Consider the following 576716-nt stretch of genomic DNA (forward strand, 5'->3'; position numbering starts at 1 on the left):
GGAATATTGCTATATGGGCATAAGCATTCTGAAGATCTAGAGAGCAGAGCCAATCTCCTTGCTGCAGAAGTGGAAGCATGGTCCCCAAGGAAACCATCCTGAACCACTCCTTGCGAAGGTATTTGTTTAGGGCGTGGAGATCCAAGATAGGATGTATGTTGCCGATTTTTTTCGGGATTAGAAAGTAGCAAGAGGATAGAACCCCCTTCCTCGCTGCGTTCGGGGAACCGGTTCGACGGCTCTGGACTGCAGTAGGAGAGAGAGTTTTGCCTTGAGGAGCACTGTGTGATCATTTAGGCTGTGCTCATGGACTGGTGGAGAGTCTAGGGGTACAGCAAGGAAATTTTAGATGGTAGCCGTGGGTTACTATAGACAGTGCCCATCGGTCAGTGGTGACTGAATGCCATTTGGTTGCAAAGTGGCATATGCGGCCTCCCACCGGTAAAGCGGCTGGGGGGTGCAATGGAGGTTGACTGCTGCTCTCTAGAAAGGAGTCAAAACCCCGCTGCAGGACCAGTCTGGGGGGCTAGCTGTGCTCTAGGGGTTTTGTGCTGACAAAGTTGGCCTCTGTGAGAGGGTCTGGCTGCCCTAGCATGGGGTAGAGGAGGGTAGTACCTGCGTGGCCTGTAGGTTAGTTTCCTGGTATCCCATCTCATGGCTCTTTGAGCTATAGCCGAGCTATCTGAAGTAACAGTGGACATTTGGTGCAGGGTGGCACAGGGTTTCATGGTGATCTTGTCACCAAATAAATTGTCCCCTGTGCAGGGAAGGTCAGCTAATTTGAGGCTTTAAGCCAAGCCCAGCACCTGGCACTAATGCCGGTTGCTGAGACTCTGGATGCAGTTTCGAAAACATCATCGGCTGCCCTTACCTCCATGCTTACCAGCCTCCAATCCTTTTTGTAGGATGGAGGACAGGCCATCTTTAAACTGTTCAGATAAGGTCTCCGAGAAATCCTGGCCTTGCTTCCAGAGATTTCTAGTATACTGGGCTATGTAAAGCTGGTAGGCTGCTATACGAGCTATTAGCATTGACATAAGAACATAAGAAATTGCCATGCTAGGTCAGACCAAGGGTCCATCAAGCCCAGCATCCTGTTTCCAACAGAGGCCAAACCAGGCCACAAGAACCTGGGAAGTACCCAAAAACTAAGTCTATTCCATGTTACCGTTGCTAGTAATAGCAGTGGCTATTTTCTAAATCAACTTGATTAATTCTTCAATAACGGAACTCCTTCTCATATCCACGGAGAACGGCAACATTACCACAAATCCTTCAGCAACCATACAAATAGCTCAAGTGAGAGACCTAGGAGCGATCATTGATAATCGGCTAAACCTAAAAGCTTTTATAAACCAAACCACCAAGGACTGCTTTCATAAACTGTATGTCCTAAAAAGAATAAAACCACTGTTCCACAATCATGACTACAAAACAATCTTACAAGCAATAATCTTCTCTAAGTTAGACTATTGCAACTCTTTATTAGCATCCACAAATTGCAGTACCTCCAGCATTTTGTGTCTGGCGTTGTCCTCCGTTTCTAATTTAAACAGAATAGTCTCAGACATCTCCTTGGCAAAGGAGAGGTCCTCCTGAGGGGAGCGGCACCTTTCTTCAGGGGGTGAAGGCTCTGAAGGAAGCTCCTCAGAAGCTTGTGAGGAGTGTTCAGAGGAAGCATCATCCCATGGATTATATGGGGATGCTCCTTCACCCACCGGGCCTTCAGATGGAGAAAGGAATCTAAGTCCAGATGGGTGGGCGGGTGGCACCAGTAGACGGGGAGGAGGCACAGAGCTAGGCAGCACTGGTAGCAAAGATGGTGGTGCCGGCACCGAGGGCAACGATGGGCTTCGAGGCACCGATAGTCCTGACTGTCCTGGAACTGGCACCGGCATCTGTGGTTCCCAGACAGGGGGCTGAGCCATGGGCTGCATCCTCTTCGTCCGAACACACCGGAATCGGAAACGAGACTGGGGGAGGGATCAATGGTTGGCTGGGTGCCGAAGGAATGGACACTGACAAGGGTGTCCAAGCCGCGGACCTAACATTGAGGGTGCTAGTTCCGGCGGCAGCATGGAAGACCCGAAGGGCAGTCAGCACTGCCTCTTGGACCATACGGTCCAGTTCCTCCCAAAAGGCTGGCGTGGCGTGACAGGTTAGGGGTTGCTGGAGCCTCCACAGGAGTCCCTGGAGTCTTGGTACCCGGCATCGATGTCGGTGGGGAATGCCTCGGGGTCCCGGGTCCAGAGGAGAATGGGGACTCCTTGCCCTGGGCCCCTTTTTGAAGGCGGCTCGGCCGAGGCCGCTGCCGTGTCAGTGCCGGCACTGGACAGGGATTTACATCTGTGCCGGTGGCTATGCTTTTCGTGGTGCTCGGCCCGGTCCTTCTCCGGCGCCGCGGACAACGAGGCAGAAGTCCTGGAATGGGATGATGTCAGTGACGGCCGGTCACCCGCTCCTTGATCCTTCTGAGATGTCTATGGAGAGGGGTCCGAGGAAGATGGAATCTTTCGACTCGGCGCGTCCCTTACCTGGAGTCGATGGAGATGAGCGCTTGGAGGCAAACAAATGCTCCATCTTCTCTAGTCGGGTGCAGCGGCCTTTGGGGGTCATTTGTGCACAATTTGGGCATCGACGGACGTCGTGGGAAAGCCTAAGGCACAATGCACAGACATCATGCGGGTCCGTGATGGACATAGTCCTTGGACACTTGAGGCACTTTTGAAAACCGGTCGCCATATTGGAAAGAAGGGCCTGCAATCAGTGGCCATCGGGCACCGAGAAGTACACCGCCAGGAACGCGATACTGACTTACTGAAGCGTCGGAAGTCGATGCACGAGGGGGGACGAAAAAGATCAAAGAAAACTTCGAGATTCCGTGAGGAAAGTATCAGAGAATTCTCTGAACTGCTAAAAACCACAAGGCAACCGCTGCGTGGGAAAAAGAGAGACTGAAGGGGGACCTCTGGTGGCAGCAGGTTTAGTGCCATGCTGGGCATGCTCAGTGTGCCAGTCAGAGTTCTAGAAACTTTGACAAAAGTGTTCCGTGACAGGGCTCCATCTGATGATGTCACCCATAGCCGAGGACTAACATCCTGCTTGTCCTGGGAGAAGCAAGGGCTGTGCGCCAGCAAAGGAAAAACGCTCAGGGGCGTACCCTACGTCAACTGGCAGCACGCTAACACTGCAACCCGCTAAGGGCCAGTGAGCTGCTCGGGGTTGTGAGTGCCGTGCTCTGTGCAAAAACGTTACACCAAAAGGTACCTCGGCTTACCCTGTTTCTTCATTTACACAAAACGTTGCTGCCTTCATGGGCAGCATTTTTCTTCTCGTCCACTTAAGGCGCCCTGCCCTGCAGGAAGTGAGCCTCACGTCTAAAGGCCTCCTCCTTTCCAGTTACTTGGAAAACGCAATGAGCCTGGTTTGTTCTGTTCACTTGTGTGTTTTTTTTTTCTTTTTCCTAGTGAAGTACACGGCCCTGAACCAACAGTCAGCAGAGCCACCCCCCTCCAGTGAAAATGCAAAGGTCTGAAGCTGGGCTCCACGATCAATGGGCGAGCGTGGAACACACCTGTACCCCCACAACTGCTTTAATTCACTCTTATTACATTCTGCTCTAAAAAGCCTTTGGATAGGGTGAGACTGTGACTAGCCCCTCTTTGTGTTAGAGAGTAGAAGTGTGCATGAAGTGTCTAGTTTTAAAGAGTTGTATGTTTACATTTGTCCAGAAGGCCCTAAAGTTATTAACCCCGTTTACATTTTAGGATTTTCATTTCAGACACATGAAGATGGAGCAGGCCGATAGAAACGGTCCATTTTCTCTCGTTAATGTTTTAAGAGAACTGTGCTTTGGGACTATCAGTTCTAATCCTCCTTTAAACCTTGGTTTGCTGTCCAAGGGTTCGGTTTCACACGTGTCCCAGTGCTGTGGAGGCTCTTTTGAAATGGTTTTACCTTCAGGGCCCCCCCCTGTCCTGCGCCCTCACAGCCTTCTCTCATGGAGAAGGGGGGCTATTGTGCATAGCTTTTCCCAGACTTTCCCCACCTAGCGACGGAAATAATTGTTTGTGACAGAGAATATGACCTGCTTGCTTGCTAGTTCATGTTATTTGGCTGATTTTACGTGTTCTTCCAAGAACAATGCTTTTGGGTTAGTCCTGTATCCACAGCACTTGTACGTGCCTGCAGTAGCAGCATGCTAACCACTCGCACAGCACTGGTATCCCACTCCACGGGGGCTGCTTTAGCAAATACTTCAAAGCACCAGCTGAATTTTCCAAAGTTACATGCATAAATGTGAGATACTAGCGTAGTCATTTTCAAAGCCTACTTACAGGCTTAAGAGCCTGATTGTCAAAAGCATTTAAATCCTTAAAACTGGCTTTTACACATATAAATGAACTTTACTCATGGAAGTGGGCTTTCGAAAATTGCTACACTATTTGCCATTAAAGTGTGCCTAGGATTTTTTTTTTAAATATGTTATTAGGATTTCATCAATTGTTTTACATCGATAAAATAAGTGTCCATAGGATTTACCCACATAAGTGCATTTTGTGAGTAAATAGTTTTTGAAAATTACTGTAATTGTTGTTACATTTACACAAGTAAATTCTGTTAAATTACCCCCGTTAAGTGCACTTAATCATCTAAAATCTATTCAGTGGCTTATAGTGTAGCAATTTTCAAAAGCCCACTTACACGTATAAAGTGCATTTATACATGTAAATGCGGCCCTGAGGGTTTGCTGGATTTTTGTGTACAAATCCATGTACCTAGTTCATTAAGCAGTACAAGGGCACGCTGCAGCTAGGTGCAGTAAAACTGTCCCTTTAGCAAGGTACATTTGCAACCACAAATCCTTCACACCATTCATAAGATGTCTGAACAAACCGATTGCTGTTCAGCTCCAACCTTGCCTCCCAACCAACCCTCGCACAAGCGAAGCAGACCAGAGCTAATGTAGCAAGGCCTCTCAGTTTTTAATGGCAGACCCATCTTTGGCACCCCTACCCACCACTTATGAACTAAAGGGAATATATTCAGGAGCTCATTAGCATATTTAGTCTGTTTCAGGTTGAGAGTAGCAGGGGCTTACTGTTGTGTTGATAAAGTTGCTTCCTGTACGTTTGATAATGTAAATTCAATAAAGTTTCCGCCCCCTGAATGCAAGTGCTACGCTGGCTTGTAAAAGCACTCATCTCCTTTAGTACAACTGTAATATAATTAATTTGGAAAGGGGCTGGTAAATTGTATGCAGTCTTCTGCATGTGATGGCATAAGGCACATCTGCCTGGACTCTCTCGCATTCAGGGGTGAATGAGGTATACTGCTAAAGCCAACAAGGTACGCCATTTTTGGTTAGCTGGCCCTTAGCTGTAAAAGCTTTTTTTTTTTTTTTAATTTAAGCTTATACAGTCAAACCAATTATTCCTGTGGCTTGTGCCATGCCTGGTGCAAAACCTAGCTGTTGGGAGAATGTCTATAAAAGTATCTTGCAATTTGAATTTGCATCTTCTAGGCCCAAACGAGGCCTGTGCCAGGTGCCCCAGGAGAACCCAGCTCTAGCATAGTTGCCCACTTCCCTCTTACTTATTACCTCAGCACAGTTACTTTGCATATTAGTCCTTGCAAATGATAAGGGCAGAAGCTTAAGTCCATTGAGCTAATAAACCGAATAATCCCCAATGCCATCGTAAGAAAAGGCATGCCTGTGTCTGGCAGCATCAGGTATTCTAATGCTGTTTTGAATAAAAATTGACCTACGCATTAAATGCCAGCATTGATTCAGATAAGGTTGGGTTACACCTCACTCTACATGCATAGGGGGAGTGTCGTCAAAAGACCAATGCCATGGTTAAGCAAGAGCTTTCTCCCAGAGGAGCCTGTCTGAAAGGCCCTTGCCCAACAGAGCTCGGCGATTACTCTCCCGCTGATCTGTGGCACCACAAAACCGGTGTTTCTTTAACAAATTTAAACCTGTAAGAGCAGGAGAAATACAATGGTATAGCTACATCATTTGTTATAGGGAATGTTATCCAGCATGTCTGTAGGATCTAATTCAGTAAAAAGCTTTTTTCCTATTTTGGGTCACGGAGAAAGATGGTGATGAATCAGGCTCCTGGTTGCTAATCTACATGAACTGTACTTTATTAGACTAATGACAGGAATTAATGATCCCAAATGAAATAGTGGGGAGTGTCCTGAGGAGAACACTAGAAGTGTGTTGTACATAGACAAGTGAAAATAGAGTGAAGTGCCTGTAAGGTACTAGTGAAAGCCAACAACCAATGACATCTAAACACAACTGCTAACCTAGAGCCAACATTTGCATGCTCGGGCTGGGAAGTCGGCTTTTGTATCAGTCTCACTGTGAGTTTTTTTCACAGGTCTTGCAGTAGATAATTATTTCTCTTCCACTGCTGTTAAAGCAGCTTTCAAGCACATTGCTTTGTAAAAATATTTGGAAGGCTCTCACATAAGTAACCTTTTTGGTTATCCTTCCCCCTTAAATAAACATTGGCTAGAAGCAACAGACCAACAGCAGTCTGCATTAGAAATGTTTTCACCCTAAAAAAAAGGGTCTGATTTGAAGCAGTGAAAAAAAACGAGAGAGATTGTTGCCATTCAATGGACAATTTTAAACATTTTTGTAAAATTACTTTAGCACATACCCTATTTTTATTTTCCATTAGGAAGTCAACGTGGTCTGTATTTTCAAATGCTAGAGTTGTGTAAATAGCCGAACAGGTGGCGATGGTCAGCGTGTGGTGGTACAGCTCATTCCAGCTTAGCTCACCAGCCGTTTGGCGCTGCCCTGCAGCAATGGCCTCGCAGGCATGCTTTTCTGGGCACATCACACGTTTCTGATGTGTTAAAAATTACCAGCTAATTTTAATAGCTATATTTAGCTTGAGCTTATCAAAGGGCTTTCTACATCTGATGCTGTTACTAAAGAGGATTCAAGGACTGGAAAAATAGTGATTGTATGGTTAGTGTTGGGGAGTGCAAAGAATAAAAATAAACTGATTAAAGCTGTTGCCTTTTTTTTTTTTTGTTTCCTTAGCAGCACTGACTATGTATTTGAAAAGGTGGTTATTTGTATTTAATGCTAGTGGCTTCTTTTTGCAAAGATCACAAGGAAAGCAGTGCTGCTTACCTGTAACAGGTGTTCTCCACGTACAGCAGGATGTCCACGTTGGATGGAGTGCAGCATGGAAAACCTATGTCAAAGTTTCGAGAATTTGATTAAGCCTCATTGGAATATGCTCCCACATGCAATATACAACATGTCCATGCAGGGTACCCACACTCTCATATCAAAGAGTTCAAAAGACTAAAATAATAAAGGACAAACCCCAAGCAGAGAAAACCCAACTCCACAGGGTGGTAGGTGAGGTTCGAGAGGCCTGGCATCCAGCTGTCCTTACACATGGGTGAATCCCAACAGAAAAGGGGACTAACAAAACAAGTGCCCATGGACACAACCCTAACTAGTGCAGAGGGCAACCTTAAAAACAACCCTAGGCAGGAACAGTGGGGGCATCCTGCTGTTGTATCAGTCATCCCTATCCAAACGATGTGAATGTGTAGAGAGAAGTCCCCCATGGGAACTGCTCGCAAGAGGACCACAGCTGTTGCCATGGTTCGAACAGAGTGAGCCTTGTCATGACCCCCAAAATGTAGTCACACCTGGGCAGAACAGGAGGAGATACAATCTGCTAGCCAATTAGAAAGCATCTGCTTGGCAATGGTGACACCCACCTTCTTCCTATCAAAAGAAACAAAACTTGGGTGGACCACCTACCGCCTTGTATCCATTCCAGATAGAAAGTGAAGGCTCTCTTGCAGTCCAAACTGCAGGGCTGGTTTGCCTTGGTGTGAATGGGGCCTGGGAAAGAATGGTGGCAGGACAACGGGCTGGTTAAGATGGAAGTCAGACACCACCTTAGGCAGGAACTTAGGATGCGCATGCAAGATCACCCTGACATGCAAAATCTTAGGGTAAGGTGGTGAGTCACTAAGGCCTGGAGCTTGCTGACCCTGCCTGTTGAAGGGATCGCCACCACAAATATGACCGTTTAGGTACTTCAGATCTCAGGAGCACAACAGTTCAAAGGGAGCTTGCACCGGCTGAACTAATACCACAAAGTCCCAAGACACAGCAGGAGGCCTTAGGGGAAGTTTCAACTGAAGTAGGCTCTGCATGAAACATACAACTATAGGCTGCGTAGAGATGGGCGTACCATCTACAAAACAGTGGTATGCACCAGGTACACTTAGATCTACCTTCTACAGCTATTGGAAGCAGTTTTTGTGTGGAGCAGGAGAATGGATCTAGGGCCTTTTGCTCATACCACACTGTAAACCGCCTCCACTTTAGTCCATAGGACTTTCTAGTGGAAGGCCTTCTGGAAGCCACTAGGACCCAAGACACATCTTCAAGCAGTAGAGTGGCTGCAATATCAACCTCTCAGCTTCCAGGTTGTGAGCAACAGGGCCTGAAGGTTGGTATAGCACAACCTGCCTTAATCCTGGGTGATGAGATCTGAGGAAGTCCCCAGCTTGATCGGTTTCCATATGGACATCTCCCTGAGGAGTGGAAACCAAACCTATCTCAGCCAGTGAGGGGCTATGAGGATCATAGTCCCTCTGTCCTCTCAAAGCTTCAACAGAGTTTTTCCTAGCAGTGTAGCTAGAGGATATGCATACAGGAGACCCTTACCCCAGTGGCAGGCAAAAGCATCTGAGGCTGGTTTGCTGCATGTCCTCTCCAGGGAGCAGAACTGAGGAACCTTCCTGTTCCAAGGCACTGTGAAGAGATCCATATCTGGGCTTCCCCAGAGGTAGAAGATCCAATTCATAAGCTCTTGGATCCAGAGACCAGTCATGGGATCTGAAGGTACGACAGTCTGTTCGCTATTACATTCTCCGTTCCGGCCAGGTACATGGCCCTGAGCACCATCCCATGGAAAAGGGCCTACACAACCAGATCTGGACTGCTTCTTGACACAGGAGGTACGAATCCATACCTCCCTGCTTGTTGATATACCACATTGTCACTTGGTTGTCAGTCTGTACCAGAACAATTTTGTTGTCAGCCAATCTCTGAAAGCTCATAGCACATACCTGATTGCCCAGAGCTCCAGGAAATTGATTTGACCAAATGCCCTGGCTGCTGAGTACAGCTATATGAGCTCCCCAGCGCAGAGTGGAAGTATCCTTTGTTAGGATAATGTGGGTGGGAGGACTTTGGAAGAACACTCCCCTTTCCAGATTTGAAGTTTCCTGCCACCAGGACAGAGTGTCCCAGAGCAATGGAGCGACTCACATGTGATTCTGGAGGTCTTGTGTGGCTTCTCGCCACTGCGACCTCAAGGTCCATTGGACCTTACACATATGTAAACATGCTAAGGGAGTGACAGACTGCTATATGGCTTAACAGTTTCAACATGTACCAAGCTGACACCTGCTAGCGCTGTTGAATTCCCACTGTGATAGTCATCAGGTTGATGGTGCATTGCCCTTAGCCTGAGCCTTATCTAGCAGGGCTCCAATGAAGTCCAATTGTGGTGACAGGCTGAGATGGGACTTGGGGTAGTTGACATTGAACTCTAGCCTCTCCAGCAGCCGCATGGTCAAGTGCATGGCTCCTACCTGCAAGGTGCTCTTGACCAGCCAATTGTTCAGATACAGGAAAAAGTGAACTTCCAGTCTGAGAAGGTGTGCCACCACTATTGGCTAGGCCTTTTGTAAAGCTAATTGGGGCTGACGTGAGCCCAAATGGCAGAACACAATATTGCAAGTGCTGCTTTCCCACCAAACCTCCGAGATATTTCCGGTGACCTGCAAATATCTCGATGTGAGAGTAAGCATGTTTCAGATTCAGGGTCTGTAACCAGTCCCCTTACTGCAAGAAGGGGGATCAGGGTGCCCAGGGAAACCATCTTGAACTTTTCTCTTTTGATTAATTTATTCAAGGCCCTTAGGAGTGCCCCTGTTTTCTTTGGTATCAGGAAGTAGTGAGAGTAAAATCCTCACCCACTTTGTCCTGGTGGAATGGGTTCAACTGCTCTGGCGGTTAAGGAGGGAGAAAGGCTTTGCTACTAGTACTTCCTGATGCGCTTCCAGGCTCCAGAATGGGCTTGGGGGGCAATTTGGTGGGGTACCCACTAGATTCAAGTTGTACCCCTCACAAACAATGGAGAGAACCCACTGATCTGAGGTTACACTGGGCCACCAGTTTGCAAGAAACGAAACCTTCCTCTGACCAGCAGATCTATTATCTGGAGTATGGGCAACATGGCTATGACCCTTGCGATCCAGTCAAAACCCCATCCCTGGCGTTAACTGAGGCGCCAGCTGGATCTTCAGGGCTCTTTGTAGCCTTGGATGGCCACAAGAGGCCCCGTGTTGCCATTGGGAATGAGGAGATGGAAGGTAGTACCTCTTCGGGCAGAAGGACTTCCTAGGCTGAGAAGGGGGCTCCTGAGTGCCAATGGAAAACTGCTATAGGGACACTATCTGCTCCCGGATTTGGGCCACCACGTCCTTTACTCTAGCTCTGAAGAGATTCTCTCCTATACATGGCACATCAGCGAATCGCTCCTGCATTTCCAGTCTGAGATTTGAGGCTCGCCGTTATGTAAGCCTGCAGGTGCAGATTCCCACGATAGAGAACCTCTATATTGTTTCAAAAACATCATAGGTTGAAAGAACCCCATGTTTCCCTCCCTCCAGGCCCTTATACACCAGTGACTGGGGGGTATCTTGCTGCTGCTGAGGTAGCTGCTTGGTAAATTCCTGCACTTGTTTCAGGAGGTCCTGCATATATGGGCTCAAGTAGGCCACTTGTCAAATCAAAGAACCTTTTGGACAAGATAAATTGTGTCCACCTTCCTATTCATGGGAGGCACAGTGAGGGGGTGTTCCCACATCCTCATCAGCATATCCACCAGAATCTCGTGCACTGAAATTGCCATGATATCCTTGGGAGGCTCCATGGACTACTGGAAGATATCTAGTATTTTGTGCCTGTATCCTCTTCAGTCATCACCCAAACAAAGCCTGCAAAAGAGAGGTCCTCTGGCAGGGACTTCCTTTTATCATCTGGAGGAAATGGTTCTGAAGGGAGACCATTTGAAGTGTCATTGGAAGCCATGGAGGAGTCATTCCCCCAGGGGTCATAGGTGCCCTAGTCTCCGCTTGGCCAGCACTGCAGGCACAAGAACTGGTCATTTTAAGCCAGCCCCGCTATTATCTCCAGTATCGGGGGGGGGGCTTCCGCCTCCAAGGAATACAACTAGATCAGCTGGTGGCAATGGCGGTGTCCCGCCGGGCATCAATGCCACCCCAGGAATTGACACCTGCAGGGTTGCCAGCAGCAGTTCGAGGAGCAACAGTGCTGGTATTGATGGTATCGGTGCTCTGATGCCAAGGCTGCAAATCACTTTCTCCATGGCCAGCTGCAGACGCCTCTCAATTCCTCCTTGAACATCGCTGATGCCAGTACAGGCTGGGATGCAGGAGGTGTAACCAGATCCTCTTAGGAACTGAGAGAAGAATGGGTGTCTGGCATCGGGACTGAAGAAGATCATGACATGCCCCGGGCAACGTCCTTGCCACGGGGTCCATTTGGGGGCATCACAGCAGAAGCTAGGTCATCTCTATGTGTGGCACTGTGCAACAATGGGGACCGATGCTGATGCTAGTCTTCCCTCAATGCTCGGATTGGTCCTTCACAGTGCCGAGGATAACAAACCCAACATCCTCGACCTGGAGGTGCCAGCTGATTACCTCAACGGAACTGGCAGCCCTGCCGCTGGCTCGGTGTTCATTAATGTGGCTCAGAGGTTCTTTGATGCAAATGCCTTAGATGCTCTGTCTTGTTGAGCTGGATCTTATGTTCTGTTTGTGTTATCCTGGCACACTTGTTGCAACCCCGCACATCGTGCGATGTCCCAAGGCAGAGGAGACATCTATCATTGGGCAGTGATAGACATAGTCCTCGTACACCTGGGGCACATCTTGTGAAACAAATTAGGATGTGAGATCAAAATTGATAACAGTGGCCATTGACGGCCGGCAGGCATCAAGTGCACTACCGCCCTGGGACTATCAACAAAAAGAAACAACCAAAAACATATCTAGAACATTAACGGGACAACCAGGGGCATTCTATGTTGACTGCTGAAGGAACCACGGAAAAGAGAATGAAGAGACCCCATGTAGACGTGTGGTATATTGCATGCAAGAACATGCTGAATGATGTTCAGTCAAAGTTCTAGAAACTTTGGCATAAGTTTTCTATGCCAGGCTCCATCCAATGATGTCACCCATGTGTGAGGACTGCCATCGTAGTTGTCCTTGGAGAATTTATTTATGGTTGTAATAGAGCTGCTATTTATCATTTATTTCAGTAGATTTTGGGGCAGATGTTTTAATGTATCCACTAGAAAAAACAAAATGTAGGCTGGCCCACTGCTATGCAGAAAGTCCCGAGTTTGGTACCTAGGTGGATCCCTGATGCTGCAGAGGGGACAGGAGCTGTGATCATTGATTAAGAGTGACATGTAAAGACTGGATTCCTGACCTATGCTTGCAGAGTTCCAGGAGTCCTGGAGCATGGCCCTTGGACCAGAACTGTCACTGCAGTGACCAGACTAGATACATTGGAGGGAAAGGAGGATGTAGAATAGGGAGAGAGAAAAAAATCTCTGCGTAGTTACAAATGCCAGTTCATGGCACCAGCTCCTATCTCTAGTTCTGATTGAGGTGAATGTACAAAGAAGCAGGAGGAAATGACTGATGGGAAAAACCGGGGGTGGGATATACTAGCCTGCAATGAGCAGTAACATTAATAATCCTGTCTTTATATAAAGGGGTTTGAATTCCAATTAGCAGGGCCAGATTTGTTTTGGCACCTAGAGGCAGGATTGCGCAAAGTTTCCCCCTTGGGGCTCCAAGAACAGGGCGTTTGGAAAGCGGAGGAGGGATTGTTGGGCCAGAGTGCCATGGTGGTGCCTTTTGGAAGGGGCAACAGGGCCCAGCCCTAAAGCAAGAGAAAGTAGGCAACTCTTCAGCTCAGGTATTTGGTGCCTTCAAAACCTGTCTGTTGCCTAAGCCTAAATCTGGGCCTGCCAATTAGTGTGTGCTGCTGCAAGATGCCTGATCAGTGTAGTAAATTGATGAATATTCCCTGCAATCACCAGCCAAAAGAATGTAGTAAGATGCATCGTCCCCAATAGGGCTGATTCAATTAGTCTCATAACTCATTTTCAACCAGTTATTTTCCATTACATTTCTAGTTGGATAATGGGTTTCCTATAAATCAGATTTCTAAGGTTGCTGTTTTACAAGGCTTTGTAGGAGGATGAAGACTTAATCACTTCCAAGGATGTGTTCAAAAAGAAACAAGATGTCGTCTTTGGCAGTAGCTGTTACATAAACCCAGTCGCTCAGTGCTAGGGCCATGCGAGAGGACCTGGGCTGGAGATGCTGCAGAAACAGCAGGCACAGCTCCAGTGGGAAGGGGGAAAAGGTGGGGGGTGTTTCAGCCATTGCTCAATAGTGACATCTACTGGCTGAACTCAGGGTGCATAGATCCCGAGTTCCAGAAGCAGCAGCAATCTGTGGTGCCCCACCCATGGGACTGGGCTAGATTTTAAAATAGGGGAGCCACTCCCTCCCTCCCACAGACACGCACACGTAAGTGAAGGCTCATGGCAGCAGAGCCCAGTAGAAGCTGGTTCCAATTCAGCTGGAAGCCCAAAAAAAAAAAGAACAAAAGGAAACTGCCAGGTCAACCAGCATCTCCCCTCACCCTACCCCCCCCCCCAAAAAAAACCAAACAAATTAAACTAAAAAGCTGCAGGAAGAAAATTAGACATTTTTGTTTCATATGTATAGAAAAGGACATTTGAGGATTTCATTAATGTTTGCACTGAAATTACTGTATTGCCTTTCGCTTAAATTATTTTGTCTTATTTAAACAGCTTTAAGGATGAGAGAATATAGGATGCTTGCACAGCAATAGAATAAATTGTGAATAAAGTTGACAAACGAGTGAGAATGATCATTAAAAAAAACAAAACCAGCCTTGTGCAGAGGTTATGAAAACCAAAAGTCGAGTTTATAACTAAGTACATCTTACAAACCTCTTTTGTATATTTGTAGACTTTCACATTCGATGTTTGCTGTTGCACTGACTCACTTAAAAGTACTGAAAACTGTATGAATAAGGAACCTTACACTTTGGGCTTAACTGCGATTTTGGCTGCTAAATGTGGTTTGTTTGTTTTTTTAAATCCTCATTCAGATTAAATGAGGATGAAGAGCTGAATACTTTAGACACTAGATTTTTAGGAGTTAACTTTAACAAAAAAAAAAAAAAAAAGTTACACACAGTAGAGATAGTAATATCGAGCCTTCAGTATGTAACAAAAAATGCTTCCTGCAGCCTGATCTGTTACAAAACAAGCATGCATTGTACTTTTTTTTAAAATTTAGATTATTTACTCATGAGAGCAAAAAAACCCAGTATAAGAACTACAGAACTTGAGCATCATGACTGGTTTAGTTATGAAACTGTATAGCAGTTTAAGGATACAGATTTCCTGCATAGGGTTGTAGTAACATTTCATTGATAGATTACATTGTCTCCTACAGAATAACTTGGTAATACGTGTGTGGATTATATTGTGTCATCTAATGTCAAACATTTCATCCAAGGATGCAGGGAAACATTCAGAACAGTGTGTGACTAGTGATGGAATGCAATGAGTAATAATAATAAAAAAAAAAGTAACTTTATCAAATTGTTACCCTTGACCTTTATTTCAATGCTCCCAGAAAACAGCTTCATACAAAACGTTTTACTGAATGAAAGGAAGGCTGGCACAGAACAGTCAGAGCAATAATGATAATCTGAAGACTTAAGTGCCTGCCATAGAATATCTCACTGAGTGTCCTAATCCTTACAGAGCTTTTCTCCAGATCCTCCCTCATCCTGGAAGAGAGCAGATGCGGTCCCACGACGCAAAAAGGGAGAAGAAGGACAAAGCAGACAACCAAACACCCATTAGTTCAACTGCAGTAGTGGGCAAAACTATAGCAACTATACCAACGTGTGCAAGACCTGAAACATGTAGACTACAGGACACCTGATACCATGGCTTCAGAAAGAAGATCCAATCGTGATAAAAGTAGCGGATCAGGGAGGGCGATACAGTAGATGCTGCTAATCTAGACCTCAATGAGGCTTCTGGCATTGTTCCAGACGCGAGGCTGGTAAACAAGCAGGATGGTAGGACATATGCAGCACTGCACAGATACACAGCCATTCTCTACTCCAGTGGTTCTCAACCTTTTTTTGGCCGGGACATACCTGACATGTGTGACACACTGAACACATGATAGTCACGGGGCTAAATGTAAACATGCACTCTGCATCCACAGGAATCCCCTCAACCCTTAGCAATGAGCGCAGAGCAGATCTAGGGCATTACCCATACAACTCACCATACAAAAAAGATATTCTGGTTCTGATGACAAACTCCCTTTACTACTAATGCATATCCTATTGAGAAAACACAACAAATAAGATTGATACAAATGCCTACATGCTAGTAAAATACCTCACCTCGGTCACACACCCAGAACTGACCTTCACCAAGTACAGAAAAACCACAAATTATAAATATGGAGACAGAAACTGGAATGGAAAACCAAAAAAAGCCACTCTGCATGCAGTGCGAACCTGGAGAAATGGAAAGAGAAATATAGCACCTAACATAATCCCAGGATCTGCAATAATGCACACAAACTAACCCGCACAAAGTTACACCTGCATTATGGAACACACTCAAACAGTAACAACCCTATCTAAGAAACACAACTATTAAACCAAGCCCTAAACACTAATACATTTCCTTTTGGGAAAACAGAATAAGCCAAGCTGCTACAGAGCCCCACACAGAAATAATTGTAAAGTTATACCAAAAATGTTACAAAACAGCTGATGAACAGAATAATATTCAATTAAACACTCATAAAAATTATTAAAACATGTCCAAATATCAATACAATATTTCAAAACAGCAGACATCGCATAATACCCAATAATTAAAATGGCAGTCAATCAAGAAAAATAAATTTAAAAAGCCACCTTTACTTACCCTCTCCAGCAACTCTCCTACTCCTTTCCCTTCCAGGTCAATAGCACTCGCCAGAAGCAGCAAGGGCTGCTGAAGCTCTGTCCTCAATCTTCTTCCTTAGCGCCTACAACCAGTCACTCACAACCCCCCCCCCCCCAATTAGACCCCCATGACCAGTCTCAGTCTCTTTCACACCAGTTATCTTCCTGACCAGTCTCTCTCACACAGAAACACATCACCTTCCTGACCAGTCTTGCTCTCTCAATCACACACAAAAGCTTTCACACCCCCACACACAAGCTCTCACCCAAGCACCCATTCACACCCCCACACACAAGCTTCCATTCACACCTACAGACACAAGCTCTCACCCAAGCAGCTATTCACATCAGCTCTCATCCAGGCTTCCATTCACACCCACACACACACTAGCTCTCACCCAGGCACCCATTCACACCCACAAGCTCTCACCCAGGCTTCCATTCACACCCACAAGCTCTCACCCAGGCACCCATTCACCCCAGCTCTCATCCAGGCTTCCATTCACACCCACACACACACAAGCTCTCACCCATTCACACCCATAGGCAAGCTCTCACCCATGCATCCATTCACACCCACAGACTAAAGCTCTCACCCAGGCACCCATTCACACCCTCAGACACAAGCTCTCACCCATGCATCCATTCACACACAGACACACCAGCTCTCACCAAAAACAACTTCTTCCTTCACTGCAGGGATGGGCTCCAGTTCCGCCGCGGCTTTAATCCAGCGGGCCTTCTTTTTTCGGCGCCACGGGAATGGGCGCCTCAGTTGGGGGTCAGGTTTTCCTCTTCACCGCTACGGGGATGGGCTCCCGTAGCGGCCTTGCACGTCGGGGTCGGGTTTTCTCCTTCACTGCTACGGGGTTGGGCTCCCGTAGCGGCCTTGCTTCGTCGGGGTTCTACATTGCCATTCCACCCACCCCACTCCCGGGCTATGCCATGCCTGCCTCACCGGCCAATCAAAGGCTTCCTCCCTTCTTCCTACTCCCACTGGCAGGTAGAAGGGAGGAGGCTTCCGATTGGCCTGCGCGGGGGAAGGCAGAATGAAGGAGGCTTCCCATTGGGCAGTGGGGGTTGGAAGAAAGGAGGCTTTCAATTGGCCCGCGGGGGCTGGGAAAAGGGAGAAGGAAAGTACAACGGGGCAGTGGGACACCTGGAGACGCGACACACCTGCCGGTGTTTGGCGACACACTGGTGTGTCGCGACACAATGGTTGAGAAGCGCTGCTCTACTCCATGGAGATTATAACCTAATCGAGACATACATACAGAACAAATAAGAGGTTTTTGGAAATGTGTTACAGAAAAATTATTGCAATCAACAGGGCTATAATCCCGGACAACCAGGGTTTAAAATTTAACACAGCAAACAGGAAGTCTATTCCCAGAATACATCATAGCTGGGTGGATACATGGCAGTGGGAGTTGGCAATGTAAGAAAGCTCCTGGGAACATGATCCCAGCACTAGTTCCACCTGAGCTGGATGGACATCCATCCTCCCCACCTAAAAAAAAACAAAACAGCATTCTCTGGGATCACGTTCAGTCATGATTGGTTAGAAAGAACCCTGCTTTGTAATAAAAACTATTTTATATCTGTCCTTTAATTTAAAAAATGACAAATCACAATGATTTTCTCTAAGCTTCATATACACACAAACTTGTTACTTGAAAATGGAAACCAAAAAAGCCCTCCATTAACTCCGATTCCAAAATGCCAACCAAACCAATACAGCAAAATAGAAATAAATAATTTTAATGTGCACATTTTTTAAACTGGGTAAGCACCAACTAAGCCTCTTCAAACTACAAAGGAAAGTACAGTATACATACAACCTAATAAAAATATATTCTGTTACAGTAGGACATTAAATATTGAACTCGAGTGACTGATTGTGTAAAACTATACATGTTTTGATATGGTCATTTGAAATAGCTATAGAAGCATTTTTAATTACTTAAATGTCCTCTATATACAGATATTAATTTAATTAGAAAATCCAGAATATTTTTTGATGAGTTTGTCGTTTGTTTTTTGTTTTTACTATTATTTTGATTAATTTTATAGACAGAATTTTTTGGCAGATACGACCCAACCAGTCTGCCCATCCTCATCCCCTGCTCAGCTTTACAGCCTTTTCCTCTGTGCTTGACCCATGCCCTCGTGTCACCACCTACGCAGGGAGGCTGGTCCATGCCTCCATCACCCTTTCTGTAATGAACTATTTCCTTAGATTATTCCTTTCACCCTCTTACCACAGGCCCCCCCTTTCTATTGAAAGAGGACTGCCTTCTGTACATTTCTTTCTTGGAATATTTAAATGTCTCTGTTGTCTCCTTTCCTGTATGGTTTACAGGTTTAGATCTAAGTCTGCCCCCGTATGCTTTATTATGATCGCCGCTGACTGAGTACTTTGTTTATATCCCTTTGAAGGTGTGGTCTTCCAGAGGCAATATCACTTCCTTTTTCCTGTTGGCTGTACCTTTCCCTGTGCTCTCAAGCATCCTTCTGGCTTTTGCCATTCCCTTATCTACCCTTTTGGCAACCTTAAGATCATCCAATATGATCAGGTTTTTTTTGTCTCTTGATGTTATGTATGTGCTTTTATTAATTTTGTTATTTGTAATTTAAGTTTATCTGTTTTAATATATACTTTGCCTTGAGCTATTGCTGACAAAAGGAAATAGAAAAGTAATCAAATAATGTTTGTAACGTGTCCTTGTAACTAGCACCCAATCTTATCTCTAAAATTAAATAGGGGGCACGCATGGGCGAGCAGGTCATGACTTGCGTGCGCGAGGAGGGGGGGTGAGTTTCTAAAAAAGACGCACGGCGACGCGATCAGGCCATTCCCAGTTCCCTAACTACCCTTCTTCAGTTTTTCCCCTCTCCATCCTGACCCCTAATCCCCACCTAACTATGCTCATTTTTTTTGTTTTTAAACTTACTTCACTTCCGAAGAGGAAGTAAATTCCGCGTGGCGGCTGGCTGCCGGCGCGCGCTTCCGCAGGACAGGCCCTATTGGCCGCTGTCCCAGCCATCCCCTTTTACAGACCCCCCGGCACTTCTACGCGTACCGGGAGATATGTACGTGATATGTTTTGAAAATGCGCTTGGACATGCACACGGCCCAGCCACTCGCGTGCACCGGGCTTTAAAAATTTACTTGTTAATGAGCAAGCTTGGTCTTTTGGAGCTTCTCCATGTCTCTTTTTAGATGAGGCAGCATTACAAAATAAATACACACAAAACTCTATTTCATGCTTCAGCTTCCTGGAATACGATCCTCAACATTGGTTTTCTGAACTTCTAAGGCAACACTTTCATATATGCTCCCAAAGACTAGCTATGATGAAATCTTGTCTGATGGGGCCTTACCATATACTACAAGCCCTTTAAAAAAAAAAAACTTTTGCAAAAATAATCCCAGCATGTTCCCCTCCAACTGGTGGTCCAAGTAACAGGCCCCAACACTGCTATGGAAGGGATACAAACTTGGCAGAGACACATCAGTTCCTGACAGAAAATGATCTGCCTGTCTGAAAAAGAGAATTTTATTTGAAACACACGCACATGCTATACAGTCACCGGGAGGGAGGCATTTCAGAATTTAAGGCAGTGTGTGTCATCAGAAGCTTGTGCACTTTTTCTGCCGCAGCCTATACAACTGCAGAGGACGTTATTCAGTCACCAAGGTTATGAATAAAGCTTCTTTGCATTTACAATCCGTGTTTCAGTCCTGTATGAAATCTAGAAAAGTGGGCGGCTTAGCACAACAATGCAATACACGTGTCAAGAACATCAACAGAAGCGTAAAGCGACCGTCAGTTTCAAAAGTCAATTCATTTGAAGCATCCCAGAGTCGGTTATGAAATACAAAATTAAAAAGTGGGTATTAAATAATCTTCATGCTCCCTGGATGGGAGGAAAGATGTACTTACAACAGATGTGCTGAATTTTTTTCCTGCAAGAAAGAGATTTTTACAGTCTACGGCAATGATTCTGTAATAAACCTCAACAGGAAAATCCACCAAGAGGAATTGTGAATGACACTGCACCTCAAACTTGGAAAGGGACACGTGGATATGCAGACTTTATATAAACAGGGCAATTATCTAAAAACATGGCTAAAACTGGGATGCACGCTGGCTTACTTGAGAAGAGAATGGAAGATACAAGTACAAGCAGTGTTAAAATTTCAAATACAGGTTTCAGTTATTCAAAGAAACTAAACAAGACTACATTTAAATACTGTCTTGTAATGTGATTAGAACCTTTTATTTTCCATAAGACATCAGAGTAGCAGCGTCAAGGCTCGAAACCCACAGCTCAAAAAATAACACCATATATATTAAGATGCAAGCATATACATATATACAAAGCACACCGAAATCAATATTGTAGGTGTGTGTGGTCACAAGATAGATGATAAAACATTTTGTATTAAGTTATAGGCCCATTTAATAATGGCTCTCCTATGTCACTTCTCCAGCAAAAATCTGCCCACTTCTTAAGCAGCCAGAAAATCTCTAGTCATGCAATGTGCAAATACAGCCACTTTAAATTCAAGTGAGCCAGACAGACCAACTAATCCCAGCTTCACATGCAGGTCAATATCATCTGCATGGGCTGAGAACTCCGTCAACTGACCTATGCAATTATTCAGCTACAGTATCACAGACATGGATCTTACACCAAACTATCTACCACCATCTATAAAATACTCATGACAATTAAAAAAAAAAATAAAAAATCAGGTGCCTGGAATTTAACTGCTAAGGCAGAATTGTTAGGCCAATTTCTCAATAATGCATAAGACTAGGAAACAGCTGAAGTAAACAGTTGTTAAACCCTGTATATGAAGAGTACATACCAAATATTGAAAAGTATCTTTCGCCCAGTGCAGACTGATGAGCAAATCTTACAGCCCTTACTATAGCTTATCCCAACCAAAGAAAGGGTTTTCCTAAAGAAAAATCCTATTTCATTTAAAATCCATCACAATTATCTAAAAGTTGCCCTCAATATGCATATAGCTTTCCCTAAATACAAAACAATTGACCAAGAAACAAATCCCAGCTAGGAAACAAATCTCCCAACCTCCTTTCTAAATGTAAGCTGCTTCTTGGGTTCTTCGTGGGGAAGGCGGGATATTATTTACTGCCTACATTAAATCAAGAGGTCCCTTTAAAAGGTCTGTATCACAGGTTTGATTTCTTCAAGGTACCGATTAATTGTGCAATACTGGCTCAAGACAATACATCCAGATGGAGGAAGACATTTTGATCAGTCACTGTTCAAGAAACAAAATAAGGCATGTTAGTTACGGGAACGATCATCGTCACTGTAAAATCTTTATGCCTGGGAGAAGAAGCTAGCCAGGAATGGAGGGAGGACGCGGGCTAGCATCCATCAAACAGCTGTGTGCACGGGGGTGGCTGAGTGAGAAGGAGAGGACCCACGCTCTGAAGAAGAAGAAATGGATCTTGTAACAGCTTCCCGCTGCAGGTCCTCCACCTTCTTTTGAAGCTCATTTCTAATAGCAAGAAGGTCTTTTAGATTCTGATGGATTGGCATCTAGAAAGGTAAAAAACAAATGGAAAATGGGGCTTTTCTATCTGGATTGTTTTACAGAGTAACTAAAGCATTTGAAAAATCTTTTCCATTTTTAAGAGCTAAAGTATTATTGTGATCAACTAAAGAAAAGCAAACTAGCTTTGGGGGAATGATTTGCCAAATGCACTATGGACAACATACTTCAAAACTCATATCATGGGCAGAGAAGATATTGATTCAGTAAATTAACTGTACAAAACATTACAAGATATGTCACATAACATCCAGAGCGCACATGTATACACGGCTTTCCACCAAAAGCCTTAATATATTATGGGGGCAACTTTAAAGTTGTGGAGAAAATGATATATTGGTAAAACAATTTTTTTTTTTAATTTATAATTTTTATTGCTGTAAAAGACAAACAAGAACATGCGCTATACATGATAAGCAAACGTCGAACAATAGCAGAACCAGAAAGTATGCAATACAGCAAAATTTAGTTTACAGCAGTAGTCCCGCCCCCCTCCCCCCTCATGCTAAACAAGCTGTCTGGTTCATGTCAGTGATCAGTCACTCCATCCAGTACCAACATAGAGGCAGGAATCAATACGATGTAGAAAAAGAGAATGTTCCATTAACTGGGCATAAAAGTTAACGATCTCCAGGCAATATAAGGCTCCCAGACTAGAAGGAATTTAGAAAGGTGATGATATTTCAGGGCTGTCAGTCGGTATAGAGTACAAGTCCCATCCAAACGTTTTAGAAGTTCTTCCGGAGTAGGTGGTTGGGGTCGCTTCCAGTGGTACGCTATCTCCATCTTCGCAGCTGTACATACTTGTTGTACTAAAGTTTGCACGGATACTGATAGGGAATCATTGGTGATAAATAAAAGCGCCTGTTCTTTAGAGAGAGTGCAGGATGTCTGAAGTAGTCGTGATAGTAGCGTTGAGACATAGGACCATAGAGGCTGGATAAAGACACAGTCCCACCACATATGTATAAATGTACCAGGCTGATGACAATTCCGTCAGCAGGAAGGATTCACTCTAGGGTAGCAATGGTGTAGTCGAACTGGCGTCAAATGCCATCTATAAAGAATCTTATAGTTAGCTTCAATAATCCGGGTGAAGAGTTCCCACGTGAGATTTTGGAAAATATGGTAGTCCATTCCTCTTCCGATATCGACCTCTGGAGGTCAAGTTCCCAGGCAGTCATGAGCGTAAGTAGTGAACGGGCGAGATACCAGAATCTGGTACAATTTGGAAATAATACCTCCGATAACTTTAGTAGATACACAATAGCCTTTGAACAGTGAGCGGGAAGCAGACAGGAGGCCCTTGGATTGAATATGAAGTATGAAATGGCGAAGCTGCATGTAGGAGAGAAATTTCATTACAGGTAGCTGGTATGCCTCTTGTAGCACCGAAAAAGAGAGAGCCCTGCTGCATGGTTAAACAATTTTTGCTGACGACAAGCCACATTTCCCTGATAAAGAAATGATGGTTGTATCTGGAAGAAGGCATCCCAATAACTAAATTGTCCAGTTCTGGAACCAGAATAGGCACAGTTTATTCCAAATCCACTTCTACTAAACCAACACTTTTGTCTGATCAGCACTGATATTTATGTGTTGGAGCCGAGAAGTTGATGATGTCCATAAAGATATGGCACCTTTGTTTGTTTGGTGGTGTCGGTGAGTGATGGCACTGAAGTTTTGTCGGCACATCCAGGGCCTGTTTTGGCTCCTGTAAGCTTCAGCACCAAGAAGTGCATTTTCTCCCCCTTTTTTAGAACAGAGGGAATGATGCCTGCACCAAGACATGAGGAGACACTTATTTATTTTTAAGCGATGGAGGCTTGAGGAAAAGTTTAAAATTCTTTTGGCGTGCAGCTTCTGGATTTTCGGGCTGGGGTGATATTTGGGCATACACAGCACAGTCAGGCACATCCTGAAAACAGAGTGGTCACATTAGCTCGATAAAGACATCTTGCAGGAACAGTGGGGGTACCTTTTGAAGCCTGGTTTGTTGGCCGCATCACAAAGTGTGCCGAATCCAAGTCAAACTCAATTTTGGAAATGTTAACCTTTTTTTTTTTGTATTATTAGGAGACTCGTGACAAGAAATAAGGATACTTTAAGAAAGGAAAGAAAGGGGGGCAAGATGGCGGCAGAGACGCAGTCACAACACTCCGCACTCTAACTCCACTTATCTTTACTTTCTCCTTTCCTCTGCAAAATGCCTCCTAAACGGAAAGGAAAATTGAGGGTCTACCCTCCAGACCCTGCTTTCTCTTCAGGGCAGCAAGTTATCACCGCGATTGCAGCTTCGCAAGGACCTGTGGAACCTGGTGTAATCTGCGGTGCAGGAGAGTCACATGGTCCTGTAGATGAGGTGTCCTTGAGCCTGGATCTACGAACTCCTCTGACACAGAGGGCTCTTGCAGCAAGTGCCTACCGATGATGTGTCAGCGCTGTCTGCGGTGGACAAGTTGCTTGCTAGCCTTGAACCGCTACTCTAGGAGACATCTTTCCAGCTGGAGACTTTCCAGTGGTCTAGGAGACCCCTTCCCTTTCAGCAGTGGGGTTGCCGGTTTTGGAGTCGGTGGTGAGACTGCCTTTGATGGGGTTACCCCAGGAATATCAAGCTACCGCGAGTAGTGATTTTTTCGCTATTCCCTCATGCCTGGAGGTGGTGACAAGGGAAATCATCTGGAGCTTGATTGCCGGTCTAGGGAAGTCCTTTAAGATGCTAAATACTAAAATTGACCTTGTTTCAAATTGCTACCAATAGCAGAAACTTTTGAGTTAGTTGAGGTCAATTGGTCTTGTAATTTAGATGATTTTTGAACACACTATTAAATCTCTTCAGGATTTTAACGTTTCCACTAACAAACATCTCAACACTCTTTCTAGAAGGATTATTTGGAAAATAATGTGACAATTAAATTTATGATTTCTGAACTCTCCAAGAGTTCTAGGAGAAATACCATTAGTAACCTTTTAAGAGATTTTTTCAAGATATCTTAGGCTACTCAGAGTCAATGCCATCTGTTAACAATTATTTTCTTCCTAATGTTATCTGCTTTTTCTCAAAATCCTGAAGTCCAGTTTCCTAATTTGTCAAATTTTCTAGAGAATTCTACATTGGAGGTGTTCGATCACTGTATCTTATTGGTTTCTTTCATTTCTTCTGCTGATTTGAGTAATGTAATGCAAAAATATTTCAGAATTCTTTCCTCTCGGTTTCATGGTCAACCTGTTAGGACTTTTCCAGACTTTGTACAGGTTACTCAATTTAGAAGGAAAGGCTTCCTAACTTTAAGGCAGGAAACTATATCTCTAGCTTTTTCTTTTACCTTACGATATCCTTGTAAGTGCGTAGTTAAGTGCAGAAATGAATGTTTCATCTTTTTCCTGCCTGAACTGAAAGCTTTTTTGGAAGCTAGACCTGTAACCTCTTCCCCAGTGTCTAGTAACTAAATGGACAATTGTATCATTGCTGAAAGGTATAACTATGTGATAGAATCAATAATAACAAGAAATGGCTATCTCCCTTAAATTTTATTTGCCCCTCCTTTATTTTGCTCTGCTAGGTTTTCTTGGGATTTTTTTTTTTTCATCTAATGGAAAATGTTACATCTTATTGCTAATCCATATGTTTCTGTAGCAAAGGATATTCTTTGTTTTTGTAAAATTTGAGAAAGTTATAAATAAAAAAAGGAAAGGACAATGAAAGGGAAAGAACACAAAAAGTATTTTGCGTGAGTGGAAGAAGAAAAACAAAAGGACTGAGGAGATTTGCTCGGTGACATACTTTCTAGGTTTTTTTTTTAAGCTTAGAGAGCTTTTCTGCCCCAGCAGTCAAAAAGATGATTTGGTCATTTTACCTACATAATCCTCGATTTTACCTGTAGAGTTCCCTAACTAAGCTTTTGAAAATTGACACCAATCTTACTACTATAGCTCAAGGGCAGCTTTTACCTGGAGAGCTGGTGAATCTGTTGGTAGTAAAAAGGTAAGAAATCTATAGAGGAACACTGAATATTTTATCATTGTGGAATTTCATCTTTTCATTCTATTCAGGCATTCTCGTTTATGCACAAAATCACTTTTCCCTTCAAGGCTGAAACCAGAAATCCTTTTTTCACCTGATTTGTCTTTACTCCTTTTAAAAGGAAACAGGAATTCTAACAAAGCCTACTGACATGCCAGCTAATGGCATATTCACATTGTAAACCCTCCTCTGGTTACTGGAACTGCCATTGTTTGAACATTTATTAGTACTGTTAAAATACTTTGCCCTCAAAAAGGGTTTAATACTGGGGCAAAACCAAAGCAGCAGAAAAGAATTGCACTGCAGGCCATTATGAAAAACAAGAACTGTCCTTACTTAAAATAAAGAGTCAAGATTCACAACATCGGGGTCAGCATGGTGGCCCGGTGGCAAATGCTGCTCACTGCCATGCAGAGAGGTTTTTTGTTGTTTTTTTTTTAACCCAGCCAGGCTTTTGCTGACAGGCTACCTGGAATTGGGGATGCTGCGCTGGCAGCATTCACAGCCTTTGTGGAAAAGGAGTCTGCACCGTGCACACCAGTGATAGATCCTGGCGTACCTAAGGCCCACAACTGCAGACTTCTGGAGGAATCCCTGGCACATGGCCCTTACACCTCAGGAGTGTTGCTGGAACAGGACAGGGATATAAGAGAAGAGGGAAATCCCCGAGCAGTTGTGAATGCAGGCTTATGGTGCCTTAGTCCAATAGATGCCAGTTCCAATTTGATTTGATTTATAAACTGCCGTTTCAGAGAAACAGTGCCCAAGGCAGCAACGAGAATTATAAAATAAACAAAGCACGTAAAAAAAATTCTCCTAAACAATACAATTAGCAAACCTAACAGCCAGTAGTCTAAAAATTAATTCCAAGGCATGCTAGCTAAAACAAATTAATCATAAACAAACATGATATAAATAGGTAAGTAAAATCAGATCTAAAAAAAGTAACTCAATGATTAGTGTTTATATGTTGTTTGCAGCTTGGTTAACAGATCCAGAATAAAAGCAATAAAATAGAAGTGAGAAGCAAGACTTTTGGTACCTAAAAAAAATTGGAAACTAATGGATAAATCTGAAAATGAATTCCAAAGTTTGATGCCCAAACCACTCTCTCTGTTTTCCTACTTGTGCAGTGTCTCAAAATATTTCACATTTTTAACAAGCATCTGGGCAGCTATAATGCATTCAAACCTAGGGAAGCAGAAGTCTTCTGAAGTCTGATCCACACAAGGTGAAGAATCACATTCTGGTATTGCAACAGCAAACATTGGGGAAATGAATTAAAACATTACCGAGTAGTGGGGATTTTATATTTTTCTTGACTAATTTCATCTGATTTTAGATTATGGCGAGAGTAATTTCAAATTCTGATCTTTCTACCCATCTCTGGCAGATGATATCCTACATTTAGCACTAGCAGAGGCCTGGGAGTGCTGGCTGATCGTTTCAGGCAGCGCCCAGAAGGTTAGTCCTCGATGGGGCTCAGCAGGAGGTAAAGGCCAGGCACCCGTACAGGCAGGAACTTTACTTTCTACATTTCTCCTGGGAATTTCACCGTTTATTATGACAAGAACAAAATTAGGAGAAAATCTGTGGGGGAAAAAAATGATCCAATATTTTTCCAGGAATTTGTTTTGGTGAATAAAAGCTAGGATAGTGAAACAATATTAAACAGATTCTTCCACCCACTAAATCAGCCTGTCTCTCTGCCCCCATCAAGAAGCTCTACAGCACTGCACTTTTGCCTTTGTATGGGGCCAGGGAGCTTGCAGGGAAGTGATTTCAATGGTTGCCACATCGGTGGCACCAGACAGCAAGCATTTTGGCTGGTGGGGAAGGGATACATGGGCTGGGTGGCACTGGAGAGAAAAAGACTTGCAACATAGCACATACGTTAGCCCATAGTGGCTTCCAGCAGTGACAGGCCACCTTGAAACCTGGCAGCTGCAGCTCTGGAGCTGCTCTTTAATCAGCCTAAAATTAGGGCGAAAAATCATTTTAAAACGATTTTCACTTTTACAAAATCTGGGAATTTATAGGTTGAAAAGTCATGCTCAGTGGGGAGTCCCAAGCTGAGGGTTGCCGCCACGTGAAAATGATTTCATTTCCTTTTTTTTTTTTTGGCAACTTGGACTCCTTTGTGGACAGCTTTCTATCACGATTACATTTGATGGAGCACTGCTTGTCCTACTGAGCCACCTGAATTCGCTTGTTAATCCACGCAGTAGTACAACACAAAGGTGTGTACAGATGACCGAGTCACTGCTCTGCAGATTCTTCCATAGGCACGTTACGTAAGTGCGCTATGGAAGCTGCTGTCGCTCGCATCTGATGTGCCTTTACTATGGATCCATAAAGTCTAGAGGATGTGAATGAAGAGAAGAGGCATGGGGGATGGCTTGCGGGAATGACGGCTACTTCCTAGTGATTAATATCCTTATTCAATAAACATACACACGGTTAATGCGACTCCAACATTGCTCTATGCTTCAACGGCAAGAGGATCTGGCAGTATTCCAGAGGTTCTACCTGGAGACCCGGGGGTGAACTTTCAGGGATGACCTACCTAGGTGACGGGTCCCTACAATGTTCACTGGATAGTGAAAAAATTGTAAACTCCTCTCTGGTATCCTTGGAGGAGGTGGAGGGAGGTAACGGTGGTACCCCTGGCATGACAGACTCCGTTGTCGGCAGTATAGGATATACTGGAGGAAACGCCGATTGCTCTGCGGAAGTAGCAATACAAAGTTGTTTGTAACAACTTCAGTAATTTGTTCTACCGCTTGCTGGGATCTACTCCCTGGACATTGCGCTGGAACATTTTCTTTGGGCAGTGAGATTTTTTTGTTCTGCTAATGGTATTAGCTCAGCAGTGACAGTGAACATATAGGGTCCAGCACCTGCAGGTAAAGGCTGTGCTGCCATAAACTGAAAGCCAATAGGGATCTTGGGGGCCCCTGCAGGAATCTGGATGGCTGTTTCATAGGAGGAAGAGACTCCCCGAGGAGTCTATTCCTAGGTGGTGGTAATGCTGCACATATTATGTCATAGGCAGATGTAGGATCTTGCAGCAAATAGGTTGGTAGTGGTTCTCTGTGTGAAGAGAAGCACTCGTTGGCTGGATTCCTAGTGAAGGCTGTGCAGGAGTGTGTGCCGACAGAAGTTGCCTTCCACTGATCCTGGATCTTGATTGCTCAATAGTGTGGTGGGCCGGTGCAGCCTATTTTGGTGCTGACCTGGCTGTGAGTTGAGGCAAGGATGTTTTCCCCAATGACTGTGGTGTCACCTTAACGGTGTCCTGGTGTTTTTGTTTTCTGACAGGAGGCCCCGTAGGCGTTATCAAATGTTTTATCGGTGGTGCCTTTTTATAATCTTTGGAGCTGCAGTGCTTCTTAGCTGGGTGCGTTGCTCCTTTTGCGGTCTGCACATCACCTCATGCGTTGACCTGGTTGAGACATGTGCCATCTTGTGTTGCATCATGTGTCGATGCAGCTTATGTGCCGCATGAGCCTCTGCGTTATGCACTGTATGCGCAGTTTGTTTCCACCAGTTGCTTCTTTTTCGGTGGTACAGTATCAAGCTTCGATAACCGGCTAGAGGAAGATTTTGAAGATGTTTTTGGCGCATGAGCCAAGCCAGAAGAGACCGGCCGGCACTCCTGTTCCTGGGAAACTGTCCTCTATGAAAGTATATTGATCTCCTACCTTCTCATTTTTGCTCTGTAGACAAACTGCCTGATGCCAAGGAAGAGAAGGCTGTTGTGGGTGACAGGTCCTCACCCTCTATCTAGAGGTGGGCTATTTTCTCCACCCATTGCCTCTTGGTCCTTAGTGACATTCGGCCATTATCCCTGCAGTTGGCCTGGTAATGTGGTAGGGACCCAGGCACAGATAACAATAGTTATGTCCATAGGTGAGGGATATTGTGTACCTGCAAGAGCAATATTTAGAACCAGGTATCTTGCAGGCAGCCATTGTAGCAGTGAAAAGTGCTGTTTGGGGTTCGTAGTCACGAAGAAGTGGAGAGATGGTTCCTGTGAGAGACAGGGTTCCTACCATCTTTGCGAAGCACAGCCAAAATGAGACTGAGGAAAGTTCTGTAACAGTCAATTGAGCAGGAACCACCCATGCATGCCCAGTAGAGCTAAAGCCTGATGACATCACCCACTGAGCATGGCTAATTCAGCCTCCTTATTGACAGAAAATGAGAGAGAGCAAAGAAAGGGACATCTTCATGTCAATACACACCACACATCAGCCTACACAAATAGTAAACAGCTGCAAAAACAACTGGAAGATAAAGGCAGAAATCACATCAAATTACATTGTTGGTAAGCTGGAAGACTTTAAATCATCATGGATTCCATGACAAAAAACCTTAACATGTCTCCTCTATCTTTATTCAAAATATTTTAATCTCAGACATGATGTCATATAAAGAGTGCAAATTTACACTTCTCCAAATTTTGTTTGTAGTGCAGGTTTTCTACATATTCTTCAATGGAAAGTGACAACTGTGCAGATTAAAAACAGACAAAAGTAATTACCTGAGGTCTCATTCTTGGATTCCACCTTACATAATAGTTCACCCAAAGTTCCAGATGGCTCAGACTAGCAATGGGATACAGCACGTGGTTTTCATAATTTACGTAGAAAGGATTACTAAATTCTTCAACTTGGCTGTTAATATAGGACCACAACGATATAGTCTTGGTATGTATCTCCTGAATAAGAGAAGACGAAAAAGCAGCTTAGTACCAGATCTCATCCAACTTGGGCTCTCATTTCAACTCTCAAAGAGAATTTTACAACAGATTATTAAATCAGCGGGCAGATATATTAAGGGTTTCTCTAATCTTGTCTGCGGGAACATAATCAGTACCTCTAGCCTAACAGCATGCCATTGAATTTAGTGATAGACTTCTGGCCTAAATGCTTTGAGGTCAATATTCAAAATGGCAAGTTTCCAAAGACTGAGCTACTTCTTCAGCTAGATTTTAGCTGGCTAATTCATTTAAAAAAAAAAAAAAAGTGTTCTGGGGTGGGGAATGTTAAGATTTCCTGGTAATTTAGCTGATTTTTAAACTATAACTGGCTGAGTTATCAGAGCAGGTCTAAAGTTATCCAAGCATCTCTGTTTAGACAAGTAAAAAAAATAAAAAATGCAAATGGGCTTAAGGCCCGAAATTCACCCTCCCACTCAAACTTTCATACAAGGCCCTGTTGGACCCTGCACGCCACCCCTCAAACCTCTCCAAAATGTGTCACTCGTGTCCTGAATCCACAGGTTAGGATTCCCCTGCCCCTTTCCCAGTTCTATAAATATATTTACAATCATCCTGCCTCTTCCCTATGGAGCCCCCCCCCAGTGCTAGTCCTGGGCTGCCCCCTGATAACTAAACCCTGCTGGGAGGGAGGAACACACTTAGCAACTCCTGGCGCTCCAGTGCTGCTTTTGCTAGAATGGCACTGGCGTGCCAGGATGGCTGCCAGCAGGGGTTATTAGGTATCAGGGCACAGGGGTGGCCTGGAACTAGAACGGTGGGTGGACAGAATGATTTTACATATAATTACAGAACCGCGTAGGGGAACCAAACTTGCAGACCCAAGATGTGATTGACACATTTTGAAGGGCCTTAGATGAAGTTTTGAGTAGGAGGAAAATGACCGGGCCGCAGGCCTGATTACATTTTTTTTTTTTTTTAACTTGTCTGATCAGAGCTACTTAACTGGATGGCTTTTAAAGATATTCCAGTTAAGTAGCAAGTTATCTGGCCACATAAGTCCAGATAACTAAAAAACCTAATTGCTTATCCAGCTCCATGTCACCGGATAAGTAAGTGAATATATTCAATGGGACATTTATCCCCCTGAATATTTGGGACAGATAACGTGTCCACTCCCAGACTTACTGAATATGGACCTCATTATCTCTTTCTGCGCATGGAGAACTGCCGCCTGGTACCTCTACAATCAGGACAAAAAATAAAAAAAGGCAGTGGTCATCTAATTTACAACAAATTGAAATCTTTCTGAATGGAGGTCCAGAACAAATTGCTCGTTTCCCCAGAGTGTTATACATTTTAAATTCTGATATTAAAGCAGGAGGTGCCTGCACCTGAGAAATGTTACATGGAGGGCCCCTTAATTTTCCCCAATTCCGGCTGTAACAGCCATGGCAGAATCTGTCCCTTGCCACTGATTTGTGAGAAGCAGCCCCCACCTACTGAATGCTTCTGCCCTTTTGAGGCTATTCGTGCCCCTCTTTCACGGCTGCTGCCTGGTCCCCGCTGCCCTAACACTACTGCCCTGCTCTTACAGTGAACTGTGACCAGAGGAAAAAGTTGCCAATGGGAAACGGGCAGAGAACGTTACCTTTCTTACCTATAAGAAGGGTTCTTCCGGCAGGATAAATAAGCCACACAAGTGGGCGATGCCCTGACAGCTTGGAAAAACTCAGATCATCTTTCCAAGCATTTGGGGACCTTCTTGCACAGCCACCTACTGGGAGAGTCTTCTTAGTTTTATAAGCAAGCGAAGCTTCAGTTCTAAAGGGGAGGTGGCAGGGACTGTGACTGATTTATCCCGCTGTCTAAGGAGAGCTCCTGTTACAGGTAAGCAACTTATTATCCTGCTTGCCCACAGAGAAAACTATCAGCTACACAAGTGGGAATTTCCAAGCCGAGGGTTGCATTTGATGAATCAGGTATTTTGCATGCAACCATTCTGTATTGCCTGGGGATAGAGCATAAGAGTTGAAGGAATTAATTCCATAACCTTTCAAGAATGGCCTGTTTAAAACTGCTATTTTGACACAAAGCAGTCTCTAGGCAGCAATGAGCAGTGAGGGCATGAAGAGAAGAGATCTTCTATGAAAGCAGGGCCAGAAGTGCTAAAGAATTTGCTGTAGTCCTAACCTGACGGGCCAGTACTTTGCTTTGAATATGCGGCCCTGCTTGATTGCAGTAGTGACTGATGCAGGCATCCAAGTAGAAAGAGTTCTCTTTGTAACCGAAAACTTGTACTAAACCCCCCCCACCCCTCGCACACGGGGGTAGCTGATTTTATAACATGGACGCCCGTGCGAGAGTCTAAAAATTCACCTTTTATTCTTTGAGCAGAAGTAAATTCCATCAAAATACAACTTTCCAAGAAAGGCATTTTAGTTCTGCTGTTGCCCAAGGTTCAAGATACGTGAAACTTTTCATAAATCTGACAACTGTAGGCTGGGAGGAACTAGAACACCTTCTGAATCCGCTTGGTACACAGCTATTGTACTGAGCTGAACTCTGAGTTAATTTTCAAATTGAAGTTGGAAAGGCATAGCAGATATTCAAGTAAGAGGAAGGGTATAGGAATTCTGTCTGAATTTTGAGCACCAGGCAATAAATATTTTCCATTTAAAGTTGCAGGATATTCTGATAGCAAACTTCCTTGAAGCAATGAGAATTTCCTTTACTCTGGAAGGCGACTGCATGGATAAAATTAGTTGACTTTAGATATCTAAGACATCAGAGCTAAAGACTGAAGGTTGGGATGTAGTAGATGCCCACTGAAGTACCATAAGAAGGGACAGGAATAGCTGAAATCGTATTGGTAACTGAAATAGCGAGGTGTTAGAGTCAGCAAGAAGGTCATAAAGAGACTATCAAAATCATGTGTCCTTCCCTCAGTTTTTGAACAGTCTTTGAAATGAGCAGATTTGGGGGGACCTGCATATAAAAAGGCCTAGATTCCACCAAACTGAGAAAGCATCTAATGCCAATCTGCTCTTTGCTGTCTCCTGGAGCATTGCAAAGATCCATTTGTCGAGTACCTCAAAGTTGAAAAACTTCCTCTACTAAATGGTTGTGTAGGGACCATTCATGTGGTTGTAATTGATAACTTAAGCTGTTTCCTAAAAGATAACTAGCAGAAAACGTCCTTGGGAAATTGCCCATTTCCAAATTCTGGAGGCTTCCAAGCAAAGGTTCTAAGAACCTGTTCCATTTTATTTGCTGATTTAAAAGACTGCCACCTGGTTGTCTGTCTGGATAAATACCATCTCGTTCCTCAACCACTTTCAGAGCATTGAAGAGTGCTTTCAATTCTAGATGGATGATATAAAGGAACCTCTTTTACACATTCCTTGAGGGGGTACATTTTTCATATAAGCTCACCAAACCTTGATTGAAAGGTAAAAGAACTGACCTTTTACAAGATTTGCATGATCTATCTACCATATCAGAGATTTTATGAGAGCACTGGATAGTCTCACTTTGATCAGCAACAGTTGAAGATATTGGCTCCACTGAAGAGTTCGCTCCTATTGAGCCTCTCTCAAATGAACATAACGTGCAAAAGGGATAACATGAACTGTTGCTGCCATGTAATCTAACATCTTCATGAAAAGGAGGGCACAGATATGTCCCTTAGTTCCTGATCCATATGATTAATTTTGATAATTTGTCTGCTCTCGAGACCAAAATTATTTTTCCCTGGGCTCTGTCCAGATGGACCTCTATGAAGTCATTACATGAGATAGCTTTATGTCGTATTTTTGAAGACTGATTAGAACTCCTAAGGAGTGAAGTGTGCTCATTATAAGAAAAAAAGATAAGTGAGCTTCCTGAAAAGATTGGTTCATATCCGGTCAAACATCCAGGTAAGAAAAACAAAAACACTGCTGTTCACTGAAGAAAAACCAATAACTGCAAAGTATTTTGTGAAAACTCTGAGTGCTGCACAGAGGTTAAATGAGAACAAGGTACTGCTAGCATTGCTTTGCTATAGTGAAATGTAGAAATATCCTGTGAACCTTTTTGGGAACCAGATAAGAGGGACTTCTGGAGGCCTCTTATCTTTGGGAAGAGAAAGAAAACTTTGCAATACTGAATGAGTTTCATCTCTGCATTAATATGGTGGCATAATGGACTAGGTATCCAATGTCATAGACAAGGTGTCCACAATAGGCGTCACTTCCTCTAAATGGAGGAGGTGGTGGCAGAAACACGGACATATCAGTTAAACAATTTTTTACAAAGTCTTCCCACACCTTTATCAGAAAAGAATGTTGATGCATTGGAGCAGGAAGAATTGCTGGATAGAACGTAAGAACATGCCATACTGGGTCAGACCAAGGGTCCATCAAGCCCAGCATCCTGTTTCCAGGAGTGGCTAATCCAGGGCATAAGAACCTGGCAAGTATCCAAAAACTATGGCTATTCCATGCTACTGTTGCTAGTAATAGCAGTGGCTATTCTCTAAGTCAACTTAATTAATAGCAGGTAATGGACTTCTCCTCCAAAAACTTATCCAATCCTTTTTTAAACCCAGCTACACTAACTGCACTAAGCACATCCTCTGGCAACAAATTCCAGAGTTTAATTGTGCATTGAGTGAAAAAGAACTATTCTCCGATTAGTTTTAAATGTGCTACTTGCTAACTTCATGGAGTGCCTCCTGGTCTTTCTGTTATCCAAAAAAGTAAATAACCGATTCACATCTACCCGTTCTAGACCTCTCATGATTTTAAACACCTCTATCATATCCCTCCTCAGCCATCTCTTCTCCAAGCTGAAAAGTCCTAACTTCTTTAGTCTTTCCTCATAGGGGAGCTGTTCTATTCCCTTTATCATTTATCATTCTGGGACTAGAATTGGTATTTTCAGTAGCAAAATCTCTTCTCCTTTCAGCAGCAGTTTTGCTAGAGTATTTTTAATCTTTTCAGACTGCTCTGAACCAAAGAAAAGGCATAGACACTGCACCGATGCTAGATGATGTGCCAGCTGTCTGCATAGACTCAGTGGACGGCATCAACTTCTATGCCTAGCTCCTTTCCATTCCATGCCCTTCAGAAGACTTCCAACTTTCACTGAACCAGTAATCTTCAGAACCAGCATATGAAAGTTACCTCTTTTTCTGTGCTGGTAACCCTTTGGTACTGAAGAGCACAAATTATCACCCTTTATACTTGAGGGGGAATGGCACACGTGTGCCAAGACTTCGCCAGATGATTCCAAACATGAGAGAACTCTGCCCCTTTTAGTTTGGGTGAAGGTTCTTCTGCAGATGTAAACTCTCCTTTTTCCAGACGAGGAGTAAGGCAAGAATACAGTAAGCAAACTTGCTTTTGTGTTTCATTTTTTCTCTTCTATCTTTTGATAAATGTCACAGGTAAATCTTTTCTAGTTGGTTCCATTATTGTGACTCTAAAGCACTAGTTCTCAACAGGTGTTGAGTAAAACCCCGGAAGGTGTGTCGCAGAGCCATCAGAAGACTGATCTTTCCTCATCAGTCTGGGCAGGGGTTGGCTGACTTCTCTTTTATTGGGTATGACAGGAAGCTGCTCTTGCTTCCTTCTCCTCTTCCTGGCCAGTGCGAGGTTGTTCCCTCCTCCTTCATCCAGATCAGAGTGCAATAAATCACCAATATCTATTCATATGGGCCCAGCAGGACACCAACTTTATCTTTCTCTGGCTGGCCTGGCAGTGAGGCTGCTGATGCTCTATTAACCCCATGGGGCCTGGATGTAAAAGCAGGAGCAAAAGGGAGAAAGGTGCATGCTCTGCAGATCCACTGCTGCTGCCTCATCTTCCTGTCCTCAATGCTTCTTGCCCTCATCTGTTGCTGATAAAGAGAGAGGGAGACTCTGGATTGGACAAGTCTTTTCTGTTGGCTGGGAGCCAGGAAGAAGAGAAATGTACTGAGCAGGAAGGCATGGGGAGATAGGGAGTCAGGAGTCTGCTGGATATGAAGGGGTGGGGGAAAGGAGGTTGGGTTGCTAGGTAGGGAGAGACGGTGAAGGGAGGGGTTGGGGCTGCTGGGCAGGGGATGACAGATGGACGTGGAGAGATGGAGGTGTGGGGCGGCTGGATTGGGGAGAGGGGAGTCTGAGCAGGAAGGGGTAGGAAAGCGGTGGTCAGAGGCATTCTGGGTAGGGGAGAGAGAAGGGCAGAAAAGGAGCACAGGGAAGAGGATGTGGGGTGGAGGGTGTTAGGAATGTTAAGACAGGGATATGAGCATGAGAAGGGATGATTGAGTAGTTGGGAGAAGTGAGGGGTGATGGGAGCATGGAGGGGAGTGGCTGGGTACAAGAGTCATACTATGTCAGTTTTGAGAATATGCGTTTCTTCCTCTTTGAACTTTGCTTAGTGTAGGGGGAAGTATATTTTTGTTTCTGGTCTCCAGTTTTGCACTGCATGCAGAAGGTGGTCTTGGGGTTTCCATTCCAGGTTTGTTTTACACATTTGTAATTTGTGGCTTTTTATTCTATATTTAGCGATGGCAGGCCTGTCTGTGTTCTGTGTGTGTGTGACTGAGATGAGGTACTTGACTAGAGGTTTGTATCAGCCTTATTTGCTGTATTTTCTCAATCTTATATTGCACTGGTGGTGAACTGCTGCCTTTTCATGGGTAGGGCTATTGCTCTTTTATTTCTTGGAGTTAGTGCTGCTGAGGTATGGCAGGTTTGATAGACAGGCACAGAATGGTGTTTGTTTGTATTACTTTACAATGCACCTGGTAGTAGAGGGAGGAGTTAGTGATGCTGTTATTAAGATGACACCAGAATCAGAATATCTTTTCTTTAAGGTGAGTTGTACAGGGAAGTGTCTTAGTTCTGCTCTGCACCCATTTTTAGGAAGCAGGGGTCTCCTGTGGATGCAGAGCATATGCTTATATTTAGTTCCATGATGGTCATGTGTTCAGTGTGTAACGCATGTGAGCATCTCTTAGGTGTGTCCTGACAGGAAAAAGGTTGAGAACCACTGCTCTAAAGTATTGCATTTAATGAAAGAAAGGTGCAAAAGAATTCAGAGTTGCAAATGATCTCTTATTGCTGCCATAAGAATATGGGCTAGGCACTGTCTAAGGGATATCAACGTTTGACACATCTTTATGCCGATCTGTAAATTTACAGCAACTGGAATACCTGCATGTAATCTGCTAAAGGGCCTGAAAAGTGTAAAGAGTCTAAAAATCCAGAGAGTATGTGGCTCCTGGATCTTCTAGCCCTGGGGAACATGCACATGCAATCTGGCATGTTGGGAGAAGGGCCCAGACATCTGACACAATTATCAAGGAAGTCAGACATTTTCTTAGGATATCTTTTGAAGCTTGGTTTCAATTCAGACATCTTGAACATCCTTGAGGCAATGTTGAACTCAGTTTTGGAGGAAAAAAAAAAAGCTAGTTTGCTTATTGTAAACAGTGTTTTCGTAGATAGCAGGTTGAATTAGCCATGACTGTGGGTGACATCTGGCAGCACTGAATAGAACTGTCTCTCTCCAAGCAGGTATAACTTTGAGCTCTACTGAGCATGTGCAGGAGTTCTTGTGCAGGCATTGCTTCAAGGTCTCCTCAGTCTGTTTCAAAGCTGATGGAGAAGGATAGTCTGTTGTCCAGGGAGGAGAGTAGGCTTCATGGCTACTTCATCCTGCTCTCTAAGGAAAACACTGTTTATGATAAGCAAACTTGCTTTTTTACCCATCGATAAGCAGGGCTGAATTAGCCATGACCTATGAGGAGTCCCAAGCTGAGGATTGCAGCAGAGCAATTGTTTCAAGCAACCCACACTTCATCGTGGATAACAGACTATTTGTAAATGAGATGGTGCAATACTGCTTTTCCCACTGCACTGTCTGTGAGAGCCAGAGAATCCAGACAGTGATGTGAGTAAAGGTGTGCACTGATGACCAGGTAGCTGCTGACCTCAATTGGAACTTCTCTGAAGTGTGCAATGGAGGAAGCAGTTTCTCGTACCTGGTGAGATCAAGGCCAGCCGCAGAACAGCAATGCTGTATGCATTTTGTAATCCAGTTGTAAAGAATCCTTTTTGTTACACTTACTCCAAGCTTTTTGGGATCATATGACATGAAGAACTGGGATTCTTTTCTGTGGGGATGCGTACAGTGCTTGTAATATGCCAGAGCTCTTTTACAGTCTGTGTGAAGTGTTTTTTCGCCCTCATGTGTGAGGCTTTGGAAAAAATGTAGAAAGCGCAATTGAGTGGTTTAAATGAAACACAAACTACTATTGGTAGGAATTTCAGATGCATTCTAAGCAGTACCTTATGAAAAAATTGCAGATGTGTGTGTGTGTATGTTAGGGGGGGGTAGTTAACTAGTGCTTGCAGCTCCCTTACCCATCAAGGGGACGTAATTGCTACTAAAAAGAGAACCTTCCATGTGAAATATTTTAGAGGAATTTGCATAAGGTTAGTTAGGACTGCATTAATCTCCCAAGACAGCAGTGGTTTTTCAAATGGGAGGATGTAAATGCAGTAAACCTTTCATAAATATGGATATGAGAGGGTGCATAGAAATAGAGTTTCTGTTGCCCATTGCATGGTAAGCTGCAATAACTACAGTACCTGAATGCAATCCATTTTGAAGTGCTGAAAAGTGGAATATAAAATAATTAAATAAATAGCATTAAGATGCACTCGTATTGAAGTCACTGTGAGCCTAGATTGCGCCAGGAAGTGAAGATAACATAACAAAAACCTTGGTCCACAATTAAAGGGATCAAAAGTTGAAAATGTTATTTTTAAAAATGGATTAAAAAAATTAAAATTGGTTTTATGCATATCAAGCAATATAAAGCAGTATGCTAATTTATGCAAATATACCATAAAATCTCAAAAACTGTACTACAGAATTTAATCTTTGTCACAGAATCTAACCATGAACTGGCACAGAAAACCAGAGGCCTCAGTCATAATATAAATAAGAAAATAAATGTGACATGAAGAATTCAACTCAGCTACAGTGACTGCCTGAATAGCTTCTGGTTTCATAAAACTCACTGATGAAGTATTCTTATCTAATTATTAACTCAAAATCTATTGACTTGTGTGGTATCCAGGTTTGCAGCAGCTGATTAAAATCACAACCACTGCAAATGTAACTCTGCCTGTGTCTCTAGGGCCTGGGAAAGGGCTATTAGATAATTTAAAACTATCTTTGGCTTCATTAAATAGTGTACAATGCAGGGAATCTCAGCCACTAGAAAGCAGATTTGATAACGTTTAGCTGAAAGTGCAGTAATACTGTAAGAATGAGTTTGTGCTTAATGGTAGAGAATGCATCTATTTCCAATTTTTTAAATATTTTAAAGTTAACAGCTACAAAGTATACTACATGCTAAAATACCACCAAAATAGTAAAACATCAAATTAATGAATAGAGATGTGAATTGGGTGCCCAATCGTTCCCGCTTTCGGGTTCGTCTGGCCGTGGGAAAATCTCGTTTTCCTGCGGAACGATGGGGTTTTTTTTCGTGAAAAATCGGTTTTCGGCTTATTGCGTGCTAATGGGAGTTAGCGCGCACTAACAAACAAACAGCAAAAAGTAACAAAAAAATAACAAAAATAAACGTTTTTTTGTTAGTGCGCACGAAAATTAGGGGGAAAAGTGTTTGTTTCTAGTTTTTAACCGATATATAACGAATTTGTTATAAAAACGATTCACATCCTTATTAATGAACAGTACGATTTTAAGAAGAACATATACAAGAAAAGTTTTGAATTTGATTTTGAGACACAAAATCAGTTTTTGGGGAGACTGATATAACTTATTTTCCATTTAAAAATACAAAGATTTGGTGGCCTGGTTGTACACATCTCTCACATCCCAAAAAACGGATGCTTGCAGTTGACAGGGCTGCTTTAATGTAGCACTGTGGCGCAGAAGTGCTTTAGCAATGCCTTTAGCTAGTTGAAACCAAAAAAAAAAGCTGCTGCCTAAATGGAATATTTCTTAAAAAAATTAAAATGAAGGTAATGTGATTTGCCATGTTGGTCCACTTGGATAAACCAAGTGTGGAAAATCACAAACTACTGTTTAAACAAATTTCTGGAGGAGCTGTAATACATTTGGAGCCAGGTGAAGTTGAAAAGGCAATCAGTAAAGACTTCTTTGAACTCTTTTGCTAGTGTATTCTTAGCACTTTCTTTAAATAGTTTATGAGTTCCCATTCTTGGCTTATTGCTATTATTACCCGCGGGACTCCACGGCACTTTATTATTTTGATACAGTCCTCATACATAAAGGTGAACTAGTAGAAACTTTGTAGCCAGAGAGCCACAAGTTTCCCCTCTCTTCTGTGGGTTCTAGTGCTCCAGTTGCAAAAATACGAAACCTTGGGTGTTATTTCTACGGTTTCCCATCTCACTGTGCTTTGGTGTGCATAAGAGATACTTCAACGAAAGACATCACTCTCAGAAATGAGGTTCGAATGCCTCTTATTGTAAATCACTGCCAATTACAGCAAATTGTTGTTAAACCATGATTAAATCCTTTTGAACCAATTCCATACAAAGTCTGTACAGCCATGCTTCCTGTTCATTAGCATTTATCCTGCCTGTGCAATTACTCTGAGCACGCTCTCATATATTATGCTCATAGCCAAGTCCAAAGTACTTAACTCAGTCAATTTTGCTGATCTTCCAATTAGAGCAGGAAATCCATTGGTTTTAACATATGGTCTTCCTTAGGAGCTAGCAAGGCTTGATAAAGAGCTGCTACAGAGCACCCGCTCTCCTGTGTTCTCCTGTGCGCGCGATACAGTAAATTAATTTATTAAAATTAGGGCTGGTGGTAAAAAGAGGCGCTAGGGACACTAGCGCGTCCCTAGCGCCTCTTTTCGGACAGGAGCAGTGGCTGTCAGCGAGTTTGACAGCCGATGCTCAATTTTGCCGGCGTCCGTTCTCGAGCCTGCTGACAGCCACGGGTTCGGAAACCAGATGCCGGCAAAATTGAGCGTCCGGTTTTCAACCCGTGAGCCATGGGCCTATTTAAAAATTTTTTTTTTTTTTAAACTTTCGGGACCTCTGACTTAATATCGCCATGATATTAAGTCGGAGGGTGCACAGAAAAGCAGTTTTTACTGCTTTTCTGTGCATTCCCCCGGCGCCGGCAGAAATTAACGCCTACCTTTGGGTTGGCTGCACATTTTACTTACTGAATTGCGCGGGAATACCTAATAGGGCCATCAACAAGCATTTGCATGTTGCGGGCGCTATTAGGTTCGGGGGGTTGGATGCCCGTTTTCGATGCGCTATTATCCCTTACTGAATAAGGGGTAAAGCTAGCGCGTCGAAAACGCGCATCCAATCGCGGGTTAACAGTTCACTCCGCCGGAGCGCACTGTACTGTATCGGCCTGTTATTCAGCATTTGGTTGAATCCACTCAGTGAGAAAAACTACCTCGCAGACCTCTACTTTCATTTCTTCCTGCTCATACGCTCTCCCTTATAGCTCAACAAAGCATCTTCCGATCACTTAGGCTCTTCCAAATAAAAACAGAGAGCAAGGTGATTAGAAAATGCCAATTTGGTAACCATGAGTTACATACAGATGACACTTTATTGGTCTAACGTAATATACTTGTGACCAGCTTTCGAGGGCTGCGTACAAGCATATTGCAGGTTGCATATCTATTATTATTTAGACAGAGTCAAGATAGCCTTGCTGAGAAAGGTTTATTGATCATAGAAGGATCTGAACCCTGGTGACAGAGGATGAGGTGAGAACCCTGTCCCAGGGATTTTAGATTTTGTTGATGCCATTAACACAGTGTGTCTCACCGCACTGTACAGATGGATGGATATGTTGGATACTGTAGGCCTGGTTATGCTGCATTGGGCTAGTTGTTAGGAATTGGGAATATAGTTGGATGAGAAAGGATTATGGGAGAGTTGTACTTCATTTTAAATCTCAAGGAGTTGAAGTAATAAACTTTTAGTAAAAAGTATGCACTACATTTTAGTGCATTTGTTTTTATTCACTGCTAAAAATTTTGTTAAATCCCAATGCATTAAGCTATTAGCATGCAAATGCATTGGGAGTTAAAAAAAAATGCATGCCAAAAAATGTACACACATGTGAGTAAACCTTTGCATGCAGTTTTATTACATTGGCCCAAATATGAGTAGTATGCATAAAAATGATTTGTGCACATAAAACTGAGATGCATTAGACAGGAGTATAGTGACCTCAGCTGGGAGGGGGAGAATAGTAGGTTATGGTGGGTATCACTGGGTAGGGTCCTGAAGCAGATTTCCTCTGGCTTGGAAGTCTTGGATTTTAGGCTTAGACTCCTGGGTCAGGAGAAGCAAGTTTGCTTACCATATTTTTCCTAGATAGCGGGATTAATTAGCCATGAGATGCGGGTGGCACCCTCTCCAAGTTAGAGCTTTTAACTCTACTGGGCATGTGTGGGAATTCCTGCGTGGGTGTCATCACAACTCAGTCCGTTCCAAAGCTTTAGGATGAAGTGAGAGTCTGCTATCCAGGGAGGATGGCGGGCATTTCATGGCTAATTCATCCTATCTATGTAAACACCATTTATGGTAAGCAAACTTGCTCTTTTCTGTTGATAAACAGGGCTGAATTAGCCATGATCTGTGGGAAGTCCCATTGCTAAGGGTTACAGCGCTTTTTCTGTTATTTTGTTTTGCAAACCGGACTCCACTGGGGAGAGCAGACTACCCAGATTCTGTATGCCATAACACAGTATGTCTCACCGCACTGTCTATAGAAGCTAGGGTGTCCAGAAGTAGTGGGAAGTGAAAGTATGTACAGAGCACCAGGTGGCAGTTTCCAGATGTCCTTGATGGGAATGTCTTTCAGGTGTGCGATAGATGCAGCAGTCACTTGCACCTGGTGAGCTTTGATTGGATCCGTGAGGTCAAGGCCAGCTGCTATACAACAGTGCTGAATGCAGTTAGTTTTCCAGTTAGAGAATGTATGTTCCAGTATATCAGAATCATAGGAGACTGATGCCTCTAAATCAGAATCCGCCCTAAAAGGAACGATGTGCATGCTCCTGTCGATGGTGCTCAGGTGGACTCTGACTGAGGAAGCTGCCAGATCTGGATTGCAACAAGTGATGCAAATAATCCAGGAGATGCTGAGGGCTGCAAGTAAAGGGGGATCCAAGGAATGTATGGCGCACCACTGTGAATAACTAGTCCAATTGAAGGAGTAATTGCATCGGGTTAATTGCTTTTGAACCAAGAGAAGCACTTCTTGGACTTATGGCTTGGTCCCGGATGACCTTCTAGATAGTACAAGTGATGAGCAGTATTGGTGGAAAAAAGTGTACATTAAGTCCTCTCCCCAGTGTAGGAGGAACGCGTCCGGGGCTTCTCACCATTGGCTGAAGCATATGGGAGCAGAAGCGATCGAGATTTTTTGTCTCCATTGCAAATACGTCTATTCATGGTCTTCCCCAATGTCAATAAAGACTATTGTAGCCTGATCTATTGACCATTTGTGAGGGTGGAATACCCTGCTGAGTCTGCCACTGTGTGGTCCATCCTGGAAGGTCCGTTGCTACTGCCCACTGCCAGATGCAGTGTCTCTTGACAAAGACAAAATTCCATTCCCCCCTGCTTGTTCACATAAAACATTGCCACTTGTCTGTTTGAATCATGATGCTTCTGTGGAGGGTGTGGTGAACAGCCTGGAGTTTCAGCAGACTGATCTGTAGCCGACACTCTGGGGCCGACCAGAGTTGTTGTGTTTTGTAAGGCCCCGTGCGAGATCCCCAACCCGCAGTGGAGGTATCTGTACTCAAGAGCGTCTGATGAGGGGTTGGGTGCAGTGGGGCACAGGTTGCATATTGTTGTTGGGTGAGCCACTAATATATTTCTTGCGCCATCCCAGCTGTTACTGTTATCTTGGTATTGAGGGACTGGAGTCACTGGTTCCACTGCATTAGCGGGCCCCACTGGAAGAATGCGCATATGTAAGCACGTTAAAAGCACTACATGGATAGTAACTGCAAGGTGTTACAGCAACTTTAGCAAGTGGCGGGCAATAGTGTGTGGTGCGGCCTTAGTATTAAGATGACTACCTTACGAAGGATTGCTACTCTGTCCAGGGGTAGGAAGGCTTTCCCTTAAGTAGTGTCTATGAGCACTCCAATGAACTTCAGTTGCTGTTAAAGGACCAGGTCAGATTTCTCAAAGTTGATGAGGAAACCCAGAGACTGAAGGAGGCCAATGGTGGACCATGTATGACTGAGAAGGATATCCTGAGACTAAGCCACTATCAACCAATCATCCAGGTATGGGAATGCCTGAATCCCCGGACATCTGAGGTGCGCAATGACCACTGCCAGGCACTTCATAAAGACTCGTGGAGAAGAGGAAAGGCTAAACGGCAGTAATTTGTAATGGCAGTGGAGGTCAGCTACTTTGAAGCAGGGGAAGCACCAGTGAGATGGATGGCTATGGATATGAGCATAAGCATCCTTCAGGTCCAGCGAGCACATCCAGTTATTTATTTATTTATTTATTATTTATTTTATTATTTTCTATACCGGCTTTCACGACCAGAGGTTGCATCAAGTCGGTTTACATTTAACAAGTTGTGCATTGAACATAGAACTAGAGGTATTGAACTGGTGCGGAAAATAATAGTTACAATGAACGGGGAAGTTCACAACTGGGATAGGAGGAAAAAGAGAGAGGGACAGGAATATTTACATAGTAAAAACGCATTTACAGTTAATATTTACATAGTATGCTATAATGGATCTGTGTTATTGGGCTGGATGAATGGTTCCTAGGAAGAGCATCCAGAATGTCTCCTGGTGAACATGCTGATTGAGGTTATGCAGATCTAATATGGATCGAAGACGGCCATGCTCCACTATGCTCAGCACCCACTGATTGCTCATTATCAGTTTCCAGGCGGAAAGAAAGAAGCAAATCCTCCTCCCTACTCAAGAAGTCTGTTCTGGGCAAGGGCAAATCAAAAACTGGGCGCTGCTTTCGCAGGTTGTTGCTATTGTGGTTGTTTTTGCTAACAGTGGTCTCTCGGCAAGCTCGTGCAGCTGGCACTTGTGATTGCTGTCTGGCCAGAGACAAAGGAGGCAACTGATAGTTGATATTACCTATATGGCTTCCTAGGGTAGTAAGGCCTCTTGAAGGCAAAATATGGACAACTGGTGTTAGGTTGCATGTCCAAGGACAAGGATTGCACCATCACATTCTGCTTTTTAATCTGGGACACTGTTTCTCTGAGCTTTTCTCTAGACAGGTTGTCCCCCAAGGCAGGGAAGATCGGCCAGCTTCTCATGTACATCCTCACGAAGGGTGCTGGTCTACTGCCAGGCCATGTGACAAGCACCTATGGAGGCTGCTGATGTGTTTGCCATAGTGTTGAAAACTTTGTAAACTGATCACAGCAAGTGGTGTACAGCTTCTTCCCAGTCATATAAGAGCGTGGGCGAGATTGGCTCCCTTGTCTCCCCTCTGATGAACAGTTTTAGGTTTTGAACGCACTCATCTATATACTGAACCACATAAAATTGGTGCTAGGTTATCCAAGCCATGAGAATGGACCCTTGTAAAAACCTTCTTACTGATTTTGTCCAGTAGATTGTCCTTCCCTGGAGGTGTATTGAGTGGAGATGGGCTTTCTTCGTTCTCTTCATCGCTGATTCCACCACCACTGAGTTGTGTGGTAGCTGGACTACCCCATACCCGGGGCCTCTCTCATGAAAAACTTCAAATACAGTTTGCGGGCCACCATGGGTCCCAAGAAGGGAATCACCCACATCTTCATCAGTACTGTATCCAACACTTTGTACATATGGCATGTTCTTAGGTAACGCAGTAGGGTCTGATGGAATGTCTAAGATCTTTAGGATACCCATGACCTCCAGATCTAGTACCTGGATACTTCTGAACCTCCACTTTCAACACTATATCCATCTTTTCCACAAAACAGGAGTATGTGAGGTCCTCTGGTAGAGAAATATGGTCAGGCAACTCCGGGACTAGGGCAGAAGGGATGCCTGTCGAGCTGCTTGGGAACTCCTCAGGAGAAAGGGGTGTTGACTGTGTAGACGTAGGTGATCTGGGTGGGCTTCGCGGAGATTGAGGCTAGATGGAGTAGGTTGCCATCCCCCAGATGCCGACGTGTGATGACCAGATGAGGGGGAGGGTGGCAAGGGCGGTGTGCCAGGCACGATCCATTCAGGAGAAGTGGGAACTATAGGGTAGGCAGGAGAGAAAAAAAAAGAACAGAGGCTCCTGTAGTGGAAACAACAACAAGAAAAAGAAGGTGTGGAAACAGTCTGTAATCTGTTCCATTACCTGTTGAGCATGTTGCCTTGAAGTTAAGGGAGGGGCATCCTCTTCCAAGACGAGAATGGGTTCTCCTTCCAGCAGTTGGTATGCTGGCAATGGGAGGACAGAACAGAGGTTCTGGAGTCTGAAGGTAGAGGACTTGTGACAATAGCTGTGGCACCATGTAGGCTCTAGTTAAAGGGGTTAGCAGATGGGGTTTTGGGTCTCCCCATGAAATTGATGGTGCTGTGTACCTCTGAGAGGGTAGAGCTGCACAAAGGATCTCCCTTGCAGTTCCTTCTCACAGGTGCCCCAGTAATAGTAATCCTTCCTTCATGAACTTTTGAATATCATTGAGCGGAGTGAGAGGGGGAAAAGATCCGGTTCATTATCTGAGCTGGTGTATATAATTAGCTGTGGCTTGAAGGGTACAGGAGAAAGTCAAAGAGCCAGCCCATTGTCAGTGGCTGGAAAGTGGGACACCGCCTTTGGCATGGGTTGCTCCGAAAGTTTGCAAGCTGCTGTTGAATGTGCTCTGTGTGCCAAGTGTTTTTCCAGTGGATGCTTCATATGGCTTTTCTTATGCATTGATGCGAGTCAAAATTTGCTTCAAGTGTATTTGTAGTTATTAAAATTTATTAATCGCTTAACACAAAATAGGTCTAAGCGATTTACAGTAAAACATACATAAGATTAATTAACAACATTACATACATACATTAAAAAAAAGTGTGTTGATTTTGAAGATGTGCATGGTCCAGTTTTGGAGAGCATCAGCTCCTATCGACTACAGTGCATTGTGTCTTGGTCACTTCGACTGAGTGTTGATGGTTCGACCCAGGATTCTTCAGATGCTCAGATTCAGGTAGAGGAAGATTTTTTTGGTTGATGCTGCATCAATGTTTTAGTTTGAGACCACTGTTTGCATTGAGTGCACTGAGGGCTCCCTGTGTTGTGGCTTGGGGGTGGGGGGGGGAAGGTTGATCGGCTACATACATCAAAGCATACCAAGGCAGCATCAAAGTAAATTGGCTCGGTAGCTCTTGATCCAGCCTTCCAGCGGCACTAGCCTCTGATGACTTGCTCTTACCACTCCCAGATGAAGAAGAGTGGTGATGTTGCTGGAGCCAAAGCAATCCAATTTTCACCACCTTCACTCATTGAGCTCGGGGGGGGACATACATCCACAGGAGGGACAGTTGGCTTGGTAGGTTGATCGGCTACATACATCAAAGCATACCAAGGCAGCATCAAAGTAAATTGGCTCGGTAGCTCTTGATCCAGCCTTCCAGCGGCACTAGCCTCTGATGACTTGCTCTTACCACTCCCAGATGAAGAAGAGTGGTGATGTTGCTGGAGCCAAAGTAATCCAATTTTCACAACCTTCACTCTGAGCTCAGGGGGACATACATCCACAGGAGGGACAGTTGGCTTGGTCATGTTCGGGGCTCAGGCAAAGATAGTACCTGTCATGGCTGTCAGTCAGCGACATGATCTGGCCTCAAGAACAGGCCATGAAGCTGCTAGTGGATATTTTTGCCATACCTAGGACCTATTCACTTTTTTTTTTGGTTGTTGTTTTTGAGAAATCCCATACTGGGAGAGTAGCACTGAGAAGTGCTGTTGGGCTTGCTGAAGCATGGAAAATACCACCAAGAAAACGCATAGACAAAACCACCGTCCATGTGAAATACGGACAAAATTAGACTGAGGAGTTACGCTGACTATTCCCGCGAATGCCCAATTCTGTCCAGTGCCACCAGAGGGCACCACCCACATCTCATGGCTAATTCAGCCCTGCTTATCGACGGAAAATAAAAATAACTCGCACTGGCTAGTGTTAATCTATAGTGTTGTGCCAGCATAGTCCTGGACCTGGGATTTTCTAGTGCAATGGTCAATCCCGGACCCGGGAGACCCGTCCAGGACCCCTGAGCCCAGGAATTCCAGGACTGGGAGCACACTGGCACAGAACCATACATTACACGTGAGAAAGTTACCTTTACTCCACATCTGAACAAAGAGTTAAGTTTGCAGTTTTGGTTTTTTTTTTAATACTGGAATTAAGCCTTCAGGGCTTTAATACACCTCCAAGGCACTGGGGAATAATAGCTACTGCCTTCATTAACATGGAATTTACATGGAGGTGTGCTAATTTGCACACACATTTGAGTAAAAATGTGTGCTCAGCCCAGTGCATCTTATTACTATGTCCCCAGGGATATCTGTTGGATAATAGGAAGGAAGGAGCTATTCCTGGTAGTTATTAGAATTATTACACATTTTTATATTAGATATTTTAAGTAACTATTATTTTGTCCTTAATACTTTGGTATCCAATGTTTTTATATTTACTATAAATATAATGTCTCTTTGGTTTTCTTTGTTTTATCCAATATTGCTATGTTTAGTTTATTATATTGTAGCTTGCGCACAATGCTATCAGCCAGATTTTAATTCACGTGCGCGCGTAAATCCCGGGCCTTACGCGCGTCGGGCCTACTTTCAAATGGGCCCGGCCACGCGCGTAAACCCCAGTACGTGAATAAGTGCCGGGCCCAGGGAAAGGGGCGAGGCTGGAGGTGCCCGGTACAGCGGTCATTTGCTGCTGTGCTGGGGAAGCGCGCGCCAGCACACACAAATTTGCTACTGCTCCTGTTGAGGAGCAAAAGGTAAAAAAAAAAAAAAATTCAGGAGGGAACTGGAGAAGGCCGGGATGCATCGCCACGCAAAATTTGCAGAATTGTACCCCCCTTGTGCACGGGGATTACAAATCCAGCCCGCATGTGCGCGTGGCCTAATGATTTTATAACGTGTGCGCTGGCGCACGCATTTTTCAAAATCTACCTGTATGGGTATAAGGCGAGAAACAAATATGAATAAATAAATGTCTGCAAATTGCAGTTTTGAAAACCACCACCATCATTCATACTCTACTGAAATGCAGCCTATAATCTGCTTTATATTTAGGAAACTTTATGCTTACTTAGCACATTGTGTGGCAACCAGAAGAATAGGGCATAGTTCTTGAAAGCTAGTCACATGGATATTGTTAGAACAATAAGAAGGTAGAACATATAACCTATTTATAAGCCTTTAATTCTATGTTAAAATGCATGAAGTATTTCGATTTTTCAATCGCTCTGTCTACATTTATTTTATTTATTTAGATTTATTTCCGCTTTTCACACTTTTTTTCAGTGCTTCAAATTGGATTACATTCAGGTACTGTAGGTATTTCCCTGTCCCCAGAGGGCTTACAATCTAAGTTTGTACCCGAGGCAATGGAGGGTGAAGTAACTTGCTCAAGGTCACAAGGAGCGACAGCAGGACTCGAACCCTGGTCTCCTGGTTCATAGCCCACTGCTCTAACCACTAGGCTACTCCTTCAACTCAAGGCAATTTACAAACAATACAGCAAAACAAAATACCGAAGATACATATGAAAATACTATTTATCCAGAAAATTGCCAAATAAGATTCCTAATTATAAAAATACAACTCTTTAAAATATAAGATAGATCACATGATAAAAAGACTACAACTGGCATCCTCAATCTCTTAACCGTTGTTCTGTATCATTCAATATCCCTTTCAATAGTAAAACATTTTCTTGCAACCCTAACAGTGATTGACAACTTGTCTCCTTGTCCGGATCTACTACCCTTCTTCAATGCTCCCTGCAAGGGGTGACCTCTGTGCGCACATTTTTTTAAACCAATATTTTCTCAGTGCCAGTATTCGTGCTGCATTTCTGTATGAAGTACAAAAGCATTTATGTGAGCAACCATGTGAAACCTGTGAGCGATGCTCTGAAATGTATGAGCAATCTCTCCCGTGCTCAGCTTGGAGTGAGCTACGTCCCTCTTAACCCTAGGAGCAATTGCTGAGGGGCTCTCCAACCTCGCATCCCATGTGCCCAGGAAAGGGGTATTCTATGGAGAACCCAATTTCCAGGGATGATCTTTATGTTGCTTTACTGTGTCCTGTTCCCAGTAAGTCCCCATTCTCACCAGAACTCCCTTGCACACAGGCTCCTGGGTCAGTCTACCACCCACTGCAAGGGCCAAGGCAGTCCTCTCCCCACAACGCCACCCAACCCAGATGCAGTCGCCTCTCTCCTTTTTCTCCTTCCTCTCCCCGCCCAGGTGCAGGCTTCTCTCCTCTTCCCCCACTCGCTGTTGCTAAGAAAATTACACCTATTACAATACTGCACATGTAGAGCTGAATCATCACAGAACATATGGGTAGGCACATAACACATTCCTACAGCACTTTATTTTAAAGCATGCCTAAAACTGAATAACCTGTTAAGTATAAAATTAATGCAAGACATTAGCTGAGGCTAACCTTTTTATACGAATTCTGCACACACAAGGTAAAAGCACACAGAATTGCTGACCATGTACTGTTCAACTCCATCCCGTGGTAAACACAAAGAATTGTCCTTTTTTTTTAATCGGGTTTTTTTTTCATATTTTATATATCATCAGTTCATACAAGGATATGGAAATCCCCCCCAATGCTCTTCATTAGTACTGATTTAAAGCTAATTATGTCATAGACTTATTAAATGATTTTAGACAATGGCAAACTAATGTATTCAAAGAGCAGCAAATACTTATTTTCCATGTGGAAAACAAGATCAATAATTCAAAGTGCAGCAATCAGACTTTTTATTTGAAAGCAACTAAGGAGCTTGAAAATAACAGGGGTGAAGACCGCTAAAACCAGCAGGTGCCATCTGCACCAAAAGTTAGGATGTTGAAATAAGGCATGGCATGCCAGCAACCATCCCTTCAAGAAAGTAAAAACTAAGCAGTCAATATTCAGGCAGTTTATCTGGCTAAATTCAGGACTTGTGTGGTCAAACCACACATTTTAAAAATCCTGCCTCCGAGTGCCTCTCACCTGCCCAGCTGGATAAGTTGGAAGCGCAGCAGGGCTAACTTCTCCAGCCAAGTCTGGTCCTGCTGGGACCAGACTGACATGGGATCTGAACCCCTTTTACCTTTAAAAAAATGAAAACCGATAAACTCTGACCCATTCAGAATTATTTTAAATCATTTTTGATCTAAAAATGAGCACTGCACAAGTTGTCTCTAAATGTGAAGCAGGCTCTAGTTTAAAAGACAACATTTTTTTTTTTCTTCAGTTGTCAGGTCTGGGAAGCCAGCCAGCACTTTAGGAGTGATTTATGTTCCAGGCACGGCAGAGTTTCCAGACATTGCTTTACAATTAACACCGGACCTAGATAAATAAATAATTCCTTATAGCCTTTTGCACCTAAGAAGAAAGATGCTGTATTGCATTTATTACAAATTAGAGAAGTGAAATCAAGTGTTTCTTTTGTCAATTAGATGGAATTATTACAAAGCATACAGGTGGCTTGACGTAGTGTATTTGATGTATTTTATAAGCAATATTTTCTTGTACATTTAGTAGTTATTTAGTAACTTATGAGGTTAAAGGATTGTTATGTTAGCCAATTACATGCTAATTTTAAACTGTTAAAAGTACACAGCAAAGGTGGTGTATATATATATACACCGTACGTTCCAGATATGCAGGGCTGCTGCTGTCTTATTCTGATCATGGCACACCCAAGGTTTTGGCAAAGAATGTTAACTCTTGGTAAGCAATCACTTTTAATGTCATCCTTTTGTATCAAATGACTTGATCTGAATTAATTTGACTTAGATTTAGTCTGAATTTATCTGACTTAATCAATTAAATGTATCAATTGAATTTAATTGTATACTTTTCTCATGTAAAATAAAAATATATTCTTCTTTTGAGAATCTCTCTCTGACTGAGTTAAGTGAGTGGTTCTGATTTCATAATAATTAACTGAGCTCAATAAATGCATTAACTCTTAGGAGCTCTAATGTGTTAACTTATGTTACATGATTTTTCGAATGCCAGGAGAGTAACATTTAATGGGCAATCCATTAATGACGTCTCTCCCCTTACAAATACCTATCACAACAAGGACTGAGACACTAACGTTAGCTGGACAAGTTTATCCAGCAAACTAGGACTTATCCGTTTATATTCAGAGCACCTAATCAGCAGTACTCCACTGAATATTGATGACAATCTACCTGACTCATTTCAGACAGATAAATTGTTCACCACACTTCTGAATCTTGACCGCTAAAAACATTTTCAAAGAGCAAAAATTGCCAATGCTCAAAAGAATCCAGTGTCAAATGGTTAAATCTTGAAAACACAACAGCTCACCGCAGGTATGTCAGACAAGAAAATGTTTCCAGTATGTCCATCGAGTATAGTACTTTGCTGTTCTAGCTCTTAGGTACTGGAGTAATTGTGTGACCATTTAGGTCAAGCTACTCATGGCACAACTACAAAATTCATGACCTCATGATGTCAAGAGATTTCAGAAAGAATAAATAAAAAAATAAAAATACCTAAAGGAAAAATAAAAAAGGGATGCTTAATATAGTTTCTTGCCAGTCTGAAAACTCCCTTCACACTCTTTTTAATGCCTTTTGCAATGTTCCTGTCACTTCTTGTGCAGCCAAATACTTTGTCACAGGCACGAGAATGAAACAAATATTTGCAACTGATGTCACATAATTAATGTAATTGCTAAACGGAGGCAATTGCCAATGGTGTTACCTCTTTCATTCTCTGCTGCTCAGAATTGTACAAAAAGGTTCCAAAAAGACAGCTATAAAGATGATCCAAAATGGTGATGAGGAACAGCTCATTAAACTCGAAGGCTGCAGGAAACTAAAAAAAAAAAAAAAATAAAAATGAAATACACTTGTTTTAATAAATCCACATTTGCTGTGTAATCCCAAATGCACCACAATAAGGATCATTTTGACAAAAACCAATGCACGAAATAGGAAGGGCTCCCAAAAGTCCAGTGCAAGTAACCACTTTGTTTACATAAAGAGAAAAATAATCATAGCATGGTCATCCAGGCACGTATTAACATACTATAAGCCATACCAGCTATGCAATGGAAGCATTAACAACATTAGCTAACACAGAACCGGCTGAATGACCAGCCCCAGTGGCAGTGGGCAGTGCTCTGTCCTATCATATGGGAGACCCAGCATTCCCTGCCATAACCCCTACTGATCGACTCAAAAGGGCACTTGCCACGGGCTCCACAAAGAATCTTGGCTACTGCAAAGGCTGGACTACACAGGGTTGGAGGGGCAGGGCAGACGTTATAAACACACAAATAATGTAATTCATATTCAGACTGATTGTTTTAGACAATCCTATGAACAAAGGCCTGATTATCCACATTTCACTCCTTTTTTGCAAGAGGCTGCCCCAGGGAAAGAGGGTAAGTATGAGAGAGCTTGGAACGAGATACGAGCTGATGAACTGAATCTTAATGAAGGAAGACTGGTTTTGTGCAGAATGTACAAAAGGTAAATTCTGTTACAGCCCGATCCAGTAAAGTCCGTGGGAGAGCGGACTAACGCCCGCTCTCCCGGCGCGCGCACCGGCCCCTCGCCGGTGCGCGCGATCCAGTATTTAAATTAGGCGACGCGGTGCAAACGAGGAAAAGGAGGCGCTAGGGACACTAGCGCGTCCCTAGCGCCTCCTTTTGGCCTGGAGCGGCGGCTGTCAGCGGGTTTGACAGCAGACGCTCAATTTTGCCGGCGTTGGTTCTCGAGCCCGCTGACAGCCACGGGCTCGGAAACCGGACGCCGGCAAAATTGAGCGTCCGGTTTTCGGCCCGACAGCCGCGGGCCGAATTCAAAATTTTTTTTTTTTTTTACTTTTTTATACTTTTGGGGACCTCCGACTTAATATCGCTATGATATTAAGTCGGAGGGTGCACAGAAAAGCAGTTTTTACTGCTTTTCTGTGCACTTCCCTGGCGCCGGAAGAAATTAGCGCCGACCTTTGGGCGGCGCTAATTTCTTAGAGTAAAATGTGCGGCTTGGCTGCACATTTTACTTACTGGATCGCTCGGGAATACCTAATAGGGCCATCAACATGCATTTGCATGTTGAGGGCGCTATTAGGTGCCGCGGGTGGGCCGCGTGTTTTCCTCCCCTTACTGAATAAGGGGTAAAGGAAAACACGCGTCCAGAGCAGGGTGACAGTGCGCTCCGACGGAGCACACTTTACTGGATCGACCTGCTAGTGAGCTAACGCAGAAAAATGGATATAAAATCCAGTACTGGTGGTGTTATACTCCTCTTATGTAAAATGTGTGTTAAAGCAGGATTTGGTGTGAGAAGTAACGGCAGTGGGACCACTTGGCAACAATGATCATAATGTAATCAAAGTTTTAGTTAATGACTGGAGGAAGAATATTAAATAAATCTACTGCTCTAACATGTAACTTTCAAAAAGAAGACTTTGAAAAAATTAGGAAAATATCTAGGAAAAATAAATTTAAAAAGGTACAGCTACAAAGGTGAAGAATTTACATCAAGCATGGACATTGTTTAAAAATACCATCTTGGAAGCCCAGACCAGATGTATTCCATTCATTAGAAAAGGGGGAAAGAAGGCCGAGTGACTACTAGCACGGTTAAAAGGCGAGCTAAAAGGGGCAATTTTAGCCAAAATAACTTTTTAAAAACTGGAAAAAAGGATCAAACTGAAGGAAATAGGAAAAAGCATAAGCATTGGCAAATTAATGTAAAACATTGATAAGGCAGGCAAAAAAGAGAACTGGAAAAGAAGCTGACCATAGAGGCAAACATTTATACCACCACCTTTTTGAAATATATCTGCGGCAGGAAACCTGTGGGGGAAGACAGCTGGATCGATAGATGATTGAGGAGTTAAAGGTACACAGACAGTAACTTTTAAATGGTTGCACATGTACGCGCGTATGCCAGCTCGTGCCAAAGGATGCATGGATGGTATAAAATTGGCTGTACGTGTGTACATGTGCTCACAATTTTATATGGACTCGTGCATGTGGGCGCAAATGGGAGGATTTTAGTAGACATGTGCGCTGATGCAATTACCAGTTTCTCCAGCTCGTTCCTAATTAGCCTCCCTTTTACCCTGTGGCCTCTACCCTTAAAACCCCGCTGACTAGCCTAGATGTTTTGTTTTAGGACTTGCACACAATCCATAGCTGAAGTAAAGTTACGCAGTAGGGCACCCCGGTGTGCACTTGTGCACATAAGCATTTATGTGCTGGTTTAATTCAGAAATCCCTGCCCCTTTTTCAGGAAAAGAAAATGTGTTCACATACTGGGAGATAAGTGCCTACACGGGTGCCTTTTAAGATCCGCATGGCAGGAGCCGGCCTGACTTCTGCACCTATTTCCTAGCTTTGTGTCTTGCCCACATACAGTAGCTTACAGGGGCAAATGATGACATATACAACCCCCATAGAGTCACAGTCAGAGGTACCACATAGTATGTATGTGTGCTTAGTATTGGGATGTGTGAATTGTGTGATGGTGGAAGTGTGGACGCAAACTGAGCAATGACCACAGGGTCTATGACAGCCCTTGTGTGCTGCTTTGCTAGGAATCCCTGCTGAATGAACTAATATGTCCCAAAGATTTCTACCCCTTCGGTGAGTGAACCTAAGATCCGAATTGAAAAATTTGTCTAAGGCTAACACCGTCCAATGTTTACGTATGAGTTCGGACATCAATTTACTCTGTGTAGAAAAAGGTAAAATACAATTCACTGTTGGATCATGATTTTGAGATTGTGGAAGAAACAAGAGGTCTCTATTAGCATATAGGGCGCGTTTGAATGCCCTCTTCAAAACCTTGTAGGGGTATTCTCTTTCCTGAAAGCGGAACATCATCTGCTGAGCTTGTGTAATATATTCTGATGTGGAGGAACACAATCGCCGGAGTCTAAGAAACTGACCAATGGGTATGTTATTTTTCAAGTGATGGGGATGGAAACTATCAAATGCCAAAAGGGTATTTCTATCGGTGGACTTTCGGAACAGTAAAGTAACAAATCTTGCATCCTGATAAGTGAGAGTAACGTCCAAAAAAGCTACCTGCCTATGCTGTATGCAAAAATTGAATTGCAAATTAGGGTTGCAGTGGTTTAGCCAATCAATGAACCGAAAAAAATTGTATATCTGTTCCCAACCAAATAAGCAGCACATCATCAATGTATCGCAACCATTTAAAGATTAAAGGCCACCATTCAGATCCATAAATATATTGTTCCTCAAAGGCTGCAACGTAAAGGCAGGCTAGGCTCGGGGCCATTGTGGCCCCCATAGCCGTACCCTTAATTTGTTGGAAAAACTGAGACTGGAACTGAAAATAGTTGCGTGTGAGTGCCAACCTTGCCAACTGGACCAAAAAGGATGTAGGTACTCTTATCGGAGTTGTACGGGTATCCAGAATGTGTTCAATAACTGATAATGCCTCCTCTTGTGGTATATTGGTATACAGTGATATTATGTCAAGTGTTACCAAGTAACAAGGGCCATTCGGAGGGTCACAATTATCCAAAAGGGTGATTAAGTGGGATGAATCTCTTACGTATGATTTACTTAATGTGACGAAAGGTTTGAGAAACACATCCACGAATTTTGATAAAGGTTCTAAAATAGAACCTATACCAGAGACTATAGGGCACCCTGGTGGCTTTACCAATGATTTATGAATTTTAGGTACAATATAAAAAATTGGAATCACTGGATATGTAGTAACCAGAAACTGCGACTCGCGTGGGGTTATATATCGGGCATCAGTTGCCGCCTGTACAGCTGTTTTAATCAAATCTTTCAATTCCTCTGTCGGGTCTTGTGCCAGGGGTCTATAAAACTGTTGGTCATTGAGCTGTCGCCAGCATTCAGTGATATAGTCTCTCTCTCTCTCTATATATATATATCTCTTAGTGATTTTGTCTCTAGAACCTCAGTATATAAAAAAAAGTTAAATAAATAAATAAATAAATAAATAAATAAATAAATAAATATAGTCTCCACTGCTCATCAGGACAATACCCCCTCCCTTATCTGTCGGCTTGATTACAATACTAGTATCTTGTGACAAAGCTGGTTCCTGGTAGTTATTTACTTCTGTGTATTTTCAGATCGTTGTTAAAACTAATCCCCCCCGAAGCAGCCGGGTGGCGAAACACGGGACCGTGTTGGGGGACCTTCAGTAAGAGACTGTATTTAAACTAAGGAGTTGCCGTAATAACACATTATATGTGACAGTTCAAACGCTTCACCAGGAACTTACTTTATTCTTGCACTTTTTTTGTGTATGCTGATAAATTTTGAGTGCAAGCGGTGCTCCGGTGTGTTGTTGTAAATATACACACACACACATATACACACTAAACAGAATTTGTTTATAAGAAATAAAGATGATGTATTTTCATAGATACATTTAGTAAATCTTAGAATAAATTAAACAAAAAATTTCATCACTACCAACTGGATCCAAGAAAAACATGACCAGCGATAGAGGCAGTTCCTGCAGCCGTGTTTTTTTTGTCCTTTTAACTCCCTCAAATGATTTGCTGAATGTTCTGGCACTTTTATTTAGAATGACCATCAGCATATTATTGTTACTTTTGAATGAACATGTCTGAATTTCTGAAATAGTTTGAGTTGAACCTATTACATGGCAGTAGCACTGAATGCCACTGGAAAGAAAACCAAAGTGTAGGTCTCTGTCTTGCTACAAGAGCTAGGGTTATCCATGGTACTATTCTATGGCCTATGGGGTATTGGGAGTGGGATGTTTTTGTTTTAAGGGTGCAGAGAAAGGGCCTGCACAGTACAGATTCAGTTTTTAAGTAGGTTTCTCTTCCAGCTCTCTGGCATGGGATTCCACTCAGTACAATGGTCAGGAAAGGTGAACACAGAAAAATAAAATTCAACCAATTCAAAAATTCCAAACAAATTTTAAAAACTAACTGAAAATCTCTCAATAGTTCACTTTCTTGTACGGATAAAAGTGTTGTAGAAATTTTTTTTTAACAAGTTTTTTTTTTTAATAGTTATAAAACTGTTTAAGATAATCTACACAGCACATCATGGCTATGCATGCTTCACTCTCTACTGTAAAAGCAAAAAAATGTTGGTTTTCTATATGGACTGAACCAGAATTAACTGTATTCTCTACTGAACGTACTTATTTTCATCAGCTTACTCGGTAAAGATTTTTTTTTTTTTACCAAACTGGTATATGTTTTTTTAAATTGGGGCTTTGCCAGAAGACCTCAAATGCCTAAGTGCCCTGAAAGGTACTTTTTCCCCCCCTTGTCAGGAAGAACCCAAGGAAGCATGGTGCATTAGCTTGTCCCACCTATCCTGAATCAACCCCTAAGTCCCACCAGCCGGTGGGATACGGGCTACATTCATATAAAATTCTAGATAATAACAAGGTGAACTGAAGCTGAAATATCAGTACAAGCAATATTAAGCAGCTTACCTGTTTTGTCATTTGCCAAACACAATCAATAAATTGAAGGAAAATGGGTGATCTGTCTGCATCAGCGTGATTGTCATCTCCATGGCCAACTCTCTGTAAAACAATATGAATGACATATCTATGATAGAACTTTGCAATGAACTTTGCATGAAACCCACCCGCCACCCAACGGAGTTGGGTGGCGGGTGGGTTTCATGAGGACTACATCCTGCTGTCCTGGGAGAACACCTATTACAGGTAAGCAACTCTGCTTTTTCACAGGACAAGCAGGATGGTAGTCCTCACATGTGGGTGATTAGCAAGCTACAGGCTGACTCACATTTAATTGGACCAATGGCATACAATTTGTGCAACAGGCACAACAAGATTCTTATATTATTAACGGTTATTCATTTAACATACATAATGCTTTCAATAGCTTAATCAGGTTTAGCCAAACCATGTGAAAACAGTGGTTATTGTTTTTCCTCTACTTTCAGACTTTTCTTGTTTTTTTTTTATAAAATTAGTATAATTATGTTAAAGAATTAGGGATTATAAACATACATTGTATTTTGTTTCTATTACTTTACTTTTTCTATTTGTATTTTATTTTATTCATTTGTTTTTATATATTTGTTTTTTGTTTAATTATCACTTTATTTTATTTTATTCTTTTTATCGGAAGTTGTAAACCGTCTTGGTCAGACTTGTCTGGGAAAGTCGGTATAGAAATGCCATTAAATAAAATAAATAAATAAACAACTGGTGTACTGTTGGGAAAAATGAGGCAGCCTGAAAATCACAGCAGATGGATGTGGAAGGAGTTGGGATTATACTGGAAATAAGTTCTTCAAGACGGATTGGCCAAAGGAAGAGTCCTGTCGTCCTTCCTTGTCCAGGCAGTAATGAGCTGCAAATGTGTGAAGAGAGCTCCATGTTGCAGCTTTACAAATCTCAGCAGTCGGTACTAAACGATAGTGTGCTACCGAGGTTGCCATGGCTCTTACCGAGTGCGCCTTCACTCATCCCTGGAAGGGACGGCCTGCTTTTTCATAGCAGAATTTGATAAAGTCTGCTAGCCAGTTGGAGAGAGTTTGCTTGCCCACTGCAACTCCTGGTTTGTTTTTAATCAAAAGAAATGAAGAGTTGGGTGGATTTCCTATGGACTGCCATGCAGTCTAGGTAAATTGCAAGTGCACGTTTACAGTCCAAGATGTGTAAAACCCTCTCACCTTAGTGAGTGAGGCCTTGGGAAAAATGTGGGCAAGACTATAGACTGAATCAAGTGAAAGTCAGTTACCACCTTGGGAAGGAATTTAAGGTGAGTACGCAGGACTACTCGGTCATGTAGGAACCTGGTATAGGGTGAGTATGTGACAAGTGCTTGTAATTCACTAACCCTTCGAGCGGATGTAATGGCTACTAGGAAGAGAACTTTCCATGTAAGAAATTTAACATCGCAGGAGTGCAAAGGCTCAAACGGGGAGCGCATGAGCCTTGTAAGTACTACATTTAGGTCCCATTCAGTGACTGGTGGCAATAAAGGGGGCTTAAGTTGTAGTAAACCCCTCATAAACTGACTCACAAGGGGTTGCGTTGTTACTGGGGCATCCCCTACGCCCTTGTGGTACGCTGAGATGGCACTCAGGGGAACCCTCACCAAGGAAGTCTGGAGACCAGAGTCTGAAAGGTGCCAGAGATAGTCTAAAAGAGATGGAGTGGGGCATGAGAAAGGGTAGATACCATTTTGTGTGCACCATATGGTAAATCTATTCCACTTAGAACAATAGGATTTCATGTGGAAGGCTTTCATGAAGCTAAAAGCACTTGAGAGATATCAGTTGAAAGGTTGAGCATTTGCAGGATCAAGCTTTCAACATCCAGGCTGTGAGGGATAGAGTTTGAAGGTTCAGGAGGCATAACATTTCTTGGTTCTGAGTTATGAGAGTGGGCGCTGTGCCCAGGCAATTGTGTTCTCTGATCGAGAGGTCGAGAAGCATGGGAAAACATACTTGTCGAGGCCAATACGGGGCTATGAGTATCATTGACCCTTTGTCCTGTTGTAGTTTCACGAGAGTTTTGGCTATTAGCGGTATCAGGGGATACGTGTATAGCAGGCCTGTGTTACAGGGGCAAGCAAAGGTGTCCATGGCTAACTTGTGTTGTTGCCTGTGCAGGGAGCAGAATTTGTCCACTTTGTGATTCAGTTCAGATGCAAAGAGGTCAAATGTTGGTTGACCCCAATGCTGGAAGATTTTCTTCATTACCACAGGATCCAGAGACCATTCGTGAGGATGGAACTGTCGACTGAGGCGATCTGCTAGTACGTTCTGTATGCCTGCTAGATAAGTGGCCCATAAATGCATGGAGTGTGCAAGGGCCCAGGCCCAGATCTGCGCAGTTTCTTGGCAGAGGAGATAAGAGCCTGTGCCTCCCTGCTTGTTCAAGTACTACATTGCAACTGTGTTGTCTGTTTGTATGAGAACAGTCTTGTGTGAAAGGCAGTTCTTGAACGCATATAGAGCATAACGTATAGCCCGAAGCTCTAGGAAATTGATCTGAAATGTTTCTTTGAGCTGTGTCCAAGTACCTTGAGTTTGAAGATTGTTCACATGAGCTCCCCAACCCAAGTTGGATGCGTCTGTGGTTAAGGTCACTTGTGGAATTGGTTGCTGGAAGGGTAGATCTGTCAGCAAGTTGGCTCTCTTTGTCTATCAGAGAAGCGATAGACATAGCTGGTGGGTTAATTAATCTGGGATGAAAGAGGTTGAGTGGCTTGGAGCCATTGAGATTTCAAAGTCCATTGAGTTATTCTCATGGCCAGTCTGGCCACAGGAGTGACGTGGACCGTGGAAGCCATGTGGCCCAGCAACATTAGGAATTGATGGGCTGCGGCTGTTTCTTTTGTGCACAGAGACGAAGCTAGCTTGGAAAGTGTGTCTGCGCGGTCGTTGGGCAGGAAGGCCTTTGCGACTGTGGTGTCCAAATCTGCTCCGATGAAAGTAAGGAGGTGAGATGGAGTCAGGTGGGATTTTTGGTTGATGAGAAATCCCGAGTGTAGTAGATTGATAGTGATCTTGAGAGTGTTGAGAGCTCCTTGCCTGGTTTGGCTCTTGATAAGCCAGTCGTCTAGGTAAGGAAACACGTGTATGCTGCTCTTGCATAGATGAGCCACGACCATTGCTAGGCACTTTGTAAATACACGGGGTGCCGAGGCAAGTCCGAAAGGCAGAACCCGGTACTGAAAATGTTGATGTCCCACTATAAAGCGCAGGTACTTGCGGTGCTGTGGGGATATTGTAATGTGAGCATAAGTGTCTTGAAGATCCAGAGAACAGAGCCAATCTTCCTTTTGCAGAAGGGGAAGCATGGTGCCCAGGGACACCATTCTGAATTTTTCTTTCTGCAGAAATTTGTTGAAATTGCAGAGGCCTAGGATGGGGCGGAGGCTACCTGATTTCTTTGGAATAAGAAAATAGTGGGAGTAGAACCCTCTGCCCTGCTGTGCCAGGGGAACGGCTTCCACAGCCCTGGCGCTCAGAAGGGTGGACAGTTCTGACTCTAGAAGGGTTGTGAGATCTTTTTGCATCCACAGTGGATTGGGTGATGAATCTGGGGGTACCATGAGGAAGTTTAGATGGTATCCTCTGTGGTAATGCTGAGCCAGTTGGTTATGAAGTGGTGAATCCAACCTCCTACTGGCAAGTCTGGTTTTGGATTTGTGGAGTGGCTGCTGTTCTCTGGATAGATTTCATAATCCAGAGGCTTGGCTGAGGCCTGGATGGCTTGGGCTGTCGTGGATGTCCTCTCTGAGGTGGTTTGGTTTATCTCACGCAAGATGTAGGTGGGTAGTACCTGAGTGAGCGATAAAACGGTCTTTTGGGGTCCCTTCTCATGGTCCTCCTTGCAAACTGTCCGTAGTAACTGTGGACAGTTGACGCAGGGTCCCGTGATGGTCTTTCAGTTGAGCCACTGCATCCTGTATTTTGTCGCCGAATAGATTTTCTCTGGTACACAGCAGATCAGCAAGCTTGTCTTGGACTTCATTTCGCAAGTATGATGCCTTAAAGCCTGGCCCACCTTCTGGCGCTGATTCCTGTCGCTGATAAGCGAGAAGCAGTCTCGAAGGAATCGTAAGCAGCCCTTACTTCATGCTTTCCAGCCTTTGTGTAGTATGGCGTTGAGGTTATCTTGTTGTTGCTGGGGAAGAGAGTCAAGTATTCCCTGAACTTGCTTCCAGAGATTCCCCTGATATTGCATGTAAAATTGATATGCAGCAATGTGTGACATTAGCATAGAACCCTGAAAGATTTTTCGACCCAAAATATCCAGGAATTTTTGGTCTTTTCCAGGGGGAGATGAAGAGTGAGGGCGCAGTCTCCTGGCCTTTTTCTGTGAGGATTCAACTACCACTGATTGGTGGGGTAGTTGTGGCTTTTGGAATCCTGGATTATGCTGGACTAGATACGTTGCATCTATCTTCCTATTTACTGGTGAGACAGTGCAAGTGTGCTCCCATAGACGATGTTGGAGATCCAAGAGAACCTCGTGGACAGGAATAGCCATAATTTCTTTGGGAGCATCAACAAATTGGAGGACTTCCAATGTTTTATGATGTGTGTCTTCCTCTATGACCAGGTCAAAAGGGATTGTCTCTGACATTTCCTTTATAAAATTAGCAAAGGAGAAGTCTTCTGGGGGAGACGTCTCCTTTCCTCCGGAGGAGATGGTTCTGATAGTATGTCCTCCACAGAAGTGTCGGTGTCAACATCCTCCCATGGGTCATATGGGGTCTCTGGCTGAGATCCCGAGGGAGGAAAAGAGCTGGTACTGCAGGACGTGTTGTCATTGATGGATCCCTCGATGGAAAATGCGGTGGCACCAATGATGGTTTTGGCGGCATCGATGGCATCAAGGGCGTCTCAGTCCTGAGAGCCCCGACAGACCAGGAACTGGTTGCGGCATCAGTGGAAGAGGTGCTGGAAAAGGACTGGAGTCCGTACCTTTGTCTTCCGAGGACCCCGGAATGGGTATCGGGGGTTTCGGTGACTCAATAGGTTGTTTTGGCATCGACACCCAGGCTGGGTCAGAAGGGCACCATCAGTGTGTCCAGGCAGTCGCGTAGTGGTGTAAATATCGATGGCTCCAGTGTCTGTGCTGGTATGGGGGCCAGCATCGATGGCGGCTGTAGGTTCTGGAGGGCATCAAGGATCACCTGTCAGACAAGCATGTCCAACTCCTCCCTGGAGGCTGGTATGGGTAACACAGCTGCAAGGGGAGGCAGGCTAGGCGCTACTGGCACCTCCACAGGCATTTGTGGGGGCTCAGTACCCGGCACCGATATCGATGGGGATCGCCTCGGTATCTTGGGTGGAGAGGAGGTTGGAGGCTCCTCTACCCGTGTCCTCTTCGCAGTCGGCTCGATAGCCATTGATGCCGAAGCTGTGTTGGTGCCAGCACTGCGAGTGGAATCGCATCGGTGCCAGTGATTCCCTTGATGCTTGGTCCGGTCTTTCTCCAGCACAGAGAAAGACTATGCCGATGCCTTAGATGTTGTGTGTGACGGATGGTCACTGCTGCCTTGGTGCTCCCAGCGAGGTTTGTCGATGGATTTTTTTGATGTTCCTGCCGGTGATGACTGGGTGGACATCGATGGAGTTATCTTGATTTTGAAAAGAGACTCCATCTTGTCCTGGTGAGCCTGCCCGCCTTTCAGTGTCATTTGAGCACAGCTTGGGCATCGACGAATGTCATGTGATGAGCCAAGGCACAGCACACAGACATCATGCGGGCCGGTAATTGACATGGTACGCGGACACTCTAGACATTTTCGAAAACCCATCGCCATGATGGAAAAAAAGGGGCCACAAAAGTGGGTCGATGATCTGCGAACACCAAGGAAGGGGGAGCAGGAACCGACTGAAGACTGTGGAATTTACTCACCGAGCGATGAAAAAATGATGACGTGATGGGAGACCCCTATGAAGGAACCTTTTTGTAAAGTAAACTTCAGGTTTTTCCGTGAGGAAAAATAGAGAGAGAATTCTCACAGAGCTCCTAACCACGAGGCATACTGCAGCGCGGAAAAAAAAAAAAAAAAAAGACTGAAGGGAGACCCCTGTGGCTACAGGGATTATGGCATGCTGGGCATGCTCGGCGTGCCAGTCAAAAATTCTAGAAACTTTGACAGAAAGGTTTTCTGTGACAGGGCTCCGTCCAGTGACGTCACCCACATGAGAGGACTACCATCCTGCTTATCTGGGAAAATTAAAGAAACATATGTAGCCTTTTACAGTACCGAGAAAAGGTTTGTGAACCTCTTAGGATGGTCTATAATTTAGCACAATTTATACTCCAACATGATTAGATCATAATAAGAGAGAAAGATAATCCCATTAAATAAATAACTTGGGGGATACTTGCGGGGAATGCTGCCATTTGGGCTGTGATAGAGGAGAGGAGTCCATTACCACCTGAGATCACCGCAATTGAAGCCCTACCCTCACTGTGCCACTGATGTCATCAAGCGGCGCCTGAACTGTTGGCTATATTAGAGCTGCCCCTTGATGTACAGCTGTCGGCATGCAGCCAAAGCCATGCACCAAAGGGGCGTGCCCCTTCTGACAGGTTTTGTAAATCATTTTGTGTTGGATGGGGAAGAAAAGAAAGGGCAAGCTTTGGTCTTCATCTCCTGTGAATATCCCGGTTCTAGGCTCTATGGATCTTCATGAAGAGTGATTAATATCAAGTTTTGTGGAGTCTACAAATCGGGGAGCTTCTGATACTTCTGGAGCCTCTCTAAGCCCTGGTATAGCGCAACCTCCATCCCAGCCATCAAGTCTGTGTAATATAGCGGCATGCAATACCTCCCTAAGAGGCCGATACAGTACAGTGTGCTCTGACGGAGCGCACTCTTAACCTGCCCTTGGACGCGAGTTTTCCCTTACCCCTTATTCAGTAAGGGGCGGAAAACGCACGTCCAACCACGGCACCTAATAGCACCCACAACATGCAAATGCATGTTGATGGCCCTATTAGTTATGCCCGCGCGATACAGAAAGTAAAATGTGCAGCCAAGCCGCAAATTTTACTTTAAGAAATTAGCGCCTACCCAAAGGTAGGCACTAGTTTCTGCCGGCACTGGGAAAGTTTCGAAGAAAAGCAGTAAAAACTGCTTTTCTGTGCACCCTCCGACTTAATATCATGGCAATATTAAGTCGGAGGTCCAGAAGGGTAGAAAAGTAAAAAAAAAAAAAAAAAAAAAAAAATTTAAATGGGCCTGCGGCTGTTGGGCCGAAAACCAGATGCTCAATTTTGACGGTGTCCGGTTTCCGAGCCCGTGGCTGTCGCAGGCTCGAGAACAGACGCCAGCAAAATTGAGCATCAGCTGTCAAATCCGCTGACAGCCGCCGCTCCGGGCTAAAAGGAGGCGCTAGGGACGTGCTTCCATTCTCCTGGGTCTAGACTTTCTCTGCTGAGGTAACCCGCCGTGATGTTGTCTTTCCCGGCGATGAGGACGGCCGAGATCTGAATATTCACTTCCGCCCACGACATTAGGGGGTCTATTTCCAGAGACACCTGTTGGCTTCTGGTTCCTCCCTGACGGTTGATGTAGGCCACTGTTGTGGCGTTGTCCGACTACTCTGACCGCTTTGCCTCGGAGTCTGTGACCAAACCGTAGGCAGGCTAGTCTGACTGCCCGAGCTTCTAAATGATTGATGTTCCATCCCGACTCTTCTGCTGGGTCCAAGCTAGGAGGAGCGGTATCCCTGGGGGGCCCCGTTTGAGGGGGGGTCCCGCTGGAATTTGCTAGGTCCGGGGTACTTATTGAGGAGCTAGCACTCAGTCCCGGATGGGGCTGGCACCCCCAGGGCCTCCTCACACTGGATACACAGGGCGTTGGCCTCTTCGTGTTGTGTGACTGATGTGGCATGCTGGGCAGAGGCCCTGAGCTCCTTTTCCGGTGGTGCCATGGATGTAGGCGGGTAAAATCTGTTATGCGCTCCGGTGCGTCGACTATGCTCGCGTGGATGGGTGTGCGCTTAGGATGTGCACACTGGTGTGCGCACAAGTCGTAGATATGCGTCTGGCACAGTAGGCACGTGTTATGCACGTAACTTGTGCGCACAGTACTTGAGCGTGCGATGTTGTGCGCACAAGTAATTAGTGCGCCCGGCTCGCCCTTTGTGCGCACGGATAGAGACCGCGGACAGGGCGGCGAACAGGGCCAAAAGGCGACGGCGACCATGTGGACAAGATGGCGACCACCTCGGAGGGTCTCCATGTGGGAGGACCCTTGGATCTAACCGGGGCCTAGCCTTGCTAGGGCGGATCAACCCGGTGGCACTTGTCCCGGCCGGCGACTTGTGCGACTCCTCGAGCTTCGGAGACCGGAGTCTTTAAAAGAAGATTTCTACCTTACCTTGTCTCGGCGCTTCCCGGTTTCGTTCCGGGCAGTCTCCGGCTGCGGAAGGAGAGGGGAAATACCTTCACTGCCGCACTCGAGGTTGCACCCGCTGCCTCTCAGCCGCGCCCTAAATTGGGGGCTAGGACCCTGCCAAGGGTTGGCTGCCGGACCAAGGCTCACCTCCGAGGGATCACAGAAATCATCTCGGGAATTCTCAACTGGGGGAGGGACCCGAGGGTGTCACCGCAGGAGAGCGGGGCTCGTCTGTAGAGGTAAGATTTCTTCTTGTTTCGGGTTTTCTCCGTTAAATTTACTCTAACGCTGTGAGAGCGTGCCGGTAGTCCCTAACTGCTATGGAGATGGAAAATACTGAAGAGCTGCACTTCCTGCAGGGGTATATGTACTAGGGCTGACGTCAGATTGAAATCTGATCAGTCTCCAACTGCTATCAGGAGTACACTATATCCATTGGTCCTGAGTCCATCTGCTACACGCTAGGAAAAAGAAGTTGGAGGCAGAGTAGATGGGTACGGAGAGCAAATCCCATCCGCAGGAATTCCCTTGCTAACTAAAGGCTAGCAATAAACAGCCTTAAATATCCTGGCAGCGTGACGTCACAGGTGGATGCCCCTGAGGTTCGCGCCATAGAGGAAATAAGAATGAGGGCCGCACGGCGCGCCCTAAGGTACCTGAGGAGCATGGCGGGAGGCAGCGCCCAAGCCGGTCTGGGGACACCGGAGAGGACGGCGGACAGACGCCGCGGCAGCCAGACGTCCACAGGGAGCAGGAATCGCTGCAGAAAAAGAAATGTAGGCGGGGTGAAACCGTCGGGCAGCAACGGTTGCAACAAGTCCAGACAGTGATTCTGTACTCCAGAGAGTTACAGACTGCTTGTGCTCTGTGACAGTGACTGAAAAGTTTAAGTTTTGACTTATCTGTCCAGAGAACATTATTCCAGAAGTTTTGAAGGTCCTCCAGATGCTCTTTGGCAAACCTGAGGCCAGCAGCAAAGTTATTTTTAGAAAGCAGTTGTTTCTTCCCAACTATCCTCCCATAAACACCATTCTCATTCAGTTTTTTCCTGATTAAAGCATGAACCCCCATATCAACTGCGGAGAGAGACCTCTACATATATTTAGATGGTAGTCTGGGGTTCTTCGTGGCCTCATGGATAATTTTCCAGATTGTTCTGGAGATGATCACTCCTAGGTGGTATCACTGTAGTTTTCCACTTTTTCCTTTGTGGACCATCTGTGTGACAGTGGTTGGATGGAGCCCCAAATGTTTAGAAATGGTCTTGTAACCCTATCCATATCGATGAGCATTATTGTAAGACCTCTGAAATTTCTTTGGATTGTGGCATAAATTCCAACTAATGTTTATGGTGAAGACCAAACAAAATCTTTTTGACAACTCAGTCATTCAGATTTACTCTGCAGGGTGGTTTACCTGTTGCCCATTACTTAAGCACCCAATTCTAATTAACCAATTAATTGTGCTAAGGAATTAGAGGTTCACTTACTATTTCACACAGATTGATTTTGAATTAGTCTGAATTGTTCCTTTGTTTCTAGAGAATTATTTGCTTCTTTTTAATCGCATAAGGAAAGACAAGTTTATTTAAACAGGGTATCATGGTAAGAACTTGTAATTCTCACTACATTTTGGGTTCCAATCTTTTTCTCAGCACTGTATGTAGTTAGTCCAACTATAAATTCTGGTGAGTGTCTCCACTGGCAAAAGGGAAAAAGGAATAATGTAAATTATTATTAGCGAGTTAGGAGTGAGTTATCGGAGGTTAGGAGAAAAACAATTGCTCAAGGCTTAAGTGTCAATGAGATGACAATTTCAACTCGTGTCTCAGAACTGGCTGCTCACACCTATATGAATCAGTCACATTGGCTTTAAAACCACATCGTAATCATTTCTATGATACAGGCAAACATGAGTTTTCTGTTATTACCTTTAAAAGAAACAATGAAAAAGGTGATAGTATAAACAAGAAGTTCCACACAGAACTAAATTCTCATGGGGTACAAATATCCTCTTCATGTAAGCTACTCTAACAAAATAGTAATCAGAACAACAAATTAATTCCCCCATGCTTACCAAAGCAAACCGGTGTCCAAAACTTATCCATTCCTTCTCTATAAGATTGCCAAAACCATTGATAGTTCGATAGTAACTATCTAGCATAAGCATGGCCAGAGATGTGAGCTGTGCTGTACGATCCCAGCCGTCGCTGCAGTGGACTACTACAGATGTTTTGCTGGACTCAATTTTATCTGCAATTCTCACTGCTCCAGCAAGAAGCATCTACAACAAAAGAAAATTTTGCAGTAATTCAAAGTGCCTATTGTAATTTTTTTTTTTATATTAGTGGAATTTTGACACAGAGCATTTTGTATAAACCTGTTGAAAAAAATGAGGTAAGAGTGCAGATACTGTACTTTCTCTGATCATTTCAATAATTAATAATGCACAACTCAGGACTGTACACTAGAATGTGTTCTCCGTACTTTCCATGTTGAAACAATGTCTAAGTAAAAAAGGATGTGACTTCTTGGTAATCTGCTATAAAATTCTGGATTTTAAAGTTATCATCATCCTTGCCAGCAAGCAGAGAAAGAAAACATCTGAATAGTGGCTCATGTCACATGACCTTCATTTCTGCATCAATGATGATTTTTCCAAAGCTAAAAAATACTAAAACATCTTGTACTAATGCTACTGTAGAATTACATGTACACAAAGTAAAGCAGAGTTGTTTACCAGTAACAGGTGTTCTCCAAGGATGGCAGGATGTTAGTCCTCACACATGGGTGACATCATCAGATAGAGCCTGGAAAACTTCTGTCAAAGTTTCCAGAACTTTGACTTGGCATACTGAGCATGCCCAGCATGCCCTATACTACGCATCCAATCGGGGTCCTTCTTCAGTCTCGTAACATAGAATTACGATTAAAAATAAAAAGTAGGAGAAACCCAACTCAGCGGGGTGATGGGCAAGTTTCGGAAGGACTAACATCCTGCTGTTTTTGGAGAACACCTGTTACAGGTAAGCAACTCTCCTTTCTCCAAGAACAAACAGGATGGTAGTCCTCACACATAGGTGAATTTCTAGCTACAGGCTGCTCCCCAAAACAAAAGGAGACCAACATACACCAACTAGGTGCCAATGGGCACAACAACAGTGCTGTTGTAAGAGAGGGGGAGATAGCCTGAACCCAAATGGGCCTTAGGTGGGAGAGTTGAGTTCTACACCTCAAACAGATTCCAAAGGACAGACTGGCCAAACCTACTGTCACGTCAATAGTGAGATGTGAAGATGTGGAGAGAACGCCAAGTCGCAGCCTTGCAGATCTCCTCCATGGGAACTGCTCGCAAGTGGGCCATTAACGTTGCCATGGCTCTCACAGAATGAGCCTTGACATGACCCTCAAGATGCAGTCCCGCCTGGGACTAACAGAAGATGTAATCTGCTAGCCAATTGGCAAATGTCTGGCAACGCAACTCCCAACTTATTGCTATCAAAAGAAATAAAAGTTGGGTGCACTGTCTATGAGCTTCTGTCCGCTCCAGATAGAAGGCTAATGCTCATTTGCTGTCCAAACTGTGCAGTGCTTGTTCTCCTTGCTGCAAATGGGGCCTGGGAAAAAGCCGGCAGGACGATAGACTGGTTAACATGGAAGTCTGTCACCACCTTAGGCAGGAAGTTAGGATGTGTGCGCAAGACCAGCCTGTCATGATAAATTTTAGTATAAGGTGGATAAGTCACTAAGGCTTGGAGCTTGCTGACCCTGCGCGCTGAAGTGACTGCCATCAAAAACGACCTTCCACCAGGTCAGGTACTTCAGGTCACAGATGCGCAGCAGCTCAAAAGGAGCATTCAACAGCTGAGCTAACACCATGTTGAGGTCCCAAGACACAGCGGGAGGCCTTAGGGGAGGCTTCAACTGAAGCAGGCCCTGCATAAAACGTACAACTATAGGCTGTACAGAGATGGGCGTATCATCTACACCATGGTGATATGTGCCAATTGTACTCAGATGGACCCTAATAGAGTTGTTTTTTAAGCTAGCTTCTGATAGGTATAGGAGGTAATCAAGCAGTTTTTGTGTGGGGCAGGAAAATGGATCAAGGGCCTTCTGCTCACATTACACGGAAAACCTCCTCCACTTCAGTCCGTAGGACTTTATAGTGGAAGGTTTCCTAGAAGCCAGTAGGACCCAAGACACATCCTCTGAAAGACTGAGTGGTTGCAGAATTAACCTCTCAATATCCAAGCTGTGAGCAACAGGGCCAGAAGGATGGGATGCCACAACCTCCCTCGATTCTGCGTGATGAGATCTGGGAAAGTCCCCAGACTAATCGATTTCCGGATGGATAACTCCCATAGGAGCGGAAACAAGACCTGTCTCGGCCAATGAGGGGCTATGAGGATCATAATTCCTCTGTCCTCGCAAAGCTTCAAGAGATTCTTCGCAGGCAAAGGAATTGAAGGATACGCGTTTGCTGGTTTGCCATCTGTCCCCTACAGGGAGCAGAACCGAGTTACCTTCCTGTTCCAGGGGGATGTGAACAGATCTATGTCTGGGCTCCCCAGAGGCGGAAAATCCAATTCGCCACATCCTGGTTCAGGGACCATTCATGGGGTCTGAAGGTACGACTCAGTCTGTCGCCATCACGTTCTCCATACCTGCCAGATATGTTGCTCTGAGCACCATCCCATGGGACAGGGCCCTGACAAATCTGAACCGCTTCTTGACACAGGAGGTACGATCTCGTACCTTCCTGCTTGCTGACATACCATATTGTTTCCTGGTTGTCTGTTTGGATCAGGACAACTTTGTAGGATAGCCAGTCTCTGAAAGGCCATAGCATATATCTGATTGCCCGGAGCACCAAGAAGTTGATGTGGCAACAGCTTTCCTGAGCGGACCAGAGGCCCTGGTTGCGGAGTCCCTCTACATGAGTTCCCCAGCCCAGGGTGGATGCATCCGTAGTTAGGACAATTTGTGTAGAACTATGGAAAGAGATCCCCTGTTCCAGATTAGAGAGTACGCGCCACCAGGATAGAGTGAGTCCTGGAGAGACAGGGTGACTCAGATGCCATACCGACCTCAGGGTCCACTGAGCTCTGCGCATGTGTAAACATGCCAAGGAAGTGTCATGGATGGTTGCGGCCATGTGGCTCAACAACCGCAACGTGTACTGCACCAACACCTGCTGACTCCCCTGGATCTCTGCCACAATGGCCGCCAGGCTGGCAGCCTGTGAATGAGGTAGGAAGGCTTTTGCCTGAGCCGTGTCTAGCAGGGCTTTTATAAAATCTAATTGAGGCGGACTGAAATGGGACTTTGGATAGTTTATGACGAACCCTAGTAACTCCAACACCCGGATGGCCAAGCTCATGGACCAAATGGCCTCTGCCTGAAATGTGCTCTTGACCAGCCAATCATCCAGATATGGGAAGACATGCACTCCCAAGCCTGCAGAGGTGCACCACCACCTCAGCCAGGCATCTGGTGAAGATACGTAGGTCTGACACTAGCCCAAAACGGCAATACTCTGTTCTGGAATTGCTGTTTCCTCACCACGAATTGGAGATACACCCATGTCGAGATCTTCCCAGGTCACAGGAAGTATGTATCCTGGAGAGCGAGAGAGCATAACCAGTCCCCGCTTTGCAGAAGGAGGATCAAGGTGCCTTCTTTCCATCTTTCTTAATGTGTGGAATACATCTAGACTGTGCTTCTAGAATGGTATTTTTTAACAATGACCACGCCTCTTGCACACTTTTCATCTTTGTAGCTGCTCCTTTCAGTTTTTTTCTATTTCTCTCATTTTATCAAAGTTTCCCTTTTGAAAGTTTAGCACGAGAGCCGTGGATTTGCTTACTGTCCCCCTTCCAGTCATTAATTCAAATTAGATCATATTATGATCTCTATTGCCAAGCGGCCCCACCACCGTTACCTCTCTCACCAAATCCTGTGCTCCACTGAGAATTAGATCTAAAATTGCTTCCCTCTCTCGTCGGTTCCTGAACCAATTGCTACATAAAACTGTCATTTATTCCTTCCAGGAACTTTATCTCTCTAGCATGTCCCAATGATACACTTACCCAGTCAATATTGGGGTAATTGAAGTCTCCCATTATTACCGCACTACCAATTTGGTTAGCTTCCTTAATTTCTCTTAGCATTTCACTGTCCGTCTCACCATCTTGACCAAGTGGACAGTAATATACTATTCACTATAGTCTTCCCTGACACACAAGGGATTTCTACCCATAAAGATTCGATTGTGCATTTAGTCTCATGCAAGATGTTTATCCTGTTGGACTCTATGCCACCCGGACATAAAGCGCCACATCGCCTTCCAGGTGCTTCTCTCTGTCATTGCAATATAATTTGTACCCTGGTATAGCACTGTCCCATTGGTTGTCCTCCTTCCACCATGTCTCTGAGATGCCAATTAAGTGTATGTCATCATTCACTGCTATACATTCTAATTCTCCCATCTTACTTCTTAGACTTCTGGCATTAGCATACAAATATTTCAAAGTAAGATTTTTTGTTTGTATTTTCATTCTGCCCTTTTTTTTTTTTTTTTTTTTTTTAGCTCAGGTGAGTTTTTAGTTACAGGCACTTGGACTACTTTTCCTATTATTGGAATCTCATTCTCGGGATGCCCTAATTCTAATGTATCATTAGTATCCTTTGATGATACCTCTCTCCAAACCATGCACTGCTGAGCAACTGTTGAGATCTCAGGAAATCACTGGGGGGCGAGTAGGAGACCAGCTGTAATAAGCCCTGTATGAATTGACCCATGAGCGGATGGGAAGAAATTGCAGTTCCATCCGCACCCCGATGGTATGCCCCAATGGCACTGAGGTAAACTCTCACTGAAGTGGCCTGCAAACCAGACTCAGAGAGGGACAACAGGTGGTCCGAGTGAGGGCAGGGAGCACGAAGGGGGATCCAGACTATGTCCCTCACACCAAGCTGAAAACCTTTTCTACTTTAAGTTGTAAGATCTTCTAGTGCAGCGCTTCTCAACCGGTGTGTCGCGACACTAGTGTGTCGCCAAACACCGCCAGGTGTGTCGCGTCTCCCGGTGTCCCACTACCCCGTTCTACTTTCCTTTTGCCTTTTTCCAGCACACGCGGGCCAATTGGAAGCCTTCGTTCTTCCTACCCCCATTACACAATGGGAAGCCTCCTTCATTCTGCCTGCCCCCGCACAGGCCAATCGGAAGCCTCCTCCCTACCAGTGGGAGTAGGAAGAAGGGAGGAAGCCTTTGATTGGCCGGTGAGGCAGGCAGGGAGGAATTTTGAACTCTGACGAAGCAAGATCGCGCAATGAAGAGGAAACCCAACCCCCGACGAAGCAAAGCCGCCATGGGAGCCCATTCCCATGGCGGCGAAGAGGAGACCTGACCCCGACAAAGCAAGGCCGCCACAGCCTGTGGCGGCGAAGAGGAAACCCGACCGAGGCCACCACGGGAGCCCATTCCCGCGGTGGCGAAAAAAGAAGGCCCGCCGGAGTAAAGCCGCGGCGGAACTGGAGCCCATCCCTGCAGCGAAGGAAGAAGAAGTTTTTGGTGAGAGCGGGTGCGTCTGTGCGTGGATGAGTGCCTGGGTGAGAGCGGGTGCGTCTGTGTGTGTGGATGAGTGCCTGGGTGAGAGCGGGTGCGTCTCTGTGTGTGAATGAGTGCCTGGGTGAGAGCGGGTGCGTCTGTGTGTGTGAATGAGTGCCTGGGTGAGAGCGGGTGCGTCTGTGTGTGTGAATGAGTGCCTGGGTGAGAGCGGGTGCGTCTGTGTGTGTGAATGAGTGCCTGGGTGAGAGCGGGTGCGTCTGTGTGTGTGAATGAGTGCCTGGGTGAGAGCGGGTGCGACTGTGTGCGTGAATGGGTGCCTGGGTGAGAGCCGGTGCGTCTGTGTGTGAATGGGTGCCTGGCTGAAAGCTGGTGTGAGTGGGTGTGAATGGGTGCCTGGGTGAGAGGTGGTGTGTGTGGGTGTGAATGGGTGCCTGGGTGAGAGCTGGTGTGTCTGTGTGTGAATGGGTGCCTGGTTGAGAACTGATGTGTCTGTGTGTGAATGGGTGCCTGGTTGAGAACTGATGTGTCTGTGTGTGAATGGGTGCCTGGGTGAGAGCTGGTGTGTCTGTGTATGAATGAGTGCCTGGTTGAGAACTGGTGTGAATGGGAGCCTGGGTGAGAACTGGTGTGAATGGGAGCCTGGGTGAGAACTGGTGTGTCTGTGTGTGAATGGGTGCCTGGGTGAGAGCTGGTGTCTCTGTGTGTGAATGGGTGCCTGAGTGAGAGCTGGTGTGTCTGTGTGTGAATGGGTGCCTGGTTAAGAGCTGGTGTGAATGGAAGCCTGGGTGAGAACTGGTGTGAATGGGTGCCTGGGTGAGAGCTGGTGTGTCTGTGTGTGAATGAGTGCCTGGGTGAGAGCTGGTGTGTCTGTGTGTGAATGGGTGCCTGGGTGAGAGCTGGTGTCTCTGTGTGTGAATGGGTGCCTGAGTGAGAGCTGGTGTGTCTGTGTGTGAATGGGTGCCTGAGTGAGAGCTGGTGTGTCTGTGTGTGAATGGGTGCCTGAGTGAGAGCTGGTGTGTCTGTGTGTGAATGGGTGCCTGGGTGAGAGCTGGTGTGAATGGAAGCCTGGGTGAGAACTGGTGTGAATGGGTGCCTGGGTGAGAGCTGGTGTGTCTGTGTGTGAATGAGTGCCTGGGTGAGAGCTGGTGTGTCTGTGTGTGAATGGGTGCCTGGTTGAGAGCTGGTGTGAATGGAAGCCTGGGTGAGAACTGGTGTGAATGGGTGCCTGGGTGAGAGCTGGTGTGTCTGTGTGTGAATGAGAGCCTGGGTGAGAGCTGGTGTGTGTGGGTGTGAATGGGTGCTTGGGTGAGAGGTGGTGTGTGTGGGTGTGAATGGGTGCTTGGGTGAGAGCTGGTGTGTGTGGGTGTGAATGGAAGCCTGGGTGAGAGCTGGTGTGGGTGTGAGAGCATTTGTGTGTGATTGAGAGCTTGTATATAAGAGACCATGAGTGTGATTGAGAGAGAGACTGGTCAGGGAGGTGAGAGAGACCGAGACTGTTCGTGGGGTCTAATTGGAGTTATGTGTGTGAGTGACTGGTTGTGGGCTCTAAGGAAGAGGACTGTGAGGACAGAGCTTCAGCAGCCCTTGCTGCTTCCTGTGAGTGCTATTGGCCTGGAAGGGAAAGGAGTAGGAGAGTTGCTGGAGAGGGTAAGAAAAGGTGGCTTTTTAAATTTATTTTTCTTGATTGCCATTTTAATTATTGGGTATTATGCGATGTCTGCTGTTTTGAAATATTTTATTGATATTTGGACATGTTTTAATAATTTTTATGAGTTTTTAATTGTTGGATATTCTGTTCAGCAGCTGTTTTGTAACATTTTTAGTAAAGCTTTACAATTATTTCTGTGTGGGGCGCTATAGCAGCTTGGCTTATTCTGTTTTCCCAATAGGAAATGTATTAGTGTTTAGGGCCTGGTTTAATAGTTGTATTCCTTAGATAGGGTTGTTACTGGTTGAGTGTGTTCCATAATACAGGTGTATCTTTGTGCGGGTTAGTTTGTGTGCATTATTGCAGATCCTGGGACTATGTTAGGTGCTATATTTCTCTTTCCATTTCTCTAGGTTTGCACTGCATGCAGAGTGGCTTTTTTGGTTTTCCATTCCAGTTTCTGTCTCCATATTTATAATGTGTGGTCTTTCTGTACTTGGTGAAGGTCAGTTCTGGGTGTGTGACAGAGGTGAGATATTTTACTAGCATGTAGGCTTTTGTATCAATCTTATTTGTTGTGTTTTCTCAATAGGATATGCATTAGTGGTAAATTACTGTCTTTTCATAAGAAGGGCTATTGTGCCTGGTAGTAAAGGGAGTTTGTTTTGCTTTTACTGAGATGTCATCAGAACCAGAATATCTTTTTTTGTATGGCGAGTTGTACAGGGTAATGCCCTAGATCTGCTCTGCACTCATTGCGGGGGGTTGAGGGGATTCCTGTGGATGCAGAGTGCATGTTTACATTTAGCCCCGTGACGGTCACATGCTCAGTGTGTCACGCATGTGAGAACCATCTGTCAGGTGTGTCCCGGCCAAAAAAAAGGTTGAGAACCACTGTTCTAGTGGATGGTTTTCTGGGCTCCAGGATAACTTGGGATACCCCCTCCAAAAGGCCGAGGGCCTGCACAGTCACCCGGTCAACATCCAAGCTATGAGAGCCAGGGCTTGTATGTTGGGCTGGCGGAGCCTGCCTTGGTCCTGGGTGATTATATCTGGACCTGTTCCCTATTGGATCGGAGGGCGCAAGGCCAGGTCCCGAATAGCTGGAAACCAGACCTGACGGGGCCAGTAGGGGGCGATATGAGAGGAAGGGGAGGGTAAGCATTCAGCAGCCTGTTGCCCTAGTGAATCGAAAAGGCATCCGCCATCGAACCGCTGCTCCTCCGACCTAGGAAGCAGAAGCGTTGTACTTTTCTGTTTTCCAGGGAGGCGAAGGGGTCTATGACCAGGGTCCCCCCGAAGCAAAAAAATCTGGTTCGCTATCTCTTTATTGAGGGACCATTCGGAAGGCCAGAATACTCGGCTCAAGGCATCTGTTAGGGCCTTGCCACCCCTGGGAGGTACACTAACCTGAGATTGATGCCATTGTTGATGGCCCATGACCAAATGTGGACCGCCTCGTGACAGAGGGTGAAGGACCCCGTTCCTCCCTGTTTGTCAGATACCACATGGCTACCTGACTGTCGATTTGCACAAGTACCACTTTGTTCAGGAGCTGCTCGCGGCACACCTGTAGGGCATACCGAATTGCTCACAGCTCCAAAAGGATGATTTGGAATTGCGATTCCTGTGCAGACCAAAGCCCCTAGGGTGTGGAGGGCCTGCAATATGTGCCCCCCACCCCATCTGGGATTCGTTGATGGTGAGGGTTACAAAAAGGGCATCCCAGCTCCAGATTTGAGATTGCTGCAACAGTTTCGTGATCAGAACATGAGCACGCATGGGTACTGGCCAGGTTCCTATGGCCCGGATTGGCCACTGTTGGAAACAGGATGCTGGGCTTGATGGACCCTTGGTCTGACCCAGTATGGCATGTTCTTAAGTTCTTACGAAGGTCCTGAGTAGCTTTGACACCACTGGGAATGCAACATCCACTGTTCTCTGCGCATTTGCAGCTGAGCCCGGGTGGGGGGGGGGCATGCACTTTCGCTGTCATGTGGCCCAACAAGCGAAGGAATTGGTGAGCCGAGACATGTGAGTGGTCTGAGATCTGTACAGCAAGAGCCGTGAGGGTCTCCGCCCTGCCTCAAGGCAGAAAAGCTAAAAACTAAGCAGGCAACACAGAATTTCAGTGAGAACAATTTTTTTTTATATATATATATATATATATATATATATATATATATATATATATATATATATATATATATATATATATATCCCATGAAGCCCTTACCCTTATGTATTCCAACCAATGTGTTCCATCCACATTGGACAGCCACCGGGCCTCATCAAGCGTTGGATACACTATTTCTTTAAGTTTGCGCAAGGACTCTCTCATCACATGGATGTTATGTATTTCCAGAAAGATCAGCTCAGCATTTGGGTACGCACTTTCACTTTCATAGCCTCCACCTTTTGCCTGCCATTAAAAAGCACAGTTATCTAATTAGAGAACTAATCTTTTCAACACACCTGAAACATGGCAGTAAACTGTAACAGTCTAAATACTGAAAAAAAACAAACCCCCCTTAAACCTGTAGCATTTGTGTGATTTATATTCCACCTTTCAGGAACTTCAACGTGAACCCACGTTCAGGGTTGTTCTCGTTTCCATTCCAGTCAAACTCAAAAAAACAGTCAGCACTGCAGGTACGTGACAGGAGACAAGAGTTGCCCGTGTGATTGTTTTTAAAAGAAATGCACCATTTTATTTCAACAGGGAAAAATGTTCTCTGACGATCTCTATATTCAAAGAAGAGTCTACTTGCTTTTGACATTTATATTAAATGTATCATTTACATTATGCTGAAATTCAAATTACTCAAACATATATGGATATATAATCCATAAAGTAACGAGCACACGATTAATGTTCCATAACAGACAACTCATTAAACTGATCACCTTGTTAGTGTCAGCAACACTGTTTTGTCTGGCATCAAAGATGATGAGTTTGTGGGACTGTGCGTTGGCATCCATTATTGTTTGCAAATACTTTTCATCCTCTTTGCAGCGTTTGTCATTCGGGCCCACTAAGGGCTGACTGCAGCGGGTGATGGTCGCCTGACTTTCTGGGTGGATCCAAGACAGAACCTGAAGAAAAGCACAAATTAAACTACTTTATAAATGTTAAATTTAAAAACGTTTTGAACCTCATGCTTACAAGTGTGTTTACAATCTCTTACACGCCTGAAGTGCTGTCCAGTCTTTCCTTCTAGCCCTTCAGCAAGATAAGTGTTATAGAGTTTTCACAAATATTTACTTAATAAAAGTTAAGACATGATAAAATGAATCTTTTAGGAGCCTGCCTTGAAAGGGAACAAACGTGTGTCACCAGGTCCTTCCTGCTCGGTTCATGCTATCAATAAAACACACACAGGGAAAGATCCAAAAGTAATCGTGCAATTGGGTTGACTAATTAGTGCATCCATTCTTCTTCTATGGAGGTAGTAAACATAACAAAAAGATGCTCTGTACTGGTTTACTATAGAAAGGATGGATGACAGGGAGGGCAATGAAAAAATTGGTTATTACCTGCTCATTTTCTTTCCAAAAGTCCTAGACCAGTCCAGATGCATGGATTTTTCTCCCCTACCAGCAAATAGGAAACGGAAAACAAAAGCTTCACTGTGCTCTTGGTACTTAAGCTACTGTACCACCTGTAGTCTCACAATAACTGTATAACAAGCGAAAATAATGACCCTCCTCCCTTCCTCTGAGCAGAGGATTCAGTGAAAAGAAGGAATAAATATCAGAAGCAAAAATCTATTAAATGTATTCTGTCAAAATAACGTACACTAGAAAGAGCAGTCTTTGGAAACCAAACATGGGATTCTGAACCGGTCTGATTGACTCAAGAAAAGAACATTAGCAAGTAAGATCCAATTTTGCCTTCATTATCATCCTCCAGACCAGGTCAGACGATTGGGATACACTCAAACCTTTCTAAACTGGGTGGGAACCTGAGAGACCTACTTGCAACATACTCACACCAATTATCTCCATGACTGGTGTGCAAACATCTAACTGGCAGTGCTTGGCAAAATGGTCACACGGCCACCCTACAGATCTCCTAAAGAGATCATCTGACTCTTGGTGTAAGACACCACTTGAGCCCTAGTGGAAAGGGCTTGAAGACCAATGGCACCTCTAGGCTCTGCCAAATGTAAACTGATGCGATCACCTCTTTAATCCATCTCACAATAGAAACCTTTGATGCTTCCTGCCCTTTATTAGGACCATTGATAATCTATCTCCAAAAGCTATTCATAACCTTTAAACATCAAGCATATGAATGTAATCCGCTTTGATGTACATTTTGAAGTGTCGAAAAGTGGAATATAAAAATCTAAATAAATAAATGAAGATCCCAATTCTATTCTGCCAAATGGCTTTGTGATCTCTTAAATGCCAGCAACTTGATTGGCTAAGATGAAATGTTGAAACCACCTTAGGCAAGAAGGCAAGCTCCATATAAATAGACAACCTATCCTCTGAAAACTAAGAACATAAGAACCTGTCATACTGGTCAGACCAAGGGTCCATCAAGCCCAGCATCCTGTTTCCAACAGTGGCCAATCCAGGCCGTAAGAACCTGGCAAGTACCCAAACACTAAGTCTATTCCATGTAACCATTGCTAATGGCAGTGGCTATTCTCTAAGTGAACTTAATTAATAGCAGGTAATGGACTTCTCCTCCAAGAACTTATCCAATCCTTTTTTAAACACAGCTATACTAACTGCACTAACCACATCCTCTGGCAACAAATTCCAGAGTTTAATTGTGCATTGAATGAAGAAAATGTTTCTCCGATTAGTTTTAAATGAGCCACATGCGAACTTCATGGAGTGCCCCCCAGTCCATTATCTGAAAGAGTAAATAACAGATTCACATCTACCCGTTCTAGACCTCTCATGATTTTAAACACCTCTATCATATCCCCCCTGAACCGTCTCTTCTCCAAGCTGAAAAGTCCTAACCTCTTTAGTCTTTCCTCATAGGGGAGCTGTTCCATTCCCCTTATCATTTTGGTCGCCCTTCTCTGTACCTTCTCCATCACAATTATATCTTTTTTGAGATGCGGTGACCAGAATTGTACACAGTATTCAAGGTGCGGTCTCACCATGGAGCGATACAGAGGCATTATGACATTTTCCCTTTTATTCACCATTCCCTTTCTAATAATTCCTAACATTCTGTTTGCTTTTTTGACTGCCGCAGCACACTGAGCCGATGATTTCAATGTGTTATCCACTATGATGTCTAGATCTCTTTCTTGGGTGGTAGCACCTAATATGGAACCTAACATTGTGTAACTATGGCATGGGTTATTTTTCCCTATATGCATCACCTTGCACTTATCCACATTAAATTTCATCTGCCATTTGGATGCCCAATTTTCCAGTCTCACAAGGTCTTCCTGCAATTTATCACAATCTGCTAGTGATTTAACTACTGTGAACAATTTTGTATCATCTGCAAATTTGATTACCTCATTCGTCGTATTTCTTTCCAGATCATTTATAAATATATTGAAAAGTAAGGGTCCCAGTACAGATCCCTGAGGCACTCCACTGCCCCTTCCACTGAGAAAATTGTCCATTTAATCCTACTCTTTGTTTCCTGTCTTTTAGCCAGTTTGTAATCCACGAAAGGACATCGCCACCTATCCCATGACTTTTTACTTTTATTTATTTATTTAGAAACTTTTATATACCGGCATTAGTGGGTACATCATACCGGTTCACATAATAACTGAAAGTTTGGAAAATACATTTCAACAGGGAGACAGTAACTGGGCAGGGGATAAAATAAATAGGCAGTAGGAAAGATAGTTAAAAAACAAGAAAGTCATAACCAGAGAATACAGTTTATAATTTACAATGATAGTCTCCTTAATATAAGGAGAGGGCAGACCCCTGAAGGGGGAACTGTGAGGGGAGATGGAGAAGGGTTATTCTGGGTAGGCATGGTTGAACAGGAGTGTTTTTAATTTCTTTTTGAATTTGATTGCACAGGGTTCAATGCGCATGTAGTCAGGTAGGGAGTTCCAAAGAGCTGGACCGGCAATAGAGATAGCACGGTCGCGGGTAGTGGAGAGATGAGCCATTTTCAGGGATTGGACATGTAGGGTGCCTTTGTTGGTAGATCTGGTGGCTCGGGTGGACAGGGGGGCAGTGAAAGGTAGGTCGAGCCAGTTGGAGTTGTGGGTGTGGATGGACTTGTGTATTATGGTCAACGTTTTGTAATGTATACGGGACAGGATGGGGAGCCAATGTAAGTCCTTAAGGATGGGGGTAATATGGTCGTGTTTGCGTGCGTTAGTAATGAGTCTTGCAGTAGCATTTTGCAGTAGTTGAAGGGGTTTTATTGAGGACAATGGGAGCCCTAATAGGAGCGCATTACAGTAATCTAGTTTGGAGGTGAGAGTGGCTTGAATCACTGTACGGAGGTCATGGGTGTAGAGCAGGGGTCTGAGTTTCTTTAGTACATTGAGCTTGAAGAAGCCCGCTTTAAGGATGGAATTGATGTGAGGTTTCATGCTAAGATTAGGATCAAGAAGGACTCCGAGGTCCCTAATGGACGGTTGGGCTGTGAGGAGGTTAAGTTTAGGGTCGTTAGGTGGGAGGTCGGGGGGATGTGAGGAGATGTAGAGGAGTTCCGTTTTGTTCGTGTTGAGTGCAAGCTGAAGGTTGGAGAGGAGTGCGTTGATGGCTGCAAGGCACTTTTCCCAGTGCTCCAGGGCGTCAGATATAGAGTTGTGAATGGGAATGATGATCTGTACATCATCAGCATAGAGATAGAATTTGAGTTTAAGGTCGGAGAGGAGGTGGCAGAGAGGGATGAGGTAGATATTGAAGAGGGTAGATGAAAGTGATGAACCTTGCGGGACTCCTTGTTGTAGGGGGTATGCGGCAGATAGGTTGTTTCTGATTTTAACAGAGAACTTTCTGTTAGAGAGATAGGATTTGAACCAGGCTAGAGCTATTCCTGAGATGCCGATGCTTTCTAGCCGTGTCAGGAGGTGGTGGTGGCTGATGGTGTCAAAGGCCGCTGAGATATCGAGAAGGGCGAGGAGGTAACTGTGACCTTGTCCCAGTCCTCTGAGAAGATAGTCAGAGAGGGAGAGCAGTAAGGATTCGGTATTAAAATGTTTTCCTAGAAGGATTCGGTATTAAAATGTTTTCCTAGAAGCCTCTCATGAGGAACTTTGTCAAACGCCTTCTGAAAATCCAAGTACACTACATCTACCGGTTCACCTTTATCCACGTTTATTAACCCTTTCAAAAAAGTGAAGCAGATTTGTGAGGCAAGACTTGCCTTGGGTAAAGCCATGCTGACTTTGTTCCATTAAGCCATGTCTTTCTATATGTTCGGTGATTTTGATGCTTAGAACACTTTCCACTATTTTTCCTGGCACTGAAGTCAGGCTAACCGGTCTGTAGTTTCCTGGATCGCCCCTGGAGCCCTTTTTAAATATTGGGGTTACATTAGCTATCCTCCAGTCTTCAGGTACAATGGATGATTTTAATGATAGGTTACAAATTTTTACTAATAGGTCTGAAATTTCATTTTTGAGTTCCTTCAGAACCCTGGGGTGTATATCATCCGGCCCAGTTGATTTACTACTCTTCAGTTTGTCAATGAGGCCTACCACATCTTCTAGGTTCACCGTTATTTGGTTCAGTCCTTCTGAATCATTACCCATGAAAACCTTCTCCATTACAGGTACCTCCCCAACATCCTCTTCAGTAAACACCGAAGCAAAGAAATCATTTCATCTTTCCGCGATGGCCTTATCTTCTCTAAGTGCCCCTTTAACCCCTCGATCATCTAACGGTCCAACTGATTCCCTCACAGGCTTTCTGCTTCAGATATATTTTAAAAAGTTTTTACTGTGAGTTTTTGCCTCTACGGCCAACTGAAGGAAAGAGTCCCTTCACAATGAGGCTTGCAGCTTAGAAATATGTACCACTGAACTTAGAGTAAGATCCTTCACAGAGGAGAGCCAATCAGGAGACTTACATAGAGCCTTCAAGACAAGATTGAGATTCCAAGGTGTTACCACTGGCCTAACAGGACGTAAATACTTTACATCCCTCAAAAAACAGGCCACATCTGGATTTGAAGCAACAAACCATGAACCTTACCCCTGTATCAGAATAATGCCACTACCTACACCTTCAGAGAGTTCAAGGATAAACCTTGCTGCAGTTCCTTCTGCAAGAAAAAAAAAAAAAAAAAAAGGAGTGTATCTGGAATGGAAGCCTGAAAAGGGTAAAGATCAGACTCCTGACACCAAGACTCAAACACCATCCATATGTGCAAATACACTACAGATATAAACTCTTTCTGGCTTGCAACAAGGTGGTAATGACCACTTCCGAATAATCTTTAACTCAACCTTCTCCTCTCACAAGCCAGGCCAAGAGGCAAAAGTGATCTGCTAACCAATGAACTGCTACATTCCATCTATCTCCCAATGATATCTTCCACGCCACCCAACGCATGTCCTGTGCACAACAGACAATGACTGTTAGCACTCCAGGGCTCTGAGTAAACTGAGCCACTGGCAGAGGCCATAGAGGTGAACATGGCAATGTGAGAGTAAGGAATGGAGGAAGAAAGGAAGAATAAGAATGGGGAAGAGAAGAGGGGTGAAAGACTGGAAGAGTAAAGGCAATTGAGAAAGAATGAAAAACTACAGTGAGAAGAGGAAAGGGAGTGAGATAAAAAGTGACAACTGAAAAAAAAAAAAATCAAAGTGAAAAAGCTGAACTGGAAAAAGAAAGCAGAGTTGCTTACTTGTAACAGGTGTTCTCTGAGGACCACAGGATGTTAGTCCTCCCATATAGGCGACATCATCCCAGATACAGAAACCTTGTGTCAAGGTTTCTAGAACTTTGACTTGGCACACTAAGCATACCCAGCATGCCCTATACCAGTCATAACATAGAATTATAGCTATATAAATGAAATTTAGAAGAAACCCATCACTACGGGTTGCGGGCGAGTTTCGTGAGGACTAACATCCTGCTGTCCTCTGAGAACAACTGTTACAGGTAAGCAACTCTGCCTTCTCTAAGGACAAACAGGATGGTAGTCTTCACACATTGGTGAATCCCTAGCTACAGGCTGCTCCCAAACACAAAAGGGGACCAACAGACACCCAACCCGGAACAGCCACAACAGTGCTGTTGATAAGAGAGGGGGAAGACAGCCTGAACAAAAACAACAGACCCTAGACAGGGAGAGCTGGGTTCTACACCTCAAACAGATTCCAAAGGACAGGCTGACCAAACAGACTGTCGCTTCGGCCATCCCTATTCGGACACGTTACAGACTTGCAGATCTCCCCCATTGGAACTGCTTGCAAGTGGGCCACCAACACTGCCTTAGCTCTGACAGAACGAGCCTTGACATGACCCCAAGATGCAGTCTCACCTGGGCATAACAGAAGGAGATGTAATCTTCTGGCCAACTGGATAGTGTGTTTGGCAATGGTCCAACCTATTTCTATCAAAATAAATACAATTTTGCATGGACTGTCTATGGGATTCTGTCCCCTTCAGATCGAAGGATAAAACTCACTTACAGTCGAAACTGTACAATGCTTGCTCACCTTGGTGCGAATGGAGCCTGGGAAAAAATGTTGGCAGGATGAAGGGCTGGTTAAGATGGAAGTCCGACATAACCTAAGGCAGGAACTTTGGATGTGTAAGCAAGACCACCCTGTCATGATAAAACTTAGTGGAAGTTGGATAAATCACTAAGGCCTGGAGCTCGCTGACACTGCGCACTGAGGTGACCACTTCCAAAAATATGACCTTCTGGGGTAGATACTTCAGGTCACAGGTACGCAGCAGTTCAAAAGGAGCTTTCATCAGCTGAGCTAATACCACGTGTTGAGGTCCCAAGACATAGCTGGAGGCTTTAGGAGTGGCTTCAATTGAAGCAGGCCCTGCATGAAACACACAACTATAGGTTGTACAGAGATGGGCATACCATCTAAACCATGGTGGTATGGGCCAATCGCACTGAGATGTACTCTAACAGATTTGGTTTTTTAAGCCAGCTTTCAATAGGTGTAGAAGATAAGCAAGCAGTTTTTGTGTGGGGCAGGAGAATGGATCTAGGTTCTTCTGCTCACATTACACAGAAAATCTCCTTCACTTCAGTCCATAGGACATTCTAGTGGAAGGCTTTCTAGAAGCCACCAGGACCCAAGACACATCCTCAGAGATCGCATGGTGGCAGAATTAACCTCTCAAATTCCAGGCTGAGAGTGACAGGGCCTGGAGACTGGTATAGCGCAACCTGCCTCGATCTTGCGTGATGAGATCTAGGGAAGTCCCCAGACTGATTGGTCTCCGGATGGACAAATCCCACAGGAGTGGGGCTATAAGGATCATAATCCCCTTGTCCTCATGAAGCTAAGAGAGTCTTTGTCACTAAGGAAATCGGAGGAAACGTGTATAGAAGACCCTTGCCCCAATGAAGGGCAAGGGCGTCCGAGGCTGGTTTGCCGTCTGACCTATACAGAGAGCAGAACAGAGGCATCTTTCTGTTACAAGGGTATGCGAATAGATCTACGTCCGGGCTACCCCAGAGGTGGAAAATCCAATTTGCTACCCCCTGGTCCAGGGACCGTTCATGGGCTCTAAAGCCACGACTCAGTCTGTCCACTACCACCTTCTCTGTCCAGGCCAGGTACATGGCCCTGAGCACAATCCCACAGGACAAGACCTATGAGCAGATCTGGACCGCTTCCTGACACAGGAGGTACGATCCCATATCTCCCTGCTTGTTGACATATGCTACCTGGTTGTCGGTTTGGATCAGGACAACTTTCTGGGTAGCTGATCTCTGAAAGCCAATAGCATGTACCTGATTGCTGAAGTTCCAGGAAGTTGATTTGACAACAGCGTTCCTGAGCAGACCAGAGACCCTGGATGCTGAGCCCATTAACATGAGCTCAAAAGCCCAGGATGGATGCTTCTGTGGTTAGGACAATTTGGATAGGAGGACTTTGAAAAGAGAACCCTCTTTCCAGATTTGAAAGTACTTGCCACTAGAACTATGAGTCCTGGGGAGATGGGGTGACTAGATGCAATCCTGAAGATTCTGCATGGCCTGGCACCACTGCGACCACAGGTTCCATTGGGCTACACACGTGTAATTTTGCCAAAGGAGTGACATGGACGGTTGCGGCCAAATGGCTCAACAGCTTCAACATGGGCCAGGATGATACCTGTTGGCTTTGCTGAATCTCTACCCCGATGGCCTATTGACGAGGCAGGAAGGCCTTGGCCTGAGTCGTGTCTAACAGGGCTCCTATGAAGTCCAATTGAGGTGTCAGGCCAAGATGGGACTTTGGGTAATTGATGACAAACCATAGTAACTCCAACACCTGGATGGTCAAGTGCATGGACCTGTCGGCCCCTACCTGAGATGTGTTCTTGACTAACCAATCATCCAGATAGGGGAAACATGTACCCCCCAGCCTGCAGAGGTGTGCCGCCACCAGAATCAGGCATTTTGATGCTAGCCCAAACCACAACACCCGGTACTGGAGGTACTGTTTCCCCACCACAAATCAGAGATACTTCCTGTGACTGGGGAAGATCTTGATGTGAATGTATGCGTCCTTTAGACTGAGGGAGCACAGTCAGTACCCTTTTTGAAAAAAGGGGAATAAAGTTGCCCAGGGAAACTTTTTTTTTAGAAATTTGTTCAAGGCCCTTAGGTCTAGGATGGGACAGAGTCCCCTGACTCTGGAATACAAACCTTTTCCATTGGAAAGAAATCAGAAGAACTAGGGGTCACGATTTGAAACTTCAGGGAGGAAGAACCAATGTCAGGAAATATTTCTTCACAGAGAGGGTGGTGGATGCCTAGAATGCCCTTCTGGAGGAAGTGGTGAAATCTAAAACTGTGAAGGAATTTAAAGGGGCATGGGATAAACACTGTGGATCCCTAAAGGCTAGAGGATGGGAATGAATGAAAAGAGGCATGGGGGTAGCTTGCTGGAATGATGGTTATCAGATAAGCCTTCATATGGTTAATGCAACTCCAACGGAAAGGGGAAATGTGGAAGAGAGGATTTACATTCAGACGACAACCAACAAGGACATTGAACTGTACAGTCTGGGAAAACAAGCATAGGGGTAACTTGCTTGATGCAGCAGTTACTACCCTAAATGTGGAAAAAAGAGGAATTAGATTCAGACAACATTCAACATGGCATTGAACTGTACAGTCTGGATAAACAAGCATAGGGGTAAACTTGCTTGATGCGGCGGTTACTACCTTTAAGCAATAAGCCTGATACTTCACTTTTAATGCAACTCTAATATTACTCTCTGCTTCAACGGCAGGGGGGTGGCGGGAAATTGGACTTAAACAGTAACCAAAAAGAGCCCTGACCTTGGTGGTCTATGAAACTGGTAATTATGAGAGCTTGCTGGGCAGACTGGATGGGCCGTTTGGTCTTTTTCTGCTGTCATTTCTATGTTTCTATGACTCCATCCCATCCTACCTGGAGTAGAATCCCCATCCTCTTTGCCCTGGTGAGACAGGCTCGACTACTCTGATCATTAAAAGGGAAGAAAGCTCCGCTAGCAGTACCTCCTGATGTCCTACTGGCCCCCAAAACGGGCATGAAGGGCAATTTGGTGGGAAACCCAATAGATTAAATTGGTACCCTTGATGGACAATGTAAAGAGCCCACTGGTCAGAGGTTACACAGGTCCACCTGTTTGCGAAGAACCGCAACTTGCCCCGGACTGGATGGTCCAATGTCCCCGGGTATGGGCGACTGGCCTACGCTCCCTATGACTCAGTCAAAAAGCTTTCCCTGGGGCCTAGGGACTCTCTGCTGCCTGGGTCGGCCACGGGATCCCTGATGCTATTGAAGGGAGCGAAGGCACGGAAGATAGTACTTCATCTGGGTAAAGAAAAAGACTTCCTCTGTCCAGTTCTCGCTGACCTCCTAGAAGAGGAGGATGGGTCCGGAGTGCTGGGGGAGAGTTGTTGGAGTCATTCATGTACCTCTGGTCAGATATCAAAGGCCTGCAGCCATGCAATTCTGAGGTTGCTGATTCCCACTGCAGAGACCTTTGATGCCATCTCAAAAACATTGTAGGTCGCTCAGACCTTATGTTTCCCGCACTCCAAGGACTTATGCACTAGCGACATGAGGATGTCCTGCTACTGTTGAGGTAACTGCTACTAGATGTCCCGTGAGCACTGGCTCACATAGAGCTGATTGGAAGCAATGTGGGCAATGAGCAAGGCCCCCTGAAAGACTTTCTTTCCAAGAGCATCCATCGTTCTGTGGTCCTTCCCTGGGGACGCAGACAATGAGTCAGAGAATGCTCGACTTTCTTGAGAGTGGATTTGACCACCACAGACTGGTGAGGTAGCTGATGCTAGTCAAATCTGGCAGCCTTCTGCACGAAGTAGACCCCGTCAGCCTTCTTGTTAACAGGAGGCACTGTAAGCAGATTATCACATTCTCAGCAGCCGCTCCTTAAGGATATAGGGGAATGGGACCTCCATGATCTTCTTAGGAGGCTCCACAAACTGGAGGATCTCAAGCATTTTGTGTCTGGCATCCTTCTCAGTCAGTAACTGAAATAAGATGGCTTCTGCCATCACCCTCACAAACCTGCGAAGGTTAAGTCCTCAGGTAGAGACCTCCTTCACTCTTCTGGAGAAGGGATGGGAGACCCTCAGATGCCTCGGAGGGCTCTGAGATATCATCCCCCTAGGAGTTAAATAGACCCTCATCCTCACTGTAAGCCACATGGGATGGGGCCCTAGGTGCTTGGCCTTTGTCCAGAGGTGCAGGCACTGGCAAAGCTGGGCAGGAGGCTACAGGCCTTGGCGTCTCTGCTGGACTGGGTAGAGCTTCGTCCTCGGAAGAACCAGCAATGTTGGGCACCGATGCTGTCCAGGTAACCAACACTATCTGGGTCGGTAATGCACTGATGAGCGCATTGAGCTTCTCTACCAGCGCTTCCAGGATGGATGATACTGGCTCCGGTGCGTCGGGGCCACAGGACCGATGCTCTGCAGCACCCATTCCACCACCAGCTGGACTTGCCACTCTAGCTCTTCCTCGAATGTTGCCGATGCCAACACAGATTGGGAGGAAGGAAGGGTGGCCAGATCCTCTTCGGACCCGCAAGGTGAATTGGTGACTGGCATCAGGGCTGGAGGAGACCTTTGCGGACCCCCGGCACTGATTGTGGACTGGCACTCCTCGCTGCGGGGTCGCTTCAGGGGCATCGCGGCATAAGCTGGTGCATTCCCATGCCTGGCACCGTACATCAACGGGAACCGGTTCCACTTCTTCGGCTTTTCTCAATGCTTGGCTTGGTCCTTCCCCAGTGCTGAGGTCAACAATAAGGAACCTGATGTCGTCGGCCTGGAGAAGATCTACGGTGGTCGGTCTCCAGTACCCCCATCCGCCGACAGCACCAATGGAACCGGTCTCGCCAATGTCGATGGCAAGGTGTCCATCGATGCTGATGGCTCGGTCTTCTTCGACCCAAAGAGCTGTTTCAACTTGTCGATCTGAAGACTATATCCCTTCAAGTCATCTGTGCGCATAAGCGGCAACCCCAGAAGTCATGCAATGCCCCCAGGCAGAGGACACATATCTCATAGAGGTCTGTAATGGAGATAATCCTCAGGCACAGAGGGCAATGCCGGAAAACTGGACTTTGCCATGACGGAACAAAATAAAAAGGTATGTAAAATCAAAAATTGATGCCATCAAGGCATTGCCGCCACAGGGGAATCGACCATGAAAGGAAACTTACCAGAAGCATTGAAAACCCTGACTAGGAACAGTACAGGGAAGCACAGAGAGGGAACCCTGGGTCAAAAACAATGACGAAAAAACCCATGGAAAGTGAGAAAAAAAAGAACATTTCCAAAAAAGGCCAGAAAACCAAACAGGCCGATCCAATAAATCTGCTCAGAAAACAGGCACTCAGTATTGCCACAATATTAAGTTAGAGGAAGTAAAGAAAAACAGCATTTTCTGCTTTTCTTTACACTTTTTGGGCTGCTCTGAGCAGGCGTTAATTTTTGAGGGTGAACATTTTTTTTTGCATCGGGGGAGAACAGCTAATAGCCTAATCAATATGAATTTGCATGTGATGAGCACTATTAGCTTTGCAGGAGGTTGGACGCACGGTTTGGATGCACTAATCCCCTTAATAGCATGCGTTCAAGACCAGTGTCCAACTATGGGTTAAACGGTGTGCTCGACTGAACGCAGTGTTTGCAGCGGCCTGCTAATGATATCACTCGCACCGTGATGCTTACAGCTCCGTGGGAAAAAAAGACTGGAGGGAGACCCCACGTGGATGCACGGTATAGGGCATGTTCAATGTTTTCTGTGTCGGGACGCCATCTGATGATGTCACCCATGTGTGAGAACTACCATTCTGCTTGTCCTCGGAGAAAACATTCAGATTACAGGTTAAAGAAATATTGCTTTAAACAGCATTTACAAAATAAGATTTTCTATAAAAGTTTGTTGGAGAATCACAACAGAATTTTGAAGTTTTAGCTACAGAATTTTGACCCTTGCTGCAGGAATTTGGGTGCCTTGCCTATAGCCCTCTAACCCCTTCTGCTGTGAACAGCAGGATCACAGCACAGAGGAGATTAGATTTACTTGGAAAACTTTCAGCAGAATTCTAAACCACAAACAATATTCTATCCAAAGGATCCTAATAAAAAGCAAATCTGAATGTCCCGTGTTGGAAGTAAGGTCATTACTTACTGGAACTCTGCCTTTTGCTCTAAAAGCAGCCACCTTTGAAAGGTCGTCATCTTTTACGCTAGTTGGTATAACAAAGACAGCAGGATACGTATCACAAAGCTCATAGTTGCTATTGATTTTAGTTATTTTCCAGCTCTCATTGGGCAAACCCTAAACAAACAGTAAAAAAAAAAAAGAAAAAAAGGGTTAGGTTAAGCCATCACAACCATTGGAAAATCTATGCTGAGGTACTGACAAGAGATGACGCACTGTGGTTTTGATGCAACAAAAAGCTGTTACCCTACAGACTAAAATTAAGAGGGGGAATTTTCAACAGTGTGTGCAAGTCAACATATACATGTACAAGTTTGGCATAAAAGTTATTCCTGTATTTTATACACTGTGTGGTGGCATCTCTGCCTGGAAAGGATTCGCATGGGTTTCAGTACGCCCGCATTTTTTAATGCAGGGAGCCGCCTACTTTATAATATTCCATGCATACATTTTACATGCAAACTAATTGTTAACGTGCATGTATTCCCGCAGTTTATGCATGGAGACATATTTTAGAAACTAGTCACATAGGCTGCTTATGAAAATACCTGTGGACATATTTTTAATCAGGGTGTTGACACCAGTTCAGAGACAACCCCCAGCCACTTAACCCAGACCTCCCATCCAAACACTATAGCCAAAAGAGAAGTGGGATTTAATGCCCACGATCGCACATAAATTTGGTAATGTATGCATGTCTATTACTTACAAAATACTAACTTATGGCAAACTACTTAACTTTGATCAAGAACACCCCAAACCCAAGCACCCCTTTTTTTTTTCATTTACATGCTCACCACTTGTATGTGCATATTTCAGGCTTTTATAAAATACTACGTGCATGCTAGTTTTACAGGAGCAATTTCCAATGTTACGCACTGAAACCTTTTGAAAGTTACCTGGGCAATTTTCAAAAAAGAGCATCCACAGTAAGTGTCCTACCCCACAGCAATTGGCTTTTTAAGAACCGCCTACCCGATATGCAGGTAAACTTGTGTGGTTACTAACTGGCTGCACACATGTTCACCCAGACTGAACCAAAGGCATTCCTGGGGACAGAGCTGGGAGTCAAAATGTATGCACGGAAATTATCAAAAACTTTCTGCGACCTAAACAGCAGCTGTCAATGTGTGCAACTAGATTTGGGGGGAGAATTTTCCAAGGGGACTTGTGTCGTCAAGTCTGCTTTAGGTGTACCTTATTCAACCATTTGCTGGCTAATTTATGCACAAGGTTACAAAATTCTCCCTTCAAAGTAAATCTGACACCATATACAAATGCAAGGTCAATTTTCAAAGTGCCCACTTTGCTGCAGTCTTTGCCCCCATATTCAACAGAAAAATACATGCGTATTTTCGCTTTGAAAATTGCCTATGGACAAAGTACCAGCAGAGATTTGCACCTCCTCCTTTTTGTGGATACTTTCTTCCAGCCAAAACTATGTGCAGAGTTTGGAAAATCCAAAACTACGAGGACAGATTTCTCTCTCAACTTAACCCCATCCTGGGAACATCTCCACTAGAGTGAAGGTAAAACTACACTCTAGTGCTTTATAGGGAGATGCATCAAGCCACGGTAGGGCTATAATGCACGTTAAACACTGTATATCATTCGATATAGCCCCATCGAGGCAATATTGCACGATATCCGTGATATTTTGAATAACCTGGTCCACATTCCCGCCCTTTTACAATGAGCTGCTTTGAATGGGATTTGCATGCATGAATTTTGCAAATCCATGCAAAGCAACTAATGAGGCTCCCGCATTAGATTTAGATTAAAAGGGCCAACACAACAAAAAATTTTTTTTTAAGTAAGCATAAGTAAAAAATGGGCAGGGTTCAAACCACATCCCCTCCTCAACCTGGGGGCCTCCACTCGAGGTGGCCCCAACACCCAAACCATTAACTACCTGTACACGATGACAGAGCTGCCCTCCCGCATCCCAATCAAAAGGTAAAAAAAACTGATGCCATAATGCACTCCCCACCCTCCTTTTTCCATCAAAACCAAGTCTCACATGTCCCCCCCTACAACCCCCTCCCCGATCTGAAAACCCAACTCTGTCTCGTGTGCCACCCCTCCTTCCCCCCCAGACCATCCAAGTAAGAAAAATCGTTGGGTTCAAATGCGACCCTCCCCCCCAAAATAAAACTCCCCTTCTACCCCCCATTACCTCAAATTGAAGAAAAAATGCATAAGGAAGGACCCAGGGTGCCCCTGGCCTGGGGCAAGGTTCAGGCACCAGACCTCAGCCACGTGGCTCTGACTGGTGGCCCTGGGCTGAGGAGGGGGGGGGGGGGGGTCTGGTTTGACTTTTTGTACTTTTACCCTACCTAGTTTGTTGTGTTGAGTCGGTCCTTTGACGCGAGGACAGCCCTGTGCTTTGGGAGCCGCCATCGCACAAAGAAAGGCCAAGGCCGTGGGTGTTTTGTCACGAGACAAAAATGCAGCAATACAGCCTCAATGGGGTTTTTGTTTTTTTACGAGATGCCCACTAATCACAGCTTAATCCACCTCCCTGCGATACTGGGGCCCCTCCCGTGGAGGAGAAAAAAAAAAAAAAAAAAATCACAGCTTAGTGCATCCAGGCCGTAAGCAGGTAAAACGCTTTTTACCTGCGGAAATCCCTTTGAAAATTGCCCTCTTTAATAGTAGTTTTGTGGGTCCAGAATAAATTGATATAAAACCAAAACTTGAAAACCTTGAATACTATATGATAGTGCATGTGTGGAAAATGTGACCAAGTTTCAGAATATTTTTAAGAGTATAATATAAGCTTCTTGCATAAACTTATTTAAATAAGAAATCTAGAAAGACAGAAGTTTACCATTCACAATTGTGAGGCCATAGGCCAGCCCTATTACTATTTTGTTTCTCCCCTACAATCTCTGCTGCTTCCACTCCACAGGCAGCATTGCCTGGATGGCACCGGTACGCTTTGCTGGGTTCCCTCCTTCGTGGGTCTGAGCGTCCTCCCCTCCCATCATGGACAGGTCATCTGAATTCGTATTTCTCCTGTGGGCAGCTTGGGGCCCATTTTTTGGTCACTGTAATAGCTCATCATGCCATTGTTTGAGCCTCAGGAAATCTGATATTTTTCTCTAGGAGCTGGAGATTTGTCATTTTGAAAACAGTGGAATGTAAGTCGATTTGGTTGGCTCCTGGGTTTTACATCTTTCAGGCGTATGAGGCACTGGTTCCAAAGAAAGTTCAGACAATGTATCAGGATAAACCTCCTTCCCTTTGCTTAACCAAGAGCTAAGAGAAATGAAAAGAGAATAGAAAATTGGAGAAGACTTGGAGTGAATCTGAACTAGATGTGGATAAAATGGCTTTCCTAGCTTAAACTACAAGGAAGCCATTATGGCCTCTAAATGAATAGAATAATTCGCAGCAAAGGATTGGTTTCTCCTCCATCACAACTGTTATCTGCTTCATATTGTTCTATTGTAATAACTTTCCCATCATTTTTGTTGATAAAGTTAAAATAAAATCCATAAATTTACTAATGAATCTTATCCGTTAAGTACTGTCTGTAATACTAATGGAGTTTCTTCCTTAATTTTATGGGAAGAGTTTACTCCATTGCCCTCAGTAGACTTTGATCTTTTCTTCTTAGTGCAGCTAGGGCTACTACTAGTGTTTTAGATCCATGTTCATCTTTACTGGTTAAGAAGGCTGGAGAAGTGCTTGAAAAGTATAGCTTTTGTTTTTAATTTGATTATTGATTTCATTGATTTACTTTTGGGTACTCTTTCTGAAGATGTTTTGTTTTTTTTTATCTTTAAGTAAGAACTGATTAGGCATCTCTTGAAGAAGTCTTCTTTGGCTCCCTCTAAGGTAGATGATTATTAGCCAGTTGCTAACCTTTCATTTTTGTCCAATATGGTGGAATGAGTAGTCTTGGGAAAGATGAAGGATTTTTTTTGACCAGTCATTGCTTAGATCTTTGTCGGTCCTCTTTTCGCTGGTTCGTAGTACAGAAACTACTCTGATTGCCTTAATGGATGATGTTTGGCTGACACCTGATAGAGGAAAGCCCTCCCTGCTAGTTCTGTTGGACCGGACAGCAGCTTCCAACATTGTTGACCAAGAGGGCTTATTGTTTAGGCTCATGGACATCAGTGTCAGAGCAAGGGTTCTGGCTTGGTTTAGGTCATTCTTAAGAGGTAGAACTCAGTCAATAGTCTGCCAGGAGAGTCCCAGCCTTTAGAATATAGGGAGTCCCACAAAGAGCTATTTTGTCTCCTACTCTTTTTAATCTATAATCGTCTGGTCTTTGAGATCATTAGGGATTTTGGCTTTAAGACTTGGCATTATGCTGATGATTTACAAATATATTGTTCTGTGGAGAGTTCTCCAGCTGAATTGGTTATGACCATGACTGAGTTCTTGTCACAAATCTCAGCTTGATATAGTTCTTATTTGATTTTTAATTGTATATTTGTTGCACGCTGCTTAGAGCTTTAGATGGGCGATATACAAACCTAAATTTGTAGCATACAGTGTGCAGCACAGTGGACCTAATTTGGATTATACTGGATTAGTGCAATATGAACTCTAGTGTACCAGAGACCCAAGGTGCATTTATTTCTTAGATCTAGTTTAAAGCAGCAGTCCAATAACGTTTCTAACAAAATTGTTCCCCTTGAAGCATATCTTGCTATAGGATAGTTTTACATCTATCCAGTTGTCAGAAAGGTAAAAGCTGAATAATCTTTGTCTAAAATGGACTGCTGAAAATCCAGAACAGATTGTTCTGGTTCATTACCAACATCATCATATCAATCCGATATAGGATACTTAACATGTAGCATCCGCCCAGGGCATAACTATCAAATCCTTTTTCCAATGCCCAGGGTCTCAAAACTACCTAAAAGTTTTCTTTGAATATTTAATACATTCTTAAGTGATGGAATGATATTTTTAAACTATCAAAGCTGCTGGTACAACAATAGTCATTAAGGATTTATACATTTCCATTTCTATTTGAGCAAAGGCACAAAACTAAGCATTTGAAACAATGAAAAGAATACAGAACAATAATTTTGTTTTTGCCAAATGGAATCAAAGAGATCTATATTTTAAGAAAGACAGAGGAAACAGCATCCAAAAGAGAGGGTATGGCTGGCCAAGATTATATTCTGCCCACTATCAAAAGACAAAGACATGGGGATAGCATAAGAGATAATGGTAAAATGAACATTTGCTTTACTGTTCTGAAAGATCATTGACTTAAGAGTTTTTTCTTTCTTTTTTTGCAGGAGGTTTAATCCTTTTGCTTTGACAATGGTTTTATCATCATCACATCCCCAATGGGTTGGGTAGCAGGGCATTAACCCACGATATTGTACAGGTTGTCAATCTCACAAAAAAAGAAAACAAGAACGAACCATCTTCAGCTAACAGGTCAAACTCCGTGCTTGTATTTTAGCCAAAAAGAAGCCAAGAAGATTGTGAGACTGAATTGTTTAAAAGAAATCAAAATTAGAAGGATGGAGGGTTTTCAGTTCTTTGCAGGAAAAGCCACACACACACACACGTACTTACAGTTTGTAAGAATATCATTCAATTGCCACTTAAGAAAGATTGTTCGATAATGAGCTACAAAATAATGGACCGTATGTCCAATTTAAGATGCCTTTTTTTAAAAGAAATCTGGTTACACTTTTGAAGGATTAGGTTACAGGCTGTACTACCATTTACTACAATGTCAAATGTAGACCGTAACAGAGAAAGCTAATCTAAATATCTAATTTCTGAAAGCAAAATTGTATCTAGATAGTTCAGTAGCTGTTCTATTCCTCACTTTCCCCAGATCTTATAGAAGCTTCTTGTATGAGCGAGATTAAAGCAGATGTACCCTGCATCATTTTTCAGTCCCAAAGTACATTATGCAGAGCAACTCTCGCTAACATTTGTCACAAGCAAATGACAGTAATGGATTTTCCCAGCTGCATTGTTAAACAAGATTATATTGAATGTTCTTCAGCCTTTTGTCTCCTCACTGCTTCCACGGTTGCTCTACGCCCAAGCACTGCCCTGCCCTATTACAATGGCAACAGATGAGCCTTGTGTGCTCACCTGAATGAAGTGAACAGACTGCATGCTCTCAGTGCCATAAGGAATTCCTCAACATGGCAAACCAGGTCTGATCAATTCAATATATGATCACTAAACCTCTCTGGAATCGAGTCTGAAGGTGGAGATCCTCTTGTGAAGCACTGTGCATTTACAATAGGGCTGCATATATCTGGGGAACCTAAACAGGACTAAAATCACTGGCAAACAGGATAAAATTCAAGACATCATGAACTTACGACAAACTTGATCAAATTTGCAAGCTCATTTCTGAACTGGCTTGCACAAGCAAACTGAAACAAACATTTTTTTTTTGTTTTCAGAATGAGTTCAATTAAGCTTAAGTTAATTTATGTACAAATACATAAATCTTTCACACATGCTATTCCGAGAGAAAAGTGCAGCACAGTATGAGCTTGAACTGTGCTCCCTAACATTTCTATATTCCTATGAAAAATGGATACTAAACTGCCAGTAAATATGATAAAATTAATCAGCACTGGATCAATACAGTAATTTCTATATTACCAATTGTTTTTGGACCAGGCAACTTACTCCCACTCTTTGGGCTAACATGCGCCATTAGCCACTTCTTGACATTTATGACAGATTGGCCCATCTAAGGAACCTTGGCCATCATCTGTATTACCCGAGGTTTTCTTCTCCTAGTTTTAATCTCACTCCCCCCCTCCCTCTTCCTGCAACAATATCCTGGCTGGAAGGTATGGGTTGTGATTTCTTCTCGAACAAGTGTGCTCTTGATACAGCCGGTAACGCTGATTCATAAAGCCATATATGGCAATAATAATGAATGGCTGAATGCAGCCTTGCATATCCATACTCCTTCTCGTAATCTACGGTCTTTAGGCAAGGCTTTGCTTTTTGTTCCTTCAGTAAAATCAGCTCACCTCAATGCAGTAAGGGAAAGGGCTCTTTCGATAGCTGGCCCTAAATTGTGGAATTCCCTCCCGCTTGAGCTACGATTAGAGGAAAATATTCAGTTTTTCAAGAAGCACCTAAAAACATGGCTGTACACGCAAGCATTTACTATAACAGATTGATTCCAACAGATTTTCTGGGAACTAAAATACTAAAATACAACTGCTAGATTTTATTTTATTTTATTTTTAACCCTATTACTAGTTTGAAGATTGAATGAATGTATGTATTTTATTATTTTTTTAATCGATTATAGTATAATTTAATGTTATTATTTATAGGGTTTTATTTTAATTTCTAATTTAGTTTTATCATTTATAATATTTTATTTGTTTTAAGACTTGTCGTTAAAGACAGTCAGTTGTTTGATTGTAAACCGACTTGAAGTGTATACAATATGTTCGGTATATAAAAATGTTTAAATAAATAAATAAATAAATAAATAAATAAAGCAATGGTGGAGACTCCCTTTCAGGGGTTCGGCAACGCCATTCCCACCAGACCAAAAAGTAGCAGCCCGGAGTGAACACGGACCTCCCAGAAACAGGGCCAGCTACTAAATGCAAACTTTTAATCTGACCACAAATGACATCCAAGAAATTCTAAAATAGCATAAGCATTATTGCAAAAACTAGAGCTAGTAAGTAACACGGTAAATGATGGTGGAAGACGTAGTCATTAGAAAGAGTGGGGCGGGGGGGGGGGGGGGGGAGGAAGCCACAGGAACCATGGACCCTCCAAAATTCGGCCCGCCACCTGCAATGATTGCTCCCTCTTCCCCTGCTCCTAAATTTCCATTGGCTTCCCTATAAGCTGAAAAGTACAAGAGAGTAAAACCTCCTCTGGCTAGAGAGCTGCAGGAGCAGGCAAGAGAGTGAGACCTCTGGCTAGAGTGTGTCGCGATTAGTCAAGCTTTGCTTTGACTTGCTTGATTCATTGTTAGGTATCCAAAGCAGGCAATGTAGAGATTAGTATTTAATAGTATATATTTAGCATGTCTGAAATGTATCACCGCTGTGCAAGAGGATGTTAAATGTCAGAAGTCTGGGGATAGGATGAAAGAGGACGTAGGGTTAAAAGTTACAGTGGAAAGATGTTCTGACAAGCTTAGCAAGGCAAATATAAAAATATGCCAAAAAGTAATTATGTATGCTTGTTTAAAATAAGAAGGAAGAAATAGAAAAATACAGGTCAAGATGACCTAGGAATGGTGAGATGTGTGATTCATGCCGATTTTTAAGAGTATAAGAGAAAACAATGCGGAGGTCAATTTTAGAATTCTCCGATGAGACGTGTCAAGTCAGAGAGAGTATCTTGGTATGTGCATATAAAAAAAAAATTGATAATTGGAAAAGGTAGGGGGGGATCTAACACTTGGCAAAACGCAATTTGAGTCTTGGTGTGATCAAGCGGACACATTGAGAAAAGCTATTTCGCAGGTTTATAATTACCTTAATAAGGACCCCAAGGTTAAACCAGCCTATCAGCAGGCTTGGGAGAAAGACTTGCAAAAACCCCTATCGAAAGAAACCTGGGATCAGATATTCTCTTGCACGAAGACAGGTCTCCCTTATTCACAGTTGCTCGAGAACCGGTATAAAGTATTATTACGCTGGTATTACACACCATCTAGATTACATAGGTTCAAGTCAACTTATGATAACAGATGTTGGAAGGGATGTGGGGAAGAGGGTACATTCTATCACATGTGGTGGACCTGTCCCTATTTGGTAAACGTCTGGGATGATGTGGCTATCCTTCTCAGAGCAGTTCTGGGGATCGAGTTAGTCCTCAAGCCAGAGCAAGTGTGATTGAATCTTCCGTTTGATCTGTCTAAGATACAGGACAAACTGGTTCATTATATCTTGTCGGCTGCGAAATGCCAGATTGCCCTGGAATGGAGAATGCCTGGGCCTATAGCTTTTGGGAAAATTCACAACAGGCTGCAGACCCTCAGTTTATTGCATGACAGTGTTAGTAATTTTCGAGCATGTGAAGTAGCCTCAGCTCGGAAGGTGTGGCAACCATATAGAGATTGGCAAGCCCGACAGCGACCATCGGAATCCACGCTCCCATAATATTCTTACCGCAGTTTTCAGACTTTTAGTATTTCAGGCTTCCCACCTACATAGCCTATACCTCATCTTTACACGCATATGGGGGGATGGGAGGGAGGGGGGGGAGGGGTACTTAAAGACAAGTGTGTTGGTGGACAAAGGACCACTGGATGGGCGATAGCTTGTTTTGATGACATACCTATGTTGTATCTTGTTTGCTTGTATTTGACAAAGTTGTATTTTCAATGCACACTTCTAATAAAAATTTTCAATTATAAAAAAAAAAAAAAAAAAAAAATTGATAATACTTATTTCAGCCAACTTGGTAAGATCATTCTTTCATCTAGGTTAGGAAAAGGCCCAGGGATCTAATAATTTTATTTTAGTATCAACAAGTGCTCTGCTTGCTGGTCCATCCCTCTCCCTCCTCAGAACAGGCTCTGCTGATTCAGTTTCTCCCCTCTCCAACCCCCACCCTGGATAATCTGATGACATCAGATGAGCTCTCTCTGCTGGAAGAAAAGCAAACCCCAGTCAGCAGAAAAAAAAAAAAAGCAGGAGCTGCAACTTTATCATCTCCTTATGACAGGCTGACAGCAGCAGAAAACCAGAAGACAAGGTGAGGGCTAAGTATCTTTTGTTTCTTTTACTGCCGAGCTGCTGGGAGTCAGGGGAAGTTCTCGGCCCTGCTAGACAGGCCTCCGTGTGAGCTGGCTGGGCTGATCTCAGAGAAGAACAGTGTAGTGGGCCATGGAGAGAGTAAATGCAGTCAGTGAGTGCCTCCTGAGGAGGGAGGAGGAAGAGTAAAAATGGATACTGCAGACTGGGTAAGGGCTGGCAACAAGGTCAGGAACTTTACATAATGATGCTGTAGTGACCTTCGTAGCCAGTCCAGAGGGGATATTTCGCAAAGGGGGTTCTTTTCAAAAGGATTTAAGTTTCAGTCTATTGCGTTTTCATTTTAATCACATTAACAACATAGCGAACCCTGGTGTACACTTCCCAGAGTCCGCCATAAGAACTAGTACAATATAAAACACGATATCAGAGCCAAATAACCCCCCCGACCCGGCGCGCATCAGAGAACATTTAGTGTATGAGCGTCACCCGCTTGGAAACACTATAGTCATTTAGAATTTGGCTTCTCGTCCTCGGCGGGAGGGACTGCAGGTAGGTATCCCAGGTCAGCAGAAACATTTGTCTTTTTTCCATCAAGTCCAAAGTTTCCATATATTTTTCACTGATGCACACAGCATGTATCTGATTCCTCAGATGTGTCATACTAGGAGGGTCCCTCCCCAAGCCAGCTTTGCAGGATTGTTCGCTTAGCTAACACGAGCACTTTACGGATCCAAAGTCACACGTATGGACGTCTAGGCGCTACCCTACTTAGTTGGCCAAAAAGAAGCACCTCTGCCGTCAGAGGGAGGGAAAAGCCGTTAGCTTGTGAACATAAGCGACCAGTGCCCGCCAGTAGCCTTGAATGTTAGGGCACTGCCAAAATTGGTGCCCCAAAGTTCCAGCTGCTTCCTTACATTTCACACAATGATTGGATTGGACCTTGCCCTTTGAATACACTTGCTTTTGCGGGCAGTGGTAGCGTATCAGGAATTTGTAGTGGATTTCCACGAAGAGCAATATTGGTAGTGGTAGTGTCTCAGCGGCAAATCCATAGCTAGTTCTGCAAACTATTTACTCAGTATTTTAGCATCGTCCAGATTTGTATGGAGCTTAGAGAGAGCAGCATAATAATACGAGGGGGAATGCCGCGAGGGGTCCGCAACAAAAACCTCAGTAAGCGTTCCTCTCTGTGCCGATCCCCAATCCCTCACAGGTAGAGACTGAATGTAATGGCGGGTCTGCAAATAAGTAAGAGTCTCTGCTGCTCACTCCATAGGCCTCCTGCAATGCGGCAAAGGATCGAATAATACCATCTTCATCTAGAAATTGGGCTATCCATCGTATTCCTCTCTGGGACCACTGACTAAACACCCTTTGGGTAGAGCCCGGTGTCAACGCCTGGTTGCCTAGCAAGGGGAGAAACTGAGAAATACGCAAATCTAATCCCAACAGTCGACAAAACTGATGCCAAGCGTGGCGTATGGGGATTAAGAGGGGGCTATGTCAAGCTGGGTGGGGACAAATGTAAGTGGAGAATGCAATAAAGAACCCAATTCATTAGTGGCAAAAAGCAGGCACTCCGTAAACATAGGAGTGTAGTATTGCGTCCCCAACAACCAGTCAGCCACATGCCGCAAGTTTCAAGCAAGACTAGCATTTCAAGTCCGCCAATTCCAACCTGCTCTTTTCCCATTTACGCATGAGCCTCACGAGTGCTATCCGTGGTTTGCCCCCTTTCCAAAAGTATTTGCGTACCAGTGTTTCTAGGGGGCACACGTCTTTGCGCTTGAAATGACAGGGGATGATTTGAAATATGTACACCCATTCGGGCAGGATCATCATCTGAAATAAATTCACCTTCCCAGCAAGGGACAATGGGAAATCTCGCCAGCTACACAGTAACTTATCAGTTTGGGCCATAAGTCTTTGTATATTTACTGGGCTCAGCTGATGTAAGTCTCTGTGAAGGACAATCCCCAAATAGACAAAGGAGTCCCATCACATTGGAAACTCCCCCTCCCAGGTTTCTTTTACTATGTCATCCGTGGGCAATGCTTCACACTTATTCAAATTTAACTAAAAACCTGCGAGTGCCCCATATCGCACAAACTCCCCTAAGGGCTGCTGGAAGCGAGGAGGCAGGACGGATAATGTGTAGCAAAATGTCGTCTGCAAACACTGCTAGTTTAAAGTTGTGGGATGGATGAGCGTGAAACGGCACACCCGCTATTTGTGAGTTGTGTCTAATGTGCTGCAAAAGGGGCTCCAGAGCCAAAATATATAGTAGGGGAGAGAGGGGGCATCCCTGTCGTGTACCCCGACCTAAGACAATATCCACGGACTGAAAGCCATTTACCTTTATGAATGCCTGCGGGTCAGCGTAAAGCACACGGCGGATTTGGATGAAAAATCCCTCAATCCCAAAGGCCTGGAGAGTTTGGAACATAAAACCCCAATCTAAGCAGTCAAACGCCTTTTCAGCGTCTAGGCTTACCAGAAGGGAAGACTCTTGTAGCCACTGGGTCCACTCAATAGAAGCCAATATTAAACGAATATTCTTGATCGCATATCTACCGCTCAAAGCAGCCCACTTGGTCCTCCCCCAATAGAGCAGGGACTAGTCTAGACAACCTCTTTGCCATAATCCTTGCCAGCAATTTGATGTCAAAATCTATTAATGAGATGGGTCGTTAAGAGGCTAGATCCTGTGGGTCCTTGCCTGGTTTGGGTATCACAATGATAGCTGCTCTATTCGGCGTGAGTGGAAATTGGCCCAACTCACTTAGCTTAGTGTACAAGTTTGTTAGAGGGGTCCCCACCTTTGCACTTAATTTGTAAAATTCAGATGGCAAGCCATCCGGCCCTGGAGACTTCATCACGGAAGCCTCCTTTATCCCAACCAAAATCTCATTCATCAGTATGGGCTGGTTTAGCAGAGCAAGCTGTGCCTCAGACACTCTGGGGAGGCCTATCTCCCTGAGATACGCTTGAGCTGCCTCTGGGCTCCCCCCTTCCACTGTGTAAAGATAATACCTATGGTGCAGTTCCGTAATCTCGGGTCCAGGAGTACGCACGGTCATGACATATTTCGCGCCCGCCCACTGCTTAGTTAACATAGCTAGCGACCTGCCCGCTTTATTCCCGTGTTGGTAGAACCTACATTTATAATACATAAGGGATTTCTTAGCCCGCTGATGTAAAAGTTCATCGAGGGACACTTGTGTTGCCCAATATTGTGCCTTAGTGGCTGGATCAGGGAGCTTCTCAAATTGTTATCTATCCTTAATCAATTGCTTCTCTAGATTTAGAATGGCGGCCGTAGTCACTTTCCATTTGGTTATTACATATGCAATTATATCCCCCCTTAGGACCGTTTTGGCAGTTTCCCAATAGAGCACCGGGGTGTCTCTATGCTCCTGGTTAGCAGCCGCAAACTTCATCCCACTTTTGCCCAATGTAGTCCCTAAATGCCCTTTCCGTGTAAAGATATCTGGGGAATTGCCACATGTTACGCATACCCGGGGGGTGGTAGCCTTCCAGGTCCACCCATATGGGAGCATGATCCAATATCACTTGTTGTCCAATAGCTGCTGCGGATGTTTTAGGAACGGTGACCTGGTCCACTAAGATATAATCCAATCGTGAGTGAGTGTCGTGGGCCCTCGAGGAGTGGGTTCAAGGCCTGCCATGCGTCTATTACATTAAGAGTATCGTATAAGTAGCCCATGCCCTTCCTGCCGCCGTGTGACGTAGACTCTCGACCGTGGGAGTGATCTAGTGTGGAATCTAGAACACAATTAAAGTCTCCCCCCACAATTAGTTCCGCGGAGCTGTAGGGCAATAGCATCTGCATTAATGCTTTAAAAAACTGTGGGCTATACACATTAGGGGCATAGACAGTACATAAAGTGAGTTGTCTCCCATACAGTCTACCCTCAACTAACAAGTATCTTCCCTCCAGGTCCACAATTACCTTGGATTCCTGAAAGGGGACTGCCTTACCGACTAATATCGCCACTCCCGCCTTACGCATGCCCGATGGGGCAGCAAACTCCTTCTTTACCCATTGGCGACACAGCTTCTGGTGCTCATATGCATCTAAATGCGTTTCCTGTAACATAACTATGTGCGCTTTCCAATGCTGTAGCGCTTGGAGGATTTGACATTCATGGAGCCAGCGGACCTCAGCCTGGGCCGCTGTTCCCTAGGTATAGTGGGCCGCTCCTTATAGCAAGCCTCAAGTATCAACACATACTTTCCCCTGTGCGCGCAGTCACCCCCTCCACTCCCTATCCCCAACCTCGTGCCCTCTCCCTTCCCCCGTCCCCCCTTCCCCCAAACCATTCTGAACTGGCCCGCAATCGGGCAGGAAGTCAACATGATCCACATGGCAGGGTCCTACTCCTCATTAGTGTAACTAAGTTCGCCTCCCTGTTTGTCCTCAGATCAACATGTCTCAATTCTGCGCTCACTTGGTGCATCAGTACCATCAGCCCAATGGCCGTCGCAAAGTCAACAAAGAACTAAGTTAAACTCAAGGTACCGGCCAGATCAGGCCGGTAGTAAACAGAACCAGTCTCCTTATGGTGCCATTAGCTTCCACTTATTTATATCCATAGCCTCGTGTCCAGTAGTTGGCTATCCCCAAGGCCTTCAGCGGGCATCTACCGGTGATGTGGTACCAGCTTCTGTTTCCTTCAGCTTGGGGTGAAGGAAAGCTTCTGCCTCCTCTGCCGTGGCGAAGAAATGCACTGTGTTATTATAGAACAACTTCAAACGCGCAGGGAATTGCAGGGTGAATTTTAGTTGGTGGCAAACTAAAAGGGAGCAAACACCAGCAAAGGCCCTATGCTTCACTGCCACCACAGCAGAGTAGTCCGCAAAAAGCAAAATCTTTTGCCTTTCGTATTTGAGGTTACGTTGCTGTCGGAACTGTGAGAGCAGTAGTTCCTTGTGCCGAAAATTGAGAACCTTGGCTATCACAGGTCTAGCTGGATTGTGCCCGGTCATTTTTAAACCCAAGCGGTGAGCTCTTTCTATTTGCACCATTGTTACAGCACAGCGCGGAGGTCTCTGTCCGAAATAGTTTCTGGGAGGCCGATCAATCTTATGTTGTTGCGCCATGAGCGATTCTCCAGATCTTCGAACTTGGCATCCGTTTTCCCAAGCGAAGCTTTGAGCGTCTCCAATTCAGTCGCCATTTCTTGAAGGTGATCCTCTGTCGTACTAATCCGTGTTTCCGTCTGTTAGGCGTCCAAAAGGATTTAATGCATAAAACTGGGTTTTACATGTGTAAATGCACTTTACCCATGTAAGTAGGCTTTTGAAAATTGCTACATTATATGCCATTGAACTGTCCATAGGTTATACACACGAAAGTGCACTTTACGCATGTAAATGGCTTTTGAAAATTGCTGAAATGGTATGTTACATTTAGACATGAAAGTCCTTTGAAAATTACCTTTATTTAAAATATTTATATCCCATGCCCGCCACATGAACAGCAGTGTGTCACAGCATCTGAGAACATGTGTGTGTCTGTGTCAGAGTGTGTAAGAGTGGGTATCAGTATCAGAGTGTCTCAGAAAGTGTGTGTGAGAGAATGCGAGCTGTCAGTTTCTGAGCAGCAACCGAGTGTGAGTGTGAGTTACCACTCTTTTCCTGCCAATCTTAGGCTCACCAGCTATGTTGACATCACTATGCAACATGGTTTTCGCTACTTTTTTCCCAATCCGGAGACCTTTCACAGAGGATCTAGTGACTTTCTTCAAGTAGGAGTTGGCAACAATTCATAGGCATTGGACAGGATAAGCCACCCAGACCCTAGCTTGTCCAACTTTATCTCAAGGCAGGCCATCCCTGCTTGCAGACAGAAAGATGTCCCTAGTGGCTTTCCAGCATCAAGTATTTTATTGGTAGGTCTGGGAATAAATAATTCTAATCTATGTTATGCAAATAATGTACATAAGAATAGACAGAGCTTGATTACCTCCCCCCCAAACCAAAAAAGCATTCCACTGCCCCTGGTGGAAAAGGAATAATTGGATGACCCAATCTGCCCAGTTTTATTCTTCTTTGGTTCTCTACCATTTTGGACATATGAATTCCCAAATGAAAACCAACACCAGCTACCACCCTCCACCCAGATCTTTTAACTGACAAACCTGTTTCTACCACTGCCCTCTAAATCTGTCCCAAGCATATCCAAATTCTGTTATAGTCCTAGCCTCCATCAACTCTTTGATGCTTAAAAGTCTCACACTTACTCCAATGCCCAGAGCCTCTCGCATGCCTTACCACCAGGCTTTGTAACAATCCAAACAGCTTCCAAAACTAGCAAAGCTGTTGTCTGAATATTCAGCCACCCCCGTTCTTGTCTAAATTAGGGTTGTAAGCATGGCCACTTTGTGCGAGTTACCTCCACCTTCTTGGATGCCACGGTCAGGGGGTATTTAGTGCCCACAAAATTACTAGGATCAAAAGATGGCGCTCTCAGCAGTAGCCATACTATTGTTGTTAGGACTGTAACCAAGGTTGCTCCACGAAGGTTCCACGTATTCTCCCCTCTTTGACACTCTAAAACATCACACGATTATACAAAAAACGCTCAAGTCCTCTCTGTCATTTCTTCTCCCAAGCATGCTTCACATTCTGTCAAGATTGTAGGTGCTACTAGTAATCTAAATCCGGAAGTTCATTTTTCAATAAAATCTGGAATGCACATTGTAACTTACCTGCCTTTTATATTCTGCTATTGGATCATATACTTTCCATCCATTGACAGGAAATTTTTCTTTATAACTGAATGCAAACAGTGGCTTTAAAAAAAAAATACATATTACAAAAAAAAGATATTAGCTTTCATTTTCTGCTACTGTACTGTTCTTCCACAACATTAACATAAAAAAGTTAAAAAGTACAAAATAATACTTATGTACTAAGCGCTTTACATGTACAAGGAGACTAGTATGGAACAGCTCTGAAGAAAAACCAGACAAGCAAAAATATAACACACACAAATGAACAGCGACAGCTGGGTGCCTAGTTTTTAAATAAGAAACATGTCTCTGTCCCCCAATAAACTCCAGATGGTGAGATCTTAAGAAGCAGCCACCTTCCACATGAAGCCTCATCAGAACATTTCTGGTAGCTTTTGGTTCCTTAGTGCTTGGCTGGCCTGGGCAGCCCAGTGGGCTTCAGCAAGCCTCTCCTGTCAAGCAGACTTAACAGGACCCAGGAAGAGTTATAGATCTGCTGGGAAGAAGAGGCATTCCTTACATTCTATCTTTCATTATTTTCAATGTTAAAAGATGTGTTTTACATTTAAAAGATAAGACTAGAACTGTGTAAGTCTTTACATAAGGATACTAAACTATACACCTGCAATGGATCAATTAATCAGATCTGACTTTCACGGCAGCTACTATGAACAAAGAATGGTATTGTTGTGTTAATTCTACATAGCTAAGTGAACTAAGGATCATCAAACAAGTTGGTTTAATTTATCTGTGATAAGCTTTTGAGAGAGATTTCTTAGTTACAATGTATCAATGTGGTAAAACAGAGGTGGGGCAGGGCATGGAAATGACTTTAAGATGTTAGTAATAGAAAGAAGTGCAAAATAGTCCAATAAAGCAGAGTTGCTTACCTGTAACAGGTGTTCTCAGAGGACAGCAGGATGTTAATCTTCATACATGGGTGACATCATTGGAGTCCAGCATGGAACTTTGATCTCAAAAAATCTAGAACTTTCAATATTCCCTACTGAGCATGTGCAGCTATAGTCATCCCCCTGCCCCCTAGACAGAGTCCCAATACATGGAGCAACCAACTCCCTGGGGAAGCGGGTGGGTTTTGTGAGGACTAACATCCTGCTGTCCTCAGAGAACACCTGTTACAGGTAAGCAACTCTGCTTTCTCCAAGGACAAGCAGGATGGTAGTCCTCACACGTGGGTGAATCCCAAACTACACCGTGCTGAAAGCACCATTTCTCTCCCTTTTTCCTGTGAGGCAGCTGACCCACAAAGGGATCTAGGCGGGAAGAGTTGGGTTCTACAAAGAGAAAACCATAGAAAAGACTAAGACACAAAATCCCAATGCGTAACAGAGGCACCTAAGGCAGGGGAGGGATGCGAGCACCAGCAAGAAACAAACTCTGCATAACGGAAAATATTACAAGCAAGGTTTCAGATCAGTAAACCCTGACAGTAGGTCTAGAACTTCCTGGATACAGGAAAAACGTAACAAGAGAAGGACTCTTGGATGAAAACCGCACAGTTTCCTTAAGTTTCAAGACAACTGAAAAACCAACTGGGCCCAAGAACTCCCCAGAAAGAACTGTGGTCCACTGACATCCGAAAGACAGAATGTCTCTGCAGAAATGTGCCCATGTTTGGCTAATAGGCATAAGGGGCAGAAAACCCAAGCAACGTCTGGAAGAAATCAGCAACAATGGCAGGGTCTGTGACAGACTCTATGGGCCAAAGCACCAGACATAGCTGATCCTGCAGGACAGCATCAAGAGTTTCAGGGGATGCAAAACCCCCAAGCAGGGAGATATGTTAGGCCTGAAGCTCACCCACATTGAACCCTGCCAGGGGCAGGGCTATCCATCCTATCTACAGGATAGTTCAGGTGAGCAGGAAGACCCTTTGGGCAACCTAGTGAAGTGAGAAAAGCTAAAGGCAGTATTGGCCAGAGCTTGGCGAAAATATAGGGGAAAAAAAGTGATGTATCTTTCCCTGCAGATATACACTACGATATACCACAAATGCCTTAGCTTTTCTTCTCCTCCCCGTGACATTCCAACTGGAAGCTGGAAGAAGCGAAGTACACGAGGAGGCAGACTGCTGGACTGGCGGGGTAAGCACAAGTCGCTAGGCTGTAAAACTCAACCCTATGCGACTAATTCACTGCCCATTGCAGTAGGGAGTTACCTGAGATAGTGTCCTCAGTCTGCTTGGAACAGCTGAAGCTGAGAGCAAATTCCACAGGGAAGAAATCCAGAAACACTCCACTAAGAGACAGGAAGCCAGGGTGCCACAAGTGCAAGCCACTATCGAACAGGATTTCTTCACTGGCCTGGAAGCCCTAAGGGTACCAGAACAGGGCAAGGGTGATCTCAGAACAGACTGCCCCAAACCTGGCTTAGGTATTAATACCTCAGTCTTGGTATCATATACCTCCCCCAAGGAAGCACTCAGTCCAGTAAATGGAACAATCGTGACATGAACCAGGACTCCCCTGTCCGCAGACAGAGTTAGCCCTAAAATGGGGAAGTACAGTTTGCAAGCGATTGCAACCAAAGAGCAGCACCTTTGTTGCAGGGTCCCTTGACCCCCAACTGCCTCAGCCATGGATATGGCAATAGGTTGAATGGCATGCTCACCAATTAGATGGATTAGATCCCGGCAGGTGAGAATGACTGGCAATAATGGTCCTTATTTAAAAAAAAAAAAAAAACCCAAAGAAAACACCCACTGAGCTCAGCAGGTATCAAAGGAGAATCCTGGACGAAAGAAACCCCTAATCTTCACGGGGAGCTATTCTGGAAGGGCTCTCATGCGAAATAGACCTACTGTGCCTTAGGTTGATCTAAGGAGAGCGCTACAACTCAAATGGCTCTCGAATCCCACAAGGAACCGAGAGTGACCATCAGTCAGAAGCAGTGACATGCCTTCGCTGGGAAACTGAGAACGAGGGACACTCCTTGCAGAGTTGGACAACCAGGCATCCAGAGGGGAACCCATAAGAGTTGCCCTGGAACCCAGTCGAATTCCCCCTTCCTGAAGGGACAGGAAAGTAACTGTAATCAAGGCCTCCCAATCCCAAAAAACTGTTCAACTCTCCACTTGAGAGTTGAGACACAACATTGATCACTGAGGTTCAGAAGTGACCAATCTGTCACTGGCAGCCACACTCAGATGGGGGAAGGCCATTATAGTAAATCAATGAAGGTGCCCCAGCAAAAATGGTCAGATGACTGCCGCTGCCGTCCCCCAGCCTACAAGGACATGCACAGATTAAAAAAAAAAATCGAAGCTCCGGTTCAGTGATAAACCTGCCAGGAACAGGGCCACTGGAGAATACAATCCTCTGCTGTAAAAGCATGCTGACTAGTTTTCATACACGATATCCCATCCCATGGATATCCCACTCACCGTGCTTGTGGGTAGAATCCCATGGCACAGCAAGGGATTCTACCCTAGAGTTGGTGGCTATGTGCTGCCAAAAGGCAAATCACAGAGTGTGTGATGACGCCATCCTCGCCAGTATTCCCCAGCACTTTGTGGTGCAGAATTGACGCGACAATGGCAGAACCCTGGCATGGCTGAGAACTGCACAGACAGGGAGAATGACGCCTGCCATCATCAAAGGCGCTTGGAATAGATGCTTTGCCATACCCAACCGTGCATACTGCGCTCCACTGTCACAGAAACTCCCAGTGGAGTGTATAGGAACAGTGTGTCGACGGCTTTCCCAGTATCACTGGGGCACTGGGTGGCATTCTATGGCATTGCCCCCTCCAGTACCTGATAATGCACCAAGAGGCTGGACAAAGCCCTTGAACTGCATCAGGAATGGATCACCGCCGCTTTTCTCATGGAACATCAGCAGCAAAGTCCATGGCAATCGATAGTGTCCATGGTGCTCTGTGGTTATGTCCTGCGGCATCCGACCATAACCACTGGTGCCCAGAGTGGTGGCTGTGCCCGCAAAGCCATAGTGCTTTCGCGCTCACTAACGATGGATCACATCAAGAGCACTAAACAATGCTGCACCCAGGGTTTTGACAGTGCTTGACCGAATCTTGATCAGTTTGATGGTATACAGCGCCATCCCAGGCACCACAGGTGCCCACCAATAGAGACCCCAGTGCCTGAAGGCATCGATGGACCAGCAGTACCAAGGATGCCAGGGGCCCCTGTAGGCATAGGCTCTGTAGCCCCGACACGCCCCATCAGTGCCCAGAGGAACCAATAGCTGCCAGAGCCATCGACTGCTCCCCTTGGCTCACCTATCCGTCCAAGGACGTTGATGCTGAGAGTTCAATGGCGTCCCTGGTCATCGGCTATAGCTGATGATAGCCTCACTAGCGCTCATTAACATCAATGGTGCACAAATCCAGGCGGGGCCTCCAATGCCCCTGATCCCAGCAGCTCAGGGCCCTTGAGATCATTATCCATGGTGCCCCATAGCTGTAGGCTAGTGATGGGACAGCACAATGCCCCTCAGTGCTCCATCGGGACACAGGACAACTGCCCCTGGGTGCCTCAGCATACCAGGATGCCTTGAGTAAATAACGACCTCAGCACTCGATCTGTTCAAAGCCAAAATCCCTGTTGCTTGATGAGAACTCTCAAGAGCCCCAGCAGACGGCTTCAGGGTCGACCAGGGCACTCAATGGCAATCCTAGTGCCTTGTTGGTGGTGCTTAACATTGTCGACTCCCGATGGTTTCCAAGGTGGCATCGAGGGAGTCAATGGTATCGGGGAAGCTCCACACCACGATGGCATGGAGGCTGTCGCGGTGCATGACCTCGGGGATGGCCACTCATGCATCTCGACGGGATCGAGGGCATGGATGGAAGCAAGGCATCGACGCACTAGAGATCAGTGTCACTAGTCCGCCACCTCGAGGTCCACAGATGCCTATGGCACAGAACCCTTTATGGCATCGAGAGCGGTCATGTACCCTGATAGCATCAAGGGCACTCTGGCACCTCGACAACGTCAAGGGTGACCATGACGCACAATGGCATTTCTGATCCCAGACATCGATGCATCAGATCAATAGTGTGCTGGTCACGATGGGCACGACAACAGTTACTGGACATGGCACCAAAGGTGCAGCAGCAAGCTGCTTGCCCAGGCTCCTGCTCACCCTCTCACAAGAAGATTGAACTGCCATCACCGGCAAGCAAGAGGGGAGGCTACATCATCCAAGGCTGCTGCCCATGGAGACTAGTTCCTTTGAATGTGGGGAGGATGAGATCTTCACCCCACGGGACCATGTGGTCCTTCATCTCTGCACTGTATGAACCTCCATAGATACCGATCAATGAAACGACATGGAACTCCTGTCCAGATAGAACTCAGATGAGTCCCCAGGTTCAGCGGCCTAAAGGATCACCCACGGACTGCATTCTGTCAGTCCTGCCAGTACCAGACAAAAGGTACAAAACAAGACAGAGAAAGGAGAAGACACAATTCAAATAGGTAGAGACAGCGTAGCAATAATACAGTGCACTGCAAAAATTTTAAAAAATTACATGATCATATACCAATATCTGAATTTCTACTTACCAGACTGTGAGAAAGGGGAAATGCATATTTGGTGAGATTTTCAAATATCTCCAGCTTGCTCTGCTCTTCCTGTCTGTAGGCCAGCCGCAAATTTCTCATATCCTGTCATACAATCAGCCACATTCATTTTCCAGCAGTGGTTATACAATTACCAGATCAATGCTTTCTAGGTTCTGTTAGTAACATCCTAAGACTGTGTTTTTCCATAGCGTATCTACATACCATTTTCATGAATAAAATTAATCCTCACTATGGGCCCGATACAGTAAAACAAACCTCGTCTTAGCTCAAATTTTCTCACTCCGTTGACAAGCAGGGTTGAATTAGCCCTTAGGGATGGATATTTGTTAGGCCATTCCTTTCATGAGTACACACGTACCTCACGGATGTATGGCACGTGCTAAAAGCAGGCGTCACTTTGTGCGTGCCGGCCGGCAGCCCCGCTCCGTGTTCCGGTCCTGGGGGCTGGTCCGGAGGCCGCAGCCACGCCCCCGGAACACCCCCGGCCCGAAACCACGCCCGCGTCACTGCCCCCGAAACGCCGCGTCACTCCGGCCACGCCCCCGACACACCCCTTTTCGAAAGCCCCAGGACTTACGCGCGCCGGCGGCCTATGCAAAATAGGTGCGCCAGCGCGCGAGTGCCCTGCACACGTAAATCCAGAAGGATTTACGCGCGCAGGGCTTTCAAAATCCACCCCACAGTGAATTTCTAGGGAAATTCTGCTCAAAATTTAAAATTCTGCAACTTTAAGTAATAACTTTTTTCTGTATTAATTTAAAATGTAATTACTTAAAGACTGTCATGTAAATTGTGTTATTTTGACCAATATAAAGTTTGCAGAATTTTCAGTTTTTATGCGCAGAATTCCCCCAGGAGTAATGTGTGTGTGTGAAGGTGCACATATACCAGGAATGGCCAACTCCGGTCTTCAGGATATCCATAGTGAATATGCAGGAGATAGATCTGCATACAATGGAGGCCCAGCTTTCCTTTTGCTGCAGGAAGCTGCAAGCTGCACAGTGGTTTCCACAGATTTTGGAGTCACTCAAAACACTGCAGCACGCACCATGCTGCCACAGCAGAAGAAAGTCTGTGCTGCAGGCAGCTCAAAGACCCCACTGGGCTCCGCACTTAACATAAGACTTCCTGAAACTCCTACGCCCTTGTTATAAAACTTTTGAAACAGCAGAACTACCCGCTCACAACAATATGAAAATTTGCAGGATATAAAAGGCCCATAATTTCTACAGCAAGCCCACATTAAAAGAAAACATAACCCCTACATTAAAAAGAGCAAAAAAGGATAGCTGCGTCCTCTTTCTTGCTTTTGCCCTACCAATGGGTACTTTTAAAGCGGTATTCAATCATGAGCCCTGACCAAGAAAACAAATAAAACTGTTTTCTAATGTATATGCCACTTTGACAATTCTCTGATTCATTTAGGCTTACCCTGTTTTAATTCTGTTTGACACAATTTTAATTCTGTGGCCAGTAAGTATAAGGCACTGCTGTATTAACCCTAAAATAAATTAGCTGCAATTTAGGATTGATCCACGGCAAGTTTTATAGGCATCCATTCTGGGGGACAGAAGTATAGAATGTAAATTCAGTACTCTAGGCTTTTTATTAAAAATGTATTTTCTAAATCAGCCAGTTTCTGCATATATTTAACTTTTTTTTAAAAAAAAAAAGGTTTGTATTCCACATCGTCCATCACTTAGTTCAGCATGGATCATAAAATACAAACATACATTTCTAAATAAGTGCAAAAGCAGAAAAAAAGTCAAGCTCTTTACCTTGCAAACTATTTCAATGCCGGAGGAATTGTCACCATGACTCTGCACGCCAATCTTTTCAACTCTGCTGATCACAGCAAGAGGAACATCAAGGATAAAATGCGGATCCTGCAGTTTAGAAATTAGAGCATTATTGCACATATTTTCTCCTACAATTCAACTTGCATGAGCTAGAATTTATACTTTTAGCTGAATTTCTAGAATTGTTTTCCTGAGCATTTATTTATTTAAAAAAGATTTTTTTTTTATCTGCCTTTCCAACGTTCAGGGCAGCGTACAATAAAACATCCATAACAGAGCAGACAAAACATAAAAGCAATGAGTACAAGTAATCAAATGAAAGAAAACAAAAAACAAACTGCTGAATGCAGAACATTCATTAAATGAAATGGCTTGCTGTAAAAAAAAAAAACCAAAAACAAACAAAACCGTGATGATTGATGCTCACCCTTTCCACATTCTTGAAGTACATTTTGAAGTCTGTCACTGTCAGTGTTCCACTGACTGCTCCCATAAACGGACAGATATACATCACATCTTTCACTGTACCAAAAAAAAAAAAAAAACACAACCCAAAATGAAGCCTCAAGCAATGCTATCAGTGCTTCTCTAAAATTGTTCTACAGACATCCATCTTCCATATCACCGCCATCATGTTGTTCAGCAGCAAAACCACTGCCCCTGCTGTCCTAGGCATAGTACTGTAGCTTTGGGGCCTGCCTATGACCACAGGTTCTCTGGCTGAACACCAGTACAAAGTACCACGGGCTACAATGCCGAGAGTGCCCCCTCGCAGCCACCATCACAGCACTGACCCGGACAGGTGCCAGCATCCTCAAGCAGATTACAGAAAGAGATATACACACACACATACACACTATGTCACAGGTACTCAAAGTATCACTTAGTGGAGTTATGTATGGCTCCCACCAATCTGCAGTTCATAAAAATAATCCTCAAACTAGGAAGAAATATGTATTATAAGGAAGCACTTCATTCCAGAAAGGGAGGCGGAGGCATAGAGGGGAAAAAAACTGCATGAGACAACTATTATGAATTTCTTGGCTTCTTTTGAGTTAAAATCAAACACCAAGTCTTGAGCTGCAGACAGTCTCTTCTTGGAGGAGGCTGAGAATGTGTAATATGGGAAGTTTAACGCCCGGACACCTAACCCTGCTGGAAGACAGCGTCGTCTGAATCCGGACCAAACCAGAAGGATTAAAATTCCCATTAAAAAATGTAAATCTGAAGAGAGAAAGTCAGGCACAGAGAATCCTAAGCTGTAAGGATGTGCAAATAAAGCTGGAAGATGAAATAATCTGTACTATATAACAGGAAAGGAAAAAAGGATAAGATAGACTGGCCTTGTGGCTTTAATCTGTGGTCATAATCTGTTTCTGTGTTGCATTTACACAAGCATTCTCTTATTGTGATGCAAGCTAAGTAATCACCCTTTTCTCAAAAATATACATAACCTTTTTTGCGTTAACCAACTCCAATCACAGTAAACTGGGATTTTTACAAACTTTTTCATATAAATTAACAGAAAATTCCGTGCCTATTTAGAAACGGAAGTAATTATTTTAGCCACATTAAGAGCTCCCCACTTACCAATAGCTTTGATGGCTTCGCCAGGAAAGAGTGGTGCCTCTTCCATCTGTGCTAGTTTGTTGCCATCCCTCAGTGCCTGGCAATAACCAAAAGTCAGAAGTAAATCTTCGGCTGTCTGTACAAAGGTTGGCACATCTGCATTCTGCAACACCACAACTTCCGACTCTCCAAGCGTTAAACAGTAAAGCATAAAGGGCGAATGCTGTACATTTTCTGAAGGGCTGGCTCTGCTCTGTGGTACATTGAAACAGCCTATCTGAAATGGCCAAGAGGGACGTGGCATGCTTAACCCTAGGGAGGAGGGACGGCAACTGAGCCCTTCTGCCACAGGGGTGGCCCTGAGGAGACCTTCCCTTCTAGCCCTCAGCTGACTGAGGGATTTGGGCAGAGTTTAGAAAAAGGATGGAAGAGACAGTAGGGAAGGGCCATTATAATGAATGCTGTGATTTGGGATATGGCATCCATTTCAAAAATGCAGTTGGTTTGTACTTTTGGAACATGGTCTTTGCAATGGATTCCAACAGTACTGTGATAATTTGAATTTGGCTGTTGTGAGAGAGAGTGTGTGTGAGAGTGTGAGTGTGAGAGAGAGTGTGAGAGAGATTGAGATTGCAAGAGGTTTAATCCTCCCTGCTTTGGTAATTGTCTTTACATCATCATGCTGTCGGGGGGGGGGGGGGGGGGGGGGGGTCAGATGGCAAGACATTAAGCCTCCATGTTGTACAGGTTCTCAATGTCACCCGAAAGGACAAGAAAGGACCCTGAGAGAGAAATCTCAGTTTATTCAATCAATAAAGAAAAATGTTTTCAAAATCACAGCAAGTGTTTACAGTAACCATTTTGAAAAATGTGCAGCAGTCCTTTAAAACAAGAGAGAGCTAATCATCTGGACTTAACAAGGAGCTCCAGCCTACCACAAATAAGGTGGCTGCAGGCTGGAGGCAGGTTAGTATCTACCAAATTAGCAAAAAAACAAAACACACTGGGGGCATCAGAACTAGAGTGAGGTCAAAGTCCAGCAGTAAGTACTATTGATTTCAAGTGATTCGCTGGCATTTCCGATTACTGCCCAGATGGGCTTGCTAAGCAACAAGCCCTGCTGGTGATTAACTAGGGCATTCAGCAATCTGACTAGAAATTAAATTAAAGAATGAAGGAATGCAGCACTTCACTAAATATGCACGTTTTCAGTTCTGCCAGGTTTTTGTTTGTTTTTTTACTGTAAAATACTTAAGGTTGTATGAAATTCATAAGAGTTTGAAATGGGCCTCACTATTTATAACTTTAAATGTGATGTGACAAGAGGTCTAAAATGTTGCAAGATAATACTTTTTTGGTTATTTATATTGAGTTTAATATGGACTTTGTTTTTAAGGAGTCACAACTTTCTATTTTGCCCCCATGATTCTAAGCTAGATGTACTACAAACATTACACTGACTAGCAGTCCCCTCCAGAGCTAGATTCAAAAGCCAGACGCTGATTTTCAGGTCTCTAAGAGGAAACAGACCAGGTTATCTAAGAGAAAGGCTGATTTTCACAAGCCTAAGAGACCTCCAGAACAACCCCGTCAGCAGACACCCCATAAACTTTTTCAGGAGCAACACCTGCCCTACATAACTCCCTCCTAGAAAAGCTCCAAACACGGGACTACTCTCCCTTCAGAACACAAGTAAATGCGTGACTCTTCCACATATGACAGCAGATAAAGACCCAAATGCTCCTTCAGTTTGCCCGCCGGGTCAGCTGCTGCTTCATGCAGTTCACCCCCATGCAAAAATGGTTACCCAGTTTCTTCACTTCCATCCTTTAGCCACTAGGGTCCTCTTAATTTGCCCCACGCCCTTTTAAATGCCATCACCATTCTCGTCTTTGCCACCTCTTCTGGGAGAAGTATTTCCTAATATCGTTCCCGAGTCTAACCTCTCGGAGTTTCTTATCAAGACCCCCAGTTCTACAGTCTCCTTTCATCAGAAAGTGTTTGGATCTTGTGCATCATTTATACCTTTAAGGTAATTTCAAAGTCTGTATCATATCACCCCGGCTCCCCAATCTTCTAAGGCTTTCGGTGCACCCCTCACCATTTCCTCTGCACTGTTTCCATCCTGAGATACAGCACTGAACACAGTGCTCCAGGTGAGGCTCCAAAAGCTTGCACAGGAAGCATTATCACTTCTTTTCTCCTGCTGGTTATGCCTTGCTAACCTCTCATGGTCAGACACTATCATCCGGAGATCTTCCTCCTGGTCTGTGCATAGCAGTTTCTGTACTTTTTGGAATCGAAACCTAGCTGCCAAAAGCTTCAATCATTTCACATTTTTTCTAAATCACTTTCCATTCTCTCTACAGGGGCATCTACTCTGTTGCAAACGGTAGTTTCATCCGCCAAAAGACGGACTTTACCTTCTAACCCCTGCACAATATCACTCAAAGATACTGAGCACATCATCAAGTCCCAGAATGGACTTGTCACCATTACACACCGACATCTGCCAGTTAACCAGTTTGTGATCCATGCCATCACCCTGGGACCCCTCCAGGATTCTCATTTTATTCATGAGCCTCCTACGCAGGACCACATCAAAAGCTTGGCTGAAATCCAAGTAAACTGCACAGATTGCTCTTCCTTGATCTAATTCTGTAGGCACCCAATCAAAAAAAAAATCAAAAAAAATCAAAACCACCCATTCAGATTTAACACAACCTTCCTCAGATCCTGCAACTCACTGGATTGTAAAACTCCACCCTGACGGCAGCTGAAACCTATACACCAGAAAAGAGATGGCACACTCTGGCCTTCAGGAGCCTCATATACAAGCTTAGTTTTCAGGAAATCTGCAATGAATATGCATGAAACAGATTTGCATGCTACGGAGGCAGTACATGCAAATCTCTCTCATATGCATATTCATTAGAGTTCCTGAAAACCAGGCCTGTATGTGGCCCCTTGAGGACCAAAGTTTACCCAGCCTACATTAGGACTAAACTGACACCTTACTCAAGTGCACGAATGTGCTACTAAAACCCATTTTACGGAGATGTTTTGTATTCTAGTCCTATTTAAGTTTAGCCCGGTTATGCTTTTCACCTAGCTCAGTCCTGATGCTGATTTTAGACTAGCACTATTAAGCTGCTACACCCTCAGGTATTGTTACCTTTCTAATATGCTGTACCTGCCTTGGGTGAATTTATTATTCAAAAAAAGGCAGATAAGAAATCCAAATTTAAATCAGAACAGATTCTTAAGGAATAGGACTGCAAGATTTTCTGAGCATTTTTTTTTTCAGTTTTTCCCTTCATTATTTATAAACTCCCCAACCCAGATGGCAATGCCCGGACAACCATCAGATTCACTGGCCTAAAAGCTGAAAGGAAGAGCCCTCAGACTATCCTTCAATGCCGTAGTGGCAGCAGTTCTCTTCCCTTCCCTCCCTCCCTGTGAATGGCACTTCATCACTCTCCAGAGACCACGCCAGTGGGCAGCAGATTCAAAACCAGAGGGTGCTGCACGGTGGCATGCAAAGGCGGCCACAGCCTGAGCCATAGGCTCTCCTGGCCTCTTTCTGAGGCAGGGAGGTAAATGTTCCTAGCTTCTTGACTTCAGATCAAGCGGACCACTTCCTCTGCCCATCTCCAAACGCTGATATTGAGGAAGCGATTAACAATCAGGAACGGGATGAGTGTCATACATTAATTAGCCGATTCGTTTCAGCATGTGTCAAGCAACGCACAGTGGGGCTGGTCTAAAAACCCACGAGAAGGGATTCATTCACCCCCTTCCAACACTATTTTTATTTATTTTATTTTTTTTTTAACATTAATAAAGATATTTGGATCCTAACTTGGCAAACTGTTCTCCTGAAAATATTTCTAATCATAACTGCTGTGGGAGCTTACAAAAAAACACTAGATTGTTCTAGATATCATCTATTATAATTGTTAAGACTAGGGAGTGACAATGAATCGGAAAAGTTGGATTTACAAAGTGATTCGACATGTCTGAAAGATCTGGTGGATTTCTGAGCTATATTGTTTAGGATTGTAGTTCGCTCCTATTTCCCTGTTTTATTTCTTGCTTATTCTTTAATTTGCTGAGTAATTTTTTTTTTATATGTTTCTAATTTTAATGGTATATGCTCCTCTTGTGTTAAGGAAACTGTGAGCTTTTTGTCGTTCTACCTCGCCTGGAATACATTTTTAATAAGGTGAGTAATTAATGTCCAAATAAAGAACTACAAGGTGACTAACAGCACAACAGAAAATCTCACTACATATTTAATAAATGGGAGTAAAAAAAAGCAAACTTGCCACCTGATCAGTTCCCGTTTCAGAAAGATAGCCATTGTGTCCGTCCTGAAGCTCCTGCTTAGCATGAGGCAGCATTGGGCAAAAAACAGAGGCAACAGGGAGAAAACATGCAAACAGGTCAAAGGGCAGAATGTGGGTCTTCCTTTAAAAGAGACAGCAAATACTTTACAGTGACCTTTTCCATCAACACTGGACCTCTGATAGTCCAAAAATTAACCTTTTTTTTTTTTTTTTTTTTTTAAACAAACAGAAGGAAACTTGGACATGGCCAAGGAAGATGCCTTAGTCATCCTGAAAGTTTGCATCTTTAAACATTCTTTAGCCTTATGAACGGTATATATTTTGCTTTTCGACAACTACTATGCCGGTTCTTTCAAGCAATTTTAAATCGTCAAAACAAAATGATATTCATTCGCATTCCTTAAAAACAGGGACACTAATGCAGGCACCAAAATGCAAGGTATGTACTGTCTTTTTAAAACAAGCAATATTATAGCAAGGAAAATGCAACAGAATAAAAAACGGTATGCAGCATGCTTCAGAAAACAAAAATCAAATAACCATGCAGGGGGAGGGCAAATCCCCTCCATCCACCAGGTCTGGTTGGGCCCAGGCACATCAAGGAGGTGATGCACTCAAGGAAAGACCACGGCTGCTGTGAAAACCTCTGCTGGCCAAGCGAGGATGCACCTTGGAGGATAAACTCCTCCGGCTGCCTGGACACACCGTGTGGGGAAGCAGAGCAGCAGAGAGCATTGAGGGGAGAAAATGGGGTAAAGAGAAAAACAAAACAAACCAAACACACATAACACAAAATCAACCATGCAGTATAAAAAGCATTTCATGCACTGTCAAAGCCATTAGAACTAACATTCTCATAAAGTAAAAATATTCTAACTGAACGTAAAGACAAGTCGATTATTTCACATTTCTCCCTGTCCATGTTAGCAAGGATTATTTCCATTTGTAAATGTAACAATACCAAAATTATCTTTTTAAAAAGTTCTGTTTTCCATTTTAGATTACAATGTATACATTTGTTAAATTAATAAAAAAAAGAGATGTTATAGTCCTGAGGGATGAATTCACTGAGGTGTTAAAAGGCCCAATACAAAACTGTAACAATAGTCACAAAATGTTTTCCTCAATAACCACAAAGTGATGGTTAATTACATTTAAGCAATATTAGTTCTGATGGAAATTTTCCCACCAGATTTCCTTTTTGAAGTTGTTGCTGGTCTTGTGAGGGTCGGGGCATTGCCGCTCTAACGGGAGAGGATCCGGACAGGGATAACACAGGACCCTTGTCTCCTTCCCTCCCCCTGTACTTCCCATGAATTCAAAGAGCTGGGATGGGAGTTGACCCCTCCATCTCTTACCCTCCAGTTAAATCTTATCTGCGTAGATTGATTTATGCAACTAAAACCGTAAACTGGTCATCCCAACTGGTCGGCTGAAGGTTTTCAAACACAACAGTTAACAGTAATATTTCAGCTGCATCAGAACTTCCCTAAATATCTCAGTATGCCTTGATAAAAAGGATGATGCCTAGAAGGGGGGCAAGTGAATAAGAGCTCCCGATGCCAGCTCTGCTTCCAACTGAGCTGAAAGCCCAAAGGAACAGAAGGAAGCTGCAAGGTCCAAAAAGTCAAACTGCCGTACTGTGCAGCAGAACGCCACTGAGGAAGTCTCGGGCAGCTAAGTTATAAAATTCATATTCTACAGTGTCTTGCACCAAATAGACTATCAAGCAAGAGATGGACTAGGCCGGAGGTGCACAACCCTGGTTCCTTGAGGCCTACAAAAAGGCCTGATATTCACCAGGCCTGTCTGCATGCATTTGGTCCGATTTACCTGGAGAGCTAGATCTGTTTCTGGTACCTCTGGTCTAGTGTTTTCCATTTCTCTTGCTTTTCTGACAACAAGGTGTTTTTAGACTAACAAAATCAGTCCAGCGCACCAGTTTTAACGTAGCTAATTTGGAGGACTTCAAGGATCTAATAATTTCAGCTCTCAATAAGATTTATTGTCACAAAGAATATGGAGAAATGCCTGTGAAAAGTGGCCCATTGTGCTTCCCTTCCTGTCATGCACTCCAATTAATCCATTCTCATCCCATTACCTGCTGTGATTAATCTTATTGTTGCCTTTGAAGCTTTTAAAGTTGAGACTGTCTGCAGCCGACATCAATCTACTCAACACAAATTATATCAGTACAAGTGTATTCCACACTTGTCACCTTACAGACGGTAGTTACATGACTGCACTGCTAAACAGCAGTGGCACGATCACATTGGGCCTCTAAGAAAGTATTGAGTGGCGGTTATAACCCTAAGAAGGCAGAGGTCACCTGTATGAAACAACCATGGTGTAGAGAGGCCAGGTAGAAGACATAGGGGACAGGGGAAGTTGGTGTCGAGTTGCATATGGGAATTTATATGAACATCTATTCAAAGTGGATTCATCTCAACAGGGCAGGCTGGCGAGGCCATTGTGGTCTTCGCCTGCAGTCATTTACTGTGTTACTATTATACTTTTTACTTGTAGTTTTCTTAATCCGGTGAAGACAAAATATTTATAGAAAAGAGTAAAAATCACACATTTTTAGCTTTCTTAAAATGCTTAACAAAAGTTATGCTTCTAATCTTTAAAAGAAAAACCAAACTATATTACTGCTTATGTCAATTCTAACTTACAGTGATGCTTTAAAGTTTCATCAGTCAAAGCAACAGGACAAGCACATGAATTAGAGCCATACTAAGGAGCCTACTTACGAAAGCATGTTAAAAACGTGCGTAGGTACTGGCCATTTAACGTGACATTCATTGAAGTGCATAAAGCATTACAGCGATTTTTACTAAAGTGGGGAATGCACACACATTACCAGCAGGGCTAACACAGCTGTGTTGCTTGCATGGTAATGCTAGCCTGCTTCCTCCTAGGACTTAGGGGCCTGTCTACAAATCAATGCCACCCCTTCCCACCCCACAGACCAAATAAAAGGGCTCAGCATCACTCCCAATACCTGCCGGATCCCACAAAGAAAATTCCCCACATGAGCAAGGCAAAAAAAAAAAAAAAAAAAGCATCGGGTCAGCTAGCACCATTTTTCTACTTGAAGCCAGCGGAGCAGGGACAAGTTGGGATTGCTCCTGCCTCAAAGACCCTTATGTGCTGAGTGGCATAGGAGTTGGTGGTTTATTATGCCCAAATGATTTTATGAATGTAAACTGCTGATGACTAAGGATCAAGCAGGTATAAATTTTAAATAAAGAAAATCCCAATTCTCCCACAGACACTCCTTGTGGCCTTGGGCAAGCCATTTTCTCTCCCAGAGTTTCAGATAGCCACCTAGATTGTTCTCTCTTTGGGGAAGGGACTCGGCACACCCAAATATGTATCACCAATGTACAGGGCTGCATCCATCCAGTAGTACTACAGAATAAGTATCATTATAGCATGGGATAAGCATGCAGCTCCTTCCCAGATATTAGGGACTGTCTCCGACACTGAACATCTGAGCCCTTTACATGAGCTAGTAGCAGGGCATCAGGCTATATGCACAGCTCTTTTCTCCTCAACTGGTTAGTGCAGGGAACAGGGATCAGAGCAAGGACATCAGTAGGCATACTGATGCCATGGACAAAGATTATTGACCCCTTTTGAGATGTAGTTCGCTTTTTTCATTACCGGGAGGGAGAGTTATAATCATATCATAATATGAATTTTTGGTAGCTTAAATACTAATGAGTTGTTTTGCATTGAACTTGCATGCAACACATCGCATTGATGTTTTTTTTTATACATTGTGATTTTTTTTTTTTTTAAATGGTAACACCAACCCATGTGTTACCATTATTGTGTACCACTGAATGCACATTAACACACTTTAATAAATAGGCCCCTTAAACAGAATGGAGATATTTATAGAAAACAAGATTAATCCCTTACATTTTTACACCTACTCGTGAATTTCAAACAGTGCATTAAACCTAATAGCAAAGTATTTTAGTTTGATGCCTAATCATACATATGCGCAGACTTCACAGAACTTCACATTACACGAGTGCAAGATGATTATTCAGCACTGCTGGTTTGTTACTGCACACAGAAATCTTGTTTTTTTAAAAAGCATAACATACAAATAAAAGACTGCTGCATAGCTATGTAAACGATTTGATTGGATCTTCAACAAGTAAGCAAAAACACTAGCCACCACATTGAGATTTCAACACAGCACAAAAGACAAACAGCTAGGAGGCCAAATTTGCTGCTAGCCATATGTATTCTTACCCTTATATCAGGCCTCCTGTAAACCTGTTAGTTAAAATACAAAATGTTATAATAAGGCAGGGGGGAAAAAAAAACCCAACAAACTTTATATGGCAGATTCCATTATAATCACATGCCCTGAAATCAAATTACCCATACTAGAGATATCTTGTGGCTCTCTCACTACCTGCAGCTATTTCAAATGTCTAATTTCTGACCACGTTACAATGCAAGGTCAGAAAAAGCAAACATCACTTTCCTGTAACAGGTATTCTCTGAGGAGAGCAGGGTATCAGGCCTCAAGGAGAGGGGGGTGATACAGGGGCTGGTCGATGTCATCTGATAGAGCCCAGGTTGGTGTGATGATGACTGCACAGCATCCAAAGATTTCAAATGCTCTACTGAACAAATGCGGGCTGTCCTAAGTCATGGCTGTTTCATTGCACACAGTCAGTATTCAGCTCCATAATTAGAAGCCAACTCTTAAGGTAGGCGGGTGGGCTCTGTGAGGATTGATATCCTATTGTTCTGGGAGAACCGGTGACAGGTAAGCAACGCTTGCTTTCTCAGAGGACAAGCAGGATATTCTGTCCTCACAAGTGGGGAATCCCTCGCTACAGGTTTCTCTCAACACTATGAGCCCATGTGTACCCTTCTACATTCAAAACTGCCTGGGCATAACAGAAAGAGATGCAGGCTATCCAATGTGTGTTTAGCAACGGCATTGGCAGGTCTAGTTGGGTCTGCTCCAGACAGAAAGCCGGGGCTCTTTGACAATCCAAACTATGCAAGGTTTGTTCACCTTTGTGGACATGTGGTCTGGGGGAAGAATGCTGTCAAGCCGACTGACGAGATACATAGCCAGAACCACCCTATTGTGGAAAAGCTCTGTATAGCGTGGATAGATCTGGGACCTGGGACTCAACGACTTTACAGATTGAAGTGACCACCAACAGGCCAGGTGCTTCAGCTCACAGGACTGAGGTCCCCCAAGACACAGCAAGAGGCTTGCTTCTGTCGAAGTTTCCCATGAGCCTGATCATAAATGGTTTATATAGAGATGGATTTACCTTCTGCATGTTTCAGTTAGACTGAAACTGGACTCAGAGATATGTGAAAAGGTGTTCTATTTGTGTGTGGAACAGGAAAAAGGATCTATGGCCTTTCCCTAGAAGGCAAACTTTCTTTATTTAAGACCATAAAGTGTACTAGAAGATTCTTTCCTAGAAGCTGGAAGGACAAGTCACAACCTCAGGCAGATTCAGGGAATCAAATAGAAGATTGTTCTATACTCCCATGAACACCAGGGCTTGATGGGACTATTGCTGCAGCCTGCAGCCTTCAGTTTTGATTTCCTACAGTCTGCTTTGACAGGGCCTCCAAAACGGCTTGCCTGATCAGCAACATGCATGGTTGATTGGCCAGGAAGCTCCCTGTTCAGGAGAAGCTATTTCTGACTCCAAACTGAGCAGCAAGCTCCCAGACTAGGTTTCTGGTAAAATCCAAGCCCAAGCGTTCTTCTCAGAGTGCTCCTGAGAGCACGTCTACATTCAACCACCCAAAATCTTTAACTCACTGCTTTTCTTAGGCACTTCCAAGCTACTGGAAGAAGATACTACAAGCTGACCCTATGTCTCATAGATGTTCTTACACAATTAAAAATAAGTTTTACTGCAGTTTTGATCTCGTGTCTACGTCTATTACATTTTGACTGTTTTTATATTTACTGTAACTTGCCCTGAACAATCTTGAAAGATGGAATAAAAATTGAAATAAAGAGACAGCATATGAAACATACAGATGCATGGAAATGTTCGAGTACACAAGTTTCCTTAAAGAGAACAAAAAGAATCTACTGTACCATAAGAGAACATAAAAAGTTGCCATATTGGATCAGACAGAGGGTCCAACAGTGGCCAATCCAAGTCCCTGGCAAGTGCCCAAACATTAAATAGATCCCATGCTACTAATGCCAATCCAAGTCCCTGGCAAGTGCCCAAACATTAAATAGATCCCATGCTACTAATGCCAATCCAAGTCCCTGGCAAGTGCCCAAACATTAAATAGATCCCATGCTACTAATGCCAATCCAAGTCCCTGGCAAGTGCCCAAACATTAAATAGATCCCATGCTACTAATGCCAATCCAAGTCCCTGGCAAGTGCCCAAACATTAAATAGATCCCATGCTACTAATGCCAGCAACTAGCAGTGGCTATTCCCTACTGATTAATAGCAGCTGAACAGCCTTTCTCCAGTGCAACTATATTTTTTTTTGAGATGCGGTGACCAGAATTGCACACAATATTCATGGTGTAGTCTCACCACGGAGCGATACAGAGACACATTATGACATGCTCTGTTTTATTTGGGAGTTAATTGCTTGCACTCCAATGAATGTTGCAAGCATAGGAATGAGACAGAAAAAAAGGTCAGTCTACCTGGCTTTTGTAAACATGATGGACAGCAGAGACACAAAAGACCAGTTTTATGAGAAAGAAAATTGGTAGGATTCTCGGAAATCACGCAGACAAAACAAAGTGTGGCCGAAATCCCACTTAGAAATAGTTTTCTTCAGTAGTTATTGTCTGCTGATCCTGAAAGGCACCTCTTGGGATAAATGGGTTAGCAAATGGACAGGGCACACAAGGATGGCCAGATTTACTCAACAAAATACTTGAATATGTTTTCAACAGCATTATCCAAAAGATCGATACTGAGTTTTATACAGACTAGAAAACAAATCTACATATTTATAGTAGTCTCAGATGTATAAGTTTCATGACATTCATAATTTCAGATGTTATTTAATAAGAAGAAACAAGTCAAACAAGTTGCATTTAGTCCAATAAGAAGGTATCAGCTGGCTAATTCCAGTCCTAAAGAGCCAATAAGAGGCCTGGTTTTCAGGATGTCCACAATGAATATGCATGAGATAGATTTGCAAACAATGGAGGCAGTGCATGCACATCTCTCTCATGCATACAGTGCATGCAGATCTCTCTCATGCATATTCATTGTGGATATCCTGAAAACCTGGCCTGTTTGTGGCTGCAGAGGACCGAGTTGACAAACCCTGACCTACAACTTGTTATTTCTGCGAATTCAAGAGGACAAATATGGAAACTCCATTAGTTTTAACAGGAAATGTAGAGGTGGAATGACAGAAAAATCTTCTCTCTCTTTGAAACCCTCTACTCTACATGACCCCCCAGGTCCTGCCTCAGGAACCAATTCTTCATTAGCCCCTCCCACATTCACCCTCAGATGTGCCCCATCTTCCCTTTAATTTGCCATTCTAAGCTGCTCTGCCGCTTCCCAGCAGCCGCTGGAAGTTCCCTCTGCCCTCTGGGGCCATTCACCTCTAACCTGGGTACCCTCTCCTCGGGGGCCCTTCTCTCTTTCAGGTGCCTAACTGGGAAACCGGGTACTCGCTCCTCGAGGGCCGGCATTACCTAACCTAGTGCCTGTATCTGCCTGCCAGGATCTTCATCAATACAGCCAACTGCTCAGTGAGTACCACCATTCTCAGTCTGTCTCATCTTCAGCGCTCGGAGTCTACATCCGGGTTCTGCCTCTACTACCCTGTGCTGCCTTTCAGCTACCTAAGTGTGGGACTGGTCTCCTCTGCCGAGGACCCCTGGACTGCTTCTACTGAGTTACCTTCACTACTGTCCAACCCGGGCAGTGCCATCAAGCTGTATAATAAATACAAATTATCTGTGTCTGCGTGTACAGAGTGTAGCCTACATACTGCGGTTCCTCACGGGGCTCCTCCCTGTGGGAGTGGCCATCATCGCAGTGCCCAAGAATCCACTTCAACACCTCAAAACCATAACAGTTCCCGAGGACAGTAATCAAGAAAACAAATCCACCAACATCTGGAAGTCAGGACTGGGAGCAGATCAGTTTTAGACTAGCCATCTATGTAATATCCACTGCCATATTTATTTATTTTTTATTTATTTAAAATCTTTTCTATACAGTTGTTAAGCTAGCTGCCGTCACAACGTTTCACAATAAGGCACATAATTTCATATTTCTTAAAAGTGTTAAATTATATTAACTAAACAGGTGCCATCAAATACTATAACAGTTTCATATTAAATATTACTTAGTGGTTGTGATAAGTTATGTCTACTTCTATCTATATCAGCTATATATGAATTAAGCACTTGTGAGAAAAGAACACATTTCTCTTTTCTGAGCTCTGAAAGGAATTTTGGTTCTAGTGCTTATGGGTGTATAACACACACACACCCTAGTCCTTTTTTTTTTTCCTGGGAGAACTCTGCTGGGATTGGGATAAAATACCAAGGAGCAAAATCCCTAAACTGCACTGGTAAATGATCAGTACCGGTGACACAGGGAGGGAAATAATGTTTAGACCCATATGTACATCTCTACAATTTACTGTGGGGGGGGGTTTTGCCTATACTTATGTACATTTACCACAGGGCTATAACAAATATCTATTTTTGGTACTGGTTAAAACAGTGAATAATGGTTAAGATGAAACAGAAAAAAAAAGGGACTGTAACAAAATACAGTTAAATGCAGATAACTAAAAATCACAACATTCACTTGTATGTTGAGTGTTGGTTCGTTGCTAAATGTCACTTACCCGGTAATCTCTGGATAGATTCTCTGTTGGCACAGGTCCTGAAATCTGACTGGAAATTGTAGCGGCTATCAGCTGTTTGCACCATTCAACATGTGATCCTGTAGGGCTGTAAGAACTGAATAAATATCTCAGATTGTTCAACAAGAATTCATGCAAACAATACAATTCGAAAGCAACGCAAATGATTACTTTTAAGAAATATAAAAGTATAATGTATAATATAAGACAAACCTTATTGATATTTTATTCATGTTATGTGAATCTGCTTTTGTGTTTGAAGAAGAAACTATATTTATGCTTTGAGAAAAAGGAGAATACTCAGGTAAACTTTTTTACAATTAAGAAAAGTGTAATGAAACATGACTGCAAGTAGACTAATGTGAACTGAAAATCAATTAAATCACTAATTTAACCCTAGACCATCACCTGACTATCAACTACTACAGGAGTGGCCAACTCTGGTTCTCAAGAGCCATAAACAGGTCTGGTTTTCAGAATACCCACAATGAATGTGCATATGAGAAATTTGCATGGATTGCCTCCATTATATGCAAATCTCTCTCATGCATATTAATTATGGATATCCTAAACACCAAACCCGTTTGTGGCTCTTGAGGACTGGAGTTGGCCACCCCTGCACTATTAAATGCATTTTAGAGATTATCACAGTACAAATCTCAAGAGTGGCACACAGGTAATTTTAAACAATGACTCACGATTTTTCCCCTTATTAACATTTAGCTAAAAACCATAATTCCATCTTAAAAAGGGAAATCATTATATTTATCTGATTATTTTCAGCTTTTATGTTTTGGTTTAATTTTATTGATGTTTTACTTCTTTTAGTATTTGTTGTACACTGCTCTGTATTTATTTATTTATTCAACTTTATATACCGGCTTTTTTGTAGCATTTGAAGGAGAGGTGGTTAGAAAATGGAAAATAAAAACTAATATAGACAATAGAGATGCCAATGCAGTAACTGAAACACAGATGACAGGATTATGAACAAAGAATCAATCAACAAAAAAATTAAAAGCTCAATGCATATACACAAACTATAAATCCATTTTCAGAGCTATCAGACTTGTTGGCAGCTATTCTCTTTATCTCCATTTGTATGTTGGGAATACAAGCCCTCTCCGGCCATATTCAAATCCTGAGGCTTCTTTTAAATCAAACCCTGGCTCTCCCCGATCAAAACTGAGTTTAACCATGTTTTCTATAACAAATAAGTTTCCTGTCTTGTCTGTTCATTAGACTGGTACAGTGCTATACAAAAATTAACAATGAAGTGTTCATTGTAAATAACACTACCTACAAAAATGGAGAAATTACTTACCTGATAATTCTGTTTTCCTTAGTGTAGACAGATGGATTCAGGACCAATGGGTCATGTGCTCCCCCTGCTAGCAGATGGAGAATGAGTCAGGTTTCAAAGCTGACGTCACCCTAGATACACCCCTGCAAATGACCTCAGCCATTCAGTAAGCTCTTCAAAAAGCCACCATGGACATATTATTGAAGAGCTTGATTAGAATTTGAATACAACTTGATTAAAAACTGGAGACTGCAACTGTACTCAACACAACATAAGCGCTGAATCCCAGCAATTCTATAGATGCCCTGGACTAGGGCTAGGATAACGGCTTACCTGTAACCACATGGAATTGAGATTCACCTCATGGGCGATTCCTTGGTACCTCTCCTGGGCAGCCATGGGCGGGATGCTGAGTCCATCTATACACTAAGGAAAACAAAATTATCAGGGAATTAATTTCTCCATTTCCTAGCATGTAGCCAGATGGACTCAGCACCAATGGGATGTACAAAAGCTACTCTTGAACGGGATGGAAGGCTGCCCGCAGTCCAGTTAGCGTCACCCTCGCAAAGGCTGCGTCCTCTCGGGCCTGGGCATCCAGGCGATAGAACCTGGAGGTGTGCAAGGAAGACCACATCGCTGCTCGACAGATGTCAATGGGAGACAGTAGCTTAGCTCCCACCCAGGATATGGCCTGGGCCCTAGTGTAATGAGCTTTGACCTGAAGGAGTAAAGGCTTCCCTGTCTCCACATAAGCTCCCATGATCACTTCCTTGATTCAGCGAGCTATGGTAACTCGTGAAGCCACTTCGCCTTGTTTTCTTCGACCGTGAAGGACAAACAAATGGTCTTATCTTGCGCGCCGGTTCTGACCATTCCAGGTACCGTACTAGAAGCCTACTGATGTTTAAGTGGCGTAGTAGGCGGTAGTCTTCTGTGTCCTTGCATCCATCTGGGGATGGTAAGGAGATGGTCTGGTTCAGGCGAAACTCCGAGACTACCTTTGCGAAGCTGCAATGTTCCTGGAGTAAACCGGAGGAACGGTTCCCGACATGACAGCGCCTGTAGTTCGGAGATGTGACGAGCTAAGCATATTGCCACCAAGAATATAGTATTCAGTGTTAATAGGCATAGAGAAACTGCGCAGTGGCCTAAAGGAAGGCCCTGCTAAAAAGTCCAATACTAGATTGAGGTTCCATAGGGGGACCAGCCACTTTAAGGGTGGTCGGAGGCTTTTAACCCCTTTTAGGAAATGGGCCCAGACCGGATGTGTCGACAGGCAGGTTCCGTTCACCTCTCCTCCCCTGAAACAGGAGAGAGCCGCCACCTGGATCTTCAAGGAGTTGAGGGGCACTCCTTTATTCAGGCCAGCCTGTAAAAATTCCAGAATCATGGGGGATCTTGGTTGTTTGCAGGGGCAACTTGCGGTCGATGCACCAGGCCTCAAATATTCTCCAGATCAGTACGTACGCCAGAGATGTGGAGAACCTTCCACGTGCGGAGCAAGGTGGCGATTACGGCCGCTGAATATCCCTACTTTGTCAGGCAAGTCCTTTCAAGGATCAGACCATAAGACAGAATAGAGTTGGGTCCTCGTGAAGGAGTGGACCTTGTTGGAGAAGGTCCCTGTGCACGGGGAGGTGAAGGGGACTCTCCCTGAGAAGCCTCCGCCATGTCTCCGTACCATGGGCGTCTGGGCCAATCCGAGGCCACCAGAAGGACCAATCCTTTGTAGTGTTTGATCTTGCGGATGATTTTGTCCAGCAGAGCCATGGGGGGAGGGGGGGGGGGAGAGAAGGCTTATAGGCTTATAGCAAGTCCTCCTCTGGCCAGGTCTGGACAAGGGCATCAATCCCTTGGGAGCGCTGATCTCACCTGCAACTGAAGAATCGGGGGACCTTTGCATTGTGAGATGTGGCCAGTAGGTTGATGGATGGGAGGCCCCAGCGAGCTACTAGGAGTTGGAAGGCTCTGGTCGATAACTCCCATTCCCCTGGATCCAGACTCTCCCTGCTGAGAAAATCTGCTCTGACGTTGTCTTTTCCCGCGATGTGGGTGGCAGAGATCTTTTGTAGATTTAACTCCGCCCATTCCATAAGGGGATCTATTTCCAGAGACACTTGGTGGCTTTTGGTGCCTCCCTGGCGGTTGATGTAGGCTACCTTTGTTACGTTGTCAGACATCAGGTAGACTGCCTGTCCCTGGAGCATTGTGGCTGAACTGCAGGCATGCTAATCTGACTGCCCGTGCTTCCAAGCGATTTATGTTCCAGTGTGCCTCTTCCTCGGTCCATTGCCCCTGGGTTGACAGTTTCTGACAGTGAACTCCCCACCCTCGGAAGCTTGCATCCGTCGTAAGGGTGATCCAATTCTGTGGGGATAGGCTTACACCCTTGCTTAGGTGAGCTTTCTGTAACCACCACCGGAGCAGAGAACATACTTCCATCAGTAGATGGAGGCGGACAGAGTAGTCTTGAGACAGTGGGTTCCAACGTGACAGCAGGGAGTGCTGGAGAAGCCGCACGTGTGCCCTCGCCCATGATACGACTTCCAGTGTTGACGCCATGAGGCCGAGGACCTGGAGATAGCTCCACACCCTGGGGCACATCGTGTTTGTCAACCGATGCACTCGGCAATCAGCTTCCTTATCCTTGAGGAAAGGAGGAAGACCTTGTCCTCCTTGGTGTTGAACCGGACTCCCAGGTACTCCAAGGACTGGGAGGGGTTGAGGCTGCTCTTGTCCATGTTCACGACCCAACTGAGTTCTTGTAGGAGAGACCTGACCCTGCTGGTCATCTGGAGGCTCTCTTCCAACGACTTCATCTGGATTAGCCAATCATCTTAAGGGTGCATCAGGATCCCTTCTTTCTTCAGTGCCACCGCCACGATCACCATAATTTTGGAGAATGATCTGGGGACAGTTGCCAGGCTGAAGAGAAGCGCAGTACCGCAAAACATAGGAAACGCTGATGATCTTGATGGATTGGGATATGAAGATAGGCCTCAGAGAGGTCCAGGGAGGATAAGAACTCTCCCGGTTGTATGGCCATTATGACGGAGCAAAGAGTTTCCATGTGAAAGTGAATTATCCGCAGATGACTATTGACGCTCTTGAGTTCCAAGATGGGTCGGAATGATCCCTCCTTCTTGGGTACGATGAAATAGCAAGAGGCTTTCTGTAGAGACAACAGGATGGGATTCTTCCTTGGTTTCGTCATAGGGTCTGTGCCAGGAACTCCCAGGGTCTGGGAGACCAGGGCCAGTGTTTCATCTCTGTGGAAAAAAAAAATCGAAGCATGGTCCGGTATGGTTCCAAACCTGGAGGGATTTCTCCATCCTCCAATGAATCCGCAGACCCTTCATCGTCCATGGTGTCCAGGTCCCTTTCAGGGATACTCTTAGCGAGGCATGTCCAGAGACATTCTGAAAGGGCTGGGAGTGCAAGGCCTTCCCAGCTGGGGCTCTGGCCAAGCAGGGGCAACAGCCGACTGCACCTGAACAAAGGTTCGTAGGCCCTGAAAGAATTCCAACCAAGCAAAGGCCACCGGGTCCATATTTAGCCCAGGAGGAACTGGGGTAGGTGCCACTGAACTTCCCTCTCCGAGGGGGGGGGGGAGCGCCCTGGAATTGCTCAGGTCCGGGGTGCTGCCAGATTTGGTCATGGCTGACCCATCCTCTGACGGGGGGGGGGGGGGGGGGGGGGGGGGGGGGGGGGGGGGGGGGGGCTGGACTTCTGAGAGTCCAGCCTTCCCTGAGCTTCCTCACAATGCTGACACAGGAAGGATTCCAGGTCAGGCTGCACAGCCCTAATATGGCAGGCAGCACAAAGGGAGTATCGTTTGAGCTTCTTTGCTGCCGGGGCCTTAATACTCTGTAGCTTGTACGTTCAGCCAGATAGTGCCTCTCAAGCGCACACAGGCCCATCTCGGTGTGCGGAAATCTGAGCAGCCGGTCATGCACGCAGTTATGTGTGGTTATGCGCACAGGAGTGCGTGTGTTAGGTGCACAAGGGCTGGCCCGCACTGCACGTACTGATAGACAATGGGGGGAAAAGGTGCTGCAACAAAACCGCTGGCAAGGCCGCTGACTTTTGCCTGCCGGAGCAGGCTGCCACCGCTCCGTTGAAAATTTGTTTCCTGTTCACCTGTTGGCCCCTGACGTCGGAGGGAGGAGCCTTCTCAGATGCCCATATCATCGGCATTTGTACGGCGTGTTTCGCTGTCGGCTCGTCATACCAAGAGGAAAGCAAAAACAAGAGAGATTTCCAGTAGTGAGTGATAACCAAGCTCGTATTCAGGATCTTTTTGCGAGAACTATATTGTTGACACCAAGAAGTGAAGTCGCTGGAGATTCTGGCCAGGAGCAGGGTCAAAGTCCCTTGACTTATGAAACATCGTTGAGCCCTGGTGCCCCAATAACACCTGAGCCGCCAACAGGAAAAAGAGGGGGAGAAATTATTTTTGAGGATCCCAAATTAAACTTGGCTTTTTCACCATCTTGTGATCAGAGTGGGGTAGGAAGTATTAACCCCCCTCTGTTGAATCCTGGAATTCAAGTTCCAGGAGACCAAGTGGGAAAAACTAGTTTTCAACACCTACAACCTGTGACAGCTCCTAAGGAGAAGGGGATGGAAGGAAGTCAGGGGGGAGCGATGATTGACATACCTGTAATAACACCTACTAAGTTTACTTTGGAAGAAATAGAAGTATGATATTTTCTATGCAGAAATCAATTAATGATATGGCTAAGATGGTTCATGATGCTTTGAGTAGTAATAAGATATTGCAGACAAAAGTTGAAAAGATAGATGGTTCAGTCAACACCTTGTCAGTTAGAACTGATGAGATTGAGAAAGTCCAAGTAAATTTAATTAAATCAGAAAAATTTCAAACTGACAAATTAGAGCAACTGGAAAATTAAATCAGGAAAGCCAATCTTAGAGGGTTAAATTTTCCAAAGACCCATTTAATATCACCTAAGGAACTATTTAAAAGTTATCTGATGAGGGGGAGTTTCCAAGATGGCGATGTAGATGGTTGTGCTGTTGTCGCAGCTCCCATCTTGCTATTATTCTTTTATTTCATATCTAGACCACATTTTGGTCTTTGGAATCAATTATGCCGCATAAACGCAAGGGCAAGATCAGGGTTTTCCTGGCGGACTCTGGTCAAGCGGTGGAGCAGCGTTTAATCACCCAGTACACAGCCGTCCCACAGATACAACCGGCGATGAGCCCCATTGGCGGACTGCGGGGAGAGACCACGATATCGCCTGGGGAAATCACCTTAAGCCCGCCGGATTCTAAGCAACCTCTAATTGCTTCCTCACCGAACCCTGCCGCTTCTGTACCGACACCGACAGATGGTGAGAATCCTATCGGAATGACTGTGCCCGCGGGAAGAACCGGCGGAGTTTCGGAAGAACTCCCTACCTCCTCTCTGCTGAGAGCGCTGGATCCCCTAGAAGGAGGAGCAGCTGGAGGTGTGACTTCTATGGTTGGAGAGGAACATGGCCCAGCAGGAGAATTTGGATTGAACGAACTGGAGGCAGAGGATTTGATTAAACCTGAGGTTGTTTCCATTGATTCCCTTTGGGGAATGATGGCAGGTATGTCTAAACTAATAAAGGAACAAACTTCTCAAATAGTGAATCTGGGGACAACTTTCGTGCACAACAAGAACAGGCACAAGCGACTGAGGCACTAAAGCAGGAAGTGAAAAAATTACAGGACACATCTACAAACCTAGTGCGAGACTTCCTGGTTTCCTCAAGGCGTTTAGAAGCTGTGGAAAATTTCCATAGACATTTAAACATCAGACTCTTAAATTTCCCAAAGATTTTGGGTAAAATACCTATTGTGACTTTTAAAAAATATCTCCAAGAGGCCTTAAAGATTCCACCTGAGCAAATACCTCCAGTAAAGAAAATCAGTTTCTTAACTCAAAGAACTGGTAATGTTTCTTTAAGAGAAGAGAATAGGCCTGATCTCTCCAATCTTACCCAGTATTTAGAAAATTCAGAAGTAGAAGTAATAGAAAGAGCTGTTTTGTTCATATCATTATACTCGGAACAGGACTTTAGTCTTATAATGAGAGCTTATTTTAAGAATATGAAAGAATTGTATTTAGGTCAACTGATCCGTTTATTCCCTGATTTATCTCGGCCGACTCAGTTGCGGAGAAACGTTTCTTAACTAGGAGAGCGGAAGTGTTGGCACTAGGAGCGAGTTTCCATCTTCGCTATCCATGTAGATGCATGGTTAAAATGTCTAATAATGTATATGTTTCAACAAAATCCTCGCATCATAAACGTGCCATATCTACAGCAGGCCCCATTCAATGGAATGCGCTCCCACCAGACATTCGGCTTGAGTTCTGCCACTCTTCATTCAAAAAAAAACTTAAAACCTGGCTCTTTAGCCAAGCTTTTCCAGGACCATGATCATCATTTTTTCCCCTCCAACCAGCAAGAACATATCTTCTTCACAAACCCCCATTTTCCATACCACTACCTACTTCGGTATCTAATCTCTTGCTGCAGGACACTTGAGACTTTCTCACTTATACGTTATAATTTTTATGCTCAATAAGACCTGTCAACTTAATTGTTTAAGTCTTTTTTTTTTTTTTTCTCCTTTATCTTTTGGTCATCAATGTTACAACGTTATTGTTAAATTTTGAACTTATGTACACTGTTCCAAGTTTCATAACCTTGTTCTATGTAATGCCTTTTGGCAATTTTCATGTTCTGTTTCAATGTAAACCGATGTGATCTTTATTTCATATAGGAACACCGGTATATAAAAATCTAAAAATAAATAAATAAAATATGTTTTCTTTAACCCAGATCACTTGAGAGAATTCCTGGTTAGTAAAAGCCAACCTCCTCCCACTGTAGAAAAAAAGAAAGTTAATTTGTGTAGGAACTACGTCAAATGTTTCCTTGAGTGTTGACTTAGAAATCTTAATTATAGTAAATACGCCCCCTCCAAAGTTGCCTATATAGATTTGAGATATAAAAATATGAGGAGTGTGTCTAGAGTCATATATTATATGCTTATATGATTTTTCCTGTTATTTTTTTAACCTGTATCTCATGAAAGTGTTTCAAACAAAGGGCCTCATTTACCAATATCGCATTGGTAACGCATTAAGGGGCGTTTCCCATGCAAATGAGGCTTTTTCGTGCAGTGTGGAAACATCGCATGACGCGATGTTTTCGCGAATACATTTTCCGCAAATCGCGAAAACATCGCAGCACACGAAGCGTCCCCACTGCGCGATAAAACACCCAAAGCATCATCGCAGTGCACGAAAGTGTCCAGACAGCCTATTTCAGGAGGGAGGGAGAGAGAGAGAGAGAGAGAGAGGGAGAGAGAGAGAGAGAGGGGGAGAGAGAGAGAGAGAGGGGGAGAGAGAGAGGGGGAGAGAGAGAGAGAGAGAGGGGGAGAGAGGGGGAGAGAGGGGGACTTGCTATTATGTCTACTCCCTAGACAGCTATTTGTATCCCTATGAGAGGCTCACCTAGTAACTCGAGGTGGGGATTAGGTATGAGTGTAGGGGGTTGGGGGCCACTTTCACATTCAACATGAGACGTACGAACAGAACAGTGGTCTCTTGTGAAGATTTGATGGCCTTCGGAGTGAGGAAACTCACTCCAAGATGAGATTTGGGCAATGTTCTCTCAAACTAGCTTGAATCTTCACAAGAGACCACTGTTCTGTTCGTACGTCTCATGTTGAATGTGAAAGTGGCCCCCAACCCCCTACACTCATACCTAATCCCCACCTCGAGTTACTAGGTGAGCCTCTCATAGGGATACAAATAGCTGTCTAGGGAGTAGACATAATAGCAAGTGTCTCTCTCTCTCGAACACCGAAACAGGCTGTCCGGAAATGTCGTGAACTGTGATAAACCTTTACCGGCCTCTAGCGCACAACGTATCACGAATGAAAGGGTTGTAGCTATTGGCCGCGTTAGGAGCCGCGCTAACACTGCGGCTGTTTCGCCGCACACGATAACTTTACATATGCTCCGCCCCCTGAATACAAAATAAAAAATTTGCATTCGCAAATCGTGTTAACGGCTGTTAGCGCGATTTGCGAACTTATCTCCTGCGGTAACTCCTTGGAAAATGACCCCCAAAGTTATTCTTTGTGAATTTTGTTTAAAAATTGATTAAAAAAAAAAGTTATCTGGTAAATGTGCTGAAATACAGATACAACTTTACCTGCAATATCCAGAATTTATTATATCTCCCAACCTTTTAGCTTGGGAGGTATACAAGATCAAGAACAGGGAGATCAAAAAGAAGACTTAAATTTGTCAGAACTTTTAGAAAAGTCGTCTGATATGGAAATAAAGACACGAGCTACATTAATTGTGCAATTTGCATTTATATCCGAGAGAGATTCTGCTCTTAGACTATTTCAAATATCAAAACTCCAGATTTCATGGTCAGTTAATCAGGATTTTTCCTGATATTTCCTGTAATACACACAGTTAAGAAGAAAGGCGTTTTTATCTATGAGAGACAAGGTTACTCAACGGGGGGCTAAATTTCTTTTACGATTCCCATGCCGTTGTATAATTTTATATCAAAATACGAGGTATATGTTTAATCAACCTGATCAACTTCGTTCATTCCCTGAATCCTAATCCTAGATACTCCTTAGTAATTAATTTGGGGAAAATAGTTTAAAATATGGTTTTGACACAAATGCTGGTGTTGTATTTCTTTGTATATCTGCTCTTTTCTTTTATCCTCCAGACTTTATAATTGAATTTCCAAGGTTTTCACAGACTGTATGTGTAAAAGTATTAGATATTGCTTGTTTCTTGTTAACAATATGCTGGATACAAGCTGTGTATTATCTTTCTGAAACTGAAAAGTTTATAAAAATAAAATTAAAAAAAAAAAACAAACCCACTGGCAAGATGGCGCCGCCTTGGTCTGCCACATGGATTGCGCACCAAGCCTGAAGCAGGGCCTAGCCCATCAGGGGGCCGCTCAATCAACTTGTAAACCCCCTTCCTTCGCCCTATTGGGGGTCGGGAACAACGTCGGTACGGTGTGCCGAGCAAGGAGATCGGAGGAAAGACTTACCGAGCCCTTCCACGTCTCTGGATAAGAGGAGTTTTTTTCTACTTACGTGGGCACAGCACTTACCGGCTTTACAGAGACGGTTTCAAGTTATGGGGGGGAGAGAGCTTAGGCTGTCACCACCGTGCTCTGCTTCCTGCACCCGCTGCTTTTCAGCTGCTTCAGCAGCAAAGTCCACGCCGGGAACTGGCTATGGGACCAAGGCAAACCTCTGAGGGAACTCGGAAATCGCCTCAGGAATTCTCAACTGGGGGAGGGACCCTTAGTTACCAACTGCAGGAGAGCGGGGCTCGATCTTCTCCAATTTAAAAGTAGAAATTTGAAGGTAAATTTTCCTCATCTAAAGAGTACTGCGATCCCGATAGGAGATACAATCTACATGTGCTAGGAGACGGAGAGATACTGAATGGCTGAGGTCACTGCAGGGGGGTATCTAGCTTTGAAACCTGACTCTGTCTCCATCTGCTAGCAGTGGAGCACATAACCCATTGGTCCCGAGTCCATCTGGCTACACACTAGGAAAGCTATTTATAAACTGGAAAACACTATTTAATTGGCACCGTGTTCTTGTAACGATAGTGCCCAAAAGTGGAATATAAAAATTAGATAAATAAATAAAATAATGATCTGGCCAAAGGAAATTAAAATGGGCTATTTAAGATGAGTTATTAGCTACAGACCGTAATATGGGTCAGATGTATAAAGCACTTCTCCAATAGACACCAAACAGGAAAACCTCTTTAGTTCAGCCAGCCCCAAAGTAGCAATATTAAAAGAACTGGTTGATTTTCTAACTTACAAGCAATGCCCCTCATAGGGGTTACAAAATGTCAGACAACTGCTACTGTTCGAGAGGATCAACCTCTTGTTCACCCAGCCTTGAATATAAAACACTTGCCCCAAATACCTCTCAAGTTGTCACTCATTTGGAGAACACTCAACATTCTACATTTACAAACTGCTTCCCCCCTCTCTCCCCCCCCCCCCCCCCAAAAAAAATAAAATTTATAGCAGAATATCCCCACTAGCAAACTATCAGTCCGGCTCCCATTCCCTGATAAATCATTGGACAGAGCAGTAAACTTCAATAGCAGAGGCGGTTAGCCATGTCACCACCCCTGTCCCATCCAACACTCCAACCATCACCCCCCCCTCCAATGCATGCAGACACCCACAAGCCTGAGCTCCAAATGAGGGAGGTGCGCACTACCTGTCCAGGGTCTCCACACTAGGCTGATGTGAGCTCACAGACGCCGCTGCCAGCACGCCCGGCGGTGCCGCAGGTCTGGGGGGTTTTCTGGCTCCGCTGATTGGCGCACCAAGATCTAAGGCCGGTATTTTGTCCATGGTTTCTGCCAGGAGGCTTTTCACCACTCTTCGCTGGTTCTTTCGCTGAAAGGGGGAAGGGGGATGGAAGTGAAGTCCACAAGAAAGGCAAGATTTGAGGGAAGCACCGTCACCTTCCTGCCAGGACCATCCAGGTTCAAGACAAGTCTTACTAGGTGTCAGCTAAACTTATAGTCCAAAGCCACTTCAAAATTAGATCATTTTTTAAACAATCACATTTTTATAAATAAGCTGCTTCACGCTGGCACTGAATGCTATGGGCTATAACAAAGAAACAATAGCAGCTTAATAAAAACTGCTCTGCGTACAAACCAGTAAAATTATTTGAAAAAAAAAAGTCAGGAAGCTGCCCGTGTGGAATGCCTTAAAGTCCACCTTTGTTTCAAACTAAGAACTACTGGTGGCTATGTGAGGACTTCAAATGGTCTGGCATTCAGTTAGAGCAGACGGATGGATGTGACATCAATGGCAGCGATAAGGCACAGTTTGTATCTTTACTCCTTGATACAAATGGGCTACTTGAGGAGCGAAGATGCCTCAGAAACAAAGATCAGGGGCTCTGCCAGCTGTAGAGTTGCAGGGATTGTTTTTCAGTGCTTTTATTCCAGATGGACCAGCCGAAGCACAGACACAATGGAGCCCAGTGGTGGTTTGAGGAGGACTGTTTTAAGATGTAACAAAACCAGCATTTAAGGAGGTAAAAGGGTGTTTGAGAAGATTACTGAATTCTGATAAATGCAGAGACAATGGTTATTTTTCTGTCTCTATCTGACTGAGCAGTTTAGCACTGTTGTTACTTTCTGTGTCTTACATGCTTCTTTACTCAGATTAAGTGCGGGTTTGCTTCTCTGACTTCTACTTGAAGAGCTGTCAAGTGGCCAGGAGAGCAAACTCAAGTCACGCTACATGCAGGAGACTCAGACTGCACACACACACAAATGTGAAATGTTTAACTGTACACTCTATAGCTCAAATGCACGTGTGGCAGCCTGTTCATCAGCTCTTTTTGGTAAATTAACAGATTCAGTGTAGAGGAGATTGAATCCTATTTGGAGGCTCCACTCTTCTGAAAGCTGTCAAGCACTTGCTCTTTTCATGCTTGCTTGCTGATTCCATTGTAAGTTCCAGGTATGTACACACTTTGGTTCCACAAAGCACTTCAGGATATAGACCTAAAAATAAAACAGGGCAAGGTTGGAATACTCTAGTAATAAAAAAAAAAATAGATAGATAGAACAATATCTAATGCTTTGAACTGTGAATCTGAAACTTAAATTAGATTACTGGATTAAAGTCATAGGGTGCAAAGGAAAGCCAGCTATCATTATAATGATGCTTTTTGGTCATACAAAGAATTAATCAACATACTGTAACTCAATGGGGAGCAACAGTTTGCTCTTTAAGCTAAAGGGAGTTGTAATATTATTCAGCCTGCATATGAAAGTTGAGTACTGGAGAAACTAGAAAAATTGTTAGAGGCCATGATGCTCCCCAAAGATCTGACCTGCTTTTCAACTGAATCAGTTATCGGTGCAAGGAATCCACTATCCCACACAAACAGAAAACGGAGGGCAATTTGCAAAGCTTTTCCTGCAGGTAAACAGCTATTTACCTGCAAGAAAAGCCCTACTGAGAGTTACCCTTCTCCTCACTGCAGGTAAAATTATCAATGCTGTTCACGGTATGGGTACTTTAACCCAAGCTGAAAAAGAGGAGAGGTTAGGTCATATGAGGGAAAGTCTGCATGGAATTTCTACGGATACATCGGCACCTGCTTCAAGGCATGTACAAATACACATGCTCAGAGTGAAGCCCTGTTCCCTGAATTTTCAAAGGGAAACCACCCCTGAGTAAGGATGCCCTTGAAAATGTGTTTGCAAGCTTTTGGGGCCTGCAAGCACTGTGAGCTGTTTAAGACTTGCCCCATCCATCTATTTCATTCCAAATGAAAATTAATTGCCATTTTTTGAAAATTCAAGGGCAAGTGCCTCTCCAATGCTTGTGCTTAAAATGTACAAGAAATGGAAGGGGACAATTTAGAGATTGGGGAAAATCATCAAAAACTCCAATATTTACAGTTTGGGATGGATCTGGTCCACTGCTGCGCCACCGATTCAGTACAGGTTTCATGCTGCCCCACCCCCCACCTAACAAACTTTCAAGCTCTGCTTTGCACAACCCCCAACCCCATCCAGTTCCAGTGGTAATCCTTACAGCACAGACCACACTGCCTGCACAGAAGCCTAAAGTGTAAGCTTAGACCTCGTGCTCATTGCGCTGTGAGGATTACTGCTGGAGCAATAGCAGCAGCTTCACCAACCTGCCTCAAAGATGTAACATAATGTAGAGGAGATATTTCTGCCTAAACTGCACATTAAGGGCCAAATAAACTGTAGGTGATACCTTTTTATTGGACTAACTCAAAGTTAGTCACAGATGCATTAAAAGTTAATCCAATAAAAGGGTGTCATCTACAACTTAACAACCTTTCGGGCCGATACAGTAAGGTGCGGTAGAAAGAGGTGTGTTAGTGCCCGGCGCACCCGCATTTGCCGCACTCACAGTTCGGATCACCTACCGCTTGATACTGTATTTAAATGGCATGCAAATGCAAGCCGCATCCAACGCACGTCCATGAAGCGCAATCCATTTTACTGTATAGGCGCTATACAGCGCCTATACAGTATCCTGGGTGCGCTGGTACCTGTCATTTCAAATGTCAGGTACCAGGAAGTGGATGGTTCTCCTACAGACCCCGCTGCCTTGAGCGCCTGGCGCCAGCAAGCCCCAGCAGCAGCCGGCGATCAGAGGCAGGGAGCGCAACAAAGCACCCTCCTTCGGACGGGCAAGAGAGACGAAATTTCACAGTCCCAAACTTTCCCCCAGCCCCCGCTCACCTGCCCTGGCCGCGGCCAGGCAAGCCCCCAGCAGCAGCAGTAGAAGTGCGTCAAGAGAGAGCGGCTTCAGCAGCCCCACCGGCGAAGGATGAATACGTGCATGCCTGTAGGTCCAATATGGGCGCTCAAGGCAGCGAAGGCGCATGCGCACACGCCGTGACCTCCAACGTCCAGCCAGTCACGGCATGTGCGCATGCGCCTTCGCTGCCTTGAGCGCCCATATTGGACCTACAGGTGTGCACGTATTCACCTTCGCCGGCGGGGCTGCTGAAGCCGCTCTCTCCTGACGCCCTTCTACTTCTACTGCGGGCTTGCGTGGCCGCGGCCAGGGCAGGTGAGCGGGGGCTGAGGGAAAGTTTGGGACTGTGAAATTTCGTCTCTCTCTGCTGGGGCTTGGATTGGGTTGGTTTGCTTTGGGACTGGGCGGCTAAGTGCGAGAAGCATTTTTTTTCTGTGGATTGGGTTGGTTTGGGACTGGGCGACAGTGCGAGAAGCATTTTTTTCTGTGGATTGGGTTGGTTTGGGACTGGGCGGCTAAGTTCACCACATAACGCCAGTGTCAGGGTAGGCGGTAAATTAGTAGGTTAAAGACGCGGCAAGATAGCAGGTTAAAAAGGCGATAGTCGGGGCACACTTTACTGTATGGGAGGGAATAGCTAATCGGATCGTTTACATACATATACATGCTGCGGGCGGAAAGGGAAACGCGTCGAGTTAAAGAAGTGGTAAGGATCGGTAAAAACAGATAGTGAATCGCAGGTTAGACTTACGCGGCCAAATTGTGAGTACACAGCGGGTTAGAAACGGGGTAACTGCGACCGCGCTTTACTGTATCGTCCTGTTTATTTCTACAGATTTAAGTGGTCTTGAATCTGTAGAAATTAGGGGTAGCACACAGTTTAGGTGAAACCATGTATTAAAAATTCAGGAAACCATGAGCTGAACATGACTAATAAGTCTGATTTAAATTCCCATATTGTCCTGACCTCCAGATGGGCAGGAGGTGAGAGAATCACCTGGACTAGAGAGCCTTCTATCACAAAATATCTTATAGGACAAAACACTTTTTAACAGCCATCAACTTATGCACAAAGCAATGCTTCCATACTGCGAATAATCAAGTTAGAACAGCCCTTCAAAAAAACTTTTCTTCTTTCAAAGCTTCAGTACCATTATTCTACCTTCCAATAAAAGCCTATCGATCTTTTTAATTTAAAAAAAAACAAACCCTAAAATATGATTTCCAGCATGCACATTCTTATTTTAAGGAGGGTTCAGCAAATAAAGAACTAGATTTATTTTGCTATAAATTTTGCTGGAATAGCACCTGCGATTAAAAAAAAAAGGGGGGGGGGTCCATAGTTAGGATAATTTGAGAGAGAGAAAGAGACACTCTTTATAAGGCTCTCACATAAGTAAACTATTTATACCACTCTAAGAGGGAGTGGCCTAGGTTTTGGAGGGCAATTTTAGATGCCTGGTCAGAGCTACAAGCAGCACAGTAGACATCAGTGAATATTTGATGTGATTTGGAGTTATGACAGGTACCACCAAGATTTGTACAATGTACTCTTGACCTAGTTTGAGGCACTCTACACCTAGCTGCTTTCAAGCTAGGTCGAGAATATATTGTACAAATCTTGGTGGTACCTGTCATACCTCCAAATCACATCAAATCTTCACTGATGTCTACTGTGCTGTTCCTACCTCTGCCTGTGCCCCTCTAACAATGGTATAAAAAGTGGACGAATATGTTTGCCTTGCCAGAGGCTGCCTCTCTCCGAAACGGATTTGCGATTTTTATCGCAAAGCCTGTTTCCCACTGGGAAACAGGCTTTGCCTAACGCCAGGTAAAAAGGTGTAGTTATTTCCAGCGTTAAATCATGTGTTGCCCATCGCATGCAATGTTAAACACCCCTCATTTTCATGAACTCTGCCCAAACTGGTCCCTTTTGACTAGATTTTTTGTTTGCATATACATCTCACAATGCGCTGCTTATCGCATGCGTTACGGCGGGGCGTTAGGGCCCTAACGCGATTTGATGAATGACCCTGAAAAACCGATTTCACAAGACCGTGCACCCTCCCCTTGTCAAGCAAGCTTCAAAGCCGCGGGGCTCTCAGGGGCTCAATGTCCATGGTCCGGGCTTCACGTTCCCATGGCAACCACCGGCCACCACCCCAACTGGTGACAGAAATCTGCTCATCCCGTCATCTCCAGCACCGGGAGCCGCTCGGAGCCAGGCTTCAGAACCGCTTCCGAACCTGCTGTGTTCTGCTACCTCCCCCCCCCCCCCCAATCTCTCGCCAGAATATGGGGCCTTTTATCTCCGACAGGACCCAGCCCCTCCCCCCCAACAGCGTTCCGGCGGGGCTCACATCAGGACACGATGTGACCGTGAAATTACAAAAAAAAAAGAAAAATGCTATCTGCAGTTAAGATGGTTCAGTACTTCTTACCTTCCCCTCAAGTCATTTTATGTGAACCCAACGTCGTTCGGAAACCAAACCCTGCGCTCGCTCTCCCTCCACAGGCAGGAAAGGCTTCCGTCACCGCGAGACCGGAAGCAGCCCGCGGTGTCGCCGCCTTCCGGGCTGGTGCGCGCGCATGCACGGACGTCGTCTGCGGCTGCGGCTGCTGCCGCCGCCGCCTCCTGTGGAAATAGGGAGCTGGGGCTTGTCGTCGGAGATAGCGCGTTGTCGGGGGGGGGGAATAAAACACCACGCATACAATTTAAAAGCGCCCCGAGTTGGCGGGGAAAAGCCGCCTACTCGGCAACACCCGGTGCCGACTCTCGCTACCCAGAATGCAGCGCGGCGCAGGGGAGGGGGCGGGGCCGGAGTTGCCTGTGCGCGACCTGGACCAGGCCGGGTCGCTGGTGAGGCCATCTTAGCCCGAGAGCCGGCCGGGAGAGTTAAAGGGCACGCGAGGGGGCCTCACTGTGCTTGAGGGACGCCGCAAACAAAGCGTGACCCTTCTGAACAAGCGAGCGAGCGAGCCTCCTAGCTTGTGAGCACAGCCTGCTGCTTTTTCTTTTTTCCCCCTTCTTGGACGGGGCTTAGATAAGTTTCTCGTTTTGCAAATAGGAATGAAAGTCAGACAAGTTGGTAAGTACTCTGATATATATATACATATCTCAAATAGAGTTTTCCTTGCCATTATTAACGCGATGCCTCTCACCCCCAACCCGAGTCAGTGCTTCTGGGAGCTTAGCAGCAGCAGCCGAAATGGTAATGAGTGAGTGCACGTGCTGGGGGTGGGGGCAAGGCCGGCGTCACGCCCCCTTCCCGGCGTCACTTTCCCCCATCGATGACTACTTGCAGCTGTTTGTCCGCCCTTCCCCTGCAGGAGGGGAGCGAAGCGATGTGACGTGTAACCCCGGGGGTCAAGGGATGAAGCTCCCCTCCAGGAGAGGGCCTGATCCTTGCACTCCTGCTGCCCAAGCCCTGTGTTTTTGTTAAAAAGCGTGGCGACACTGCCCTCCAAGTTTGGGAAAGCCATGTCTCGCCTTTTTTTTTTTTTTTTTAACAGAAATACAGATAAGTAATGCCCCATCCCCTGATTATGATACAGTTCTTTGCCTAATAAGTGCCTGTTGCAGTAGCAGTCTTCCCTGCTTGGAGCTGAATAGAAAGCACATCGACTTGGCAGTACACTTGGATTTCATCAACTTCCATGGACAAGGGATATGACCTCTGATCTCCCACATCATTGCGTTTGAGGCTATTACCAGCTAATTCCATTTTTTCAAGATAGGCTAATCTAGTCTAGGTTTTATCCCATGGTCTGCTTAAACTTGTAGGCCTGTTTTTTGTTTTGTTTTTTAATTTAACCTTTTATTAGCAATTAAATCTAATTACAAAAGATTAACAACCATGACAATTATTATGAATTATAAATCAAGACTCTCTCAGGTATATCATCCTTGATAGAAAAAGGGGGATGTTCCTTAAGGAATTAAGTAAAGGCAAAAAAGAAAAATTAAAAACCCCAGAATAAAGAGAGAGGGAGATATAATTAACATGCTTTAAACATATGTATATATATTATAATCAACCTGCCTTTTTATCACTCAGGAACCTAACTAGCAGGCCGAGACAGTACAGTGCACTCCGACGGAGCACACTGTTTACCTGCCATTGGACACACGTTTTCCCTTACCCCTTATTCAGTAAGGGGCGGAAAACGCGCTTCCAACCCGCCGAACCGAATAGCGCCCTCAACATGCAAACGCATGTTGATGGCCCTATTAGGTATTCGCGCGCGATTCAGAAAGTAAAATGTCGAGCCAAGCCGCACATTTTACTTTCAGAAATTAGCGCCTACCCAAAGGTAGGCGCTAATTTCTTCCGGCACTGGGAAAGTGCACAGAAAAGCAGTAAAAACTGCTTTTCTGTGCACCCTCCGACTTAATATTATGGCGATATTAAGTCTGAGGTCCCGAAGAGTAAAACAATATGAAGTCAGCCAGCCGCTGTCGGGTCGAAAACCAGACGCTCAATTTTCCGGCGTCCGGTTTCCGAGCCCGTGCCTGTCAGCGGGCTCGAGAACCGATGCCGGCAAAATTGAGCATCGGCTGTCAAACCCGCTGACAGCCGCCGCTCCTTTTGCCCGTTTCTACCGCCGGGCCTCATTTAAATACTGTATCGCGCACACAGGCGAGTGGCCTGTGCGCGCGCAGGGAGAGCAGGGGTTTGCCCGCTCTCCCGCGGACTTTACTGAATCAGCCTGTAGGTGATCTAGGTCATAGAAACCAAAATTATTATATTGATATGAAACAACATTTGCACGGATATTTAAGAAAGAAGGTAGCACCCATTGTAAGAACTTTTTTTCTTTTTCTTTTTAATAGCAAAAATTGTCTCCTTGTAGCTTGGGTTGCTGCCAGTAGAACAGGAAAAATAGAAATCTTTTGCCCACAAAACTGAAAATTTTTACTTACAAAAGAAAATACTTGTCTTTTTTTGGACAAAAAGAAACTAGCAGGGTAGCCCTAACTGTAATATCAACTGGGGATTCTAAGAATGTAGATATACTTGACAAACTAGTAGTTGACTGATCATAAGCACCCTCATCCTTAAGAACATAAGAAATTGCCATACTGGGTCAGACCAAGGGTCCATCAAGCCCAGCATCCTGTTTCCAACAGTGGCCAATCCAAGCCATAAGAACCTGGCAAGTACCCAAAAACTAAGTCTATTCCATGCTACTGTTACTAGTAATAGCAGTGGCTATTTTCTAAGTCAACAATAGCAGGTATTGGACTTCTCCTCCAAGAACTTATCCAATCCTTTTTTAATCACAGCTACACTAACTGTACTAACCCCATCCTCTGGCAACAAATTCCAGTTAATTGTGTGTTGAGTGAAAAAGAACTTTCTCAGATTAGTCTTAAATGTGCTACTTGCTAACTTCATGGGGTGCCCCCTAGTCCTTCTATTATCCGAAAGTGTAAATAACAGATTCACATCTACTTGTTAAAGACCTCTCATGATCTTAAAGACCTCTATCATATCCCCCCTCAGCCGTCTCTTCTCCAAGCTGAACAGCACTAACCTCTTCAGCCTTTCCTCATGGGGGAGCTGTTCCATCCCCTTTATCATTTTGGTCGCCCTTCTCTGTACCTTCTCTATCGCAACTATATCTTTTTCGAGATGCGGCGACCAGAATTGTACACAGTATTCAAGATGCGGTCTCACCATGGAGCGATACAGAGGCATTATGACATTTTCCATTTTATTAACCATTCCCTTCCTAATAATTCCTAACATTCTGTTTGCTTTTTTGACTGCTGCAGCACACTGAGCTGACGATTTTAAAGTATTATCCACTATAACACCTAGATCTTTTTCCTGAGTTGTAGCGCCTAATATGTAACCTAACATCGTGTAACTACAGCAAGGGTTATTTTTCCCTATATGCAACACTTGCACTTGTCCACATTAAATTTCATCTGCCATTTGGATGCCCAATCTTCCACTCTTGCAAGGTCCTCCTGTAATGTTTCACAATCTGCTTGTGATTTAACTACTCTGAATAATTTTGTATCGTCCGCAAGTTGGATAACCTCACTTGTCGTATTCCTTTCCAGATCATTTATTCATATATATATATATATATAAAAGCACTGGTCCAAGTACAGATTCCTGAAGCACTCCACTCTACTCTTTTCCACTGAGAAAATTGACTATTTAATCCTATTCTCTGTTTCCTGTCCTTTAACCAGTTTGTAATCCACGAAAGGACATTGCCACCTATCCCATGACTTTTTTTAGTTTTCGTAGAAGCCTCTCATGAGGGACTTTGTCACTCGCCTTCTGAAAATCCAAATACACTACATCTACCGGTTCACCTTTATCCACATGTTTATTAACCCCTTCAAAAGAATTAAGCAGATTTGTTAGGTAAGACTTCCCTTGGGTAAATCCATGTTGACTGTGTTCCATTAAACCACCTCTTTCTATATGCTCTAAGATTTTGATCTTGAGAATAGTTTCCACTATTTTTCCCGGCACTGAAGTCAGGTTCACGTCTATAGTTACCCGGATTGCCCCTGGAGCCCTTTTTAAATATTGGGGTTACATTGGCCACCCTCCACCTAAAATCTTGCACATATATACTTTAACAGTTCAATTGGTGATAACAACCGAGTCACTGGGAAGTTCAGAAACCTGAGGTTTCTCCCATAATGTATATTCTCCAACTTTTCCAAAGAATTCAAAATTGCCAGATTATCTTTAACAATATTAGGCCTCATCTCTTGATCAGCAGCAATAGGTAACTTCAGATAGTTCTTTTTCTGCTACTCCCGAGCCTCATATCATATTCTTGATATTTCAAATGAAAAGTCCTTGGACAACCTTTGCGAGTGCTCATTTAACTAGAAAGGAGATCTCTGCGACCTGGATACTACCTTCCAAATGTCTGGCAAAGAAATATTTTCAGAAACCAAATTGTCAGAGGATATTGCCTCCCCAGTAGCCTTGCCCCTTCTCACCTCATTATTCAGAACCAAGCTCACCATAGCATTTGTGAGAGATTTGGGAGTAGATTTCATAGGGGTTGAAGAGCCAGCCGGACTGGATGGATTCAGCATAGCTTGAGAAGGAGACAGTTGTAAAGGGGGCGGGGGGTTAAAGCCAGAGCTAAGGGAGGGACCCTGATGATAACGAGCCCTCCCCTCCATTGCCCATAGATATTGGGAGGCTTGTATAGGTCACATGAAAATCCATAGAACCTAAAATAAGCGTTGGTGCTGGCGTCTTCCCCATGAAAGATGGCAAATAAGGGGAAACAGATGAAAACACAAAAAGTTCTTTCAGGGGTGCTCCGGCAGCAGTGCGCTGCAAACACACCTCTTTTGAGTGCTCGCAGTCCCCCTGTGATGAGGTCTCTGACCGGAGTAGGGGGGGGGGGTGTGGGAGGGAGGATCTCTCTCACAGGCATCACTCTCCCGATGGACTTCCACTTCTCCTTGCAGGTGCACCACCTTTGAGCGCTCGCAGTCACCCTGTGAGGACATCTCCGGAAGGGGCTGATCTCTCTCACCAGTACCACTTGGACTTCCTCTCTTTCGGTGATGTCCCCAGGCCTGTGTTTCCTTTTTTTTTTGTCCCCAAAGCAAAAATCAGATCTACAAGTCCATGTATGCAGTACAGTAAAACTAGGACTGGGTTAACCTGTTCAGGGAAAATGGAGCCACTTGGTAACCCTAGGCCTCATCTACAGCCATTGCTGCTAATGCCTCTGACAAGAGTTTAAAATTAATAGGTCAGGGCAGAGTGTGGGGTAAAAACATTAGAACAGACCTTGACAAATGTTCTCTGTATCTGGGAGCCATCATATTTACTTATCTGATTTATATTCTGCTTTTCTGGCATTTCAAAGAAGTTTACATTCAGGTACTGTGGGTATTTTCCCTGTCCCCATAAGATTCACACTCTCCGTTTGTACCTGAGGCAACAGCGGGTAAAGTGACTTGCCCAAGGTCACGAGGAGCAGCAGTGGGGTTCGTAGCTCGCTGCTCCTCCACGCCACGCATAAAATTAAAAGCCACCGCCTGGGGGTGAATGGGGGGGCTCCTCTGATAAGGTCTCTTACTGCTCTTTGGGGAAGGCCACTGCTTGGCTCTGGGCATTATAGCAGCATGCAGTCTCTCTGCTATTTGGGAGCCTGTCAGCTGTTTGAGATGTGGATTGGCCACTGGTGTAAAGGTAATACTGGACTCAATGGCCTCCTGATCTGACCCAGCATGGCAGTGTCTGTGTTCCTTTAGGGCCAGATTTACTAAGGCTTTTTTTTTCTCCATTCTCTGTGTGTATGGGGGGGAGGGGAGGCTTAGTAAATCATGTCCCCCACCTCTAAGTCTCTCTCTCTCATCCCTACCAGTCTCTCTCTCTCCCTCCCCAGGCCTCTTGACCCAGCCAATCAGTTGTCTAGCCAGCCATTGAGTCACTCCCTACTCTCCTTCCCCCCCCCCCCACCCTACCCTCAGTCACTCAGCATCCTCAGAGCCACCCTCGCCTTCTGGCTGCTCTTGCCTTGGGAACAGCACAACTCTGAGCTCACCAAGAGCAATGAGGCCCCAGACTGGAGAGCAGCACAAGGGTGATTTGGGTGTTCCTGAATCAGAACAAGGACATTTTTAGATAGGAGGGTGCCCTGGATTTCTCAAGCCCTATACTGAAGGTTTCCAAAGCTTGCAACTTTAAACATTTATTAGGTTGCTCCACCATGTTGTTGCCGTAAATAAGAGTTACTTTTTCGAGGCTAATACAGTACTCCTTTCTACTTCATGAGGAAAAGACTGCCTCCTCTCTCTTTCTCTATCCTGTCTAAAAGGTGTGCACAATTTGTATTCTTTGGATCAACTCAGGTTTCTGGTATCTATCCCTGACGTCTTATGGATCTGTGGCTGGAAAAAAAAAAAAATCCCGCTCAGTGGCCAACTATGCAAGGAACTGCGATTTGAAGATTTTCCTTTTAGCTGATGCATCCTAAGTCAAAAATATGGAACAAAATGTAGGACAATATTGTCAAGCAGCCCCTTTACTTAAATGAAAAAAAAAAAAAAGGAACTAGTCCATACAGAAATTTTTATGATTATAAGTAGTTATAATAATAATAATGTTAACAAAAATGCCAGAATAAAGTAGAAGGGGCTAATTGATCTGTTGGTCTAGCAGTATGGGATTTCAGAAAACTGACAGCAGTCAGTGTGTGTATATCATGGAATATGTGGATGCGGCTTGCACTGGAAACATTCATGGAACGATCATGTAATCGTTCCCAACTCCAGTTTCCCTCAGCCTGTGACTTCAGCGCTTGAAACTAAACTAGCACTGTTATCTAGCTGAGAAAACTTACTTTGAGAAAGTATTGGTGCAAACCTCCCACAAACTCTCTCTCTTTGGGGGTGGTAGAATTTGCATTTAGCATGCTTTTTCCATCTGTTTTGTCTTTATTTTTGAAGGGCTTTTTATGGGGGTGGAGCGGCTGCCATGTTTATTGATATATATATATATATATAAGGTCTTTGTTCCTCTAGCCGTTTAGAGAGCAGCCCCACACTGTGGCGTTTCTGCGTAGGCTCTGGCCAGCTGTAGGTGCTCAGGAGGTTTCTGGCTCTGTTACTAATGCATACATTTGAAAAAAGTAATGCTTTGCTTTCAGCACTTCTGTTCACACTGCAAAACTCTTATCTAACAGGTTACACCTGACTTCTGCCATGAAATAGGTGCCTGTTGTAGCTTGCTAGACAAGAATGGTGACAGACTTCTTTTAAGCATAATATTGCGTTCCCAATTATGCCAAACTGAGTCGCACGTTTCTTTGCAAGGAACAGAAGCGCTGTACACGTGCTGCATACATTGATGCAAGTAGCTCAGCCACCTGCTGCTCTGCATTCGGAGGGACAGACAGGCCTTCATTTTGGTTAAGTGTCCAGATTTTAATTCTGTTGTGTGACATGTTGGCAAGCCTTTGACATCTCTTTCTCACTACGCTTGACCCAAAATATACTGTAAAACAGCATTTAAAAGTGATCCTTACCGGATATATTAGTGCACAATGTGTTTAAGCTTCTTAGAGGGAAACCTGGTTGAATAATAAAGAAGTAATGACTAATTTCAAACGAGTTATTGAAATAGTAAGACTAGAATTACCGGGTTTAAGTCCTGTAGATGCTATATTAGATCACAGGCTGTAGAAGATCTTTTTTATGGTTGACTTGATAGATTATTAGCTGTCATGACTTGTTTGTTTTTATTTATTTCAGTTTAGCTCCTATCTTTCATTGGTAGCTCAAGGCCGGTTACCTACTGTACCCGAATGTATTTCCCTATCCCCAGAGGACTTACAATCTACATTTTGTAGCTGAGGCAGTGACCTGCTGAAGGTCACAAGGAGCCTGAGCGGGATTTGAACCCTGGTTCTCAGCTGGCTTCTTTAACCACTAGGTGACTCCTCCTCCACTCCATGGAATCAGAGAAGTATGAGAACTCTGTCATTCATTTGGCAGGCTCCATCTTTTCTATAGGGGTATAAAGAGGTAAAATGTGCTGAGGGTATTACCTGACTATCTATCTAGCAGCTGTATAAACTTATAGGTTGTTACTTATGTTCTCATAGTATTGATGGTTTATAGTATCATCTAGTATTGGTGGTTATATAATCACCCCTTTTGGTAGAAAATCTGACTAATTAGTGCCCCCCAGGTTTCCATGATTCTGTAGCTGCAGGAGAAGCCTCATAATTAGCCTTTTGCCACATAATTTTCAACCTGCCACACAATCATCAAACCTGAAGCTCCCCCCCACCTCCTAATTTAATCATCTGAGAAAAGCTAAAGGGTTCCTTGCCTGTTCCAACCCCTCCACTTTTATGCAGCCTGCAGGGGCTGAGGCTGAAGCACAGAGCAGAAAAGAAAAAAGAAAGTCACGTCCTCTCCTCCTGCCAGGGCCGGATTGACCTGTCGGAGGCCGGTCAGGCCAGTCACATGACACTGGTGTTGATCACAGCGGCCTCATGCCCGCAGAGCCGCTGTGATTAAACCTGGCCCGCGGGAGCCTCCAGCGAGGCTCTCTGCTCATTTCGGGGGGGGGGGGGGGGGGGTCCCTTTTCCCGTGACTGCAGCCGTGGCTCCATGGCTTTTCTTTTTTTTTGTCTCCACGGCTGCAGCGGGGCTCTACAGGCCTGCATTTTTGTTTTTCTATTCCGCAGTGTTGCTGAGCTCTGTGGGATCGCTCCCTGCCCCTCCCCTCATCACCGCCACAGCAGGAAATATTCAGAGGCCTTCCCTCGCCACCATTGCTCTCTTGTCTTGCGAGGCAGCTGATAGACCTTCCGCCCGCTGCCTCGCCACAGCTGAAGGCCTCAGGCTCTGATTGATGGCCTCTGATTCATTTCTGCCCACGGCCCCCCCTTACGTTGGAGGCCGAGGTGAAAAATAACCTCAATTGGCTGCATTGGGCTTTTCTACCTACCTCTTCCCACAGCAAGGCCATCAGCTAGTATCCCTGCCTGGATCCCTCCTGCCCACCAGTGTAAATAAATTTTTTTTTCATATAATATATTCAGAGGTCGCAGGGGAAAAGAGAGAGTGGGAGTGTGTGAGGGAGCATGCATGTGTGTGTGTATATGTCAGTGGGTGCAAGGCAGTATGTGGGTGTGACTGACGTATGTGTACATGTGTTAGTGGGTGTGAAGGATGTGTGTGTGTATATGTGAGTGGGTCAGCAGGTGTGAGGGAATTTGTGTGTGTGTGTGTGTGAAGGAAGAGAAAGTTTGTGCTCCCTCACCCCCACTAATCCAGAACAATCTCAGGGTGACTAGAAAGTATAGAAAGTGAGAGATTTTTAATTATTCGGTATTATGTTATTAAAATATTTTATTGGTTTTTGGGAAATTTTTTAAAGTTTTTTATGAATTTAATTATTCACTGTTCAGTTGTTTTGAAATATGTATTTATTTTATTAGTATGGCTTTATTATTGCTGATTTATATTTCTTGATTTGATATTTTATGAGGAATGGTAATGTTTCTCTTTTTTTTCCATTGTTTATTTATTTATTAAAGACTTTTTTATATACCGACTTTCTTGATACAAATCAAATCAACTCTGTTTACATCGAACTAAGCAGGAACTATAAACCAACCCATCAACAAGAGACAATTTAAAAGGAGCATAAAGGCTTGTACCCCCAGGCCCTTCCCACACACACAATTATGCATGTATAACCTTTTAGATTAAAAAGTACCGTCTTATGAGGTAAAAGTATCACTGACAGCATGCACATTATATTTACATGCACTCCTGCGGTGCCTGCCAAAAATACCCTGCCAAATAAATTCTCTTAACCAGTCTTTGAACGAATGCTTTGCCAGCATCAACCCAAAGTACAGCCGAGAATTAATATGGCCTGGACGTGACTAATAGGGATCTTTTAAACTTGCTGTAAAATCCTAATTAAGGAAGCAAATCATCATCATCATCATCATTTCTAAGCAGCAAGAAGTGAAGTCTGTTGCTTTATTTTTAGTCTTAATTGTGCTAGATTATTGCAAAATGCCTCAATTTCTTTACAGGAAGAGGTAGCAGTAAGTTAAAATCTATGTTATGCTAGCTAAACACTCAGTTGTTATGGAGCATTTGAAAAGGACAAACGAAGGTACATTAAACAGATATTCAGTACCGGTAAAGATCAGTGTCTCACAGGTGCGGATTCTTGCCTAAAATATCTTTCACACATATTGTAGCTCATATCTTGTTTGGTTAAAGTCTAGACTTGAGGTCATTCAATACAAATAATGAACAGATGCAATGTGTGGATTTGTTCATATTTAATTATCTGCACCAGAAGAGTCTGGTTTCTTTTTGAGAAAATTAAAACATATTTAGGTTTTTGCCCTTAAGGCAGAGAGATCTTGATTAAAGACTGTTCTTTGTACAGATATTTAAGCTGATTTTTCTGCCAGTTACAGGTCCATTCAAGTATGTAATAAAAGCCCCTATTTTGATCTTTTTGTGGTGCATGTGTGTGTGTGTATATATATAGGCTTCTGCTGCAATAGACAGGATTTGTCTTGCTCCTGAACGATTAACTAGTTTGCAAATTGTCAAGCTTCCAGTTATTTATAGTCTGTGATAATTAAATTCCAGCAGTGTGAAATATGGTAGGTGCATAGTATCCATCCTTTCACATCTGTATACTTCTTCTTTTCCTCTTCATGAACTAAGCGTCAGAGGACAACTAAAGCAAAATAGGAAAGGATGTTGCAACTCATACAGCAAACTGAAAAGTCTGTAACTTTTCCGATGACATATTTTGGATGTAAGAATTAACTACATGAAAGTGGATTTTTGTTTTTAAAGCACTTAATGAAGCTAAGGCATGGAGCAAAATTACCAGCTAAAATCCGTACAGAACCCATAATGAAAGGATATGTAAACCATGTTAAAATATGACACTGAATATATATACATAAATGTAAAAATCGAACCTACTCCATGGGGAATTTTAAAAGAATATTTAATATTTTAAGAAAATTGTTTAAAGTAATTAAACCCACTCAATGTTCCATTTTCAGCACCTTCTGCAAATACAAACAAAATATCAACTATTTTAAGAAATTTTAAATTCACTTATCAGACCTCCTTAAGCCAGGTTTGATTTATATGGATGTTGATGAGCATCTATTGCCTAATTATTCTATCATGCTTGCAGTTATTTGTTTTCCAACATTTTCTCTAAATTAGTTATGATTTCATAAAATGTAAGTGTGTGTGTGTGTTTGTGGGGTGGGATTTGTATTTATCAGCATAACAATATTTTAAAGAATAGCCTATGCCCCTCCCTTCCTCCTCCTTCTGGCAGGGTGATAAACAGTTTTACAAGTTACAGTAGTCCCTCAGCATAGCATAAAGGGTAATATCGATGGTAAGGTAATAGCAAGGATGGCCAGCTCCTGTCCCCAACAGCCAGAAACATATATCTCATGCCTATTTATTGTGGGTATCCATTTGTGGCTCTTGAGGATCTAGAATCTTGGCTCTTATCCGTTTCCCTGCCATTTTAGAAACTAGGTTAACCAGAGGTGACTAATATTCTGGTCAGAAAAATGAAAGCGCACATTTTTGCTAAACAACAGACCTGTTTTCAAAAGTTTTCTTTGGGCTTTTCCTACTAAGTCTGAGAATTGTGAGGGTACAGCTGACAAACTCAAAATGTTTGGAAAAAAAAAAAGAAATATTCCTGGTGGCAGGTTTCGGATGGAGGAGACAACTGCATGCATGTTGGATTTTCTAACATGCAGGTGTGTGCCTCCTTCAGTCATCCTGCAGAACCAGGAAGAGCAAGTATGCACAGGAACATTTATCCCCACCTATTCAATCAACTGCAAAGAGTCTATTTGAAAACCCATCTAAGGCTAGGAGGGTAAAAGGACCTGTGGTTTTCACACACCGCGCAGGGTTTTGAAATTACCCCAAAGTGTTTGCAAAAATGGAATTTAAGGCGGAAACCACCCTGGCGGCCATTCTGCCTTGTATTTCTCCATCAGATGAATAAGATTACACTGTCCAGAGCCAAGGTGTGGGAGGGGGATGAAGAGAGGAATTTAATAGCAGATTTCCTGCTTATCAGCTCCATGTGTTGTAACAGAAGTGTCCTGCATGTCCACAATAAAACAGAAGAGAAGTAGCCCTGTGCATTCAGAACACATCATCAATACAGAGCATTTATTAATGAAGAAGTGCTCCTCAATTTTTAAGGCTAGGAAACTTACAATTACTATAACGTACCAATGTTCTCTAGGCCATAGTGTGTTTTCATTCTATAAAATAAGAGTCTAAATATGACTGCATCCGTAAGATTTACATAGTTTACAAAAGCTATTTTTAATAAATCACATTTTATATAGTTACAAAATTGGAGCCCTTGCATTATTTTTCCAGAAGATAAAGCAAATTCTTATTCATCTGGATACTATATAGTCATCCTATTGCTTCTCTTGCACTGTAGCTTAAGAACCTATACAGCAATTTTACAGAGATTCCTGGCACATCACTCGTTTCTGTTTAAAATATCAGCTTTGCTGTAGACCTTTTACAAATATGCTGAAGCGTCTCACATAGGTAATCCAAAACCAGAAATATATATATACTAAGAAATAGATTCTGCCTCATCTTATTAAAAATATGCATCTAAAACACTACAAACTATGACCACAGCAAATCTCCAAATGTAAATTAAGGAACAGGAGCCTGACGAGTGTGACGCTTCCTATTAAAGAAATTACTTAACACAATTTTTGGAACACTGTTAAATTTCTTAAGTTTACTAGTGCCCAATAAGAACAAATATAATGGAGGAATTAACTAACCCCAGGATTCATCATGCTACTATAAATATAGCAGAATGATGGCCCGTGAGAAAAAAACGGGACTGGGGGGTGAAAGCATGCAGGCGGTCGCATCGCGGCAGTGCATTTTTGCCTGCCGCAGTTGCCACACACCTTTGCACCCATAGTGCCACGGGAAAAGGTGTTATTTCCTGTGGTACTGCCAGTGCCCCGCAGCACTGTCCGGCCATAACCCCACCCATACTCCTCCCCTTCCCCTGATTTAAAATGTACTGCCACGCTGCAGCCGGTATCGTGATAATGGCACATCGCAGTTTAAAGAATGACCCTGCGAATTTGCACATGGTCTATATGGTTGCTCTGAGCACAAGCAGGGTAGAAGTCCTTACACATGAGTAACATCAGCAGATAGAGCCCAGCTCAGAAATTTGATTTCAAAGTTTCTAGAAACGCTGAGGGTGTCCTACTTGTAGGTGTAGTATGCTATACTGCCATGCATCCACATGCGAGCACCTTCAGGCTCATCTCTTCTGCAGAGCCCACACGTTGCAGTTCTTTGTCTCTCTTACTATTAGAGAACTCATGTCAAACTAGCTTCAGACGTCTTGTCACAAAGTCCTTTGTGACAAGAGCGTGAGGGACCGAGTCTCATAGCACCCTTTTGGCAGAGACAAATGTTTCCCACTCCTGTGGAAGATGTCCATCAGAAACCCAATTATGCTGGGTGGGGGGGCTCTGACTGTCATCACTCAAGAGCTGGGACTGATGCACCATCCCAACATTGGTTCCTTGACACCAGGTGCCTGGATGTTGACAGTATGCTACAACTCCTGAATCTAAGAACGTGACTCAGGTTCTGGCTTCCAAGAAGGATTGCATGTGGAAGTCTTATGCATTAAAGTGAAGGAGGTTTGCCTTTTGGTTTGAGGGAAATGCCCTAGATCCTTGTACTCAACCCAACAACTGCTTAATTATCTTCTACATCTCTGAGAAGCATTCACCTTTTGTGCAACTGGTGCTTACCATCACCATATAAGAAAGTAGATCCCTCTCTGTACAGCAGTGGTTCTCAACCCTGTCCTGGGGACCCCACCAGCCAGTCGGGTTTTCAAGATATCCACAATGAATATGCATTGCTGTACAGCCTTTAGTTGTCAGGTTCAAGTAGGGCTTACTTCACTTGAAGACTTCTATCAAGCTTCCCACTGTATCATGGGACCTCAGCATGATTTTGACTTAGCTGATGAAAGCGCCCTTTGAGCCTATACTTGTGAGTTGTACCTGACCTGGAAGGTCATATTTTTGGTGCCAGTCCGTTTGGCCCGCAGAATTGGTGAGCACCAGAGAATGACGACTTATCTAACTTATGCCACGTTTTTTCGCAATGGGTGGGTTTGCGCATGCATCCAAAGTTCTTGCCTAAGGGAGTGTCTGACTTCTACCTTAACCAGTCAATCATTCTTCTACCATTCTTTCCCAGGCCACATATCCACAAGGATGAAGAAATACCACATCATTTGAACTGCAAGAGATCCTTGCCCTTCTATCTGGAGCGGACTGAAGCCCTTAGAAAGGCCACCCAGCTTTTTGTTTCTTTTAACATCACCAAACCTGGACTTACTATTGCCAAACACACACTTTCTCATTAGCTAACATGTTCCATTTCCTACTGTTATGGTCACGTTTAAGGGTCATAGTGTCAAAAGCCATGGCAGTGACAGTAGCAAACCTAAGCTCAGCCTCCATGGAGGAGATCTGCAAGGCTGCAACATGGAGTTCTCGCCACATATTCACATTGCACTAGTGCTTGGAGAGGGACTCCCGGTGTGGCCAATCTGTCCTGAGGAGTCTCGTTGAGGTGTAGAACCAACGCCATTCCCTCACCTTCCTGCTATTTTGGCTCTAGACTGTCCATTAAAAAAAAACAGAAAATACAAAATGGCTTATAGCCAAAAATGTTGTTTTTGCCTGCGGGCAGTTTGGGGCTTTTTCTCCTTTTCCAGTTGAAGCTGTCTGTAGCTGTGGCTTCCCCCTCTGTAAGGACTGCTATTGTGCCTGGTCTCTGAGAAAGCAGAATTGCTTACCTGTAGCAGGAGTTCTTCCCGAGGACAACAGGCTGTCTGTCTTCACAGAATGCACCTGCCTCCCAGCGGCGGATAGACGATGTCAGACCGGCCCGGGTATTCGCCGCCCAGGCCGGCCCACAATGCATCACGTGGTCTGCCGAACGCGGCTCTATCACGGCCGCGCACGGCAGACCACATGACTGGAGTGATCAGCCCACCGGGGGATGCCCAATCCGCCCCTGCTGCCTCCCCTTGGAATTGGTTTTTCAGGCCTAAGTTTTATAGACAGAAGGAGCCCCTCGCCAGTCTCAATCTGATGTCACCCATGTGTGAGGACAGACATCCTGCTGTCCTTGGAGAACCCTGGTTATAGGTAAGCAACTGTTATATGAACAACTTAAGATTCCTAGTGTACTTTGGTATAAAAGCTCTGAGCAGGTCCTATGTCCTCTTAAGAAAAATAAGGTTAAATGTTTCAAGCACAGGATATGCCGCGATTGACTGCAATTACATTTTGTAAGATGTTAAAAGTATTTTTTGCTTTTCACTTTTACACCTGTTTCTTAATTCATCTAGGCAATTTCATGATGGAGTGCCTGGAGGACTGTGCCCGCTTCTTGAAAGCGCGCTGCCTGACCGTGGCCATGCGCCAGCGCCTCTACCTGGTGTTACTGTGCATCAACATCGCTGGCTCGGCCTTGAAAGAGTTCTCGCCCCTGCCGGACTCCTACCTGAGCAATAAGCGCAACTTTCTTAACGTCTACTTCGTCAAGCTGGCTTGGGCCTGGACCTTCTGGCTGCTCTTGCCTTTCATCGCGCTCACCACTTTCGCTCTCACCAGAAACCCCAAGGAGGTTCTGCGTCGCCTAAGCACGCTGCTGGTTGGGACTGTTATCTGGTACGTCTGCACCAAATTCTTCGTGTTCATCGAAAACCTGACCGGTAGCTGCTATACGTCCGAGGCCCTCCACGACCTGAGAGAGGAACACGAAAACAGGAAAGAGTGCATGATGGGTGGGGGAGTGTGGCATGGGTTTGATATCTCCGGCCATTCCTTCCTTCTGCCTTACTGCATTCTGATGATCGTGGAGGAAACGGCGGTGGTGCACGAGCTGACCCTGCAGAGAAACCAGCACCTCCATGCTGTTGTCAGTGCTCTCTTTGTCGCTCTAACGGCCTTGGCCTTGATCTGGGTGTGGATGTTTTTTTGCACAGCTATTTATTTCCATGACATTTCCCAAAAATTATTTGGAACTGCCTTTGGTTTGTTGGCCTGGTATGGAACATATCAGGCATGGTACCTTAACCCAATATCTCCAGGCCTTCCTCCTAAAGGTACTGCTTTGAAGTCAAAGCGACGTGGCTATAAGCTATAATTTACAACTTATCTCATAGAAGTAATATTTAATAGTTATCTAATTCCTACATTTTAATATAATGGTAAAGTATAACTGTATTTAGATTCCACATGTGTCAAAATTCAAGTTAGCATTATTTTGAAAGGGAGGGCAATTTTCAAAAGCCTTTTACCCAGGTAAATACTGATGTGCCTGGCTGACACTTGTCCTTTCTCGATGTGGCTAAAATTGTGGGCACCTTCCCACAATGCACCTACTTTTACCCTCGCGAGGAGGTGTGCCCAGGGGACATGCTTAGGTGACAGGCACAGACGCCATCTTTAACTCTACAGCTGGCATGTGCTATGGATCAATAGCTGCAGGTATAAGGGTCCCCTCAGGCAGTTTTTGAAAGGAAAATGGCCATCTACTTTGTCCTTTGAGAATTAGTGCAAAGTCCAATGCATCCATGTTTGAAAATTACCTCCTTAAGATTTTTTTTTTAATATATACAATTAAGAATGAAGTCTTCCAAACTGCCTACTGCATAAACCAGTGGTGCCTTCCTGTGCATAAAGTATAAATTAATGGACTTCTAAAGGACTGTACGGTGGGTTATCTTAAATCTAGTGCCTTGCAGCACTACATCAAACAACTAAATCCATTTCTTAGATTGAGCAACTAAAGAATTAGCTTGGGGTGAGCCCTGGCTCTGGGATACTGGGAGTGGAGTGAAGCTTTTGCCCTGTCCCCCAGCAGGCTCGTAATCTAAACATTCGACGGGCAGGCTCAGAGGGTTTGACTGGGTTAGAAACTCCTTGAGCGATAAGTTCACGCTAAGGAAGAGGGATCATCACTGACCTGCCTTAGCGATCAGGCTTAGGGTTCATTTTTCTTTAAGATGTTCAAAAGGGATAGTGTAAGGGGGCAGGTAGAAAAGGTGTGGGAGGTTTTTCAGATCATTGTCTGCTTTGGTTCAGATCTTAGTATTATCTAAGAGCACATCAGCAGTGGTCAAGTGCCTGGCAAGATGCAGTGCAATGACGGGCAGGCACGTGCATTTGGGATGCAGAAATAAGGGAAGGGCCTGAGGTGCTCCAAAGAAAGCAATTACAAGATTATCACTAAGAATATGAAGGCGCATAAGGGGAGGGATAACCAGCAGGCTAAAAGGAGGTAATACCCTTGGACCAGTCAATGGTGTGAGACCTTATCTGGATTTTTATGACCAATCGTGGAGACCTTATCTCTTTAAGGACACGGTCAATCCTAGGATGGACTACCAGAATGGTACTGAAACTGCATGAAAAGCTTCAGAGGCATTCAGCAACCCTAACACCATAAATAATGTGCAAGAAGCAAACATTTTTCAAAGAGGGTAATTTCCAGAGAGCGTCAAGGCCTGCAAGCCTATTTTCAAAGGGAAACTCCCATCGCACGACCATGGGAAACATTTTTGCCCTGCACACTTTCAGATGAAGGGATGCAGGTTAAAACAACAGGCAGAGATTGCAACCTGCGATCCTCCTGTGTAGCTGAGTTAGCCTGCCCCGTCACCCAGTATGGAAAATTACACACACACACACACACTCTGTTGTTAATTTTCAAAGGGGGTCACCCCTGCAATATAAATTCTGGTTTACTCATGGAGAATGCCTTTGAAAATTGTCCTTATTGAGGATCAAAGTAAGTAACATCAGAGAGCCAGGGGTGTCTTTTGTGGCACAGAGTGTGTGATGGATGCATAGGACAGCCTCTGACTGGAAGCAAAAACGGCAACAAAATTCAAGAAAGCATGCGCTTAGCACTCAGATCTGTGGGTAATAAGAAGTGAAGGTCAACTGCTATCATAATATGAAGTACACGGGGCAGGCTTGATGTGCCTCTTCTGCCATCGGACTTTGTTTCTAAGACTGTATCAGTATCGTATGCCTTTCAGATAGGCAGTTCAAAACTATCCCCACACTACCAGTCTTAAACAGCAGAGGCATTTTATGCTGAAGGGATAATGCTCTCTTCGCTTCATGGCACTAAGACAGGCAAGCCTAGCTTCAGCTTTTTCTCCTGGAGTCTCTGTAGGTTGCGATACAGTCTGATGGATCAACAAAAAATGCTGCAGTTCAGAAGGTTCTGAGATCATAGGGTTTCCTGACTGATCTGACGATGTGGGCAACAGCTCATGGACTAAGTCATTGTGTTGGTCCACTAAAATGTATCGCCACATCCAGAGATTCTAGGCTCTGGGAGTAATAAAGCTACTCGAACTATGCTTGCCAGCTAGCACTTAGTCACAGGAACCCTGTAGCCATACTAGTCTTGCACACCCACAGTTTCTCTAGCGGATCATAATATATGGAGAGAAAAATGTCTTTGTGAAAGAATTGCACCTGTCTAGGCAGTGCACTCCAAGGACGGCAGTCAGGACAGTGATTGTCGTAAGAAAGGAGAGAGAGAGAGGCTGGAAATCAGCCAACAGCCGTCAAAGGCTTATAAAAGCCATAAGCCACTCCTAATTTACACTACCTTCTAAGACCACTTGATATTCCAATCAGCAGAATATAAAATAAACCCAAATCCTTCCATGATCTTGATTTGAGATATCCACTAAGCTTCACCACACTAAACATGCCCCTACAATGCATGCTCCAGTTCATTTAAGCCACTGCAGTGTTACAAGTGCACCTGGAAAAAAGAAAATCCTGAAAAGTTCAGTCTTTGCCTCTGGATCTCAGAAAAGAGGTGCATGAACTCTATGTGTCTCTTCAGAACCAGTAGATGACTGATGGGTAAAGGCAGATCATGGAAGTTTGATGGTCTACCTTTAACCAGGAGTCAGCTATTGTTTGACACACACATTTCATGGTTAATAAAAAAAAATGTTCTGGACAAAATCTGTATAACGCCTGCTTCCTGTGTTAGCTTTTGCCCAAAATACCTTCCAGAGAATTCCAAAAGCTGAAAGGCACATTTTACAGTGAGAAGGGAAGTAAAACGGAGCCGTTTGTCAAGTTAATTCCCACTGTGAACAAAATATCAGTAAGGCTGGACTCCAGATCTTCCTTGGCAGATCCCCTCTCAAGGTCTTCATTCATAATATTCCCAAAATGATTCTGCATGGACATCAAAACTGTGTGCGTAACTGGGATAATATTTGCGAGGGAGAAGCGGGGGAGGCTGAGGAGTTGGGGATCTTTGAGGAGTTGGCAATCTGCAGCTCTTCCAGCTTCCTGATGTAATCGTCACGGAGAGCCAACAGTTCCATGTAGCGCTGCTCCACGGGGTTGGGCTGCTGGATGACAGAGAGCAAAGCTAGTTAGGATTTCGGTCCTGCAGGGTTTTGATTCTCATGGGCCTTGCACCTATCAAGAACCTGCTGTAATAAGAGGTGAATAAAAAACGTGCACTGAACCTCAGTATACAATTCTGTGCTAACGCTTAAAAAGTTAGCATTAAACAAGAGGTTAAATAAATAAGCAGGCTAACCCAAACATATGCTCAGCACCCATAAAACATGATTTATACACTGAACGTGTGATTTGTACACAAAGTGTCTGTGCATAAGTCATGGTTTCTGCACGCTTAGGGCCAGATTTTTAAATCTACGCCCGATTTTATAACATGTTATAAAAAAAATAGGCTCGGCTCGTGGCGGAGCGGGTTTTCAGGGTTACAGGCGTAACCCTTTGAAAATCCGCCCCTAAGCATATATTTTTCAAAACATTTTACACAAATAAATGGGCTTTTGAAAATTGCTACAATATAAGCCATACAGGGGGGTCAAGAATAACAAAGGAAATTTCCTTTAACTCCAAATCTGAACACAGACTATTGGCTCCAGCAAATCAGCAATTAGATTCAGTGGGTATCGACAACCAAAGCCTACTGAATCTTGCTGTGCTTTCCCTGATTTCATAATCTAATGCTAATATTACCAGACATCAAACTACTACATTGCCTCATCATGCAATATCCCAAGCCAAAACAGCAGTGCAGGCAGCTTTCTCAGGAGAATACAACTACTAGCATATAAATAGCTTAGTGTTATGGCATTTAGTTGAGATATTCCCAGGAAGTCCTAATTACTCACTTTGTCTCTTATCAAAATCCCAAGTGAGTGACTTGTCTATAGATAGTAGGGATGTGAATCGTTTTAGGACGATTAAAATTATCGTCCGATAATTTTAATATCGTCTTAAACCGTTATGGAACACAATACAATACAGATTCTAACGATTTATCGTTATAAATCGTTAGAATCGTGAGCCGGCACACTAAAACCCCCTAAAACCCACCCCCGACCCTTTAAATTAAATCCCCCACCCTCCCGAACCCCCCCCAAATAACTTAAATAACCTGCGGGTCCAGCGGCGGTCCGGAACGGCAGCGGTCCGGAACGGGCTCCTGCTCCTGCATCTTGTCGTCTTCGGCCGGCGCCATTTTCCAAAATGGCGCCGAAAAATGGCGGCGGCCATAGACGAAAAAGATTGGACGGCAGGAGGTCCTTCCGGACCCCCGCTGGACTTTTGGCAAGTCTCGTGGGGGTCAGGAGGCCCCCCACAAGCTGGCCAAAAGTTCCTGGAGGTCCAGCGGGGGTCAGGGAGCGATTTCCCGCCGCGAATCGTTTTCGTACGGAAAATGGCGCCGGCAGGAGATCGACTGCAGGAGGTCGTTCAGCGAGGGTTCCGGCGCCTCGCTGAACGACCTCCTGCAGTCGATCTCCTGCCGGCGCCATTTTCCGTACGGAAAATGGCGCCGGCCATACGCGTATGGCCGGCGCCATTTTCCGTACGAAAACGATTCGCGGCGGGAAATCGCTCCCTGACCCCCGCTGGACCTCCAGGAACTTTTGGCCAGCTTGTGGGGGGCCTCCTGACCCCCACGAGACTTGCCAAAAGTCCAGCGGGGGTCCGGAAGGACCTCCTGCCGTCCAATCTTTTTCGTCTATGGCCGCCGCCATTTTTCGGCGCCATTTTGGAAAATGGCGCCGGCCGAAGACGACAAGATGCAGGAGCAGGAGCCCGTTCCGGACCGCTGCCGTTCCGGACCGCCGCTGGACCCGCAGGTTATTTAAGTTATTTGGGGGTGGGGGATTTAATTTAAAGGGTTGGGGGTGGGTTTTAGGGGGTTTTAATGTGCCGGTTTTTCGATTTTTCGATTTTTTAACGATTTTTCACGATATTTTACCCCCCCAAACGGCAACAATACGATTCCCTCCCCCTCCCAGCCGAAATCGATCGTTAAGACGATCGAGGACACGATTCACATCCCTAATAGATAGTGCCATTTGATTTTAGTCATCCGCAGAGAAAATGATCAAACCACTTTCCAGAGTGCTTTGGTTGCAAATTTGTTCAGAAAATAGTGAAAACTGCAAGAGGCAGCTCTCCGAATGTAACTCCTCACACAGATTCAAAAGTCAATTACATGTTGACTTTACACCAGTTAAGAAGATAAGAACTTGCCATACTGGGTCAGACCAAGGGTCCATCAAGCCCAGCATCCTGTTTCCAACAGTGGCCAATCCAGGCCATAAGAACCAGGCAAGTACCCAAACACTAAGTCTATTCCATGTAACCATTGCTAGTAATAGCGGTGGCTATTCTCTAAGTCAACTTAATTAATAACAGGTAATGGACTTCTCCTCCAAGAACTTATCCAAACCTTTTTTAAACCCAGCTACACTAACTGCACTAACCACATCCTCTGGCAACAAATTCCAGAGCTTAATTGTGCGTTGAGTAAAAAATAACTTTCTCCGATTAGTTTTAAATGTGCCCCATGCTAACTTCATGGAGTGCCCCCTAGTCTTTCTATTATCCAAAAGAGTAAATAACCGATTCATATCTACCCGTTCTAGACCTCTCATGATTTTAAACACCTCTATCATATCCCCCCTCAGCCGTCTCTTCTCCAAGCTGAAAAGTCCTAACCTCTTTAGTCTTTCCTCATAGGGGAGCTGTTCCATTCCCTTATCATTTTGGTAGCCCTTCTCTGTACCTTCTCCATCGCAATTATATTTTTTTTGAGATGCGGCGACCAGAATTGTACACAGTATTCAAGGTGCAGTCTTACCATGGAGCGATACAGAGGCATTATGACATTTTCCGTTTTATTCACCATTCCCTTCCTAATAATTCCCAACATTGTTTGCTTTTTTGACTGCTGCAGCACACTGAACCAACGATTTCAATGTGTTATCCACTATGATGCCTAGATCTCTTTCTTGGGTTGTAGCACCTAATATGGAACCTAACATTGTGTAACTATAGCATGGGTTATTTTTCCCTATATGCATCACCTTGCACTTATCCACATTAAATTTCATCTGTCATTTTGATGCCCAATTTTCCAGCCTCACAAGGTCTTCCTGCAATTTATCACAATCTGCTTGTGATTTAACTACTCTGAACAATTTTGTATCATCTGCAAATTTGATTACCTCACTTGTCGTATTTCTTTCCAGATCATTTATAAATATATTGAAAAGTAAGGGTCCCAATACAGATCCCTGAGGCACTCCACTGCCCACTCCCTTCCACTGAGAAAATTGTCCATTTAATCCTACTCTCTGTTTCCTGTCTTTTAGCCAGTTTGCAATCCACGAAAGGACATCACCACCTATCCCATGACTTTTTACTTTTCCTAGAAGCCTCTCATGAGGAACTTTCTCAAATGCCTTCTGAAAATCCAAGTACACTACATCTACCGGTTCACCTTTATCCACGTTTATTAACTCCTTCAAAAAAGTGAAGCAGATTTGTGAGGCAAGACTTGCCTTGGGTAAAGCCATGCTGACTTTGTTCCATTAAACCATGTCTTTCTATATGTTCTGTGATTTTGATGTTTAGAACACTTTCCACTATTTTTCCCGGCACTGAAGTCAGGCTAACCGGTCTGTAGTTTCCCGGATCACCCCTGGAGTCCTTTTGAAATATTGGGGGTTTACATTAGCCACCCTTTCCAAAGGAAAGTAGGTATAGTCGTTCCCTTTGCAAATTTTCCCAGAAAACCCAGCTGCCTGCATTTACCCTTGAGGAAATAGACACGCAAACTTTTGAAAATGCAGAAGTATACCCACCAGTGCAAACTCCGTTTCAGCCCCCACTCCCGGGATCACCTTTTGTCACTGTGGGTAAAATTATGCGCATAGGGCGGGCAATCAAAACAAAAACAAAAAAGCCATTTCCATGGCCAAAGCACAGTTTTATCCAGGGCTTGGAAAATTAGTCTCTAAAATGCAGAGGGAACCCAAATGCCTTGCATTCCCTCGCCTTAAAACTGCTGCCCTCTGACATGTCCCTCTAACGTGGTATCCACCAGAAGCAGTGTAGCTACACCAAGCCAGTGATGGGACCAAGGAAAAAAGTGCATTAGCAGGCTTATTACGAGTGGCACAGTGAGCCGATTACCTGCTGCCGAATCCGGGGGTTCCATCTAATGTAATAGTTGACCCAAAGTTCCAGATGACGCATGCTTGCCACAGGATACAGTACTCGTTTCAACTCCTTAGTATAAAACGGGTTTGTGTACTTTGTTTTTTCACTGTTGATCAATGACCATACTGATACAGTTTTCTCCCTTACTTTCTGTGAGGAAATGACAAGTAAAATTATAAAATCATCATCGATATGGCTGGAGTAACAAAGCCAAGAATTAAGATACAGCAAACTTTTTTTTCCTGTGCCAATTACAATTATGCAGAGCAAAGTTTAATATTCTCACTAGAAGTGAGAATTACAAGCATTACCTTCATACACATAATGCAAAAGGCAACTTATTTTTAATGCTCCTCAATCTTTGTAACCTCAAATAAATAAGAAACTGAACTGTTTTGCTACTAAATACTTTTATTGCACTGTACAACTGACCATACATGTTTCTCAAACGTGGACTTTATGTACATAGAGGGTACACTTCAAAAGAATTTGCACGTGTAAATGTAATTACTGCTGTGGCAATTTTCAAAAGCCATTTACCCATTTAAAGTCTACTGATGTGGGTAAGTCCTATGGACAATTCAATGGCATATATTGCAGCAATTTTCAAAAGCACACTTACACGGGCAAAGTGCATTTACATGCGTAAAACCCAATTTTCAGCATGTAAATGCTTCTGAAAATCAGGTCCATAGATTGCTAAAAACCAAAATGAGATTAGGTTGATTTTAAATTGTGAACTATTCTCATGCTCCCACTTTCTTACACAGCTACAGCTTGCTCCCAAATTCCAACAGCAGCTCTCTGTTACATCAGGTCTATGTTTTATTTACAGCTTAGAGGCAGGACTGCAACCTGCCACACGTCTACCTTCACTTCATCAAGGCAGTCGACACGTATAAAGAGAAAAACAGCAACAGCTGGCTATTTCAGTGCTCTTGCATTACTCTCAACAAGGCGCTTGAGGGTGATGCTTCAGTAACATCACCAGAGAAACATAAGCAAGCTTCAGTCACTGAAGTGTTCATGCACACTTGTTTGTTTTAAGCTGCTGGAAGTTGGCCCAGTGCAACTGGAATCCTGACACGCACGTGCCTGCCTTGATCGGTGGTGAAGATAGCAAATTCTGCACCAGATTTCTATGTATACATGGATTGTTGTTTATCCGGTGAGCTGCTGTTCAATTAAATGTCAAAAAGGTCAACTGTGCCAATCTTGTTAACATTTCAATTTGGATTTTTGGTAGGACTGTAGGGGTCAAAGCGCAGCAGATGGGCATTACTGCTATATATATATATATATATATATATATAGATAGCAAATAACGTACAGGGCTGGCTTTTGGGGTATGCGACCCTAGTGGCCACACAGGGCTCAAAGGGGGTACCACTGCACCCTTCCATAAGAGGTCTGCAAGAAGAAGACTCAAGAACATTGTGCAGAAGGAACGAAGCTTCTGTCGGTGCTGGTATTTGAAGGATCAGCCTGCCAGGGAAGTGAGAGAAAGAGCGGGATGCTGCTGGGCAGGGCAGAGGGGTGGGGAGAGATGGATCTGCTGTGCTAGAGCTGATTCTGACCTAGTCCGACCTGCACCTGAAGACTGGCAGCAAGCTGCAGCTGTCTCCTCGCTGAGGTTATCTGCTCTAAATGCTATTCTTGAGAATCTCTGGGGCTAGGTGCTGCTGTTTATTCCCTGCTATGTTTTGGATAAGCAGTATTCCTACCTCTTTTTCTCTGACAGACTCACAGTTGTACAAGAAAGTACCAAATCGACAGCTATAGAGATGATCCAGAATTGTGATCAAAAAATGTTCGTTAAATTCAAAAGCTGTAGGAAACTGGCAAGAAAGAAAGAAAGAAAAATTAAATTCTCCTCCATACAGACTGCAGTAAAACTTCATTACCAATGTCATTCACTTTTGCACTGACCCACATGTTAAATGATTTTATGTATTACATTTTATCTTTTCTTGCTTCCTAACATCATCCTCTCTTCCTTGCACCTCCAAAAATAAAGCTTATTTTTCAGCCTCCAAATTTCCAGGATTTGAAAACAAAAGTACTTAATTTCTAAACTAGAGTTTATATACCACCTTTCTGGTCCAATAAAGAACCACCCAATAAGAGTTTACAACAAAAATAAAATACATCATAATCCAATGCATCAAAATCAAATCTATAATCACAAACATTCTAAATATATATAATCAAATATATTTAAAAACATACTTAGCAAATGCAAACTATAAAAACAATATTAAAAAGCCCAACCATCAAAAGTTTTCATCAACCCTCCTCTCAAAGTGTGAACAGTAATTTCATGCTATATTGTTTTTAAATGACCATGTAGTGTTTATTATTTGTGATATGTTTATTATTTGTGATATGTTCTGTTTGCATGTTTTATTTTATTATGAATGTTTTAATCCATGTCAGACATATTTTTGGAGGTGTGGAATATAAGACTGAATAAATAAAAATCTTGAAAAATGCAATATACCCATAAACTACAGATCTACTTCATGTTTAAACCCCAAACACACCTTTACAGAGAGGCTGGGGAGAGAAACAAGGAAAATTCCTCCACAACCAAGGAGAAACTACTGAAACCCTCTTAACATAATAAAGCTGCTGGTTGTTCCCAAAGGGGCAACCTCCTTTGGATTACCCTTTCAGAAGTGGCCTTCCCCGGCAACAGGATTCGCTTAAGGGGGGGGGGGGGGGGGGAAAACCGTGGACGAAGGCAGCCATGGCTATTTCTACCTCCAAGGAGTGTAGGAGATTCTGTGGATGGGAAAGGGGGATTACCAGCCTCACCACAATGGTGGTTTGGGGGTAATGGGGGAATTCCCATAGCACAGCTGTTGAACTCTAATCACAAAAATGACTGACGAACCGAAGTCTGCTAAAAAAAAAAAAAAAAATAGAAAACCCAACTGTGAGAAAGAGGGGGAGGATTTTGGGTAAGGCCCCTGCATACAAACATTTTCTGACTCATCGATTCACTGCACTAACCAGCTGACTGCTTACAACATGTGTCACTCACTACCTGAAGAACACAAGCTAGTTTTAGTGATAAATCCAACTTAAGTCATTTCTTCATATCGGAGGTTGTTTGTCTGAATCTGAACCCATCTCACCTGTTTTGACATCTGCCATACACAGTCAATAAACTGGAGAAAAATAGGAGATCTGTCGGCGTCGGCATGGTTTTTATCTCCGTGGCCTATTCTCTGAAATGAACAACATATATATATATCAAGGATGCATTAGACACCGTTGCACACACAAAATCCAGTCCCCTGAAATAGCATTGCTTCAAAGGAGAGGGCTCTCACTTTTTATTTTATTTTTAAATTATTTCCTTGCTCTTTTCTGGTGAAAGAAAGCACTAATAGTCATGATTTGGGAAGTGGGCACTTCCTGCTTGGCACTACAGTTTTGCTTCTATGCAGTAAGTCCGGGGAGCCACTCATGAGGGCGCTATGAGACAGTGCTTGTAGAACTTGATAACTGAAGGATTATTTGCTGCATAATGGAAGCAAAAGTATGGAAGGGTATTTTTTTTTAATGACTTGCTTTTTCTAACGTAAAGCAATTCAATATATGTCTGTTTGACAAAGTGGGTTGATGGATACACGCAATGTTCCCGTTTAGGACCTAGTATAAAGTTTTGATGCTCAAACAATAAAATGTTTATTTTCTGCTTGATAGGCACTCCAAAATGCCCATATACAAGTGAAGTTCCTGAAACATTTATGGGGTAGCCCTAAAATGAACTCCAAAATATGAATTTCAGCAGACAAGCCACAAAGTCATGGTATCAGTGGGTGTCCTAACCATTTCTATGCAAGCATGAATCCCCAAAAAATAAGCAAACGCTCCAAAAAGCCCATTAAAAGACCTGCTCCAAAAACCTAGAAACCACTAAAATACCTATTGCTTATTAATACAAGCAGTGTGGCATTCAGTTGATATAGCAAATGTTGCTTACCTGTAACAGGTGTTCTCACAGGACAGCAGGATGTTATTCCTCACATATGGGTGATATCACAGGATGGAGCCCAATCATGGAACACTTCTGTCAAAGTTTCCAGAACTTTGACTGGCCCCTACTGGGTATGCCCAGCATGGCACTAACCCTGCAGCCAGCAGGGGTCCCCCTTCAGTCTTGGTAAAAAGCTACAGGTAGTGCCGAAAATAAAATAAGAAAATCTTATGAACCCAACACCGTGGGGCGGCGGGCAGGTTTCGTGAGGACTAACATCCTGCTGTCCTGTGAGAACACCTGTTACAGGTAAGCTACATTTGCTTTCTTACAGGACAAGCAGGATGGTAGTCCTCACATATTGGCGAGTACCGAGCTGAGAATATCCGAGTATGCACCAAATGTACCCAAGACTTGCAACAGGCACAACAACTGGGGTGGAATTTGGCCGAGGGCATCCTGAACTCTAACGCGCAGGCGGAAGGGTGTTGGTACATCAATTTGTGAATAGGTTACACAGGACAGATTGGCCGAAGATGGAATCTTGTCTTCCGGCCTTGTCTAAGCAATAATGGGCTGTAAAGGTATGGAGAGAACTCCAGTTGGCAGCCCGGCACCAATCGTAGGTGTGCTACTGAAATCGCCATGGCCCTCACAGAGTGTGCTTTAACACGGTCTTGAAGTGGAATGCCTGCTTGCTGGTAGCAAAAGGATATGCAGTCCACCAACCAGGAGGAGAGAGTCTGTTTACTCACAGGCTGCCTCAATTTGATAGGATGGAAAGATACAAATAATTGAGTGCTTTTCCTGTGGGCAGCTGTACGGTCTAGGTAGAACGCTAGAGCTCGTTTACAGTCAAGGATATGCAGAGCCTGCTCTCCTGGATTGGAATGGGGCCTGGGAAAAAAAGGTAGGTAGTATAATGGATTGATTGAGATGAAACTCCGAAACTACCTTAGGTAAGAATTTAGGGTGAGTGTGGAATACTGCCCGGTCCTGCAGATGTTTAGTGTAAGGCGGATAGGTAACTAGAGCCTGTAATTCACTAACTCTGCAAGCCAAAGTGATTGCCAAAAGGAAAATCACTTTCCATGTGAGATATCGAAGGTCACAGGATTGAAGAGGCTCGAATGGTGGCTTCATGAGCCAACCCAGAACTAGGTTGAGGTCCCAAGAAGGGGCCGGAGGACGCAGAGGAGGCTTGAGGTGAAGCAAGCCTTTCAAAAAACGTGATACAAGGGGTTGTACTGATATGGGAAAATCCCCGACACCTTTATGGAAGGCGGCTACCGCACTGACATGCATCCTGATGGAGGAAGTTTTCAGACCTGACTGACAAGTGCCAAGATAGTCCAGAAACTTCATGATTGGACAGGTAAAGGGGTCAAGGGATTGAGAACCTGGTCCATTTGTAAGAAGACAATTTTCTCGTGGAAGGCTTCCATGAAGCAATCAGGACACGGGAAACTGGTTCAAAAAGGTTAAGTGGCTGAAGGATTAACCTCTCAACATCCATGCAGTCAGGGACAAGGCTTGAAAATTGGGGTGGCATAGGCACCCGTCGTTTTTAGCGATTAGAAGCAGGTCCTTTCCCAAGGGAATGTGCCTGTGAATGGAGAGATCCTGAAGTATTGGAAATCACACTTGGCTCGGCCAGTGGGGTGCTATCAGGATCATGGTTCCCTTGTACTGACGTAACTTCACGAGAGTCTTCGAGAGAAGTGGAAGTGGAGGGAATGCATATAGGAGACTGGTTGCCCATGATAGGGAGAACACGTCTCTTGATTGATAGTGTTGGCTGCGAGTGAGAGAGCAGAAGTTGTCTACTTTGCGATTTTGAGGGTGACGCAAAGAGGTCTATTTGAGGATGACCCCATTGTTGAAAGATCGAGTTCGCTACTGAGGGGTTGAGAGACAACTCGTGCGGTTGAAAGGTGCGACTCAGCTTGTCTGCCAACACATTGTCCACTCCCTGCAAGTAGGTGGCCCTGAGGTACATCGAGTGGGAGAGGGCCTCCGCCGATATCTGCGCAGCTTCCTGACACAGAAGGTAGGAGTCCGTCCCTCCCTGTTTGTTGATGTACCACATGGCCACCTGGTTGTCCATCTGGATCAGGATGGCTTGATTGGAGAGGAGATCCTGAAATACCCTGAGAGCATATCTGATTGCTCGCAGCTCCAGGAAATTTATTTGGTGTTTGGCTTCCTCTGGAGACCAAGATCCTTGTGTCTGCAGATCGGCCACGTGGGCTCCCCAGCCGAGGTTGGAAGCATTGGTGGTGAGAGTTATTTGAGGGTCTGGAGCCTGGAAGGGCAAGCCCTGGAGGAGATTGACCTGATTTCTCCACCAGGCAAGAGACTGACGAAGTGAGTCGGTTACGTGGACAATGGTCGACAGGGGCTGAGTGGATTGAGTCCATTGTGACCTTAGAGTCCACTGCATGACTCATGGCCCGGGGTGACCTGAACTGAGGACGCCATGTGTCTCAGGAGGATGAGAAAGTGGTGTGCAGTCATGGAGTGCTGAGACTGCAGCTGGTGTGCAAGAGACATGAGAGTAAGAGCTCGCTATCAAGGCAGAAAAGCCTTTGCCTGCAAGGTGTCCAAGTCTGCCCCAATGAACGATAAGGTTTGAGATTGGACTAAGTAGGATTTGTTGTAGTAGACGAGAAATCAGAGTGAAATTAGAGTGTGTAAAGTAAGATGTAGGGACGACAGAGCAGCTTGCTGAGCGGGAGCCCTGATTAACCAATAGTCTAGATGGGGGTAGACGTGCATACCTTGAGTCCTGAGGAAGGCTGCAACTACGACAAGGCATTTTGTGAAGACTCATGGTGCAGACGCAAGGCCGAATGGAAGCACTCAGTACTGATAGTGCTTGGGGCCTACTAAAAACCTCAGGTATTTGCGATGAGATGGAATTATCGCGATTTGAGTGTATGCATCCTGGAGGTCTAGACAGCAGAGCCAGTCTCCTCTTTGTAGAAGAGGGAGAAGAGAGCCCAAGGTTACCATTTTGAACTTCTCTCGCTGGAGGTACTTGTTGAGGGCACGTAGATCCAGAACTGGACGACCGCCTCCCAATTTTTTGGGGATTAGAAAGTACCGGGAATAGAACCCTAGGCCTTGCTGGGAATAGGGCACTGGTTCTATTGCCTTGAACTGGAGGAGAAGGGAGACCTCCTGTTCCAGAAGGATGGAGTGATTGGATGTTCTCCACGTCGGTAGAGGTGGGGAGTCCGGTGAAATGGAGAGAAAGTTCAGACGATAACCTTGAGTTATTATCACTAGGACCCACTGGTCTGAGGTGACTGAGTGCCACCTGTTGTTGAAATGGCACAATTGACCTCCCACTGGAATGTGGGGCAATGGAAGCTGGCTGCTGCTCTCTATGCAGGAGTCAAAAACAGGAAACAGGGCCGGGCTGAGGAGCTGCCTGTGGTTTTTGTTTTCGTGTCTGACGAGACTGAGCTTTTTGAAACGGTCTCGTAGAACGGGTTCTAGTTGGTGGCGGGTAAGACTTCTTCGGGCGGAAGAATGACTTCTTAGAGTCCTTTCAGAAGGGCTGTTTTGAAGAGTACTCAGAAGGCATCAGAGAGAGCTGTCGTCGGATCTCATGATGGTCCTTGGGTTCCACAACTGTCCGCTGAATCTGCTCGCCAAACAGATTATCTCCTACACAGGGCAGGTCGGATAATCTGTCTTGTACTTCAGGGCGAAGGTCGGAAGACCTGAGCCAGGCCCATCGTCTTGCCAAGATAGCAGCTGCAGATACCCTGGTAGCAGTGTCAAAGATATCTTAAGATGATTTGATCTCATGCTTGCCTGCCTCAAAACCCTTATTTTACTAGGGTTTGGAGTTGCTCTTGAAATTGCTGAGGCAGGGAGTCTGTTAAGTCTTATAGAGCAGATAAGAGGCAATTCTGGAGATGAGCATTGATCCCTGGAAGACACGGTGACCAATGGCATCTAGAAATTTCTGTTCCTTGCCTGGGGGAAAGATAGGAAGTGTGAGGTTTTGATCTCCTTGCTCTTTTCTGGGCAGATTCGACAACCACAGATTGGTGATCCAATTGAGGCCTGCGAAATCCTGGAGCTGACTGAACGAGATAGGTGGTGTGAGCTTTCCTTTGGACTGGAGCCAGAGAGCCAGGATGTTCCCAGTTTTTTTGAGGAGATCCAAAAGAACCCGGTGGATAGGGATGGAGGTTATTTCCTTGGGAGCATCCAGGAATTGTAACAGCTCCATCTTTTGACGCCTGTCATCTTGTTCAGTCTGTAATTGGAAGAGCACCAATTCAGACATCTCCTTCACAAAATTTATAATGGAAAGGTCCTCTGGAGGAGAATGCTTTCTTCTTTCAGTAGGTGAAGGTGGTGAAGGCAAATCATCGGTGTCTGGTGAAGAATCATCAGCCCAGGTGTCGTAGGGATCAGCACCTGCTCCTCTAGGAATTAGAGGAGGACGGGATGGTGGGATTCCCAAAGGATCTGGTCGAGGCTCTGAAGGCCTCGAATGAATAACGGGAGGCACCGATGAGGGCATCAAAGGCACCTGTGCAGGCATCGATGGATGGCTCAGTTGTGCCGATGGACGCGTCGGCACCGATGGGACGTATCGGCATCGATGGCTGAGGCATCGGCAGAACTCCCGATGGAGGGATGCAGAACTGTGTTTCTCCTCCTGATGACAAAGCAAGCAGGGAGGGTACCGGAGCCATCAGTGACCCGGGGTCCACTGGTGGAAAAACGGCCATAAGCGCTTCCATCCTCGAGAGCAGCAGTGCCAATGCTGCTGGAAACGGGTCAGTGGTTGGTTCCGCAATCGGTACCGGTGTCGGAGGAACCTGGAGTCGATGCATCGCCGAGTCGATGCATCGCCTTGTCGATGGCCTCAGGAACCATCCGGTCCAGTTCTTCTCGGAGACCTGGAGCAAACAGCCCGGCTCCGGAACAGAAGAGGAGGCAGAGGCAGAGCCGGAGGGACCACCATTAAAGGCGGAGTCACGGCTCCTGATACCCTGTCGGGTGAGGGTTGCCTCTGTGACCCAGTCGCCGAAAAGGTCGGTGCCTTTTCTGGATGGGGCTTCTTCGATGGCGGCTCTGATGATGGCAAGGTCGATGATTTCGCTCCCTCGATGGTCCGAGACTTTCAATGCCGGTGGCGATGTTTATCTCTACGATCCCCTCGGTCCTGAAGGGGAGTAGAAGGTGTCAAATGCCGAGAAGTCGTCTATGCCGGACGATCACCGGCCGGAGGTTGATACTGGCGCGAAGTTGATGGTGCCGGTTCTGACGACGTCGATGCAATAGACAGTGTTTGGTTTTGAGCATGGAAGAGAAGTTCCATCTTCTCCATTCTAGCCTTGCGACCTTTTGGTGTCATAAGGGCACATTTGGTGCAGGTTAGGACATCGTGCTCACATCTGAGACACATTACCTAGACTTTGTGAGGATCTGTGATGGACATGATGCGATTACAGTCGGGCACCGGCGGAACCCCGACGCCATGGCCATGAAAAAATTGAGCTGCGGTACGGTCGACGGCCAGTAGGCCGCGAGGGCCAAACTTGACGATAATAGACGAAAAACAGGTAAAAAACTTACCGGAGTACCGCGGCTTGAAAAAGTTGAAGGAGGGACCCCTGTGGGGTAAATTAAATTTTAGTAATTCCGTGAGGAAAATTCCTGTCAGGAATCTCTGCAGAGCTCCTTAACCACGTGGCTACTGCTACACGGAAAAAAGAAGACTGAAGGGGGACCCCTGCTGGCTGCAGGGTTAGTGCCATGTTGGGCATGCCCAGTAGGGGCCAGTCAAAGTTCTGGAAACTTTGACAGAAGTGTGCCGTGATTGGGCTCCATCCTGTGATGTCACCCATATGTGAGGACTACCATCCTGCTTGTCCTGTGATAAATATGCAAACTATACTAGTACTCATTTTTAAGGCACTACTGGACATACAGTTGTGATAAGCAGGCAGATATTGAGAAGCCCATGGCTCAATCTAATTGGGCACTGGAGCAGTGTTGCCAACCTCGCTTATTTACCGCGAGATTGGGCTTCTTTTTGTAGTCATTCGCGGTTTTTTTTCCCGATTCGCGGGTTGCTTTTAATTGGGCTATTTTTTCTGCCAGTCGCGTTTTTTTGGGCTTGTTGGGCGGGACTTGTGCGCTGAATCATGTTACAGTGATTGGCTGCTGCGATGAAGCCTGTCCATAGCAGGCGCACCCTACCCCTATATTGCAGCAGTAAGCCAATCAGAGCAGAATGCAAGCCTTGTTGATGCACATGACACATTTTGTGGGCAGACCCAGCCAGCACAGCATCGCACGTGGGCGGAACGGGAAGGCCGGCAGCGCAGCATTGGAGAGCAACTGCAAAGGAATCCTGAGTGTGCAGCTACAGCCAGTGATCAGGAGGGAAGGAGTTAGTATGTTGGGAGGGGGAATGAGAGTGTGGGGGGCCAGAGATGTGCTCAGAGGGGTTAGGGAGGGGGGAATGAGAGTGTGAGGGCCAGAGATGTGCTCAGAGGGGGGAATCAGTGTGTGCGGGGCCAGAGATGTGCTCTGAGGGGTTAGGGAGGGGGGAATGAGAGTGTGGGGGGGCCAGAGATGTGCTCAGAGGGGTTAGGGAGGGGGGAATGAGAGTGTGAGGGCCAGAGATGTGCTCAGAGGGGGGAATCAGTGTGTGCGGGGCCAGAGATGTGCTCTGAGGGGTTAGGGAGGGGGGAATGAGAGTGTGGGGGGCCAGAGATGTGCTCAGAGGGGTTAGGGAGGGGGGAATGAGAGTGTGAGGGCCAGAGATGTGCTCAGAGGGGGGAATCAGTGTGTGCGGGGCCAGAGATGTGCTCAGAGGGGGGAATCAGTGTGTGCGGGGCCAGAGATGTGCTCTGAGGGGTTAGGGAGGGGGGAATCAGTGTGTGCGGGGCCAGAGATGTGCTCTGAGGGGTTAGGGAGGGGGGAATGAGAGTGTGGGGGCCAAAGATGTGCTCGGAGGGGGGGAATGAGAGTGGGGGGGGCCAGAGATGTGCTCGGCGGGGGGGTGGGGAGAGGGGAATGAGAGTGTGGGGGCCAGAGATGTGCTCTGAGGGGTTAGGGAGGGGGGAATGAGAGTGTGGGGGCCAGAGATGTGCTCTGAGGGGTTAGGGAGGGGGGAATGAGAGTGTGCGGGGCCAGAGATGTGCTCTGAGGGGTTAGGGAGGGGGGAATGAGAGTGGGGGGGCCAGAGATGTGCTCTGAGGGGTTAGGGAGGGGGGAATGAGAGTGTGGGGGCCAAAGATGTGCTCGGAGGGGGGAATGAGAGTGGGGGGGCCAGAGATGTGCTCGGAGGGGGGTGGGGAGGGGGGAATGAGAGTGTGGGGGCCAAAGATGTGCTCGGAGGGGGGAATGAGAGTGGGGGGGCCAGAGATGTGCTCGGCGGGGGGTGGGGAGAGGGGAATGAGTGTGGGGGCCAGAGATGTGCTCGGAGGGGGGGTGGGGAGAGGGGAATGAGAGTGTGGGGGCCAGAGATGTGCTCGGAGGGGGGTGGGGAGAGGGGCATGAGTGTGGGGGCCAGAGATGTGCTCGGAGGGGGGTGGGGAGAAGGGAATGAGAGTGTGGGCCAGAGATGTGCTCGGAGGGGGGTGGGGAGAAGGGAATGAGAGTGTGGGGGCCAGAGATGTGCTCGGAGGGGGGTGGGGAGAAGGGAATGAGAGTGTGGGGGCCAGAGATGTGCTTGGAGGGGGGGTGGGGAGAGGGGAATGAGTGTGGGGGGCCAGAGATGTGCTTGGAGGGGGGGTGGGGAGAAGGGAATGAGAGTGTGGGGGCCAGAGATGTGCTCGGAGGGGGGTGGGGAGAGGGGAATGAGAGTGTGGGGGCCAGAGATGTGCTCGGAGGGGGGTGGGGAGAAGGGAATGAGAGTGTGGGGGCCAGAGATGTGCTCGGAGGGGGGTGGGGAGAAGGGAATGAGAGTGTGGGGGCCAGAGATGTGCTCGGAGGGGGGTGGGGAGAGGGGAATGAGAGTGTGGGGGCCAGAGATGTGCTCGGAGGGGGGTGGGGAGAAGGGAATGAGAGTGTGGGGGCCAGAGATGTGCTCGGAGGGAGGTGGGGAGAAGGGAATGAGAGTGTGAGGGCCAGAGATGTGCTCGGAGGGGGGTGGGGAGAAGGGAATGAGAGTGTGGGGGCCCAGAGATGTGCTCGGAGGGGGGTGGGGAGAGGGAAATGAGTATGCGAGGGCATTAAATGCTATAAAAAATAAAGTTTCAATCTCACGTGTTTTGGGCTTTTTTTGGGCTTGTTTTTTTGGAAAAAAGTGCTTGTTCTTTCATGAAAACCTGGCAACACTGCACTGGAGGCAACCGGTGATGAAGTGACTTGCCAGTGGTCCCCATCCCATTGCTCTAACCAGTAGCCCATTCTTTTTTAGTTTAGTACCATTCATTCTATCGCCAAACAAACATTCCAGACAGCGGTCACGTTTTTTCACTTTACTATAACCCGGGCTCTATAACCAAACAGAACAGTGCCCGAGGCTTCCCTTCCTCCTCCTGAGCTACAAATCTAATAAGCACGGTTTAACAGCTTTCCTAAACCAGTACATGCAAAACTTGTGTGCATGAATCAGTTAAGCAGGCCTTTACTATACATTTTAGCTTCACAAAATAAGAGAACTGCTACACTTCAGATGACAGAAGGTTTGTCTATGTAGGTACAATTGACTCTTTGGAAAATGAAGTGGAAGTAGACTTTTATTGGGACCAGGAGGTGGGAAATAGAGCAGAATGTCTGTTTTCCCCCCCTTAAATATTCTTTTAAACTGATTAGACGGGAGACCTGGTGTCAGAGAATCCAAAGATATCTATAACAGTAAAATTCCTTTCTTCACTGTTTATACAGAACAGTACTGTTTGCTGCTGTCATCACTGAAAAATTGGGAAGAGTTTAATCCATATAATGTTTCAACATGCTAGACGGTACATTTCAGTACATGGTCTACATCCTTAATTTAAAATTAGCAAAAAAATATGTATGCACAATTTATTTTTTATTTTTATTTTTTTTTAATACTTACCGATGCAAACTTGTGGCCAAAGCTTATCCACTCTTTTTGTACTAATACTTCAAACCCTAGAATTGTCCTGTAATAGCTGTCTAGCATTAGCATAGCCAGCGATGTTAGCTGGGCGGTTCTATCCCAACCGTCGCTACAATGCACAACCACAGAGCTTTTGCCTGATGAAACCTTGTCTGCGACTTGGATAGCTCCTGTCAAAACAAGCTGCAAAAGGTGGACAGACAAGCACAGTTGCAAAAGGTTACCAATGTTAAAAAAAATAAAAATTATAATAATAATTTCTATTGTCCTTTTCAGCCATTCTAAATTACTGAGATATCCTGAAAATCAAACTGGACTAACCAGCTGAATTCTGGTAGTATCCAGCTAGTCAAAGCTAAAACAGAACTTTAAATTATCACTATTTTTCCTTCTCCAAAAAGGTATTTTTCCCATTACAATGACTGTTTGTTTTTTTTTAACATGTTGAACTGCTGCTTTGAAAATTAATATAAGGAATTTTTAAAGTAACATTTATATCTGTGTGTATATAGTAGTGTCTGAATTCTATTGTGGACAAATCATGTACTCTCTCTCTTCTCTGCTCCCTATCCTTAACATTTTAACCTAAGGAGCTGGCAGAAAGTACCATAAAAGAGTCTTATCTGCTCTTAACTATATAGATAAAGATAAAATAGCCAATATTTATTTTAAAAAAAGATTGCTGCAGAAATGGGCCATAGCAGAGGTATCTTCAGTCCTGTATTGTGCTATTTTCACACAATACAGCAAAGAAAAGGTGCTTTAAGGACCAAAATCTTTTTAGATTATGTATTTTCTCAAATAAACTAGTTTATCCTCTACTGTACTTTCTTGAATCAGTATGTTTCTTCTTAGCCAAATAAAGAAACCAAAGACATGGCACATCATATATCACATCCTAATATATTAGAGGTACAAGCGAATGTCATCTTTGTAAACATGAACTCACCTTGATATGTTCTAACCAATGCGTTGACTCCAGACTAGACAGCCAGTGGGACTCTTCTACATGAGGGTAAACAATGTCCTTTAACTTTTTCAAAGATTCCCGCATGACATGAATATTATGGATGTCCAGGAAGAAGAGTTCTGCATTCTGATAAGCATCATCACTTTCGTATCCTCCTCCTGTTGCCTGCAAAGATCATCATTCATATTTAACTTATCCTCTAAGCCAGTGTGTCCCAACCTCGTCTGGAGGCACCACCTGCCCAGTCAGGTTTTTGGCACTGCCACAATGAATATATATATACACGAGATAGATTTGCACACTTTGAGACCCAGTGTATGCAAATCTTCCTCATGCATATTCATTATGGATATCCTGAAAACCTGACTGGTTAGGCTTGCCTCCAGGAGAGGGTTGGGAAACACTGCTCTAAGTCGTAGCAAAACATGTTAGATGACATTTAATACCCTAGTATACTGAAGTCATAATTAGTGAAACTCTGATCCAGTTTACCACTGCTGCAACAGCACACCTGAAAAGAGTCTGCAGCCAGGGGAAACCGGCAGTGGAATTACTGTGGCATTAGACATAAGAAAAATTAAAATAAAGCTAAGCTGAACTGAAAAAGTAACTCTCAATTTTATATTACACTGTTAAAACCTGAGATGATAGGTGAAAGGTATCTTTGGCTATAAAATTCCTTGTTACTTTACTCCATAGTCCAAGCATAAGCGAGTAAATGCAACACATTCCAGTAACCACAGACCATGACCTTCAACATAATGAACTCCCTTTTCCAATGTGATTTCTAACTTCAGTAAGAGAAAGGTGTGTGCATGGAAGCGTCTTACATATGACAACCAACCAGTATACCAGTTCCTTTCCTTAATGTACAAGTATCTAAGTGCCTTTAAAGGGAATGAGAAGGGACATTTTTGGTTGTTTTCAGAAGACACATTTATTTATTATTACCTGGTGACTGCAAATACACCAAAACAGTGCAAGTTCAGGGAGAAGGATACTTACTGCAGGGCAAAAAGTAATTAAATATATAAATGCTACAGATTGTCTGATTATAGGCCAAAGGATTAGCTGGGACTATATCCACATCACGGAGGAAGAGGCATGCCAAGGTCAGTGAAGACGTGGGCAAACCACTGACCTTCTGTCCTCATATTGCCTTAAGAGAAAGCAGAGTTACTTAACTGTAACATGTGTTCTCCTGGGACAGCAGGATGTTAGTTCTCACAGATGGGTGATATCATCAGATGGAGCCTGGCACGGAAAATGTCAAAGTTTCTAGAACTTTGACCGGCACACTGAGCATGTCCTAGCATGCCACTAGCCGCGCATGCATGTGGGGTCCCTATTCAGTCTCGTAACACAGAATTCACGAGCGAAAAAATAAAATAAAAAACACAGGAGAACCCAACTCTGCGAGGTGGTGGATGGGTTTCCTGAGGACTAACATCCTGCTGTCCTAGGAGAACACCTGTTAGAGGTAAGCAATTCTGCTTTCTCCTAGGACAAGCAGGATGGTAGTCATCACAGATGGGTGAATACCAAGCTACAGGCTGCTCTTGGCAATGAGTATGACCAACCAGCACCAAACCGGGTGCCAACGGGCACAAAACCAACTGTGGTGCTGTTGGTAAGATAGGGAGACAGCCTGAACCCAAATTATGAGCCTCAGGTAGGGAGAGAGTTGGGTTTAAGCCTGGAAGAGATTGGAAGGAATAGATTGGCTGAAGCTACTGTCTTGCCAACCATTCTTGTCCAAGCAGTAGTGGGCAGCGAATGTGGAGAGAACTCCATGTCACAGCTCTGCAGATCTTGGCGACGGGAACTGCCTGTAAGTGGGCCACCGACACTGCCATAGCTCTCACAGAGTAAGCTTTAACCCGGCCTCCAAGCTGAAGGCCCGCTTATGCAAAGCAGGAGATAGAATCCACCAGCCAATTTGACAGAGTTTGCTTGCCAACCGCAACTCCCAATCTATTCTTGTCGAAAGATATGAAGAGCTGAGTGGATTGTCTATGGCCTACTGTGCGTTCTAAATAGAAAGCTAAAGCCCTCTTGCAATCTAATGTGTGTAGAGCCCTATTGCCCTGGTGTGAATATGGCCTCGGAGAAAACGTGGGCAGAACAATGGACTGATTGAGGTGAAAATCAGTCACTTCCTTAGGCAAGGACTTGGGATGCATACACAGGACCACCTTATAAAAAATTTCATGTAGGGTGGATACGTAACCAAGGCCTGAAGCGCACTAACTCTACGAGCCAAAGTGATCGCCACCACGAAGAGAACCTTCCAGGTGAGGAACTTCAGATCGAAGGAGCGCATAAGCTCGAAAGGATCTCGCATGAGTCATGCCAACACTACGATGAGGTCCCAGAACACAACAGGAGGCCGGGGGTTGGGGGGGAGCTCCGGTTGAAGCAGGCCCCGTATAAACAGTCCTACTATGGATTGCATAGAGATGGGTGCGCCAGCAACACCCTTATGGTAAGCACTGATCGCACTCAGGTGGACCCTGACCGAAGTGGTTTTAAGCCCAGCTTCGGAGAGATGCCACAGACAGTCCAGTAACTTCAGAGAGGGACAGGCAAAGGGATCGAAGCCAAGCCCCTCGCAACAGACGGAGAACCTTCTTCATTTCAGTCGATAAGGCTTCCTGGAAGCTACTAGCACCTGGGACACAGCATCAGAGAGGTGCTCAACATCCAGGCCATCGATACTAATGCCCGGAGGTTTGAATGGTGCAGTCTGCTCCAATCCTGCATTATCAGATCAGGCAAGGTCCCCAAACAGATAGGATCTCTGACTGACAGGTCCTGAAGGAGTAAGAACCAGACCTGTCCGGGTCACTATGGGGCCACGAGAGTCATGGTCCCCAGGTCTTGCTGGAGCTTCAAGAGAGTCTTCATGACCAGTGGAAGAGGAGGAGATGTGTACAGGAGATCTGTGCCCCAATGCTGGGCAAAGATGTCAGAGGGTGGAAGTCCATCCGTCTGTCAGGGAACAGGGTACAAAATTTGCTCACATTGCAATTGCAGGGGGAGGCAAAAAGATCCACATCCAGCATTCCCCACTAGCTGAAAGTCTGGGCCGCTACTGCTTTGTGGGACAAGCAGTCTTGAAATACCCAAAGGGCATAACGAATCACCCGAAGCTCCAGGAAGTTGATTTGATATAGAGATTCCTGGGCCACCCACCGACCTTGCGTGTGGAGGTTGTTCACATGTGCCTCCCAACCGCGGGGGGAGGCATCGGTGGTAAGCACCACCTGAGGCGGGGAAGCTGAAAAGAGATTCCCTGCCTTAGGTTGGAGAGATTCTCCTACCAGGACAGGGAGACCTGCATAGGTGGTGTGATGTAAACACGTGCCTCAAGGTCCTGGGACGCCTGTTGCCATTGCAACCGCAATGTCCACTACGCCTTACGCATGCATAGGTGGGCCAGCAGGGTGACATGGACAGACGCAGCTATGTGGCCCAAAAGACGAAGCAGCAGACGAGCAGGAAACTGTTGACGGCTGCAGACCAAGCTCACCAGCGATGACAGGGCAAGAGCCTGATCGTGGGGCAGAAACGCCTTGGCCTGAATGGTGTCCAGTCTGGCTCCTATGAAGGCCAGGTGGAGCGACGGGCAGAGGTGGGACTTGGGGTAATTGATGACAAACCCCGGAGATTGTAGCACTTGGATGGTCAGAATTAGAGTGAAACGTCCCATGTTGGGAGGCACTTTTGACCAGCCAGCTGTCCAAGTAGAGAAACACATGTACTCCCTGATGCCTGAAGTGCTCCCCCACCACTGCCAGGCACTTGAAGACTCGAGAGGCTGATGTCAGGCCAAATGGCAGCACTCAATACTGGAAGTGAGCTTCTCCCACCACAAAACAAAGATACTACCTGTGACCCAGGAAGATCACAATATGGGCATAGGCATCCTTCAGATTGAGGGAGCAGAGCCAGTCTCCTCTTCTGAGGAGTGTGATCAGGGTGCCCAGAGAGACCATTTTGAACGTTTCCCTCTGAAGGAATTTGTTCAAGGCTCTGAGATCGAGAATAGAGTGTAGGCCCCCAGTTCTCTTTGGTATCAGGAAATACCTTGAAGAGAACCCTCGGCCCTGCTTGTGGTAGGGAATGGGTTCTACCGCTCCTGCCATTAGAATGGTAGAGAGCTCTGTCTTAAAGCCACGATAGACATGGGAAAAAGTCCACAGGGATATCCATGAAATGTAGCCAATACCCTTGGCGGATGATTGTGAGAATCCGCCGGTTTGACGTCATGAGGGACCAGCGGTGGGCAAAGCGAAGCAGCCTGCCCCCAACTGGAGGGCAAGATGCTGGAAGTACGGCAAACTGACTCATGCTTTCTCGTTCCCAGTCAAAACCCCATGGTGGGGCTCTGCTGGGGGCCTGGCTGAGGCCTGGGGGTTCGCTGCTGGCAGGAACGACCCCTGGAACCAGCACGGGGTGTGCAAGCCCAGAAGGTAGTATTTCCTCTGACGGTAGAAGGAATTCCTCGAGCTTTGTCACGAGGACTTCCTGACTGAGGATGGTGGATCGGAAGTGCTAGCTGACAGCTGTTGAAGGGTCTCATGGTGATCCTTCAATTGGGCTACCATATCCTTGACCTTATCCCTGAAGAGATTCTCTCCCATGCAGGCAGATCAGCCGCTTTTCCTGGACTTCCGCCCAGAGGTCGGAGGTGTGAAGCCCCTGAGAGGGGGGTCAGAGTATTCTGAGGATGAGGCTGTGGATTCATCTCCCCAGGGATCAAAGGGACCCTCTTCCTCACTTGGGCCAGGATGCCGAGGGCAAGGGCCATGAGAGGCATCAGCCCTAGGCTCCGAGGGCTTCAGAGTCCATAAGGGCACCAATGGCCCCCCTGATATCAAGGGGATTATCGGCCGTGGTAAGTCAGAGGGATCTGGCAATAGCTCGGGGAACCGTGGGTGACGGAACACGGTACCAGCCTCATCTTCCTCATCGGAGGACCCAGGAATCAGGATCGCTCCCGGTGGAGGGCATCGGTGGCCCCTCCGACACCGGCTGCATCGGTAGGGCGTCAAGTAAGTCGTCCAAACGCTCTAGCAGAAGTGCTAACATCGATGGCGGAGGCTCAGGCACCTGTATGGGGGCCAGTGGCACCTGCAGCTCAACGTCTGCAGTGCCTTGAGCACAACCGATTGCACCCTATGGTCGAACTCCTCCTGGGTGGCCAGGACTGATGAAGGGGGACAAGGCATCACCCGCTCATCCTCGAGGTGGCACGGCGCCCTGCACCGGTGTCAGTGTGGAATGCCTTGGACTACTGGGGGCACCGGAGGATGGGGCCTCCGATGGCCGGTGCCACTTCGGTGGCAGCTTGGCACCCGCCGATGTCACTCCAGAACCGGAACAGTGCCTGGAGAGTGATCGGTACCAGTGCTTCTAGGACCGCTTCTGGTGCTCGGCCCGGTCTTTCTCCAGCGCTGAGGAAGTCGATGACCCCGAGGGTCCAGGAGAGTGGAGAGACCATCGAGGATCGATCTCCCTCTCCCCGGTCCTTGGAAGTGCTAGCTAGTGGGGTCGCAAGGGGGAGCGGTTCAGACGGCTTTCTGCAATCCTAGGGCGTCGAAGAAACTGACGCAGGTGTGGAGGACTTCAGGGTCCCAGAAAGTTTCTCCATTTTGTCGAGGCACGCCCGACACCCTTTGGGTGTCATCTGGTTGCACAGACGGCACCAATGGATGTCGTGCGAGGCCCCCAGGCAGAGGATGCAAACCTCGTGCGGATCCATGATGGACATTTTATTTTTATTTATTTAAAGGCATTTATATACCGTTTTATAAAAATAAATTTTTGTCAAAACGGTTTACAAAAAATAAAATAAAACTGAAACAATCAAAAATTAAATTAAATTTAAAATATACATAAAATAGTCAATAGCTAGATAGAATACTAGCATAAACAAAATCATATACTAAATAAAATGTTGTTGCCATGGGACTTATTATTCCTGAGGGGGAGGGTAAGCAGAAAAATGGGAGGGAAAAGGGGATATGAAAAGTGGAAGTTTACTGAAATAGCTGGGGAAGGGGGAATAGGGAAGGGAAAAGGGGAGTGTGATAGAGAAGACCGGTAGGCCCTGGGGGCACCGATGAAAACCGGTCGATGCCATGAAAAATATACGGCGTGCGGACACCGTGGGGTGGGAAGTCAGGAATCGACCACAAGTTGGAAGAAAATCAGACAAAAAAGTCTTACCGTACCCAAGGAGGCACCGATCGCAAAGGGGGATCTGACGAGAACCAAAAAAAAAAACAGCTCGAAGAATCGAGTGAAAATTCGAAAAAAAACTGGAGCTCCACGGACTGCGAGGCAACTGCACCGTGGAAAAGAAGAGACTGAAGGGTGACCTCGCGTGGACAGGCGTACAGTACCAGGCTGGGCATGCTCAATCAAAACTTCTAGAAACTTTGACAAATGTTTTCCGAGCCGGGCTTTATCGGATGATGTCACCCACATGCGAGGACTACTATCCTGCTTGTCCTAGGAGAAAATGTGTGGGTATGGAAGATAGGTCACTAGTGCTTGGAGCTCACCGACTGAGTGCTAATTCCCAGTGAGAGCCACAAGATGCCTTCCTGCTGGAGACAGTGCCACTTGGAAACAATTTTGTGTCATCTGTACATTTATTCACCTCACTCGCTATTCCTTTTTCCAGATCATTTATAAACATGCTAAATACAACAGGGGCATTCCCCTAATGACCTTTATCCACTTGGAAAACTGACCATTTGCTCCTACCATCTGTTTCATGTCTTTTATCCAGTTACCTACTCACAGTAGGGCATTGCCTCCTATCCTATGATCTCCCAGTCTCATGAGGGACATTGTCAAATGCTTTCTGAAAATCCAAATACACTATAATCAATCAATCTGCTCGCCTTTATCTGCATGTTTGTTTACACCTTCTAAACCATCCAGTAAATTGCTAAGACAGGTTTTCTCTTTGCAGTTCACTAGTCACACAGCAGCCATGTGAGCAGGGCCTGGCACTGCCAGAGTCTTGAAAGGGGGAAAGCCTCATGCCAACCTGCACTGCCATGGCCTCGTGGGTTTGGAATTGGGCAAGAACAACTCCACAGCGGAGGAGTGCGAGTTTCTGTGACTTGCAAATTGCTGTCTTCAGAGATCATCAGTGACATGAAATCACATGCATAGGTCCTAGGAGGGAACAAGAACAGCCAATGGGCAGGAAAAATCCTCTCTCTCTTTTTTTTTTTTTTTTTTAAACAAAAGAGGAAAGACAGTCCAAAATCATAAAAATTGGTCCTAAGAGGCAGTGACAGACTTAGGATTGCCTGAAGCCAGGCGCTGCTGGTGCTGTTCCTATCCCTGGTAAGGTTGGACGACAGAAAGCAGGTGATCTAAGGCACAGCCCCCCTAGTTTCTTGTGGCAGCTCAGGGGTAGATTCTGTGGCAAAAATTAGAAAATTCTGAAGCACCTTGGCAACTATTTCCATCTTTTATCTTTCCCTATCGTTTCCCTAACCTTGCTTGGGTCTGCATAATTTCTTTTCTTTCTACTGGATGAGCAAAAGGGTCTCAAGCATCAGTACGGGGAGGAAATCTCTGCCATTAGGAAAGGAGAAGAGAGAGGGTGAGCGGAGCAGGGGAAAGGAATGGGGTGAGCAGAAAGTGAGAGAACTGGGGATGGGGGGGGAGGTGAGAAGGTGACTGGGGATGCAGAGGATGGGGAAGATCAGGAATCCTAATGCAAGAGAGAGAGAGAGAGAGAGAAATTTGGGGCTTGAGAAAGGGGAGGAGAGAGAGCAGGAGGGGTATTCCAGGATCTGAGGAGAAGGAGAGGTAAGGAAGGAAGGGAGGTTCCAGGATCAAAGGAGAGAGGATCTAAACTGCAGGGAGGAAGGACTGAGGAAGTTCCACCTAATCTGGCATATACACACATGCACCGATCCCTTCTCTCTCACATGCTCAAACATGGCCCCCCGTCCCCACTCCCCTGCTTACTCCCTCCTCCTCTTCAAACACAGACACGCCTCCAATCAAGTTTCTCTCATCCCCAGTGATGCCCAAATCAGACCCCTCTAACCTCCCCAAAAGGATTCTTCTTTGCTCTGTCCTCCAGGCTACCCCCTTTCCCTCCTGCTACATGCATGCTGCCTGGGACGGGAGAGGCTGAATCAGCTGAGTGGCATTCATTACAGCTGCAAGGCAGCAGACCTTCAGCCAACTTGCTGCTCACAGACTTTTGCTACACCAGGCATAGGCCTAATATGCCTATTGATAAATCCTGGCCTGCTAAGAGGGATAGAATTGGGCTCCATCCCTCAAAGAGACCATGGAGAATGGACAGTGCAAACCTTCTGCAATCTTCAAGCCTCGATTTTTATGTTATGTTCCCTCCACCAATCCCAAAGATATATGTACTGCAATTCACATCTTTCTTTATGATCCGCCTTCTGCCCTTTCTAGGAAAAGCTGGAATGGAAATAACTAACTAAATACTGTCCTGACAGGAGGCCATGTCTACGCAGTATTGGAGAGTAAGTGTGTGGACTGAACGCCACAGCCTTACAATCTCCTTCAAAGAGGTAGACCTTAGATGGGTGACTCATCGTCATGGACCCTCTAAGATCAGGCTAACCCGAGTATAACAGAAGATGCAGTTAGAAATGACGGGCTTGCCCAGTGCTATTAGGGTCAACAGAAACAAAACGGGATACACTTTCTCTGGGCTCCAGTCTGCTTCAAGTAGACGACAGATCTCTTGCAATCCAGGTCATGAAGGGCTTTGTCATCTTTATAGAGATGGGACAAGGTGTATACACTGTCATTTTTTTTTTTCATTTCGTGTTTTTAAGTTTTTTAAAAATGTATTTTAGTTTTGTTTGGGATTCCTGTTTAGCTGAAGCAAAATGCAAATGAAAAACTAAACTAAACGTGAACCCCCACCAAAACTCTCCCAACACTGTCACATCATGGTCGGCAAAGGACCCGTCTATCATGAGATTCACGATAGACATGAACCTCTCGCATGAACCTCTCGAAAGGGCATCGGACATGAAATCAATCGACTCAATGACAAAAACTGTGACCAGTGCCACCTCGATGCACTGAAGCCTATACTGCCACTGAAAGAGACAGAAAACATAAAGTGAGACCGATAAACCTACCTAGGTGACTAAAGGGGAAAATTAAGGTCATGGGGCCCTGCACAGACTAATCTTGCCTTCTCAGGAAGCTGAGGTTTCCCTCATAACATGACAGAGAAGAACAGTGAGCTGTGGGGTCCACAGAAACGTTGAGACTGAAAGGGCCCCTGTGTGGATGTGGGACAGTGTAGCATGCGGCACATGCCTAGCAGTCTCTAGAAACTTTGAAATCCGTTTTGTGCCGGGCTCTATCTGATGAGGTCACCTGTGTGTGAGCACTGCCACCCTGCTTGGTCTCGGAGAAATAGCGATAAGTGTAAATTGCACTGAGATGAATCCTAACATTCAGGCAGTTTTTAAAATGGAATTCTCTTGTCTTTTTGGGGGAACCAAGAAATACTCCAGGCTGAAACCAAGTCTCTTCAATTCCTTGCTGAAGTGCTCAGAGCCCTGGCCTTGATTTGAGCAGGAAGGAAGGTGATTTCTCTCAACCATTGGTCCTATCCTCAGACCCAAAGATGCTGGGGGCCTCTCCAGTGTGGCCTGACCACCAGTGGTCAGTACAGCATCATGGTCCTTGATCCTTCACGGCCAGCTCCTGACAGGGAAAGCCTGAAGCTTATTCTTTTGGACCGAACCACTCTCTGAATGACAATCATCACAGAGAATGTCAAAGCCAGAGGCATCATGGCCTTGTGTGCTAGATACCTGTAGAAAATTATGTGATGGTCAGTAACAGATATCAAATGTTTGCATTCAGGATAGAACTTCAAGCCACATGCCTGCTTCTTGGACTTTTCTACAGGCCAGGACTGGACACCACTTCTGAGCTAAAAATATCAAGGTCAATATTCAAAAAGTCATTTTTTTTTTTTAAATTTTTTTTTTTTTTATTTATTGTTTTTGTTATACCGAGTTTCATGACAGGCATCACATCAACCCGGTTTACAATTAACAGAGTGTGTAAAGCAGATGGATAACTAAAAGTTATGTGGCGATAAGGCAAGTTTTAGGATACTCAGCTAGTTATCTGGCTAAATTATATATGGATATGTAATTATCTGGTTATAATTTAACCTGATAAAAAAGGGCATTCTGGGGACGTTCCAAGGTGTGAAAGTTATTCAGCTAACTCAGCCAATTTTCAACTCTAATGGGCTAAGTTAGCCGGATGACTTTAATTGGGGATATTCAGTGAGATGATTATCCCACTGAATATCCAGGATAAGTCATCCAGCTAACCTTAGCCAGATAACTTGTCCACTAAACAGCCTACTGAAGATTGGCTTCATCATTCACAACATGTATATCATATTGACATGCACTGCTGTGGATGGTGACAACCAGAAAACCTTGCAAAAAGACACTTGAAACCCATATGGCTTTAGTTCTATAGTGCTATGGGCTTGGTCCCCGGAAAGCCTTTAATAAACAAATACCACCTCCCATACCAAAATTACACTAACTGCCAGCATTCCAACAGTAACAACTCTTATCGATGAATAGGCAAAGCTGCAAATATTACATCAGGCCCTAAAACACCAAAACACCTCCTATTTTTAAAACAAAACAAGCCAAGCTGCCTAAAATACCTGTAAAACTAAAAACACACACATACCTGTAAGCATTGTGCAAAAGATTTAAAAACCTCATAGGTCTCTTCAGATCAGAAATATTCAGATCTTGAAGACAGGTCCTATATTGTCCCAATAGCTCATGTACAGTTTGTGAAAAATACTTGCTTAGCTCCAATAAAAGCTATGAAAGCGTGCCAAGAATACAATGTACCACAAGAGACAAATCACCATATCAAAACAGCACTAACGTCTAGGATTCAAACAGCAACAACCTACCCCGGAAAGAGCAGTGACACAAATATTACACTGGGCCTTGGAAGACCAACTCCTAATGAAAAGAAGAGAATAAGCCAGCCTGCTATAGAGACTAGCAGAATCCCTCACCAAGTACAGAATAAGGAACTACACATTAGAAACAGAAATATGCAAACAAAAACTACACCGGAAAGCCCAAGAAGCCAGACTTTGCAGTGCAAATGCAACAGAGGAAAATAGAAGCACCACTAGGCCCCAACACTGCTGCCCCCCTGCCCCCTCCAGATGTTGTGAATCTAAGCTTGGACTATGGTCAAAGATGCCTCCTCACCCCAGAAGATTGCCCACCCTCTGTTCAGCACCTCCCTGATTGTCCCCCCTGCCTCTGCTGTCCAACATTCCCCTACCCACCATCTCCATGAGCCCTTTTCACTCCCCACACTCAGAACCCTTATCTCTTCACCAGCCCCCTGATTCTCTCCCTCTGACCTCTCTCCTCCCCACTCTCTGCTTCCTCTCTCTGCCCACCATTCCTCTGACCATCTTCCTAGCATCCCCACTCTCTCTCTTCCCCGTCTACCTGTCATTCACTATGACACTGGCCAGCTGCCCAGCAACATAAGCATCCCCATTTCCCCTGGTTCCCAGACAGCAATCCCTCCCTGCTTCTACCTAGTGGCGGGTATCTCTTTCCCTCCAGGGGACCAGACCGATGCAGAGTTGATAAGTCATGGCTATGGGGGGGGGGGGGGGGGGTCGGTAGGCAGAGCTGGCTGATTGACAGAGGCCGGCTGGAGCTTCGCCACTACCCACCCTCATTCCCCGCAAGTTGAGCACTTGGGAACCGGGGCCAGCTGGACTTAGGTGGGCCTCTGTCCAAAGTCTTCAGAGGATCAACGAGAGGGTCAGCCAGAAGCCAGCAGCGTAGTCAGATGAGGCAATGGTCGGTGGCAGGAGACAATCGTAGCGTGGTCAGGCGTAGCAATGGTTGGAGGCAGGAGACAAACTGTAGCGTGGTCAGGCGTAGCAATGGTCAGAATCAGGAGGCAGTCCGTACTGTGGTCAGGCATAGCAGAGGTCGGAATCCAGGAAAAACGGAACACAAGCAAGCAACGGGACAAGCAACTGAAGACTAGAGTGAAGACCAGTTACCACGGCGAGTCCTAGAAGTCAGGGCTCACCTAATATAGGCGCCAGAATCGGTGATGCCACAAAAAAGAGCCGGCAGCCGACATGCCGTGGGCCCTTTAAATATTCTAGAGAGGCACGCACGCGCCTGGGGATCCGGATGTGAGAGGCTGACGGCGACGGCGTTTCTGCCGCGACTCAAGGCTCTCCAGCGGCAGACAAGGCCGCGAAGAGGAGAGCAAGACAGAGAGCGCTCCTCCTGTCCTGCAGCGGAGCCAGAGACCATCCCCAGCAGGGCAGCGAAGACAGTGAGGAAGGCTGGTTGCGAGCTCCGCCTCTGGCCGATGTAACAGTACCCCCCTCCTCTAGACCCCTCCCCCAGAGGGTCTACGTTGCCAGGGAGCCAATTGTTCTCCATCACTTGCGGATTCGTGGGCTGACATCCCACGGAGCATAGAGGGGTGACCGTCCCAGAATTACCTCGAGGAACGACCAGTGCCCTGGACGGGAGCGAGAGGGCCTCAGGGAGATGCCCTTTTCCCTTCTCAAGCTGCAAGAGGACATGTAAATTCTGGATCTCCTCCTCCTTGTAGGTCAGCAGATACACAAATCCCTTCATGGCTTGATTGTGCCTTTTTACGAGGGCTTTGAGTTCGGCAGTCTTTTGCGTCAGCTGCTCCTTCACCTGGGTGAAAACAGCCCTCAAGACCCTCCTCTGGAGAGAGCAGGGCCTGGTCTGAGTCTCCTGAGACTTCTTGCAGAGAAGGAGGAGATTAGGAAGAGAGGTGGCCATGGTTAGGGACTGGGGAGATTCTACCGGTTCTAGACAGGACTCTGAACATTGCAGTCCCCAGTGAATCAGGTCAGCCGTGGACCAGTCAAATTGAAGCTGGTGCTTCTGCAACCATGGTAGACCCAAGATTACCGGATTCACGGCTGTGGAAAGGATGTAGAATGAAATGAACTCAGAGTGATCCGGTCTAATTTTCAAAGAAAGAAGCCGTGTGGCCCGAGTACCACACCTGGGAGGAAGTCTCCATGGACCGAGGAGAGGGCCAACAGAGGAGTCAAAGGACGCGTGGGGATTTGATATTGATCCACGAGGTCCTGCTGAATAAAGTTTCCCCCAGCGCCGGAGTCCGGTAGGGCCTGAGTGGAGACACAGGTGGAGGATAGTTCCAAAGAGCTGGGCAATAGGAACAGGGGTGAGGCTGCAGTAAATCCGAGGGTTACCAACTCAGACGTCTCCTGACGAGGATTTACTTTCTTCTTTTCTGGGCATTGAGACAACAAGTGAGTAGAGCTTCCACAATAAAGACAGAGCCCTAACTGGCGGCGACGAGAGTTCTCAGCAATCGAGAAGTGACCACGACCTAGTTGCATCAGTTCTTCTGAGGTCAAGGCATGATCACCGCCAGAGGAGGATGGTTCCTTGGCATGAGTCCACTGGGTAGAGCGATTCTCCCGGGCCCGCTCTTGGAGTCACCGATCTATCTTCCCCATGATCTCGATGAGCCTTTTGAGGGAAGTAGGAAGTTCTCGTGCTGCAAGTTCATCTTTAATTTGGGGAGCTAAGCAGTCTAGAAACATGGCATGTAAGCTGTCCCCTTGCGAATTTAACTCCGTGGCTAAGGTTCTGAATTTGATTGCGTAATCATTTAAGGAGTGGGATCCTTGTCGCAAATGAAGAAGATCAGAACCCATGGCGGGGAGCTTGTCGGGTTCTTCAAAAATCTGTTTAAAGGCAGAGACAAAGTGCAGCAGGTTTCAAAGTAAGGGGTCAGAGCGCTCCCACAAGGGGGAAAGCCCAAGCCAAAGCCTTGCCATCCAAAAGGGAAAGAATGAAGGTTGTCTTGACCAAATCATTTGGAAAAAGCACTGACTGAAGGGTAAAATGCATATGGCATTGGTTTAAGAATCCCTGACACCGTTTAGGGTCTCCCGAGTAATGAGGCGGTGCTGGAAAAGGAATGACTGCTCGATCAGGATGGTAAACTGGCACGGGGGCTGCTGGGGATGGAGGCGGGGCCGTTAAGTTGGGTCAGGAAGTCTTGACGGGCGGCAAGACAGTTAACGTCTGTCACTACCAGTTCCAAGGTCGACTGGATATTCTGAAGCTTCAGAATGAGCCCGGTAACGGACTTTAGCGTGGCCAAATCCACCGGCTGAGAATCCAATCGGCATTTAGGCGCTCAATAGAGGTAGCCAACGCTTCCAGAAATCGATACTGTCCGCTCTCCAGGCCCGGAATGGCCTGGAGAGCGGACAGATCAGCCGAGTCCATGGCCTTGGCAAACTGTTACACCGGAGGTTTCGTGGACCCTTGGGCTAAGGTGGGGTTGATGCTACCTGAGGAGTTGGGCCCCGCAGGTCCCCACCGTCGGTAGGCAGAGCTGGCTAATTGACAGAGGTCGGCTGGAGCTTTGCCACTACCCGCCCTCGTTCCCTGCAGGTTGAGCCCTTGGGTATCGAGGCTGGCTGGACTTAGGTGGGCCTCTGTCCGAAGTCTTCGGAGGATCGACAAGAGGGTCAACCAGAAACCAGCAGCGTGGTCAGATGAGGCAATGGTCAGTGGCAGGAGATAGTCTGTAGTGTGGTCAGGCGTAGCAATGGTCGGAGGCAGGAGGAAGTCCATAGAGTGGTCAGGCATAGCAGAGGTCGGAATCCAGGAAAAACGGAACACAAGCAAGCAGCGGGGCAAGCAACTGAACACTTGACTAGAGTGAAGACCAGTTGCCAAGGCGAGTCCTGGAAGTCAGGGCTTGCCTAATATGGGCCCCAGAATCGGTGATGTCACAAAAAAGAACAGTCAGCCGGTGTGCTGCGGACCCTTTAAATATTCTAGAGAGGCGCATGCCAGGGGAACCGGATGCAAGAAGCTGACGGTGATGGCGTTTCTGCCGTGACTCAAGGCCGCAAAGAGGAGAGCAAGACAGAGAGCGCGCTCCTTGTCCTGCAGCGGAACCAGAGACCATCCCCCCAGCAGGGCGGCGAAGACGGTGAGGAAGGCCGGTCACAAGCTCTGTGGCCAGCCGACGTAACATTTAGTTTAAAAATCTTAGTCACAGTTTTAGCTGAATGGTTAAATTTGGTTATTTCATCCCTAATCCATTCCAATCAAGTGGTGTTTATCCCCAATAGAATGGCAGCTGACAATGTACACAAAATTGTTAACTTCATTTGGTGGGTGTAGGAAAATATTCCCTCGTTCCTGCTGAGTGTTTATGCTGAGAAGGCATTCAACATGGTACATTGGTCCTTCTTGTTCAAAGTAATAAGAAAATGCAATTTGGCGGGTGTTTTTTACATTGGGTCAAACAGCTTTAAAAGGCACCATGGGCTTGCGTCAAGGTCAATGGTGGGTATAGTGAGAGTTTTTTAGTGGGCAGAGGTTGCCCATTATCTCCCCTATCATTTACACTCTTCTTGGAGCCTTTAGCGATTAAAGTATGGGAGACTACTGATGTGGTGGGAGTTGAGGTGCGTCCTGTGCATTCTAAGTTATCACTTTTTGTAGATGACATTCTATTTACGCTGTCTGACCTGGAACCTTCACTACTGGGGGTAATGTGTGAATTGAAACAATTCAGTACAGTCTCTGGTTTCAAAATCAACTATAAAAAATCTGAGATTCTGAATAAATCCATCCCTGGGCATTCTATAGCGTCACGTCATAGGAAATTCCCCTTTAAATGGACTAAAGAAAGAAATCAAGTGTTTGGGAGTTTAATCTCTAACCGAGTGGCAGATTTGTTTGCATTAAACTATACCCCATTGATTCAGACTAATACGAAGGACCTGGAAAAGTGGAACAGGTATGGGTTCTCTTGGCTGGGGCACATTGTGACTGTTAAAATGAACATCTTTCCCAGATTTAGCTCTCTCTTTTTGACTCTACCGATTTCTATCTCATCAGCTATATTGAAATCCTGGCAGAAAAGGATTTTTTATTTTATTTGGTGACGCCAACATCCCAGGGTCTCTCGGTTGATCATGTATCAGTCTACCATTAAGGGTGGGTTAAATCTCTGTGCTGGCTCAGTAAGAAACACCCGGGTTTCCCTCTTCCAGACAGATAACTTTCCTTCCCACTCAGTCTTCAGGCAAGATCTTTTAAGTTTGAAACTATTTATTGTACAGATAATTTTCCATTACTTACAATTGTCGCATTCCAAACATATAGCCCCAAGCAGAGATCCTGTAGCTGGAGTAGGTAGAAGGGAGGAGAATGGAGCTTCTTGGGATTCAGGGTGAGAAGACAAAGCGTTCTGAAGCTGATTTAATCTTTAGAATTAAAGTGATAGGAAGAAATGTAAAAAAGCTAATTGTATCACAGAGGTTGCAGGCACCTCTAGCTTTGAGGCAGCATGGTTGAGACTGACTAAAAGTCTTGGAGAGTGATTACAGGAAACGTCCCCACAAGCTGGGGCTAGAGGGCGAGATCCAATGGTAGCGAGCCTAGGATCCATGTGACACAGGGGGGAATATGAAAGGCAGTCCCTTGAGCCAATAAGGCACTCAAGAAGACTCAAACTAGATTGAGAGGGCATACAGACCCCTCCCAAGTGAGAGAAAGCAAAGGATAAAGGGAACCTCTCTTAAGGGCAAGCTCCCTTAAAGGCAAGGCTCACAGGTTTTTAATTGTGGGTTACAAAAAGGTGTTTCCATTAAGTACAGTATATACAGACACAAACATATACCCACTGCTGGAGACAGAACAGTCTCCCTAATTTAACCTGGTATTACATTGCTTCTCAATAAAGAGCAATAAGAAGCAGTGGGCCCAGTTTATTGGTGTGATGCCCATCCAAGCTTTATCTTGGCAGCCGAGAAATTCCTGGAGGCCCTTTGAAGGCTTCCCCCTACATTAGAAAATACGTTAAGAATATGGTTTCAGTGGCGAGGTAAATGGTGGGGCAAGAAAACTATTTTTATCTGGCACATCTATTTCATCATATGGGTTTCCCAGCTTATCTTCCTCCAAGGGCCTTTGCTGATTGGAAAGCGAAAGGACTGTTTTGTGTGGAACATTTGATGGTGGAGGGAAGTTACTGCTTCTCTCTGAGCTTGCTGGTAAATGTGGTTTACATGCAAATGATTTTTTATTGCATGCACAACTAAGACATTTCTTATTCTCCATAAGTATTGGTGATTTGTAAATCGGGGGAAAGCTCTCTGTGAAACTGACTGTGATAAGGCAGATACCCTGATAGGAATTATTTCTAAATCATATGGGCTGCTAAATTCCTAACTGCAGGCCTCCCCGAAACACACCGTGGCCTGGCAAAAAGATCTTGGTCATACGTTGACAGAGGAGGAATGGCATCTCTCTTTCACAATACTAAAGGCTCTATTTCTGCTACTTTATTGGACACGGACACTGGAGAGATTGTATAAGATGCAGCAGTGTGGGGGTGATAAATGCTGGCAGGGATGTGGAGAAGTGCTTTCTTTTTACCATATTTGGTGGTCCTGTGCCATAATTACAAATTACTGGCAGTTAATCTATACTTGGATATTTGAAGCGTTAGGGATAAGGGGACATTTTAACTCCAAATGTATTCTACTGAATATTTCCATTCCGGAAAGCGATGGTTGTAGACAGAAACTGTGTCAGCAGATATTCTTAGCGGCCGGGTGTGCGGCGGCATCTGCATGGAAGGGTAAAGTAGCTCTCACTTTGGAAACAGCTCTCTGCAGAGTTCATAAAAGTCACCCCTTAGCCAAGATCTACGCTGTTCGGCACAATGCTGTTTCGAAATTTGAAAAGATCTGGCGGCCACGTTCATCTTGGTGGGAATCGCATGATAGTGCCTCTTCTCATGCAGCTGTCTTGCCTGGGTTCACTGTGATGTGAATGGTTATTATTGTTTCGGTGTTTATGGGTTTCGCCTGTCTCCTTCCCAGACTTTGCTGCTGTTTTTCTGATTTGCCCTTGGAAGTACTATCCTTATGGGGGGAGGGGGGGAGAGTGACTGGGGTTTTGGGATGGGCTTGTAACTTGGAAAGATGGTCGAGACACTTTACTATTTGTTCTTTTCTATAAGTTGTGGTTACTGATCTCAATAAAAGTTTAAATTGAAAAAAAAAAAAAAGATGAGGAAAAAATTAATTCTGCTGGCATGGTCACACAGCGGGGAAAAAAAAATGTGGGCTAATTCAGCCGACTGACAAAATCCTAGCACAGATAAAACTTCAACACTGCCAAATAAAACCACCTTAACTAGGGCGATTTAGAGGTTTTTAGGCTAGAAGCCTGAAAAAAAAAATGGATCAGCTTTTTGAGCTCTGCAGGGCCAAAAAAGATAGAACGCATCCAACAATCTTGGCAGACAAAACTGAACGGAGAGAACCATGGCAGTGCGGGCACCCCAAGTTGGGCAGTAAGGGCTTTCACCCTTTCTAGAAAGCTCGGGAAGAATTTATCTGTTTGGCACTTAGTGTAGTCAGGTGACCAAAGTGTGAGACTCAGTGAGGGAACTGCTTGTCTTCAGAGAAAAAAATATTACGTAACATGCCAAGAACTCATGTATCCAAACAAATATGGCAGGCGCTCGTGTGATGTTATATATGGAGCAAAACACTCCATATATAACATCACACGACATATCAAATAAACTTTATTTTTACTCAGTCAAGGCCCTGGATATAATTTAAAATGACTGCTTTATTCTTCTCTAGGACAATGCGATGATGGCAGTCTTATTTGGTTGCCTGTTCTCACTCCTGCCTTCCTGCTGGGGGGTCATCAAATGTCTCCTGCCTGTTTTCCGGCAGGAGACTGTAGTGCGATTACCATGCTGGTCCTACATTCTCATACAGCTTCCACGTTGCATTCCATAAAGACGTGAGAACCTGAAAGCTCGATGAAGCCGATTACTCTACATCCACACAAAAGCAGGAACCAAGAACTGTGCGAGGAAGAGTGAAGGAGCAGCCTAGTGCTTAAGAGCAGGGGCCTCCAAACCAGGGAAGCCAGGGTTCAAATCCCGCTGCCGCGCCTCATGACCTTGGGCAAGTCACGTCAACATCTGCTGCCTCAGGTACAAACTTAGACTGGGAGCCTTCTGGGGACGGGGAAACACTTACAGCACCTGAACATCATCCGCTAAAAAGCAGAATATAAATTAAATAAATTCTCTAAAATCACACGGTGACCTCCTCTATTCAACACTACTGGGTATCAGCAATGCGAACAAAAAAAAATCCATTATTACAGTGGCCACCTGCTTCTGTAGCTTCTGTCTTGTTTGTTCTGTTTATTGGTTGGCCTTGTATTGGCCTTCCAGACCCTTTGTCCTGACTCTCCCTCTGGGCTTGGTTGTTTCTATTGTTTGTCTCATTGTGACACCCTCTGTTTTCTCTTCTGTTTGTGAACACCTTTTTTTGTTCCTGCCCCAGTGGACGTCCTTCAGTCCCCTACCCTTGCAGCTCACCGCCAGTTTTAAATTCTGCCGGCCACCATGCCCTGCGGGCTCAACCCAAGAGCCTAAGCAGAAGACCCAGCACCGCTGTTCCTGCTTTATCCAGCCCTGTTCTGAATCCAGCCTGCCAGCCCCTGTCCTGGGGGGTCACCCTTATACTGGCCAGACTGTGGCCTGACAGATCCTTGGTGCAATCGCGCCTTGGGTATTGTGGGTACTTCTGGTTGCCCATCTCAAAAAAAGACACGGTGGACATAGAAAAGGTGCAGAGAAGAGCGAGGAAAATAAAAGGGATGGAAAAGCTCCCTTATGGATAAAGACTAAATAGATTAGGGCCTTTTAGCTTGGAGAAGAGATGCCTGAAAAGGAATACGAGTGAGTGAAATTTATAAAATTGTGAGTGAGGTGGAGTGGGTAAATAGGAAAGGTTATTTACTCTTTCAAACAATATTAAAGCTAGGGGACAGTCCATGAAACTAGCAACCAAAGATTAAAAACAAATCATAAGAAGTCTGTTTGTTTTTTCACTCAGAGTACAATCAAGCTATAGAAGGTGGCCAATGTAATCCGATATTTAAAAGGGCTCCAGAGGTGATCCGAGAAACCATAGACCTGTGAGCCTGACTTCAGTGCCAGGAAAATCATGGAAACTGTTATAAAGAATACAAATCACAGAACATATAGATAGACATGGTTTAACAGGACACAGTCAGTGTGGATTTATCCAAGGGAGGTCTTGCCTCACAAGTCTAACATTTTTTTGAAGGGGTTAATAAACATGTGGATAAAGGTGAACCGGTAGATGTAGTGTACTTGGATTTTCAGAAGGTGTTTGACAAAGTCCCTCATGAGAGGCCTCTAAGAAAACTAAAAAGTCATGGGCTAAGAAAACTAAAAAGTCATGGGATAGGAGGCGATGTCCTTTTGTGGATTACAAACTGGTTAAAAGACAGGAAACAGAGTAGGATTAAATGGACAATTTTCTTGGTGGAGGGGAGTGGGCAGTGGAGTGCCTCAGGGATCTGTACTTGGACCGGTGCTTTTCTATATATTTATAAATGATCTGGAAAGGAATACGACGAGTGAGGTAATCAAATTTGCAGATGACACAATTGTTCAGAGTAGTTAAATCACAAGCGGATGATGATAAATTGCAGGAAGACCTTGTGAGACTGGAAGATTGGGCATCCAAATGGCAGAAGAAATATAATGTGGACAAATGCAAGGTGATGCATATAGGGAAAAATAACCCTTGCTGCAGTTACACGATGTTAGGTTCCATATTAGAAGCTACCACCCAGGAAAAAGATCTAGGTGTTATAGTGGATAATACTTTGAAATCGTCGGCTGCTGCAGCAGTCAAAAAAGCAAACAGAATGTTAGGAATTAGGAAGGGAATGGTAAATAAAACGGAAGATGTCATACTGCCTCTGTCTCGCTTCATGGTGAGACCGCACCTTGAATTCTGTGTACAATTCTGGTTGCTGCATCTCAAAAAAAGATATAGTTGCGATGGAGAAGATACAGAGAAGAGCGACCAAAATGATAAATGCGCATGGAACAGCTCCCCTATGAGGAAAAGCTAAAGAAGTTAGGGCTGTTCAGCTTGGAGAAGAGACGGCTGAGGGGGAATACGATAGAGGTCTACAAAAGCATGAAAGGACTTGACCCGGTAAATGTGAAAAGGTTGTTTACTCTTTCGAATAATACTAGGACTAGGGGATACTCCATGAAATTAAGTAGCACATTTAAAACAAATCAGAGAAAATTCTTTTTGACTCAATGTACAATTAAGCTCTGGAATTCACTGCTAGAGGATATGGTTAAGGTAGTTGGTGTAGCTGGGTTAAAAAAGGTTTGGATAAGTTCCTGGAGGAGAAATCTATAATGAAGAAATTACTTACCTGATAATTTTCCTTAGTGTAGACAAATGGACTCAGGACCAGTGGATATTGTGCTCTTCTGCTAGCAGATGGGAGAAGGAGTCAGATTTCAAAGCTGGCATCAGAGTAACCTCAGCTCTTCAGTATTCTCTTCAAAAAGCCTTGTGGATATATCTTTGCTTAATTAACTTGATTCAACTGATTTCAAGACGGGAGACCACCACTCAACCAATTAACGCTAACACCGGACAAACTGTGGGTGTCTTGAACTAAGGGTAGGCAGCGGCTTACCCGTATTTGCTTAGTCTCGAGGTCCGCTTTCCGAGGTTCCCCTTCTCTGGGGCAGCCGTGGACGGGATGCTGAGTCCATCTGTCTACACTAAGGAAAACGAAATTATCAGGTAAGTAATTTCTCCATTTCCTAGCATGTAGCCAGATGGACTAAGGACCAGTGGGACGTACAAAAGCTACTCCCGGACAGGGCGGGAGGCTGCCCGTGGCCCACTTAATACTGCCTTTGTGAAGGCTGCATCTTCTCGGGCCTGAATATCCAGGTGGTAGAACCTGGAGGTGGTGTGTAGGGATGAATACGTCGCCGCCCGACAGATCTCGGCGGGCGACAGCAGCTTGGTTTCTGCCCAAGAGACTGCCTGGGCCCTCGTAGAATGAGCCTTAACCTGTAGTGGTAAGGGCTTTACTGCTTCTATGTAGGCTGCCTTGATTACTTCTTTGATCCAGCAGTCTATGGTCGCCCTCGAGGCTGCTTCTCCTTGCTTCTTCCTGCTGTGAAGAACGAACAAGTGACCCGTTTTGCGTACCGGTTCTGATCTTTCCAGGTATCGCACCAGGAGTCTGCCGACGTTTAGATGGCGAAGAAGGCGTGAGTCTTCCGAGTCCTTATGTTCATCCGGAGATGGCAGGGAGATGGCCCGATTCAAATGAAACTCTGAGACCTCGGGACGGTGTGCAGCTGTATGGTTCCAGGAGTGAACCTAAGGAATGGTTCACTCCTGGACTATAGTGCCTGTAGTTCGGAGATGCGACGAGCTGAACATATTGCCACCAGGAATACCATCTTCAATGTTAAGAGGCGTAGTGACAGATCACGCATTTGTCTGAAGGAAGTCCCTGCTAGGAAGTCTAATACTAGATTGAGATTCCATAGGGGCACTAGCCACTTTAGGGGTGGCCAGAGTTGTTTAAATCCTTTCAGGAAGCGGGAAAAATCCGGATGAGTTGATAGTCAGATACCGTCCACTTCGGCTCTGAAGCAGGACAGTGCGGCTACTTGGACCTTGAGGGAGTTGAGTGACAACCCCTTCTTCATATCGTCCTGTAGAAAGTCCAGGATCATGGGAATCTTGGCCGTCCGCGGGAGTATCCCGCGGTCCTCGCACCAGGCTTCGAATATTCTCCAGATCCGTATATGTGACAGGGATAAGGAGAACTTGCGCGCTCTGAGCAGGATGTCAATCACGGCCTTCGAGTAACCTCGTTTCTTCAGGCGAGTCCTCTCAAGGGCCAGATCGTAAGAGAGAATTGAATCTTCGTGAAGAATCCGGCCCTGCCGGAGCAAGTCCCTGTGTGGACAACGCTACAACTCCCGCAAGGAGTCTTTGCATATCATGGTCGCCTTGGCCACTAGTAGAACTAGTCCCCTGTGATGCTCTATCTTGCGGATGATTTTGCCCAGTAGCGGCCATGGGGGGGGGGGGGGGGGGGGAAGGCATATAGAAAGTTTTCCTCTGGCCAAGTCTGGACGAGAGCGTCGATCCCTTGGGAGTGTGGCTCTTGCCTGCGGCTGAAGAACCTGAGAACTTGGTGGCCAGTAGATCCATGGCTGGGAGGCCCCAGCGATTTACTATCAGTTGGAAGGCTGTGGTGAACAGCATCCATTCCCCCGGGTCCAAGCTCTCTCTGCTGAGGAAGTCTGCTGAGATGTTATCTTTTCCTGCGATGTGGGAGGCTGAGATCCCTTGTAGGATTATCTCTGCCCGTGCCATGAGAGGGTCTCTCTCCAGCGACACCTGCTGGCTCCTGGTTCCTCCCTGGCGGCTGATGTAAGCTACCATTGTAGCGTTGTCCGACATTACTCGAATTGCTCTGCCTCAGTCTATGGCTGAATTGCAGGCACGCTAGTCTGACTGCTCGTGCTTCCAGGCGGTTTATGTTCCATTCTGCCTCTTCCTTGTTCCATTGCCCCTGGGCCGTCAGTTCCTGACAGTGGGCTTCCCACTCTTGCAGGCTCGCATCCGTAGTGAGCAAGATCCAGTTCAATGGGGATAGGCTTACTCCTCTGCTTAGGTGGTCTTCCTGTAGCCACCACTGAAGCTGAGAATGTACCTCTGCTGGTAGTTGGAGGCGAATTGAGTAGTCCTTGGACAGTGAGTTCCATCGTGACAGTAAGAAGCGTTGGAGCGGTCGCATATGGGCCCTTGCCCACAGGACGACCTTCAGGGTTGATGCCATGAGGCCAAGGACTTGAAGATAGTCATCAATCATCGTAATTGTTCCATCAGTTTCTTCTCCTCGGGGAAGGGAGGAAGACTTTGTTCTGTTTGGTGTTGAAATGGGCCCCCAGGTACTCTAGAGATTGAGAGGGCTGCAGACTGCTCTTGCCCGTGTTCACGACCCTACCTCAAAGGCAGAAGTCTGATTCCCCCCTCCCACAGAGTTTGCAGAAATGTATCAAATAACATTGTAATGCAATATCATCATCCCAGTTAAACAAATCAGTAAAAGACATTGCATTAGCAATATGTGCCAATAAGCAAGAATACTGGATATAAGGCACAAATAAAACTGCATGAAAAAGGCTATAAAAATGTAAATTAACAACACTACCCATAGAGAGTCAGTCAATTCCCCCCAAAACATAGGTTCAATAGGAAAAAAGTAGGCAACAGAAACATGTGAGAGGGTATCAGTCCCCCCCCCTTGGCCAAAAATTCTGTAAAAGAGCCCCAAACTACTCTGAAAGATGCCACACAGTTATGTCGGACTACAGTTAAAGAGGTCAATCAGGGATGGACTATCAGTCTCTCTATGACCTGCTGAAAAAAAAAGGTGCTATAGCTTGTTTCCTTCTCTTAGCTACTACATGCCGTGCTGCTATATAAACCTGCAGGCAAAACCGCTGTTGATGTTTTTTCAGGTCAGGGACTGGTAGGTTTAATAAAACACAATGAGCATCCAGAGCTATCTCCACTCCCAGCAGCCCTTCTATCCAGTCTGAGACCTGCTACCAAAAGGGCACAGTCATTACACTGCCACCAGGTATGGTAGAAAGTGCCCACAGACCCACACCTCCTCTAGCAGGCATCTGGAAGTGTTGGATAAAACCAGTGAAGCTTAGCAGATTTGATATACCAACATCTTACAACAATTCTCTTACAATTGAGCCGAATTAGAACAGTTATGGACCCTTGCATGAACAAGATCCCAGTCTGTTGGTTAAGAAGTCCCCCAAGATCCAACTCCCACTGCCAGTCCAACGAGAAGCATATACAATTTAGACTCTACACCCTTAAGAGTATCCGCTTGATCACAGAAATTTTCAAGCAAAGATTTACCCTCCTGTAAGTTATGTGAGCGCCGTAGGGAAGCTATAAAAATGTTTGACTTGTGTGTAAGCTAAAAAATCCACTGAATCCAAGTGATAGGCCTGCTTAAGGTCCTCTATGGTAAGGAGACCATTGTGACCTAGCAATTGCCCCACAGTACTTATTCCTGCTACTACCCATGATATCAACAAATTGGACCGGAAACCCGCTGGAAAGTGTTTGTTGTGGAAAAGGAAGGAATGGTGGAAATAAACCCAGGAACTAACCAGATTAGACTTCCACTGCACCCAAACCCTCACGGTTGTGATCAATGAAAAAGGCAAACACTGCAACGGGCACCAAGGTCGAGGTTGCCACAGCAGAGCACCCAAGGGCATTCCGCCAATCAAGACCTGCTCGATAACTACCCATTGTTTCACTGACTTCCTTTTATACAAATCAATGAAAGCTCTGAGTTGGGAAGCAGCATAATACCAGGATAAGTTGGGCACTCTCAGACCACCCCATACTTTTGGTTGGTATAGGACCGCACAAGCAATCCATGAAGAACGCCTATGCTAGATAAAAATCAAAGATTTTTTTCTGCCAGAGACGCAGTAATGCTGTCGGAATAAAGATAGACAGAGTAGAGAACAGAAACAACAGGCTAGGAAGGACATTCATTTTCACTATGGCAATACGACCAAGCCATGAAAAGCTACCCCGCTGCCAGTTCTCCAAATCCCTATTAATAGCTTTCAGTAGGGGAACAAAATTAAGTCTGAACAGATTTGTAATCAGAGTGCCCAGGTAGACTCCCAAGTATTTAATTGACGTTTTGGCCCACCGGAATGGAAACTGCTGGTTTATAGCATTAACCACTGGTTCCTGCAAATTAACATTTAAAAGTTCAGATTTTTCAAAGTTTACCTTAAACCAAGAAACCTTGCTAGACCATTCCAACTCAAGTGCAACCCCTTGTAAAGAAGAATGGGGATTAGACAGGGTGAACATTATGTCATCAGCAAATAATGATAACTTAATCATTCTCCCCGTAATCAAAGGAGAAGACCAGACTCTGGAGGCAAAGGGTTCCAAAAATAAAGCAAAAAGTAATGGGACAAAGGGCAACTCTGCCTGGTGCCTCTACCAATAGGAAAATTGTCCCCATACCCACCATTAACTTTTACTCTGGCTGTGAGAAGTTCATATAATTTTGCTATCCATTGGAGAAAGAATGGTCCAAAGTTCATATACCTTAAGGTTTTAAATAAGAATGACCAATGGACCATGTCAAGTGCTTTTTCTGCATCAATGGATAATAAAACAGAAGGGAAGCCTTCCCGTATAACCCACCACATGAGATCTATGAGTTTGCGCACATTGTCTGCTGTCATGCGCTACAAAAATAAAACCAACCTGGTCGTAATGAACCAAGGCTGGGAGAAAACGATTTAACCGCAAAGCTAGAACCCTGGCCAAGATCTTCAAGTCCAAATTTATGAATGAAATGGGCCTATATGACCCACAGAGTGAAAGATCCCTCCCTGGCTTTGCTATAACTGAAATCCCTGTTATACTAGCGTGCTTGGGAAAGGATCCCCCATCCCTTATGAAATTAAACATGTCTGTCAAGGGTGCAACTAGGACATGTGAAAGTCAATGGTAATAACCACTAGAAAACCCATCTAACCTTGGTGATTTACCAGACTTAAGCAGTTTAATAAACTGAAAAACCTCCGGAGTAGTGATAGGGCTGTCCAAATATTGCTGCTGTTCCAGCGAAAGTGAGGGCAAAGTGTTTTCATAAAGATAGTGGTCAATATCCGTGTCATTAATAGAGGTGTTTGTGCTCTAGAGAGCAGCATAAAACTAAGTAAAACAATCCCTGATCCCCATTCATGCCCTTATAACCTTGCTTATAGAACTCTGCACAACCCTAGCTTTGAGCTGCCGTGCTAAAAGGCTGCCAGCTTTATTTCCCCCTTCATAGTAGGTTTGTTTAACTTTATCTAACTGGAACACTAACGTGTCTTCATCTAACCTCTGAGGTTCCGATTTGGCCCACAGTAACTTGCAATATAATAAAGGGGACTGGTTATGTATATGTTGACGGGAAAGATTTTCTATTTTGGCCAATAAAGATAAACGCTTCTGCTCCCTTTCCCTTCTGCAGATAACAGCCTTAGACATGAGGACTCCCCTCACTACTGCTTTGGAACATTCCCAAATTACTCCTTTGGAAGTCGAGGATTGCTTATTCAACTGAAAATACTCTTTAATTGAACTCCCAGGACTTTAACAAAGGCATCATCATGAAGTAGGGATTCATTCAGGCACTAATATCGTAGCCCCAGTTCTAAATCACAAAGAAGTGGATCCAGCCATTCAGGTGCATGGTCAGACCATATAAGAGTACCAATATGTACATTGGTTACCCGGCATTGTAGAGTTTTATCCAACAGGAAATAATCGATACGTGAAAACGTAAAATGTGGGGGTGAGTAGAAAGAATAAGCACGGGAATGCGGAAACCTTTGCCTCCATATATCAATAAGGCTCCAGTCTAACAAAATAGAAGATAGCTGCTTCCGTGTTCCGGATGGGTTATTCTGATAAGAATGGGAAGTATCCAAGTTGGGTAGTAGGGTAAAATTAAAATCCCCAGCCAGTATGATAAAGCCCTCTCCATGGGAATCTAATAAGTGCCTTATGAAATGAAAAAAGGATTCTTGATCTTGGTTGGGCGCATAGATGGACACCAAAGTAAAAATATCTGTTCCCATACAAAGTTTCAGCAAAACATACCTACCATGGGGGTCTATGAGCTGAAAGAGAACATCATGCACCAGGAGGGAAGATATCAAAATGCCCGCCCTTTTCAATATCTACCTCCTCCCCCTGTGCCAACTGTTAACAAGTCTCAACCTTATTCACTACATTTACGCAGATGATGTTCAGATCCGGATCCCCATAACGGAATCCATTACCAAATCACTCTCGATCTGGAACAACTGCCTACAATCTATCACTAGTCTCCTCAACAGTTTAAATTTGGTCCTCAATGCCAATAAGACTGAACTCCTCCTCATTTCCGCCAACCAAGACAACTTCCCATCACAGACTCACCATAACCACGTCCTCACTCATACTCAGGTTAGAGATCTTGGGGTAATACTCGATAACCGCCTTAATCTAAAGAGTATGATTAACACCATAACCAAAGACTGCTTCTACAGACTACAGGTATTAAAAAGACTCAAACCTCAAATATTTCCACGACTTTAGGACAGTTCTTCAATCCTTGATATTTGCCAAAATAGACTACTGCAGCGCTCTTCTCACAGGACTTCCCAGCTCAACCACCAAGCCACTACAGATGATACAAAATGCCGCGGCCAGAATCTTGACCAGCACCAGCCGGAGAGATCATATTACACCCATCCTCCGAAACCTACACTGGTTACCAGTCAACCACAGAGTCCTACACAAATCTTTAACTTTAATACACAAATCCATCCACAATCTCCTTTATCTCGACCTTGAAATCCCTCTCAAACTCCATACATCCAACAGACCAATGAGAGAAATATACAAAGGAGCGCTACAAGCCCCTCCAACCAAAGCCACGCGACTCATCTCATCCAGGGACCGAGCATTTTCGACAGCAGGCCCAGCCATCTGGAACAACCTCCCCGCAGAACTCAGGCTGGAACCTTGCCTGCTAACATTTAAGAAAAAACTCAAAACTTGGCTGTTCCGCCAAGCCTTCCCAGATCCCTGGGACACACATTAGGTGTTTAATCTACTCACGAACAATGGAACCTCCCTCCTCCCCTGATTACATGATCTGCATGGATACTTCTTCTAATATGTGGACTAACACTAGTCTGGAATTTGTTATGTCTCTCTTTAACTTAATCTAAGTTGATGCCCTCTTCGGGCCTTTTTCTTCCAGCTACCTAAGCTTCCAAGTTCACGGTCCTCGTTAAATGTAACTTTTGTTTCCTTTATCTCAGTTATATACCCCTGTTCGATGTAAACCGATCTGATATGGTATTTAACCATGAAAGTCGGTATAGAAAAATGTTAAATAAATAAATAAATATATATATATATATTTTGCTCCTTGGGTGCTAGCGGCATGTGGGTACTCCTTAAGCATTAGCAGATTCTCATATCATTTTCTAAAAGTGTCTCCCCTGCAAGAAAGCAATAGTTGCTTTATGAGAGGCTAATTCCTGGGAAAGGTGGTGTTTTTTTCTGGGGGAATTGAGACCTTTAACATTAAGTGATAACAACTGAACAGCCATGACAGACAATATGACCACACAGCCTTAAGGAATAAAAATCCAGTATACCTGCATAGAAAAAGAAAAAAACCGCTGGGATGTGTCCCCAAGAGTAAAGAAAGAAAGAAGAGAGTCAGCATATATGCAAAACTCCAACCCCCAATGACCCTCTCACTAGCCACTGGCCTGCCTTTCACATTCGGAGAATACCTCCCTTCACAAATCAACAAACGCCCAACCCAATCCCCCAGCTACTAACAATGAAAGATGAACTCAAACTGATCACCACCTACAGTAAAGTATGGTGCCACTATAATATAAACACCTTGGAGCCCACTCATAGACACTCAAAACAGAAAGTGACATGACCAAAATCTCCCTTGCAAATAGAGGAAATGCAAAATACTAAACTTGCAAGAGCGTCCTCATCCTTGATCTGAAAGGGCAGAATGTGAATCCTCAGAATGGCGCCGCGTTTTCCTCCTTGCCCCACTCAGCGCCATCTTGGGAAAGAGTCGGTCGTCATCGCAGCTGGTTCTGTAGACAAAGCAGAAAAGGTGACGGGGCAGGGCAGCTTGCTTGAAGATGACATCCACTTCGGGAAAAGATCTTATCTGGTAGGAGATACCCTTATGCGTAAAATGGAAAGCAAACAGGAATGCCTAGCGGTAGCGAATTCCTTCTTTGCAAAGCACACCGTTAACTTCCCAAAGTTCCTAACATTGTCGAAGCATAACCGGGGCCAGATCGTTGTATATATGGCAAATTTATGCCACTCCCAGCTCCAATCTGCTCTTTTCCAGGCCACATCCACAATGCTTGATTTTTGAGCAAAACTGTGCAGACAGTTAACAATGTCTCCAGGTAGGTTGTCTCATTTGGGCCCCAAAGCCCTGTGCACCCTCTCTATTTTAACAACTGTATCAGATTGTGAGGCCGCATCAGCAGAATCATACCTACCAGTAAGTATATAGGCACAGATCGCTACCACCGTCTTTTACAATCATTAAATTCCTCTATTTCCGAGATCCCCCGGATTCTTATATAACATCTCGAGCGATTTCCAAGTCTTCTGTTAACAGGGAGAATTCAAGTAGGACAGACTTATAATCGCAGTCAGGTTGTTAAGCGCCATACCATGTTGCTCGATACAGGAATCCAGCTCATCTACTCGGTGACCCATCAACGCCAGGTCCTCCTTGACCTCTGTAATAGAAGCTAGTAGATCTGTTTTGTGCTGCCTCATGTCAGTACAAAGTTCAAGGAACCACTCGCGCAGCTCCAACATTGACGGGAAATCCACAGACTCCATACTGAGTTGGGAAATGGCAGAAGAAGTCTCCAAGTCCTTTCCACCAGGTTCTTCCCCAGGCATCGTGGCCTGCTCGGTGCCGTCACTGTGCAAACCTGAGGCATGCTTACTAAAGTAAAATTGTTTCAAATCTGCTGCTTTCCTCCTGGCTGCCATTACCAGGGATTTAGTCTGATAAGAAAGTAGTGGCACCAAAAAATCAAGCTGGTGGTAGGGAGCTCACAGATTAAGCAGCCATCTTGAATCGCAACATTAGAGCACCCCTTGAAGGTTCTTTTTACACAAAACAATAAGACAGGCAACCATTTATCACTAAACATAATAAAATTCCTAAAACGCCTTAGTTAGGGCTGTAGACAAACAATGAAAGATGTCAAGCCGTAGGCATTGGAACCAGGTGGGCCATAGGGGCCATGGCCCATCTAACTTTGGGCAGGATTATGGGGATATGGGCATTGGTGGGGGGTGGAAAGACCTCCCTGCCCTCCAAATGTACAGGACAGCCGACATAGCCCAAAAGAGGGCAGGTCTACTCGCCAATCCTCTGCACTCCCTTCGACCCCATCTGAGCTGCTGCTGCTGCTCCTCCTGCCCTATATGCTGGTGCCTTTAACCAAATCAATGCAGCTCCTGCAGCCAGCATCAGTGCACTTTCTATCCTTTCTGCGGTCACGTGCTTCAAACGCCAGCTACCGAATCGTGCAGTCCTCTGTGGATCAAACAGCTGATGTCTGAATCGCGTGCTGCAAGAGGAACAGAAAAGGCTGGCACTATAGCTGCTGGAGGAACAGTCACCTGTTTAATGGTACCAGTGGCGGCTTGGCCAGATAGGGACATTGGAGAGAGATCAGCACAAGCAGTAAACAGGTTTGGAAGTACTTGGAAAGGAAGTGGGGGGAAAGGAGAGAGGAAGGAGACTTGATTGGTGAGGGAAGGGAGGACAGCACAGGAAACAAAATACAGGCCTGGGAGACTGGGTGGGGCGGCAGGGGGAGAATGAGACTGAGGGGAGAGCAGGGATATGGGTATTTGAGGGGAAGCAGAGACAGAACAGGGACTTGGGGGATTTTGAGGGTAGAACAGAGGAAGAATGAGAACTCCAGGATTTGGGGAGAGAGCAGGACTCAGATAGTGAGGGTGGGAGGAGGCAGAACAGATAGTTGTAGACTGACTGGGGAACTGGGGTGGCGGTAGGGAGGGCAGCATAACAGTGGGAACTTGGCAGTTAGGTGGATATGAATGAGAGTGTGTTAAAATGGGCTGGGGAATATGAGCGAGGGTGTGAGAGAGGTCAGAGGAGGAGGAGGAGGAGGAGTGTTGGAGAAGAGCTGAGAGGTGATATAAATGACCTGGAGAACTGGGGAGAGGGGAGGGGGCATGCAGTGGAGAGGATGCAGGTGCTACGAAAGGGTAAGAGAAAAGGAGGCAGAACAGATACTTGTAGACTGACTGGGGAATTGGGGTGGTGGAAAGAGGGGTAAATAGGCTGGGGCTAGAGGCAGGAGGGGCCATGCACAGCAAAGGAGGAATTGGGACCAGCAGTGCATTTCAATTTCCTCCCACGACGAGCAGCAGGAGAGAAGCGGTGCTTGGGGGAGAGAAAACACAAGGACGGAAGTTAGCCGTTTGACCTCCCCGACCAAAAAGGTGCTCCACTGCCCGAGTCAGACAAGCTCAAGAGTGCTCTCGGCCCAGAAATAGGTCAGCTGCCCTCTCTCTCCATAAAACGAACTTAGTGGAACTCAACTTTTTCAGTCGTTGCCATGACCACTGGACTGGAATGCTCAGTTACCGGATATTAGTTAATGTGCAACTACCCAGCCTTGTTTTTGTAACTATGATCGGTTGTAGAGTGCGCAGGAATATCAGCGCCCTCTGAGAGGCCGCCAATAAACAGATGCTCTCACCAGCAAAGCTAAAACAGTTCACATAAAGAAAATATATGCAACCACAATCAAATCCTATGCTTGCATTTCAAATGAGATCCTCTTATGCAAATGAGGGTTTCTCACAGGGAGAAAACACAGTATTGTCACATCCTATAGCATTTAAATTGGAAAGATTGTGCCGCTCCATAATTTATAATATATTAACAGCATTTGAGGATGCCCTTTGAGGTTTAATAAGTGATCTTACCTCTGCTCAGCCTCTGAAATCAACAAGCTACACCATGCTCAAAAGCCTTGGAGGGCTTTCTCCATGTCACACCACGCAAAACATTCTGCCAATCTGCTTCCCTCCAAGTCTCGTAGGGTAACCCCATTTGTGCTCACCTTATTGGCCACAGCATTTACATTCGGCCTTGCATCGTAGATCGTTAGTTTGCCGGCTTGCCCACTGGCATCTCGGATGATGTCCAAATATTTCTCGTCGTCTTTATTTCGCTTCCCGCTCATCCCAACAAGCGGCTGGCTGCAGCGCATGATGACGCACTGATTCTCCGGGTGAATCCATGACAACACCTAGCAAACGCATTAACCAGCTCGCTTTTATTATTCGTAAAAAAAAAAAAAAAAAAATATGAGGTGAAGGCTGGGCCACAGGTTAGGAACATTAATAGCTGTGAGGGGATTTACAGACAAACAAAACTAGCCCCATAGCTCAGAAAAATCTTTCTCCTAAAAAAACAAAACAAAAAACCAAAAAAAAAAACCAACCCCTTAAAATTGTAACAAATGATACAACTTACAGCTAACACACGTGACATTATTTTGTTTCCATGAACGGTGTAATGCCTCTCTTTTCGGTAAAATACAATACAAAATAAAGAAATAAAACTATCCTAAAAAAAAAAGGCAAGCACATTGCAACCTCAATGCTAGTTCGGCTGGTTTTGCGCTCTAGGCTATGCAGAGTCACAGGAATTTTGCAGGGACAAGACAGTTAACTCTGTCATTATTATTCATAGACTGCAAACCCCGTTGACTAGGTTTACTCAACCAAATTCCTCATTAAAGCACGTGATATACTTACAGGAATTCTATTCCTCGACCTAAAAGCAGCAACTTTCGCGAGGTCGTCGGGGGCATGGTACGGAACCACCAGAAGAGTTGGATACGTATCGCACAGCTCGTAGTTTTTGTTCAGAAAAGTTATTCTCCACTGGTTGTTGGGCAAACCCTTAAAGCACAAAGAAGAAGGAAAATCTTAGCACGAAACCGGATTTCACGATCCTGCTCCCATAGCTTCCCTGTGAATTCAGCATCAATTGCACTTTGCCTGCTTGGCCACTAGGTGGTGATCACCAACCTTCTCTCTCTCCCATTCTAAAGAAGGTCCCCAGCGTGAATTCTAATCCAAAGCAGTACAAACGCTGCCCACCAGGCACCGCAAATTCTGCAGTTTACACAAATCTTGCAGGCAAGGCACTCCATCTACATTAAAAGGGATTTCAAGACGAGCTGTCATGATGAGTTATTCCTCTTGCTCAACTTGTTTCATAATCATAATTCTCATTTGGATTACGTAGTGCGGTTGCCATGTCGGCTTATTGAATGCATGGAAATGGAGGTTAACAAAATGTATAAGGTGATATCTTTTCACTGGACTACATTTTTGACTAGCTTTCAAAAGTTAACATTCGCTGCTTGTTCTGTTTGGATCTGAGAAAGGGCGTGCTAACTCCCAAAAGCCAGTCAAGGACAGTCCAATAAAATAAGCTATTGCCTTGTATTATCATTCTATCCTTTACTTCGTGCATTTAAGCTACAGAGCACATGCGACAGATTTAGGAAACTTAAATACCCTTGCAGTGGATGTGTTGCCTTGGCTGAATGCCACTGCAGGCTAAATAGCTTGAAACGGTAATGAACTATGTGAGTGGTATTCGAGTATCTGTTACATTATATTGTCATTCAGACTGAAGTTTCTCTTCAGTGGTTCACAGTTAATACTGAAAAGCAGGGATCAGCACAGCAGCTTCCAATAAATCTAATCAGGCACCATATAAAGAGCTCTTTGAAATTTAAATGTCGCATTACTATGGTGTGATCATCAACTACCAAGCAGACTAGAAGTCCATCTGATGTCTGGTGGTGGTCGCTGACAGCTGCTGGGGGGTCTCTAGACACCTGGTCTGTGGAGATCTGCCACGTCAAAGCCAATGCCACTTTCACAATCCAGTCCTGGAAAGGAGATCCCTACGGTGCAACCTGCAGACCGTAGGGATCTCCCACCACCCAAATAAGAAAAAGTAAGCATGAGGGACACCTAGAGGGGAGTGGCAAGAGGACAGAAGAATGGAAACCATACTTGGCCTGCAGCAAATAGCACCCTCATTAGGAGATCCTTGAGGAAAGTTACTAGGGATGGCACTGGAGGTCACCGCCAAAGCATTACATTACAGGGCCTGCAAGGAATCCCATCCATCTCACCACATGTCTTCTTTGCAAAAAAAACCCAAAAAACCCACTCCTATAGAACCCTGGGCAGTCTGCAAAACTTATTTACCTGTCTCATGTATTCCGCCATGGGCTCATAGACAGTCCAACCGTTTTCAGGGAACTTCTCCTCATTCCCAAAGGCGAAAAAAAGACTGTGGGGGAAAAATGAAGGCAATAAGGCACAAGAAAGCAGGAGGCTTTCAAGCTTACACTAACCCAATACTTTCACTCCCTCCCCCAAACACAAGTTCTGCGTTAGTAGGGCAGCCTCGGCAAGACGTTAAGCACCTAATGCTGAAAGCGTTTCTTAGCCACAAAGCCTTTCAATTTGATCAACACACAACGGGAAAGAGGAAAAGCGATCACGTTAACAGCAAAGCCTGGACAAGCAGTAGAAACGAGAGCCCAGGCAAGCCTGGACGGTCAGAGGTGAAATTTGAAAAGCCCGACGCGCCCATTAATTAGGGGATGCGCGAATAAAACGAGCTTGTGCACACCGCGCGGGTTTTAAAAAGCCGCTGAGATGCACGGGTATCGCCCGCCGCGCGCACATCTCAAAAAAAGGGGAGGAGCCTGAACCAGAGATGTGCGCGTCAATGCTTTCGCGCCCCGGTGCGCACCAAGGTCCCTGCCGGGTGGCTTTACTTCTCCTACGGACGACGTGCAAGTTCAAAAAATAAAGAAAACTAGGGGCGAACTGGTGATGAACGTCGGCCCGCACCCCTTTTGAAATCCAATTTACGCAGTAGAAGTGGGATTTGCGTGCCCAGGCCCGTGCCGCTTAAAATTCGGCGCCCATGCCAGGCCAGAACATGAGCACCTAGGCGTGCGTATGTTATAAAATGGCCGCGTCCCTGGGCGCGGGCCGACAGGTGCACGCAAATGTACGCCGGCGCGCCAGTTTGAAAGTTACAGTCATAAAGGACAGCAGTAAAAGCAGGTAAGGGTGGGGCCGGGAAGGGCTTCTGGGTCTTGGTCTAAGGTATGGGCCCAAAAGATGTGGCACAGCGGCAGCACGGTCAACCAACACGCAGTGATGACAGCGGAGGAATAGCCTAGTGGTTAGAGCAGTGGGTTATGAACCAGGAGACCAGGGTTCGAGTCCTGCTGTCGCTCCTTGTGACCTTGAGCAAGTCACTTTACCCTCCACTGCCTCAGGTACAAACTTACTGGCCAATACAGTAAAGTTCACGGGAGAGCGGGCGAGCTCTCCCGCTCTCCCGTGCGCAACAAAATATTTAAATTAGGGCCCGCGGTAAAAAAGGCGGCTGTCAACGGGTTTGATAGCCGACGCTCAATTTTGCTGGCATTGGTTCTCGAGCCCGCTGAGAGCCACGGGTTCGGAAACCGGACGCCGGCAAAATTGAGCGTCCGGTTTTCAACCCGCGAGCTGATTTTAAATTTTTTTTTTTTTTTTTAACTTTTGGGACCTCCGACTTAATATCGCAATGATATTAAGTCGGAGGGTGCACAGAAAAGCAGTTTTTACTGCTTTTCTATGCACTTCCCCGGCGCGGGCAGGCGTTAATTTCTGAAAGTAAAATGTGCGGCTTGGCTGCACATTTTGCTTTCTGAATCGCGCGGGAATGACTGATAGCGCCCACAACATGCATTTGCATGTTGTGGGCGCTATCAGTCTTGGGGGCGTTGGGCTATTAGTCTTGGAGGCTATTAGTCTTTTTGACGCGCTATTACCTGTACTGAATAAAGGGTAAAGCTAGTGCGTCGAAAACGCGCGTCCAAATGCCGGTTAACAGTGCGCTCCACTGGAGCGCTCCACCGGAGCGCACTGTACTGTATCGGCCTGTTAGACTGTAAGCCCTCTGGGGATAGAGGAAATACCTACAGTACCTGAATGTAATCCACTTTGAAGCACTGAAAAAAAGTGCGAAAAGCGGAAATAAATCTAAATAAATAAATAAAATAAATTTGAGGTGGCAGTTTCCTAACGACTGTCTGGATTAGACGGTAAACTCCATTGACCAGGGACTGTCTCTTATATGTCTCCATACAACGCTGCATATTTCAGTTTCAATTTTTTTTTTGTTTTTGGTGTACCACAAAATCTAAGCGTCCGTTGCAGTAAAAAAAAACACATTCAGAAAAAAAATTCAATACAAAAGCAAACTCAATCCAGTACAATGTAAATTTTCCTTCAATTAAACATAAAAGAACAGTAACCAATTCAGGGAAAGCAGCCTTAAAAAGCCTGGCCTTCAACTGGTGATGAAATGTTAAGGAGTCAGATTCTAATCTCAGCTTCCCTGGTGGCATATTCCACAAATGAGATCCCATGCAAGACAGAGAGAGAGAGGGAGAGACAGAGAGGGGGGGAGAGAGTAAGTGAGAGAGAGAGAGAGAGAGAGAACTATCAAGCTCGGGTGAGAGAACATTGTAGAAATCTCATCTTTGTGAGACTTTCCTCACTCCAAATGACATCAAATCTTCACAGAGGTGTACTGTGCAGTTCATACGTCTCACTCTACATGGAAAGGTGGCCCCTAAACCCTAAATCACCACCAACACCTCACCTCGAGCTATTAGCTGGCCCTCCTGTAGGCATAGAAATAGTTGAATACTATGAAGGCCTTACAGATAGGCGCTCACGCTCTCTCTCTCGCTCAAAAAAAGGTGTAAAGGTGTAGTTATTGCCTCTCGTTTTAATTAATCCCACCCCTTCAAAAAATCTGCATTTGCGCCATGCAATAATCATATTATCGCATGCGTTGACGCGTTATCACGTGTGTAACGCCATAACACATTTTAATGAATGACCTGGAAGTTTAATATTAAAAAAAAAAAAAAAAAAGTAGCATGAGCAGAGCGAAGCGCTTGGAAAGATTTATACCATTCCATTTTCACAGGCGGGCAGTGACAATGTCCTCACAGCCTGAAATAAGTGCTAGAATTTAAAAACCACAACAGGGATTTAAGTGAAAGCCAGCAGAGAGCACTGAGAATGGGAGCAATCTCGGGAACCTGTAGCCACCCTAGCAGCACAGCTCTGAACCAGGCTGCAGCCCCCCTAATGATACCTCTGGAAGACCTTACTGTACAAGGAGTTGCAGAAGTCTAGATGAGAACCCGCTAAAGCTTGTGCCAAATTAAGGATGCAAACAATAGACCATATGTAGTTCTGCAAAAGCTTTATTTGTGCCACCCCCTGTGATCTGAGAGTGAAAGGTGAAGTCAGAATTAGTAACAAATCCTAAATTGCAGGCCACTGGGCTTGACTACCACGCACCCACCTTGCAGTACTATATGCATGTTTAATAGTAACAATAGTTTGCTACAGGTTGAATTAGCTCCACTTCCCAGCTAAGCACACAAAGGAGAAGGGGCGATCTTCCACGGGCGGTCATGTTTGCACGGCTGATGGAGATATTCTTAGATAAAGCACTGTAGGTGAGGGCAGCTGGGCAGACTGGGTGGGCCAAATAGGCCTTTATCTGCCAACATCTACTATATTATTATGCCAATACATTCCAGTCCTGCACTGAAAAAAAAAACAACTCCTCACCTGAGCAGAGATGATCCAAAGCTTGCACTGGATTGCAAAATACAAGGGAAAGGCAACGGCTGAATATATCCTCCGCTCTCGGCACAGCCGCCCCTCCGTTTCAGATCCTATTTTCAAACTTAACACTTCAGCACAAATAAGCAGTGTCCGAGGGTGCCTGCTGGGACCCTACTGGGTGAAGCTTTTGGGGACTGATGGATTTAGTTAAGTTTGCAGCCTTTGCATGCGAGAACCAAAGTTATGGAAAGAAAGAATCTGGTGAAACGGGGAGGAAGGGGGGATGGCTGAAAGGGAGTGGTAGACGCCGGGAGGAGTGGTGGAGGAGGAGTTTTAACGTTAAATTAGATTTGTAATTGTACGTGGCGGTTTGTGGTTTTTTGTGACTCGCTCTGGGCTGAAAGGTTGAGCGTGTAATCAAGTGTGACTGAAGGAATAAAGGGGCAGGAATGTGCACCAAAACAGAGGGGGACCTTCTGCTTGCACCAAGAAAGCCTTCACAGGACACGGAAGTGGAACTGGCCAAGAGTTGCCGGTGGAGCAGCGCATCCCAGATCCTGCCGCTTCTCGCGGCATTTCTCCACATTAGCTACTTCAGAGAACGCCTCATCGGTTTGGCCACACAGGCGGGTACCTGGAGAGTTTGTCGGAAATTACTACAGGACTGATTGGTTCACCCCAATCTCCAGTGGGCATGGGGGGGGGGGGGGGGGTCTGAGGATCCCTGGATTTGGAGCTGCATGGGGAGAGCTCACTACCTACTGGGAGCCACCATCAAGTCACTCCATTAATGCTCTCTGGACCTCCCAATTAACTAGCACACATGCAGCTTTTATTCACCTACCACAGCCCTCGGATCCCGCCAGGGCTCGAGCAGCTTCACAGCTCCCGTTACAGTCTAGGGAAATGGTTCTGTCATTCTTCTTTTCCTTAACCACAACAAGCCGTGCTGTTTTACTCCAGTGCACGCCATGAGAGACAGAGGGGGACTGCATCTTATTAGATCCTAAAACCCCTGGCTGCAATGTCTTACACTTCTGAAAACAGAGGCGATCTCTCCACAATGGGTGAAAGGCGCGTGGCCGCACCCTCAGGCCGATGCAACATCGGTTCACGTAAAACAGGCGTTCATGATTGAGCACCAGCTCTCCCGAGCGAGCAAAATGCATTATTTAAAACGAGGGGTCGTGCCAAAAAGCACCCACTGGGGGATAAATTGTGCATCCCTGCTGCGTCCAAGGCATCAGGCCCCCAGGAGAAGGGGCTGGGCGCTGGTCAAGAAAACGACGCTCAATTAATGGGCATCAGATTCCCTAATCTGACCGCTGGCAAAAAGATTCTTTTCATGCTGCTTCCTGTGGTTCCTCCGTCCCGATACTAAAGTAGGAAGAACCACAGAAAAGCGGCATTTGGGGGGTTCTTTTTAGATGGCTTGGAGTGCGTAAGACCCTGGGGCTGGCGTTAAGTCTTCCATCTTAAAATGTGCGCAGCGGGCACATGGTGATTTTTTTTGTATCGGGGGTAATAGCTAACAGCCTCCTCTACATGCATCTACATGCGATGAGTGTTATTAGCTATGCGCTGGTTTGGACACGCGTTTTGGACGCGCTAATCCCCTTACTGCATCGGGGGCTAGCCTAGCGCATCCAAAACGCATGTCCAAGAGCTCGTTAGCCTGTGCGCTCCCCAATCAGCCTCACGCTCTTAATTCAGCACACGTGCTCCTCCCTTCCAAGCTTACCTCACCTTCTCAGTCTTCACTCCCCCGCTATACACATACACTCAGCATTCAGCCTTATACACAGCTATAGCTACAAGAAATGGCACAACACAGTACATTTCCTCAATAACAATTTTATTTCATTCTTTTCTGTAAATTAAAAAAAAAAAAAGACATTTGTAGGACCCTCTCTGGAAGTAATAGATCCTGGATGGGAGCCGCATCATCCCCTCTCAGTGTCCCTGGTGAGGAGAGGAGGACGGGAAGGTGTCTTGTTCCTCACCTCCAGGGTTTCTGGTTCTTTCTCCAGCAAGTGATGGTTCGGCTGAAAGAAAATAAAAAATAAATCCATATCGGAAACGATGCTCCACAGACAACACAAAAGCCAGGCAGCCCATGCAGCTTCACAGCCAAAAGGGTCACCTGTTCCACTCCAGGATGTATGCACGTGCCCACGGGTGCCCCTGGACTCCGGCCCTTTAAGCAGGCAGCTCTGGGATCTCTCCAAACTCCGCAAAAGAACAAGCGGAAAACACAAGGGGGAAAAAAAAAAGGTGGAAACAGTTCCACGCAACCATACGCAGACAGAAAAATGAGAAGCAATAGAAAAGACAAATATCGTAACCAAGGACAGACAGACTGGCTGCAGACATACAATGATGTGTGGTAGGGAACATGCAACAGTAAACCAACAAGCATACTGGCACCACTGAAGAGACACGAACAGTGGCCACTTGGTGCAAATAAAGTAACTGAAAAAATTATAGCACCTGCCACCCTAGCAGACTAGACGAAAGGTAGGCAGTAGCGGCAGTGCATGCAAATATACCTCATGCATATTCATTGTGATATCCTGTTTGTGGTACTCTAGGACCAGAGTTGCCTACCCTGTGCTGGACAGAAAGCATCTGAAAGCAAATTTGCAATCCCTCTCCTACAGTCTACCACGCTGCATAATGAAACACATCAAGATGGCAATGCAGGATCCACCTCTCAGACTCCTCTGAGCCCTCTGGTAGTAAGTAAACTCCCTCTCCTGGTAATCAAGAGGAAGGGTGGCCAACTTTAAACCCTGCCTCAGCATGAGGTTATTAACAGGATCCAAGTCAGTCTGGAAACCTAAAAGAAAAAGAAAACCACCATTAGATGCACCACAAACAATACAAGTGCTCTCTCCCAGCACACATCAAGCCCCATCAACAAGGTGCATGAACCCTACACCACCACTGACACTTACCAGAGTTGGGAAGAGGATCCTCCGGGGGTAAGGTGAGCTATCCCAGTGTTGGTCTGGAGTCACCAGCTAGTGGGTTGAAGGGAAGTTATTATGAGCCTGCATCCTGCCTCCCAGCATGGAATAAATTTTGTTGAAGGAGAACTAAGAAATTCAATTATCAGTCGCAAAGAAAAACACATTCAGACGAAATACATCAAAGCAAATGGAGAGCTATAGAGCTTCAGTTCAGATTTACTCCCAGTCTCCATGACAGATTGCCAAAGCAAGTTAGGACCGTTAAGGACAAATTCATTACTTTTTCAAGCCTCTTGCAAACTGATTTAGGAAGCACTATTGGGTTAATATTTCTTAAAGCCTCTCTTCTGGAACCACTACCCTACACCTGATATGGTCAGGACCCCCAACACCACCACCACCACAAATAAATGTAGGCATTCTTGTGGCAATTGTCTCAAAACATCTTTGATCTATATATGACTTCATTTCTCTGTTCCAACCGTAGTCAAGAGTTTTGAAATCGTAGAAGTTTTGACATGCTTAACTCCTGTTTATTTTGCACTACTGTGGAAGAACCCAAATAGGGTGTCGGTCGCTTTACCCATCGGACTACAAGATCCTCCAGTCTAAATAATGTCCCAGCTTAGGCATCTGCTCTGGAAACACAGTATGTCAAAGGATCCATCCTTTAGCACCAAATAATCTTAATTTACAGAGAGTTCATTTTTAAAATGACCAAAAAAAAAAGTGAAGCTGAATTTCTCAACACGTTTTCATTGATACAGTCTCTTGAACTGTACCATATCTTTCATGAAATACTCCTCACAAGAGATGGAGGTTTGAGCATGCTACCATTTAAGTGAACTGCAGCCAAAAAAAAAGAAAAAGAACAATGCAGCTATGTAACTTGAGCCACCAGCCCAGGAAACCCAAAATACCTTACTGTGAAGGTGCTTAACTGACCACTGAATAGATGAGTCACAGATTCAGGTAGGGGATTTGCATGTCACAGCCCCCTGGGACTTCTGCTGGTAATTTTGTAGGAAATATCACGAAAAAATTAGAGGATTCAAACTCCTAAATTACAGAACCATGACTAGGAATGGGATTTATAAGAGAAAGGTACTGGAAAATAGTCCTAGGAAGCAAACAGATTTTCACCCCGACTAACAAGGTATTCAGACATGTGGGTACCGAGATCCCAAACAACAGGGGGGGTGGCCAGGCAGGATAGAGGGGTATAAGTTTCTCTGTGGTCCTCCAGGGTCTTGGCCTTTTGGCTGAGAGGTGACCCATACAGGATCAGACAACAGATAAAGTAAAAGCCAGGCTGAGAGAAGGTGACTTATCCAGGCTGGGTAATAGGGCATGACTGGCCATGAGCTTAGCAGAGCTAAAAAAGTTCCATGTAAACCGGCCTGATGTGAATTCCATTCGTGAAGTCCGGTATAGAAATATATATTAAATAAATAAATAAAATCAGTGAGCTGATACTGTGGAGGGCTAGAACCAAAACTAAAACAGTCATGCATCCAGTGGAGCTCTAAACCCAAGCCAGGGAAAATCTTCCTACCAATGGAGGAGAACTGAAGGTGGATTGCTACCCCCCCCCCCCCCACCCTTGAGTGAGGGGACCCCAGTGACAGATCTGGAGATCAAGTGATCCCCAGTAGCAAGGGGACCCCCAGCAGCAGACCGGGAGGTGGAGTCGTGTTCCCCCAGGAGGGGACACGTGAACCTCAGTGTGGTCCTTTCAATGGAGCGGAAGGAGATGGGTTAGATACAGCAGACTGCCCACCAGCCCAGTTGCATCTGTTCACATGGGTGAGCCTTGGGATAAAAAGGGAAGGATAATAATAATGCTTGACTAAGCGGGAACGCAAGAGGTCCCTTCTATTCTATAGGGTGCTATACTGTGGGGGTCAACACTCCCAAACTGACAAATATTAAATGATCTTGCTACCTTGTAGAAATGTATATAGCTGTGTAGACTGAGACTGCTAACCACGAGTAGATAAGTCTGCTGCTTGACATCCTATCAGCGATGTACATAGTCATGTAGAAATGTATAGTCTAATAAACCTGTATATATTTGTATATACTGCCAGCTTTGTTCACAGTCCCATTTGTTTTCCTGGGGTGAAGGGAGGGATCTCTCACCCATCAACACCTTCTTCCCTAGGTAGAGGAACCAAGCGCCGCGAGGTGAGCAGTCAAAGGGGGTGTTACATTCATGCTGTACACACAAAAAACAAATAACGTCCTTTTAGAGTCTGTATGTGACCAAGCATCAAAAAAACGTTTCTACTTACCTACAAACCAAGATACCTGGGGCCGAGACAGTTAAATTGGGCCAACACTGACTCAAAAGTAGACAAAAATATTGTAATCGTTTTAAATGGATCTCTAAAACAACGCAGGCACCTCTCCCCCGTATTTTAGCCACAGTGGGGACCCATGCTCTTCAGTCACAGAAGGGTCCTCTCCTCCTTCCCCACTCTTCAGCTGTCTCCTCCAACTCTACCAGCCAGTCCAGGAAGTCAGCCAATCGGTCGCTGGCATCAAAAAGGTTGAAAAAACGGTTATAAAGCCATGAGTTGACGTAAGGAGCTTCAGAGTATAAGTGCCATTTGAGTCTGCTACAATGTGCTGCTTTATTCAAGATAAGACCTTCCATTACCATATACTGCAAGCAAGAAAAGGCAAACCATGCCAGCATGGAAAAAAGTGGTTAGAAAAAAAAAGGACAAGCAACGGCTACAAGCTTTGGGAACAACTTTCATGACCCCCTTCTCACTTTGCAAATAAACTTCCCAAAGGCAAAGCATACAAGACCTTTGTACTACGATCTCCATGGGACTGGTTTACAAACGACCGTGCAAGCCAGAAGCGAGCCGACGTCGGAGCCGACCCAGCTCGGCAGAAAGCTGGGCCACGTGGCAAATATTTTTACCAGCATCGCCACAGCGAGGCTACAAGGATGCAAAGCGGCGGCCGGGGAAACACAAAGGCCGTGTATTGAAAGAACACCTGCAACCAGTGCCAATCCCCCAGCTCACAAAGGGTTTTCTGTTTCATCCCTGCTAGGAGCCATAAATCACTGCGCTGTTATTCGCTGAAAAGGCTGCCACTTCACAGCACTGCCCCCCCCTTTACACAAAGCTGCGCTTATCCTGTTCTGTAAAGCCCCTGCGCAGCCAATCCGAGGGCTCCAAATGCAGCTCAAAGATTTCAGGGCCTGCGAGATTTAAATAAAATTGGCAGCATAAGAAACTTGTTGCATTCCTTTCTAGCTGTGCCGTAAGCATTTCTACTTTCCTGAGGAGCACAGAGTGCCAGGCTAAAGGATTTACAGACATTTAAAAATAAACACAACTCGTCGGCTGATTCTCAGTGCCGCAACAAAATTTTAACTTCACTACCGCAAAACACATTCTCTGTCCCTTAAAAAAAAAAAAAGATCTGCCATTCCCATAACCAACCGGCCCAGTGCCATAAAACATACAACTGCACAGCAACACCAAAACACACAATGCAAGCTAGACTCCTGAGGAGAGCACTTGGAAAGCATTCAGCGCTATTCTTCCTATCCTCTTGGTAGACTGGATCCCTGCAGCTCCCTATGCACTGATGTCTACCCACCGGAGTCAGCAACAGAGGGAGGAAATCTGCTGCGAGCCTGAGATGCAGGAAAGGATTCGGCTGGACTCGAGTGCCCCCGCTCATGTTCTCCGTAAGAGAACTCAGTACAATCTCAAACACCAGTGCTGGGTCATGGATGGTGCTCACGTTCCTGCACTCCCGTAGGCAGCTACGGGTATGGTCCCTTCAAAACCTGAAGATTTCCACACGCTCCCAACTAAGCTCGTGCAGCATTGACGCGACTATTTCCAAAATCAAGCTGAGCCAAACGGCTTTAGATGCGGCAGTTTAAAAAACAAACGCAATCGTTTAAGTTTTCTCTGCCTTTAAACTGGAATTATAAATGTTGTTCCTTAAAAAATATTTAAAGATTTTGAAAACTCTTCAACTGTCGCCATTCTTATTATTACAAAATCAATAAATCTGGTACTGCTCTGATGATCCTCATCAGAGCTCAAGAGAAACCTCAGGAAAGAAGATGCTTAAAACCCAGCGGACAAGGCCATAGAAGGTGCGGAAATGACTCCAAAATTTGTAAGTTACATCTTTCAAAAAATCCTGACCAAGATGACGCAAGACAATCAAGAGAAGCTAAAGAGTCAAGAAATCGCCAAGTTAGTATCTGCGTAATCTAATTAGTACTTCTCTTCAAAGACAAAGCCTATAGGTGATTATCAGATTGCACTAAATAATCATTAAAAACCCTAAATCCATCTCCTGCTGATCTGAACAGGGCTGGAATGCTGCCCCCTTTCCGGGCAACAGAAGAGATATCAGATGAATATCATAATTGCCATCTATTTGCGTCTTCCAGAAGTGCAACTCGTTTCCTAATAGAAGGGACCCAGAATACAGAAATACTCTTGCACTGCATCTCATCTGTATACCATGGTCAGCTATGGTTTCCAAGGACCAGATTTTTTTTTTTTCCAATATCTCTTTATTAAGGAACACAAATCAGAACATTTCCTAAGTGGGAGCCTTGCGGTTACCTCCATCTCTGCACAAACCAAAAGTCTTCCAGCCTCTACTGTACTGGAAACTCTGAACTTAATGAACCTTTTTTGTGAAAACAGCATGGGAAAGTCCATATTAAAAACATGCCAGGCCACCTGGAAAAAAACTCAACAGCACATCATCAAATGCATAAGGCACCTCCAGCTGCACTAGCACTCAAAAAAGAAAGTCATCTAACGTCCGCACTCCAATAATCCATTCGAATTACTAAAGTGACATGGAAGTCATTTTAGATGCACAGAAAGAAAAGGTCAACAAACAAGCTGTAGGTGAAGCCTTTTTATTGAGGGTAGAAGTCTCAACAGCTAGTTGAGAGTGTCCAATAAAAATGCTTCACTTGTTTAAGGATTGTCAACTATTCTGCACATCCCACACTATCACAGGCAGCTCAGAAAGTGCTTGCACACTCTCCTTTCTACAGTGAAAAGCAGCCCTAATGCAGGCTTGGCAAGGCTCCGGGTCGGCCAGCTCTGGCTCCAATGGTTTAGTTCCCATTTCCAGGCCAAGAGACCCTCACAGCTGCAGCTCCAGACTCTGCTCCTGGAAGCCACCGTTCCAGCTTTGAACGGCTGCACCAACCTCTGGCTCCTGAGCCACGGGTGAAAAAGAAAATGTTAGAAAGCACTGTAGTAAGCATAATGACATTTTCTAACTGAGGCTACCGGATAATATTCCAAGATAACTATGCATTTTAGTGAAAAAGATTACGCCTAAAAGCTATTTATTAAACCCAAATTGTTTTATATCTAGCAAGTCGGCAACTATGGCATAATGGCTGTGGCTGGGAAAGGGATATATTTCTCTTTTAAACAACTGGCTGTCATAGAAACTGCATTTGTATGACATTAATTGCATACTACAACTAAAAAAGCTTCTGAAACAAAGATTTGTTTCCATTTTTTTCGTCCAATATCCCCCGATTTATTTCATACTCAAAGAGAGGTTATGGTTTTTCAAAAGGATATTCTCAGTCTTGTTCTGCAATCAGTAATTAATTCTACAATCAGCTCAAAGCAAGAACAGGAAGGCATCAAAAAGATAACACGAATAAAAACCTTCTTTCCCAAATAGATGGAATGAGGTCTGATTGTTTTACGAAATGAGTTACACGCTGCAGTTTGTTACTTCCTGTAAACTATCCAGATTTAAAGTCAACAGAGAACGGAGCAGCTCTAGAATCCCAGCTCCAGCTCCCAGCTCCGGAGCCCCAGCCATTCCCAATCAAACACCCAAAGGAATAAGTGGGAAGTCAAATACAATTTAATGTGCTGCTGAGAAGGCAATGCTTCAGCAGGAACTACCCAGCATTAGCTCCTCCGTTGTTTACCCTCACTAGCACAATTATCCAACCTACATCTCAACTTCCTTGTTTCTCAGTTCTAGTCCTGCCCTGACTGGCAGCTGGCTGCACTATGATTTAGAGTTATTTAGGAAGCACTCTCACAACTTTCACTTCCTATATAACCCATGCACAATTTGTAAAACTCATAATGAAAAAGGGGAAATTAAAACACACTTTTCTAACCAGCAAATGAGTTGAAAATGCTGGTTATGCTTCTGCTTTCAATATAAGCACATCCAGTTCCCATCTATACCAGTGACAGATGTTCCTGCTGAAAACCCAGCCAGTTTGCTCAGGTTCAATCTTCTCGTCTTGCAGGGTAGACGGAAGGGACTTCGCCTTCCCCTCACTGAGGGGCCTTTCCTGAAGAAATCGAAGCAAAGGTCTCCAACAACTCTACCCCCTTTCACTGCTGAAAGGAATGCACAGTGCAGTCGCAATGGTGTCAGCGGGTTTGACGCTTAATTTTACCGGCGTCTGTTCTCAAGCCCGCTGACAGCCACGGGTTCGGAAAACGGACATCAGCAAAATTGAGCGTCCATCTTCCAACCCGTGAGCCGTGGGAAGATTAAAAAATTTTTTTTTTTTTTTTTTTTTTTTTTACTTTTGAGGCCTCCGACTTAATATCGCCATGATATTAAGTCGGAGGGCGTACAGAAAAGCCGTTTTTTCGGCTTTTCTGTGCACTTTCCTGGTGCCCAGAGAAATTAGCGCCTACCTTTGGGCAGGCGTTAATTTCTGAAAGTAAAATATGCGGCTTGGCTGCACATTTCACTTTCTGTATCGTGCAGGAATAACTAATAGTGTCTGCAACATGCATTTGCATGTTGCAGACACTATTAGTTTCGGGGGCGGGGTTGGCCTCGTGTTTTCGACGCGCTATTACCCCTTACTGTATAAGGGGTAAAAATAGCGTGTCGAAAACGTGCGGCCAAATGCGAAGCCGCACATTTTCATTTCGGCTGGCACCGGAGCGCACTTTACTGTATCGGCCCAATAGTGATCGGAGTACAACTGAATGGCTCAGATGGAGGAAGGAAAAGCATCAAATATCTTAGTTGGTTGTTGGCTAAGATGTGGATTCGGTACAGTGCAACTGACAAATAATAAAAACGGGCACCCAGAAATACACGTTGCGAGTCTAACCGTAATAATGTAACTACAACTGCATACATACATAGAACTAAAATATGAGAAATAAACTGACATACTGAGGCCATTACTCAGTAGGCCGTTTAGTGGACAAGTTATTCGGCTAAAGCTGTCCAGATAGTTTCTCCTGTATATGCAGCGGGATAAACGCCCCACTGAACATACTTGCTTCAATGTATCTAACTAACCGGCTCTGTTTGAACATAGACTTTTATGCTTTCAAGTTAGCCGGCCTTGTGTGGCTGGATAACTTGCTTCTTATCTGGACATCTTCAAAAGATATCCGGGGAAGTTTCTCTGCCACTTGCATTCAAACACAACCCGATGCAGAATCATGATTTTCCCACATATTTTGTGATTGATCATCTCAAAAAAGGAACTGCCGGGTTGGGGGAGAGGTGTTCCATCGAGATTTAAAGCTAAGACGGTTGGATTTTTCGTTGAAAAAGTTTTGAGCCTATGAGTCTGAACTCTACAATCGAGTGGTCTGTGTTTTTCAAGTAGAAGATGTGGGTCAGGACAGAGCGTTCTTATTTCTCAGATTCCTTGTGCATAGGGTTGTACATAAATGCAAGAGGACCATTCGGACTGGTTGTTTATTGAAGGAAGGAAGGGAGCAATCTCATTGGTTGTATGACCTTTAAATCCAAGTCCTTTACCTGCGCATGTGTGAGCGTCTTTTTAATAGAATACATTGAGAGCAGTGTCCTCATGCTGAAACGCTAGATGTGTCATGGTCTACATTATGAGTGCTTAAAAAGAAAGTAACTTACATATAAATATTGTGAAAGAAATGAGAGGATATGAAAGCTACCTTTTAATTGTATTGCAGCTTTGTGCGAAACACTGGCTAGCATCGGCTCCAGTTTGTTTGCAATTTCATCTCAGATGCAGGGTAGTAGCAGCCTCTGCTCCATGCAGACCACCCATGTATATAGGCTATATCCATGTATATAGGCTATATGCCATTTCTATATACCCACATCTAATATTTAATTTTAATTTTATTCATATGTTACAATGTTCCTTATATTTATTGTTTAATCAACTGTTCGCTTGTTACAATGTAAAATAGGGCAGTTCCGGCTCTATTCAACCTGTTTTCTGGAAACCGATGTGATATCTCGATCGAATGTCGGTATACAAAAGAAATAAATAAATAAATAAAATAAAATAAATAAATAAGTCCTCTGTTAAGGGTAGTAGAGGCTACCGTTCTGTGCAGACCACTTCCAAACCCTCTGTTAAGGGTAGCAGCAGCCTCCGCTCCATGCAGACCACCCCAAGCCCTCTAAGGGTAACAGCGGCTGCCGCTCCATGCAGACCACCCCCAAGCCCTCTGTTAAGGGTAGCAGCAGCCTCCACTCGATGCAGACCACCCCAAGCCCTCTAAGGGTAACAGCGGCTGCCGCTCCATGCAGACCACCCCCAAGCCCTCTGTTAAGGGTAGTAGAGGCTACCGTTCTGTGCAGACCACTTCCAAACCCTCTGTTAAGGGTAGCAGCAGCCTCTGCTCCGTGCAGACCACTCCCAAGCCCTCTGTTAAGGATAGCAGCAGCCTCTGCTCCATGCAGACCACCCCCAAGCCCTCTGTTAAGGGTAGTAGCAGCTGCCACTCTGTGCAGGCCTCCTCCATGCTGTAATGTAAATTTTAGATATAAAAGGAAAAAGTTACCCCATTTTTTTTCATTTCCATTCTCTAGCCAGCAGGGATCCTCGTTTTACCCCATACCCTTCTAAATTCCTTAACCATTCTGGTCTTCACTTTATTAAAATCTACCCCAATATGAATAAAGCTCTACTGAGATTATAGGAGATAGTCTCTCGATGAAGCCTCTCTTCTCGATAGCTTTGAAACACTTTGTAAATTTCAACAATTCCTAATTTATCCCAAGCAAACAGTGGAATGCCTTGTCAACTTCCAACTAGGAGGGGTGATCCGGTAATTGCAGCTCTGCATGAAGAAATCCTGTGATGCGAGTGAAGTCTCGTCTGCTATCTGCTCTCCATGTGACTACAGGTAAGTGATTTTTATCCTTGGGTCGCAGTTCACCGACTGTAATTTGCTACTAAAAACATTTTTCTCTCTTCCCCTCTCCCTCCCTCCTGGTAGATGCTTTCATGTAATCCTGATGCCAGAAATGTGTTGCCAGGACATCCACACCCATACAAATTAAATTAAAAAGAAATCACCAAATGGACTGTAGTAACTAGAACGTGTGTTCCAGTAATGGCCTCCTCAATACTGTAAAACTTAAAAAAAAAAAAAATATTAAACAGCTATCCAAACAAATACATTTTTTAAATAGTCTCAACAGGACCAACTAAGAGTCAGATTAGCAAATGTCCACATTTCTGCCCGAATAAATGCCTACACCCAGCACGAAGCACATGCTGGATGCTCTAGGACAGCTCCCAAGTTCATGAGCGTCATCAACAACGGACAAATTACTGGAGCTGTAATGTTTCCATAACGCCTCACAAAACACTTGTATAGTCCAGGGTTCATGTTCATTTCAAAATTGTATTTAGAAAAAGAAAAAAAAGCACAGGTATGTACAAATATATATATATATATATATATACACACACACACACACACACACCTGGTAAAACATTCACTGATGGAGATTTGGCCCCCTACACGTTTCCTACTCCCGCTTTCCCTGTCGTCCAGGTCCTGTTACATGGGCAGGTGACCAGTGCTCATGCCCACACTGCTGGACTCCAGTACTGAGCTCTGAGGTTAGTGTGCATACAAATACAGATCTATCTAGAGACAGCGAGAGAGAACGATGGCAGTGGGGAGTACCAAAGGCCTGTGGGTGGCCATTGCTGTTAGCATTTTTCCTCTAGTGCTTCCCCATCAGTCCCAAAGGAAAGAGAAGACGCCAGATCTGGCCCCAGCTGTGAATCAAACCCCCGCAGTCCTTTACCTGTCAGACAGTAGCTTTTGGTTTTTAAATAAGCAGTTATTACAACACCACCTGGCTACACCGTCATATATTTTACAAAGGCGACTAACGGTTATTTCTTTTAAGATGAAGTCTCTCTTTGAAAGGGAATGAAAGAAAAGATTGGGGGTGAGGTCTCTACTTCCCTTATTAAATCATGGCCTCCACTCACCCAATTAACGCTGCTTAAAAAAAAAAAAAAAAAAAAGTCAAATGATGATCAGGGGAATGACCCAACCAAAGTTAGAAAAGAGGGCCAGAGAAATAAATCCCTCCAGCTATTTTCTCAGATCCCATTCAATTAAAATACGGCCCCCACCCCCACCCCCCACACACACAATCAGGTCTTCCATTCCCTTGGTCAGCCAACCCTGGGGATGCTATGCACACATCCCCAGGGCTGGCTGACCAAGGGAGGGTGGGGGGAGTCGCAGTCCTTGTGCAATAGTGACATCTAGTGGTCAGAGCCCTGGAGCATGGCCCTCAGTCAAGGGCTGTTGTTGCAATGACTGGGCTAGGTGATCTGGGAGAGGATGTAAAATAGGGGGAAAATCCCTGGGGAGTTGGGAATGAAGGCTCACGACACCATAGCTCAACCGAGCTGGAACCCAAATAAGCAGAAAAACTGTTCACGTGGTTCTTCATTAATTTGCTACCACTTGTCTTCCTACGCACTGCAAAGCTAATTTTTCAGTGAATAGGAGAAACCAGTGGTTTGCAATGGCCTCTGTTGACCCAAGAAGGTATGAACCATGCTTATTTTTCCTAATACACTGATCTTTTTTTCTCGCTTTGTAATGAATGTACATTCTGCTTTTCTGTATTTGCATTCTGAGCCCGCTCTTCACCCTACAACACGCACTGTGCAGGTTCTTCCGTCCATCTTTTTCCAGAGGATCTGCTCAGACGACAGCTGCTTTCAAAGGCAATTACAACGTCAAAAAGCTGTAAAGAAACGGGTCTTTTTCAGCAGCTAGCAGAGGCTATTCACGCCGTGGTCAAGCTAGACATATTAAACAGCATGCTCCGAGAGATAAAAATCTCACCGATGCATGGCCATGTTCAGTTTCCTCCTGCCGTAGGGTCAGGTGCCAGAAATGCTACTAGGCAATCACCTAAAATACTTGCAACTACCTTCTAATGTTTTATAGGAAACTCAGCTTACCACACGTCACTAAGAGGCCAGCATTTGAGTGCCACCAAAAGATGGAATAATAAAAAGAGATTCCCTTCTTTTCCTTCAGTCTCGAGAGTCTTCTCAGCCTTAGTAACTCCAGAGGCCCACATGCATATGGCAGTCTCTCTTCCAATGATTGCAACAGAAAAAGGGACACAGCTGTGTCAGTCTCTTCTCTTATTTTTCCAAGGCCTTTGTGGCGTTTAGGAGTCCAGTGACTGGAACTTCGAGCAGAATACTATGGCCAGAATTTTGGTAGCGGCCAAATCAAGGCTCCCCGAGTTTCCCTCCCTTCTCCTTGCCTTTCTATACTCCCAAGTAGGGAACTCCGATCCTCTCAAAATGTCCCTTCTCTCTGTCCCCCATCTCTGTTCTGCCAAACTGACCTGCACAAGATGTCAGGCATTCAGCTGCTCGGCACCTGAAAGCTTGAAGGAGATACTGCAACCACTTTGCCTCACTCTCCGGAAAAGAGCAAAGGCATAGCTGTTAAATCAGGCCTTCCCCGACACAGCTCGTTAGAGAAGAAATGGCCACTACAACTGGATGTTTTCTTCAATGATAACTGCACAGGACCCTGCAACTAAGGCTTTTGTATCTGTAAACTTAATTCTGATTTGACTGCCATCCACCTTACGGCCATTTTTGGAAAAAGGCAGAATATTAAATGTTTCTAAATAAATAAATATTAAAGCCATGCGCCGTAAGGTCTGATTGGTTTTTTGCCAGAGGCTGGCACTCCATATAGGATGCCTGAGAATCCATACAGCGCACAAGCCCAGACTATCGGAAGCAAGGTAAAGATAGTGGGAATTGAGCCCACTCTCACGAGTTTGCAGCCCCAGGTCGCACAGGTGGAAACTCTCAGCCTCCTGCCTTGTCGTCAGGGCCTGCACCAGTCCTTGAAAACCGCTCTCTTTCAGGGAACATCTTTAATATCCCAGTTAAAGCCAAGGTGAAGAACCTGGGAGTTGTTTGTGACTGCCATTTACATTTTTCTCCCCATATGCGTACATGTCTGAAAACAGGGTTCTACAAGTTGCGCACTTTGTGCCACGTAAGGTAGATCCTAGACAAAAATGGTGTCCATAGTTTAGTACAGTCTTTTGTACTATCATCGATCGGCTATTGTAATGCTCTTTTGTTGATCTCCCTGCCTCCAGGCTCCATGCACTGCAAATCCTACACAATTCCGCTGCCGGGCTGGTAATGAGAGGGCCTCCTTGGGATCACAATAGTCCCCCCTTCTGTACAGCTTGCACTGGTTACCTTCCAAGCAGCGTACCCAATTTAAAGGTCCTGTACTGATAGAAACATAGAAACATAGAAAATGACGGCAGAAGAAGACCAATCGGTCCATCCAGTCTGCCCAGCAAGCTTCACACTTCTTTTTTCTCTCATACTTATCCTGTTTCTCTTGGCTCCTAGTAACCCTTTTGGTTCTATTTCCCTTCCACCCCCACCATTAATGTAGAGAGCAGTGATGGAGCTGCTTCCAAGTGAAATATTAAGTTTGATTAGTTGGGTAAGCGGCAGCATAGCTCTCTGCCGTTGAAGCAGAGAGCAATGCTGGATATGCTTGAAGTATTCGTTTTTCTTCTCCCCTGCCGTTGAAGCAGAGAGCTATGTTGGATATGCGTGACGTATCAGTTTTTCTTCTCCCCTGCCGTTGAAGCAGAGAGCTATGCTGGATATGCGTGAAGTATCAGTTTTTCTTCTCCCCTGCCGTTGAAGCAGAGAGCTATGCTGGATATGCGTGAAGTATCAGTTTTTCTTCTCCTCTGCCGTTGAAGCAGAGAGCTATGCTGGATATGCATGAAGTATTAGTTTTTCTTCTCCCCTGCCGTTGAAGCAGAGAGCTATGCTGGATATGCATTGAAAGTGAAGTATGCCTTGAAAGTCACATTAACTATCATCTAATATTGAAATGCCTAATTGGTAATTGAATAAGCCTAATAATTGGTAATACCTATAGCCCATGAACCCATCCCTGTTTTTTTGTTGTTTTTTTTCTTTTTTTAATTTGGAGATGGCAGCCCTCCATCCTTCCGCTCCGTGAAGGTGGAACACCAACCACTGGCATCCCGCTCCGTGAATGCCTCTGTGGCTGATATTCAAAGTGATCAAACTGGACAGACCCTTTCATCTAGCAGTTATTGACAGTTATCTTGAAATTCACACTGTTGAAGCTTTCAGATTAAAGAAAACCATTCTTTTTGCAGGCCCAGTAACGTGGAGTGTGCTACCACCCGCAATACGGGCCATCATTGATAGAAAGGCTTTCAGGAAACAGGCGAAGGCCCATCTTTTCCAGGAAGCTTTTAGTGATTCTTTTTTTTTTTTTAATATAATTATATCTTGATTGAATTTCTTATTTAATTACAATAAAATAGAGAAAATGCAATTGTTGTAAAACATAAATGATTACAAGGAACAATCTTTGCTGGCAAAACAAAATACAGCAATCGGATGCCCTATAGTCTTAGGGAGTTATTTCCATGCAATAACAAAAGTTATCGATAAGAAAGGAAAAAGTACCTAGGATCTATCTAAATTCTTATAGACCTTCCCCTCAGCTATCTCCATCACAGAAAGCAAACCCTAATCTGCTGAACCTCTCTCAGCAATTCAAATGTAAAGGATCAGTAAACACAAATTTATTAGAGTCAAAGTGATGAAAGTTTCCTTGACAAGGAGAAAAGGATGCTCCCAGGGCAAGAACCTTATTTTTTAAGGAAAGGAAAGGTCTCCTACATACGTGCACAGAACGGGAGACATCAGGGAATATTAATCTCTTTTGCACCCACAAAAGGAGGTAGCCTTATTTTTCAGGTATTTATAAAACACCAAATCTTTGTCCCACTCTGCACAAAAAGAAACAATTCAAGTAGCCCTATTACTTATTAAGTCTACCGATTCCTCCAGAAATGTTGAGAGGTCAGGGCTTTCTGATATGAAAGGCTGATTAATCTGATCTAATCCTTTTCTCTTAGACAAATAAAATATTTCAGAAATATAAAGGTATATCAACCTCTGAAAATGACAAAACTTCCTGCAAATATTTTTTTTAAACATTTCGGTTACAGATAATCTAGTTTATGGAAAATTGATTAAACGCAAGTTTTTCTAAAGCCTCAATCTCATTATGTAATAGCCAACTATGCTTAATATGTGCAGGTTCTGCATTTAACAAAAACAGGAATTTGTAGATTTAAAGTAGATGATGTTTTTTCCAGCTCTTGTCATTTCTTTTCTTGTGCAAGGATAGAAGATTTAATCTCAGTCATAAAAGATCTAAACCGAGAAATAGAATGAGTCACATCATTATCCAATTTCATAATCAATTTCCATAAATCGGCAAGTGTAACATTAGATGGCTCTTTACCTATATCCAGAGATGATACCTTCAATTTAACCTTAGGATCCTCGATACCAGATTTATCAAAGCATTGCAGAATCAAGTGCCTGTTGATCAGAGCTTGGAACATCCCCCATAATAGTTCTCACAATTCGGGGAAGTTCCATCCTCTCATCCTGTAATGGAGGAACTGATCGTTGGAGAGGAAGTCTATTATCAGCTCCCTCAGAGGAGCTTCCACCACTGGTGGACAACTCATCCATCCGAAGAAGAAGGTTGTCCATCGGGCCTCGAAAAACTGCTGGAGCTGGAGATGCTGTTAATATTTTTTTATTTCCTTTTCTTTCCCATTGAGACAAGCCGCGCGCCGACGGCTCACGCTGTGGGCCTCGAGATTTTATTGGGTCGAAGGGCCCTTTCAGATGACATCAGCAATAATGTTGGTGAGAGGGTGGAGCGTTGCCACGGTTGACAAGGGCAATCGAAGGAAGCTCACATTGGCCCCATATTTTGCTCCCAGGTACCTCCTAGAAGAAACTCCCAGCTTTTGGTGATTCTGTCAGCAGTTGAATATTAGTGCAAGATGTTTCCTCTTGGGAAGCAGAAATGTATATATATATATATATATAGAGAGAGAGAGAGAGATATTTTATAGGTTTTATTATTATTATTATTATTATGTTTTTACTATTTGTTGTATTCTTGTATGTTGTAATCCGCTTAGCCCAACTGATTCATTATAAGCGGGCTATGTTTTTAAATAAATGTGAATATAGTGTTCATATCTCAGTGCCACTGAGGAGTATGGATAACACAGGCTTTATAGACGCTACTCTTAGTTTAAGTTCGCTGTTCTTCCAGACTTTTAGTAAGCCAAGACAGACTGTTACAACCAAGAAACCCCTCTTCTCAAGTCACTGATTTGACTCCCCATCCACATAAAATTCAAAGTCTGCTGTTTCTCACTTGCTGCATCTGACAGCCTGGAATAGTCTCCCTGAATGGCACAGTTATGCTCCATTTCTTACCAGATTCAAATCCCGCTTAAAGACTCATTTTTATTTTCTGCTTTCAAAATTTCAACCTTAACTCTGCCTGCTTATGGCCTTTGGACTTCAACCATTTCAAGGTAACCCAACACCTCTGGGCTTGTAAGCTCCATGGAGTTAGGGACTGTCTATTAAATCCATTTTTACAGTGCTGCATAAACCTTGTATTGCTCTATAAATGATTATTAATACTGGATCCTAGTTATGTGAACTTATCAATGACCTCCGATGTGTGTGGTAGTTGATATTGATGGGGGGGGGGGGGGGGCGGGATTGTTGTCATCTCTTCCCATCATATTTTTCCTTAGACTGATATTGAGCCCGGGTAACAAGATATCCGCCACCCATGAAGCACGCTAAAGAGCTCTCTCAGTCTTTTATTTTCCTGTGAGTTATATTTCCTTTAGTAATGCCTCAAGAGAGAATTTTGTTTCTTCTCCCTTATCTGATGACCACCAGCCGTGGATTGCAAGCTTTTTTGCAGCTTCATCAACAACGCATTCAGAAGTGGGAGCCACTGCAACTGCCGATGTAAAGCCGACATCAGCGTTGCTGGCCGATGGATCCATCACTGAGCCCCGGCGCACCTACAACACCTTCTCCACCATTTGTCACTTTATCGTTTGGGCAAAAGACCCAACCTCATCATCTTGACCAGAGTTGTGTGCTGAAGTCGGTGAAAGATCTCGAGCTTGAAGACTCTGGAGGAGGAAGGGTGGTGCCTCCAGCTACGATGCCTGAGAGCCCTGGCCGGGCCTCAGGCCTAGCTGACTCAGTCAACCCCTCTAGAGTAGGAGAACGTGTTATCTTCCCGGGAGCAGGAGATGTGGACTTGAAGGTACATTCACTTTCTAGAATATCCCTGATAAAACCCCCCTGTATTTACATTGGATTCATTGTGGAGTGCTCTGGTCTCTTTGGAGTTGGCGATATCTACCTTAACCAATATATCCTTGGATACTAATCAACGGATTTCAACTACGGATAAGACTGTTAATAATTTTGGTTAGAAAATGGAACAGATTGATACTCGTTTAACAACTGTGGAGAGTTTACAACATGGTTTAGTTCAATCTGAACTGGTCCATACAAAAAAGCTGGAAAATATTTTGAAAATTTTAAACCTCTGAGAACTTAATTTTCTTTATATCAAAATGATTCCACCTATTGTTTTATTCAAGTCCTATCTAACTCAGGTACTGGAATTCTTTTCGGATAATGTGCCGGTTATCTCCAAAATTTATTATTTACCTTTAAATGAGCGGAATCAAGGGTTATCTGGTGATCAACAATATGAGTTGTCTTTAAATCTGTCTGATTTTTTGGAATTGTCTTTAAATACTGTGGTAACTAAACGTGCTACTCTGCTAGTTTCATTTATCTTTATTTCTAATAAAAATGCTGCATTAAGTTTTTTTCTGCGAAACTGTTCTTCCCTATTTCATGGTCAAAAAATATGGATTTATCCCAACTTAAAAAACAAACAAACCGGAAACCGACCCAATACTGCAGTAGCAACCTAAAGACAAGAGGACCGGTGAACACAAGGAATTCTTTCTTCTGCACAAAACATCATAAAAAGCCCAATTCAGGCCGAGTTTCACTCATTTGAGCTGCTTCAGGGGCTATCAGAACAAAACAAATATAATCTCATATAAAAACATATACACCATACATACATAATTAAATCATATGAAATAATATAAAATCATATAAAAATATTCAAAAACATTATTCACAATAAACGAAAACTGTGACAACATTCAGTGGCCAAGAATTGGAAGAATAGATCCATATTAAAGATGGTCTAATCTGATAAATTAATTAAAATAGTAACAAGATGTGACATCCTTCCTTAATAGGAAAAACTTATATCTGTGTGTATAATTATATATATGCCTATTTATTAATTTAAATGAATTGGTGCAATCTATTGATTTAAAAAAAAAGAGAAAATACCTATTACAGTTGATGCCGGTGGTTGCCTGCATACAGCAGTTCAGCTTTCCTGAGTATGCTAAAAATATATACAAAGTAAGTTGAAAAACATATAGATTACCCAAAAGAAAACTAATTTTAAAGATATTCAAAAATTACACATAGATGTCTGGCTAAAAACTTATTCTGGCAATATACAATGAGAGTTTTAGCAAGACGTCGATGTGTAATTTTTGAATATCTTTAAAATTAGTTTTCTTTTGGGTAATCGATATTATGTTTTTCTACTTACTTTGTATATATTTTTAGCATACTCAGGAAAGCTTAACTGCTGTATGCAGGCAACCATCAGCATCAACTGTAATAGGTATTTTCTCTTTTTTTTTTTTTTTTAAATTAATAGACAGCACCAACTCATTTAATTTAATATATAGGCATATATATATATAATTATACACACAGATATAAGTTTTTCCTATTAAGGAAGGATGTCACATCTTGTTACTATTTTAATTAATTTATTAGATTAGACCATCTTTAATATGGATCTATTCTTCCAATTCTTGTTCACTGAATGTTGTCACAGTTTTCGTTTATTGTGTATATTGTTTGTGAATATTTTTATTTGATTTTATATTATTTCATATGATTTAATTATATATGTATGGTGTATATGTTTTTAGATGAGATTATATTTGTTTTGTTCTGATAGCCCCTGAAGCAGCTCAAATGAGCGAAACTCGGCCTGAGTCGGGCTTTTTATGATGTTTTGTGCAGAATAAAGAATTCCTGGTGTTCACCGGTCGTCTTGTCTTTTTATCCCAACTTAGCAAGGGCCACTCAGCAATGTAGGAAAACGTTTCTTGATATGAGAATGGAGGTTTTGTCACGAGGAGCTAAATTTATGTTGAGATATCCATGTAAATGTTTGGTTCATTATTTAGATTCTAAATATGTGTTTTTTGAGCCGACACAATTGCGAGCATTCCTGAAGAAATACATTTATCAGGGTTAGGTGCTAGAATTATTTGGTGGAGTATTCCCGGGATATTTTTTTTTTTCCTTTTACATTGTACCTGTTTGGATTACACTTGTTCCCCCCTCCCCCCTATTTCCTTTAAATGGAGATTTCATGTCTGATAATGTTACACTTGATTTGTGATAACTTGTGATTTGATTATGTTTATTTTTACATGATAGTCGCCTCATTTTTGTACAAGAGGATTCTTGTGATTTTTGTGAAAATTTATAAAAATAAATTTAAAAAAAAAAAGACTAATATTGAGCCCAAAGTCCTGAAAGAGTTTAGGGCTGTGAGAGATACTGTGAAGCGGACAGCTAGACACCGTTCTAAGGACTTCTGGCTGCAGCCGTGTAAAAGCCTTCAGATCTCTGCAGAGACTGGTAATAACAGTGGTATATACGATGGTATTAAAAAGGCAACCGGAACAATGCAGAATATTTCCTTTTTTCTTATGTATAAACACGTCTTTTCCCCTTTTCTGCTGGATTCCTCTTACTGAGGGCTTCGGGGTGAGTGAGCAGTGATCTTGTTCTTGGAGTATATTTTGTATTTCTTTTACTTCTGTATGTATTACCCTATTTTTTTGTTGCAAGCTGTTGCTCGTAATATTTTTGCAAAATATAAAACACTGGATGCAGAATACCCATGACCATATTTACAAGCTGACAGCAAAATGCATGTTAATCGATGACCTAATACAGCCAAACATAAGTAATTATAAAATATCATGTAAAGGGGGATGGACTGCAGGGCTCCATCACTGCAGTGGGAACGGATATAAAACCATGTGGCACAGAAAGGAGTCGGCAAGTACTTTTGCACGTTTCGCTTACAATGCAAATAAACCAACAGCATTGCACATTCACAATTCCCAATCAGTGATACAAACTCAAACAGGTCCGCCTTTTCCTTTCTACTCATGGGCAATCCTCTACAATCTGGAGCCTGCCCTGCTCTCCCCCCCCCCCTCAGCCTCCACTGTATCTCAGAGGGCAGAGGGGGGCAGCCTGTACCCAGAATGAAGATGTTCTGGGGTCCCTGGGTCTATACCCTGCCACGCCCACCAGGGACGAACGATCCTGCTGCCACATTCCAGCTCTCTTTCCAAATGAGCTGGGTCAAAAAAGAAATTGTTGGCTCCGAACCAGAGAGGCAAGGAATTATAGGGTTACTAATGTGCGTTAACACTAACGCTATAGGTTATAGTGCACCATGCTGCTGAAAATGGGATAGAGATGCCAAAAAGATTTAGACGGCTCTAAGGGCTGGCCTTGAAACTTGGGTCCGCTGCCGTTTTACGCGCTAAGCCACAAAATGGCTCAGATGAAGCCAGGCTTACTTCACAGGCCCAGTGGGTCCTCAGGGCTTTAAGGAGGAATCCTGGGGCCTTCCCAGTGTTCCGAGCAAGTTGATGGACCTAAAGGATTTCCGTCTCCCCCAGTGCACCTAACACCCCTGGCCTGGATTGAGCCGTGCCCCAAACAGCGGGTGCCTAAGCTGAAACCAGAGTTATATATTCGGCACACCTGCAATGTTTAACTCGGGTCCTTTCTGTACAACAAACCATTACGGAGACGTCAATACAGGAGCTCCAAGCTGACCACGGCACACTGTACAGAGGGGGGGGGGAGGGGGGTAAAAAGGTTCCAAGTCATTTTCACGGGTAAGACGGTGACATGGGGTTTTGCGTGCCCAGTATGTGAGCACAAGAATGCATGTACTTTCACCTGCCATCAGCAGAGGCATTCCTAGGGGTGGGGCCAGGGAAGGGTTTGCTTTTTCAAAGCATACGCATATTTTTTCTTGGAAAAATTCCCCACACAAATTAGCACTTGTAAATGTGCGTAGGCAGTTTTGGTGGGATAACTTAGAAAGGGACCATACCCTCTTACATTCCCTTTGAAAACTGGGTAAATGACTCACTTTATGCAGACAAGTCACAAAATTACCCCCTTAAAAAGTTTTGGGTTTTTTTTTTTCCAATGCATTGTGAATGACTCTAAAGGTCATTTATTAATCCCTTCTGAGTTTCAACTGTAGAGCTAGATTCATCAAAAAAATGCTACGTTCATAGCAAATAAATGTGGCCGCGTTACAAAAAGCGGCATGGCTAGGCAAATTTGCAGCCTGCCACGTTGCATGAGAAAATTAAGTCACACGGCCTTGCGGCATCACGTGCCCCAATTTCCCCCTAGCGCCCAGAAGAAAGGTCTAAGTATTTCCAGCGATATTTCCTGCACTAAGGTGCATGCAGCTCTATCAGCCCCGGATTTCCCTTAACCCCGCCCAGACTCCTCCCACTTTACTAGAAAACTAAAATTTGCATACGCAATTTGCGATGCGGTGTTTATTGCACACGATAATGCCATAACACTACCCACCAGTGCTGAACACCTTGTAACATTTAACATCCAAGGTAGAAAAGAAAAAAAAATTGAAAAAACTGCCTTTGAAACTGAGAAGAGAATACTGTGGGGAAAGCCATGATTGTGAGACCCGCCCCCTCCCCCGACGTCATAGCAATCAGAACCGGACCATTGAAAGGCGCCAAGCCAGCGTGCGCCGCACGCCAAAGGGGCGCAACAAAGGGGCACTCCCCTTTGTTCACCCCTTCGTGCAAACCTTAGTGTTAACCATTCCCTTGTTAACAATTTCCATGTTTATTATTGCTCAATGTATTGACAAAGGAAAAGCTTGATTTTCTGCATTTTTTGTTGAAATGTAAACCGATGTGATATGTAAAATCGAACACCAGTATATAATAAATAAATAAATAAATAAAATAACGTATGCAATAACGGCCTATCACAAACTGATGAATGACCCCCCCCCCCCACCCCCGTAGTTTGCTAGAAGACAAAAGGTAACAGTCCTGCCCACAGATTTTAACGATCCCTCCATGGTCTCTGGACGAAGAGGAATCTGCAGCTAAGGAGAAAGAGCAGCTATAGCAGGAAGATTGCCGTCCACAGCCACCAGACCAGAAACATAATTCGATCACCACCAAAACCCAAGAATTGTCCTTGTTATTGTCTCGATTATGTAATTCTTTCCTTTTATCACTTTACATTACTTTAGCAAGACCTGTTCAAAGTGTCATGCCAATAAAGTTTCTTTTGTCTGAATCAAGGCGCACAAGATGACTGCCGGATAAAAGACAAACGACCCAACACTGCTGGTTTGGAACAGCTCCTAATTTCTCTAAAGTGTTTAAATGACACTTTGAAGGGAGAAGGATGTCCATCTGTCTTCGGACCCCTCACACTAGTACCCAGGATGTAGACGCGATGCCAAGAACCCTGCTCAAGCTCTCCGCTCTGGAGCAGTGCGTCACGTTTCGAGAAGAGACGTTCCTGTTGGAAAGCAAGCCTGCCCTGCCAAGCTGAGCGTGAAAACATTCAGCGCAACGTCTTTGTGCCTGGATTGCGAGAGAAGGATCTTCTGGCGATTCCAGCCAAACTCATTCAACAACCTGCACTGAAGCATTGGCCCCATATGCTAATGCACAGCAAGTCAAAGCCTCAGCTTAATCATTTAATGATATGAAAGCAGTACTCCAACCTCAAATCATCTCTTTTACAAATAATCTTGCAGTTGCCGGATTTCATTTGATTTTCTTAGGAAAAAATAATGTATTGCATGGTCAGGTGTTGCACAGTTACTGCTTAAAAAAAAAAAAAAAAAAAGCTGTCAGGGTTCAAGCAGCTGCCGATCCCAACCGTGGCCAGTTCCCGGTTTCCAGCATCACGCATCAACGTGCCGTAGTTGCTGACATGGAGCCAGATTCATTAAGGCTCTTCTCCCATTTTGTGTCTATGAGAACCTTAATAAACCAGATACATGGTGTGCTACCCTTTAGCTGTCATAGGATACGGTTTTTTGTTTTTTTTAACATGGCTATTTTGTAATTGTGCAACATGTTGCATATCTAAAAAGATTACTATGTGATTTTTTTTCCCCTAAGGATACCGTAGCCTTTTATAGAGTATCCATGGCACCAGACTGTATTAAACAGCATTTTAATAGCCTTTAAAAGGGAGAAAAAAAGATGAAAGAACTAAAATTTTCAAAACTGTCTGGAACTGACCTACAAGTCTATTAATTGGTCTAGCTGAGACCATAGAAACAGACAGACACAGAATGGGAGAAAAGCCTTGTAAACTTGTATGTTTCAAATTAAATCGGACTCTTATCCTAATGTCCGGGTAAAGCTGCTAATGTTTACACGATTCTAAGTCAAACCTGACATCTTAATGTTGTAAATATGCTTTTCCATCTATTAAAGGAATTATCCTGAATAAGAATGCTGAAGAGCTTGCTGCTAGCATTGCTCCACTGCACAGCATGCATCGCTGGTTCCCGTCTCCACAAGCACAGCAGCCCATGAAGTCACTGCAAGACTAAAACGTGCTTCTCTGCAACCAAGGAGCCCCGAGGTCACACCTTCCAGTCTTGGAAAGAGCACAGGACCTTCAGGATGCAACTTAAAAGGAAAGCAGATGGACGGATGTTTCCCTAACCCAACCTAATCATATATGGACCCAAAAAGCAAATCGGAAGCCGATCCAGTTGGCTGTGATACAGTAAAGACAATGAGAATCGGACGATCAGAAGAAGCCCTTTATTTCAATGCCCGACTCTGGCCGAGTTTCGCTCATAGAGCTGCCTCAGGGGCAATTCAATTAGCAGGACTTAAAATATGCCTGCAGGGCTGCTGTCACACTGTCACAATATCATTAGTGTCTGCAGAACACTCTGACATTCCTAGCAGAAGGAATGTCAGAGCGAAACTCGGCCAGAGTCGGGCATTGAAATAAAGGGCTTCTTCTGATCGTCCGATTCTCATTGTCTTTACTATATATATATATATGGTCAGTCATCAAAAGGCTCAGAAATAGACCAAGCAGGACACTTTCTATCCAGTCCGAGGAGGTGAACAGAACAGAGACAACCAAAGGTAGGTGCTTTCCACCCTCCTGAATGGTTCAGTGCTTTCTCCCAAGCAGTGCATTGCTCTAACTTTGGAATACTTACGTCGGCATTTTCAGAGCTTCTGACCAACCCACTGTGGAGTTTCTTGATAAAAGTATACTTAAACCAGAATATGGGGAGGTGTGGGTTTTTTTTTTCCTGTGAATTAATCAATGCAAAGGAGGGAACATGTACAACCTGTACTACAATTTAGCCATAACAAAAAAGGACAAACTTCCTGAGCTGCGTAAATATTTGGACATACTTGGTGCATGCCATGCTTTCGCAGTACAATACAACTGGGGGCTCGCTTTGGAAGCAGGGGGGAGGGCGGTACTGGATTTTGTTCCATCCAGATTTATGCCTGGGTGCAGTTTGGTTTTTGCTGAAGAGAAGTGCCTTTAACTTTCTGCAAACATTGCAGTAGAAACTCTTCAATATCAAGCTGGCCACCAAAACCAGCTAGATGCACACAGCGCCTGTGCTTACCTGCCTTGCTGCTTTAATGTAGGTTTTGGTGACAGCTGCTCTCTTTAAATTAGAAAAGGGCTCGCCAGCCTGCTTTGATCAAACTACCGATTCCAGTTTAATTTCACTGCAGTCTGCCAGGAGTGTAGGCTAAGAGGCAAGAGCCAGGCCGCCCTATCTGTATTGTGAGTACACCATTTGGCCTTGTTACATTTCTAATCAACAAATCTGTTTTGGTCTTATGTCTTGTTTTGACTTTTGAGATATTTTCTCAAAACAAATCTAACACAATTACTCTCGTGATAGAGCTGCAACTGGGCTGCTTCATGTGAGCTCCGAGTTCAAATGATGCACAAGGGTCAGAGGCACGTTAGAGCTAAGAACTCTTGTCCATGCATTCAATCTTTTTCTCGTCAATAATCAATGCACTACTGATGTAGTGGAAACCAGGCTAATACACTTTGCTCTGAACCTTCGGAGGTGCATACAAATTCTGTCCGAGGAAATCTGGTGAGCTGTTCAGTCAGCGCTGTGGTATTCCCTAGAAAAGAGGGTCCAGTCATTACAAATGGACATTTTGTGGGGTGAGGTCATACAGATGTGCTATTACAGTTTGTTATGTCCCCGATGGGGGCCCCGTGTTAGGATGTAAATAGTTGTAATATGCAGGGCCTGGCTTTTGGGGTTTGTTTTTTTTTGGTTCAGGCATCTGAAAGGGAATGAAATAAAAGATCTTTCAAAATTCGGCTCAGCTCTCCCTTATCCTCTGCAATTTGCCGGTGGATAAACAGCAAGGGCAAAAAAAAAAAAAAAAGCAGCCCTGTGCGTAAGACGACAGCGAACGTGAGCGGGATCTGAGAGCACAGGGGGCCGGGCGTGACCCGCACACGCTGGTCTGCTTTCAGCACTTTACTTCCCAACGCTATTCTAACTGTGCGTTTCTTTTCCCGCTGCGCGTTATCTCCGTTGAAACTGTAGGTCTGAAACTTCTTGCAATCTACCTTGCGGCCATTCTTGATAAAATATTTATACATAAGATATCCCTCATAAATATGCATGAGAGATTGGCATGCACACTGCTTCAATTGCATTCAAATCTAGCTCGTGCATATTCGTGCGGGACACCCTGAAAACCTGCCTCGTTTGCGGACCTGGAGGACTAGAAGTGAATAGTACTGATGAAACCCATGGAGCAACAGTATCAACCCCTCTTTTACATATCTTAGGCACTGTGATTACCGTCCTCACTTGCCATCATATTATTAAATCCTGAACAAGCACAATTACTTTCTACCATATGTAACGCTTTCACATTAACTGGAAACTATTTAGCTGAACCTGAGTCCTCCCTTGTGCATGCAGTAACCTAGAGATAAGAGCAGAAAAAGAACCACCAACCCAAGTTTGCCCAGCGATTTCTGTCCACACTGTGGAGCACGACCACTTGTATAAAAAAAAAAATAATAATAATAATCTCTCTCTCCTTACCCAGGACAGTTTTTCTCATCTTCATCCTTTGTAACTTTACCATCTTGGGCAGATGTGTACACATGATTCCCCCCCCCCCCCCTTAATTCACACATAGCCCCTCTCAGTTCCCCCGTGGCTAACCACAAAGCTTTGTAATAATCTAACACCCAGTCGCTTAAGCCCTCTGTGCAGCGTGCCAGGCAGACTCAGCGATGGGAGCGTGTGCTTGCAGCCTGCCAGACCCAGCCAGCCATTGGTTTAACTCCTGCACCGCAGCCGAATCCAAACAGCTGCAAACCCCAGCATGGCTTTGCCCAAACGTCCAGCCTCCTAGGTCCCCCCGGCGTAACCTGACAGACAGACCTGGCTGGGTTTCTGCTAGGACTTCTAATTATTACTGAGCCTGCAGCCTGCCAGACGCACCCGGCTGACAAGTCAGTTCTCTCATCCCAGCCTAACGGACAGGCTCAGCTGCGTGGCTACCTCTGTTTCTTCTAGGACGCCTAGCATGTCACGTCATTTATCTGAATTATTGCACAGGCCATGACAGAAAGACAAGATTGTGCTAGTTTGTGCGTCACTGGGAATAAATGGCAGGGGCAACGCGCAACAGCAGGGAGGAGGTCTCTACTGCTCGGATGAAACCAACTGGCTGCCGCAAGGTTGGGAAACTGCATGAATAAAATCTTGGCAACTGTCTGCTAAGAGTCGGTGCCTCACGTTTGCGTTACAAGATTCCACTGTCAAGAGTAGCAAAATTAGACTAAGCCCCCAAGCCTTGATGAACACGGAGGAGCTTTGCAACAGCTGAACTACAGGATTAGGCAAATCTTTTGTAGGCAGCCAAGCAAAGGATCAGTCACAAAAGACCTCCATGCCCCTTTTTTTCTTTAAACTCAAGTGGTCAGCTGTTATTGACATAGACTGCAAAAAACAAATCTGGACAAAAGGCTGAGCAGGGTAGAGAGACGTTATGTTAATTAATTGCACTGATCTTCTAAGCAAGTTTGGAACTTCCTAGATTTCCAATTCTTGGGGTGGAGAGATGCTACACACCAGCCGGAACAATCGAAGGGACTGATTTACGAAGGCCTTTCGTCCATTCTGGGACTCTTAGAAAAATACTTAGTAAATGAGTCCTTCCATTGGATGTCCTCTGGGGCAGGGAACTAGCTACCATACCTGAATATAACTCACCCTGGGCTCGGATGTAGAAAGGTGAGTAATTACATCTAAAATCCTCGCTCAGTGATCGTGCAAATCTAGTATTCTAGCACCATGCAGTTCTGCTGCCTGTCCAACCTGTGCAATTCAGGAGCAGGCAGAGATGCAGAGAGACTGGAGCTCGTCACTGCCCTATGCTGCGTCCAAGACGGATCGCTGGTTTAGGGGCTTTCAAATCAATCTGATCTCGTTTTTCCTTTCGGATCATCATTTGATAAACGTAGTGGTGACCCCTGTTCCGTATCAATCTGTGAGGCCTTTCTAGGTGGAGAACTCAGGCTGAGACAGACAGTATTGCAAGGTCAGTGCAAAATGAGTTACAAAGCAGAGGAGCAAAACAGCAGAGGAAAAGCATTTGGGTTTTACAAGCTTTACTGAAAGGTAGGAGACAGAAAAAGGCAAGAACCTTTGGAATGGACATTTAAGGTCCTTATGGAAACTGAACTTTTTCAAAACCATTACAGAATAAGAATCCGGATTTCAGGTTTTACCGGTCAATTCTCTGCTCTACTGTGTTCAGCATGAAACCGCTAGCATTTCCCGTTACTCAGAACCAGCGTCATCAGAAGCAAAGCTCTCTAGGAAACGTACTTTTAAACACACACACACGCTGGCAGGATAATGCGGAAATAGGATTGGTAAAACAAGACAAAAAAATGTTCAGAAAGGTAACTCACCAAACCGTGCGAGAGGGGAAAGGCGTGCTTTGTGAGGACGTCAAAGATATCTCTCCTACTGTGGCCCTCTTGTTTCAGGGCGAACCGCAAATTTCTCATATCCTACAGGAAAGAGAAGCGGAAACGTTGAGAAAGGAAAAGCCCAGCAGTACCACAGAAGGAATTCGACAGGCGGCAGGGCCCGAACGTAAGCCCGGTTTCAGGCCCCTGGGCTTGGAAGACTCCAGCAGCAGCGCCACCCCCTTCCAGTTCAAGTTCCTCAGTCCTGTGCGCCTTGTTCCTACTTTCGATGGAGTCAAGAAGCAGTTAAGTGACCTATCAATTACTCGCTGAGCCGGAGAGGATGGGGAAGAGCGAATCCTCTCACTGCTACCGGGGAAGCCGGTTTAAAGGCCATGCACGCTGCAATTGTACAAGACAGTATGAAGCCATGGGTTTTAGAAAATGTAAGAACATGTGCAGGATACGATTCCTGGCAATCATCCAGCGCCACTCGAGGAACGCGCAGACATTACGCCTGAATTCTTTTGTTCCATCAGATCACTTGGGGATTTATTTTTTTTTTTACCTAATACACCTATCGATAGGGTGACTTTCAAACTGCCCTGGGTTTCCCTTTGAAAATTCAAACCAGCTGGGGGGAAAGTGGGGGGTTACTTTACCTGCGTGAAAGCAAGGCAAGGATTTCAAAATGGAAACCCACCCCACCCCCACCCCAGTCCCTTCCCCTTTTCCCTGCAGATAAAAGTGCAGGCACAGTGAAGGGCGAGGCAATTTTCAGATGCCCTTTTCCCCCAGGGTAAACATTTGGGAAATCAGTCTCTAAATGACTTCTGCCTGCCGGCTCTGTTATAAGGTAAGCAGCTTGCCTGACTCTTGATGCATTGCAGATCATTCCCAAAATTCAGGAAAGGCGGCTGAAGTGTAACTTTGGTGGATGGCCGAGAGGTCCCGCAGAGTCGGAGGCTCCTCCCTTACTGCTGATCAGCAACGCTCTCTCTAAAATGAATAAATGCTCTTCTCCGACGTCTGCCGCCATCCTCCTGCCCCAAGTCATTCAGCGACATCAGGATCATTCCACAGAGGACGGCAGCCAGGAAAGGCACAATTCGCTAAATAAGTTTGCTAGAGGCACAGAACACTGAGAGCGGCTTTGAAAAGAAGGTCCAAAGTTATCAGCGGTAAAACTTGCACGGGCAGTGATAAAGGGAAGGGAGTGCAAGATGGATGCAGCCTGTAATTGTGCCTGGCAGGACCGCACAGAAAGAAGTTAGGTTTCTTATTTTATGCCTGAATGGTAACGGACCCCACACTGCCGCCACGGCACATCTCAGACTCAGCTGACTCATACTGTCAGTGGCAGGCTGCTATTTTTACCTCCTTATATCATGTCTCAAACAGATGCAAATATCCTTTTGCAAGATCCTTTCCTGGGGTCACGACTAAAAACTCTCTGCTGTGCTTCCTACCTCCGGGTAGGAAGCACACTGCGGAGCGCACTGTTAACCCGCGATTGGACACCCGTTTTCGACGCGCTAGCTTTACCCCTTATTCAGTTAAGGGGTAATAGCGCATCGAAAACGGGCGGCCAACCCCCCGAACCTAATAGCGCCCGGAACATGCAAATGCATGTTGATGGCCCTATTAGTTATTCCCGCGCGATTCAGAAAGCAAAATGTGCAGCCAAGCCACACATTTTACTTTCAGAAATTAACGCCTACCCAAAAGGTAGGCGCTAATTTCTCCGGGCACCGGGAAAGTGCACAGAAAAGCAGTAAAAACTGCTTTTCTGTACACCCTCCGGCTTAATATCATGGCGATATTAAGTCAGAGGTCCCAAAAGTTAAAAATAACTAAAACTAAAAAAAAAAAAAAAAAAATTAAAAATCAGCCCACGGCTCGCGGGTTGAAAACCAGACGCTCAATTTTGCCGGCGTCAGGTTTCCAAACCCGTGGCTGTCAGCGGGTTTGAGAACCGACGCCGGCAAAATTAAGCGTCGGCTGTCAAACTCGCTGACAGCCGCCGCTCCTGTCCAAAAAGAGGCGCTAGGGACGCGCTAGTGTCCCTAGCGCCTCTTTTTACCGCCGGCCCTGATTTGAATATTTTTTTTTCTGAATCGCGCGCACAGGAGAGTGGCCTGGGCGCTCGCCCGCTCTCCTGCGACTTTCACTGTATCGGCCTGTTGGAGAGCAAGCCTTCAATGAATGAGCGGAGAGATGCTCTTCAGTCTAGCTCAGCTGCAAGCTTCACATACCACTGCTATTTGGACTCTGGGTGTTATCGTGGCATTAACTCAAAGCATATGGTGGTTTGGCCAGTAAACAATTTGGGCTTCCCAGAAAAATGGGATTCGCAGATCCAAATAGTCATACGTTCATATTTGGCAGAGAAGGGAGCAACGGCAAATCCTCGTCATTTCTGTACCTGGACACATAAAGCAGTGCTACCATTAAAAAAAATGTAGCTATTTCAGCTGGCACTTAAAAATAAAGCTAAATCATTAATATCACGCCTTATCAGATATAGTAGCCATTAATGTATTTTATTTTGAGGGGGGGGGGATGTGATCGAGCCTGAGGTGAATTCAGCCCCAGGAGCCTTCAAGTCACAGTTCCCTGGGATTTCCCTCTCCCTCACTGAGGCCCAGGACCCTCTGACGCACGCAGCTACCCTCCTTCAGTCTTGGCTGGGAGGTGTCGCCTCCCCTCCCCCACCCCGCCCCCAGGGGTTACGAAAGCAGACGCTGCAAAATCCCCAGTCCTGACTCGGGAGTCTAACCCAAGCGGGCCAGCCCAGCACTTCAAAACGTGGATCGGTTCCCCCTAACTCAGATGTAGAAAATGGCAGGACGCAGAGACTCTTCTGCGCCGATGCCCTCGGGTGGGAAAGCGATCTATGCAATGCGTTAAACGCGGCAAGGGCAGCCGAAGATTAAAGCCAGGCAACAGGGGGCCATGGTTACAATACGATTTCTATTCTAAAAGTGAGCACAAATTCAGGCAAAACCCGAAAAGGAGCGTGGGGAGTGCAACCCGATGAGAAAGAAAAGCCAAGGACCCAGGCATGTTGAGATGTTAAGGCATCTGATGCCGCTGTAAAGCAAAGCTGGGTCCTTAACTCAGGCAGAACCGGGCAACGTGAAGTTTCTCAGCAGCACCGCAAAGATCCTGAACTGCAGCAGAAGCGGAGAGCAAGGGAAGTGGAAAGCACAGCTCTGCAGACTGAAAACTGCAGACCTCTTCTTAAGCAAACTGTGGACAGGCAGGGAAAACGTCACATAAATCCTTGACGGATCCAGGACAGAGGTGACGGAGCAGGGGAGATGGGTAGTAACTTTATCTGCACAGTGATCTCATCTCAGGCTGCAGCTCACTTGAGACAATAAACCAGACGGAGCAGAGCTCAGCTGGGAGAGTTCACATCGGGTTGAAATTCGGTATTTAAGGCATTCTGGGGCAGCCCCCTCTGACAAACAGCTGTTTGCGAAGCTGGAAACCGAGTTTTCTGAAGGCACAATGCCATATTTGTGCACGGACATTAGGCAACAGCTGATGTTTCCGAATGGCCCTGGCACATCTGGGAAAGACCATTTCTGTAACGCGTACCTTGCAGGTAATGTCTAGTCCGTAGGAATTCTCTCCTCGACTCGTGGCTCCTCCCATCTTCTCAATCCTTCCAATGACGCCGAGGGGAACATCTAACACCAAAACAGGATCCTAAGACAACAGGAAGAACACAGGAAGCAATACAAGCTGCATTATTTTCAGGCATCTTCCATTAATAGCCATTCTCAATGACTTATTCTTTGATTTTACAAATACAAAAGTTCAATAAAACAGAACAGGATGAAGCATATCAAAAGCAGGCTGTGATCACTAGAAGACCACAGAAGGAAGGACAGGAGGAGAACAAAGAAAACCGAACCCGCAGTGCAAGCCTAAAAAGGGGGAGGCGAAAAGTGATCAGAGACAAAGCCGAGTGAATGCTGAGAAAGCAATGCGAGAAGAAACACGGAAAGGAGCCTTTGAAATAACTGAAAACCGGGCTCCACCCTGTCAGAAGTACTGTTTATTGTACAGGGAGCTTTACCTCTGGATTCAACTTGCTCAAGGCACACCTAGGATTTTGGCTTTCTCTCCCGGCCACCAATGGCCACATGCACCTTGACAAGCCCATGCTGCTGCCACCATCGGAGCCTGGGCTGCTCCCTCCGTTAGCAAGCTAATGCTCACGTGGCAGGGGAGAGTCAGATCTGGTGTCCGATGGGGGCCACCGGGGAAATGGGAAACGAGCCAGTGTGTCCCACTAAGTGCGCTGACGGCTGAGGGGGGATATGATAGAGGTGTTTAAAATCATGAGAGGTCTAGAACGGGTAGATGTGAATCGGTTAATTACTCTTTCGGATAATAGAAAGACTAGGGGGCACTCCATGAAGTTAGCAAGTAGCACATTTAAAACTAATCAGAGAAAGTTCTTTTTCACTCATCGCACAATTAAACTCTGGAATTTGTTGCTAGAGGATGTGGTTAGTGCAGTTAGTATAGCTGTGTTTAAAAAAGGATTGGATAAGTTCTTGGAGGAGAAGTCCATTACCTGCTATTAAGTTCACTTAGAGAATAGCCACTGCCATTAGCAATGGTTACATGGAATAGACTTAGTGTTTGGGTACTTGCCAGGTTCTTATGGCCTGGTTTGGCCTCTGTTGGAAACAGGATGCTGGGCTTGATGGACCCTTGGTCTGACCCAGTATGGCATTTTATTATGTTCTTAACCTGTTTATTTTTATTGTAACTAAAATGCCTGGGGGTGGGATGGGGGAATATCTACCCACTGCCCACAGTACAGGAAACTAATTGTGGATCCGCTGCATGGGGATAGAAGACACACAGCACGCTGGCCAATCGATCCACCAGGCTGAATGCTACCCGGCACTTTCTTCTGGGGAAAAAAAAACCGCACGCAGGCATGAAATGAAAACGGTGTCACAGAAGGCTCTCAGACTACAAAACCGGGACTGCCAGCAGAAGGACCACCATTCCCCCCCACGAAGCAAAGCGGGAGCCCCTGGTCAGCGCAGCGGATGAAGCAGGAGAAAGGGACACAGCAGCAGAAGCTGTTTCAAGTCCTTCTTAAATCCGTCCCTCGGGGCGGTGACGACTCGGGGGGGGGGGGGGGGGGGGCGACAAGGCAAAGAAAAAGATGAAAAGCTCGGGAGCTTTTCGCGCCGCGCGTGAAAGGGGTGTGGAGCTGCGTGGCCTGCCGCTCTACGGTACACCTGTCAGATAAACCGCGGGCCTGAAGAGAGGCAATCGCAAAGGACAACCCTCAGGAAAAAAACGGAACAAAAAAAAAACAAAACTCTTTAGCAGAAACCATTTTAAGAAAGGCTCTAAAAACCAAGCGATCCACTATAGGCATGAAAAGTGGAAAAGCCACCACTATTTATTTATTATTAAACTGGATGCGCTGTCTAAACCAAAAAGACTCACTAGGCAGTCAACGCTCTTCATTAAAAACGAGATATATAAATATATCTTTAAAACCAAGCTCCCCCAATCCCCCAGCCACCCACCCTATCACCTGCAGCAACGTTCATTAAAATTCTCACACGTTTCTGTCTAAGACAGAAAACCTTATTAAGGCAGGCTCGGGATTGCTTTTAAATACCGTACTGTCATTCGTGCAGTATAATTATGTTCAGAACATATGTTCATGTTGCTTTCTTCAGGAATGCTTGGCTCATTCAGTACCTACTTCCAATGCTTACATTCTTTTCTACTTAATTAAGTGATGAGTCTGAATTTGATTCTTTATGCGGTGTCTGTGGCAGATGAGGCTTTGAAATAACAAGGTTCACTGTAACTTTACCACGGCTGAAAGGCACTGCTTGGCTAAGCAGCAGCTAGACCGGGCAGCACCAGGCCTGGATGGTGTCAACAGAGGCACTAGGCCAGCGCCCAGGGCTGAAGGTTTGCTGCCTTCCGGCCGGGCTGAATCTCATTCTGCAGCCCCCTGCTTCCTAATCCAATCCCTCCTCACTGGCAGAGTGCAGGGAAGGGAAAAGGCCTGGAGCAGACACAGCAGAGCAGAGAAGAGCAACTCTGCTCCCTCATTCAGCCTCTTCTCTCAGTCACTCAGGGACAGGAGGGGAAGGGGGTGAGAGCCTTGAGCAGACAGAGCAAAGGGTGACCATTTTGGAGAGGCTGGGAGGGGCTGAGTGAGGTTGTTTAAAGAGAGAGAGAGAATCAGCTGGTGGGGGTACCCTGTGTGTGTGACAGGATTAGTGGCAAGTTCATGACAGGGCGAGTTAATAGTTTGACAAATAGTTTGCTAGGATTTTATGAACCTGCTCAGAAGGTTTTGCTACAACAAAGAAACGACCTTTTATGTTCAACGAGGCAAGCATGAGCATTATGGCAATTAACTTTAGAACTTCGACCCGGATTTGGCGCCCAGAGGCAGAGTGCAGTGGTGGCGCCCCCTTTAAAGCTCTGCCAGCGCATGGCTCCGGGCAAAGCAGGGGTTGGCTTCTCTTTGGCGCCTTCCAAATTCGACACCCTAGGGAGCTGCCTATCCCTGAATCTAGGCCTGAACAGAGTTGGGCCCAAATCTTGGTCTCCAACCGTTTCTTTCCTTCCAAGTACTAAGAACTAGTTGTGACCACAATGGGTTTTTTTTGTTTATGCTTTATTGTCCATCATTAACATATCAAATTACATGTAAACATGAAATGATAGAGATGGAAACATTTTCATGAAGACAATAAACATGGATATACGTTAAACAATTGGTCTCTATGTCATGTCTAACTGAATTAACTGGGCTACTCCTTGGCAACCACGTCAAACATGGAGGGTTGGAGGTGAGCTACCTCCTTCTTTTTTTTAACTACCATGACAGTGTGGAGGCAGGAGGGAAACCAAGTTAGTAGGATCTAGACAGTATTTTCTTAACTCCTCTCTATACCATAACAATCAATTTAATCCGGGATGGGCTCACCAAATGGAAAGAAAACGGAACCAAGACCATTGGTATGGTGTGGGAGCGGGGGGGTTCATTGTCCCTTTCCAGACCCTCAAGGACCGCCACCAGCTATTTAGATAGGGATACATTCTCCTATGCTCAAATATGCCACTTTTTACGGACTCCCAATATAGCAGGGGAGTCCCAAGGGCCAACTCTATTCGAAAAGTGGCGCGCACAAGCTAACAAGTTAAAAAGAGTTATTACAAAAATATATACTTTCCTCAACACCGATAAGAACCAACACCCAACATTTGTATCAGCTTGGGAGAAGGACTGCCCACAATAGTATTAGCAATACTAGATTCTGGGCGAAATGACGACTGTGTAAGCCATAAAGCTTTATCATATTTTATTACGTCGTCTCAGACACTACTCACCGATTCCTCGCTTCTGAAGTACAGCCTATAGTTTGTGATGTATACTCTTCCCTTGATGGGACCGTTGAATGGACACATGTAGATAACATCCTTGTCTGTTAAAAAGGAAACACACTTAATCTACAAATATGGGAGAAAATTAAATGTGAAAAAAATAGAGCCTCCATGTATGAGCATCAGAAGAGAATACAAAAGGCGATGACAGGAAAGGCACAGAATGGACATGGCAGTGCAATAGGCTTCCGGTCCCACACTTTAAACAGTAGCACGTTTGAAATCCTCTCTTCTAGCTTAGTTGACGAGTTCTCGGCATACGTTTAAGCCTTTAACTATATGTAGCCCTCAACATAGCTAAAGCAAGGCTCATGGCAGCCTTGCAGGTGAGGAAATGCAATGCGAGGTTTTGAACTAGATACTGTCGTTCTATTTACTGAATGGACAGACACACACCTACCCCCTAGATTCATCATTCTGCTATAGCAGATGAGTCGCAAAAAAAAAAAAAAAAAAGGGGATGGGGGCAATAGTGGGCAGTTAGCCATATCGCAGTGGTGCGGCCGGCTGCCCCCTATCACCCCCCATAGCGCCACGGGGAAAAGGTGCTATTTCCCACGGTGCTGCCGGCGATAATGTGGAAAACATTACTGACGGCAGCGCTGCCGGGCCATAACCACACCCTAATCCCGCCCGCACTCCTTCCTCTAATTAGCATGGCATCGCCGCTATGAGGCTGTTATCGCGTGCGGTAGGGCTTTATCGTGTGTGATATGGCTCAAACACATCGATAACGGCCCATTGCAGAATAAAGAAAGAGATACTATTGTGGCAGGAAGCCACAAGGTTAGAAATCTGGGGGTGTTGGTGGACAATGACCCCCACATCTCCTCTATTATACAACGAACTTTCCTTAGGCTTAGACAGTTGAGGAGGTTAAGATCTGTGTTAGATCTTTCAGTTTTTAGAGTGTAGTTCAAGCCTTTATTTGCCCCTTATTTGATTACTGTAACGCTTTATTAGTATGCCTCCCTCAAAAGAGCATTCAGCGAACTTGAGTGGTTCAGAACATGGCGGCCCGCCTGATTTATAGGTATCCCAGAAGAATGAGTGCGAGCCCTATACTATGGCAGTTACGCTGGTTGCCTATTGAGAAGCAAACTCTATTTAAGATCCTAATTTTAATGTTTAAGGCAATACATGGGGAGCCAAATATCTGCAGGCTAGCTTAGGAATTATTTATTTATTTATAGCTTTTATATACCGACTTTCTTGATACAAATCAAATCAACTCGGTTTACAGAGAACAAAGATCTTAACAATAACGGTAACAATTAACAAGAGGTAATAATTAGAGGAAGAGAAAGGTTACAATAAAACAAGGGAGTACAACTGGGAGTTGGAAATGAAAGTAGGGGTGTGAAACAATAATAGGTACTAATACCTAAATATGTGTGGGGATGCTTGGCATATTATGAGGATTTAGTGCTTGTTTAGGGGTTGCAGATGAAGTGTTGGATTAGATTCTGAGTGGTAAAGCTGAAGCTGAATTTAAGCACAGGAAAAGGCTTGACTGAACAGCCAAGTCTTGAGTTTCTTTTTAAAAGTTAGGAGATAGGTTTCCTGCCGAAGATCTGGAGGAATGGCGTTCCAGATGGAGGGGGCTGCCGTTGAGAATGCCCGATTTCTGATGGTTGATCGGCGCACTGTTTTGGTTGGGGGGGGGGGGGGCGCGTGTAGGGATCCCTTGTAAGCTTCCCTTGTTGGCCTAGCCGTATAGTGAAGTTTTAGCGGGTGGAGAAGGTCGAGGGGGGTCTGATGGTGGTGCTTTGTGAATGATAGTAAGTGATTTGTGAAGTATTCTAAAATTAACTGGGAGCCAATGTAGATCCTTTAGTATGGGTGTAATGTGTTCTCTCCGATTAGTATTTGTTAGGATTCTTGCCGCCGCATTTTGAAGCATCTGGAGGGGTTTTGTCGTAGATGTTGGGAGACCTTGTAGGATAGAATTACAATAGTCAACCTTGGAGAACAGGATAGCTTGGAGAACCGATCTGAAATCGTGGTGGAATAGTAGAGGCTTGAGTTTTTTGAGCACCTGTAATTTGTAGAAGTACTCCTTGGTCGTGTTGTTCATAAACATCTTTAAGTTCAGGTGACTATCAATTATGACTCCAAGGTCTCTGGCTTGAGAAATTTGGATGTTATTAGATGGCTGTTGTTGGTGATGACCGTCTTCTGGGGTGATAAGTAGTAATTCTGTCTTAGCGGTGTTAAGAACCAAGTTAAGGCCTGTAAGGTGGAGGTTGATTGTTTGCAGGTGAGTGTCCCATTGCTTGATTTCTATTGCCAACGAGTCAATTACGGGGATCAAAATTTGTATGTCGTCGGCGTATATATAGAATTTCAGTTTTAGAGTAGTGAGCAGATGGCAGAGAGGGAGGAGGTAGATATTGAACAAAGTGGAAGATAGGGAGGAGCCCTGGGGGACTCCGAGTGGAGAGTTGGTGCGTGGTGATTCCTTGTTATTGATTTTAACCTTGTAGCCTCTATTGTTAAGGAATGAGTCAAACCATTTGAGAGCAGATCCCGTGATTCCTATATCTGATAGCTGATTTAATAAGGTGGAGTGATTTACTGTATCGAACGCTGCGGAGATATCAAGAAGTGCAAGCAGAAAGGAGTGTCCTTTGTCGAGGCCCAAGTAAATATGATCTAAGAGTGAAATGTGGAGGGTTTCAGTGATGTGTGATTTCCGGAATCCGTATTGCGACGGATGGAGAATTTTGTGTTCTTCTAGATAGTTTGCTAATTGATTATTTACCACTTTCTCGATGATCTTGGCTACAAAAGGTAGGTTAGAAATAGGGCAATAATTGTTAGGGTCATCCAGATCCAGGTTTGGTTTCTTAAGTATGGGTTTGAGAGTAGCCAGTTTGATGGCATCCGGGTAGATTCCATATGAGAGTGAGCAGTTGATAATATCTGCTAGATATTTAGAGATAGAATCCGGTATTAGAAGTAGTGATTTAGATGGTATTTGATCTAGGGGGTGAGTGGAAGGTTTCATTCTTCTTAGGATGGATTCAATCTCTATGGTATGGGTAGGTTCGAAAGATTCCAACACCGCATCCGAGTTCCTGAGGAGGGAGGAGTCCAGGGGTGGAGTATTAGGACTGGACGGTAGTCTAGATAGAGTATTGGAGATTTTGTTCTGGAAGAAGAGAGCTAGATCATTGGCTTTCGATTGGGCTTGGTCCTCAGGAATGGTAGAGAGCAGATTTAGTGAGTTCGGAAACGTAAGCGAAGAGAGCCTTTGCGTCGAATATCAGATCATGGATTCGGAGGGCATAAAAGTCTCTTTTTGTTCGTAGGGTAGTAGTTCTGTAGTAGTGGAGAGCGGCTTTATAAGAGGCTAGAGAGCTGGGGTTGGGGGTCTTCCGCCATTTCTTTTCTTTCTGTCTCAGGTCTTGTTTTAATGAGTGGAGCTCCTTTGAGAACCACAGTTGTTTGTTTTTCTGGGACTGGTTGATAATCTTTGTCGTATAAGGGCATAGATTGTTAGCTATGTCTTCTGTTATGTTTTGCCAAGATAGTATCGCTGTGTTAGGGTTTGATAAATCTAGGTTGGGAAGTTCTTTGATCAGTGAGTTGCTGAGTATTTCTGAGGAGCAGGATTTCCTGTAGTGTAGTGTGGAAGGCAGAGGGGGTGTAGGAGGTCTTCCTGTTATCTTGAGAGTGGAGGTGATCATAAAATGGTCAGACCATGGAACTGGGAGACATAAAGGGGGTGAATGCTGTATGAGGCTGGCGTTGGTGAAGATGAGGTCGAGTGTGTGACCTGCTTTATGTGTGGGCTGGTTGATGATTTGTATGAAGCCCATGTTTGTTAGTGCGGATAGGAAAGCTTCACAGTTGGATGAGAGAGGGTTGGCATCCATGTGTAAGTTAAAGTCCCCTAGGATGATAGCTGGGGTATCCAGAGTCAGGTGTTTAGCTATAATTTCCACTAGAGGTGAGGCATCTAGGTCTAGCAGACCGGGGGGGGGGGCATATGTGAGGAGGATTTGGGAGTGATTTGGATTTGAACAGGCCTACCTCGAGTTTGGAACTAGTATTGATAGGTTGAAGGGTAAGGTTCAGATCTTTTTTGGCCGCTAAAAGGAGACCTCCCCCTCTTTTCTTTTGTCTAGGAATTGAGATGACATCATATAAATGGGTGGGAAGCTGATTTATTGACTGAGTCCGTCGGTTTGAGCCATGTCTCTGTGATCGCACAAATGTCTGGTCTGGAGTCCAGCAGGTAGTCGTGTACAATGTGGGCTTTCTTGGTGATCGATTGAGCGTTGAATAGTGTGTTAGTGTGAATAAGGCGAGGCCCAAGATTTGGGTGAGGGGGGGAGATCAGGATTGGAATGAGATTTCTTGAGGGTTTGTTTTGGAGCTGCATAGGCGATGGCATCCTAGCGGAGGAGCTTTGGTATAGGATGGGTATTGGGCATCTTTGCATCTTGAGAGGAGGCCGTGAGAGTTTATGTCGTCGAGAATTGTCACTGGTGTTTCCGTAGTCGGGTGGTGCCATGGGTAGATAGGCATCTTGAGGTCTTGGCGTATCAGCGGTGGCTGCAATACTGGATGTTTTTCAATCGTATAAGGATGACTACTTTGGTATGCTGGGGGAGTCTTGGCGGGAAGTACTGTAGGGTGCTAGTTCTAGCCCTGGGACATAAGAGGTATAGGGCTGAGTGCCGAATGGGGTTCTGGTAGGGAGAGGGGGGTTGGCTCAGCTTGAGTGCTAGAGGGATGCTGGGGTCAGCTTGGGTTGGGGTGGGGGTATGCGAGCTAGGCAGGGCGATGAAGGTAGTGCTGAGCAGGCCGCTGGGTGCGTGGGTTGTCTGCCTGTCCAGAAGGTTAGAGGAGGTAGTTGGTGTAGCAAGCCGGATCTGGAGCCTAAATGCGAGATTGTGTTGCAGTCAGGGGAGTTTGAGGAGGCACTACGGTTGCCCCCGCACGAAGGGCGCACAAAGGGGCCTGCCCCTTTGTCGTGCTCATTCAGCGCGCGGGCGCCCTAGCGGCCACGCAGGTTTAAAAGGCCATCGGGGCTGTCCCCCGATTGGCTGCCTCGCGGCCTTTGTTGATTGGCTCGCTGGCCGGCCCGGCCTGAATTAATGTCCCTAAGCGCAATTTCACTTTCAATATAAGGTTTTATGGCAGGTTCCATCAAGGCAAGAGAGTCGCAAACATATTCATAGGAGGAGATGTTTCTGGTCAGAGCTTTGGGAAGGGAGATTGGAAACAAAATTATCTGGATTTTTGAAGAAGGTAAATATGTGGTTATTTTAAATTAGGTCTTTGGATTGCTTGGTAATTCTGCTACGATTAGGGGATTGACATTGAATGCTGTAATTGATTATGATATTTTTATATTTTGTTTTAACTATATTGTACATTACTTTGACCAGATCTGCTCTGCTTTAGCGGTATAAAAAAAACTGAGAAATAAAATAAAAATAAACTAGGGCTGGATTTTAAAAGCCTTACGCGCGTAGGGGGGGGGGGGGGGGGGGGTTACACGCGCCCGGTCTATTTTATAAGGCCCGGCGACACACATAAAGCACCCGGGGCTTTACTAAAGGGGCGGTCCAGGGGTGGGGCAGGGCGGGTCAGAGCCTCCCGGCACAGCGACCATTTACTGTTGTGCCGGGGATCGCTGCCCAGCAGTCGGCCGGCACGTGCAACTTACTTCAGCCCCAGGGCGAAGTTTTTGTATCAAAAGGAAAAAAGGAAAAAAGGTAGGGGGAAAGGGCGGGGGGGGGGGGGGGGATAGGGAACGGGGAAAGGCAGCGCGGCTTGGTGCGCGCAAGGTGCACAATTGTGCATCCCCTTGCGTGCGCTGACGCCTGATTTTATAACATGTGTGCGCCTGCGCATGTTATAAAATCGGGTGTACACGTGTGCCCGCGGGAAGCGCATGTACATGTACACCTGCGTGCACGTTTTAAAATCTACCCCATAGTGCATGAGTGGATAACAGCAAAAGGGCCCTGGAAGGCCTGAGATCTTGGAAGAGGAGGAAGGTAACCGTAAGGATTCTCCCTCATCTCAGCTTCCCTCAAACTTGCTTCCTGCGCTGAGTATGTCAGTAATGTTGAGGCCGAGTGCGTTGTCAGTGTACGCCGTGATGCAGACTGCACCACCAACTCTGACGCATGACGCTTCTGTGCCAACAAATACCACATAGAAGCGAAAGCAGCTCGTGGATGCGCTGAGGAATGTGCCAGCTGCTGGGCTCGACACTTTTGGCGTCTTGTTTGATCCCTGAGCTGTGGTGGATCTGGAGCCCAACTCGGGGCAAAGAGAGCCCAAGGCGGCTCCACGTTAGGCGGACAAACGGCTCTGATTCTGTACCGACCTGTGAAGCTTCCTCCATCTACCAAGCCCTGTTCCGCTGGGATCTAGGTATTCATAACAGCTAACTGCTGAGGGGATGCCAAGGCAACAAAGCAAGTGTGAAAAACAAACTTAAGGAAACTGCAAAGGCAGAGATTTAGAAAAAAAAAACTAGAGTATACGTCCATGTGGAAGCTTGGACTGAAAAAAAAAAAAAAAGACTGTGGGAGTCACAGGACAGAAGCTCAGAAGTGTTCAGCGAAAGGTTTTACTGAGCTACAGAGATGCATTCATTTGGCGCCATCAGATGCCGTCACCCACAGGTCCTGGATAATTTAGCCCTGCAAACAAAGATACCTGTAACTCTGGTTTCTCCTTGCAAACAGGGGATGTCATCATCGCGCTCCTGGTTAACTCCATCTCTTGAGGACTACGAACAGAAAACAGCACGGTTAACAGCTGAAGCGCTTCATCGACGCGGGCGCCTCCTTAAAAAGCCATGCAAGCCGGCACATCATTCTCACAAGTGGATTCTGACATGTAGTCTAAGACGCTTTCATGACGGGTAAGAGAAGAGTCAGCAACACGGACCCAGCCCGGAATAAAATGTCCTAGCTGAACAGTAGCACCTGCCTATCAATATCTGCAACTATTAAACAAGTGCGAGACTCTTCCACAGGCTGGAAAAAAGTAGCTGCTGCCAAGCAGACTCGCTTGGTGATGGCAGTCTTACAACCTGCCACACTAGGAGAGAACCTTTAACTACAGCACATTTCTATTTGAACATCACTTATGTACCCATCACATCTGATGTAATGAGCTGCCCCCTCTTCTTGAACGTGGAGCTATTGGGTTGCTTATAGCTTATGCCATGGTATCAGTGCAGTGATAGGATGAATTTCTCTCTTCCTGCCATGTTTTTCATACCCAGGTTAATCAAACTCACTCGTGTTGACGCAGGGGCACAAGAAAAGGCTGACGCCTCCTGAAACATCTGTGATGCTAAAACTGTGCAGGAAGCAGGAGTCGTCGTCACATTTTCCTGGGTTGCCCAAAGTGAGGCTGTGGCTGCACCATGAGCCCGTGGTTGCAAACCCCCCCCCCCCCCCCAGAGTGCCTCCAGGGCGGGGGGGGCCTCTCTGGGGGAATGCTCGGACGGACGGATGGCCACAGCCGATATCGCCCTGCTCCTGGCATCATGCATCGAGGGGGGGACCAATAATCTGCTTTTTCAGCTTCGCACGATGCATCGCCGCGTCGCCTCGTGCCGACGAAGCAGAAGCCCTGGCTTTCATCGGGTGGAAGGAGTTAGACGACTGTCTGTCTCCTTAGCCCTTATCAGGGTTTTGACTTCGATGACGATAGACGCTCCCTTGAGGTCAATGCACCGCCAGCGTCTTGTGCAACTCTAGAGCTTTTCAATAGTGACATCAATGGATTGGTTTGACTTGACCCAAAAAGAGGGAGAGTCTCCATGAGCTCTAAAACAGGTCCAACGGCCTCTGGAGGTCATCTTACAGAAAGAACTATGCACGCAGACATCAAGCACATCCCCCAGGCAAACGGTGTGGATCTGTGGCCGACATCATGCGGCTCCACTTGGGGAACTTGCTGAAGCTGCTGGTCTTCAGTTCCTTCTGGGATAGCAGGCAAAAAAAATAGCCACCGTGAAACCAGAGGAAATCAATGGTGGACAAAACAACAAGAGCCGATCCTTGGACCACTAAGCTGCAAGCAGAGCTGAGCGAAAAAACAAAGAAACCTAAATGGAGAAAAAAAAAACCTACCTAGAAAATAAAAGGATAGGGACCCAAGATAAAGGCAGCTGTGACCTCAAAAACTAAATTTTACTTAAAAAAAAAAAAAAATACAACAAAGAAATTTTGTTCCCCTCCATGGAGCTGACAGAAAAAACACAGTTGGCTTCATGGAAAAGCTGTAACCAAGAGGAACCCAGTGTGCACTCCTGCACATGCTCAGTGGAGCATTTTCTGAAAGGATACAGAGCTTGCGCACAGCTCCGACCTGGAGGCCCCTGGCTCTAGGCACCGTGCGTGAGGACCCCTGGATCCTGCTCGTCCTCGGAGAGAAAACAACTCAGCCGAGCCCTAAAGTGACAGCAGCAGCAGCCAATCCTCCACTTCCTTTCTCCTTCAATAGAGCAAGAAGAAGCTGAAATGCAGCTGGCAGGAAATCCCCGTCCCCTAAGCTTGGAAGCTTTCTAGGAAAGCTCTAGAAGAATCCTCTGAGTCACCCGAGTATCAGAGGAGAATTTTACTGCTCTCCTAAGTCAATGCCGCAATTTAAAATGTACTTATGTAAGCTCTTCCTGTGAAATTATTTACATTTTACTTCACTTTTTTTTTTTTTTTTTAAAGTCTCATAAGTCAAATAAAGTAACAAAAAGTTTAGATATCAATAAAATACTGGATTTTGATTCATGGATGGCCCAGGAGAACTCCCTCACAAGTCCAGTTTCCAGGCGAAGCAAACTACGAAAATGAACCCTTTCCTCAGGAAATATCTCCTGAATATTCATTGTGACTGTTCTGAAAACTGAACCGGCGGGGGGGGGGGGGGATTCCCAATGGCAAGATACAGACCTACGTCCCCCCAAAAATAGCAACTGTGTCCACATGGTCGCCAGAAAGCCTCGAACTTACCCTTCTAAAGGACGAGCTCTCCAAGGAGTGGGAGTTGTATTTCGGCGAGGAGGCCGCAGCCATACTGGAAGCGCTGAGGAGAAACCAAAGAAAGGAAGTTGAAACGTCAGCTCGCAAAGTGAAGCCCAAAGCTCCCCCCACGGGGGTTTCAGTACTGCTAAATCCCCGCTCCCGCTTCCTGAAAATGCAGCTTGGAACCTAAAGCAGACACGGCGCAGGATAAGGAGACAGGGCCGCCACTAGGCCGGGCCACGGGAAGAGAGAGCCGGGGCAGAGGGGGCTTCTCTCTCTCTCTCTCTCTCCCAATCCCTCGCTAACAAGCCTCCCCCCCACAGCACGGTCCCCCACCCCAATCTGATTCGTTTCTCTCCCTCTCTCCACCTGGCTGTGAAGTAGCCCAGGTCAGAGACTCAGCTAGCCCTGCGGTGGCTACGTTAGGCTAGCCCAGTGGCTCAGGTGGAAGGTGCCATGTCCTATGACGCAGGCCCGCAGTTTGATCCACTCCATGGATGGGGTGGTACCGTTCACAGCCACTGGGAGGGGAGGGGAGGAAATGATGGTGACTGCTTAAGGGTGACCCCTTTTTAACTAGATTCACGGCTCAGGATCCCAGCAGCAGCTCTGGCCCCCAAACCCAGGATTGTCACTGCAGTGACCAGAGAAGGTATTTTGCCCTTCCGGAAGAGTAAATGAATTCAAAAAGGCATAATGTAAACACGGTGGATCCCTAAAGGCTGGAAACGGGTACATGGGGGTAAATCTGCACGGAGCAGCAGTTACTATCCTTGTCCAAATTAGCTTTCATGCTTGTGACGCAACTGCAACATCGCACTCTGCTTCGGTGGGGGGAGAGGAATTGGATTCAGACAACGGCTATAGCTAGGCCCCAACCTTTATGGTCCGGCGTACTGATATGCAGACATTAAGGAAAAAGCGCAGGACTCCTTCTGTGGCCAAGTCCAAAAGCAAAGCACATTCAAGCAGCACTGTCTGAATTATCAAGAAGGCTGCTCACCCCGCAAAAATGTTGCCAGCAGTAATCTGGTTATGGGCTTAACAGTTGCTCAGTTCTGATTGTACATATTACTACTCTTAATATAAGGCTAGGGGGTAACCTGCACAGAGCGGCAGTTACTGCCCTTAACAGAGACATGGAGGTAACCTGCACAGAGCGGCAGTTACTACCCTTAACAGAATACATGGAGGTAACCTGCACAGAGCGGCAGTTACTACCCTTAACAGAATACATGGAGGTAACCTGCACAGAGCGGCAGTTACTACCCTTAACAGAATACATGGAGGTAACCTGCACAGAGCGGCAGTTACTACCCTTAACAGAATACATGGAGGTAACCTGCACAGAGCGGCAGTTACTACCCTTAACAGAAACATGGGGGTAACCTGCACAGAGCGGCAGTTACTACCCTTAACAGAATACATGGAGGTAACCTGCACAGAGCGGCAGTTACTACCCTTAACAGAATACATGGGGGTAACCTGCACAGAGCGGCAGTTGCTGCCCTTAACAAACACATGGAGGTAACCTGCACAGAGCGGCAGTTACTGCCCTTAACAGACACATGGGGGTAACCTGCACGGAGCGGCAGTTACTGCCCTTAACAGACACATGGGGGTAACCTGCACGGAGCGGCAGTTACTGCCCTTAACAGACACATGGGGGTAACCTGCACGGAGCGGCAGTTACTGCCCTTAACAGACACATGGGGGTAACCTGCACGGAGCGGCAGTTACTGCCCTTAACAGACACATGGGGGTAACCTGCACGGAGTGGCAGTTACTGCCCTTAACAGACACATGGGTAACCTGTACAGAGCGGCAGTTACTGCCCTTAACAGACACATGGGGGTAACCTGCACAGAGCGGCAGTTACTACCCTTAACAAACACATGGGGGTAACCTGCACAGAGCGGCAGTTACTACCCTTAACAGACACATGGGGGTAACCAGCACGGAGTGGCAGTTACTGCCCTTAACAGACACATGGGAGTAACCTGCACGGAGCGGCAGTTACTGCCCTTAACAGACACATGGGAGTAACCTGCACGGAGCGGCAGTTACTGCCCTTAACAGACACATGGGGGTAACCTGCACGGAGCGGCAGTTACTACCCTTAACAGACACATGGGGTAACCTGCAGAGAGCAGCAGTTACTGCCCTTAATAGAAACATGGGGTAACCTGCACAGAGCGGCAGTTACTGCCCTTAACAGAATACATGGGGGTAACCTGCACAGAGCGGCAGTTATTTCCATAAGAAACTTGCTGGTCAGATTGGATAGACCATTTGGTCTTTTTCTGCCATCATTCCTATGAATATAAAGGTGGGGCTATTGCAGGACATCTCAGGTGTTCGTAGGCAGCAGAGTCATCGTTTAGAAGTGTTTGAAACACCTCCTACTTAGTCACTCCCAAGTAGGAGGAGGAACATGTGTACAGGCCATGCACTCGTTCCACTGGTACATAAACACAGCACAAAGAGTCAACACTAGGAAAACCAGGGTCATGGGCATAATAAAAAGGTTCACACCTTGTAATGCCACCAAAAGTAAAAAAAATAAATGCACATTGTGACAAAAGACAAAGGCAATAAACCGTCTGACTAAGGCAGCAAAAGATCTAAGCAAAGGGCCACATCTGACAGTTAAAAGAGCTGGGGGAGAGGTTGTTTCTGGCCATTTCAGTGACTCAAAATGCAGGGGAAAGAGGGAGGCAGCATTCAGGACTCCTAGAGATGTGGCAGATTATTTCTAGGAAGCTGGCAGCGCTGCCACCTCCTGGGGACTCCTACCACCTGCTTCCCCATTTTCTCAGGGAGTGGGAAGGTTCACGAGTGACCGAGGGGGTGCGTTTGGGGCACACACTCATCTGCGGCAGCCCCAGCTTGGACCCCCAGATCCTTTGCAACGCACTGCTAAGCGATTGGGCCAGCCCCCCAAAAATCTCATTTGAAATGGTCTTTGGCTAGAGTACATCATTTGCCCATTTGTTAAAATGGGCAATTAAAGAGGAAATGGGCAATTAAAGAGGAAATGGCAGATGAAATTTAATGTGGATAAGTGCAGGTGATGCATATAGGGAAAAATAACCCATGCTATAATTACACGATGTTGGGTTCCATATTAGGTGCTACAACCCAAGAAAGAGATCTAGGTGTCATAGTGGATAACACATTGAAATCGTCGGTTCAGTGTGCTGCGGCAGTCAAAAAAGCAAACAGAATGTTGGGAATTATTAGAAAAGGAATGATGAATAAAACGGAAAATGTCATAATGCCTCTGTATCACTCCATGGTGAGACCGCACCTTGAATACTGTGTACAATTCTGGTCGCCGCATCTCAAAAAAGATATAATTGCGATGGAGAAGGTACAGAGAAGGGCTACCAAAATGATAAGGGGAATGGAACAACTCCCCTATGAGGAAAGACTAAAGAGGTTAGGACTTTTCAGCTTGGAGAAGAGACGACTGAGGGGGGATATGATAGAGGTGTTTAAAATCATGAGAGGTCTAGAACGGGTAGATGTGAATCGGTTATTTACTCTTTCGGATAGTAGAAGGACTAGGGGACACTCCATGAAGTTAGCATGGGGCACATTTAAAACTAATCGGAGAAAGTTCTTTTTTACTCAACGCACAATTAAACTCTGGAATTTGTTGCCAGAGAATGTGGTTCGTGCAGTTAGTATAGCTGTGTTTAAAAAAGGATTGGATAAGTTCTTGGAGGAGAAGTCCATTACCTGCTATTAAGTTCACTTAGAGAATAGCCACTGCCATTAGCAATGGTTACATGGAATAGACTTAGTTTTTGGGTACTTGCCAGGTTCTTATGGCCTGGATTGGCCACTGTTGGAAACAGGATGCTGGGCTTGATGGACCCTTGGTCTGACCCAGTATGGCATTTTCTTATGTTCTTATGAAAAAAATATCCAGATTTTGAGTGATAAAACGCTCATCGTGCCGCGCATACCAGAAGTCCAGCAATGCACCACTTCGAGTGGCAAGTGGTCTTGAGAGCCAGTTGTTAACGGTAGCTTTTACCTCCCGATGAATCTTTTAAATGCGATTATCCTTATTCAAACGAATCGGTGGATAGGAGTTATTTAGTTTTTTTGCAGTGGAAGAGGTATGCCAGATGAGTTGCTAGTAAATCAGCCGCTCTAGGCAGCCGACACCGAATATCACTCTACCAGTTGCTTAGATCAGAGGTCCCCAAACTATGGCCGGAGGCCACCTCTGACCCATGGCCAAATTGTATCTGATAAAAGGAAGAGCGGGGTTAGATGTGGCTTGCAGGTTGAGCCACAGAAGCTCACTGAGCTGCTCGCATACAAACTATCAATCACGGCACCTTCAGCAACGGCAGACGTTGTGAGTGGCGCGGCCCATCTCCGTTGATCTTGCGATGTGTAAGATCAGTAGCCAAGGGGGAAGTTTGACCTGCAAATTCTGCGCGTCCTCAAGATGCCGGGATTGGTAGTTTGCATCCCGAGTGAGCAAAGGGGCTGGTGGGTCCCAACCTGACAAGCAGAAGAGAACCAACGGCAGGGGTGGTGACGAACACACGAATGCTCGCTGGGTTTCTCAAACCCCCCACTGGCAGATGCCTAGGTAAGAAGGGAAGGAATGAGAGAAAGGGATGGGGAGAGTAAGAGAATGGGGAGTGAAGAAGGAGACAAAGGAAGTCAAGACAGAGTGTGAGGAATAAGAAGAGAGGGGAAAGGGGAGAGAGAGAGAAAAGGAAAGGAGAAAGGGGAGGGTCATGCAATCCCTGGGAGGAAGGAGTCTCAGCCATAGCTCAGTGGTAACACCCTTAGCAGGGACTTGGGTGTCATGTTAGCCAGGTTCTCGTGTCTCGCCTCAACCCGAGCACTGTCACTGTGCTGACTGGGCCGAGCTGGGAGGGAGGGAAAATCTCCAGGTGGTTCAGAAGGAAGTCCCATGGTGCCATAGCCCAACCGAAGTGGGAGCCAAAAAGAAGTGGTTTTCATATTTTCAGGGCAGATTAGCGATGCGCAAGAACAAGGTTACTCCAGCATGGGAAGGCATCATCTGAAGAAAGCAACCACAGGTAAGAAGCCTAAATCTGCTGCTTCAGTCCCAGAATTCACCAGTTTGCCTATCTCCATCTCTCCCTAAAACACCTGACCTCTCCCCTCCTGCACCTTGAATTTAAGCCAGGTGAGAGGTTTCCGAGGAAGCCCCTTTTTTACTGTTCTCGTGCTAGTGGGAGCTGGTATGACTGGTCGGCAGGACAGTGGTAGTCCGGAGGCATTCCAGAGCAAATGTTCTACAGGATTCAAACATCTCTCTCAGCTCTGAAATACAATGGGGAACCTCCTAATGGCATTCAGAATCGCTTAAAAACAGCAATAGAAGCACACTCAGATACGATATTAATACCTGCTACCACTTATCTCCTTGATTAACTCAATTGATGCTTGAGAGAGAGAGAGATGCACAGAGATAAGAGAGAGCAAAACTCAATATTCTAGCAAGGCTTTCTTCTGACTACAATTGTTAGGAGGCGTTAGGCTCTAATTTTACAACATGCCGGATTAGATCTATAGTTAAGTTTATTACTGATGGGACACCTTGCTTTGTCTATGCATGTAAAACAAGTCAGAAAATTCTGCATTATCATAATCGCAAAACTGTCTGATATAATTTGTTAATTTTCTTTCACATTTAGGTCCTAGGCTGAAAAAAACAAAACAAAACACACATCTGTATGTCTTGGTCTCAGCTAAAAACATAGCCATCTTCAGCCCCTAACTACGGAGCAGTAAGCGGTAAATGCTCAGCCCAAGACGCAGTGTGAACTGCCATATGCACGACTCCCATTAGTGTTAATGGGATTGGTTTGTCTTCTAGTTCCCAGCAAAAACACACAAGAAATGTATGCTGAGCATAAGAAAATGGATATTGCTTATCATCCAAATTAAAATTAGCAGCATGGTAGATTGTCATTAACTTGATGTCACAACAGGGAACCTTTAGAGAGAAGATGCAAGATTTCAAACATAAAATTGCAATGAATCTATGGATCTTCATAATTCTAATATTCACGCGGGGGCCCTTTCAAAACGTCACCTACCAGTTGGCACAGATTCCTTGGTCATCTTATCCAGAGGCCAGAAATTATGACTACTGTGCTATAAATAATCGCACAATACATACCTAATCTAATATACACGTGTACATGCACAGATTATGGTGAACTTGAAAAAACAAAAAAAAAACGAGTTCTAAAAAGTACAAATGCAAAGAATTTCCAGCAATCCTAATAACATCAGTTTCATAAAAACGTTGAATACTGGATAAAAAAAAAACACCTCATTCAAAAGCAATCTCTTGAAATGGCATGGATAATTATAGGATTTATAGCCTTAAGACTGGAATATACTTTAATGCAAAGGATTTGCTCATAGGCCACGGCAGGGAACTTGTTGTTGGCCCCAGGATTCTAATTATCAATATGGCTACCCTTGTGCTTTATAACTGCATCAGTAAATCTGTAGGGATCCCAAAAAAAAAAGCAGATAAGGACCATAAGGCTTGTCTGCCTTTTGCAATGCCATAGACTCCCAGCTCATCTTTGGTTTTTCTTTCACAAGCAAGCACAGAAAACCCAATCCCAGGCCCTCTCTGAAAACTGTTTCATGCATCCATCACTCCTTGCATGAAGTAATCGTTTCTAATGTTATTCCCGAGTCTCACGTGTTCTAGAACTTCTTTTCCTCATACCCTCCCACCCTCTCGCCTTTCCTTAGGGTATGCAAACTTTGGTTCTTAGGTCTCAGATCCGAGGGCTTCTGGTGCAGCCTCTGCCTCTCTCTGGACCACCAGAGCCGTCCACAAAATGTACTGACCATTTCAGAAAGAGCCCAACCTCTGCAATATCCCTCCATGAACTATATTTTCTAAACATGTATTGGTCTGGGGTAGTCCGGCTCTTGTTAATGTTTTTTTTGCTGACGGGTCAAAGATTTGCAAATAGAAGCAGCAGGAAGTCTTCACCCAAAGGACAAAAATCTATGGTTTGCTGTTTCTAATCTGAATCTTATTTTTAATAGACCCTTCCACTGCTCCTCCTCTGGTCATTGCAGTCTGGAGGCGGGCTGCCGTGCGCCAGGCGTCACCTGTAATGATGAGCAGAGCTCCCCCCACAGCATCCCCAGGAGCTACGAGGACCCTGGCAATAGCGATGGACAAGGCTGCCATGGAGCACCGGGCCGGTTACTACATCAAGGGCTGCAAACTGCTGCTCGTTTTTGGTTAAAACTGTTTCTTTTTTTGACTTGGGAGTTTCTCTTTTTTTAATTCATGTAAAGCAGAATCACTTCATGCTGCTGATGTAGATTCAGAGGCCTCCTTTGCTTGACGTGACTCAGGTCTGGCACATGGGCCTGGTTTATTTTTTTCTTTGTATTTTGTATGATGTTTTTTTTGGCGGTGGATTAGGGAATGTAATTTGTTTCTCTCTTAACTGTAGCAATCTTGGGTAATTCTTTTCTATGGTGGACTTTTTATGACATGAAGTGGAAGCTCTTTGATTTTTTTTTTTTTTGGGGGGGGGGGGGTGTTGTCTGTCATTTCTTTTTTGTTTTGTTTTTTTTAAGGCAAGTTGTTTGTCATCTTACGCTAAATAATATTTCAATAAAAAGAAAATAAAAGCAAACCAAAGGGAAATCGTTGTTTGCAGTAGGATGCGGGGGGTGAGCGGGGTCCCAGATAAATTCTTCAGAGCCATCCCTACTCCCTTATCCTAATAAACCTAATCTTTTTGCACTTGTGTTTCTGGCTGATTTCACTGTCTGGGGCCCATTCTTATTGCTGCCACTGGAATGGGTGCGCTGTATAGCCAGATCTGTTCTGGGCAGGAAGGTATGAATTATCCCAATGATGCCCATTCTGAATTCATGGAACTAGGCCACAGACACCTTTCAAGGGCAGAGCTCTAAACTGATGCGGCTGTTTAAGTGGAGGAGTAGAAACTTGAGCATTTATCTTCTGGCAAAAAAAAAAAAACACAATTCTGCTCATGTTTTCTTCATTTGAAGCCTGAACCATTCACTCGGTGGAAAATCTCCAGTTGCAAGCACAATTTCTTTTGGGGAGCTGAATTGGTGGAGGTCACCCATAACTGAAAAGACATGTTGCGGAGAATCCAGAGGTAAGAAAGAAGGATCTGATAAGGTCTCTACCCAAAGTGGTAGGCAACCACAGTTTGTTCGCTGCAGGAAGAGAAAAAGTAATCTCTTCCTTGCCTTTAAGGCTCCCTCCAGTATGTCAGCTCCATAGGCGAGAGCAAAAAAAAAAAAAAAATCTGACAATGCCCATATACAGTGGCAATTATACACACACGCACACACCAATGGCAACAGATTTTGCCAAAGCGAGTTCTCCATCAGCAACCGACCCAGTAGATGCCCCTGCTAGCGCAAACAAGCCCTTCTGCAACCAGGGCAAGGGTAACATTGAGCCAGCATGCAGCACCGTGCTTCCCCTAGGGCTGGCAAGCTCTACCCCCATGCATATCCAACCGACAGGACCCGATACCCCTAGCCTCCCGCATCTTCCCATTCCCAGAACCAAGGACAGCGCCACACTGAGCCAGCGTGCAGCACCGTGCTTCCCCTAGGGCTGGCAAGCTCTACCACCATGCATATCCAACCGACAGGACCCGATACCCCCAGCCTCCCGCATCTTCCCATTCCCAGAACCAAGGACAGCGCCACACTGAGCCAGCGTGCAGCACCGTGCTTCCCCTAGGGCTGGCAAGCTCTACCACCATGCATATCCAACCGACAGGACCCGATACCCCCAGCCTCCCGCATCTTCCCACTCCCAGAACCAAGGACAGCGCCACACTGAGCCAGCGTGCAGCACCGTGCTTCCCCTAGGGCTGGCAAGCTCTACCACCATGCATATCCAACCGACAGGACCCGATACCCCTAGCCTCCCGCATCTTCCCATTCCCAGAGCCAAGGACAGCGCCACACTGAGCCAGCGTGCAGCACCGTGCTTCCCCTAGGGCTGGCAAGCTCTACCACCATGCATATCCAACCGACAGGACCCGATACCCCCAGCCTCCCGCATCTTCCCATTCCCAGAGCCAAGGACAGCGCCACACTGAGCCAGCGTGCAGCACCGTGCTTCCCCTAGGGCTGGGCAAGCTCTACCACCATGCATATCCAACCGACAGGACCCGATACCCCCAGCCTCCCGCATCTTCCCATTCCCAGAACCAAGGACAGCGCCACACTGAGCCAGCGTGCAGCACCGTGCTTCCCCTAGGGCTGGCAAGCTCTACCACCATGCATATCCAACCGACAGGACCCGATACCCCCAGCCTCCCGCATCTTCCCACTCCCAGAACCAAGGACAGCGTCACACTGAGCCAGCGTGCAGCACCGTGCTTCCCCTAGGGCTGGCAAGCTCTACCACCATGCATATCCAACCGACAGGACCCGATACCCCCAGCCTCCCGCATCTTCCCACTCCCAGAACCAAGGACAGCGCCACACTGAGCCAGCGTGCAGCACCGTGCTTCCCCTAGGGCTGGCAAGCTCTACCACCATGCATATCCAACAGGACCCGATACCCCCAGCCTCCCGCATCTTCCCACTCCCAGAACCAAGGACAGCGCCACACTGAGCCAGCGTGCAGCACCGTGCTTCCCCTAGGGCTGGCAAGCTCTACCACCATGCATATCCAACCGACAGCACCCGATACCCCCAGCCTCCCGCATCTTCCCACTCCCAGAATCAAGGACAGCGCCACACTGAGCCAGCGTGCAGCACCGTGCTTCCCCTAGGGCTGGGCAAGCTCTACCACCATGCATATCCAACCGACAGGACCCGATACCCCCACCCTCCCGCATCTTCCCATTCCCAGAACCAAGGACAAACGCCACACTCCATTGGCACAGGAGGGCGTGTTGGCAGCTGGGAAGGCACGCTTACCCATGAAGAAAAAATAGGGAGTGTGAGGACAGGAGTATTTCACAAATGTACAGCATTCATCATCCTATTGGATGCTCTGTCATCTTTTGGGTTTTAAAAAAGAAAAAAAAACACACAACACATGAACAAAATACATGGCACAAAGGCTGGGAAGCCATTTTAACCTTTGGTCATGGTCTGGCTCTGGGGCTCCTTTTGCGACAAGAGTCGTTTGTGATATTCTGAAGACGATGGCCTGCTTACAAAACTTTCAGTTGGATCATATGGTATCAAATGTCAAGCGATGAACCTGTTCTGCCTCAAGCAAGATACAAATCAGTCTGACTTCACTATGGTGATGTTGAGCAAGGTTGCTAAGCCACCACACAACAACACAACATTTAAAAACAAAAAAAATTGCCCAAGAAGGCAGGCATTCCAGGCCCTGAAGGATCAAGCTGGAAACGTTCGGGCTGCTTGGGTGATAGAGATGGGCAGAGCATGGCCTCGGCTCGACTGTCACAGAGGGGGAACCTCCCAGCTAGGCTGGGACCACAGTGGGAACCACAAACCTGAAAGAGAACCAGTGGAAAAGCAGTCACACACCTCTGACTCATCCCCTGTACCAATCTCCACGGTCTGAATAGAGAGCCGTGCTGCCACGCACACAGCCAGTCGGGCGGATTTCCCTTTTCTAAGGCCACTTTGTGAGTCCGCCCTGTACAGGGCAGGGCTGTTTTAGTGGATATGGGAATGGCTCTCAGGAGAGAGAGGCCAATAGTCACTCTCTGCAGAAATCTGAACAGAAGAGGATAGCAAAGGACAGCATCCAAGGCAACTCAGATTAGGAGAGGCAGTGTGGACAAGTTGGGTGTGCCACCCATTCACCCTCGGCAGGTTACTGGCGGGGCAACCAGCAAGATAGGCAGCAGGACTCCAGTCTTTTAAAGTTACTCTAATGGAGACCCGCAAAACATTTCAGAGCAAATTACTATCCCATCAACCTGTCTCCATCACATTCTCTCCCTGCATAGCCCCTCCTCATTACTCCCCCCACCCCCACTACCAAATCCATCCCTACCATTCGCAATGCCGCTCCTAGGGCAGTCCCTACCACTTTCTTTGTCCCTCCTCCAGCACATCCCTACCACTCTCTCCCCACTTCCCCCAATTATATCTTCCCTCACTTCCCAGCAGTCACCTCTCCCTTCCTGCACGGCCCAGTGCGGTGCCCCTTCATTCCAGGATATGTGCTCGTGCGTGTGGCGTGACACCACGTGCACGTTTCCCAGAATGGCCGGCACCTGGTAGAATTGCATAGGAAAAATGTCACCACCAGGGATGGATGCCTTGAGAGCTGGAATATCCCACAATGAATAGGAGCAAGATATAGCTGCAGATGTTTGCTCTAAGCAGCAGACTAATCTACTTTTTTTAAACCAGAGCCATTTGTGACTTCAAGTCCCAGAACCGGGCATCTGTGGCCAAAACCAAGTGTTCTTTGAAGTTTAAGAATACTTTTAAATCAAGCACCGCAGACAGCAAGGGACAATGGGTAGCTGGGGTGAGAGCAAACATGAGCTTGTAAGAAAAAAATGAAGGCAAGCATGTACTGATCTCACCAGCGGGAAATGCATATTCATGCACAAGGCTTATCTGCAAACTCACAAAAGGACACAGGCATCATCTCTCCAGATGCTCAAAAAAAAAAAAAAGAAAGCTCAAGTAGCTATTTTATGACTCATCATGACAACAAAACTTTATCCATACATAACAAGCATTTCCCACCTTTGGTTTATTTGCCAGTGACTTGATTCACTTATTGGTTACAGGAGGAAAGGCAGATGCAGTCTGCTTCTTTCTGCTTCCATCTGCCATCCCCTCCGTTAGGTGATGATGTAGGATCCAAACTGCTCAGTGTGCACCTCTTGAATGAATGCAAGCCACGTCTATAAAATCCTAAATCTGTTCAGGTGACGGTCTATTTCCTCCTCTTTGCGTGAGGCCTTCAACCATAACAGAATCAAACACAACAGCTGCCCTAAGTAGTCAGGGAAGATTTTTCTGTAAAGCTGCTGCCTAATTCACAGGCGGTCACTTGGGGTGACCGATGGAACCGGAGAGAGATAGCTGGATGGAACGTTTCACTAACTGCACTCAGAGCAACAAATCCATTTAGTTTGGAAATGGACCAAAGCACGTGATCTGTCTTGGATCTGATCCTAAGCAATGAAGTGGAGAACCAAACTTTCAAAAGGTAAATATGCAAAGACAAAAGGGAGAGACGGCATGTAATTAAATATCCCAAATGGGGAAAGCAAAGGTCGAAAAGTGCATCCAATATAGTATCTAGTGAAAAGGTTAGTTTTTATTCCATTATAAGGGTCATTAAAATTTGAAGAAATACAGCTCACAGATGTCTGGCCCTCGACACTTACATGTTTCGCAAGTAGTGCTTCATCGGGAGGGACAGAGCACTAAAATAAAAACAAAAGCAATGCATATGTAGACAGAGTGAAGTAAAAGCTACTCCAAATGAGTTAAGAACAGGATACATAAATGTAGAGCTTAAATTCAAAATAAGCATACCAATTCTTGAATCAATAAGGCTTAAAAAGCAAGTCAGCCAAACACAGAATGACACAATGAACAGAACAATCCAAATACAAAAGACAAATATACGTTAGAAAAGAGTGCCAAAAAGTCACATGATCAAAGCCACCAATGGGACAAACAGAAAAACTAGCCAAAGACCAGAAAAACAAAATTGACACAAAAGACAAACAAGAAGATTAATACCAAGAATCAAAAACAAGATTGACACAAAATTAATATCAAGAATAAAAATTGTTATGATTTTGGGTAGATGTGAACCCTTGGGTTGAGATGAGCATTGTCTCCGCCCACAGGGAGGAGCCCTGTGAGCCTCACCAGCAACAGGCATGATCTCAGCAGCGTATGACAAGGCTATAGTTAGAGACTATTAAGAGGAGAGAAAGTAGAACCCGCGAAGCGGGATTATTAGTAAACACAGTACTTGAACAAGAAGGTATATCAATAGGATACCACAGCTGATGATACGGTAGTGGCCCACAGTGCGGGGTATGCCGATATGTTCCCTCCGTAGGTATGAACATAAGAACATAAGAAAATGCCATTCTGGGTCAGACCAAGTGTCCATCAAGCCCAGCATCCTGTTTCCAACAGTGGCCAATCCAGGCCATAAGAACCTGGCAAGTACCCAAAAACTAAGTCTATTCCATGTAACCATTGCTAATGGCAGTGGCTATTCTCTAAGTGAACTTAATAGCAGGTAATGGACTTCTCCTCCAAGAACTTATCCAATCCTTTTTTAAACACAGCTATACTAACTGCACTAACCACATCCTCTGGCAACAAATTCCAGAGTTTAATTGTGCGTTGAGTAAAAAAGAACTTTCTCCGATTAGTTTTAAATGTGCCCCATGCTAACTTCATGGAGTGCCCCCTAGTCTTTCTACTATCCGAAAGAGTAAATAACCGATTCACATCTAACCATTCTAGACCTCTCATGATTTTAAACACCTCTATCATATCCCCCCTCAGTCGTCTCTTCTCCAAGCTGAAAAGTCCTAACCTCTTTAGTCTTTCCTCATAGGGGAGCTGTTCCATTCCCCTTATCATTTTGGTAGCCCTTCTCTGTACCTTCTCCATCGCAATTATATCTTTTTTGAGATGCGGCGACCAGAATTGTACACAGTATTCAAGGTGTGGTCTCACCATGGAGCGATACAGAGGCATTATGACATTTTCTGTTTTATTCACCATTCCCTTTCTAATAATTCCCAACATTCTGTTTGCTTTCTTGACTGCCGCAGCACACTGTACCAACGATTTCAATGTGTTATCCACTATGACACCTAGATCTCTTTCTTGGGTTGTAGCTCCTAATATGGAACCCAACATTATGTAATTATAGCATGGGTTATTTTTCCCTATATGCATCACTTTGCACTTATCCACATTAAATTTCATCTGCCATTTGGATGCCCAATTTTCCAGACTCACAAGTATGGATGATCTCAGGGGTGCAGCTCCGGTAGTGGCCCGTAGAGAGGGGTACGCAGAGGATGAGAAGACTGAGATGTAGAACCCAGAACGGGAAGCTGTATTATGGATATCCAGTAGCTCAGGCTATACAGTAATAGGCTTCACCGAAGCAGGAGCAGTAGTGGCTCGGGGTACGGGGTAACTCGCAGGAAGGCTTCAGTGCATGCTTGACTCAGAAGTCTGAGAAGTACTCACAGATGAAGGTCCACGAGAAGTTCAACTGTAGAACAGGAGAGTTCCCAGGGTAGAAAGGCCCTCCGAGGAGCGGATAGCAGAGAACGAGGATGGGCCCCCGAGGAGCGGGTACCCAAAGCATCCAATTACTCAGAGGGAAGTCTGGAACAGGAACTCCAGTGGAGAGTGGATTCAGCAATGATTAAACTCCTTGCTAACTCGTCGGTGTAGAGGGCTGGTCGGCTTAAGTACAGCATCATGTTGACGTCATCCGGAGGGGACGCCCCCGAGGTTCCACTAGACGAGAGGTCTGGCACCGGAGCAGAGAGCAGGCCCTTGAGGAGCAAGTACCTGATTCCAGTGAAGCAGTACTGTGGAGAGAGATGGTCTCTGTACTCACTGATGGTGACTGTAAGTTAGTTCTTCCAAGTAGAAGGGTAAAGGTTGCAGGCAGCAACACAGGGAACATGGGCCCTCGAGAAGCGAGTACCGGTTTCCTGATAGCACCTAAAAGAAGCAGAGAGGCCCCCGAGGAGCGGGCGCCCCGTTAGAAACCCCGAAGGGTAGTAAGATTTCCAGTTAGAGCTGGAGTGGCAGAGTAGCTTAGGAACGGAGAGCGAATCCCATCCGTACGAATTCCATTGCTAACTCAACGAGCTAGCAAATGCAGTAGGCAGATACACCCTGGAGTCTTGACGTCAGAACAGGGGGACGCCCCTGAGGTTCGCGCCAACGTGGAAATAAAGATGAGGGCGGCATGCGCACGCACGCCCTAGAGGTACCTTGAAGGAGAATGGCGGGAGGCAGCACCAAAGCCGCTCCGGGGACACCAGGGAGGTCAGCAAGCAGATGCCACGGTGGCCATCAGTCCAAGGGGAGCGGGAAGAGCCGCAAGTAAAGAGAGGTAGGCGGGGCGAAGCCGCCGAAGACTAACGGACGCAACAAAGGAGAACTCAAACCTGCAGTTCATGCTGGACAACCAAAGAATTGACAGGATCTGGAGGCTTTTTGCCAGGAGGAATGGGCAGCTTTACCCCATGAGAAATTAAAGGGCCTCGTTCACACCTATCACACAAGACTGCAAGCCGGCACTGATGCAAAAGGGGGCAAATGCACGATATTAAGAACTAAGGGTGTGCAAACTTCTGAACAGGACCATTTTATTATTTTCCTTATTGCTATGCTTCGTTTAAATTATTGTGCTATTCTGTGATGCATGTTTAATTTGAAATGCATTAAAAATAACGGACATGTTTTATCCGCTCACTCAGGTTTTCCTAAAATGCTGCACATCTAACAAATTCTGCCAGGGGGATGTAAACTTAAGAACACAACAACTGCATATGTGTGTGTGTGCATTGCATGCATATATCTATACATATTTATACGAACACATATATGTGCAGTATATGTATTTACCAAATATTTCAGTCTTATAAAATTAATACAATTTTCAATGAAAAATCATTAAAAGTAGAAAAATTACAATTTCATAAGGAATTATTAACGTCCTATTTGAACCTTGCACAAACTATGCTACCATATTCCATTTTGTATGTTAGAAAAGCATTTTCCCAGTAGTGACCTGAATAAGTTGTGACTGAACTTACTATATGATGAAACAGAATTAAGAAGTACAGCCACTGAATCTCTGAATACTTCTGCTGAATTTAGCAGGGAAAAAGTCATGCCTTCTCTACACGCTGGAGAGCCAGATGAGACTGGAGCTACTGACGGAAAATGGAGGGACCTCTAAGAAAGAAGCAAATCTCCCCAAATGCCAATCAGAGCACGAGTTACAAATTTCTTTGTTAGGAAACGAACAATGAATACTGATGCAGTTTTCTTCTACCACTACTAGGTGACAGCATAACAAGTAAAAGTCTGCGTAAAGGGAACACTGGAAATACAAAACAGCAATATAAAAACTTTACTGTGAAGATAACGCTCCTAGTTAAGGGTCTCCCCAATCAGAATTCACTTTACATGCTGTACAGGTTCTCCATTTCAGTCAGAGATCAGTCTTAACTCCTAGCGAAGAATGTATATTTAAGATCTTAACCAAAAGGCTCAATTTAAAAAGGGTGGCATAAGTGAGCTACAAGAACGTGAGCACTCTCGACTTCTGTAGTACCCATATTGTTAATATGGGAACCGGAGCAAAACTTAAAAAGAAAAAAGACATAAAACCAAGCTAAGTCTAGCGGCAACAAAACCTTTATGCTAGAAATGTATAAAAAGTAAGAGCAAAAAAAAAAAAGAGACCAGTATGGTTTTCAAAAGGCTTAGCTACTAAGGAAAGGGCAAAAGGATTAGTATTTGTATACACGGGATCACAGTTGGCGGGATATGCAAGTATATCTGAAAAAGCAAGGACAACATTCAGAATAGCAACATATATAAGAAGGGAAGAAAATATTTAATGTAGTAAAGCAAGGAAACAAGATCTTAGCAAAACAGAGAAAGTAAAACGATGTAATAGAAAGACAGAAGGGACGTGGGAAAAAGCAGAAATACTGAACAAGTATTTTTAGCAGTTGATACAAAGAGAGGATAGTGAGGAACCACAGGTAAGTGACCGAATTAGCAGGGAAGAATGGTAGACTCCGAGTACATATGGACAGAGTCTGCAGATAACTAGTAAAACCGAAAGTGGAGAAGGCCGAGGATACAACCTTGTTCAATCTCATGCTAGTGGTACAAGTGGTTCCAAAGGAATGACAACAGGCAGCTACGACCACCATCCAAGAAAGGAATCTACTTAAAGGTGGGCAAACCATGCAACAAGGCAGTAGGGAGAGCAAAGAGAATGCTAGGGTTCTGAGAGAGGTATAAATCAGCAAAATAAAAGACGGGGTAATACGTCTGTACAAATCACTGGCGACATCGTACAGCCAGTGCCGAAGAATGCATTTCTGGAGGGATATAACACCGAAAGCAAAGGTTTACCACGACGGAAGATATACTTGTATATCCCTCCAACTGTGATCCCGTGTATACAAATACTAATTCTTTTGCCTTTTCCTTAGTAGCTAAGCCTTTTGAAAACCATACTGGTCTTCTTTTTTTTTTTACAATAACTCCCAGGAGATCATACTTAAGGCCTTAAATGTAAACCTTGTGCGGGAGTGAGCAAGAGATGACAGACATCTAAATACCTGAAGATTCAAACACACAGGAGGCAGGGGTCATGATCTTAGCACCAGCAGGTACCATTACTCCTGTCCTGTCTATCCCTTCTGGTCTCACTACTGGGTTGACCGTACTTGGGTGTGGACTGTCATTTCAGGCAAGACTGGGTTCGTTTGTGGTATCTTACCCCGACGTTACTGGCTCCTCCTCCTTACCAGCTCGCTCTGCCCCTCCCCCACTCTCCCTTTAAGAAGTGGCATCAGACACCGGGTGTGCGCATGCGTTGCGTGCACAAAGGAGCGCGGCAGATTAGCGTGCTCTTTCGTCCCGCTCCTTCGTGCGCGCCCGGGTTGGTCTTGATAGCCTTCTAGTTTTGCCGGCCTTTAGCTCCTGGGATAGTTTTAGTTTCGTTAGCGAGGTGATTTTTATCTTATGGTATGTAATGGCTTTGGAAGAATGCATTCCGGTTTTGTGGGAGAAGGGGCGTTATGCAGGGCATTCCATCGAGACATAGTTGCCCCAGGACTGGGAGAATGTTTCTTTTCAAAAATATAAGTTTGCTGGTTTCCCATATTTACTTTATTTGATAAAACACAGGCTACTAGGAAAAAGACCATGATCTTTTCTGATTTACTATGTGATGACAAACCTGACATATCACTGAAACGGGTTACAGGAGGTAGATTCTGTCCCTCTAAAGCAGTTAAGGGTTCCAGGCTAGGCTGGTTTTTCTCAGGTGAGATCAGGCTCTAAGAAGGGAGGTGGTCTTTTATTGTGTACCGGTGGAGAAAACATATGGTTTGGAAGTATTAGCTATTCATAATTCAGTTTGGGGCATTTGCTTGGTGTATTGCTCGTCCTTCAGTAATAGATTCACGATTCTCTTTTAGAGCAGATCTAAAACATGTTATTGTGTTGGGTGATTTTCATTTACATTCTGACAAATGTTTGGGACTCCTTTTTAACCAGTATGTCTACTTTAGGTTGCTCACAGGTGATGAGTCCTCCAACTCAACCTAGGGCATGCTCGATTTAATTTTTGTGTAACAGTTTATCTTTTTACTCATTCTTTACGTTGCTCAGAAGTCTCCTGGACTGATCATTTTTTAATTAAATTACATACTTTGTTGTCTTCGAGACCGAAGTATGACCGATTATCCTTCAAAACGTTATATAAAAGACCGTATTGTATGGTTGATAAGTTGAAGGAGATTTGGATTCCACAATTACATTCTTTGGAAATTAGTGGCAGAGTTTGCTGTGCAGGATTAGGATGACTCTCTTATCAAAGCCTTAGATCAGACTGAACCGATTACGGAAATGTCCGGAGCGAGACGACATATTGCATCTTGGTTCTCTCTGGACTTGCGTGATAAGAAGCATTCTCTCTGGCAAACAGAATGTCGTTGGTGTAATACCAAAGATGAGGAACATAAAATAAGTTATCTGATTTTATTAAAAAGAGTAAAGAAGAAGTACCGATTTGTTAAAAAAGGCATATTTTTCTAAAATTCAGGCTTGTCCGAATGATGCTAAAGAATTATTTGTCATTGTTCGGTCCCTGACTGCCCCTTTCAAACCCAATGCATATCAAAGTCCACCATTTAGACCAAATACTATTGGTCAATTTTTTATTGACAAAATTCAGACTGCTGTTTCTGTTGCCTGCATCTGTTGGAATGTCATCTGATGTGGAGGCTTATGTTCCCTCAACATGGGAATCATTTGAGTTTGTTTCAGCTGAAGAAATAAAAACAATTATTTTGAATTTACGAAGCATCTTTTGTTCCTCAGCTAAATCCTTTACTGCCTCTTTGAAGGTGTTGAAAGGGGAATTTGTTTCTTACGTTGCATCATTGGTAAACTGTTCTTTGATAGAAGGCCAAGTTCCTGTTTCCCTGAAATTGGCCACTGTGCGGCCATATTTAAAGAAACCAGGTTTGGATAGTTCAGTTGTGAGCAATTATCGTCTTTTAATCTAACCTGCTGTTCTTGGCTAAAATCTTAGAAAAGTCCGCCTTAACACAGATGACTCCGCATTTGACAAATAATTCTCTTCTCAATGACTTTCAATATGGATTCAGGATGGCACATAACACTTAAAACTATTATCCCTTACTGACCATAAGAACATAAGAAAATGCCATACTGGGTCAGACCAAGGGTTCATCAAACCCAGCATCCTGTTTCCAACAGTGGCCAATCCAGGCCATAAGAACCTGGCAAGTACCCAAAAACTAAGTCTAAGACCAGGTTCAGAAGAGATTTTCTGCAAAGTCTGGCTCTTTTTTTTGTCACAATTGACCCGACTTCTGCATTTGATATGGTTGAACATTTCTTAATAGAGCATTTGAAGCAATTTGGAATTACAGCTGGTGTTCTGAAGCGGTTTGTATCTTTTTTATCCGGTTGTTCACAAAAACAATAGTTCTACAATCTTGTGATTCAAAAGATTTTCTTCTGTTGCTACTTCTCTAGTGTCTGCCTTATCTGCAGCTTTATTTCATATCTTTGTCTCTCCACTCTGCAAGTTGCTGGTTACTTGGGGGTCAGTTATTGGGCATATGCGGATGATTTTCAATTTCTGGTGACAGTGCCTTCTTCAACTGACGAGTCCTTGCAGAAGGCAGTTTCTTGTTTATAGTCAAAGAATGGGAGAATGTGGTTGATTTTAAATTTAAGACTGAAGTTTTATACTTTGCCAAGTCTTCATTTGCACAGTCTCCAGGTTCTTTACTTTGAGGGTACTTCAATGCAAATATTAAATCAAACACGTAATTTAGAGGTCATTTTAGACTCGTCATTGTCTTATATCCCTCAAATTAGAAATGTTATAAAGGGATCATATTTTGAGTTATGAAGGTTGTGGCATGATTTTAGAACTATAATACATGCACTAGTCATTTCTACAGTGGACTATTGCAGTGGCTTATATATTGGACTGCTGCAACCTACCCTGCAGGCATTACAAGCAGTGCAATATGAAGCGACAGCACATTACACCCGTGCCGCGGGATCTGCTCTGGCTGCCAGTCAAATACAGGAACATGTTTGAAATGCTATTACTAGTAAATAAAGCTTTGCGAGGATGAGCACCTAAATATTTTTCATCTGTTTTATCTTTCTACCAGCCACAAAGTCCTTTAAGACTGGAGTCTCTGCTGTTACTTGATATTCCTTCATTTAAACAATTTAGATTGAATGAAATCAGGTTCCAGTTGTTTTATATTATGGGTCCCGTTTGGGGGAATGCTCTACCATTTGAGCTACATGCAGAAGATACTCTGCTGAGATTTAGAAAGTTATTAAAAGCTAATTTTATTCTCTCCTGCATTTGAGAGTGTCCACAGTTAAAACTGGCTACAAGATGGTCTTTTTTGGACTTGTTTTAAAGTGTTTTTATATTTGTGTTGGTTTGTTTTTTTTTTATCTGGAAATGATTTTTTGCTTACATTATGTTTATTATTGTCTTGACAAGGCTTGTTAAATGTGTGATAATTTTATTATGAATGTTTGTCCTTTCTTAGAAGTGTTGATACAGCGGTTTATAAACTTTATAAATAAAAGGAAGAATGAAAAAGGTGGAGAATATATGAAATGGGGGGGGGGGGGGGGGGGAAACAAAACAAGGCAACATGGAACAAGTTCATAGAATCTTTAATAATAGGAATGCAAGAAGTGATCAAGGGTTTGGAGTACCGTAATAGGTGGGAAAAATGGTTAGATTAGATGAGTTCGTCCATCTTTATCACGCGGGTAGAAAAGTATTTTGAAAATCTGGAAGGCAGTCAAAACATTTTGGAGGCTGTTGCTGTTTTGCTTAGAATTTATTTTTATTGCTTGGATTTGTATTTTGTTTTCATCTACTGCTGCTTTTTCCCTCCTCTCCAATACGCTACATAAGAACATAAGAAATTGCCATGCTGGGTCAGACCAAGGCTCCATCAAGCCCAGCATCCTGTTTCCAACAGAGGCCAAACCAGGCCACAAGAACCTGGCAATTACCCAAACACTAAGAAGATCCCATGCTACTGATGCAATTAATAGCAGTGGCTATTCCCTAACAGGCCAATACAGTAAGGACGCAGAAGAAAGAGTGCGGTAGTGCCGGGCGCACCCTCGTTTGCCGCACGCACAGTCCAGATCACATACCGCTCGATACAGTATTTAAATGGCATGCAAATGCAAGCCGCGTCCATGAAGCACAATCCATTTTACTGTATAGAGCGCGATACAGCACCTATACAGTATCCTGGGTGCGCTGGTACCTGTCATTTCAAATGTCAGGTACCAGGAAGTGGATACAGGAGAAGGGCTGGTGCAGTTTGTTTTGTTGTCCTGTGCAAATGATTGCTTCACTGCCTGACCCCCTCACTCCCCGGGACAAGACCTTTAGAGGAGCCAGGATCGGGCAAACTTTCCCTCAGCCCCCGCTCACCTGCCCTGGTCGCGTCCATGGGTGCCGTCTCCTGTGCGGGCGCGCTGACAGCTCCGGAGCAGCCCCAGTGCTCCCTCCCCTCCTCCCGGGGGCAGCCGGCGGCGAGAGTGGCTTCAGCAGTCCAGGGCGGTTCGGGCGCTCCCCATGCGAGGCGGCTTCCAGCAACCCTCGCCAGCGAAGGTGCATGAGCGCATGCCGTGACCTCGGACGTCCAGCCGGGCGCTCAGGTCACGGCATGCGCTCATGCACCTTCGCCGGCGGGGGCTGCTGAAGCCGCTCTCGCCGCCGGCTGCCCCCGGGAAGAGGGGAGAGAGGACTGGGCTGCTCCGGAGCTGTCAGTGTGCCCGCATGGGAGACCGGCACCCATGGATGTGACCAGGGCAGGTGAGCGGGAGCTGGGGGAAAGTTTGCCCAATCCTGGCTCCTCTAAAGGTCTTGTCCCAGGGGTGAGGGGGTCAGGCAGTGAAGCAATCATTTGCATGCGCTCATGCACCTTCGCCAGCGGGGGCTGCTGGAAGTCGCCTCACATGGAGAGCGCCCGATCCGCCCCGGGCTGCTGAAGCCTCACAGGAAAGTTTGCCCATGAAATTTCGTCTCTCTCTGCTGGGGCTTGCCTGATGCTCCACACTAACGCAGGGGTAAGGGTAGGCGGTAAATTAGCAGGTTAAACACTCGGCAAAACTGCAGGTTAAAAAGGCGATTATCGGGGCGCACGTTACTGTATCGGAGGGAATAGCTAATCCAATCGTTTACATATCAGATACATGCCGTGGGCGGAAAGGGTTACCCGTTGATTTCAAGAAGCGGTAAGGATGGGTTAAAAGGGATAGTGAATCGCGGGTTGGACTTACGCGGCCAAATTGTGGGTACAAAGAGGGTTAGAAACAGGGTAACCGCGGCCGCGCTTTACTGTATCGGCCTGTACGTAAACTTGATTCATAGCAGTTAATGGACTTCTCCTCCAAGAACTTATCCAAACCTTTTTTAAACCCAGCTACACTAATTGCACTAACCACATCCTCGTTGAGTAAAAAAGAACTTTCTCCGATTAGTCTTAAATGTGCTACTTGCTAACTGCATGGAGTGCCCCCTGGTCCTTCTGTTATCTGAGATAGTAAATAACCAATTTACTTCTACTCGTTCAAGACCTCTCATGATCTTAAACACCTCTATCATATCCCCCCTCAGCCGCCTCTTCTCCAAGCTGAACAGCCCTAACCTCTTTAGTCTTTCCTCATGGGGGAGCTGTTCCATTCCCCTTATCATTTTGGTCGCCCTTCTCTGTACTTTCTCCATCGCAACTATAGCTTTTTTGAGATGCGGCGACCAGAAAGTCCATTTTGGGTCTTTTCCTCCTCATCTTCTCTCCTGGTAGACAAGGATAGTTTGGGCCATAGGGGTTCTTTTTGGACATCTCCCACAGCAGCAACAGAGGCTCCTCCTGGACCTAGGCCAGCTGGAGGTACCAGGGGCCTTTTTTTTTTTTTTTTTAGGCACCTGGGTTTTTTCCCCCCCAGACTGCAATTTCTGTTTTTCTATAACTCAACACCCCTTAGGGTTAGGAAAGGAAACATAATTCAGACACAAACACAGTGGTTTTCACTTCCAGTCCTTGAGAGTCAGGGTTTCAGGATATCCCTACTGAGCATGCTTGCGACAGATCCGCGTGCAAATCTATTGCATGTTTTTTCCATTAAAGATATCCTGTAAACCAGACCAGTTTGTGGCTCATGAGGACTGGAAGTGAATACCGCCAATTAGGGGGCAACCCGAAATATAAGACGAGTTCAAGAAATAGAGTGCCATGTTGGGAGATCTTTCCAGGCAGCCTGTGACAGCAGCAACTCAGAACCCTTATCAGACAACCATAGGCACCCGAGACGTTGCTGCTTCAGGACACTCCTACCGTGTACGTGTCAGCTTCCAATCCTAATGAACACTGTGACATAACCTTAAATATGAGGGCACTAACAAGTCAATACTGAACCTATGACAATAATCATTTTTAAAATGCACACACGGCACCTCCCCTCTCACACAAAAAAAAACCCCACCCACAACTTGTGTCTCTGTTGCACACAAAATCAATCCCTCTCTCTCATATCCTTCCTACCATACATAAACAGTCTTCCCATCTCTCTCAATCACAGGTACATTTAGGAACTGTGAAGAATGCCTTAGGAAATTGTGTTCTCCGCGGAGCACATCTTTACAGTTTTCTTTTATTTTGTGACATGACGAACTGCTCCATCTTTGTACTGGGCCGTAATATTTCCTCTAATAGTGATACTTCCTTCACGATAGCATCATGAAATACTGTGAAGAACCAAGTCATTTTATTTTCATAAACGTCTCAACAATGTTTCAAACAAGTTTACATCTGACATGGAAAATAAAGATCCAATATTAATGCTTAAATAAGGTCAATATATATATAATTTTTTTGGTCTGATTAGATATATCTATCGATAGATATATAGAAAGATATTTCAGACCAAAAAAGTCAGCAGTGCCGAAAACAAGAGAGATCACAATCCGAAAAATGGGAAGAGGAAGGAAATGCTGGATCCCTCAGCTGCAGGACACTGAATGGATTCAACGGGAGACAGTACAACACTGACAGCTGTCACACCCAGAAAGGAAGCAAGCTGCTGAAGGTCAGAAAGCAATAATGTGCACGCCTCGAGACCCCCACCAGACATTTCTAGTGAGATCTTAAAATAAAGGTAGCCCTGAAGGAAATAAACTTCTGCCTTAACAATCAAAATGGTCTCTCTCTCTCTCTCTTGGGGAGATCTAGAGACGTCCAGAAACATCTACTCTTTCTGTCCCCAAAATAAGGAACTTCTATAGCTAAAGAAGAGTTTCAAAACCCAGTCACAGTCCAGATCTGACCAGTAAGGTGGCTTGAGGAGCATTTTCCTTCTGCTGCGAGTTTTCAAGTGGGCCAATCACATCCAAGCTATCCAATGGCAGCTGCGGATCTTGTCCCTCTGGCATCGTCCCTGGGCAGATAGCAAGCCTTGACCGGGGTAAAAAGGATTGAGTAGAGAGTTTCAAGATTTCTCTCGTACATCTCTTAAGAACGTTAACAAGATTCAGCCTCTTATTACTCATCGAGAATTCTCTACCTGCTCCCTTTCGTGCATCAAAGCCAAACTGCCCTTAAGCGAGGTCGCACTGCATGCTTGGGCCTTGTGGGCCTGATCTTCCAGTTCCCTGATGCTCTGATCAGATTCTGCATTGACCCTCACCAGACCCTGGAACTTGGCAGCCACATCAGAAGTCATAGCAGACAGTGCAGTCATTCTACCTGAAGGGGAGTTGTCCATGTGAACAGCGTCTGTCCAAATCTCAGTGTCCCTCACACACCCCCTCCTGCCCCAGGTAGGGTCTCCTTGGATGCAGGGAGTTTCCTGGAGGCTGGGACAGCCCCTACTGCTCACACCACCACGTGTCTCCCAAACCAGCCTGGTTTCACGGGCTCACCCTCAAGCCAGGCAGCAGCGGCAGCACCAATTTCCTCCTGATCTTCAGAACTCCCTTGCAGCCTCCTCTACCCGTTGGCACTGCCCAAAGATAACACCGTGCCTCAGCATCACAAACTTTCCCCAAAAAGACATCATCCACAGCCTCTGCAAGGCATGAGATGGGGGGAGCCTTCCTGGGCAGAGGGAAAGCTCCAGCTCTGGAGCCACAGAACATGGATGCAAGCTCCAAGGAGCCACGCCCCCGATATTTCTCCCTCCTTCCGGGGAGGCTGCTGTCCCAGGAGCTCAGGGCTCAGTCGGGTCAGAGCCACACCCACTGCCTCTGGGAGATTGCACTGGAGTCCATCTGCACTGGTCTGCAGCTGCAGGAGACCTACGGCCAGGCCACGCTTATAACTAAGAAGGAGATGGTGCCCTCTTTCTCCAGCACCAGAGGAGCAGAGAAAACAAGTGTAATGGACTAGTTTGGCAGGAGGAAAAGAAAAGAGGATGCTTGCGGGAGAAGAGACATTGTGTGTTTGAAAATGCGAATCGCCACGAACGTATAAACGTTTCCGTGGCTAATCAGTTTATGTACACGAGTTCCGCAGCATATATATTAAAAAAAGCTGTGCGCTTATGTGGACTCGGCCGTAGAAATGGACGCCACGACGCTGCATCAGCTAAAGTCAACATACAGGCCTTGTTTTACTGATGGCCGAGGAACTTACACGAGCGCAACTCTCAAACGTTGCATGCACAATTTGAAAAAGGACAGGGACGGCAATCAGCATCGGCGTAAGGCACTCCCTGTAAAGGCTGCCTAAAAATAATCCTTTGAGAGCAACACGTGTGCTGCCTGTGTCACTTGCAAACCCACTCAGAAAACAGCACTACTGACAGGCAACGGAAGCGCCAAGCAGGCTCAGCCGTGGAGCTCACCAGCCTGGTGCTTTTCTACCATTTTCAAAGACGTCATCTAAGAAAGCAAAAAAAGTTAACAAGAAAAATAAACAGAGCCTAAAAGCTGGCAAAGAGTTGGGCCTGAGGCTTGGGCTGCAGCAGTGTTGGTGTAGGAGACTGCCAGCTCCAGAGTGGCCCTGAGAGAAGAGACACCCCCCATCTCCAGAGGTCTGAGACAGCAAAGGATGCCAGCGACACCTGGGCAGAGGAAGGGGGCATGGAATGGCTGAAATGTTCCCAAACCAAGGGTATACGGTGCTAAAACAGTCATTCACCCCTTCCACTGAAAAAATAAAATTCTTTTCTCTTGCAAATTTTGTGGCTGCCCTTTGACCCCGTGAGGAGCCCCTCAGGGGTTCTGCTGCTCCCTTACAGGCTCTGCGGTGGGGGGGTTGCAGCCCCTACTAGGGAAGGGCCATGGGGCAACAAACATGAAAGTGATTTCCAACCTTTCAGGATGTATAAAGTGCTATCCCTTTACCAAGCCCAACTCCCAACGTGGACACAGGGAGGACCACACATGGCCAGAAGAGGAGCTAGCGAAGCAATGAAAGCCCAGCAGCTCCTCTTCCAAATTCTAAAACAAAATGGCAAAGGGGGGGAAAAGACACACACTTGAACCCTGCTTCCAATACAATACAAGTGCAAGGGATGTGAGCGAGTGCAGGCTGCTGGCTCAGGGCACTGCCTTGGCTGCCACAGCTCCTCCAGCTCCATGCACGCTCTCCCCAGCCCACGTGGCCAGAGGACGGGACAGAGAAGGGGGTGCTCAGTGATCCGTGCCCTGCAAGCTGCCCAGTGGTTTAGCACACTCCCGTCCTCAGGCCGTAGCTAGGAAGAAACATAGTAACGTAGCAGGCAGAAAAAGACCAAACGGCCCATGCAGTCTGCCCAGGAAGCTTCCCATGTTAGCAACTGCCGCTCCATGCAGATTACCCCCATGCCTTCTGTTAAGGGTAGTAACTGCCGCTCCATGCAGGTTACCCCCATGCCTTCTGTTAAGGGTAGTAACTGCCGCTCCGTGCAGGTTACCCCCATGCCTTCTGTTAAGGGTAGTAACTGCCGCTCCATGCAGGTTACCCCCATGCCTTCTGTTAAGGGTAGTAACTGCCGCTCCGTGCAGGTTACCCCCATGCCTTCTGTTAAGGGTAGTAACTGCCGCTCCGTGCAGGTTACCCCCATGCCTTCTGTTAAGGTGAGCAATACTTACAAGCAAAACCAAGCAACCGTCAAACTCATAACAAAGAGGCGGCAAGCATGCTTGCACGTGTTCTCCGAAAGGAGCCCTTGCATGTTTTGAAGAGCCACTACTGGTATCTCTTGCTGCTGCGAGGTGCTGAGAGCAGAGCCTGGGTGCCGGCCAGGATCTAAGCATCAGGCAGTGGGGATTTTTTCTGGGGCATGCCTGATCAGGTCTGAGGGAGCACCGGTTGGGAAACACTGCTTTAGCACAATATCCCCTCTCTCAGGGAAGCAGCGCAGCTTGGTTGATTTCTTTTTTTTTTTTATGAGTAACACTTGCAGGCCTCTGAGATACATTTATCATTCCCAAAGTGACTGCATTTATTTTAAACATTTACACCCCCCGCTGAATCCAAGGTACTAAGCGGCTGACAAGAGGGACATCCATGGTATAAGTTAAACAATACAAACCAACAATACTTTCAAGGGGAAAAAAAGTGCCGGCAGGCAAAGCAGGTGAAAATATTCAAGGATACTTTCTCCCAGGGCAACTTTCACAGGTAAAAACATCCCCCAGAGGGGCTAATGTACTAAGCGGAGGGTTACAGCTGTGCACTGAAGTCCAGCTCAGTTTCTTAACACCCAAACTCCCAATGCGGCAGGCTAATGCATCGAGGGTTAAAGAATACGCACAAACCCGAAGACGCGTGCAGCAAGACCGGCCTTCTGCACGTAAAACCCTCTCTCTTACTCCAGGTGCCAGCACGCCGGCTCCCGCCCACAGACTAAGCCAGGAGTAAAGCTGCCAGCGCTCCGCAAGCAGGAGGTAAGCCAGCGCGCGCTCTCCGCACCGGGGTGGGAAGGGCTAATGCCATCATTCAGCACGGGAGGCCGCTAACCCGTGTGCACAAGGCTGGGCACAGAACTGCCAGACACACCCTTATCACGTCGGCCTGGGAGGTCGCAGCAAGACACCCAGCTTTGAAAAGAGCGCCCCCTCTCCATGCATTAAACAGGGACGTCCGAAGCACCACAGGCCTCGCATCGCTTTCCTCGCCAGCCTTTGCAGTACATGGAAAACCACTTCTGCGCGGAAGCCAAGGCATCAAAAGGACTTCCTGCATTCCTAGCCTCGAAGCTTCTCCTGCTTACATTACACCTTCAAGCAAACACAACCACAAGAGGCAACTGATCACGTGTGCGCTGGCACTCTGGCTCGATCAAGGACCTACCTACCTGCAGGATCACGAATGGAGGGGGGCAGCTTCCCGCCACCACCCCCTGCTAAAAGCTGCATTTATCACTTCTAAACTGCCATAAGATCACAGTAAAAAAAACCAGTGCCAAGACCAAGGAAGAGGCAGTACAGCATCCACATGGCCTGGGACTTACACTCCATTGCTGGCCTATAATCTATTAATTCATGCTTAAACATTGGTTTAATTAAGGACTCTTTATTAAGGACACCCAGCTGATGGTCTCAGCACTCCCTTACATTCATGTGAAGCATTTTTTTTGTAGAGAGGACAAGTCACGTGGTCACTGCCATCCGAACCTCGCAATCATGTCCGTGCATTCTGGGAATGCGGCAGGACAAAAGATCACTAAACACAGGAAACATCTCATTAAAAAAAAAAAAAAGAGTAATCAGATCATTTAAAGTAAAAGATGAAGAATTCAAGTTTTCTTCCTAGCTTTATGCAATTACCTAAAGAACCTCCTAGTTTATATTTCACTGCTTGAAAATTCTTGTGCATCCTACAATCAAAGTACTGTTTATCAGTTTTAGTTACGTGCACTGGCAGGTAGTGTAATTACTTGCTTCGTTTAAGCACCTTTTTCTAATAAATCAAGACACTCTTCCTCAGTCTGAACCGTAGCAAAAGCAACAATTGTGGGATTTCAGACCAATCCTGAGCTTGGAGTTGTTTTTCGGATGCTCAACCAGAACTCCCTCTGGGACCATTACATTTGGGGGAAGGATCTGAAATGCTATGGAAATATTGTGGCCAGCTAGAAGAATTTAGAAAAAATAGACAGCAGAGGAAGAAACTCAAAAAAAAAAAAAAAAAAAAAAAAAAAAAAAAAAGAGGAAAGCAAGCATGCCACGAAAGCAGCACCAGAAATGTTTCAAGGGCACAGCAGGGCTCGGATGGGAGGTCCCCCGCCCGTGGCAGGTAGGGGGCACCTTTTATTGTGGCAAGGAGGAGGACCCGGAGTCCACATCCTTGGGACGGGCAGCGGGGTCTGCAGCTGCCAGGGGCGGAGGGCAAGCTGCTACCATCAACGATGTTTAGAAATTACGAACACACGGTGTATGTCCTGTTACACGTGGATTAGGTTATGCACTCTGAATAATATGCAAAATTGCTCCCTAAACCACTCTGCAGCAAAAGAAAAAGGACATTTTCGCCCAGAAGCAAAATGCAGCGGTCTGGTAATAAAACTGTCAGGGAGGAGATAGTCAATGGGATCTGTGCAGCAGCATTTCAGTTTAATTTATCATAAGTGATGTAGGTTAAAATGCCGCTCACGGTTATATCGAGCTATAATATAAACAGATACAGATCTCCCATACCTATCTCGTACACATACATAGCAACAATTAATAGCCAGGTTTCTAAATCACAGAATCACTCTCTTTAACACTGCTTGTCATCCCTAATCTCTGTAGCAGATCATTAAAAAAACAACATCAACCCATCCACTGAGTGCCTTGAATATCTACCACATAGATCCTCCATAAAGTTAAAGACAACGTCAGTACAGAAAACCAATGCTTTTCACGTCTTGGAATCTAACTGCAGCCACGCCATTAAGGAAAATTCCCTTCTTCTAGTTCATTGGAACCCCTTGATAAAGCCAGTCTTTCTGACAGCCCACCAAATCTCCAAAAATTGTTGCAAGGTGAATTCAGATATCCTGGATTTTATGCCTTGTGGCTCCCAAATAAACAGCAACAATGATCATGGTAAGTAAATAAATAAATAAATAAATAAATAAAATTAAAATATGGATTATACCATCAGAACAGAGAAGGCAAAACATTCAAAGCACCTGATTTATATAGCTGGGCATCAATATCTCAATTGTAAACAAAATAAAAGTATATATATATATATATATATATACAATCACTACTAACATAACATAAGAAAATGCCATACTGGGTCAGACCAAGGGTCCATCAAGCCCAGCATCCTGTTTCCAACAGTGGCCAATCCAGGCCATAAGAACCTGGCAAGTACCCAAACACTAAGTCTATTCCATGTTACCATTGCTAGTAATAGCGGTGGTTATTATCCAAGTCAACTTAATTAATAGCAGGTAATGGACTTCTCCTCCAAGAATCCTTTTTTTAAACATAGCTATACTAACTGCATTAACCACATCCTCTGGCAGCAAATTCAAAAGTTTAATTGTGCGTTGAGTGAAAAAGAACTTTCTCCGATTAGGTTTAAATGTGCCCCATGCTAACTTCATGGAGTGCCCCCTAGTCTTTCTACTATCCGAAGGAGTAAATAACCGATTCACATTTACCTGTTCTAGACCTCTCATGATCTTAAACACCTCTATCATATCCTCCCTCAGCCGTCTCTTCTCCAAGCTGAAAAGTCCTAACCTCTTTAGTCTTTCCTCATAGGGGAGCTGTTCCAAAAAGCACAAAACTACTGCTATAATTAGGAAATTTGTAGCTTGAAATCTCGGGACCCACAGTCTCATGGATTTAACCATCATCCACCTCCCCACCCCTCCCCCAAAAAAAAAAAAAAGATGTACACATCAGAAATGTTTGACAGGAGGCTAACCTTATGGATTAAGAACATACCCATTAGTCATGTTGGCTTAGGGAATAGCCACTGCTTATTACCAGCATTAGTAGCTTGGGATCTATTTAATATTTGGGAACTTGCAACTGGATTGGGTACTGTTGGAAACAGGATGCTGGGCTTGATGGAATTCCCCATGGATTAAGTTTAGACAACAATATTACAATAAAGCCCTGCAAGGTTTGATTCCATATTGTGTGTTCTTCTGTTAACCTAATAAATAAACGTGAATCAACCCTCAGTGTTCTTAAAACTAGCAGAAGAACCCAAGAAGAGCCATGCTGGGTTAGACCAACGGTCCATCAAGCCTGGCATCTCAGTCACTTGGAAGTACCCGGGCAGATCCTCGCGGGAAAGGGTTTTTTTTTCCCCTCTCTGAGATTCTCATTGCTCACGTTGCATTTTATGTTGCTCATGTTCCCAGTTTAAACCTTTCCTCCATTGGAGAACAAGGAACAGAACATTTGCAGGGGCAGGCCCAGCAATGTGGAAGGCCCTGCCAGAATTATTAAGGGCAGAAATGGAGATAAACCGTTCTGGGGAACATGTAAAGACAGTACTTGGTTGCTGAGGCTCTTGCTACACTGCAGGTCACAAGATATGAAACTAGCAGCTGTCCTCAAGGCAGTTGGACGAAATGAGGAGGGCTCAATAATAATAAAATACAACCCTATAGCTCTCCAAAGGAGAAAAGGTAAAAAAAAAATACTTTTACAACTTGTTTGAAATCTACTACCAGTTAGTTTCATGGATTGCCCCGCAGTCCTATTTGAAAGGGTAAATAACCGTTTCCTATTAACCCATTCCACCCCAGTCATGATTTTCTAAACCTCTATCCCGCCCCCTTTTAAATCATCTCCTTTCCGAGCTGAAGAGCCCTAACCTGATAGCCTCTCCTCATAGGGGAGCCATGCCATCCCCTTCATGTTTGGGACCCTTCTCTTCAATTCTGTTAATAATCCTTACTGAGACGGGGTGACCAGAACCCCACAAAATACTCATGGGGCGGTCATACCATGGATCCATACAGAGGCAATATGATATGTTCTCTATTATTCTCCATTCCCAACCTTCTATTTGCTTTTCTGACCATTGCCAGACCCTGAGCGGAGGATTTAAATCCAGGGTCCTCATCCCGAATGGAACCCCTAATACAGAACCAAGCATCGGGTGCCTGCAGTTGGGATTATTTTTCCCTACGTGCATCACTTTGCGCCTTTCCACATTAAAATTGCAACTGCCATTTGGATGCCCAGTCTCTTGCAAGGTCCTTCTGCCATTCCTCACAATCCGCTGCTGTTTTCACAACTATGAATACATTCTGTGTCATCTGAAACTCTGATCACCTCACTTGCAGTTCCTGTTTCCCAGATCATACTGAATATATTAAGGAGCACAGTGGCCACTAGAGATGCCTGTAGAACTCCACTAATGACTTTCCTCCACTGGGAAAACTGACCACTTAATCCTACGCTGTTTCCTGTCCTCTGGGCAGTTAACCAATCCACAATAGGCCAGTGCCTCCACCCCATGACATTCTGATTTCCCAAAAAGAGTCTCTCACGGAGGACTTTGTCAAATGCCTTCTGAAAATCCAAATATACTGTATCAACTGGCTCACCTTTATCAAAAAAGATCAAACAGCTTGGCAAGGCAAGACTTTCCTTTGCTAAAGCCATGGTCACTCTTCCCCATTAAGCCATATCTGTCTATATGGCAAGTAATTTCTTTTCAAGAACAGCTTCTACTATTTTGCCAAGCACTGACATTAGTCTCAGTGCTCTACAGTTTCCCAGATCACCCCTGAAGCTCTTTTTAAAAAGCCCTCTGTGATGCGAGGCTGACATAGCTCAAGAAACGTGTTTACCCTCACTGCGATTCTCAAATGGCCTTGCAAAACCTACAAGCATGCACCTACTGCGGCTCACCAAGAGAATATGCATAGGTCTGGCACATGGCATCTGGAAGCAAGGTAAAAAATCTCCGATAACAATGTAGTTCTCATTTTGAAAATATCTAGTGCTACACTTTCTGCTCTTAAAATGCATTTCAGCTTTAGTGACATTTTAAATCAGTAAGGTTGAAATGCCTCTGAAATGATTCTGAGGCACATAACAGTATGACTATTCACGGCATTAGTCAACACAATGAATTCCATACATATTTCCTGAATTCCCACAATGCCCACAACTTTAGCACCTTCGGACTGTGTAAGGCTTATAGCGCAGGTCATGAACCATTTTGGCAGCCTCTTTGAACTGCCACACCCAATTCTCAAGGTGTAATCTCGCCTTCTTTCTGCATGTGCTACTTTTCTTAGGTTCCCAAACAGATAATTAGCTTTCCCACTTGCTCTGTCACACTAACTGGCTACACCAAAATCATCAAATATGATGACACCAAAGTCTCTTTCCTGCTAGATTTTCCCTTCTAAAATGGATGCGGCCCTAGGAATCCTCCTATCTTTATTGCCTGGGCAATAGACTTCTCTGAGCCTTTAAGAATCTAATTGCCCTTCCTGCCTCTCTTGGTAATGTTGCCTGTTCTCCTCCTCCCGAGTCAGTCTGTTTTTTTCTGAATGCTTTCTGTCCTCTTGGTTTTTCTCTGGTGACTCCTAGTAGACTCTTTATTCTCTTCCACTTGCTAACATGCTCAATACAAACATTACAACACAGAAATTCTTAAAGACAAACTATCCAAAGAAACAATACACATCAACTATGTAGATAGCCACAACGCTACAACTGACTGGCTAAACAGAATCACTTCTTTAGCCAACGAACTAAATCCTCTCAAAACGGCCCGCATTAAAGAATCAAAGTTAAACAATCCATGGCATAGTAAATAAATCAAAGAAGTAAAACGGATACTTAGAAAAAAAGAATGGAAAAACAACAAATCAACTGAGAATCTAAGTACAGAAACCAACTAGCATACTACAAAAAAAAAACAAATCTTAGACACCAAAAAGAAATACTACAGCTCAAAAATAGAAAAATTTGCAAACAACGCCAGAACCCTATTTAATATAGTAAACAACCACCTAACCCTACAAGAAAACCAATACAATGATGTAGCCCAATTCTTTAAAGACAAAATTGAGAATCTAAGAAAAAAAATCCCCATATCCACAAAACAAGATATTAAGATGCCCACTAGAAACATCGTGATGGTTATTTAACTTAACGACGGTCTAGAAAAGTTTTTAAATAAAATAAATAAATAGTTGCCATTTCAATTTTTTTTTTGCTGCCCACCTCTTAGAAAGGAGTAGCAGCCTAGTGATTAGAGTAGCAGGCTGAGAATCAGTGAAGCCAGGGTTTAAATCTTGCTTTGTTATGATCCAGTATTACATTAAACAATACAGAATGGTAAACCACACAACACGGTGATCCCTGAATCTCAGGCTGCCTCTAACATAATCTCAGTGTCACAGTCTGTCAATATCAGACCTAGTGTCACCTCATCAAGGGCCAGATGTACTCACTATTGTTCCCACAGATACAGCATAGAGAAAATCCTTGAATACATCTGGCCCCATGAGAGGGTTTCACGACTAGTTGTCTGAGGAAACACTTCTTGCGAGGATTCCAGCATCTCCCTAGCTCCAGCTGAACCAGCAGTTGGCAGATTCTAGACCACCATTAGCAGCACCTCATCTCTGCATGCTACCCTTTGCATGGCTTCTATCAGGACACATCTATCTCTTCCCTTTGTACTGGTAGCCTCTAGATTACACCTACATAGATACTAGACCCTTTAAAGTTCTTCAAAACAACCCACAGCCACTCATCTGCTTCTTGATCACTTTTATTTTGACCCTAACATGCAAAAGCTATAACCCCCCCCCCCCTCAGCATTTTTTCCTACCCTGTCCTCTTTGGAAAAAAATATATTCTGATATTATAAATGAGACAAGATTCAATGACTGTAACAGTAACCACATCAATGTCTTTTTTCAACATGGTGGCTTCTAAGCAAATAATTTTATTACAAACATTTGCACACACACACAATTCTCCAAGTTGTTTTTCTACCTCCGTATCTTTTACTTATGTTTATTTCTAGGAATTACACCAATCCTGTCCTCTGCTACATGACCAGAGCCTTTGCTCTCCCCAATCCAGTCTTCCAATTTCTATCCACTATTTTAAATGATCTACAATTCATTACTGTTTCAGTATATCCACCTGCCAACACAGGTGGATAAACTGAAGTAGTAGTGAATTACCAATAACTTTATTCTAACTAATAGCTCTCCTACTTACTTGTGGACTTTTGTCACATCCCCCAGTGATCCTAGTTTAAAGCTCTCTTCATTTGGCTGACAAGTCTATGGGCAAAGATACTCTTACTTGTCCGTGTAAATTATATCCCATCACTACTTCTTATTAGAATATCACACCATATCCAAGAAACCAAAACCCCATCAATACCATCCAGAAAGTCAAATCCGGGTGTGCCTTTACCCTTGACTGGAAGAACACTACCTGTGTCCTTGCCTATTTTACCCAATTCCCAGGGTCACAAATTATTTTTATTGTGTGCAAAGGCATACCTAGTAGTATCAGTAATGCCAATATTGATAAATCGCATAGGGAAGTGGTCAGAAATCCTGATGCATATTTGCAGACACAGTTTAAACATTAAAAAAATGGAGAAACAAAAGTATAGCACATATTCTAGCTCTTCTTTCAGGTATTCAGCAGAATGAAAGAAAGCTGAAGGGCAAAAAAAAAACAAAAACCCAAACATGACACAATGCAGAGTACAAATCATTTCTAATTGTAACAGAATTTTAAGCCCACCTTTCCATATAATGGTCAAGGGGGCTTACAGCATTACAAGCATTCAGATACAGTAAGAACCGGACAGCTTACTATCTAGGTGGGTACCTGAGGGTAATAGGAGATAAAATGACTTGCCCAAGGTCACAATCATGGACTTCAGTCCATTGCTCTAACCACTAGGCCACTCTATGCCCAAGCCTTAGGGAAGGTGGGAAGAAAGCACACACTTTGCTTTTCCTAGTAGCAAGGCCCCATTCGCAGGCCTTCTGCCGCCAGACCCAGCCTATGAGTTAGGCGACTGAGCGCAGAGGCACCTGTGACAGCCCCCCCCTGACCATCCCCGGGCCCCCCACCGGGAACTGACGCAGACTCGGCACCGGAAGTGGGGGGCCTGGTGATGACAACTGAGCGCAGTCTGCCGAGCCTACTGAGTTTCACCTCCCCCAGCTTCCGTGACGGCAGCGTCACCAAACTTATCTCCCCCCCCCCCCCCCCGCCGATCAAACCACCCGCAAGGGAGGAGGAGGAGGGGGGGGGGGGAGACTCCCTCCTTCCATTTACCTGCCACCGCTCTCAGCGATCCTCCAGGGAATTCCTCCTCCATCCACCCCCCCCCACCAAGTCCGTCCGAACACCCGCTGACTACGTCATCACGTGGCGTCAGCTTCGTCCTTCCGTCGATTGGCTGCTGCGTTCGAGGGGCCCAGCTGCGACGGGGCGCCCACGGCAAAGCATGCTGGGAGATGCAGTGCGAGATAAGGGAGGGCGGGCGGATCCGTCTTCGTTTGGCTCCGCCCCGCCCAAAAGGCTTGGGAAAGGTTGAGGCGGGGTTGAAAGCGCTTGGCTCAGCGCTTTTTTTTTTTTTTTTTTTTTTAATGCTCACTTTCCCCCTCATCCCGGCTGCTGCTGCTGCTGCTGTCTGTGTTTTTGCTGGTGGCAGCAAGTTTTGGTTTTGGTTTTTTTCTTTCCCACTAATTGCTATTTATGGCCCCTTGCGGTATTTTTAATGTGCTGTGAGGGGAGAGCGTGTTCGGCTCAGGAAAGATTCTGTTGTCTTGGCTTTAAAGCGGAGCTGGAAGCTGCCTTGCCCCTTGGTTATTTGATTTTCATTTGCTGCCCATTTGGCTGTGTAATGCAGCCGTTTCCCTTTCGCCGATGTTTCTCAGAATGTGTAGAAAATACTTATTTTGATTTCTGATTTCTTTTTGGCTAAACCTAGAAGAGGTATCATCCAGGTACTGCAGATGCATTGAAGAAAGAAAGGACGACACCCCAGTATTAACATAATGACAAATCCATGGGAAACAGAAATGTATTCTAGTACTAAGGTAGAGAAACAGATGCACGTATACGAGACACGGCAGCATAAACAGAAAAGGGTTGAATTAAAGTGACATTTACGAGTCAACCTTAACCTGTCCATTTGCACATTTCTCCTAGTTCAGTTACCATAAAAAAAAAAAAATATATCAAAAGACAAAGCAAATCTTTGCTGCCCTTGCCGCATTCTTGTATTAATAATAGCCGATCGTGTTAACCGCTCCTTGGAGGGCCCCATTAGGAAATGTATATAATCAGTAGGGAAAAGAGATTTGCAAGAACGTGTGATTATCTGGGAAGGGGAGGGGGAGCTCGAGTAGAAAGATTAAATCAAGTGGCATGCGGAAATCCCCCCTTTGAGCCCTAAGTTGTTTCTTCTGCACCCCTTCAGTGACTGGCGCACCAAGTGGGTAGCCAGAATTGATTTTTTGGGTGGGCACAAGGTTAACATGGGTGGGCTGTAGGCATGCAGGTCTGAGACCTACTAGTTATATTATTCATAAATAATGCCATATACTGCACCCTACTTTCTAAGCAGTTTGCAACAGCCATTATGCATCATGCATGAAACTTTAGAATATTTTATCTAAATTATTTCAAGCACTTACCAGCATTAAACATTCCTTATTAATCTGTATTAATTTATTTTATATTTATTGCAGTTTATAAATGCACAAGTATGTCATGTAAAAAGCAAAGCAAACAATCAGGTCCAATCAATCATGTAATAAAACAAAAATTAATGTATTATTTCATGAATCCTCTTTGCAGAAAGCCAGAGATCTTCATAACTACAATAAAATATCATTAATCATCAGAGCAGGTGCAGAACAGAGCTAGGACAATTCACATTACAACTAACACAAAAAAAAAAATTCAAATTCTAGTGTCACCTCAGCAAAAAAATATCCCTCCACTGCTAATTTGTGAAGAAACACAAACTCCTGCAAAGAAAGAGACATCTAGAACCTTGCCATACAGTCACAGCACTGACTCTCAGGATTCAAATAACAGCAACCATATGAAAAAGCAGCAATGCAAATACTACACCAGGCCCTAGAACATAAGTACATCACTTACTGGAATAACAGAACAAGTTGGCCAGGTGCTCCGCAGTACAGACAGACCAGTTTGTCTCCACCGGAGGCACTCTTCCGGTGTCAGCCGCCTACACACCAACTGCATGGGTTATTCCATCTTAGCCACAGTAGTGACCCTGCTCGGGGCAGGGTTGGTGGTCGGTGGCGAGCGGGATCGAACCCAGGAGGGCTTCTTGGGCATCCAACTCTCCCGGTGACACTCTTGGATGCCCAAGAAGCCCTCTTGGGTTCGATCCCGCTCGCCACCGACCACCAACCCTGCCCCGAGCAGGGTCACTACTGTGGCTAAGATGGTGGTCAATTTGGCCTGTCAAGTCTATAAGGTCCTTGAGGGAGGAAGGGAGCTCCCCTGCAGCCAGCTCATCCTTCAGCTGTGAGGAAAGTCCATCCAGGTAGATAGCTCGCAGGCAGTCTTCCTGCCAGGCGAGCTCGGAAGCCAAAGTCTGAAACTCAATGGTATAGTCGAAGAGATTTCTTTCACCCTTGACGAAGATGTAGTAAGCTAGTGCTCTGCTTGCCATGGCTTGCCGCCATGGATCATCGAAGGTCCGTCGAAACACAGCCACGAACTGAGACAACTCCCTTAGGAGGGAGTCCGAGCATTCCCACAGGGGGGAAGCACAAGCCAGCACCTTCCCTTCGAGACAATATAGGATGAAGGTGACTTTGGTCAATTTGTCCTGGAAGAAGGAGGGCTGCAGAGTGAATTGCATATAGGATTAGTTAATGAACCTTCTGCAGAGTCTGGAGTCACCGTTGAAGCATGGGGTGCTGCTCGAGGCATCGATGGTGATAGCAGTGGATGAAGGAGGAGCTGGGATAGACACTGGATTATTGGTGAGAGCATCAAGCCGGGCATGAAGACGATCCATGGAAGAGGCCAGTACCTCAAGAAACTGCTGCTGTTCTTGTACCTTGGATGCCAGGCCTGAGATGGCCTGGAGGACACGCGGCTCCACTGAGTACATGGCCTTTGCAACCTGTTGTGTTTGAGGTGGACCTTGGGCCGAGGTGGGGTTGATGCAACCCATAGGTAAGGACCTATGGGGTCCCCACCGTTGGCAGGTGGAGTGGGCTGAAAGGCAGAGGCCGCTGGAGCTTCACCTATACCAGCCTTCGTTCCCTGCGGGTTGAGGCTTTGGGTGCCGGGGCCAGCAGGACTTAGGTGGGCCTCTGTGTATAGTTGCAGGAGAAGTGGGTTCAGCCCAGAGACAGCAGGCAAGGGATGGTACAGTTCTACTTTGGACTGGATAATGTCCTGGAAACTCGGGCGCCAATGGAACAAAGGAGACAGAGGGCACTCGAGCAAAGGTAGGCCGAAGCCTGATGAATCCACGTCCAGGAAGTAGACAGCAGAGGCGTCCAATGGTAGGCTTGAGTCAGGACTGGCAGCAATCGAGAGGCAATGGCAAGCAAGGCTGAGGTCTGATCACAAAGATAATAAATAGCGTAGTAAAGCAAAGCTGAGGTCTGATCATGGAGATAGTCAATAGCGTAGTCGGATGAAGCAAAGGTCTGGGCGGGAGATAGGCAGTAGTGTAGTCAGGCGAAGCAGAGGTCTGGGCTGGAGATAGGCTGTAGTGTAGTCAGGCGAAGCAGAGGTCTGGGTCTGGAGATAGGCTGTAGCGTAGTCAGGCAAAGCAGAGGTCTGGGCTGGAGATAGGCAGTAGCATAGTCAGGCAAAGCAGAGTTCTGGGACTGGAGATAGGCTGTAGTGTAGTCAGGCGAAGCAGAGGTCTGGGTCTGGAGATAGGCTGTAGTGTAGTCAGGCGAAGCAGAGGTCTGGGCGGGAGATAGGCAGTAGTGTAGTCAGGCGAAGCAGAGGTCTGGGTCTGGAGATAGGCTGTAGTGTAGTCAGGCGAAGCAGAGGTCTGGGTCTGGAGATAGGCAGTAGTGTAGTCAGGCGAAGCAGAGGTCTGGGTCTGGAGATAGGCTGTAGTGTAGTCAGGCGAAGCAGAGGTCTGGTTCTGGAGATAGGCTGTAGTGTAGTCAGGCGAAGCAGAGGTCTGGGCGGGAGATAGGCAGTAGTGTAGTCAGGCGAAGCAGAGGTCTGGGTCTGGAGATAGGCTGTAGTGTAGTCAGGCGAAGCAGAGGTCTGGGTCTGGAGATAGGCTGTAGTGTAGTCAGGCGAAGCAGAGTTCTGGGACTGGAGATAGGCTGTAGTGTAGTCAGGCGAAGCAGAGGTCTGGGTCTGGAGATAGGCTGTAGCGTAGTCAGGCGAAGCAGAGTTCTGGGACTGGAGATAGGCTGTAGCGTAGTCAGGCGAAGCAGAGGTCTGGGCTGGAGATAGGCTGTAGCGTAGTCAGGCGAAGCAGAGTTCTGGGACTGGAGATAGGCAGTAGTGTAGTCAGGCGAAGCAAAGTCAAAGTCCGTGTAGTCAATCCGAAGCATAAGCAGAACAGGAACAAGGAAACAGGAACCAGGAACAACAAGGAACAGGAACGCAGGGAAGAGATGAATCTCTTCGTAGCAACGAGTACTCGACCAGCGAGGAGACCTGTTGCAAAGGCAACGCTATGGAGTGGATCCTGAGCTTAAATACTATGAATAGTTTGACATCATCCGGGGCCACGGCTAGGTTCCTGCCGAGGGTCCCTACAAAAGGATCAGCGATGCTCGCACGTGCGCCTAGGGGGGGCACGGCGCGAGTGGTGGGGTCTCTCCGCAGGCCACGCGGAGAGGCCCAACGAGTAGTGGCATCAGGACCGGGAACTCTGGAGTCTGTAGCAGGGCCAGAGGCACCGGGGGAGGCCCGAGGATGGAGCTGGCGGCCCACCGCCGCCAGCAAGGAGGAACCAGAGGCTGGAGTCCTTGTGGAAAGGTGAGAGGGCCATGCCGCGGGTCTGCCACGGACAGCACGCATAACACCCTTCCTAATAATTCCTAACGTTTGCTTTTTTTTGACTGCTGCAGCACACTGAGCTGACGCTTTCAATGGATTATCCACTATGATGCCTAGATCTTTTTCCTGGGTGGTAGCTCCTAATATGGAACCTAACTGGGTAACTACTGCAAGGGTTATTTTTCCCTATATGCATCACCTTGCACTTGTCCACATTAAATTTCATCTGCCATTTGGATGCCCAATCTTCCAGCTTCGCAAGGTCCTCCTTCAATTTATCACAATCTGCTTGTGATTTAACTAATCTGAATAATTTTGTATCATCTGCAGATTTGATAACCTCACTCGTCCTATTCCTTTCCAGATCATTTATAAATATATTGAAAAACACCGGTCCAAGTACAGATTGTTATGTTTAAGTAAGAATGTGAATCCTGGGCTGAGATGAGAAATGTCTCCGCCCACAGGGAGGAGCCCTGTGAGCCTCACCGTCAGCAGGCGCAGTCTCAGTGGCATGGGACACAGCTAGAAGTGGATGGTATGCTGGGGATTCCCTCTGACAAGTGTAGGCACTGCAGGAATACAGATCCGGTAGTGGCCCGCGGAGCGGGGTATGCCGAGGATGTCTGCACAGTAGATGTTGAAGAACTGGTAGCGATGCCGGAACCCGGAAGTGGCTCCTGTAGATGGTGTATCGGTATTCTGTAGAGTAGGAAAGCTGAATGGCTTCTACTGAAGAAAGACGCTAGTGGCCCGAGGGTCGGGGTACACTGCGTGGAATCCACAATGCAATCTGTATAGTAGAAGTCAGTAGAGGTACTCACAGGAGATGGTTCCTGGAGAGAAGTAGAGAGTAGCAGACAGGCAGAAAGGCACTCCGAGGAGCGGATAGCCGAGAACGCAGGAAGCCCCCGAGGAGCAGGTACTCAGAGCGTCCGGATGCCAAAGCCAAGTCAGGAACAGGAAGTCCTTGAATGTGGAGAATTCAGCAAGACGGAACTCCTTGCTAACTCGAGGAAGGCAAGGGCCGGTCAGATTAAATACAGTAGCGGGTTGACATCATCGGGCGGGGACGCCCCCGAGGTTCCCGCCCTGACGCGTTCAAATGAGGCCCTTGCGCGCACATCTAGGTAACTCCGGGTCCAAGATGGCAGTCGGCAGCGCCCACGCTGTCCCGGGAATGCCAGAGAGGTCGGCGGGTGCTGGCAGAGGCCGCCATTCTTCCCAGACTTGATGGAGCGGGGAAAAAAAGAGGTGAGCATGAGAGGTCGCAGCCGCCTGCAACCGACAGGAGTAACACAGATCCCTGAGGCACTCCACTGTTTACCCTTTTCCACTGAGAAAATTGACCATTTAATCCTACTCTCTGTTTCCTGCCTTTTAACCAGTTTGTAATCCATGAAAGGACATCGCTATTGACACGATCAAACTTTCGAACAGTTTTACAAGCACTAATATTTGCAAGCACTGATTACTGCAATGCTCTGTTACTGGGTTTACCATATGCAACCATAAGACCACTTCAAATATTACAAAACTCTGCAGCACGAATACTCACAGGTAAAAAGAAGAGAGAGCACATCACTGAGACACTAGCTGAATTACACTGGCTACCCTTAGAACAAAGAATACAATTTAAAGCACCATGCACAATTCATAAACTGATTCATGATGAAAAAGCGGAATGGCTTAACACAGCACTTCGTGTACACGTACCGCAAAGAAATCTGAGGTCGGCAAATAAAGCACTCTTAACTATCCCATCTGTAAAAACAGCACGACTTACCCAAGTCAGGGACCGAGCACGATCCCTTGCCGGACCCACCCTGTGGAATACAAGGCCTCTTGAAATAAGATTACAGAGAAATGTCAAACTATTCAAAGTAAATTTGAAGACCTGGCTTTTTAAACAGGCTTTTTATAAAGAGAAAGAAGAAAGTACGTAAGGAAAAGCTGGCATCAGCAAATTTGCACCCGGCACTTAGTTTCTATGTGCTTGACTCCTTTTCAATCTCTCTGATAACCTTAGTTAAAATGTAAAATTACAGGTGAGATTTACATGTAACTCAACGATGAAACATGTACCAGAAGGAAAAATATTCGTAATTCATCAATTAGTAATTATATTAGAATTCTTTGTAACCGGATCATTATTGGCACTTCTATAACTTTTTTTTTTTTTATTTGTGCCTATTTTGTAAACTGTTGTGATGGTAAATAACTTAACGACAGTATAGAAAAGATTTTAAATAAATAAATAAACATTGCCTCCTATCCCATGACTTTTTAGTTTTCTTAGAAGTCTCTCATGAGGGACTTTATCAAATGCCTTCTGAAAATCTACACTACATCTTCCAGTTCACTTTTATCCACATGTTTATTAACCCTTCAAAAAAATGAAGCAGATTTGTGAGGCAAGACTTCCCTTGGGTAAATCCATGCTGACTGTGTTTCATTAAACCATGTCTTTCTATATGTTCTATGATTTTGATCTTTAGAATAGTTTAAATGCACAATTGACTCTTTATGGGTAGAAATCCCATGTGTGTTGGGGAAGAGTATAGCAATTGGAGTATATTACCATCTACCTGGCCAAAATGATAAGACATCTTAAAAGCACAGTCCAGATGTATTGTCACGCCGGAGGTGGACCCTTGGGACGAGGTGGGGTTGACGCTACCCGTAGGAGGGATCCTACGAGGCTGGGTTCAGGGCTGGCGGCAGTCTGGAAGTAGTGGCAAGCAAGGCTGAGGTCTAGACAAGGAGAGAGTCAAAAGATGGTCAGACAAAGCAGAAGTCCAGGGCTGGAGAGAAGCAACCCATGGTCAGGCGATGCAGAGGTCCGGGGCTGGAGAGAGGCAATGGAATAGTCAGGCAAAGCAGAGGTCAAACCAGGTCAGCAATCCGAAGGAGAGATGAAGGAACAGGAACGAAGGCAATCAGGATCGGGAACCAGGAACTGAAGAGACAATGAGTACTCGACTAGCGAGGGGACCTGTTGCAAAGGCAATTTGAGAGAGCGGAGCCCGGGCTTATATACTGCAGCTTAGCCGACGTCATCATCTGGGGCTGCGGCCAGGTTCCCGCCGCGGGCCCTATTAAAGGATCAGCTGTGCGCGCACCTAGGGAGGGGTGCGGTGCTGGTCAGGATGGAGGCCCGACGCGGAACATGAGGAACTGTAGCAGAGCCAGAGGCCCCAGGGGCTGCCCGAGGATGGAGCTGGTGGTCCACAACCACCAGAGACGAGGGACCAGGTACTGGATCACTTTGAAAGAAGTGAGGGGACCGAGCCGTGGGTCTGCCGCAGCCAGCATGCGTAAAATGATTCCACACATTAAGAAAGGTGGACGGAAGGCAAAACGATTACCGGCATGGTTAAAAGGTGAGGTGAAAGAGACTTGGCCAAAAAAAATCCTTCAAAAATTGGAAGAAGTGGGGGGGGAATCAAGATGGCTGCTGATGAGGAACACTAAGAGGAGCTCCACCACCGTGTTTTCTTTTACATTTTCTTGTACCTCCGATACCGCACATAAAGGGCAAGGCTAAGCTGCGGGGTGCCAGCACAAGCTCCCAGTTTCTGGAAAATCAGCATCCTCGCTTGAGGGGTTCTTTTCTGCCACTCCGAAAATGGCTCCAGAAGTGATTGCTGCAGGGAATGACGCTGGGCAAATGCCGTCTCTGCTGATCAAGGAGACATCTTTGACTTTCAGAGCGCCTACTATGCCTTCCCCTCATAAATGTGAGCTCTTTGAACAATTGCCCATTGAGAAGTTGAGCCCAAGCCGATCTGGGACTGAGGCAAGCAGTGGTTGCTCCTGACCAGGATTTGAACTGCTTGGAGCCTGATTCCATACTTGGTGCTGCAAGAGGATCGAGCCCTGGAGAAAAGGTTTTGGAAGGGGCTATTTCTCCGAATGTAAGTAGCACATCAACTCCGCTGGATCAGCCCGAGGGCGATATAATGAGTAGAGGTGGTACAAATTCAAATGCTTTTTCCTCTAATCTGGGCTTAGTCAAACCTCCAGAAATTACTTTGGAGGTATTATGGCAAGCTATTATGTCCCTTGAATCTTCTATTTCTACCCTTACCAAGGTTTTCATGGAGACTAATTTGAAGGTTTTGGCTAATGTCAATACTATTTCTCAGAATGGAACTAAATTTGAAGTGATGGATATATGGCTTGCTGCAGTGGAGCAAATTCAACATTCTTTGGTCCAATCTGATTTGATTACTTCAAAGAAGTTGGAAAAATTTGAAAACTCTTTGAGGAGTTATAACCCACGAGTTCTGAACTTTCTGGTTTTAAAATCTTTGTCCACTACAGATTTAAAAGTTATCTTTCTCAAATATTAAAAATTCCGGAAATAGCAATGCCAGTGATTACCAAGACATATTTTCTTCCTAAGTCTGAAGAAACAGCAACGACAGATTCTTCTAAAGAATCTTTAGTGAATCTAACTCTATATTACATATCATGTTCTACCAATCTTCCAGAGTCTCTCTTGATATATCCGACTTATACTATATTCTATTAACTGAGACCAAAATGTAACTAGTTTTAGTTTTTAGTTTTCTAGTTATATTGTAAACTTGTAAATTTAGCATTCGGAAGTATTGTGCATGTATTAAGTTGTTTAAAATGTAAACCGGAGTGAAGGCATTTGCTATACTTCGGTATAAAAAAGTCTCTAAATAAATAAATAAATAACTCAATTTTTGGAACTACCGCATGAGTTGGAAGTTTCTAGAAGGGGAACCCTTTTGGTCTCATTCGCTTTTCTTTTGGATCGTAATACTATTCTCCGATTTTTCTTTGTAATAGAGAATATATGTTCTATGGACAGAAGATATGGATTTATCCAGATGTTACAAGATCAACCCAACTTCGGAGGAAAAAGTTTCTGTCACTGCATGATGAGGTTCTTTCAAGGGGGGCTTATTTTATCTTGCTGTACCCATGTAAATGCTGAGTTAAATATGGAAACATTAACTATCTCTTTTTTTAACCTCACAACTTCGTACATTTTAGATACGCAAATCTAATAGGTCGCATGAGGGTAGGCAATAGATTATTATTGTGGTGGTTCCTCATCTATTTCCTTTTACTTATTTCATTGTTATTTGCTCTTTATTATTCTTCCCCTCCTATTTCCTTAGAGGCAGATACGGATTACAATTTAATTTTTTTTCCTGTTTTGGATTGTATTTCCTGTTGCCTAATAATGACTACTTGTATTGTAACTGTATGTGATTATTCCTTGACATCTTGATTAATGTATTCCTTGGTTGTTGTTTTTTTTTTGTAAATACAATCAAAAAGAAAATAAAAAAAAAATAAAATAAAATTGGAAGGAGTCACGTGATGGCAGCCTAGGGATAGGACGCACGTAGGCAGCGCTCCCGGTGCCCGGCTCCAATAATCCGGTATCATCCTGACTCTACACTCAAAATAGTTGGCGCTGCCTAGTGATAAGACATTTGGGCTGCTAAAAGGGCACAGCAGAAAAAAAATCTAAAAGAGATGAGGGAGGTGCAGCTGACAAGGGAGGACAACTCGGCCTCAGATGAGTGGCCGGTGCTGCAGATGCCTCTCGACACCTGGAGTCTCTGGGTGGATCCCAGAGAGGACCCGGCTGTGCCAGTAGGAAAAACTAGACTAACACAATTGCTGAAGCCTCTTATTTGTTTTGATTGGATTCTAAGCTCCGCAGAGAAAGAGGCTATCTCTTAATTAATTCTTAATTCTATTCAGCCAGATTCTACCACTTCCACATGTAAAAATGTTATTACTAATGTAAATACCTATACCTAATGTTATTCTCTCCCTTTTCTTCTCTCCTCCCAGTTCTATTACCTTGTTATTTGTAACTGCTTCCTTCTACACAAATAGGTTATTGAATTGTTCACTGTAAACCCCTGTTATATGTAAACCGGCATGATGTGTTTGCAACATGAATGCCGGTATATAAAAATTTTAAATAAATAAATAAATAAATTATATTTCAGTATACAGCCGCGTGTGTCTTTTCAGATGCCGAATTGCTCAGCTTTTGATCTTTCTTTGATTTCTTCGTTTAACTCTACAGGGGTAGGCAACTCCGGTCCCCCAGTGCCGCAAACAGTTCTGGGTTTTCAGGATATCCACAATGAATATGCACGAGGGAGATTTGCATGCCTCCACTGTGTGCATATCTATCTCAGGCATATTCATTGTGGATAATATCCTGAAACGCAGATCTGTTTGCAACACTGGAGCTGCCCAGTATTTATTCATTTGCACGTGTCTTTTTTGTGAGATGCCCTGGGTAGGGCTCCGAGGAAGAAAAAAAAAATATATTTAGGTAGTGCTCTGTGCTGCCTAATTTGGATTCCCTCGCCCGTGAACGAGAGCTGTAACCGGTGACCTCTTTCCTGGGCTCACTGCTTCCCACAGACTTTGCTGCACGTTACAATTCTCAATCGAATTCTTCAATCCAGAATTGTGGGTGCCCCAGATGTGATGTGGCAGGCCACTGAAAGCCAAAAAGGACACGCACAATAGCAAACTCAAGGACATCTCTTCTCTTCTCTGCCACACAATAAAGCAATGATTTTAAGCATTAAGTTGCTGTATGTTTCCCATCTAACCAACCCGCAGTGCTAAGGCAGGCCTCTCTGTTAAGAGCATTCAAATCTTTGCAGGAAGCCAAAAATTGTTTACATGTTCCACTTTCTTTTGTAGTTCAGTTTCGTGCGTTCATTGCTGGTTTATTTATATTTCACCAGTGAGAGCGACAGCTCAGGCAGACGTTACGAGGTGGGGTTTTTCCATACTCCACATCCTGGCCCTCCCTCATTCCCCAAAATGTACTTCACATCCCTTGTGGCTGGAGCGATAGGTTTAAAAAAAAAACAACTTTTCCTCTGGGACTTTCCCTGTTCACTTTCACCGCTTCAGTCTGGGACCCGAGTAAAATGTGATTCTGTTTGTTACTGGGCTGTGCGACCCAATAGATTGGAACAGAAAAGAAGGCAGAGATTGTTTTGGTTTTTGTTTTTTTCCCTGAGCCTAATTGGCTTGTTCCACTGTGGGAATTTTCCACAAGCCAGACCGTGCAGCTTCTGCTGGTATTTAGCCAAGAAAGCGAGCATCCATATTCTTGCAAAAAAAAAAAAAGAAAAGAGAGAGTGTCCTGGGATCTCTCTGTTTGACAACCTGATTTTAGGTAGGAAGCTTAAATCCAGAGCCTCCAGGGTGGCATTCTCTGAAATGCTCCCTGTTCCACGCGCAGAGCTTCGGAGTCTCAATGCGTGGATGAGACGATGGTGCAAGGAAGAGGGATTCAGTTTTGTTAGGAACTGGGGAACATTTTGGGGAAGGGGGAGTCTCTTCCGAAGGGATGGGCTCCACCTTAACCAGGAGGGAACCAGACTGCTGGCGCTAACCTTTAAAAAGGAGATAGAGCAGCTTTTAAACTAGAACAAAGGGGAAAGCCGACAGTCGCTCAGAAGGGCATGGTTCAGAAGGCTGTATCTCTGAAGGATACTAAGGGATAGACTTTCAAAGCTGCGCATGTGGTTCCCGGTGTGCACACACGCGCACTGGGTTTTAATATCTGCGCGCGCACGTGGGTACGGATTATAAAAAACAACACGCGACGACGCAGTTGGGCCTTCCCCAGTTCCCTCCCAGTCCACTCCAATTAAGAAGCAGACTGGGAGGGTAGGAAACTATCATAAAGAACAAAACTGCCGAACATATAGACAGCTGTAGTTTAATGGGACAAAGCCAATATGGATTTCGCCAAGGGAAGTCTTGCCTCACCAATCTGCATGTGGATAAAGGTGAGTCAGTTGATATACTGAATCTGGATTTCCAGAAAGCATTTGACAAAGTCTCATGAAAGACAACTTAGGAAATTAAAAAAATCTTGGGACGGGGCAGTATCCTATTGTGGATTTCGTACTGGTTAAAAGACAGAAAAACAGAGAGTAGGGTTAAATGGTAAATGTTCCCCATATGCTTTTTAATATATTTCTAATTAATCTGGAAATGGGAACAACAAGTGAGGGGATCAAATTTGCCAATGACACAAAATTATTCAAAGTTGTTAAATCTCAAGAGGATTGTGAGAAATTGCAAGAGGACCTAGCAAAACTGGGAGAATAGGCTTGCAAATGGCAAATGAAATTTAATGTGGACCAGTGCAGAGTGAAGCACTTAGGGAATAGTAACCCAAATTATAGTTACAAAATGCAAGGTTCCACATTAGGAGTCACCACCCAGGAAAAGGATCCAGGTGTCATTGTTGATAATACATTGAAATCGTCTGCTCAGTGTGCAGCAGCAGCAGCAGCAGTCAAAAAAGCAAATATAATGCTAGGAATTACTGGGAAAGGAATAGAGAATAAAACAAGGAATATCATAATGCCTCTGTACTGCTCCATGATGCTACCACATCATACGAACATAAGAAATTGCCATGCTGGGTCAGACCAAGGGTACATCAATCCCAGCATCCTGTTTCCAACAGTGGCCAATCCAGGCCACAAGAACCTGGCAAGTACCCAAACACTAAGAAGATCCCATGCTACTGATGCTAGTAATAGCAGAGGCCATTCCCTAAGTCAACTTGATTAATAGCAGTTAATGGACTTCTCCTCCAAGAACTTATCCAATCCTTTTTTAAACCCAGCTACACTAACTGCACTAATCACATCCTCTGGCAACAAATTCCAGAGATTTATTGTGCGTTGAGTGAAAAATGATTAGTCTTAAATGTGCTACTTGATAACTTCATGGAGTGCCCCCTAGTCCTATTATTCAAAAGTGTAAATAGCTGATTCACATCTACTCATTCAAGACCTCTCATGATCTTAAAGACCTCTATCATATCCCCCCTCAGCCGTCTCTTCTACAAGCTGAACAACCCTAACCTCTTCAGCCTTTCCTCATAGGAGAGCTGTTCCATCCCCTTTATCATTTTGGTCGCCCTTCTCTGTACCTTCTCCATCGCAACTATATCTTTTTTGAGATGCGGCGACCAGAATTGTACACAGTATTCAAGGTGCGGTCTCACCATGGAGCGATATAGAGGCATTATGACATTTTCTGTTTTATTAACCATTCCCTTCTTAATAATTCCTAACATTCTATTTGCTTTTTTGACTGCTGCAGTACACTGAGCGATGATTTTAAAGTATTATCCACTATGATGCCTAGATCTTTTTCCTGGGTGGTAGTTCCTAATATGGAACCTAACATCGTGTAACTACAGCAAGGGTTATTTTTCCCTGTATGCAACACCTTGCACTTGTCCATATTAAATTTCATCTGCCATTTGGATGCCCAAGTCTTGTAAGGTCCTCCTGCAATGTATCACAGTCTGCTTGTGATTTAACTACTCTGAATAATTTTGTATCATCCGCAAATTTGATAACCTCACTCGTCATATTCCTTTCCAGATCATTTATATATATATATATATATATATATATCTATAGAAAATCACCGGTCCAAGTACAGATCCCTGAGGCACTCCACTGTTTACCCTTTTCCACTGAGAAATTTGACCATTTAATCCTACTCTCTGTCTTTTAACCAGTTTGTAATCCATGAAAGGACATCGCCTCCTATCCCATGACTTTTTAGTTTTCTTAGAAGCCTCTCATGAGGGTCTTTGTCAAATGCCTTCTGAAAATCCAAATACACTGCATCTTCAAGTTCACCTTGAAGATGCATCATTAAAATCCCCATGTTTATTAACCCCTTCAAAAAAATGAAGCAGATTTGTTAGGCAAGACTTCCCTTGGGTAAATCCAGGTTGACTGTGTTCCATTAAACTATTTCTTTCTATATGCTCTTCGATTTTGATCTTTAGAATAGTTTCCACTATTTTTACCGGCACTGAAGTCAGGCTCACTGGTCTATAGTTTCCCGGATCGCCCCTGGAGCCCTTTTTAAATAATAGGATTACATTGGCCACCCTCCAGTCTTCAGGTACAATGGATGATTTTAATGATAGGTTACAAATTTTAACTAGCAGAGCTGAAATTTCATTTTTTAGTTCCTTCAGAATGAATATTGTGTGCAGGTATGGTCAAGAAAGATATAGCAGAATTAGAAAAGGTACAGAGAAGGGAGATCCAGATGATAAAGGGGATGGAACAATTCCCCTAAGAAGAAAGGCTAAAGAGGTTAGGGCTGTTCAGCTTGGAGTTATGATAGAGGTCTTTAAAATCATGAGTGGAATGGAATGACTAAACATTAATCGGTTGTTTACGCTTTCAAAAAGTACAAAGACGAGGGACACACAATGAAGTTACTGGGTAATATATTTAAAACTAATAAGAGAAAATATTTTTTTACTCAATGCTTATTTAAGCTCTGCAATTCGTTGTTGTGTCAGCCGGCTGCAGTCCCAGCGACTGGCCTTCCTCACCCGGCACTTTGCTGCCTCGCCAGGGGCAGGCCCCGGCTGTCCAGTGTTGCGGAGGGGTCCCGGCTCTGCACTCCTCTTCGTGGCCTGCCTGCCTCTGGTGGTCCTGGAGCGCAGCGGAGGTGCCGCTGCCGTCTGCTCCTCTCGTCCATTTCCTTGGGCACGCCCTCCCTCCTCCCCTGTTCATTTAAAGGGCCTGCAGCAGACTAGGGCTGCCGGCCCCCTCTAGAGATGTCATCAGCCTGGGACTACTTAAGGCGAGCTCTGACAGTCAGAGCTCGCTTTGGCAACAGGTCTCCATGATTGCTCGTGTGAGGATCCCGGGAGCGGCAGCCTCAGCCGCGGAGGAAGGGAGAAGAGGCAGGCTGCAGGAGCGGCATCGTGCCGCGAAGAGGAGACTCCTGCCGGTGGCTCCAGGACTGTGGAGGAGCCCGGAGCGGCTCGGATTGCCGCGAGGGACGGCGTCAGCGGCCCGACTGGCCGCGGAAGGGAGGGGGTCCGGCCCGGGCTCGTCGCGAACAGGTTCACAACATTATCTCCCACTTGGGATCCTGCCAGGAACTTTTGACCTGGATTGACCACGGTTGGAAACAGGATACTGGGGTTGATGGACCTTTGGTCTGACCTAGTATAGCAAATCTTATGTTCTCAATTTTTCACCTTGGAAATGTGGCCCCAGTTCTGGATTTAGGCACATGCTACAGCTTGGGGTATGTAGAAATAACAATAATAATAAAAAAAAAAAAAGATTACTAAATGCAAAGGTTTTTTTTTTATATGTTTTTGCTAATGTCTTGGGGCTTGTTAAACGTGATATATCTTAGGGCCTCGGCATGTTTTAATCTGGCCCTTCCCGTTCTGCATCATGCTGGGGCACTGACCTGGAGGACAGAGTACCCTCGCATTTGGGAGGTTTGGCAAGGCTTAGTTTAGCAAGAGAAAGGGATGTGAGTCCTCATCTCTCGTTTCATATGTATTGGAGGGAAAAAAACATTTTTTTTTTTTTGGAGGGGAGAGAGCAAAGAAGAACAAGAAAATAATTAATCTCCACTGACTCCATTCTGATATGTGTTTCTTTCCTGAGGAAATGCATGCGAGTCCATTGAGAGGCCGTTGCACTATTCGGCTAAAGAGCAGCTGTAGAGCAAAAAAAAAAAGTACAAAAATCAAGTCCGATATCCGGTAGTCTATTGTTTATTTATTGATTTGTTTGTTTACTTAGATTTTATATATTCTGCTTTTTGGCACTTCACAGTGTACTTCAAAGCGGATTTCATTCAGGTACTGCAGGTATTTCCCTATCCCCACAGGGCTTACAATCTCATTTTGTACCTGAGGCAACGGAGGGTACAGTGACTTGCTAGACGGGAAACGATACTGACGTCTCAGAAGAAACATGACTTAAAATAATCACAGATGATAACATCAACATTTTGAAAACTTTTACAAAGAAACATTTAAATTCATTTCACAAATTAACAAAATCTCTTTTATTGCAAAACAAAGCTGTTATGTTTTTGTAAGGTGATGAGAGATGTCTCCGCCCACAGGGACTCACCGTCGGTAGGCTCGGTCTCAGCGACGTAGGACACAACTGTATGATAGAGACTTTATTATGAAGGAAGGAAAAGCAGAGCCCGCGGAGCGGGAGATGCAAATAAGTACAGTTCTGAGCAGTGGGGGATACCCAGGGTGATATCAGTGACGTGAAGATCCGGTAGTGGCCCGCAGAGCGGGGTACGCCAGGAAGTCCCTTCAGACGAGTAGAGATTACCTCAGAAGTGCAGATCTGGTAGTGGCCCGCAGAGCAGGGTACGCCGAGGATGACTGTACTGAAGATAATGATGATGAGATAGTCTGAGGTGCAGGAACCCGGAAGTGGATCTTGTAGCTGGTACGGCAATACCCTGCAGCACAGGATATAGTGGAGCAACTTGCACTGAAGAGGAACGGTAGTGGCTCGGGGTACACCGCAGAGAAGCTTCAGTACAGCTGGTATCGTTGACGTCTGTAGAAGGTACTCACAAGTGGTAGTTCCAGGAGAGTAACCCGAGAAGCGGGTCAGGTAGTAGTCCAAGGCAGGAAGGCCCTCCGAGGAGTGGATAGCCAGGAGCATGGAAAGGCCCCCGAGGAGCGGGTACCCAGAGCGTCCACACACCACGAGAGGAATCTGGAACTGGAAGTCCAAGAATGGAGTGGATTCAGCAACGAGGGAACTCCCTGCTAACTCGTAGTAGCGGGGGGGCCGGTCAGCTTAAGTACAGCAGCGAGTTGACGTCATCAGGAGAGGACGCCCCCGAGGTTCCCGCCATGACGGGTACAAAGGAGGCCCTTGCGCGCTCGCCTCAGGTGATTCCGGAGACAAGATGGCGGTCGGAAGCCGCCCACGCTGTCCCAGGCGCGCCGGGGAGGTCGGCGTTGGTTGGCGGAGGCAGCCATTCTTCCCAGGATTGACGGTGCAGGGAAAAAGGAGGTGAGCGTGAGAGGTCGCAGCTGTCTGCGACAGACGGGCGTAACAAAAGCTACACATAATGATCCTTACTTGAAACCACAGCACAACAGGAGCCAGGCCCACATAAGGTGAAACATGGGGCCTTTGTCGGGATGATTTACCCTAATGAAGTTTATAGTTTTTGGTGTGGGAACCAGTATAAAGCATTGGAACTGCTATCAGCAAGGAGGTTCCTATTCACTCCTAATGTTTGTTTACACGCTTGCCTTGGATATTTGGTAGGGGGAGTTCCATTTCCATTTTTTTGGTTGTGTTTATATTCAAGAAGACTGAATTCTTTACAGCGACTGCCTCTGAGTTGGGTCAGTGATATATATCAGCAAGCGCAATGCACTTTATTATATTTTTTGTTGTTTTATATACAGCGATATGTGTTCTTTAAAATGTTTTATAATATATTTATAATGAAATATGTTTTTGTAATAAAAGTTTGTTGCTTTATGAAATAATTTTTTAAAAATTGTATTTTATTTATTTTACTTATATTCCGCATTTCAACTTTATCAGTGCAGATGACAAAATATAAACGGATTAGAATAGACAATACAAAACCCCAAAACAATTTCAACTAAAAGCTTTTAACAAACAGCAATGATTTCACCTTTTTTTTTCTAAAACTTAGGTAATCTGGTTCACAGCAAATGTCAAAAGGCAAGGTATTAAAAAAAAAAAAAAAAAAAAAAGCTTTGGTTCTGGTTGTTAGGGATGTGCATTCATTGCTCCATTCGTTTCGGGGGCATGCATGTATCTCACGAATGGATAACAGGCGCACAAAACTGGCAGTATGGTGTATGTGGATGGCCGACTACATTCGCTCATACCATCCGTTTTGTGCACCTACTATACATTCGTGAGAATCGTGTGTACTGCCGAACTGAATGGAGCAACAAACGCACATCCCTACTGGTTGTTGTCAAATGAGTTACATTATCATCTGTGGATTATTTTTTGATAAAGTTGCTCAATGGTACACATTAAGTAACCAGGTAATGACTGTGTCACACAAGAAACATTGTCATCTCTACCGCTTTTGGCAAGAGAACGTCGCCCTTGTTTTTAACATAAACTATTAACTGCCAACTGAGCTATATAAACAATTTTTTTTCTTAATGCTGCTGTTTTATCTGCATATTATTATCATCGATTTAGATGGGCCACTATTGGACGTGAAAGATGATATCAAGCTCCCATGTCAACACTGAAAAATTCAGGATAAACTATGCACACCAAAACCATCCTGTGGTTTCATAGGGACATGAATAATGGGACAATGATTTTTTTTTTTTTAAGAGACACTGTATCCACAATCATTTTTCTAGCCTCTTTCATTAACTCTGTCCTTTTTATTGCAAGTCTGTAATAGATGAATCATAATAAAATGGATATAATTTGTAAGAATACAATTACCGGGCTTTACGCACAAGGATGCTATTAAGTAGATCAGTGTATATTTTTAAAAAATGTGTTGATATCCTCTGGGCACAAACTGAGGCATGCAGAGCAAAGGCCGAAGGCCAGGGGGCAGGACAGACTTAGAGGGGATATGAGGCTGTGTTGGCCTGCTATGTTTTTGTCTCTGCAGGGTGATTTGTATCTCTCAAGATCAGGGGAAGGAAGAAAAGAGCGAGGAGCTCATATAATGTTTCTTGTCATAGACACATGAAGCAGGTTCTTAGGTCCGGGTTTACAAAATAACACCAGTGGAGTACAAAGGTGGGGGCGGGGGGGGGGGGGGGGGAAATGACCATTGAAAAACATGCTGCTGGGCAGAAAAGACAAGTGAAAGCAGTGCTCACCAGAATCAAATTTAAAATTCCTGGAACTCTGACCTGAATAGATGGAAGGTAATATACATTAAAAAAAAAAAAAAAATCATAAGCATTTCACTACTTCTGCTGACCTAACAAAAGAGCAATGTCTTACGTGTTCCTCTAGGAGTCTTACATTTCCGGGGCTACATTTAAGCTTCGTTATCCTAGCACATCAGATACATTTTTTTTAATTTATTTATTTAACGTGTTTTGTGTACCGTCATTCGGTTTCGCCATCATAACAGTTTACAGTAATCATAATAGGTAGAAAAAGTAACATCAGGGTTTCTACAGTGAGTAGAACAGTTTAACATGTTAGGTAACAATGGAAAAATCAACAGGAAGGGTGTTATATATTGTATATTAGAGAATTCTTGAGCAGCGTATCGTGGCTTTCGTGGTTATGTTGAGACTTTATGGTGGATTAGATGGTATCACTGTATTCTTTGTGTTGTATTAGGTGGGAGTCTGTTGGTGTTGCTGGTTGAGCACGTCTGAGTAGGCTCTACTGAAAAGGCAGGTTTTTAAGTCTTTTTTAAAGGTTTTGGTGTTTGGTTGAATTCTTAGATTGATTGGTAAAGAGTTCCATAGTGAAGGGCTGGCGATGGGTATAGCTCTCTCACGGGTTGTTAATAGATGCGTGGTTTTTACGTGAGGGATTTTGAGGAGGCCTTTATTCACTGAGCGAAGGTTCCTTTTTGGAGCGTGTAGTTCGATGTGTTTGATTAGCCAGTAGTTTTGTTGTCCTGTGATTATTTTGTGGAGGATTGTTAAAACTCTGTAGTCTATTCTGTATTTTATTTGGAGCCAGGGTAAAGAGAAGAGGGTTGGAGTAATATGTTCTTGTTTCTTGTTAGAATTCTGGCAGCTGCGTTTTGTAGTATTTAGAGTGGACGGATGGTAGCAAGAGGTAGGCCAAGAGGTAGGGTATTACAGTAGTCTAAGTTTGAAAATAAGAGCAGTTGCAAGACTGTTCTGAAATCATTCTGTGTGAGGAAAGGCTTAAGACATCTGAGTGTCAGTAATTTGTGATAACCTTCTTTAATTTTATTTATGTGGGTTTTGAATGATAATTCTTTGTCTATGGTGATTCCTAGGTTTCTAGCATGGTGAACAGGAGAGATTATAGATTTTGGGTTTTCTGTTTTGAGTGGTCGCATGGGAGAGTCACTGACTTTATTGTCAAGGATGATTAATTCGGTTTTCTCGATGTTTATTATGAGTTTTAGGGTGGAAAGACATTGTTTGATTTCTGCGAGATAGATGGTTATTCTCTCGTAGGTTTCTTCAATTGTATTCTGTATTGGAACCAGTATTTGTATATCATCAGCGTATAGGAAATGAGTCAGACCTAGGCGATCCAGTGTGTGACAGATTGGTAGGAGATAGATGTTGAAAAGTGTAGCCGACAGGGCAGATCCTTGTGGGACTCCTGTATTTAGGTTCACTTTATCTGATAGGTTGTTGTTAAATATTTCTTGGAAACTTCTTTGAGATAAATAGGAGGGTGAACCATTTTAGTATAGTGCCTGTTGCCCCTATTTCAGATAGTCTGTCGAGTAAGATGGAATGGTTGACTGTGACGAAGGCGGCTGATAAATCCAGGAGTAATAAAATGTAACTTAGTCCTTTGTCGAATCCTTGAAGTATTGTGTCATTTAGGACCTCATATTTTAAAGTATCGCAGGCCTGCGGGGGGCCGAAACGGGGGGAGGGCCTGCGCTAGCCGGCAGCGATCGCACCGTCGCGGTGCGATCGCTGCTGGTTTTGCACCCAATAGCGCCACCATAGGAGGTGTAGCTATTGGGAGTGAAAGCTGCCGCGAAAAGGCTCCTTACCTTTTCGCTGTCCGTGGCGTCGGGGCAGAGTCGGCCCCGGTGACGCCCCGACGACTCCTCTTCCGGGCCCGACTCCGCCCCCATCCTGGTATCACACGCGATAAGGGACTTTTCGCGTGCGAAAGGTCCCTTATCGTGTGCGAGCGGCGAGGAAAATGAGGCCCTTAGTGACAGGAGTAATGCTTCTGTGCTGAAATTTTTCCTGAATCCCAATTGGGTGGGGTGAAGAATGTTGTTCGTTTCTAAGTAGTCTGAGAGTTGGGAGTGGACGATTTTTTCTATGATTTTTGTGATGAAAGGTAAGTTTGATATGGGTCTGTAGGTTTGTATGTTTTCCGGGTCTAGCTTGTTCTTTTTTATTAAAGGTTTAATGATTGCTGATTTTAGGCATTCAGAGTTTTTATCTTCTGTGAGGGAGAGGTTAACTATGTCCGTTATTGTTTTAGTCATTGGGTTGTCGAGCAGTTTAAAAGTTTGTATAGGGATGCTGTCGAGGGGATGATTGGCTGGATTCATATTTTTGATTATTTTTTTGGATTTCCAGTGAGGAGGCGGAGTCGAATTCATGCCCAGTTGTTGTTATTTCTAGAGATGATATTGGAGTTTGGGTGTGTGTGTGATGTTGCTGTTGTTGGGAGTTTATTAATTTTCTGATTTTTTCATGTTTCTAGATACATGTTTCTAGGGGGCCTGGGAGTACCCTCTCAGCGGGTTTGTGGGAATACCAGTACGTTTGCCGAGGGCAGTGCAGGCTTTAACACCTGGAATCTAAGAAGGGTTATTTATTTTTTTTGCCCCGGAAGGGTATAAGCGCCCTGCTTTAGCGCTCTACGCCTTTAGAAAGCACGTTAACTCTTAATGACCAGTTTGAGTGGCTGAAGCTGCCTTGTATTTTTATCGTTGTCCTGGTGGCTGTTTTTTTTTTATTTCCAGATCTGTAATTACCTTCACAGGCTCTGGCTTAAAAAAAAAAAAGTCCCCGTGTCACACCTGTGCAACTCCAGAGCTGAAACCACACGGTTGAAGCTTAAGCAGCTATCAAGGTCTTCGCTATGCAAAATCAGTCTGTGCACAGAAAAAAATATAATCCACTCCTTGGTTGTAAGGAGAAATTGTGGTAAGGAATTGGCATTTTGACGCCTCAGAGGAAGAGGCTTGCACTCAGTAATCACATCTGGGCTTCTCAAGGCTCCTGAGGACTCCTTGCCTAACTTATAGGCACTGGTACAGTTTTTGGGTTCTTTTCGGTATTAGTCTGCGTTATTCTGATTCTGTACGTTATTGGGTAGATTTTCAAAAAGTTACGTGCGTTAAAAACGGGGATTACGTGTGCGGCCGGGCCTTGTGCTCGCTGCGCGCATTTTCAAAAGAGGCCCGGCCCCACGCGTAATCCCCGTTACGTGCAGAACTGCCGGGCTTCTTTGAAGGGGGGCGGGCCTGGGAGGGGCGTGTTCTGGGTGGGGAGGGGGCGGGTGGGCCGGGACAGCGCCATTCACCACTCTCCCCGCTGCCAGCGCGCGCAACTTACTTCAGGTCGGGCCCTGAAGTAAGTTGGAAGATAAAAACCAAAAAAGGCAAAAGGTACGATTTAGGGGTTGGGGAGGAGAGGGGAAGGGGAATGGAGGTTAAGGTAGGAGGTAGGGAAGGAACTAGAGAAGGCCGGGATGTGTCGCCGTGCGAAGTTTGCATTAATGTTCCCACTCCCCTCCTTGTGTGTGCTGCCCGCACATATGTGCTCGGATTATAAAAGCTGGCGCGTTCGTGCACGCAGCCCACCTATTTTATAGCATGCATGCGCCGGCAAGCGCATGCTATACAATCGCCGCGAGCGCGCATGTGTGCTTCTTTAAAACTACCCGCAAGCGAATGGTGATTTCGGAGCGGCCTCGGAGGGAACTTTCCTTCGCCCTCCCCCCACCTTACCCACCCCCCCCCCCGGCTCTATCTAAACCCCCCGTAACTTTGCGCGCGTCGCCGGCAGCCCCGCCCTGTCCTCCGGTCCCGGGGGGGCTGGTCCGGAGGCCTCGACCACGCCCCCGGGCCTGCCCCTGAAACACTGCAGCACGCCCCCAGACACACCCCCTCCCGCCCCTTTTCGAAAGCCCCGGGGCTTTACGCGCGCCGGCGGCCTATGCAAAATAGGCACGCGAGGGCCCTGCGTGCGTAAATCCAGAAGGATAACCGATTCACATCTACCCGTTCTAGACCTCTCATAAACACCTCTATCATATCCCTCCTCAGTCGTCTCTTCTCTCTCTCTCTCTCTATATATATATGGCCAACCTTTACGAGTGTCCCTTTCTATTTACACTTATTGCTCTGCATTGTTATTTACTGATTGGGCAGGATCTTTCATGCTGCCCCCCCCCCCTCCTCCCGTTTGTTCATCTGCTGTCCTACAGTGTTCGTCGGAGAACAAGGGTCACTTGCAGACTCATAAGATGGGCTGAACAAACACAAATCGCTCTTAGTGAGGCCAAGCTGGAAAGATGATCCCAGGCTGCGTTCTGCAGGCCGCCCTTTCTCCACGGTCGCTTCATTCGTGTCAGCTGCATGAAAGGTTGCTCTCTGGACAACGGGCCCTATCGAGTCCTCTGCACCTGTGATTGTTGTCACACCTGGAACTGGAGGCCCCTGGCCTGTTTTTCTACAGCTGGTCCAGGCGCTCCGCCGGGTCCGGATTAAGACAGTGCAACTTCGAAGTTATCATACGGAGCCACGTTCTAAGTGAGGTATCTTGATGTGAGGAATCTTGTTAACGGCAGAGAAATCATTTAAAAAAAACAAATGTTAAAATCATGCTAGAGAGCTGCGGCAGTGGCCCAGCCTTGAGCAGGAGCAAATATACTCAGCTGGAAGGACTGCCACAGGAATATGAAAGGCAAGGCTGTGTATATAGGTCTCTGGTGAACTGGGTGTCTGTGGTGTTAATGATGCATCCTACAACCCCTCCTCCACCTTGTCCTGAGTGTTCTGGGTATCGTTTACTGCACTAGCACGACTATTTTCATTTCCAGCCAAATATTTCCTGAATATCTGCTTTTAACACAATTGCTTTCTCCCCCCACTATTTGCCCTTCTAGGGTTAAAAAGGGTTCGGGGTACATTGATCCCGACATGAATAGTTTTATTGTTCGCTACTGAAGAGTTGTGTACCCAAGGGGTAATTGTCAAATAGCCCAACTGAGTTAGGCGGTAGAAACGCATGCAAGTTACATCAGTTTTGAAAGTAGTCTTACACACATAAGCCCACTTTGAAAATTATCCCACCAAGTCTACCTGCAATCAAGGGCAATCTGCTGCCTGGGGCAAGGGATGAGATGGCCACTTTTCCCACACACATCCTCTTCCATACACATACACACACACACACACAAGCTGCATTGTCGCCCCGCAAAGCTGGCTCACACAAACACACACCCACAAGATTTCCTCTCTCATTGGAGCCTCATTCTTCGACCCAGTAAGCCGGACCTCCACAGCATCCCTCCACTCTTCAGCCAGCACTGGCCTAGCCTGCGGCAGGGGGCCCGCAGCGTCACGCCTCTCTTCAGCTGCCGCCGGCATTGGGTCGTCAGTCGTTCGGCAGGGGCGGCCTTCCGAGAGAGAGGCATCTTTTGCCGCCTCAAAATCCTGCCACCTGAAGCCACCGCCAAACACTGCCTCCTTAGAGAACCGCCCCCGTGACTGCCCTTACATCTGTGTGAAATGTTTTCAGAATACATACGTGCCCGTTCTGAAAATGAAAACAGGCACGTGTTGCATCAAACCCCCCTCCGCCAACTCCTCCCTAGGAATGCCTCGTGTCAGCCCGGGTAAACTCATGCACGCACGTTCAACCGCATGGTGGGTAAGGCGATTTTGTAACAGACCATTTCCGCAGGCAAAACTGCTTTTTTTCCCCATGGAAATGGATTTTAAAATTGCCCTCTCTGTCTTTTGTATTTGGGGAAAGTATACATCTATTATCGGTTTAATGCCGGATCAGAAAACACTGGAGCGGTTTGCCCTCACACCTTCATGCTCAAAACGTTCCAGCACCTCAACGAGGTGCTGAGTTGACACGAAAATTCAGATGGTGCGCATGCGCGATGGAGATAGTCCATTGGTTTACAAGAGGCTTATGGCATAAAGAACAGGCCAGAATGCTGCCGTTTAGTGAAGAAACATTTGTGGCACGCCAACATCGCACGGAGTCCGCTACCGGAAACAGAACGAAGGTGAGCTACAGCTGATTCAGGGACAGCAGTTGAAATGTTCAGAGGAATGGAGAGGAAAGAGTTCCTTCTGCACGTCGTTTCACCGTGAAAAGAAAACAGAGGTGGCATCGCTCTAATTACAAAGGAATAAGGCAGCGACACTATAACACAGGGGTAGGAGACTCTGGTCCCAGAGTGCAACCACCAGCTCTGGTTTTCAGGACATCCACAACGAATCCGTAGGAGATTTATTTACAATCAGGCTGATACAGTACGATGCGCGCTCGGCCGAGCGCACCGTTTAACACCCATTAGGAGCGCGTCAAAAACGCAAATCCTATTACCCCTTATACTGTAAGGGGTAATGGCCGCGCGTTTTCCACATGCTAACCCCCCCCCCCCCGAAACTAATAGCGCTCATCACATGCAGATTCATGTTGATGAGCCTATTAGTTATTCACCCAGAATCCTGAAAGTAAAATGTGCAGCCAAGTCATATATTTTACTCTCAGAAATTAACGCCTGCTCAAGGGCAGGCATTAACGTAGAGAGCACCGGGAAAAGTGTACAGAAAAAAAACCTGTTTTTCTGTACACCCTGTGACTTAATATCATAGCGATATTAAGTCGGAGGCACCAAAAAAAAAAAAAAAGTCTGCCCACCCGCTGGTTCGAAAACAGACACTCAATTTTGCCAGTGTCCGATTTCCAAACCCGTAACTGTCAGCGGCTTCAAAAACTGACGCTGGTAAAATTAAGCATCGGTTGTCGGATCCGCTGATTATGATTAGCGCGCAGCCTCATTTAAATACAGAACGGCGCGCGCAGGAGAGGTGCTTGGGTACGCGGCGGGAGAGCGGGTGCTCAGCGCGGACTCTCCCACACTTTTTAGTAAATCGGCCTGATTGAAGGCAGTGCATGCAAATAATACCTCATGCTTATTCATTGTGGACATCCTGCAAACCAGACCTGGTTGAGGCACTCCAAGAAATGACTTGCCTACCCCGCTATAACAGAATCCAAATATGCACATAGCCAATAACAGGGGTTGGTGACTGGACCTCGAGCGCTGCGAACAGGTCTGGCTTATGGGATATGCACCATGAACAGGCAAGAGAGCTATTTGCGTTTGCTGCCTCCAGTGTCTGCAAATACCTCACACACGTTTATGGGGGGATATCTTTAAAACCAGTCCCGTTTGTGGCCTTTAAGGACTGGAGTTACCTAACGCAGGGAAACTAGGAATTGATGTTGGAAAAATACTTTTGTGCATAACCTTGAGCGGTTCTGGGAACAAAATGAACTACGAAAGCCTTAAGCTGGTTGATGAGTTGTTAATCACTTACCGTGTTCAGCGGTTGACCAGTAAATGACAGAGTAGAGTTAAGCTACATATGAGCCGACAGTGGGACCTGACGGCTGCTAACTGAAATTCTACCTGCCCGCACTTCTAACAATACGTTACCGTCAAAATCTTCAGACTGCGGTCAGAATTAAACAGTTTAACACGTGAATAACAATTAAATGCATGGGTTTCAGGAGGATGGCAGAGCTAGAGAGAGACAAGCTGTAAGCTAGAACTAAAAAAAAAAAAAAAAAACCAAACCAGCAGGACACCTTTTGCTTCGCTTGAAATAACCTCTCCATTCACAGGCTGACAAGACACGGGGGCAAAACACACAAACTTACAAACGGACCGATGAAAGCAATAACTTGTAAAATACAAAATGCTTTTTTGAGTTATTTAAAAAAACAAAACAAAAAAAAACATATGCGCATTTTTCCCTGGCAGTTTATTATGCTATGAAGAAAAAAAAAAAAAAGTTATAATTTCTGTGCTTGAAAAGCCGACATTACCGTATATTACAAATGTAGAGCAGAAACATGATGTGGCTATTAAAATGTGATTACACAAAGTATGAACATTTTTCCATTTACGGTACAGTGAATCCTTTATAAACAGACTCTTAAATATACATATGACAAGTTCAGCTGACAGAAAACATCATAGACAGATAAAAAAAAAAAAAAAAAAAGTAATGCCAAGGGCATTTCCCCTAAAAAAAAAAAAAAAGTTTTCCAGTAAAATTATATAATGAAAACCCTTAAAACCAGGAACAAATTACCTGTACACTTGAAATATACATGGCAGAGGTCTGCCAACCAGTAACGGTTTCATCTCAGACTTGAGCGTATGGTGGGCCGTTTTTCAGGGTAATCCTGTACGCACGGGCATCAGTGCAATGTCCATTCAGCTGACCGTGATGTCCCCTGTCCCCCCCCCCCCCCCCGGACATCATCATCAGTCCCTCAACAGTTTGAAGACCATGGCCCCTAGACATTAGTGGGGGGAAGCAACCGAACCTTTCCGTACACCTAATTTATTCATCAGCAGTGCAAAAGAAATAGCCCTTCGGAAATATCTAGGCCGTCAGTAAAATGAAAATAAAATGCAGTCCCGTAGATCTACCCAATTTATTGAAAGGGGTGGGGGAAAGAAAAAAAAGTAAAATAAGTTACCGGACATGTGGTTTCTGTATTCGTTTCGGGCTTCGTATTCAGTTCGGTGTGGAAAAGTTACGGCTGACGACGAATGCTCCCACCCCCTTCCCCCCCCTCCCCTGCCACACCATATCCTAACTTCATCCGGTTCGCGAGACACCCTTCAGTTCATTATGTCAAAAAACATAACCAAGTATTTCTGGCTGTAATACACAGTATTACTGGAGCTAACAATGTCATTTGCATATTTATAAACACGTTATAATAAACGAAAGCCCTGTCATGTAACAAAAAAAAAAAAACCAAAAACATTATGCTACAGTTTTTATTTTACAAACAGTTCAGCACAGAAGTATAAATACTTCCACATTTAATGTTATGGAAAACATAATTTAAAAAATATTTAAATATATACAGTTATCTGAAAAACTGCCAATATTAAACTTTGTTGCGGGAAAGAACAGTCTGCCTCCACACTTCTAGCAGTGAAAGCTCTTTTTCTCTCTCTTTACATGTCAGATATCTCTCTCTATATTTTTTTTTTAATTTTTTTTAATTTTTTTTTTTTTTTTTTTTTTTTTTACAAAATGTGTCCGATTTCCCTGCAGGCTAAACGTGCCCGGAATTCTGTGTGTGCTGCTCCAAGATATCGTCCAGCATGGTCAGATTGTTCAACCAGTCCTCGTCGGTGTTGCCGTCGCCGCTCTTCATGATCGACTCGATGAAGTCGGCCTCGCTGCAGCTCCCGGCCAAGACAGAGCCGGGCGGCGGCGGCAGAAACTCGTACTGAGGTAGCTCGGAGGAGGCGGCGGAGCTCATTCGGCTGAAGGGCCCCGACGACTGTCCCGCGGAAGGGGCATAGGAAGGCGGGCCAAGCTGAGCCGCGGCCATCGGGTTAAAACCGGGCACGCCCTGAATTATCGGCTTCATAACGTTCATGGCGGAGAGCTGCCCTCTTGTCAAGCTGTTTCTTAAGTTCTGACTGCTCAGCGTGTTCACACCCTGACCGGACTGCGCTAGGGTAAGTTTCTGCATTTGCCGGATCTGGCTGGGAGGAGCTACCTGGTTGGGAGGCACCACGGCTTGATGAGGAAACGGCTGGCTTCCCATATTTGGTCTCGCGCTTTGCTTGGCGAACAGGGGATTGCCGGCAAACGGCTGCATGCTGGCATCCATTTGGCTCTGACTTGGCATCCTCGGGACTCCCGGCGGCGTCCACATCTGCGAAGGTGAACCGGCGTAGACGTGGGGAATCCTTGCCATGCCGGCTTGCCTCAAGTGAAGCTGCGCCGCGGAGTGATTGGCCAGATTGCCGGGAGTGAAGCCGGGCAAGGGCATGCCGGGCCGAACCGCCGCCTGACCGTGAGCAGTCTGGCAGCCGGAGCTCATGCCCAGTGACCCTTGGCTGGTGCGCAGTGGAATATTAAAATCAGAGCTTGCCGGAAAGATCCCTTGCTGCTTCCCAGGGGTGTGTGGAATCATGACCATGGTGCCACTGCTCTGGTTGACCGGGGAAGGTGTCATCCCAGACCCCATGTTGCTCTGAAGCAGGCCTTGAGCTGAAGCCATTAGACGGTGGTTGGGTGAATGAGTCGGCATGGGCTGAGCGCAGTCACTAGGAATAGGCTGTGGTACTGCTGAATACGGAAAAAGATCACTGTTAGTTACTGCCGACGTACTCCTTCTAGACATGAGCAATGCTTTGGTTTCATGCATCTGTTCGATCAAATATGCCTCTTCAAACTACTGTCTCTGACAAGGTTACTATTTACATGAAAAGATTATGGCTCCAGCTTGCTTACTAAGAGTTAACACATTCTCCAAAACCTTTGTTTGATCAGAAGGAAATCGTTGCCAGTGGTATAGTTAATATTGGGCCCATGTATTAAATGTGATAAGAGAAATGTTAACATGTGCCTACACATTAATAATATTAATGAGTTCTGCTGCATGCAAAACAGCTCATTAGCAATAAAATAAAGTAATTTGACTTGCATTAACCCCCCTCTGGTGATGCAAAAACTTAACTATACTGTATCTTTCTGAGGTGTGGTTTTTGCTAATGCAAGAGCCAACGCAGGACATGATGACCCCAGGAACAGCTCCCTCCCTCTCTCCTTCCGAGAAGGAATCCCCAGCCATGAATCCATCCTCTCTCACCCAACAATCCCATAAGGGAGGAAGGAAGCCCCCTCGGGTCAGGGAGGCCCTCATTGGATTAATCTCCTATCCCTTCTGAAAGTGATGAGGTTAGCACAGGAGAGACTGCTCGGCCATCCTGTACTGCCTGGATCCTCCTCCTCAGAAGGGGTAGGCGGGAGGGGGCCACTCAGGTGGACAGGTGTGGGGCCTCCTCTGGCCTGGGAGGGAGCAGTAAGGGAGGAAGAGTATGGGGTAAGGCTTCTTTGTCTGGAAGTGAGGAGGATGATTCACAGCCCCACCTGGAGGTTAACGCCAATGTATTTTCAACTATGTCAACGCACGAAGGCCGTCTCGCTCACCACCACCCCCAGGTTCAATACCCTTGAGTACATCAGAAGGTGTCATTTTATCACAAGTGTTCATAAGCTAGTGGGCCAATCTGCGCATAGGTTACACTAATTTAACATTATTTTTTTTGTTTAGCTCCTTACTTGGAAACTGGTTCATCTGCTGCGCTACAAACGCGCTGCGCTGCTCCGGTGTCACTCCCATCATATTTGGTCTGTGCTTTACCTGAACAAGACAGAACAAAAGAAAAACAACATTTTTGTTCTAGCGCAGCTTTGGTAAACGAGAGGCAGTTCTGGCGAGCTTGGCAACGGGGACAGACGGGTAGACGCTCACGCCGGGAACAAGGACCGAAATGGAGCAGGTCCCAGAAGTACAGTCCCAGCGCCTCTCTCTCTCTTTAAAGAGCTATTTTGAAGAGCGCAGAGTTAAACTGCGGAACGAGGAATATGAATGATAAGCTTTAAATAAGAAAGAAAGAAAAAAAAAAAAGTCGCGGTACGGCCAAAATATTCTGCTCGTTCGGGCTTGGGTCTCTCACGCGCGTGTGGGCGAGACGGCAGGGCCCGAGGGAGTCACAGCCGTGACAGCGAGGAGCCCTAAGAGGGATGATCTGAACCTGGCATTGGAAAAGCAGTTCCAGCTGGGGGGGGGGGGGGGGGGGGAGCAGGGCCCGAGTTACAGACCTCCCCCCCCCCCCCTCTCCAGCCTTCAAGATAAGTATTTATATTTTGGATATTTCATGAGTCATTTCTTCATTCTATTTTCCTGCTTTTAACTGCGCTTACCTGGCGCGGGCGTACAGGGAAACATCGGAAGGGATCCACCTACCTTTTTGTCTGATTGCGAGCACCCGGTAGGTGTTCTTCTTATTTCTATGCTGTGTATTTACCATTTGGTTTAAACTGGCAACACAATTCTGGCAAAGATTACAGAAAAGATTCTACATGCGGGTGTTTCGTCCCATGATGTTACGGCATTACGTTTTCCATAAAAAGACGAGCCCTACTGTGAGATAAAAGGGGGAGGCTTATTATTAATATTAGCTATTTTTTTTCTTGTAGTTAGGGATTCCTTAACCGGGACCTGGCAAAAAAAAAAGAAAATATGTCGGGTTGTCTTCCCTACTCTTTTGCTCTGGTTTTGATCCTGATTCTGGCCATTGCCTTCCGTTCCATGGCGATGGTCAAGAGCACGAGGAGGGAACAAGGAGGGAAACCAGATTTAACATTTGTCTCTTATAAAGGGGGAAGTTCAGATCTCCCTTTGGTTGCCAGTTTTTAATTTTTCTGCCAGCGGGGGGGACCTGGCTACTTTAACTGACCAGTAAGCAGAGCCATAGGGGACTCGCCTTCTACGTCAACTCAAAAAGACGCTAGCGCTCTCCAGCTCTGCGTATCCCTTAGACGTTCCCGATCGGCACAGAAAGTAGCGTGTGTGCTCTGTACAATTTAAGAAAACTAATGCATATACTATTGGACAAGAGGCTTCATTACAGCCAGACCCTTTTCAGCAGACTCGGAAGAGCACCGGACGTGCCTCGCTGGGTCAGACCACAGGCCCACAGAGACCCAAGTCATCCGGAAGTACCCGTTGGACCCCAAAACGGGGAAGTCTGTTTCACGCTACCCTCCCCAAGAATCAAGGGGTGAGATGAGCATCCTAGGGCAAGCAAAATCTTCCAGTCCTCAAAATACATTAAATTAAAGAAGGCATCGGAGCCGGATTCCTTGGGGGGGGTCCCCGCGACTCTCTCTCTCTGCTGAACCGAGAGAACTTTTTGTCATTTACGCCGGTTAAATGAAAAATTATTTTAAAACACCAGCAGCGAAATTAAAAAGGAAAAAAAAATAAAAAAAATAGGAGGAGGAGGAGAAATCAAACCTGCAACAGCTGTCGCCTCATTATCTGCTCCTTCAGGATGGAGTTCCTTAGGTATCCATTGGCCGAGGGGGGCGCAGGTCCAGAGCCCGGGCTTGGTATGGGACCCGCTTCCTGCAGCCTGGGAACCAGTCCAGCCGTCTGATCCTGCCAAGAAGAAGAAGAGTGAGGGGGGGTGGTGAAAGGCTCAATCTGACCAGGAAGATTACAGATCTGCACCTCTACCGTATTTTAACCCTCTGGGTCCCACTCCTGCAGGCGAATGCACAACGCGTCATGCGTGGTGGGTTGAACTTGCTTAAGCCGTTATTCGCTTACACAGTATAAAAAAGAGACGGGATCGCTGGATGATACAGACTCCCCTCCCCCTCCATCCATAATCCCGCTCAGAGGGGGTCATTCCCCTTTTTCTACCAAAAAAAGGGCAGACCCAAGCCAAACTAGCGGGCCGATACAGTAAAGTCTGCGGGAGATCGGGCGAATGCCCGCTCTCCCGGCGCGCGCCGGCCACTTGCCGGTGCGCACGATTCACTATTTAAATTAGGTCCAGTGGTAGATCTGGGTAAAGGAGGCACTGGGGACACCAGCGCGTCCCTAGTGCCTCCTTTTTGACAGGAGCGGCGGCTGTCAGCGGGTTTGACAGTCGATGCTCAATTTTGCCGGCGTCGGTTCTCGAGCCCGCTGACAGCCACGGGCTCGAAAACCGGACGCTGGCAAAATTGAGCGTCCGGTTTTCAGCCCGACAGCCGTGGGCCGAATTCAAATTTTATTTATTTATTTATTTTTTAACTTTTCGGGACCTCCGACTTAATATCGCCATGATATTAAGTCGGAGGGTGCACAGAAAAGCAGTTTTTACTGCTTTTCTGTGCACTTTCCCGGCGCCGGAAGAAATTAGCGCCGACCTTTGGGTCGGCGCTAATTTCTGAAAGTAAAATGTGCGGCTTGGCTGCACATTTTACTTTCTGTATCTCGCGCGCATACCTAATAGCGCCCTCAACATGCATTTGCATGTTGAGGGCGCTATTAGGTTCGGCGGGTTGGACGCGCGTTTTCCTCCCCTTACTGAATAAGGGGTAAGGGAAAACGCGCGTCCAAGAGCAGCAACAGTGTGCTCCGTCTGAGCGCACTGTACTGTATTGGCCTGTAGGTAAAAATGCCCAGCAAAGTTTCTCTTCTAGCGTTCTCTCCGCTACTGTGGTCAAACTATTTCCAAAAAAAAAAAAAACCTGCCACATCAAAAAGGAAAAAAAACCCAACAGATCCTTCAAGAAAAGGAAGCCAGGGGATGACAAAAAAAAAAATAAAGATGGCAATCTGAACCTAAAAAGAGGAAGTAAAGCAGAGGGAAACATAACAGTTACAAAAAGGTAATAAGATGGGAGAAGAAATGGGCAAGAAAGAAGAAAAAAAAAAAAGCCTTAATAAAAGTTGAAGAAAAATATTATGAGGGTAGCTGAGGCCTGGGGCAGACGCGTGCACAAGACGCGTATTAAACGAATCTCCTCGTATAATTGTCACAACTATTAAATACCCCCCCCCATGGGCAGCCCCACCGGGTTCTGTGTTTCCCCAGGAACCTGTTAATAAGCAGGGGGGAGGGGCAAGTAGCAGCTCTCACTGAATCCTGCTTTGTAGCTCAACATCTGGTCAGTGAAAACGGCCCCCCCCCCCTGGAGAAAATGGAGGGGGGGGTGGGGGAGAAGGCAGAGCAAGTGGGAGAAAACCATCTGACCCCCCCTCCGTGGCCGGGCAAAAAATAAAAAAAAAAAAAGAGGGCACTGCATTATTTATTGCACACTCTGCTGTTTCTGGCAGGGAGGCCTCCCCTACACCCCAGCTTTCCTAACCAGGCCACCACGGCTTCCCTTTTGTTATCCAAATCCTTTGTTTAGCAATCAATGTCATCAAGAGATAAGGAGGGCGGGGAGGGGAGGGGGGATAAGCTGCCTTCTGACATTTGACAATTATAATGAAGCTGGAGCAGAGAAAAACAGGAAGCAGAGGGCAGGGGCTGGAAGAGAAAGGGGGGCGTTTTCTCTCCAGTATTCCCAGTTCAGCAGGGGTATTCTCACCGGGCGACCTCACGGTGAATACGCAAGGAGAGTCCTGGAAACCCAACAGGGCCCTGTGTGTGTGTGGTTGGGGGGGGGGGGGGGGAGGGTCCCCGGGACCCCCACCCTGGGAAGGCTTTGCAGGAACATGACGGGGTGACCTCTGGGCAGCGGCTTGCAACCCCTTTGCTTATGTATTTATTTGTTTTTCTATCCCGACGTTCATTGGGGGGACACATCACATCGGTTTACGCGATAACTCGGGAACAATACGACGTAAAGATGTCTTATTCTTGTTACGTTATGACATCACATCATTGCTTGCGGGGGAAAAAGGGATAAACGAGCAGAGAAGAAAGGCCCCCCCCGTCTGGCTCCTCAGAGAGGCTCTGGGTGGGGGGGGGGGGGGTCATGCAGTGCAGGCTCTGTCGCAGACCCTGCTCTCCCCAGCGCTCAGAAACCCCCTACGTAGCGCTCGCGCTCCTGTACCACTAGCATTTCCCTTTCACCGATTGTGTCTGGGGGGAAAATACTTAAAAAGGGCAGCGCTGGCCCTCCGGATTCCTCCCGGGTTTTCTTTTTTTTTTGGCGGGGGGCATTCACAAATCAGGGGGAAAAGGGGTATTTGCTGGCCCGCAACCCCTAGCCCAACGATGCGAGCTGGTTCGCTGTAAATCGAATCAGCCGTCCGGAAGGCCCGGGTCGACACGGATTCCTTTGGCGCAGACGTCAGATTCGTCTCGAGTCTTTCCTGTCTGCGGCACGCACAAGTCCCAAAAGCTTTGGGACACACACACACACACACACACACACACACACACACACACACACACACAAACACACACACCGCAGGCTTTTTCTTCCGGCCACTAGTGGGAAGCACCGCATTCGTTTGTACAGTAGGAGACTCCGCACTAAGAACAGCTCTCACCTGTGCTCAAAAGTGCACCCAGCAATCTCTCCCAGAAGGTTAAATGGCTCCTTAAGGAAGGTTCCCCGTCCTTCCCAGCATAAATCCACATGCAACGAGTAATCGGCTGAAAGTGCACGGGCTGGGGAGGGGGTTTACACGCCTGGACAGGAGGTTTGCTAGCTGTGCTTCAGAGTCCAACTCCAGGGGGACGTTCATGCAGGAAGAGCCCTGCATTTCAGCCTCGGGGGGTAGGAGAGGGTTTCTACCCCCCCCCCCCCCCGGAAACAGGCTTCCCTGCCCTGATTACTCGGCTAAACCCCAGTGCCTTCAGCCTGCTAGGACTCGGGGGGGGGGGGGGGGGGGGGAGGGGGCTGGAGCTGGGGATTCACACACACACACACACCCCCCCTCTTTTGGATCTTAAAAAGGTAGGCGTGTAAACTTGATCACTTCTGAGCATGTTTTAGTGACTGTAATTGGGGAGGGGTGTGTGTGGGGGGGGGGGGGGAGAAAAAAAAAAATCGGTGTCGCTTATGGGCAGTGTTATAAAAAAAAAAAATTTACTCCCCCACCCCCCAAAATTAACCACCCCCCGACACTGTTCACTTTACCCCTAAGTTTGTACCCGAGGCAATGGAGGATAAAGTGACTTGCCCAGGGTCTCCTGGTTCGTAGCCCGCTGCTCTAGCCACTAGGCTACTCCTCCAATAACAAAACAACAATACAGTCAACAACAAAAAAGACAAAATAAAGACAAAAGAAGGGATCAGGGACAGAGCAGCTCCTGAGACGGGCAAACGTCGAGAAGAAATTTATACAGACTTCCGAGCTGCAACTGCCACATTTGTTGTTTTTATATTTCACGATGCCCAGGAAGAGGAGCGCAAGCTGCTGCTGCTGCTCCACCAGCGCATTGCACAACCCAGAGGCCGAAGGCCGAGTGGCTTTTCGTGTCGCTCCAGCTCTGCCACGATTGCACAAGATGTGCACTGCAAACGTTTTGCTTCGTTTTATTTTTTGCTTCTTTCCTGTCCTTCTGTGGATTACGGTTTTTGGGGGTTTTTAAAAAAGAGGAAACGTCAACCTAGCCAAGGGGAAAATATTTCAGCTCGGTCTGAACGCTAAACTGCAGCGCTCTAAGCCCTTGAAATTAAAAAGCGATGGCCTCTGAAATCGGAGGCCGTGCATGCATCATTTATTCCCCGATGATGCTCTCATCCCTTAAGGAGCCCACACGCAAGCCACGAGCTCCCGCAGCCGATCCCCCCCCCCCCCCCCCCCGGGCAACCTAGCAAGGGCTGGGACAGCAGCTGCCTACCTGACACCAGGATACAAACAGGGGCCTTCATTTTCAGCTTTTAGTTTATTTTCCCCTGGGAATTTATCAGTATTATAACAAAAAACTGGAGAAAAATCAGTGGGGGGAAAAAAAAAAGTAATTTATTTCCTGATTTTTCACCCATTTGTGTTCATTATTATAAACACTGATAATTTCCTGGAAAAAAAAATAAAATTAAAAACTGAAACAAAGGTCCCCAGATATAAAGGAAGACATTTCAGAGGCGGTTTCTTTTAATCTCTCTCTCCTTCGGCTGCTGGACAGCACAGGATGAAGGGTTTCTTTTAATCCCAACGACAGGCGAGCTGTGACGTGCAGTTGTCCCTTCGAAGTCCTGCTCACCACGTCTGAGAGGGGGCTGGGCCTTCTCGGAGAGGAACTGCTTTATTTCGAACATTTTTTCGGAAAGAACCGTTCCCAATGGCTCACCCTATGGGCCCCTCCCCCCCCCCCATGCGTCAGATCAGACAGGTCCACGCCGCCTCAACACCTGTGTGCGCACACGCGACTCTGGGAACGGACGTTAGACAGCCGCAGCCGCTCGGGGTTTACAGGAATGATGATCCAATGGATGGAGCAGAGGAGCGGGGGCCGGAGGCTAAATCTCCACCCAAGACAATTCCCAGGACCTTTCCGGTGATGCGCCACATGCCAGAAGACCTCCAACTTGGGGGCATTCCGGCGTTTATAAGCGCAAAACAGCTAAATTCTATCCCTAAACCTAATTTTTTTTTAAAGTGTACAGACCATAACTTAAATCTTTACCTTCCTTTCAGCTTTCAAGAATCTTTATGAACAGATCGAGGTCCATGCCTAACATCTAACATTCTTTCACTCTCATTCACATAGATATATGTCATGATGAACAATTTCTTTTGTAATCTTTTGGGTAAGAATTTTTGTAATAAATAATCATTTGTGATAAACGTTTTTGTCTTAGTAAGTATAAAGCCTTCTATCAAGACTTGCCAACATCGGCCTCACAGGCAGTACCCTCAACTGGTTCTCCTCTTACCTTCAGAACAGATTCTTCAAGGTCTCACTGAACAACAACTCGTCTAACCCCCTTCCTCTAGAAACCGGCGTACCTCAAGAGTCTGCTTTATCTGCAACCCTCTTCAACATATACCTTCTACCTTTATGCCACCTCATCTCCAGTCTCAGAATAACATACTATATGTATGCCGATGACATCCAGTTCATCATCCCAATTTCCAACACACTAGAAGAGGCTCTCTCCACAGCAGCAAACCACCTAACCGCAATAAGAAACATGCTAAACTAACTAAAGCTATGCTTGAACATGAATAAAACGGAATGCATCCTCATAGGAAGAAATGTCCCAGAACAAACTATCACTACACACTCCCTTACAATCGACAACATCAACATCCAGATAAAAAACAATACAAAGAACCTCGGATTATGGATTGACAAAGACCTCAACTTAAAAAAGAGCATCGCAACCAAAACCAAAGAAGGATTCTACAAACTGCAAGTCCTGAAGCATCTAAAACCACTTCTCCACCATCAGGAATTCCGACAATACTACAATCGCTGATCTTCAACAGCCTTGACTACTGCAACTCGCTCCTGTTAGGTCTTCCCAAATTGTCCCTAAAACCACTCCAAACGCTGCAAAATGCCGCAGCCAGAGTCCTAACTGGCAAAAAAAAAAATCGGAACACATCACCCCTGTTCTAAGAAGTCTTCACTGGCTCCCAATCGATCAGAGAATCGAATTCAAAACCCTTACTCTAATGCACAACGGTCTACACAAAACGGAAAACAACTAACTCTACAACATGATTCATCAACACAAACCTCAGAGACACACCAGAACTACCAGCAAACTATTCCTGGACATACCAACACTTCCATCGGCTAAGCTCACCTGCATGAGAAACAGAGTATTCTCAATTGCAGGACCACACCTATGGAACTCCCTACCACAATACCTAAGCGCAATAACCGACAGCAAATCCTTCAAAAAAGAACTGAAAACCTGGTTATTCAGCAAAACATTCAGAGATGGCGTAGGCTAACTTCATTACCCCACCTTCAACATCTCCCATGCAAGACGAGTACACTAAGAGTTCCTAATGATCTCCCCTCCCTCCATTTTTCACCTCTCACCGCTCCCCTCTTACATATCACCCTCTCAATGCAAAGATCCTCTCCCCCCTCCATCCATTCTCCTTCTCCCCTCCCGATCCCACCCCCCCTGTCTTACCCCCCTTAACTTTGGGCAAACCGCCTTGCCAAATAATCTTGTGCATAGTAACTTGTGTTTTCTCAGGTCCTTTTAGCTAGTAAAGTTCTAATGTATAATGTCCTGACCTTGTTCAAGCGTTTAAATCTAGTTATAAGTTATTCTCCAAACAGTTCGATGTAAACTATTCCATTCTATGCTCCTTATACCGTTCCATGTAACAAATTGTTCTATTGTAAACCGGGGTGAAGGCTAGGTGCTAAACCTCAGTATATAAAAGCTCTGAAATAAATAAATAAATAATTCTTCATGATATGCAACGTGCTTGTGTCCCGCTCTTGTTAGAGTGTCTTGTGTTATATGTATGAATAAAGATTGTTTCGAATGTTATAGTCTTTCACTCATATATATATATATAAATAAGAGTGAAAGAATATAAGGATGTTATGAATGTTTTGATAATATAACATTCATAACAATCTTTATTACAAAAGTTACACTATTTCTCCTTTTAGAAGACTTTGTAGATTCAACGTTCAGTGAAATTAATCTCAGAGTTAAAAATGGATCCTTTTCACTTCAGAAGCCTTTTCAAGCTTTTTTTTCCCCCCTTCTCTTAAGCCGATACACCAGCAATGATAAGACAAACCATGTTTTCACCCGTTTACGTGACACAGCCATGTGAAATACCATGAGGCTCGAGTTTCCGAGCTTATCCGAGGGGCTGTGGGTCAGGGGGCAGGCCTCTGTTTGAAGGCTGCCAAGCGATCCATGGGCAGACGGTGTATATTGTAGGCAGCCCCTTTTAAGTTCTGCTTTGTATCTCCTGTCCTCGTGGCACTGGCCTGCTCAGCCCCCCCCCCCCGGCACAACAAAAGCAAAAACCGCCTTCCTTTTTGACGGAGGCAGTGACCGAGATTTACCATACCTGAAGCGGAAATGCTTCGGTGCAGGACAACGCTTCACATCTTGTTAGCTACTGGTACAGTCTTGCACTAATGCACTTTACAACCCAGCTCGAGATGGACCAGAATCCAGGGATCTGAAATTTTTTTGTGTTTTGTTTTCACAAAATTGTTCATCTTTTGCGGTAATCCTTGTTATTCCGATAGTGATTCTGGTTTGGGAATTTGTCTTGCGTGTGCCTAAAATATCTTAATGTGGCAGCAGGTAGTAAGAAGAAACAGTATACAGTGTCTTTTTTTTTTTTTTTGTCAGTGTCAAGTGCACCTTCAAATTAATAAACAGTCCCGCACAGCATGCACACACACACACACACACACACACACACACGTATGCACCATTACAGCAAACTGCTCGCAGAATGCAAACCATTTTATACAGCCTCCAAAGAAACTGCTCCGGAAGACACAGCATTGGTTTTCTTTTACAGAATCAGTGCCTTCCCTGCAAAACTATGCACACAGCGGCTGGGCAACACCAGTAGTAAAGGGGTTAAAGTGTCTTCTCCTATCTAAAGCCCACCCCAGTTGCCCCCTTTGTGCTTAGGAGGCAAGAAAGAGAGGAGCCGAGGATGCCTTTAGAAAGGGAATTCGTTTTAATAAAATAAATAAGTTATGAACGAGTTTTAAACTAACTTCACCCGCTAAGGGTCCCATTTGACGACTTATTTAGGGACTGGCTGAAGCGGGGCGCGTCTCATAGCACCCGGTGGTAACATTTCCCGTGGAATCCCACCGAACATGCCACAAAAATGGCCTAAAATATTTTCTTACACAGAACATTCCTAGTAATCTTTTAAGCCACAGGGAAGAGAAGAGGTGGGAGGAGGATCAGTAGACATGGGGGTCCCCCACTACTCTATTTGGACAACAGGGAGCGGGGACTGAAGGGAACCAGAAACGGAGGCAAACCCTATCTGTGGTTTTGGGCACCTCCTCAGACCTCGGTGGCCTGCGTCAGAAGGATCTGGTATAAATGATTTTTTTTGGAGCCTGGATTTTGTTTCTCCTCAACTCTCTGGGTTTTTTTCTAGCTCACATGCCCTTTCATCACCAAAATTACAGCTGCTAATACTTAGTTCTGCAAGTGATCTACAATAAGGCTCCCAAGTGAATATTATTAACCAGAATACAACACTGGGGTTTTCCAGGTCTCCCGCATCCACGTGGGATCCAGAAGCTCCTGCCAGATGGGGGGAGAGATCTGGAAAAGGGGGCAAGGCACCGCCTGAACCCGCTCCACCAGCCACGGAAGGAGATGTGCCACCACCAGCGGGGAATGGGGTACTGGGGAGGGTCACAGACAGGAGGGGGTGGCTGCAGTTCCGCTTCTCACGCCCACTTTCTCCCCCCCCCCTCTGCTCTCCGTTCCTCGACTTTTAGCAAAATGAGACAGCAGTCTTTCGATCTCGCTTGCGTTCGATCAAATTTTCAAGTGGGTAAATCATCCGCTCTTTAGCTGGTATCAATCGGTTTTAACCTGAGAATACAGAGGCCGGGCATCCCCCCGTTCCAGTCTGGCGTTCAGGGTTATACACAACGGGACTCCAGCACCCGCACATCTATCTCATGCCAAATTCACTGCAGAGGTTCCCTAAAAGTCCACCGGGCTTGTGGGGGGGGTCACTAGAACTGGTATTGGGAAGGCAGGGCACCTTCCCCCACAATAAGCGAAGAGCCAGGAGCGACCTCGTCGTGTAACAGCCACGCAAGAGGAAGCAAGCTGGGGCTGCGTTGATGGGGGTGGATTGGTGGCTACGGCAGCATGGGAGGGAGGGCATCCCATGTACCCATCATTCAGAAATCATTAAGTGGGGGACAGGGAAGGGAGGTCACCCTGTATTCCCACTGGCACGGCAAACTGCGCTCAAGGAACAAGCGAGGCCCCTGCCGAAGGACTGGGAGTGAAAGCTAAAAAATTACGTGGCTTTTAAAAATCCCCAAAACAGATACTATTTTAACAAAGCCAGAACAACATGCAACGTATGCTTATCAGAGCCTCCTTGTTATGAGAAACATAATGAATAAATTCAACTACCTCATTTTCGCCACAGAAAGATGAAGGTTTTTCTTGCACTTCTAAATCCCAGATATTCTCGCTGTAACTCGGGGTCTCAAACTGAATCCTCTGCAAAGAAAAAACAAGACAAAAACCCATTCGTATTTGGTTGGTTTCACATTACTTTGCATCTCTTAACCTGTCTCTGTGTGTGTGTGCGATACGAGACGATCAAGAACCTTACTGCCCCGCGAGACAAAAAATCTCTTAATGGCGACACCTCCACTTCAAGCAAGAGCACCCTAGGGCCTGCAATCCCAACCGAAGCTGCCGATAGCCCCCCGAAGGTCCGGCACGGCTGGAGCAGCACTGCCATGTCAAGGCTCACGCCACAAAGAAGAGCTACTTGTGGGGGGGGGGGGGTGTGAATGAAACAGCTGGACTGTGACAGCTCTGCACTGGGAGGATGCACCATTCCCCAAGCTTGGCACCTGAATAGATAAATCAATGCATGTACGTAAATCAGAAGGAAAAAAACGAGAAAGTCTTTAAAGCCTGCCAGCCAGGACCCTCTGGAAATTCCTCTTTTTTTTGCCATTCCCATTGTATTTACAAAACTGTGGCTGGGCCCATTTTTCTCCCCCTGTCATTTCATTACTACAGAGCTGAGATCACCAGCCATCTGCAGCTTCATTTCATCAAGGTCTGATTTATCCTTGGAGCAAGGTCGTCCGGGACAGGAGCATAAAAACCACGCTTCCCACAACTGACAGTTCTTTATGCCCTTTCCTGCGAAGACTCCTTGGCTAATTTTAAATAATTTTTTTTTTTTTTTTACTGCCTTGTCTGAAATTAAAGAAAGGGCCAATGTAGAAATACATTAATGAGGAGCATCTCATTATTTAAACACTGCATGACACACACACTGAAAGCAAATTAATGACATTTATTTGGAAATAACTGAAGCATTTCAGTTTTAGCTCAGGAATCTTTGCTGGCTTCATGGGACTTGTAGGATATTAGCTATGGGTCAGGAAACAGGACCCCCCTCTCCCTTCCCCCGTCCAGCCACCAGCATTAACATACGCTTAAAGCGCCTGTGTATATTCCATCAGCCGGAAACGAAAAATAAAGACAGGCAGTGCACGCAAGTCACCAGCTGCAAAATATCCCTTCTATTGTGGTGGTGGTGGTGGGGAATTTTAATAAAACATCAATAGGTATCAAATGGTTCGTTCATTAAAACGAATGGGGGAGTGGAGGTGAGAGGAACACACACTTATTTCCCGAGGTGTCAGATGAGATTCCAAATTAAAAACGACTCACAACAGAAAATTAACATACTGCACAGATACGGCCGAAGCCAGGGTCGGCGGGTAACGGCTCACGGGGGGGGGTCGCTTCTGTGGCGCCTTCTCTCGGAAACAGTGGCCGCTGCTCCCCCGGCTCCGTGTCCACGCATCAGCAAGCGACTGGCAAATTAAATTTGCACTTTCCAACCAAGGCAGATCATAAAGCAGCCCAGGAAATGAATTCATTGGGAGGAGTCCGTAATCACGCTGGCTCACCAGTTATTCATTCCTAGGCCTTCTCTTCTCAGACAGGAATAGGCTCAGGCCAGGCCAGGATTCAGGTACCGGGCAATGTAGGCCAACTGGCTAGGGTGCCAAATCCCGCTAGCTTTAGGTCCATGCACCAGCCTGCTGCAAGGTGGCGCCACTGTAGCCCTCACCCATCACTCTCCATCCCCCCCCCCCCTCCAGTCACTTCCTTCCATTCTGGTTCCGTCTATGGGAGTCAAAATCTTAAATCTGGCCTGGAATGGGATAAATCGGGGGTGTCCAACGCCAGTCCCCTCGAGAGCCACAAACAGGCCTGGTTTTCAGGATATGCACAGTGAATATGCATGAGAGAGATGTGCATACACGAATCACCACTGTATGCAACTCTCTCTCAGGCACATTCACTGGGGATATCCTGAAAGCCTGGCCCGTTTGTGGCTCTCGAGATGGCCACCCCTGGGCATTTTAAATGCTCTTCTAATCCTGTTCTACATACACCATTGATCTGCCTAGAAGTACTTGCACACCTACATAAGAACACACTGGGTCAGACCAAGGGTCCATCAAGCCCAGCATCCTGTTTCCAACAGTGGCCAATCCAGGTCACAAGTACCCGGCAAATAACCAAACACAGGGACGGTAACTTTTAAACCCACGCGCGCACGTGCTTGCCAATTTTATAACATGCGCGCATCGACACTCGCATGTTATAAACTCTGCTAGAATGCGCGTACGATTTTATATCAGCGCGCTCATGTGCACGCGAGTGCCGAATCGCGGGGATGGGGATTTCACAACCTGTGCGTGCAGCGACACGATAGGCCCTATTTCCTGTTCCCAAACTCCCTACCGAACCTGCCTCCCTTTTCCCGCTAACAGATATATTTTTTTTTGTTTTATAACTTACCTGCTCTCCGGAGCAGTAGCAGGTTGCACTGGCCCGGTCGGTTGCCGGCGAGCGCTTCTGCGGGACAGTGCCTAATGGCGCTGTCCCGGCCCACCCAAACTCCAGACTCCGCCCCCGGCCTGCCCCCTATTTCTGAAACCCCTTCTTCTGTGCGTACTGGCAGATACGCACGTGGCCGTTTGAAAATCCCTGTGGTACGCGCGTGGCTCAGCCACGCCCATATCTCCTGGTTTCCACGCGCGCTGCCGTAACCACATCCTCTGGCAGTGAATTCCAGTGCTCAAGTATGCGCCGAGTGAAAAAGAATTTTTTCCGATTTGTTTTAAATGAGCTACTTGCTAACTTCATGGCGTGCCCTCTCGTCCTCATTATCTGAGAGGGGAAATAACAGGAGATCTTGTTTTTTTCTTTTGCATCAAGCAATGCCTGAAGACCATAGTTTCACAGGTAAGCTGAAAACCTTCTCTTGCTGCAGAGGGCCAGTGACATCACCAGAGTTTAACCTTTGCAGGAGGTGGCCCCGGGAGCTCAAAGTGGGTGATGCGCTCTACAAGCAGCCAAGGACGCCTGTCCCTTTCTGAATTACACGCAGGGTTAAAGAGTGGTCAGATCTCCTCTCTGCGATAGCCAGTGATTCAGTGAGGCAAGCACAGATCAACCCAGTTAAAGTCAGATACTGTAAACCGCACCGTCTGTTTTCAACATGCAGCGCTATTGACTTAATCATCCTGGCACTGCAGCCAACGTATCATTAAGTTCATTCCATTCTCTTGCTGGTTGCCAACCACACAAACGGAATCAGGCAAACATTAGGGCAGATCTCGAGAGAGCAGAAGCAAAGCAGAGAGAGAGAGAGAGAGAAAATTCTGGTTGGTCACTGGATGCACAAGGATGCCACATCTGTCTTTATGGATTAAGTGGTCTCTTGGTTTAAAGTGACACATCCATTTGTTCCTGTTTTTCAGCAGTGATAAAAAAATAGATACTTCAGTGCCCGTGTTAAGACTTTCAGATGTGGTGGGTACAGCCATCCCTCCTGTGTAAACAGACATCATGTTCTGGAGATCGGCACAGATATCCTGGGACGCCTGTAACCCATTCATCCGACCAATATCTGTTCTTCCATTCCCCTCCCCCCCCCCCTCCCTCCTCTTCCGTCCATGCAAAATCCAATTAATCTTTCAGTTTAACAGGTAATTGAACTGTGCATTCAAATAAGTTCTCCCCTGGCTAAGGAAGCATGAGTAAACTCTACCTCTGCAAGAAAAGAAATCAGGTCAGCAAATTACTCTTGGTTTTCCTTCGTAATTACTTTAGTTTGCTGCTTCTCAGAGAACAGATGAATTAGAGGTGGCTGGCACCTTTTCAATTTATGTCCCCAAATTTCTAGTATAGTGAAGACTAAATACTTTTATTTCACAATGAGGCAGCTTGATCTGGCTAAAGTCTGGTGGTAGAGCTTGTAATTGGTGCATACCTTCAGGTCCTTAATAAACCATTTGTCCCACAGGGGAAAAAGGGTCCAGCTGGACCTAGAACATGTTTCATCCCTCCAGATATTAACTTTGAGCTCTGTACAGCCCCCAAGAAAGGTTAGCCCCTAAGACTACTCTTCACTGAAAGTGGGATTTAAGTTAACTATTTTATTAGCAGTTTTTTTTTGTTTTAAACTACCAGCCCTTATAGTTCTGGATTAGGTTAAATGCATTCTTCCAGATAAGCGCCTTGACAATGATCTCTTCTGACAGAGAAGTTATTCTTTGAAACCTCCCAGTCTGCAGCTATTAAATAATCCCCAAAGATATTCTAAAACAAGCGAAAAGCCACATCGAAGGCAAAGAAAACTCAAGATCTGTGGCCCTTGTGTGCATGCACTGTAGGTGTACACATGTCTTCTGTGCGCGCTCGGAAACTATGCAAAGAATCCGATAACGTGTAGGCCTTGGATGCTTTAGGTGGATTTTTCCCGCTGCCTGCAAATGTTGCCCCACTGTCACAAATCCTTCAGGGGAGGAGAAGAGATAGGGACCCACACCTATCTGTAAAGACAATATTAGGTTAAGAGCCGACACCTTCATGTTAAAGAAGCAAGAGCAGGTCCTCCTTTTCAAATGCTACAGAGTTTGGAGCTTCTCCAGAGTAACGACATAAAACACGCTCCCATCCTCTTGTTTTCAAAGTGTCATACGCAGAAGGGCTGGCAGCTCTGCCTCTTTGGGAGGGGAAACTTCCTGTTACTATTTACCCACGGCCTCCCAGTCTCTCTTGCGATTTTCCCTGCGGTCAGTGCTCTTCAGAATGAGATTACAAAGACCTCTACCTCCGTCTCCAAGTCATGCTTTCCTCAGTGTTCTCTTAATTGTGCCGCACCAAAAACCCGACAACACTATCCTGATTTAAAATACAGCACTCTATAGCCTCACAAGAAAAAAAAATATATTTTTTTAAACTGAAGTAGCTTTTTTCTTTAATTTTGAGGGGGTAACGACTGGAAGGAACTCTCTCGGTTACCTCTCTGGCAGCTATTCATCCTCCTCTTGCCAGGACACTTCTGTAGTTGATCCCGGATAGGTTCAGCCGGCGTTAGCACAGAACCTGGACAAACCTCACCCTACCCAAAAGATCAGGGCAAAAAATAATGTTATTTAAAAAGATTTTTTTTTTTTTTTTTTTTTACTCCTGCCAAGGGTTGCTCTTTGCCTACGAATGATGAAGACCAGCGGGCAACTGAGTCCAGCCTCCTACCCAAGGGCATGTTACAATCAAGATTCAGTGCAGATGTGCTATTCACGACCCGGGGGGGGAAATGGCTCATTTAACTTGGATTCAAAAAAGGTTAACTGACTTGCTCAGTCACCCATTAAATGGTAGAGGTGGGATCTCACGTCTCCCCCCGACCAAACAGACCACACCACCAGCTTCTCACTTGGTATCTATTTATTTGTTTATTAGCCAGAAAGTACCATTAGGCAGTACAACTGGCACGTTTAACTTACATCTTAACTATGCATATACGACTTATACCAATGCACCCACGTCCTTATTCCTACCTAATCTACCCTAGGCATTTGCAATCTAGCTCATCTGTGCATATCAGATCTGTACTTACCCACTAGCAATGTATTCAGTGCCTTGCTACTTTACATAACCCACCTTGGGTCTAAACCTTTAGGAAAAGGTAGAATATCAAGTGCTTATGAATCAATATTTGACCAAGCTCACTCAGGTTCTCTCAAAACATATACGAGAAATCAGCATACAGTTTGCCCTCGCTTTTAAGGGGATTGGCTCCTTACTCCTCATTATATCATCTTTTATTTTAATTTGACAGATATACTTCGTTAGGCTATACAGTTCAGAAAGGGATGATCGCGTGCTCTCAGGAGGGTATTACAGAGAAGAGGGAATGTGAACCGGGAAAAAACAGCACAGGCCAGGTCCGTCATATTAAGCCAATCTTCCATCCTACAGGTATCATCATACACACGCTTCTTCCCGAGGCCCCGCATCACGCCAGGAACCTAACCTTGCCCGAAGTACACATTCTTCAGCTAGGAGCAATCAGACACAGACAAAGCTGGATTAGACTGCCTGAACTGCAGGGTTAAGTTCCAAAATACTTGTAAGTTGCTAGGAGTTTTAATTACAGGGTTATTTTTTAACTGGTACTGTAACTTGTTATTATGTCTGTGGAAAACAGAATTCTGTCTTTCCATCCCATCACGCACACTCATCGTGTCATCGTCCATCCCACTGTTGGCTCCCAAAGCTGGGACACCCCTCTCTACCTCTTTTAGTATCAATTTTTATTAAAGGACCTATTTCACTCATACTTCGTTAGGCTACACTCAATCTAAACCTCCTGAGATTGTAAAGCCTACAATTTAACACAAACTGTGCACGCAGAACAAAAGCAGGCAGTATATAGTAATAGAAACCGTGCATATGTAGAGTGCCAAAATGTTCAAGCTGGACCAGCAGTAATCCAGAAGGAGTTGGGTTGAACTGGAGTTATGTCTGTTCTCTTTCTTCAGCTGTAGATATTAGCTCTCACCACTAGAGGGAGGTCATGACCAACGCCAAAGACAAATGTACCACAGACTGCACAGGGAAAGGACAAGCGGAACAAAACAGCCACACAAACGGGTGACATCATCCAAAGGTTCCAGGCCCGGTACTAATCTCTCCTGGCTCAGGAATTCCAGACTCTTCCTGAACATGCGCAGCTACCTTCCTCTTCTTCTGCTGTCCACTCCGCGTACAGTTGGGTCACTTGGTCTCTTCTCGCCGTGTTTTTCACATTATATTATAGATTTTAGTTATTTTCTAGAATATCATTTTCCTTAGTTTTGACCAAACTTAGTTGTACTAACCCCCCTACCCATGCCAAAAAAACCCAAACATCCTTCATCAACATGTCTCAGGAGGTCAAAGGCTCCAAAAAAGGTAAATGACAGTTTAAGAAAATCACCAATTGAGGCCAGCATAAACTGGGTTGAACTTACTCGGGTCCAGACCAAATACCTGCGGCCTGTGCAGAAAGATGTCACCTCATGCCCGCTGCTATAGAGATTAAAAGATGAACTATAACTCAACCAATATGAAAAGAAAGAGGTCATCGTCTCCTGGAAAATGTTTATAAGTGCATAAGTCCCATAGCACAAGTAGCAAATGCGGTGCAGAAAGTGACTTTGCCTTGCCAAGTACAGCGCAATGTTATCAACTCTGCATCAACGTTTCCTGCGCCACAAAGATGGTGCCGAGGCACAGTGCCGACACCATAGCGCAGATGCTCCACACCAAGTCCTCCTTAGCTTGGCTTAAGGCTTCAGGCCAGAGAAGTGATGTTCACGAAAAACAGGAAGACACAACTTGTACAGATGAAATCTTCTTCGAGGAGAAGATCAAAGAGGCAGTGGAGCATCTGGAAGAACAAAGTTCAGCCATCCAATTTTTGTCAGCACCTCCACAATTATCAACCCTTTCACAGACGCTACAGCCATTACGGTTATCAACGTAAGCAGTATTTTGTTTCCCAAAGGAGACATTATAATACCTCTTAATACAATTACAGACGATGCTCAATCGTAATTCAACAACTCCAACAGCCGCAAAAATCAACAGTATCAGCAGCTGCAGCCTATGAGGCAGAGAAGCAGAGACAGGACACATCGGAGACAACGTCAGAAACCCGCGTTGGTTCAGTCCATCTGAATCATTACAATTACATCATAACAAAGAATCCATATCTGAACATACCAGTTCGTGAAAGGCTTTATGATTTCCTCAATACTTGGATGCAGATTACTTTGGACAAATGGGTTCTCAGCTTTATTTCAAAAGGTTAACTTTCTAAACTTTCATACTCATCCGCCAGCATCTCCGCAAATTTCTCACCACAACCATTCAAAACACATCCAGATTCTTCTCGAGAAGAACTGCAACATCGTCTCAATCTCAAAGCAAGAGAACCCATTCCTCCAGGTCAAGTTGGAAAAGTTTGTATTCCAGATCTTTTCTTATTCTGAAGAAAACAGAGGATCTCTGATTTCAATTCTTAGCTGAAGAGGGAAAAGTTCAAAATGAACGCCCTAAGCACCATTTTTCCTCTACTTCATAAAGGAGACAGGTTAGCCTCGACAGACTTTAAGGATACTGACACCCACATCCCTATCCACCCAAAGCACAGGAAATTGCTCTAATTCACTCTTCAACATCAATATTTCTGGTTCAGAGTACGACTGTTTGATCCGTCAACAGCCCCCAGGGTATTCAGAAAATATCCAGCAGTAATAGAGAATATTTGTTAACAATGAACCTCCTGATCTTTCCATATCTTGATCACTGGCTAACAGAGCATATCCTCAAAATAATTAATGCTCAACGCAGCTCATTCAGTCACCAACATGCATCAGCTGGATTTTACAGTAAACTTTGAAAAGTCCAATTTGATAAGAACACACCATACTGAGTCAGATCAAGGGTCCATCAAGTTCAGCATCCTGTTTCCAACTGTGGCCAATCCAGGCCATAAGAATCTGGCAAGTACCCAAACACTAAGTCTATTCCATGTTACTGATGCTAGTAATAGCAGTGGCTATTTTCTAAGTCAACTTTATTAATAGCTGGTAATGGAATTCTCCTCCACGAACTTATCCAAACCTTTTTTAAACTACACTAACTGTACTAACCACATCCCCTGGCAACAAATTCCAGAGTTTAATTGTGCGTTGAGTGAAAAAGAACTTTCTCCGATTAGTTTTAAATGTGCCCCATGCTAACTTCATGGAGTGCCCCCTAGTCTTTCTACTATCCGAAAGAGTAAATAACCGATTCACATCTACCCGTTCTAGACCTCTCATGATTTTAAACACCTCTATCATATCCCCCCTCAGTCGTCTCTTCTCCAAGCTGAAAAGTCCTAACCTCTTTAGTCTTTCCTCATAGGGGAGCTGTTCCATTCCCCTTATCATTTTGGTCGCCCTTCTCTGTACCTTCTCCATCGCAATTATATCTTTTTTGAGATGAGGTGACCAGAATTGTACACAGTATTCAAGGTGCGGTCTCACCATGGAGCGATACAGAGGCATTATGACATTTTCCGTTTTATTCACCATTCCCTTTCTAATAATTCCCAACATTCTGTTTGCTTTTTTGACTGCCGCAGCACACTGTACCGACGATTTCAATGTGTTATCCACTATGACACCTAGATCTCTTTCTTGGGTTGTAGCACCTAATATGGAACCTAAAATTGTGTAACTATGGCATGGGTTATTTTTCCCTATATGCATCACCTTGCACTTATCCACATTAAATTTCATTTGCCATTTGGATGCCCAATTTTCCAGTCTCATAAGGTCCTCCTGCAATTTATTACAATCCACTTGTGATTTAACTACTCTGCAAATCTGATTATCTCACTCGTCATATTTCTTTCCAGATCATTTATAAATATATTGAAAAGTAAGGGTCCCAAAACAGATCCCTGAGGTACTCCACTGCCCACCCCCTCCACTGAGAAAATTGTCCATTTAATCCTACTCTCTGTTTCCTGTCTTTTAACCAGTTTGAAATCCACGAAAGGACATCGCCACCTATCCCATGACTTTTTTACTTTTCCTAGAAGCCTCATAAGGAACTTTGTCAAATGCCTTCTGAAAATCCAAATACACTACATCTACAGGTTCACCTTTATCCACGTGTTTATTAACCCCCTTCAAAAAGGTGAAGCTGATTTGTGAGGCAAGGCTTGCCCTTGGGTAAAGCCATGCTGACATTGTTCCATTAAACCATGTCGTTCTATATGTTCTGTGATTTTGATATTTAGAACATTTTCCACTATTTTTCCTGGCACTGAAGTCAGGCTAACCGGTCTGTAGTTTCCCAGATCGCCCCTGGAGCCCTTTTTAAATATTGGGGTTATATTAGCCACCCTCCAGTCTTCAGGTACAACGGATGATTTTAACTAAACAACAACGAAATGAACTGGCTAAACACCTCAATACACCCATACCCCACACAAAGAAGTCTCAGGTCCTCCAACACTGGACTTCTCTCTGTCCCCAATTGCAAAGCTGCTCACCTCAATGCAACCCGCAAACGAGCCATATCCATAGCAGGTCCCTCCCTGTGGAATTCCCTCCCCCCCCAGCTCAGAAATGAACCCTTATCGCAAATCTTCAAAAAACATCTCAAAACATGGCTGTTCATAAAAGCCTATCCACCAGACACTTAACCCACCCACACCCACCTTACCCTTCCCAAATACATCATACCCCCTCCTGATCTCCCCCTGACCCACCCACACACCCTACACCCCACTGCCCACCAACTATTATAAACGATTTATGTTAAATTACCTATACCCCCTTCCTCTCCTCAATTATTTAATCCCTCCTGTCTCTTAAGTCATATCTGAACGCCTGCCATGTTATTGGGAACATTGTTACCATGTTATAATGTAATATAGTTGCATTTTACCTTGTTACTGTTACCATGTTATAATGTAATATAGTTCTAGTCTTAATCTACCATGTTATAATGTAAAATAGGGCGGTCCCCGTCCTATCTCTAAGTTTCCTGTGAACCGATGTGATATTTCGATCGAATGTCGGCATATAAAAATAAATAAATAAATAAAATGACAGGTTACAAATTTTTACTAATAGGTCTGAAATTTCATTTTTTAGTTCCTTCAGAACTCTGGGGTGTATACCATCCAATCCAGGTGATTTACTACTCTTCAGTTTGTCAATCAGACCTACCACATCTTCTAGGTTTACCGTGATTTGGTTCAGTTCATCTGAATCATTACTCATGAAAACCTTTTTCTGGAACGAGTATCTCCCCAACATCCTCTTCAATAAACACTGAAGCAAAGAAATAGTTTAATCTTTCCGCGACGGCCTTTATCTTCTCTAAGTGCCACTACACAACAGTTAGTTTTCATCAGGGCGCATCTCAATATGGCAGACGGAAAGGCACAGCGACCAAGACAGAGAGGAATCAAGCTGAAGACCCTATTTCACAAGATTTCCAGAAAACATTTTCCAGGGCTTTTTTTGCATGTTGGGGCACATAGCATGTCACACCTCTGCCTTGTTCATACGCCAAGCTCAGTGGCACTTGCGCACTCGCTGGAATCAGCTTCTACAACCTTTGTCAACCAGAGTTCCCGTTACTCACAATCAACTTCCCTTGCTGAAATGATGGCTTAGTGACCAGAAACTTCTTGCTAGCAGGAACTTTCATATGTCAAATGTCCATCTTATCCTCACAATGGATGCATCAGTTCATGGCTGGGGAGCTCATCTCAATCACATAACTATATAGGGTGTTTGGAATGCACAGATGTTCAGACATCATATCAACCTGTTGGAACTCAAGGCAATTTTCAAAGCCATGGTAGCGTTCAAATCTTGGATGGTCAACAAAGATCTACAGGTGCAGACAGACAATAAGGTTGCCATGTTCTACCTAAACAAGCAAGGGGAAAACAGGCTCCTACAAGTTGTGTAAGGAAGCAGTAGCGATCTGGCATTTAACCATCAAATGGAATATCCACCTAACCGTAGGTTACCTTCCAGGCAAACACAATCAATTGGCAGACAGCTTGAGCAGGCAAGTGCAACATCACACGTGATCTCTTCATCTGAGTACAGCTCGCCAGATTTTCATGAGGTGGATTAAACTGGATCTCAATCTCTTTGCCTCTCAACCGGAAACTGCCGTGTCTCTGTTCAAAGACCACTTCCAATCAAGTAGCGACCTCTGATGTATTTGGAATTCCACGGTCCAATAATCTAATGAATGTGTTTCCTCTACTACCTCTAAGCTCCAAAGCTGCAGAAGGGCAAGGCTACAATGATTCTCATTGCCCCATTTTGGCCATGGCAAGTGTGGTTCACATGGCTCCTGAAGTTAACACTTCATCCTCCCATTCTTTCTGCTGCATCTATTGGTCTCAGATGGCTTCGACCTCTGTGCCTCACCTTTCTTCCTTCTCTCTCCTCAAGCCTTGGGACGATGGCTGCTGCCGCGTCTTCATGCTGCTCTCTCCGGCGTCCCTGGAATGGCAACGGCATTCGCCATGTTTCTCCTCTGAGGGCCTCCTAGGGTGCGTGCACACACGCCACCTATGTCTTTATCCACGTCATGGCAGGACTCTCAGGGGCATCCCCCTTGAGTGACGTCACGCCATCTGGGTATTTAGCCTGCCCTTCGTTTGCTAACAAACTGAGTTAGCAAGGATCATGAATGGATTGAATACCTCCTGTCTAAACTGCTCTGCTGCTGAAAGCTCTCTCTGCCCTCCGGGGCCTTTCATCTCTAACCTGGGTACCCGCTCCTCGGGGGCCCTATGCTTTCTTTCAGGTGCGTATCTGGGATACCGGGTACTCGCTCCTTGAGGGCCTGCTCTCCCTGCCTTGGTTCCTACAATTCATCTACTTCTGCCTGCCAGGATCTCCAGCAATACAGCTACCTACTTCAGTGAATAATCTAACCTTGTCAGTCTGTCTCACCTACAGCTCAGCGCTGGGAGCCTGCATCCAGGTCTTCCTCTGTTTCCTTGCGCTGCTTACATCTACTACTGTGGGATAGAGATGTGCATTCGTTTTTGCCGAATTGGAAAATTGCAACGAAATTGTCCAATTCGGCATGTTTCAGGGAGCCCGAAAAAAATCAGGATTTTCCTGTTTTTTCGCAAAAATTCGTCTTTCCGATTAGTGCGCACTAATGGGAGTCAGTGCGCGCTAACTCCCCGTTAGTGCGCACTAAGTCCTGTTAGTGCGCACTAACAAAAACTAACACTAACTGGGAGTTAGCGCGCACTAACTGGGAGTTAGCGCGCACTAACTGGGAGTTAGCGCGCACTAACTAAAAATCGATTTTTCGCGAAAAAAAAGACCCGAACCGAAAAAAACCGACATTTTCCATGGCGGCCAAAAAACGAAGAACGACACGAACACAAAAAACGATGCACATCTCTACTGTGGGATGGGTCTCCTCTGCTTAGGATCCCTGGACTATTTCTACTGGGTTACCTCACTACTGCCACCCCTGGGAAGTATTATCAAGCTGTATAATAAATACAAATCTTCTGTGTCTGCATGCCTAGAGTCTAACCTAGTACTGCGGTTCCTCACGGGGCTCCTCCCCATGGGAGTGACCATCGCCCCAGTGCCCAAGAATCCACTCCAACACCTCAAAACCATAACACTTTCTAACTCTCCTCACCCAAAATCAAGGGACTAATTCACCCCAATCTACACTCTCTGGCACTAACTCATTAGTAGAATTTCTCTTCTTCCAGAAACACAACAGTCTTGTTGGCAGTTAGGAAGTCTTCCACTGAGAAGTCCTATAATAGTAAATGACAAGATTTGCTTCTTGGTATAGCAGTCAAAATGAAGATCCCTATAAATTATGGTACCTGCTCCAACTATCTAAGATGGGGTTGAAAACAAACTCTTTCAGGTTACATTTCAGCACCATTTTGGCTTATCATCAGCACTTGGATGGCAAACCAGTGTCCCAAAACACTCATCTCCAGGTTCATAAAAAGGCTTTTGAACCTTAGGCCTAGAGTAAATACTCTTTGCCCCGGTGGAATTAAACTTCACCTTGGATCAGTTGATGAAAGCTCCTTTAGTTGTGACAGATCTGCAGTTCAAAACTTGGAAAATGGTATTCCTTATAGCAATGATTTCTGCTAGAAGAATAAGTGAGCTGCAAGCTCTGGTAGTCTATCCATCTTACACACAGATGTTTGATGACATGGTTCTTCTGAATATGCATCCAAAGTTTCTTTCAAAAGTAGTTTCTAGTTTTCATATCAACCAGTCCCATTTTGCTGCCTGAACCACATAACATTCAGAAGAGAAGAATCTCCACATGTTTGGACTATAAAAGAGCTTTACTTATATTTCTAGACAGAATGAAATTGTACAGAAAGTCCTTTCAGCTTTTTATTTCTCATGGCACACATAAACCTTGTTTCCCCATGCAAAAACAGACCCTAGTTGGCTCTCACAATGTATAGTTTACTGTTTCCAACTAGGAAATAGAGATCAACCTTCAAGGCCCATCTGATGCAACCAATAGCAGCAGCAGCGTTTAATAACTCTGCATCTATAATGGACAGCTGCAAGGCTGCAATCTGGTCTTCTGTGGACATTTCACCAAGCATTATTATGTAGACCAGTGATTCGCAATAGGTGTGTTGCGAAGTCCCAAGAGGTGTGTCGAAGAGCCAGCAGAAGACTGATCTTTCCTCAGTCTGGGCAAGAGTTGACCGACTGGAAGCTGCTCTTGTTTTCTTCTCCTCTTCCTGGCCAGTGGGAGGTTGTTCCTTCCTCCTTCATCCATTTCAGCATGTGATATCACCCACCCCTGTTCATATGGGCCCGGTAGGACACCAACTTTATCTTCTTCTGCCTGGCCTGGCAGGGAGGCTGCTGATGCTCTCTTCACCCCATGGGGCCTGGATGTGAAAGCAGGAGCATGAGGGAGGGAGAAAGGTTTCTAGAAACTTTGACTGGCAGATTGAGCTACTATCCGCGTGTCCACGCAAGGTCCCCCTTCAGTCTCGTAACATAGCAAAATACGAGCAAAAAATAAAACAAAACAAAGGTGAACCCAACCCCATGCGGAGCTGGGCAGGATTCCTGAGGACTAACGTCCTGAGCTTTCTCCTAGGACAAGTAGGATGGTAGTCCTCACATGTGGGTGATTACAGAGCTACATACTATCCCCTATGATCAGAGGGACCCACAGCAGCTGAACAAGGTGCCAACAGGCACAACACAACTGCGGCGCTTGTGGGAGAAACAGGGACAGTCTGGTCCCACAGACAGCACGGCGAGAACAGTTGGGTTCAAGAGTGGAATAGATCGCGGAGGGCAGACTGGCCAAAAGTGCTGTCCTGGTGACTATCCCTGTCGAGGCAGTAGTGAGCCGTGAATGTGTGGAGTGAACTCCAGGTTGGGGCCCTGCAGATTTCGGTGACAGGGACCGCATGCATATGGGCCACCAACATCGCCATAGCCCGCACAGAGTGAGCCTTCACCCTGCCGGCCAGCTGGAGGCCTGCCTGCTCGTAGCAGAAGGCAATGCAATCCGCTAGCCAGTTGGATAATAGGGTCTGCTTCCCAACTGCTGCTCCCAGCCTGTTAGTGTCAAAGGACACAAAGAGCTGGGTGGACTGTCTGTGCCTCGCTGTACGGTCCAAGTAGAAAGCGAGCGCCCACTTGCAGTCCAGAGTGTGAAGAGCACGTTCCCCCAGGTGAGAATGAGGCCGTGGGAAGGATGATTGACTGGTTGATTTGGAAAAGCAGTCACCACTTTCGGCAGAAATTTTTGGATGAGTGTGCAGCACTACACGATTGTGGAAGACGTTCGTGTGGGGAGCGTATGTGACCAGGGCCTGGATCTCGCTGACCCTGCGAGTGGAAGTGATCGCCATCAGGGACATAACTTACAAGGAGGTCTCTGATTTTTCAGGTTATCCACAATGAATATGCATGAGATGTATCTGCATACAATGGAGGCAGTGCGTGTAAACAGGCCTCATACATAGTCAATGCGGATATCCTGACAATCAGACCTGTCTGTGGTATTCCAGGATTGGCGTTGCCTACCTCTCTACTACAGTGACATAAATGTCCGTTTGCACAATAACAAGTAATACACATATATATACTTCTCTTGAGCCAGCCGGTGGGAACCGCTGAATGATGGCTGAGGTTACGTTTCCCCCTGCTGTGCCTTACTACAAATCTCAATAGCCCGCACTTTCGCCAACGTACGCAGGCGCTTTTAGTGCACGTTACTTTGAAGGTAATTTTCAAAAGAGAAACTACCTGGTTAGTTGCCTTTTTAAAGCCTGCCTACAACGTACATGTGCCAAAAGCGTCCCGTGTACACTTGAACCTCCCCTATTTGTGCATGGCAGCCGATCCGGCGTGTGTGTGTGTATGGGGGGAGGGGACGCTGGTAAAACAGTACATGTAAATTTGAAAAGCAAAATTCAGGCTCGCTGAGGTCCATATATTGAAAAGCATTTAGCCGGCTAATCCAGAAGTTAGCCGGCTAAATGAAAATTTGGGCACATATAAGGCTAAATTCCAGCCGGCTGATAAGTTAGGGAGCTAGAATTTAGCCGGATAAGTTTGCGCCTTCCGGGGCCATAACTGAGAGGAGTTGAGCTGGCCGGCTAAGTTAACCGGCTACCTCTGATATTCAAAGTTAGCAAAGGACGACTTAGCCAGCCTAGTCAGGTCAGGCTAGAGAACAGTCCTAACGTTATCCGGCTAACTAAGGGCCTAGATTCATTATTTTGCTATAAATTCCGCATAAATAGAGCCCGCAATTAAAAAAAAAAAAAAAAAAAAAAAAAGTGGCACGGTTAGGCTAACTTCCTCTTTATAAGGCTCTCATATTTGTCATCTATTTATACCACCATAGGACGGTCATCTAGTAACTCGAGGTGAGTTTTTGGTTCTAGTCTAGGGTTTAGGGGGCAGTTTTGCGGGCACAGTCAGACGCACGAACCGCACAGTACACACCGGTGAAGATTTGATGCGATTTTGAATGAGGAAAGATACACAAAGATGAGATTTCTACCACGTATACTCTCGCCCTAGCTTGATGCACTCTCTACCTGGCTGCTATCAGCTGGGCGATATGGCCAAAAATGCAAGTCGCGATACATTTTTCAAATTGCATTTCAGCCATTTCTGGGCTTGAGAAGGCATATGGAGAGAGAGAGAGAGAGAGAGAGAGAGAGAGAGAGAGAGAGAGAGAGAGAGAGAGAGAGAGAGAGAGAGAGAGACTCCGGGGAGGCCTTCACAGTATGCACCAATTTATATGCCTATAGGAGGGGGCAGCTAAAAACTCGAGGTGAGGTGAGGTGTTGGTGGTGGTTTAGGGGCCAGTTTGCCATGTAGAGTGAGACGTACGAACAGCACAGTACACCTCAGTGAAGATCTGACGTCATTTGGCATGAGGAAAGTCTCACCAAGATGAAATTTTGTGCTATGTTGTCTCGCCCTAGCTTGATGGTAGGTACCCTGTTACAGAGTCCATCAAGCTAAGGCGAAGTTAGTGGGGGGTTAGTGTGCTGCGGCCCCCCTTGCAAACAGGTTCAAATTTCAGGGGAGTTCTCCTGACAAATCCCAGTCTAGACCCTACTTTTGAACAGAGCCCTCAGGGGGAGGAGGGCCCTGCCTACACATCCATCCCACAGGTTAGAGCACACAACCCTGAAATCTGGCATCTTTGTGGACATCTACATGCATATTGGTTAACTGACAAATATTTGGAGACGTACATAAAAAAAAAAACCAAAAACCTTAATGGAAAATTGTACAAGACAGCATGAAAGAAGGCAAAATTTGCAATTTTCTCTTTTTACCCCCCTCTATAAAGCAGTGAAAATATGAGGGAATACGCTGTGGAAATAGCAATTTTCGCCCAGTTTTTTTGTGGGTTCCATTGATTTTTCACACTTAAAATTTTATTTAAAAAAAAAAAAAAAAAAAGTAAGTGCTGAAATAGAAAGTTTTGGGATTTCCCCCCCAACGAAGACTTTTGAAAATCTCCTACCACAGGGTGAACTGAAACCTGGATCTCACAAAACTCTCACATCACCAGATTTAGTCAACTCTTTCCTATCAAAGTTAGTTTTATGGGAGAATGAGTCTCCAGCTGTTGTAGTGTTATAAATTACTTTAGAGGTTTATCTAACAAAAGGGATGTTTCATTCAGACACAGAACAAAAATGAAATGGCATTATCTCCTTTGAGTCTTCTGCAATGTCTCTTTTTTTTTTTTCCGTCCCGCTAACATTGGCATCCAAGCATTTTTATTGGGGTTCCTCAAGGAGCCTTCCCATGGATTGCCTAAATACCAGAGCCTCTGCAGGGGAAACCGAATGCAGCTTCCAGTCACAAAAGCTGCCAACAGCACCAGCGGGGCAATGACAGCGGTGGCATCACGTCAACAGGGTTACAGCAAGTCATACAAAACAAAAAACGATGCCCGAGCACAATCATAAAATAGGTCTGAAATAAACACATTACGTTTACTGAACTCACAACATGCCAGGAGTACAAACAAAAAAACCCAAAACACCATGACATGTGCTGGCAGGTACTCAGGTTCTCAACTTGGAATCCAGACAGCAGTTCCTGACTCCTCCAAGCTATACCAAAGCTTCACCTTGACTTCAGCAACAACTTAAGGTGTAGCTGCCAGGTCACTTGCGAGATCCACACAAAAAAAACCAAGGGCTAGAGTTTCTTCCGGTGCAGCTCTTCCGGCGACCAACAGATGTCACCATAACTGCAGAACCTGGCTCGGTTTTCTCACTCAGGGCTGTGATTACGTTAGGTGGAAGGGGGGAGTTTTTTTTCCCGAAGGGACGGGCTCTACCTTAACCAGGGTGGAACCAGACTGCTGGCACTAACCTTTAAAAAGGAGATAGAGCAGCTTTTAAACTAGAACAAAGGGGAAAGCCGGCAGTCGCTCAGCAGCGCATGGTTCAGAGAGAGGTACCTTCAAAGGATACTAATGATGCATTAGAATTAGGGTATCCCAACGGTGAGGTTCCAATAATAAGAAAAGTAGTCCAAGTGCCTATAAGTACCACCTGTCAACTGATAAGCAGATTGGTAATACCAACAAAATGTCTGTATGCCAACGTCAGAAGTCTATGGAGAGTTAGAGTGAGAGTGTGTGTGTGTCCCAGATGCTAAAATGCCCAGTAATAGCTCTTCTATCACCATCAGTTTACATCACGCTACACAAGATAATTTACTTGGTTAAAATAGTCTTGCTTCAAAGAACTTCCACTGCTAATCTGAGCACAGGGAGATAAAATGACATTATGGATCTTTCTCAATACATTTGTTTTTTTTCTATTTGCACGGACTTGGGAATAGATCTTTCGAATAAAGTCCAATGAGGGATGAACAGAAACAGCAACCGAACTGGGGGGTCTCTGAGTTCACATCTCTCCAGCAAAAATGTTGTTATGCCAACATTTCGAAAGCATTCATTGGATACAAATCTTCCTGTTCCATTTGTCTACATCAATACGGGCGTCACAAACATGAAGATGTGTTCTCTGCGGCTAGCTTGGTACCTCAGTACAGGACTTGGCTCAGGTCTTCTGGAGCTGGGGGATGCTGCGGAGGAAGCAGTCACAACCTCCAAGGAAGGGAGCCATAGCACTCATGCAATGCTGACACCTAGTGGCAGGAGTTAAGACCCATGACTGCAGGGTTCCAGAAGGAGAGCCAACACGGCAGCGACCTGGGATAAGTTAAGCTGGTAGGTGAGAATCCCCAGGCCTCAGATCCCAAGCTCCAGCATCAGCTGAGCTGTAAAATCCAAAACCGTAAACGGAAACAGCCAGGTCAAAAAAAAAAAAATCTCAATACCATCTACCAACTTTTGAAGCTATCACAATCTTTGGATTGCACTGAATAAATTGCATCCTATGTGACATCTGCAATTAGCAGAATATGTTCCACGCTATTGATAAAATATAGTGTCTACATCTCCTGATTTATTTTGTAAATACAGAAGAGTGTCATCAGTCACACAGGAAGAGAGATTATTACATAAGCCAATTTTCAGCTTACACTGAAAGGCTGAATGCGCTGCAGCGTACTAGTTGAAAAAGATAAATATATCTAGACAGACAGTATGCAGCAGAAACGGGCTACAGATTGTTGTCTGGGAACTCTGCTATACAGGACATTTCCAGCACTGCTCGCTCATTTGAGTAATGTGCAATTCTTTTACCTAATACCAGTCCTCCTAGACCCCTCCCCATCCAGTTCTGAGAAGCAAGACGAGATAAGGCAGCCCACCGCAGGCTAAACATGCACTTATGAAGGGTAATTTGTACAATGTAAAGTACAGAAGAAAACTCGGTCCCTTACATGAAACTGAAATCTCTCTTTTGGTTTTTGCCAATAATATGTAACAGCTTTGGCATGGGCTGTGCTTTACTGCTGATATCACAGCATCTGGAAGATGTGTTGCTTCTGTGATAGAAACTGAAACAGAACTATTTATTTATTTATTATGCTTAGTTATTTATTGATTTTATTTATTGATTGGTTTTTTTAGTAACAAATGTATAGTTAAGAACATTTGTGTTTCCAAAGTAAAAAACATTCATAAATACATAAAATTCATAAAACAAAAATTATGCAAACTAAAAATAAAATTATTAGATAAAAATATTAAAACTAGAGAGAAAGGCTTTCCTCCTTTCCTGAGTTACCTTCGACAAGTCTGGGAAAATCTGAACTCGTTGGCCCATGAAATTCTCTCTCTTATGTTGAAAGTAATGCTCCATTAACAAACTCACATCGACTTCCATAACCACAGAAATAAGTAAGGTCGCCCTTTCATATATTTCTAGTGAGGATTCCAAGGTATCGGTTAGGTTATTCGAGTCTAACTGTGGCTGATTCCCCTCTCTAGCTCTGTTATATGGGAGGAAATAGACTTTATTAATAGAATCTCCGTCATATACTTCCCTCAAGGTAACTCGAGGTTGCTCCCCCATAACCTTAGGGAAGTTTAAGATTCTTAGGTTTAGTCTTCTTAGTCTATTTTCTATAGCCTCCATTTTTTTTTATTCATCACTTGCTTATCTTGGATTAAAAGTTTGGCAATTTTTTTGCGTCGACTTCACTTCTTCTTGTATCACAGTTATCTCGTTTGTATTATCTTTTATCAAACCATCGTGTTCATGAGTTACTTTGTCCAGTTTTCCCGACAACGCATTTAACTGCTTTGTAAACCCCTGAAAAGTGAGGTCATACGAAGCTACCAACTCCCAAAGGGAGTCGAGAGTAACCAAGTCCGGTTTGGGGACGACCTTTGACCGCTACTCCTCCCTGCAAGCTCACCACTTCTTCCTCTGCCGCGGGTCCCCCTGTGATCTTCCATACAAGGTAACTCACCCCCTCTCTCCGAGGTCAGGCAGGTCTGGGGGCCACGGCTCCTAGCGATTCCAGGTCTTCTCCCCGGGCCTCTCCTTACAGATTCCATTCCCTCCGGTTTTTCGGCGGGGACGCTTCGGTTCCGCTTCCAACACCATGGGGTACTGCAGGAGGTTGTAGTCCTGGTGCAAGCCGATGATGCAAGTCCGGGGGGACTCAAAAGATGTTTCCCCAGGGGCGTTCGTCGCTCCCAACGGCGAATCCTCAGCGGGGGATTCTGACTTCCCCAATCGGGTAAAGTGCGGCGAGTTCGGGGATTGTATGTTGCCCTGGTAAGGTCAGGGGTAGGGAGGGATATACCCTCACGCGCCCTTTTCTCTCAGGGGGCATTCTTTAAAGGAATTTCAAGTTCCAGGAGAAAAACCACGAGAAACTCCGAACCGCCAGCGTTAGCCTGCCGCCATCTTGACTCCGCCCCCCCCCCCCCAGTATGATATCGCTGCCTTTCTCTCTCTGAGGCAAAAATTAAATACAATAGGGGCTAAGTTGCTTTTAAGATATCCATGCAAGTGCATGGTCACCTACAGTAAAGATGTTTATATCTTTTTGCCCCGGAACAGCTAAGAGTATTTATAGACTCTAGAAAGAGGACTTATTTAACCTCCTCTCCAATAGAGGGCCATAGGTAATAAAGCAAGTCTAAATATATATTTGGGGTAAAGAATTGAACCTGTTAAGCTCTTACTAAGTTTTGTTCCATTTTTTTTTTATTTACTAAGTGAGGTCTCCCAAATATTTCCTCCCCTCCCCCCCAATTCACAAAAGATTGTGGTCTAATAATTTGAGTTAATAATTACGTATAGAAAAATGGATGCATGTAAAGACATGTGTTACTGTTTTCTGATTCAAAGTATATCTTTGTAAAATTATTGAAAATGATTAAAATATAAATAAAAAAATATATATTAAAATGAAAGATTACTATAGGCCAAGACATCTTGCATCTTGCAGATCTGACAGCCGACGCTTAATTTTACCGGCGTCGGTTGTCGAACCCGCTGACAGCCATGGGTTCGGAAAACGGACGCCGGCAAAACTGAGCGTCCATTTTTCCAACCCACGGGCATATTTTTTTTTTTTTTTTTAAATTTTGGGGCCTCCGACTTAATATCGCTATGATATTAAGTTGGAGGGTGTACAGAAAAGCATTTTTTCCTGCTTTTCTGTACACTTGCCCGGTGCCTTTGGCAGGAGTTAATTTCTGAAAGTAAAATGTGTGGCTTGGCCGCACATTTTGCTTTCTGTATTGCAGGTGAATACCTAATAGGCTCATCAACATGCATTTGCATGTGATGAGCGCTATTTGTTTCGGAGGGGTTAGCCGCACATTTTCCATGCCCTATTACCCCATACTGTATAAGGGGTAAAAATAGCACGTCGAAAACGTGCAGCCAAACGGGAACTAACTGTGTGCTCGGCTGAGCGCACCGTTCTGTATTGGCCTGATAATAGGTAACAGAATAAATACAAAATAATATATCAAATGGCTATAAACAACTATACAGCAGGTGTAGTCAACTCTGGTCCGCGAGTGCCACAAAACAAGTCTGGTGTTTAGGACAGCTCTAATGAATATGCATGAGATATATTTGTATACACTGCCTCCATTTTATGCAAATATATAAGAACAAAAGAATATGCCATACTGGGTCAGACCAAGGATCCATCAAGCCCAGCATCCTGTTTCCAACAGTGGCCAATCCAGGCCATAAGAACCTGGCAAGTACCCAAAAACTAAGTCTATTCCATGTTACCATTGCTAATGGCAGTGGCTATTCTCTAGGTGAACTTAATAGCAGGTAATGGACTTCTCCTCCAAGAACTTATCCAATCCTTTTTTAAACACAGCTATACTAACTGCACTAACCACATCCTCTGGCAACAAATTCCAGAGTTTAATTGTGCGTTGAGTGAAAAAGAACTTTCTCCGATTAGTTTTAAATGTGCCCTATGCTAAGTTCATGGAGTGCCCCCTAGTCCTTTTATTATCTGAAAGAGTAAATAACCGATTCACATCTACCCGTTCTAGACCTCTCATGATCTTAAACACCTCTATCATATCCCCACTCAGTCGTCTCTTCTCCAAGCTGAACAGCCCTAACCTCTTCAGCCTTTCCTCATACGGGAGCTGTTCCATCCCCTTTATCATTTTGATTGCCCTTCTCTGTACCTTCTCCATCGCAATTATATCTTTTTTGAGATGCGTCGACCAGAATTGTACACAGTATTCAAGGTGCGGTCTCACCATGGAGCGATACAGAGGCATTATGACATTTTCCGTTCTATTAACCATTCCCTTTCTAATAATTCCTAACATTCTGTTTGCTTTTTTGACTGCCGCAGCACACTGAGCCGACATTTTGAGTTATCCTAATGGATTTTCTATGGACCAGAAGAACTAATCCTACCAACCCTTGTGTGCTTTGTACATAAGGTTCCAGCATCTCATGGGACATTGCTACCTGCTTGGAAACAAGACACGTGCCTTACAGACAAAATGATGTCTGAAATTAAAGCAAGAACGTTGTAGTATTATTTTTGGATCAAGAAAATGGGCAATGGTGATTGGGGCCCTTGGCCTCTCTCATCCTCCTCCTCTTCTGGTCAGGCCTGCAAGTCACCAATTTGGTAACACTTTGAAAGCACTTCTTCACCCTTCTTGCAATCAACTGCTGCCCCTCCTGTTCATGAATTTGTGCTGCTTTAAGATTACCATCCAGTCCCAATCTAAAACAAGAGCTGGATGTAGAATCAAGAGTCAGTCAGGGGAAAAAAAAAAGACTCTGATACTAAGAATAACTGCACAAGGAAACCCCTCTTCCCCATTCTGACCAAAAGTGTCTGCACGATTGCTAGGCAAGATCGAGTTTGGCTACAGCGGGTAAGTCTGCAAGGGCCCCACACCTGGCACCCCATACACTCCGGGCAGGATGATGTTACCACAGCCTTAGGCTGCTCTGGATAATCTTATCGCTCAGCAATTACAGTTAGGAGCTGAGCCTTGCCACATTCAAATGTGGCCGTCATTTCAACTTCAAAAGGCAAGTATTAATTCTATTCGGGTTATTTTAAGCATCCTGTGATGTAGAGGAGTCCCTGCTGAGACTCCCTGCTGGGTCTTGAAGTAAACCTGAGATGCTTATCACTAGCCTGCACTCTTCCATTAAGTGCTCTCTCTCTCCCCTGGTGCTTCATCTCTCTCCCCCCCCCCCTTCCCCTGTAGGTGGTGAGGTAAAGATTTTTTTTCTTAAGATTTTTATTTTTTTTTTTAATTTTGGGGCCTCCAACTTAATATCGCTATGATATTAAGTCGGAGGGTGTACAGAAAAGTCGGTGGGAAAAGTAATGGAGACACTGTTGAAAGAGAGAATAGTGAACTATCTACAGTCGGGAGAATTGCTAGACCACAGGCAGCATGGATTCACTAGAGGTCGGTCCTGTCAGACAAATCTGATTGACTTTTTTGACTGGGTAACCAAGGAATTGGATCGAGGAAGAGCACTCGATGTCATCTACTTGGATTTCAGCAAAGCTTTTGACACGGTTCCGCACAGGAGACTGGTGAATAAAACGAGAAGCTTAGGAGTGAGTGCAGAGGTGGTGGCCTGGATTGCAAACTGGTTGACGGACAGAAGACAATGTGTGATAGTAAATGGAACTTACTCTGAAGAAAGAGCGGTGTTAAGTGGAGTGTCGCAGGGATCGGTGTTGGGACTGGTCCTGTTCAATATCTTTGTGAGCGACATTGCGGACGGGATAGAAGGTAAGATTTGTCTTTTTATGGACGACATTAAGATCTGCAGAGTGGACACGTCAGAAGGAGTGGAGAAAATGAGACAGAATTTAAGGAAGCTGGAAGAGTGGTCGAAGATATGGCAGCTGGGATTCAATGCCAAGAAGTGCAGTCATGCATATGGGGAGTGGAAATCCGAATTAACTGTATTCGATGGGGGAGAGAAGGCTGTTGTGCACGGAGCAGGAAAGAGACTTTGGGGGTGATAGTGCCTAATGATCTGAAGTCGGCGAAACAATGTGACAAGGCGATAGCTAAAGCCAGAAGAATGCTGGGCTGCATAGAGAGAGGAATATCGAGTAAGAAAAGGGAAGTGATTATCCACTTGTTCAGGTCCTTGGTGAGGCCTCACCTGGAGTATTGTGTTCAGTTCTGGAGACCGTATCTCTGAAAAGACAGTGACAAGATGGAGGCGGTCCAGAGAAGGGCGACCAAAAAGGTGGAGGGTCTTCATCGAATGACTTATAGGAGAGATTGAAGAATCTAAATATGTACACCCTGGAGGAAAGGAGGAGCAGAGGTGATATGATACAGACTTTCAGATACTTGAAAGGTTTTAATGATCCAAAGTCAACGACAAACTTTTTCCGTCAGAAAAAAATCAGCAGAACCAGGGGTCACGAGTTGAAGCTCCAGGGAGGAAAACTCAGAACCAATATCAGGAAGTATTTCTTCACGGAGAGGGTGGTGGATGCCTGGAATGCCCTTCCGGAGGAAGTGGTGAAGACAAGAACTGTGAAGGACTTCAAAGGGGCGTGGGATAAACACTGTGGATCCAAGAAGTCTAGAGGATGTGAATGAAGAGTGGGTGGCTCACGGGAAAGACTGCTACTACCTGGTGATAATACCCTTATTCAATAAACATACACACGGTTAATGAGACTCCAACATTGCTCTAAGCTTCAATGGCAAGAGGAAATGTGGAAAAAAGGAATTGCATTTACAAAAAAGCGGGGAGTAGCTTGCTTGTTATGGCGGTTACTACCCCAAACCAAATAAGCCTGATACTTCACTTTCAATGCATATCCAGCATAACTCTCTGCTTCAACAGCAGGGGGAATGAAGTAAAGTGGATCTATATACAGACAACAACCCAACAAGGACTGAATTACATAGTCTGGGTAAACAAATAAGCATGGGTGTAACTTGCTTATTGCAGTGGTTACTACCCCTAAGTAATTAAGCTAGATATTTTACTTAGATGCAGTTCCAACACTGCTCTCTATATTTATGGTGGGGGTGGAAGGGAAATAGAACCAAAAGGTTACTAAGAGCCAAGAGTAACAGATAAGTATGAGAAAAAAGAAAAAAAAAATAGTGTGTGAAACTTGCTGGGCAGACTGGATGGGCTGTTTGGTCTTCTTCTGCCATCATTTCTATGTTTCTATGTTCATCAGGGGCCCGCTGTCGGTGCAGGAGCCACACGGTACCTTTCCTCCTCACCATTGCGGGGTGCCCTTGAGCGAGACGGACTGAAGTTGGCGGCGGGCGTGCGCGCCCTCCCCTAGAGGCCCGGAAAAGAAGCTGCGGCTCCGAGATCTGCCTCCCGCTGTGCGCCAGCTATCAGTCCGTATCACTCAAGGGCACCCCGCAAGGGTGAGGAGGAAAGGTGCAGAGTGGCTCCTGCACCGAGGCAGCGGGCTTGAACTGTCCTTAGAAACCTTTTAAAGAAGGACCCCCAGCATCCTCGCTGACTTTCCAGGACCTTTCTTTCTCGCTACCAGCAGCACGGCCGGGCGTGGGCATCGACCGGACGAGTAAAGGGCCGGGAACAGCGGCAAACCAATGAAGCCGGCCTGCGCCTAACTGGCCAAAGCAGTCAATGTAATTCAGCCTGGTGCTGGCCTGGGATTCAGGAAAGGGCCCGTCTGCCTGCCCACTTCATCTACAGCAAGCCAAAGGGGGCCCTTTCCCAGCCACAGTTTTCCCAAAGGGAAGGGCGCTTGGAGGCTCGTGTCTCTGCGAAGCCTGCGCCGGCTGTTGCGGCAGCCTTTTATAGCCCTACCCCCTGGCAAATAAACGGAGAAGGAGGCAAGCGGCACCTCTCTGTGTATTGTGCTCAGCCACCCTCAATTTGAACGCTCTCCTTTTCATTTAATTCATTCAGCTCCGCCTGCTACAATTCGCGAGGGCATCTCGGAGCGGCCATGTTTGCAGGTCTGGGCCTCCCATGAGCTGAGGAGGGCGCCTGAATGTGACATCACAGTCTGTCTTCCCCCTCTCTACACCCGGTCCTTGGGAGCTCTGTTTATGGGCTAAGTCACTCTTACCCAGCCCGCTTCTCCTCTCTCACCAATCCCACACTCCCTGCTTTCTGCCTGAGTGCAGTGCCTTACCTTCCCCTCTTTGGCCTTATTCAAAGCCATCCTAAAATCCCACCCTGCTTTTAAATCTTAACCCCTGCTTTTCCTAATCATACCCCACTCCCTCTCCCTCCAAAACTGTTTTACCCGTTTTTCCCATAATAAATGGAATGGACTCCATATTCTTGAGCTCGGAAAAAAGACAACCTCACCTACTCATTCTCCTCGACCTCTCTGCGGCCTTTGATACGGTCAACCACGCAATCCTTCTTGACCGACTAGCTGACATTGGTATCTCAGGCACTGCCCTCGACTGGTTCAGTTCGTTTCTCAGCAACAGATCATTCAAGGTCAAAATCAATAACAAAGAATCACAGCCAATCAGCTCGAACCTGAGAGTCCCGCAAGGTTCTTCCCTCTCCCCAACCCTTTTCAACATTTATCTTCTACCTCTCTGCTTCCTCCTTTCTAAGCTGAAAATCAAACATCTCATATACGCGGATGACGTCCAAATTCTCATCCCGATTAAGGAGTCCCTACAAAATCTTTAATCTTCTGGGAGAATTGCTTTCAGGAAATCAGCTCTCTCCTCACTAAACTTAATTTAGTCATCAACAAAGACGAGACTGAATACCTCATCATCTCCCAGGAAGATACAACCTCCCTTATAACTGGTCAACCACAAAAAGACTTCAACTCTCTCCCCAACCTCCCCTCAATGGACAACCTCAAAAACACGTCCTACGTAAGAGATCTAGGCGTGCTCCTGGACAATCAGCTGAACCTTAAAAGATTTGTAAACACGACTAAAAAGAGTGCTTTTTCAAATTACAAGTTCTGAAAAAGCTAAAACCCCTACTGCATTCACAAGATTTCCGCCTTGTTCTACAATCAATCATCCTTACCAAAGTTGACTACTGTAACTCTTTGCTGCTCGGTCTACCAGCTACCACCATTAAGCCTTTACAGATGTTACAGAATTCTGCGGCCAGGATCTTGACTAACTCTAATAAGAGAGACCACATCACGCCCATCCTCTACAACCTCCACTGGCTTCCGATCAAATACAGAATTCTCTACAAAGTTCTGACCATCATGCACAAATCCTTAAACAACTTAGCCCCAATTGATCTTACCTATCAGCTGCGCACCAACAAATCCACGAGACAGATTAGAAAAGCATACCAAGGCACCCTTTTTGTCCCTCAAGCCAAAACCTCGCTAAGGAATAGGGCACTATCCACTGCAGGTCCTACCCACTGGAACACACTCCCACCAGACCTCAGACAAGACCCCTGCCAGCATTCCTTCAAGAAAAAACTGAAAACATGGCTATTCAGCCTAGCGTTTCCCTGATTGCTCACAGTTTACTTCCCTTGGCAACTATGATTTGTTCTTTATGTTATCAATCCACCCTTAAACCCTCCCCTAAATCCACCAATTCTGGATCCACTGTTTCTCTTATCCTCCATCTCCGTGTCCTCCCTCCGCCGTCCTCCCTCCTGCACTCTAGCCCAAATTCATTCGATGCATTCAACTGCTTGTTAACTTTTAATTTTAATGGCTTTTTTCAAGGCATCTAGTATAAGATGTATACTTCAATACCATGTTACTTAAAGTTTTTTTTATATGTTCTTCGTTCTATGTAATGCTCTCAGGCAAGTTTAATTGTTTCACTGTAAACCGGTTTGATTTGTATCCAATGCAAGAAGATCGGTATATAAAAAACCAAAAAATAAATAAATAAATTCCTTTAGGGGCCGATGCAATAAGACGCGCATTGAAAATGGGAGCTCGTATTGAGCACCCGTTTCCCTAACGCGCACGCAGCCACATTCCCTGGGCGCCCGATACAGTATTTAAATGAGGGGCTGTGTAAAAAGGGACGCACTAGGGGAGAATTGTGCATCCCTAGCACTTACATGCATCGGGCATCCACAATTGCATCAGGCACTCAATACGAGCGCCCGTTTTTATCCTCCTTCTCTCTGATTTTGTTGAAGACGCCCATAGCTAAGTGCCCCTTACTATCGGCATTGTGCATCCAGAAGATTTTTTTTAAAAAAGCCAATATACATTTATTTTTCAGCACCACAAGCAGTAAATTTAAGTGTCACAATGATACTGAAGTAGGAGGACACACAGGACTGTATTTTTTAAATTTCTCATGAGTCCTCGACTCACAGATTGACTTCACACCACCTCATGGGCTGGAGTTCAATATGCCGTGATAAAAAGTGCATGTTGGGCGCCCAACGATTTTCTGCATTCAGGGGGATAATAGCTAATAGTTTCATCTACATGGAATTTACATGTGTTGGGTGCTATCAGCTACGCATTTGTTGGGTGTGTGTTTTATAGAAACATAGAAAAAGGATCAAATGATCCACCAGTCTTCCCAGCAAGCTTATGGTAGTATCTGCCGCCCCATGCAGATTACCCCCATGCTTATCAGTTCCCCAGACTATAAAAGTAGGGGCCCTCGGTTGCTGTCTGAATCCAATTCCTCTTTTCCTGCTGACGTTGAAGCAGAGAGCAATGATTTAGTTGCATCAAAAGTATCAGGGCTTATTGGTTAAGGGTAATAATTGCCACACCAGCAAGTTACCTCCATGCACCCTTTTTGTCATTCCCATCTTCTAGCCTTTAGGGATCCAGTGTTTATCCCGTGCCCCTTTTAAATATTTCACTGTTTTTGTCTTCACCACATCCTCTGGAAGGGCTTTCCAGGCATCCACCACCCTCTGTGAAGAAACATTTTCTAAGTCGTCCTCCCTGAAATTTTATTTTGTTACCACTAGTTTTACTGATTTCTTTCCAAGAGAATAGGTTTGAAATTTGTGCCTCATTAAAACCTTTCCATTTATCTGAATCTGTATCATATCTCCCCTGCACCTCCTCTCCTCCAAGGTGTACATATTCAGATCCTTCAGCCTCTCCTCATAAGTCTTCTGATGCTGACCCCACACTATTTGGTTGGTGCAGGGGAGATATGATACAGATTCAGATAAATGATACTAAGATCAGATTCAGGTATATGGTTCTAAGATCTGCAACAGAGTGGACACGCCAGAAGGAGTAGAGAGAATAAGACAGGATTTATGGAAGCTGGAAGAGTGGTCGAAGATATGGCAGCTGGGATTCAATGCCAAGAAGTTAAGAGTCATGCATCTGGGGTGTGGTAATCTGAAAGAACTGTATGTGTTGGGGGTGAAGGGCTGATGTGCACGGAGCAGTAGAGAGACCTTGGGGTGATCGTGTCTAACAACCTGAAATGGATGAAACACTGACACAGCAATAGCCAAAGCCAGAAGAATGCTGGGCTGCATAGAGAGAGGAATATCGAGTAAGAAAAGGGAAGTGATAATCCCCTTGTACAGGTCCTTGGTGATGCCTCACCTGGAGTACTGTGTTCAGTTCTGGAGACCGTATCTCAAAGGAGACAGAGACAGGATGGAGGTGGTCCAGAGAAGGGCAACCAAATGGTGAGTGATCTCCATCGAATGACTTATGAGGAGAGGTTGAAGAAACTGAATATGTACATCCTGGAGGAGAGGAGGAGCAGGGGAGATTATGATACAGACCTTCAGATACTTGAAAGGTTTTAATGATCCATGGTCAACAACAAACCTTTTCCGTAGGAAAAAAAAATCAGTAGAACTAGGGGTCACGATTTGAAGCTTCAGGGTGGAAGACTCAGAACCAATGTCAGAAAGAGGATGGTGAATAAAACGGAAAATGTCATAATGCCTCTGTATCACTCCATGGTGAGACCCCACCTTGAATACTGTGTACAATTCTGGTCACCGCATCTCAAAAAAAAATATAATTGCGATGGAGAAGGTACAGAGAAGGGCGACCAAAATGATAAAGGGGATGGAACACGTCCCCTATGAGGAAAGACTAAAGAGGTTAGGACTTTTCAGCTTGGAGAAGAGACAGCTGAGGGGGGATATGATAGAGGTGTTTAAAATCATGAGCGGTCTAGAACGGGTAGATGTGAATTGGTTATTTAGTCTTTCAGATAATAGAAAGTCTAGGGGGCACTCCATGAAGTTAGTATGTGGCACATTTAAAACTTATCGGAGAAAGTTCTTTTTCACTCAACGCACAATTAAACTCTGGAATTTGGTGCCAGAGGATGTGGTTAGTGCAGTTAGTGTAGCTGTGTTTAAAAAAGGATTGGATTAGTTCTTGGAGGAGAAGTCCATTTCCTGCTATTAATTAAGTTCACTTAGAAAATAGCCACTGCTATTACTAGCAACAGTAACATGGACTAGACTTAGTTTTTGGGTACTTGCCAGGTTCTTATGGCCTGGATTGGCCACTGTTGGAAATAGGATGCTGGGCTTCATGGACCCTTGGTCTAACCCAGTATGGCAATTTCTTATGTTCTTAAGTATTCACGGAGAGGGTGGTGGATGCCTGGAACACCCTTCTGGAGGAAGTGGTGAAGACTAAAACTGAAGGATTTCAAAGGGGCATGGGATAAACACTGTGGATCCCTAAAGGCTAGAGGATGGGAATGAATAAAAAAGGTTGGGGATAACCTCCATGGAGTGGCAGTTGCTACCTTGGGAAGCTTGCTGGGCAGACTAGATGGACCATTTTGGTCTTTTTCTGCCGTCATTACTAACGGGCAGATACAGTAAAAACCGCAGGAGAGCCGGCGCTCTGAGACGGGCACCCGCTCTCCTGACGTGCGCCCAGGCCACTCTCCTGGGTGTGCGATCAAGTATTTAAATGAGGGCCCATGGTAATAGGAGGAGGAATAGCCTCGTGGTTAGAGCAGCGGGGCTATGAACCAGGAGACCAGGGTTCGAGTCCCGCTGTTGCTCCTTGTGACCTTGGGCAAGTCACTTTACCCTCCATTGCCTCAGGTACAAAAACTTAGACTGTAAGCCCTCTGGGGATAGAGAAATACCTACAAGTACTTGAATGTAAACCGGTGTGATATTGATTGAGATCGAATGTCGGTATATATAAAAAAAATAAATAATAATAATGAGGCGGCAGCTGTCAGCGGGTTTGACAGCCAACGCTCAATTTTACTGGCGTCGGTTGTTGAACCCGCTAACAGCCACGGGTTCGGAAAACGGACGCTGGCAAAATTGAGCGTCCGTCTTCCAACCCGCAGGCAGAATTAAATTTTTTTTTTAATTTTTAATTTTTTTTTTTTTTTTTTTTTTTTACTTTTGGGACCTCTGACTTAATATCGCTATGATATTACGTCGGAGGGTGTACAGAAAAGCAGTTTTTTTCTGCTTTTCTGTACACTTTCCTGGTGCCGGCAGAAATTAAAACGTGCGGCTTCGCTGCACGTTTTACTTTCTGTATCTTGCGGGAATGACTAATAGGCCCATCAACATGCATTTGTATGTTGCGGGCGCTATTAGTTTTGGGGAGGGTCGGCTGCGCGTTTTCCACGCGCTATTACCCCATACTGGATAAGGGGTAAAAATAGCGTGGCCAAACGGGGGGGGCTAACAGTGCGCTCGGCCGAGCGCCCCATACTGAATCGGCCCGTATGTTACTATGTTGCTTTTCTTTGGACCGCCTCCTTCCTGACACGATCTCCTTATTGCATCAGGTGCTAATCTAGCGCGTCCGAAACGTGCATCCAACCACGCGTAAACCCATGCACGAGACTGGGCGCGCTTTGCTGCATCGGCCGCTAGCTGTCTTGTTTAGCTTGAACAGATTGTAAGCTCTAGGAAGCAGGGACCGTCTTACGCCTGTACAGCGCTGCACACGTCAAGCAGCACCGTAAGAGATAAGCAGCTGTAGCGGCCAATCATATCTGTGCAGGGTATGCGGGGTTTTGTGGCTTCTCTTTTACTAACATTGCTGCTGAGACAGCGGAAGACGGCAGTGCACTTGTTTAAGAAACAACAACAACAAAAAAAAGTGTCAAGGGTGGCCTGTGACACTCATAAGAGGTGAATATTAGTGCACATTCTGTATGGTTCTGAATTAGTGCACAATGCACAGAGATTAGAGTTTTCCTTTTGGGCAGCAGAGCTCCCCAGCTGAGCGTTTTTTTTTGTCTCCCAGCACAATCGGGCATTAAATGTCTGATCTTCCACGGCGAGTACCGTAGGTCGCCCAACCACGACACGGAGACCAGATTCTTTTCTACGTTTTCGCATCCGGAGAACAGAAAAACAGGCACTTTCCCCCCAAATCAGTGGCGTGTAGGTGTGCCGTAAGTAATACATTTTTCCATACCAGCCGCTTTTCTGTATTGTTATCCCACAGAAAATGACTGCAAGGAAGAGCTTTCAGACCTAACCTGAGCCAACATAATTGGGTTAGAAATGAGCTGTGTTTGCAGAAGGTCACCTGCAGTAATTCTTCGTGTCCTTAATACCCTCAATTACTTTAATGCTCTCTTTTTGCTAAAGCTCTTGTTATACTAAATGCTTCCGTAAAACAAGTGGTGGGCAACTTACTTTAATGGAGCAGGGGGCTCTGGAGAGTTGGTTTGGTTTTGCTCAACTCACGACGCAGACGCGTCAGAATCGCACTTGTGTTCACTTTGGCGTTTTCATATTTTAAAATAAAAGCAAGCCCCCATGCCCAAGTATAAGCTGTTACAGCACAGCATTTTTAGATAATAAAACAAACAAACAAATACTCAGGTTTAGAAAAGAAAAGCCAAAAAGATAGCTCTGCTGTCTGAGGATCTCTGCTTCAGCATGGATTTTCAGCCTTTTGTTGTTCTGGGGTAGATAAAATGAGTTATATCCGTTTTAACCGGGTGATAACAATTGTGCAATCTGCATTGCCTAGGGCTGTGGATGAGAAAGATACAAAAATAGTTGTGGTCTTCCATATAACAACAACAACAACTACAGAACTATCCCCCAACACACTCTACATCCTGTTTGAGAAGATGATGCACAATCTTATCGCCACAGTGAAAACTATGCCCTTCTTGTAATAAAAACAAACAAGGAATGTATTAAGAAAGCCCTATTTATTTATTTTTTTTGGGGTGGAGAGGCTCAAGGGAGCTCCTGCTGCTCAGGTGAGACAACACGTGCCACACGGCCCTCTCGGTCGGGCTTTTTCCCCGCGGAAGCCAATCTCGGGGGCTCCCGCTGCAGCTCCGCAAGACGACTCCCCCTCCCCCCGATGCTGGGTCGGTGTCCAGAGAGGCCAGGACATCGGACCACGCTTCCTCCCGCCCGCACCCCACTTCTGCCACCATCGGGTCGATCCTCACCTCCATCCCCCAGAGCTGGCCTGCATTTTGGGGGGGACAGGGTAGCCTGAGCAGCGGTGCCTACGCAGGCAGTCCCAGAGCCTTTCGCCATCTCTGGCTCCGGCTGCTGTTTCAGCCCTACAAGCCCCTAGTGCCAGGACAGGACTAGAGTATTAGTTTTTAATATGAAGGGAGCAGACGATTGTATGGGTTATTTGCTAAATTATCTGTTATATTTGTAGGATTATCTATTATGCTGGGGGGGTTATAGTGGGGTTTGGGGCTTGTATTATTGATGTAATAGGGGGAATTTATGGCATTGATTGAGAGGGAAAGTAGGATATGACCTGCTACTTCCCCACTGAGAGCAAGGGATGGTGTAGGTCAGTATTAAGTCATTTGTAATTATTGCATTCGCACTGCACCGATATACAATGTACTGGATTTTTATGCCGTAAGAAACAATGGTTCCCTTTTTCGGAGGGGAAGAGGTGACATATAAAAGTATGAAAAATCTCGAGCGAGGCTGGGATGCGCCCTGTACAGCTCCGCTTCCCTCCCCCTCCCCGGTTGTGTTTCACTTCATTCTCGGCAGGTAAAGTTCGCTGCTGAAAAGCAGGCTCTCGGCGACTCTCCCCGCACGGGCCGAGGAGACCCAGCTCAGCTCAGAAAAATGATCCTGCTGTTTCAAAATACCCAGTCAGTACCCGATAGCATCGAAACCTCTGCTGCTGCCGCCAACCTGAAGTACTGTCAGACCAGCACATTATTATACTCCCTGATAATGGAGCACTTGTTCACATTTCAGTAACAATAATCCAGGCCTAGGAGGAGATTAGATAGATACAACTTCCATCGCATAACCTGCTAAAAAAAAAAAAGAGCAAGGTTCAAGAAAAATACCTAAAAATTTGTTCCGGAATTCAACCACTGACAAAATCAACATCTCACTCTTAAGTAATTGGCTGTCATGATACCAGATAATCAGGCAACAGGGCATTACCAGAAAGCTGTGCTTCCTTGTTTACTGCAGATAATCCTCCAAATCTCATTCCAATAAAAAAAAAAAAAAAAAAAAAAAGGACTAAATTAATTTGCAAGCATCACAAAAGGCAAACTCACAATCTGAATGTGTGCCTTGAGAAAAAAAACCCCTTTCGTTTTAAAGAAAGGATGCAATAGCAGGGGCCAGAGCAAGATTTGGAAGGGCTGGCCAGGTAGGTCTGTGGCAGTACCGCGCACTGCCACAAGGAGGAGCGGCGTTTGATTCCTGGGGGTCAGGCCTGGCTGGGAGATGCTGCAGAGGCAGGGCTCACGGCTCCTGGGTGGGGAGAGGGAGCAGGGCCGGCTTTGGCGCCCTCTACAGGGAGGGAGGCCAAAAACGGCACAGCTTGCACGCTGCTAAAGCTGGCCCCTGCCATCATGGCAAAGGCGACATCTACTGCGACAGATTTAGGTTCAGCGCTCCAGAAGGGAAGGGACGTAGAAAGGGCAAAAATCCCTGGGGGGGGGGGGGGGGAAGCTGAAATGAAGGCACAGGGCCCTGAATCCTCAGCCCTGGTTCCTACTGAACCGGAGGGCTCGAAGGGGGAGGAGGAAATTGCAGGGTCCAAGGGAAAAAAACAAAAAACTGTCTTATCACGATAGGTTCAGTCACAATCTCTGATGAGCATAATATTAAAAACAAAAAAAAAATGCTGATCTGCTGCAAAGGGAAACAAATAGGAAAGGAGCTGCTTAATGCCAGGACCAAACCCAACTCAGCAGGGAATCGGAGCAGCACAGGACGGTCGGTGGATTTGGCATTTCTCTGCTCCAGGGATCAAAACCGAAGCTCGAGCTTTAGCAATTAATGGAGTGCGAGAGGGAAGTTTCATGGGAGAGCCTGGGAGAAGGCAAAAAACCCCCCCGAACCTATCCCAGTGATGAATCAGAGGTCTCAAAAGCCATAGCTCCTCCTCCTCCTCAGCCCCTGAAAGCATGGGTTAAAGGAGGGAAGCCGGCTCTTTCAAACCTTCTGCTCTAATGATTTCCCCCAACAAAAGCTTTTGTCAATGGAAACCTAATCCTGCTCGGGCCAGAACACGTGCCCCGCTCCCCTAACTCGGGAGCGCATTTGGTATGCACGATCAGCCCTCCAGGAGCACTCAGCCTGTAGCCACTGATTGCAATTGATTTGTGCATATTGGGGAAGATTTTGCCTTTCCCAGCCAGCTGGGCACTAATCCTTCTGGAAGGCACAGAGAAGCTATAAAATGGAGTTCAGAAATCCCGGCGCTATTGTCTATTTGTTAGGGGGGAGTTATTGTAATTTAATTGTTGTTTCAGAGTACATTGGCTCACCTGTTCCACCCCCCTCCCCATCCTAAGCTATTTTTGTTCTTTGCAGACCACAAGTGATGGAGTTCAAGCAGCTACTGGGATTACAGACGTGCTAAAAGATGAGCAGAAATACTGCAATCAATAAAGAAAGACATTATCTAACATACAAAAAGGATATGTACCGGTGCACAGAGGTCTCAAAAGAGAAGGAACCTCAGAGACAGTTGTTACATACCTAAAGGATCTGGGGTATGTGCCCAAAAGCCCTCCTGCCCCCCCGAGGTTTTGATAATTACTCATGATCAGCAGCTTCCCCTTCCCCCCAAGAAAAGTCCTATAAAAACATAACCGAACATCACGCAAATGATCAGACAGAAAAAACCACCTTCTAGGTGACAATCTCCTGGCCAGTTCCAACCATCGAGGAAAACTACCACTAAAATTATTCAAGAGCAAACAATCAAAATTCGTCTGTATGGGGGTGAAGTTAGGGGTCTACACAGGAGAGGAGAGAATGCACATATAAACCCCGCATCTCAAGTTCTATAACACCCTGCGTTCACAGAAACTCCCCTAACAAAGGGTACGGAGCAGACCAAGGACATTTTCCCCCTTTACCACTCACCAGAGAAAAATAATATTCAAATTCTAGAATCACCTCAGTAACAGCAACACAAACTCCACTCACTACCAGGAACACTGTATAATAATACAAAGAGCCTGCAAAAAAAATGTACTCCGTCTCTATTGGAAACCTGCCATATCATAGCACCCTAACTGCCAGACTCCAACACTATCAACTCTATATATGAAAAGGCAACACTGCAAATATTACACCAGGCCCTAAAACACCAATACACCTCCTACTGGGAAAACTGAACAAGTCCCAATACAGAAAGTACAAACTAGCAGAATACAGACAGATCCTCACCAAATGCAAAATAAAGAGACCATAAACGCAGAAATACAAATGTGTAGACAAAAACTGAACTGGAAACCTCAAGAATTTAGTGCAACAACAGAAAAACAAACCGCACCATTCCTCATACAACATCAAACAATAAAATCAAGAAAAACATCAAAACAGTAAAACCATATTAATGAAAAGAATATTTCAAAACAGCTTACAAAAACTAATTACAAACACATAAAACTTAAAAAAAAATTACCAAACACAATAAAATATTAAAACCCAATAATTAAAACTCATACAAATAAAAATCGCCTATTGTCCATACCCGGGAAATTTTGATTTCCAGTCACCCTGAAAGGTCTTGGATTAGTGGGGTGGGGCACACAAACTTTATTCAGAAGAGGGATAGCAGAGAGGAGACTGGAAACTACAGGTCTGGCCTCACCTTGGTGGTAGGAAAATTAATGGAGGTTTTGTGGAAGGAAAGAATAGTGAACTATCTAAAATCTGGTGAGTTCCTGGACCTGAGGCAGCATGGTTTCACAAAGAGAAGGTCCTGTCAGCCGAATCTAATTGATTTTTTGATTGACTAGAGAACTGGAAGAAGACTCTGTGATATACCTGGATTTCAGCATAGCTTTTGATAAGGTACCACATACAGGAGGCTCGTGAACAAAATGAGGAGCTTGGGAGTGGACGTCAAGGTGGTGGAGTGGATTACAAACTGGTTGACTGACAAGAGACAGCATGTAATGGAACCTACTCTGAAGAGAGAACGGCGTTACGTGGAGTGCCTCAAGGATAGATGTTAGGACCGGTTCTTCTCAGTATTTTTGTAATTGATATTGCAGAGAGGTTAGAAGGAAGAGTCTGTCTTTTTGCAGACGATACTAAGATCTACAACAGAGTGGACATGCCTGAAGGAGCAGAGAGAATGAAAAGCAATTTAAGAAAGTCTGAAGAGTGGCCAAAGGTTTGGCAGCTGGGATTCAGTGCCAAGAAGTGCAGAGTCATACATTTGGGGTGTCAATCCAAAAGAGCTGTATGCAATGGGAGGTGAAACACTAATGTGATGGACCAGAACAGGGATTTTGGAGCAATAGTGACAGTGTCTGGCGACCTGAAGACAATGAAGCAATGTGACAAGGCGGTAGCTAAAGCTAGAGGGAAGCTGACCTGCACAGAGAGAGGAATAACCAGAAGGAAACAGGAGGTGATATTACCTTTATACAGGTCCATGGTGAGACCTCAACTGGAGTACTGTGTTCAGTTCTGGAGACCATAATCACAAAAAGAACAGAGAAAGGACGGAAACGGTCCAGAGGAAGGCAATCAGATATCGGAAGACCTCTGAGGAGAGGCTGAAGGATCTGAATCCTGGGAGATATGATACAGACCTTCAGATACCTGAAAGGTATGATGTTCAAACATCAAACCTTTTCTGGGTGATGGATGCCTGGAATGCCCTCTCAAAAGAGATGGTGAAGATGAGAACAGTAATGAATTCAAAAGGGCATGGGACAAACATTGCAGTTCCCTAGTGGCTAGAAATAGGAGTAGCCTATGGTAGGCTGCATGGAGTGGCAGTAACTATCCTTAACAGAAGGCATTTGGGTAATCTGCACAGAGCAGCAGTTACTACCATAAGTAATTTGCTGGGCAGATTGGATAGACCATTTAGACTTTGGCTGCTATCATATACTATGTCACTATGTCCTCTCTCTGTCATATACAGTACACACATTCTGTAACACTAATGTTCATTCTTTTACACACTCATATACTCGCTTACATACATACTTCCTCTCACACACACACCCACATGCTCTCATACACTTTCTCTCTCATACACACACTCTCATACACTTCTCTCACACATACACATTTTCTCATACACACTTCCTCTCACACACACACACACATGCTTTTGTGTACGCTTCCTCTCTCTCACTCACACACACACACACACACACTCATACACACTTCCTCTCACACTTCTGTAACATGCCACCGACTAGGAGGTGCTGCACCACGTTCAGCAACCTGAACCTCATGGGCCCTACACTGTGTCCTGTGACCTGCTGGGGCCTCCCAGCATCCTGCTTCACTTCTGCAACCTGCTAAGGACCTGTAGCAACTCACCAGCTTTTTAAGGCCAGTGTCTAGGATTTCCTGTGGTGTGGACTGATGACATCAGCATTACTCGAATGCCTCTGGGCAAGTGCCTGAGCAACAAATCCTCACTCTTTATTCTTCTTCATCTGGCTGTTCCTGATTCTTACAGTTTTAGACCCGGACTGGTTCCTGATCTTACTTCCATCTGCTACCTTCCCTGATCCTTGCTTGTGTCCTACTTAATGAACAAATTCCGCCTGCCTCAACCTTGTCTGCCTGACCATGTGTCTGCCTCATGATTCTTTACAGTGTTTTAGCCCAATCAGGAAGCAGTCCCAGAGTCCACTCTTCCAAGCCTATGACACCACCACATGTTCTCATATGCACTTCCTCTTTCTTTCACACATATATGCTCTCATACACACTTCCTCGCTCTCACACAGACACATAGGTTCTCAACCTTACAGGCTCTAAACCTCACAGGCTCTCACATATACATCCACTCCCTCAGACTCTCAACCCCATAGGCTCTCTCTTACACACATACACCCATAGGCTCTCTCTCACACACACACATATTCCTGCTCTCACTCTCACAAGCACATTCTCTCTTACACACACATACCCTGCTCTCAATCCCACAGGCTCCCTCACACACCCATATACTCTCAAAGGCTCCTTCAGACTCATGCTCACTCCCCACAGTCTCTCACTCTATGCCTCCCCTCTCTTCAGCTGCTGCAGGATAGGGTCCATGGCAGCCTGTTGGTCCTCCTCTTTGGCCGCTGCAGGATGGAGTTCACAATGGCCTATCGGACCTTTTCTTCGGCCGTGGTGGGATGGGATCCACAACGGTCCCACTTGGCCTTTTCTCTGCAGCCTGACAGACACCGAAGTCTCAGGGTATTGAGGAGAAGGATATCAGGGGCTAATGACCCCTGATATCCTTCATCTTGATATATCTTTGCCCTCTCACCTGGATATAAAAATAGCAGCTTTTTCTGGTGTGTAATGAAGCTTCAAGCAGTAGGTCGACCATACTACCCTACTAAATAGGCTAGCTAAAATTGGTTTAGGTGAAAAACACCTTAAAATGGTTTACCTCTTATCTAAAAGATCAAATCTATCAGGTTACAACTGGTAATTCCATCTCAGACAAAATAAAGATGGTATCGGGCATTCCACAGGGATTGGCCTTATCAGCTACTCTTTTCAACGTATATATGTTACCTTTGTGAAAATTATTGGCCGGGCTCGATATCAACTACTATATGTATTCAGGTAACGTACAGTTTTTAGTACCTTTTGAAGATACAATCAAAAAAGGTTTGAAGCTTGTTAAACTAGCTCACTACGATTCAGAAACTTTTAATACCAATGAAATTAGTTCTGGATAATCAGAAAACTGAAATCATACTGCTGAATCACAAATAAAATCTTAACACGTCAATTTACCTAAAGACTGACAACATGAATACTGAGTTGACTGCTCACGCACATGACTCGGGAGTGATTTTATTGGCAGGGAACCGAATATGAAGAAACATAGCAACATAGAAACAAGCTTCATATTCCTAAGCGTTTAAAGCCCTTACTCCAGCACGCTGATTTCCGTACTGTCCTACAAACTATGATTTTTCCCAGTCTGGACTACAGTAACGCATTACATTTTGGGTTACCTTTACAACCATTACAAAATGCCACTGCGAGGCTACTGGCAGGAGGGAGTAAATTTGAACACGATCGCTCCAACCTTAATTTCCTTACACTGGCTACCAGAGAAATTTCGGATTCAGTACAAAAATTCTATGTTTGTTACATAAATCTATTAGTAAAGTACAACAGTAAATGGTTGAATGCATCCCTTCATCTATACATTCCACAAAGAAACTGGAGATCATCAAACAAAGGTCTACAAATGTTCCATCAATTAAATCAGCACATCTGAGTGAGGTTAGGGATAGAGCATTATCTGCAGCAGGCCGGAAATTATGAAACTCTTTACCGACTGATTTAAGAACACAAAGACTTTAAAAGCCTTCACAAAAGATCTCAGGCAAGTATATGAGAGTTCATTTGTTACTTAGCATCAATGCACGCGAAAAGGGATGAGGCATTTTTTTTATCTTCAGTCTTTTATCTCCATTCTATTTTTTGTTAGGTATTATTTATTTTCTTTTATTTAAATTACTTATATTTTATTATTATGTAATTGCATTATTCTATTTATCTTATTCCAAGCTATCTATTATTTTACTATTTTAATTATTGTAATTAAGTGTTATGGTCTTAATTTGTAAACAGATTGTCCAACAGAATAGCGGTACATAAATCTAATAAATAAAAATTACCGTTTTGAAAAGCTAATTGCAAACGTTTGATCCCCAACCCCCAATGTTCCCGCAAGCCCACACAGTTTCCCTTGATGTTTCACTTTTGGGGGCTCCCTGCAGAGATATGCACGAGGAGCAGGTGAGATCAAGCACCAGAAAGACTGGATGAACTTGTACGTACAGCAGCGGGAAAGCTCGAAAAACTCTTTCCCCCGCTGAATGGAATGCATGACCCTGTACTGGAGTGGTTCGTCACAGGGTCCTCCAGTCTATAGCCCTCTTCCCTTCAGCTAAGCTGGCTTTCAGGATATCCACAACAAATAGGCACCTGACAGCATCTTGTGCATATGTATTCTGGATCTCCCGAGAACCAGATCAGCTGGGAGTACTTGAGGAGTGCATTAAGAACCACTGCTCTACCTCAGCCCTGCAGGGGGGGGGGGGGGGGGAGTATGCGATGCTGCACCACCCTGGAGAAAAAAACACGATGCTCTGCTGAACTACTTGCAGGTTAAGAGCTTCAAAGTTCTCTGGAAGTCTGCGAGGATGACTCACGGGCACCTCAGTGCAAAAGGGGGCGGAGTGTCTCGTGGGCTAACTGTGAATCCCACAAAACGCCCACAGATTGCTCATGGGGACTCTCCGGCTTTCTGACAGCCTGCACAGATCAGGCCTGTCTGCCCTGCAAGACGGCGCACTTCCAGGTTCCTCCCGCCGGCCTCTCGGGGAGCTGCTGACAGGGCTGCGGCCCAATCGAGGATTTAAAGCACCACCCTTCGATGGGACGGAGCCTGGAAATTACACAGCAAGGAACTCACTTTAAATAGGCACTTCTCTTTCTTTTGATAGGTGTGTGACTTATCCTTCCCTATTGTACTACCAAGAGCCAGGAGACTATGCTACAGCTGACCTTAAAAGAAGTGCAACGGAATCAGACTATGGCAGGCCTGAAAACATTTTGAGACAGACGCTGTCAGAACTGATAAAAATGGAAATGCGAACATCTCCGAAAGATACATTTAGTTATCCCGGTACTCTTGGCGGGTCATTTCTTTTGTTATGTCTTGCATTTTTTTTTTCAGGCTTCTGAGACAGTTTTATAATCTTTTGAAGTAAAACTGGACAGTTGTTTGGTCCCTCAGCATGACTACATTACCTTACTGCTGTGGTGCAACAGTCAAAAGATGCAAATTTAAGGGGAGGGACCCAGTTTAGCACAATATGCTAATCCTGTTCCTTCAATCTGCAGTGTTTTGGGGGGGTTTTTTTGCTGCACTCACAACTATTGACATCTCTCAGGGCTTCAAATAGGTCTTATTTTTGGGATATTCGCCATGGATATTTTTTTAAAAGAATTTATTTTTCACGCCCTCCAAGGTTCAGATTACATTAAAAAAAAATATACATAGTTTTTACATAAAAATAGCAATCATTTACATGTCATTGACATAGAAATAGCTGCCCGGAAATGATGGTAGAATTTTTTGGACTGCAGGTGATACTACTCCGAGGGAGGGAATCTAAGGACTGAATGCTTGTTTAAACAGATAGGTTTTTAGGGTTTTCTTGAATTCTTTGGGACCTGTAATAGAATGGATTGCACCATCGTCTCATCCACGCATTGAGACTCCGGAGCTCTGCCTGCCTCTGGTGACCTGCGCGTGGAACAGGGAGCATTTCAGAGAACGCTACCCTAGAGGTTCTGGATTTCAGCTTTCTACCTAGGAAGTTTGGCTTCCAGAACCTCCCTCCCACATTTTCCCACGTGGTTGGTGCCCACATGTACCACGACAGCCGGCTCCTCCCCAGCACTGTCTAAAATCCTATCCAGGTGACACATGAGGTCCACCACCTTCGCACCAGACACTTACTATCCTGCTCGCTCTTCCTTTACAAAATCGGGCCTCATTATGTCCTCTGTAAAGAGGAATCTTAGCACTATAGTGGCTTATGTTACAACTGGCAACAAACCCATCTCTACTCATTCTTTGGTGTTGAGATTTATGAACAGCTTGTGGCAATTTAAACCACTGATATGGAAACAGATTGTATTGTTGGATTCAAATGTCCCTTCTCAATTTATGACACCACCTTTTGAACCAGCTTCTCTTAAGTTAAGATGGAAAGTAGTTTTTCTTGTGGTAGTACAACCCGAAGAAGCAGTGAACTTCAAAGCACTGGTTCACTATCCATCTTTTTCAGTAGGATGTGATTACAGCAGTTAGTGTAACTGGGTTGAAAAAGGGTTTGGATAAGCTCCTAGAGGAAAAATCCATAAACTGCTATTAATTAATAAGCAATAGTAGCTTGAGATCTAGTTAATGTTTGGGTACTTGCGACTCGGATTGGCCACTGTTGGAAACAGGATGCTGGGCTTGATGGCCCCTTGGTCTGACCCAGTATGGCATTTTCTTATGTTCTTAAAGGGAATGGAATTCCAGACTGTGGGACCGGCAATGGAGAATACCCTCTCTCATGTGCCTAGCAGCAGGGACATCCAGTAGCAATTCATTAGACAATCTTGAGACTTCTAGTGGGGACACAGAAGTGTAGGATCGATGTGATCCATGGAGAGGTAATCTTATTGAGTAACTTGTGAACTATGATAGCCATCTTGTAAACTATTCTCCATTGGATAGGCAACCAGTGAAGCGACTGCAATACAGGTGCGATGTGATAGTGTACTCTGAAAACAGTAAGGCACCAGGCAGCAAAGTTTTGCAACTGAGAGCCCTGAGTATAAGTAGTTGCAATAATATATACCAGTCAAGATTAAGGCTGTGTGAAGGGTGTCAAAGTAACTTGAGTTTTGTGACTGAAGTGTGAATTACGGATTTAATATACGGTTTCATAGTCAGCATAGCGTCAAGTACAATACCCAAGTTTTGTGCAGTATACAAGACCTGTAATGTGTGGTTATCAAAAACCAAAGTTGCAAGAATTGGGTAAGGTAGAGAGCAACCTAAAATGTTTATTTCAGGTTTTTTTGGGAGATTTAAAGAGTGTTTATTAAGTGCAAGCCAGGATCGGATTGATGAAAGGCATAGAGAAGGCAAAGTGAGTGGTGGCAGACCAAGCTGATTTCAGAGAGAAGTAGAACTGGATGTTATCCACGTAAAGTCTATATGACAGACCTACAGAGAAGAGGGAGGCATACATTAAACAGAGCCGTGGATAACGTGGATGCCTGGGGAACTGCAGGCTGAGGTGGAAGAGTCTATTTGAAAACATATGACTTTTCAAATAGCTGGTTGAAAGGATTTATTTTCACTCAGTGGCTACAGTTTCTGGTCAGTTGCTATGCTTTGATTAATTCTGTTTGTAGGCCTCAAGGCCTGTAGAATTTGAGACCTCATGATGTGTTGAGCCAGTCATGTTTTCAGATCTTCCTCTAATTGAATATTGAGATCAATAATCAAAAGCATTTAGCCGAACAACTGACAAGTTATCCATTAAATGGCAAGATTTATAAAATTTGGTCACTTATTTGGGTTGATTTTAGCTGAATAGGTCATTATCTGCTAAAATCTAGCCAGATAGAGGAGGTGTTCTGGGGATCAGCCAACTTAATTAATTGATTTGGCTATCTTAGATAATTATTGTTTACCTCCATCTAAATGGTTGATGCATCAAGCCATAGTAGTGCTTCAACGCATGTTAAATAGCATATATCGCCGTGACAGAGCACTATCGCGGCGATATATGGAATATTTTGCATGTCCCCACCCTTCTACTTCCCTTATTACAATGAACTTTGCATGTGGTTTTCATGCATTAATAATGCAAATATGTTACCACGGCCGACCAAGAAGGTGGGCAGCCGGGATAAAATAATACCACCTATTTCAAAATGCAGTAAATGTGAGGCGGGAGCCCCCGGCATTCTAATGCAGGTCCCGAGGCTCCCGCCGCACATTTATAATGCTAGCCAACCAAAAAAAAAAAAAAAGTACCGTGGCTCGATTAAAAGTTTGAACGGTGTTCAGTCCCAACCCCTGGCTCAATCCAGGGTCGCCACTCGAAGCAGCCCAAACTCCCCCAAACTAAAAAAAAAAAAAAAAAAGGGTGGACAGTGCAGCCGTGTGGCAACGCCCTGGCCCCTCTACTCAAAGCAGCACATCAGACCCTCCACCTCCCTCTCCCAAGGGTAAAGTTAAATTAAACACTGGCGCGGAGGAGGGCTGGGATTTCCAGCCGAGGGCCAAGAGCGAGGGGAAAGAAATCGTCTGAACCTGTTTTTGCATCCCAAACCACTTTGGATACTTTCTTTCCTGCCCAGAATGCCCAAGATGGTTTGCAGCTAGGAAACGTTTCCTCCGTTCCTTCTGAAGCCCTGGTCTATTTAAGCCCTGGCAGACCTTCATCGGTGCAGGCTTATTTATTTTACTTATTTAAAATTGTTTGTATACCACCTTTACAATACAAATTGGTCAAAACAGTTTATAGATAAAAACATACATAAAAATAAGACATAAAAATAATACAAAGAACAAAATAAATACTAAAAATAAAATCAGTGCTAAAAACAAAAAATAAGCAGATGGAAATAACATAGACTGTGATAACAGAAGCATTAGTCGGGATGTGAAAAGCTGAGATTGAAAGCTTGAGAGAAAAAATAGGTTTTTAATATTTCTTGAAATCTTTAGAATTGGTATTTTGATGTAAGAACATAAGAAAATGCCATACTGGGTCACACCAAGGGTCCATCAAGCCCAGCATCCTGTTTCCAACAGTGGCCAATCCAGGCCATAAGAACCTGGCAAGTACCCAGGGATGGAATTCCAGAGTGAGGGGCCTGCAACGGAGAAGGCTTTTTTCTAGTGATGTCAAGCCTGGCTAGACAAATGGAAGGAACATCAAGAAGGCTTCTGTTTAGAGATCAAGAAGGCTTCTGTTTAGAGATTGTAAATGTCTATTGGGTCTGTACAAACAAAGGAAGGAACATAACCAAATAGAAGAAGGGTTGTGAATAGGTGAGTGAATAGTGGATAAGATTTTATATTGAACTCTGTATTTAATTGGAAGCCAGTGTTGAAGTGAAGAATCTGGAAGTCTGAGATACAGAGCATTACAGTAATCAAGTCCTGAAAAAATTGATTGGAGGACAGTAGGGAAATCTTGAGGAAAGAGAAGTAGACAGACGTAGGCGTTTGAGTAAACGTAGTTTGAAAAAGAAAAAAAAAAAGGTTCTTTACAACTAAGGAAATATGAGTCGTCACAGACAAATCAGAATCCAGGAGTATGCCAAGGTTATGGGCTTTGGATAGAATAGGAATAGAAAGACCATTGAGAGCGAGATGGGAAGGAGGGCTGCAAACAGACTGAGGGATTGAGGATAGATGTAAAATTTCGGTTTTTGAAGTATTGAGTTTAAGACTATTGTGTGAAAGCCAGGTATTGATTATTGTAGAGAATAACTGTGGAGAGTATATTAGACCAAGAAGAATCATACGGAACCAAATTGAATTGCATACCAAGTCCAGATAGCAGGTGACAGAAAGGTAGCAGATAGATATTGAATAAAATAGGTGATAGAGAAGAACCTTGAGGGACGCCAGAAGAAAGGAAGGAAGTACCAGTTGGAAGAATGGGAATTAATATTAATTTGCTGAGGACGATTATCGAGGTAAGAAACTAACCACTTGAGTATGGTGACAGAAAGTCCGATGGATTGTAAACCAGAAAGAAGAATTGGTGATCAAAGGCAGCAGAGATATCAAGAAATATTAGAATAATGTTAATGTTAGAATCAAAGCCACGGAGAAGAGAGTATCGTATGAGGAAAGAAGAGTTTCAGTGCTCTGGCCTTTTCGGAACCTATGTTAGTTAGGGCAGAGAATGTCATTATCACTTAGGAATTCAGTAAGTTGATGTAGAACAACGGATTCAATTACTTTAGCAAGGGAAGTGAGTGAGGCAATGGGTCTTAGATTGCTGAGGTCTGAGGAACTGTGTGATTTTTTTCTTTTGTATGGGTAAAATGGAGGTTTGTTGGGAAAAATTCCTGAATCAAGAGATTGGTTCACCATTTGGCAAAGAAAAGGGCTAGCAACATTGGATAAAGCTTTTAGAAGATATCCTGGGCATGAGATCAATGGGGAGAAAGACATTTTCAATTTCCGAAGAAAAAGAATAGTTTAAGTGATTGCGGTAAAAGACGACCAGGTACAACCTATTGATGGTGAAGGAGCTTTTGGAAGGGGGGAGGTGGACAAACTCTTGCGCTGTTGTAGTAATGTTATTCTAATTATTCCATCTGTATCTCCGGAGACTGTACCTGGGAGTACCAGGGTTGTTACTCCTCTAGGAACTCAGCCAAGAAGTGGAGTCGCTGATGAGGGGATTTTACCATCTCTCCCTCTGGGTGCAGTGGTTAGTTAACGTCACCTTTCAGAAGCCTGCTGTAGTGACCTTGGAAACTCTTGGGTCAGCTGCAGTCGACTTGGAGAGATCTCTTTCTTCCAAAACTGATTCTGTGGAAGGGGTGGGGGAGGCCTTTCTAAGAAAGCTGAAGACTATGTTCAATTGCTAAAAGAACAAGATCAAGTTATCAAAGAGGTTGACTGTGCGAAGTGGGAGTAAATCACAAGAGAGGCAGGCTAATCTTGTAAAAAGAAAATCTTTTTCTACATTGTAAATTAGAGAATTTAGGGAATACTTTAAGGAAGAATAATCTAAGATTTAAGTTTCCTCCGATTCCTATGTTATCTCCAATGGAATTACTTAGGACATTTTATTTAGATGTACTTCAACCCTCTAAAGAAGTGACACCTGCCATTCTTAAAGCATATTATTTACCAAATACGTCTAAAATATAGATGAATATAGTCCAGGGACTGTAGATGAAATCTACAGTCCAGGGACCCCAGTTCCCCCTTGACATGGATCTTCTTCCGAGAACCTAGAGAGATCTCCTTTGCTGGTTACTTATTCTCGGGAATCGGATGAGGGACTTACCCTGGGACTGTTTTCTCCTCTCAGGGATAGGTCTTTTCCTGGCTCCCCCCGATGTGGTAAGGGATACTCTGCACAGGAGCGAAATATTTCTCGGAAAGAAACTAAAAGGTTCTTGATATTGGTGGCACTTTTGTATTTCAATTTCCCTGTAATTGCTGTGTAAGAGATCACAATGCTAATTATGTTTTCTTTGATCCTGTGCAATTGGATTCTTTTCTTGAAAATAGGATCACTTTGAGCCCGCAATGATTCTTAGAGTTGATGGTTAAGGACTGGTTTTTTTTTATAAATTGGGAATTTCTTTTCCTGATTTGTACTTTTTGTTATCCTCCTCCCTATTGTGATGAGCATGTGCTTTTTTTTTTTCTTCCAAAGATTAATTATTGATGTATTTGATTTTGAAACTTAAAAAGAATTCAAAATAAAAAAAAAATAAATAAATAAAATTGGTGACTCAGTGGCTCCCACCACCCCCCAAAAGAGTATTAAATTAGACATTGGTGGATCAGTGAACCCCCCCCAAAGAGTTTAAAATAAAATAAGTGGTCCAGGTCTGGGGGCCCCCCCCCCCCCCATCACCCCAGGTGCCCACCTCCCAAACCTCAGAAATGAGTGTGGGATCCCGTGGTAGGGCCGGGGCGCCACCTTCCACCCAGCCTGCTTCACCACCATTTTTCAAAATGGCACAGACCCGATCTTGCCCCATCCGCATGGACCCCCCCGCTCAACTTTCCCATTTTACCGAGATATTGTTTTGGGGGTCCCTCGAGGTTGGGGGCCGCCATCATATTAAAGGGCCGCTCACCATGTTCTTTCGTGCTGTAGTGTTTGGCCATGAGACAGAAGAACACGCCATAGGGCTGCGATGTGTTTTCATGGGAGAGGCCCCGCTATCACGGAGACAAACCCCACGATAGTGGGGAACCCCCCCCCCCCCCCCCTTCCTGTGAAAATACATCACGGCTTGATGCATCCAGGCCTAAGGTTATCTGGCCCCATAAGGCTAGATAACTTCACTGGCTATAATAATAATAATTAAAAAAAAAAAGGTTGCGGCCCTATCACTGTTCCCCCTACACAAATGAGTACCAAATCCAGGGCCCTGCTGGGCTGAGGCCAGCACGCGCCCCCCCCCCCCTCAAACATTTCGCAAACGGAATTTTAAAGGACCGATGCAGTCCCTTTCCTCCCCCTGTCAAAAATAAGACAAATAATTGTCTTGCCAGCCCCCCCCCCCCCCCTTTCCCCACACCCACCCAACCCTCCCAGTAGGTTACAGTTGAAAGATCTTCAGCCTGCATTGTGGTAGCAGGGCCTACTGCGACCCGGGCCCGGCGTTGCTAGGGAGCCTCGCTGGTACATATGCCTACCTGTTGGTAGCTTACACTTCCAGCAACGCTAGAACTGCCGGGCCCGGGTCGCAGTAGGCCCTGCTACCACAATGCAGGCTGAAGAGGCCTGGGAACCCGGCAAGGCAATTTCTGGCTTATTTTTCACTGGATTTGGGGGGGGGGGGGGGGGGGTGGGAATAGGCTGCACCAGCCCTTTAAAATTAACTTTGTAACTCTGGGACAAGTTTTCCGGCTCATTGGCTTACTGAATATGAACCTCATCCTGTTCTGTCAATACAAATACCTAGAGGAGGATAAGTCACACAAACAGAACCGGCTCAAAGTATCACCCGGGACTTGGCACCTCTGTACATCACAGTTCTGAAGACGACCTATCCCCCAGCCTTGATGGTTTTCCTTCTAAGAAGAGGCATCAGGTGCAGACTGATTATCAAACTCTACAAAACAACGCAGCAGTACCAGTGAGGACAGAATAGTGAAAGTAAAACAGCGCAGGCCGCACTGGGTCTGTGCCCTTCCTTCATTCCACCGGCAAACGGATTTATGTGTACGTCTGCACATCTGCGTAGCGCCTTGATTGTCAGAAGACTTGCGTGCTTAGGTCGTGCCTTCTGCACACCCCAGACACGGTCTCCCCTTGATTTGTACAATGCATAATAATTGTACATTTCCGCTGATCGAACTGATAATAAAAGAAATGCCTAGCGCTAAACTGAAACATTCATAAGTAACAATGCTCAGTTAGACCTTAGAGAATAGAAGGGGAAACAGGGAGTGGGAGAAAGATGAGGGGGGAGGGGCACCAAAGAGAGGAGGAGAAAGGGGGGTGGAGAGAAATGAGAGACACCTGAGAAAGAGAGCATGGGAGAGAAAGAGATAGCAGGAGGGGGATAAAGGAGGGAGAGGGAGAGGAGAAAGTAGGAGGGAGGGGGAGAGAGAATTGAGAGGGAGGGAACAAAGTGAGAAGAAGCGGATAGAGAAAGGGACAGACACTCCCTGGGAACGGTCTTTGTTACTGCCCTTTCTGTATCAGGTAATTTTATCTCGCTGTTATCACTGGGACTTTTTTCTCTTTTATTTTAACCATTTTGTGTGTTACTTTGGCTCCTCGTGTACAAATTGTTATGCCAATAACATTTTCTGAATCTGAGAAGGGGGGAGTTGTGTATTGTGTGAGAGAGAGAGGGAGAGGACAGAGAAAAGAGGAATGTGGGACTGTGGGACTGTGAAAAGAGGACAGTGGAGGCGTGAGAGGCAGAATAGGGAGGGATGAGAGAGAGAGAGAGAGAGAGAGAGAGAGAGGTGTTCTACTTCTAGCAAATTTGAATTTTTCTTGCCGCTGCCAGGAACGGAGGAGGGTGGACCCTATTTGAAGCTTACCACCAGTACAAATTTAAGTCCTAGACCCTTAACCCGAGCAGCTAGCAAGAGTGACTCAGACACTGGAGTGAGCGCAGCTTTGTAATGTTACACTTGGTTCTGCTCGGGTCACTGCTACAGCATGCGGACGAAGGAAACATTCTAGTAGGCCAAGCGAAAAAGTCCAATAGGCCAAAAAGTTCCCTGTGGCGAAAAGAATTATTTAAAGGTCAGAAAACAGGTTAAGGCTTATGTTGGAGGCAACTACAGAAACTGGTTCTGCAATTACAGGATGTTTCTGGATTTTAGAAATTTTACAGGGGTTCGTGTATGGTAGGTATTTTGTTACTGCCCATTGCATTGGGTTTGTTTGTTTTTTTATAAGGCTCACTTTGATACGCTATATATGGACCATTGTAAGGGGGCACTGTGATTCGGGGTGAGATTTCGGGAGGTGCTGTTACAGACACATTCACAGGTATCCACTGTTAAATTATCATTAAAGAATTTTTGACCTTATAAGTGATGAAAATTCTAGCAAGAGGAGTTGATTTGTACCCTGCAGCGTCTGCTAGCTGCAATGTATGAATCAACTCCTCCTCATCATTTATAAGATCTAAAATTCTTTAATGTCGTCAGTTTTACAATGGATACCTCTGAATGTGTCTGTAACACCCCCCAACCCACCTCGAATCCAAGTGCCCCCTTACAATGGTCCATATATAGAGTATCAGACTGAGCCTTATAAAGAGGATCTCTCTCTCCCCCATGTTCACCAGACTCCTGAGCCTAAGAATCAGAGGATTTTGGATTTAAAGTCAATCTCAAAAGAGCAGTGACACAAGCCAGCCTTAATCAGAGAGCTGCCACAGCGTTGACATTAATCATCTGTGAGTTGCCAACAGGAACAAACAGCCTCACATCTGAAGAGGCAAATCCAGACCAATGGTGCAAAACAGAGAAGGTGGGCGGCTTCTGCCTTTGCCATCCACCTTCCCCCGCAGGATGAACCCTCAGATGCTGGTAGCTGGCGAGGCAAGAGGAACAGGGGGGTAGCACTCGAAACAAGCAAGAAGCCAGGAACGAAGTGGGAAGCTTGAAGCACACCGGGAAACCAGCAACATTAAAGAGGTCAAGCAAGAACGATAAAGGCAGAAGCCTTGGACGAAAAAGTCTTCTGGAGTCAGGTAATCATGGATAAAGCCAGCGTATAAGACCAGGAAGTAGGACTAAGCTTTGGCAACTGTCCGAGGGAAAAGCCTGAGAATACATTCATTCTGGGCAGCAAACAAGATGGCTACCAGGGAGGAAGTGAGGGTCACAGAGCTGGGGAGGACTGGATAGACAGTTCATGCAGCTCACAGCGCCACCTGAAGGCCAGAGGAAGTTGGCCAAGCACCACCCAACACTGGGAAACGCTAAGGGGTTGGTGATCAGGAGCAAGGGTTTTCCCCAGCACATATCTTCAGGACCTGAATGAGTTGCAAAGGCAGAATATAAATCAAAATAAAATTGTGGAGAAAGCTAACGTCACCTGTTTGTGAATGCAGACCATACTCAGAAATAAGAATGACCGTGCATGCCTGAATGGCTTTAAGCAAACATCTGATTAACATCTTGGAGAATAACAGTTTTAGTGGGCCCTGCTTTTACAATGCAAGTTTCTTTCTTTAACCCTAGATCCAAATCGCAGTCAATAGCTGGTGATTTCACAACCGGTAGGCCAGGGTTTTGCAGGTCCACAAAACACAACAATAGTTCTCCGCTGTGGTGCTGACCCGGGAGAGCCGTATTTCACTGCAAATCAGGAAAAAGAAAAAAAAAAGATTGCTTTTTTTTTTTAGTTCTGTCGGCAGGAAGAGTTCTTACCACATCTGTCACAAAAACAGGAGGGAAGCTGCAGAGGGGGGCCTGCCGAGGGCCAGCGTCCACCAGCCCTGGTCCAGCTGCTTTGGGTGTATTCGTCTGTGTAAATTCTGACTCATCTCGAGTTTTCCAGGCCCTCAGCTGTTGACAGAGGCCCACACGCTCTCTCCCCTCCCCTCTCATTCACAGGCAGAGCCACCTCCGTTCCCATTTACAGCCTCCTCTTACGCCACGACTTCCCTCTGAAAGGCCCAGAGGGGGGAAAAAAACCCCAAGAAAGCAACTTGCTAGGGAAAAGTATTTCTAGGTACCACACACAAAGGATGACCATCTCACTTCAAGGCCACTTAAAATCACATCCGTTTCAATCCGCATTCCACATATCACTTACTAAATAACAATCTCTTTTTTCCATGCTTGCAAATAAAATGGCGCAACATTATTATATATTGATTTGTTTTTATATTAACTAATTATTATTTTATAGATAGGGATTTTTTTTTTCATTGATCATTTTTTGTAACTTTATGCTTTTTATAATTCTATGTTTTTTAATTTCTTTGAGTTTACGCTTATTTTATTTACTTATGTAAACCGTTTTGATTAAACATTGTTTGTAAAGACGGTATACAAATACTTTTAAATAAATAAAATAAATAAATAGACAGAGCACCCCCCCCCCAACGTGACAAGCTTCACACATATGTCGAACCTGACCTCTCACTTTCCTATTTAATGGCTGAGAAAAACCCCCACAGTTCATGAATTTTCTGGCTGTTTGGTTAGGGCGCGCTCTCTCAGCAGGGCCCAGGCTGGCCCCAGTCCCGGCCTCAAGCCACTGCATCCGGGCACTTGGGGGGACGGGACCCTGTTTTCAGAAACTGGACGCAGTGGGACAAAACTTGAGACTGGCTTTATATGTCCCCTATTACCTGGCACCACCTGGAAGCCCGGTGGGAGGGCGAGCAAAAATCAGATCCAACAGCAAAAAAGGTAACACACGTGGCAAGCAATTCACCTCGCGAACATCGTTCTCACGGGCTGGGTCGTAGACCTCAAGCAGCGAGGCACGGCTTGAGGTTTGCGCTCTCCCAAGGTGCTCACACAGGGACGGACGTGGTAAGGTACGCTCTCACCAAAGTGCCCAGCTTTACCCTCGGGTTGTGTGCAAACTCTGCTCCTGATGCAGCAGGGGATTGTGTGCGTGCGGGCGGCTAGCGCCCTCCCCTGGAAATCCCATGCAATGGAGAAAGATGTGCCGGCCTTATAACGCAGGCTGCTCCAGGACCGAGCTGGAGTACAGTTTCCAAGTACCAGGGTCAGTCTACGGGCGGAAGCTGGAGTTCTGGTTCTGAGCCTTCTAGTCGGGCGTTATCTGCAGAAAACACGCTCTGCACACGTAAATGTGATTCACATGCACAGAAAAAATGTTTTCTGCACCGAAAGCATTTTTTGTGTGCATAAATCATATTGTATGTGCACAAAACAAGCACAAGTCCTGTTTTGTGCACATAAATTCTGTCCGAGAGACTCCCTCATCACTGGAGTTAAAGCGTGCGATCACTTTTTAACTCCCGGCGCATTAGCATACCAATTTGCTTACTGCATTGGGAGTTTTAACATTTTTTTAGCGCCTGCAATAGAGGAATGCACACTGAATTTCAGCAGCCTTCACGCAGGGCTCATTACATCGGCCCCGTATGAAGTGTCCTCCCTAGATCTGCTGATGTCAGCAACTCCCAACATCTCTCAGTATCATCAGCAATATCCCCCTGCCATTTTTTAAAATTTGCCACCCAAAGCCCATGTTTGCGCAGTTCAAGCATGAGCTGCCACGAAGAGAGGTCAGATGCAATCTGAGGCCATTAATTATTGCCAAGGTCCGAGGTCCTTAAAACTGTGTTCTTGTGCCAGTCACATGATCGCTTTCGCCAGCCATTAATGCCGCGGGCCTCCTAACCTTTGAAAGCTGAAGCGAGGGACACATTTTGAGAGCAGGAAAACTCCAATTTGTTTCCTTATTAACAACATCTCTGACTTGTCCACACATTCATCTGAAAATGTTATTTCTACTCCTGTTTTAAGCGAATATCCCTTCGAGCCTTGCAGCTGAAGCTCTGGGTGTGTAAAACCAAGAACGCCACCTGTCAAAGCAGCAGGGCCACTCACAAGCCCTGTGCTTGTGGAGTCTCTGGGGCGTTTCCTGCCTGTTCTGCATGTTGGCAGCTGTGCCAGCGAGTGCGCCCGTGGTGCACGGTGCCTGTGTCCATGCCTGCGAATGTATACGTTATTCATGGTACCTCTCTCTGAATGACGGTATACAAAACTCGTCAAATAAACGAGTTTTGATATACAAAACTCGTCAAATAAACGGTGCACGGTGCACCGTGCACCACACGGACATTCACAGGCACCATGCACCACAGCACCATGCACCACAGCCGCACCGTGCACCACACGGTGCACGTGCACCACAGGCACGGTGCACGTGCCTGTGGTGCACGGTGCTGTGGTGCATGATGCCTGCGAATGTCTACGTCATCATGGTACCTCTCTCTGAATGACGGTATACAAAACTCGTCAAATAAACCAATAAATAGCGGTGTGCATGGGCGATACGGTACAGCGTGCGTGTGAATGCACAGCCTGCTCCCTCCCGCGGCTCTTAAATTTACGTTTTAAGAGAGCTGGATACCGAATACAAGCTTCCGCCCATCCCTCGCCCTACTGTAACTTCAGATGGGTTTCCCATTTTGCAAGTCACCGCCTGGTAACGAGAAACAGTTTATTTTTCTTTTACATCATCTTTCCTTCCTGGCTAGATTCTCCTTTGATACGAGGGAAGCCATCTGAAGAGGTTATAACTACAGCACTAATTAAATTTTTTTTTCCCCCTCTCCCTTTTGTTCAACGCTGGCAGTGCAGACGGATTAAATTCGGCTCGGCTACGTCTTCCCTCCTGAAAACCCAGGGCTGGTTTACAGCACCTCCCCCGTTCCCCTGCAAAAAAATGAAAGCCAGCCTAGGTTTAAAAAAAGGGTTAGGAGTGGAGTCCAAAGATCATTTTACATGCGCCCTTCTCCCCCCCCCCCCCCCCCCCGAGACCGGGGCACACAAGCAGCGTTCACTTTCCCTTGTAAGCTCAGAGACGATGGGGGAGAGCTGCAGAGCTGTGCCCCATTGCTAAAAAAAAAAACCCATTGCATTTCCAACACGTTTTGTCCTCCTATTGTCTCCTGCCCGGGATCTTCTGTTATCGCATGCAGGAAGCTGGCAGGGAAAAGCCACACTGGCAAAAAATAAAAAATGCATAAAAGCACCCTCCCCGCAAAATCTGGGAGCTCCAAGCCCCAGGGCGCACCTTCACTGCTTTAAGAAACCCTTCTCCGCAGCCACCGTCCTGCCAAAAACGCGTCTAGTCCAAGACAATCACGCAAAAGGGTTTTCCTTGCTCATCGTCAAGAGAGCGTCCGTCCCCACTACCCGCGTACTCCAAGGTTTCGGCTTGGGCGCCCGTCTGCCCCTTACCGCTGGGAATCAAAACGGGTCTGGCCTCTCACGCGGAAACGTGCGGTTTTCGCAGGCGGTCGTTTGCCTTACGGAGCAGCGGGGGCCACGAACTGGGAGAAAAGGGGAGGGGGGGGGGGCGGTCGAGTCCTAGGGTGGCTCCTCGTGAGCGTGGGCGAGTCACTTTACCCCTCCCCCGCGCCTCAGGTGCAAACGTAGGGGCTGATGCAATACCCCGCGCGCGCAGCCGGGCGCCCTGTTTCACCCACGGTTGGACGCGGGTTGCGTAGGCGCAAGCAAAAAAAAAAAAATCCCCTTATCAGCGCCTCCGCCAACGCGTGTCCGACGCACGGGGAAACTAATAGCGCTCATCATCGCATGCAAACGCGTGTGGATCGGGCTATTAGTTATTCACTCCCCGTGCAAAAAAAAAACGCGCGTGCAATGTGCACATTTTTGCGCTCAGGCTCCAGGCAGGCGTTCATTTCTGAGGGCCCCCAAAAAAATTGTACAGAAAAGCAGGGGGAGGGAGAAAAGCAGGTGGAGGGAAGCTCAGGGCAGGTCAGGCACGGCTGCCGGCAGTCGGGTTTGGAAAAACAGCTGCCGAATTTAATCAGCGTCTGTTTTCCTGACCCCTGGATGTGCGCCGCCAGCGGACCTCTCTCTCGGGTGCCCGCGCATTCGCCCCTAGCACCTCCTAGACAGCACAAGCCCTAATTTAAATATTGCATGGCGCGCCCCCCCCCCCACCGGAGAGGTGCCTGGGGGCGCGTTAGGAAAGCGGGCGCTGAACATTCTCTGCGCTCGCTTTCGGCGCACTTTTTTTTTTTTTTTGCATCGTCCCCTTAAGAGCGTAAGATGTCCGGGGGGGGGGGGGGGGGGGGATGGGGGGAAATCGGGAAAAAACCCGAATGTAATCCACCGTGAAGCGCAAAAAAAAAAAAACCCCCCAAAATCGCAGAATATAAAAATTCTAAATAAATAAATAATGTGAGGCGATGCTGTGTAGGAGCTGAACTACCGCTAACAAATTTTTCAAAGCACCAAGAACTTAAACGGTCGGCACAGTAACAGGAAAGCGCCAGATTCCTTTTAAGTAGGCTCTTTTTTTTTGCTACGCGCAAGAAGCAGGCGCGGAGGCTCTCGGGATTTCGTTATTCCTTTTGCTGGGGGAGCCGGTGCCGCGTTACCCAGCCGGAGGCGCAGGGTGCCGGGTGCTCTGCGCACCTTCTCTTTGACACAGGTGACTACGTCTGGAAGCAGAGCTGAAAGCCCCGAGTCCGACCCCGCCGAGGAGGACGACGGCGTAGAAGAAAATGCACGGAAAGTTTGGGGAGGGAGGCCGGCCTTGCCCTGCCTGAACTGTGAAAGCCACCCTCTCTCTCCAGCCACACTGTCCCGTCCCCCCCATGTCGTCTTATTCCTCGCCTGCCTCCCCACCCCCCCCCCCGTTTTACGTTTCAGGGATAAAAAGGCCGAGAAATTAAAGGTGAACCAACAAACCAAAGCCAGGCCATAGCTTTTCCTTAATACATTGCTCAGCTGGCGATTCAGGAGCTTGCACGCCGCCGTTCCTCGAGTCCAAGCAGAGTGAGCGGGAAAACAAAACAAAAAACCACATTTCCCCAGGAAATAAAAGTGAATCTGCAGTGCATCCATCATCATCATCATCATTATTTTTTTTTGGTTTTGTGTTAATGTTTGCTCACCTTCTGTGCTTTCAAGAGGACTTAACTCACACAGCAAAAAGGAATCGGGCGCTCCGTTATTGTTTCTCAAGTCTGGGGACAGCTCGAAACAGGCATTTTGAGGGGCTGCCACGAATGCAAGAGGGACCCGAAGCGGGTCCTAGGGGCCGCGGTGGCCCCCGGAGAAAGCGAAACGCTTCCGGAGGCCGCGTGGCCTGCTCAAGTGGCCCAATGAAAAAATTACCCACGAAGGACAATGCTTACATGCGAGATTTCAAATCCACGCGGCCTGCTTCTTCAGCTCCAGCTCGCCCGCGAGTGCATTTACCGAAATCAAAACGCTATAAATTAGTGTCAGTTTGCTGGGAGGGGGTTATTGATCAGCTCCGGAGTGAACGAAGCGGAGGATTTGTTAGGACAGTGCCTCAGATCTTTTAGGAGCCTATAACCCCCCCCCCCCCCCCCCCCCAGAGATTTTGATAATGGGAGTGAAGGGTGGGGGGGTCTATACAGGATGGGAGGAGTGGAGGAGTAGCCTAGTGACTGGCGCAGCAGGCTTTGAACCAGGAAGACCCGGGTTCAAATCCCACCGCTGCTCTCCTTGTGACCTGCTCAAATCCTTCTGTTTCCTCGGGTACAAAAATTAGATGGTGAGCCGCTGAAAAGCGGGCACAACCCCGACATAAATCAAGTGCTTCCAGCTCCGTAAGCAGGCCTACGTCCGCAGCAACTCCCCCCAAAACGGGTGCATTTCCCCTTAGTACAAAAAAAATAATCACCACCAAAAACTTTGGTGTCATCTCAGTAATAGCGACAGGGAACTCCCCCAGCGCTGTGAAGTAACACAAAACTCTGAAAAGGACACAGGCAGAACCTGGAGAGAAACCCCCCCGACAGCATCGCACCCCGACTGCCAGGCTCAAACAGTAACTATACCCCCCCACCCATGGAAAGGCAGAACCGCGCCTCACACTGGGGGGGAAAAAACAAAACAAGCCCAAAGGCCGGATACCTCGCCTGCGCCACACAGGCAGATCCTGGGCAAAGCACGGAATAAGCCCCCACAAATGAGAAATATGCACGCGGAAATGGCAAGGCCGAGGATGCAGGCCCACACCAGAGGAACAGAAATGCATGTTCCCCCCTGTACTGAGCAAAATGTAAATAAATGCAGCAGAGATGCACATCACAGAAGTTGATATATAAACTGAAATTAAAATGCCTTTTCCTGCCTTTATTGTCTGGACTTTTTAATTTTCTAATATGTTGGGCCCCAGTTCCTCTAATCTGTTTTCTCTTAACTCCTTTTCTCGGGTCTCCTGTCCATTTGCTTTTCTTCTCTCCTGTCGTCTTCAGTTCCTCCCTTTCATCTCCATCCACTCCTAGCTAGATTTCACCCTCTCTTATTTATTCAGCCATTCGATATACTGTCGATCCAAGTGAAGATCACAGCGGTTTACATCATGACAAATGTCATAGGCAGGCAGTTACGTTCACTAGATGTGTTAAAAAAAAAAATCACACACTTTTAGCAAGAGGTCAGGGGAGGGGTGAGGAAGCAGGGGATGAGGTAGTATTTTTGACAGAGGGTGCTGAAGGGATAAAAAGAGAGAGAGGAGAAGTCCCAAAGATTTCTACTTAGGCTGAGATGGGAAGTAATGAAGTACTGTGTGCATGGTGAGTTTGACTATGAAGGGGCAAGTACAGATTTCAGAAAAAAGTTTAAAGTTAGGTAGAAGGCATTTTGATTTAACCACGATTTAAGGTTGCATTTTTATTTGTTTCGGTGGTCCAGCTGAGTCTCGGGTAGAGAGTTCCAAAGTTTAGGGCCTGCAACGGAGAACATACGGTCTCTTATTTTTGCCTGATGAGTAAAGAGTCTGGCAGCAGCATTTTGTAGTAGCCATAGTTTTTTTTTTTATAAGACCTCTAGGTACCCCGAGTAGAAGAAAATTGGGTTTGCAGCACTGTGTGGAAGTCTACATACGTCAGCAGAGGTTTCAGTCAATGTAGTAAATGCAGTTTAGCATAGCCTGATTTGATTAGTTTATTTGTGTGTTTTTCCATAGTTAGGTTCTCATCAATCTGTATTCCCAAGTCTCTCACTTGGTCTGAGGGTGAAATATGGAAGTTACCCAGGTTAAGTACCTGAGGAGACGTTATTGGGCGGATTTCTTCTTAACAGAACGATTTCAGGGGTTTTTTTTGGTGTTTAGATACAGTTTGAGATTGGAAAGTTCACTTTGTATAGCATTCATATGCGTGATGCTAACGTCTCTCTACTACGGAGATGGTGCACGGAATGTAGAACTAAATGTCGTCAGCATATAAGGTGGCGACTCCTAGGTCAGATAGTAATTTACAGAGTGGAAACATGTAGGTGCTGAATAGAACTGCGGAAAGTGCTGAACACTGGGGGACACCTACGTTGATTGGGAAGGCATCAGTTATGTGGTTACCCAGTTTGCTTTGGAATGTCCTTTTTGATAGGAAGAAGGTGAACCACTTCGTTACATCGCTGTCAATTCCGATTTTTCTAAGCTGATGGCCAACGGTGTCGAAGGCTGCTGTGAGGGCAATTAGCACCAGGAACTAAGATTTGTTGTTGTTAATTCCCCACAATGTGAGTCAAGCCTCAGTAGAACGATTTTTTTCTGAAACCGAATTGGTTTGGATGTAAAATGTGGTGGTCATCTAGGTAATCTCCAAGTTGTGATAATCCAGCAGTCCTCAATCTCCCTCTTTTCACCTCTTACCTATCAGCTTTCCATCCCCCACTCATCCTCTTCCCAGTCCATTTCCATACTTTCTCACCCATCCCCATTTCCCATTTTCAGTCTCTCACTCCTATTTCCCACTTCACCCACTCTCTACTCCTCCATTTCCAACCTCTGTACTCACCTCTCCCCAGTCCTCACATACTTTCCTCTGGCTCTCATCTCCTCCCCTACCCACAGCTGTTTTATACCCTACCAAGCGCCTTCCTCCTCAGCCACATTTCCACCCTTTCTCACCCCTTTTTTTTCCCCACTACCTCTTACCCTTTCACATTCCTTTCCAAACCCCTCTCTGGTTTGCCAGGTTCTTCACATCATATCTCAACCTTTCTACAACCTTCAACCCCCTTCTCCAATTCCACATCCATAATTCCATCTCCTACTCCAAGCCCATCTAATCACCCCCCCACTCATTCTTGCCTACCTAACTACCAAATCCTGACTCTCCCCACCCATTCCCATTTTCCCCCACAATTCAACCTAATCTCTGAGAGTCCACCCTTCCTCTCTCCCTAATCCTAGATGAAAGCGAGAATGGGGGCTGGATTGGCCACTGTTGGAAACAGGATGCTGGGCTTGATGGACCCTTGGTCTGACCCAGTATGGCATGTTCTTATGACTCCCAGATTGGGAGAGGCAAGACAGCAGGAACCCTTAACCCCCCCCCCCCACACACACACATCTGGGAGTCCCCTCCTCCCCTTCCCCAAGTCCCCACTCTCCCCTTCCACACAAGCCCCATTTGCACCCCACTCAATCAGAGAGTTCCAACTTCTTCCTCCTCCTCCCACCACTAATCTGGGCAATATCATAGTCCCCGATCTCTCTTCTCCCCCTCCACATGAGCTGGGCATCCCCACTCCCGCCAAATCCCTCAGGTTCTCTTCTTCTCCCCATCCATCGAGTATCAGTCTGTGCACCTGCATATCCCCCGTTATCCATTATCTCCAAGTTCCTGGTTTCCCCCTGGAGCTTTAATCGTTTTCCTATGGTTGACCGTTTTGCTTTGTTTTTTTAAATCTCCCTTACCTCCCCCTCCTCTGTGCCCTGCGCTTGTAACCCAATCACTCCTGCCTCCAGGTTACCAGCAACTCCTCTTCCTTCACCCAGGTGCAGTTCAATAGCAAAACTATTTGAACTGTGCGACTCTTGTATCTACAGCTCGTCACTGAACTGCATGGGCCATGGGCGTGAAGAAAGAGGAGAGGCAGCGAGGAGGAGGAGCGATCAGGTTACAAAAGCACTGGATGCGGTAGGATTTAAAAAAAAAAAAAAAAAAAAAGGATTAATTGTAGGCAAAGGAATAATGAACCGGGGAAAGTCAAGGACTCGGGCCCTGTTTACCCATAGCTAACGACAGCCCTGGAACAAAAGTGGCCTGCATGAGGAACTCGGGTACTAGTTTTTGGAAGCATAGAATCAGGAACGGATACCACTAAACTGTGGTCTACGCCACCAACAGTCTTTGAAACAAACTAGCAGACAATATACATTTGCCAGTCACCGTATCAGCCCTCATCAGTGTTATCAAGTAGAACTCCTGTGCTTCAGGGCAGAGATATCCGTTATCCGATTCAGCGAGAGGCCCAGTGTGGACCAGAAGTCAAGAAATGTGACTTCCACATTTTGCACCTTTAGCCAAGTCACTTCATCCACACCACTGTCTCAAGCACCCATGTAGACTCTAAGCTCTCTAGGTCAGGGGTTTATTGCACCTGTATGTACTCTGCTATGAAAGTGCCCGGATTTGTATAAATCCCAAATAAATAAGATGTTGGAGCAAGGCCTGAACGACAGCGATTCATACTGTAAAGAACAGATTCTCCAGTGGATAATTCCAGTTTCAGAATATTTGTTCTCCACCCCCCCCCATGTGTTAACGTAACTAAGAGCTTGCTCTCCAGGGCTATGTTACAACAGCTGCTCCCATCCCGTGTTCCTGTGTATGCTACCAGGATCAAATTACATGCCTTTTGTGTTCTTCCTCCAATTGGCGGTCATCCACATTCTTTATCCTTAAAAAGCTGCACCTCTTGCTCAAAAAAAAAAAAAAAAAAAAAAAGGGAACAGCTTTTCTACACTGTCACATTTCTCAGCACACGCACCCATACACACACGCACACACCCACACACACAGACACATAACGCGCGCACACACACACACACACAGACACACCCGACGCTCCACTCTGGCTTTAATGTTAGTCACTGTGACTGTCTCTAACCAATGTAACTGCACAAAGCAATCTGCCTGTTCAGATGTTGACGGCATAACTCTGGCACAGTTTTCTTAAACACTATAATCTGCAACATGGAGAGTCTTTTTTAAAAGGACGGCCAAGCCAGTCGCTCTCCTTCCTCACTCGGGTACAGGCAAAACAGGAAGTAACGCGGTTTGGGGGTTTTTTTTTTTTTCAGACTTTCGTCTTTCGCCTGTGTTTGCAACGGTAAAGAACGAAGGGGGTTGAATGCTCAAAATGACTTATGCAATTACAATTGTCTTTTTAACCACACAAAACTAACTGGTTAAAAATCCCAACCCTTGGTTTTGGTCTGGTTAAAAATCTGTCTGCACAGAACCCCCCCCCCCCCAGAAAAAAGAGTGTGAGTGTGTGTGTGGGGTCTAGGACAGGTTTTTCAGATTTAAGTGGTTAGCCTGATAGTCTGCACGAAGCTGCTAAATTTGCGCGGACAGAGACATCCGTGCAAACGGCTGCTTTTAATCTAACCTGTTAGTTGCGGCTGAATATCTGGACAAAAGGTAAGCATTTGAAATTAACCAATAAACTTCGCTGGTAGGGTGGCACTTTGAAAAATTAAGCGTTTCCTAATTTTATCCTCCTGTTTCTTCAAAATTTTTGGCACTGGGTATTGTGCTAGCAAATAAACGACTCTTACATCCTTTAAAAGAGATGAATGCTCCTATCTGAAGAGGAAAAAAAAAAAACCATTCACCTGCATGGAAAGAGCCTTCTGGGTGCAAACGGATGCGGTGCTATAATGTAATAGCCGCTGTTATTACCGGCATCAGTAGCATGGGATTTGTTCAATGTTTGGGGACTTGCCAGGTACTTGTATCCTGGTTTGGCCACTGTTGGAAACAGGATGCTGGGCTTGATGGACCCTCGGTCTGACCCCACTATGACAACTTCTTATGTTCTTGGATTTGGAACTTTAATTACTTTTTTTAAAATCTGAGCTCAAGGTGAGTTACATTCAGGTACTGCAGGTATTTCCCTGACCCAGAGGACTCACCATCCGATTTTACTAAGGCTTTTCTCCCATTCTACGTCTACGGGAAACCTGCTTTGCAGAGGAGGCCCCTGAGGCAATGGAGGGAGAGGTCACAAGAGTGGGGTCATCAGTGGGAGAAACTGGATTTGAAGCCTGGGTTTCCCTGCTCCTCAGGGTCTGCTGCTCTTAACCCAACGCCGAAAAGGTCCCGGGGCTACCTCTCCGGCAACCGAAAGCAGGAGAGCCGCCGGGGACCCCAGCAAGGCCCTGGGGCCTGCTCCTTTCCACACACCGTGGCTGACCGAGCCCAAATCCCGCCGTCATCTGCAGCTCGCTGGAGCACACGGGCCTTTCCCAGCATGAACCTTCCTACCCAAAAGCAAGTAAGAAATATTTACAGCCCACAAAAAAACATCCACCCATGAAACCCCGGAAAGGTGAAAAACGAAAGCAACTCTCATTCTGAGAGGCGTTTCATAAACAACAACCACCATAAACCAAAACGTTGCATTAACGCTGGTTCTTATGTAAGAGGACTGCAAACACATTCCAGAAAGCAATACAGATTCCTTTCACACGGAGGGGTTCCTGGATGCTTAAAAGACCGAAAAAAAACCAAATACCGAATTTTGGGGAGGTCCAGTACACAACTGTGGGAAACCAAATTCAAACTGTTATTCTTATCTTAATTAAGTTTATAGAGGAAATCCAAGTCAAACAGCCAAACTGCAGAGCTGGACACTTTCTCTGTGGTTCAAAGCTTTTAACAATAACTGTAATAAAAATGTACCACGAAAACGCTGAAAAGTCATTATTTACTGGCATGGTGTGTTGAACTCGTGCTCCAAAATCAGTATGTTAGGCAACAGCCAAACACCCCCCCCCCCCCCCCCCCCCAAAAAAAATGTACCCGACTACATTTTATTATTTAAAAAAAAAAACCACTGAACAATAATTTAAAAAAAACAAAAAACACAATCTTAAAATGCCCCAAAGATCAAAAACCACTTATCTTTCAAACTGCTCCAAATGCCCTGATGGCCAAACTGCAAATACTGAAGCTCATCTCAAGGCAAACAAATATTATTGTTTTTTTTTATTCAGGGATTCATACGCAACCCCTCGTCTGCACGAGAAATCTAGTCTGCACTCTGCGTATCAACTGCTCCCTATAAAACCCAGAAATACTCAACCCTCCTAATGCACCTCGGCCATAACCCCTTCGGGTTTAGGAAGTCAGAACAGAATATTTACAGACATTTGCAATCAATCTTTTTTTTTTGCCATCATTGTAAACAGAATCCCAAGTCAAAGAAGTCAAACGGGATAATATTCTTACTGATCTGCAAGGGATAGGGGGCAGAGCATAAAACACACGTTGCGTTTTGCCAATTGATCTCAAACCGCTAGTGCCCCGCTCATCAGGGAAACTGTGGTATCTTAGGATTTCACTTTTACCACCGCGCTTCAATGCCAGCTGACGTCAGAGTAGGTTATTGGAGGCTACGCTTTCTATAAGTAGTACTTCCAGGTAGTCCCATTCTCTCTCCCCTGTGCTTTTGGGCCCTGCTCTCGGACTGCGCCCTGCATGAATTTCTGATCCATTAGAGGTAATGCCGAGTCAGCTGCAAGCACCAAAACTGCATTTAAAACTTTTTTTTTAATTTAAAAAAAAAAAAAAAGTTTTTTCACCTCATCCCACTACTTGTGCTTCACGGTACAGTTTGCATTGAATTTTCCCTCCAATGAGTTTGAAATCCATTCCATCCGTGTCTGAAATGCCGAACGAGCCAATCAACTAGAACATATTTCAAACCCATCTCAAGGACATTCAAAGGAGAAAAAAAAAAAACGCCAAGAGATCCATATTCAGTGGCGCTGTACGGATATTTGGCTGCACTGACCAGCCGGCTGTTTATCCAGTTAAACAGTCCGCTAGATAAGGGAGGAGCGGGACCAGGGGCCATTGCAGGGCAGAGCTACTTATCCGGCTTAGTCAGTCAGAGACGTTTAGGGCTGCTATTCAGCTGTCATAAAGTTAGCTGGATAAAAACTTATATAGCTGCACCCACTGAATATCTCAGCCGGGTAAGTTTATCTGCTTCATTTAGGAAGCCGGATAGCGGCTGAAGATGAACCTCGACGTTTTTTTGTCTTCCTAAAAAAGAGAACGGGTTCTGCACAAGGTAAAACTGCTGAGAGGTTTCCTCACCTGCCTGATTTGGGACGGCAAGCCAGCGGAGGGCAGGTGCCGCGGCATCCGCGGGGGTGGGTGCATCAGCTGGCGAAGCTGCTGCTGAAGGAACTGGGCGTTGCTGACCTGCTGGGACTGTTGCGTAGTCTGAACCTGCTGCTGCTGTTGAAGGTAATGGATCAGCGCCGGCTGCCCTGGATTTGGGGACATGCTCAGCTTTGGAGTTGCTGCCTCTGGCGCAAAGTGAGACAGCGGTTTGGTGTTGTTGAAAGAGAACTGGTCTTGGGTCGCCGGACTCTCGGTCACCAGAGAGGGCTGCAAACCGTTCGACGACGGCTGGATAATTAGGTTCATGCTTTTTGACTGGCTTGAAGCAATTGATTTAAACAGTGTACTCTGTATACTGGACGGATTGCTATTCGGAGTGATATTAGGCAGCAAAGTATTTTGAGGGCTAAAAGGTTGCTGGTGCAGTACCGGACTGGAAAGTTTCTCTGGCCTGTATGGAGGGGACGGCCTTGTGTTGGTGGCCGCCATGCTTGACACCAGGTTGCTCGGGGGACTTTTGATATTGCCTGCAGGGATGCTAGTCGAAGACAGACTTGGCAGCATGGGATTCTGAGGACTGTAAGGCTGTTGGTTAAGAGCAGGACTGGAAAGTTTCTCGGACCCGTACGGAGGAGAAGGCCCACAGGACGGGTTGCTAGTAGAAGACGACATGCTTGAGAGAAGGGCATTTTGAGGGCTTTGAATGTTGTTGCCTTGGAGGCTGTTTGAGGTTATGCCGGATACCATGACATTCTGAGGACTGAAAGGCTGATGATGTGGAGACGATGCTGGTCTGTAAGGTGGGGAAAGACCCGGTGGGGACATGGCTGGCCAGCTGGGAGCCTGCACCTGCTGCTGTTTAGTAGAGGAGACCTGTTTGCTTGCTGCTAATTGCTTTAACTGTTGTGCATGCCAGTTTGCTCCCGGCATGTTGGGCAAGGCGACCTGATGCAGAGAGGACTGTTGACTCTTATTTTGACTTGTTGATGGAGGTGGTTTGCTCGTCGCAACGGAATAACTTGCTCCAGCAGATGAGGGTCTCATTTGGGGCGATCCACTGCTTGTTGGATTGCAACCGGGAGAAAATTCTTTGTTGGAAATATGGTTCTCCAGGTGAGATGGTGGTTGTGGGGAAGATTTAGGTGTAGTACTTAAACTTGGCTGTGAATGGCTCATACCAAGTGTTTCCTCTGCCTTCCCTCCCAGGATCTTCTCGAGATCCAACTCATTAGGTGACGGGTCGGGCATTTTAGTCAGCTCCTCCAAGAGGTCTTGCAGTTCCTGATCCACAGACTGCATATTATTTCCCTTCTCATCATAGGGAACAATATTACTTGGCCCACTTGCTGAGCCTTTGTGTCCTATTTCTGAGGTTGGTGGTACTGAAAAGGGAGATCCAATACTACTGCCATTTCTGTGACTGCTGTCCAGCAGAACCGGATGGACAGGGACTCCCATAGACGAAGCACTGTGATTCGTGAAGGGAGAGTTCTGCATCTCTGAACATGACACGTTAGGATTGGCTCCTTGGCTATGGCCAATAGAAAGAGTGACGTCATCAAGGCAGAGTCGCTTGTTTTCATTTGGGAAAATCACATCGGGTATACCACTGGAGGCAGGAGAGCTGTCATCTTCCAATTTTCTCTTAATGGACCCCTGTAACTGGAAAACAAAGAGTACTTTGTATTAGCAGTGTATTCATATTATACTACGTCATACCGAAAACAAATTAATTAGTACTAAAACATATCAGCAACAAAGTCATTCAATAATTTTCTTACTATAAAACTTGTTCATAAGGGGGGTCATTTTGTAAAAGCCCGTCTAAATTTTAAATCAAATAAGTTACCCCAATTTTCAAAAGGAAAGCATGCATATACTTTCCTATTGAAAATGACCCCACCTAAACCACCCGCCCGCCATTACACGTGCTACTTTCCGTACATACTTTTGAAAATGCAAAGTTATGTGAGTTAGGTGCAAACCACTCTCCAAGCCCCACCTTCGCTCAGACAGGGTAAAAACCTATGCCATACGGGAGAGGTAGGTGCGCACGTTTGCCCGCATATCAGAAGGGCTATTTTATAAGAGGCTGTTTGCATTGGTAAAAGCACCGTTTTACTTGCAGAAATGGCTTTGAAAAATCAAGCTCAGTACGTATCACGAATAGATTTGGAAATGGTTCAAGCCAGTAACAAACCTTAGGCAAGATATGATTTGTCTGTCCCTTGTAGTCTGCAGAGATAGCAGCAGATGCAAAAAGTGGCATTGGCTTTCTGTTTCTGGCCAAAATTCACTGGCGAATAAGGGCCAAAGTTGGCTACCAGTTAGCTGGTACTTGGCTCAGATCTGAAATAAAACTAAACATATTAAGGGCACTGGGGAAAAATCCCAGGGATATTTTACCCAAGGTCTTTGCAGCCTTTTTCTAAGAGTAAGCATGGGCATACTTCCACTTTGTAAACTGCCAAGATCTGCAGCTAAATCCAACTCTTGGCCAAACACCTCCCCCCTATGCATGTAACAGTGCATGCATGCAACATACGCACGTAACTTAAGCACATATCAGTCAGAAGTGGCCTTCAAAAACTACCCATTTTATGCTTGGAAGAGTTTTTCCAAGTGAAAACAACAAGAAATGTTCTAGAAAGGGACAGAACGTTTTCAGGGCTAGTAGAGTATTTCCCCCCCCCCCCCCGATACGTAGGCCATGGAAGAGAAAGGCCACAGGCCTGGGGTGCACTTTCTGGGAAGCGGTCGACGACAGCTTCAATCTTAATTGGTGATTTATTTATCCATGGAAAGCAGCGCTCCACCTCACCTTCATCTGAAAGGACTGAACTCTTTTGCAGGGATGTCTCATGTTTGCACAGCGCAGAGGGGCTTAAATAATCCAAATCGGTACGCGACGGCTGCATTTTAAAACGCACGTTACGAAACCAGAAATGCCAACAATCCTCCTCCTGCTTCCCTAAGGCGAAGAATCTCAGCTGAACACGAGGACTGCAGTGCTTGGGGGGGGAGAAACAAGTCACTTTGTAAAAAGCCTGCATGTGTGGCGCTCGTCTCAATGAGCATGACCCATGTGTCAGCAGGATTAATCAGTCGTTCGTGCTATTGCGCCAATTAATGGGGGTTCTAATTTAACTACGGAGACAAATCATGCAATTGGGAAATTATCTAAATAGAAACAGGCAACTTATAAGCAGCAGGTAAATTCCCTTGTAAATTGGCTTTAATATATGAAAGGATTCCGAGGTAAGACCTACCATGCTTTTTATCGCTTAGGGCAAACTTAAGACACAATAGACTGGCACTAAAGAAATTAGAGCTGCGCGGCCTCTCCTTGTTTTTCTGAAGGCCACTGTACAAAACTACCTACAGGAGCAAAGGGAAAGAAAGAAGTAAGACAAAAACAAAAAAAAAACACCCCAATATGCTGTTCAACAACTCTGCCCTCCGGTCATCCAGAAAGAAAGGACCACCAGAAGTTTGACTTCGGTACGTCCTGCATGGAGGAAGCGTTCCTAGAGCCTAGCCCCTTCAGACTTAGAATTATTTTATCCTTAATTATCAGATTACGTGCTGCTCCTCTGCAGTAACCTTAGGGCTTCCCTCCTTAGACTCAGACTCATTCAGTGCCTTTCAGCTGAGCATCAGCACTAGCAAGGAGCAAGGGAAAAAACGGTTTCTGCTCCGCATCACTAAGCCAGCTGGGCATGTTAGAAATTTCGACTGCGCCAAACCAAACCACGGTTTTCAAAATCCGCTTGCCCCATTTTCGTGGCCGATTTGGAAGGCCACTTTCAAGAGATGCACCATCGCATTAAATCATTTGCAAGACCAACTGCAAGCATATTAATGACCTTCGGAAACACATAGAGAAAGAGGAATTCGATAAGAAACTCAACTCTCTTCAGACACAATTAGATAACTTTAAAATGGACATCAAACGAATTAAAGTTCAGAAATTCCAGGAGGGATCAAAGGATTTGTATAGCCCTGGATGAATAAGAGCAGGACGCTTCTTCCTCAGAAGAAGGTCGGATCCTTTGCCCAACCAGTTATATCGATGGCAGATGGAAATATGAGAGATGCCAAAATTTTTTTTTTTACGACCACAGACCAAAAGTACCTTACAGGTCCAGTCAACCATATCAGCCACGCACACATTTCACAACAGGGGCAATTGCAATGCGAAATTATGGGATCTGAAGGGGGTTCAGTATTCAAGTTACCTTCTTGTTATTTAGCAGATGAGGCATTTGGCATGCTCAATAAAGGATGGTCATTCATTCCCAGCTCTCGATAGGATTCATTTTCTACACGGTGGCCTTTTCAATTACTTTTTTTTGCCGATTGAAGAGAAGAATCAGTGTTACAGAAAAATGTTGTCATCAGTTTATAAAGAAATCAAGATGAATGCCCCCCTCGGAACCTATAGATCCATTCATTACAGTTTTTGAACAACTGGTTTTAGAAATGTCTCTGGTATGGAGCAACACTTTGTCCCACTAAAGTATAAATTTAACTATGGGTGAACGGGTCGCTATTAATTAGTTAGCTGAAGATGAGACTATAATTATAAAACCGCCAGATAAAGGTGGAGGAACAGTGATTATGGATCAAGAGAAATACAGGGAAGAAGCTTATCGTCAATAACAGGACCATCGATTTTGTACTTTGTTAACTTCTGATCTTACAGGTGATATCCAATTCAGGATTTGCGCTATCCTGAGAGGGGCACTGAAAGACAACATAGGAGACATTTTTTTTCTTTTTATAATCAGGAACTCCCAGTCATGCCAGTTATGTATTTTGTCCCCAAAATCCGCAAGTCCCTACAGGCTTCACCCCATACGCCCTATAGTGTCTGGTAGGGGATCGGTGTTTGAACCATTGGACAGTTATCTACAACCTTAAGTTTTTCATATACGGTCCTATATTCCCATTCCCCATCCTCATTCCCCTTCCGTCAGAAACCTAGGGGTTCAGCTCGATAACCACCTCAACTTAAAATCATTCGTCCTCAACACAACTAAAGAATGTTTTTTAAACTACAAGTTCTCAAAAATCTGAAACCTCTCCTGCATTTTAAAGACTTCCATTTAGTAGTCCAGTCAATTATCCTCTCAAAGTTAGACTACTGCAATTCCCTATTGCTAGGTCTCCCAGCGATAACCATCAAACCCCTACAGATGGTCCAGAATGCCGCGGTGAGGATACTTACTAACTCAAACAAGAGAGCCCACATCACACCCATCCTTTATTTCCTTCACTGGCTCCCCATAAAATCGAGGATCTCCTTTAAAGCTTTAATGATGAGCCACAAGGACATTCATGGCATCGCCCATCTTAAACTAAGCTCTCAACTCCGCCCACACACAGACAGACCAATCAGAAACGCATACAAAGGATCATTATATGCCCCACCGATTAAATCCGCACTAAGAAAGCGTGCAATTTCGACAGCAGGGCCTACCCTTTGGAACTCTCTACCACCGGAGCTCCGTCAAGAACCTTGCCATCAAACATTTAAGAAACTCCTCAAAACATGGCTTTTCAGACAAGCCTTCCCAGAACCCCCAGACCGCACTGACACCGGTTAAAGGACATAACTGGTCATAATTGAGATCTAGTATCTCTCCTCCTTTATATCCTAGCCTGTTCCTCTCCTTCAGCCCTAACAGCTCTTTCTCCCTTCCCCTCCTTCTCTCTCTGCCCTCTCTCTCTTTCTCCCTCTTTCTCTCTACCCTTCCCTAGGTATGAAACTTAAGATCTACGGATCATGTAAAAGATTCCTTTATGCTATACTCGTATTTGTCCATATGTTTGCATATTTATATTCTATTGTTGTTGTCGTTTTTTTACAACGCCTTAGTAGCGAATGTTCTATTGTATTATATTCTATTAGACGCTATGTTTTATGTAACGCCCTGCCGCGATCGTTCTGTTGTATTGTAAACCGATATGATTTGTATATTATACAAGAATGTCTGTATATAAAATTCAAAATAAATAAAATAAATAAATATATTAGAGACTCTGCCCATCTGATCACATATTTAGATGATATTGTGAAGGCCCATCCCATTCAAAATCATTAGTGGTTGGCTACAGCTGGCGTAAATACTCTATATACAAACATACCACAGGGAGAGGCATTAAATACAGTTAAGATCATTTGGGGTAAATCTGCTAGGAGTGAAACATATCAGGAACAATGGGCAAAACTATTTTTGATTGTGTTAACAGTTTCTTTAAATATGAAAATCAGATATTCCATCAGATTAAAGGTCTAACGATGGGGTCTCCATTGGCCCCCCCCATCGGTAGCCTGTCCGTATATGGACAATTTTGAAGTGAAATATATTTATGAGTCAATTTATTCTAATTCCACTGTTGTGTGAAAACGTTTTATTGAAGACGTATTTTTAGGATGGTCTGGGACACAAGAGCTGTTGTGAGAATTCACTTCATGGATTAATACATTGGATTCTAATTTAAAGTTTAATTTCTCATTTTCTCAAAATAAGATTCCCTTTTTTGGGGCATTGCAGTTAGTAAAGGAGTTAATCAGGTTTTTTTTTTACCACAATTCACTATAAGGAAAGACAGTTTTACATAACACAAGTTTTCATCCCTGACAACTCAAAGAGAATATAGCGGTTGGACAATTCTTGTATTTATGAAGGTTATGTTTGTCTACAAATGAATACAAACAACGCGCTGTTGAATTATCATCTCTGTTTTTTGGGCGGGGATACACACGTAAAATTATACATAAAGCCTTTAAACGGGCTTTATTTGCAAACAGAGACAACTTATTGATTACTAGTAAAAAAAAATAAAAAATTGCGGCATTAAAATTATACATTAAAAATATAAGGGTAGATTTTAAAAGGCTCGCGTGCGTTAATCCCGGGCTTTACGCATGTTGGGCGAATTTTCAAAGGGGCCCGGCCACGCACGTAAATCCCGGTACCCGCATAAGTGGCAGGCCTCTTCGAAGGCGCGGGGCGGGCCGGTTCAGCGCACTGGCAGCACACGCACGTTTGAAAATCTACCCTATAGTGTGCAAACCCTGGCCCATTCTGACAGGTGATGAGTTATTCAAAGAGTTTCAAATATTTCCTATACAGAAAAATAGGTGTCGTGAGAGAGAGTTGTTTTTTTCCTAACGTGTTAACAGATCAAGGAGAGCGTGGGAGCTTGATTCTATATACATCCACATGTATTGGGAATTTCTGCATTTAATAGTCCATCTTTGAAATGCGAATATACAAACAAAGGGACATTTCACTTGTTAAACGGCACAGGTAGTGTACTCTATAGCCTGTCCATGTAATCTTTTGTACATAGGTCAATCAAAGCGTACCATTGCAGTATGGATTAGAGAACATTTAAGCTGCATATGTATGTACAAAAAAAGAACAAGTACCTTTGGTTGAACGGGAAGATATAAAATGTTTTGTAATACAACTGATTTTTCATTCCCAGGGAGGGGATATTTCACGGAGGAGCTTAATGTATATAGAATAATGCATTATCTTTGATTGGGATGCCCTTAGTCCTAACAGATTGAATTGTAAAATTGATGGGCTGGCGTTACTTTAGGTCATAGGATTGGGGAAAAAAGTGATGCGATTTTCTAGTTTGAAACGTATAATAGTGGTACTACGCATGCGCGGTGTCACAGAAACTTGGAAGTGAATCAGTATAGAGATTGCATTATGGTAAGCAGTTGAGATTTTAGTTTCTGGTTGCTGCTTATGGTGTCTAAGTTTGTTCTTTTCAATAAGAATAAAGATTGGATTTTGGTTTTGACTTTGTTTTCATATATTTTTTTGTGGCAGATGGTCCGTTTAAATTATGATGATATAGATGTGCATTTAAACATTTGACATTCGGGCAGTGCAATGAAGCGGAGTCAATCGGGCCTTGAACCATTTAGGTAGACTGTGATTACTAAGGAGGTATTGTAGGTTGCTGGAGTAGATATGTCCACTATGATTGTATTCAGAGATTTATAAAAGTATAACATTTATTGTTTATAGGAGTCCAGGCACATGTATGTGATTGTGGACCAGACAACAATTTTTAAATGTTAATGGAACGCTTCAGCTTACCACCTAAACCTTACAAGGAGGAAACGCAGTACATTAAGAGCCAATGGAGTGTGATGTCCCCTGAAGAAGCCTTATCAAGGCAAAACATAGCAGGTCCCATTTGATATTGGGATTCAAGTGAAGATTTAGATCCAATTGAAGTTATTTATTTAAAATGATTTAGTAGTTCTATATTTGTATGATTTTTTGGATTTGTTATTAATATAATTGTGAGGATGAGTGAATGGTAATAAGGACCGATTGTGTATGTAGGTGAACGGATGTGGTTGAATATCGTGTAATAATTATGTTATATGTGCTGAGTACATAGTAACGGCGTCATTTTCTGTTTTTATTGAATTAACTTATGTGGGTAATGTACTGGATACTTTGAATACTCTTTATAAATGACATTTTGTAAAATATTTTGTTAATAAAAAACATTGCTAGTAAAATGGACTCCTTATATTGGGTTATGACTTTATTGTTGGAATCTTAAGATATACCTCCTCATATCATTGTACCATCTGATTTGCAGAGAGCCAGGAAAAAGAAGCAGCTGTGTCGTCTTCGGTCCTGATCATGGCCCAGAGGAGCCCATGGTGTGCAGCAGCAGGGCCACAGGGAAGTTTGTGATGGAGAAGGTACAGAGAAGGGCGACCAAAATGATAAAGGGGATGCAACAGCTCCCCTATGAGGAAAGACTAAAGAGGTTAGAAGAGACGGCTGAGGATATGATAGAGGTGTTTTAAATCATGAGAGGTCTAGAATGGGTAAATGTGAATTGGTTATTTACTCTTTCGGATAGTAGAAAGACTAGGGGGCACTCCATGAAGTTAGCATGGGGCACATTTAAACCTAATCAGAGAAAGTTCTTTTTCACTCAACGCACAATTAAACTCTGGAATTTGTTGCCAGAGGATGTGGTTAGTGCAGTTAGTATAGCTGTGTTTAAAAAAGGATTGGATAAGTTCTTGGAGGAGAAGTCCATTAACTGCTATTAATCAAGTTGACTTAGGAAATAGCCACTGCTATTATTAGCATCAGTAACATGGGATAGACTTAGTTTTTGGGAACTTGCCAGGTTTGGCCACTGTTGGAAACAGGATGCTGGGCTAGATGGACCCTTGCTCTGACCCAGAAGGGAAGGTTCTTATGTTCTTATGACTGCAGGGGAGGGGTGGGAGTATAATACGTAGGAAGCTCACTTCCATGGTGAGTACACCACAGACAAATCCTTGAGCATCATAAACAGTTACTTTACTAGTACTATCAATATGCAAATATATCCCTACACTCCTGTACACAAGTCAAGACCAATGGCAAATCGAGCATAATAGTGCATAACACAGCCAGACGTTTTTCCACATCTGGTTTCGCCTGCATCCAAGAAAAAGTGTGTATTCACAGGCCTACAAGTCATTTATCGGTGACCAACGGAAGTTAAGTGACCAAAGCCTCTTCTGGTATCTATTCCTCTACTAACTCTTGCAAGCTCCTCGTGCCAATTTCCAGTCGTCCCTGCCATCTCTTTTATCAGCATCAATGTCAGCAAAACGGTATCTGATTTCCAGCCCAAAGCTGCCAAAAAAAAGGCTGAACATCAATCTAAACATATTCTGCCCCTCTTGTTTTACCTCTGGGCAAGTCTCACTCTTAGCTCTCCTACCAACTAACGTCTGTCGAAATCCATTCAGCAATAAAAACAGCAAATGTGGAACAGACAAGAAACCAGCACGCTCACGTCTAAGCCAGAGAAAATGTATTCGGACGTTTGGCAAGGCATAGGAACTGCTGGGGTGGATCCTGCTTACGGAAATACTCCAAAAGCTAAAAATGCTGCCGATTTATCTGCTAAATCAGATTGCGCCATCTCGATTCTTTCCAGCCAGATTTTCAGAGGGGTAAAGCATGGGCCTCTGTGTGAAATGAGAAAAGCTATGTAAACTAGAAAAAAAAAGGGGCCTGTCTTGAGAAGGAGCAGCACCAGCTCATGACAAGGACAGAAAGTCAGATATCTTCATAATACACCCACTGCTAAGAAAATAATCATTTATATATATTTATTTACCACTGTCTTTATTTTAATTAATTAGTCAGGCTCTGTCTTTCAAGTAAAACAAAAAAATAGGAATTCCATTTGCTATTTGTTTTGTGCCCCTAAAATGGCAGAAGCACAAAGCACTGTAAACATAGACCCCTTTCTGTTCCTTGCACCTGTACATGTGTCATGGACTCTGAATACAGCAACTGTACAAGGCTCTTCCTAAATTATGCCAACCGGATACTGAGACATTTATTAAGCAATCAAAACGGAAGCACTGAGTTAAGTCAAGAACAAATATAGCTCTCTCTCTCTCGCTTGCTCTCCATTGTGTTCATGGCACATTAGAGATTCCTGATTTGCAGCTATGGCTTTTTTTTTTTCCCCTCCTCCCATTTCGCCCAGCCACTGCGGTGACAGCCCCTCTCTGGGCTGAGAGACATGAACCCGGGGCCACGGCACAAGGCAAGCGCTGCTGCTGTGGAGGAAAAAGCCGGGCGTCTCAGCCTGTAGCACCTGCTCTGTGGTCGGCTTGTAACATTCTTTTCACCAGGATTATAATAAAATAAACTAAGATTAGGACACTGAAAAACCTCTCTCCTTTCCGTGCCCTACTATCTGAGGATGCTCCAAGTCCCCGGTGGCTGCTGCACGTTCTGTAACTTTAGTGTAAAGCATATACAGTCTCTGTAAATGTAAAGCGTAAATGCTATGGGGGTCAGCGTTTCAAAAATGCACAGCAGTTCATTTTTCACCCGTAAGTTCCAGGCCCCTAAATTTAGGGAAATCTGGAGTCAAAACTGTGGTGGCTGGGTTTTCGGAGCTGGGCTAGGCAGCAATGCTGGAAGCGCCCAGGATTGCTGGTAACGGAAGTCCCAGGGGTTCTTGCAGATAACTGGGAAGGGGAGAGGGTTAGTGGTGGGATGGGATGAAGGGAGAGAAAGGGGCCTCGACTTTTGTTGGAGCGGGGGAGGGGGGGGGGGGAGGAACGGCTGGTACAAATTGTTTTCATTTTTTTAAATTTCCTATAGGAGGGCTTTGGGAGACGAGGTTCGGATGGTAGAAGACTTTATGGGGGAGTGAGAATCAGACCAGGAGGCCTTGCGTTAAACATTTTTTAAGCATAACAGTGCCACTTAAACTGATTATCTTTTAAGTTATCTGACCTTGTGATAAGTATCGTTATGCGGTCTATCACGTATCTAACGAATGAACAAATGTATGCGCAACGAATTGTATGCGCCTAATGGGCACACTTTAGACAGACACGCATACCATTCGTTTTAGGTGTACATTCGTCCGTTCGTCACGCAAAATGAATGGCCATCCCTATTAGGTATGTTATCTGGATACCTTTAATTGGGAGATATTCAGCGGGATGAATATCTGGGACAAGTTATCCAGTTAACGTTAGCCAGATAACTTGTCCACCAGCCGCTTCATTGAATATTACTCCCATAGTTTATTGTCATTTTTATAACTTGACACACACTACTACACCTTTGTGATTTCTGAAGTTGAATTCTCCCACAACAATAAACTGTAAAATTACTGTAGAACAAATATTTGGCCCCATGAGCTGCACTCAAAAGACCTGGAATAGGAATCCGCTAGTCAACCTTTTCTTCCCACACCCTGTATTTTCCACAGAAGAGAGGAGCTCCTCCCAACAGATCTAAAAACAGTGATCTAAAAGTATATATTGGAAGCATTGCTTAAGCCAAATCAGCTCCTATTTCTCTTCTTCTCACAGTCTCACCACCTCCCTTATTCCAAACCCCTCCCCATCCTTTCATTCAGTTCCCAGCCTGACTAGTATACTCCAGAAAATGAACCATTTCCCACAGTCACATCCCTGAATCAATTCCACGCCATTTTAAACAGAAAAAAAAACCCCATGCCAACATTTACTGCACACTTCATATCAAGACTGTAACACCTTTCTCAGATCCCAGCATGACAGCACATCTCACTAACTTGATACATTCAATTTTTCACCATTTAACATTATATACATTTTGCTATTCACTTCCAAATATCTTCTAAATTAAACTTGCAGACTCCCCAATTCTCCCCTCCCTTATGCAGGACATACTCCCATCTACGGTAGCTACAGAAGGCCTACACCCCCCTTGAAGATTTTGTTGGGTCAGTGAGTCAGATTTCCCTACAAGTAATTGAGGATTTATTTTCCACTCATCACACCGTAACTCCACCCTTTCACAGCTAGGAGTTTGCAGTCTCAAAAATGTAGCTTTTTTTTGTTTTGTTTTTTTTATTGAATGTATATCTTGTTTCTTTTCAGAAATGAAATAAATGTTAACCCCCCCCCCCCAAAAAAAAACCCCCAACCTAAACCCAGCGAAATAGGGTCTTTCCAGACCTCCCTGTGCCACCCTCCCCTCTCCCAGGCCTGTACAATAAAATGGCACCAGCCAACCCTGAGAAGGTGCCATTTTGATATCGCACTATGGCGCTGGTCAGCCGTTGCCATTGGACTTCGTCGGGCAGGAGGTGAATGGGCATCCACGGACGGGTTGAGCAGAGGCCAGGGTGATTCCCGGCCCACAGTACTTTTAACCTTGGGGTGGTGGTGGGGAGATACTGGAGGGCCTCGAGTCGGCCCTGGTCTCTCACGGAGTGTTTTTTCTTTTTTTTTTTTTCCATCTTTTTAAAACTAAAACAGAAGTTTTGTTGGTTCTATTTTTGTTTCCTTTCAAACAAATGGACATCCCCCTATTCACAGCCAAAAAATGTTTTATTGGAGGACAAAAAAACATACAAACAAAACTGAAATCCAACCACTGGATAAGTCTGTTCCCCACCCCTCCTTTGGCAGCAGTTGCAGCTGTGCATCTGTTGCGATAGGGCTTCACCAATTTTGCACAGCTAGATTTGTCAATATTGGAACTTTCTTCTTGCCAAACTGTTCAAGCTCTGTCATGATCCTTGAAAAGCGTCTATGGACAGCGATCTTCATGCCGCAGATTTTCAAATGGATTGAGGTCGAGGCGCTAACTAGGTCACTCCAGGACATTGGCATTTTTTTTTTTGTTTCTTAGCCGTGCTAGGGTAGTTTTGGCTGTGCGCTTCAGGTCGTTGTCATGCTGAATGGGGAACTTCCGGCCCAGTACCAGCTTTGCTTGCAGGGGGCAGCAGGTTTCCTACATTCGTTGTCTCTTCTAGCCTGACAATCTGCTTTGTGTTCAGGCCAAAAAGTTCTATTTTAGTTTTGTCGGACCTCAAAGTGTGTGTCATGGCTACAGAATCTCCTGAGCATTCCTCTGCATATTGCAAACAGAATTCAAGGTGAGCTTTCTTGAGTAATGGCTTCCCTTCTTGCCACCCTACAGGTCATATTTGTGGAGGGCTTGGGATATTTTTTGGTCACACGCACACTTTGACCATTTTTGGCCATGGAGGGCCTGCAGCTCTTTCAAAGCTGCAATTGGCCTCTTGGTTGCCTCCTTGATCAGTTGCCTTGTTTGATCAACCAATTGGGAGGGTTGCTCTGATCTAGGGAGGGGCTTGGTGGTGTCATACACCTTCCACTTCTTAATAATCATGTTTCAAGGCCTTTAAAATTCTTTTATACCCACCTCCAGATTTGTGCCTTTCCACAACTTTGGCCCAGAGTTCTTTTGCCAGCTCGTTGGGACTCATGTTTATTTATTTATACAACTTTTCTATACCGTTGTAGAGAGAACTGTCTCTATCTCTACAGTTTACACAATGATAGTATAAACAATAATTAATAAAAATATAACAGTTTAGAATAAAAAATTACATCAATCAATCAATAGAAATAAAATTTGACTAAAAGTAACCAAAAAACCATTACTTAAAAGAAAACAGTAAAAGAAGCAATAAAACAAAATAAAACCATATCAGATCAATAACTCTGTCTGAGATTTAAGCTGCATCTTGTGAATTAATCCCGTAAGCTTGCTGAAAACACCAGGTCTTTAACTCCTTTTTAAATGTCTTCAGGTTTGACAAGTCTCAAATTTGGTGGTAAAGTATTCCATAATTTTGGACCAGCAATTGATATTGCATGGTCTCGCTGAGATGTGCAGATCTTACCGTAGGAATGGTGAACAGACCGTTATTAGCAGATCTTAATTCACGTTGGGGTACATGTAGTCTTATAGTTGAGTTTAACCAGTTGGTCTTTTCCCCCATATAGGATTTTATGAATAATACACAACATTTTTAGGTTTTATTCTAAATTCTACTGGTAACCAATGAAGGCTTTGTAGAACTGGGGTAATATGTTTGCGTCTTTGCTTTAAAATGCACTTCTCAGCAGAGAAAAGCAACAGGAACTGCTGAATTTATCTTGTTATCGTGCGAATCCACAGTTTACCCCATGTAAATTGTACACCAGAGCTTCAAGTATAGAAAATTATTGGAGAAGTACAAGGGCGGTAGGGGCGGGATGGACACTTGTCCAACAAAGCTAGTCCATGTTTTTATTTCTAGGTAATTTTCTAAAGAATTTTGGAGGGCAACATTCAGTGGTACTTAGCCGGGTAGGTGGGATGAGTGCATCCTGGGAAAAGCTCACTTAGCCATACAAGTTATCTGGCTAACTCAGATAGTCAGAGTTAGCTGGGTAACTTATCTGGCTAAATCTGATGGGACCATAGGGCTGTCCTAAAGTTAGCTGGAAATATAGTATTAATTTGGCTAACTTTAAGATAGATATTTAGTGGTGTGGCCATGCCGCTGAATATATGGCCTAACTCATCCAGCTAACTAGCCGAGCTGCACAGCAGCTCACTATCTACCTTCCAGAATATATTTTTGACTTGGTGGTTGTGAGGTAGAACAAGCACTGGTTTAAATGCATTTTACTTCCAGGCTCTAATGCAACCGAAGCTGAAGATTTTAGAAGGGGGTATAGAGATGTGTTGACCAAGAAATGTTGCTGCTCCGTGTATCATCTGCCTTTCCCAGCAATTCTTTATACAAATAAACCAGCAGGGTCTTTCCCTTGATTTTCCAGTTAAATTCACACAAAAGGAAGTTAAATGACTTATTGGCACAAATCAAAGCTTCCATATAGGCCTGGTTTGCTACAATGCTTTCATTCTCTGCATACCCATAATACTTTGCAAGAAATCTCTGGAAGATTGTTCACACTATGTAGGGGCCCTAGGGGACTCCATTTTGTTTTTACAGTGAATTCTCACACACAGACTTCGCAGTCCCCACAGACCTGAAAACTCTCAAACTATACACATTTCACATGATCCAACTCTAAATAATTCTTCCTAAATCACTCAGATAACTCACTAATTTTCTGCATATAATCCAGCTGTGATCAAAGAATCTGACTTAAATCCATCCAACAGTGCAAATCAAAACTCATCAAGCCATGACTGCTAGTGATGAATTTTGGCTGACACTACCCCTAAGAAGTTAATGCTGGGGGTCATGCCTCACTTCCACATCTTCCCCCCCACCCCTCAGAAACCTCCAAGGCCTTGCATCCCACTGCCTCGCTCTGGTCCTCCCCTCCAGAGGAACGGGCCAGTTCATTTCACTGAACTCTCAAGAAGGTTGGCGGACATTGTGTTACCACAGAACTCTCTGAAAGCTGCCCTGCCATTGCTTGGCACCAGTTCGTTATTGCCGGAGGCCACCAGCTGATTCCATTTCTTGCCCAGTTTGCTATAGAAAAAATATACTGACTTTCCTATCGAACGATGTACTTATTATACAGAGGTTTAAATAACAAATGTTATCATTACCGCGTGCAAAGGAACTAGGCTGCCTGGAATGTTCACACATCTCCTTGTAGTGCTGCCAAAAACTGGACGGCTGGGCACTCATTGTGGGCAAACTCTTCGCCAGTTAACCATCACAGTTTGAGTCTCTGTGGATTCCAAAAACTATAGGCATGTTTGCCTTAAATAAAAGTGGGTCATGTCAACCAGAAATCTCTCAAGAAATATGGTCTAGAAAAAAAAAAGCAAGCCACAAGACGAATACATGAATATGGAAGTGTTCCTTTCAAACAGGCTCGATATTTTTATGATATTCATACTGAAAGTGTTTAGCACTCGAAAAAAACGTCTTCAGAATCCAAGGTGCACTTGAAGAAAGCATTTACCCCAAGACAAAAGTTAACTTTGCATAGCTCGATAGACCGTAAAGCGTATGTTTTATCTTAATTCTAAACAACATTTCATTATTTGCCCCCTTTTAAAGCAAGGAAGGGAAGAAAACTTAGGATTGATCTTTTTTGGTCTTCATCTGCTGTCACTTAGTACATAAAATACGTTCTATTAATACACTTTGTGAATGCGCTAATCTAAATAGTCAATTTCAAACTGCTGTGAACCAAACACAGAGATGGTTTAACTAAAAAAAAAAGAAATGATAGCAGAAAAATAGAACTTGGAAACACGAGCTCTTAGGCAAGTTACGTCAGAAATGTGAAAGCAGGAGACACCTAGTTTAATGTCCTTACAGTAAAAATGAGAGACCTGCCAAAGATTAATTTGCATCCAATGCGATGAAAGCATAATAGGCACAAAATGTAGTGGTGTATCCTGTCTAGAGCCAATGGGGAAAAGAATTATGTCCTTTTAAGTTGATGTTGCTGGTCATTTGCATTAATGGAAGCCTAATCAGTCTTTCGAGTCCTTGACGTGCCTGTCAGGGCTTATAACTTTGACTTCTTTCCAAGAACTGTAACTTAAAAATAAAATGTACATGTCCAAAAAAAAAAAATGCATGCACTGTTATTGTAACAGCGTATTCGCCTCGGCTAACGAGGAGAGCAATATCCAAAGCCACTGCTGAAAGTAAAGAGCGATAAACCCGGTCTGAAAATCTCCCTCCTTCAATCCAACTAAAAAAAGTCTACACGCCTGTTTCACAACGCGTGTCCTATTAGCTGCTTTTGGAGGCGGCGTTCCTAGGGACGGTACTTTGGACAGGATCAGGGAAAAAATTGCACATAAATTGTATTTTCAAATTTACGCATGTTATTTTCCATAAATATTCTGTCTGCACCAAAACAGGTGCAAATGTTCGTCGGTGCTTTGTATCCATGGCAAATTTCAGAGGGAAAATACACAGGCACTTTCTCTTTGAAATACAGTACAAAGTCCATGGGTAAAAAAGTGCCTTTTGAAAATTTCACCTAAAATGTTCTAATTTTTACTTTCCCCAAATGAAATGCACGTAGAAAGTTGCTTACACTGGTATCCAAATTTTTAGAAGCCGTCTGCTCGAGCGAGAAAATGTTTCATTTATTATTGATGCTATTGTGCTGCATTCAAATATAACAATTAAAGCAGCTGACTGGCTACTGTCCCCATGATATTTTACACTTTACGTCTATATGCATTGCGTAGATAATGCATGGACAGAGTTTTAATCATAAATTGCAAACACAGGGTCATTCGTCAAAATGCATAAATATTGCAAATTCTGTTTCAGGCATTTTTGGGGCGCAGTCGAGGGATGTGGGAGAGAGAGAGAGCGCATCTCTGGGGCGGCACACCTAGTAGTCTATACCACTATAGGAGGGCCAGCTAGTAACTCGAGGCAAGGTTTTGGTGGTGGATTCTCTATCAGGGTACTATCAAGCTAGAGCGAGAGAACATTGAAGTAATCTCATCTTAGTCTGACTTTTCTCACGCCAAATCTTTACCAAGGTCTACTGTGCTGTTCGTACGTCTCACTCTGCATATAAAACTGGCCCCAAAACCCTAGACCACCATCAAAACCTCACCTTGAGTTACTAGCTGGCCCTCCTATAGTGACATAAATTTGACTAATATGAAAGCCTATAAAGAGTGTCTCTCTCTCTCTCTCTCTCCCTCCTAGGCCTGTCTCTTGTATTCATTACATGGAACATCTTTGTCACTGTCCAGCAAGTGCTGATGGGCTCCATTTGCCCTGACACCGTTTTTCCATTGCTGCAATGTCCTGGTGAAATCACGCGCCACGCTCATCGCTCACTGCTCCACGGTTTGGTGGAACAAAATCTAAATGAGAGTATATTTAAAAAACGTATCTTTACTGACATGTTGCAACCAAGACTTTTGTAGGCCTTGAAGAGGTTTCCTACCAACGCCTTGCAGTCTTGCCTTGCTATTTCCGAGAAAATTTGTCACCACCCCGTCTTTTCCTTGCCACAATGCACGATTAAATGCATCATCTCGAAGACGTTCACGAATCTGAGGGCCAACAAAGACGCCTTCCTTTATCTTAGCTTCATTTAAACTTGGACATTTACCGCCAAGACGTGAAGGCTGCTTCATTCATTATCGTGCTCAAAAAGCAAGAACTGTCCAAACTCAGTTATAAATCTATTCATAGATTCAGTCAGACATATATTAGTAATTTTTGGCTTAACTTGAGATCCTTTCCCTTCTTAACTCGCTTCTCCTCCCCACAATTGCCAAGTGAAAGGGTGTATATACTAACGCAGTGGCATATCTTGAGAGCATCATTTTCATTCTCAGTGACCCAGAGATGGCAAAGTTTGACTGCATTCATTCCGGAAGCATTTTGGCTGCAGACCAGGGTTATCTGCATAACAGGTGCTCTCGCCAGTCACGCGCTCATCCGAGCGTGCAAACAGGGAACACTTTTCCAGAGCTTTCTTGGAAATTCTTGCAGAGCCCTCCTGGGCATGAGTGGCAGTTCCCATGTCCCTATGCTTGTGAAGTGTGCTCCAATTCTGTAATTAAGCTAACTAGCTCAACTCCAGAAGAGGAGGGAGGAGGGTTTGTGAATTGCTCCCTTACTTGCCTGTGACAGGTGATCTTGGCACTTTGCTTTCTCTGAAGGCTAGCACATCACAGTCATACACATGGGACTCTCTAGGTAAGAATTTCTTCTACCAAAAAGGGGAAGTAAGAATAACAGTCCTAAAAGGGAGGAACAACACTATTTGGTAGGTTAAAATGCTCATTTTAAATTGAAGTCCAGCCTGAATGAAAGAATGGGTCCTAGGACGGTTTGGAGTTTGCCTCTAACCCTCAGAGACCCTGAAGAATAGCCTGCCCATAACCTAGAGTCAGTATCTAAACCTGCAATGGTCCAGTGTCTGACAATCACGTCCTGAGAGCACCAAGTGTATCTTAAGAGTTCTCAACATATTTCAGGGTGGATTTGGCCATCACAAACTGATATAGCAATTGAGGCCAGTCAAATCCCTCAGCTACCTGGACACAATACTTGGTTATCTGTCTTTTTTCCAACTGGGAGTACAGAGTGTGGGCTTCCCCACATCCTTGGACGTACTTTGCCCTAGAGAGGGTGAAGAGTCGCTGCCACCAACTCTTTCAGAGCATACAAGTACTTGGAGACAAAATCTGAAAGAGAGGCCTACTAGGCCTCTCAGATCCTTCTCCCTCCACAAGCAAGGAGAGGCCTACTAGGCCTCTCCTTGCTTGTGGAGGGAGAAGGATCCAAGAAAAGGGCAAATGATAATTCCTCTCTGAAACCACACTTCTCTGAGCTCAGAGTCACTCTCAATAAAAAGTGGAGGTAACAAGCTTCCCTCTCTAAGTTCTGTCCAATTTGGACATAATGTGCTTGGCGTCGACATTGATCTTTGATGCTACTGCTAATATACTCTATGTTCTCATGGAGGCAGCCACAGGTGAATTACCTGATGCATGGGGCGGAAATGAGCCTACCCACAACCCACTGCTAAGCACTGCAACTGCCTTTGCCACATGGCTCCTGCCAAAGACATGATGGATCTCAGCAGGACAACTGACCGCCTTTGGCATGCATTGAAGGGTGCAGAAAAACATGAAGCCTGACCTCCAGAGACTAGCACTGGGAACTGAAGGGGAGACAGAGCTATCCTTCAAGAATAGGTGGTTTGGGGCATTCAGAAAGTGCACTCCAGGATAACCCTGTCCTTGGAGCCACGGACCAAAGGACATGGTCACCAATGAATCTTAACTCTGTGACAACATTCCATGAAGTTAGCAAGTAGCTCATTTAAGACTAATCGGAGAAAATTCTTTTTCACTCAACGCACAATAAAGCTCTGGAATTTGTTGCCAGAGGATGTGGTTAATGCAGTTAGTGTAGCTGGGTTCAAAAAAGATTTGGATAAGTTCTTGGAGGAGAAGTCCATTAATGGCTATTAATCAATTTTACTTAGGGAATAGCCACTGCTATTAATTGCATCAGTAGCATGGGATCTTCTTAGTGTTTGGATAATTGCCAGGTTCTTGTGGCCTGGTTTTGGCCTCTGTTGGAAACAGGATGCTGGGCTTGATGGACCCTTGGTCTGACCCAGCATGGCAATTTCTTATGTTATTATGTGATGGAGTACTCGGAGCATTGTTTCGATCTTTGGGCCTATTTTTAGGCATCAGTGCCGAAGAAGCAAACGCTGGTTTTGACAACTCCTGCCCCTCCAGCTCGTGATCCAGCTTCATGATTCTTGTGCTTTTTCAATGTGTTCGGAGCTGGCTTGGTGGACCTGGACTTCTTTAAATCTTTCAGCGCCGTCGGAACGTCTCACCTTGGTGACGTCCCAGAACAGATGCTGCAACGGACCACGCACCACGTCTTGTGATGGTCAATTACTGACATTTGAAGCTGCTGGTTTTCTTTTCTACCATCTTCTGAAAAATAACAAAATCAAAAGAAGAAACTCCTGGGAAGAAGATGGCCCAAAGACTTAAAAAAAAAAAAAAAAAGGGAACTGATCAGAAGCCTGTCAAAAGCCACAACTTGTGAGCCTGTTGAAAAGAACAGCAAAAATAAATCAAACCAAGCAAATGTTGGGAAAAAAAAACCAAAACACTAGAAGAAAATATTTAAAAAACACGAAGGCAAACTAAAAAGTGTAAAAAGGGCCAAAAATTGCTCTCTGTCACTAGAAAATTGAGGCACTCTGTGCAAGCAGGGAAACGCCGCACCCGCTCAGGAGCAGAGCGCCACGTTGGCATCAGCGGATGACACCACACATATATGTGAAGGACCAAGTTGAACCGCTTGCTTTCGGAGAAATAATATTTCAATTACCTCAAAATAAAGAAAATCCCAAAAAAACTAACAATGTACGGATAGGACCTCCAAGAATGGCATTAAATGATGGGGGTGGGTGGGGCAGGAAGGCAGTTTTCAAATTGCTCACATAAGGACAATGACCTTTTTTTTTTTTTTTTACCCCCTCTCTCTCCACCCCCGGGGCTTTGCATCACTATTCAAAGCAAAAGCACATGCGTGAAACATGCAGCGGATGCAAAGCACACATGACGGCGTGCGCCCGCATTTTATGTGCAGAGATTTGTAAGTGCCATCCATGCATGGTTTTGTTTTGTTTTTTCTCTCTCCTGCCCTGAGGTGCAGCCCGGGCTACCTTCCTCTAAATACGGCTAAATAGCATGCGCAGCTATGGAATTACATGCATGATTCTAGCCGCACCCGGGGGGACGGCAATTCACAGGCGGCTGTACCTTGGTCTGATCACTCTGTGATTACTACTAACCTTATTCTTCCACAAAGCTCCCCCACATTACCTTGCCAGCCCATATCCTTTAAATACCGCAAAACCTGCACTGTGGACACTATCACGCAAGCATGCGCTGATATAGACAGTCAAATTGACCTCTCTTCCCCAGACAACGCCTTCTCCTCTTGGGTCAACATCACCCGTAGCATTGCAGACAAGCATTGCCCCATAACAACAAAAACCCTCAACCCAAACCGTAGAAATAGAAAACCCTGGTACACACATGATCTCAAAATTCTTAAAATTCAGCTTAGAGCTGCCGAAAGGTGTTGGCGCAAAAACCACTCCCCTGCAGCCAAGACCAACTATTACCAACGCATGCACGAATATAGAAATTCCATCCTCCTTACTAAACGTGAATACTATGCCAAAAAAATACACGGTCTACAACATAACCCCAAGGCCCTCTTCTCTATGGTTGCTGACCTTACCACTCCCTCTCACACGCAACAACTAGCAACCTCCTCCAAGAACCGCTGCAACGATTTAGCACACTTCTTCAGAGATAAAGTTGCATCCATTACGGCACACTTTTCCCACAATAACAACAATGTGCCTCTTCCTATCATCAGTACATCAGCTACTCTGTCCTCCTTTGATTCGTCTTCTTCCCTTGAAATTGAGAATATCCTAAAAAAGATGAAACCCTCCTCTCATCCCTCTGAAACCATCCCCTCTAAGCTCCTTCTATCCATACCCAAAGTTATTGCCAAAACCCTATCCAACATCCTCAACTGCTCCCTAGAGCAAGGCTCAGTCCCCAACTATCTCAAACAAGCAGTAGTGAAACCGCTACTCAAAAAACCCAATCTCGATCCTGCCACATTGTCCAATTACAGACCTGTTTCCAACCTGCCCCTACTAGCCAAAATTCTGGAAAAACTAGTTAACTCGCGCCTTTCTCTTCACCTTGAACACCACAACATACTCCCATCAACCCAACATGGTTTCAGGAAGCATTTAAGTACCGAAACCCTGCTACTCTCTCTGACACTCTTATCAGAGGAATAGACTCCGGATCCTCTTATCTGATTGCCATGCTAGACATTTCAGCTGCGTTTGACACGGTCAATCACTCCATCCTCCTCAACATCCTTAAAAGTATTGGGATCGCTGGTGACGCACTCTCCTGGATACAATCCTATCAAAATCGCTCTTTCACTGTCCTGGTTGACAACAATGAATCTGAACCTATCAGTCTCCCTCAAGGTGTTCCCCAGGGCTCTTCCCTCTCCTCTACTCTCTTTAATATCTACATGCTCCCCCTTACCACTCTTCTTACAAACCTTCACATTAAGCATTTCATCTATGCTGACGATGTGCAAATTCTCTTCCCCTTTTCTGACTCACTCCAAACTGCCCTGCAAAACTGGGAATCCTGCCTTTCTGCCATTAACCAACTCCTCACAGACATGCACTTGGCGCTTAATCCCAACAAAACTGAACTAATAATCATCTCTAATAAGCAGCCACTCCCAGCTATTCCACCCTCATACACTTCTACATCTTTCTCCGCACACACTCGCAACCTAGGTGTCCTCATTGATAATTATCTCACCTTTAAACCATTTATTAACTCTAACATAAAGGACTGCTACTTTAAGCTACAAACGATAAAAAAAACTCAGACCATTACTTCACTTTTCCAACTTTCGCACAGTTCTTCAGTCTATTATCCTGTCTACAAGAGACTACTGTAATGCCCTCCTCCTTGGCATCCCTGCAACACATACCAAACCTTTACAACTTTTACAAAACGCCGCAGCACGTATACTGACAAATGCCAAAAAAAGAGACCACATCACTCCCACACTTATCGAGCTCCATTGGCTCCCAATACCCTCTCGAATACTTTACAAAGCGCTCTCCATCATCCATAAAAGTCTGTTAAATGCCAACCTCAACTGGATCAACCCCCCCCCCCCCTCATACCTCTAATAGACCTACCCGCCCAGCCCTACAAGGAACCCTCTGTAAGCAATCAATAAAATCTATCAAACTCTCATCTACCATGAGCAGAGCATTCTCCCTAGCTGGCCCTACTATATGGAATTCCTTGCCGCCTTAACTACGCATTGAGACCTCTACGCCTAAATTCAAAATAAAACTTAAAACGTGGCTTTTCCAACAAGCTTACTCCCTTGCCTCCCCCTCCCACTCATAAAAAATCTCCAACAGCAAGCGAGTAACAATTCGAATAGTGGATCTGTTACCCCCCCCCGTCAATTGAGTAAGAATGCTTAAAAAAATGTACATTGTAGTTATGTTATTATATTTGTTCTATTATAGTTTGTCTTTTTATTTTTAAATTACCTGTTTTTGCCAATCAGCTTTATCTATAGTTACTGCTTACTATTTTTTGCTCACGATACACCTTATTTTATTCATAGTGTAATTATTTTAGATATTATGTCCTCGAATGTTACCTGTAAGGGCCCCGCCCAAAAGTTATTTGTTCTGATGTAAACCGATGCGATGTGTGAACGGCTATCGGTACAGAAGAGACTTTAAATAAATAAAATAAATAAATATTTACACGCATAAAGCACTTTGACAACTGTCCTCTCTCTTGCTCCCTCCTCCACGTTGTCAGAAAGATTCAAGAAGCTCCTTTGCATTAAAAAACAAAACAAAAACAAAACACAACAGAATAATAATTTAAATTCTTTGAAGGAAACCCATCTCTATTTCGCCATCAAACACTCTCTCTCTTCAATCCTTATCCTTATGTCTAGAAAAATAATATTTTTTTTTTTAAGTCAGACGTAATGCCACTTTGCAGGAAGAGAAGAGGGGAAAAAAAGGAGGAGCGAGCTGATTTTATAATGCGCTCAGCCGAGTTCCTAATGCACCGGGAAAGGAACTCGTCCCTCCCCATTTGAGTGCAGCATCCTTGATCCCTGAACACAGGCCCACATCTTGACACTTCCAGTCCTCCCCCAGCAGCCTGACTCCTTTTTATGCTAATTACCCCTGTTTATTGAACAGAATTTTCCGCAGCACAAAAAAAAAAAAAAAATTGACAAATGCGTGTGGAATAGCAGGGTCACTGCGGCTTCCTCCTCCCCCCGTGTAGCTCTGCCAGCAGGAGATCTCAGTACAGATGCCTGGGTAATTAGGAATGGAAGGATTTCCTGCCATCACATTCCCTGCCGCCCTGGCTCCAGTCAGTCAGTGCGGGTAGACTCCTTCAGTGACTTAAAAAACAAAACAAATCCAAAACATGTCAAGAAAAGGGAGGAGATGATGAGGTTTGAAAGCAAAAGAACCATCCGCCTCTCCGATTTTTAAATGAAAGCCGCATGCACGCGCTTATTTCAGGTGCAACTTCGCGTCCAGACCGATACGAAAAGGGCTTGCAGGCATGGTTTATTCCCCCCCCCCCTTCTGTGTTGGGGGGGGGGAGGAGAAAACAACTGGCCTAAGCTGTTAGGAACGAGTCCGTCTGTCACAAGCAGGAATCACAGGTCTGGGCCGACTTGACAGCTGATCTGGTGCGCACAGCTGTGAGGTTGTTCCTACAAGACACGCAGGGGGAACATATGGGCTGGGTGACATTGTCTCAAAGCTGCCAAGGGCATGGAATGCCAGGCCAGTCAGGCATTGTCCATTTTGAACGGCTACTGTATAACCCCCTTTCATGGTGGTGGGCCGAGATTGCACCTTTACTTTCCTTGCCTAATAGGGCCACAAAAAAAAAAAGAAGGGGGGAAAAGGTCGTCCCATCAGACTGATGCCGCTCACGGCTTTTGCCACGTTGAGGGCGCTACTTTGATGGCGCACCGGAGCGGCGACAGAAATCTGAAGTTTTTATAAGCACATTTCAGAGCCAGGACCCTGTTTCTCCTATAATTTCTTTAAACTGCTGCCCTTTTTTTTTTTCATTTGATATCTGAAGAAGGAACCCTTGTGGTTTCCAAACATTACCTGCTAAGTCTTCGTTGCTGGTCCCGTGTACATGTCATCGCGGCCTACAAAGAATATGGCTCTCTCTCCCCTAGAAGGCCAGCATGGCTACTAACAGTAAAATGGGCCTGGTACATAGGACTCAATATCATGAAAGCTATTTCAACTGCAACTACAGGGCGATGGATTGTTTTGCTGCCTTAATCTTCATAGGGTATCCACGGCATAGCTTTCTATTTGTTTAAAGCCACTGGAACAGAACCTCTTCTTTCCTGCCCAGGAATTCCCCTAGGGGCAAGGAATGTTTCTGTGCAAGACCCACACACACTTCCTCTTCTGAAGAGGAGATGCTTTTGTTCATCAGTACTAGACAGAGGGTTTGGAAAATGGTCCGTCCCCCCCCCTCCATCAGAAAACTTATTCCACAGTTGTGACAGATGCTTATTTGACATCGGGCCCACCAGTACACAAATCCTAAGATCAGGATGCCACGCGTTCCCCTTTCTTTGGCCTAAGAGACGTCCAATCTCTGTGGCTCTTAATTGAAATGAGATTATGTACCCCTTCGCAAAAGGAGACTAAATACTTGTATTCTTATTGAAACAGCTTGCCTGGCACCACATGGCCCTGCCCTAATGGTTAGCTCACTGGGCTGAGAAAAAGGGAAGCTATGGTTCACACCCCACGGATGTGTTTTGTGACTTTGGGAGAGTCACTTTGTCCCCTAATGCTACAGGTGCCGACTTAAGAATTCATTTTCAGAGGAATTACATGCATAAAATGAGCGTGCATGCACATAAGTAGCTGGTACTGACGCGCATGCTATTTTATAAACATCTAAAGCGCACGCATATTTTCCTGTGCAAAACAAGGGGTAGTCTGGGGCGTTCTGGGACGTGGCCAAGAGAAACGTGGGTAAGTTGCTATTTTATAGGAGATTTACACAAATACATTAGGCAACTTATCTGTGCAATTTTTGCATCTGCTAATCATCTAGCACAAGTGACATCGGACTCATCAGTTGTCTGCTACTGCTGCATGGGAGTTCAGGGTGAAGCACTAGAAGAGTTTCAATGAACTGGAGACGGGACCGAGTGAGCTGGGGGAAGTATTGGCAAACTGGTGATTTAAGTTGTGCATGCATTTTTACCTACTTCTGCACGTAAGTCAGGGTCTTACACAAACAAGCTCTATTTTTTCATGCATAAAATATATGTGTAGGTTTATAGGACAGAAAAAGTGCATGCTTTCAATGCATTGCTGATATTCACATGTAATGAAATGTGTGCATGTATGCTGTGGTGTGTGTGGGAGGGGATATGCATATTTTATAGTCTGCGGGAACCAGATACATGCAGTTTATAAAGTAAAGTAGATTCGCTCGTGCCCCTATATGCACTTATATGGAACCGTGCGGAGTTTATCCTTGTAGATTGTAAGCCCTCTAGGACAGGGAACTACCTATTATCAACTGTAATTCACCAAGAGTTCACATTTTGAAAGGAAGTACCTAACTCTAAAATCCAAATCTAAACGCACCTTCTTCCCGTACCTATCTGGTCTCAGTGACATCACTATGTCTGACATAGCACGACGATGTTTCTTGCACGATGAGATGGTACAATACGTCCATGGTTAAATTGAAAAAAAAGACCAGAGGTTCTTTCAGCTGCCTAACAACTCCTTCTATACCATAATCCAGGGAAAGGTTAACTTGCACCGTGCATCCATAGCTAATTCAACAGTGAACAAAAAAATCCCTTCCTGAGTTAGAACTGCTGGATTAACACTTTCCCTTAGTTTGCCGTTATCTCATCCTACCCACCAATATCTTTTTCTAGTCAACTGTTTGGTCTATTTTTGATTTAGTGCTACAGTCATAACTACTACTGCTGGCAAAATGTTCTAGAATTTTAAGTACAAAAAAACCCACCACTTCATTTTGACATTTGGCATGAATCGTCATGCAACGTTGGACGCAAACAGAGCTCTCTGGCCCATCCCAGTTCCAGCACGGGTTAGGAAACTTCTCTTCGAGCAGGCGCTTCGCACAGTACAATCACATGCTCAGGCAATTCTGGGACTCTTTTATTCACTGTGCAGAGCCTCTCTCTCTTTGCCATTTTAGTCAGTTGAGATTATACCACGCACTGAGCCATCTGCCTAATATTTTTTTCCTGTCTAAAGTCCAGTCCAAGGTCGTCTGTCGTCTTCCCTACCCAAATCTTAGTAAGAAGCCACCAAGAAGAGTTTCCCTTCTTTTTCTATATTTAATCACAGTACAAGAGAGGGACTAGTAAATCAGTACAGAATACAATGAATAAATAAGACAGTTTGTACAGGGCCAACTGAGGATTTCCTGTTATATTAACAGTTTCCCACCCTCTCCCAACACCCTCCTCTCTCTATATCTACTTCCAATTAATACTCTCTGGGCAGCCACTGGGTGTTCCTATAAGGAAAGTACTCGTCTTTCCTTCCCCTAAAGAGAGAGGCGATCTTGAAAGGCGATGCACCACCTCATCTCTCTTGTTGGTTCTTTGAAAGGTAGCATAGCTTCCAAAACGTCAGATGCGATGACTAGTACTCTACATTTCTCTAACCAAGGAGGAGTGCTATTTCAGCAGGCACTGTAAACTTAAGGAGTAGGAGGCCAGTAATCCAAAAAAATATATTACGTTTTTCAGGGCACCAACCCCATGCCCATTGACCTGGCTGGGAAAAAAAAAAAGGCCTCTTAATTTAGAATGATCTGTTATTGTTACCTAGCTAGAAACTTATTAAAATGTATAACATCATCTCATGACAAAGAATGAGGCATGCTTAGTTATTTAAAACATTCAAGGCACACCTTTTCCAGCCATTGCTCAGGCCGTGGTACAGCAATCATATTAATAACCCATACCTATACATATTTCCTCCTAAATCCCGGCTTTTACTATCGGCCCTGTAGAACGTTACCATCGGGTGGGCTTACAAAGATGTTCTAGATGGCAGCCAAGACCAAACTAAGACAGTGGACCTGCAAATATCTGTATTTAAACAATTAAGATTATCACCTTTGCGGAGCGACATCCCTTCCTCCCCACACACATTTCCAACAATATATAGAAAGCAGTGGGTAGTATAAGATCTACCCACGGGTGAATAATGGAGATATATATATATATATATACACACACACACACACACACACACACACACAATATCACTATTGTAGGAACCCAAAAAAACACATAAAAAGATTTAAAAACATTTTTAAATACCCATTTTCTATGGAATAATATCCAAGAAGTAACCCACTCTTCTGCTTACAATATTTTTGAAACAAATAACTCTTTCACTAATGTATAAATTCTCCAGGTGAGTTTGATCACAGAGTCTAATAATAATCAAAGCTTCTTCAGGTATAGAGTGTCCCAGAGTCTCATAACACCAACATTTTTCAAAGTTTTCAAAAAAAACACGGTGTTCTAAGGCTGTCTTCTACCTCACTGTTGTCGTTAGGTAGATCTTCTACCACAACAACGGTATTTTTTCACCATGCCAGGAGCAGGCGTAACTTTGAGCGAGGGAGGCTGTGCACGGACTTTGAAAGTGAAAGTATGTGCCCTAACATTCCTTTCAAAATTTGAGAACGACTGCAGACTTTTCCCTTTGTATGAACCCTAATTATTATTAATAGCATATAAACATAGATCTAGCGTAAACAGTAAGATAAACATATCAACATGCCCAAGATCCTAAAATTCCACATCGGTCCCACCCACTAACCTGTGCCTTCAGGATGCACTTCCAAGTTTAACAAGCACACCTGTCACTGGCCGTGCTGTGGGGTTCCTCCAAAAACCTGCACAGGTCAAGCGATCTGAGCCAATTACAGAAGTGGTTGGCCCACAGCAGCCACGAACAATAGCATGGGGTGTAGTGACTTGAGGCAGTTGTGGCTTGGGAAATAGTCAGCAGGATAAGAGGTGGCAAACTCTAGCTGTTTCCTTATATGCAATTTTATTTACAAAGCAAGACAAAACAGAAAAGAAAAAAAAACTGCACACCTTGCAATGTTGGATTCAAACAAATTCAAATGTAACTGGTCTTGGCGTTTGCTAGCTTCCCACCTGCTTCCCAGGGGCCTCTGCCACTCTTCTGGGCCCTGCTATCTTAAGCAAGGCTAAAGGGATCCTCCCTGAGTCCAGAATCCTTTGCTGGGTTGGGACTTACGGAGGGACTGGGCCAGATAGCTGTGGCCAGTGGGAGTATCCTGTAGACCCCCTCACCTCAGCCTTGCCGGGATGAGCGCCTGCCTGTACTAGTGACACCTCTCTAGGTGATGATGTTACCTCTCTAGTATTGATGTTACCCTTTCCTGCCCTATCTTATAACTAAAGGGTTGCGGGGTCAGGAACCACCTAATCACTCTTGCATTGGATTCCTTATTTCTATTTATCCATGTAAGGACTCTGTCCCTGGCTGGCCCAAAAATGTGGAATGCACTACCGCTGGATATTAGATCAGAACCATGCATCCAGAAGTTTAAAAAACTCATAAAGACATGGTTATTTGAGCAGGCGTTTAATGAAATAAAGGAAGTCAGTAGTTAATTATGAGTATAGACCATTAAGACGCCCACTTCATTTCAGTATTAGTTACATTAGGGAGAGGGTCTAAGACATTAATTATGGGGGTACGAAAAATAGGGTACATTTTTGAGAGTTGGGGACATGGGTGAAATAATGATACGCAATGATAGAATTAGTTGATGAAACAATACATAGAAAGGAGTAATGTGGATTGAGCTATTAATTTTAGGATTATTTTATTTTATATTTTAGTTATAATTTTAAGAGTATTTTACTGTATTGTATTTTAATTGAGATGTATTGTAGGTATTGATAACTATTTGTTGTGCTGTTAACCAACTTGATATCTTGTAAGGAAGGTCGGCATACAAAAATAAATAAATAAATAAATATTTGATCTGTCACAAGCGTGAACTGCCACCCTGACTGCCAAGGCTTCCTTCTCGATTGCTGAGTAATGGCTTCAGTTTCCAGCTGATGTATGCCCCAGGATGTTCTTGGCCATCTTTCTCTGCTCCCAGGCCTACCTCTGAGGCATTGACGTGCACTGTAAAAGGATCAGGACCGGTTTGCAGCATCATGCTTATTTCAGAGCCTCCTCTGCTTCAGCTGACCACTGGGCTTCTCTGGTGCTTTCTTCAACAAATGCCTTGAGAGTGGCTCTGCCTTCTCTGAATAATTAGGTATAAACCTCCTATAATACCCAGTAAGGCCTAGGAAATCTCTCACTTTTGCTTTTGTTTGCAGGACTATAGTGGACGTTCCCCTTCCCAGGGGTGTAGCCAAAATATTGGAGTTCTTGCCCTCCCAGAAAACACTTCTTAGAGTTGGCAGTTAGTCCTGCTTTCCTGGATTTGGCTTAGATGTGTGTCTTCCAATCTGGGTTGTACACACCACAAAGTCATCCGAGTAGGCGGCTGCGTACCCCTGATATGGGGGGGAACAGGTAGTCAACCAAGCGCTGAAATGTTGCGGGGTTGCCATGGAGTCCAAAAGGGAGAACAGTTAACTAGAAAAGTCCACCTGGCATTAAGAACTCAGCCTTTTCCTTCGCCACTGGCATAAGAGGAACCTACCAATACCCTTTTGTAAGGTCCAGGATAGAAATGAACTGGGCTGATTCCAGATACTTAGTCAGCTCATGCATTCGAGGCATTGGGTACATGTAACCTTATGCTCCCATATGGCTTCAGCACCAACCCTATGGGGAAGGACTAGTCACTATCGGACTCCTCTATAACTCCAAGCCGGAGCATTTCCTTCCCTGCGGTCTCAATGACGTGGTCCCTGGCCTCAAGAACCTGATAGGGTTGCTGCTTCATGACAATTCAGGAGTGGACCTAGAAAACAAATCGGAAGCCGATCCAGTTGGCTGTATAGCAGTAAAGAAAGCGAAGATCTGTGTATGAAAAAAAAAAGCCGTTTACTGGAATTAGCTCTCTGGCCGAGTTTCGCTCTTTGGTCGAGAGCTGCCTCAGGGGCAATACATGTTAGCAGGGCTGATGCCACAAAGAACATGTATCTGCTTTTGTAGAGAGTCTTTTGTTCCTATTTTGCTCTTTCTTTGGTTGTGCATAAATCTGTATATTAGAACATGTAGTCGTGCCGTGCAGCACAAGATGAAAACATCACTTTGCTCTATTTCTGTCTCCAAAAATAGAATTAAGAGCATAAGAAAACTGCGGTGCGTTTCGTTTCGACAGCGGCAGAATTTTCAGCGAAACGATCTTCGCTTTCTTTACTACTTGGCAATTCAGGAGGCCATGATGTCATGCTGTGCCAGTTGGGTTCAACCTGGTAGGTTCAAAAAGATCTCCTTGTTTTGTTCCACCAGTTGATTTAAGTCAGCTGTCTGAGCAGTGGAGAGCTGCTCTCCGAAAGGAATCTGGATTAAGTCCGCTTCAGGTCCAACCTCTGGCCCAAAAAAACCAAAACATTTCTTCTTGCACCATTCTGCACACCTGTGGAACCCACTTCTTCAGGTTGACACGGTAGATTTATCCATTTTCTTCCATTTATCCGGATGGGCAATTTTATAATCCACGGGCCCTGCTTTCTCCAAAACCTCACAGGGTCCTTGCCACTAGGCTAACAGCTTGCTTTCTGAAAAGGGGAGAAGGACAAAGATGCGGTCACCCAGCTGGAGCACTCTTTAGACCACAGGGCAACTGTAAGCTCAGGCTTGGGTAGCCAGAGCATTTTCTAGGCCTAGGCAGGCTGCCTCCCCAGTCCTGCACCCAGAGAATGTAGTCAATGAGGTTCTGCCCAGGATTCACCTCATCTTCCCAAGTCTTAGGAGCTATGTCCAAGATTCCTCTGAGTCTCCTCCCATACAGTAACTCAAAAGGGGAAAACCCCCAATGAGCTCTGGTATACTTCGTGGATTGGGAACAGCATATAGGGTAGGAAAGAGACCCAGTTCTTGTTGTCCTCCACAGGCTTTCAAAGTTTGGACAGTCCCGTCCTACTACTATGGGATAGGGAAGCCAAGGAAGCACTTGGAGGTTAGCCAAAGCACAGCCTAGAATGGCCTGTGTGGAAGTGGGTGCGCCAACCCCTGAACCTTCTGCTTGGAATGGCACTGGAAGAGGCGGAGCATGCCTGACTCACTATCAAGGCTGACCAAGAGAGCCTCCGTCTTGTGACACCCACAGAACCCCTAACTGGTAAGGGTCTAAGATGTTATGATCACACAGGCAGTGATTAAGTAAACAGTTGTGTCACAACCTATTTGGCCAAAAAAGGAACATACGAGATCAGAAATTCCGCAGTAAATTTGGATCTAGAGATAGAGCGGACAAACTGTCGCTTGCCTGAGGCTGGAAGCCATTATGCCTTCCCTCATAGAAGCAGTCTAACTAGCCCTAGCCATCCAATTAGCCCTTCCTTCACCATATTCAATACTGTACAAGGTACAAGAGCAGATGATTTCAAATCTAGCATGTAGCTCATCACTTGAACTTCAAGAACCAGTTGAAAAATGTTAAAATGGGTCGCTTCTTGTGTATGGTCCCCAGAAGGGTGACCGCTTTCATGGCTGCTTATGAATTGGTCTGACAGACCTAAGTCCCTTCCTGTGTTCGTTCTCTCTCTCTCTCAGGGTAGACCCAAATTAGGATTTTTTTTTTTTGGTTTTTCTACAGGTAAAAGTTGAATTTACATTTCATGCAATAAAACCCATTTTATAGCTGGCTAACATTAAATATTAGCATATACATATCAAGTTAACTTGACCCAGCAGTTTTTTTTTTTTGTTTTTTTTTAATTTACAAAAGGTAGTGACTCATTACTTGACAGGTATCCAAAAGAGAAAAAAAATGCCAGGTCAAGACAAGCTTAGAAATAAAAACAAATTAGCTCAATTGCTATAAGTCAACTGAATCTAAAATGCACAAAATAAACGGGGGGTGTTAACATACAGCACGCACTTTGCTCAGGTTTCGTACCTGAGTGGGACCAGATTCAGGACGTAGGTTGTGTCCCCACCTCTGTTTACAAGAAATGTGACCTTCTCGCAGAACGAATGCGGCTAAAATGCAGCTGCATTAACAAGACGTCTGCCATGCTCCATTTCCCCAAACGGTGTCTGATAATGTCAGAGTTAGCTATTGCAATAAGAAGCAAAAAAAACCACTTCAGCGTTCAATGATCCCGAACAAGGGGAAGGGGCTTTGGCAGTGCAACCAAATACCATAGAGACAGGGCTTCCCAAAATCTGTCCTGGGACCCCTCCCCCATCGGGTTTTCAGGGTGCACACACTGACTATGCATGAGATTAATTTGCATACGTTGGAAACTCCGTTATGTTTATTTATCTCAAGCAGAGTCATTGTGGGTGTTCTGAAACCCCGACTGGCTGGGGGGGTCACCAGAACTGGTCTGGAAAGTCCTGGTACAGGATTAAATCCAGTGGCATTTTCTGTGCTGGATATTTTCATGCTTCCTTTATCATCATCTCTGATTTTATCACAAAGAGACACGCCCTTATTTTTGCCTCTTCCACTAGACTTAGGATTCAAAAAAAAAAAAAAAATAATAATAATAATTTGGGGGGTCTCCTCCTGTTTTTACCAGGATCTTAGCTGGCATTTTCTTCAGGCCCAAGTATGATTTCAGCCAAACTGCACTCCCCATAAAAGACTCCAGCATTTGTCATCATAAAGACATCAGTGTTGGGGGAAATATGCCCGTCACAAAAAGCATAGGAGCTTTCCCCCCAATATCCTGAATCTGTGGTAATCCTGCCCAAAATTAAAGCAGTAATGAGTTTCTGCCTCACCTACTTAATAGGCGACAGCTACCGAACACTCGCTGCCAGCATGCAGTATCTGCTTGCTCATCAGAAAACCTGGCTGCCTGGACTCGTTCTTATCTTTGATTCACGGGCCGTCACCCTGCATGGTGCGTCTCCTTTCAGCGCAATACTGTCAGGAAGAATGATCAGCGCTCCAAAAATCCCAGGGCCAAAGTCCCAATGGAGCTAGCTGCGCAGGCTTTACTAGACCCAATTTTAAATTAATTTTCCTTTTCCTTCAGCAAATTTATACCTTGAGCAAAAAAACTTGTATCACCTCCAGATGGACAATTTGCCAATGTTTTTTGCATAGATGTTTTACTGCATAATGGTGGAAAGCAAGTTTGCCTGTAAAGCAGGAGCTCACGAGAGACGTCATCAGACGGCACACCAACTCGGACTCAGCTCAGGTTTTACCGAGCATGTGCGGGAATTGCTGCGCTTGCACACCGCCTCGTGAGACCCTCAGGCTCTTCCGGAACTTAAGCCTTAGTTAAGTAATTGACTCTTCAAGAAGGCAGACTGGTATTGAGGATGGCTAATTTATCCTGCTGTCTACGGCGAACCCTGTTTACAGGTAAGAAAACTTGCTTTCGCCATTGACAAGAAAGATTGAATTAGCTATAACGTATACGGAATCCCAAGCTGAGGGCTGCATTGTGGAACTATCACTTAAAGCCAACCTGGCTACACCAGGTGAAGAGTGGACTACTGCACAGAACTGCTTATCTGAAGTTACTGTCTTTCAGAAGTTGCTGTCTAGGCAGTAGTGGGATGTGACTGTGTTTGCAGATGACCAAGTAGCAGCTTTGTATGTGTCTTCAATGGAAATGGAGATGAACCAGTGAAGTGCTCATGATTCTCACTTGACGAGTAATCTGTTAGCCAGCCAGTGCATAATATGCTATACAGTTCACTAGCTAACTGGACAGAGTTTGTTTGGCGATTGCCCTTCCCAATCTAGGAATCCCAAATGAACTGATCCCACCTCGTCCTCTTCCAATTTGTGAAGGGTCGTTCCTGGAGGAGGAGAGTCCACCACCTCATGGTGAGGACTTACTTCCAACAGTGGAAGTTCTTTAGGAGAGCTGTGCACCAGTGCAAGAGTTTGGGTGACCCCACTATGTGGAAACATTTCCTCCCTCTTGGACAGGAGAGGTTCCAATCTCTCTCTCTGGTCTTCAGGGTTTAAGACGACAAAGAAATTCTTTACTAGCTCCAATACTGGGCTCCCACTGGTTGATGGACCCTCCATGCCACAGTTGAAGAAGAAAGATTCTCTTCAGAGACCAAGATCGGCTCATCCTCACTGAGGGCTGCCGGTAAAACTGAGGAGGAACTCTGGCACCATGACAGCTGCATCTACGGTGGCAGTGGTGCTCTATGCACCTTGTTCCCTGGATGGCGCTGGCAGCAACTCCTTCTGTGCCACAGCAACAGAGGCAGGATTCTTGGACTTATGCATCAAGGCGCTTCACTTCACCATTGACTGCGCCATCAGATGACGTCACCCATAAGTTATGGCTAATTCATGATTGCTGATCAATGGAAAAGCTGTAGGATTCTCTGCATGAATCAAATTAGCCAAATGAAAAAATTATTTGTGCATACAAAATGTATAATTTTGCATGTTTTTCCCTCCCCCTTCCTTGACTGTATCTCTTAATATTTATAAACACACATACAGCAAATTTAGATAAGCCAACTATCCTCTCCTCCTCCTACCTTAGGGAGCAGAGATTTCTCAGTCATAGGTGTTACAGCTTTATACCTGACCAGGTAATGGGAGGGCGTGAAGAAAGGGGGGAACCCAAAGAAGGCAAGGGAGGCCATTTGTAATACACAGGCCGATGCAATTGCAATTTCGTAAGGGGTCATGGACACACGTCCAACCGCGGGTTAACCAGTGCGCTAGCCGGTGCACCCCTGCGCCACTCTAAATCTGATTCTGCCTACAGAATCTCAAGAGCTTCAGATTGTTAAGGGAAGAGAAACCCAGGAATGCTAGATTTGGCATAAAAGGGGCCAGCAAACAGCAATCATCCAGATGAAACTGAGAAAGAATCCCCTCCCCCACAAACGGGCCCCACCCCTTTTTGTCGCTTTCTGTCCTTCGACTGTATCCCTCAGTGAAGGAAACGGTCCTCGGAACCGCCAACTCCTCCAGCAGCCAGAAACGAGAGGGCAATCACACCGTGGTCAGCCTGGGTCCTTACCTAACGCTTGATGTGTAAAAGGCTGCACTGGGACCTCCCAAGATAATGTGCAGAAAAGCTCACAAGAATATGGAACAGGAACGTGTCCTGTTCTTTCAGTAAACAACATTTTCACTTTCTATCACTCTTAGGGGCCAAGAGAGTGTTGTAAAAAAAACAAACACACAAAACAAAAACTCAACCAAACAAAACAAAAAACCCCAAACAGCTAATATCTGGATGCAAACATCTGGACTGAATTAAATCTGACAAGAGCGAGCCAAGGGAGCCACATCTGGATGACTATTTTCAGACGAGGCATGCTGCAGTTTGGAAGAGGAGAACTGGCAATGCACCTGGTTGCAAAGGCACTCAGAGTGGATTGTTTCTTCTCCTGAATATGCTGGAAATGAATGCAAATCAGCATCTGAACATTAACAGCGAGGGTCCCGCTCCCTGCTCAGCAAACCCCTTCCCTCCCAGCACCCTTGCCGGGGTGCTCGTGCAGAACATGCAACCCCCCACGTCGTGGAGCCACCCACGGCCTTTCCCCTCTGTGTAGAACACGGCATGTTCCTCGCAAGGTGCGGCATCCGACACGGACATCCACGTCACATTCCTTTCAGTGGTCGTCAAGCAAAGCCACAGAAGCCGGGCTCTGCTCCTGGGGTACTTAACCTGCCCTTCTTCAGTCTCGCCTGATCGTCTTTATGCCTTCTTTGACCTTTCCGTCGCCACCTCCTGTCTTTCTGCATCTTCTCGTGTGGGTCACGTTGGCCTACGATCTGCTTGAACGAGCTAGGTAGCAATCAAACTCTTCGCCTACTGCTTCATCACAAATGTCTGCACTGACCGGATCAGGCAGAAGAATTCCTCTGTTTCGCTTGGAAGACTCCTCCTCTATCCAAGGTAAAATGACCTCTCTTATACCATAACCGAGACCAATCATCGACCTGGTTACTCTTTGCAGAGCCACAGGAGTAGACGCAACTTTCACATCTTTAAAAAAAAATGCAAGATTAGCACCAGAAAGTGTGCAACAGGCACGTGAATGGCTGCAGTTGTAATCATTAATCCGCTGACTGATTCTGGTGCTTTAAACCAAGCTGATTCATCCAAGGTCAGCATTTGGCAGGGAGATAATGCTCAGTGATGCCCCAATTTACGGAGGAAGTGCTCATAAAATGTAGGCATCACTGGAATAGGAATGGAGCCCCTTTCTACTTGTTAAATTGCTCCCCAGTGTTACTAACAATGCTATTTTCTTATTGGACAGGAGTTGGGAGACAAGATCAGCTGGGTCTATTTTCTCCTTACTCTCTCCAGGAAATAAATCTCATTTTATTTCTGAAAAACAAATACAACGGAGACGGAGATCTGCAGAAGCGTCCCTGTGTGGTCTCCAAAGCTCCATGGACAGTGCGTTTCACATTGGTCCTTACAAAAGGTGTCACAGCCCAACAAGGAATCCAGGGCCAATATGGTCCTTAAAACTCGGTGTTGCTGAGCCAAGCAATGAAAAACGACAGGCTAATGTTTCTAAACCACAATTCTTCAGCACGTATAGTGTTCATGTTCCCTGCATTTGAGCACTTTGCTAAGAATACATACAAATGGCCAATGGCAACAGAAATACGATGTCTATCATAAATTGCTACACTGGGTCAGACCAAAGATCCATCTCACCCAGCCTCCAAGTCTCTAGCAGGGGCAAGCAGTGGGTGCTTAGAGGAAGTGTACGAGAAGTGGAAGCGTTTGCAGAGCTGTCCACCCTCTGCCCTAGCCTTCTAGCTTCTAGGGGTCATGGAAGCTGGGGGGGGGGTGACATCCCTGACTCTTACCTTCGGTGGCCTACGATCGAGTTTGGTGTGATCCTTTTATTTTTTAAAGCTACTGACCTCCACCGCATCCCATGGCAGCGAGTTGCACAGGTTAAAACGGAGTGCTCCGTGAAGGTCGCCCGAAACATTTCGTGAGGTGCCTCTCGGCTCTTCTGCCTTAAGACACGGTGAGTAAGAGCTCCCCCTTTCAGACTTGTCTGTGTTCCTTTTGTACCTCCCTTCATTCATCCACCGCCAGCCCAAGGTCAAAACCATTTCAGAGAATATGACAGCGTGATGAAAGCGGATTGTTTTTAATTCACGAGCCGTACGCCGGTTTTATGTAACTGTCTTTATAGACTGCTTCCCTAGCTAAAGGCTGCCCACAAGCACGTTAACAAGAGTCACGCATACAGCACGACATATGCATTTAGAAAGAAACAGAAACAGAACCACAGACCTGGAGGGACGTGTGCATCAAAAGATTAACACAAACCTGAGCAATCAGCAAACCAGAAATAAAAGGAAGAGAGGCGCAATTCACACACCAACACCATACGAGACCATGCTAGCACTCGTGTGGCAGGATAAAAGGAGATCACGTTCGACAGGGAGCACCTTTTGTGAGGCTCAGCAGCTGCTAAGGTGGCCGGGTGACAAGGCTCTGAACCGCTGTGGCCGTGTTGTTGTCCTCTGGGGCACCGCGTCGCAACTGCCCTGCACTTTTGAGTTTTACGGACAGCATGCAAACCATTATGCAGCTGCCTGTTCCAAAACAAACAAAGGAACAACACTCCCTTAGAAGTTGCGGGCTCCCTGGATGCAGTCCTAAATCCCGCCCGGCAGATGATTCCCACCAGCGCTAGGAAACAGATTAAATATCTGTGGAAGGTTACTTGTAGCAACACACACACAAAACACACACAGAAAAAAAAAAAGGTGTTATACTTGGATAAAGGCTTCTACTGGAATCTATGCAAATTGGTGTGAGGATTTGATGTAAAAGTTAGCTTTCCATTACCCAACAAGAGAAATTATTTCTCTAGCTGAGCAAACATTCTGAAAGGTCAGAACATTCAAGCTGTACGTACAGTACTTACTTTGCTATAAAAAAAAAAAAATAACCCTGCGGCATGACCCTCATGTAACACCAGTGCACTTTACCCACTAGAATCCCTGGGCTGTCCCTGAAAGCTCGGAGGACAAGAGAGCTTTTTTTTTTTTTTTTACACTCAAGTATCATGTAGAAATTTGCTTTGGTAAATACTAAGATAAGTTAATGTAAGTAGGAAACATTCTCCGTAAACTATCCACCACTAACCTACTGAGAGAAAAAAAACCAAACAAAAACAACCCTACTGATTTGCAGCCCACCACAGAAAAGGAGTATCAGGCTAGGTTCAGAGATGCCACAGCAGGGAGCCTGATCTTTTCCAAGGATTATCGGAACCCGCAGAACCGCAAGAGTAAGCAACGCGGCGACAGATTAACGAACTGGCTCTCAGGTCTTCTGTGGGGGCAGAGGAGCACCCAACGTCAATGCAGTGAAAGCAGTCGCAGAAAGCAGACTCTTGAATGCTGACCCATGCATTGCCTCATTAACAAGTCACTCGTCCTCTCGGTGCTCAAAGCTATCAAACTGTAATTTGGTAATACTCATTAATATTGTATACTAAATATATAATATAAATATGTTATTCTCTCCCTAGATACGTAAATGCATCAAAGGTTTGAATGCACATCACGAGAATGGATTAAACCGGTTGCTTGTTCATCTATCTTAGAGGTAACAATGCTTTTTGGATAAGTGTTACCATATGTGGCCAATACCCATTGAGATCCTGCTCCATTTTAAGGTGATTTGTTAAACAAACTATTCTTCCAATAGGAAAACCTTTTAACCACAAGAAAAAAACAAACCAGAAATCTTATACATCTCTAACAAAATCCCAGCATGAAATATTCAAGACCGCTCTTTCACGCAAAGCAAGAGCCAACTTGTTACAAACTGTAAGAGACCTAGGCGTCACCTTAGACTCAGAGCTCAATCTGAAAACTTACATCAATACAATAATAAAAAAAAGAGGGCTACTTCAAAACTACAAGTCCTCAAAAAAAATCAAACCCTACTACTCATTCAAGATTATCGGTCTGTACTCCAGGTCCTCATTTTCTCCAAACTCAACTATTGTAATTTCATTCTCCTTGGGCTCCCGACCTCCACCCTCAAGCCCCTCCAACTACTGCAAAATGTGGCAGCCAGATCCCTCACAAACAGCAAGCGCTCCACAAACATCACCCCCCCACTGGCTCCCCATAACCCACAGAATTCAATACAAAGCCCTTACCCTTATGCACAAATCCATCAACAACGAAAAGCCAGACTGGCTAAGGGACACCCTTCATCCATACAGCTCTCAAAGAAACCTGCGATCCAAAAACACCAGACTACTTACCATCCCCTCCAACAAACAGGCCCACCTCACCTCAACGCGAGAACGAGCAATCTCAATAGCGGGCCCCTCACTGTGGAACAAACTACCATCAACACTCAGAACGGAAACCACAACACAGAACTTCAAGAAATCACTAAAAACCTGGCTATTCCAAAAGGCCTAGCCAGCCAACAGATAACCCCACGACTACGTGAAACAACCCCAAACAACCAGAACTCTAACCCTACACATAACCTACTGAGAGAACACATAAGATTCCAATCGAATATCCGTACTGTTTCGATAACGGTAGCTGTTATAATGTTAAGATAAGTCGCTTTTGTTATACGATGTTATAATTTTTAAAACAATACGTCACTGTAGTTTTACAATGTTTGAATGTCGGTATATAAAAACAAACAAACAAACAAATAAAATACTTCGTTGCCCAGCTCTCATTCATTCCCACGCACCGCCTTTGGGTGATCATGGCCAGTGGACGTGGATCCTGTTGCCTGGGAAGATCGTCTTCCTGAGGTGAAAGCCATTGAGCCGCAGGAGCAGCAGACAGCACTGCCTTCCTGGACAGACTGGCCAAAAACACTGGGTACCCCCCTTCTGTGACTTAAGGGAGTGGTGCCCGGCTCTCTCGAGGGAGGCTTCCCAGTGCTGTGCACTTATTGATTTCAAATATTTATAGCCTGCCTACAGTAACTAAGTTATGCGAGGCAGGTTACAGTAAACACTAAAACAAGCAGCTAAAAACAGACAGAGCGCAGACACGAACCCACATCAGATATCCAGAGTCAAAAAAAGAGAGTCATCCAGAAAGCAACACTTATGGCCTCAGCTCAAATACTAAGGACCAGCCTAAAAACCAGACTCAGACATTATCAGCCCGAGTTGTGCTCAGGCTCACGTGAACCTGCAACACGAATCAAACAATTCTGGAGCCATTGGCATAGAGGAATTGCATTCATTTCTATTTGGATATTTGTGACAGGCCTGGACCAGCTCCTCGGTGCTCTGTATTGCGGACATACGCAGCCTAGCTGGAGGCCTGGTTTTCTGGTTTCCTTGTCCTCAGCCTGAGGCCAACGGGGGAACCTCAAGAGCCACAGTACGCACGAGACGCGGACTGGCATGCAGTGAAGGCGGTGCAGGTAAAGTCTCGTGCACGCTTGCGGCGCACTTCCTGGAAGCCAGGCTCCTTTTGAGGCTCTCGAGGCCTGAAGTTGGCCACCCCTGCTCTCTGCCTTGGCATCACAGCACGACGCAGCTCAAGAACGCGTGTCCTAAATCTCTGCACAGGCAAACTGTATTTTAAACGTACATAAGAGAGAAAAGAGACACAATCCTAGAGTTCGGATGATTATTCTGACGTTTGCTGGACAGGACTGAGAAAAGGGGCATCAATGAAAGGAGACAAATGGCTCATGACACCTACAAAATAAGTTCTTTCATTACATGTAAATAATCAGTTTGGAAGGACGAGATGTCCTGGAGTAAGTCTTTTCCTTAAAGATTGTAAGCCGGGTAAATCGGCTGCCTGGAAATTGGCCCCCTCGTCCCCCATATGCAGGGGCTCCATAACGCACTTACGTTCACCTGTGGGGGGGAAAAGTAGGTGGGGATCTGAGGCAGCGTTCGGCTGCGAGAGGCAATGAGCAGGGAAAAGTTAACCACACGGAAAGAAAGTACAAATCTCTGACAGTACGACTTCCCGGGGGCAGTTCTGCGAGGGAAAAGTGCGCGCGTCCTTTTCCTGTGAGAACTGGTGCAGGTTTTGCAAGGTTTGGAAAAATGTCCCTATCTTGTGGCCTTCTTCATTTTCTATCCATTCTTACTATTTGGCTGCACAAAGTTGGCAGATTGGGGAAACCACACCCATAAGAATGATTGCTTTTCTTGCCTATTTGTTTTGTCACTTTCAATTTTTTCTTTTGCCCTGGTAAATATTTACTGCTCGTAAAAGGGCTGCCCAACTGACCTCACTGGGAAACAAACTCCTCCAATCATCCACAAAAGAGGTACAGCACAGGCAGCAGCGCAAGCTTCCAGCACAGGCTGCCCCACCACAGGACAGGTACAGCACAGGCAGCAGCAGCGCAAGCTTCCAGCACACACTGCCCCACCACAGGACAGGTACAGCACAGGCAGCAGCGCAAGCTTCCAGCACAGGCTGCCCCACCACAGGACAGGTACAGCACAGGCAGCAGCAGCAGCAGCGCAAGCTTCCAGCACACACTGCCCCACCACAGGACAGGTACAGCACAGGCAGCAGCAGCACAAGCCGCCCCACCACAGGGCAGGTACAGCACAGGCGGCAGCAGCAGCACACACTGCCCCACCACAGGGCAGGTACAGCACAGGCGGCAGCAGCAGCGCAAGCTTCCAGCACAGGCTGCCCCACCACAGGGCAGGTACAGCACAGGCGGCAGCAGCAGCGCAAGCTTCCAAGCACAGGCTGCCCCCCACCACAGGGCAGGGTACAGCACAGGCAGCAGCAGCAGCACAAGCTTCCAGCACAGGCCGCCCCATCACAGGCAGCAGCAGCAGCAGCGCAAGCTTCCAGCACAGGCTGCCCCACCACAGGACAGGTACAGCACAGGCAGCAGTAGCACAAGCCGCCCCACCACAGGACAGGTACAGCACAGGCAGCAGCAGCAGCACACACTGCCCCACCACAGGACAGGTACAGCACAGGCGGCAGCAGCAGCACACACTGCCCCACCACAGGACAGGTACAGCACAGGCGGCAGCAGCAGCACACACTGCCCCACCACAGGACAGGTACAGCACAGGCAGCAGCAGCACAAGCCGCCCCACCACAGGACAGGTACAGCACAGGCAGCAGCAGCAGCGCAAGCTTCCCCTACAGTGCCTCAATCCTGCTGCTGGAAGGACCACCTGCACGTGCAAGAGGGTAAAGTCAATCTCCGTGCCCTCGGCCTCTCTGTTGAGACTACCAACAATACTAATCCCAAATTAAGATGGTTGTTGGACTTTTCCCCATTTATCCTGCAGGGGAATACTTTCGGTCAGACGACGTACAAGTCCTGTCCAGCAGAATTTCCTGGGTTCCCCCCCCCACCCTCCCAGAGGAAGAGAATAAGAGAGAGTCCTAATCCTCCTTTACTTAGAGACTTTCAGCTCCATCATTACAGGTGAATAGCTCTTTGTGGTAAGTTATTGTAGACAGATAAGAGTTTGTACAGCGGTGTCAAATTCTAATTATGCGACACAAGGATTAATTCACCTAGAGAAGGGTCTGAGGCTGGGTGCCTTACAATGAGCATTTCCTTGTTCTTTCTTTTCTTTCCGCAGATGTATACAACAAAAACCGTTGTAGTTGTGTAACAGGAAAGACATGAAATACCAGTCACAGAAGGCCCGGAGAAATTGCCATTTTTTTTTTTTTGCTCACCTACTGCAAAAAACTGTTCCTCTGAAGCATCACAGCTCCACCACAGCAAAGGTTAATGTGATTTTAGGCCCAGATTAAGGAAGGATCTCGAGGTGCTAACACCACTCACAGCAAACGTGTCAACAAGGTGGGATTAAAGCCTAGGAAAGGAGCATTGACATTTTCTGCTATGCTGTGATGAGTAGCTAACACTTAATTAGGCTTTGATAAGCACATTAAAGTGCTGGACGTTTTATAGGATGTACAGTGGCCTTCATAATCTGTCAGCACCGGGGTTAACAATATTCTGTTACTGGACAAAAAACACTTTTTGTCCGTTTGTCAGCACCTCAATAAGAGGTGACATTTAATCTTCCCTGCTAATTTCCTTTCCTTGAGTCCTGCTAGACCAGTCCTTACACATGGGAATTTCCCTCATGGACCACTATAACCACCGACCCCAGCACGGTTGGCTGGGAAAGGCCCGTTGCCAAGGCCAGATGGCACAGAGCTAATGGTCAGAGAGGAGATCAACATGTTCAATATACAGATTGGAAACCAGAGACATCAGGCAAACACTTCTTACAAAAGTACCTAAGTTCATGAGATATGCCATACTGGGTCAGGTCAAAGATCCATCAAGCCCAGTATCCCGTTCCCATCAGTGACCAATCCAGGTCACAAGTACCTAGCAGGATAGGCAGACTACATAGGATATACAGTCTTTTTCTGCCATCATGTTTCTATGAGCACCAGGAAGACAGACTTTAAGGATAGGCCCTTTAGAGATGACTCCCTATTTGGCTCAAAGGGAGAGGCCATTAACGCTCTGAGAACGAGACTGGGACCAAACATCTAAAGGGCAACCAGATATATTTTGTCCCTCTGAGGAGGCAGGTTATGTTCAGATATATGGCGATTTGCAGGCCTTTAATTGACCTTCTATAGTAAGATATAGCCACCAGTTGTTCTTTCAGGGATATATGTGATAAACGGAAAATGTCATAATGCCTCTGTATCGCTCCATGGTGAAGACTGCACCTTGAATACTGTGTACAGTTCTGGTCGCCGCATCTCAAAAAAGATATAGTTGCGATGGAGAAGGTACAGAGAAGGGCTACCAAAATGATAAGGGGAATGGAACAACTCCCCTATGAGGAAAGACTAAAGAGGTTAGGACTTTTCAGCTTGGAGAAGAGACGGCTGAGGGGGGGATATGATAGAGGTGTTTAAAATCATGAGAGGTCTAGAACGGGTGGACGTGAATCGGTTATTTACACTTTCGGATAATAGAAAGACTAGGGGGCACTCCATGAAGTTAGCATGGGGCACATTTAAAACTAATCGGAGAAAGTTCTTTTTTACTCAACGCACAACTAAACTCTGGAATTTGTTGCCAGAGGATGTGGTTAGTGCAGTTAGTATAGCTGTGTTTAAAAAAGGATTGGATAAGTTCTTGGAGGAGAAGTCCATTACCTGCTATTTAGGTGACATATAATAACCACCGCTATTATTAGCAACGGTAACATGGAATAGACTTAGTTTTTGGGTACTTGCCAGGTTCTTATGGCCTGGATTGGCCACTGTTCGAAACAGGATGCTGGGCTTGATGGACCCTTTGTCTGACCCAGTATGGCATATTCTTATGTTCTTACCTTTGTCAACATCTTTTTTGTCCAGAATTCAAGCAATGCCTGCCCTCTAGGGAGAGACTGTGTGAGTTTAACAGGCACCAGATATGAATGTAGGCTAGGGTCGTGGAAGACGTTCAAGCCTTCAATATAGTCAGAGATGACTAAGGGGGCGCAGCCTATCTTATGTAGGCATGTCTCTCAGGGGCCAGGACATTAGACAGAAAGGAGTGGGGTTTTCTGCTGGTTTTGGGCCTTGCCTTAACAACCCTCACATCCTGGGGAGACGAACCGGGTCTCCCACCAATAGCCTTATCAGATCTGCATACCATGATCACCTCGGCCAGTCTGAAGCTACCAGATTTAGCAGGGAAGGATGGGTCTTCTATTCTCTTCAGTGTCTTTTCTATCAAAGGCCATGATGGAAACACATAAGAGTGCACTGTTCGGCCAAGGCCTTATCAGGACATCTATCTGCTGGAACCTGGTTCCTTCCATCAGCCGAAGATCCTGCCATTTTAGTATTTGCTCAACCATCATCAAGACCATTGCTGCCGTTCCCACTGGTGTATTGTCATCTGCATTGCTCCCTGACCAAGTTCCGATTCTCATGGTTCTATATTTCACCTGCTGAGGGAGTCAGCTTGAACATACTCAATTCCCATGATGAAAGATGCAGATAGATGTAGGTTCAGCTCTGTCCACCTGAACAGCATGCTTGCTTCTGCTGCTAATACTAGACTGTAGGTACCCCCTTGTTTGTCCAGGTAAGCTACCACTGTGGCCTTGTCTGATAGGACATGGACTGCCCATCCCGTTAATGTTAGGAAGAAAAGAAGTGTTTGCCTGATGTCTCTTGTTTCCAATCTGTATATTGAACATGTTGATCTCCTCTTTGACCATTAGCTCTGTGCCATCTGGCCTTGGCAACGGGCCTTTCCCAGCCAACCGTGCTGGTTATAGTGATCCATGAGGGAAGTTCTAGGTCCATGCCTTTCAACAGATTGGAGACTCCAACCACCAAATGTATAAGCCAGTCACCTAAGTAACGGTGAACCCATATACCCTGCTTGTAGAGTGCTGCCGCTACCATTACCATAACCTTGGTGAAGGTCCATGGGTCGATTGCAAGACCAAAAGGAAAGGGTCTGGGGGCATCCTATAATCAAAGATATGAGAAAGGCCTGATAAAGCTGGAACCAGTCCCACCTCAGGCTTATGCGCAGCGCAAAATGCCAGAGATTCATGAAGAGCAACAATTATGAAGAAAATATCCCTAGAGGTGCCGGAGTCCCCTTGAGGATCCATTGAAGCAACGTCAAATGCTGGTCATGGTTTAGTGCCCGGGTTCCCTGCATACGAAGAGCCAGAATGTGGAGGAGAGAAAATGAGAGCGCATGGGACCTGGAGGCCCTGAAACTGTGCTCACCTGGGCCCTTCCTGCTTTCTCCTGTACCTCCTGGGAAGGCGGGGGAGTGGGTCTGCAGTCACCTCCTCCATTGAGGTTTGCTCCATGTCTTGATAACAAACAGGACAGAGGGAACCTGCCACTGACAGAAGCCTCCTCGTGCCACAGGCTGTACCCTTGAAGCTTCTATTCATGGTTGCTAAGCAAATAAATCAAAAAGACTCTCCACCCTGCCCCTTGTTTTGCCAGCAGCTAAGGGAGAGGGCTCCAGGCGGCATGAGCTGCCAGCAGTTTACTTCTCTCACCTGGCAGGCCGACCCGAACAGAAAGCTTTTCCCTGATCACGTTCCGAGAGCAAATCATTGCACAGGGGGCCCGGTCTCACTCACCACCTTCGGGAAGACCTGCTGGCGGTGTTTGAAGGCCAGATACCAGTGTTTCGACTTCAAGTAAAGTTTCTTGTCAGAAATAAAGGGAAAGGGCCAAAGGGAGACCAGGTGAGGAGGAGGAGAGAGGGAGGGAGAAACCAGCTCTTACTACTCAGCCCAGTTCCCCTGACTCACAAAGAGGACCCAGGGAACACCCCCCTACCAGGGATGATCTATTAGACCCCTAAAGGTACTGAGATCATTCCCAAGGGGAAGATTCAACCAGAAGGAGAAAAATGTTGTTTTTTTTTCTGCTCTGGGAGCAGGCCTCCAACTGGGGAGAAAACAAAATCTCTTAAGGACTGTTATCTCAGGAGCAAGTAGGCTCAACCAGACCGAGGCCTAACCAGGACCCTGGGAACTGACTAGTTAACTGTCATCACTAGTCTGCAACTAATGGAGACAGACACTACTGGCAACTGCCTAGGCCCACAGGAAAAAGGTGTGTGCTGTCAATGGAACCTGTGAAGGAGGGAAATTCCCCTGTGTAAGGACTGTTCTAGCAGGAAGATAACGAATTAACAATTTAATAGAAATAACGAATTTAAGTGTTAGAGGAGGAGTATCAGTAGTGGTATTGTCTGCCCATTGAGTGGTTTTCTGCAGTGACTTGAGATTTCATCACTGATGACCTGTGTGAACGTCTGCTTATTAGCCTGTACTGCTTGCTGTAGCACCAGAACACACCCCAGCATTTTCTGCATACTTGCAGTGGTGATTTTCCTCCAGGTCATTAATCCGAAACCTTCTTGACCTGGCTTCGTTGGGGAAAAAGGTAGAAGGAGGTAGATGCCACTGGACCCAATCGGATACCTTTCTAATTTAGAAAATTACCACCACATACTTGCATATAGGAGTTGGAAAATACAAAAACGGCTAGCTGCCCCTCCCGATTTTATTTCTCCCTCTCTCCTGCAAAACCAACCCCCTTCCCCTCCAGATCTTCTCCTCTCCACAACCTCTCCCTCACCATGGATGTTTCTTCTCCCCAAATCCCCCCCCCCCCCATGCTCCGTGGACCTTTTCTTCTCAAGCAGGGGCCTGTCTCGGGTCCAGTCATGGTAGATGGGCCAGATCGTGAAGGTGTGAGGGGGCCCGAGACTGAGCCACAGCACTACCTGTTCTTCAGCCATGCGATGGCTCTTACCCTCCTGGATTCCTACAAATTGCGGGATCCTGCTACCGTCCCCCCCTGCCTGCGCACCTTCACAACCTGTCCCTGGCTGTTGCCACTGCCGGACCCAGAACCGGCCCCTGCTTCAAAGAAAAGGTCTGTGAGGAGCGTATGGCAGTAGAGGGGGCCTGGAGGACAGGGTGAGAGACGTTCTGGGGGATGGCACGAGGCTTTGCCACTGTGAAGGTCAACTATGGGCAGACTACCAGCCGCTGGCTTCCCTTAATGAAAACGGAACCGGCAGGTCAACTACCAGGCAGAATATCATAATTCAAGTACACTAATGCAGTGTTTCCCCAACCAGTGTGCCATGGCACACTGGTGAGCCTTCATACCTGATTAGGCGTGCCACGGAAAGGCCACCAGTGCCTGATGCTCAGATCCAGGCCAGTAGCACCTCAACAGCATTTGAGACACTGGGGGTGGTTCTTCAACGTGTGGGAGCTCCTTTCTGAGAACACGTCCAATAACGCATGCCTCTTCTTTGCTACAGAAGGAGCCTCGGAGGGGGAGCAATCAATGACCAGCTTACAGAGCACCGATAGCTGGGCCCCACTTTGTGCAGTGCACCCACTGCACCACTGCATATGGCACCTTCTCATCCTGCGCCTCCTCCAGTCCTTCCAGCCGCTATCCTATCCACAGGCTGCATGAGATGGGGAGAGCATGCGCTGAACGTAACTTGCTCCAAGTGTTGGGAGTAGCAGCAGGGAAGGAGCCCTGGCAGCCACCTGCAGCAGCCATGGTAACCACTTTAGCCGGCTGGTCCATGCCGACCTCCTGCACTTGTATGTAGAGGCAGCTGTGATGGGTTCGTATTGTGTTTCTGTCTCCTCTCTCCCTTCGTTTTAAACGTTGACGAAGCTGGTGGGTCTGTCGGTGCTTCCTCAGCTCTTCCTTTGGCCTGACCCCTGAAGGCTGGTGTCAAACAAACACAACATTTGTGTTAATGTGGGTGTGTCTTGGGCTTGAAAAGGTGGGCGACACCGCACTAACGCATAGCAAGACCAGGACATGCAAAAACACTTAAGAGTGGCTTCTGCAAAAAGTGGGCAATTGCAAAGACCTTATTCTGACCTATTTTTTGGCATCTGTAGAGGGACTGAGCTGTATTTGCGCACACTTGGAACTTCTGAGCTGTGCTCCAAATTGTCATGGCAATCTCTTGAGAGCTTTGGGGCACGTGTTCAGCTTGTCTGCGAGCAGCAGAGCATTCGGACAAAAGGGGTTCAAACGCAGTCTGTCTGCAGCCAGAAACCAGTTTGGAAGCAGCCGGCATCTGAATCGCAGGCTCTGCAAAAACCACCTCCTCTCTTACCGTAACTTCACTTGTGTGAAACTTACTCTGTGCTGGAAACAAAACATTTTCTTTTTCTTTGAAAATGAAAGTAACCAAAAAACAACAACAACAACAAAAAAAAGTCCGCAGAGAAACCTCTCACCGCTCTGGTGGACTTCCCCACTTGACGTGAGATGACTTGCGTGTGTGTTTCCAACAATTTATTTCTCTTCAGTTTGTGAGAAGGGCTGCATTTCGCACGTGGCTAAAATGCATCTGGGCAGCACTGGGATTCTCCCAGCCAGCACTGTGAGAGAAGGAATGGCCGGGAGACATTTCCGTCCGTCTACGAGGCCACGCTGACCACAGACGCAAGCCACGGCCCTGCCTTGAAAGACAACAAAAATCTTCGCCTTCTGTAGCACAGGCCGAATGTTTGTCTGTAATCTATCCTGGCAGGAAGGGGAGCCGGGCAGACGGGAACTCTCTGCCGACGAGCAGAAAGACGCCAGAGGCGGCGGGAGCAGCACACGACAACTGTAACAGGGCGAAGGCCGACTCCACATCCCAGCATGTCCTGCAGGTTATGCAAATCAGGGCACCTGCTCAGACAGGTTCGATTGGGGCTGACAGTTCAGGTTCGCAGAGAGAGGATTGGGGGGACAGAGAGCAGAATAGGACAAATCCGGGCATCTTTTCACCATGACCCTGGCTCTACAATTGGGTAGCTGCCGCCGCGTAAAGTGGGTTTGTTGCCCTGTCTGACCTCGCCTGATCTCGGGGTGCAACACTAGCTGCATATTTTCGCCTTTATTTATTTATTTATTTATACAACTTTATATACCGACTTTCAAGTACATGTCAAGCCGGTTTACAATTATCGAAATTGCAGTAGCAAAATCAAACTAATAATAAATTGTTATAAAACTTATCTAAGTTTACATTCATTCAATAATAAAATAAAATTATACTTAAAATTTAAACAATAAAAACACTAAATCAATCATCAATAAAATAATTCTAAAGTTAATAAAATAAAAACCTCTAATACCACCAGAACAATTCCCCCACCCTCTCAAATCCCTGTTTCTCCCACCAAGGAAATGGAGTAACAGCGCTTTCAACTCCAGTTCAAAAAATAAAGTCGCCTGTGAAACACAAGCAGGCTTGGCCCTGTGCAGGAAGAACCAACAGTCGCTTATCGGCTGTTCTGGGCCCACACCAAGAGTAAAGCAGCTGTAGAGACTCGGCCTCCCCTTCCTCCTCCTGCGCGCCCGCGTGAAAAAAAACAAGCATGTCACAGCGGCAGAGAAAATGACAGCAGATAAAGACCTCAAGGCCCGTTCCCCAGCCGATACCGCGGAGGCTGAATCCCGTTTCGTGGCTTATCCCACTGCAGCAAAGTAATTTCATTCCAGTTAAGACAAAACTTAGAAAAAAACAATTGAGGCCGCCTTGTAAATGTCAAGAGAATTGCACCACAACGCAAAGAGTTTATACTAAAGATTTTTCCTGACTTTCACCAGTCTCAAGACCACAGGGCTTTTGACGTATCTGGGAGGTGGGGGGGGGATCTCGTGTGGTTACAGCAAAGACCGCTTTAAGAGCCCAGAGGTGCGCAGAAGGACTCGGAAGCCAACAGAAGATGCGCCCGGTGGAGTACGCAGTTTTACTGGAAACCACGCGCACATTTTTTTTTTTTTTTCCTGCGCACATTTTACTCCCGCTGCAGCCAGGAGTTTCGTGGATATAAAAAAATGTGCACGCAAAACCGTGCAATTTGGTTAGCTATTAACACCCCCCCTCGTGCAGCGAGCTGCGCAGGCCGAGTCTGTGTTTAGCGCTGAAGACTCGATTCCTGGTCAGTCAGTCTGAGGGCAGAAGCCGGAGGTCGGGGGAGATGTATTAAGCTGAAAACGAGAGAGGGGAAGGCGGCTTTTCCTTTGCCCTCCCTTCCTGCTCAAGCAGGTTCTGCCCCCCCGGCCCGTGGCGGCCCGTGCGCACACAGCGGTGGAGGGGGTGATGCCACTCGCTGGGTACTACCACCACCACCACCACCGTTGTTGCCTGCCACTGAGCAGCAGCCCTGACCCTGGCCCTACCAAGCTCCAGCGGCTGTGGGTTGTGGACGGCCGCAGGCTCCCCACGACTCGAAATGTGAGCAGATGTTTGTTCTTTCATGCCCTTTTTTTTGTTTGTTTGTTTGTTTGCTTACTGCATCAGGAGTTAAAAAAGAAATAAACACACATAAATCAGCACACGCTTTAAGAAAACCCAGCGGTGGATTTTAGCGCACGCAGTCACAATGCGCGGCTCACTGCGTCGGCCTCATAACCAGGGACGGCAAAATGGGCATTTGAAAAAAAAAAAATCGCTGGTCTTTATAGGCAGTCACGGTACGGCAGCAAAGCCATCCCAGCGAAAGCGGCGGGAGACCGACCCCCGCCCACTGACGTGGCCGAGGCCAGTGCGGTTCCTTCAGGGATGCAAACGGGGGGGGAGGGGCAGGCTCCGCGTCTCGGGACGCTCCCGCGGCGTCGGCCGGCTTCTTCCCCTCGGCCCACCGACAGCCGGCCATCGATTCTCCCTGGGCCAGGCCCCCCCCCCCTGCTGTACCCAAGGCCCTCTGCTCCTCGCTAGCAAATCAAGCCCGGTCGGTCAAGTTTCCCTTCTGCTTTTGTCCCCTGGTCAGCTCACATCTCTCTAATCTCAAAAAAAAAAAAAAAAAGGAGGTTTTGTCCACTCTCCACCCCCACAGCACGGCGTAAACATCCTGAACGCCGAAAATCCTGATGTCCCGCAAGCTGCCGGTAAGCCTCCCCCGTACAAGAGCAGCCCTCTCTTGTTATTTCACCTGCTAGAATATCACCTCATAGCCCCAGGCTCCCAATTCCACGAACAGGAAGAGAGCGCGGCGTTTGTCTGTCTCTCTCTCTCTCTCTCCGAGAGCCATTTCCTCCCTGCTGCATTCATGTCAGAGATTGAGCGAGCCAAGCCTTTCGTCTGGCACAACTAGCCGAGGCAGAGCCACCCCAGTCAACCCCCTCGGCCTCACTCACAAAACAAAAGCCATTTGGCACCACGGACGCCTGTGAGAGAAACCGTCTGTGGCTCTGCTGCCCGGTAACGATGGCAGAGAAAGCCCCTAATAGTCCATCCGGCCTGCCCGGAAAGGTTTTGGCAGTCACCGCCGCCCCGTGCAGGTTATACGCGAGCCTTGTATTAAAAGGGTAAGTTATGCATATAATCAAAATCCAGCGGCTGCCAAAACCCATAACCAAACGACTGCCGGCAACAGTTTTACGGGCTGAGCGGCCTTCTCGATAATTGGGACAGTGCTGCTCGGACGGGCTTTGCTCTGGGCCTTAGAAGCCTTAGAAGCTCTGGGCCTTAGAAGCCGTCCCGTGCTTTCCCCCCCCCACCCCCCCTCCCCTAATGTCTGTGTCTCAGTACCTCGGACAATAAAAAGTCGGGGCCCAGTGCCGGCCGCCCTCTGAATCCGATTCCCCCTTTCCACCCCTGCCACCGAAGCAGAGAAGCGACATTGCGGTCGCATCACGAGCAGCCAGGCCAATTAGTCACGGGTGGTAATTCCCATGCCCTCTGCTAAGTGGTAGTAACTGCCGCTCCATGCAGGTTACCCCCCCCCCCCCCCCCGTGCACCCTGTTCTTCGTTTTCCAACCCCCTGGTCTTTAGGGACTCACGGTATCAGATGCCCTTTTGAATTCGTTTGTTGCGTTCACTCTCCCCACCTTTTCCCGGAAGGGCATATTCCAGGCAAGCACCATCTTCTCCGTGAAGAAATGTGTCTTGATGTTGGTTCTAAGTCACCCCCCCCCCACCCCCTTGGAGTTTCGTATTGTGTCCCCCCTAGTTCTACAATTTCCTTTTCAACAGAAAAAGGTTTGAAGTTCATGCATCGCTGAAAGCTCTCAGGTATCTGAAGGTCTGCGTCACATCTCCCCCTGCTCCTCCTCTCCATAATCAGATCCTTCAGCCCCTCCTCAGAGCTCTTCCTGTGCAGACCTCACTCCTTTTGGTTTGCCTTCTCTGGACCAGCTCCATCCTGTCTCTATCCCTTCTGAGATACGGTCTCCAGAACTGAACACAGCGCTCCAGGTGAGGCCTCACCAAGGACCTGTACAAGGGCAGTATCACCCTTTCCTTACTCTCTCTATGCAGGTCAACATTCCTCTGGCTTTAGCTATCATTTTGTCACATTGCCAGATACAATCACCTCGGGGTCCCTCTCCCGGTCCGTGCAGGTCAGTCATTCGCCCCCTATCACATCCAGCTCTTTCGGATTACCGCACCCCAGATGCAGGACTCTGCACTTCTTGGCACTGAATCCCTGCTGCCAAATCTTCGACCACTCTTCAAGCTCTCTCAATTCACGTCTCATTCTCTCCACTCCTTCCGGCGTGTCCATTCTGTTGCGGATCTTAGTATCATCCGCAAATAGACAAAAAAACTTTACCTTCTATCCCTTCCGCCAGGTCGCTCGCAGAGATATTGAACAGAACCGGTCCCAACACCAATCCCCGTGGCGCTCCACTTCACACCATTCTTTCTTCACACGCCATCTCCCGTCAGTCAACCAGTTTGTAATCCACACCACCACCTTGGCGCTCACTCCCAAGCTTCTCATTTCATTCACAAGCCTCCTACGCGGGGCCGTAGCAAAAGCTTTCTGAGATCCAAGTAGATCACATTGAGTGCTCTTCCTTGATCCAATTCTCTAGTCGTCCAATCAAAAAAAAAATATATATATATATATCAGGTGTGTCTGACAGGCCCTTCCCCTATTGAATCCATGCTGCCTCGGCTCCTGCAATCCTCCTGACCGTACATAGTTCACTCTCCTTTCCTTCGGCAGTGTCTATTGATTTTCCCACCACAGAGGCGAGGCCGACCGGCCTGTAGTTTCCAGCCCTCCTCTCTGCCGTTGGAAAATAAATCGATTTTGATTTGATTTATATTCCACCTTTCTGGCACTTCAAAGCAGACGACATTCAGGCACCGCAGGTGGAGGACGTTCAGGATCTGCATTAGTGCCGGATCTGTCTGATGCTCCCACCTGCCCGGGCCGAAGCAGGAGGCCTGCGTTCCCAGGGGCTCCGGTGGAGGGCGGTTCACCTGCCAGCATATCCTTTTTTACCTGCACGGCACAGGAGCCCTTGGGAGATTTTCATAGCTGTCCAAAGACCTTTAAACGAAAGAGAGGCCATGACTGCCCCCTTTTTTTTTTCCCCCCCATACGCAGTAACACCCCTCCCCCGCCTCACATTTGGTTCTGGACCTTATTACCGAGAGGCGTTCATTTCCTCCTAATCTGACACTCTGATTTGAAAACAGCACCTATGAGTTGGTTGTGGGGTTTGTTTGTTTTCTGTCCCCCTCTAAAAAGTGAGCTGGAAACGCGTCCTGACTTCTTTCCTTTACATTGTCTGCTCGGTTTCTCCCTCTCCAGAGCCACTGGTTTATGAGTCTCATTGCTGGCTGTGGCTCGCAGGGAAGTCCGTCTTTTATTTTCTTTGCGACCTGTTTCAAAACAGTTTAGCGTGTTTGTGGCCCACTGACCAGCCACCAAGGAAGTTGCCCCGCCTCTTTTACCCAGGTCCACGTGAGACTGTGTCCTGGTAAACGAGCCCTGAACTCAGCTCTCAGGTACCAGAGTGCTACGCCCAGGCCTATGGGTTCAGTCTCCTTTCCTAAACCTCAGGTTTCTCTTCCGGGAACCTTCGGGCAGGCTCAAGTTTTACTTCCAGTTTGTTTTTTTCTGTGGTCAGAGGAGCGGGATTGTAGCTGCTTTCCCATCAATTTCCCAATGCATTTCTTCACAGCTTGAAAAATCCCAGCCGGCAGCTCAGCTAAACAAAAAAACACAGTGGCCCTTCTGCTGGCGGGGCCCCCAGGCAGCGGCTGCCGCCGGCAAAGCCTGGCCAGTGAAGCGCCGTGGCGCCACAGCAAGGGCCTAGCCCGCAGAGAAATAGACAGCTGCTGTCCCATGAGCTGAAGGGAAGAAGCTGGCAGAGAGGGAGGGGGAAGAGTGCTTGCAAACAGAGGAAGAGCATGGAGGAGGGTGCTGGGAGAGCAAAGGAAAGCAAAAAGGCAAAGAAACAAAAAAAGCAAACAAACACAAAAAACAAAAAAGCGCAACTTACAGATAAAACATAAAAAGCAAAATAGCCACAAAAAAACCCAAAAAAAACCCAAAATCTCCCTGGCTCCTAAAAGGTTTTGTTTGGCATCTAGGTTTTAATATTTTTCCATGCCGGAGCCTCTTACTGGTCGCTGGGCACAGTCAAGAGCAAAGCCAAACGTTTCTTCTCTGGGGAGCTGCCGACTGCTTTTTCGGCGGTAACTGCTTCCCGCCCCGGCCAATTCAACGCTAAATCTCCCATTTCCCAATACAGGAACTACTGGGGGGGGGGGCGAGCTGCTTTCTCCCCCCCCCCCCCCCCCCGAGTGTATCACATAAACAATTGCTTTAAGTTGACAGCATTAAGTACGCCGAGGTACGAAGACGGCACAAAAAAAAAAAAAAGCCATTGGCAAGGCGCTGTTGCTCCTAATAACGGCAGCCACCAGAAACTTTTCACCCAGTCAACAACAATTCTTTTCAAAAACCTTTGACATTTTTATAGTTTAAACTAAAATCATCGCATGGCCAAGAATGATATTGTGACGGCAGCAAAGGCAGAAGGAATATTGGTCAAATCTTTCCCCCCCCCCCCCTCCCTGTATTATGCAGACCCTGGCACACAAAACTCATCTTGATAAAAAGAGAAAAAAAAAATGCCTGCTCAGCTCCTTCTCATGAACTGGGGCATCTTTTATAAAACTCTTTCCTTCCCACCCACCCCCACGTCCTTCTGGCCCTCCAGCAGAAAGCTTTGAAAGGCCCCTCGTCAGACAAAGGAGTCATTCTCAGGAGCAGAGTGCACATCCCCCAGACACAATCGCTCCATTTTTTTCCCCCATCAGCTCCCTGGAACGGTGGCCCCCGGTCACTTCTCTGGGCCATTCGGGGAGTCCGACGCGAGCCTTCCCCGGGCCGGAAAAGCCGAAGACTACAAGGAAGCCAAGAAAAAAAACCCAAGTCACTGTTGCTGGATGGACCAGGGAAAGAATGAATGAATTTGCAATGCAATCTGTATGAGCAATTTTTTTTTTCTTTTCAGTCTTGGGCTAGATCTGTAGGTTTTATGGCTAACACAATATTTTGGGTTCTAGCTTTTTAGAGGGAGAGACTTATTCCTTAGGTTCGGGAGATAATGAGTGCACCAGGGGGTCCCCCAAACATTTTTAAGTGAAGGGCGGCACGTGACATTTGAAATCACCTAGGAGGCCGCAGCTCCCTCCCAGCCGGGCACGTGAGCAGATTGCTCGGACCGTTTCAGGGCAGGGCTCGCGGGTTTGACATGGCCGCTCTCACGTGCATTTTTCCTTTGTGCTACATGCGGAAATGCTCGGCTAACACCGGAGCTAAAAACCTGCTGGTTTTTAAAAGCATCGCGCTCACACGGAAAAAAATGAATGCGCCCCATGTCACTCCTTGGAGGGGACATCGCTAGGAGGACCCTGGGGGTAATCTTTAAGAGGAGGGGGGAGAATCTGGGTCTTTCGTTGAATCAAAATGCAGGGGAAGGGGGGCGCGCCAGAGGTCTGACATGACAGATGGGGGTTATCAGTAACAAATTTATCTAGGAAGTCGGCAAACCCTGCTCACATCCTGGGGATTCCCACCACCTGCCTTCTCCATTTCCTCAGTATTTGCATATTGCTTCCTGGGGGGGGGTGAACATTTTCTCTCCTCTACATCCCTCCCCCTCTCTCAAACTTTTCCTCCACCCGGCCTCAGACTCCTCTCCCTCACGCTCGTCCCCTTTTTCCCCCCTTCCTTACGCGGGGGGGCCTGGCAATCTCACCAGCCTGTCTACATTTGTAGGGCCACCTCTTCTGCCGGCAGGGAGCTGGGAACACCCTGCCGACATTTCCGCCCGCTCTGACGCGGGCACCTCGAGGTCAGCAGCGAGGGGAGGCGCCATTTTGAATTTTTTTTTTTTTTTTTTTTGCAGGCGTTCGAGGGGGGGGGGGGGGGGGCCTCGATTGCGACCTGCACAGCTGCAGGCCCCACGTGTAACTCGCTCCTCCCCTCTTGCTGCCACGGCGCCAGATAAAAATGACCCTTAAAAAGGTACACAGACAGATGAAGCGCAACGCAAGCAATTTTTAAAGAAAAAAAAGCAATAAAAAGAGCACAAGTGATTTGTGAAGCCTTGGCCATGGGGGCACTGAAAGGTACAAACGAGTGCTTGGTAAGAGTCTGAGGTCAGTGCCGAGTCAGCCGTCTTGTTAAAGCCCTCCCCCCTCCGCTGTAAATCGTTCGGTGTGTTTAAAAGTTCGACAGTGGCAAATTAGTCAGGGGAATTTTCAAAGCTTTTTTCCCCCCCTCCACTGGCCTTTTTGAAAATTTCCCACCCTACCTGTGGGTAGAAAAGGAGGCGCGCGGTGCCACTGTGCGGGTATTATTTTTTTTCCCCCGCACAAAACGGGGAGGTTCGGAATGCTGCACCCTACTTTTGAATTTTCAAAAAAGTAGGTGCCTAGTTTTGTTTTGGTTTTTTTTTAGTAAAAAAAAAAGTATCCACAGTAAAAGGAGGCGCAGGGGTGCGCGGATGCTTTATCCTTCGGCAAGTTTCAGAGTTGGAAGCGTGCGTGGATATATTTTCATTCTGAAAAAAAAAAAAAAACAGAGGGCAAATTCTGCAGGTAAGAAAGCAGCCGTGCAACGTGCCGGCTCGTGGGCAGTTATGAAAAAAACTGTCCTGAAAAAGGGAGCGGGGAAAGGAAACCGGGAGAAGGAAGAACCGGGGATGTTGCCACTTCTGAAGCGTTTTCGTCGCTGGTAGAAAGACGACGGTCGAAGAAGACCAATAAGGGCATGAAACAAACCTGATTCACTGCATGTGTTTGAAATGAATGCATCGAGCCTAAGTCTAGGCCCGGGGGGCCCCACTTAAGGAATATGCCAAGGCCCAACACCGGGGCCAGGGCCTGGCCTGGAGTCAGGCCTCACAGCTCCTCCCCTGCATCGTCTTCTTCTGATGCTGGGCGCTGTCCAGGTCACTGGCTCAGACCTAGGCCAGATGCCGCGACCCGACTCGGAGGCCGGGTCCCGACGCCAGGGCCTTGACCCGGACAGCGCCCAGCATCAGAAGAAAGAAGAGGACAACGCAGGACGAGCTGCGAGGACTGGGCTCCAGGGCCGACTCTAGGCCGAGGCCCAGACGTCGGGACCCGGCCTCCATGTCGGGTCGCGGCATCTGGCCTGGGTCCGGCCTAGGCCTTGCTGGTGGATCCCCACCGGACCATGAGACAGGCTGCCTCATTCCCATTATTTGGCCACTTGAGAGGGGGGGTGTTTACTGTTTGATTCATATTTTTTTTTTTTTCTTACGAATGAAACAAATCAAAGAACCCACGAATCGAAACTTGGGTGGGAAAACCTCCCGAAAACAAAACACACATTTTTCCCACTGCACATCCCTACTGCTTACATATTCCTGCCTTATAAACAGTGTTTGGAGGACCCATACAATCCCTAAGATTATGTTCTTTTTAAAAAAAAGGTACATGCAGACAAGTTAACTAATTCTGTTTCCACCTTGCTAATCCATTACCTATTACGAACCCTCTTTCCTACAGAAAGCACTATTTGCATGTATTTACCAGGGTTAAGAAAAACACGCCACAAGAAATCGCAGTTTCAAAATGCATCAGATGCTTTTAAAAATGTTAGAGGAGCCATAGTAGCCTCTCACTGCTCTATTCCTTCCCTTTATGATCCTCTTAATACGTTTTTTGTAACCTGATATATTTCATTTAAATTTATTTATATACTTTCTTCAAAACAAATATTCTGTGCCTTTTATCTTTTGACTGCACAGCCTTCATCTGATGGGGCTGAGTTGGAGCTGCTGGGAAAGAACGCTTAAATCTTTAAAACATTCTTAAAGCATTAAACTATTACTGGTTGTGTGTATATATATATTTTAAAGCTAGTATAGTTAGGAATTGTGTGCGTTTAGAGATAATAGACTTTGGATTAATTTTGTGAGCTAGTACAGGTCAATATTTCTTTGCAAGCATAAAGAATTGCGTGTGTTTAAGGAAAATAGACTTTGGATTCATTTTCTGATGTTTGTAAACGTTAGTATTTGTTTGTATTAGAATTGCGAGTTTGCAAAGGTTACTTGCTGGATCTGAAAAGATAAGAGAGTCCTGGTTCCTGAGCAATTAGTCACTGGTTTGATTCCCACCTACCCTAGTCACCCCTGTCAGAAGGAAAATCTTCAAAAGAAGAGTCAATGAGTGATCTAGACTAACACAGTCAACCCTGATTTTAGTGACGGACTAATTTTAGTGTTGTTGCTGGTCATTCACAAACTAAACACAAGTCACTTTGTTATCAGTTTAAAAACCTTAGATTTAAAAGACACCAAATCAATCATTTAATAACTAAAATTTAGTCAAACTGAAACAACTTTAACCAGCTTTTAAAATGTTAGAAATTTGATAAAATGAAGACGCAGACAGAAATCCCCGCGTTGGGGGCTGTCTAGACTTCTGCACCGAATCGCACGTGTTTGATTGCATATCCGTCGGCGGCAGGTTGCACGTATGTTCTCTCTTGGCTCTCAGAGAACGAGTCTGATCTCTGGAGGCCAGAGTGGCAGACCCGGGGGAGCTGAGGTAGACGGAGAGGTAGACAGAGAGGCGCAACCTTCAGGGACATAGCAGAATGATCCTAACCCCAGTCAAGCAGCCCTTGTGCTGCTTTGGAGAAGCAAGGTTGCCTGGCAGAAGACCATCACTTTGGTATGGCAGGAAGTGATCCTACAGCTAGGACCTGCTCTCCGGGCGGTGCTTTTACCATCCGACACTGATAACGTGTCTCCAGCAGGATGGTCGCTGTAATGAATGGTTTCAATCATTAAGAAATATTTGTAGCTAGGAGGCGGGTGGGCATGAGGATCGCTCGGTAACTTGCCTGCCTGATGCAAACGGTGGAGACCTCACACTCCCAGCTAGATAAGATTTTTGTCTTGGTACATGTGTGGGTCTCAATGACACAGGAAACTGCAGGAGGGAGGCTCTTAGTGTCTACGGGAGAAACGTTGAGTAAAGAAGCACCTCGGGCAGGAAACTGAACTCCAGGACCTCCAGCGCTGCTTTCTCAGACGTTCTCCTCGTTCCAGGCACAGGACCCCAGAAGCAGGCTGAGCTCCAGGGTCTCAACGCGTGCATGAGACGATGGCGCAGGGAAGAGGGGGTTCAGGTTTGTTAGGAACCGGGGAAGCCTATTCTGACACCTTAGCCAGAGTGGAACCAGGCTGCTGGCGCTGACCTTTAAAAAAAAAAAAAGGAGATAGAGCAACTTTTAAACCAGATGATGGGGGAAAGCCGACGGTGGCTCAGAAGCGCGTAGTTCGGAGGGAGGTATCTTTCAAAAGATACTTGCAAAACAGGGAAGTTAGAATATCCCAGTAGAGAGGTTGTGCTTATGGTTGACGTAGCCCAAGCAGACAGAGAGCCCACAGAGCACTATCAAGCTCTGGAATCTTCCGCCAGGAGACGTGATCAAGGCGACTAGTATGGCGGGGCTTAAAAAGAGCTTCCTGGAGGTAAAGTCCATAACACATTATTAGCCAGGTCATGAAAGCTATTTCTATTCCTGTGGGTGACACCAAGCAATGGGATCTGCCAGACATTTGTGACCTAAACTGCCACTGTCGGAGACAGGATGCTGGGCTGGATGGACTGGTCTGACCCGGCAGGGCAATTTCTTATGTTCTTATGACCCTTTTGTTTTTTGAGCAGCAGATATCCTGCTGCTTGTTTTGGGTTTCCAGCTCAATCAGCACAGCTGGCACCTGGGACCAAGAGCATCCATTTGCGATAATTTTACATTCCCTCCCAGCAGTCACTGCAAGTCATTTATTTTATTTAAATCTTCGATTTATTTCCACTTTTCAGCACTTCGAAGCGGATTACGTTCAGGTACTGCAGGTATTTCTCTGTCCCCAGGGGGCTCGCAATCTAGGTTTATACCTGAGGCAATGGAAGGTAAGAAGCGGCAGTGGGATCTGAACCCAAGCTTCCCCGATTCGCAACCCACGACTCTAACCACTAGGCTGAGGGCCATGCAAGTCCCGGGTCCTAAATCTGACATTAGGTGGGACCACTGCACGATGATTATGACTCGCTTCCTGTCGGGCGCTGTGAACGCTGCCTCTGCTGCATCCCCAGCCCTGGCACGAGGAGTGGAAGTCAGGAGCCAGCAGTCAATATTGAGGTTGACAGACTGGCCAAGCCCTACACCCTCATTCTAAAAGTTGCCTTCCCTCATAGTAGTTGTTGAAAGATCGGGATTTTTTCGGCCCACATAAGAAATTGCCATGCTGGGTCAGACCAAGGGTCCATCAAGCCCAGCATCCTGTTTCCAACAGAGGCCAAACCAGGCCATTACCCAAACACTAAGAAGATCCCATGCTACTGATGCAATTAATAGCAGTGGCTATTCCCTAAGTCATCTTGATTAATAGCCATTAATGGACTTCTCCTCCAAGAACTTATCCAAACCTTTTTTGAATCCAGCTACACTAACTGCACTAACCACATCCTCTGGCAACAAATTCCAGAGCTTTATTGTGCGTTGAGGGAAAAAGAATTTTCTCCGATTAGTCTTAAATGTGCTACTTGCTAATTCATGGAATGCCCATTAGTCCTTCTATTATCCGAAAGTGTAAATAACCGATTCACATCTACTCGTTCAAGACCTCTCATGATCTTAAAGACCTCTATCATATCCCCCCTCAGCCGACTCTTCAAGCTGAACAGTTGAACAGCCCTAACCTCTTTACTTTCCTCATAGGGGAGCTGTTCCATCCCTTTTATCATTTTGGTTGCCCTTCTCTGTACCTTCTCCATCGCATCTATATCTTTTTTGAGATGCGGCGACCAGAATTGTACACAGTATTCAAGGTGCGGTCTCACCAAGGAGCGATACAGAGGCATTATGACATTTTCTGTTTTATTAACCATTCCCTTCCTAATAATTCTTAACATTGTTTGCTTTTTTGACTGCTGCAGCGAACTGAGCCGATGATTTCAATGTGTTATCCACTATGATGCCTAGATCTTTTTCCTGGGTGGTAGCTCCTAATATGGATCCTAACATCGTGTAACTACAGCAAGGGTTATTTTTCCCTATGTGCATCACCTTGCACTTGTCCACATTAAATTTCATCTGCCATATGGATGCCCAATCTTCCAGTCTTGCAAGGTCCTCCTGTAATGTATCACAATCCACTTGTGATTTAACTACTCTGAATAATTTTGTATCGTCCGCAAATTTGATAACCTCACTCGTCTTATTCCTTTCCAGATCATTTATAAATATATTGAAAAGCACCGGTCCAAGTACAGATCCCTGAGGCACTCCACTGTTTACCCTTTTCCACTGAGAAAATTGACCATTTAATCCTTCTCTCTGTTTCCTGTCTTTTAAGCACCCACAGCCCGATGCAATACCATGCACTCAGGCTAGCGCCCAGGTTAATCCGTGGTTGGACACGCGTCCATTACCCCTTATGCAATAAGGGGATTAGCGTGTCTAAAACGCGCGTGCAAACCAGTGCGTAGTTAACTTCTCTCATCACGTGTAAATGCCAGGTTGATGAGGGGATTAGCTATTCCCCCCTTATGTAAAAAAGAAATGGGCGCCAGACGCGCACATTTTTACCCTCGAAAATTAACGTCAGCCCCAGAGCTGGCATTATGTCTTGAGGAGCCCCAAAAGGTAACCCGTGACTGTGCACAGCTTAGGAAAAATGGACGCTCGTAAAATTAAGCGTCCGTTTTCCTAGGCCATGCACAGCCATGTCTCCCGGGCGCCCGATGCAGAGGAGGCCCTAGGGACGCACATTTTCCCCCGTAGCGCCTCCTTTTTAATGCAGCGGCTCATTTGCCCACTGCATCCTGTGCCCAAGAAAGGTGGATGGGCACACGATAGGGAAGCAGGTGCACAATCATGCTCGCCCTTTCTTGCATCGGCCTGCTAGTCTGCCTAATTGCCCCTGCCATGTGCTCCTCTGCCCTTCCTACCACCTTCTGGTTTTTCTCCCCACACATCCTTGAATTCTATCTAGTTAATGCCCCCTCCACTAGCAGGCAATGCCAAGCAGAGGATTCTGTGCTATGTTCCTGCTGCACATGAACCCGTGTGTCAGCTGCAGGGGATTCTGATAGGAAACTGCACAGCAGCACCACAATTTAGTTATATTTGTTATTAACAGAGGAAGTAGTCAAGCAGTGGCATCATCTCAAAAATTAAGTATAAAATCAGAACGAAAAGGCAAAAATCTTAATTTTGGGAGTCTCAACTGCCAGCTGAATTATCTACAATCTGCTTTCCCTACCACTGCTGCTTCGAGAAAATATTAGAGACCAGGAAACGCCGTTGTGGTATTTTGACTGTACTCGAGTCAAGAGGCGTAAGAATGTGGGAGGTACCTTAACCTCTCACTAGCTTCTTAAATAAACAGAGTTTGACATTCTCCTGCTCTGGCAGGACTGTAATTGTCTGCCTTCGCAGGGTGACCTCAACATGCCTTTCCTCTATCTCCATCTGCAGACAGCGCACAATTCTTGACCTGTCACCAGTGACCTGCGCAATCAATAAGCAACTGGCAAACTACCTCAACGCAGACACTTTAACATCTAAAATTGCCTTCTACTTTATTGCATCTATGAATGCCGAGCCCAAGCAGCCTGAAACTAAAACCAGTTCTTCTTTTAGGCATTAACACGCCATCCTGTTGTGTAGTTCTTCCTATGGATTAACAGTTTAGCTCTTCTGCCTTTTTTCAGGAAAGAGAAAACATACTTTTGAAAACTGTGACATCTCCGAAATAACCAAAACAAAAATAAAATGTTATCAGTAGATGCAGTAAATGCCCTGAACAGTCTGGTTAGGCATGGGAGGGAAGCAGAGCACGAACTAAGTGGGGAATTTGTCTGCCTGCTGGCCAAAGCTTACAGAGACGGTAATGTCCTGGGTGAGGAGAGAGAGAGATCTCACTCAGTGACCAGCAGCTAGGATCTATCCCTACAGCGTGGGACAGGAATCACGGGGCAGATCGTACGGGCCAGCTCATCCTTCCACTAACACAACAATTATCCAGGTTCCCTTTCAGCACTACTGTACATGCCACTGGCAACGCGAAGTCCAGTTTTATGGATTGTTCTAGTGGGAAAAGGCCCTGTCTACAAGGAGAGAAAACAGTTGCTTTCTCTCGGCTCTTGTTTAAACTGGGGTGTGTGTGCAATCGTAGCCATGCTTGACAGATCCAGACTTTACTTTCTAGCAAAGCCAGTTCTAGAGTCTATACGTGTACAGTCGCTTCCTCCCCAGCCCCCTCTGTGAAACTCGATTTCAAAACCTCACCGCTTATGCTTATCAGCCAAGGATGGATTAAGAAACACAATTTAGCACCATTCTGATAATTACAAAGGCAAACTGTTGAACGCAGACTAAAAACATAACTATGCATAAATGAAATTAGTCTGTATATGGCTATTTACAAGCACCTAGCCAGTACAATCTTCAAAGCCATTTATCGGGGTTGATAGCTCAGGTGAAAACGCCCCTCCACCCAGTATAAGTGCACCTTCAGCGGCGTGCAGACGTTCAGCTGCCGGGAAAAAGAGGAATTCTCCTGGGATAGTTTAGCTCGGGAGGAGTGAAACAACCGCCCATGCATTTGATTTTCAAAACACCCGCACTCTCTTTTTTTCCCCGCTCGACCATCCACACAAAGAGCAGGTGCCCTTTCACTGCATAACCTTTGTACAAGCCAAACTTCCAAAAAGAAATTACCTGCGTTACAATGAACACGAGCTAAAAGCGCCCCATGCATTGCAAACTACGGAGGCTGTTCAAAATGGACTGTTATATATATGTATATAAACTCCAGCTACATAATTGTTAGAGAAATTAAATGAATATGGAGGGGTGAAAATATATTTAGAAAATGTAAATGCTACCCAAAACATTTTTAGGGAGAATTTCCTTTTCTTTTTTTGCCCTTTTCACTTATTGTTGCTGTTTTTATTTTATTTGGCTTCTTTTTTCTTATTTTGCAGATTTGTTTTGAGGTGTTTTGGTTTTTTTTTTAGCGTAGTCTTACATATTTTTTTTCTTCTTTGCCTTTTATTTTTTTGCTGTTCTGTCAGGCAGCAGGTGCCAAATTTTAGATGCCCAGGTGGCCTGGCTCCTGGGAATTTTCCAGCCCTGTGTATTTGTATATCATATCAAGGGATTAAATTTGATGACTTGATCACAGAGCTCGCAGCGGTTCATAATAACCGCTCCCTACCTCATAACGTTAGATCTGCAAAAAAAAAAAAAAAAAAAAGTCTTTGGCTGCCAGGTGTTGGCAAGCGTCAGCGGGAAAGGGTAAAACATTGCCTCAGCCCGTTCAGGCTGCCATGAATGTGCAAAACACGCTCAGGCACGGGGGGCGAGCTGGCTAGATACTATGAGCATTGCTGAGAAATACTCTCTCAATATGCCTGCGTGCAAATCATCTCTGCCTCTTAACCTTAAACAAAAGAGCCAAGTCACAATCCTCAAGCAAAGAGTTAATGGGGTGAGACAAGGCATTTACAAATGATTAGAGCATTATACTAGTTAAAAAAAAAAAATCCCAAACCAAACAGAACATGGGTATTTTTATTTTTTTTTTATTAGTCACTTAACTGTGGAGAGAAACTGAACAAGAGAAAATAATGACTGTCTGCAGATTTGCTCCAATTTTTTTCTTAGCTAAGAGAGTTTAGTTTGTGTCAGATGGGTATTAAGACAGTGTATGATTTCACGCCATCTGAAGCAGGGCCAGGTTTAGCAGAGCGAATGATTCAAAGCAGGTTAAGGGGGTCGTCCCCGCCAGCCTCATTTTGCTCTCCTCTCTCGAGGCCACTTGGCTTTCACTTTCCTTGCAGGGTCCTTTTAAAAAGTAATGCTGCTCTGTCCAGCCGGTGCGGTTTTCCCCCGTTTCGGCGCCCTTTGCCTCGCACCCCCTCCCCAGTCCAGGAAACGGATGCCCTGCAGCCACAACCTTGGTGGCACTGCCATTCAGGAGCTGCAGGCTCGATTACTAAGCCCAGCAATCTTTGGTGTCTGGCTGAGGACTGTTGTCGTGACAGATGGGGGGGGGAAGGGTTTAAAATGGAGAGGAAAAGTCCTTGGATAGTTTAAGACTCGAGGCGGTCAGGCCTTAATAGAGACCGATGTCAACTGAGATGCAAACTCAAAAGGTAAAGGAGGAAAATTGCCAGGGCAAATGCAGCCCCCCCCATCAATAGATGCTCTCACACAGTGTGGCTTAAATCAGCAGCGAGTCCCAACCTCAGGACTACAGCAGCGAAACAAATATCTGAAAGGCCAGTACCTTCCCTATTACCCATAAGAAAATCTCACAAAGGCTTGATTTTGAACTGCTGGATCTTCACCCACCAAATGTGTTTATTATACCCAGGGATGGAGCCTGCAAGAGTCCCAGGTGCATCCTCCAAGTCTTGGGCTGATGATGAAGACTGACACCCCCCCTTTGGCTGCTTCCTTCTCTTCAGCCTGCACAGACCGCTAATGCAGCCTAAAAAGGTTTCCGACCATAGGTACCAGCTCTGTGGGTGCTTGCGCACCCCAATATGGTCTCCTCTACTTCTGTGGATCAGGGGCCAAGAGCCCCATGCCACAGGGATATGGGGGAAGGAGGCTAAGCCAGTGATTCTGTCTCCCAGCAGCCCCAGTGGCTGTGGCTTGGCTGACCAATGGGCTTCGAGGAGGGCAGGTACTGCACTTTAGTCTCCCAGCTGCTGTTCCCGCCTTCCCCTGTAGCCCATTGGCTGACTGTGGAAGGTCTGACCAATGGGCTTCGGGGAGGGCAGGCCCTGCACTTTTAGTCTCCCAGCTGCTGTTCCCCGCCTTCCCCCTGCAGCCCATTGGCTGACTGTGGAAGGTCTGACCAATGGGCTTCGGGGAGGGCAGGCACTGCGCTTTAGTCTCCCAGCTGCTGTTGCCCCGCCTTCCCCCTGCAGCCCATTGGCTGACTGTGGAAGGTCTGACCAATGGAGGACCAGAGGGCAGACCTGCTTCCTGAGCTGCCATGGAGAGGGGGGAAGGCTGCTAACAGAAGGGCTAGAAAGGAAGAGAGGGAGGGAAGAGTTATAAGCAGGGAGAGAGAGGAGCTTAGAGAACTGCTGGGGAGTTGGTTGTAAGGGGGAGACTGGAAAAAGTTGAGGGAGAGAAATGGACAGGATGAGAGGGAGAGGGGCAGGGAGAAGGCTGACAAGAGAGGGGACATGGGCTGTGAGGAGGGAAAGGGGGAAGAAGCTAGGAGAGAGGGGACATGGGCTGCGATAAGAAGGGTAAATAAGGTAATTTACTGGAAATATGGGAGAGGGAGAGGAGGTTGTGGTGGCCTGGGATATCATCATAGGCTCAAAATCTCTCTTAAAAGTTGTCAGCTCCAGCATTGAGAGGGGCTGTGGTCAGGGCTTTAAGTGAGATGAGCATTACACCCCTTGCTACACATTCCCCTGTTCTGCTTTGCAGGAGAGAGCAGTTATCCCTGGGCTTTCCAAATGGACGGCAGGAAGCACCACATGGAGCCGGGAGAGATTAACTGCTGGGCTGCTAGGGCTCAGGACATGCAAGCAATGGGAGTGTCTTAATGTGCACTGGAAGCCGAGTGCTGGATACGTCCAGGAAACAAATAGCGCCTGGGCTCAGGGAGTGCAGAGCAGGGAGGTGATCCAAGCTTGTAGAGGAGGGGGAATCACCAACTGAAAGGCGACTGGAGCCTGCCAAACCTGCCGACGAGGGGGTGGGAATCAGTGACGGGATGGGTGAACCGAGCCTGCAGAGGAGGGGGCGAGGAGAAACCCGCTGAGGGGTGCAGGGATGGAAGGAGGAACCGGGAGGGAGAACAGAGAAGGAGAGGTCAGTGGGGAAATAGGGGAGCAGAGCGCCCTAAGGAGATTATAGGAAGTGGAGCATTAACCCCCCCCCTCCCCCAAATATAAAATTCAGAGGATGCCCAAACAGGAGGGCGAGAATTAAGAGTAGAGGGAGTAAGAAGGGGAGATTAGGAGAATGAAAGGACAGGAAGATTGAGAAAGTGTGGTGGTGGTGGTGGAGGCAGGAGAGGGAGAGACTGTGATGTGGATGGGTTGTTGGCGGGGTGGGGAGATGGGAGTAGGAGGGAGAAGACTGGTGAGAAGAATGAACTGTGGGTCTTTGACTGTTTCCCTGGCTTTCGTTTTGGTCACACGAGTCTTTCCCATGTTCACATTACCTGCTTCTCTCTGGACATTTAAATACTGGCTGGTCAGAGGTATTCATAACCCACTGGGTTCTGGTTTTTGTTTTTTGCTGGGGTGCGGTAATTAAGTTTGACACTCCCAATCATTTTCAAACGTTGGCTCTTCTTATGTTCCCACACAAAATCAGCACCTTATATCAAAGTTATCTTGTTCTGAACTTTGGTGACACAACTGACAACAATTTTATGCAAGGTGGCCATCGTGGCTTAATTTGCCTTTTCAAGAATTTTGCTGCAATATTGCAAAATAAATAAAATAAAAATTTAAAAGTGTGTGTGTATATATATTCTCTAGTGAATTTAATGCTCATGAAATGTACCTGATTGACAAACCTCTTTATTTATCCGTATAGTATAACATAGGCCATGGTGGTGCAAGTTTTCCCCACTCGCTGGCAAGCTGACATGCCTGGACGCTGGCTCTAGAGTGACCACCTGGAAGGCCGAGAGGGCAATGTGGTCTCCCGACACATGCAAGCTTCATCATGCCTGTCGCGATTAGCAACAGAGGTGCCGGACAGAGCCAAAACTGGAACGGCAGGGGTTCACGGAGGCCAGTCACCTGTCCGCCGGGAAACAAACCCAGGCCATCAGCTCATGGATTGCAACTACTTCTGATGAAAAAGCACTTGTCACTTGACTGGGAAGAAAGATTCACAAGGTGGGGCAGTAAGTTATGCTACTTTACTGGGCATCTGGGTAAGCCAGAACTGCTATAACAACATATGCCCAGCTGTTTTTCTTAAAACCCAACGATTTCATTAAATGCAACGAATGCTTCTGACTTCTACTCTGCCTCCTGGGTGATTTATCTCATGCCCCACAATAGGCTCTTGTCCGTCTGTTTTGTGCTGACCTGTGAACTCTTGAAGGCTAGTCACCAGTGTCTTAGACTAGCCCAATAAACAGCTCCTCTGTACAACGCGCTCTTTTCTCTTTGTCTCCTGAACTTCGTGGACAGAAGTAGCAGGAAACGTTTTCATGACAAAAACGCATTCAGTCATAACTGGGAATGCTTATTTGAAAAACTCTCTGAACAATGCTGCTTCTTCAGATAATTAGTAGTTTTAACCACCGCTAGCAATGTAATTTAGCAGCCATTTCTATATCCGGACAATTGTCAACAATGGCAGCCATTTTTAAACAGAATGAGAAAATAGCTCTGTATTATTTTTTTTTTTGACAAGCTTCCAGACTGCATTTTCCTTTCATTATGTATTTTAAGGAAGAAAAAAAACAAAAAACACACAGCTAAACAAAAAGGGGCATTAAACTTTTGACTATAATTTAATCTGCAGCCACTCAGCCAGAGGGTGTGATAAACAGGTAGTACACACATGAAAAAGGAGGGCCGGGGCTGGCCTGCTGGAGGGAGTTGGCAGCCAAAGCTCTCAATAAAAAAAACAAAAAACTTTCAGTAAACTTTCCGACCTGGCACCAGGAGCTAGTTTCCACATTTAAAGCTATTAACCTGCCGCTCTACTGCCTGCCCCTCCGTGAGCTTGTTTATCACTCAAAGATACGCTTCACTTGTACTCCAGATAAAAAAAACAAAGTTTGCTCAAGCCCTACGATAGCACTAGGTGAGGTCCTATAATAAGCAGAACCCGAGGGGAGCACCGCGACGCTTCAAGCCGACCTACCTGCACCTGAAGGAGAAAATAAAAGGTGGCCAGACGTTACCTTCTCGTAAAATAAAACGTTAGGTGCAGCTCCTGCTGTACCTGCCCTTCCCAGCCCTTCGGCAGGTCAACTCAGGAGGAAGACACCTGGTAAATGATGGCGGATAAAGACCACCCGGCCCATCCGGTCTGCCCAAGTTAGCTTGCTCTTCGGTTCTCTCCCGTTTTGGACCGAACGCGTAAATTCCTGTACATAAACCGAGCCCCCTGCTACCACCCCCACCCACGTCTTCGACCTCGCACTCTTTAAATGCCCTTACGCTGCCCGTGGGCCTCTACGGCCTTCGCCGTCTTCTTTGGCTCTGGGACCCCCCATAATCCAAACCCAAACTGGTGAGAGGCTGTTGGCTGAAACATCTGGCCAGCCCCAACCTCAAGGGCAGGGTCTGTGGCAAAGTTCCTCATATTCTGCACATTAAAATCATTTGTAGTTTGGTTTATAAATACAAAAAAGTGGTTTCCAAGCATTTCTTGGGTGTCCAGTTCATTTGTTTCTTTCTGGGGGGAAGTGGACCTTAGTGACCCATGCTGGGGAGGGATAGGGCATATCGGAGGAGGGCAATGGAGAAGGCATTTCAAAAGGGACAGGAGACTGAAGGTGGACTGGGGAGACAGTGGCACACAATGGAAGAAGGAGGGGCCAGAGGGTGGAAAGACTGCAAGGAAAGTGAAAAGGAATGAATGGAGAAGAGGATAGGAATGGAGGAGCCACTCACACACCTCCTCCTGATACTGATCCCTTTTCTCAGTCCTTCACGTCCTGCACTCTCCACCCCCATCCATTCTCGCCTTGCCCACCCTTTGATCCCCTCACTCACTCTCCTCCACATCCCTCCAGTCCCCTCACTCACTTTCTCCTAATCCCCACCCTTACTCTCCCTGCACCCCCCTCACTCGCCTTCCCATGGGGCGTGCATGAAGCGGCACGGCAGTATGGTGTCTTACAGGGTTCAACGCACGACACGCCAACCCTAAGCCACAGAGGAAGAGGGACGCAGCTGGAAGGGCACCAAGCTGGAGCCATCGTAAGTAAGGAGGGAAGAGCTTGTGTGGTAATTCTCTGGCAAAGATCGAATTTTACAGCTGGGGGCGTCATGGGAAACCTGGAGCTCTACTTACTCCAGACATCCTGGAAGCCTGCACGGTCTCCCCATCACTGGGTAGTTCGGAGAATGGAGGACTCAGTCAGTCAACCCAGGCCCTCTGTATGGCGGAAGGTGCTGAAATCTCATTCTAGGGCAGTTCAGGTTTTAAAACTCTTAACCTTTCAGCATCAACACAAATGGCTTCTAGTAGACGTCGTACATTTCTTCTGTGCACAGATCTGATATGCTTTCCTGGGGTACAACCCTCAAGCCAAGATCATCATCTTCCTAGCTATTTCTTTCAACTCTACAGACTCCAATTGACTTCACTCACCTAAATACCTCTTCTCCAAATCCTAGACTACAATGGCATCACACTCTTAAAGCAGCAATGCCTTCTGCTCACTATCAACCCTCAAGAATACGACTCAGGAGCTGGCAAATGGTGAATAATATTCTTAAACCTCTGAGAAATACGAGTGCTGCTACTTTCATAGAGGCTGTGGGTGTGTCTGCATTAGAGCAAGTTCCTCTTTTTCTCTCTCATAATATATAAGAAACTTGTAAAAAAACAAACAAACCCATGTTCTGAGTCATAGCTAAGCGGTTATAGGTCCAACAGCTGGATGTCTATGCAGGGCCCATCTGCAAGGAAATATTTCCTTTGTGAAATATTTGTGTCTTCCTGGTTCACGCTGGCACATCCTATCAAGGGGAAAAAAAGAAAACAAAAAAAAAAAACCTATGGTAGGTTTTATCCAGTGCTGCGCCCAGATCCGACCAAATTCTCTCTTTACCATGCACCCTTCTGAAAGCGTCATTGTCACTTGGCCTTCAGTGACCCTAACTTTCACCCATCAACTAAAACTGAAGAACCAGGCACCTGCATGCAACCCAAATAAAAACAAGCAAAAAAAAAAACCCATTTGTAAAGCTCTGTCACTTTCTGAAATATTAATCCAAAACTGATCTTGTCACGAGAGATCACCTTCTCAGACAAGGCTAGCAGCCGCAGAACCCTCAGGTGATTTGCACAATATGGATATCGACCTTACCTTCAATTCTGCAGCAAGCTTTCTTTAAAAAAAAAAAAAAAAAATCAATTCCAATTCAGTTTCTCATGTAACATGCCTCGCACACAGTCGATGTGGTAGAAGGCTTTGGTCTGGCTAGAATTTTGACTTTTGGAGCGTTTAAAAGCAAGGGCAGCTGTTTTGACTTAACATAGGAAAACGCCGTGTGGCAGTAGGGCTGAGATCCCGCTCGGAAAGCTGGGCGCCTGGGGGCTGTCCCATCGGGAGCGCCGCGAGCGGCCACGCAGAAGGTCCCCCCCCCTCCGGTTGGATCTCTGCTCCCCGACTGGACCGGGGAGGGACGGAGTCACGAAGAGCTGGATTTAGAGTCCGTGACCGCACGGTTCTGAAAGGAACTCTGGTCCAGGACCATCGCTGCAAGATCGGACTTAAGCAGGTTCATTTAATATATAAAACAGAGAGAAAAATCCTTGGGTTAGTCCAGCCCTGGGCTCTGAATGACCTGGAAGTACAAAAGAATCAAAGAGAAAACGGCCAGCTCTCAAATAATTAAAAAACAAACCTGCTATCCAGAAGGAAACCCTACGCTCAAACAGGGCCCTATCTCGACTCCATGTCTGCACTGAAGCGGCAGTCAGTCCATGTCATTTTATAGTGAGTTGCACGGCCCAGAGATGTGGCAGCCAGCGTGCTCCTGGAAACAAGAGCGATTCTTCGGAAGTCATGATACCTTTTTATTGGATCAACAGAAGGATCAAAAGAACATTGCACAGGGAACGGTAGGGATCGTTCCTGAGGAAGGGACAGGCAAAAAGCTCGCAGACTAACCCAATTATAAAAAGGTTATCGCAGCCTGCAAAGGATGACAGTACAGAAAGGGGAAGGAAAAAAAAAAATCCATGTTGATATTGCCTCTCTTTCAATGCAATTTTTCTCTACAGCTTGGGACGAGAGACGGGCAGCGGTCGAAGCAGAGGGATGCCCCCAGTGCCAACTGCTAAATCAAAAAACGGGAACGACCACGTTGATCTTCAGGAAGCATAGCTTGCATCCATAAGACACACATTATTCCAATTCCCACCCCTGAAGAAAGAAAAGCGCCAACGCATGCCTCCTGCAGCTTGATCATCCTGCCAAGAGCGTATGCAAACCTCTTGATTTTTTTTTAGAAGGTTCGGCATCATTTGATTTTAATTACATAATTTTTATTCCCCTAAATTTGACTAAGAAATGATGCAATTTACAAAGCAAACACAAATCAGTTAATCAAAGCTAATTAAATTCACTCGAGACAAGCTTGCCTTTTCCTCCCCCCCCATCAGTGAGTGCTTACTTCAGCTCCCGGTGCTCTGATAGCTCTTGACAGCTCGCTGGGACAGAAGCAAAAGAAGTAGGTCACTGCGAGCTGGAATCGGCAAGAGAGGATCCCATTAGACAAGTTTGTAGGGCAATACTGAGATTGAGAAAGGAGTATGTGATGTAGTGACAGTCAGAGACACATAACAAACAGCCGGAGGACAGCCTCCAGCGCAACCAGGGCACTTATCCTCTCCGTCTGCATCCTAATGATCCCAGATATAGCATTTCCAGCTTCTCATCCTCGTGTAAAAAGGTGATGGAGAACCCAAATGGTTGAAATGGACTCACGGTTTGCAAAAAAAAATAAATTATATAATATATATATATATCTATAATCTATATATATCTATATATTATATTTTCCCCCACCCCCCAGAGTCACTGCATATGCCCAAGCATAGCACCAATTAAATGCAAAAATCATAGCCATTACTTTACAATGAATGCAGGTTGCTCCAGTCCATATCATTTATTAATAATCGGCACAATATGTTCCTTCCCCAATATGTTATCAGGTGGTTATTTCAGTTTATGCGCCACAAGGATACAACACTTGCCATAGATCTATTTTTCTAAGCTCTGTAAATCAGCTTTAGGCAGGCAATGCTGATCCCTAAGAACATGTTCTTCCTACCCGAGAGTCAAGAATACGCGGTCCCGTAGGAAGCCCCACACACACAGTGAAGCCGGCCCGCCAAGCAGACACCACACGCCGATTTCACTGCGTCTGCGCACAGGTAAAAAAAAAAAAAAAAAAAAACAGCCAAGCCACGGAACCCGTGGACGTGGAAGGCAGTCATCCCCGTGGGCTTTCTCCGAAAGCGAGCTGCAGCCATGGCGCAGTGAGCTCGTGGGAATATAAAAAATAAAATGGGCTGCACTTCCGGGAGGGTCTGTTCCCTTGGGTAGAGCTGCCCACAAGCTCCAGGCCAGAAAGCGCAAGCTGAGCCAGTCCTGGCTTCACCCCTCCCCCGTTGCGTCTGTGGTCTCGTAGACCTGCTGTGTCAGAAATTTTGGAAGTAACAATTCTACAAACGCAATAGGGTAAAAATCAGGACCAACCCAGTCAAGTTGTTGGCGACCTGCTTCTGGTTTCTCACCAGTCCGTTACAAAAGCTGTCTTAATAGGGAAAAAAAAATTAAATAAATACACACACACACACACACATGGGGTTTTATTCACTACTCGGGGAAAAAGCAACACACATCACACTGAACCGCAGGCAGTGCTGCGAGCGGCGCGGCTCCGGGGGCTCACGGCGTTCGAGGTTGCGAAGTACACGTCGTCGCTTTCCACGGTAATGCACGCAAGCCATTTCAAGCCATTATGCTAATCAGTCTCATGCCACGACTTACATTACACTGAACGTGCTTTTTCCCAAAAAATAAAAAAATAAAAAAAGCAAGCTGCAGTTTCTAACCTACATTAAAGAACAAGATTAATACGATAGCAACTACTTAATACTGTCATTAATACATACAAATGGACAGTGCGGGTTTAATGTGTTCCAAACTCCATATGCTGTTTTGTGCTCTGAAAGATCTGATGCAATCAATTAATATTAAGTGCTTGGGCAATTTCTTTCCAGTAAAAAGGAGAAGACTGAACAGGCCAAATGGCTTTTGTTGATATATTTATTTTTTTTTTTAATAGCTTTTACTTGCACTGAGACCGAGGCACTACATGGAGGCTTTTTAGGGACTCAGTGTGGCTGTTTTATGTCACTGAATTCGGTGGGAAAAGCACAGGGTTAATGGAGCTAAAAGTTCAAACGTGAAGGTCCATGGGTAGAGAGAGGATAAGCCGAGCACGGCTCACGGCTCGCAGTAGGCATGGGGTTTTTTTTCCTGTAGGTTTCTCGTTCTTCTACTCGGCTTCCCACAAAAACTACTAAATGGGTCTCATTTTGGAAGAGTGGAAATGTTCCGTCTGCCTTGAAATCGTCTCCGCTTCTGTTCGCTTCTCCCAGAGAAGGGCCACTCCGTTGCAGGGCGCGGCAAGGCCATTAAATGTATTTTGCGACATATAAACCGTCCTGCGGAGTTTACGGCAGCCCTATTGGAAAACCGGATTCTCCGCCTGAGGTACCTGGCCCAACATATAAAGATGTTCCAGGACATCTGGCACCTGAAAAAGGGAACCACGGGGAATGGGGGGGGGGGGATCTCAAATGCTAGAGCAGCTCTCCGTGCTGGACCACTGAAAGGTAACCACAACCCCACCGAGATTCCATTCCTGGGGTTCATACACCACGCGCGACTCTGTAATTAGCACAAAAAAAAATAAAATGCAGCATGCCTGCAAGTGTCTGCAAACAACGAACACCCAAAGAGACACAATCGGGGCCTGGGAGGGAAGCAGCTTTCAAAAGCATTGCCAAAAATACAAACACGGACTGCTACACATATTCCTTTTAAAAATCAATGCAATTAGCAAGGAACCGAACACGAGAAGAGAAAATGAAACTGCCCAAAGGGATGAGGGCGGCCAGGTCGTGCGTCCATACTAAAATGCAAAATGCTTCATAAAAATGCACCCTCTTCCCATCATTAAATAGCAAACGGGATCCTTTTAATTCTTTGTGGCCTACGCTCCGAAGGACAAGGCTTACGAGTGCATGTGTGTCCGTCCGTCCGTCCCCTTCCTAACTACCTTTGGAGGTGATTTTCCCCACAGGTTTTACACACGTAAACGGGCTTTTGGAAATTGCTACGATACGTGCTACGCCAGACCGAATGTTAAGGACATGTCGGAGGGGACATGAGGACCCTGATGGGGGGAGTAGGGGGTTCAGATCCACATGCCCACGTGCCCCCCCCCCCCCCCCCCCCAAGAAAGCAGGCTCCTTCAGCTCCATGGGGGAAACTTTGGGGAATTTATTTATTTATTTTTTTTTACAGGTTCTGTTAATCTACTTGAACCGTCTCGGCGACGCGCGGATTATGTTTCTCCCCTGAAACCGTATACAATTATTGGAAATGGGGACGAAGAAGGAGAGTTTTTGCAAAGACTGGTAGATTTGTAAAGTACGCAGTCGAACACACAATCATTCGTTTGCTCAAACCAGCGACTTAGGTTTTCGTCCGTATCTCATTCTTCATGTCACCAAACCCCTTTCCCCGCCACCGTTTCTTCCTTCACAGACCACTCCAGCCATGAAACCAGCAAACATCTGGTGCCGCCGTCCCTGTCAGGCCACACACACGTCAAAGTGCTTTCCCCGAAAAATGGACGTCATTCAATGTTTTGGGTTTTTTTTAATTTAATATTCCAGCGAGATGTAAGGTCCCTGTGGCCTCTTACTAAATTATATTAAAATCCGTTCTCTAATGATCCGTGCAATCTCGTATGTACCAGTCAGGGAGTAAGAGGACCTCTAAAGGAATAGCAAGATGCTTCTAATCTGGAAGAGAGAGAGGAGAGGAGCCACAGGCAGGGCCTCAGAGAGGAAAAAGAAAAAAGCTGATCTCCAGAGATGTGATTTTGATCTAGAGATTTGGGATTAGTGACAGCGCAGAGCTGCAGAACCTTGTCTCGGGGAAAGAAATATGGATCAATCAATCTGATCTCTCTAAATTTGGTGTCTTCCCTGCAAGTTTGCAAGGCGAGCCTGCTTTGTGTGCGGAACATATTTCAATAATTAGGTGCCTGCCAAAAGTTTGTTAAGACCATGGGGAAATGGCATTCTTTTGCCTATTTTTCTTTTATTGTCTATTTTTAAGAGGGTTTTAAAAAAAAATTGTTTTTAATTTGTTTTCCTTTAAATGTTAGTTTTTGCTTTCTTTCCCTCTTCAGGCGCTCTCCTCCCTTGCCCTCCCTCCCTAATTTATTTATTTAAGGTTTTTATATACCGGCATTCAAGATAAAATCCCATCATGCTGGTTTACAATAAAACGATGTTGCATAAACAGAAAACACAAACAGGAACTGTAGTACTCTCTCTCCCTCCCTTCCAGCCAGCTTCTGCCTCTCACTCCTGCCAGTAGCGGACACCGATTCTCCGTGGACCAGGCCTCACCCACGGAAGTCACCGCGGCATTTCAGCAACATCCCTTCCCGCTGTTTACCTAGGCTCACGTTTTGGGTGCCCAAGTGACCCCCCCATGCCTGGGATTCTTCCAGTCCCGCCCCAAAGTGTGATCTTTGGGTTATTTCCCACCTGAATCCAGAATCATGGCACAGATCCATGCGTGTTAGACGGATGTCCACGCAGCCTGTCTTTTGAATTAACAACTTAAGAACATAAGAACATGCCATACTGGGTCAGACCAAGGGTCCATCAAGCCCAGCATCCTGTTTCCAACAGTGGCCAATCCAGGCCATAAGAACCTGGCAAGTACCCAAAAACTAAGAAGAGCCCATGCTACTGATGCAATTAATAGCAGTAGTTATTTTCCAAGTCAACTTAATTAATAGCAGGTAATGAACGTCTCCTCCAAGAACTTATCCAAACCTTTTTTAAACACAGCTATACTAACTGCACTAACCACAACCTCTGGCAACAAATTCCAGAGCTTAATTGTGCGTTGAGTAAAAAAGAACTTTCTCCGATTAGTTTTAAATGTGTTACTTGCTAACTTCATGGAATGCCCCCTGGTCCTTCTGTTATCTGAGATAGTAAATAACCAATTTACTTCTACTCGTTCAAGACCTCTCATGATCATATCCCCCCTCAGCCGTCTCTTCTCCAAGCTGAACAGCCCTAACCTCTTTAGTCTTTCCTCATAGGGGAGCTGTTCCATCCCCTTTATCATTTTGGTCGCCCTTCTCTGTGACTTCTCCATCGCAATTATATCTTTTTTGAGATGCGGCGACCAGAATTGTACACAGTATTCAAGGTGCGGTCTCACCATGGAGCTCTAGAAAAGGATATTCTTAGGGCTAGAAACAGTTTGTTTTTGCTTCATTTTTTTTTTTATATTCTGTTTGTGTTTTTATTTTGTTTATTGCGTTTCTTTAAAATGAAATTTAAAAAACCCAAGATAGAATTAAATAAAACGAACTACTAAAAAAAAAAAACAAAAAAAAACCTGCAATCCAAAAAACACCCAACACTTCTTGGCCCCTCCCCCCCATACCCCTTATCTTGTAGTTGAAAATGTCTTCATGGGGCCGGGAATGATTCCCCCCATCTCTGCTGCCCGGCCACGGCCACTAATGGAAACGGCACCAGCAGACGAAGGCCTGTGCCGTTTTATATGGCAAAAAAAAAAATCAACAATGGCGCCCGCCTCAATTTGGGATGACACCAGTTCTAATAGCGGCAGGGCCGGCCGGGGCTCCCTCTTGCCCCCCCGAAGACATTTTTCAATGATAGGATTAAGAGGGTCTGGGACGGGGGTGTGGGCAGTGGGGATGGCGTAAATTTTTTTTTTTTTTTTTTTTTAAATGCAATCAATCAAAAACAAACACACAATTCTTAGGGGGTTTTTTTTTTTCATTTTGTTAAAAAAAAAATAAATTGTTGAAACAAAACCTGGAAATTTTTGTTAAAATTTCTCATTTCGTGTCAAACAAAAACGCACATCCTTAGATCTCATGCACGTGCCCAGAGTCAGACTTGCTCTCCGAGACCAAGCCCCATGATAATCACGGCCTCGTTGGCTGGCTGAATGACTAAGTTTTGGCAAAAACAGAGATCTGAACTATCCCCACCACCAGAGCCTTGAAACCTGCATTCGCCACCCCCCCTAGGGAAAACCTCCTGAGCCCGTGCCCGGTTCCTGAAAGCTATCGGGCTCCGGATATTGGGGTTTTTTCCCCTCCTCTATAAAATTCTGCAGTGGTACCAAAGCTTGAAAGGCAGTTTGATGATCCATCCAATTCGCTATCTCACGTATCCCTGCCCCGATTCTCGACAGCTCGCATGGGAGTTTATTTGACAACTCGCCTTGGTGCAGCAACCTCTACAGAATCTACCCAGGACCCAACCGTGGAACAGGTGCGGCAGGAAACTTCTAGAGAGCCCCAGGGGTCCAATTTATTTAAAAAAAACTGTAAAGCCCCATTTGTGCTGGTCTGCGTTTTACCCGAGATGATGCTGATGAATGCACTTGGCCTGCGCACAGTCAGGGCCCACGTGCAGCTCTCTCGTCCGGTGCATTCACCGCTGAAACCCTGCACTCAAGATTAACCAAAATCGGGAGAGCCACAACTTTGCAGACGAGAGGATCTTAAAAGGATTTCTGGAGATCTGCCGGGCACCGGCCAATCTTAAAATGTAAGTAAAACACCTCTCGGTAGTGAGCTCAGGGGTGAATGCGCCCTTAGCCCCCATTGACAGAAAAACAGGCCCCAAAGCACACGACTCCTCGCTCTCAGCGTTAAATACATCAAAACAGAAAAAATAGCCATTGCTGCGTGGCACAGCACTTTTGCTGCCGCTAAAAAAAAAAAAAGGCGCTCAGGTTACATTATTGCACAGTTCCCGTGTGCTTCAGGGAGAGGGGGGAACTCTGCCTCATCTCGGGAGGGGAATCATGATTAGGAGTTCAGAGGTGAGCCCCGGCAGTCAATCACCAGCTAAGAAAGCTTAACTCTTTCCCCGGAGCACAGGTAGGATTGAAAGCAGTAGCCGAGGATCAGGAAGTAATGCTACAAAAAAAAAAAAAAGTGTTTTTTTTAAATGGAGAATTAAATAGCCAACTATCATTTAAAGAAGAGTTCCCCCGTGGGGATTAGCGGGGGCCTTCACAGGCACAAGCACGAAGCAGCGTTCCAGAAGCAAAATTTCCAAGTAATGGAAGACTCTCGGACACCAGTTTTACCACTAGCTTTATTCAAAAAGTGTTTTTCTAGCACGGGCTTGATTTTCAGAGCACCTTTCGCACACAAGAAGAGTGGTGTACGATCTGAAAGTCAATTTAGTAGGCTGTGCATGTTAAAGAAAGCACACAGCACCTTTCCCCTGCACTAGCGAAAGGCGTTCCTGGGGGCAGAAGCATTTACCTGCCAACTTTCGATTTCCTAAAACACGCACATAAGCGTGCACCCCCGAAAGTTACACGCCTGCTTGCGCGTGGACCAGGACAACTCGCAAATTTGAGAGAGAGGTGAAGTCGCACGTGTACACGGCTCTGAATGTTGGCGTCCTACTGAAGCAAGACGCACATAACCTCGAGCTGTTTTTATGTCTCATATATATATATATATATATTTTTTTTTTTTTTTCTTTTGTGCTTATGCAGTTTTCTTACTTTCTGTCCATGCATAGCTGGAATGAAGCATTTTTAACTTGTAAGAAGATTGTAGTCATTGCCTTCACTTGAAAAGTTCAATGGAAAAAAAACAAAAACACAACAAAAATAAGACCGACGTCATTTGCTCACTGAACTATTTCGTTTCTCAGCGTACTCACTCCTGGAAGCGTTTACATAATTAGTGCCGGCGAGTGCTTTAATTTGGCACTGCTATCATTCCCAGATATATTAACTACTGTATTACTAGTGGATGCCATATATTGCTAAATTGCTTTTTATATATCATTGAAACAAATTTAATTCTTCCCACGCCCGCCTCCCACTCGCCCCTTCAACACATTAAAAAAATAAAAAAAAGTCACCTACCCACTGAACCCCGAAATGAACATGTGCAGAGTATTCTTTCGGCACTCACATTTCAAATACTTAGATTTTGATTTCAAAAAGAAATAAAAAAAAAAAAAAAAAAAAAAGGTATCCAGTCTATTCAGCTTAAAAAAATAAAATAAACGGAGCAGAATGTGCAGAGGGCACTTGAGATAGAAAGGCTAAAGCTCCTTCGTTCAACCCCTGGACGGACAGACGTTATTCTGGCAGGGGGACTCAGGACGACAGGCTACCTGGTGCGGATCTATCGAGACACCACGGGCCAAGCTCAGGGGCAAAATCCTTTCCCAGGCTCCTGGCACCCAGTCCTGGGGTTCCCTGGGCAGAGCCCTCCTGCATCGAGGCTCTGAGCTGTTTGCACGCCAGGGAAAATGTTCTTGCGCCAGGGCAACAACGCAGCACCGCCGGCACCTCACCGGCCTGCACGCACGGAATAAAAGCCTACGGATGGGCTGGCCCAAGTAATTCCAGAAGTCGCGTTTCTCCAGCATCGGAGAAGCGACAGAGGTGCTTCACATCCCTGGGCTTATTTGTCTTCTGATTGCCGGATCCGTTCCCCCCATTCCCAAGGCACTTAGATGTATCCTTTCAGTTTAACGCAACGGGGTAATCACATCACTCCATAACCGCTGACAGGCTAAGGCAAGACATTTGATGCATTATCTTGGGGGGGGGGGGGGGGGGGGTAATCCATATCCTCTCACAGTACCTGGTCTAAAATTTAAAGGTCTTCTCATCCTTAATATCAAGCGAAAGTATGAATGAGATGAAATTGGATGGATGGAGACAGAACTTTCATCTGGTAAGCCATCCAGGGCCAGGACGCGCGCGCTGTTTGCCAAAGCACAAATATTGTAGCGCGCAAATCGGACTTTGTACCGGCTCCATTCAGGGTCAAATGAGCAGCAGAAGAGCAAACAAAAACAGGAAGGAGCAATTCTGACCCCGAGTTCCCCCCTCTTCCCTCAGCCGCTAGGTACCAAGGAAGAGGAGGAGAGCCAGGAGCAGGGCCTGAGCTGCCCACCTCTCTCAGACCAGGCTCTGCCGATGGTCTGACGCCATGAAATGGTGGAAGGGGGGCACGGCGAGCTCGGCCTTCCTTTTCTGGGTTTGCCCTGCAGAGAGCTGCCGTCTGTAATCAACAGCAGCAGGGCCGGCCCGGGTGTTCAAGAGAGGCCCTTTTTTTTTTTTTTTTTTTTTTTTTTGGAAAAGGCAAAGTAGGTCAGAAGTTACTTTGGAGGACCTAGTTTGGATTCTTAATTCTCACGGGAGGGTGGACTGTGGCAGTCAGAAGGGTGCAGGTACCAAAGGAGAAGCCTTGGCGCTGAATAAATAAACAGAGCTCCCCCTCGTCACTGGGGCCCGAGCGGGCCCGCACAGCCTGGAAGAAGCCGATCCTGGGGCCGTCTAGCATGGCGGGTGCTTCAGGCCAGAGAGAGTGTTTGCTGCTGGTGGTGAGTAAGGCTCACACAGGGGAGGAGCGCATTCCTTTCCCACCCGGTCACACTCTGGCACACACAATTCCCATCCTGCACATTCAAAAGTGTGCACTGCTGACCCTGTTGCTAGATAGTTGTTTTAGTATCTAAGAAACTCGATAATGGGTTCTTTTGTCCTCCAAAAACAGAAAAAAAAAAAAAGCACCACCCCTTAGAGATGATACTGTAGAATATCTGTCTGTCTATTTAATCTGGGTATATAGAGCTATCTTGAAGCATACATTTTTATAAAATGTTGGATACTGAATCCTGAGTAAATCCCAGAAGTAAGCCAGTGAATGCCAGCAAAACAAAATTAAAAAGTTAAAAAAAAAACAAACCAAAAACCCGTAAACAGAGCTATTACAGCAATTCCGCTGACTAGTGACAAACCGCAGATCCTGCGCTGGTGAGGGATCGCTTGCAGAATGCCTGCTCCGAATATCGCAGAAACTTTTTCGGCACAGAAAGCAGGAGGATCTCTCTCTCCCGCGAGAACGCTGGGAGCAATACTGGGACGGTAGCACCTTCTGCCTCTCCAACCACCCCCAAAATACCGGGGGACAAATCCTGGCCCATCTTATCGCTCCATCCTTAGAAACAAAACTGAACTCTGCATCCCACCTTTTTTTTTTTTTTTTTTAATGCTACCAACGCGGAGTGTCACATCTCTACGATCGCCACAGTAAAAACGCGGGCGTCACAAAAGCAGAGAATACGTCAAGGGCCCCGTGGGCTCTGTCCCATTCGCTTCCTGTTACGCCACCGGACCCTCGCGGCCACCACCTCTGCTTATTCGGCCCAGGCCGCAAGGCCTTCTCATTGGCACAGTGCCAAGTGTTCTTCAAAAGATGTGGGTGGAGGTTAGGGGATGCCCAGGCCTCAGATCCCCCCCCCACTGCCGTGCCTTGTGACCCGGGGCAAGTGACTTTACCTTCCACCCCCTCAGGCCCGATAGACACAGAGAGGGGGAAAAGCCTTAGTAAATCAGGTCCTTACATCAGGGGTGCTCAAACCGGGCCTATTGGCCTCCCCCTCCCCCAGCCTTAGATTGTAAGCTCTCCGGGGACAGGGGAAAAAAAACATTCCCCATACCTGAATGTAATCAGCTTTGAATGGCTGAGCCATCACGAAAGGGGGGGGAAATTAAAAATTAAATAAATAAATCCACGAGCTCTCAAGACCACATTGACGCCTTCTGATTTGACGGTGTCTGAAGGGGGGGGGGGGGGGTGACCCGGTAAGGCTCCAGAGCTCCTGCACAGCCCCTTTGGGATGATCCTTACGTTGATTTGATAAAAAGAGGTGCAGCCGGCAGCAAGGAGACACTCTCTGCGTGAACAGTATGGTCGCCAGGAATCTTCCCAACAGTTTTCAGGATGTGGCGTGCCTGGACCTGGATTCACTTCATTGCACCATAGCATCACCTCCCCCTTCCCTCTCTCCTCAGGCCTGGCGCATTCATCTTACCTGCCCCTCCGTCCCCTTGGGGGCAATCAACTGTCCCTCCCCCGGGGGGGGGGGGGTAATTGTCCACTCTTCCCCTCCCCTTCCTCCCATGACATCCTTCAGCCAGCAGGGGGAGCAGTGCTTAACCCGCTGCTCCTGCAATCAGAACCACGGCGGTGGCGGCGGCAGGCAAGCACTGCTCCCCAGCTCTCCCTGCCGGCTGACGTAGACCCTGCAGGCGAAGGGGGAAAAACCGCCAAGACTTTGCAACGACTGGCGGCGGGGACAGCTCCTGCCCAAGTCTCCTCCCTAGCGGCCAGCGGAAAGGTTGTGTCGCACACCAGTTGGGATACACTGCTGTGGTAAGTGCAATGATCTACCTACAGGGCTGGAAATATATTTTTTTCAAACGGTGCCTGCCAAAAAACTTTTACAAGCCAGGGAAAACGAATCATTACTTTTCCTAGCTTTTTTTGCTTGGCTTTTTTTTTTTTTTTTTTTTAGTTATTTTGTTTTCCTCTGTCTTTTTTTGTTTTGCTTATTTTTTTAGTTTTGTTTTTATGCGCTATTTTTGTTTTTTTGCTTTCCTGGATTTTAGGCACCCAAGAGGCATGGCTCTTGGGATTTTTCCAGCCCTGTATAACTAACACATGGCCTGCAAGTGCTTTTTCTCTAAAACACTCAGGTCTCTGGATACAGCTGGCTCAAGAGATTCTCTCTTTATTAAGGCATTAATGGACCTTCATTTCTGCCCTCCACTTCAGCAGGAGGATCTTGGTGCACATGGAGCTGCACTCTGGAGAAAGTTGCTTGATTTAGAGAGATGGTGACATTCGGGGGGGAGGGCAGTAAACCAATTCTTGTGATCGGCTGCAGTGCAGCACAGTATCAGCTCTGCTTCCCAGTTATCAAAGGTCACAAAATCTGCATGTATTAACTTTATTTCTCATTCTGCCTTTTCTTAGGAAAAGCAGAAGTCAGATTACTAAGAAAGATGAGAGCTGCAGTACATATGTAGATCACAAAAGCTAAGTACCTTTACGTGACGCAACCGTGACTTCAATAACAATGATTTTTGTCAGCCTGCCATCTGTGCTCTGCTCATTCATATACATAGGTAGAATTAAGGGTCAACAAAAAAAAGCTTTTTATTGGACTAACCTAACCGATCGGAAACAAAACATTAAAAGGACCTGAGAACATTGACTTTTTCCCTCATCAGATATGGGTCCTTTTCAACTGCAAGCTTTACTGCCTCATCACTCCTGCCACTCCGCCCCCTTCCCTCTACTGAACTGTAATGGCAGATGCAGACGGCCTAGATCACTCTGCACTACTTAAACCCGGCGTAACGGCGCAGTTTCTTCACCGTAAACCTGGTGTAACTGTGCCGTTTCTTCACCATGTATCTGTGCCGTTTCTTCACTATAAACCCAGTGTAACTGCGCCGTTTCTTCACCGTAAACCTGGTGTAACTTTTCTGTTTCTTCACAATAAAGCCAGTGTAATTGCACTTTCTTCTTTGTAAACCTGGTGTAACTGTGCCGTCACTGAACTGACGAAGGGAGAAAGACTACTGAAAGTGAGTCGCAGATGTGTTTAGTCCAATAAAAAAGAGGACACCTAAAGAATTGTTTGCTGACCCTTAATTCTACAATGTATGATCTCTCTCTCTCTCTATCTAAAGTTGTGCTCATAAGATTACTCATACTTACCGCTGGCAGAATTTGTAAGATGCGTAGCATTTTAAGAAAACATGAGTGAGCGGATAAAACACAAAAACACGTCTGTTATTTTTAATGTGTTTCAAATTAAACTATTATGCATCACGGAATAGCATAAACAAACCATAGCAATAAGGGAAATAATAAAATGGTCCTGTTCAGAAGTTTGCATGCCCTTAGTTCTTAATATTGTGTATTTGCCCCCTTTTGCATCAATGACAGTTTGCAGTCTTGTGTGATAGTTGTGAATGAGGCCCTTTATTTTCTCACGGGGTAAAGCTGTGCCCATTCCTCCTGGCAAAAAGCCGCAGATCCTGTCAATTCTTTTGTTGTCCAGCATGAACTGCAGGTTTGAGTTCTCCCCAAAGTGGGGAGGTCAGGAGACCATGATGGCCACTGCAGAGCCTTCGCTTTCTCCTGCTGCAGCCGACTTGGCCTTATATTCCCGATCATCGTCACGTTGGGAAGTCCAACTGCGTCCCATGCGCAGCTTCCTGGCCGATGAATGCAGATTCTCCTCCGGTATTTTCTGATAAGATGCTGCTTTCGTCCTGCCATCAATCCTGACTAAATTCTCTGTTCCGCTGTAGCTCACACATCCCCCAAAAACAGCAGATATCCACCTCCATGCTTCACGGTAGGGATGGTGTGTGACTCTTCGTAACGCTTATGGTTGGGAAATAAAAGTTCAATTTTGTTTTCATCACTCCAAATTATTTGGCGCTGTTTGGAAGATTGTAAGTGGTTTATTTTGTGGCGTTTGTGCAGCAATGGCTTTTTTTCTGGCACCTCTACCATGCAGCCCATTTTTGTTCAAGCGTCTCCTTATTGTGCCTGCTGAAACACCCACACCACTGTTTCACAGAAGCCTGTATTTCAGAGAAGTTGCTTGTGGGTTTTGCTTTGCACCCCAACAAATTTTCCTGGCAGTTGTGTTTGAATCTTTCTTGGTCTACCTGACCATGGCTTTGAATTAATTTTTCCACTTCTTGATCAGAGTTTGAACAGTACTGATTGGCATTTTCAAATCTTTGGATATCTTTTTATATCCTTGTACTGATTTATAAAGTTGAACTACTTTTGCTTGCAGATTCTTTGACAGTTCATTTGCTTTCCCCATGCTTCAGTAGCCACAAGTGTCAGTGCAGCCCTTGATGAAATGCACAAGGGTTTTTCAAGAGCTAAGAAACTCCTTGACTATTTATACACAGACACTAATTACAACTGGATATGGCACAGGTTTCGATACCTACCCTTCACTGCCATCTCAACCTGTGTGTCAACTTGAATGTAGATTATCAGCCCAAACAATCAAGGGTATGCAAACTTTTGAACAGGACCATTTTATTATTTCCCTTATTGTTATGGTTTGTTTAATGATTGTGCTATTCTGTGATGCATAATAGTTTAATTTAAAACACATTAAAACTAACAGATGTGCTTTATCTGATCACTCATGTTAGCATGTGCACATACTCTCTCTCATATGTTCACTCTCATGCTGTCACACACAAAGTATATTCTCACACACACTCGCTCTTCTCATTCTTCCACACATACATCATCATACTTACACACGTCCACTACCACATGTTCACCCACACACTAATACACATATACTCTGCACCCTCCTGCTGCCCTGCGAGGCCGAGCGATCAATGCCTTCTCCTGCTGGTGCTACCCTGCAGAGACTCCTTGTTCCTTCCCTTACGTGGGGCTCACACATCCGCGTTTTCTTCTTCCGCCTTGAAGGGGGAGGGAGCCTCTGCTGCTCCTCCTCCTCCGGCCCCGAGAACCTTTTCTTCCGATGCCTGCTTTCGTGGCAGCACGAGGAGCTTCCAGACCTGGAAATTCCTTTAGAGTTCCAGAGTCTCTGGGCCAAATCCGCGACATTTCCCACGTAAAGCAGGGCCGGAAAAAGCCTGGGTGGCTGCCACTGGACCCAGGTGCAAGGCCTGTTGTGAGCCAGGGCATGGGCTAGATGGGGGGAGCCAATGCCAGCACCAGGACCCCCAATGCTGGGCTGCAGAGGAAGCTGGGGGGAGAAAGAGGGCAAATATTTTCCAGAAAAAAACACACACAAACCCTAGAATGTTTTTCCCCTGGCTCCTAAGATTTTGGGCTGGCACTTAACATTTTCTAAAAATCTCTCTACTCCGATTGACTCTGCGCCTCTAATAGCTCAGTGATCCAGAGAAGATAAGCATGCTATGTTGTACATTTCCAGATGATCTTGACAACAAAATCCCACACTATGGATGTTTCAATTGCTGCGGCGTGGCTGTAGCCGAGCAAGGTCGCCGTGCACGCCGTGGCGCGGCACTATCGTTAGAAACAACATCCTCTGGCTGTCAGAAGAGAGACTTCGGCACGAAGGCTGGACTCCGCACCCCCCCGAAATTAATTTCAGAGCAGCGGCTAAATAAAACAACACACAGTTTCTGTGTGCGCTTTGGTTATAACAAACATGTTTATGTGCAACTAGGTGTGAAGGAAACGTCGTAATTAGAGGTTAAATGAATCCCCGGCAGAGAGCGTGCAGCTGCGTTCCCTCTGCAGCAGGTAACGGGGGAAAGCTTGCCGGCCCCTTCCAGAGCCCGCCCAGGAAGCCGGGGGAGCTTGGAAAAGGGGCCTATCCTGTCGCGCTGCAAGGGTGGGCAACGCCGGTCCTTAAGGGTCCTTAACCGCTTGGGTTTTCAGGATAGCTAATGAATATGCATGAAAAGAAATCTGCATGCAACCGAGGCAGCTCAACTCTTCCCAATGCCCACCCCCCCCCCCCGTGTCTGAACATGCTCTGGTGCGTCACATGCAAGCGGACACCTCTGTGTTAACTACCCAGGGCAAATTCAGACGGTTTCCAGTAGACAAAATTAAAAAAAATAAATAAATAAAATACCCACTCCAGTCCAAATTAGCGGCAAAATATTTTAATGGGAGAGCTGATCTAGAACAGGGGGGTAGGCAACTCCGGGCCTGGAGAGCCACAAATAGGTCTGGTTCTCCGGATAGCCTCAATCAATATGCACGAGGCAGATCTGCAGGCAACGGAGGACCACGGTGCATGCAGATACAGCTCACTGTGGATATTCTGCCGCACTCTAGGACCGGCGCTGCCTACTCTCTCTCTGATCTAGAGGCTGAGGCCTGCCCTCTGAATTCTGGTTCCTGCTCACGATCAACAGGCTGAAAGGATACAAGTGCCCCAGACATAGGCTGAAGAGTAAAACCACCCTCGTACGTTAACAGGCCCAAAAGGTGTTTGGGGAATTTCTTGCACGGCAGCACTGAATCCGTATCCAAAAACGGAGCAAAAATCTTTACCACTAGCAAGGGATTTTTCTGAAGACAGAGGTGCGACAACATTACACTGTACATTTTAAATGACATGTTATCTGTACATCTCCTCACTGCGGGCTTGAAAACCCTCTCTCATGGGGAGTTTAACAGTTCCTTCTCCTTTTTACCAAAAGCACACAAAACCAGCAACACCTAACGCTGAGAGAAAAAGTGCAGGAGTTCCTCGCTTCTGTCTGCCAGCGTTAGCCTGAAATAGTCTTCCAATGAACCCTCAAAATCCATGCCCACCCAGCACGATGGAAACTTGCTTTTCCAAGTCTAAATAACTGCATTTTGGAGCTATACGAAACCGCCTATCAAATCTTTGAAAGAAAAAAAAAAAGCTTTTGACAATAATTGTCTGGGGAAAGTTAGGAAGGAGTGAGATGCGTTGCACGAGTCGATATGGAAGGATTATCACCCACTGCTAGTTGTTGACCCTTACCCTCTGCACAAAAAAAACCCCACATTCCAAATCGTCCCAGCAATGAGGGATTAGCATCCTGCGTCCCAGCCAACCAAATTATGCCAAATCTACATTTTCCCCCTTCTGTTACAGTAACAAGCAGGCACCGCCGGACATGGCAAATACAGATTTACCGTTTGTCCTCATTACAGGAGTCTCCAGTCCTCCATACTGGCTTCTCACGAATGCCCATTAAAGTGAAGGATAAAGGCAGGGCCCAGTGCTAACTTTTTTTTTTGCTGCCCTCCACCCCCATAATTCAGTCTCTGTCCCGGGCCCTGAAATTCTGAGACTTCACCCTCCTAGGTGTCCACCCCTTTTTCCTGGAACCCGTGGCCAGTCCAAGGGTATTAGGTGTCCTAGACGAAACCTGAAGCCGTACAACTGCCCATCCCCACCTTCACACACACAAAATTAAAATGTACGCATTTATAAGAACATAAGAAATTGCCGTGCTGGGTCAGACCAAGGGTCCATCAAGCCCAGCATCCTGTTTCCAACAGAGGCCAAACCAGGCCACAAGAACCTGGCAATTACCCAAACACCAAGAAGATCCCATGCTACTGATGCAATTAATAGCAGTGGCTATTCCCTAAGTAAAATTGATTAATAGCCGTTAATGGACTTCTCCTCCAAGAACTTATCCAAACCTTTTTTAAACCCAGCTACACTAACTGCACTAACCACATCCTCTGGCAACAAATTCCAGAGCTTTATTGTGCGTTGAGTGAAAAAAAAATGTTTCACCGATTAATCTTACATGTGCTATAACAAATTTTACATGAAAAATAATTCACAGTACATTCTTCTGAGTACAAATAGAAACTTACATGTATATTATATTTACATACAATGCTGTGGTGCTAACCAGAAAACCCTGTAAAAATACCCAAAATTATAATTAGGCCTGTTGTAACGTGTGTTGAGTGTGGGGCCTGACCCTCAGAAAGCCAGGAGTAAACAAATAGCAATATAGTAAACTTCCTATAGCAAATCAGCACTAACTGCCAGCACTCAAACAGTAACAATCCTACTTGTGAAAAAGAGTAACGCTGCAAATATTACACCAGATCCTAAAAGGCCAATACATCTCTCATCAGGAAAACAGAACAAGCCAGGAACCTACAGATCCCTACCCAGAAGCTACAAGCTAACCAAATGCCTCATCTCGGTCACATATGCAGAATATAAAGGAACCATAAAACATAAATAAAAACATGCAGACAAGCCAGACCCTGGGGCCGATGTAGCTGTCTGTGTATGTATGTATATATATATATATATATATATATATTTTTTTTTTTAGTGCATGTGCAAAAGCAGGCGCCTCCGCGAGATGCAGTAAAGGACGGGTATGCAAATGAGATGCACGCAGAAAATCCGTGCAAAAGTAAACAAACGCGCGACAACGCACACAAGTAAGTGTGGTCAAGGTCCTATGGGATAAAGCGCACCGAAATCCTCAGTAACGTGGTGACCAGCGGGGCAAAAGCCTTCCCCCTTTCATAAGACAGCGAAGACGTCGGTGGTCTGGGAGCGGGACTGAAGGTGGGCAGAACGCCGTCTAACCCCCTTCACGTTCTGTCTCCGACTGCGTGGCAGCTGTACCGGCAGAGATTCCTTCAGCCAACCTGCATAATGTACCATTGCATTGGGAAAAACGCAAAGGTGATCCATGATTACCCCAGAGTTGCACGGACACACAATCAAGCAATGATCACGCCTGCCCTGACCCAGGCGTTAAAAAAAACAAACCCAAAACCCGCATGCAAAAACCTGCACTAAAAACGATGCTCAGCTCCCTGCATCTCCCGTGAATAATTAAATTGCCTTCTTTGCATGCCATTTGCATGCACTCGTGCAAAACCAGCTGTGGGCTTTTAAGAAGGTTTATGCACACATTTTTCCTGCATGGACCATATTATTACATACATGCGCGAGACCAGCGTGGGAAAAATGTGCGAAAAAAACCCACAGCAGCTTTAGCCCTGCTTTTTACATCAACCCCGCTGTATGCAGTGCAACAATGCAAAAAAACAGAAACGTCATCATTCCTCAGAAAGAAATCAAACAATGAAAAGAAGAAACAGAAAACATCATAACAGCAAAACCATACTAACAAAAATAATTATTTCAAACACAGCTGATGAATAAAACATCCAATAATTTAAAACTATATAAACTGTTTTTAATTTCTCCAAACACCTGTAAAATATGTCAAAACATAAGATACATCAAACACTCAATAGTTGAAACTACTAAGGATTAAGAAAAAAATTCTCCCACTCTCTATACCTGGGAACTTTTGATTTCCAGACACTCCGAGATCACTGTGGATTAGTGTATGTAGGAGAGCACACAGACTCTCGCCTCTCGCTCTGACACACATACACACTTCCTCTCTCACTCATGCATGCTCTCTTTTGCTCACCCACACTCACGCAGGTTCATACATTACTGCATTCCCTCTATCACTCACTCATGTACACACACACACACACGCGCTCATACGTCTAGACATGCACTCCCTTTCTCTCACACACATGCTCATACACCCTCATAATCACGTACACACACACACGGATTTAACCCCTCTCTTCTTCCGCTGGCTCCCCTCTCCACGTCGGCCTTCATCGGGTCGGGATCACACGGTGGCCTTCACTCCCATCTGGCTGCTGGTGGAATGAGGTCCACCAGGCAGCCCACAGCTCCTTCTCTACTTAGGCAGGATGGGGTCCACTGGGAGGCCTGCGGTCTCAATATCTCAGTTCCTTCCCCCACTATCTCAGCTCTCCTTCTGTTATCTTGGCTTTTTCCCTCCCTCTAGAGATCTCCCCCCCCCCCAATCCTTCGCACCCCTTCCCTCATTAACTTGGTTCTCCCTCCTCCATTGCTGTCCCTCTAAGGATTCTTCCTCACTTTCTCAGCTCTTAGTGAGTCTCTACCTCAAGCTTTTCTCCCTTCTCACCCTCTTTCCTCATTACCTCAGCTCTCTCCCTTCCTCTGGAGGCTGCTCCTCCCCCTTCTTACCCCTTCCCAACTTCTCCCCCCTTCTCATTCTGCCCCTCTTCCTGCTTCTTCCTTCTAAACCAAGCGCAGCTAATTACAGTCAGGATCCCCGCTCTTCCCTACGCGAGACGGCGGCAGCAGCAGCATTGGAGCGCAGTCCTCTCCTGCTGCCGCGGGGCTGCAAACATCTCCCCGCTCCCTATGGGGAGACTGGAGAGGAGGGACTGCACTCAAACCCTGCTGCTCCCGCCGCCAGCTGACACGCAGGATCAGATCGGGCAGGGGTTTGGGTTACCCCCGGATACCTAAAAACGGGGGTGGCGAGCCTACGCCACATCACACTCAAGACACACGCAGGCCAAAACTACAAGACACACAGATACACACATAGACACGTCCAGAAATGGGAAGGAATGGAATACAGTTTGAAAAAACATGAGCCAACCAAGATATTTAGGAAACGGGAGAAACTCCATCCCACCCGGCCAACTTTTTTTTTTTTAGTGTGTTACTGTTTCTACTAATTGTTCCTATTTTTGTATTTCTTACTCATCTTTGTTTTGCTTATTTAAAATTTGCTTATTACACTATTTGCCTTTCCTCTACCTCCCTGTCCCCTCCCCCCCCAGGCTGGCAGCAGCTGCAATCTCTCTCCCTAAGTAGGGACCTGGGGGGGGGGGGGGGGCAGCAGGAATGCCCCCCCCCCCGGGCTAGGGCCCCGAGGGTGCCGACTCTTCCTAGGCTGTGGAATACCACAGCAGCTCCGCCCACGTCCGAGTTCGGTGCAGCGGAAAAGTGGCCGGCTGAAAGAGGTGCGTGACCAAGCCGCGGCACGCGCGGGACATCGCCGCGCTGCCTCACCCCCCCCCCCCCCCCCGAGCTTGCGATGCACCTCTGTGGTGCTGAGCCTGGACAGCGCGGCCGTTGCTTTTGTCTTCGTAGCCCACTGGCTGGCCCCCACCCATTCGGGCATTCCGGGTCTAGCTTGCGGTTGGTGCCAGGACACCCCCCCCCCCTCAACACGACTAGTGAAACCCAGACGTAGTCCTCAAAACAAAATTCTCAGCCACGTCCGGTTTACAGAGGCAGCCAAAACACACAGCTTTAACCGGGCTCTTAAACCAAAAACGCATGCGGAGGCAGCTCATGGAGGCTGAAGTCGAAAATCCTGAGAAGCCAGAAGCGGGTGGAGAAGCTGAAGGAGGACTGGAGAGGAAGCCTGGACCCGATCCGGCGTGCCGAAGCACGGGGTGGTGCGCGCGCAGAAACGAATCCTGAAGCCCATCAAGTCTGCCGGACTTCATTCCTGTTGCAATTCTATCTCTGGTTTTCCTTCCACGACGAGGGATCCCTCTGTGCTTATCCCGGACCAGTTCTGCTGCTGTTTTTTTTTTTTTTTTTTTCGTCTTTTCCACCTCCGCTGGGAGGCCGTTCCGCGCATCCGCCAACCCTGGTGGGTGAAGAAATATTTCCTGAGGTGGCTCCCAAGCCCACCCTCCTGAAGCTCCAGAACAAATCTCTCCTCCGTCGTGTCGGTAGAAGTCGAAGCCATGGACCCATATTTATGACTCTTTTCCTTCCCTCCCAGTTGGATCCTCCTGGTACTTCCATTTCATGCAGAACTAGGGCTGGGATCTGGAGCTATGAGTCACAATTACTCCACCCCTCACCCCCAATATACCTGGCCTGGGTCATCGCAGGGACAGTCCCGGGCCACGCACCGTGCACCAGGGGCTCCCGCAGGAACCCTGCAAGCTCGCACCTCGAATCCTGCCGTCAGATGCCACTCTTTAAGCAACTGAGCACGACTCCCTTCCTCCTGGGGAGTGGGGGGCTGCGAACGCAACTGCCTCTACGGCAACCCCGGTCGACACCGCCCACGGGGGAGCGAAGGGATCGACTTAAAGAGATTGAACCGGGGACCTTCCGCACGGCAGTGCACAGCGCAGACCACCAGAACCACCAGGCCGGCCCGTTTTTTTTTTTTATGATATTGCAAGAAGCCTGTAACAACGCAGGCTTCATTTCTACGTAGTTTGGAGGTGTACGATAAAAAAAAATAAAAAAAAATAGATGAGCTAAAGCACTCGGAGGCAAGCAGGAAAGCAAATATTCACACTCCCGAGTTCAAAAATAGTTGATGCAGGCTGCAAGTCCTCTCCCTGCTCTTGGTGTCAGATGATGTTATAGCTCTCATTTAAGTGGGCAGGCCTCCTCACCATGAGATCATGCACACGGGGAAAAGTAGCAGAGGGAAGCCACTGAGCAAGCCCCCGCCCCCCCCAAGAGGCCCGCAGTTCAGGGACAAAGGGGCATGCACTTCAAACGCAGAAAGGCCCGGTTCAGAAAGTGCCCGCACGGAGCGAGCACTCCGGTACCACAGAGAAAAGCTTTCAGGTAGCCCACTGGCCACAAGGGACACTGGGGCTGCCTACAAAGAATAGGAGAAAGTTACCACAAAAAAAAACAAACAAACCAAAAACAACAACAACAACAACAAAAAACAAACCCACAAAAAAAAAAAAAAACCCAAACCCCACACCACATTCATCCATGATCTCACCATCAGGAAAGCCCATATCCTGGGACTCTCCCTCCACCCTAATTACCATTAACTCAAGGCTAAAGGAGGCCACCAGCATCCCAATTTCTCCTTCCAACCAACATGAGAGAAAAAAAAAAAAAAAAGATTGATCAGGACTGGCAGCCATGCAGAGGAGTGCACAGAGTCTTCCTGCGTGGAGAGAGGAGCACGTAAAGCTGGAGGGAAGGTGTGTGGGGAGGGGGAGAAAGGGGAGCGTGGAGAGGAGTCTAGGTCAGGTGTGTGTGTGTGGGGAGGCAGAGCAAAGTAAGGGTGACCTAACGGGCATCGTAAGAGCCAAGGAAGACAAGGGCAGGAAGGAGAAGTGGCCGGGGAAAAAAAAAAAAAAAAGAGGCAAAAGGGTGTGCAAAGAACGAGCGTGAACGGCAAATCAAATATGGGCTGCAAGAGCAAAAGAAAATGAGGTATGGGGGACACAGGAGACGAAGGAAACGAGAGAGAAAAGACGAACAGGGACTGGCGTGAGACGGAATGCAGAAAAGGAGACAGAAACGAATGGGTGCGAGCGCGCTCTGGGATTCTGCAAGAGAGACATCCAGGATGCAGGCGAATGAAGTTACTCCGGCCCGGGGCAATAGGAGATTTGGTCTAAAGCCCCTTGCCCAGGCTGCAGCAGGCGCGGCGGGGCAGAGCTGTGGGTATTGCATGTACACGGTGTCTACGGCGAGGCCTCCCACCGAATGGAACATGACAAAAGCTATTTTAAGGGGAGGGAGCAGATTTCTCCAGATGTGCAACCATTTCCATGAATCAGGAATATCACTAAACCGAGTGCACCCTATTCAATGATGCAGGGACATACACTTAAAAGGAATGACCGAAGCACAGCCCTCGTGAAACATGACAGATGAATGCGAACAATGTGCAGAACAAGTCAAGCCAACACTCATTCACCAATGCAGCGGTTAAACTAAACTGCAGGCACTTCACTGGCTGACTACCAAACGTTGATTGTGCAACTATAGGAAAGAGGGCTTCCAGATCAAAACTAAGACAACTAATTGTACAGTTTGTTTTCTACAAACACCCTCCCTGAGCTTATTCATGTGTGTGACCCTAGAAAAGAGGTCATAATATAGATAGATGCCTGCTACTGGATTAATCTAAAGTACTTTACTGTTTGTAACATCGCTGTCTTTGCTAATATCAAGAGTTTGACCTCAGAATCCAGTTTTGGTGAAACGGCTGAATTACTTTAGCAATAAAAAGAAAAAAAGAGGTACAAAATTTGAAAGAACACAGAAAAAGTACACACAGTCACTACAATATTCTAAGTATTATACAGGTTGTCCAAGTCTGCTGCAAGCCCTTCCCCCTGTGCTTTGCACTCACTGTTCTGAATCGGTTTTCTAACCTTCTTGCTGCCGATTTAAGTGTACGAAAAAGTGCATCTGGTCTGAATTCAAGTCTTAAAAAAAAAACCAAATCAGACCAGTTCCAACCAACTGTTCTTTCAGATGCATAAAGGAAGAGTTTAAAAAAAAAAAAAAAATTACAGTTGACTGGTGCTGCCTAGGTTACCCAGAATGGCACTGAAACGGGTATATTATTAAAAGAGGTGTATGATGGGAATTGGTTCATTGTGCTGATCCATAGTAACCAGCTCCTCCTGTTCCTCCATCATTTATAATCTCCCTCACCAGTGACACAGGGAGTTGGTGTATTCACACTCTCAGCATTCTCTCTGCTCCAACACACACACACAGCCTTTTCTGCTTGGATAAGGAGATTTTTTTTTTAGTAACATCCATTATGTGTGCATCAACATTTATGGCAGCAAGATAATTGCCAGAGAGCTCAGGGGGATAAAAAAGCTCCCTCTTTGTAACATAAGCTTCCTCCCCACCCCCCTGAAAAAAAAATCTATATTAATATGTCTTTGGACATAACTGGTTCTGCTGCTCCTCACTCCCCCCCCCCCCAGTATGAAACAAGGATCATTCAGCTCAGGAAAGAAAGGTTCTAGTGGAAACCAAATTAAAAACTGCTGAGCTGTCTACAAATGAAGCTGCTTCTACATTTCTTCCCGTGATCAGGCTGTCTGGGAACAGTAATCCTTGTGCAAAAAAAAAAAGTAAACAGCAAGTGGCAGCCAGGTATGAAGATGCTTCTTTGGAATGATGCCACGATAATTAAAAATGATTTAGCTAGCCTTATTATTGGGAAACAAATGCAATTACTAATGATCTCAAGCTTAGTTACACACAAGCTTAAACATCTCGCATGTCAGCAAGTGCTCGTCAAGTGACAATTCCCTGCTCCCAAAACAAAGAAAAGAAATGCAAAAAAAAAAAACAAAAAACTTCTGACACTCAAGAACGCTTTCATGCCTAAACCCTCCCCCAACTCTTTCCGCTGTCTAATTGTATCCAAAAGCAGGACGAGATGCAACCCACAATTTCATGCACTCTGGATTCACACAGAACGAAAAAACAGAAAAGAAGAAAAAAAAAAAAAAAAGTCCTAGCCCAGGGAAAGCCTCACAGACCAGAAATCCTTGCACCAGATAAAGCAAGCCAGCACGCTCACTTGTATTCTGTACCAACATTTCCCAAATGCAGTACTCATTTATGCTCTCTCTCTCTCTCTGGTGGACCCAAAACATTTGAATTCAATTCCCTGCCTGAGCATTTAAACAGTGCCCTACTAAAAGTGAAGTGCACAAGTTCTGGTTTCAGCTGCTCTCTTGGCAGGTTTTGTTTTTTTTTTCCCCCTTTAAACCATGAAGAATCACAATAAAACGGTGACACTTGCTCAGGGGCTAAAGCAAGCACAGCCACTTTACTGCTGCTTCCCTGGCTTGGCAGAGGCAGAGGCAGCTCCCTGCAGGGCACCTCCCCCTAATGATCTATTGTATTTGTTTTTCATCCCGAGCAACAGGGCTATTTCCTGGTAAGAGTTTTTAAAAGTCGGTGACGCTCCCGTCTCAGCCCACACAAATCTATTTGTCACGCTCAACGTCAGACACAGGAAAGCATTAGAAGTCACCCCTTGCTAATGTTTTCCTAACATGGAATTTCCTCGCACAGCTCCCCTCTCGCGCGCGCGCCAGCAGCGTCCTTTGCAATCAGCCTTTCTTTTTTTTTTCCCCCCTCTTCTTCCTCCTAACAAGTGGCTCTGAAAGGAGACTATATTTTGAGTAATCAGCAGTTACAAAAAAAAAAAAAAAAACAACTCACACACACGCCAGAGCAATTTTGAGAAAAGCAAATCTTGGAAGTCTGTTTGCACAGGCCGTACCCAGAAATGGGAGGGTCCTCGCGCTGCAACGCAATGCGAGAAGGATCTGTTGTGCAACCGCGTGTCCTCGTTGCACCGATCCTTGTTTTAACGTTTGGGAACCCGCTCGGCACAGGACATTTGTTTTGTTTTGTTTTTTTTTTCCAGGTACCTGTCGAGGCCCTTTCTGGGTCATGGCGCTGCTTCCCCAAACACTGAACTGGTTAAGATCCACGGTGCAGGAGGGGGGGGGGAAAAACAAAAAACGACTCCCTCACCTATTTAGCCCTCTTTGATTTCTGTTAATCATTCATGGTGTTCCTGCACCGGCTTGTGCTTACCCTGCACAGTCCTCTCTATACCCCATTACCGGGCACGATGCAAACAAAATAATAATAAAAAAAACCCACCCCACAATAATAATTAAAGCTACAATGACTTGGGCACGAGAATTAGGTATTTTGCCCATACTAAAGGGTTTCCCTATTCGCGTGTTTATCAGGCTCTTAGAGATGAAGACAAGCAAAGCACAAAACATTATGATGGGCCCCTGACTCCTCTTTTTTCCGAGCGCCTGCTACTTAATATGCAAAGCCCCAGTATATGTAAGAGCCAAGCGCCCTGTCTCTTTAAGGCAAAGAAGCTGGATTAGCGGTTCCTGGTGGCAGCAAACAGCTGGTCAGTCCTGCAGGTTCAAGGCCATTTCGGCTCCCCTCCCGGAGGCGCCATATGCCAAAGCTCGCACATCAGCAGCTTTTCGTTTCCCAATAATCCGGCTCCAGAAGGGACGAGGTAAGGGAGCCCCCGTGTTTCACACTCCCCTTTGCTGAATGGGGGGCCCGGGTTGCTGTGCCCGCCTCTGATCTTTTGTTAGGAGAATGAGGGCTGAATCTGCAGCTCGCCCGGCCCAGAGAAGGCCCTTTTTGACCCGTTCAGGGGGAAACAATTGCCAGCCACCGGCTACTTTAATCCAGTACCAGCTTCCTAGAAACCCAGTGAGCCTTCTCCACCGGGCCGATTTTTTTTTTTTTTTAACAGTATTGCTAGTAAAAGTAAAGATCATTTCTGGAGTCATCCGATCTCTTGGCAGCTTTTTTTTTTTTATTATTATTATTTTTACATGCAGGGAAAATCACGACAAAGCTGCCCACATTGGCTCGGGGCTAGCGCGATCCCAAGCCACGCTGCTGGCCACTCAGAGGCAGCTCCCTACCCCCCCCCCCCCATCAGCAAGATAAGTTATTATTTATTCTGCATTTATTGCACAGCGCCCTGGAGCAGGGGGGGGGGGGGGGGGCTTTTCAGCAAAGTGCAAATAGGTCGGAGAGTCCTTCCCCAAAGGGTTTGCAACCGAAATCGCTACCCCAGCCAGCAGGGGATGGAGCTGATGTACCCGAGGGGCTTTTTTTTTTCTCATTTCATGTCGGGGGCGGGACTGTTTGGTGCATCTGCCCCCGGCATCACACTCCCGTTATCAAAGCTGGGGGTCCGAGTCCTGTCCGGTAATCTGACCACTAGGGCCCACCCAGCCTCTCCAGTCTGGGGACGGGGGGGGGGGGGGGGGGACCCTGCCCCTCGTGGTATGGGGGCCCGGCCTAAAATCCGGGGGCCGTCATGCAAGAAACCCTTGTCTTCCCTTTCTAAAAAGGAGGGAGTTCCGGGAACCCGTCCGGCCCCCGCACCCGAGTCGTTTCGACTCTTCCCTCCGAGGCCGGTAACCGGAACTCGCTTTGGGGGAGGGGGGTCCCACCCGAGATGAACCAAACTTTGCAGGGAACTCGCAGCGCCTCCACGCGCCTGCCTCCGTCCGGGGGGGGGGGGGGGGCAGCACAGGACACGGGAATTGACGGCGGCCGGAAAGGAGGCGAGACGAAACCGGTTTTCCGGGGGGGGGAAGAAAGTGTCCCCGGCTCATGAGCTTCCCCCGTGCCAGCTGAGCCGGCCGCATCCCGCGAGGCAGATAACGCGCCCTCTGTGAGCGCCAACCAAAAGGCACAAAGTGGGCTCGCTCCGGATCTAAGGGAGGGGGCGATCGGATCCCTCATCGGAGAATTATTTTTAGATCCTGCCCTCCCCTCTTTCCAGCCCGAGAGAGAGAGAGAGCTGCTGACCACTGGTGCTTTAGGAGTTCTCTAACCCGCCCCATCACCACCAGTGCAATTAAGTCCCACTTCCGATGAACCCGGTCCCTAAAAGGGCCGATCTGGTTTCCTTTCAGAAGTCACCGTTACCAATTGCAAAATTGCAAGCGGAAGGAATATTGATCAGGGCTGTCCACGCCGATCGACGGCCACAGGGACTTCAACGCCACATATCTGCCTCTGATTTACCAAAAAAAAAAGCAGCTACCGGCAAAACCTAAGTCTTTTTTCCCCTTCAGAATTGCATTTTTTTTTTGCCTTTTAATCGCCTCTCCCCCTCCTCCTCCCCCTCTCCCTCCACCCTTCCCAGTGTTTCCACTTCTCACAATGCCTTCCTATTAGAAAACAAAGCGTCTTTTTGATTGGGTTCCAGAAAGCTATCTGAAAGGAAACAAAAGCTCAGATTCTTCTTTTCCATGACTGCAAGCCTCCCCTTCTCGCAGGGAAGCTGGAGCAGGTACAGTAGCTTCCCTTAGTTGGGGTTTTTTGTTTTTTTTACAGCGGGAGACGGGGAGATTAGCAGCGGGGATGCCAGGCGAACAAAGCAGGGCTTGTCCTCTCGCAGACCCTGGCACCGCCGGGACAGGGCGCTCGGGTAATGCAGCAGGAGGAAGACAGAGCTTCCCCGGCGATCCCACCCCCCCCAAACCGGATTATGCAATCTCCAGCAGACTCCCAACTGCAAACCGCACCGGACGAGCATTGCGCGATCCACCTTCCGGAGCTGCTAAGATCGCGCTAACGGGAACCGTGCAAAAGCTGCTTGCAGCCAAGGGGGTGAAGACGAATAGCAATGCAATCTGTCCACAGAACTGCTCGACCCACTCTTAAGCACAGGTCAGGCTACCAAAAAAAATAAAAAAAAAAAACACGCGTAAGTCCTAGAGTGCGATTTCTCAACACTTGTGGGTATTAGTAGTTTTTTTTTTTCTTTACAGCCATTCATTGCTTTCTAAATAGAGCCCAACTCCTATATAAAAAAAATAAAAAAAAATCAGGTTTCGGATTAGGACCACGTACAGATCCAGCCTTTGCCTCGCAGAATGCACGCCTAGTGTGACTCTCGGCAACCGGGACCAGCACCGGTAAAACAACAATGCACGCCCTTGCTCGCAGTGACGGACAGACAGACACACACACCCCAGCCGGGACCTGCACACCGATAAAAAAAAAACAAAAAACTACAATGCACAAAACTCAAGGCAAAGAGAAAGCTGGAAGCCCAGCAGCGTTCACGCCTTTTGTTCACCGGCATTTTATTCTTCGCTTCCCACTACTGAACATCCCCCCTTTCCCGTACGCAGTCGCGCTAGGCTGGGAAACTATAAATCGTTCGGGGGAGGGGAGAGGGGGGATCTGGTTTCTTCCTGTAGCCGAGCTGTTTGATCTTGAGTTTTTTAAATCAAAAGCCCCCCCCCCCCCCGTAATCGGGATAAAGCGCGGCTCTGTTTACACGGGGAGAACTTCAGCTTCCAGACCTGAGAGTTTCCGGGCAGTTTTCTTTAATCCTATTAGCGGCCTCTGCACCGTCGGCAGGAAGCGCGGATAAAGAAAAATAATAATAATCAGACGGCTCCTAGCGACTTCCTTCCCCGGCTCAGCGCCTGCCGGGAAAGCCACTCGCTCCTTCCCTGCCCGCCCCGGGTGCAAGGGCTGCTTGCTTACAGCCCCCCCCCCCCCCCGCGCGATTCGGATCCATAAAACGAGCTAACCCGCATGTAAGGCTTTCACCCTTCCCTCCCGGGTGCCAGGCGCGCGCCGAAGCCGCCTCCGCGAGACTGGGAAGGGGTCGGAGAACTTGCTCCCCCCCCCCTCCCCTCCTGCCTCTCAAAGAGAGTTCGGAGGGGCAAACGGTGCCTGCCCTGCCCCCCCTTCCCGAGACTGAAGCACTGCACCCCGTGCACGCAGCCTTTTCCGCGGCTCGGCTCGCCCCGCAAAAGCTTTCTCTCATCATTTTACGTGCGACTCCCCCCCCGACCCCGAATTACAAGAACGCAAACGGGGGGGGGGGCCGGCGAGTGGGACACAAATCAAAGGAGCCCGACCACGCACGCTTTATTGGCAACAAAAGTCACGCCAAGCAGCCAGGGCTCCGGCCCCCCCCCCGGGTCTGGGGGGCCCGCGGGCCAGCGCGCGACACAATTTCCACAGCCAGTGCCACTTACCGGAATATGCGGCTCCATGCGTGGTGCTTCTACCCGCTGGGAAACCAGCAGCATCTTGGACTGGCGCTCCACCAGCTTTTTACATCCACTTTGGCTGAAGAACAAACCCCCCCCCCCCCCCCCCCCCGGTAACAAAAAAAAAAAAAAAAAAAAAGAGACAGAAACGGGGGAAGAAAAAAAAAACCCCCCAAGAAAAAGTGGCAGGGCGACGTGGTGCGTCCTTTCAGCTTCCAGACAAGTTCATCCTGGCGGAGCACTTTGCTAATGATTCACCGTCTGCCTCGCTCGCCGCGCTGCATTTCCATCAGCCCACAGCTTCCTCGCTCGGAAGGTGGGGTTTCTCGGGCTGCAGTTTTACTGATAGGGCACTCGCCACGGCTGTGTGACCCGAGGAGGAGGAGACAAGCCAGGGCCTTAAAGGAGCAACGCGCCGCCGCCGCCGCCGATCGCGGCAGGAGGGGGGGGGGCCCGGCCCCGTCCCCGCCGGAGCCACGTGCAGGGGGCTCCGGCGCCTCCCGGCTGGCGAGCAGGTGCGGCGTCTCGCGCCCCCCCCCCCCCCCGGCTCGCTCCCCGTTCGCCATTGGCGCCAAAGAATCGAGGTGGCCTGCGGGCGATCCTAATCGCCTCCTTTAGTTTTTTTTGTAAAAAAAAATAAAAATGAAAGTAACCGGTGGAAAAGAACGGCGAGAGATCTGGGTTGGTTTATTTTTTGGTTTTGTTTTGGTGGTTTCTTTTGACAAAGTCCTTCCCAGTGCAAAGGGAAGCCCTCGCCACCGGGGCGCCCTGCAAGAAGTGCGAACGCAGGAGGGCGATTCATGCAAGGGTTAAACGCGCCCGCTGAAGAAAAGGTAAACTTAGGTCAACAGCAAGGGAATAGAGTCGGATGCCCTTTTGACTCCTCGTTTATTCAGACAATTGACAGAGCTACCAGCCTGGGTGTAACCAACCCCGTGTCCTGTGCTCCACCAAATCACACGCTTTTTGTTTTGTTTTGTTTTTTTTTGCTTTTGCCAAAAATTGTATTTTCAACTTATGTTTAAAGCATGTTTTGTTTTGTTTTTATTGCTGGAGATACACCTTTAAAAACTTCTGGCTGTAACTTGCCTGATGATTATAAAAAGTTGTATTCTTATGCACCTTTTTATTTTATGCAGACAAAACTTAACCATCATTCTCTGCTTTTCTGTCTCAGTTTCTTCTTACATACAGGCCGATACAGTACAGTGCGCTCCGGCCGCTCGTTTTTGACGCGCTATTTTTACCCCTTATACAGCAAATGCATGTTGATGGCCCTATTAGTCATTCCCGCGCGATACAGAAAGTAAAATGTGCAGCCAAGCCGCACATTTTACTTTCAGAAATTAACGCCTGCCCAAAGGCTGGCGTTATTTTCGGCCGAAAAGCAGTAAAAACTGCTTTTCTGTGCACCCTCCGACTTAATATCATGGCAATATAGGTCCTAAAAGTTTAAAATAATAAAAAAAAAAAAAATTAAAATCGGCCCGCGCCTCGCGGGTTGAAAACCGGACGCTCAGTTTTGCCGGCGTCCGGTTTCCGAACCCGTGGCTGTCAGCGGGTTTGAGAACCAACGCAGCAAAATTGAGCGTCTGCTGTCAAACTCGCTGACAGCCGCCTCTTCCGTCAAAAAAGAGGCGCTAGGGACGCGCTAGTGTCCCTAGCGCCTCTTTTTACCAGGGGCCCTCATTCGCATAGGCCACCCTCCTGAATCGTGCGCCCAAGAGAGTGGCCTGTGCGCGTGCCGGGAGAGCGGGCGTTCGCCAGCCCTCCCGTGCGTTTTTCTGAATCGGCCTGTTAATATCATAGCGATATTAAGTCGGAGGCCCCAAAAGTTTAAAAAAAAAAAAAAAAGTTAAAATTAAAAAAAAAAATTTAAAATCTGCTCGCGGGTTGGAAGACGGACGCTCAATTTTGCTGGTCTCTGTTCTCCGAACCTGTAGCTGTCAGCGGGTTCAAGAACCCATGCTGGTAAAATTGAGCGTCGGCTGTCAAACCCGCTGACAGCCGCCGCCTCCTTTTACCGCGGGCCCTCATTTGCATGTTGTTCCCTCCTGAATCTCGCGCACAGGAGAGTGGCCTGAGCGGGCGCTCCCGCGACTTTTACTGAATCGGCCTGATAATCTCAAATCCAGTTTTACGGAACTGAAGTGCAGCGCCGATGCAAAGCTATCGGGCTTCCTAGGCAGATGTTTAGGCTCAGGCCTATAGACTAACCCCCGAGATTTTGATAATTAACAATCCAGACCTCCTCCCTCAACATAAAAACACCTAGCTGAACGTAGGACAATTTTCAAAAAGCCATTTTATGCCAAGTACACTGGTGCCCAGCTCCCAGCAGGCTGGCAACAACTGGTCTTGCTTGGCCACCCTAAACATGTAGAAGCACATGCAGGCGGATGCAGTACTGTGTGCTGCGGCCGATGCAATACGGGGATTAGCGTGTCCAAACGAGCGAGTAGCTATAACGTAGGCAGCCAGGAGGACCCCTCTACCCTCCGCCAGCGCCCTTTACAAAATTTAACCACTCAGACGTTTCAGGACAACGTTTGGAATCAACAAGGCCGCAGCTTTATTAACAAACAGTCGTGCCCGAGCCAGCCACCACCACCACCACCACCCCATTGCTTTGACAGTGACCATCCGCCTCGCCACCCCCCCCCCAGCAAGATGATCTTTGCTAGGTCACCTGCCTAGCCGTTCACCATTCGTGAACTCATTCGACCCCCCGCCCAGCAAGGAGCCGAACATTCGGCCACCGACCAGCAAGGGAACCCGGGCTGTAGATGCGCATGGCACAGCGCTCCTCGCCCACAGGCCCTTCCCCCGCCCTCCTCCTCCCCCCCCCCCCCTCATCGCGACGCAGCGCACGCTCCGTGAAGGGCCTGGCGCCACATCACCGTGCTCGTGCGTGCACGGAGCACGCCTGCCCTTCCAGTAGCACTCGTTACGTATAAATTCCATGCGGATGAGGCTGTTAGCTAATCCCCGCGATTCAAAAAAAAAAAATTTCCCGCTCGGCCATTGCACCGTGGCAAGTTTTATGTCAGCCCAGGGCCCGGCATAAAGGGCACGACGTGCTTAAGGGCTCGCCGGGAAAAAGAAAAATTCCTGCTTTCCGTATCATCGCGATAGTAAGTAGGAGGAACCACAGAAAGCAGATTGAAGTTAAAAAAAAAAAAAGTCTTGGAAGAAAATAAAATTCTGGGAGCCGAGGAGGTGCTGGGGACGCACCATTTTCCCTAGCGCCCCGCCACCCCCCTCGTTTAAATAATGCGTTGCGCGCTCCCGGGAGAGGCGGAGCTCAGTCACCAGCATTTGTTTTAAGCGAAAGTATGTTCATGCTTTCACTTATGAGAATTGGCTCATAGTCCACAGATAAAAAAAATTACCCCCTGACTTTCCAATAAAACATAGTTTTGAAAATCCTACACTTTGTTTTGTGTGTATTTTACCCAATACAAATTTGTTTCATAAATCATGTCACGGTGTCTGATCTGTATGTCTCATCTGTGAGTTTTGGGGGTAGATTGCAAAAGAAAAAAAAAAAAGAAATAGATAAATGTTTTAATTAAAATAAATGCACGTTGCATTGCATTGGCTGCAGGTAATCAGAAATGGCTGGCTGGGGCAGAGTGTTTCGCTTTATTGTTCACCACACACAAAATTCAGTTTTTTTTGTTACCTCAGTAACAGGGACATAGACTTCCTCCATTATTAGGCACTTTTGTGCGAAATCCTGCAAAAAAAACCCTGTATATCAAAGCTATGGAAAAAATAGTGAGAGAGAGAGAGTGAGAGTGTGTGTGCGCGGATGTGTGTGAGTGAGCTTGTGAGAGAAAACACGAGCCTATGTGTTTATGTATGTGTGAGGGAGCCTGGGTGTGTGAGGGAGGAAAACCAGAGGAGAGAGAAGAAACAGAGAAAAAAAAACCCTGAAAAAGGATTTAGGAAAAGACCAACAAGAGGAAAGTGGAAAAAAGAGAGTGGGTCTAACTGATTAGAAAAATAAAAAGATCAGACAACAAATTAAAAAAAAAAAATTAAAAATTTTAGTTTTTAGTGATTGGAATATGCCATGTGTGTGAATGTGTATTTCTTATATTTTAGTATTTTGCTCTTTCTTTTTATAATTTTTTCTTTATTGAATTTTCATAGTTATCACAAAACATGTTCCAGAAAATTAAGACAAACAACAGGTAATCTCCCCCAGTGTTTTGTCTTACAATAATATCAGGAAATTTAGGGGAAAACAAGGTTACAGCAGAGCGATTATTCAGGAAATATTAGTTATTCAAGAAATAATCTGATCCTATACCCCCCCACAAATATATACCGGACCAAGCCTAGGGACTATTAGTGTTGCCACCGTCGCTGCCCGACGTCTCCACTACGCCCACTCTTTGGCGACTCCCTCTTTCCTGTTGGAAGTTTGGCTGCCGCGGCGTCATCTTGCCTTTCCCCTCCAGCGTCCCCGGACCGGCTGGACGCTGCACTCCGCCATGTTTCCCAGAAGCCTAAGGGTGCGTGCGCTTGCGGCCCCGACTCAAGTACCAGCAGTGGCGCAAAACTCAGGCGCGTCCCCCTGAGATGACGTCATCCTCACCGGATAATCGCTAACGAGTGGAGTTAGTAAGGCGAAAGGGTTACTCTACCTAAGCTATTCTGCCTCCTCGGACTTACCAGGGGTACCCGCTCCTCGGGGGCCTCGCTTTCTCTTTTTCCTTTCAGGTCGCAGTCCGGAACCGGTACTCGCTCCTCGAAGGCCCTCATTCCCTGACTTGCTACTGAATACTTCTGCCAGGAAGTCACCGCTGCCTACAACACCAGTGAATTACCATCTTTCTCTCAGAGCCTTCCCTGGAACCAGGTACTCGCTCCTCGAGGGCCTAACTCATTCCAACACCTGGGCTACTTCTAGAGATTATTGTGTGAGTGTTACCATCAAGGTTCTGTCCATGAACTCTGCATAACCTGCCTACTCACTATACTTAGTTTCTCTACAGCTCTGCCAACCTGGGATCGCTGTTCCAGTACCTGAGGGACTACAGCCCAGCCGGGTGCTTCCAGCTCACTACTGCCACCTCTGGTGGTTCCATAGACTGTTTAATAAAAGAACTAGTGTGTGTCTGTCTCCTAACTCTGAGCCTGACCGGTGGCCCCTCTCGAGATCTTCCCCCGTGGGCGTGGTCATCTGCCACCGGCCCAAGGATCCACCCACAACTACCTCAAACACCAACAATTAGGCATGAGAGTCCAGGAATATCCATAGCTGAGATGGTTCAAGGAATCTTGCCAAATTTTCATTCCATTTTCATGTTAAGAAATTTCCTCCTCCGTTCTTGCGTTGCTCTAGTAATGTCTGGAAAAACCCAAACTTTTTGACCATGAAACAGCGAGTGACGATTCCGAAGAAAGAACCTTAACACTGAATTTCTCTCAGATATAAATGCAAAAGTAATTAGTAAAGTTGCTCTGTTCTGAATAACCGTCTCTTGGGCCCTATAGGTGAAATAGGTTCCAGATTCTTTGGTATATCTCCTTCTGATTTAAATAGAAAGATAGCTTTAGTTATCATTGGCGCAGCTACAAGTGGAAATTTAAGGATCTGTACTGCGGTATATAAAACTGTTAAATAAATAAATAAAATGTCAGGGGGTTGCTGGCCTGCCACCTGACTGCTAGAGGGGGATGAGGGCGTGGGCTGACTTCTGCTTTTGAACCACTTTACGCTGCTTGAAAGGGGTCCCCTGACTGGTACTGCCACAATCCCCAGATGGCAGTACTCTTGTTGAGTGTTGCCTCTTCATATGATGCGTCATGCCAAAATTAGATAGATGTCCCATTTGCTTGCCTCTGCTAATATCCCTGCCACAGTAATTACACCGAGCAAAACGCGGGTCATCCATCACTTTAAAGTGGCTCCAGATCACATATGTCTTTCGTGATCCTCCCTTCTCTAAAGCCTTGGGGGTGGATGCTGGCACTGGAGCTGAAGTAGTGGGTGCACCCTGAGAAGCAGTCAGGGGCCTCAGTCACCCTCTGTGCCTGCGCTGACTGCTCTTCCTCCTCCTCCTCATAAGTTTCATCTCTCCCCTGCTGCACTGAAGTGGAGGCTAAGACAGGACTAACTGATCCTCCTAAAGCTTCGTCAGCTATTACTTCTTCCATTTCTGATGAGAATCCCACACAAGATGATTCTTCATCTGAATCAGAAGCAAACAGTGACTGCGCTACATTGTCAACGCTAAGTGTTAGTCGAGACTTCTGTCCCCCTGCTGCTTTTGGGTGTCGCCATTTTGTCTGGCATGACTCAGCCTCCCATTCCCTCACCTCCAAAATTACAGGGTCAGAAACAGGTGGTGGTGATGGCGATGCATCATGATAAGATTTCATTTTTTTCTGGATGGAACTGCCTACCCCTCCAAAGAGTTTAGATTGCGACAGGTCCCTTTTTAACGTTAATGGGGGAGTAGCACTAGTGCCTTTTGAAGTGCCTCCTCTGCCAGTCCCAATCACTCGACTACATCTAGCTTTTCCTGACTTTATGGATTTAATGTCACTGCCTAGTGCCTACCCACTGCCCACTGTCACAGTGCCTTGCTATGCACTAATGTAACGTGTGTGGTGTGCACACACATGCAGCTTGCTTGTAAGCACAAAAGAGGCAGACTGGGGATTTCACTGCACAGACTGTCCCAATAATAAAGTTCAGTCTGTTAAACTGCCCACTGTCACAGTGCCTTGCTATGCACTAATGTAACGTGTGTTGTGTGTGCACACACACGCAGCTTGCGTGTGAGCACAAAAGAGGCAGACTGGGGATTTCACTGCACAGACCGTCCCAATAATAAAGTTTAGTCTGTTAAACTACCCACTGCCCACTGTCACAGTGCCTTGCTATACACTAATGTAATGTGTGTGGTGTGCACACACACGCAGCTTGCGTGTGAGCACAAAAGAGGCAGACTGGGGATTTCACTGCACAGATCGTCCCAATAATAAAGTTCACTCTGTTAAACTACCCACTGCCCACTGAAGCCCAGTGCACAGAGAGACTGAGTGAGTTGAATTAAACAAACTCAGTTTAAAAAAGCTGGAATTGTTGGCACAGCAGGAAAATCGATGAAATATATTTTCCAATGGAAATTCTAGCAAAATTGAATATATCTCTCCCAGCCACAACACCCAAATCGTGCTTGCTTGCAGCCTAGCCCAGAGGGTGAATGAAACAAAATGGCACTGCTAGCAGCTTCTCTCCCTGGCACAGAGAGACAATCTCAGATCACCTAAATAAATTGCTTAAAAAACAAACAGGGCTAGCTGGCACAGACACTGTAGCCAAATAAAGAATAAATACCTTTTTTCCCCTACTAACTAGCCTAGCTAGCAATTGAATAGAGATTTCTGAATTCAGACTAGATCTGAGTGCAGCCTGCTTCCACAGAGACCACCTCCCCACACCATCCCTGCAAAGAAAGTGCGTGGCACGCCGCATGCTTAAGTATATATAGTGCTGGGTCATCAGGAAAATCGTCACCGAGCACTGAATGGCAGCGCGATTGGCTGCATTCAGTGCATTTCACAAAATGTTATCGCTGATACGCTGCATTCCGATATCCGTGCCAACCTGTCTGACCCTTTCCTGTGAGTCTCATGACTCACAGGAAAGGGCTGGCTTTTGGTTCTGGATAGTGCATACACCGAAATGGCGTCCTCCGATTGCAAATGACGGCGAAGAAAAGCGTGCGCGCCATACGCCGCACAACGGATGAAACGGACGATAAGTTATATTTGTGGGGAGTCACGATACATTTTGCTTCCCCACAAATATAACGAATAGGGACATATACATTGCGGATTGCCAATACGTCGAAAACGAATGCATACCCCTAGGATTGGGAACCCCAGTGAAAAGGAAAAAAGTCTTGTCCCATCTTAAACATTTGCATGTAGAAGTGGCATGCATTCAGGAGAATTCAAATCACAAAATCAGCTGATGCTGCACTTTAAATAGTTAATGTAAACAAAGAGAAGTGCAGACTGAATTTCTTCGATCCAAAACTTTTAATATGTGATCATATGGCAACTCCACTGTTCTTATTTCAAATATTATTTCAATACAAGGTAGGGGTCCCCCAACACAGGACCCTGTGTTTCGCATACTGGCTGCGTCGGGAGCGACACCATTAAATCAAGTGTTCTTATCGCTGTAAGGATACCAAGTTACAGGGAGTGCATTCAGGAAACACATCTTACGGCACTCGAGAGCAAAAAGCTTCACAGGGAATGGGTAGGCATATGTTTATATGCTGAGGCAAAGCACCAGAAAGGGGGGGGGGGGGGGGGTGGCGATATTAATCAATAAATGCTCCAACTTACAAGTCTCCAAAACCATTTCTGACCCCAAGGGTTGCTATCTTATCTTAATAGGCACATGGAACAACAAGCTGATAGCCATATGCACAGTATACGCCCCAAATGAATACTCTCATGAGTTTTTTGAGAATATTTGCAATCTACTTCATATACACACACACAAGGTGCGCTTTATGTCTTAGGAGACGTCAATTGTGTCCATGATATGTCTCTCGATAAAAGCCCCCCCTCAAATAAGCCCTGCTGGAAAACACAAAAAAGGGGTTGCCTATCTCTGTAAACATTTGGCTCTCCTAGATATATGGCAAACTCTCCACCCTAGCGAACGAGATTACACCCACATCTCGAGATCTCATAACACGCTCTCACGTATTGATTACATTTTAATCTCCCAACAACATTTTTTTGAGGTAATTACCGCGACTATTGAACCTCTAGCTATATCTGATCATTCCCCGATCTCTATTCAAATAAAGTCTCAGTACCCATCACACAACGTCAAACTGTGGCGTTTTCTTTCTTTTCTTAAAGATAACGTCCATTTCCAAGTTTTTCTAAAGGACAGATGGAAAGATTATGAAAGAAACAACCACCAACACATAGCTATGCCCCATCTCTTTTGGGAAGCTGCGAAAGCAGTACTCGGGGGAGAAATCATTTCCTATGTTCACTCTCATAACAAACAGCTTAACAAGTCCATACTACATTTAGAATCATTGCTTCAGCAAGCGAAGGGGGCATTGCTTCAGATAGTAACAGAGCAGAGTTCTATAGCGTACTCGGCCGCCTGAACACCCTCCTGGATGCCAGAGCCAAATCTTATCTCTGGAAAGGCCAACAGTCTTTCTTTAAATTTGGTAACAAACCAAGCCGTTTGTTGGCCAACTTAACGAAAGTTCAACGATCAAAATCCTTTGTAGCAAATTTGAAATCGACCTCGGGAGGGGTTGCAACCACCGAAACCGAAACCGAGATTAGTGAAGTCTTCAGGCAATTTTTTAGTACTCTGTATACATCAGATACACTGGGGGGTGAGGGGGAAGAGGAGGCTTTCTTCAGAGTTATTGTTATTCCCACGCTCTTGGCATCCCAACTTGCCTTTCTGAATCGGCCACTCCAGACTTATGAAGGTTATCACAGCCGCCCATACGGGAAAATCCCCTGGCCCAGATGGGCATTTTTACGACTTTTATAAAATTCTTTTACAATATATTGGCACGCCTTTGACAAATTACTTTAAGGAAGGGCTTACACAAAAATGTTTCCCTACTCCTTTTACTGAGGCCCACATCGTAGCTCTCCCCAAACCCGGGAAGGACTTATCAAGCCCCTCCTCATATCGGCCTATTTCGCTGCTAAATTGTGACCTTAAAATATTGACAAAGGTCCTGGCTGAACGGCAAGGTTCTTCTTCCACACTTGATCTCACCCCACCAAGTGGGATTTGTCAGAGGACGTAAGCCGAACGCAAACATTGTAAAATTGCTTACAGCCATGACTATTTGCCAACATCAAGATCAAGAGCTGCATAGAGAAAGGAGGTGAGCAGCAAAGGTCGCAGCCAGGGGCGGATTCCCGATGACGAGTGGGATTCGCTGCCCAGGCCGGCCCAGGAGATATCACATGGTCTGCCGAGTGCGGCTCTGCAACAGCCATGCTCGACAGACCACGTAACTAGAGCGACCAGCCCACCGGGGGATGCCCGATCCCCCGATAGGCCAATCCGCCCCTGGTCGTAGTCGCCTGCGACCGACGGGCGCAACAGGATCTTGCCAGGTACTTGTGACCTGGATTGGCCACTGTTGGAAACAAGATACTGGGCTTGAAAGATCCTCTGTCTGACCTAGTATGGCAATTCTTGTGTTCTTATGAATCCTGAGAGATAGTGATGTTATTGTATGGTGGGGCAAGGTTCTAAGTATTTTTTTTTTTGCAGGGGTCTGTGTTACTTCACAAAAGAGTGGATTTTCAAAAGAGTTGCATGTGTAAATGTAGTATATATCATAGCAATGTTCAAAAACCCATTTACATGCAGAATGTCCATTTACGTACATAAAACCTTTTGAAAATTCAGCCCTATGGGAAACATTTTCAAAGGGCATGAAAGTAGCAATTTTCAATAGCCCATTTACGTGCATAAAACCTTTTTGAAAATGATTTTATAAAGAAATTTAAACCAAGGCACCCTTAAAAGACCAGGGCCAGACATTTAGCCTGATCCACATTAAGGCACAGCTCAGAAGGGAATCCTGGTTTCAGGGCATTTCCCCTGAGCGGGAGTTAAGAGAGCAGGCCCTGGGTTTGGAGGAAGCAGACGTCCTACTGTGTTGTCATTAGGGACAGCGGATTGGAAGATATCTAGATGTATGTGTAGGAATAGGCCCACAGGAAAGTGTGACATTGATAATCTAACATTGCTTGGTGCAAAGAAATCTGAGCCACGCACGTCTGTAGTTTTAGGACTGAACAAAGTAATCCTTACTATGCATGCCTGTGTTCTGCACACTATATAGTCTCATCCCCTGCCTTAAATTCCTTGGTACAGAGGGAAGCAAATGCTCAATGATATATCTGACCCCAACGTCGAGCTCCCAAGCGCATTAACTGGACTGCTACTGCTGAATGCCCATGGAGCATATTCAGGGGCGTGTGCAGACGTGGAATTAATTTGTAAATATTAGTTCTTTATTTACTTATTACATGATCTTATCTCCCTCTCCACTGTTCTGTGCATAAGCGTGCTGCTAGCAATAGTTTTGTTTTCTTTCTTTATTATTTGCTCACGTGCACGTATGCTATAATCTCTGATATATTGCCTGTGTCCCTTATTATATATATATTTTATTTTACCAGAACCCTTTTGCATTATGCTGCTGTTTTTATAAAGTAAACTTTTCTACTGATCTGTGTCTGTGTTATCTGTCCCCCCCACACACACACAATGCGCTACTAGTGACCTGCCCATTACATCCAGTCACTCCACCCTTTGCACATATTGAGACTGTGATTGCTTGATATCAGCTGTGGAGGTAAGCAGGCTGTGTCTTGTTACTGTTTGTTTCACTGTGAATAAAGCATTTTCTCTGGAGAAAGGCCGATGTCTAGACTGATCTGACCTCCAGCCCCCCCTCCTAAAGCCCAGACTGATCTGACCTCCAGCCCCCCCTCCTAAAGCCCACAACAACTCACATGGCATTACATATAGTATCAGCAGTGGGATTTCTGCTCTAAGCACCTGCACATACAGAGATCCACGCCAGCAGGAAAAAAAAAAATAAGAGGGGGAAATAGTTTTTTCTTTTTCTCTGAAGCCTAGCTGCAGCAGCATCCCGAGGAAAAAAAAAAAAACCCCAGCAGGCTAAGGAGGCTAGCCCTGCCTGGATAGCCAGGGAAACACAGTACGTCAGAGCTGGACAGGCTAGGAATTATTTTCTTTTTCTTTCCTGAAGAAAAGGGGAGAGGTTTTGTCTCTGTGCTCCTGAAGGAGGAGAAGCCTTCTGTAGCATCAGGGCAAACTAAGCCAAAAATGGAGCAAATACTACAGATCCTCGCAGAGAGATAACAGCAACCACAAACAGTGTTAAAAGCCCGGTGTGCCATTCTTGTGAAACGGGACCACCACTGCTCTTCTCCAATCACTCGGCACCACTCCTGTTACCAGGGATCTATTGAACAGGTCACACAGCAGACCCACCAGCACATCTCTGAGCTCCCTCAGTATCCTGGGATGAACCTCATCAGGCCCCATGGCTTTGTCCACTTTCAGTTTTCCTAGCTCTTCCCATACATTCGCTTCTGTAAACGGAGTTTCGTCTACTCCACCTCCTTCCACGGACTTGTTTACTAGCGACATTCCTTCTCACGGGTCTTCTTTAGTGAACACCAACCTGAAGTATTTGTTTAATATTTCCACCTTTTCTTCGTCTCTCCACACATTGATTCTGGTCACCTTTTAATTTCACTATACCTCTTTGGACCTTTCTACTTTCTCTGCTGTATCTGAAGAATGTTTTGTCACCTCGCTTTACATCTTTGGCAACCCTTTCTTCTGCCAGACTTTTTGCTTTCTTGATTACTTTCTTCATCCCCCTAAGTTTTACTAGATATTCTTCCCTATGTTCCTCTTTTTTGGGGTTCTTTATATTTCTTGAATGCTGGTTTTTTTTTGCTTTTATTATGTAAGCCACCTCCTTCGAGAACCAGATTCGTTTCTTATTTCTCTTACTTTTGTTCACTTTTCTAACATATAGATTTGTTGCTTTTGTAATTGCTCCCTTTAGTTTGGTCCACTGTTGTTCCACCTCTCCCATTTTCTCCCAGTCTTCTAGTTCTACCTCCAGGTATGTTCCCATTTCGACAAAGTTTGTATTTTTGAAAGTCAAAACTCTGGTCTTTGTGTGACTTCTCCGTATCCTATTTGCGAAGTCAAACCATACTGTTTGATGATCACTGGTGCTGAGGTGGGCATCCATTCGGTCATTAGAGACATTATTCCCGTTAGTGAGCACTAGGCCAAGCATAACTCCCTCCCTTGTGGGTTCCATTGCCATTTTTTTGAAGAGTGCCTCTTGCAGGGCATCCACTATCTCTCTACTTCTGGTCATTTTCATGGAAGGGATTTTCCAGTCTATGTCTGGCAACAATCAACACTTCTCCCTTCTTTCCCACCTTTTGGATGTCTTCAATCAGATCTCTGTCTAGTTCTTCCGTTTGAGTCAGAGGCGTGTAAACCACTCCAGTAAAAATGGGTGCACCATCATCTTTTTTTTAGCGCAGCCCATAATGTTTCTTTTCTACTCCACATTCCTTGCAGTTCAGTAGCTTGGATATTGTTTTTAACATAAAGTGCTGCTCCTCCCCCTTTTCTGTCCTCTCTGTCCTTCCTTAACAAGTTATAGCCCGGTATGGCCACATCCCAATTATGAGATTCCATGAACCACGTCTCCGTGACAGCAACAACGTCCAAGTCCACCTCTACCATCAGGGTCTGCAGGTCAGAGATTTTATTGCCCAAACTATGAGCATTTGTAGTCATAGCTTTCCAATTTATCTCCCTTGATCTTTAGCAATTCCTGGGCACCTTTTCTGCTTTTTTGGCAGACTGATTTTGTTATCTTTTCCTCCCACATCCTTTATTGCTTGGGGGTGACATGCCAATTTCATTGGCTATTTCCTGCCACCCCTATTCTTTAGTTTAAATGCCTTATAATGTATGATCTGAATTTTTCACTTAGTATCCTCATGATGCTCGAATGTTGTTGCAGACTACTTAGAAAACCGTTTTCGGGGCACTCTAAGGCATTATTTATCAATAAGAGTACAACTAGAAAAGCCTACATACCTACTACTACCCACACATGTTAACCTTGACCTCCTGCCCCCCCCCCCCCCCCACCCCCCAAAAACAATTTTCAGTTCTGGCTATGCCACTGGAGTAGAGCAATTGTTTTCTGTTCTGCTGTGTCTCCCCCAACTTCACCTTCAAGAAGTCTACAAGGAACAGGAGAGGAGTGGGTGAGTCTCTGGAACATGTGAAGAGAAACTGGAGAAGATAATGGAGCCTGCAGCTGTGATTCCAGGATGTTGTGAGTCCTTGTGTTGTGGAATGGTTGACACAGTCTAGGAGGCAAACCTACTAGGCCCACAACAACAGCTGGCAGACACACCTTATGGCAAGACATTGACCATAGTACACAGATCTATTCACGCCCACAACTCTAAATGGCTTGACATTCCTTTCAACTCTCCCCAGTCCACTCGACCCACCAGAACTGCCAACAAAGGCACCCTACTTGTACCCTCGCTAAAACTAGCACATCTTTCCTCCACATGCGACCGTGCCTTCTCAATTGCTGGTCCCACACTCTGGAACTCCCTGCCTCCCAACCTGCATCTTGAACCATGCACGATCAAATTCAAAAAGCACCTAAAAACTTGGTTATTTAAACGCGCTTATCCAGAATAGATCCAAATGAGCATATCCTGAATAGATCTTCCCCTGTCAGCCCAAAAGCCCCTCACAATGTGACCATTACATGCCTTATGTTAAGGTTTCTTCTTTGCTTTTGTTTATCTATATTTCCATAGTGCATCTAGTTGATCCCCCTCCAGGTTTCTCCTCCCTGTTAATATGTATTTTTCCAAGCTTAAATGTTTGAATGTAAACCGGTATGATGTCCCCACTAATACCAGTATATAAAAGTCTTTAATTAATTAGATAGATAGATAGATAGATAGACTAAGCTGGACCTTCACCTGTACTAGTCCTGTTCCCCGCAGGCTGAGCCCTTGTGTTCCAGGGGCTGGCAGGACTTAGGCGAGTGTCTCTGTGGGCCGTCAGAGAAGGAATATTCAAAGGCAAGCTGAGGTCAGGGTAAGTAATGAACAGAGTGCTACCAAGTTCAGGCTGAGAGTCTGGTCAAGCAGCAAGCAAGGCGTAGTCAGGGTTCAAGGCAGAGGTCAGTATTGGGTGGCAGGCAAGAAAGTGGTTTGGGACAGGGGCAGAGGTCAGTACCAGGCAGGCAAGAGTGGGACAGGGCAAGGCAGGAAGTATGGACGAGACAGGGTGGGATAAGGTAGGCTGGACAAGACTGACTAGGTAAGACAGGCTGGGCAAGGCAAGGTGGAGCGAGTCAGGCTAGAACGAGGCAGGCTGGAAAGAGACTTCCAGACGAAGCAACATGCAAAGCTCAAGGCAGGAGGACCTGTTGCTCAGGCAAGGCTAGGGAGCCTGGCTGGGATTTATATTCCCAACTGTGTGATGTCGTCTGTGAGCGCTGGCAGCCTTGCTTTCCTGCCATGCACGCGCGCACCTAGGGGGAGACCCTCAGGAGGAGCATCATGGCTGCATCTTGCTGCATAGGCCTCTTGGGGGTGAGTGTGCGGCCAGTCATAGGGCCGTCCCACGGCCAGCCAAACATTACACAGGACTTGGGATCCAGCTGAGGGCAGAGTGAGGTCAGGTAGAGGTAAAGGGAAGAATGCTGGGCTTATTGCTGGAGGGGGGAAATGGTTGCAAGGGGGGGGGGCTGGAGAGTGTGAATTAGCAGGGGATAGGGAATAGAAGAGAGAAAGCTGATATGCATTCCACCCCCCCTAATCAACAGCAGTCTCAAGGTGACCACAGCTAAACATTTCCCAGGTATGGCCAAAGGGCTTCCTTTAATTCCCATGGGGATGATTCTAACAATCTCCGTACATTTTTACGCATGGAGAAAGCTTAACTGCAACAAACCCACTTCTTTCACTCATATACATAGCACCACCCAAAATATTTTTTAAAAACCCTCCACAAATTTTACCAATTGACTTCAATTTCACATGCAAAAGTCACTTTTGAAGGGCCACTGCCACTTTTCTTGCTGAAGATTACCGGCCTTGGCGTTGAAAACCTGGTTTGGCACATCCCTCCAGCACTGCGCTCTGTACGGCCTTTCACTCCGCAAACTTCAGTTCAGATCTGGCTGCTCTTCTTCACTGCTGTCTCCCAGAATAGAGAATGAGGTCTACCCCCCTCCCTCCCTGCTAGGATACGTTATTATGTTATCACAATGTTAGAAGGAGAGTTTAAATAGATTTATTTATTTTCCCACACTTCAAAGCAGATTACATTCAGGTATTTCCCTATCCCCAGAGAGCTTATGGTCTAAGTTTGTACCTGAGGCAATGGAGGGTGAAGTGACTTGCCCAAGGTCACAAGGAGTGACAGCAGGACTCGAACCCTGGTCTCCTGGTTCATAGCCCACTGCTCTAACCACTAGGCTGCTCCTCCACTCCAGCTCTAGGAAAAGGCAACAATGACAAGAAAATCCTTGTTAGCTCCTTCCACATTAAGGACCCCCACGCCATTCTTCCTGAGTGGTATGCATCACAGAAATAGGAGTTCTATTTTCCTAGCTTTTTAGAAAAATAAGGTCCCAGTTTTGGGACCTTCCCATACACAGTATTTCCAAGACTTCCAGAACCACGTTCATTTATATTTTATTTTATTTTATTTTTTTTAAACCATGGAATGCAATTATTTTCATTTGGCAAAAAAATCACCGAGCATCTTTCAGCCTTGGAATTTCTCCCAGGCCTGATTTTGGCTGAAACCGGCGGATTCCAGTCAGACCGATCTCACAAGTAACCGTGAGCAATACACTGGCTTTGTTTGCTTTCCTCTGGAACAGAGTCAGCGTGATATCCAATTTCCGTACAACTCTGTACAGGTAGCTCAGAGCCCCTGACAACCTTTTCCTTGATTCATTGACCTACCGGGGGAGACATGAAGGCACTTCCATGTATGGTTGGTCGCTCGCTGGAGGGATTGCACTCTCTTACAATTTACAAAACTTTTCCCAGGTTACCTATTCTGTGCTACTTCAGTTCTGGGCACGTTAAGAGGCCCCAGATGATGCCTTTTTTATAGGATTAACCTAAAACTTTTTTTTTTTTTAATTCACTTCATTGGTTGAAAGACTTGTAACTGTTAAACTATTAAGAAAAGCCACGTTTATAAGGTATTACTGGCAAGAAGGTGGATGTGTAGGAATTTGCTAATGAAAAGAAACACACAACTCAACATGCAAAGCAAACAGATGATGAGATGGTGAATTCTAAACAGCGGAAAGAGTAATTTTTTTTGACGGTTTTCAGAATGTGAGACAAACCAATTCCTGTTCAGCTTCCTGATGAATTTACATTGGAGTAAATATATATTAATGCTTATTTATATAGTGCTGTCAGTGTTGAACAGGGCGAAGCTCTGCATCATCACGTCGTCTGCTCCCTGGATCTCCCCCCAAAGGGTTGGTAATTCATGGCCCTACTCAACAGTAGATATAGGGTTACAGATGCTTCCACGTTATCTGGGGCAAGCCAAGCAATCGCATTGCATCCTTGCATCTATAGACTGGTGGTCCTGTTCACTTGCAAATTATATGATTTCCTCTGCTGAGGTGGAGGCATCTGATAACTTAATAAATGTCGGACTGCTGCAAGCAGCAGTGCCTTCCACCAATAGTAAATACAAAAGTTTTCCATGAGAAGAAAATAAACCTTTGTCGCAAAAAGAAAGAGAAACCACTAGGGATGCTATTTTATAAACCTAACCTGCAGGTTACAGGGCACAAACAGACTCCCACAGAGGTCTAAAAGGCGAATAAATTGTTTGGTTTGGTTTCTAAAATGTTGTCCTTTTAGGTGTTTGTTACTGGCTTCCCTGATGCACCGTTCCACCAAGTCTCATTTAATTACTACAAATAGTTTGGCTTCTGCACTTGAAAAACTGGTGGGGTCCAAACGGGCCCCTGCAGAGAGTTCAGCTGTTAACCTGCATAACACCCAGTATTCCAATCAAGTTTCTGTTCCTGAGATGACTTTTTTGTTTGTGACTTATGGGTCACGATGCGTTCAGTGTTCACCATAACCCCAGTTTTGTTATGCTGTGCTTAAAAGCAAAGTGTCTTTTTTTTTTTTTTTTGCAAGAAGCACAACCTTGCTTTTTTTTTGCCTCTAATCAGCCACTAATCTCATCTGAATTCTGTGTCACCTCTGCCCTCAGAAACTTTCATGATCAACTTCTACTTTAGTGTTTGAACAACTTGGAAGATATCGACGATAGCCTGATGATGACTTTTCCCCGATGTTAGGAAGCCAAGTCGTCACCTCTTTGGCCTCTCAGAAATGTCACCTGCAGTCTTTCCTCTTGCATATAAGTATGGCCTGTGTCCCATTAGTTCATGAAAAAAGGATAAATCGATTCAGAAAAAGGACTGATCTTAGATAGAAGATTACATAATCCCATGAAAGTTCATCCAGCAGTGATGGGGAGGGGTTGGTGGTGCCAGCAGCCAAGATACCTCCTAAGAAAACTAAAAAGTCATGGGATAGGAGGCGATGTCCTTTTGTGATTACAAACTGGCTAAAAGACAGGAAACAGAGAGTAGGATTAAATGGTCAATTTTCTCAGTGGAAAAGGGTAAACAGTGGAGTGCCTCAGGGATCTGTACTTGGACCGGTGCTTTTCAATATATATATAAATGATCTGGAAAGGAATACGACGAGTGAGGTTATCAAATTTGCGGATGATACAAAATTATTCAGAGTAGTTAAATCACAAGCAGACTGTGATGCATTACAGGAGGACCTTGCAAGACTGGAAGATTGGGCATCCAAATGGCAGATGAAATTTAATGTGGACAAGTGCAAGGTGTTGCATATAGGAAAAAATAACCCTTGCTGTAGTTACACAATGTTAGGTTCCATGTTAGGAGCTACCACCCAGGAAAAAGATCTAGGCATCATAGTGGATAACACATTGAAATCGTCGGTTCAGTGTGCTGCGGCAGTCAAAAAAGCAAACAGAATGTTAGGAATTATTAGGAAGGGAATGGTTAATAGAACGGAAAATGTCATAATGCCTCTGTATCGCTCCATGGTGAGACCGCACCTTGAATATTGTGTACAATTCTGGTCCCCGCATCTCAAAAAAGATATAATTGCGATGGAGAAGGTACAGAGAAGGTCGACCAAAATGGTAAAGGGGATGGAACAGCTCCCCTATGAGGAAAGACGAAAGAGGTTAGGGCTGTTCTGCTCGGAGAAGGGACAGCTCAGGGGGGATATGTTAGAGATCTTTTTTTTTTAAATTTAGTCTTTATTGAGTTTTTAACATAATTACAAGATAGCTAATGCATATCCGGAAATTTCAGGAAAGTGGGGTATAAACAATCCAAAACAAAAAGTATTAAACAAATCTGAAGAATATAATCTAAAAAAGCAATTCAGCAAATATGCTGCTCTTAACATATTCTTTTTATAGTGTATTTAAGTATAAATTATTCTATTTTCCCCACCTATAACCTGTATTTACCATGTTTATATAGGAGAGAACAAAATCAATATAAGAGCAGAATAAACAATTACAATTCCTTTACACTAAGTAAGAGGGAAATTAGCGAGTATTATTTAAACACTGGCATTCACAACTGATTCGTCTCCGGTGCCCCCATGTGAATTAAAAAATGACTCTAATTCAGTCGGTTCCATAAAGACATATCTTATATCATTAATTTTCGTTATACATTTGCTTGGAAATCTTATTGTTATCTGGGCACCTATTTGACACGCTCTGGGACATAACGATAAGAACTTTTTACGCCGGATTTGTGTAGATCTAACTATATCCAGGTAAATCCAGATTTTTTTCGCCTAAGTAAGTCTTATTTCAGTTCCGAAGAAAAGATCTCAGTACAGTGTCCCTCTCTGCTGGTAGCATAAATTTCACAATTAAAGTCCTTCTTCTTTCAACTTGTTCTTCCTGTGTTGTTTCCAGGAATCCAGTTAAATCAGATAATGATAGAGATCTTTAAGATCATGAAAGGTCTTGAACAAGTAGATGTGAATTGATTATTTACAGTTTCGAATAATAGAAGGACTAGGGGGTATTCCATGAAGTTAGCAAGTAGAACATTTAAGACTAATCACACAATTAAGGACACTTAGAACTTGGAACTCAGACGAGATGCGGACGCTTGGAACTCAGACGCAAGATGCTCAGAATTGGAAGGAAATCAGACATAGAATGAGGAGAGGATTCCGGTTACTCAGACGAGGACTTGGAAGGACTCAGACGAGGACTTGGAACTCGGATGAGATGAGACAAGGATTCTTGGAACTTGAACTTGGACGAGACCACTTGAAACTTGGAAGGGATGAGGACAAGGACTCAGGATACTCGGAGACTTAGACAGGCACTGCTCCTCAGGGTGCCCTACACAGCCGACATGGGCTGGTCGCAGATCACCCTGTCCCACTGCGCATCCTACACAACCTGAAGAGGCTGGTCATGGACCACACAGAGAGCAGAAATTGCGCAGGACTGAGGCTCAGGACAAGGAGGAATCCGGGCAGTGCTCGAAAGATCCAACTGGAAGAGGGCTCCAGCCACCAGACATGAACACGGATCGATATGGATTTACTCCCAGGAAAGGTCAGCTGGAGACGAGGTCCGGGGCGAGACAAAAGCTGGACCCGGAGCTACGGACTGACGGTACTTCAGAATCAGGACTGGACAAAGGACATCAGGATCGAGACTTGGAATTTGGAACTCGGGGCTTGGAACATCACGACTGGAACGTAAAGCATCAGATACAAGAGGACACTGGTACCCTGGGACACCAGGACATCAAGGTGTCTGGACATCTATGGCATCTGGACATCAGGGACCTCTAGAGAGGAGGACCACAGGGATGTCTGGAACATGATGGATGAAGACATCAGAGGACAGAGACGTCTGGCTATCCGGAGACAAAGAGATGTCTGGACATTCAGAGACGAGGAGAGCTGGACATCTGGAGACATGGAGACATGGAGACGGGATCCGACGAGAGACCAGGACATGAAACAAAGATAAGGACGAAGGTTCAGGAACCATGGACGAAGGCAAGGAGTTCCAATGAGGAACAGAGTGCCTTGAAGAAGCGAGGAAGGATTACGGAGGACTCCTGGAACAAAGAGCTGGAACTGAAGATCCAGGAGCAGTCCAACTCCATGGCTAACTCCTTGCGAAGGCAACGATGGAATGAAAGAAGGCCCTCTTTATAGGGCTGAAGAGGAAATGCCTTGGAACATCAGCAGGAGGAGCCCAGGAGGACTGCCCACCGCTGACCCTTTAAGAGAAGAGAGGAGGCGCGGCCGCGCGCCTAAGGAAGAGGCAGGACCATGGAGAGCGATGGCCTGCTGAATGAAGAGGAAGCAGGCCCTGACAATGGCGGCTCCTTGCCGTGAAGAAAGAAGAACGATGGCGGCTCCCTGCCGCATGAAGAGGAGCTCCGGGGCATCCTCCTGGTCACGTAAGAGGACCTGGGCGATAGCGGTCTCCGGGCCGCGGAAAGGGAGCTTCGGGGGCAGCCTCCAGGCCACTGAAGAGGAGAGCTGGCGGCAGCCTAGCCGCAAAGAGATGAAGGAGGCGGCGCCCAGACCACAAGAAAGGCGACAGTGTCAGTGGCGGCCTCTAGGCCAAGAAGAGGACGGCATCGGCGGTCTCAGCAGCGATAGCGGCAGCTTCCAGGCTGCGAAAATGGATGGGGCGGTGCTCAGGCCGCGAAGCTGGAGTGGCAGCAGCAGCGGCTTCCGGGCCGCAGGGGAAGAAGTTTAGCAGCGGTTTCCAAGGCCGCGAGGAGAGGTGGTAATGGTGGCGGCCCACTGCGGACAGCAGCGGCAACGGTGGTGAAGTCAGCGGCGGCCTCCTGGCCGCATAGGAGGTGAGAGGCTGCTTGTGGCCTAGCCGCAAGCAGCATCGTAACAGACAAGTGCAAGGTGTTGCACATAGGGAAAAATAACCCTTGCTGTAGTTACACAATGTTAGGTTCCATACTAGGAGCTACCACCCAGGAAAGAGATCTAGGCATCATAGTGGATGATACTTTAAAATCGTCGGCTCAGGGTGCTGGGGCAGTCAAAAAGGCAGCAGAATGTTAGCAATTATTAGGAAGGGAATGGTGAATAAAAAGGAAAATGTTATAATGCCTCTGTATCGGGCACTCCATGAAGTTAGCAAGTAGCACATTTAAAACTAATCAGAGAAAATTCTTTTTTCACTCAATTGCCAATTAAGCTCTGAAATTGTTGCCAGAGGATGTGGTTAGTGCAGTTTTGGATAAGTTCTTGGAGGAGAAGTCCATTAAGTGCTATTAATCAAGTTGACTTAGGGAATAGCCACTGCTATTAATTGCATCAGTAGCATGGGATCTTCTTAGTGTTTGGGTAATTGCCAGGTTCTTATGGCCTGGATTGGCCACTGTTGGAAACAGGATGCTGGGCTTGATGCACCCTTGGTCTGACCCAGTATGGTATGTTCTTATGTTCTTATTTTCTTAACTTGGTTGAAACTATTATAAAGAACAAAATTACTAAACATACAGTTCGTCATAGTTTAATAAGACAAATCCAACATGGATTTAATTAAGGAAGTCTTGCATCACCAATCTGCTACATTTTTTGAAGGCATGAGTAAACTTGTGGATAAAGGTAAGCCAGATGAGATAGTGTATCTGGATTTTCAGAAAAGAAAAAGTACCCCATGAATGACACACCATCAATTTACAAGAGACCGTACTTTCTCCATCGCAGGACCAGCTTTATGGAACACTCTGCCCACGGAAATAACGAACTACTAAAGCTTTAAAAAAATAAAATAAATAAAACTTGGCTATTCAAAAAAGCATTTATAATGTCTTAAGATCAATCACCCCTCTTTCACTTTCAGTTATATCTTCTCCTTACTTCCCATTATCCTATCTCCCTTCCCTTTCCTCACTCATTTATTTTAACCTTCAATACATTCCTTAACCCATCCCTCTCATGACTCTCCCTCTTTTCAACCCTCCTTCATTCATTGATCACACTCCTATTTCTAACATATATGACCTTTATATCTTGTAACAGTGACGACAATGAGAATCGGATAAAAGAAAGCCCTTTATTAAAACGTTTTAAAAAAGGGCTTTCTTTTATCCGATTCTCATTGTCGTCACTGCTACACAGCTCACTGGATCGGTTACCGATTTGTTTTTTGGGTCCATCCCTTTATATCTTGTAATACATATCCCATTTTGTTCCCTCATTCGTTATATTTTGTTACACTCTATCCTCTTTTTATTTTCACTTTGTTATATGTAAACCGACGTGATGGCATTTGCTGACTCTCGGTATATAAAAGCAAATAAAATAAAAATATAAATGAGAGAATCTTGAGGAAATTGAAAAGTCATGGGATAGGAGGCAATGTTCTTTTATGAATTAACAAATGGATAAAAGATAGAACACACACATAGGGCTAAATGATCAATTTTCTCACTGGAGAAAAGTGGAGCACTCCAGAGATCTGTACTGGGACCGCTGCTTTTTAACATATTTATCAATGGCCTAACGATGGGAACAATGAGCGAGGAGATCAAATTTGCTGATGTACAAAATTTATTCAAAGTTGTTAAATCATAAGAGGACTGTGAGAAATTGCAGGAGAACCTTGCAAGATTGGGAGACTGGGCACCCAAATGGCAGACGTCATTTAATGTGGATAAGTTCAAAATGATGCATGTAGGGAAGAGTAACCCAAATTATAGCTACACAATACAAGGCTGCACCATTGAGAGTCACCAGCCAGGAAAAGGATTTAGGCATCATCATGGATAATATGTTGAAATCCCCTGCTCAGTGTGCAGCCGTGGTCAAGAAAGCAAATAGAAAACTAGGAATTATTAGAAAAGGAATGGAGAATAAAAGAGAATGTCATAACGCCTCCGTATCGCTCCAAAGTCCAACCTCACCTTGAGAACTGTGTGCAATTCTGGGCACTGAATCTCAAAAACAGATATAGCAGAATTAGAAAAGGTACAGAAAAGAGCACCCAAAATGATAAAAGGGATGGGAATATTCCTCTATGAGGAAAGGCTAAAGAGGCTAAGACTCCAGCAAGAGACAGCTGATGGGGAGATATGACAGATGTCTATAAAATAATTAGTAAAATGATAAACACGAATCGGTTGTTCACTCTTTCAAAAAGTACAAAGACTAGGGGAATTGCAATGAAGTGACTAGGTAAATCATTTAAGACACATAGGAGAAAATATTTTTTTTACTCAATGCATAATTAAACTTGGAATTCATTGCTGGAGGATATGGTTAAAACTGTTAGCGTGGCTGGGTTTTACAAAAGATTTGGACAAGTTCCTGGAAGAAAAATCCATAAACCATGGTTAAGGTGGAGTTAGTGAAATCCACAGCTTATCCCTGGGATAAGCAGCATGGACTCTATCGACCTTTTGAGATCCTGCCAGGTATTTATGATCTGGATTGGCCACTGCTGGAAACAAGGAGGTCAATATTAAAACCATGTTCAGTGTGATTTAGCCGCATAAGTGGGACTTATGCAGCTAAATAGCGGATTCTGAATATGCGCCTACATTTCGTGGCTGCCACTTAGCCACATATGTTCCTTATGTGGCTAAAAACATGGCTTCATAACGTGAGCGTGTAGTGGGCGGATCGGGGCGAAGCCGCATAAGTTATGTAGCTAAGTCAGACCTACTCAATAGCAGGTCTAAACTTAGCCGTATATAACTTATATGGCTATATGTGCATATAAAAACATAGAAACATAGAAATGACGGCAGAAGAAGACCAAACGGCCCATCCAGTCTGCCCAGCAAGCTACGCACTTTATCCATTTTTATTTCCCTTTTTCTCTCTCCCACCTGTTACTATTGGCTTCCAGTACCCTCCAGCCCTAATTCCCCTCCACCCCACCACCAATTTAGAGAGCAGCGCCGGATCTGCATCCAAGTGACATCCAGCTCAATTAGGGGTAGCAACCGCTGTAACAAGCAGGCCACCCCCTTGCCCCATACTCTTACCCACCCCTGTTATTATTTTTGTTTTTTTTTTTGGAGATAGCAGCCCTCCATCCTTCCGCTCCGTGAAGGTGGAACAATAACTACTGGCCACTGGCATCCCGCTCCGTGAATGCCTCTGTGGCTACTGCCGCTCCGTGCAGTGTTATTCAGTTGCTTAGCCGTGCTGCTGAATATAACTCGTAACTTACCCATATAAGTTACATCCGGCTAAGTTACTTAAATGGCCAGGTTTGAATATTGACCCCAGGATACTGGGTTTGATGGACCTTTACTCTAACCCAGTATGGAAAAGCTTATGTTCTTATGTAAAAGGGCCAGTTCTGCTGTCTGCCCCAGAGCACCAGACCACAAATCAAGAAGACGTTGTGAGGACTGCAGAAGGTTTGTGCACGGAGAGCACATAAATACCATAAAGCTGTGTTCTAATTGTTTTCAGTGAAAAACCATTTATTATTTAATACTTTCTGAGTCACTGAAAAAAAAGTTTATTCCTGAGAAAAAGTTATTTTTCTTAAGTTTATAAAAATAAAAATGTGTTTCATAGGAATTTTGTTTAGTAAATAAATGAGTATTTAATGTTATAAATATAAGTCATATTTTTCCAGAGTTAATTTGTACTATTTATTGGGTATTTGAGTCCAGGGCCACAAGGATTCCAGAATTGCACAAATGTTGATTTATGGGGTCTGACCGTCCCCAAATACTATTATGGCTCTCTTTTCATTTTCGTCAGTAAGCATTAAGGAGCAGTTAATTTTTATACGCCATAAAAGGAAATCATGAAAAACTATTAATAATCAATCAATTGCAAATCAACAAACTGCCATCTTTCGGAAAAATTTTCAAATAAATTTTTAAGGAATTTTTTGTAATGATTTTATTTATTATTCATTTTCATATTAACTTTTATAGCCATGTTTAAAAACAAACTGGAAACCTAGAAACAGGGCTACTGGGATCTTGGCCTCACGTTTCCACCTCTTTTCTCCTGACTGTCTTGCTCCTCCCTACCATCAGGGGACTTCAGAAGTGGTGGGGGCAGTAAGAGGAAGCTCTGAAAGGCATAGGAGGAAGGAAAGGCTGAGAAAACACTTGCTGACAATTTTCCTGGACCCAGGGCATTTGCATTTTAACTTTCGTGAAAGAAAAGTCGCTCTTCATTCTCCTTTACTGTTGTAAGGGTCACCTTTATACCTAAGGCCAGTCTTGATTTTGTCACAGTTCTCTTTCTTAAAACAGACTTAAGAGCATTAGAAGCTTGATTCGGACAATCAGATTGGATGATCCAGGCCCTAGGCGGCTCTTTTAAGTAGCCTGATGTTTACTGCCGAAGAGAACCCGAGGCTAAGTTTGAGCACAGGAAGCTATGTGACTTGTTCAAGCTCACAATGAGAGTTAGGGATGTGCAGAGAAAAAAAATAATTTTGTGTCATGTTATTTCCTTTTAGGTTTATGATTCTATCGTATTGTTTTAGAGTGTGCTATATTTTTGCAATGTACCTGCTTTTATGCAATGTGACTACTTTACCGATAGCACATGCTAAAACAACATGATGGCACAAAATAATGAGACGGCACAAAATGATATAACTACTAATATCGTTGATGTTTTTGTGTCATTTTAAAATGACAGCATGGCCCTATAAGAGAGGTGAATATTGTAATCAAACCCAAGCCTCCAGATTTCACAGCTCTAACTACATGGCTCCACTACTAACCCTCAATATAAGCATGGGATATTGCAGAGATAAGAACATAAGCAGTGGTTGCTATACTAGATCAGACCATCAAGCCCAGCATCCTGTTTCCAACAGTGACCAATGCAAGTTATAAGTACCTGGAAAGTACCCAAACATTAAATAGATCTCATGTTACTAATGCCAGTATTAAGTAGTGGCTATTCCCCAAGTCAGCTTGATTAATAGCAGGTTATGGATTTCTCCAGGAACGTATCCAAGCCTTTTTAAAATCCAACAACACTAACAGCCTTAACCACATCCTCTGGCAATGAATTCCAAAGCTTAATTGTGCATTGAGTGAAAAATAATTGTCTCCAATTTGTTTTAAATAAGCTACTTGATAACTTCGTGATCTTAATAGTCATCGATTTAATACCTTCTCCTTTCATGCCAACATTCAAGAGCTTTTAAAATATCCATTTCTTCCTCTTGGGCTACCCTTACCATTAAAAGAAAAATGCCACGGGGATTCAAGTAAAGGAGACATGCACTTTAATCACAGAGATTTGTCAGAGGGGAGGGAGAAAAGTCTTATGCTTCCATTTAAATGCTTCATGGTTGGTTTAATTTTAGGAGCAAAGAGAGTGAAATATGCCAATTATCACGGCCAACTAAGAGGAGAGTTGGAAACCTTGCATTTGAAGTAACATGGAGCATTTTGAATCGGCTTCTGAGAGCAATGTTCTGTTTATGGTGTGGAAGAGCTCTTGAAATGTGTTCTGAAATGTATCAGACAGGCCAATATAAAACTGTTATTTCCCTTACGTGGTTGCTGACTTTTCTTTCTACAACTGGATCAATATAACCACCATGCTTTTAATATTCTTGGTCGCCATCCTAACTTGGAAAATGAAAACCACATAACAGGGCACCATGGCGTGTACAGGCTTCGGTGAATCTCTAACGAAGGTGTAGTAATACAACAGCACCATCAGAATAACATTATACATGTAAAAATATTCATGTTACTGTCTGTGAAGATGAGGGAAGCTTCCTAAATCAGACGTTCAGAACCCCCTCCATCCGATGACCTGAATCTTTTCCATATTAGAAAAATTGTTTAAACAATTTAATTTGCAGCTAAGAGAAGCTAACTAACAATTAAATCCAAAAAAACCAGAAATAGTTCACCTCTCATCAATCACTGACTCATCTATAGGCCCCCCTTCTCAACTTGTATTTAATGGAATAACCATCCCCATATCAAAATCTGCAAAAAATCTAGGCATAACTATCAATACAGACCTTTCACTAAAACAACACATATCCATGTTAACTAGGAACTCTTTCTATAAACTTCAACTCTTAAAACGGCTACGTCCTCTACTTTTTTTTCACGACTTTCGGACTATTCTTCAATCACTCATCTTCTCTGGATTGGATTATTGTAATTCTCTATATATAGGTCTTCCAGAAAACACACTTCACTCACTCCAACTAATCCAAAATGCAGCAGCACGTATCCTAACAAACTCCTCAAAAAAAAACCACATTACCCCAATACTTCAGTCTTTACATTGGTTACCAGTCAAATACAGAATACAATTTAAAATTTTATCCATTATACATTCTCTTATTTACACTCCCAACTCGGTCACTTTATGCTCCATTCTTCGAATTTACAAACCAACTAGACACTTAAGATCATTGGAAAAAAACCTTCTTGACATTCCCTCACCTCGACAAGCCTGTCTTGATATTACTAGGAAAAGAGCTTTCTCAGTCATAGGTCCCATTCTATGGAATACTTTACCAGACCCCATCAGATCTATATCCAACCCTAAACATTTCAAAAAATCTTTAAAAACTCACCTATTCCGAACTGCATTTCAGATACCACTCACAAAATAATAATTTCACACTTCCCAGAATACATATATTCAGTTAGGCACCCAACGTTCTCTTGTCCTGTTTATTGATTTCTTTATGCTACCTACTTTATTTTAAACAATTTGTTATTTTATATTAATGAAAATTTTTGTAATTTTATATTTTATAAGTCAATTTACTTTCAATCAATCATTGATCTTATTTTAATTTTAATTGTTTTTATTTCAACTTCTATTTTTATTTTATTTTGATATATGTAAACTGTTTTGACTAAACATTGTTTGTAAAGACGGTATAGAAATACTTTTAAATAAAATAAATAAATAACAAAGAAATACCCTTTCTAAATTCTATTTGTATTTCATTTCAGAAGCAATATCAGAGTTTAAAGTTTGTGAAAGCTTCTCCTAATTGATCACACCTATTATTGTTGATCAAAATTGGTCAAGGAGCTCCTGTGTAGGCATCGAACAAATTCATCCAAAACAAACAGATAACACGAACAACTGAAGAGTAGATACAGGGAAGGAGATTTTTGTGTTCAACACTTTGAGGTAAAAAAAACCCCAAACCTATACTATCTGAAAAGTACATAGGACCATAGATTATGATGGAGGACAATCCCCTCTTTATGGTTATTCTCAGTATCCAGAATCAACCATCCTCCCCATGACCCCTCAACCCAGATGTACCAAGTTATACATTGGTTCCTTCACATGCCTTCCAACTTTCATCCTACTCTTGTTCATCCAGCAATCACTATTTCTGGTTTATAGAAAAGCAAAGGATCCATGCAATTTGTTCCAATTCTGACATAAACTCAACGAATCTAGACCAGATATATGTCTTCTACTGCAACATGTCAACAATTAATCATTAATTGTACCATTTACTGAAAAGGTCTATGTTGATTACTTTCCAGTGTTATAACATTACACACTGTATAACTTCATTTCTGAATACATTTCTGTTTTATCAGTGTTTGTTGCAAGAGGAAAGAAGTGACATGTTTGTCCTTTAGATGGCTCCTAGTGGCATAGCTGATTTAATCTTGATTATTATTATGGGGGGCTTTGTCCAGCATTTCTACTGAAGCCATGTTTATGTGCTGTCACTTTGTCTTCTTGCATTTAATGATTGCAACATGAATCTGTTGTTTTTATGGGATATTTTATATGGGTTGTATGTTTTGAGGTTTTTTGTTTTTTTTTAATTTATGCCTTTAAACAGAATTTCCAAGAACATCTTATTTAGGCAAAGTATTCAGCAACAGAAAAACATAATTTCAGAAACCAAAACAAAGAAATTAAACCAAGAAATATCAGCACATCAATAACATGCAAGAAGAAAAGAAAACAGAACATGACCCACATCACCACAAAAACCCTTCCCAGGCAGGATTCTAACAGATGCTGACGTGGACCCAGGAACAAGAAGGCCAGTTGATCAGACTAAAAAAGCACATATGTCACACTATGATACTTTACAACACATTTACATGGGAACTTGAGGAAAAACAAAGCTTCAATTTGTAATATTTTAGAATGCATCAATAAGAACTGTCTCCTTATCTTTTGAGTGGCTTTCGCCACATCAGGAAACACTCTAACATTACAATTCTGGAAAAGTCATTCCTATGTTTGAAGGATAACCGTAGTATGCAGTGTGTCTCTGGCTCCAATACAAAATGCACTATTAAAGTTTCAGGAATGACCCGAGTTCCCCCTGAACCTTCCAAGAAAGTGCTAAGGTTCAAACCAGCAGAAGCTGGCGCCATTTTTTGAATTTGTTTGTAGAGACGGACTCTGCTATCCGGGTTTGAAGAATATTTGCCAATAGGAAGTTACACAAAAAATCCCCTGAGGAAGACTGAGATACCAGTTGAAACATGAACCATGTTGAGAAAATTGTGAATTGCGATGGTTAAACTATTTTTGCTTGGCTTAAATGTTTCAGCGATTGGGCTAAGTATTCTTTTCTTAACAATTTTTGTTTAGAATGTGGGAATTTTGACATTTTTGTGGGAGTTTTTGAAAAAACCTTTGGTAGTTAAAAAACGTTTGTTATAAAAAATATCTTTTGGGAATAAAAATTTATTAAAAAGTAATGTTTTTGGCAAATGACAATAAATGACTGAAACATCACATTGCTCTGAAGGCTGAATACAGCTTGCGGCCCATTGTGCGGCGAGAGGCTGCAGATTAAAATATGAGAGCTGTCTTTATGATATTGTCATTTGCGATCTGAAAAATTTGAAAAATTTTTATGTTTGTGCTATTGGACTATGATCCTTTTCCCTCTCTATGTGCTTTGATTATTGATCATTTTGAGAGGTGGTTTGCTTCTGGTTTTTGTGATTACAGTGATGTCACTACATTTCCAGAATTTAAATTCTCCTTTTTTTGGTCACAATTTGAGGATTTTTCCTGATATTTCTAGGCTTACCCAGCAAAGGAGAAAAGGCTTTTTAGCTCTCAGGACAGATACTCTTGCTCTGGGGGCCTCTTTTGTTCTACGTTACCCCTGTAAATGTTTTGTAAAGTTGCGTTCAGATACGTTCATATTTTTTGCACCTGAGCAGCTACAATCTCTCTCAATGCCGGGAGAGTTATTAACTCTTCTCCAGTTCCAACTCATTCCTGAGGTTATATCGAGACCTGTATTAATACTTGCTCTAGGCCTTTCTTTAACTGGTTATGTCATTTCTCCCTGAATACTCTTCCTCTTTAAGTGATCTCATGTTTCTTTATTATCGGGAATAATAATCACCATGTGAAACGTTTCTTAAGCATATTATTGGATATAATTGCATACATAACTGGATATAATTTTTTTTCTTGTTTCTGTTATTATCCTCATTTTGCTGAAACAAAGTGCTGCTTTGCCTTGTTAATTTAAAATTGCATAAATAAAAAGTAAAAAATTAAAAAATAATTATTATTTTCTGATGCACGTAAAACCCTGGGAAAACCATCTCCTTTCTAAAACTCCCCAAATCACCAGCAATTAACCCCAAATACAAGAGAAAAACCCACTGCCGATTATATTTCAAGTGAACCTCTTTGAAGATGGCGCAGTTAACAATTTGCTATCCCCTGAACAGAAAGCATGGGCTGGCCAATGCAGCTCTAAAAGCTCTCAGATTGTTACGTGTGCTGTCTACGGAATTTGTTGCCAGAGGATGTGGTTAGTGCAGTTAGTGTAGCTTGTTTAAAAAAGGATTGGATAAGTTCTTGGAGGAGAAGTCCATTTCCTGCTATTAATTAATATGGCCGGGACGTTACACAGGCCAAAAGGCATGACCATGTACTCGAAGTGGCCATCACGAGTATTAAAGGCCGTCTTCCACTCGTCTCCTTGACGAATGAGGACCAGGTTGTACGCCCCCTTTAGGTCAAGTTTTGTGAAAATCTTGGCCCCCTGGAGTCTGTCAAATAACTCTGAAATCAGAGGTAAAGGATAACGATGGGGCATGATTGAGCCGCATGGGCAGGTTGTCCGCAGTACATACAGAGACCTAAGCGCTTATGGTAGCATCTCTCTTTGGCAGTAAGGTGGCCGCCACCTAGTTGCATGGGTTTGTCTTCTTCAGTGATGGGTGGAGGCGGAGTCTGTGGAGCAGGTGTAGGTCATGAGCGTCTACTCCCTAATGAATGTTTTTTAGGACTTTACCTCAGCTGAACGCTCACGCAGGCGATGATCAATTCTATTTATTTATTTTATTTTATTTTTGGGTTTTATATACCGATCTTCTTGCATTGGATGCAAATCAAACTGGTTTACAGTGAAACAATTTAACTTGCCTAGGAGCATTACAAGGAACAAAGAACATCGAACAAATAAGAGTGCTTATGAGCATTACATAGAAATACGAGTAACACTTAAACAATTAAACCTTTAAAAACCTTTGGTAACTATTCTTATACAAAATGTGAGAAAAGAGCCATCAATGTTAAAACGAAATCAGGCAGTTGATTGTCTCTATTGAGAAGGAATATTGGGAAGAGAGATTGAGGGCGGACACGGGGAATGGAAGGTGGGGTGGAGGGGCGGGTAGAAGGTGTGGGATAGGGGAGGATAAGAGGGTGAATTAATAACATATAGAACCAATCAAAGTTGTTGTGGGTAGTACATTGTGGGCCATCAAGGAAACGCAAGGCTGAATAGCCATGTTTTCAGTTTTTCTTGAAAGAAATCTGGCAGGAGTCTTGTCTGAGTTCTGGTGGGAGGGTGTTCCAATGGGTAGGGCCTGCAGTGGATAGTGCCCTATTACTTAGCGAGGATTTGGCTTGAGGGACGAAAAGGGTGCCTTGGTAAGCTTTTCTGATCGGTTCTACCAGCTAGGTCAATGAGTGAGTCCAAGGTATCAGGCAAATCACGTGCGTCCAATTCATCCTTGATACGGGAGTGAAGATCCTCTAGGAAAATTGCATGTAGACACCCCAGGTCCCAATGAGGCTCTGAAGACAGGGTCTTAAATTCAATAACATAGTCTGGAAGAGGCTTAGCTCCTTGTTGGAGGTGCAAAAGAGTGGACCCAGCAACTGTCTTGCGAGCTGGATCATCAAATATTGACTTGAAGAGAGCAAGAAACCCTGGCAAGTCACTGAGGATTGGATCATTGTGTTCCCATATAGGTGAAGCCCAGGCCAGAGCTCTTCCATCTAGAAGTGACAGAATATATGTGGTCTTGGCTAATGCAGTAGGGAAGTAAGATGGTTGTAGAGAGAAGTGCATAAGGCGCTGGTTGATGAAGCCCCTACACAACAGGGAATCTCCTGAGAAGCGAGGAAGAATATGCTGGGCAAACCAATCATCCACTGCAGCCAAATCTGAAATCATTGAGACCATAGGCTGCACATCATCTGCATATATTCGACAATGCCCCCGCCCCCTTACTCTCAACATTGTACCCAGAAGTTTCAAAAACAAATTAAACGAAACAGGAGCAATGGTATCTTGAAACTCACAATTCCTCCTGGTTGTTGAGTCCTTTTTAAATAGTGTGCATGGTCTGAGGTTAGTGTTAATTTTAGATTTTAGTGTGCATGGTCTGAGGTCGGATTTAAGTGAGTATGTGCTGAATAGCATGTAGATAAGAGCACATCATGCTACTTAATTTGCACTCACTAAAGCCTCCTCATTTGGAGCTGACATCTTTCATTTTCAGATGTGTACATGCAAATGCTTTCTGAGAGCTGTTAATCATGCACAGCAGGTTATTTAGCATGCGTGTTATATGACCATAGTGTGTGCGCTGACCTTTAATGCGCAGGCATGTAAGGAGTAGGTGCTCAAAACTGTAGCTTGTGTGTGTAAAATTAGAGGTTATGGGGGCAAATAAAACTGCCTGCACTAGTGCAAATTCTAGGGGTACATGTATCCACCAGGTTTGCACCAGTAATCATTATTGTCCTCCAGGCACCTAAGTTGTCTGCATGTGCATAATTGGATTTTGAGCTACCAAAAAAAATGCATTTACATCACTGGGTGTGCTGGATTTCTGTGCATTGCCAGAATTTAAAATTCTGCACGTAAACATGCCCTGCACATGCATGGAACAGGTAAGGCTGCATGCTTATATATTTAGCTGCTTAGGAACCCAATATTAAAAGTTAATGGACATACCTCATTAGCTGTGGAAAATCGTTTTGGGAAACTTGAGTGCCAGCTGAAACTTTTAGGAACCAGTGACAACTATTTTTTCTAGTTTACATTTTTTTCTTCTTTTCTTTTGTAAATGTATTTAAATAATTGATAGTCCGCTGTGTGCAACCAGGGCTGTTTCTAGGCAGCTCGCTAACAGAAACAGAACACAACTTACATGCAGTTTAAAGATGTTAAACATCCCAGCTTCATAAAACAGCCGTACAGCTCAAAATAAAGGATTAATATTAAAACAATGAAATCACAGCTCTGCTAACACCACCCACTCAGGTGGCTACAGTGAAATCACTGGGTAGCATAACAGAGAGAAGAATATAATCAAATAGATTTTTTTGTTTTTCAAAACCTGTCAGGTCCATTTCTCCTTGTGTAAGAGCATTCCACAGTAAGAGCCCCTAAACAGAAAATGCACACTTACAAGTAAATTGAAGTCTACAATCTCTAACAGAGTCAACTACCAATAATGACTTCTCAACTCCTTGTAAGTGCCAGGAAGAAATATAAACCAATAACAACTCTCATTTTTTTGTGTGCTTAATTTGCTTTTTTTTTGTTAGTGCTGTTTAGCCTGGGCTGAAAGGGTAATAGTAGTAACTCAACCGTCCATCTGAGAGGGCACACTAACGTCAGCAACAATCACAGGAAGGGGAAGGTGCATCAAAGGCCTCTTACCCTATTGAAAATCACCTCGATTCGATAAAGGGTGAGGTTGTTTTTAAAAGAGTGAAAGGTGAAAAGCACTAGAAAATCCATATGTGAAAATGGATTTCACATCCTTTGCCCTCCTCCTCCTCCAGCCGTCTCCTCTTAGGTGGCCGGTGGTAGCCAAGAGTCCCAGGGCTGGTACTACCAGGGTTGCAAACCGTGCATCTGCACAGAGAGCAGCAGCTTCTGGGATGCAGCCAAGAACAGCAGGAGTTACAGCAAAATAATATGTTCTGATAGCCACACAAACTCACAGAGGCACTAGCGCTTTTAATCTCTTGCTTTTCACATCTTTCCTGTGCAAAAATAGCCTCTCCAAGTCCTGCTTTTTGCTGTGTTTTTTTTTTATTTTTGTTTTTTATGCCTTATGTTTTTTTTTTTACTTTTGTTTTTTATGCCTTATGTTTTTTTTTAATGGTTTGACTCATTTTATTTTACACCTCTGATAAGACTTGAATTGCTAGCTTTCAGCTTTATTCGCAGGGTTTAGGGGGGCGTGGCTAAATAAGTTCTGGAAAGGGTGAGTAAAGCAAAGTTATAACTGCTGATTCACGGACTCTCTTGCTTGGCTTCTCTCTAGCAGCCACAATCAATGGGGGAGGGAGGGGGGTTTAACAAACTGCAGCTTTTCTCTTGTTAAGTTTTCTGCTTTCACCATGATTTGTTCTTTGCTCTGCTCCCTAACCGCGGCAGCCTCGGAGGAGTCCTAGGAAAATGAGTGCATTGTATTAGAATAGCCTTGTAAAAGAACTACCCCAGGGCTTGTTTCTGCTAAAAAACCTGGCAACCCTGGAGAGGGGGGGGGGGGGAGACAGGGGACAGAAGGAGCCTGAAGAGGGGAGGAGGAAAGACAGAGAGGGGTCTGAGAAGGGAGGTGAAAGAGACGGAGGGGATCTACAAGATATGCAGGGAGGAGAAGGCAAAGAGGAGCCATGGGGGGGGGGGGGGGGGGGGGGGGGGGGGGGGGGGAAGAGGGGAGCTACAGATGAGGGCAGGGAGTCAGAAGAGAGGGCGGGAGAAGATGGACAGAGGGGGAATTATGAGGAAGGGAGGGAAGAAGGACAGAAGGGTTAAAAAGGGAAGGAGAAAGTGAGGTATAAAAAAAGAGGGAGGGGGGTCAAAGGGAGCTAGAAGGCTGGAGAGGCTTAAACAGGAAATAGTGGGACGGGGTAAGGCAGTGGCTCTCAGTCCAGTCCTCGGGCTACGTCCAGCCAGTGGAGTTTTCAGGATCTCCACGATGAATATGCGCACACTGGAGGCAGGGCATGCAAATCTACCTCATGCATATTCATCGTGGAGATCCTGAAAACCCCACAATGACAGGGGTGTGGCGCTGAGGACTGGGTGGGAGTGGGTGAGGCAGGCGAGGCAAGGCTGGGATGGGGTGATGGAGTAATAAGGAGACAGGCGAGTGGGCATGAAAAGCTGATGAATGGAAGAAAGGCAGAGAGCAGACAGAGGGGGAGAAGTGACAGTAAGAGAAAGTGTCAACTAGAGGGAGAGAGAGAGGGAGAGAGGGAGAGCTGGAAAATGAAGGAGAGTTATTGGAAAAGTAAAATGGTGAGAAAACATGGAAAGGAGTCAGGAGAAGACGGGCAATGAAAGGAGTGGACAGAGGTCAGTACGATAGGAGGACAAAGGCAAATGTACACATGGTTTATTTTCAGTTTAAATATCTGGTTATATAACTCTGGAAGCTTTAAATTATATGTCCTTATTTTCACTTCTAGCCGTCTGAATGTGTGGTATTAATTTTGTCCAGCACTTTGGGCGATCTGTTGAAATCCGGTCGCTGCATCTCAAAAAAGATATAATTGCGATGGAGAAGGTACAGAGAAGGGCAACCAAAATGATAAAGGGGAATGGAACAGCTCCCCTATGAGGAAAGACTAAAGAGGTTAGGACTTTTCAGCTTGGAGAAGAGACGGCTGAGGCGGGATATGATAGAGGTGTTTAAGACCATGAGAGGTCTTGAACGAGTAGATGTGACTCGGTTATTTACTCTTTCGGATAACAGATGGACTAGGGGGCACTCCATGAAGTTAGCAAGTAGCACATTTAAAACTAATTGGAGAAAATTCTTTTTCACTCAACGCACAATAAAGCTCTGGAATTTGTTGCCAGAGGATGTGGTTAGTGCAGTTAGTGTAGCTGGGTTCAAAAAAGGTTTGGATAAGTTCTTGGAGGAGAAGTCCATTAACGGCTATTAATCAAGTTTACTTAGGGAATAGCCACTGCTATTAATTGCATCAGTAGCATGGGATCTTCTTAGTGTTTGGGTAATTGCCAGGTTCTTGTGGCCTGGTTTTTGGCCTCTGTTGGAAACGGGATGCTGGGCTTGATGGACCCTTGCTCTGACCCAGCACGGCAATTTCTTATGTTCTTATGATTAACAAATATTTATAAATAAACAAATTCTTCACTGGGCTGGCATGACCCAAACGGCAAGCTTCAAGGGGTGTCCGAATCGCTCTCTGCTGCCTCACCCCCCTCAAGCTCCTCACACCTGCCCCCTTGTAGCCGCAGGCCCCCCCCCTCCCCCACCAGCTCCTCACTGCCATGCTGGTCAGTCCTACTTCCCCCATACTCACCATGGGTGCAAGGCTGCAGCCTCCCCGCTTTCCTCCACATGGCCGTTCGCGGTCCCCATGTTCAGGCACCCGGCGGTCCCCCAGTGTCCGCGCCGCGTGGGGCTGAGCGAATGGATTAGCAGTGGTGGAGGCAGGACAGGGGAAGGCGAGCGAGCAGCGGTGGAGTCCCAGCAGCAGGCCTGGGGAGAGTGAGCACCATCAGCAGTGACAGGGGGGAGTGTGCTGCCATGTGCTGAAGCCGCACAGGGAAATCGGAAACCTCGCTTCGCTCCTGGGGAGCCCCAAGAAAGGGAATCTTCTCTGGTGCCCAGGCTCTGCTGCCCCCTCCTGCCCGCCCACCCACAGTGTCTCTGCCTTGCCTCCTATCTGGCAGCCAGCAGCAGCTGCTCTTACACCTGGTCGCAGCTTCCCTCCAGCTCGACCTTCTGGTGCCAGCTGCCTCCTCTCCCTTCCCACTGCAAGTGGTAGCTTCCTCCACCCAAGCCTGGCAATCTCTTTTCTCCTGGTCATAGGTGGAAGCTCTTCTCCTGGGTCCTGACACAGGTGCAAGATTTAGGCACCTCAGGAGTTTTCCAGCCCTGCTTGAGATATACTAATAAAAATTTACTCCTAAATGTTTGAAGGCAACAATCTAGCAAGAAGACCAGACAAGGATACAACAGAACCAAGGATCAGGCAACCCTAGCTTGAAGGATCCGGCTAGGGTTGCAGTTCAAGCAGTTAAAAAAACATTTGTTTTTCAATGTATCCAGAATCGTTTTAATTTTGATTATTAACTATGACTCTGCACAGTGCCAGCATTTCAAAAACAGAACCCCGTTCCATAGTTTCTCAAAGTAGACATTTAAAATAATTACAACAAAACATTAGGCTTTGCTAAATTAGATTAGACCTCTTTTAAGTAAGATACTAAAATAAAAAAAAAAAAGTTATTTTTAATGAAAGGTATCCATAGCTGGCATCGCCGAGGCGCCATCTTAGCCAGCTCAACCCAAACAGGCTGATCCCATTCTGCTTTGCCCCTCCTTCACCTTCCTCCCACTGCATGCAAAGAAAAGTAGGACTCGGCCTGTTTGGCTTGACCTAGGTGAAGAGGCAATCCTACGTGCCCTGCACCCCAGCAAGCTCTTTCAGAAAGTGAGGTTAGCTAAGAACCTCACCTGCCCAAAGGAAAGTATGATAAGGGATCAACGACTTCTTTAAAATTACCCACATTTGCAAAATAGCGAATAGGAGGTTACCAATCTAAAGCAGGGCAGACGAATGAGCAGTCAGACGAATGGGAGATTCCCAAGCAAATCAGATGGCTCATTGAAGGATGGCTCATTGAAGGATGGCATATTGAAGCATGAGAGCTTAATTCAGGTTAAAATAAATAAATTAGAGGGTGGAGAGAACGAGTCAGACAGATCTATAGGTCCTTTCACAACAAAAGAACAGAATTCTTTACATTTAACTGCATTTCTCTAAAACTTTCCCCTTTTTCTTGGGTAGGGTTTCTCTGAGTACGCGTTATTTTTTTTTAAAAGAGCTCAGGATACAAATGTAAATTTGTTAAAAAATAGATTTTCCTTTCTTGAGCATCATGAAATGAGATGGCAGAGGGCTGTTATTAGTGTGCGGTTAATTAGAAGGCTTTGCAATGACCTACATAACGCTGTTGATGCAAGTCATGCTCCCTCCCAATAGAGTTCTATTGAATATCAATGACAGCACAAGAGCTACCTAGGTGAAGTCATCAAGGAATGGATTACCAAGAACAATAGAAGTGCTGCACATTTAGGGGGTGGATAAACTGGTTTGGGGATTACATAACACTCAGCGCCTACCTGATTTTTTTTTTTTTTTCCAGGCACAAGATAAATAGAAATTCCTGGCAGCATGTGGATGTTTATGCCATGTAATGAAATGATGATTAATTTGTTTATTAATACTCTTCTGTGCTGGAATGATGGAGAAGAATTGTTTTAAAAGAATGAGGCATGAAAAGAGTTCTTTCTCGTTTATGAAAAATAAATTCCCAGGAGGCTTAAAATGCTCTGGATTCTACCTGGCGAGAACCCGGCTGATTCTAGTATCTAGATGTTGATGACTTCACTTGTCAGATTTTTGTTTGATAATTAATTAGATATTAAAATATTTATATTCCGCTATAAGCAAATACATTTGCTCAGGTGGATCACCAAATTAAACAGTGAACAAAAAACGCCCACATAAAACGTAACCATATAACAAGCGTAACAGCACACAGCAACAGAAATCAGTACAGCACCAAAAAACCATAAAATATTCGAGAAAGCAAAAATTCCTCAAACAAAAATGCTTTCAAGATCTTTCTAAACCTCAATAAACCTGTCTCATGGTTAGGGGGCAATATATTCAATAATTGGAGGGCCGCAAAAGAAAATGCACAACTTTGAGTGGCCTGTAACTGAAAATTTTAAAACCCACGGAACCAAAAGCAATTATGAATCTGCTGAGTGCGGTCTGGAGAGTAAAAAAAAAAAAAAAAAAAACCATTTAAAATTACTCCGGACCAAATTTACACACATGAATCCTGATTTTATAACCTGCAAGCGCAGCGCGCGTCGGGCTGTTACCTGCGCACCTTTGCTTCTGCTAATTATCAGGGGTAAGTCGGAACAAAACTATAGCCAAGAACTGACTGGGTGAGGGGGTCTGGGTAAACTGGGGGGAAATAGAGCTAGACTGGGCAAACTGGTTATTGCCCTCGCGCACGCATGGTTTAGAACGTGCTCACTCGCGCGTGTAAAAGGCGACAAGTCCTAAGGGAAGTACGCGAATTAAGTTTCCTCGTGCGACTGCTTAAAATGTAGAGCACGCACACAGGCGCCGGGCATATTTTATATAATGCGCCCGCACGTCCATGGAGGATATAAAATCGTAGCACGCGAGTGCTCGCACCCACATCCGTGCGCATACGGGTGCGCACGCACTCGTTTTAGAGTTACCGTCCCTATGCGCAAGGCTACCGGGATCCAGTGCGAGTCGATCGGTTTTGATGTCACGGGCTCCTGTCTACTGCAACCGGTAACGGGCTGGGCAGCAGAATTTCGGATAGCTTGCAAACCTTTCAGTCGCTTTTCGGGTAAACCAAAATACACCGCATCGTAATGATCAAGGATAGGTGAAATTGTCACAGCAAGGATATACCTAAGTTACTTGACCAGCTGAAGTTTTAAAACAGCCTTAAGCTGTGCATCTAAAATTATCCCGCATTGCCGGCCTCCAATAAAAACGAAAAAGACTAAAGATCAGTTCATCCACAAAATTTCAGTATTTAACAGGAAGTATTAAATTTCAAACGTGTGAGAGGTCCAGCTCTCCTTACATAACCTTTTACCTTTATAGTTTTTCAATTTTCTTTTTACGTTTCCCAACATACAACCTGGAAAAGGAATGGATACGAGACAGGTAAGTGAACCATGACAAATCTGAAGCAACGTGGCTGGCTAGGAGTATAGAGTCTCTTGTTTTCCCCAGTGATGTCAGGCTTTCAAATAAGAATGCTGTTGCGCTCGGGGGTGGATCCTTGTCCTGAGGCAGTGGAGATCTGCCTCCTGGTAGGGGCCAGGAAGCAACTTCCCCCAGGGGGCGGAGCACTGGAGGAGACAGAGGCTAGGAAGAGCTTCACCACTGGAAGCCCGAGGTCCCCCCCGGGAGGAGCCCATAGGGACTCGGGCCGTTTGGACTTAGGTGGGCCTTGCAGGGTCTTCTGGGAGATAGGAAGTCTGGCGTGCCCACAGGCAGAAGGGGAGCACGGTCAGGTTCGAGACTGGAGGTCAGATGTAACAAGGAGGACCAGAAGAGTGTAGGCAATGACAAGGCTAGGAACAGAGCTAGAATCTAGAGACATGGTCAAGCAGGCATAGGTCAAAGTCCAGGAGATGGCCCGAGGACTAGTCAACAAAACAGAGGTCAGATACCGAAGGTCAGATGAGGTCACAGGCAGGCCGAGGTCACAGGCAGGTCGAGGAGCAGACTGGAGTCAGAAGGCAGGCAGGCAGGTCAAGGGACAAGCAGAGGTCAGTACCAGCGAATCAGTCCAGAGGTACTACCTGGGGAGATGAACAGACGAATAGGAACAGAAGGACGCTGGAGTACTAGGAAGCAGGAACAAGGCAGGAACAGAAGGATCCTGGAATAAGACTGGAGCAAGACTGGAGCAAGAAACAAACGCAGTGACAATCTAGCGTACAAGCCGACCCGATTGCCAAGGCAAGGAAGTGCAGGCAATGACTTCCTTATAACAGGGGATCAATCAGGGCGCGCCGTGGAGCTAGGACTCGCCCCTGGCCCTACAAGAGGCTGGGCAGTCCGCACGCGTGCACGAAGGGGCGTGGCCGATAGAGCCAAGGACGCCGAGCTCCGGCGTGAAGCCTGGTGCGCAGTGGAAGGCCCGGCGACCACCGCCACGGGACGCCGGGGCCTGAAGGTACTTGCAGCTGCCGCTATGGAGGACGACCCGGGACCTGCCGTGGAACCATGAAGGTGAGCAGGCCCGTGCGCGGGCCGGGCGCGGACGGTACGCGTAACAAATGCTGTTTCAACAATTGGTTTTAAGTTTGAGCCCTTCCCTAGTTTTTCTCCTCAAATCTCTTATTTTGTGCAATGGTCATATTTCTTTCTGCAACTTAGTCGTCAACTGAGATTAGACCCTTTTTAGGCACGTGTGACTCAAAACGCTGACCGATTAACTGACCTCAGCCATCTTGATTATTACCATGGTCTCATTTCAAATTTGATTGCACATCGCTGGGGCACTCCGCCTTATCTAGCTATACCTTCTAATCCTATATCATCTGTCATTTGCTCCATTCCTCCCAACCAGAATTACTAAAATTGCCCACTCCCAATGATATCAGATTGAAGAGAACAGGGGAGGCAGGCTTGTGGAAGTCACTCCCTCTTCTCGTAGCCTTGGAGCAGGACAATTGTAAGTTTAGAAAAGGCCTAAGTTTGTGTTAAATAGCAGTCTGCCGGCTGCCAGTTTCTGTTTTGGTGTGTAATGCTTATGATAGTTCAAGCCTCTTAGTGATTGCTTTATTCTCCTGTGCTTTGTTTTGTGCATTGTATGTAAATTATATGAATTTTATTGTACATCGCTCTGATTTACTGTGGAAGAAAGGTGAATAATTTGATAGAATTTTATTTTTATCGCTGAGAATTTTATAATCTTATTTTTTCTGATTTTTTTTTTTTTTTGCTAAACCAAGCATGCTTGTAGGTATTTTGAATGTATATTTTGTTTTTGCTAAACTGACTATATACGTATTTTTGTTCATTGCTCAGGCCTTTATTCTGTTGAGCGATTAAGAAATTGTAATAAATGTAAATGTAAACATGTAATTAACAAACTAACTAACGAAAGGACTGGCTGGGATGGGGACGTCTAATTTTGGAGGCTGATTTGGGGAGGTCAGCATCTGAAGCTGGAGGCTGATTTGTTGGCAGAGGGGGTCTGAAAGTGGAGGCTGACTTGGGGGTAGTTGAGGCTGACTGGCTGAGATAGAGTTAGGGCTGGAGGCTGGCTGGCAACTCTACACGAGAGAAAACGAGGGAGTTAGGGATACTTAGTGCTGGGTTGGGGGAAGGAGGGTGTGACAATTGTTACATTAGGGCCACAAAACCCTTGTGGGATTCAACAACACTCCGCATTCTCCAGAAGAGAACAATGATGGGAGCTCGGTAGCTCCAACATTAACACCATTTTCCCCATTTTGTGCTGCATGCATACAGAGTCGGGTTTCCATTTCAGTTTTTATCTGCACATTTGTAATTTGTGGTCGGCTGCTCTGCATTTGCTGAAGGTCTTTCTGTGTTCCAGGCTGAGGTATTCTGGTAGCAAGTAGGGACCTAGAGCAGACCTGTTCATCGTGTTTTCCCAACAGGAGAGATATTGGTGTTGTAGGGCCTGGTGTAATATTTTGTTACGATCCCTCCTGTGGCAGGAGGCATCTTACCTTTTCCTTTGGAGGCCGCTCTGAAGCCAGGGCCTTGCTTGAGCAAGTGTCCAGGATTGCCTCCAGGGCCTGGGAGGCCTCGTTGTTCCAGGGGCCTGCCTGAGGCTGCTTGTGTTTGGACTTCCTGGTTCCGGCCACGCCCTTCTCCTAGGGGCGAGCCCGCGGCTCCTCTCCACAATTATAGGGCCAGCGAGGGGCGGACCATCTAGACTCCTCCCAGGGAGTTGCCTGTTTCTGGTCTATAAAAGCCTTGCTTCTGCATTCATACTTTGCCTTGCATGGAGTTACAAGACTCTGGTTGTCTTCGCTTCCAGCGCGCCGTCTGGCCTCTGGACTCTCCTCCAGCTTCGTGTCCTTGTCTTGCACGCCCTGATGTTCCATAGTGTTTGTACCTGCCTCTACTTTGTTGCTTGAACTTGCAGCAGGCTGCCAGGAGTGCAGCCCCTGTCTTGTCTTTTGATGCCTTGATCCTGCTTTCGGCTGCCAGGAGTGCAGCACCTGCTTTCGACTGCCAGGAGTGCAGTACATTCCCCGGACTGCGTCTGCAGCATATTGCCTTCCCTGCGCTGCTTCCGCGGTTGTGGGACAGGGTGGTCCACGACCAGTCCAGCCGTGCTGGCTGTGTAGGGCGCCCTGAGGGACAGTGCCATCGTCATCCCTCCTGTTTGTGTCAGCGTCCTTGTCCATGGTATCCTGCTTCAGCCTCTGTCTACGTCTATGGTTCCCCAGTCTTCGTCTCCTGCTTTGGACCTTCGTCTGCCCACGTCCCGTGTCCGGCCTGCTGCCTCGTGCCATCTCAGCGGTAGGTCCGAAAGGGCCGGGAATGGTTGGAGGACCGTTCATCTCCAACATCCCACATGTTGGTTCCCGAGGCATGCAGGTCCGGCTGGGGGCCGGGTCCGCGCTCACCTACCCTTGGTGCGGGGCCGTGCCAGGGGCCCAAGAGCACACTAAAACCCCGGTGGGGATCGCTCCGCAGCGCCCCCGTTCGGTAACATATTTGCAGTGATGCCTTTTTCTAGGTAGCTTTGTTGCTGTTGGAGTCCTATGAGTTAATATTGTTATGGTATGGCAGGTTAGCTACATATGTGTAATAAATTATTATCTTATACCCTTTGGTGCTTCTTGTTGCCCAGTGGAAATAATACACAAAACAGGAATATATATGTATGTATATATATATTGTAATAAAATCAATGATTATAATTAATGCAATATAAGCAAAAGCAATATTACTACTACTACTGCTGCTACTACTTAACATTTCTATACTCTGATAAGCACATTGATTATACAGGCCCACTTATGAGAATGCCCGAAAAAGAGAGAAATAAAACAAAGTATTTATAAAGTTATGTTTTGGATGATTGCTTCTGAACGCGATCAGATGCGTTCCCGTCCCTCACTTGGCTCCCTTCCCTCTGCGGTGGTTGTAGTGCCGCTGAGAGTAGGGCGCTGTCTCTCCCGGGAGGTGAGGGCTCAACGTCAGGGTCAGATCTCAGATCGGTTCAAAGTCTCTCTTCTATCCGTTCCGCGTCCCTTCCTGTCGGGCTTACTTTTATAGGGCATCAGAGAGCACACGTGTGGCTCTTTCTTCATTGTCTGTTACAACCGAGCCAACTCTGGATGAACAGAGGGGCCCAGGGGCTAAATGTCTTTCCATTTTACTAGTTCCTCGTTCTCTCATAAAGACAGTCTTTCTGTTAGAAGCAGTTAACTATGAGGAGTTCAGAACATGTCCTCATCTCTGGTCTACAGGAAGCTTTGCAGGGGCGAAAGGGGGCCCTGTAAGAAGGCGCCTACATCTACAAGAGTATTTCACAGTAATACGTTAAAAGCATCTTTTCTGCTTCCCTTCTGAACAGACAGCCTCACATAACCTCTTCCTTGAGCATAGCAACATTCAGCAAGCATAACAGCCCAAGATAACGTTTTCTCTGAATACAACAGTCTTTGGCACTCCAGTAGTCATTTATTGCTTAAGCAATGCATTTCACTATTTCTCTGATGTGTATTTAAGCAAAAAAGTCTTTTATATGCAATAATAATAAGCAATGCTATCTCACGTATGCAATTACACTGTTCTCTTATAAGCACAGCAGATACATACACTGTATATCACTCGACCGTGTCCGTTTTACGCAGGGCGCTAGCCAATATCCCTGCGCATCACAGCCAGGCGTCTTCTGATCCACAGTCCTTAAATATTCTAATACAATATGCCATGAATATTTTCTTTTATTTGGATAATTTTGCATTATTTCACAATGCGCTAGTAGTGGAGGAAGTTTGTGTTATTTGTGACTTAGATGACAGCAGAATTTGAATATTTGGTTTTGTATGGTGAGGTGTACGGGGAAATATCCTCTCTGCCCCCTTGTTTGAGGTTTGTGTGTGTGTGGGTGGGGATGGGGATGGGGATCTGTAGATACAGGGATCTATATTTACAGAATTGGAGGTACAGGATTTTTATATTGGGTTTGTCTTGCACATTCAATGATAAGAATTAAGTTCACTCCTATGCCCCAGGGGATGCTCTCAATCTCTGAAATGTACTACTAGTGCTCTTAATGTTTGCATTGTGCTAAACGGCTTCTTTCTGAAGCTTGTACAGTGTAATATACACTGGCAACATATTCGAGTGAGCTTGGAAATTCTTTTTTAATCAGGCGCACGGTGCCCAGACTATTAGGACTAGTTCTGTCTCTTTAGGCCATACGTTCCTGATCTCTGGTTTCATCTCTTGATATTTGTCGATCTTCTCTCTCTCCATGCAATACTACACAATAGTTGCTTGGTACTCTCGCTTCTATTAGTAATACTGGGTTTGCCATTTTTCTCCTTTCCCACTAGGTCTTGCTTTCTAGCATCCAGCTTTTTACTGGTTATTCTGGGAATGAGTAATTGTACTGTACGATTTACACTGAGAATGCATGCAAGAAAGAACGGCATTAATTGTGCATGTATAGTAAGATGTCAGCAGTGGGAGCAGGGGCGGAGCTTGGTCCCCTCCCCCGACCAAAAAGGTGTTCTGATGCCCCTGCATGGCATTGCGTGGCCCCCAAAGTGCGAGGGCCAGGGCGGCTGCCCCCGTCGCCCTATCCCCTACAAGGAGAGCCCTGCTGGGCACTTTCGTACAAGGTTGAACTGCTGCAAGGAAGCTGAAAATTGTCTCCAATGGTCACAGCTGATTCCCGCAATCGTAAGATTGTTCTTCTGATCCGAGTAGTTTTACTCAATTTGGAAAATACACGAACTTGATTACCAAGAAGAAACGGCATCTGTCTGTCAGGTTCTTTTATGAAGAGCATCAATAGAGTAATCCTGGAGCTGGCTTCTTGTCCCTTTAATTGTGCTAATATACTAATAAGGTGCAGGCTGTCCTCTTCTTTGTACCTGAAAGTACTTCTTAGAGGTGGGTGCAATATCCAAGTACTTCCTCAGTATATTTCCAAGTGGTACATTAGACAAGATGGGGAAAGCGAATGAATCAAAGAGTATTCCTTCTAGGGGTCTTTTCCAGGGCCCTCACACTTTCCACGCAAGACAGAGTTTTCTTTAATTGGAGAAGGACTAGCAGAATGCAAAGTCGAAACCTGGATTTGTAGTCCCTCCATTGTCATACTAGAGTCCCACAGTGTTAGGCAGGCTCTGGACTCCAGAAATGCTAAGATCAGTCCCATTGAGCTGACCGGACGATAACATTTCTAGTCTGGAGATGGCTAAGCAGATCCCTTCAAACACGATGAGAAGCCTGGCAAGCTCTCTCTCTCTCTCTCTCTCTCTTTCACTGCCTCAGCTGGGAGGCAGGGCCGGTGCTTCCATCAGGCAAAGCAGGCGCTTGCCTAGAGTGGCAAGATAATGGGGGGGCAGCAAAATCCCACCAGCACGAGGCCCAGAGGGGGAAAAGCCAATACTGCCAAAGAAGGGAGCGCTCTGCTAGAGCTGCCGCCGATAGATGGGGGGTAGGGGGTGCACGATCGAAGGTTTGCTTAGGGCGCAAAATACTCTTGTACCAGCCCTGTGCACAAGAGTATTTGGCTGAACCTCAGATGGTCTCTCTCCCATTGGCTCAGGCACTCTACTGTTCTCCCTGGGAAAATTGCCCTGTGGCTTCAGCCTGGGCCTGACTTCAGACGTGGTGAAAGGGCTTGGAATTTTTGTCCCCTCAGTCGCAGCGTTAGCCTTTGCCACGTTGGCACCCAGATGAGCTCGCTGGCATGGGGGAGGGGGTGCGGACAGGTTTTCTCCCCTGGATTTAGCGTCACTGTCATGTCTGCGCTGAGTGAGGCCCCCTCCATCGGTCCTAGGGATGATTGGCTGGATGCTAAGGGGGGAAATCTGTATCCTTCCCTTGTGTTTAAATAAAGTAAAAGCAGCAAAAACAAAAACAAAAAAAAAAATCTGAAAAGAAAGCAAAATGGAATTGGAAAGCAGAGCTCAGCGCCATTATCAGCAGATGTGCCATCTTTAGTGACTTATTCTCAGTTTTCATATCGTCTCTACTGGGAATTTCAGTGTTATAACAAAAAATGGTTTTGTTAAAGCACAAGGAGAAGATTTAGTGAAAAAGTAATTTTTCTGATTTTTTTTTTTTTTTTTTTTTGGTATTAAAATTCCCAGGAAAAATAAAATAAAACCTGAAAGTGAAGGTCCTCAAGCCATCTTGGACCAGCTCTGGCTGCATTTAAAATGCAGACTCTTCTTGTGGCACTGTGCACAGTCAGAAGAGCCAGAGAATAGATACGGATTAGGCTCTGGATGGTTCTTCATGAAACTTTTATTAATTCAGAACAGAAAAACAGCTCGGCAGCTCTTCGCAGTTTATAACAAAAGTAGCGATGTCTCCACTTACAGTCTCGGTCTGGGCTTCCTAAGGTTCCTCCTGAATTTCTGGAGCCTCCTGTTCCCTCCTGGACCTGGCTAGATATGCATCTTCCCAGGATCCTCCTCCCAGACTAGGTTTCCCTGCTTGCCCTTAATAAGGGTACACTAAGAAGACCCCTGTTCCTCTCTTCACTCTCCATCCTGGGGCTGTTTAACCCATTTAAGGTTCCTCCTCCCCAAGTGTTTTGGGAAACCACTGCCGGGTTTGCAGAGTGTCCTAGTTTGGCTAGATTGCCCATAAGATGACCCCCACATGGGCTTTGAACTGAGAATAATTGTGCCCTAAAACCACTGGATATGGAAGCTCGGGACTTGTCCTGCTGGGGTCGTCAGGAGGATTTGACTGTCGGAGTATTGCTGTCTATTGCCATGTACACAGATAAGTGCCACCTTCTTCTTCTCATTCATGTCCTCTCTCTTGATCAAGTCCTTACGAACGAGTGTTTTACTACACCCTGAGTCTACCAGGGCATGGGTGGGAACTTTGTCCAGCTCCATCCGGACCACAAATTCCTTAAGTTTCCAATGTGGGGTAGCCACCAGGTTACAGCTTTGAAGTTTTGCAAAAGTGTTCACCCATTCCTGTGCTCACTTTCCGTTCTCATTCTGGGGGTGGCCTTCCTCAGTCTGCTCCTTACTTGTGCTGCTCTGCTATCTTGCGCTCCCACTGTCTGTTTTCAAGCCATAGACCTTGTTATCCGTATGTTCATCCGTTTTACAGTAGGAGCATGCCTTCAGGGTTGATTTCCATTTAACATTAGCTGTCCTCCTCAGGGCTCTTCAATTTTTTTTATTCCCTCTGGGCAGTGGTCGTCCCGATGTCCACTTCCCACACAAAGGGCACAGAAGGAGAAGAAATCTATATTTTTATTACTGGGTTGTTTCAGTCTATTCGAGGCCCCTTTTTTCTTTTGACTGAGGATCTATCTTGCTTTGGAAACTTCCCTTTGTCTACATGTGTTTTAACCTCTAATGTTGGCTGTGCCACCATGTTGACGTCCATTGCTTCAGTTTAATCAAATCTACCGGGGAACCATGTGACGTGATGGAAGGATAGGATGTGCTCCTGTGTAGCACCGGGCCCCCTTCTCCCATCTTCGATGTACAATTCGTTTTAAGCTCAGAATAGATGGCTTCCAATTGCAGAATATTAAACTTATGAGTTTGCAAATCAGATACGACGCAATTGCTCTGGAGAGTTTACGGCCTCACAACTGCAGTGTCAGGACAAAGAAAAGAGCAAGACAGTGAATCTGAAAATGGTGGCCCCACTGAGTACACCGCTTTTGCCGACAACGCTGGATTCAAAAGGAGTGGAAGTGGCAGTGACGGTAGTAGCCGCATTAGACACGTGCAGGGTCATTTTCTCAAATTGCGATGGACCGTTATCGCGTATGTTAGGGCGCTATCGCACACGATAATGTCCTAACACATGCAATAACTACCACCTCGCGAGTTGAAAATTCAAATTAGGGAAAGGGGAGGAGTTTGGGCGGGGTTTAGGCAGGTTTAAGTTAGAGGCTTGTAGTGCTGCGGGCCGTAATGTATCGTACATTATCTCCTGCATTAGTGCTGGAAATAGCTACAGCTATTTCTTTGGTGCTACGGGGCGATAGTGTGCAGCGTGGCCGCAACCGCAGTGGGCAAAATCGCACCACTGCGATGCGGCCACCTGTTCACTATCGCCTCCCGATCCTTTTTTTCCGTGGGCGATCATTTTTCTATTATTATAGTGAAATGATAAATCCTCCAGTAAATTTGAAAAAATCTACAGCAAATTTGATGAAATATTCACGCTTCTGGTGGATTTGATTAAGCACATATAAGAAACAGAATTGGGAATCTCTGACCTTGATGATCGTGTGCTGGCTTTAGAGGCAGAGATACAGGCATTCAAAAAAGAACATGAACAACAAGCTAACAAGTTGGACGATTTTGAAAATAGGTTACCGAGGAAACCTTAGTTTTATTGACTTATTGACTTATCAGATAAGAACATAAGAACATAAGAAAATGCCATACTGGGTCAGACCAAGGGTCCATCAAGCCCAGCATCCTGTTTCCAACAGTGGCCAATCCAGGCCACAAGAACCTGGCAAGTACCCAAACACTAAGTCTATCCCATGTAACCATTGCTAATGGCAGTGGCTATTCTCTAAGTGAACTTAATAGCAGTTAATGGACTTCTCCTCCAAGAACTTATCCAATCCTTTTTTAAACACAGCCTTACTAACTGCACTGACCACATCCCCTGGTAACAAATTCCAGAGTTTAATTGTGCGTTGAGTAAAAAAGAACTTTCTCCGATTAGTTCTAAATGTGTCCCATGCTAACTTCATGGAGTGCCCCCTATAACATTCCTAATAGTGTTATAGTCGGTGTATTGGAAGAATGGCTGACACGTGCATTCAGTTTAGATAACAAACATGGTGTCCTCCGTGTCAGTTGGGCTCACTGTTTGGGATTTTGGTTTGCACAGAGATCTAGACCATGTCCCGTTATTGCTAAATTATTAAATTCAGCACATAAGACAAACATTATGCAAGTGAATTGGAAAAAATTGGAAGGTGGAATATGAGGAAGAGCCTGTTTTAATTTTCATGATTACTCTATGGTGCTTGCGGCTCAGAGAAAAGCTTATGCGCCAATTTGCACTCAGCTGGCAGAGAAGAAAATTCAATTTATGCTGCAATATCATGCGAAATTATGGGTTACATATGAAGACAAAGTGAGTACCTATGATACGGTGGATGGAGCTACAGTTTTTCTGAACTCCTTACTTCCAGGAGGAATCAGTTGAGAGTTATCGATTTGGGCCTGTAAGCTAGAGCTAAGGGGCTGAAGGGCAAACAGATTTAGGTGAGAGCACTGTTGTTGGGGAGAAATTATATTGTTTAAGCTGGGTTGCTCGCAAGTTAATTTTAATTACCATGGTGGGGCTAACTTGCCCTTTTTGTGATTATAAACATCTGTGGAAATCATTCTTTAATTTGGAAGAATCAACACAAAGCAGGAAGGACGATCTCTGGTTGGGAAATAGGGAAGCGCATTGTGGAGCATATTTACTTGGGGATGACATCAAGGATAGTGGAACACAGATCGACAGAAAATAGTTGTTGTTTTTCTGAAGTCCATACTCCCGGGAGAAATACTGACTTGGATCTTGGGACTAACTTGCCTTCTTTGAGATTAGAGGCAACTGTGGAAGTCAATTTATAATTTGGAAGGATCAACTCTGAACAGAAAGGTCTTGATCCGTGAAATCATCATGGAGCGTACTCACACGGTGCAGGCAACAGGGATAGAAGAGTTTAGATTGACAGAGAGAAGACTAAGTAGAGTGGCAGGACTGGCCACTGGGTTCCCTCGCTGCAGTGTTTGTGCCTCATAAACATGAACGTTTTCTTTTTTTTTCTCTTCTTCTTTCCGTGCTCTGATTGTGAAATGATGGAGAGAGGGGAGCAGGCACATTAGGAAAGGTCTCTTGACCCTATGAATAGGAGTTTGTTATGGAAGGGGTGGGGAGTAGAGGTGGGGAAAATTGGGTTGGATAATCAGAAATTAAAAATAGAGGGGATTTCTAGAGATGGGAAGGGTGGGAGTAAGGGAAAGAAGGGAAGGGGAAGGGGAAAGAAGGAGTATTCATGTCGAGATCTTTCATCATGGAATGTTTGGTATTGATTCTAGGAGAAACGGATCTGAGTTTAGGTTGGGAGACTTAGACCAAGTATTAGGGAGACTAAATATAAATTTCCAAATAAGGAATCTTGAGAAGTTACAATACTGGCTCATACATCTATTCGATATGCGACATAAAATGTACCTGGAATAGGCTCAGTCTACAAGCAATATAAAATTTTACAATTTATGTAGCGCCAGAAGGTACAAATAGCACTTTTACAAGAAACTTGCTTAAATGAGGTAGAACATAAGAAATTATGTCAGGCATGGGTGGGGAATTCTATTCATCTCAAGTTACCAATAAAACAGCAGGTTTAGCTATCCTGATTGGGAAGCAAGTCCCCTTTCAAGCTAATCGGGTCAAGACGCAGGGAGGGGACTTTAACTCTGGTAATTGTACCCAACATTAGACAGATCCTCTGGTAAGAACCTGGTGGGAAATCATAGATGAAAAAGAGTCTCTTTTGTGTTTAGTAACCTGGATCTAGCAGATGGTTGGAGAATATTATGGCCAATGATTAGAGAATACACACACATTTCTAGGGTACATGGAACATATACCTACAATCCTACATTTAAGAAGTAATATCTCAAAGAGATAGTAACTCAATAACATACCTGGACTAGACCAACCTTGCTCAAATATTGATTTTATTTATGAAATTGTAACCAAACTTTATTGGCACCTGTTAGAATGTATGATAACCTACATTACATACCTTAGTCTATGTGCCTATTTGTAAACCGTTGTGATGGTATATAACTTAGCGACAGTATAGAAAAGTTTTCAAATAAATAAATAAATAAATGTTCCCACCTAGATTACTTGCTAATAGGTCGCCAATATTTCTCCAAAGTGGTAAAGGTGGGCAGGGACCACTAGAGATCTCTGATCATGTGTTGGCATGGCTGGACATAGAAGGATTTCGTCCCTTGGAAACCAAAATAACATGGAGGTTCCCGAGGTACTTATTGTATAGGGATCCAAATTTTCAAAAAACGAGCTCTCAAGGTTTAACAAAGCCCATAGAGATATGTCTACGCTGTTCTGGGAAAACACAAAAGTGGTATTACAATGGGAAATAATCTCTTATGAAGCTGATAGGAAGAAAGCTATGGCAAGGGAAATTTTACAGCTGGAAAGGCAACCTCAAACTGCTAAAAAACTTTGTGAAATTAGTCCTACACATAACAATAAGGAGCAGAATCCTAGACAATACTTAACTTATTACTACATAAAAGAGCACAAAAATCCATGTTATATTATAAAAAGAAATTCTAACAACACAGTAATAAGCCAGAAAGAATGTTGGCTAATTTGACTTGGAATTGGGGGTGGAACAAAATATATCAAGGCCCTGAAAGATGATTTGGGAAGGATTGAAAATTCCACTACTGATATTTGTAGAATATTTAAGACCTTTATGAGAATCTTTATGGCGTCGCAGGCTATCAAACTACATATTGGGAGGAATATTTAATTACTGTAAATCAGCCTAGATTGACAACTACTCAGAAAGATATTTTGAATGCTCCTATCCAGTTGGAGGAAATTCAGAATGGAATTAAGCAGGCACAGTGTTGTGTGTGCCGGCCGTGGCAGGCCCTCTTACCCTCTGCTGCCGAATCCAGCGTCTAGCTCCATGTCCCTTATGGCAGTAGGCAGCTGGCTCTGTCCTCGGGCTACCCCCGGTGCTCCTGATCCTGCGATGAGCTCCTCTGTTCCGCGGCGGGCCTCTCCGCATGGCTCATGGAGAGACGCCGCTGTTTAGAGCCGCGCCCATCCCTAGGCACGCACTCACATCATTACTGCTTATGAAGGGCCCACAGCGGGAACTTGGCCGTGGCCCCAGATGATGACGTCGCTGAAGCTCTGGGATATAGGCCGAGCTCAGCTCCTGTTAGTTGCCTTTGCAACAGGTCTCCATGCTGGTAGTATACTTCGTTGCCTCCTGGTGATTCCTCTACGTTCCTGGTTCCTGTTTCCTTTGAGTTCCTGTTCCTGGTTATCTTCTTCATTCCTGTGTTCCTGTTACCCAGCTTTCCTGATGGACTGATCTCCTCCTGGATTTGACCACTGCTTTGCCCGACTACGCTATTGATCTTCTCCTTGACCCGACCTCTGCTGTGCCCGACTACGCTATTGATCTTCTCCTGGACCCGACCTCTGCTTTGCCCGACTATGCTATGGATCATCTCAGTTGTCTGCGACCGACGGGCACAACAGGGATTTCAGGAGAGTTTTTTAAGATGATGGGTGAGAGAATATTAAGACCCTTGGTGAACTGTATGAGGACAATTTCCACATTCTCCTAATATGGCCTGGTGTCTTTCAGTCTGTGGAATAATTTTCAGGAACTTTCCCCGGGCTGTATCGTGCCCCACCAGAACCGTTGTCAGAAGGTTTCTGAGGTATATCCTGCTCTTTCTAGGATGGTGGTCTTGACTTCTGCAGAATGGCCCTTCCCTCTGGATTGGCCGCTTGAAAGGCTGCTTGGCATTTGCCTGTGAACAAATTTGCCAGATACGTGTTCCAGTTAGGTGCTGGCCACCCTGTAACGTGAGCGGACCTTTCGAAGTTTCTCAGAAAGACCTCCGTCTCAGACAGGATGGGTGGTGGTGGATTCCCCCCGGGTTGCAGTAGCTTGTGTCTGGGTGAGCAGTTCATACAGCATTTGAACGACTTTCTGGAGCTACTGCTGGCCTTCCGCCAGCATTTTGTATCATCCGCCCCACGTTGGCTTATTATTCCTGGCTGCCTCGAAACTCCGTGAAAGGCTCTGCGCTGCTCCTGGGCACTTGCGCCAAAAGCCTCTTTCTTTCTTTTTGTTTTGAAAATCTAATCCTGCCTGCCTTACTATTAATTCCCTCTCTGCAGCCGCTATTTCTTGGCCCCAGGAAACAGAAAAAAAAACCATTTTTTTTTCTTCTCTTTGGCATGGGTTTCTGGCTGTGTAAGCTTAGCTCGGAGATCACGGAACTGACACCATATGTGGCGCTGTGTGCGTGCAGTCAGAATGGCCAGACAATAGACGCAGGCTAGGCTGTGGTTGGTTATTCATGAACGTTTATTAATTCAGATCAGAAAAAACAACTCGGCGGCCCTTCGCAGCTTGTAAACAAAAGTATTTATTTATTTATAACTTTTCTATACCGAAGTTCAAATAACAGAGTTAATTATCACTCCGGTTTACATTGCAACCATAAAAAACAGTGACAAAGTTGTCTTACATAGAACAGGGGGAGAGAAAAACTTGGATACAGCTTAAGTATGGGGAGTAACGTGTCAAAACTGGTAAGAATTGATAAGAGTTGGCTTTTTGGGGTAACAAGGTATTCCGAGGGAGGGGGTAGGAATGAGGGGTTGGAAGGGGGGGGGGGAGAGGGTAGCGGAGGGTTACCATAGATTTAATGAAACTAATATACATATATTAATATACATACATAAAGTAGCGATGTCTCCACTTACAGTCTCTTGGTCTGGGCTTGCTAAGGTTTCTCCTGAGTCCTTGGGGCCTCCTGATCCCTCCTGGGCCTGACCAGATATACCCCCTTCCCAGGATCCTCCTCCCGGACCAGGATTCTCTGCTTTCTCAGGCTTAAGGTGGCCCGGACCAGATCTCTGGATCCGGTCTCTTAAGGTATTCCGGGAGCTCTCTTTTGTGTACCCCCTTCACGGTACCATGCAAACGTAAAATTTTCAGAACCTTTCTGTTTCGTAGCCCTATTTGCCAAACTCGTGAAAGCAGAACCTGGAAGTAAAAAAAAAAGGGGACAATAACTGGAGGGGAAAAAAAAAATCTGTTTGCCTATGAAAAATGGCTTCTTTTAAATGCAGAGC

General features: G+C 45.4%; 5 protein-coding genes across 17 annotated transcripts in view; 2 read left to right on the forward strand and 3 right to left on the reverse strand.

The window, feature by feature from the left end:
• CD99L2 (CD99 molecule like 2) overlaps positions 1 to 14650 on the forward strand; it is a 118602-nt gene extending 103952 nt beyond the window's left edge. For both annotated transcript variants that reach the window (XM_029607723.1, XM_029607722.1), the window contains one exon: positions 3468 to 14650. In XM_029607723.1, the coding sequence (XP_029463583.1) occupies positions 3468 to 3535 (68 nt within the window). In that variant the 3' untranslated portion in view covers positions 3536 to 14650. The remainder of the gene's footprint in view (positions 1 to 3467) is intronic.
• Positions 14651 to 19717: 5067 nt separating this feature from the next.
• On the reverse strand, positions 19718 to 148641 carry MTMR1 (myotubularin related protein 1). 10 transcript variants are annotated; one of them, XM_029607725.1, is made up of 18 exons: positions 148496 to 148641; positions 143002 to 144310; positions 131370 to 131484; positions 126769 to 126792; positions 122479 to 122529; positions 118169 to 118244; positions 117006 to 117100; positions 116558 to 116665; positions 114759 to 114860; positions 109187 to 109270; positions 92719 to 92868; positions 79820 to 80008; positions 79149 to 79334; positions 69769 to 69975; positions 59271 to 59363; positions 53524 to 53637; positions 30365 to 30541; positions 19718 to 21781 (listed from the first exon to the last, which is right to left on the reverse strand). In XM_029607725.1, exons 2-18 carry the CDS (start codon positions 143136 to 143138, stop codon positions 21617 to 21619), a joined length of 2073 nt encoding a protein of 690 aa, XP_029463585.1. In that variant the 5' UTR covers positions 143139 to 144310; positions 148496 to 148641; the 3' UTR covers positions 19718 to 21616. The 10 variants fall into 10 exon arrangements, with proteins under 10 accessions (XP_029463585.1, XP_029463586.1, XP_029463584.1 ...); XM_029607726.1 differs by having other exon boundaries at positions 122476 to 122529; positions 131370 to 131475; positions 148496 to 148640; XM_029607724.1 differs by having other exon boundaries at positions 122476 to 122529; positions 148496 to 148640.
• Positions 148642 to 148899: 258 nt separating this feature from the next.
• Positions 148900 to 167676, forward strand: FITM2 (fat storage inducing transmembrane protein 2). Its single transcript, XM_029607734.1, has 2 exons — positions 148900 to 149143; positions 164039 to 167676. The coding sequence occupies exons 1-2, from the start codon at positions 149125 to 149127 to the stop codon at positions 164836 to 164838; spliced, it is 819 nt and encodes a 272-aa protein (XP_029463594.1). The 5' UTR covers positions 148900 to 149124; the 3' UTR covers positions 164839 to 167676.
• MTM1 (myotubularin 1) lies at positions 159549 to 307669 on the reverse strand. The gene is made up of 16 exons (XM_029607737.1): positions 307645 to 307669; positions 271596 to 271668; positions 269290 to 269362; positions 262549 to 262643; positions 258751 to 258861; positions 255145 to 255246; positions 247589 to 247590; positions 221278 to 221362; positions 219802 to 219948; positions 219102 to 219290; positions 186246 to 186431; positions 185273 to 185479; positions 175376 to 175468; positions 173960 to 174073; positions 172209 to 172385; positions 159549 to 168088 (listed from the first exon to the last, which is right to left on the reverse strand). The coding sequence occupies exons 1-16, from the start codon at positions 307650 to 307652 to the stop codon at positions 167921 to 167923; spliced, it is 1830 nt and encodes a 609-aa protein (XP_029463597.1). The 5' UTR covers positions 307653 to 307669; the 3' UTR covers positions 159549 to 167920.
• A 29026-nt stretch (positions 307670 to 336695) lies between these two features.
• MAMLD1 (mastermind like domain containing 1) lies at positions 336696 to 521106 on the reverse strand. Of its 3 annotated transcripts, none has more exons than XM_029607739.1 (6): positions 520998 to 521106; positions 416957 to 418648; positions 350059 to 350148; positions 340544 to 340687; positions 338803 to 338884; positions 336696 to 337806 (listed from the first exon to the last, which is right to left on the reverse strand). In XM_029607739.1, the coding sequence occupies exons 1-6, from the start codon at positions 521049 to 521051 to the stop codon at positions 336779 to 336781; spliced, it is 3090 nt and encodes a 1029-aa protein (XP_029463599.1). In that variant the 5' UTR covers positions 521052 to 521106; the 3' UTR covers positions 336696 to 336778. The 3 variants fall into 3 exon arrangements, with proteins under 3 accessions (XP_029463599.1, XP_029463598.1, XP_029463600.1); XM_029607738.1 differs by lacking the exon at positions 520998 to 521106 and adding an exon at positions 419187 to 419398; XM_029607740.1 differs by lacking the exons at positions 350059 to 350148; positions 520998 to 521106 and adding an exon at positions 419187 to 419402.
• Positions 521107 to 576716: the final 55610 nt, after the last annotated feature.

Source organism: Rhinatrema bivittatum, chromosome 6 (assembly GCF_901001135.1).
Source record: "Rhinatrema bivittatum chromosome 6, aRhiBiv1.1, whole genome shotgun sequence".
NCBI lineage: Eukaryota > Metazoa > Chordata > Amphibia > Gymnophiona > Rhinatrematidae > Rhinatrema > Rhinatrema bivittatum.

What these genes read in the sequence shown, in the direction of transcription:
- MTMR1 (XM_029607724.1), bottom strand. Translation starts at nt 143,138, where the DNA reads ATGGACAAAATACCGGCCTTAGATCTTGGTGCGCCAATCAGCGGAGCC. An exon ending in ATCTATCCAGAGATTACCGG is followed by an intron (nt 126,793 to 131,369) that starts GTAAGTGACATT and finishes TTTAACTAACAG; the next exon opens with GTTTACAGGAGGCCTGATAT. An exon ending in TTTGGCAAATGACAAAACAG is followed by an intron (nt 53,638 to 59,270) that starts GTAAGCTGCTTA and finishes TTTTTTTTTTAG; the next exon opens with TTTCCTGCAGCCTTCGAGTT.
- MTM1 (XM_029607737.1), bottom strand. An exon ending in AGGAGAAACCAGAGTTACAG is followed by an intron (nt 262,644 to 269,289) that starts GTATCTTTGTTT and finishes CCTTTTTAACAG; the next exon opens with ACAAGGATGTTATCTACATG. An exon ending in ACTTCAGAAGCGAGGAATCG is followed by an intron (nt 258,862 to 262,548) that starts GTGAGTAGTGTC and finishes CTGTTGTCTTAG; the next exon opens with GATCCTGTTTTGGTGTTAGA.
- MAMLD1 (XM_029607738.1), bottom strand. Translation starts at nt 419,255, where the DNA reads ATGCCACTTTTTGCATCTGCTGCTATCTCTGCAGACTACAAGGGACAG. An exon ending in CAAATCATATCTTGCCTAAG is followed by an intron (nt 418,649 to 419,186) that starts GTTTGTTACTGG and finishes TTTGTTTTCCAG; the next exon opens with TTACAGGGGTCCATTAAGAG. An exon ending in TGCCGTCCCAAATCAGGCAG is followed by an intron (nt 350,149 to 416,956) that starts GTGAGGAAACCT and finishes TTTTCTTTGCAG; the next exon opens with AGGATTCAGTTTGAGACCCC.